The sequence below is a fragment of the Sphaerodactylus townsendi genome, linkage group LG05 (genome assembly GCF_021028975.2).
Source record: "Sphaerodactylus townsendi isolate TG3544 linkage group LG05, MPM_Stown_v2.3, whole genome shotgun sequence".
Classification (NCBI taxonomy): Eukaryota; Metazoa; Chordata; class Lepidosauria; order Squamata; family Sphaerodactylidae; genus Sphaerodactylus; species Sphaerodactylus townsendi.
This window is the reverse complement of record NC_059429.1, coordinates 86,427,125-86,886,653: the sequence shown is the minus strand read 5'-3', so window position 1 is coordinate 86,886,653 and position 459,529 is coordinate 86,427,125. Positions and strand designations below refer to the sequence as shown.

At 41.6% G+C, this 459,529-nt stretch overlaps 5 protein-coding genes across 24 annotated transcripts; 3 read left to right on the top strand and 2 right to left on the bottom strand.

Moving 5' to 3' along the window:
• The first annotated feature begins 25,041 nt into the window (after positions 1-25,041).
• DSTYK (dual serine/threonine and tyrosine protein kinase) lies at positions 25,042-63,638 on the top strand. The gene is made up of 13 exons (XM_048497877.1): positions 25,042-25,177; positions 31,005-31,393; positions 47,300-47,963; positions 49,443-49,678; positions 49,989-50,072; positions 50,379-50,555; positions 51,059-51,188; positions 52,425-52,581; positions 53,863-53,995; positions 55,746-55,859; positions 56,807-56,921; positions 57,890-58,024; positions 59,700-63,638. The coding sequence occupies exons 1-13, from the start codon at positions 25,042-25,044 to the stop codon at positions 59,885-59,887; spliced, it is 2,658 nt and encodes an 885-aa protein (XP_048353834.1). The 3' UTR covers positions 59,888-63,638.
• Positions 63,639-69,368: 5,730 nt separating this feature from the next.
• Positions 69,369-92,457, top strand: RBBP5 (RB binding protein 5, histone lysine methyltransferase complex subunit). Of its 3 annotated transcripts, none has more exons than XM_048497582.1 (14): positions 69,369-69,641; positions 71,852-71,877; positions 72,022-72,194; positions 73,188-73,328; positions 74,191-74,353; positions 78,462-78,571; positions 79,279-79,398; positions 80,091-80,244; positions 80,359-80,430; positions 80,836-80,953; positions 82,231-82,300; positions 83,473-83,702; positions 86,057-86,251; positions 90,955-92,457. In XM_048497582.1, exons 1-14 carry the CDS (start codon positions 69,623-69,625, stop codon positions 90,981-90,983), a joined length of 1,620 nt encoding a protein of 539 aa, XP_048353539.1. In that variant the 5' UTR covers positions 69,369-69,622; the 3' UTR covers positions 90,984-92,457. The 3 variants fall into 3 exon arrangements, with proteins under 3 accessions (XP_048353539.1, XP_048353541.1, XP_048353540.1); XM_048497584.1 differs by having other exon boundaries at positions 69,371-69,641; positions 86,057-86,134; XM_048497583.1 differs by lacking the exon at positions 69,369-69,641 and adding an exon at positions 71,200-71,218.
• A 5,713-nt stretch (positions 92,458-98,170) lies between these two features.
• TMEM81 (transmembrane protein 81) lies at positions 98,171-99,265 on the top strand. Its single transcript, XM_048497876.1, has one exon. It carries the CDS (start codon positions 98,171-98,173, stop codon positions 98,960-98,962), a length of 792 nt encoding a protein of 263 aa, XP_048353833.1. The 3' UTR covers positions 98,963-99,265.
• Positions 99,266-106,109: 6,844 nt separating this feature from the next.
• CNTN2 (contactin 2) lies at positions 106,110-181,313 on the bottom strand. Its single transcript, XM_048497055.1, has 23 exons — positions 181,137-181,313; positions 157,262-157,376; positions 150,459-150,603; positions 148,374-148,549; positions 146,466-146,561; positions 145,522-145,731; positions 143,004-143,103; positions 141,976-142,151; positions 140,214-140,350; positions 137,145-137,274; positions 131,685-131,835; positions 122,472-122,599; positions 120,842-121,017; positions 120,474-120,594; positions 119,805-119,963; positions 119,540-119,689; positions 119,108-119,178; positions 117,589-117,823; positions 117,207-117,322; positions 116,611-116,797; positions 112,049-112,161; positions 109,644-109,812; positions 106,110-107,559 (listed from the first exon to the last, which is right to left on the bottom strand). Exons 2-23 carry the CDS (start codon positions 157,314-157,316, stop codon positions 107,468-107,470), a joined length of 3,093 nt encoding a protein of 1,030 aa, XP_048353012.1. The 5' UTR covers positions 157,317-157,376; positions 181,137-181,313; the 3' UTR covers positions 106,110-107,467.
• An 18,929-nt stretch (positions 181,314-200,242) lies between these two features.
• Positions 200,243-457,306, bottom strand: NFASC (neurofascin). 18 transcript variants are annotated; one of them, XM_048496445.1, is made up of 31 exons: positions 457,062-457,306; positions 425,806-425,898; positions 376,457-376,520; positions 331,578-331,764; positions 321,723-321,740; positions 315,363-315,468; positions 313,827-314,023; positions 311,676-311,798; positions 309,771-309,941; positions 304,045-304,095; positions 294,120-294,231; positions 293,471-293,655; positions 290,945-291,076; positions 288,180-288,323; positions 286,594-286,705; positions 286,331-286,497; positions 283,638-283,785; positions 282,713-282,837; positions 280,971-281,015; positions 280,103-280,204; positions 279,783-279,980; positions 279,310-279,380; positions 277,736-277,964; positions 273,657-273,772; positions 271,319-271,523; positions 268,153-268,275; positions 267,273-267,446; positions 217,900-218,031; positions 215,676-215,745; positions 210,031-210,042; positions 200,243-207,542 (listed from the first exon to the last, which is right to left on the bottom strand). In XM_048496445.1, exons 4-31 carry the CDS (start codon positions 331,669-331,671, stop codon positions 207,311-207,313), a joined length of 3,594 nt encoding a protein of 1,197 aa, XP_048352402.1. In that variant the 5' UTR covers positions 331,672-331,764; positions 376,457-376,520; positions 425,806-425,898; positions 457,062-457,306; the 3' UTR covers positions 200,243-207,310. The 18 variants fall into 18 exon arrangements, with proteins under 18 accessions (XP_048352402.1, XP_048352401.1, XP_048352410.1 ...); XM_048496444.1 differs by lacking the exon at positions 425,806-425,898; XM_048496453.1 differs by lacking the exons at positions 267,273-267,446; positions 268,153-268,275; positions 271,319-271,523; positions 273,657-273,772; positions 425,806-425,898 and adding exons at positions 231,199-231,342; positions 233,758-233,874; positions 239,048-239,257; positions 258,439-258,453 and having other exon boundaries at positions 457,062-457,305.
• Between the last annotated feature and the right edge of the window lie 2,223 nt (positions 457,307-459,529).

Below are 459,529 nucleotides of genomic sequence, written 5' to 3'. Positions count from 1 at the left end.
ATTTTTATATGTTTCTCATCTTCCCACCCACCCACCCACTTCCAGCATGAGAGTCAGTAAAACTTGCTGGAGAGCTTTACACGGGCTGGCATTTCAATCTCTCTCCTCCTCTTTGCCTTCCTTTTCACTATTGTAATACTACAACATATCAATCTAGTCTTATCTTAGTTAGCAATGTGCTGGCACTGAACACTACACAGTAATGACTCAGGTCGGCCCAAAATCATGCACAATATTTGGTCTTTTAAAACCATATTAATCTACATATCACATCTCTGTCCTGCCCTTCCTTTAAGAAATTCAGGACAGGATACACAGGCCCTTCCTGTTTCATCTGAACATCAAAGCAGCAGGGTAGGTGAGGTTGACAGGTTATGACTGATTTGAAGTTACCAAGTGAGTTTCATGGCTTAACAATGTTTGGGGTAAATGCCATGGTAAAAAACATGCAGGGGCATACCGCCCACAGGGACACATGGGGTCATATGTCTCTGGGGGGGGTGTGTGCCATTTGGCCACGTGCGGGGGGCAGAAAATCACCCCCCACACTAGCCTGGGCTGTGCCTGCCGCCTACCGGCTGGCTTAACTACCCAGGCTGCAGTGCTCATCAAAGAAGTGGAGGTGGCAGCAGGATGGCCTGGGTAACCCATTGAGGAGGCCCCTCAGAAGGGAGGCTGCCTGTGCCTGAGAAGAGCTGATGCTTCCCGTTGCCCCGCAGCCAGCCGACCACCACTGCCCAGAGACAAGCTCAAATGGGGCGCCTCCTTGACGAGTCTGCCCCCACTCCCACTGCCCCGCAAAGCCCACAGCCCCACCCGGCAAGCAAGCTCAGTGGGGCACCTTGATGCTTAAGCAGGGGAAGGCGCCAGCGCTCGGAAGCGCTCCTGCTTGCCCTGCCCACTTGGGCACTGGTTGCAGAAGGCAGTGAAGATAGGGGGGCTAAGTTTCACTGCTTGGGCCCTGCTTTTGTGTATGGCATTTGCAGCAGCTGGGGGCAGGGGGAGGCAGATTTGGGGCCCCTTGGTGTAATTCACCTGCCCCCCTTCCCCATGAGCTGCCTATGTTGGTTGGGGAGGCCAGAACCAAAAACAGTGGGGAGCCCTTTAGGGGAGGGGCAGAGGCGTATCTAGGGAAATGGAGAACTCAGATTTTGCCCGGGCTCCATTTTCCTTAGATAAGCTCCGTGAAAAACATGCATGTAATGTGAACATATCTGCAAAAAAAAAGAAGCTAGTTAAAACAAAACAGTGACAATCGATTGTCCATTTTCCAGTGTGCTGCAAAACCCAAGCATCAAGACCGGACAGGCTGCTGCCTCTGGAGCAAGGGATGGGCTTAATGGGTGGAGCTCTGTCTTGGGCTGCAACTTAGGGTGCAGGCGGAGAGGGCTGGCTTCTGCCGCCTGTCTGGTCCCAGAGCCTCCCATTGTGCTTCTGACCTTGCCCCCCCCCAGCAGAAGGCCGCTAAGCAGGCAGACAGCCAAGGCCCCTTCCTGGCAAGGCACACGACTTCGTCTGGCCAGCCTGCCACCAGCACCAGGGAGACGCTGGACTGGATGGCAAGATCAAGCCCTGGGGCAGCTGTGTCCAAAGCTTGAGGGGGCTGACTTGAGAGGTTTCCACCCATTCCTATTGAGTATATAATCCTGGCAATCCAATCCTGTGGCAGCCCCTTGGAAGGACTACACTGGGAAGTCTGCGGCTCTTTCCAGCCCCGTGTTTGGTAAGAGGTTTTGGGTTCTTCGAAGGGCAGAGCAGCTCCTTCCATTCTGTCCCTCCCATTCTCCTGTGCACTTGCTTGTGGAGGGGCTGTAATGGGAGGGGACGCTGTCAGCCTTCTCCTCTCCCTCAGCGGGGGCACCTAGATGGCCACCCCTGGAAAGCGGCTGGATGGAGGAAGAGAGGGGGTGAGTAGCTCTTGGAACGTGGGAGCTGCGGTCACCCCCCTAAATTTGTGAGCCATCTGGGAAGGGTGAGTGCTGTGGCTGTAGGTTGCTCACCTATATGGGGGGTGCACAAACTCAGATTTTGGGCTCCAGGGCCAGTTTGCTTTGGCGAACGCTTCACTGAACGTTGTCTCCTGCCATTTTCCCACCATACTTCTGTGTAATTAGTATCACTTATTCATCTATCAATATGGCTGGCTTAATTTTTAAAATCTAAAGATCTAAAGCAGCAAGGGAGGCCACGGGCAATAGAAATGATACAGCAGAACAAGCTGGAATAGTCAACAACAGGGAGGAGGTTGAGGGGGAAGCATGCAAAGCAGCATGACAGATGGTGGGGAGCGGTAAACCATGCCAGTTAGCTGTGGGTGGAGGAAAGAGGTCCATGGCAAATCCAGCACTTTGGTAGCAAAGCAAAATTAAAATAGTTCTGTAAATTGGATTTGTTTGCCAAGCAGAGAGAGTGTGGAAAGTGAAAGCTGGGCTACAGGGAAATACATCCATACAAGAAACCTTGCTGTGGCAGACATTAGGTTCCACCAACTTGTACATAACTGACCATCTATGTTTGGAATCAAAGTCCCAAGGAATAGATTGACAAATAGGAGCCAATAAATGTTATTGAGAATATGAATGCAATAATTCAAAATCTTTTAATGGCAATAGACTTTTAAAAAAGTATTGGGAATATTAATTGATTTGTGGGTGCCCCTTGAGTTATCAATAAGTAAAACTGAAATAATATCTATCTATCTAATACAAACATATATTTATTCAATTAGTGTGGAAGAAAAGTAACCAATGAGGTAGGTTTGGCTGAGAGTAAGTGACTGACATAAGGGAGGCCAACAAGTTCCCTTTGGCAAAAAATCCTTCTGGGTAAACTAGGGATCCTAGTCTGATAATTTTAACCACTGCATCATTCTTGGCTCTCATAATTTCCCTAGAGCTGGTCATGTTAGTCTGTTGCAGCAAAAATAAATATTTAAAGAATGGAAAGTTTTTATTTTTAGTACATAAGCTTCTTTGTAGACTGGATTCTGCCTTGTCAAATGGTTGAGGGTATTCTCACCCTGCATGATGGCAAATAGCAATGTATTATGAGCTTTGAGCATGGTTTTATAGTCCCTGATTTAGAGAGAGAGAGACATAGAGACAGAGTAGACTTGCAAGAGTCACCTACCAACAGAAGCAGGTAATTTACTATGTGTCTGCATCTTTGCTAAACACAAAAAACTCTGTAGAGTTTCATTGTGTGTGTTGGGGAGGGGGAGAGCAGCCCTGAAAAAAGAATCTCCCATGGACTTGTTTGAACATGCATACACAGACAGCAAAGCAAAATGCAACCTCTAAATCCTTTTGATACAAATAACTGTGGAGGGAAGAACAACCACTTACTAAGGTAGGAGCAATGTCCAGGAGAGAGTACACAGCTCTTTTGAGTCCCACAGGAATGCTCCTGTGAAACTTGAAGAAAGCAATCAAGCAATGTTTCCTTGTGTTCCCCAAGTGGGTTTCTTGCTCTCAAGCTCGGGTCACTCATGCCCCAGCAGTCACACTTGCCTCCTTTCTTCATTCCCACTTTCTTCTTGAGTTCAGTTTGAACATCTGACATTTCCTCTTTGTTCCATATAAGGTAAATAACTTGTCAAAGATTTTGAAAATTATCACTTTTTACTTGTGTGAGAAATTAATGGAGATCCAATAGTTGCTGCAGTCTCTTTGATATCTCCTTTGGAATTGGAACATAAATTGATAGTTTCCAGTCTGTAAGTAAATTGTTTTGTTTTCCATTTACAGGCTCTGTGAAGATTTTGATGAACTCCATTCTATGGTTTGGAAACAGCCCCATTGATAGCACATCTAGTCCCAGGATTTGTTTTTCTCAATTGCTCTCTAGTCTAGGATTTCATTCACCTTCTCTAGGCCATGTGTTCTTCAAAATATACTACTTGGAAGGAATCTGTCATCCGCTTCCATCTCTCTTCTGTATAGTCTTTTAGTGTATTTTCTCCTCATGTTTCTCTTCATTTTGTCCCTCTCTTCAGTTAGTGCATTTCCATGTTGGGATCCTTCAGTACGTTTAACCTTGTTTTAAATGTCCTTTGATTTCTTTGAATCTACAGAACAGATCTCCTTTTTTTGTTCCCTTTCTATTTCTTTACACTAGTTATTATAATAATTCTCTCTGTGTCTCTAAGTGCCAGTTGTTGGAACTCTGCATTTAGACTTCTATTTTGCTTCTGGCTACCTTTTATTTTGTTTTTCATCTAATTCTGTTTCCGGAAAAATAAGACATCCCTGAAAATAAAGATCGAGTAGAGGTCTTGGTTGAAGTGCTACCATATAAGCATCCTCCCAAAGTAAGACATAGCAAAGTTTTTATTTGAAGCATGCCCATTTAATTCAGAGCATGCAGCTGTGGAGCAGAAAAATAAGACATCCCAGGGCCAAGACATAGTACATCTTTGAAGCAAAAATTAATATAAGACATGTCTTCTATTTTCTCGAAACATAGTATCTTTAGTACCTTAATAAGATTTATCAGTCATCCATTTAAAAAAGATTAATCAGTCATCCATTGGGGCTTTCTATCTTCTTGGATTATAGCAATTGTCTCTTTGTGTGTTCTTCTTGATAGTATCCTTGTGGCTCTAAGCCATAGTTCTTTGATGGCATGTTCATTTGGACTTATAATGCAAATCTATCTCTTTACACAGTCTCTTTCAATTGTTAGTGAATATTGCTTAGATTGCATTTTGGCACTATGAAGATTTTGTGTTTTTTCTTCAACTTTATGCTTTTTTTTTACATTAACAATTCATGGTTTGTACCATAATCAGTTCCTGATCTGTTTTAGCAGAGGGTTGTTTCCCACCATCTCTCTCTTCCAATTACATAATCTATTTGATTTCTATAATTGGCTATTTCCAGGATTTCCACATATATAATTGTGTGTTTGTTGCCTAAACATTCACAATGACCAAACTGTTGTCTCTCACAGAGTTCCATTAGTCACTCTCCTGTTTCCATTTTGTAAGCATTACAATATTCCTACAATATTTGATTCTGCTGTTGTTTCCTTCTTTGCATTCCAGTCACTAAGGATTATCAGTATATCTTGTTTAGGTGTGTGATCAATCTCTTCCTAGCCACTTTGATAAAAGCATTTTATTTCTCCTCATCAGCGCCTGTAGTTGGGGTGTAAACGTGAACAATGGTTATGTTGATAGATCCTTCCATTAAGTTCGATTGATATTATTCAGTCAGGACTTTCCATTGTAGCTCTCCCAGACTACTTGTGCTATATCTCCTCCATTACTGAAGCAACTTCATTTCTCCCAGTGTTTATTATTCCCAGAGTAAAACACTTTGCAATTTTATGACTGAAAATATCTTAATCCCATCCACTGGATTAATAGGCATCACATTACTTCTTACATTTGCACTTTTATCTAATTTTACTGTAATTTCATTTCAACAAATACCCTTTCAGAAGAATGTAATTAATGGTGTGTCTACAATAAAGTCACTTATGAAGACAGTACAAAATCACATTAGGTAAAATATCAATGAGCAATCAAAGCAGAGTACAGTGAAATGCCTTAATAAATACATTTGCTTGTCAAAACACACTGAGAACGCTCAAGATAATAACTGCCAGCACAATCTACTTTTGCACCCAACTTCTTTCTGAGCCGAATCCTAAGATTCTCAATTTCATCCTGGAGCCTCACCCTCTATCAGAAACTTGCCTGTAAAGAAAACCACTTAAAATTTCACACCATAACTCTGCACCCATAATGATGAAAGTGGGATTTGATGGCTATATATACTTCTCTTGTCTCTATTTTAAAGTGCTTTCTGTTTGAGATGTGAGACATGTCAATTCAGAGTGGATGTGTTGCAGTAGGTGGTCCCAATGCTTGGACTATTTCTGTAAAGTTATTTCACGCGGCCTGACATCGTTCTAAAAGCACGTTAATTAGTCTGTGTGATTATCTTCCATGTGCCTGCTGTATTATTTTAAATGCAAGTGGATTAAGACAGCAGGATATTTTGTCAGGGCTGCCAAAGATAATATTCAATGAAAAGACCTAGGGTGCTTTCATCCCATTATATTGGACAATAAAACATTTCAACTTGGAGCCTTTTTTGAACAGATTTGAGACATATAGAAACCAAAGACAAAACATAGCTTGAGTTTTATGGAATGGCTGGGTCACACCTGATCCAATTTCCCAGATTCATGCTTCTTATAATTACAAAATTAACCCACCAAGCTTCATTCTCCATGATGGGTGATGATTACCAGTATTTATCATTTATGATCTTGCAGGCAATACACAGTGATTAACGCCAATTTAGGGAATGTTATAAGGCCAGTATTTTAATGTTTAATTGTAGCTTTTAATTTGTAAATGTAAATTGTATAGTATGTCACTTTGGTTGTGTTGCCTTGAGCCCAGCTTGTCTGGGAGGGCAGGCAAATAAAATGTTGTCATCACCATCTTGTTGTTGCTGGCTATCATCACATCATTCCCATCATCACCTAAAAAGAATGAAATCCTTTCTAAATCCACTGAAGTCAGTGGGCTTAAAGAGTGTAATTCTGTTTAAGATTGCACCCTATATATACATATTTTTACAAGTATAAAATAGACAAACCAAGGCCATGAAGTCCCACAGTTTTAGCTTACAGGAAAGAGAAAACAAACTAATGGCTGCCTTGGAAAATTCATAAGGATGGAGAAACAGATGATGAGTTTCAAGAGAGTTAAAAGTTGTTTCAGATCTTTGCTTCCATAATTTTAACACAATTTCCGCACTCTTCTTTAAGCAATTCCCACTTCCCATAGTAATCCATCTATACCTAAGTCTTCACAGCAAAAGTCTTTGTTTTTTATCAATTCAATTCAACCTTTTAAGACATATAATGTTTTAAAACTGCCCTTGTACTGACTATGGCAATAGATAAGGCGCCAGCGCTCGGAAGCGCTCCTGCTTGCCCTGCCCACTTGGGCACTGGTTGCAGAAGGCAGTGAAGATAGGGGGGCTAAGTTTCACTGCTTGGGCCCTGCTTTTGTGTATGGCATTTGCAGCAGCTGGGGGCAGGGGGAGGCAGATTTGGGGCCCCTCTTGGGGTGCACCACCTGCCCCCCTTCCCCATGAGCTGCCTATGTTGGTTGGGGAGGCCAGAACCAAAAACAGTGGGGAGCCCTTTAGGGGAGGGGCAGAGGCGTATCTAGGGAAATGGAGAACTCAGATTTTGCTCCGGGCTCCATTTTCCTTAGATAAGCCCGTGAAAACATGCATGTAATGTGAACATATCTGCAAAAAGAAGCTAGTGCTAAACAAAACAGTGACAATCGATTGTCCATTTTCCAGTGTGCTGCAAACCCAAGCATCAAGACCGACAGGCTGCTGCCTCTGGAGCAAGGGATGGGCGACGGGTGGAGCTCTTGCCTTGGGCTGCAACTTAGGCAGGCGGAGAGGGCTGGCTTGGCTGCTGCCTGTCTGGTCCCAGAGCCGCCCCCTCCCATTGTGCTTGACCTTGCCCCCCCAGCAGAAGCCGCTAAGCAGGCAGACAGCCAAGGCCCCCTTCCCGGGCAAGGCACACGCACTCGCCCGTCAGCCGCCTGCCACCAGCACCAGGGAGACGTCGGACTGGATGGCAAGATCAAGCCCCTGGGGCAGCTGTGTCCAAAGCTTGGGAGGGGGCCGGGACTTGAGAGTGCGCCCACCCATTCCTTATTGAGTATATAATCCTGGCAATCCAATCCAGTGGGGCAGCCCCCTTGGAAGGACTGCGCGCCCGAAAGTCTGTGGCTCTTCCAGCCCCCGGTGTTTGCAAGAGGTTTTGGGTTTCTTCGGAAGGGCAGAGCAGCCCTTCCATCCCTGTCCCCCCTCCCATTCTGTGCACTTGCTTGTGGAGGGGCTGCATGGGAGGGGGACGCTGTCGCCTTTCTCCTCTCCCTCATGGGGGGCACCTAGATGGCCACCCCCCCTGGAAAGTGCGGCTGGATGGGAGGAAGAGAGGGGGTGAGTAGCTCTTGGGAACGTGGAGCGCGTGTCACCCCTTTGGAATTTGTGAGCCATCTGGGAAGGGTGAGTGCTGTGGCCAGGCTGCTCCGCCCATGGGGGGGGGCATCAAACTCAGATTTTGCCCAGGGCGCCAGTTTGCTTAAGAACGCCACTGAACGGTTGTCTCCGGGTGCCATTTTCCCACCATACGCCTCTGTGTATTAGTATCGATTTATTCATCTATCAATATGGTTATTTAATTTTTTAAAATCTAAAGATCTAAAGCAGCAAGGAGGCCACGGGCAATAGAAATGATACAGCAGAACAAGAAGTTGGAATAGTCAACAACAGGGAGGAGGTTGAGGGGGAAGCATGCAAAGCAGCATGACAGATGGTGGGGGGGAGTGGTAAAACTATGCCAGTTAGCTGTGGGTGGAGGAAAGAGGTCCATGGCAAATCTGTGCTACTTTGGTAGCAAAGCAAAATTAAAATAGTTCTGTAAATTGATTTGTTTGCCACAGAGAGAGTGGAAAGTGAAAGCGGGGCTACAGGAAATACATCCATACAAGAAACCTTGCTGTGGCAGACATTAGGTTCCACCAACTTGTACATAACTGACCATCTATGTTTGGAATCAAAGTCCCAAGGAATAGATTGACAAATAGGAGCTAATAAATGTTATTGAGAATATGAGACTAATAATTCAAAATCTTTAATGGCAATAGACTTTTTAAAAAGTATTGGGAATATTAATTGATTTGTGGGTGCCCCTGAGTTATCAATAAGTAAACTGAAATAATATCTATCTATCTAATACAAACATATATTTATTCAATTAGTGTGGAAGAAAAAGTAACCAATGAGGTAGGTTTGGCTGAGAGTAAGTGACTGACACAAGGGAGGCCAACAAGTTCCCTTGGCAAAAACTTGGGTAAACCAGATCCTAGTCTGATACTCTAACTACTGCATCATTCTGGCTCTATAATTTCAGAGCTGGTCATGTTAGTCTGTTGCAGCAAAAATAAATATTTAAAGAATGGAAAGTTTTTATTTTAGCATAAGCTTTTGTAGACTGGATTCTGCCTTGTCAAATGGTTGAGGGTGGCCTCACCCTGCATGACACATAAATAGAAGTAATGTATTATGAGCTTTGAGCATGGTTTTATAGTCCTGATTTAGAGAGAGAGAGACATAGAGACAGAGCAGACTTAAGAGTCACCTACCAACAGAAGTTATAATTTACTATGTGTCTGCACTTTGCTAAACACAAAATGGGCCCCTGTAGAGTTTCATTGTGTGTGTTGGGGGGAGGGGGAAAGAGAGCAGCCCTGAAAAAAGAATCTCCCATGGACTTGTTTGAACATGCATACACAGACAGCAAAGCAAAATGCAACTCCTTCAAATCCTTTTGATACAAATAACTGTAGGGAGGAAGAACAACCACCTCTACTAGGTAGGAGCAATGTCCAGGGAGAGAGTACACAGCTCTTTTGAGTCCTACAGGAATGCTCCTGTGAAACTTGAAGAAAAGCACCGAAGCAATGTTTCCTTGTGTTCCCCTGGGTGGGTTTCTTGCTCTCCTTCAAGCTCGGTCACCATGCCCCAGCAGTCACACTTGCCTCCTTTCTTCATTCCCACTTTCTTTTTCTGAGTTCAGTTTGAACATCTGACATTTCTTGTTCCATATAAGGTAACAATCTTTGTTGTAAGATTTTGAACATCACTTTACTTGTGTGAGAAATTAATGTGATGATCCAATAGTTGCTGCAGTCTTTGATATCTCCTTTTTTGGAATTGGAACATAAATTGATAGTTTCCAGTCTGTAGGCAATTGTTTTGTTTTCCATATTTGTTGGTGTATTCTTGTGAAGATTTTGATGAACTCCATTTCTATGGCTTGGAACAGCCCTATTGATAGCACATCTAGTCCTGGTGATTTGTTTTTCTCAATTGCTCTCAGTTCAGATTTCATTCACCTTCTAGGCCATGTTCTTCAAAATATACTACTTGGAAGGAATCTGTCATCCGTTCATCTCTTCTGTATAGTTCTTTAGTGTATTTTCTCTCATGTTTCCTTCATTTTGTCCTCTTCAGTTAGTGTATTTCCATGTTGACCTTTCAGCATGTTTAACCTTGTTTTAAATGTCCTTTTGATTTCTTGAATCTTACAGAACAGATCTTCCTTTTTTTGTTCTCTTCTATTTCTTTACACTAGTTATTATAATAATTCTCTGTGTCTCTAAGTGCCAGTTGTTGGAACTCTGCATTTAGACTTTTCATTTTGCTTCTGTCACCTTTTATTTTTGTTTTTCATCTACCCTGTTTCCCCGAAAATAAGACATCCCCGGAAAATAAGACGTAGTAGAGGTTTTGCTGAAGTGCCACCATATAAAGCATCCTCCGAAAGTAAGACATAGCAAAGTTTTTGTTTGGAAGCATGCCCGTCGACCAGAGCATGCAGCTGTGGAGCAGAAAAATAAGACATCCCCTGAAAATAAGACATAGCACATCTTTGGAAGCAAAAATTAATATAAGACATTGTCTTATTTTCGGGGAAACACAGTATCTTTAGCAATTTTAATAAGATTTATCAGTCATCCATTTAAAAAGATTAATCAGTCATCCATTGGGGCTTTTCATTTTCTTGGATTATAGCAATTGTCTTTGTGTGTTCTTCTTTGATAGTATCTCAGGTTTCAAGCCATAGTTCTTTTGATGCATGTTCATTTGGACTTAGTAATGCAAATCTGGTCTTTACACAGTCTTTCAATTGTTAGTGAATATTGCTTAGATTGCATTTTGGCACTATGAAGATTTTGGTGTTTTTCTTCAACTTTATGCTTTTTTTTACATTAACAATTCATGGTTTGTACCATAATCAGTTCCTGATCTTGTTTTAGCAGAGGGAATAGAGCTTCACCATCTTCTCTTTCCAATTACATAATCTATTTGATTTCTATACTGGCTATTTGGTGATTTCCACATATATAATTGTGTGTTTGTTGCCTGAAACATGTTCACAATGACCAAACTGTTGTCTTCACAGAGTTCCATTAGTCACTCTCCTGTTTCATTTTGTGCTATTACAATATTCCTACAATATTTGATTCTGCTGTTGTTTCCTTCTTTTGCATTCCAGTCACTATGATTATCAGTATATCTTGTTTAGGTGTGTGATCAATCTCTTCCTAGCCACTTTGATAAAAGCATTTTATTTCTTCCTCATCAGCGTCTGTAGTTGGGGTGTAAACGTGAACAATGGTTATGTTGATAGACTTTCCATTAAGTCTGATTGATATTATTCAGTCAGACTTTCCATTGTAGCCCCTGACTACTTGTGTTATATCTCCTCTCATTATCAGAGCAACTTCATTTCTCCTGTGTTTGTCATTCCCAGAGTAAAACACTTTGCAATTTTATGACTGAAAATATCTTAATCCCATCCACTGGATTAATAGGCATCACATTACTTACATTTGCACTTTTATCTAATTTTACTGTAATTTCATTTCAACAACACTTTTTCAGAAGAATGTAATTAATGGTGTGTTCACAATAAAGTCACTTATGAAGACAAGGCTGCAAATCACATTAGGTAAAAATATCACGATAACAAAGCAGTGAGCACAGTGAAAATGCCTAATAAATACATTTGCTTGTCAAACACATTGAGAACGTTCAAGATAATAATCAGCTAGCACAATCTACTTTTGCACCCAAACTTTTCTGAGCCGAATCCTAAGATTCTCAATTTCATCCTGGAGCCTCACCCCTTCTATCAGAAACTTGCTCAGAAGAAAACTAATTTAAAATTTCACACCATAATCCTGCACCCATAATGATGAAAGTGAGATTTGATGGCTATATATACTTCTCTTGTCTTATTTTAAAGTGCTTTCTGTTTGAGATGTGAGACATGTCAATTCAGAGTGGATGTGTTGCAGTAGGTGGTCTCAATGCTTGGACTATTTCTGTAAAGTTATTTTTACGTGGCTCTGACATCGTTTTAAAAGCATGTTAATTAGTCTGTGTGACACCCATGTGCCTGCTGTATTATTCTCTTTTAAATGCAAGGGATTAAGACAGCAGGATATTTTGTCAGGTTGCCAAAGATAATATTCAATGAAAAGACCTAGGGTGCTTTCATCCTATTATATTGGACACAAAACATTTCAACTTGGAGCCTTTTTGAACAGATTTGGAGACATATAGAAAACCAAAGACAAACATAGCTTCTGAGTTTTATGGAATGGCTGGTCACACCCGGATCCAATTTCCCAGATTCATGCTTCTTATACCATAAAATTAACCCACCAAGCTTCATTCATGATGGGTGATGATTACCAGTATTTATCATTTATGACTTGCAGTGCAATACAGTGATTAACGTCAATTTAGGAATGTTATAAGGCCAGTATTTTAATGTTTAATTGTGCTTTTAATTTGTAATGTAAATTGTATAGTATGTTACCTCTGTTGTAAGCTGCCTTGAGCCCAGCTTGTCTGGGGGAGGGCAGGTATAAATAAAATGTTGTCATCACCATCTTTGTTGTTGTCATTATCATCATTATCGTCCCCATCATCATCCTAAAAAGAATGAAATCCTTCTAAATCCACTGAAGTCAGTGGGCTTAAAGAGTGTAATTCTGTTTAAGACTGCACTTATATATACATATTTTTACAAGTATAAAATAGACAAACCAAGGCCATGAAGTCCTTACAGTTTTTAGCTTACAGTGAAAAGAAACAAACTAATGGCTGCCTTGAAAAATTCATAAGGATGGAGAAACAGATGATGAGTTTCAAGAGAGTTAAAAGTTGTTTCAGATCTTTTGCTTTCCATAATTTTAACACAATTTCCCCATAATTTCTCATAATTTCACTTCCCATAGTAACTATCTATACTCTAAGTCTTTCACAGCAAAAGTCTTTGTTTTTTATCAATTCAATTCAACCTTTAATGACATATAATGTTTTTAAAATCAGTTCTTGTACTGACTATGGCAATAGATTTTGCAGGAGTTTGATACAATAAAGTCCTTCAAATCCAGTTTACTCGAAGCAACTGGACTCAATATCCACAGGAAATTTGCTTTTTAAATGTTTTCATTCTCTGAAAAAAAGTCAGTCTCTAGCCTAAAGGATCATCTATGTTAGCAGCACTCAATCTGTGACTCGCAGAGAGCAACCTTTGCAATTGCCTGCATCCAAAAGATCAACATGGCTACTGTATGCCCAGTGCATCACCCCACTTAACACATACATGCAATAATATAACTCTATTAATACTGTATGTAACTAAAGCTTTTTAATATTACATGAGTACCCTGCACATGAAGTTATTTCGTCTCATCACTGTCCAGCCTTACCCAGTCCCTTGGCATCTTAAATGAAGGGAAGGGATTTCCTCTCTGCCTTCTGGATGTCTCTTCAGCATGAGGCACAGCAGATCAGGTGGAAGAGTGAGATTGTCAGGGTGCCCAAAGGAGGACCATCTGGCAGTGAAGGAATTGGAGTAAAACTACCACCACTGCACTTTGGCAAGGTTGCTCTTTTTCTACCTCTCCCCCCAAAAATAGTAAATTCAGGAGAGAACAACTAACTGATGATCCCTGGGCCCAAAACCATTTGGTTGTCCTCAACCAGAATCAGAGCCTTTTGAGCTGTGACCCCAGTCTAGGGGAGCTCAATTCCAAGTGAGACCCAGGCCCTGTGAAATCTGTTAAAATGTGAGCACCATTTTAACAACCGGTTCTGCCGAAGTGGTACGAACCTGCTGAATCCCACCACTGGGCCTACCCCATGGAGGCTTGGAGGGGGGGTGTCTCTCTAATGGCAAAAGGCATAGAGTCGACATCCGTGGTGGGATTCAAATAATTTAACAACTGGTTATTTTAACAACCAGTTCTGCTGAAGTGGTATGAACCTTCTGAATCCCACCACTGGTCAACATATAGTTTCCATTGTTGAGGTTTTTCATAAGCCAGCTTCTTCAACATGGTTTTCAAGGTCTGATCAGCTTCTCAGCCAGGCTGCCGGTCTGAGGATGAGCCACATCTGAAAATAATTGCCGGATACAAAATGATCTGCATAATTGCCATGTTATGGTTGCTGTGAAGGAGGTTGCCCAATCCGTGAGAATCTCATGAAGCAAATGGACTTGTATGAAGAGCCTCATCAAGGCCAGGCATGCTGCCAAGGCCTGTACATTCTTCCGGATACCAAGTGGCATAATCTATAATGGCCAGCAAGAAATGTGAAACTTATGTCATCCAGCACAATAGCCCCATGAAGCCCTGGACACTGGGTTCAGGGGTGTCCAAGTTCAGGCCAGCTCAGGACAATTTGTTAGCATCTATTAAAAATTCCATTCTTCTTCTGAGATACGAAAGATACAGAATGTTTGCATTCTCCTTTTCTCTCAAACGTGCATTGCTGTTTTGGATTTTATCCAAGGCTAATGCAGGATATAAGAAATCATTGTTAACAGCTATTCATTATTGTAGTAACCTTCTCATGATGACTTAAGTGGTTTTCCAAAATGATTCAGATCTTTAATAACAGGAGTTACAGAGTAAAGCAGAAATGTTAAAGAACAAATGAAAGGATCTTATAACTGGGAGTCAGGTGTTGCTGATATGTCAATAAGCTTGATACAAAAAGCTTTTACCAAACTTATCTTGAAGAACGAGCAAGTTAAAATTAGTACAAATCTGTCTTTTGTTGCATCTTTTTAAAGTAATGAAACAAAATACATCGCCCAGAGCCCTTTGGGGATGGGGCGGTATATCAAGTTAAATAAATAAATAAATAAATAAATAAATAAATAAATAAATAATAAATGCTGTTTTTAAGATGAAACAGAATGTGCAAGCCATTTGAGTTACACCGATTTCTGGGCACATCAGTACCTAGGACTAATGCACTGTTATTCATTTAGTTGGGAAAGGCAGCCTAATCTGAAGGGGTGGGGAGTCGAGGAGTGGCTGGGGACACTGCTGTGGCACCACCTCTCAAGGAGGAATTGGCAGCATGGACTCCAGAGAAGAGGGAGAAAAAACTCACCTCTCCCTGGGTAGCCCATTCTCCTGCAAGACTTATGCCATGCTTTTTGCATGCGTAAACCTGTGCCATGGGAGGGGGTGTTCCTAGGCTGAATGTACATTGGGAGCTTCCAGAAACACCCCGCAGAACACTGATGCAGGCATTTGCAGTGGTAGCTAGCTGCTTCCAGGACCCTCGGTGCTGGTGTCCATGCCGTGTTATGTGGCAGTGGTGGCACGGATGCCAGTGAATCCCTTCCACTGCTTCCAATGGGGCTTTAGCCTTCCCTTTGGGTTGCACAGTAAGTCCTGTTGATACCTACTTCTGTGTAAACATGCACTGGATATGGTTGAAATCTTATGTCCACTAACATGAAATCCAAATATGTATAAAATTGAATACCTTCAGATTTTTCACAGATGGAAATTAGGAAGACTCTCACACAAATGCAATCACTGTTACTATGCCACTGTCCCTGCTTTACCATCCCCTCTTGCACACTAATAAAATTCTCTTCCTGCTATATGTTGTATTCATTTACTTTTCAATAACTCATCCTATATGGAACATCAGAGTTGTGACATGGAGGCAGGCAGGCAAACCAACATCAAATGTCTCTTGCCTTGAAAACACTACAAGGTCACCATAAACTAGCTGTGACTTGATGGCAAAAATGTTTTAAATGTGCTTAATTTGCAAATTTTGGTTTGATTTGCAGACTTGGGTTTTTCTTTTCCAGTGTAATTTCTTTCATCTTACTGAAAAGCTTGATAGAAGATTAGGACTGATTTACATATACAGTGGTCCTGCCAGATTTCCTGCATGTGATAGTATCTGTGTATACTTGCAGTCTTATGAGAGAAACATAACCTGGATTAGAAGGGACTGAATTGATTCCTGTGATTGCAGTAGTGTTTTTCACAGTTGCAATTGTGCATGCAGATCTACGTAGTGTGTGTTCAGCATGGTTGTAAACATGTGGGAACAAGAGGACTGGCAGGCACGAGTTTGATATTTATACATAGGAAATGCAGGGCTTGTAGCACATGTATGAACTCCACACAAGGCTGTGTTCTGAGAAAAAAATACTTGGAAATGGTTTCTTGGGAGTTTATTGGAAATTCTAGATAAAGTTTCTACAGTGGTTGACTTCATAACTGCAGTAACAGTCCTTAATTTGATGAAAGTTCTTAATTTGCAAACAAATAATGTCACTGCTGTTTGCTCTAGGTTTCAAATCAATGAGCAACTGGAGAACATGATTTTGTGGCTATATTTTTAATAACATCTTCAACTGTTTCTTTGTTCAGATTGAAGTCTAAAAGATTCTAAAAAGAAGTGGCTCATCAGGTTTTTGTGCAGGTTATGAGGACCTTTATAGAGTACATTACAATACTCTAGCCTAGATAGCCACCATTTGTCCAGATCAGGACTGCCTTCCAAACTAAAGGAAGTTTAAAATAGGCCTTTAAATGGTAACAGAATGCCTACAACATTTTGGACAAACTGTGACTATAACGAAATAGAGCCCTGCAGGGATAGGGTGGGATAGAAATCAAATCAAAATAAATAGTGAGAGACTTTTGAAGATTTTTTTTTCTGCAGCACAAAATAAAATAAAGATTAGATACCTTTTAAAATGCAAAGAGTTATGAGACAACAAGGCAAAATATGTATTTAAACCATATATGAATGAAGCTCATGGTTGCTTCTACCATGTAAAACACAACAAAAACATTTCATATAAAATTTTAAACAGTAACTGAAAGCTCTAAAACAGATGGTGGTTAAAATCTCTATATGGTAGTGGTAGTAATGATAGCGGTAGAGAAGGAGGCCGAAAGTAGAGGTTGTTGTGGGAGAAGTGGTCCCTTAGATACAAAGGTCCCAGACAGTTTAGGGCTTTAAAGGTAAGCACCAAAACTTTAAACCTAATTCATTTCTTCTGAATTTAAGAGATTCCACAACATTTTCTTTTGTGGATCAAGAATTGTCTTATAGCACTTGATACTCAGGGGGCCCTAACCTTTTTTAACCTGTGGCACTTTTGGGATTGTAAAACAGGGTGGTCAGTGCTAGCACAAATTGGTTGCTGGAAGAGGCCAACCACAAATTAGCTGTCGAAAGAGGGAGCCAGTCATAAACCCATACACTTGCTTTGATTTAACATTTTATTTTAAGCATCTAAATCTCTATGAGCAAAGCAGACCGTAAGTATGGAACAATTTAAATATAACAAGTATACACAATTAAATTGTGCTGTTAAGTCAGTGTATTACGGTAGAGAGTCACTTCAGGTTCTTCACTTTTATCAGAAGCATGATAAAGCTTTGTCACAAGCTCTTTCTTGCACAGACTATTATAAAATAAGGAATAGAAGGGAACATATTCGGATTTAGGCTTTCTGGTCTTTAAGGCTCACTAAAATTACAAATTATTAGGCTCAACATATAAAACACAACTCACCAATTTATTGTAAGGTGTTACACTGCATATCATCTTCAAGTTTTTGATAATTAGAAGTAAGAGATGATATGATGGCTTGTAAGTGGTCATTCAGTTACCTGTCAACTGTGGTCTGTTTTTAGATTTGATGTCTTAATTGCTAAAAAGAATGTTTCTGCAATGCAAGTGGGTCTAAAAACTATTTAATCTTTGCAGCACTGTTTTTCAACAAAGGGTACATTTTTAGGATCCACAAGGCTTCAAAAATCCTCATTAATGAAATGAGTTATTGATTATTGCTTTTGAGGCAAGAAAGCTCCATTTCTGTTTTTTCAGGTAGAGCTAGAGTTATTTTTGTGATTTGCATTTCCACTGCAGATTTGTAAGCAAGGCTGGATGGATTATACAAAAATATTATGTTTTGGTTCCATTTCACTAAGTTGCTTGAAACAGACATTGAATGGGTCTTCCAGGGTAGTAAAGTGGCCCACAAACACTGTCAAATCTCCCATCCCCAGCTAGCTGCTTCACTGATAGAAAATGAACAAATGAATTGTTCTAAAAGTTACTTCCATATTTCCAGTTTGCACTTGGACCTGTTCACAGACATAATCATCTGAAAAATGGTTTATCCTTATCCTGAAGCACAGCATTCAGGTTATTCAGTTCTTTCCTTAAGTCTGCAAGAAAAGTCAAGAACAGCAACCAAACTTTATCATGCAGCGGATCAATATGCCAATCTTAAGACTCCAAAAAACTGTGTGATTTTTTCATTCAGTCTTAGAAGTTTTGCAGGAAGCTTCCATTTATTCAGCCATCTCACTTGTGCAATGTAAGGTTACTGTGCTCTGCATAAGTACCTTCCAGGAGTGTCTTTAAAATGTGTGTTGCAAAGAAGAAGCTTGGATAGAATTTATTATTTTTCTGACCACATCCATGACATGTTTAAAGTGAAGTACTTCAGCACACAAAGCTTTCTGATGAGTGATACAGTGGTATGAAGCAAATTTTGGGAAATATTCATCTTTTTTTGCAGAAGGTAATAAATCCATGGTTACAACTCTTTCACATCCACAAAACAGTACAACTCTTTCTTCCCAGTCAGAGTTGAGAAAGTATATCCTGGGTTGTTTTGGTAGATTTCCCGCTCATTCTGACAAATGTAGAAAACAGAAAAATATTTCAATGTGCAGGATTCAATATCAAATAGCAGTTAGGAGGAAGAGAAAAGCGTGGGCATCAACTTCAGGAATTACAATGACACAAAAAGGGAGCTGTAAAGGCTATAACAGATCCAAGAAGTTATTTGAACCTAGTCAGTGGGACAGACGGAAGCACTTTTCCACATACTAAAACAAACACCAAGTCAAATCTGCCACATTCTGAGTGACATCCATGTTGGCGGGTATGAAAAAGGTAGTGCACCAGTGGGTACTTGTTGAGGATCCCTGATCCACATGTTGTCTCTTTAATTTAAAAACCAACAACCAGGTTTTGTTTTCTAGAAGAGTTCTTGGGCCAAAATCTTGTACTCAAAATTTCATGACTGTTGTCTGTAGATTTAACCTCCTGCCATTTTGATCAGTACTTTAAAGGAAATAGCAAAGTAATTGGAACAGTGATACTGCGGTAACCACATTGGACTGTAGTAGGATCACGATTTGTGTCTAATAGCACCTTAAAGACCAACAAGTTTCCGCTCAAGAGTTAAAGATCCCTTCACTAGGTACCTGGCGAAGGGGATTTTGACTCTGGAAAGCTGATACTTGAAAACAAGGGGGAGTTGGATTTCACCCTTTTCCTCTGCTGTTTTCTCCATTTAAAATTCCTCTTCTTCCCAGCCTGGTGTGGGGTGTGTGTGCATGCGTGTGTGCATCAGAACACCTTATCTGGACGTTCTTCACATAGGCTGGCTATGTGGTTGTTTTATTGTTGAAAGCTAGTTTGACAGCTAGTGGGATAAGGAATTTTCAGATTTTAAATGTTAAAGATGGGTTTTCTTTTAGAAATTAATGCTAGCTTTGAGCAAATTGCAAATTCTCTTGCCCCTTGTTTGTTTCAGTTGCTACTAAGGTATCTTTAGTGAGTCTGTGTAATGTAAGTATCAGTTGGCTAAAATCTAGACGATAACCAAAAGCTCATGACTCACTTAACTGCCCTATAAATTGCACATTGAGGCAAGATAAGTTCTAGGCAACACAATGCCAAAATCTGAGGACTGGATAAAACTGATAGAGATGATAGGGCTTGCCACATGAGAGTTAGTTGCAGAGCAAGGAATACGTGAGAAAACTAAATCCGATTCTCTTGAAATAGTGACGCGTGCTTCAGGGGAATACAGTCTCCAGCATCCCTGGTCATTTTCTAGTAATAACAAATTCCTTACCCTGTTGGTGAAATCCTGGACGTTCAAGCCTATCCAGTATGCTTAAATTAACTGATAATAGTAATCAATTTGAATGCTTATCAGGCTTATAGATTCTGCTAATTGAATGTTCATGCCAGTTTAAAAGTTTTACACAAGTGTGCTTACCACATAGTAGTTTGTGATGCAGAAATCTGTTTATGGAATATGACTGAGGTAATAGGTATCCACTTGAGAAATAGTGGTTTAGTTAGGAGGGGGCCCAATATCTGGGTAATGACGGGTTCTCATAGGAGGAGCGTAGTACTTGAGTACTGCAAGTCATCAATATGGTTTTGTTCTGATTACAGTTTACATTAATCTTTAATGGCTTTGGTCCTTGGAACAGACCTTCACAGTTCTGATCCTCTAGTGCACAGGTGTCAAACTCGCGGGGATGATGGGAACTGTAGTCCATAACATCTGCAGGGCCGCAAGTTTGACACCAATTGGCCATGCTGACAGAGGCTGATGGGAATTGTAGTTCCTGAACATCTGGAGAGCCGCAGGTTCCCTACCCCTGCTCTAGTTGAAATGCAATCCCTGTGTGTCAGTTTTGCAGCCTGTTCATGGCTTTATTTATGGTCAGATCCCAGAAGTTCAGGTTTTGTAATGAATGTGAAACACAAAACCTTTCCTAGCACCTTATCTATTATTTGTTTTTGAGCCTACAGACACATTTGGAATTCTGACAGGGCATGGTGGACGCAGCAACGAAATGACTGCCATAAAATGGCTACCAGAGGAGTTGGAACCAGTCACAAAATGATTGCCATGGCTTAACTTCAGTAACAGAGTGTAGATCCTTGTGATGTTGTGGTAGCTGCTGCTAAAGCAACATTAAAAAAATCTGTTTGACCAGTCAAATCTCCAATAGTCAGAAACCCTGCTGGGCAAAAGCTTATCTACTTCCTGGGAACACTTGGTGGGCACCAGAAAATGTGTCAGTGGGCACTACATTGGAGACCTCTGATCTGTGAGATAGTTTCGGGCAGTGGCCTGCTGATTAGTTGTACGGCTAGTATGCAACTTTTGCTGAAGATGGCATATTGTACATACCTGGTGCATTTTCTTATTTCTCCTGTATTGCTGGGGTGTCAGTCTTGGCACAGTTTAGTGCTAGGGATGTAAAACATTAAATGCTTTAACAATGAGGGTTTGTTTATACTGCCATAAAAGTTACACGTTTTCAAAGCGTAGAAAACTGATGGAGGGTTACCTGTGCCTCTAGGATCATTTCTGCCTGGGGAATGTGTGTTTTTTTATGCTGGCCTTTCTGTTAATCATCTTCACTGAAGACTTGCATCACAGCACATTAACAAGTGGATTTTTCTTTTCAAAATCCATAGCAAAGCTGTTATATATGTGGACTAGATTGTGAGCTTGTTAATGTTCAAACAATTAAAAAATTGTGATAGTTTACAAAGTTGATTTATCAAATTAATTTTTTTTGTACCTCTTTAGTGCTTCAAACCCTGGGAAAAGGTGGGTTCACATAGTGAAGAAAATAAAGGAGCGGTTATGTGCGAAGCTGTTATGGGAATGAAGAGTGAGGGAACAGCTGTGAGTAGATGATGTAGTAATGATACTTTGGAGTATACTTTAACAGTACTTAATTTCATGCAACATGAGTGGAAGTTTCCTTTTCCAGTTAGTCGTTATATTAATGAATAATGTGATGTTTTAGAGTAGGCCGTGATTGATTTTGTGAAACCTGGCATTAATGTTGTGTGAGGACAGGCCCTTTGTTTATTTTCTAAGACCCAGTTCTTTTCCTGAAGTGGTGTTTCCAGCTTTCTATTGGCAAAATGGTATTTCCCTTAAAAATTTGGCAATCCTGGCTCAAGTTTCACTTCCTTTTATTAATAAAGAATTTGAATATGTCTGTCTTGCTCAATTCTCTGCCGCTAGATTTGTGAACCGTTAAGATGCAGTCACATTCCCTGCATATTTGTGATTGGGCTTAGGTAAGTCAGTGCTGACCATGGTGATTCTTAATGGATGTATTGGTTAATTATTAAAGGAATCTGTGAAGTTGCTGAGTTGGAGCAGAGCACAATTGGGTTGTTGTCTCTTTAACTGATGTATAATTTAGATACAACAGTAAAATGTAAACTGAAGGGTGAAGAAGAAACTCTTCAGCACAGAATTAGGCTTGTCAAAACTAAAGAAACAAGAGGTAATTTTCCCTGGAAGAGTTTGTAAATATTGACCTAATGCTCCAGTGATGCTGATACACCCTATGGTTTATAGTCCTTTGTGTAATAGTTGAGACTTGCTTGTGCCAGAGGATCAAGAAGTGGTCCCTTCTGTCCTGTTTTAGCAGGCTTTTTCTTATTTGCGTAGATTTAGCAGGGGTATCTGAGGAAAGACTCAGAGTTAATAAACAACCATAGACTTTGTTACAAAGTATTCTTCATTCAAGGGAACTTAATCTCCGTTTAGATTCTAGTCGTCCTTGTGATTTTGTTCACTTTCATCTTGTCAAAAAAGCTTGCGCTCTTTTTCCGTGTTTTAACTGTACGGAACAGTGTGATGCTGCAGTAGAACTCCTTTTTAATACAGATAAAAATTGAAACCATTAATAGAGGTGTGTTTATCTGCACAAGAATTTATATCAAAGATTTTCATAACTGCTTTAAAGACCCAGTTATAGAAGAGCAGAGTTCTATATCACTCAAGAATTTCCCACACCAAAAATTGTATGTCTACATTTGATATATTGTCGCCGATAGCACTGTAATTCTTTTGCTGTTATTTTTAGATCAGTTAGCTTGTTTTCTCTTGGAAACAGCATAATTGGGACCCATGTGTTTGGATTCTTTTGAAGGGCAGATCACATGGCTTTTTTCAACTGATGTAAAATGCTTCCTCTAATCTCTTTGACATAACTCTTGTGTTTAGCTGTCAGTAAAAGTCCTTTTCCTACATTTTCAGTCACTAGCTTTTCAGCAATTTCCTGACTTCATCCTGCTGTAGTCTTCAGTGTTCAAGGATATAAACACATCTTGCTTAGATTTATCTGTTAAACATTTTGGCCCCACTAAGAAGCTTTTCCTTGATATTGTGCTGTGAGGTTTAAGGGCTTCGTTGGCAAGGTGACAGATGGATAATAGAAATACTGGGTGCTATTACAATATTTATGAGCATTAGTTAGTGATAGTGGACTGTCTGACTGGAGGCCTGTTTGATGGATGTGCTATGCAGTGGTGGGATCCAAATAATGTAATAACCGGTTCCGATTGTGGGATTCAAATAATTTAACAACTGGTTGTTTACAAACACCATTTTAACAACCAGTTCTGCCGAAGTGGTGCAAACCTGCTGAATCCCATCACTGGTGCTATGGCTTCCTATATATATGAATCCCAAGAAAGTGTACTTGCAACACAAGACTACTGTGCAGACAAATTAGATCACTTGTTACAGCAAGGATGACTTCTTGCTATTGGGCATTTTTCTGAATGCCTAAAGGTTATCAGAGCCGTTTATAGAGAGCCAGCTTAATGTAGTTGTTTGGGAGACCACTCTGCTATGGAGGCTTACTGGGTAACCTTGGCTAGCCATATACTCTTAGTCTGACCTACCTGGCAGAGTTGTTGAGAGGATAGAATGAAAAAGAGGAGAATGATGTAAGCTGCTTAGCGTCTCACTTGGGGAGAAAGGCAGGTATAAATGAAGTAAATAAATAGTATCAGGACCCTGTAATCCATTATCTGGTTCTTTTACTAATAGTACGTTGACTGAACAAATACTATTGATTGTAACCATTCTCACTGAAGGCAAGGTATAATTAAATGTTCTGCCTGTGCTTTAAGCATGGTCTGCATAGAAGAAAATTCTCCCTAGAAGATTCTGAGGCTTGTGTCTCTATTATACTGTACCTTACTTCATCTTCATTTAAAATGTTGGTTTTCTTGTTTTGCAGCAAAACATAGCTGCTAGCATGACTGAGGGTGAAACTGGGTGGGCCTTTTCATCTTAATACTTTCCTGCTGTATATATTCTTCCATTCATTGTATGTTTTCTGCTGTATTTGTGTTGCTCTGCAGAAACTGCACTTAAGATGCAACTGTGAAGCAGTTTGGCTTGCAGTTTGGGACAGAAGAATATTAAAGAAGTTATTCTGGGTGGGATCGGAGGAATAAACAGAAGAGTCCTGTCTGTGTGCAACACAATTATTCCTTTAAAGTTTTTGTACCTATAACTCATGAAGTGCTGTGTTTGATTTGGGAGTGTACAGCATCAGTGGTTAAATATTTTAGGCACTGACCTCAAAATACTCTTAATAAAATCACCATTCTAAAGTGGTTTAATGAAAAAATCACTGTCATGACATGGAGCTGGGAGTTCAGTTTTTCTGTTCTATGGTTCCATTATGATTGCTTTGCTTAGCTTCTAACAAGAGAGGAGAACTTAAAGTTATTGATTATGGGTTCCATGCAAAGAAAATACATCTCAATACAACAGTTTGCCATGCAGCTTGAATAAAGAACCGCCTTTGAAATTAATCCATTGCACAGTTCTAATTTTTGGAATGGGTTTGTTTGTCTCAGTGAGTTCATTTTGACATTTATGAGTTTTATCCCACTAAACATTTCTGCAATTCCGTAGAAATTCTCCTGGAGGCAGAGGACATTTTGGATGGATGGGATATTTCTCCGTCCTTCAGTGAGAGGCAGGAAAAGAGTTTTTTTGTCACTTCCTTAAGAGCCCGTCGGCCATCTTCTTGCCAGTATTTTTCCTGCCTCAGCAGGGAGAGCCAGGTGGAACTCAGGCTCCTAAAGTTTGTGACTTTTATCTGATTTTATCTGATTTTATCTTGTTTATTGTCTTTCCTTGTGTACTGTGTTCTTCCTGTTGCCCTTGCCTTCTTTCTTCCTTTAGGATTAGGTAGACAGGGTGCTCTTTAAAGCTAGCGGCAGCGCGGTTGATTTTCCCGCACTTTACTCACCAGCCTAAAATGGCGGCCAGAAGTTTTTCCCCCTCCAGGGACCAGTTCACTCTCTTTTCAGTGGAACCAACTCAAGCAGCCAAAACCAGAAATGATAGTTCCTGGCCTGTCAGCCCCCTCCTTCCTCCAGAGGAGGATCACGCTCCGGCAAAGCAAAGGGAAAAAGAACTCAAAAAGGCGCAACGTTAGAAAAACAGCAAAAAAAGACGCCAAGAATCTTCGGCATGGAGCCAAGCATCTCCCCAGGGCGCAAAAGCCGCTGCAAATGTCAGCACCAGCCAAATGCCTGCCCGGGGCTGTCCAGTGGCTCCAGAGCTGGTGCTGCTAGCAACGGGGACTCAGCGCCTCCCCAGGGCACAGGTGATTCAGCCGGACCCACAACGGGTGTTCCTTCCCAGGGTGCTGCCAGCCATGGCGAGTCCATCCCTGGCACCAGCCTTCCCAGGGCTACTGTATGCACAGCCCCAGACCAGATCATCCATCCCTATGCTCAGGCGGAGACCAGCACGTCTATGGATTCTAGGCAAGATTTCTCCTATTTGGAGAACAGCAGGACACCTGGGGGGGGGGGGCATTTAATGATTTCCAAAATCCTCCCTCAGCAGCCTTTATGACATTCTTCAGCAGGGCAATGAGGGAAAAATCCACCATTATCATCAGTCTAAGCTAAGGAAACAGTGCTCTAGATCCCCCATGGATTCCCAGGGCAGGGAACACAGCCACCATTCCCATGACCCACTTGACCTCCCAGGGGAAGCAGGATTCACCAATCAGGAGGATGAGGGGGACTAAGACCAGTTCTCCTGGAGATGGAGGCCATGCTGAGTGGGTGTTTCCATATCCTTCTGTTAGGGAGGCAGGGACTAAATTTGTAAACTTCCTGTACTTGGCTGCACCTCCATTTTATCCCCAGTAATTTTCCTGCCTCTCAAGGGAGAGCAGACTTTAGTGTGGGCTCTGCTAAGGTTTTGTTTTTAGTGATTTTGTCTATAGTTTTTTGGGTTTAAGTAGTCTCTCTCCCCCCTTCTGTTTAGATCCCCTAAAGAGATAGAATGCTGGAGAATAGGAGAGAGAGAGAGGTTGCTGGTACGGCAAACACTTCTTTTTTCCCTGCCTTTTTTCACCTCAAGATGGTGGATGGCTCTTTCCTTCCCCATCAATAATTTTTCAAGCCCTCCACTGAGGGCACCAGAGTAGCTATGGGTAGAGACTCCATTATTCCCCCTGGGAAAACAGTTGGCACACACCGAGGAGGGCTCCAATTTTTGCCTGGCAGCTCCAGGATCGGGGAGACAAGTGTGGAGAAAACAGAGGTGCATTGCAAAGCCCCAACAGCCTCAGGAGTGCTCACGCTCCCAGAACGAGGCAACAGCTTCCACTTTGAATGGCTCATGGAAAAGCCATGACAGCCGGTCCCTCAGGTGTGCTCATGCTCCCAGAGCAAGGCAACGGCTTCTATGGTCTCATCTGCCAAGGCTGCTCATCAACTTCTGCTGGCGCTACACTTCCTTTCAGGCAAGACTGCTCCTCGGAAGGTGGGAGTGGGGGAGGCGGAGATGGGATCGGCTTCCTTACTCCTGAGCATTCCTTTCAATTGGCCAAGTCCTTTCCCTAGTGGTTTAACTGTTTTTTCCTCAGACAAACAGTTAGGGAGGAAATTACAATTCCATCATGGCATCCACCGTGATAGCCTGCTCATGCCATGGCATCCACCGTGATAGCCTGTTGTAATAATTGGCTCTGGGCCTGGCAAGCAAACCTCTACCCCAAGGCGGTTGTAGCAAGTTTTGCTTTCCTAGGGGACCCATGGTTCAATAAGGAACTAGATCAGGGTCTAATAAAAACCAGAAGTAAGAAGAACTCTATGCATCACCTTGTTAGGTCCGAGCGCTCCTCAACTTTCCCAAAACCACCTTCAGGTCCCAGAGGATCCTCCCTAGCACCCCTAGGAACAGTCCATGTGCACCCCTATGACAACAGGGTAATAATTGACTCCTCTGAGAACGTGGAAGAAATAACTGATCAATAAAATTCTTCTCTTTACTCTTTTGTAGAGTACCCCTTCATACAAATGAAGTCTTTCCCACGCTCTCAGCAGCAACTGGACTTTATATAAACAAGTCCAGGCATACTTTATGTCCCTGTCCATGACTGTGGGTATTCATACTCATCTGGCACAGCTCCATCATCGTAGGACAGCAGCTCACTCATGGGACAACTATCTTCAGTGGAATCCTCTGCACCTGTAGGTACCATGACATGAGCAGCTCGCCTTTGCCACTCATCAGCAGAACTAACCACAGACTTGTCTTCCAAATACTTGGTGTCAGGCTTAGCTCTTGTTCATAATTCTGGGGCATGCCTATGTAACCTTAATGCCCTAGCATCTTCTGGTACAAACTCATGTGGTCTATGGGATAACTCATCAGCAGTCATGCTGCCTTCTTTATAGGTAATTGTAAAATCATAATTAGTGCTGCCAACCACTGCCAGGGTCTGTCCCCCCGCTGTGTCTGACAGTGAGGATGATGGCCTGTTATGCCGGTCGTTTGACTCCAACGGAGGTGAGACCCCCGAAGCCAGATCTGGCAGCAGTGACTCATTGAAGAATGAGGAACCAGCTGCAGCCACACCGCCTTCTGACTGCCTTACAGAACCAGGGCCAGCTCAGCAAGCACCCCCAGAACAGTCCCAGAGCTCACCTCCAGCCCCCCCCCCACAGCTTGCAGCCCTCCTGGTTCCCCTACCCCGCTAGAGCAACGCCGGCAACGGATGCGGCAGGACCTGACAGCGAAGGCGATCAGCCAGACTGGCTATTCGTAAAATGTGAGTGCTCACAGACTTGGCTCCCTGAAACATGGCAATTAGTTCCACCTGGATAAAAAGGGCTGGTTGCTGCTTCATGCCTTTGCAGACAACAGTTCACGTTGATGGCTGCCCTGCTTTGAACCTTGTGTGAGCTCTGGCTTCTGGATTACGACTCTGCCTATGGACTTTGCTGAACGGGTTCCTTGTAGACTTCCTTGTATGACCTTTCCTGAACTTGTGGACTTGCTTTGTATGGACTGTGCTGAACTGGTTCTTGTGGACTTAGTGTGAGTGGACCCAGCTGCACCAACAGAGTGATGAACTTTGCTTCTGGGGCTGGGGGGAGGGCAGGTTGAGAGAGTTCTGAGAGAACTAGGCCAGCAGGCTTCACGTGCAAGAGCAGGGAAACAAAATAAGCCTTTTGGGGCCCCATAAAATTGAACCCCCAGAAGCAAAGTTCACCAAGCTTGGATGCTATTACCAGGAGGGCCTCCTGGAGCCACCTTGAAAGTCTGGTGCCTCTAACTTAAAAAATGTGCAGCCTGCTTACACACTCAGAAATTCCCCATTGGCTACAATGGAACCAAGACACTGCAAAGCAGAGAATCTGGGCACATTTCCTGGGGTGCCTGTCAGGGGTGCATTTTTAAAGCTAGTGGCACCAAAATTTCAGCATATCATCCAGAGCCTGTCCTGACGATACCACCCGAGTTTGGTGAAGTTTGGTTTAGGGGGATTAAAGTTATGGATTCTCAAAGGAGTAGTCCCATCTCCTGTTAGCTCTCATTGGAAACAATGGGGGATGGGGTACCCCCTTTGGGGATCCATAACTTTGCCCCCCCCGAACCAACCTTTACCAAACTCGGATGGTATCATCAGGACAATCTCCGGATGATACCCTGAAATTTTGGTTCCACTAGCTTTAAAAATACACCCCCTGCAGGGCGAAACACAAAAAACACCCCAAAAACCTGAATACAGTGGCACCTCAAAAATCGCCGATCATCCTTTCGGAGATTATCGGCGATTTTTGAAAACGGCATATTTAGAGGTACACTGTTTGTGCTAAATGCGCACGCCTGTTTGGCTATAAGCATTAACGCTATAGTGGCGCTTCCGTACCCTCGACTTCGCCGTCAAAATCGAGGCGCGCTGACGCATTTTAAGAGGGCAAGGGCAAAATCGGGCGCCGGGCAATCGTCGATATCTGAAATCGACAATTGTTGAAGGCACCAATTTTCGAAGTGCCACTGTACTTTGCATTCAGATTCGTTCATATTCATTTTTTCCCTGCCTGAAAATTCGGCCAATTTTTGCCCGAATATTCACCAAATTCACCTAAATTTGGGCCAAATCTGGTATTTGTTGCACCTGAATCTCCAAGCCTACCAGAAACATTTAACTGAACCCCTCAGAACATCTGAGCAACTGAAGAAGCTTATAAAGGTGAATTAAGAATGGTACCTGTGCCAAAATGGATATTTGTATGTAGTCATCTCTTGCTTGATTTCCATCCACAGAAATATGTCCTGATCCCATCTACTTTTGTTTGACAAACTTGTCTCAGTTCTCTGATGCCTTGAAAAGGGGAATTTGCCATAAGGAAAAAAACTTCAGCTTTCTGGGGTTCTTAAGGCTGAGCAGATTGTATTTCAAAAACCAGATTTTTTTTCTAATTCTTTGCTGCTACTTTCATGTTGGCAGGAACAACTTGAATATGGATATAAGTGAATGAGTTGTTAAGAGAACTGTTGAAAGGTGATTACAAATCTTATTAAAATAAGCAGTAGATTTAATAAGAACTTAGCATGGAATTTTGTCTAGCAGAGTATTGGGAAAGATCTAATGCTTTAGAAGGCTCAGAATAAGCTTTTTAAAAAGAAGGCTGTGACTAACTTGACATCTAGCTGGGATTGGTAAGTAAATATGAGGCACAGAGTAAGAAGCTGCAGTACTGCAGTCAAAAACTCTGCTCATGACCTGAGTTCAATCATGATGGAGGCCTGTTTCAGGTATCTGGGGTCAAGGTTGATTCAGCCTTCCATCCTTCCAAAGTTGGTAAAATTGAGCTTGCTGGGAGTTAAGTGTAGAGTTGACTAAGGAGGGCAATGGCAAACCACCCTGTAAGCGTAGTCTGTCTAGTAAACATCCTGACTCACTCTATGTGTCAGGAATGAGCTGGTGTTTGCACAGAGGACTTCCTTTACTTGTTGGATGACCTGGGTTAGTCATACACATTCAGTCTAATCTACCTCACAGGGCTGTTATGAGGACAAAATGGAGAGGAGAAAAGGTGTAAGCAGCTTTGTGTCACTCTTGTGGTAAAAGATGGGCTATAAATAGAATACAATAAAAATATAGTTGAAGGACAGTAGAAAGCTGCGGCAGTTGAGGATATGAGGGTTACCAGGAAGAGGGGGAAAGGGAAATAGTGTGGGGAGGGGGATACAGGGAGAAATGGTACCGTGCAATTGGGCTATAGGGTCTATCAGTGAAAGGAAAGAAGCAATAGTGTGTGTGTGGGTGGGAGGGGGGGGACAAGATCCCCTGTCCATAAGTCCTCCTGGATGGCTAAACCGAGCATACCAAAAACTCTGTAAAAACAGCACCAAACTTACCTTGAGAAGCAAGTATTTTTTTAATCAATTAACAAGTAGTGGCTTGAGATTCTAGTAGCTCAGGAGCTGTTTATTATACTGTGTTTAAGTTGAAGAGCAACTATAAATACTTCAAATTGTTCAGCTGTGGTAGGAGTAAATTAAGGGTAACTTTATATCCGGAGAAATGAAGATCCTAGAAGAATATATGAGCAGAGAGAATGTATTGTTTAGCCATGAGTGTGTTGTAGTCACAGCCTTGAGAGTGAGAGGTTTGGGCCAAAGAACATGATAATGAGGAAGTGAAAAGCATTCGCTTAAATGGAAACCAGCCTCTTTAATATAACAGCTACATTTTCTTGCTCAGATAGGTGGTAGAAAGCTCAGTGAAGAATGTGATCATTAGAAAGATAGTTGGGCTAATTACTTCATTTGCAGCACTATAGGGATTAATTTTGCCTGTTGAATTTCTTCCTGCCATAGGGCAAATTAAAAGCATGAGATCTTTGATCAGCATGTAGGCAGGGGTTATTTTGAAAAGGTCATTTTGAAAACCATTCTGTTTTATTTTCCTCCACCATTTCTGCCCTAATGTCAAAAATGCCACCTTTTTTTCAAGGGGATGAACTTGTTGGAAACTGGCCTTCTGTGTGACATCACCTGGTTTACAAGGTCCCAGCTCTTATACAAGAACTTCTTGTAGCATTCGTGAATGGCAAATGTGATATATAACTCTAGAAGACACGTAATTGCTAATAAGATCTTTTTTGCTTGCTTTTTAGGGCAGCTGAGTTCAATTTCCTTTCCCCGACATGAGGAGGAGTACCTTCAACTGACAGTCAACTGTCGTCCATGCCTTTTAATCCTTGGCCAGAACTGTAATGCCAAATGCCAGCTGCTGAACATGCTCTTGGGAGAAAGACTGCTTCCCACCAACAAAATTAGCAGTGAGGAGAACTGTAAAAGACGTCGAATTCACTTCAGATATGGAAAACAAACACGGATTAGTTTGGCTTTACCTGGACAGTATGAACTAGTTCATAATTTGGTAGCTCACCAAGGGAGATGGGAGACAATACCAGAGGAGGACTTAGAAATCCATGGGGATAATGAGGACCTGGCACACCAGATTGCAGAACTTGAGGTGACACTGCATCATACATTGCTACAGGTACTAATATTCTTGTATGTTTTTGCTTGAATTTCTGACAGACTGAGCTTTATTATGAAACATCACTATGCTGTATTATAAACCGTGATTGTGACAGAATAAATTCTGCACAAAAAGAAGAGCCCTGAGGATACAATGTGGATTGCATTCCTAGATCCTACTTGGAGGAGAGAATTATATATTCTTCTGCCTCATTTAGGAAGTTACTTCTCCAGTGTAAAATCAGGGCTTGGAGGGAACATCGTACTGTCAAGGGAGGAGAAAAAAATTCTTAATTGCATCTTGGAGGGTCAGCTGAGCATACAGTTAGCATTTATTTTTATTTTGTTTACTATTTATTTGGCAACAAACTGAATGAAAATATAACCCAACCTGTAAAACAAACTAGGAAACTTGAGGTTAAGAGAAAAGAAAATGTTAAAAAAAATGCTTTTTATTGCGCAGTGCCAAATAATTAAAATTAAAAACAAGATACATTAAAACCCAAATTAAATGTATACTCAGCATATATATTTCACTTTTTTGTCAATTTCAGGATTGACAAAAAATACAAATCTTTAGGCCTGAATAAGAAATTGTAATTTATGAACTTATGAAAGATACTGGTTTATATGTATGTATTTTACTGACCTCTGAAGAAGACCCTTTTTGGGTCAAAACATGTCAGGTCTTTTGTGGCATTGTATGTGTGTACCCATTCTTGACTGTTTAAGTGTTTTATGCTGGATGTACACTGACTGAGTATCCACTTAATTTGGGTTTTAATATGACTTGTTTTTACTTTTAGTTATTTGGCACTGTGCAATAAAAAGTATAATTTTTTAAAAAAAATCTTTTCCTTTCTTTCAACCTTTTGTTCCTACACTATTTATTTGTAACTTTTTTTGTCACCTTTTCATCCAACCTCCAGGTTGGCAAACAGGTTTTTAAATGTGCGGTTTATCGAAGTACACAAACCAGTTAAAACACATGAGCAGGAAGGAGGTTCACTTCAGAAACATCAAACAGATCACTCCTCAGCCTCGTCTTCCATTGTAATATTTGAGTTCTTCAGGTCATGACCTTCCTCTTTTCTTTGATTTCAGCTTTGTAGCAGGCTGCACAGAATGAAGAGGATCTTGAAACATTGGCCAACAGCTCCTGTGTAGACTTCCCCATGCCTCACAGTGTTGGCCTATGTTTAAAAACCTGTTTCCTGGCTCCTTAGACTTACAAACTTTCATATCCTTTGTTCATTTTTCCATCCTTCTTACCTGTTCAAATTTTATTCATGATTTCCATATGCATAGGGTTTTTTAGCATTGCTGCCCATATTCATTACAAATGTCGTGTTTCTTCCCACTTTTTTACAGGCGTACGTTTTATCAACATCTGCCCTTGTCCACAAATGTAGAGAAATAAAAACCACCATAACTCCTGTGCAGCAGCAAAAATGTTCAGGAACACTGTTTCAGTTGGAATGCAGCAAGATGTGGGGATGCAAGGCATATCAAAAGGATATGCTTGCCTGATCTGCATATTTGGTTCAGAGTTCTTAGCATCCCTACACCAGGACACTATTTAAACACTAGACATCTGTACTCACTCATTGTTTGGTGTTTCCAATCTGAACCTTCTTCAGTCTTTACCTGCTGGCAGAAGGCAATGAAATCACTGTGGAGGGATTCCATAATTTTGGTTGCATGACTGAAAAGGCTCTTTCTTGATTTGCTACCCATTTGATTTGGATGCCAAGGGCCCTGAAGATGACCAGAATAATCAGATAGGTTCAGTCCTAATGCATCTTTCCAAGGTGTTCAAGTTTGAAGATGGTGAGGTTGTTCTGTAGCTGACCCACTGCTTACTTCCGTTGCTATCCCAAATTTCCTTTCTAAAATGGTAAAATGCACATTAAGTTGGCCTTACAAAACCGAGTGGAATGGATACAGGGATTGGATCTAGAATACTGTAGTTCAGAAAAACTTGAAGAACAGGCGTTTCTCCCCATCTCCTTTTGCTGAAGCCCACTGATGCCCCAATTCTGCTGCTGGGGGCAGGGAACCTCAAAGACAATATGGAGTTCAAAGAGGGAATTTGAAGTGTGAGACGTAACAAACCAAATTTGCTCTCCTCTGTCCACGTAAGTGCCATTATACTGGCAGAAGAATACTTTTATTTATAGTCTTGATTTAACAATCACAGAAGACATAATGATATTTTCTGTAGTCCATTCCAACACCAGAAAAAATTGTTCTGAGTTACAGGATCTTTCTGGATTCGCAGGCCTGCAGTTTGGTAGCCTACACTAGAGAGAAGTAAGAGGCAGAGGCATATTTGGGGGAAATGGGGCCCGGGGACAACACCTTCTCCCCCCCAACCCCGCATCCCCAGGGCCTGGGGAGGGCAAAAGCTGGCCTGTGTGGAACCTGGGGGCGGGGCTCAGGGGCGGGGCAGCTTGCAAAGGAGCCCTATCTCCCACCTCCCTGCAGGCCGGCTCCTGCTGTTCCTAGGTCCTGGGGAGGGCAAAAGCTGGCCTGCACTCCCCCCACCGCTGAGCCCCGCCCCCCGCCTCCCTGCAGGGAGGTGGAGTTCGGCAGCGTGCGGCTGGGGCGCATGCCATTTCATCATGTGAGAGGGGTGCCGGGCGTCCCCCCACGTGACCAAAAGGCATGCACCTGGGGACATGGGTGTCCCTATAGGCCCTACACCTTTGGTAAGTGGTCTAAAATTACTCTATCCTTTCTCCTCCACTGGTGGTGTTGTACTGATAGAAGAACCATCTTTTTCCTTCAGCCTTTCAACCCTTGTACCCATTAATCCATACAGATCATATGACTCCAGAAATAAACTTTCCTAGGTTTGGAAAGGCCTGCTGTGCAGAAGGGAACTTGAAAAAATTTCTGCTGCCTTCAAAGGATTTCCCCTGATTGACTGCTGAATCCAATCTTATGCTTTTTCCCTTTCATGCCTCACTTTAACATGAATGTACTTAACTACTGTATTCTCTAGCTGAGGCCTTGACTGTTGTAGGTAATGCAGAATAAGTATGTCTGGGTATACTTGTCCTGTGTGTGAGTCATATTCATGGCATCACTAATTGAGTAGTCTGTTTTTGGGTATATCTCTGTTCTGGCCTATTCAGTGGCACCAAGTTCAAACTGAAACAAGAAAGTTTGGAGTTGGTTAAAATATATATTTATTTTATATAGGTCAGCTAATACAGGGCCAGTCAAGTGGTGTTTGCAGAATCAGTGACAAAGATCTCTTTGTTCAAGTCTAGATTCATCTAGGACAAATCATATGAAAACAGCCACTCAAACTAGTAAAGAGTAGAAAATGAAGACTGTGTTCTGTTAGAGGGGGAAGAGATTAGGAAGGCTATTATGACAAGAGTTGTAAACTTCTTTTTCAGTAGAATTTTAAAGGAAAATTGTCCACGTCAGGGAAAACACTTTGCTACATGAACTATTTCTCTAAGTTGGAACTGGGAGAGGGGCTTTCCTTAAACAGATTTAAAAAATGTATCCCTGCCTCACTGTGTGTCTGAGGCATCTTACAGGAAAGATCAATACTCTCTAGAGTTTAAACGAACATATTATTCAAGGGAATGTTAATGTTCTTACAAAAAACATTCGTGCACCAAGAGTGTTTGAGATCATAAATGAAAGGTCCTGTCTCAAGCAGTTTTTGAGCAGTAAAGAAATTAGGTAGCATCTCCCATTGGGGTTACAACTGTGTCACCATGCACTCCCAATTTGCCGTGGTCTTTCGGTCTCCAATATTTCTTTGTTTGAAGGTGAAGCTGATATAAGTGCCATATAAGAGTTTTTTAGATGACGAAATTAAGAATAAGAAATGCCTAGCAAAAGCAACAGAGACAACCAAAGAGTTGATTTGGAAAGAAATTATGAGATAATTTGCAGGTCTCAGATGTCTATGAATGAATGCAATGGACCTGCATCTTTGGAAATGGGAAGGGCAGGAGTGGAGCAGAATAATAAGGAAGGCTCTGAGAGAGGAGGAAAAAACAAGAGGTTGTAACATTAGAAATTGGCAGAATAATGCATTTGATAAAAAAGGATTGGGTGTGGAGGAGTTGGAGACCTTCAGCAGTGTTCCTGCAATTCTTTTTGGGCCTGTTCCATCTCCTTTTCCATCTCAGCTTCTTTTCACCACTGATTCTGGGACCAGAAGTGTCTTCTCTGATTAAAGCTTAGGTCAGTAGGGTAAATATAGAATACGAAAAATAAAATAATGAAAAATAAATGAAGAACAGAAAAGGTAGATCTCCCTAGCAGTCTGGAAAAAAAAAACTGATGAAAAGTATATGTGGCCCCAGTTGAGGTTAGGAGTAGCAGGGTTCAGTCCTTCCAACCCAGAACAGTATTGGCTCTTGAAACTATACCACCCCCAAATGCTAAGCTTTTTTTAAAGGGACTGTTACTAGAATGAGTAATTTAAAGATTAGGAAGCTTTGGTCTTAAATAATAGGACTTAATACAAATACAGAGAGTTAAAATTTAATATTATCTCTTAGTATCAGATTTATAATTGTGAAATGCTGCCCTTTTTTGTAAGGAGAATGCGAGGGGATCTTCACCAGTCATTGTACAGTACAATAGCTCGTGTACATTGTGGTTTGTTCCTGTGGACTAGCTGTTTGCAAGTCACTACAGTTCTTATCCAGATGAATCTCTTTTTGCCTAGTAACTGTCTGATCTCCACAGCTGGGTCAGTATTCTTAATTTAAATCTCAAATAAGATTTTATCTTATTCACTTGATCCTGCTCTCCCAACAAAGGTGTTCAGGGTGGCAATAATTCAATTAAGCACATAATTTTAAAATACCAAAATTAATTATACATTTTTTAAAAATCATAACTGCATGGGTAAGTAAAGTATTTCTTCTGTCAGCTGAATATCTGTGGAGAGGCTAATTGAAGTGTTGCTACAGGAAAAACCTAGCCTCTTATGGCCATCTATTTTATTAAATGAGGATTGCAACTGAAAGAACGAGGTGAAATGTTGATTCATAATGCCGAAGTTGTAAATGAATTCAACTTGGGAGACTGTGGAATATGCTTGTGACTTTACTTGGGCCCATATCCCGCCATGAAGTTCTGAAATCCTAAGGGTACTTATGTTTTCTTGAGGGGCAGTGATTTCTGCTGACTTGTTCTCTCCTATTTCAGCCCATTGTGTCGCCAATTTTATTCTTAGCATGGTGGGCAAAGTGAGAGTGCACCATGGGGGGATATGGCAGAAGCCACTCCCCCAAACTTAAGCACGGTGGTCTCATTATTCAATTTCCTTTTTCTTTGGACACAAGTGATCATTTAAGAGCCTTAAGGCTTCCCTTGAACCAACCATGAGCAGCCTTTGATAATTAAAAGCTAAACTGTTTCCAAAGCAAGAGATCAAGGAAAAGTTCTATAAGAGTTTATTGGCATAAATGAAAATAGACATTAATAGACATGTTTCATAATTCATAGTTCTCATTCTGAAGAGGAGGGCATTTTGTCATCTGTGATTCTTACCAGTAGTTCTGGCAGTCAGCACAAATTTTGCAACTTTCTGTCTCCCAGGTGTGAGTTGCCCTGGATCATTTTGCTTCTTGACTTGACTTGGAGTGAAGATTCTGAGCAGGTTCCTTTCCTTTCTCGTAGAATGATTTCAACCCTTAAGAGAGAATCTTCCCAGGCCATCCTCCTTCACACCTTCTGTTTATACTTTCAGTTCTTCTGCTTCTTTGGTCTCTGCCTTTTTCTCAGTTCTCTCTCCCCCCCCACCCCCCCATATGACACAAAAATAATACCTTGGGCATAAATGGGTCTCTTGGTTGCCAGTTTGACTTCAGAGGGCTACAATGACATTCTGTTGGACCTCAGACCTAGTTGAATTGTCTGACCATCATAGAGTGCTGGGGGCTCTGATAGGTAAGCAGGGAATCCAAATTCACCCTTATCTGGACAACATCCTGATCTGATCTCTAACTTAGGAGTGAGTGACCAGGGACATCCTTAGAACCATTCAGCTCCTAGAGACCCATAGCTTTGTACTAAATAAGAAGAAGAGCAATTTTACCTCATCACAAAGGCTAAAATCCCTCACAGCGATCATAGACACATTTAAGATCTGAGGTAGATAACTCCTCCAGGATTTCAAGCCTGGCCAAAGGTATGTTCAAACCAAGACTGCCCAGTTGATGTTTCTGTCATTACTTCAGGGCCTGATTATCTACTGCACAGAGACAGTTCCATGGGCCTGATTACACACCAGGCCACTTCAGAAGTTTATCCAGCCTGTCAACCAGAGATGCAGCAGAAAAGCAACACAACCCTGATCCTAATGCTGTCTCTGAGACAGAGCATTGTCTGGTGAGCCAACCCCAACAAACTGAGAAGAGGCCAATCCTACCTCTTGAAGAACATATTGCAACTCTTTAAAGATGCAAGTCTGTCAAGCTGGGGAGTGTCACTTCTCAGCTGTCCAGCCCAAGGCATATGGAAATCAAAGGAAAAGTTGATGAGCACCAATGCCTTGAAACTCAGAGTCACCAGGAAAGTGCTAACTTCTTTCTGGGCAGATATCAGGGGCCAAATGTACTTATCAGATTGGACAATATTTTAGCCAAGGTCCATATAAACAGTCAGACGATTCTAGGGATCTACCCTGTATACAGAGGCCCAGTTAATCCTTTTCTTAAAAAACATCTGTGATCCATAAGCAGAGAACATCCAGAGTTATTTGAACGTTCAGACAGTCTGGCTGAGCAGAAAGAACATTGATGAAAACGAATGATCCAACAAATGGGAGATCTTCCTACACATGGCAGCCAGATTTGGGGTTCCAGAGGTGGATCTGTTTGCCTCAGCATGCAATCATCAAGTATTAAGATTCTTCTCCTGATACCATCATTTTTGGTCATAATGAGCAGATGCTCTAGCCTCTCTGTGACCCAAGGGCCTACTATATGCCTTCCTGTTCCTCTCAGTGATGCTGAAAAATTGGAAGATTTGTCAGAAGGAAGCTGAATATATCTTTGTGGTTTCAAATTGGCCCTGCAGGCCATGGCTTCCATCATTTGTGGAGCTCTCAGTAAAGGCCCCTTAGAAGATTCCAGTGAGCCCAGACACATTGCAGCAAGACCCAGTTTGGCACCTGGATCCAGAGTGGCCATCTGACCATGCTGCTCCTCAGAAGTTGCAGAGACCATCATGGCTTCCTGGAAGGCCTCCATAATGTGTATCTACAATACTGCAAGGAAAGCCTTCTCAAGGTGATGGCAACACAAGGTGCATCAATCCCCTCAACCCTGACTTAGACCATCTGTTGGCCTTTCTTCTAGAGGTTAAATGTCAAAAGCTGAAAATATCCACTCTTTGTCACCAGGTAGTAGCTATCACCATGATCCTACCACATGTAGCTGGTGTCCCCTTCTCCAGACATCCTCATATCTACTTCCTCAAAAGGATTGGCGCAGATCAGCATCCTCCTGTGGGCCTTCACGGAGATTGCATATAGTTTTTTCCCCACAAAACCTCCTTTCAAACCCTTAAGGATGGTTTCCCGTTAAATGACTGTGCATGAAAACTCTCTTCCTCATGATGGTGATTTCAGCTAGAAGAGATTCTTATCATGAGAGTTCCTTCTGCTCTGAGTTTAGGAAAGTAGTTTGCCTCCCCCCTCCCACCAGGAGACAGGAAGGAAAGAAAGAAAGAAATAATGCTTGCGAAAAACGGAATCCTGAATCTTATCAAGCCTACGTGATCAAGTTGCATGGGGGAAAATGCTTGCTTGTGCTAAACCTTTCTTAAGCCTGCTGCTATCGCTGGTTATCAGTTTTCTTGCTTCTAACAGTGATGTAACTGTTCTGGTTGTTATTTTATCTCTGTTCTGTGTCTTCCTGACCTTGGATTCATTAGCTTATGAAGTAACTGAACTGAGTCAAGGCAACTCCCACCAGGGTGACAGAAAGTTGTAGAAATTAGCCCTGCCTCTCTGAGCAATTAGTGGAAATTGCCCATGCCAAGATGCCCTGATAATCTCAGAACAGAAGGAATGCCATGGTAAGTATCCAAGGTTCCTTTTCTATATCCTAAACACTGATTGGTGCAAGTTATCAGGAGGTGACGAACAAGGGGTCTCAAAATAAGTAAGTTACACAGGAGCTCCTGCTCAGCTATTTATATACTGTCATAAATCTGCATATAGTTTGTTCTTGAGTTACTGGCAACTGTTCATATATCATTTCCCTACCAATCCAGGGCAATGTGCTCTTAAACGGTACCAAGATGTACATAAAGCATCTCTCAGAAACCCTTTTGCCCCATAAAAACATTTTCCTGCTGTTCTCTTTACATACCAGCTATCTCATCATTACACCTACAACTTCAATATACTATATATTAAAAATGACAAATAAATATTTTTGAAGAGCCATCTTTGGTTCTTTACCAAATGAAATTTGGCTCTGGAGCCACAGGTTGCAGATTGCTGCCTCGAACCAGAAACATCTTAGAATTTCTCTATGTGTTTCCTTTCTTTCCCTCTCATTTTTGGAAAATGGCTTTTGTTTCCTTTCTCCTGAAATGGTAGTTCCTAGACTTTAAAAAAGCCAAAATCATATCAGCAAACAAAAACCCAGGAACAGAACCACATGGTATTTCTGCCCCATCCCCTTAACACGAACATCTATCTTCAACTCCTGCCTGAGTGCTGCCACTCTTTGTTGCTGTTGTCAGTAAAGGTACACAGTGGGGCAGGGAAGCTCAAAGTCCATCTTTTCACAACTCTTCTCATTTCAGAAGCCAGACCAGCCTGTACCACCTGGTCCGTGGCCATACTCATGGCCATTGACAGCCAGCTGAAAGTAGGGAAAGGGAAACGGGGAGGAGTCCACTGCTGCTGAACCATTCTTTGTAAGCTCACACAGTAATCAGTTGGTTTCACCATTACTGTTCTCATTTACTTAAAACAGTAGGAAGAAAGACTTTGAGCCCTGACAATTTTTGAACCTGCCACAATGTCCAGGATTGAGCTTCACAGCATCCCTTGGTGTCAGACGCTGCATCTTATTGTTTCAGCACTGAATAGTATTAACCAAAAATTATAATATAAAAAGTATGCTGCAGTAAAAGCTTTATCTTGCACTTGATTGTCTAGAATGCTCAGTTAACCATGGAACTGCAGGCCCCGAGTGAGAGGGATCAGCCCCAGAGTCCCTTTTTCTCACAAACACCCTGTTTTGCTTCCTCTCAGTGCCCTCAAAGCCACCGCTACAGACTTGGATTTGGAGGGTTTTCTTTACTGAAAGTGGGCAGGTTGCCCCTCTCTTTGTCCTTTGATTTCCTGGGCAGAACTGCTTTTATTACAAGCAGAAAAGGTCTGGCTCTGCCACTGAGTTTGAGGCATACAGAAAAACCCCTGTAAGGCTTGAAAAACTTCTAGAGAGATTTTTTTTAAAAAGGTCAAAAGTACAGCCCCTGACCCAAACCCTCTAAAAGAACTTGATGCTAACGCTGTTTTATTGTTCAGAGATGAAATGTTCTGAGCATAAGGTAAAGGTGTGTTCAAGCACCAGATCATTGCTGATCCGTAGGGTGACATTACAACGTGATGTTTACTGGACAGACTGTGTTCATGGGCTGGTTTGCTATTGCCGTCCCCAGTCAAGCTGGTAACTCATTTTACCAGTCTCAGAAGAAAGGAAGGCTGAGTCATCCTTGAGTTGGCTACCTGAAACTGGCATACCACTCAGTCAGTATATTGCTTAAAGAACATTTTCTTTGTTTAAAATAGAATAGCCTATCAAGATTTCACATGTCAGTTGTCAGTGTTTGCCAATTCACATGTCAGTTGTCAGTGTTTGCCAATTCACTGTCCTACGCTATTTTCAAAGGTATTTCTGAATAACCAGTTTCTGTTAATTGCAAATAGCATTCCACCCCAGCTCTTCAAGGCCACACACCTGGGCAGTTTTTCTTCTTTTGACGGTCTTAAAAGTGTTAGTATTAAATCTATTGTGTCATTTTTACATGTTTTTTGGAGCTGGTACTGGTTTCATTTCCCTTTTAAACATAGAACTCTTGCACATACTTCACTGCATAATGCCTCAAGAGCTGTGGGCAGGTCGTGAATAACTTCACATACCAGAGTTGAGTTACTGTATCGATCCTAATAGTTCAGTCTTGAGCACTGAGGATTCCAGAAGGAAAAGCTAGAGAAACCAAGTTACGCAAAGTAGTTCTGTCTGCGCGGTGCAATATTCAGTCAGAGGAAATTAAATGTAAATTGCTGTGCCTGTTAGGATTAACTGCTTTGATTTTCACAATAAATTTGAGATTACTATACAATGACTGTACTTACAACAGGTAGATCAGGATCATTACAGGTGTCAAATTTTATTTTCCAGCTGTTAAGCTGAGAGGTACTATACAATCCTGGACTGTGTTTTAGGATAAAACCTACCAATCCAGGCCAATATGCTCTTAACGGTACCTAGTTGTACATACATGGTATTCTAATACTTCCAGGAGTGGGATTCGCTGCAGGCATTGCTATTCTTTCCTTTTTAGTTCAAGCTCTCTCTCTTCTAAGTATAACAAGTAAAAACAGACTCATTTTTATGTACTTTTCACTTTTCATCATGGTTTAATTCTTTCAGCAAGCAAGAGTTCAGATTTTGCTAATTTCCTGTTTATTTTATGGATCCTAATACAACAAGAAAATCTGAGTTGGAAAAACTGGAAGATTTTTCCTTTATTATGCTTGAAGATCTTCCTGGAAGCTGCTCTTTCCATTTAAAAAAATATTAAATAGAGTGCATTCCTTACCCATGATTTATAATTTCGCTGTATCTCTTTTGTGTGTGGATCACTTGTTAAGCAATTTTTTAAAAATGATTTGGGGGAAATAACATGGGGTGGACTCGTTTTTGGGTTGGGATCTGTGCAAAGTCATCCCCCCCCCCAAAAAAACCCACAAGATTTTGTGTTTATTGGTCTCTACAGAAGGGGCCGGAGTCATGTGACTTTATATCTCCAAACCAAATTTAGCAAATTTTCATTTGTTTCAAAGTATCCGGACTCTGATCCTTTCCACTTCTGGTTATAAATAAGCTGCTACTTCAAGATCCCTGAGTTGCCAGTCGCTACTGAAGTTGGGAAAATTAGCTGGAGACAGAGAGTGAGGGGGGTAACTGGAATCAATAACCTAAGTATGGCAAAATCGTCCCTGGTGAGAACTCTGAAATGATTGGCGGTTGTATGATTGAAATAGGTTTTATTAAAAAAAACTAAAAAAGGGAAGTAATGAGCATATACATGCAGAGCATACCATGAGCTGAGTAAGAGGAAAGGGAGGAGGTTGGCTAGGCTTTCAGGGAAGGGTGATCTTTACCAGTGTTGAAGGGGCAACCAGGGAAGCCACACTGGGAAGGAAAACAACCAGCATTTCCAGAAGAAAAGAAGAAAGGGCCACATGCAATTGGGGGTAAGTGTAAGGGTCCAGAACACACAAACACACACAAAATACCATTATTTATACCCCAAAATGGGTCTTTAGGCAATATGAGGTAAACTGGCAGGAAAGCCAGAGACAAAGAATTGATTGCTTTTCCTGGTTTCCCACAAAAGCAGAGGAGAGACTTGATGTGTCATTGGGTCCCAAGAAAAAGTCTGGGCTATTCCCTTGAATGCTAACTGATTGGAGAGATGGGTGCAGGTAGAGTAAGCAATAGTCTGCTTGGAGTGCTTAATTAAATCACGTTAGGGTGATACAGTGGGGATTAGCTCGTCCCATTGTCCAGCGAGGCACACTTGAAGGGCCAGGGGAAAGTTCAACTGCCTTCCTTCCCAGGCTTGACATGCAAGATAGATCCCAAAACTCTTTGAAGGGCATCCATTTTGGAGAGATCAGTGCTCTGATCTGATGCCAGTCTTTAGGCCCAGTCACTCCATTATAGTCTTTAATGGTAGGAAGGGTCTGTCAGTTCACTCCTACCCCCCACCCCCCAAAAAATCCCACCTGGCCAGCTCACCTCGGTCCTTTACTTCCTATATATGCAACTCTTCAAATCTGGTTGTGTTGAGAAGAGTTTATTTTGGAATATCAGTTATGTGGAGTAAGGATGAGTATCCAGTTGCAAGATAATGCAGATTGAGAATCAAACTACTTTTAATCTAGAGTAGATGCTCAACTAGAAATTCAGTACCAATCAGCATATCAGTTTCTAGCAAGCCATGTACATAGCCGGGAGGAACGATGTCCTTCAGTCTTTGTTGAGCAAAGACTCAACATCAAACCTTACATAGAGATAGAGGTCAACTTTGATGGTTGTTTCCATGAGTTCTTTGTTTACTTTCCCAGTAAATTTCTTCTGCAAAAGTGGTTGCATAACAAACTCTTTTGCCTCACTATAGTTCTCACTCTTCAGCAGAGATGAATAATTGAGTACATAGTTTTGGTGGTATGTTCACATAAGGCTGTAAGGGTGCACAGGAAGCTCTCCAGATGAGGAATCGGCATTGCCTCCTTTGGCCACTGTGTGTTTTAAAGTGACAGATCTACTGTGGGAGTTCAATGTTAAAGTTGTTATATTCAAATATTTGAATCTAGTGCTTTAAAAAAAAGGAAGGAAAAAAGTGCTGGTACTCACATATAAGGTTGTACAGATTTCCACCAAGTCCACCCTTGGGACTTGTGCAGAAGAATAAGCTGCACATCTGACCTTAAAAGAGTGTAGCCCCATCTAGAATAAAGGAAATACCAGCATTCTGGGTAGGCTGGTGATAGGTACTCACTCTGCACCTGTGCTTTGTTTTAAGGAAGTTCCTTGCTACAGAGAGCTTTTCCCTTGTGATGTCTGAACACATGTTGTGCAGATGTTCCCATTGAAGTGGCAAACTAGAGCCTCCCTGCTGCTTTGCATATATTTGTCTTTCGAAACCGGCATTCAAAAGGCCAGGCTGTTTTCTCTGAAACCTTTGCCCCAAGCTTTGTGTATATGAACAGCTCATTCAGTGAGAATGGAGTGAATTCAGTATTTTCCTTGTTTGAATTTGCCTGCTAATTTATACGCCTGTCATGCCTGAAATGAAGAAAATAATGAGAATCAGTTGCAAACATGATTTTCCAGCATGGGATACTTTCTGTTAAAGGCAAATCCCCTCACATAACAGTTCAGCAGTTGTCAGTGAGAAGATGCAGAAACTTCAAGGAAACAGCTGATAATGCCGTTCTAGATAGCCTTCAACTGTTGTATAAGCAAGATTAGTTTGTTCATACTGAGACTTTATCTTTAACTTTTCTCCCCCTTACTTACGTCTCTTAGAGACCAGCACTAGCTTCCTCCTTGGTTTACTGTCTTCCAAGTGAGTCATATCTCCTGTTGAATATTAAGAGTTGCACATGTAGTTTTGCTCTCAACTTGCACGCTTGTCTAGCTACATCAATAGTTTTGTGTGTTTTCATGCTTGAGAGTCCCATGACAGTCATAATTGGAAAATTGCAGATAGAAATTTATTTTAGGCATTGTGGGAAGAGAAGAGACCCTGGAGGTATGTTGCATAGCTGAGATTACTTAAGGATTTCACTTTTTAAAACATTTAAGTACTGTTTTGGTGTTGCCAGATTGGCGTTGCCAACAGTTCTAAGATCTTAGTCATATCCTAGTTTTAGCTTTCAGGCTATCAGTGGAAATCCGGATGTTACTCTTCAGGTGATGTTGGAAAGATGGATACCCAAAGCATCTAGAGTGCTTAAAAACAAATCTAGCCTATGAACTGGTCTTTTCTTCTTCCTAATGTTTTTACCAATTCATCTGCCTGTCCATTGCCATGAGACATTTGAAGCTACAGGCCAGTGTAAGAGGTCATGATGTTATCACAACCAAAAATTACCCTCTTATGGAATAACCAGGCACTTAGGTAATCAGTTCTATAAAATATGTACCTTGTGGATAGCTGATCAGTACTGATGTGCAACTGGCTGTGATTCTTGGTATACAGTTTAACCATTTCTTATTACTTGGCTATCTAACTCTGCCTTAACACTGAGAATTCCTTTGACTAGTGGTTCTCAACTTTCCTAATTTAATACCCTTTAATACAGTTCCTCATGTTGTGGTGACCCACAACCCTAACATTTATCCATTTTACAGATGGAGAACACTGATGCAGAGAATCTTAGGCGACCCCTGTGAAAGGGTTGTTCGACCCCAAAGGGGTCCTGACCCACAGGTTGAGAACCACTAAGAATATGGCTTAATGGAAAAAAAATACGTAATGTGGTCTGACTAGAAAGTTCAGTAGAAATGTTGAGTGTAGCTAGGAAAGCGTACAAAAGCATATCCCAAGCTCAAGCAAACATTATTACTTTGAGGAGTAATGCACTATAGTGGTCAATGTTGGACAAGGCTGTAGAAGACCTGGGTTCAAATCCCCATACTGCCAAAAAACTCAGGAAGCTGCCTTGGGCCAATCACACTCTCTGAACTTGAAGTACCCCACAGAGTTGTTAGGGAAGAAAGAATTGTGTCCATTATCCTGAGCTCTTGGAGGAAGAGTGGGATTAATGTGTAATAAATATTATAACATATTTGTATATTTTGTATATTTGTATAGTTAGTAAAGGAGAAAAGGGCAATATTTGTAAAGTTATATTTGTAAAGGTATATTTGTAACGTTAGTAAAGGAGAAAAAGGCAACTTAATATTGGATACATGATGCAATGAGTTTATTAGACTGAAGTAAATACCAGTAAATAGAAAATAGAAAAGTAGATGTAATCGGAGCAAACTTCCAAATTAATAGATCTGACTACCTTTTTCAGGATAAAGATGACACCAGATTTGAGAATTCATCCACCATTTCCTAGATTGTCTTTGTTCTAGAATGCTCTGCCTTGGGGACAAAACTAGGCAGGCACTAGGACCTAAACAGAGCATTCTAGAACAGGGGTCTGCAACCTGCGGCTCTCCAGATATTCATGGACTACAAATCCAATTGGACTACAGTTGGACTACAATTGGCCATGCTGGCAGGGGCTGATGGGATTTGTAGTCCATGAACATCTGGAGAGCTGCAGGTTGCAGACCCCTGTTTTAGAACGAAGGCCATCCAGGAAATGGTGGATGAATTCTCAAATCTGGTGTCATCTTTATCCTGAAAAGGGTATAGCAACGCTTTGGAGAAAGGGCAGGATAAAACCATACTAATAAGTGTGCATAGGCGGGGCGGGGGGGGGGAGATTCTGGCCTGACTTGTTGGGGGGAGAGTGCTAATTTTGTGTAGGATTTTTAAAATGAACAGTCAGAGCAGTCCTTCATGCTGCTATCTGCCTTGATGCATCCCAGACACGGGTTTAACGGATCAGTGAGTATGGGACTCCATGTTCTATGTAGTTCCCCAGCAGAGGTAAAAGCCAGCTTGGAGGTGGTGATGAGGGATGTGGCATATGGAATATGTGTATGTGTGTATAAAATAATGAATCTGCTTTACAGTGGTTGTGTTAGGCTGCACTTCCACTGTGAGAAGTGGGTCAAACCCTAAAATATTTTATTTGGTATCTTTAGGGTAAAATACTGTTAATTTGCCTCATTAGATAGCATTTTAGAATATGAAGTCATCTTCAAGAACTGTGACTTGTTACAACCTTGGTATGGGTACGTACTCTACCATTGGTGAGTGGGAAGACTGGAATTTCCTATAGGTCCTACAGGTTTTTTTAAATCTGTGCAGGGGGACCTTTCTTCGTTCCCAGTGAGGAATTATCATGTTCTGTTTGCATCTTTCTCAAGTATGGATTCCTCCTGAGAGAAGGGGGTGGGAGGAGGATTGTTGCTAGTGATGAAGAAGGGAGAAGAATCCTGATAACTCAAATAGTTATAATTTTAATGTTGTTTATATAATGTGTTGCTGTTTTCAGGAGGTGGACATTGTGATAGCTCCATGTTGGGGATTCCAGTCAGCTGAAGTCACGTTGGGGGAATACATGAATCATGTCCTTCCAGTGATCACCTTTGCTATTAGTGAAGCAGAACTGTCTGCCCCGGATATGCGTGAACTGCAGGAGATTAAAGAAAAATTCTCCCCCCCTGTCTTTTTTATTAAAGTGCCAGTTTTGGGCACTGAGCTCATAACCTCTCAAGACACAGAGAATGAAAAGTCATTGCTTTATCAGCAGTTGCTAGACCTAGACAACCTTAGTACCAATCACTGCAGCTGTGGAGCTTCTAGCTTTGATGCCAAAGCCGAGAGCATGCTGGTGGAACAATCAGATAAGATTCGTCTGCTTAGCACTTTTGCTAGAAAAGTGTTGCAGAAGCACTTGGTAGATGCAGCCACGATCTTGAACATCGTCCACTGCCGATGTCTGGACATATTCATCAATCAGGCCTTTGACATGCAGCGAGACTTGCAGATCACTCCAAAGCGGCTAGACTACACGCGTAAGAAAGAGAATGAGCTTTATGAGTCCCTGATGAACATAGCCAACCGAAAGCAAGAGGAAATGAAGGACATGATAATTGAAACTCTCAATAACATGAAAGAAGAGTTGCTGGAAGATGCTGCTAATATGGAATTCAAAGGTAATTTCCAGGAAAACAAAAAGAGATTGTCAAAGTTCCCAATCTTTTCTTCTTGCCTTTCCAAAAATAATATAATTTACTGGTTGTAAATTAAGGTTTGCTTTATATGTACTTAGACTCTTTCTCCATTGTTCCCGCAGCAATCTGGGTGTAAAAATGTTCATACATGGTTCTTTCCTGATGGCAAGATTACATAACATGCAGACAATGTCTGGTCCTTTGGGAGGTGTGCTGCTTGTGTGTAATGTAAATATGTCATCAGCATGAACTGCAAGAAAAAAAGTGTGTTTATAACTGGACCATCACATCAGTACAGGTCTATTCAAAGGTCCTCTAAAAGTGCAAGTCCAACTTTGTACACAAAGCATTTTTCTTATGTTACTCACTATAGGAAGAATGACAACATATAAATTTCCCCTTTCAAAGTGTTGCTATTTATGCATAGCCTTGCTGTTTTCAGGAAGTGGACTTTATGGGGAAGGGGAGGGACTTGTAAGCAGTGATTGCCTGGAATTTCACTTTGAAGCAATAGAGCTGAAAGTAGATGCTACACTTTGTCTGAACCCTCCCTTCCCCTCATCTTGTACAGAATGGAGCATAACTATTATAATTATTTGTTTAAGTGCCAGTAGGTCTGTGATATATCAGAACTGCGCATTAGCCAGTACTAGCATGTAAGCAGACTTGCAACCTGAACTTAAGCATGTTTAGGATTGCAATCCCAAAGTTACTTATTAAAAGGAAATTCTTGCAGAATTATCAAATAAGTGAAGCTTGCCTTTAAGGAATAAACCAGTACTCTAAATGAATTGGTTGGACTTTCTAAAGAGCTGGATCTATTTTTCTCTTCAGTCTCCTTTTCAGCTGCTATGTGTTGGTACTTGAACTCTGTGAGCAAGCCCTTGGGCAGTGGAATTCTTCACCGGATTTTTAAAAAAATAATCTGTAAACACTCTTGGCATAAAGTAATTTAATGGATTGGATCTGGCAGAATTTCTGTTTGGAGTGTGACTTTCTCACCTTTCCTGCCCTGTTGTATCCCCCAATGCCCCCAGCTGTTTCTTGGGGTGTTCCAATGAAACCAGTGATTTTAGCTAAAATGTTAAATGGGCATGTATTTATGTTGTAAACAAATGGACAATATTGCCTTAAAAGTGGTAGAAATGTCTTTGAATATAAATTTGTGATAGCAATATAGGGCATGAGCCAGCCAAATATAAACCTATGAATTACAGTCAATTAATTGGAAGAGTTATCAGGAGCTTGAATGTTTCAGTGACACAACACTTAATTTATCTGGACCGCATGCTTTGTCAGTATGCATTGTCAACAGGGCAACCTGTCTGGATAGTGTCTTGAAGCCTTCTGTTGCACAGAAGCAACTAAAGCTACTGTTGCGCTAATGCTGGATAGATGCTGATATGCTAGGAGTGTGATGTCATTCTTTTTTTTCCCCATCCTGTTTCACGCCCTCTTCAGATATTATCATTCCTGAGAATGGAGAGCCTATTAGTTCCAGAGACATAAAATGTTGCATTAGGCAAATCCAGGAATTAATAATTTCTCGACTCAATCAAGCGGTTGCAAACAAGTTGATCAGTTCTGTGGACTACCTGCGTGAGAGCTTTGTAGGGACTCTGGAAAGGTGTCTGAAGAGTCTGGAGAAATCTCAGCAAGATGTTTCAGTGCATATTACAAGCAACTATCTAAAACAGGTAAAGAAGCATCAGAATTGATAAACTGGTTTAAAGAATGGTTCTAGGCTGGTGGGTGGCTTCAGCCTGCATTCACAAAGGTTACTAGGTTATAGAAAACTGAATTCTTCAGTGTTATATTATTCAGCAGATAAATGTGGAATCTTTCTGAGCTCTAGCTGAAAGAAAGCGCTTAAGTTCATTGCATTCCTGCTTGCAGAGATCTAATAAATGAAGACTCTTGTCCAGTCATTCTGTTTGTTTTTGTCCATAGAATTAGCAGTTATACTTGCACAGATACAAATGTGATTAATGCATTTTTCACTTCCAGATACTGAATGCAGCCTACCATGTTGAAGTCACTTTTCATTCGGGTTCAACAGTAACAAGAATGTTGTGGGAACAGATCAAACAGGTATTAATTCCTCAATACCATTAACTGAAGGTTTGATCTTCGCTAGATCTATTGTCATTCAGATGATCATAGTGGAACCAAGTTTGTGAAAGTTCTATCACTTAGCAATGTTTGCTTTCAGAGTTGCTTTAAGACTAGCTATTGCAAAAGGCTCACAGTTATATCATAGCTGTGTTGTAAACACTTTCACTCCTAATCATTTTGACCTCAGTTTTGTCACTGGGCAATAGTACAATTACAATACAGGTAAAGTAAATTTTAATACTGTAATTTGACAGTGATAACAGTTATCTTCTTTTCCTTTAGATAATACAGCGGATTACATGGGTGAGCCCACCATCTATCACCACAGAATGGAAAAGGAAAGTAGCCCAGGATGCCATAGAGAGTCTTAGTGCATCCAAATTGGCTAAGAGCATCTGCAGCCAGTTCCGGACGAGGCTGAACAGTTCTCATGAAGCTTTTGCAGCCTCTTTGCGACAGGTAAGTTTGATGTAAAGGGAACTGCAAAAGTTTGGCAAATTTACATCTGCCTTTCAAGTAGGTAATTTTGTCCAAGCATCCCCAATTGCCGTTACCACTTCTGTGCCACCAAGAACAAAACATAAACAGTATCTTGCCTGTTCTGCCCTCTAAGACTGGACAAGATGAACGCAGTGGCATTATAGATCTGTCACAATTAAAAGTCCTGTATAGCTTTTTTCTTTTAGGGAAAGAGTAGGGACTAGATCTAGCCAGCTCTTTCATTTAACTTTGTCCATTCCTTTTGGGTGACCAAAGGGGACTTGCTCTTTGCTTTTTGCCAGTGGAAAACTTGGTTGAATATGACGATGACTTAGAAAAAAGAAAATGCCTGAGCATATCCTACTTAAGCTGATCTGTGGAAATGAATTTCTAAAGAACTGGATTATGAAAATCCATTCAGATGTGACTGTAGGGTGGCTCGCAAAGCTGTGGTTATATTTGGCCTTACTTTGTTTTGTTAGTTGGAAGCTGGCCATTCAGGCAGACTTGAAAAAACTGAAGATCTTTGGCTGAAAGTTCGAAAAGACCACGCCCCTCGACTTGCACGCCTGTCATTGGAAAGCAGGTCCCTGCAGGATGTTTTGTTATATGGTAAGCTGGACACTGGTTGGTTATCCCATCCATTGATGACTCTTCTGAATTCTTTCCAACATTTTGTAAGAATGTGGGTGGTGCTGATAGCTCCAGGACAGGAATTTAGGGAAGTAGTGTGTGAGGAGGAAGAGTTACATGCTTCTTCCGCAATCTAATGAGCAGTCTCTCATCATGGCTTCTAAATAACATTTAAGATGTTTGGAGGTCTGGTCATGGGCCTTTGTTTTAAAGAATGGCTCATTCTTCTCAAGGTACAAGTGGACAAAAGGGAGAGACCGTGTGATGTAGTGATTAAGGTGTCAGACCTAGATTCAAATCCCCTCTCACACCATGGGTGCTTGCTGGGTGATATTAGGCCAGTCAGCCCTGACTCTGGCTAGTATTTGGATGGGAGGCCACCAAGGAATACCAGGGTCATGAGATGGAGGCACGCAATGGCAAATCACCTCTTAACATCTGTTGCCCTGAAAAGCTTATGGGGTTGCATAAGTCAGCTGTGACTTGATGACCAAAAAAAAAAGTTCGCAAAAATAGGAAGATCCTTGTGTTGAACTGATCCTGGATGCATATTAAAGAAGAAAATTGGCCAGCGTGGTGTAGTGGTTAAGAGCAGGTGCGCTCTAATCTGGAGAACCGCGTTTGATTCCCCGCTTTGCCACTTGATCTGTGGAATCTTATCTGGTGAACTAGATTAGTTCACTCCAAACATGCCAGCTGGGTGACCTTGGGCTAGTCACAGTTCTCTCTCAGCACCACCCACCTCACAGGCTGTTTATTGTGGTGCGGGGGGGGGGGCAAGGGAAAGGAGATTGTAAGCTCCTTTGAGTCTCCTTGCAGGAGAAAAAGGGGGATATAAATCCAAACTACTGCTACTACTCCTCTTCTTTCTTCGTCTCCTCCTTCTCCCTTCCCCCTTCTTTCTTTTTTCTTCTTTCTGCTGCTGCTGAGCTTCCGTACAAGGTAGAATGAATAAATAAATTATAGTTAGCACATTGAGATGTTTCTGGCACTGATAATAGGCTGGATTAATCCCAGGAAGTATTACCATGTGGGTCGTTGTGTACCCATATTGGGTTCTTGTATTGCCAGTTCATACATATATACTGAGATGCTCACAATGGGGATTCTGTGCTGTTGCAACATATCACTTGAGTAAATGAACCCTGAGAAATGTACACTGTTGGAAAGACAACTGGGAAGTGCTGTTTCTGACAAAGCAGCTGTTTGTTTCAGGTAAACCAAAGCTGGGCCGTGAGCTGGGCCGAGGGCAGTATGGAGTGGTTTACTTGTGCAATGCCTGGGGAGGCCACTTCCCATGTGCACTCAAGTCTGTGGTCCCACCAGATGAAAAACACTGGAATGATCTTGCACTTGAGTTCCATTACATGAGGTATGTGCCTTAAGCTTTTTTCTGCAAATAGACCAGCATCTGGGAGCTCTCTTGTATCAATGAGTTAATCTAGTCTGGGGATTGACACTAAATTTTATGTACATTATATACTATGATGTTTTAAATTGTTTTATTATTGTTGGACACCGTCCTGAGCCTTTGGGGAGGGCGGTATATAATATAGTATAATAAAATAAAATAAAATAAATAAATGAATGTTGCTTAAGTACAAAGGACTAGTTGGAATCCTAATGCAGTTCTTGTGTGAAATTGTATTTTTTAAAAAAAAGCAATTGCTCTTAGTATGGCATTTGGGGAATGAGTGGCCAAAATTAAGGTCCGGTCATAGTCAGCTTTGTGAGTCAGTGGGGATTAGTGCAACATAAATGAAAACAGAGCAAGTGCACTGAACATGAGTAGCAGCGATAGCTGTGTAAGTTAAGGAATGTACATGTTAAAAATCCTTAAGCAAGTATTCAGAGCAAGACCCCAAAATTCTTTGGTGTCATATAATATATTTACAAGTATTGGTACAGAAACTCAAAAGCACATAAGAAGTGCTGCAGACAATTCCAAGTAACTCAACTGACAAACTCTTAAGAAAGCATCAAGGAAAATTCCTCATTAAGGATTGTTTTCTCTTAACAGATTAAGAGCACTTACTAAACCTAACCGGTGTCTGGATATAATCTGAATTCATGCAAGACTTCAAGGGCTAGTGGTATGTCTCGTTATTGTCCAAAATCTATGTCAGCACTAGTAAGAGAGTTATTCCACAAATGAAATGGACTCAACCCAAATAACTGTGCTAATGTGAGCGGCATTGTGAGATTCTCAAACAAAGTCGGATCATATCCGGACACCGGCTAGGTTTAATGGGTGCTGTCATCTGTTGAAAGAAAACAATCCTTAATGAGGAATTTTCATCGTTGCTCTCTTAAGAGTTTTTTCAGTGTATTGAGTTTCTTGTATGCAGCACTTCTTGTGCACTTTTGAGTTTCTGTACATGTACTTGTAAACAGATTATATATCAAAAGAATTTTTGGGTCTTGCTCTGACAACTTCCTTAAGGTTCTTTACCTTGTACATTTCTTAACATACACAGCTGTTGCTACCTGCGTTCAGTGCCCTTGCTCTGTTCTCATTGCTTGGTAGGCTGCCTGACTCGGTACCTCTTTCTTCAGTATTTGAGGGGGGATTGTGAGAGAGATACGTGGACAGAAATATTGTCTATGCCCGCATTGTTTTTACTTTCATGCTGTTATCTGTTTGTTTCTCTAGGTCTTTGCCAAAGCATGAGCGGCTGGTAGACCTTCATGGATCAGTGATAGATTATGGGTATGGGGCAGGTTCCAACATTGCTGTTCTTCTGATAATGGAACAGTTGCACAGAGACCTCTATACAGGACTGAAGGCAAGAAATAGCAATCCTTAACATAGGCAGTATTAATAGTTAATCTCGATGGTAATTCTATTTCTCTAGTTTCAGGCATGCTTCTCAAATTACACTAGATGTGAATTACATGGTTCTCTTGGATAGTGTAGGCCATCTTGTTGGGTGCCTCCCACCCACTGTTGAAGAGGCAGGAAATCTCTCTCTCGGGCACTTCCTGTCGCAGTCTACAGCCATTTTAGCCCCAGTATCTTCCTACCTCTTCGAGGAGAGCAGTGATTTTTTTCAGCTCTGTCTCCCTCTCTTAGTTTTTGTCTCATCTTGACCGTACTGTGTGTAGATTTGTTGTCATCCATCTTGTTTTTGTGGCTGATTGTCCCCGAGCTGTTTAGCTGCGATCTTTGGATCTGCATGGGCTAACTCCCATTTCCTGCCAAAAGAGTCAAGCCGCCTCAGGAGAATGGCTACAGCGCCATTTTCTCCCGTCAGGGAGGTGTACTGCCGCTCTGCCACTGAGAACATCAGGGCATCGGCCAGAACCTTCCGTTCTCCCCCGAACAGCCATCAACCCACTCCCAGGGCGGCGGAGAAGCCAGCGAGAGGAGCAGGTCCAGGGCGCACAAGCCGCGAAGGTGCGCGCTATCGGCTGAGTCGAGTGTACGCCGCTGCCAGCGCTCCTATAGTGAAGAGAACCACGGCTGCCATTCAGAGGTGCCACGCAAGGCGATTCTCCTGCTCCGTTCTTCTCCGGCAATCTGTCGTGAAGGGTCCCCTCGGGGTCAGGTGGAAGGGTGGGGGCAGAGATGCTCATCTTTCCCCTTCCTAAAATCACTAGTTTGTACAAGAAGTTTGTGCAAGAAATGGGGTTAATTTTGATTGGTGAAATTATAGGGTGTGTGTTGAAGAAAGTGTGTGGAAGGATGAAACCCTGTGTTCTTTACATGATCCCAATCTAAATAAACACCAGATGCACCTGCATTCCTGATGTATGATAACCTTGGGATGAATTTTGTCTGGGTAAGGATACCTGCACAATGGGGCCAATCACAGCTGAAAAAATAACTTCTTTGGAGGCACCCTCCTCCTCCTGTTTAATGACAATATGTTCAAAAAACAACCCTACAATGTTGGAGTTGAGTTAACTTTTTGGATTGCTGTCAACAGCAGAGGAGGTGACCCAGGAATTTGATTTCAAATTTGATTTTTTTCCCCTTGCATATGTCATTGTCTTCCTTCCAAAAAGAACTAAATCACAGATCTTCCAGTATCTCCTGTATTTTAACCCACATATGCTGTTTTCTCTTCCTTGACCTTTGCCAGCCTCACCTGAAATCTAGGGTTAATGTTCAGTGTCTCAAATAAAACTTTGAAATGTTACATGTACATGAAGTAGTTCAGTTTTTCATATTCTATCCCTTCTGTTGTGCCAAATAGGGCACAAATGAAATGATGCATGCAGAGAGAATGTGAAGGCAAGGCATCTAGCTATTGTTAGCCATGTGGGGCTACAGCTATAAGACTGCAGTCCAAAGAACACTTTCCTGGGAGAAAGACACGCTGAATAACATGGGACTTATTTCTGAGTAGGCCTGTTTGCGATTGCTCCCTCTCTTTAGTAGAAAAGCACTAGCAAATTCCGTACATTGACCTACTTGAGCTAAAATGGCGAGAGGAATTTCTGAAGGATTTCTGTTGGAGTAATTAGTGCTACTTAATTAATCTCAATAACCAGTGAGTAGCAATGTGATGTGTTTTTTTTCTTTTCCTTCAGGCTGGCTTGGCACTGGAGACGAGGCTGCAGATTGCCTTGGATGTAGTTGAAGGGATTCGGTTTCTTCATAGCCAGGGGTTGGTCCACAGAGACATCAAACTGAAAAATGTACTGGTAAGGGATGCTTCTCTGCCAGTAGCTTTGTTCTCCTTGATTAAATGAACTGATAAAGAGGCATTGTTCAAGCCACTCTTTGACAAGATGTCTTAAGTTATACATGAAAAGGAAAAGCATTTTCCTCCAAACTAGAGAAAGGCATGAACGTTGTGATCTTGTGGAGCACAAAACAGTTATATTTTTCAGTTATTTGTATGCAGAACTGCCTTAAAGAGACTAGTGTTGGGTGGAAACCAGGGACTGTCTGTTCTTCACATGACTAGACAAGGTATCTTATAGCATAGACAGAAACATGCCAGATTACACAACTGAAAGCACCATGTTATCCCTAAAGCCAGAGAAAAGATCATAAACTGAGCCACACCTAAAGGGAGCAGCAAGAAAGGAACAGGATAGAAGTTTACATCACAAAAACCCTACAGAATTTTCATACTAGCCTTCCAGTGATTAGCAGTAGTGTCAGGATAGGAAAAAAACACACAACTCTTCCTTGCTACAAAATGTTGTGGTCCTGGTTCAGGTAGCTTCTTAAGAGGGATATAACTGTATCCGTGGCCTGTTAGAAAGCTGTTGGGGACAAATAATATGGATTAATTCCCCCATTTTGCTATCATCTGTTAGCTTCTGTGCGAATGAGGCTGATTCAGCTGTATGTTTTTGAGAGAGAATGGTGTTTCTCAAAAGATATTTAAGCCTATTTGTGGTAGTGAGACAGTATCGTAGTAGTGTCAGATGAGGACTGAGGAGTCCTGGATTCAGATCTCTATGCTGCTGTTACGGTCACTTGAGCAAGTTGCTGTCTTTGAGCTTGACTTGCCTTATTTAATTGGTGTGATTAAATGGAAGTAGAAGAGAGAACCTTTTACATAGCCTTGGAAGAAGGGCAGGAAAAAATCTGTTTGGGGAGCAGCTCTTAATGGAGTGTGATATTGTATCCTCTGCAGCTTGACAAACACAATCGAGCTAAGATCACAGACCTAGGGTTCTGCAAGCCTGAAGCAATGATGTCTGGTAGTATTGTTGGTACCCCTATCCATATGGCTCCTGAGCTTTTCACAGGTGAGCTTGTTATGGGCTTCTATTTGCTAATAGTTATGGAGATGGTTCAAAATGCAGCTGCATGAGTTGTTACAGGGACACCATGGAGGGCACATTTTTGGCCTTTGCTTCAGCGGCATTGGCTCCAGGTAGAGTACCAAATCTGGTTCAAGATTTTAGTTCTGACATTTAAAGTCCTGAACGGTCTGGGACCAACATACCTGTGAGACTGCCTCTCCCAATATGTCCAACAAAGATTGTTATGTTCTGCTAGTAATAACCTGCTGGTGGTCCCCAGCTCAAAGAGTGTCCAGCTGTGCTCAACTAGAGCCAGGGCTTTTTTAGCCCCTTAGGGTAAATGGCATGGGCAAAATATTTTTTATTTTAAATGTTGTTTAATCAGAGGCAGTGTGCTGCATACTTCAACCAGAACGGCCTCTATTCCAGCCTTCTACTGAAAGAGTGAGCCCAAGTGGCCTTCAAAATGCAGTTATTAATATAAAGCTAATTCCAAGAAAGGATTATCAGACTGCCCCTCTGTAAGCACAAACCCTATCTTCATATATTCACTTTTTAACCTGATTACATATAAGGCAGACTCTGAGAGCTATATAGTCTTCTGAAACAGGTTCTCTCCCAATTAAACTCTTGAGAGGTAAATCTCACCTGAACTGAACTGACAGTGTAACAGCTTTTCATCTCTCATTTCCTCCACCCACTTGACTCCATCTGTGGGCCCTGATTGGTTGTCGCCACACTGCACACACACACTAAATAGGCATTCAGCGAATTGATGATTGATAGGAACATCTGCTCATTTGTCACAGTAGCCTAATGAAGTATGCAACTGTTGTGAGGATTTTTTTGGTAGTAACCATTCTTTTATTAGTGTTGGAGACTGTGTTTCCATAATGTGGTGCAATATCTAAGGTAAGCATCCTTCCTTGCAAAATCTTACTAAGCCAATATTTCTTACTCATCTGTCATAGGCAAATATGATAATTCAGTGGATGTATATGCATTTGGCATCTTGTTCTGGTACATCTGTTCAGGACATGTGAAGTTACCAGAGGCGTTTGAGAGATGTGCAAGTAAGGATCACCTGTGGAACAATGTGCGAAGAGGTAGGCATAGTTCCAACGCAAAAGGGAATAATTCAGTTCTGTACAGGGATGCAGACTACACAGAAGTACACGGAAGTACTAGATGGAAACAACTCTTCCATTGTGGTGCCTCGTTAGCCACATACTGAAACTCAGGGCAGCTTCAGAAAATTGTTCAGTGTGTTTTCATGAAGGAAACTTGCATATAAAATTTTAATTTATAATTTAGATGCTTAGGAGGCACAGTCCATACAAATAAGCCATTCTGTTGTCTCTCCATGCCCACATTGTGGCTTCAGGGGAAGCTAGACAAAGTATTGTGAAAGCAGCAGCACAATTATTGAGTTGTGAATTATTGAGTTGTGAACTGCCCTGAGCCCTTTGGGGGAGGGCGGTATACAAGTTTAATAAATAAATAAATAAAAATAAATTTTATGCTGCTGTCTAGTAACAGAGAAGGTAAATTTAGTGACCTGAATGACCAAGGCTATCCTTATTTTTTTTACTTCTCAGAAGCTAGGCAATGTCAGCACTGGTTAGCAATTGGATGGAAACAACCAAGGAATACTTGGGTCTCCATGCAGAAGAGGACAATGGCAAGCCATCTCTGCCAATATGTTTATGTGTTAAAGAGGTTACTGTAACATAGTATCTCTGCCTCAGAAATAATCCTGGGTTTGGTACGCTAAGGGACTGTTCAAGTATTTTTCAACTACCCGGTATATAGAGTGCTTCTGGAATTCTAGATACCATATGAATGAAATAGCAACATCAGTTCCATTAGCTTTTCTGGATAAGAAAGTTTAACAAGGATTTTGTATCTGGGGATTATGCTTCTCATTTTTGTAAGAACGTAAGCTTGGTAAACTCAACTGCTTCTTTGAATAAGGCAAAAGCAATTAAACTTTTCAAGAGCATGCATGACTAATTGCTTAAGTGATTTCAAAACTGGCATCACATTAAGGCATCACCTCAAGTATTTGAGAATCTGCAGGGTTTAAATCACATTGAACTGGGAATTGGAAATGGAAGGCCTGTACAATTCCAATGTACCATTTTTTATTTGGTTAATATTTGAAATTCTATTTGTTGCTATCAGAACCAAATTTTGTAAATAAATAAACGAGTCAATCTTCCTGCATACTATGCTTTATATCAGGTATGTTACTTTAACAGCCAGCCTTCTTCTCAAAAGCAATTTCCCAATCTTCCAAGATGAAAACATATTCATTTGAAAGATTACCTACCATATGGATGACAATAGCCAGAAGCACTGTTCACAGTGCCTCTCGTGTGATGGAGAGTGAAGCACCAGTAGCGCAGCTTAAGAGGGCATGTTCCTAAGAGCTAATATATCTCAGATCTCTGATGTGATGTATTCACTTGAGCAGGGTAATGCTGAAGAACTTTTGTAGTATTTTTTAATGAGAAGAGATTCACACACTTAGGCACCCTGCCCATAGAAGCTGGTGCTGTGTCCTTTGTAAATGGATATTTAAAGTAACTCAGCATTCAGGTATAGCAAATATGGTACATTATAAACGAGGTGTTCTCTCCCTGGAACTTGTCAGATTCCCCCCTCCTGAAGAAAGAATTGCTTACATGTTTTCCTGCTGTAGCTAAAGCAAAGAAGAAGAAAAAACAGTCAAAAGACCTCCCTCTTCACTTAACATTATTCCCTGTTTTCTTTACCCAGGAGTACGCCCTGAACGTCTTCCTGCCTTTGATGAAGAATGTTGGCAGCTTATGGAAGCCAGTTGGGATGGAGATCCATCCCGGCGTCCACTTCTGGGTATAGTCCAACCCATGTTGCAGGGTATAATGGACAGACTTTGCAAGTCAAACTCTGAGCAATTAAGTAAAGCTTTAGATGATTCTACTTGAAAAGAAGTCACAAGAGAGCTGTTCTGTTACATGAGAACTCTGATTCTTTACCTTGTCAGCAGCAACTCAAGGTGTAACTCTTCCAGAGAACCCAAGTAGAAATTACACTCTCAGGTGAGAGGATATTGAAATTGCACCTTGTATAGCAGCCAGGAACATTCCACTCCAGTATACACTACTAATGCAAATTTGCAGTGCTTTCGTCATTTTTTGAAGGTAATGAAACGATGGGAGGAATTGAGACCCGAAGGGGTATTTTGATTGCCTGTTTCAGGCACCAGTAAAAGAAAATACACTGTGTTTCAGTAGACTCGCAGCTAGCACAGCTGGGACTCCTGAGAATCCTCTTCTACATCTACACTCTAATACAGTCGCTTCCCTGAAGGTCACACATGTGAAAATATGGATGAATAGAAGAAACTAGGGTGGGTAACTGCTAACTGACTGAACTGAAAGGCATGGATTCAAGAAGTTCCCATAATACTTGGTATGTTTACATGGAGGGATCAGAGCATCCATATTCTTCACTGCAATGGATAGACCCAAGTAGTATAAGCTATCTGTTCTTTGTCTTGTCAGCCAAGAGCACCTCTGGTAAATGCTTAACAGTAGTTCTTGGAAAACATGAGTAAGAAATGTTTTGTTTTGTTTTTGCAATCTGACAGTGAGATGGGTACAGCATCAAAAGACTTCACACTTACACACGTTGCTAGCAACTAAACATGGTCTGTACTTAGTGAACAACCAGTAGAACATGTTTTTAACTACGGGGGTCTTCTTGTTTTGAACTAAGTGTGAAGGCAATGACTGTTTTAAACTCTGCTGTAATGTTGACATTTTTAAAGATAAGTTCAACTGTATATTTTATGTCATTCCCTTGAAGAGGACCCAAGAGAAACCCTTTGATATTCCATAGGCATTCATGTTTGCTGTGTCTGTCCATCATTTGCTACCTTGGTGTTTGCCATTTGGTATGTTAATCTAGGTGTTTATTACAGGGAACATTTGGGGAAGGAAGAGGAAGTCCAGAGACTTCTGAAATGTGCTGCTTCTTATCTATTTTACACATCCCTGACTTGGGTATGTGTGTGTGTGTTTGTGTGTGTACAAGAACTAGTTTCTTATTGCAACAATATTTTAAGCTGAGTGTAGGTTGAAATGGCAAATACACCTGATATGATTGAGGGAAGGGATCATTTGTCAGTGTTCAACCAAGTTCTTGGAAGATGGGCTGTGACTGAATTCTTCCTCCTGGACGCAGTGGGATGTGCACTGGTTCCATCCTGATGGGATAATCTAGGGCGTGCTAAGCAAAGCTGAACAGTCTTGCACCATACAGTATTTTGCTTCTGGGGTAGTACAAAGTAGATATGCAGCCTTGGCCTGTTTACATCAACAGAAACCACTAGACAAAAGTAACTCTGCAGTGTTACTTAGCAGCCTAGATGAGCCCTTCTCTTAGTGTATAGTAAAGTTAAAATCATGCTTTTAGAATGATTGCTTTTTTACTTAATGGGCATTCATTGTAATGTGGTAGTGCAAACCATATAGGTACTTCCATCCACAAACTGTAGCATCTAGCAACTTGAACAGTTGCCAGCCACAGAAAAGCACATCTGTTCTCAAATAGGAATGGCACTGTCATGTCTGTCTGGGCCACTGTTCCCATCACATAACAGTATTACTCTTTATCATATTCATTTTTTTCTGTTGCAGGAACTAGTACCCTTGTTAGAATTAGGAGGGCCTAGGTCAGTATTTTTGAAAGCATAGAAATAGTTTATGTGAAATAACATGAAATAAACTGTATTTGAAAATGCCTTGTATAGCTTTTTCCAAGCAGCAACTTCTTTATTCTTTACCCCGTGCCTTTTAAAATACTGACTCAGAATACTGTTTCTTGGTTTCACTGGGGCTGTGTTTCTTTATATGTACAAAACTGGCCTCTCACCCTCCCCTTCACAATGTACATCCAACTTAAGGCATATGTTTCATTTTGGAGTAGATTTCACAACCCCTGCTTTGCCCCACAGTAGGACACAGAGTTTTGTTAAAACTTATAGCCTCATCTCTATTGGTAGTGTTACAGACTTATTTTTATGTTAAAGCTTGTAATGAAAATGGACACTAAATGTTTTCACAGCTGCAGCTAGCTATAGGGGTAACTAAGGTATGTCTACTAGGAATGATAGGAAAAATGGCTGTCTCCTGATTGTAAAATGAGCCAGTGATAAGCACAGAACAACAGTTACTTCTGTCATATTCCAAGTGTCTTTACAATAGTATTAATTGGATTGGATCTGTCAAAGGCATAGCAGTAGGTCTTTTTGAAAGCCATTGTATCTGTGTATAGCTTGATATGTTGTGCAGGTACTGCAAATTACCTCTTTTTTTCAACCACACTCCCAAACTCTCAGTTTATGAGAATCTAGTCTCCACCATCCGCTTCTTTCTAGAACTCAGAAGAAAATTGTTTACTGAACTTATGCAAGGTTTACATGTTGCCACAAAGTTGATGGCTAATGGAGGTGCTCCAGAAGACAGTTTCCCCAGTGAGCTGGAATCCTGAGTAATCAACCTAGTTTACAAAACAAGCATACCTGAAAAATGGAGAGCGGAGAGGGATCAAAGCAGCCATATTGGTGCTAGTAGCTGATAGTTTGAAGCTGTTCAAAGCTGACCTGTTAACCTGAATACTTTGGTTTCTGCTTTGGAAGGTGTATCCTTTTAGGCTCTGAACAAACACTACATAGGAGTTGCTTGAACTAAAGCATGGCTTGACTGCAACATGAGACTGCACTGCTGGAGGACTACCCTTGGCTTGCTGTTGCCCATCATGTCACTGTCTAGTGAACAAGATGGTGGGCCACTGACAATATTTTTATCCATCTTAACTGCTTAGGAGGGTTTACTGACTCTACAATGCAAGTTTTTCAAGCTTGTCTAATTGAAAAGCAAGCTATTGTATATTTATCTTTTTATAGCACTTTTGTTATGTTAGTTTTTCTTGCTCCTCCCTCCCCGGCGGTGGTTTATTTTGCGGGGGAGGGGGCACACTTGAATGTTGGCTCTTACTGGGTGACAAACTTTAAAAGAAGGGGCAGCAACTTTGCAGCCTTATTTAACATGGCTCTTTGCCACACTCCTTTTTCCTTTTAAGAGATGTACATAAGTTCTGTCTGTACAGGCCTAGCTGGAAGTTATCCCTTTCTCTTTTGAATACTATGATTTTTTTTGTCTCGAAGATGAGATTGAGAGCACACCTGCATTTGAAACTCCTGGGTTTTTTTTTGGGGGGGGGGGGGTAAATAGCACTGCATTTCTTAAACTTTTAACATTTCCTCCTACTTGCTTGGTTCTGTTAATCTGATGGTCAACTGTTAACATTTTGGCTATTGAGGAAGAGAGAAACATGATAAAACAGTTGTACAGTTCCATTGTAATGCCTGTAGATTTTGTACTACTTTTTAATTTTTTTTAAAAAAAACCTGATGTATATTAGAGTCATACTTACCAAACTGTATAGGAAAAGTGCAATAACCTGAAAAAAACAAAACGATTAAGAACTACTTCTCTTGTATTCTGTAATACTAATTTCCTTTCAACTGCTTATCCCCTCCCTACCATTAAATGTATTTTAAAAGACGTGACTATGGGTCAGGACTTCATTTAGTGCCATAACGAAAGTCTGTTCTAGTAGACAGAATACACAAGTGCTGTGCTGTATAATAAAGATTGCATTGATGTTTTATGATTTTTTGTCTTTTGTTCTTCCAATAAAAGCAACAGGACTTTCCACTGTTCTTAATGTGGGACACCCATTGGACCTACCTGAAGGGAGAGAGAAAGCACCTGTTAAATGGGCATTCTGCAGTCCAAAAGATAGCTGTAAAGGTGCTGAATAAGCTACAGCTTTTCTTCTGGCTCGGCAGTGTGGTGGTGGTGGTGGGGGGGGGGGTCATCTATGAGAATCTCATTATAAAGCAACTGACAAATATGTGTAAGTGAGCACCAAACCAACCTATTTTTGTGCTGGTAAGATATTTGAGTTGATTTTATATTCTAACCTTGATGGTTACAGGGTTATGCCGAAGTTCATGTCAGCAGGTCATAACAGAATTGCAGTAAGTTGAAATATAAGTGGCTGACCTCTGAAAGAGCATGTTAACCCTTACTTGTAATCATGGATGCTGGAAAAAAAACATGGAGAAGCCATAATTATTCATTCTAAAAGCGCCTGCATGAGATTCCCTTATAACAAGAGAAGGCCTAATGAATCTCTGAATAAAACTTATGAGGCTGTATACCCAAAATGTGAATTAAAACTTACTTCTAACTCTACCACAAGGAGATAGACATCATTTGAACAAAACTCCTTTGGCAATAAGAGTTCCAGAGTAGAAAAATTCTCCGTTACCCTAGGCGTGACAGTATTTCATTATTAGAAATTCAGCTTTAAGCTTAGACCAAAGTGGTCTTTAAGCAACTAGCACATGTACCAACCAGGTACATTGGTACAAAGTACCGTAGGCAGCAAACTTTGTACTTGTGAGCTAATTTTTTGTCTAACAGCCTTGAGAACTACCAGTCACAAACTCATCTTATACAAAAAAATTAAAGTGTTCTAAAGTTGGTCTGTAATGTTCACACAGGAAAATGTTTCCTTTGTTGCTTCTGCAAAGAATACCACCACCCAAATTCTAACCTGTCCTGCAGAAGAAAAACAGACAGTCACCTTAGTTTTCCCAAGAAGAGATGATGAGTCAATAGCAAACTCCCTTCCCATCAGCTAGGGTGCAGGTGTGTACACCAAGAAGGAATGGATGAGAAAGTGTGCTGGTGCTGTTTTCCATTCAGAACAAAGATACATGTGTGTGCTGCATTCTCTACATAAAAGAAAGGAGAGAAGATGCTATGGTACCTTTTTATAGGGAATGATAAGAAAGTGATAGCACCATTGGAGGAGGGGTGGAGAACTATTTTGATTGTTTGGAGAGCGATTGATCATCCCCTAGTAGCTACCTGCTCAAGTTTGACTTAAAACAGTTTGTTGTGTATGTCTGTGGGGGATCTCAATTCCTTTTATATTATTTATTTTAAAGTTCTCCCCTTTTCAAGACTTAATTCTACCCTAAATTGCCCGTAGTGAGGAATATTTAAAAATTGGGGGAATTTGAGGGTGGTGTGGTGAGGGAGTAATTAATCTTCTAGCCAAGGCCCTCTGCAATAACCTACAGCCCAACCCAACATACACAGGCAAGGGTCAATCCAGAGTGAGAAAGCTGATGGAGAAACTGAAGGAGGTGGTTAAATAACCTCTTCAGTAGGCTGCATTACTTTGTGGTGTAATAGCACATATTTAAGTATAATTACAGCAAACTTTTTTTGAAGTGTAGCTGAAGGTGCATTTTGTTTGCAAAAAAGTATTTGGGGCATCACTGTCATAAGTCGAAGGGCATTGAGGTATTCATTTTCTTTTCAACAGTAACATTAATTTGAATTAATTAGATTATTATCGCGGGTGTATTGTTGGCATTACTGAGGGACTGCCAGTAATTCATAGCATTTGTTTAAATCTTCTAGGCAGGAAGCTTGTCTTTGTTCTGCACAGTACTCAACTGCTACGGTCACTAAAATGTAACCAGCGTGGGTTGAGATTCCCATGTAAGCAGAAGTGTGCTTACACTCGAAGCAGAAATGAAATACTCAAATATGTGAGGGGTCAGTAGTTCAAGTTGGGATAATCCATTCCTTGAAAGATCAGATTCCTATGCCCACAGCAGGCCAACTGAATTAACTGAGAGCCAAAGGAGACAGAATTCTAGTAGTGCTTGTATAAATATACTGTAAATAGTGGTTAAACAGCTGGAGTTTCTTAAGTAAACATTCTATAGGTAAGCTGTAAAAGCAACTTGGTTAGTGAGGCATTAAAATTAGCTTGTTCTCCCCAGTTTTGGTTTCATTTGCTGCTCAGAACCCATTCCGTTTTCAGACTATAGAAACATAATCAATATGCAACTTTTGCAGCTTTTCTGATCAGCTGTTGGACTAGGCAAAAGTCAACTGCATTGCTATAGCTTCGCTAGATGTTAGTACTTTGACCACACAATGGCCATTGAATATACAAATCAAATAACACAAATAATCTTCTTAATTAGCATAAGCTATTCTGATAGGATTTGCACCATTTCCTTAAGTCAACAAAAAAAACCCTCTGATACAGTGAGAAGCAGCTAGTTGTACTAGTGTTCAATTACTGATTTGTTCCATAGGCAGTTCCTGTATACGCAGTGGCAACCAGTATGAATTGTGATTACATTTGTATAAAGTATAAAATGATCCTGAGGGAATGACACAGGGCAGGAATTCAAGAAGTTGATCCTTTATTTTATATAATCAATATGCTATATACTTTTTCAACTCCCTGGTCCTGCAGGACTATGCAAAAACAAGTGAATTATCTTATTTTCAGGGAACTGCACAGCACAGTGGGGCCAGGTGGGACGCGATGCCCCAGGCAAAGCAGCGGAGGGAGCGTGGCCAGCCTGCAGAGGGGGCGTGGTGTGGTGTTCCGGAGTGGAGGCGGATGGTGCAGGGGCACAGGGCGCACACGCGCCCCAGGCGCAGTTCCCCCTCGCTCCGCCTCTCGCACAGCCAGAAATAAAATTTGTGTCCTGTAACTAGAACGTTAGAGACCAACAAAAATTTCCAGAATATTAGTTTTCATGAATCAAAGGTTACCTGGTCAGATAGTTTTCATGAATCAAAGGTTACTTGGTCAGTAATCTTTAACCCCAATCTCCAACACATTTGCCTCTCATCCCACTCATCTCAACAGTGAGCTTGCCAATTAGATCTTATTTTAAAGACTGGAGTCTGTACCTTGAAGTAACATCATGAAAAAAATACATCATGATGTATGTTAAATATGTTAGGTAAGAGTAACCTAAATCTTGCATTTTCTTGCTGCTCCCCAAACGGAAGCCCTAAACAATTTACTGAGAGGGGAAGCTTGACAACAGTCTTCTTAGTTCTCTGAAACTTGTTTACAAATAGCATTTCAGTCTTTATGCTCAATATATTTATTACATTTATTTTAAATATTTTAATGTTATTTTTGGCATACATTTTATTGCCTCCAAATTGTTTGAAAGCCAATTTTAAAAGCCAAAGGGTGATTTGCACAGACAAATTTCTTGCTCATCTCATGGAATATCCTGAGGACACACCAGTTCATAAGGAAAATGAATAATCACCAATACAAGTATAGTAATGTGATGAGTTTGGGAATGTCAGAAAGATTAAGGTGCTAGGCCCCTGATAAATCTGGCTCAGCCCCAGATAATATACTCGACAAATCGCTGACAGAAATTCCAGTTGCGTAAGAATTGTACTATTGGTGGGGGAAAGTGTCATCAAATTGCAACAGATTATAGCAACCCCTTGGATTTTCAAGGCAAGAAAAGTGCAAAGGTGATTTGCTACCCTGTTTCCCCGAATATAAGACATTCCCGGAAAATAAGACGTAGTAGAGGTTTTGCTACAGTGTGAAATATAAGGCATCCCTCAAAAGTAAGACATTGTTTGGAAGCATGTCCAACGAACAGAACTCAGAAAAATAAGACATCCCCTGAAAATAAGACATAGCACATCTTTGGGAGCAAAAATTAATATAAGACGCTGTCTTATTTTTGGGGAAACACGGTATTGCTTGCTCTCTGCTTCATGATTCTGGACTTCTTTGGTGGCATCCCATTTAAATACTAATCAGGGCTGATGTGCCATATTTAATATTAGTTTCAGATTTCTGTAATCCTAGTTACATAGCTTATTACATGTCTCCTAATCCTGTGGATTGTAGTAATGTACACAATGTAACCTGCCTTGAGTCTCAGCAAGAAAGGCGAACTATAAGAAACATAAATAATTCACCAACAAAATAAACCAGCCTGATTAGCTTAGCTGATCTCATTCTCGTCCCTTGCATCAAGGCAGTCAAAAAATACATTCGGCTACAGGGTTACACAATTTGCTTTAGAGTACTCTAGGAAGGGCTTCCATCCCCTCCCCTCTCTCACTCCCTCCCTGCAAGCACAGCCTCTTCTGACAGGTGCTATCTTGTTTCTTGTTGCCCCTTCCCTCCCCTCCCTCCTTCCCCCTCCCTCCACTAGGGTGGGTGGGCCATGTCCAGATGCCGGACCCCCTCCCTCCTCTCCCTTGCATGCCACCTCTCCTCCTCCTCTCCCTCCACTAGGGTGGGTGGACCATGTTCAGATGCCAGCCCCCTTCCCTCCTTTCCCTTGCAAGCCACCCCTTACTCTCTCCCCTCCCTTGCATACCACATCTCCTTCCCCTCCCCCCGCTAGGGTGGGTGGGCTATTTCCAGATGCTGCCACCCCTCCCCTCCACTCTGCTAGGGTGGGTTGGTCATGCCCAGATGCTGGCCCCCTCCCCTCCCTTCCCTTGCATGCCACCCCTCACTTCCTCACACCCCACCCACACTTATTGTACTCTTCGGGAATGAACAACATTGTCCTCTTTTTTAAAAAAAATATTTATTTAAGAAAGAGAAACTTTAAAATACACTGTCAAGTAAACAAAATCTCAAGTACAGAAACAAATGATAATACTAATAAATGAATCAATTCTTATTTAAAAAGGAGAAAAAGAATAAAAAGAGAAAACGAACAATCAAACGGAAATTGAAGTTATTTTGAGTCCGCCATCCTTGCAGCAGCAACGGATACAAGTGCTACAGACGCATGATTGGTGGCTTTCTCTCAAATCCTTTCTCCTCAACATCCTCAATCAATATCCTCCTCAATATCCTCTCTCCACAACAGAACCTTGCCAAACCTGAGTTCAAGCACCTTCCTGAAGTGGTTTAAGTCTATCTCCACTGGCTTTGTGAGTGTACGAATGATGCCAAACGGGACAACAAATGACAATGAGATGGTCAGTATATGTGACGCTTTGTACTTCTAGCTGGGATGGATTAAAATCACAGCCCTCAGTTTGAAAGACGTAAGGATGTTAATGATCAGTCGTTTTGGAGAATAGGGATACATTCATACGATTGCCAAGAGCAGGAAGCGACTTGACGGCACTGAACACAAACAAAAGGCTGATCTCAGGGAAAACAGGGCTTTGTAGCTCTAGAAACGGCAATTCCAGTGTCCTGGGTCCGTCGTAATATCACGCAGTGGGTCCCTTCATGCAGTACTTTCCCCTTCTTACTGTCTTCTTCGTTGCTACTGTGACTATCCCTCTCAAACCATTTTCGTGTCTGCCCAACAACTCCTTTACCCCACAGCCACCATCTATCCCGGAACGTTCCTCGCACATGTCCTTGTTTCAACTCGCCGATCTTTAATCAGGGCAGGGAGAGGAAAGGGTATCTATAGCGCTGCCTGTTTTTACCGTGACTCAGAAAGCTTCCTGGATTTTCTTTCGGAAACTGCGAGGGCACGGACCACTCTGGCGAACAGAGGCTGGTGAGAAATAAGGAAAATGCCAGATATTTCATCAGGCAGAGCGCTTGCTACCCCTTTGACGTGAGGACCCGTGGGTCCTTGGTTGAGGAGCGGGACCGCAATCAAGGACCCAGAGGTCCTAACACCAAAGGGGTAACGAATGCGGTGCCTGATGAAATAGCTGGCAATTTCCTCGTTTCTCACCACCCTCTGTTCGCCAGAGTGGTCCTTGGTGCTTGCCTCCGCAGAGAGAGTGACCAAGATGAACCTGGAGCTGCTCGGTGCGTTAGTTTGTGCCGCTTCAGGGCTGGCATCTCAGTGCTTAGCAGAGTGGGGGGCTCGTGGGCGGTGGTGGTGGTGGTCAGGGTTGGCGGGAGAGGTGGCAGGTGGTGGGCGTGCGAAGCCAACACGGGAGGAGGCGTAGCCGGGGAGATGTCCTAGAGTGGTGACACTCGTCCTCTTTTAGAGGAGCCGGAGGGGCTCCTCTGCAAAGTTCCTCTTTGGAGGGTCGCCTACAGCCATCATGATTCACACGGAAGCGATGCTTTTAGTATCCTGTGGGGTCCTGGGATGCAAATTGTGGGCCTCTGCAACCTGTTCAACTTCTTCAGCGGCTACCAAGGATTGGCAACCATGGCCAAGGGCCATAGCAATTCTCCCCGCTCTTTGGTTGGGTTAAATAGACTTGACATCTTTAGCCTTTTTGCCATGGCCACCTTGCAGTCTTATAGTATTCAGAAGCTAAATGTATTTTACTCTTACTGCTGGGAGGAGTAAAATTACCTAGAACCTTTGCATGCAAAAGGAAAGACCATCCATCTTCTGAATAGTCACATATCTATGTATTATCAAAGGCTTTCACGGCCGGACTCAACTGGTTGTTGTGGGCTTTACAGGCTGCGTAGCCATGGTCTGGTAGATTTTGTTCCTAACGTTTCGCCTGCATCTGTGGCTGGCATCTTCAGAGGTGTATCATAGAGAGAAGTGTGCTACACACTGTCCACTGTGATCTACCACACCACAGCCGCACAGCCCGGAAAGCCCACAACAGCCAGTCACATATCAGTTTGTAAGGTGGTAAGATGCTTACTGAGCAACCGGCTGTGAGCACCCTTAGCAAGTGATCTGTATATAGCAAAAAATCGCAAAGCCTACCCTGTTTGACATAGCAGGAAGTCTCTTTCAGATATGCCAACTGATTGGTTCCTGAATGTGACCAAAACTTAGCATTCATAAGCAGGGCTGCTCCAAAGTAAGTCCCATGTTATTCAGTGAGTCTTACTGCTAGGAGCATGGCCATATAGTTTCAGGTGTAGTCTCCCAGTTCTCCCTGGGGTGGGGGTGGCTGTATTTTTCTTTTCATTTTTGCTACCTTTTTCTATGTACAAGATTTAGATTGCTTTCAATAAATAAAAATGGTAATCATAATACTTCGTGAAATACAGGTTAATTAATGCCCGTATCCTAAAAACACTGTTGCCTATTCTTATCCTTTATTTGATTATAAGATGCCTCAAAGGAAAGGTATGGTAAAAAAACAAACAAAACAAAAACCAAACCATAAATAGATGAGTAAACTCTTTTAAGCAAGACCTTAAGTCTTTCCCCAAATAATCAAGTGTGTTTCAGAGGCCCACACTGGATATAGTGGAGGCACTATTTCATATGGTCACCTATCTAACTTCCCATGTCATTCAGATTAGAAATAGCGTCCCTTCAATTTAGTGGAAGTATCTTAGTGTGGCAAACACTAATGCCCTTGCAGGATGGAGGCCAAAGATCATGTATGTTGGGAGAGGAAAGAACCCTTGAACACATGGAGCTGTCTTATACAGGGTCAGGCCATTGGTCAGTCAAGGTCAGTATTGTCTACTCCAGGGGTAGGGAACCTGCGGCTCTCCAGATGTTCAGGAACTACAATTCCCATCAGCCCCTACCAGCATGGCCAATTGGTCTACTCATGACCCCTGGTCTACTCCGACAGCAGCTGTCCATGGCCTTGGGTAGAAATTTTTCACATTGCCTGCTATGTTACCCTTTAGGACATTCTGCATATACAGAAGATAACTGTACCACTAATTATGGTCCTCCCTTTCTGATGTCCATGACCCTGTTACACAGAGGTGACATGGATGTGGTTCTCAAGGAGAAAGCTGGTCTTAGTAATGTTTTGGGATTTGCAGTATTACTTCTAATGAGTTTTGCTGTGACTTTGTTTCTGTTTTTCCTACATTGTGCTGTTCAGGAAATTCTAATCAATATTTTGTTAGTTACCTATATATATTTTTCTGCCATCATGCCAGTTGAGAATATTGACTGCATATTGTTAGATTTTTCTTCACACTCTGGAGTTCCCCTCCCCCCCTCCATATGCAGTATGTGCATATACTTTTTCACTTCGAATCAGGCTTTGTTATTGAGATATTTTGTGGCACAAAGAAAGTGACATTGTACAACTATTCATTTTTTTTGTTTCTGCTTTTATTTACAGAATCCTTCGGGCAGAACTATCCAGAGGTAATTGTATTTTATATATCTTATATTCTGTAAACATTGTACCTTGAGTTTATGTGTGCTGTTTGTGCTTTATTTAAAACATTTCGCAGGGATGAACTGAACTGGTCATTCAGCAATTCTTCCTATATCTTCCTTTGTTTTCAGGAAGCTGATGGAACACTGGACTGTATTAGTATGGCCCTCACCTGTACTTTTAACAGGTGGGGTACTCTTCTAGCAGTGGGATGTAATGATGGCCGAATTGTCATCTGGGACTTCTTGACTAGAGGCATTGCTAAAATCATAAGCGCCCATATCCATCCAGTCTGTTCATTATGGTAAGGAACACAGATTGATTATAATTTATACTTAGCATGCCTGTCTATGGGCAAAAATGCACTGTGTTATATTGAGTTAAGCCATTGGTCCCACTAGCTAGGTATCCAGTCTGATTGGCATATGCTGTCCGGGTGAGGAAGATCTTTCACTGCTGCCTGAGATCGTTTCACTTGATGTGCATTAAAGTGTGCTGTTCCATCCTACTGATGGACGAAAGACAGGCTTTCGGAGTTTTGAAACAACGTACTCTTGACATTGAAGGGCAGCTTCTCACAGCTGGAGCCTGCAGAACTTGTTCTCCCACATTTTATGGCATTTCACCACCATTGCCGGGTTTTATGGCTAAATATATGAGTAATTTAATCAATCCACATCTCCGCAGATATTTTATGCTTGCTCGGCTAAATGTGTTACCGACTGCCCAAACAAGAGGCAGATATCATGGCATCCCACAGGAGAACAGGACTTGTTCCTGTGCAGCGGGCCTACCCGAAACAACTGAACACGTGCTCCTTCATTGCAAAGATTTGGCAGTCTATCGGTTGCTTTTTCTCGAGGGCATCTTGAAGAAATTTTCAGTGAGATCAGACAAGGAAATAGTTTCACACCTGCTTAGTGACCATCATCCCCACACTACTGAATCAGTTGCCAGGTTTTTAACAAAGGCACTTGGATCAAGAGTGAAACCTTTGTGTAAATTTTAGTCAATTGGTTTTAACATAATCTGTATTTTACCACTCTTTATATGCCATTAAAGGTTTTGTATTTGTTGTATTTGTTTGTTGTGTGCTGTTCCATTATGTCCATTCCCCAACTATGATCTGAAACTCGGGTGGGAAACAGGGTATTCTTCTATGTATACAGGATTGGAGCTGTAGAAATCTGCATCCTGACATTTTAATGGGAGCTCTGACCATTTAAAATAGTTATGTGTGGGGAGCTTTATGAGTGTATTGCAAAAGTGAACTCTCTGCTTGACCTTTCTTTTTTAGTTGGAGTCGGGATGGCCACAAATTGGTGAGTGCATCAACTGATAATATGGTATCTCAGTGGGATGTACTGACTGGTGATTGTGACCAGAGGTTTCGGTTTCCATCTCCTATCCTGAAGGTCCAGTACCACCCCCGAGATCAGTGAGTAATATTGACCAAAACAATTCTTACAGCAGTTTTGGACATCTGAATGGTTTTTTGAGTATTACAGTATCATTTTAGAGCTGGTATTATCCAATGCAGGTTTTTATTGTGCATTTTAGACTGAATGTTACAGTTTGAATTAGCTCGTTTTCCTGTGGAATGGGGTGGGGGTGGGGGTGAGGGAGGAAAATACAGAAGAGTAATGTGATAAACCAGCAACTATCCTATGATTATATGCAGAGTGCTGTTCAGTGATGTCATTTCAGCCTTCTGAAAAGACTTCTAGTGAACTTTTGGACTCCTGTGTTTTTGCTAATGCTATTTAGCTTTTATTTAGCTACCAGAGAAATAATTAGAATTGAGTTGACTTTAATCGATAGGATGATGCTAAGATTTAAATTTCAGTAATTTAGCACCCAGGGTCAGTTATAAAACAGGGTTTGAGAAGTGAAAGAAACTAAGCAGGCTGAATTTGAAACAATTCAAGATGTAGATATTTGAAGAAAAGCTGAACTCTGTTGCCTGTATATGTTTGGATGAAAATCTGCCCCTCTTCTGATATTTCATTGTCCACTGTCCGAGCACATACAGGTTCCTTTTTCATCCAATCCCTGTACTCCATTCCAGGCTGTGTTTTTTGGTAAACAAGCATCAGATCTTATTGTTAAGCAAAAGATAGTCAAAATGTTTAATGGGAAAGAATAGAGATCTTTGTATGTTGGCTTTTGCACCAATCCATTGTCTAATCCTAACCCAGAATGCAATAGGGTATTTTATTATTCTGAATATTATGGAGACCACGTAAGAAAAGCACAGTATTCAAGATTTTCTTTGTTTCTTCTGAATTCTGTTTTTATAGGAACAAAGTATTGGTATGTCCCATGAAGTCTGCCCCAGTCATGCTAACATTATCTGACTCAAAACACGTCATTCTTCCAGTGGATGATGATTCTGATCTAAATGTAGTGGCTTCTTTTGACCGGCGTGGGGAATATATTTATACAGGGAATGCCAAAGGGAAGGTAAGACGTGACTGAGTTTGTCTTTAGTGGGTGGTCTATGTAGCTGACATATTTATGATTTCTCTTTAAAAACTATATTTTAATAGGGCCATTATATATATTATAACTAATATTGTCCTAGATGTGGGTTGTTAAATCCAGAAATTAGAAATTTACACCAAGGAGAGAGATTTTTCTGTGAACTTGAGGAAAAACTCAGGTTTACAGAAAAATCTAAACACTGGGGGAAAATGGAAGGGATTTAAAAATCCTGAAATTAAAAAGAATCATCATGAATGCTTAACAGCAATTTTTGGAATTGAGGACAGAATCCTGACTTAAGGGAAAAGACAGAAGCAATCAGGGAAAGGGAGAGCTGGCAGAGTTTGGGCGGCTGTTGACTATTTGCTTCCCTCAGTCTCCCCCAACCTCACCCTCCTGCCACATCCTCACCTTCCTTCTTACCTTGGAGGGAAAGAGGAGGAAAGCCAGGAAAGTCCAGTGTAGAATATCAGTGGGGCTTTAGCTGCCACCACAGTCTTCACCTTCATCCAGCTACTCCTATTCACTGCTTCCTCCTCCTAGCTGTGGGAAGGTAAGGAAAAGGGTGGCTGGAAAGAGCAGTTGCTGAGTGCTAGCAGGCTAGGAGGGGGGCTGGATGTCTATGGCAGCCACCCCATCCAGTATTACAGATTAATTTACTTAACTTAGACCCCACTTTGCTGCCAAATAAAAATTCAAAGTGACTTATAACATTCTCCTCTTTTTCATGTTATCCTCATGACAGCTCTGTGAGGGAGGTTAGGCTGAGACAATGTGACAGGCTCAAGGTCAGTCAGCAAGTTTCCATGACAGACCTGGGTCTCCCAGAGCATGGTTCAATGCTCTAACCACTGCACATGCTGTTCCTCCATTAATCTTGGAGTACTGGCAGTATTTGGGCTACGGTGGCACCTGTGGATCCTGGGCTCTCTCCCAGCCCAAACACTGCCAGCACTCAGCGCCTACTTCTCCCAGCTGCCCTACTCTTTCCTTCCTGGTAGTAGTGCGTGAATTTCACCATGAGATTCTTGCAGGTGCCCTCCTTCAAATTACTACTTCTATAATCATTTCTAAACTAAATTTTAGGCTGCAGTTCTAGCGATACTTTCATACATAGATGTTTCAGAGTAAACATGTCTAGGGTCAGCTGTTACAGTGTTACAAACCTTTTAAAAACAAATGCTTTGCTTTCCCTGGGTGAATCAGTAACATTATATTACAGATCTTATAGTGTTCTTTGTTCTCCATTGTATTCATTTGATAATCATTACAGTAGTGTGATGATTTTGATCAGATTTACTTAATGGAGTGGGGATTCAATTGAGACCAATTGAGATTGCATCAGTTCTAAAAATGCTCTTACTTGAGGTTGCATAACCCTTTGTATAGAAGACCTATTATTAGTGTGTTCACCACACGTCACAAGGTGAGTGAGCATCCTGTTGTTTGAAGATAAAATTATATGTCCATAGACGTGCAGGGTATATTGTGTACACACAGCAGGAGCCTACAGTTAGCTGCACCTCCCTGGTTCACATCCACATAAGGTCTACAGACATATAAATAAGTTTCAAATATTACATTATTCATCCTGTATCACTTGGTGAATGTGCAAGTAATAAGAAGATTGTGAAGAGGTCAGCACTACACTGTGCAAGTAATAAGATTGCAGTAAGCTTATCAAGTCTATAAAGTGTGTGTGCACGTGCATGTGGTAGCAGAATCTCAAGGACCCTTCAACAACTGCAGTGATCGACTTGCTTTGGTTCAGCAGACCTGTATGCTGCCATTTCCCATGGAATTGCACTGTGCCAGTTTTGGCAGTTGCACTTGCAGCTACTGCTTCATAGCGGTAATTCTTTATTAATTCTTTATTAAAGCATGAAAAAAATAAAATAAAATGGGAACAGGTTCCACAGTCTGGGTTTGGTCCTGTGTAAAACCTGCACAGGAAAGCGAGATTTTCCTTCCTTTCCCTTCCTGCTGTATCCTGAAATACCTCCACCTAAGATGCTGATCTCTCAGGACTGGGTGGGGGCAGGAGCAGCATAAGGGTGGATTGAAGTGGCTGCTACATTTTGCCCCTTATACGTGTGGATGGTTTCTGCAGGATCCAGCTTTGTACCTAGGCCAAGTTAGGTGCAAAGGATTTCCTTGGTTGTATAAGCTTACAAAGAAGCATGCACGTATTGCTTTTAAATGGATAAAAAGGAAGATTATGGAAGCATTTGAAGTTAGAGAATATGTTCTAGCAGCATTCTCAGGAGAGAATGCTGCTAGAACACGGCCATACAGCCCGGAAACCACACAGCACCCCAGTAATTCTGGCTGTGAAAGCCTTCGACAATACATTGAAGATTTTTCTGCTCTGAAATGCTCGAAACATTGATTTACTATTCTCAGCATCTGGATTGATCCTAGATAATATGATTCTAACAAAATCCCTTCCAACTTCAGAGAAAACCTAATACATAATTGAGTAAAAGTTGGAATGAATCAGTGACTCACTTCCAACCAATGGGCACACAGAAGTCAGTCCTGCACACCTATTAGACTTGAGTCCCTTACATTTCAACTACCTTCCCAGCGCCCAAAGCTGGGCCAGCAGGTTAGTGCTGGGCTGCTGTCAGCTGCCTCGCCGGCCCAGCTCAAGCTTCCCCACTCACTTGCCCACCCTCTCCTAGCCCAGCCCAGCCCAGCCCAGGCTTCCCCATTCCATCCATCCCCTCCGAAGCATCCCTATTCCACCCTCCCCCGCCCCAAGTCTCACAATTTCACCCTTCCCCCACCCTAAGCCACTCCATTCCACCCTCCTCCTAAACAGCAAGCTGCCCCTCTGACCCATCCCAAACCTCCCCACTGCCCAACATACCCTCTCCCTCCCCCCCCCAAGACCAAGCCGGCCTGGTGGGGCATGGGCGCCCCACCTCCCTCCCCATTCTTTCACCCTCCCCCTACCTCAAAGACCAAGGCAAAGACTTACCCAGCAGCAGAAGGCAAAGGTAAGTTGGGCAGGGGAGAGAGAGAAGCAACAGGGCAGGGGAGAAGGCGGGCAGGAAGGAAGGAAAAACAGCAGCCTCCCACCAGCCTGATCAGTCCCCTGCCGGCCCTCCCCCACCTCATATCTAGAACCCATTTTATTTTAATTTAAAATGGGCTTTTCTGCTAGTCTATAGAAAAATGGGTACACAAGATCTAAAATATTCTTTGAGAAAATTCAGAAAATAAAATGGTGTCCATAGCAATTCAGGACTGTTTCCTTCCAGACTGTCCAGTCCATCAGTTATGATCTCTCTTTCAGTTACTTCTCTGGGTGTCCTGCCTTCAGAGGTGAGGAGGGGGATGACGAAGGACTAGGTGTTTTCTGTGGTGGCACCCCACCTGTGGGACACTCTTCCCTTTGAGACTCACTTGGTGCTTACTTACTGTCTTTTAGGAACCAGGCTGAAACTCATCTTTTTGCCCAGGCTTTTACTTAGAGGGTTTATCTTACCAGCTTTTTAATGGTCTGTTTCTTTTATGGGTAGTTTTTATGTTGCTTAGTCTAACAGCTTGCTTTTTATACTGTGGTGATTTTAAGCTTCCTTGAGCTGGATTCTAAAGAGGTGGGGTAGAAATATCCTAAATTAAACAAACAAACGATATAGGGCAGGTGTTCAGTGATATGAAAAAGGTCAACATGCGATGTTGGGGAAATATAATTTCGTGTATGAATGCATGAAGTTAATTGCACAGAAACTGAGATATTTTAAAAACCATTTCCTTTCTCTTCTAGTTTCATATCTGCTTGAGTCAGACTTTACAAATTCTCAGTGTCATCACTAAGCATTTTTAATAGATGTGAGAGAGGGACAAGTGGAGATAGAGTTGGTTATGTCCCTAGTTCAGTGTCTCATAAATTATTGGCAGTGACACATTTGACATCTGTACAGCCTTTCAGTGCTTTTCCTCACCAATTCTCAGCACAGGATTTTGATTTCTTTCTTTCTTTCTTTCTTTCTTTCTTTCTTTCTTTCTTTCTTTCTTTCTTTCTTTCTTTCTTTCTTTCTTTCTTTCTTTCTTTCTTTCTTTCTTTCTTTCACTTTAGATTTTGGTGTTGAAGACAGACACCCAGGATCTTGTTGCGTCTTTCAGAGTAACGACAGGCACAAGCAACACAACAGCTATTAAATCCATTGAATTTGCTCGGAAAGGAAGGTGAGTTGAAGAACATTGAGAGCAGAAATATAATTTTTCCCTCCTTTTCAGTGAGTTTTCCCAATTCTTTTGATTCCTTGATTGGCATTGAAGGCAATTAGAACACAAATAGTTGTGGTCCCTGGAATTACTAACTGCTTATTTTTACAGATGGGATTTGTTTTAAAATTACCATTCTGCTTTTGGTCCTTGGAATAGAATGTGTTTATGTTAGGATTGTGCTGGAATGTTACTCTTGCACCACATTTGTTGATTTAAGTCAGGTGCAGTATTCAGACTCTTCAGAAAAGGATTATGAATTTTAATATCTGTTGTTTGCACAAGAGCTTAGAAAACCACTAAGTTCTTGGAACAATGCAGAGTGGAACATTAATGTCTTAAGCCTAACTGATTTGAGAAATGACTTTATTATAATGGTGAGAGATAAGGAGACTTACATACCCTATCAGAAATCCAAGGGCCTGTGTCCTCAAGGTTTCTCAAACAGCAGCCTCAATGTTTTGCAGGAAACAGCTTTTTAAAAGAAAAGGTCTTTCAAAAGTAGTTAGTATTATGACCTGAAGCATTACTGTTTGGAGGAAGAAAATGTTTGATTCCAGTCTTTGTTGTTGTTGTTTTCTGTTGCTCATGTAACATATTAAAGTGTCTCAGGTTTGCTCTTTTGATGATATTGTTACAAGATTGTACGTCTCTTTTCTATTTCTCAGTTGCTTCCTAATAAATACAGCTGATCGAATAATTAGAGTGTATGATGGCCGGGAAATCTTGACTTGTGGTAGAGATGGAGAGCCAGAGCCAATGCAGAAACTTCAGGACTTAGTGAACAGGTAAGGAACAGGGAAGGAAGAACCTGTGGTGAGAGTGGCATGTTTTGCTTTGCTGTGTTCCAAGTTCGCTATAAAATAGAATCCTCTCAGTAGGTCATCTGAAGTAAATTGTTACTTTTCAAACCTTGAAGAACAAACCAAAAAGCCCTATAAGCCTTTTGCCTCCAAAACCTAACATTTCACTCCAAAGGAGTGGACTCCAGAATGATCATAGAGTTGAAATGGTTTCCTGGCTTTCCAAACCTACCCTTGCAGACAATTCTGAAACTGTTCAGACATTACTTTGATGGGGAAACTTCTCCACTTAGCACAGTTACTAGCCTCTTCTCTCTGTTTTGTCTCCATCCTTTTCCCTTGCTGATCCATTTTTTCTGTTCTCATACTTTTCTATACTGGCCAGTAACATAAGGAAATTGACACCAAGTCTGCAAAAAAGTAACAGAAAGGCAGATATTATCGGCAGATTATGAAAAGTGTCTGCAAGTTTGCAGATTAAGAAAATAGATCTTAGTAACCTAGTTGAGTAATTCAAATTGCGTAAATTGCTCTTTGTTGTTTCAGAATACTGGGCTTTCACTTACACCTAAAGCATCTTTAGACAATTGCCACCTTTAGACCTTACCTGGAAACCCTTACTTCTCGTTAGTGTACAATGTAACAAGCTGAGATTCTGTGAATTTCTTTATCTGCAGGACACCTTGGAAGAAGTGCTGTTTCTCTGGTGATGGGGAATATATTGTCGCAGGGTCAGCACGTCAGCATGCTTTATACATCTGGGAGAAGAGCATTGGAAACCTAGTGAAAATCCTTCATGGCACCAGAGGGGAGCTGTTGCTGGATGTAGCAGTGAGTGTTTCCTTCACCTGTACTCAGTGGATTAATTTGGTTAATACCAGTTAGCTTAATCGACTTTTAAATCACGTTTCTTCTGCCTCACTCCATTTACTCTGTATCTTCTAGTGGCATCCTGTCCGGCCTATCATCGCTTCCATTTCTAGTGGTGTGGTATCCATTTGGGCTCAAAATCAAGTGGTAGGTAGTAATATTGATACATTTTCTTACCATTTAAATTTTTTTCCATTTCTTTGAGTGGCTTCCTTTTTTATTATTCTGAATCAGCACTCTTCAGTTAGCTTTTCACAGAAGCAGCAGTATCCTTCTAAAGATAAAGCACTGCTAATAGCCAGCAGGATAGTTATGAGACTCTTTCATCCTTTTCAGTATTTTTACATTTGTGGTTTTGAAAGAGAACTCAAATGCAAAGTTATACAACACAGCCAATGGGTCTGCTTATTTATCAGGTCTTGTGATTCAGAATTTCACAGAAGGGCTAGTCCTGTGATTTTGCATGTGATTGGAGAGCTTCAGTGCAGAGCTAGGATATGACTGTCTTGGTGTTGTGTAGTTCATATAATGCTCTTTGAATTTGTGGTTTAGGAAAACTGGAGTGCCTTTGCACCTGATTTTAAGGAGCTGGACGAAAATGTAGAATATGAAGAGCGAGAATCTGAGTTTGACATAGAAGATGAAGATAAGAGTGAACCAGAACAGACAGGTAATCTCTAAAATAAATATCTAAAAGAGACGTTTGTGTGCACAAATGAAAATTCACATCATGTAATGTATGAGATGAGCAGATTAATTTGTTTGTATTGTGCCCTTCCTTTTGCTCAGAACATAATAAAATACACATTACAACATTTCAATCATACAGTGAAACCGTGCAGCAGTTAAACATCATATGAGAATGCTTAGATTGTCAAACTGGGATATGGGAGACCTAAGTTTGAATCTACCTAGTCTACTATGTAAGATGCTGGGTAACATTGGCCCACTAACACTCTTTCAGCCTAATTGTAATACTTCAGGATCCCTTTACATCAGAACAGTCAGGTGTTGGAGTTCTCTGAATGAGTTTGTGATGTGGGACTCAATTAATAGATTTCCCAAAAAATTATATAAAAATGGGGAGGGGGTGCGTGCACACGCACTCTGGATTGAATCAAGCCACAGGTGCTGGGGGAAGCAGAATGTCTGAATAGAATATTCTGACGGTGCCGTCCTGCAGTTGGAGAAGATGAACAAGTGCCCGTTCTCATGCATTCTCTAGTCTGCGTGAGGTCAGGAAGGTTCTTGTACCGATCTTTCTGTAGAGTACACAATAAAAAATGTTCAGGAGGGTGTTTGGGTAAATAGACTAGAACTGTAGCAGAGTGGAACCTTTCAGGGGACACTTTTATAATGGAATGTGACTAGTTTACTGCAGTGTTTATTGTAGATAGTATCTTGATTTGATTGCATTGTCTTCTGCCTTTGGAATCCACCATCTGCATTGTCTGTGGTATAGCTTAGTTTCTTCATTGCACTGTTTTTTTAATTCTGTAACCCTGGTCTTCTTATATTGTTCGTCAGATGTCAGATGGTATTATTTTTATAGTCTGCAATCTGTTGAGTCTTGGTGATAATTAACATGAATAAAATAAACCTTTCCATTACTAAAATGTGCAGGGGAAGGAGACAGATATTTCTATGTTGCCTGTTCTACAATAGCAACTCAGTCCCATTTGGAGTATCCTGAATTTGTTTTTTGTTTTTTTAAATCAAAAAGATGTTGGGATCTCTTGTGTCATCTCTGATTTGGCTTTCTCACAGCACAGATAGCTTGAAGTTATAACTGCAGCATGCAGATTCTGACCTGCTAGATAGGAGATATCCTTATCCATTTAGTTATACGTGTTGGAACTCATTCATGTTTACTGTTCAGGCACTAGCTTGCCAAGGGGATGCTTCTGTTCCCCCTAAATTGAGATTTAAACATTCTCTCCTTGTCAGGTGCTGATGCAGCGGAGGATGAAGAAGTGGATGTAACTAGCGTAGATCCCATTGCTGCTTTCTGTAGCAGGTAAACGTGATGATGGGAAGATGTTAAAAGGATAAACATTTTCTAATCATGAAAATACCTTTACACTGTTTTTTTAAACTCTGGCAAAGAAATTTTGGTTGACTTTTAATCAATTCATTAACTAGATTTGTACATACTTTAACACGTGAATAAGTAGTCATTCTGATAATGAATACACATGATAATAGGCAAGTATTTAGAAGAGGCAATCCTTTCTGAGTGATGAAAAAGGAGGGATGCCTATTTGTGATGCCAGTCACCAATGCATTTTCTACATACCTGCGTGAAAAAAAAACTTTTACCAATAGGGTGATCAATTAGTTAAGGACATATTTAAAACATATTGAATCATAACATGTTAAATATCTGTCTTGTCCACTAAATTTTATAGCCCTAACGTACCTGTATCCTTGTGATACCTGTCTGGTAAGCATTCTCTCCTTAAACCAGTACTCTGTATCTGATTTCTGGTTTTTGTAAGATGAGTTTTCTAAATTACAAGGCCTTTGCAATGGTCCAAAATATATAGCAAGGGATACTGTGGAAGATTAAACCATGACAGTGCAATCCTTAGCAGAGTTTCACCTTTCTAAGTTAATGAACCTAGAGAGGTATAGCTGCTTAGGATTCACTGTAATTCTGTTCCATACTACCTCTCTTTTTAGTTTCTCAGAACTGATTGTTCTTGAATTGTTTGTAAATTATTCTTCGCAGACTTTTTTATTTAATGTATTTTGGTATCTCTTCCTCCAAACCCTCCATCTGAGGGTTTAATAGATATATGCCGTGTTGTTCCAATCTGTAGCTGTCTCTTTTCTTCACAAAACTTCCAGTTTCTTTTTCAGTCATCTTTGTTGTTGGTAGAGCATGTTTATTTTTATGCTGGGTAACCATTGACCACATCAAACACAAAAAATGACAATTCATTAGGGTATTTATCAGGGAGCTGTGATTGTCTTTAGCTCTCTGTGAATGCACACAGGGTGGTGAGCCTGGATTTCCATCTATATAATGGAAGTAATGGCCTTGTACTATGTGCCACTGAGGCTAATTTCTGTGGTTGTGATAACACTTTCTCAAACTGAGGTAAGAACTAAAGAAGAGATTAATGGAGAAAGTTTATAGAACGCATTGCCCGTGATTCATGGGAGAAAATATTCCTTCTCTTCCAGCGATGAAGAACTGGAAGACTCCAAAGCTTTGTTGTATTTGCCTATTGCTCCTGAAGTGGAAGACCCAGAAGAAAACCCCTATGGCCCTCCACCAGATGCGGTACAGACTGCTATACCCGATGAAGGGATAGGCTCTGAAAAGAAGAGGCAGTCAATATCTGATGGGCCTCAGCCACCAAAGAAGAAACCCAAAACAACAAATATAGAACTCCAGGGAGTACCTAATGATGGTGAGTGGGAACTGCCATCCTTTTGCTCACACTAGGATCACGTGGCATCTTTGTGACTGAAAAATGGGCAGGTGTGCTAGTTCTGTTTGATATTTATAAATGTTGCTTGTGACCGCAGTGCACTTCAACTGCTAGTTCTCACCAAGCATGGCTATACGTTTCTTTGGAGAGGAGTGATTGATTTCTAAATAGCAACATAATAGTGTCTTTATTGCTATACTGTGGGAACAGCTAGTCTTACAGTTAAAAATGGTTGTATTATAAATATGCCATCTATATTTCTGCTGCCTACCTTTCCTTGTAGTAAAATAATACTAGGTTTGGGACACCTTCACTCAATGTAATTGCTATGCAAAAGTGATTTTTATGTAGGATTTTAATGAATCCCATACACAGATTTTCACAAACATAAAACCTGGTCTACGCATGCTGCAAAATGAGGTGCTGGAGTGGATAGAATGGATCCTACCAATTCAGATTTTGGGAGATGGGGGAACAGTCATTTTTTTGAACTTCCTCTACATTACTAATTCTCTGTATGTGGAAAACTAATCCATGTGAAGAGCTAGGGTAGATCCTTTCACCCTGAGACGCTCATTTTTTAAATCTGCAGGTAGTTTTTATACAGAAAGCCATTATAACTGTGTCTCTCCCCACCTTCAAATTGATGTGGTACAGCCTATTTTGTTATTTTATTCTGCTGCAAGTAGTGTAGAGCATTTGTGCTCACTATCTTGTGCACTGGGTTATTACAGTTGGGTGGCGAGTTTACCATTTCAAACTCCCTGCAATGGAGCTGCTACTTTCAAGAGTATCTGAGGACCACTCTGGTACTACCACAGTACACAGCGTATAGCTACCATGGGCATAAGAATGCAGCTAAACAGTATCCTGTATGACTCTAGCAGGTCTAATTAATCTTACACTGCTGTGTTTTGGAAACAGTCTGACTGGAGTAGCTTGTTAGAACTCAGTTACCTCTGCCTGTCAGAGCTTATAGTGGCCGTGATGCTTTTAAATCTAATAAAGGAACATGTCGAGAGGATGAGATGGCAGGCCATGAGGTCACAGGAACAAACAGCTTATGCCAGTAAGCCTGACAGTTTGAAATACTGGTTAACCAATGAAAACCTCTGAATTAGTTTTCTCAGTTCTCATTATCAATATATCTATTTCTCAACATGGCTAAATACCTGGACTTAAATCCAAAGGCTGAAGCCATGAACAGACGAGACAGCTGTTTCTACAAACCTGAGAAACAGCAGCGGGGCAGCAAGGCCCTTGGTCATCCAGTGGATGACTATGTAACTTGCCTAACTCACCCAAACCTGATTTGTTGCTTCTATTCAGCAGCAGCCACCGCACAAAAGCCAGTGTGGTGTAGTAGTTTGAGTTTCAGACTTTGATCTTGGAGACCCAGGTTCAAATGAACACTCTGCTGTGGAAGCTAGCTGGGTGATTTGTGGCCAGTTGCACATCGTCAGCATAACCTACCTCACAGGTCACAGGTGGTTGTTTTTTGTGAGCATAAAATAGAGTGTATGACTCCTTCTAGCTCTATGATAAGGAAATAGTGTTGTAAGGGGTAACAGGGGAACATGAGGTCCCTCAAGGTCCCTCCTGGTTCCCTACCATGCAGCTGACCCAACACTGAACAACTGAGCCATAGTTTTCCTGGGTAGAGGCTGCTGAAGAGTGAGGGGTAAAGAAAGGTGAAGACAGGAGGGCAGATAAAGTGGATGGGAAGGAGAGAAGGAACTAGGAAAAGGATTGAGGCTATTGGATTTTTCAGGGGAGGAAAGATGAAATAATGGGGGAAGGGAAAATGAGATTTTCCCCTGCAAATCCTTGCAGGTCTCCTGCTTGCACTTTACTGTTTTGGAGCTAGGAATTAACTAGCGCTTTGCCCAGGATCTTGGAATGTTCATCTAGCTGCAGTCCTAAGAAGGAGAAACAATCCTCCAGGTTGAGATCACTTCATGGAACATTTGTTAAGTGAGATAAGTGTTCAGTAATATTTGGTGTTGTGCGTTTCTTCTAAAGCATATTCATGAGCTTTTGCCTTGGTCTCAGCACCCCAGTACATTTATTCTTGTGATTCTATTTTAAAAAAACAACTGCGGGTGAACTCAGTTTATCATAATGACTGGCTCATTCTGCTTGGCTGAAATTACTGTTTTCATTTCTAGTTTCTTTTTCTCATTTTAAAAAGCAAATCACGAGTTTTCCCTCTCTCATGTTATGGTGTCAGCATCAGGGACTTACAAAGTAGACAGACGAGTACGTTTGCTGTGTTGTTTTATATGAAACTACAGATTTGAAGTTACTTTTCAAACGTCCCTCTTCTTTCACAGAAGTTCATCCGCTGCTGGGTGTGAAGGGAGATGGTAAATCCAAGAAGAAGCAAGCAGGCAGGCCTAAAGGATCAAAAGGTAAAGAGAAAGATTCTCCATTTAAACCGAAACTCTACAAAGGGGACAGAGGTTCTTTACCTCTGGAAGGAGCAGCGAAGGGCAAAGTGCAGGCGGAGCTGGGACAGCCCTTGCCAGGTAAGGACCCAGCGTGAGCATCTGCTTGCTTCATTCAGACATGGCATAGTCTTAGCATTTTAGTTCTTCAAATGGCAGTTGCTTGCTAAGTGTTTAGCCACTCTGCTCTCAAGGATGGACAAAATTTTACTTCTGAGAATTGTCCTGTTTAGCCTCCCTTACCATAGCCTTTGGAATTTACTTGGTGCTACAAGTATGAAAGGCAAATATTTCAAAAGATAATTTTGCTACATTACAGAGAAACAAAACCGTTGTCTCTTCTCAATAGCTTACTCCATTGGGTCTGCATGCAAATTTGGTAGTGAAGAAGGGTATTCTGAGTCAAATACAGAAACTTAAAGTGACAAGGTACATACTGAAGTTAAAAGCTAGATTCTGTGGCACAATTACGAATATATAAAAGCACGGAGTTCCCCCAGTAGTTGTTAAGTTGCATTGCTTGTACAAATTGTAGTTCTGTGAGACTTCATGTCCCTGTTGTAGGTCGTACTTGCCTGAGTAACTGTGACATCTACCTATATAAAATACATATATGTCATTTCCTGACACTCTTGAGTCTTGACACTGTTCATTGTGAATAAAAAACCAGAATGAAGCTATGCAAAAGAGAGTGGAACTACAAAGACAGGGCCAGGCTTGAGTGTCAGGGACTGCAGAAAGGTTTAGCCTCCAGTAGTGTCTCGAGGGCCCTCTGTTACTTTTTCTCAACTGAGTGTATGGCAAAGTAAGAGGCTGTGCATAGGGACTGAGAACAAAATCCGCTCTTTCTGTTGACACTTTACTGGGCTGATCTTTTTTTGTCAGGGAATCCACAGAAAGAACAATGCAATTGTTTGCAGATCACAGACAGAGACAGAGAGAGAGAGAGACATTTTGTTGGCAGTGGGTTTTTTTCCTTCTAAATAAGGATTTTGCAGATCATCCCCCATTGCAAATCTTATTCGGGAGACATTTAAATTGTGCTGGAAACTAGTTGTTATATCTCAGAACAGCTAAATATTAATGGACTACTCCAGACATCTATATCCTGCTGATGCATGAAAATGTTCTTCCCTTGTGAGATGTGTTCCCTTTGTACTGTGGCATTGTTTTGCATCAGAGTTATCCTGCTTACAAATAAACCAGACTATACTTCAATTATATATGTTGCTTCACAAGAGTACATGCCTGTAAATTTCACTTTTAAAGAAATGCCAGAGTAGTGCTTCCTGATTGTGATTTTTTTTGAAAGCCCACTTTGATGCACCCTGAGAAGTATCATTTGAAAAGGGTGTTGCTAAGATAATATGTTTGCTGTGGTCGTACGTAACCTAAGTGAACTAAACAATATTGCTTGTTAGTAAGTGATAATCATTCCTCCATTGTCCTGATCACAGTACTGGTTCTTCTGTGTGTATTGTGTGTGTATGGACATGCAGATACACAGGAGTCTGTACATTCCATACAGATTGGACTACACCCAGTTTTTCATCCTTTACTTTTGTTCTGTTAAATTCAAAATTGCTTCCATTTTTATGGTCTTAAATAGTTCAAAGAGGCAAGAGAAAGTTAATTTATCAGAATGATGAAGCGAATTCAGATGTGGTACACATGCAAAATTTTGTATGTCCTTGAAGCTTAGTAGCTATTGCTTTGAATATTTAGTTGCCAGAATTGAGATTTGTTAAAAACCCTTTCTTTCCCCTCACTGCTGGTCCTGTTACCCACCTTGCTCATTGTCCTTCCTGCTCTGCTCCGCTTATGTTGCTTTTAGAGTATTAACCAGTGCCTGGGATTTTTGCTTACAATTGATATGGTGAAAGGATGTAACAGCCTTCCCCCCAAAAAAACCCCAGTTTGCTGTGTTGTGTGTTTCTACTTTAATCTTATGTTGCATCTTCTTAAAGAAACTACTGTAAATGTACTCAAGATCATGGAACCCTTTGTAAAAAAAAGAACATAACATAAACCTTCATTGTTCTGTAGAAGTACAGCAGGAATCGGATGGCATTATACCATACATGTCCTTAAAGTCTTTAAGACTGCTGTTCTAACACATTCCTGGAATTAAGCCCCACTTAATAAAATGGGACCTGTTTTTGAATGGACCGGGTTAGTTGTTCTTAGAATAAATCTGTGTACCATGGAGGGGAAACATTTAATATTTGCCCTTTTCAACTCTTCCAGAAATATTTTTATAGTTAACCCAATGTATGTTAACTAGGAATCTTTGATGACCTGTTTAGATGCTCCTGTCATATTTTGTAATTCATTTGCTGATTGACTATGATTAAACCTTATTAATATTTGAAGTCCTCTTTGACTCAGCCTATAAATGAAGCTAATAATAATAACGTTAATAATCACAATGTTAATAATCATACATACATACATGACCCTGGGCAGATCTTGAGTGTCTGAGACCTATCTAGTGAAACAGATGTGTTTCTGCACTCCTACATTCCTGCTGGGTGACCTTGGGCTAGTCACAGTTCTTCAGAATTCTCTCAACCCCACCTACTTCACAAGGTGTGGGGAAAGGAGCTTGTAAGCCACCTTGAGTCTCCTTACAGGAGAGAAAGGTGGGATATAAATCCAAACTCTTCTTCTTTTCTTCTTCAAGCTAACTGCCAAACTCATTTTATTCAGTTTTCTGGATTTGCTTAAATGCTAATTGCTATGAAATTTGTGTGATCTAATTAGAGAGCAATACAGAGTTATGCAGTCAGATCCTCATACAAGATTAGCCATTGAAGTGCTGGAAGAGAGCCTTCTTCCTGATGTCATTTTTATAGTCAAGTTGATCCAGCCATCAATGAAGGAACTGATCAGTACACTGAATTATACTGCATCCCTTAAACTGATGCCTGAAGAATGGGATAGTCTTGGCAAATGTATGACAGGCTTCTATTTAGTGAACAATTCTATTCAAGTGAACAATTCTGTAAATATAAGGCCTGATGGTGTCCTTACCTGTTGGTGTCAGTTTGATTGCTATGTAAACCACACCAGCAAGACATCAACCAGACCCCAATTGGAACCTATTGGTTCCAGGACCTAAGGCTTGGTTTTGGTTCAATCTGATGACCCAGGTTGATGGCCTGTCATTAGGTGCAAGCATCTCAAGCTCCATCTTGAATCCTAGCCTCCATTTCGAAAATATATTTATTCACTTACTTCATTTATACCCTACCATTTCCCCTAGTGGTGATACTATGCAGCTTACATTATTCCCAACACCATGTTATCCTCACAACAACACTGTGAGGTAGGTTAAGCTGAGAGTGTGTGACTGGCTTCAGTAATTCACAAACTTCTATAGCACAGTGAAGATTTGAACCTGAGTTTCCTGGATCCGAGTTTGACACTCTAACCACTACCTCACACTGACTGTCTGGTCTCTATGGGCATACAGTTATGACTCGTTCTCCTTCATTGCTTTCAGTTCCCCAGAACGCCTTTGCTCTGAGCATGATCCCCTCCCAGGAGGGAATTATTTGTTAGTTAGGCATCACTCTAAACATGCTTGTTATTGTTTCAAATGGCTGCATCGTGTCCATATTTTCCTGGATCAAGCAACAGTGATTATGACTTAGACAATGCTTTAACTGCAGACAAAGCTTCACTCAGCGTATTCAATTGTAAGAAAACCGATCAAGACTCCCTTATGCAAAACAGCCTTTCATTTGTGTCTTAGTTGTAACAGCATTTTTTCCTTCCACTTTACTGGTCGCAACTAGAACTATGTTGAAAATGTATTGTGAACATTCTTAGTGTCAGAACGCTGGCTACCAGTAATTAAAAACACCAGAATCAAAGGCCGAGGGCATTCTAGGTTCATGGACAGTGGACTCCACCCAGACACAGGGTTTGCATTCACTAAGACTGTTGCTGCTGCAGGGGATGCAAATGTGAATCATTCCCTGGACTGAAAAACCCCACCTGCAATACAATACAGTCAACCACAGCTTTGCATAGCACGTTCCACCCAAACACTTACTGATTGGTTCCCCACCCTGGGACATGGACAATATATACCCCACTAAAAACATTCCCTTCTCACTGGACACTGCATAACAGACTCTCTGTGATACACCTCTGAAGATGCCAGTGAAACAGATGCAGGCGAAACGTTAGGAACAAGATCTACCAGACCGCAGCCACACAGCCAGGAAAACCCACCAGAACCAATTGAATTCAACCGTGAAAGCCTTCAACAATACAGTGGCGGATATAATTCATATTCTGTAAAGTGTATGCCCAGTTGTGGTGCCCCCTAATTAGGACAATAATCTTATTCAGAACAGATTATAAATTCACCCTGAGCTGAAATTATATCTTGCTCACTGTTTCATCTGTCTGATATCCTGATCCCAAGCTGCCCCTCTGCCATCAAGTGTGCTGGTGCACAGTCTGACTGGATGCACAGTCCAGATGCACTTATGTCCTGTGCTATAACCAGGTAAGTTTCCTGAAACTCTATTCAAGAGACAGTTCAGAATTTCTTAAGGCTTTGACCATTTATGGTATTTGTTTACATTAAAATCCCTGAAAGGCTATATGAGCATGAAAGCCATAACCAGTTGGAGAAAAAATTCCCCAGCCTCTCTGTACCCACTGATTCACTGTCAATGTTGCTATAGTGTCTCATTTTTGCTAATGCAAACACTTGCTTGAGCTTTATTGAAAACATTGTCACCAGTGCCTGATCTTTTTTTTTTCAGCCGGTGGTGGGATCTCAGAACTCCTATGAAGACATCCCCAACCCTGTCTACCCTTTATTTCCTGTCTTGCCACCATAATGTGGAGTAAGATCAAGATGGTCAAACAGATAATAAACTGACCTTAAGTTAATATGGTAAGGACAAGAAACCGTGTTGCCTATGGATACAGGGAACGATTTTTTAAGAGATGCAAAAATTATGGAGGAGGGAAATTTGCTCCCTCTGAACCTCTCTTCTCACTAACAGTGAAAGAAGGTGCGGACTCTCAGGAAAGAAGGTTTGTACAGAACCTGGTGGAACTGCTTTTTGTTTAGAATTTTCTAATCATAAAGAAACCTGACACAGGACAAGGAGATCACTGAGCTGCCAAACTGAGGTCTTGCATTCTGTTTTATATATTCTGATTCTGAGAACGATTAATCCAGATATTTTTGTTGCCCCAAATACTGTCCCACTGCTGTGGATCCCAAGTACATTTTTATTGCGCTGTTGCTAGTTGAAGTAGAGTATTGTATGCACCACTATTTTATTACCCACTCTGGCTTGCAATAGTTGATAGATGTTCTGTTAATGCTGAGGTACCCTTTGTATAACTTTGAAGGGTGATTGCCTACCTAGTTGCCTTTCTACTTGTGCAGGTTTGGAATGGACACTTGGGATCGAGAAGCCTGCAGGTAACAGGTATTCAGTGCAAGAACTGAGGGGTGGGAGAGGGTGATAAGCAGCCATATATCAAGACAGAGCAGGGAAGGCCTTGGATATGGCATGCAGCAGAAGCACAAGTGGCTTTCCAATTTCATTATGTTTGTGCATCTCATGCACACTGTAGAAATGCACACATTTCCTGTGGGATACACTCGGTCATTCTAAACTTTGGGATGTATATACAAGGTCATAGCAATCTCATAATTTTAAGAAAATTATTTTCCACTTCAGAATAGAAGAGTAAAGGCCCTTTTCTCCAGGTCTACAAAATAATTTAACAAAACCCAGAAGAATGTATTCATTAGGAGCTACCAAGGTCTGAAGAGGTTCAAGTGTTGAAGAATGGATGCTTAATTTCCAGCTGCAAATAAGTGCTTTGGTTTTAGTGCTTTTCCTTTCTGCATGTTGTTTCCCAAGGCCTCTCTTTCTCTCATGAAACCGTGACTTTGTCCTCCATGTGTTAATGTAAATTTAATGATATCCCTGACCTCAGCCATTCTTTCTCTAATCCTGCCACCTGCAGTCTGCCGGTTCATCAAAGACCTGAAGGCTGCCTGGGCAACAGTTGCTGTTCTACATGGGGAGGGGGGTGGTGTTGGGGGGGGGGCGTTATGGAATCCATCATTCTTCTACCAGATCCTCCATTTCATTTTCTTTCATATTTTAAGAATTATTTAGATACTCCTGTAATTTGTACAAAATGGGACAGATGACAATTGCCTGCTAGTTATTTGTAAATTGCTGCTGTGATGTTAGCCTTTGTGTTTGTAAATAAAGAGGTATGTTTTATTTCTTAAACTCTATGATCCATCCTTTTTTATACAACCAGTTTTTTGAGGGATCTCTTTGACTCACATAATAGAAATATTTTGATCAACAAATGGTGACAATTAAAAGTTTAATAATAGTTGTTATTGTATAGTAATGTATATAGCTAAAGGTTGGTATAACCCCATTCGTGGATAATTCAATCTACAGATGGGACCATGTAGTCACAAAAGAGATGTTTCTGCAAATCTGGTGAGAGACCCAAGTTTGAAGTGGGGGGGAAGTCTCAACAGAAAACAGTTGTCTGAAAGCTCACACAACTTCTATCCAGACACATAGGGCATGCAAGGAGGCACAGGGTAGGGCAGTGATAGCGAACCTTTTTGAGACTGAGTGCCCAAACTGCAACCCAAACCCCACTTATTTATCACAAAGTGCCAACTCCGCAATTTAACCTGAATTCTGAGGTTTTAGTTTAGAAAAAACTGGTTGGCTCCCTCTTCCTCCACCCCACCCGCTTGAGTAGGGGCCAGCCTGCTCTAGCCTCCAGCAAGTCCCGTGCGCACCGCTCTGTGCCTCTCTAGCATCTCTGCCTCCTCTGTGCCCCATCCCCTCGGGCAGCAGCCACCCGGAGCGTAGGCACCAGGCCCGCCAGCTGAGTCCTCACTGCAGTGTGCGCACGTCGTGCTCAGTGGCCCAGGCCAGCCTAAATGTGTGTGGGGTGTGCGTGCGTGTGTGTGCGTGTGTGTGTGTGATTTTCCACCCCCCACATGATGAACTCTGTGCGCATGCCCACAGAGAGGGCTCCGAGTGCCACCTCTGGCACCTGTGCCATAGGTTCACCATAGGGTAGGGGAAAGGAGAATAAGTCACTGCCATTTGCCCCTTCAACTATTAATGTGCCAAAAATGGAGGCAGCTTGTGTATATGTGCAGGATCCACCAGCCCACCCTGCCACTGAGCTGGCAACGCTCCCCTGTCTCAGCCACAAAGGTGGCAGCTGTGGAGGCAGACAAGCGAAGGAGGAGTTAAAGCCTGAATGGACATGGGAGCAACCTAATGAGTGGGAGGATGGGATTCCCCTCTGCGAATCTTATGGGATCCCACTTTTAATAATGATTCCATTAATTTTAACTTGCTGAGGTGGGTCAGGAACAGAGAGAGGACTTTGAAGCCTGGCTGCTTTGCCATTTCTGTTTAGATAATGTGTAAAGACCTTTCCCCACTTTTTGGTTGATCTACCTGTTGTGCGCTCTTTTGCTATTTGTTAGGAGTGTTGTGGTATACTGTTTACCTGCTGCCAACTTTATTGCCACATATCAAGCAGTAGTTTTTAAATCAATTTGCAAATTGTTGCTTTGGTTGGATTTTGTTATCCACTTTGATAACAAATTGTACTTTAGAGAAGTGGAGTGTGTAATGATATTGAGTAAAATGCCAGAAAAACTAAAATGAAATGGTTGAAATATGGACACTAAAGATCAGAATTGTTTCAGATGTAACTGAGTCAAGACTGCATAGCCAAGTTATTTGCTTCTTTTAAGATGGCAGCTTGCTCTGTTCAAGCCAAGTCAGTATCCTTTGCTTACTCAATGACAATTCAGCTGCTCTCCAGGTATATTTGATGAAAAAACAGGCTGCACTGCCTGAAGCTACCTTCCAATGAGGATGATACTCACAGAGAACTTTCCTAGCCACTGTGCATGCAAAGTACCCATCCCGTTAGTAATATAACTAGTGGCAGGTGAGTTACTGCATGCTTGACCCAAAGCTGCAGGTATTTTTTGTGAGTGTGCGTTGAACACTTGGAAATGCTCAATAGGCATTCATGAGTATCCATAGGAGGTCAATGCAAAATGCACATAGGAGCATAAAAACAGCCCTACTTCCATTCCTACTAGTCATACCGACCATTTTCAAGCCATAAAACCGTACTTTTTTGAAGTGGGTCTGAGAGATGAGACAGCTCTTAGAGCAGAGACTAAGCCCACTTTGGGGCCTCATTACTCTTTGCAAATTTCACTATGATTAATTCCTGTGAGGACTAATAGAAAATTTTAGTTTTCTTGGCCTTCCAAATTGAAAGGTTGGGACACAGGGTGTTGAAAAAGAAAGAGAAAACTATATTTCCCTCTAACCTTGGCAGTAAGTCATACTACAGAAGTTTGGAAAGAAATGTACAGGGAAGAGAAAAGACAGGCCTAAGAATCTGCATCAACCTGTTATTCCCCATTCTCCATTTGGACAGCCTTGGGAGAAGGTTGGGTAGCAGTGCCATTTTGCAACTCATTTCAAGTCAAACCCAGGTTAAAAGCAGTCTATGCCCAACTCAAAAAATGGTGTAAACGTTTCAAGTGGAGAACATTTGCCTTTTGAGCTCTATTGCTTGATGTTTGTTGGTGTTATGAATCACAGAGAGCGGCATTAGACATCAGTGCCTGATTCTCTTGAAAGTTGGGTCCAAACCCTCAGTTTAAGAAGCCAGTATGTTCACAGCCATTTTTTTCGCATAATGCCCACTTCTTCCCTCCACCACCCATCGTTGTTGTCTCAGTCCTGGTTCTGCACCTTTTCCTGTGAGTTGGAAGGAACTGCATGTGTGGGGATGAAGGTGTGCTGCCCATCATTGCCACCCCAGGCCATTGTGCACCAAACGTATAACAATGGGAGACTGTGACTCCCAAGTGAACATCTATCTTTGTGAACAGTACCGGTAGCTGCTATCAGTTGTATTTGTACTATGCAGTGATCATGTTGAATTAAAACTGTCATAGGCAGCCTTGCTGGGAGACATTGTCCCTGGGTTTCTGCACACAGAGGAAGGAAGGAAGTGGAAGTTGGTTAGAGAAGTATGCTTTGCCCCCTATAGTAGCTAGATGTCAGGTGGTCTGAGCATGCTGTTCAGGTCCTCCTTCCTGGCTGGGCTGCAGTAGTAGACATGGGATTCCTTCTTCTCAGCTGGTTGGACTTCTATGAGATTGGGCTAAGGATAGACACACACTTCAGGGCTAGCTTATACCCCATGTCTCGAAGTTGAATTTTTGTCTGGATTGTACTATTGAAAGCTTTCAAATACCAGTATGAATGTGATGTGTTGGCTTATCTGTGTAATGCTACAGCTCAGCTGCAGAAGCCTGTTTTGTGACATCACAATTCGATGATAGTGTATCAGTTTCACAGAGACATGAGCAACTGAGGGAAAACCATGGATTAGAGAATAGGGTTAAGTAGAGCCCCTCTCCCCTAATGTGTGATGATACCTTGGAGAAAAAGAAATTCTCTGTTTTATGTGATCCCAACATGTCCTGTGCTGCTTATTTACTACAGACTTTTGACTGTAGTTTTTGTTATGCCTTGTAAATTGGAAGGGCTGTAAATGTCAAGTCAAAATTTGGACAAGTGTTGTGTAAGTATCACTTTCCTCTTGTTCCTCTGATATCTCACTCAAGAATGAGCTTTTAGAGTGGGGCCCTGTTCTTAAATGTAGCACAATTTGGCCTTAATTTCTACAGTATTTTCTGTTAGATGAAAGTAATATTCAGTGATTACCTGTTTATGTTATTCAATAGTCTAACAGTGTAATCCTAAACAGAATCCCAATGGAAGTCAGGTTCAGGTATCCTTCTCAAGGTTCACTCAGCCTTCCATCCTTCTAAGGTCAGTAAAAAAAAGTATAGACGACTAGTGAGGCAATGGCAAACCACCTTGTAAACATAGTCTGCCTAGTAAATGTAGGGATGTGATATTACCCCAAGGTTCAGTAATGGCCCAGTGCTTGCAGCTTTATCTCGTTTAAGTCTGTTAAAGTCTTAGAATGATGTAATTCTGCTTTGAATTGTCCTATAAAAAGGAATTAGTAGAGCTGAGTCAAATACAGGTGAGAAATACATTATTTTTCAGTATTGAAACATGGTTTCAGAAGAGAAATAGGCAACTTCTGAAATTTTGTTTTGGAATTGAAAATAGTTATGCTCCTAACCCTTCTGAACGCCCACGTAACATGTGTCTACCGCTAGAAGCTGTTCTAACTGGGACAATGCTATCCTGGCAGAACTACTAGAGGTTTTTCACATACAAAGTCAAACCAAGCTGATTGATAGATAATTCTTGTGTTGAGGATAGGCTGCATTCAGGCATCACAACAGTTTGTTGATGTTTTTGCATGCACTTTCCTGTTCTCCCCTGAAGTGCAGCACTGTTGAATCCTGGGTTGTTGAGACTTAGAAGTGTAAACACACAGGGAAGAGGAGATGCAGAAGCAAGTCTCTCATAGCAAGAACTAAAAGGAGAAATGTTTTGGCATTTTTGGAGTTTTATGCTGGGAAGCAAAGCATGAATCTCAATTTGGATTGGGATTATGATACATGGGTAGGGTTTTATCTTTTTGGCTGTCCTGTGGTCTCCTTCTGCTTGTCTGATTTATGAAGAGGATTATACTGTTTTTTATGTCCCTGGCTTGTTTTTAATGGCTTGTTGTATTTTTCTATCCACAATGTATAGTTATTGTGTTTGTAATCTGCCTTAAGCAGAACTCCAGCAAGATGACATAAGCATCTCTTAAATAAATCCATACATGAGTTAGTGCTGGCAATAAGAGATAAAACATTCATTTTTTTCCTTTGAACAAGTAAATAAAGTTATTTGAGCCTAGTACAAGTAGTGATTATTCTGTACCAAGGTCCTCTCAGGACTCTTGCTTTGGGAATAATAGCTTTCGGTTTTTCAAAGTCTTGAGTGAAAGCATTTTTTCATGATGTCCAAAAGTGGGTACTGAGGCAAACTGCAGTTTGTTTTTAAACTACAGAATCCTAGTTTGTGGAGAAGGAACAAATTCCTATTTGCTCAAGTGTCCACATTTGAATGTCATGGCAGATTGGAGACTGAAAGAATCCAAGACCAGGAAGTTGGCAATTACATGAGGGGAGGAGGGAGGGAATACACAAGTATGTCAACAGGCAAGCTGATGTTCATCCCAGAAAGATATCATGACATCTGAATGCAGCCATAGTGAATGAATGATGTAGGGAGCTTTATTCCCTCCTACCGGGTATTATGTATATATCTCAAGTCGTAGTGGCTGCCATCTAGGCTTGCGTTGAATGATTACATTTGGGGCTGTGTAGATGTACAAGGATGAGAGACTAAATTAACTTACCAATTCTTATTTTTTAGCATAATGGATTGGGTCCCATGTACTGCAAACAGAACAATGCCTGCAAAATGGGATTTTCCAGTTTTCTCCTTCTTCCACTGTTTCCCACTGAACCTCAGACATTCAATTTTCTCAGAGTCACGAACAGTATGAGGGGATGGAGATATGTAATGGGAGAGGGGAATCTGCTACAGTTGCCCCTTCCTCTGCTCCTGCAAGTGCCAGTAGGCCTGCAGAAAACAACTTTGGATCCAACCATTATTTTCATTATGCAAGAATATCTGAGCTGGTAGGAGGCAGACCTTTATATATTGCTTTCCACAGAATAGTCAAATGAAGCATTTCATAATATGGAATACTAATGAACATTCTTGCATAGTTTGAGTAACCTGCTTATTAATTTACCTTTTCTTCAGCAGGGTATCACTTGAAGCCATCTTTGCTTTCTGGGCATTTCTCACATCTAGGGGACTAGTGAAAAAAGAGTGATCAGCTGTAAATGTCAGAAGTTTTTAGAATATGTTTAAAGAATGGCAGTTAGGATATTTAATCAGGCTACTAAAAGGATTCTAAAAGGACGCTTCAAGCGCAATGAACACAGGAGGACATTCGACCCTTGGAACATTGACTTTTGCTTTCTTTGTGCCACTCTCAATAGCTTCTTGGGAGTCAGTAACCATTCCCGAACAGATGAGCACTGTCACAGCTCGGCTTTCAGTGAGTTCCACCAGCTGTAGTGTCACCTGTGGCCTGGGCTATAAGGTAGAGGAAATGTGTGACATTGGACCTGATGGTAAAAGAAGATACTGCACTCAGCGGCGATCTGAATGCTTGACCAACTGGCTTTGTGGAGTGCGGCACTTTACTGTCCTTGCTGGTAAACCCTTTAAGCTCAGCTGCCTGACCTCCGAAGAGATTGGCCCTGAGACTCAGAGCTTTAGCTATACCTGGAGGCTGGCTAGAGGTCTCATCACCACAGATGATGCTATTTTTGTGCCTTTCAAGACTCCCAGTTATACCATTGAGCTTTCCTCAGCTGAAGAATATGATGCAGGGACCTATAGATGTGATGTGCAGTTCATGAAAACCTACAAACTAGTCAAGAGAATCTATTTTGGGCTTCGTGTGATCCCTGGTAACTTGGTGGATCTCAACTTCGAAAAATCCTTGATTCCGGAACAGTCATCAGATGCTGAGCAAGAAAAGCCCCAGCAAAACACAACCATTGACCTTCTCAAGTGGCAGCATTTTTCCTGGCGACAGAGAGCATTACTGGTGTTTCTGGTAGGCATTGGAAGTGGTGCCTTAGGAGGGGTCTTGTTGGGTACGTTTCTCCATTTTTTGCTGAACAATCATACTAAATCTGAAAGTGTAGACAAATGAAATTAATTACCTTGTCTTGGTAAAAATAATATTCTGTACCTTCATGATTATTAGCTTCACAATTCATCTGGAAAAGTACTTTTGAAGACCTTCCAGTAATACATGGTGTATGGACTCAGTCAGTCTAAATCAAGCTGAGATACAGACTTAATTTTTTCATTGACGCTACACATCCAAGTTCACTTTCAGTCAGCCCTCTGACACTTGTGCTGCCCCTTTGGCTTCCACTGCTAGTAGGTTACTATACTTTAAAAAAAAAAAGAATATTCCAAAGTAAAGTAAGGATGTGAGGTGTTGTATGATTTCCATGCTGTGAAAGTAAGGATCCTTGCACAAGTAATCACATTTACTTGCATTCAAGGGATTATAGGCAAAATAAACTTCTGCCTTGGAAGACTGATTTCCAGTTTATTGAATTATGTTAGAGGGAACAAAAATGATATATGTATTGTCGAAGGCTTTCACGGCTGGATTCAACTGGTTCTGGTGGGTTTTCCAGGCTGTGTGGTGCTGCGGTTTCCGTGGATCTTGTTCGGTTTGTTTCATCTTCGGAGAGTCTTCAGAGGTGTATCACAGAGGGAAGTCTGTTACACACTGTGATGGGATGTTACACAGTGTGTAACAGACTTCCTTCTGTGATACACCTCTGAAGATGCCAGCCACAGATGCAGGCGAAACGTTAGGAACAAGACCCACCAGACCACAGCCACATAGCCTGGAAAATATAGAATTAGTTTGTCCTGTGCTGGTCGTCGGAAGAAGTGGGTTTTGTACATTTTATGTGGTTTTAATCCACGGTTGCTCTACTGTGCAAAGTGAGATCTGTTTAGGATTCCTGTCGTCCAGGTGGGGCCTGGGGATCTCCCAATATCACAACCAATCTCCACATGACATAGGTCAGTTCCCATAGAGAAAATGGCTGCTTTGGCGGGCGAACTCTCTGACTTAACATCCCCCCCCCCCCCAAAAAAAAAAACCTCCAAGCATGTTGCATGTTCCAGCATGGAATTAGCATCCCTGTGTCTGTGGCATGTGCCAACACTTTTCTTGATGCCTTCCAAGTGTTTTTTTTTTTAAGTGGGCAAGGCTTTTACCCTGCAGGGCTTCTGGCTAGACATTGGACATCTGTTTGGCTGTGCAAATTAAGTACAAATGCTTCAGTGGCAGCTGCCACCACAGAACAAGAATCTTCACTGCATGACTAAAGCTGTGCATAAGTTAGATATTTTTTAGACATTGTTTATTTTATTTAAAAAGCATCATGTTAAGCACAGCTTCTGCCTAAAATGATACTATTATGTATAACCTTACTCCCTGACCTTTTGTTGTTGGCTCCAACTCCTGTAGTAGCCATTTGGTAGTTGTGCCCACCCCCTTGTGTCAAAATTCCAAAGGTGCCCAAAGGTTTGTGATCCTTGGTATAAAGAGAAGTGCGATTTGGCCCCAGAAAAGTTACAGTAGCTTCTCTTAACTTACCATAAATAATGGATTAAGCAGAAGTTGTTTTCATGGGAACTCTCTCTGTTCTCTCTGCGTTTGTGTTGTGTTACTAGCTTGATAGGAGTGCCTGCTGTCAGAAGATAAGCACCAACCCCCCAAGAAATGGGGCAGTGAGAAATACTAAGAAACATTAGATGTGCTCCTCTCCAAAGATGATGCCCATGACAGGATTTAGCTCACAAATCTTTGTTCCCAAACTCGGTAACTAACCTCAGAAATGAAAGAATACATGTAAAGAAACCGGTTGGAACAACAATTATACAGCCAGTTTGTGGAGACATGATTACATTGGCAAGAGTGTACAGAGCGCCACTTCAGGGTTACACAATACTTGAAGAAAAGGGGTCTGTGCTCCAGTCAAAGTGTGGGTTAGCAGTTTCCCTTGCTTGTCAGGCCTGCTGCTGTTCGCTCATGCTGAACACTGTTGCACCTTGCATTGTCCATCGGTGATACAACAGCATTATCAGGCTTCTGACTGCACTGCCATCCTTCCGATTGTGTCTGCTTTAACTTATACCGTCTGGTGGAAAAAAGTCACATCAGAGAACCTTGCTAAGTCTTTGAAAATCTTTATTTAAGAACTGAGTGCTACTGTAGCCAGTAACTTCAATCATAGTATGCTTGTTCTTTTATTGTTTGTTGCTTTCTTTAAAAAAATAGTGTACAACAAAATTATTTAAAAGAAACTGTCCCTATTTTCTGTACAGTACAGCCCAAGTAGATGTAGCAAAGCAGAATTGTTGTATGTGGTGGTAAGTTTTTGAGTGCAAGGGTATATTTGAGATAATGCAAGGCCTCTAAATGTTCCTTAGGCAAAAGCAAAAACCAGAGAGTCCTGTTCAGTATCAAAAGCCTACAATCAATTTTGTTAGAGAGGTGTGGCTATGGTAGGCCCCCAATGCAGGCTATAGGGCACCTGGCCTCAATTGCATGGTCATAGTTTTTAGGTATACATTTAACATCCTTCAAAACTATTGCACCGGCATACAGTGAGAGCACCCTACTGGGACTAAAACATACTCCTAGGGGGCAACTTAGTGACCACTGAGGCTGCTGCAGCCCCTTAATTTTATTATGGTCATAGAATTGCTTCCTAAAACAAGAAAAAGATGTTTTTGAATGAAACAACCTGTTATACCTTCCACAAAACACATCAATGATATGTCTAACTTTACTTGATACTGAACCTGATGGCTCTTGATGCTGAATCTGATAGCAGAAACCTCACAACCAGCAACAGACAAAAATAAAGGCAGGTAGGCGAAACAGATCTCTGCTAAAAATACAGTTATAAATGCTGCAGTACTTAAAATGAGTAAAACAAATGTTCAAAGCAATACTGATGACTTGGTAGATGTTACCGTATATACTCGTGTCGACCCGTATATAAGTCGAGGCACCTAATTTTACCACAAAAAACTGGGAAAACTTATTGACTCGCGTATAAGTTGAGGGTGGGAAATGCAGCAGCTACTGGTAAATTTCAAAAATAAAAATAGATACCAATAAAATTACATTAATTGAGACATCAGTAGGTTAAATGTTTTTGAATATTTATTTCAAAGAAAAATAGTAAACTAGCTCTGTAAGTGGAAAAGAGGGTCAACAAGAACAATATGGCCTCAACAATAACTGTTTATGTTAGCAGTACCAACATTTCAGAGTATCTTTAGGAGACCCTCCTGATGATACCACCCAGGTTTGGCGAAATTTGGTTCAGGGGGTCCAAAGTTATGGACCCTCAAAAGGGCAGCCCCATCTACTATTAGCTTCCATTGGAAACAATGGGAGATGGGAGCACCCACTTTGGGGGTCCATAACTTTGGACCCCCTAAACCAAACATCACCAAACCTGGCTGGTATCATCAGGAGAGTCACTAGCCTAAAAACTGCGCCCCCTGGTGGCCAACAAAGTAAAAACACGAAAATATTTTTTAAAATACACTTCACTTGTGTATAAGTCGAGGGGGGCTTTTTCAGCACAAAAATGTGCTGAAAAACTCGACTTATACATGAGTATATACGGTAGTTTTATGAGGCAGAGTTATCAAAAGTCTTAAGAATCAAATAATGTTTTGACGTATGTTAGCGTTTACAAAAATGCAATGTGCCATGGCAATGGTCTCTTCAGGTCTTGTGAAAGCAGTTTGATGATATTCTGTTACAGTTAAACTTGTTTAGAAGTTAAATGGATTTAGAACTGTAACCAGTAGGTGGATATGGCACATTCAGGACATGGGGCAAATATATAAGCCAGTTTTAAATTCCTGGATTAGGAAAATTGCAAGCATACTGGAATGAAATGTATCCAGGGACTGACATATCCCTGAACATATGAACAGCCCCTATCTCAACATCAGTATGAATCAATCAATTAATCACTGGGGTGGGGCTGCTGAATACAGAGTTCCAACTCTACACAGCAGACTTTTGTTTGTACAGTAGAACCAAGCTACGAGTGAAAGTATTCACTAGATTGTGATAAATATTTTTCCATGCTATGAAATTACTTAAAATTCTGATGCAATATATAGGATTGAATGCGTACTATAGTTTTATTTATAGATGATCAGGTGGGGGTATGAATGTAAATGTAACATAAGGAAGACGCTTGAATGAATGAGAAATAACACACATTTTAGAAAAAAAAACAAAATCGTACATATAAATATACACACATCCACATATAAATAATAACAGGAATATAATATGTCACTATGGAGTAGTAGTTCATGGTTTAAAACACTGTTTCGTTTTAATTATATTAGACTGTCAGTCTGAAAATGTCAGTCACTAGAGTGACACTTGTGGAAACAGTCAACTGGTAACATAGGAGATCCATTCCATTCAATGTGTCACATGTGAAGTTTGTTTATGGGATGAAGTTCAGAAAAATAAACGCATGGAAAATGTATTGACTTTCCTCACAAGGAAATGCTAACATTTCCTAATGTCCAAATAACTTTGATTCCATCCTCTCCTCATAATTCCAACTGCAATGGATTATTTTAGCAGCACAGCCACTGATACCAGCAAAAGATTCAGCACAGTGCTCAGTTTCTTTGTAGTCAGGAAGAATTGAAGTCTTCTGACTTAGATGTTAGAATACAACAAAATATGTATCTTTCCATTTCCCTGGAGTAATAACCCTTATCATTCCCTTACCACAGTCTAAAAGACAATTTGTCAAAATGTATCTACACATCACACAAATGCCTACTTCTTGCATGCGTTTAGATAAGGGCATGAAACACCTATCCTGGACTACCACATGGCTGTGTTCTCCCTAATTCTCCCTGGTTGGGACAGATGTCCTTCCATGCCTGCTGTGTCCGTTAATTCATTCTGCTGTCAAACTCTCTTTTCAAGTCAGCAGAAAAAAGCAACATATTAAATGCAAAAAGAAAACGGAATATATTCATAAAACTAGAAAGTCTTCAAAGTGCTTCATAGGCTCTATTGTTTCAGTAATCCTAACAAACAACTCTGGAAGGGAAGTCAGTAATGCTGGTTCCATATTACTGATGGTAGAGAGATTGTGGTTTTCCTGAAGCTATCTAAGTGAAGGTGTGGCAGAGGCAAGTTTTGAACCATCTCTTCGCCACTCTGCTGGACTGGCACCCAAACAGGATGCTTCCAACAGATCACCACAAGGTAGTTGATGTTATCTTCACACTTATTTCTCCCACCATTGAGCAAGAAGTGATGGGGAAGGCAACCTAGGATGCCAGACCCTCTTTTCAGGTGGAGGACAGAAATAGCCAGGGTCCCTTGGGAGGGAACAAAAGAGGCAAAGTTCCTGGGCAAAACTTTCTAACCTAAGGGGATGAAGCATAAGTGTCAACAGTGACTACAGAATTTTGCTCTGTTCCTCCCCCTACTCCAGACAACGAAAAGCCCTTTTATGGCCTCCTTAACGGAACCAACACACTCTCAAGCTCAGCAGTGATGAATGGGGGAATACCAGGAGTTGTTTTGACTGTTTGACCAAGACTGTTTTGAGCACAATGCAAAGTATTTGAATCATAGTGATTCAAGGCCGTAGTTAATTTACTCTATAGTTGTCACATTGGCAGACCAGACTATAGCAAAATAAGGAACTAATATAATAAAAAAAATTTTTTCTAAATATATACAGTGCAAGACCATGCATATCACAAATCTGGGAATAGTGCTAGTAGCCCAGAAAGGCAATTCCAAGCAAGGCTTACTCAAGTGTTTCAGAAAGCCAGTGCACTGGTTTTGGATCTGAGAAGCCCAGATTCTAACTTCTTAGTTCTTAAGCCCACTCAATCATAGTCTCTCTCAATCACAGACAGGGTTGTTAAAAGTCTAAAATGCTTCTCAGATCCTTGAAGGAAGAGACAAAATGTTTAAAAATAGAAACAGCAGTAAGTAATCTGTCAAAAAAATACCAAATTGTCAACAAAAATAGAATAGCTATTAACATAAAATATACAAATACATAGCTGTAAACTTATACTTGAACAGAAGAGATTCTGTTAGATTATAACAATCCACATGAAAGAGCAAAAAATTAATGGCAGAAGGGCAATTCATGCTTTAAGTAAAAGTAATTCAGTATTTGCAGCAATGTAAACAGTGAAGGAAAACCATACATCTCTAACTACTTCAGGCCTGGCACTGGGCATGCCGGCTAATCATGGAACCTTCCCACATGACGACTCCTGAATGTTTAGTGATCCACACTTTCCCTTCCTAGATCCGTGATATTAGATGGGAGATGCAGGATAAAAATGCAATGTGGACATACAAACGAATAAGCTTTTTACATAAACAGAATCAGCAAAAATTAAGATGGGAGCATGGATTAAAATGGAAACATGAATGAAAACATTAGATGAGAACATGGACTCTACTAAAGGAGGACAGCATTCATACCAGAAGCATTGGGTCCCAATTGACCATGAAGATTACACCAACATTGCTATGGCAGAGCTACAAGATGAACTATTAGTTCTCCCCACTCTCATATACAGAGACTATGACTTTTGCCATCAAATCAGGCATTTTTGATAGAAAATTCATTCCTTTTAAAAAGTCCCACTTGGCTTGTACTGAGTCTGACTTACAGTTAGGGCTAAGCAAAATTTAATGGGTTAGATGGACCACTGTTCCGAGTTTAGGATTTTCTCACTTTGTATTTCTATGTGGATATTTTAGCATATCATCCTCAAGCCATCCATTTCTGTAAGGCTCGTGATGATGCCCTGTAAATAGAAGAAAGTACAGGATATTTTAATGATTTGCTTATGGAGACAAAATCTCCAAGCTGACTAAGGGTTTGCTTGATTTCCTTACAGCATGAGTAAGTGCGGGTGAAATGGAGTTGCATACATGATGCCAAGATTAATTTAAGTTCATCTAAAAGGCATTAGAACCACAATTTTTTTGTCTTTCCCCTCCTTCCTTTATGCCCTCAAAGATGCAAAGCATTTTGAAATAAATTAACCAGCTAAACATATTCACAAAAAAACTTTTAGAAGAAGAGTTTGGATTTATACTCCATTTTTCTCTACCATAAGGAGTCTCAAAACAGCTTACAAACTCCTTCTCTTCCTCTCCCCACAACAGACACCTTGTGAGGTAGGTGGGGCTGAAAGAGCTCTGAGAGAACTGTAACTAGCTCAAGGCCTAGTGCAGGGTCCATGTGAAAGAGTGGGAAATCAAACCTGGTTCTCCAGATTAGAGTCTGCTGCTCTTAACCACTACACCATGCTAGTTCCACAAAGAACAGTCTGAGAAAACAAAGCTGACAACTAGTAATCTCATGATATTCAGTTCTGCTCATCAGTTCAGACAATGATTAGGTCACCAACTGTAAGGCTTTCCAGGATCACAGGCTGCATAGCCTGAGCTGGGGCAGCTGTTGAGTGGTTCACTGACACCAACCCCCTGCCCATGAACCTTTTCCCCACTCACACATGCATGCTCTACTAACAATGCTCCCAGCTGCATGTGCTGACCAGGAAAGGCATGTAGTTCCAGTTGCACACACAGCCCAGCACCATCAAGGAAAGCCCATGTAGGTGGTCATGTAGCACAAAGGCTGGCATCTTGTCGTGACAGAAGAGAAGAGCCCTCCACCCCTAAAAACCCCAGAGGACTTGACAATATCTGTTGAAGAAAGGGCATGTCAACTTAATGGATAAATCAAACTCTCAAGTCCACGCCCTGCCCATGAAACTTTGGATAGATGATACAACGTTTTATGGGGCAGTGGAAACTGGCTGCTGCATTGATCTTCATATAACATGTTCCTCCTGGCCTGATCCTGAACTATTTCTTGATTCAAAACCTTTTTTAATTCCTCTTGGGGGCCACATCTTTATTTCAAGAACTTGATAAGAGTATGAAAAAAGGGAAAGAAACCAAAATAAAACAAAAGAAGTGCTAAATCATAAATAATGAGATATGGGTGACCAATGAAAGATGTTCCTTTTGGCATAAATGTGCTGTTGGCTTACAGCCATACAGTGTGAAAGCCAAATTAGGAGAAAACTGTGAAGTTCTCAGCATCAATGGTGAACCATCAATTTTCTCACTTCTTCCAATCCATTCGCACAGTCCTTGATTCAATTCTGGCTGCAACTGGGAATGACGGAGCATGCTCATCACATGGAAAACCTTGTCCTACCTGGTACTGTATTTTTTTTATAAAAAGATCAAGTTTTAGAAGTCTGTAGTTTTGTACATGGCTTTGTAAGGCAGAAAAATCTACTGAATACAGTACTATGAGACATCCCGTTTCCAGAATTCACCCTTTTGTTTCTTCAGGTAAAAAACTGCGATTGGTGAAAGTCTCATATCTTGTATGAAATGTTCTATTTTCTAAAAAGAAGAGGGTAAGTTTTCCTCTTGTCCTTTTCTACTAATCCCCCCCTGCTGTGCAGCTGTGTTAAAAATTTGTAGTCCTGATGGTCAACTGCTCCTGTTAGATTAGGATGAATCTTATCTGGTAGCTCTCCATTATAAAAACTGTGATCAGAGTTCCAAATAACCAATCAGGAACAACATTACTACAGTAGTAGGTTCTACTGGATGGCCCGCAGACTTTTCTACCATCATACTTGTACCTGCAAGAAAGAAATAGTTCAGTTTACTTTTAAAAGTAGAAGCAGAGAAGATTTGTGGAATGGTTAGAAATTATTGGATGTATTTGAATAACATTTAACATTGCTAGCAGAGGATAATCATTGGCATTACAGCAGTCATTTCAACATCAGCCATAGGGAGCTCTGGATTCCAATACTGCTGTAAATACAGGCTCTCTGTGACTGATTTCCAAGTAAATTAAAATTGGCATAGTTTTGAGAGATCATACCAGCATAGGATAGAAGGAGGTTGATCAGTAAGGCCATGGAGACACAATTAAGCATCTAGGCCTGTTGATGTCACCATTTTGGATTGGATGGCGAGGTAGTAGTGTCATCCCAAGTAAGCATTTTGGAAATGGTAGCATCCTGTAAATGCTTGTGTAAGAAATACTTCTTCACACAGCATGTGAAATTTGCCTATATGTTCAGAGGCAGTCAACCTCTGAATATCAGTGCCTGGATGCAACATGGGGAAAGGTCTTGGCCCCTACACCCTGTTGTTGGACCTCCAGACGAGCTGATTGGTCACTATGTGAGACAAGATACTGGACTCTGATCCAGCAGGGCTCTTCTTATGTTCTTGTCTGGGCAGGGTAAATCAGTTTCCCTTCAATCTATTACTACTACAAGGTGAGTAAACTGTGCCGTAAAGCAGTTATTCCCAGTGTGGCATCTATGAATGCCATAGAATTCACTGATGTGCTTGAAATTTAGGATTTTATCCTCAAGTGTTTTGGATGGAACAGGAAAAAATGGAGAGCTGGTGGTTGCTCTTTGCCACCTGACTGACCATAAAGCAATGAGTGATCCAGGCACCCTTGCCTTGGCCTCTGATTCAAACTTTCTTTTTTCTAGGCCTGGCAACTTTGCGCCGGGGCCCCACCTGGGGAAAACATTCCAACTCTTTGGACATTAAAACCAAATTACATCTTTACATTTACTCTCTGAGTCTAAACAAAAAAAACTGATCCTACTGCACATAGCAGCCATTGTATGACTCTTCTTTCTCCCATGAGGCCCCTTTTGTGACTATGGCCACTGACCTCTTTCAAAATTCCCAAAAAGCTGAAAAAGTAGAACAAATTGAGGATCTCTGCATTAAAGGTTTCTCAATTTCCCCTTAGTTCTCTACTTAACCTTGTCTGTCCAAGCTGCATATCTCCTCCGTACTAAAACAAAGTGCTCATGTTAACCTAGAAGAGATGACAATGAGTCATATTAATAAAGGGCCAGATGGTCTTTGTACAGAAATATGGGGAAAGTATTTAAAATTCATAGGTCTATTTCCACTGACAATTAGGTTTCTGTCAACTAACCACTAATGCACTAATGATTTACTCAGCTAATGCAATTGTAAAAATGTAGTCAATTTTGCAATGAATTCCCCATTTTGACACACAACGTCCTTCTGTCTCTATTCTGGTCTGTTCTGAACACTTTGCTTTCTGTTCTAGTTTCAGGCAGAGCTCTTGTTACAGCCAGCAACTGGCCTAGGTTCTGCCAGATTGTCGACATGGAGTTCAAAAGACTACTTAATTCTTCAGTGAATTTGCAGTCCTCCTTTTTCAATTTTGCTCCCACACTGAACCATGACTTCCTCTCTTACTTCCTCTCTTACTATGAATCCTCAACACACTATGTCACTGATCACTACATCCTGACTGAATCCATGTTGCCAAGCAATAAGTCAGCCATAGATCTCAATACATCATTCTTTAGACTGGATTCCAGGTCCCTTGCCTCCCAGATTGGTGAAATCACTGCCAACCCAAAATGCACTTGAGGAACAACTGAGAGTAGTTTGCTCAAGAACTGATGTGGCAGTCAGACAGGACCATACCAGTTCCTATCCTAAGGAAGAGAATTCAAGCTGCTATTGCCCCTTTAACAGAACAAGAAGAAAAAGGATTTTGTACCACAGCCTTTGTTCTTTTCCAAATGGTGGATAAGGTAAGCCGATGAGGAACAGATAAGCTTTCTTTTTTCCTAGATAAGTTTGTCATCTGAGATTGTCCACTCTTACATGGTTGAGAATACATGAAGAAAGAAAAGAGGAGACACACCGCTGTTTCTGTAGATGTGAACCTGTTCTGGGACTCCATCTCCACCTGGCCCAGTTGTCCTTATTTGCACCGTGGCATGAGTGGAGTCTTCTGGAAAGGGAACTTCAATCTGATTATTGTTGGCTATGTACAGTTTAGGAGTGGAGTGCGAGTCTTGCTTGTACAGCATCTATGGCAGAAGCATCATTTGAGGTTTATTTTTAAGTCTTTAATTGTCAGGATCTCTCTCCCCAACCTCAAAATACAGATTTACAAACCTGTAGCGACAAGAATAGTACCCCTATTTCTCAACTCCTCTGAGAGATTTTCAGAGTTGTTTTATGCATACATAAATAAGAAGCCAAATAACCCTGCAAATGACTGCAGTCAGAATTCGAACTTTATATACATCCTAATGCAAAAATGTAAAATTCGAACAGATATAGGACTAAAAATCATAGGCCCTGTTTGAAAGGAACAACCACACCCAGAATTATTTTTCAGGGGATCATAGGTCTAAATCATTGCCTAGTCTTTTTATTGTCTCTTTTAATCCAGTTTCTGTGATGGATATTGAGTTTTGACAGGATCCTGGGATCTGTAAACGTCACTACTTGTACCATGAATTCTGCCCACATTAGCTGCTCAAATCATGTAAGGATCACAGCAATGAGCCCTTGGTGTCTACCATAAATAAATTATCAACTCAGTGGTACCTTCCTTTGGCCACTCAATGAGGTGATTATGTACTATTTAAAAATCATCTTTACAGAATAATGATGTAGCAAATGATTGTGCAGTTTCTAATCTGCCCTTTCTGAGCAAAGTGACTGAGACAACAGTAATGGATTGACTTTGGATAACTCATCTGGTTGGCTTCAAGCCAAGTTGCAGACCAGCTATAGCCCTGATGACTTTAACTAACAACTTTTGTCTGAATGTAGACATAATCTATGCCTTCTTGTTGCTCCTACTGGATTTATCTGCAGCCTTTGATACAGTGGTCCTTAGCATCTTTTTGAGGGATCTGAGGCAAAAGTAGGTATCAGGGGATATGCTTTTGACTGGTTCAAATTATTCTTCCCTGAGCGCAGTCTATGAAGTCTGGTTGGTGTTGGTGACCAGTTGTCATCAGTGTGGGACCCCATGCTATTCAACCCTTATGTAAAGCCCTTAGGACAAATCTTTCATAGTGTACTGATAATACCTACCTCAATATCTCCTTAACCAAACTTCCTGGTAATAGAGTAGAGGTTCTGAATTGCTGCCTGCTGTGGCTAAATGGCTCAGAGTGAACAAACTGAAAATAAATTCTGACAAGCCAGAGCAAATGCTGACTGGGAAAGCAGAGATCTTGAAAGACATCATGCTACTCACCGTCAGTGTGATTCAATTGGCTCTTGCTGACTCAGTTAAGAGCCTAGCGATTGTACTGGGTCCAGCATTACTGCTGGAGAAACAAGTTGGTGCAGCCTCAAAAATTAGATTCTTCTAACTTAGTTTAGCCCAGATGATGCCCCAACTTTGACTCAGCTGATCTGGTCACCTGGATCCATGCCATGGTAACATCGAGATTAGACTGCTGCAAAGCACTGCACATAGGTCTCCCCCTTGAAGTCAACTTAGAGACTCTGGTTGGTTAAAAATGCTGCAGGTATCAGGACCTAAGTGGGGCATGCATATGACTCCCATTTGGAAGTCACTACACTGGTTGCCCATCAGTTACTGATTTCAATCAAAGGTATTAGTTATCACATACAAAGCTCTTCATGGCCTTGACTGTCTTTTATCTGTGCTTCACCACTATTTTGATCATTGAAGCAAGACCTCCTGCAGATGCTACCTTAAAAATGGGAACGATCCACAACTCTCTGCTTGTTGCATTTTGTTTTTGTTTTGGTTTCTTTGTTGTACACCCCCCCCCCCCCCTTATGGAATGGCCCACCAGATGATGTCAGGAATGCATCCACGCTCCTGGCACTCTGCAAACTATGCAAAACTGAATTATTCAGGAGAGCATTTTTACACAGGTAATAGGGCTATACTATACTGAAAAGGTTCAGAAAGATATTTTAATGAAAATAAAAGGATTATTATTTATACTACTGTGTATAGTAATTACTATCTCTGTATGTATTGTCTTGCTGTGTAATTTCAGCATTGTTTAACAAGACATGTTAACATTTGGTCTTTGTTTCAGATTTCTGCAAATTTAATCCCATGACATCACTTATTATATGACCAATCCTATTGATTGTATTACCATGTACTCTATAGTTCACCCAAGTTTCAATGAGAAAACTGCACTATAAAAATGTCAATAAATTAATAGATAATTTTGTTCTGGCTTAAGAAATAATTTTGAAGCCATTTTGTTGCACTTCAAACATTTTCAATCCATTACTCAAGAGGAAGATCTGAATTACCTTATAGCCAGTGACAGCAGATTCATCTGCCTTTGCAATCACAGGATCCCAACTGATGGTTACACTGGAGCTGGTAAATTTCCAGGAGATGTTGCCAGGTGGCCTTCTTGGGGCTAGAAAATACATACTGGTGAAGAGTTTTACTGAGGCAGCAGAAAACCAGCTAGAGGTTTCCAGCATATATTTATAAGGTGCCACATTCCAGTCATTTCCTCCCGTCTTCCACCCAACTCATGAAACAATCAACCAGGAGATAATATCGCTTTCTCTTTGAAGTGCCTGCTTCTCATCCTTCTCTCCTCCTTGCTAGACATCATTTTGTTTGTGTCTTATTTTACAGTAACACCTTGCTGGTTGTCACTGCTTCTCTCCTTATGCTTTTTGGCTGGTCTTTTGACACCACAGTCATGATATATTCAAAGTCAAGAAAATATGTATTTAAATCCTGTTGACTACTTGGTAAATGGAAAGACTAAGGAAATCACCTGTGGGCTGGTCTGTCACAAGGCAGAGTGAAGCAGCTGCCTGTGAGAATTGATTTTTAAATATTGTTAGAGAAGCAAATTATCAGGTGTTATTACTACTACAAAGTATAACCTTGCCAAATCAATGTCACTGTAATCAGGATGGGTCATACCTTCCCCTCCACAGGGTAGGCAATGCTATGGGTTTGGCTAGATCAGGCAGCAAAATTTCCTGAGCCAGCCTTGGATTATCTCAGTGGTAGAAAGTATCATCAAGTTGCAGATCACTTACAGCTATCCATGGGGTTTTCAAAGCAAGAGATGAACAGAGTTAATTTTCCTGCCTCTGAGTAGCAATCCTGGACTTCCTTGGTAATCTCCCATCTAAGTTCTAACCAGAGACAATCTGGCTTAGCTTCCAAGGTCTGACAAGATTGGGATAGCCTGGCCATTGCCATCCATCTTAGAAAGATACAATCTCAACTAAACACTTTTAGAAGGAACAATAGTGATAATATATTTCAATCTTTGTTTTTTTTAAAGGACTTAATCCATCCTCTACAATGTTCCCTTCCCTACTAGCTGTAATAAAATATAAATGCACTATAACATATATGGCCTTACACGTAGATAAACCAGCATGGAGATTAGAAATATTCCAAGGGAAAATATGCAAGGACTATGAGAATGAATCTTACTGCATTTTTGGAAGACCCAAACAATATATTTTATACTCAGATTACCAGTATTGAATGTCACCAATTTTCAACAACTATTTTGAGAAAAGTTGTTAATAAAACTATTCCACAAATTTGGGGAACAGATTCCTCAACTGCTGGAATATCCAAAATTCATAGTCACTGATATTAAGCGTCCTTCATTTTCTTTTGAAGTCTGGCAAAAATATGTCAAAAGAACAACAGTGTTTGAACTATGAGACATATTTGCAACTGGTTAAATCAATCACTTTCGATTCTACCCATTACTACTTGTAAGGAAGTTGTAGATAAAGCCAATTTTTTCTCTTCCTAGCTTGGAAAATGGTCAAAAAGATTTTGAATATCCACTCTATTCTTTTCTTGTCCTTCTTCCATGAGTCACAGATACTTAAGGAAGCCTTAACTGCAGAGCTGAACAACTTGTGACCCATCAAGCTCAACACAGCAGCCATGTGTTGTGGTCTGTGAGGTGCCTTACCACATCCTGCTTTGAAGTTCTAAGCAGGAAGCAAAACAGGAGGCAGCCACATATCTTAAGGGAAGCCAGGAGCAAGTTGGGAAAGTCCTCCTATGGAGGAGACAGCACTATTTATTTATTTAAGACGTTTATTAGCTGCCTTTCTCCCTTGCAGAATTCAAGAAAGCTTACAAAATAAATAAAACATTATAAAACAAAGTCAAAACAACCATTACAAAATTTGTAAAGGTCACAATTTGAAAAATCCAATCAGGGCTGTCAATAATAAAAGCAAAATCAATCAAAATGTAGTCCCAAATAAAATGGTCTTCAGCTGCCTCCGGAAGACTGAAAGTGCACCTCCCTGGGGAGGCTGTTCCGTAACTGGAACTGTTGTGGAAAAGGCTGTTTTTGTGCTAATTAACAAGCTGTTTTTGTGCTAATCTACAGAGTGATACCTCAGTGTATTGTCAACACTACACCTCTTAAACCTTTCTGTCCTGCTGTGCAAGTTTGTTACAGTGCAATGGCTCTTGGAAAATAAAGTATTATCTGAAACAGATTCTAAGACAAGGGTGTCCAACTCTGGCCCTCCAGATGTTCCTGGTCTATGATTCCCATCAGGCAGGCTGTGTCCAGGTGTCCAATTTAAGAATTGGACACCCCTGTTCCAAGGCATTTTATATTTTGGTTGGTACAGCATCTGTCTTGTAATGCAATCTCATAATTATTTGTTTCTTCTTATTTTCAATTACATTACTTCTTACAAACAATTATCACTTAAATTTTATGTGTGTGTAAGCCTGAATGTAAATAAACCCCTGGATTTGAATGGAGCACACATTTCTTTCAGAAACACTGACAGCAATGGCAGCAAACTGGCCAACGTGTTAATAAAAAGGAACAAAAGAACAGACTAAATACATACACAGCGTGTGCAGCTGAAATATATCAAATACTAGCGGTACCCGGCCATGCGTTGCTGTGGCAAATTTCTTCCTCATCACAGTCCGCAGCCCACATAGATGTCCATGCAGGTCCAATGATCCCCAGCATAGTCTTTTGGACTCGTCAAATAGAACCCCTCTTTCCCTTTTCAACAGCAGATTGGATTCACAGTTGTATTATGGTTTGTAGTTTGTTTAGTAGAATTCAGGGATGGTCCAACACAAGCTGGCACTGACAGTTCAGACCTAATTTACCTTGGAGTATGCAATGGCAGAGCCTGGTGGCAGCAGCCGTTATCTAACCACTCCTCAAAGGTCAGGGCAAACCCAACGTTACTTCAGAGATCTCAGATTAGAACTACCTGCCCAGCTCCCTTCTCCCCACATGAGTTGGGTTGTCTGCCAATGGGGCTTCTTGTGAAGGGAGCCTTGCAGATCTGGCTGACCAAATTTCCGAAGGGAATAGGAGTCCCTGTAGACAGGTATTCTGTTGTGAGTTAGCATCTGTCCAAGTGCTTGGTGAACTGAGGGTGAGAGGGCGGTTGTGAGAGTGTTCACTGTGTTGGACTGTATGGGGTGATGATGTGCAAACAGTGTAGGAAAATCGCTTTGCCTAATATTACCTAAAACATAAATATTACCTAAATATCACCTAAAACCTAATGTGCACATGTGTGTTGTGAAATTGTCACGCATATCCAGCCATGTGATCGTGTAAAGAAGTGGTGGGTGACTATGGCTGCGCTGAGATGCGCGGCTGGAGAAGGGAAAGAGAGTCTGCCTTCCTGACCTCTGTGTCTCCGTCCCCAAGGCCCGCAGTTCCCAGTAATGTGTGATGGCACGGAGAGCAGGCCGTGCAGCGCATGGTGGGGAGACTGCTCCTGTGGCCTAACTCGCAGGGCCTCTTTCCAATTCGAAACTGGGAACATTTCCCTACTGGAAAAGTTAAGCACAAATACAGTAGAATACAGTGTGTGTGGACTGCTGTGGCTAGGCTTTCACTAAATACTATGCTGCAGAAAAACCAATGTACTCTCTGATTACTTGCCATACAATGGGAAAACCTGTTGCAGCATTCTTCTCTGTAATCATTGTAAGCACAGGCTGAAGAATGAATGTATTTGGCTAGTTGGGGGGGGGCGCACCCACAAATCTGTACAGTGGCTATGTATATGTGAACTGTTTTTATGATTCTGCCAATGATGCTGCGCTCAAGGCAGTTAAAATCTCTAGTGGAAGATTTTTTTTATTTGCAACATAGTCTGTTAGTTATCCTGGATTAGAATATATAATTAGCAGTGCAATGATTGTATCACTTATACAATGGCATCAGTGGTCATGATGAGCATGGTCTGAAGAATGCCAGTCCGTACTGTAAGAGGTTTGTATTCCTAAGGCTTGGTGAGACACCAGAGTGGGGTGGATTATGCGTTCTGAGGTAATATTTCGTTCAGGGAGAGGGACTGGAGGTGAGGCCACAGGCTTCATGTGTAAGTGTGATTGTTTTCTAGATAACAGGTTGAGAGTGGTTTTGTATTTCATTTCTGTCTGGCCAGTACCTCTAGAGAAATGCTGCGTGCCTGGGTTGCCTCAGCTTCTGTCGTCCCTCCACTCCCTCACTGACTCCTGGCCCTCTCCCTGAATGAAATATTACCTCAGAACGCATGCCTCAGGCCCAGCATCCACCAAATGGCACTGTTGTTTTTTTTAAAAGGATGGTGATGGCACTGTTTTTTGGGGAAAGGACGATGATGGCGCTGTTTTGGGGGGAAAGGATGGTTTACTTGGCACAGGTGAGATATGTGAGGTGGTGAAAACATGCTCGGATGAGAGAGCAATGTTGTCAGAAAATTTCACAGCATTTGGTCCAGTAGTTTCAGAGAGCAACAATAACAGACACTTTGCTTTTTATTTATATAGTTATCATATATCACATATGCTTGTGCATATGTGACCAAATAAAATAGTCACTCACGTGGCTTTGTGGTCGTGAAACTGGTGGGGGGACTGGCTGGCCCAGTCCCTGCCCGGTTATAAGCTCTGACTGTCACATGGTACTTTGTGTTGGGGTTGAGGCCTGTCACATGTGCTGACTTCTCAAGACCAGCTGTCCTCACTCTATCAGCAGCCTCCTCTTTGTCCCCATGTTTCCAGTATCGGATCTGAAGCCAAGAAAACAAATGAGTGTGAGTTTCTCAGGAATTACAGTATTTCACTAGCAGACAAACAAAGACAACACTGTGAAATAACATGAAAACAGGGATGGGTGAGCAGGTCCTTCCTTGGGCGTCCGGGCGAGAATGAACTCGCCCGGGTGGATGCCCTCTTTTATATGCAGGCGCCAGCCAGCGCCTGTATATGATGTCCCTCTTTGGCTCTGCCGGAACGCAAAGCCAATCAGGGCCCAGCCGCGCGGCTGCCCTTGCCCAGGCAAGTGCGGCTTGTGCTGAGGCCCGCCTGGCTGCAATGGCAGGGCCCTGTCAAGCCGCAGTCGCTTTTTGTCTTTGTGAAGAGGATGATTGTGAACCAAACTTGAGCACTGTTCCAATTCAAAACTTTCTTATTACTTACCTCATAGCCCAAAAGGATTCCATTCATTTCACTCTGCTCCACCGGCTCCCATAAAACATCCATTTCTGTCGCCATAACTCCCTCAACTGTAATGTTAGATGGAGCCACTCTTGGTTCTGTCAAATTACAGTAACACTACTTTACTTAAATTAGCCTGTAATTACAGATAAATCTCACCCAGCCTCAAAATATCTAAGAAGTAAGGATCAGAAGTCAGACACTTGTCTGTCATTAAAGAATGACAGGAAGCATCATCTTATAATGATATTGAGTATTGAGCTTCATAGTGATATTGAGCTTCATTCGGTGCGCTCATGAGAATGAAATAAAGCTAAGCCTTAGCAATACTTGAACATAAGCTATCCCTATGATCCAAACCTACCTTCTTCTGCAGAGTACACAATGGCCACCAAGCTCTCTGGTCCATCTCCTTTCCTGTTGAAGGCCCTGATCTTCACTTCAAAGGGTGTATAAGGTGCAACACTCTCATTGCGATAGACATAGTGCAGTGATTCTGCATGGGGAACTTTTGTTTTCTTCCATGTTTGGGTGCCTTGTTTTCGGAAAGACAGGATGTACCCAAAACCATCTCCATTCTGGTACTCCCGGTGCATTGGCTGAGGTACGTATTGAGACCAAAAACAAAAGTCTACAACCTTAGCCTGGGTTCATATTTTATATTCATATCATGTGTTACAAATGTATATCTATAACATGCAACCAATGGAAATGAACAAGAGAGCAACAAGGAGTAAAGTCTCAACAGTTGCACAGTTTGAAATTTAGTGTATATTAATCTAGGTCCCAGTAGCATTTCTATGGGAGGGGAAAATTCCAATTCTTCTTTGAAGACTTTGTAATGGCTGCAATTATTCATATACACATGTTTTAACCTATATCATTACCACCTTCATTGCATTAACTAATTTATCCCACACACTGGCAAATTTAGAGCCAGAAAACTTAGTCACAATAGAAATTATGGATGTCCATGGGAAATGATCTTTGCCTGATCTGCAAAGTTCAGTAGACTTCACTATGGAATACTCAGCTGCCATTTGGAATCTCCATGTCGCTGGCCGCTGGAAGAAAACTGACAGCTGGACTCCAGATGATAAGCATTTCCAAATGCTATGAGATTAATAGAGATCATTTGCCATGGAAAAACTGTTTTTAGTGGCATGGCACTGGCACTGGCACCCCTATTGTAACTAGAAAGTGTGCTCTAGGCTTCAATCCTAAGAACACTTTATTGAGAGTAAGCTCCAATGAATAACATGAGACTCAGTTCCAAGTAGATCTGGCCAGGTTTGCTCCCCTGGAGCTCAGTCAGAACACTATGCTTTTCCTATGTACACCCATATGCCTATGTGGGAATACATATACTTAACATAACCCTATGTTATTTTACAGGCAGGAGATCATCAATTTAGGTCATATAATCACCATTAAAATATTATTGAAGATCCATGTTGACTTGAACAAGTATATTTCCATGAAGACACACCATATAGCGTTAGCACAGAGAAACTTGAGGGACAAAATAATTTGTTCAATGCAACATAAGAAAATGCAACCATTCTAGTCACATTTTAACTATTTGACTATTTTTAAAATCTCGTCATATACAAGCTTGCGTGGAAGGCACATGACACAGAAACCTTGCTGAAGCTAAGCAAGACCAGTCTGGTCAGTGCCTGTTTTGTTGTATAGGCTGCCTTGAATTCCAAGATGGATGAAAGGCTGGATATAAATGCAACAAATGAATATAGGTGTTCGTAAATTATTTCCTGCTTATCCACCCATTCCTACAAGAAACACAGTCAGCATCCCTTTACCCACAAACTTAAACCCATTAATGGTGAAAACATTCATGTTTGCTTGGCTTGTGGCCAGCTTACCGTCCAGTTGATGATGAGTTCTCCGGGTGCTCCCCCTCCTCCACTGAGCCCAGATGGTGCAACTGTAGGGGCTGTTTTATTCCCCAATAAAACAGACCAAATACAAGTTGCATTAGAAAATACAAGCCAAGTAATCTGGAGGCAAAAAATAACACCATCTAATAAAGCAGAAGGTAGCAGCCGTGTTCCAAAGAAGATTGAATCGCAGACCAATAATAAAACTGAGTTTCAAATTGATCTGCAACTGTGATACATGATTTTGTATGTCATATTAAATAGCTGGAAAGACAATTATTTGGGATGTCTAAGAAGGCAAAAAAAGAAGAATGCAGTAAAATAAACAGGTCACCAAAACTAACCTTAAACATGTCAAATATGTTTTGTCATGCAGTTGCTGCCAGAAGTTTTTTCTTGGAAAATATATGTACTCACCAGCTTCTTTGGTGTAGATCTCCACAGATGGCACACTAGGTTCTCCAGTACCAAGAATGTTGCTAGCCAGGACCCGGAATTCATAATTCATCCATGGTATGAGATTGACCACTTGGGCTGTCTCTGAATTACCTTCAATATTTGCAGGATCTATAACCCAAAAACACAAGAATAGACCAAATAGAGCAAACAATGCCAAAAAGGGAGAAGTGAAACCTCACACTGGAACATGCACAGTGTGGGCCACTGCCCTTAAGACACTTACTGGTGCGCACTTGCTTCCATTTGGAGAAAAGTGGAGTGCGGGCCTGGATGACATATTTGGCAATAGGACTGTGGTTATCAGAGCCTCGACTCCAGCTTAATTGCACAGTGGTGTCTTTTATATCCCTCACCACCAATCCCCCAGGAGGCCCTGGAGGACCTACCAGAAAGAAAGAACAACAATAACAGAAATAACAACATCTCACTGAAGGCACATATTATAAATGCAAAGTGTAACATTTGACAATGGAGTACTTTGGGGAGGGTAGGAGGGGGCTGGATCCCCAGGTGCCACTTGATTGGGTTAAGTGGAGGCATGCCCATTCATCCCCCTCCTGCCATAAACTCTGCTCGACTCTGCCCCACCCCTTGACCTGGCAGAAGCCTAAATGCATATTTTCTATATCTGGGAAATACTTACTGATAGATTGCACCCACTTTATTATGAACATATTCCTAAAATACCTAGTTTCCTAAAAGAACCACTTTGAATGGGAGATATGCTTTCCACTTGACAGCTGCCAGGAGGATACAGTGGTTCTGAGAATAGAAAGGCTGGACATTCTTAATGTGAAAAGATCACGAGTAGCTTGGTCATGTCATATCCAAGTACAGAAGGCAACTTTTGCAGGCATGTCATTTCCTAAAAGTAGTGAATAAGAAAAATTACCTCTTACAACCAGCATGGCTGATTCAGAAGCACTATCCACCACTGTCTGGGCTGTACATGTATATCGTCCAGCATGTTTCAGCTGAGCATTCAGGATCATGAGGTCCCCAATACTCTCTTTCTATGAATGGGAGACAGGATCCAACACAAACATCAGAACTAAGTTGGGAATAATAAAACAAATCAAATTAAAAGAGTGGCAGGAAGTTGGAAGTCATGGCTGTTATCTGCTGTGTTTTAGAGATACATATATAATCATACATAGCAAAGGAAAAATAACATCCATTGGGAAGAATATTTGGGTATCTTTTCACTGTGACCAGCTTTTGGATATCTTATGGAAGAGGCAGATAATTTACAGTACTCACTGTACTTGCTCGCTTGTAATGACCTTCAGACTTAGTGAAATCAATAGCAAAGTCATCCAAGCTCCAAGTAAAGGTGAGGTCCATTGTTGGGTCATGAGAAGCATGGCACTGAAGAGAAATGTTCTCTCCTACATTGATATCAGCACTGGATGGTGCAAGGGTGATTTTGGTGGCATCTGTGGAAAATCAAATGATAGAAATATTATTTCTACAGGGCGATAGTGTACATCAGGGTTTTGCATCCTAATCTACCTCATGGGTTGGTGTGAGGGCAAAACAGGGAACCATGCAGTCCGTCCTGGGGCAGGGGGAGGAAGGTCAAGCTAAAAATGCGACAAATAGTTACAAGCATTTCTGCTTGGTGAAAGATGAACTACAACAACCTCTAGAAATAGATTTGCAAGGTTTGTTTTAGTAGAGAGAGGAAGAAACTTTGATATAATGCTTAGGATAAGATCAAAGTGACATATGTTCAAATCCCCACTCAGCCATGAAAAGCTCACAGGGTATCTATTGACCAGTCAATCTTTTTCAGCTGAACCTACTTCATGGGTTTCACATAAGGATAAATTGGAGAAAAGGATAACCTCTTAAGTAATCCTGAGCTCCTTGGAGGAAGAGAAGGATATCAATGTGACAGAAAGATGGATAAAGTATAAAAGGTCCTGTTAAACTTTCACCAGTTCCAAACAACTAGTGAAAATATGACAGAAGTATCACCTTGAGAAAATTAATCCAGGTATCTTTTGAAGGGGATGCAGAATGGAATAGTATAACCCAATCTTGCCAGATCTGGGAAGCTAAGACCCCTTCCACATATGAAGAATAATGCACTTTCAATCCACTTTTACTGAACTTTGAAGCTGGATTTCATTGTGCAGAATAGTAAAATCCACTTCCAAATAGTTGTGAAAGTGGATTGAAAGTGAATGATTCTGCAAGTGTGGAAGAAGCCTAAGCTAGGTTGATACTTGGATGGGAAACCACCAATGAAGACTTTGCTGAGAAATGCCATGGCAAACCACATCTGTTTAATCACTGGTGTTGAAAACACTATGAGTTCACCATAAGTGCAACCTGACAGCACTTTACACACATTCACTAACACCTTTTGCAGAGTGCTTAAGTGGTTAAAGATAACAGAATGTTTCTTTTAACTACTTCAGTAAAAAGTGATAATTCTCCTGCAAATGAGGTTCAAAAAGGAGAGAAAACATGGGATTCCCCATCCATGGGACTCCTCATTATAGGTGTTAACTCGCTTAACATAACTACGGTAGTATCTGTTTTTCCTAATCTGAGTTTACAAAATTACATTTCACTCTGTACTTCTTTCAGTACACGTCCTACTGTTTTTTTCTTATCCTACAGAAAATATCAGCATCTTGAGGATTCATTCATGGTATTTGAAGAAGTAGGCTCCAGGCCACGGAAGTTTATGGGGGAAGAAAATTGCGTTAATCTTTAAAGTGCTGTAAATCTCCAGTTTATTTTTAATGGCAGAATTATTAACGCTATTCCTCTGTAATTTTCAGGTAACTGGGTTAATGTCCTTTCCATTTGTTGAGGTGTTGACAAAATGTGTTTCCCTTTATATTACAATATGAAGTTCCACAAGAAAAACCCTTACCTCGAACAGAGAGGATTCCTGTGCTGTTTGCTTTGCCCATGAAATTCTCTGCAAAGCAGGTGTATTTTCCCTCATCCGACTTGCTAATATTCCGAATGATCAAGGTGCCATCAGCAGTAATAGTTGTGCTGAAGTAAAGAAAAAAACCCACCAAAAGAAAAATAGAGATGGCATAGGAAAGCATAGAAAACCAAGTCAAATTATCAGATATGCAGAATCAAGAAACAGATTAATTGTGTGACATGTGATGAGTACAATCTGTCAAAAATAATATATTGCATAAAGCAGAGTTTTAACACTGATTTAGGGTTAAATTAGCAATGTGTGTAACTTACCCTGGACATCTGTGGACATTTTAAACATAAGACCTGATCTATTCAGCAGCATATGGTATCAAATAACAGTTGTGATTAATATTTACCAAAAGAAATTGATTGGTTTGATGCTGACCAAATGGTTAAGATATACATGCAAAACTAGAATACCCCCTACAGATGAAATAAACTCATTAGATGGGTACTGCATGCTTTTCTTCCAAACTGCTTAAAAATGATGTGATTGATGTGGCTATTTCAACTGCATTTAGTTTTACTTTTTTTCTTTGGGTTTACTTTTTATTGTAAGCCACCTTGAGATTGGGGTAAAAGGTGGGTAATAAATATAAATAAATAGAATAAAATAAAATAATCTGTCCAAGAACAGCTTGTGGCTAATCTTATGTGATTTTTCTTGTGGCATTTGGAAGGCATTCCTTCACAGTTAAAACTTCATTTCCTGTTTTTCCATAGAAAATGTAGGTTGTATTTTCAAAGATCTTCCCTTCCATGACAGCTAAAAAGTGAGTGTAGATCTCCCAAATTCCACCTTGATAATTATTTGTTTATTTTAAACATTTATTAGCTGCCTTTAGCCCTTGCAGAACTCAAAGTGGCTTACAGTATTAATAAAAAAGTATAAAACCCATAAAAGTCACAGTTTAAAAGCCTCAATTAAGACTGCCAACAATAAAAGCTAAATCTATCAAATAAAACTGTCTTCAACTGCATCCCAAAGGTCAACAATTATGGGACCAGGACACCACCCTGGGAAATTACCCAATCAGGTCCCTCCATTCAACCTTTTAGTTGTGATGTCGTGCCTGCGGGGTCGCAAGGAAGAGGCGAGACATGGAGATATCATCTGGTGGAGAGCGCCAGCGACAGGAAGCGGGATCCGTGATCCTAGCAACTCTGTCTTGTGCCAGTCTCTTGCACCTTTTATTAGGGTTTCATTAGGGGCGTGTAAAGGGGTCGGATAGGCGGGAGAGCGGGAGAACGGGAGATCATCATGTGATGCATGATCTCATCGGGCTGCTACGTGCAGGAGGAAGCATCCGCGTCTGGGTCTAATCCTCACCTGAGGGCAAGAGCCCTTTTTGTCCCTTTGTATGGGACACCTGGTGACCGCAAGTCAGGTAGTTCATGACCCGTGACTCACGGGGGAGTGGGGGTTGGGGGAGCGTGTGCGCCCAGAAGGCCGTAGCCGGCACCGGCATTCCAGGCGCTCTTTCTACGGTTCTGCTGGGTTCGCGGGCTCACCCCTACATCTCCCCGTTTCTAACGTTTTAGGAAGGAAGCCGAATTAGTTGGGGCAATTTAGGGGGACGCTTGCCTCCCCAGGAACTCGCTCGAGCTGGCTGAGCTGTTTGTGCAACATGAGGACCTGGTTGCGACGTAGGGGAAAGTCAAAGGGTTTCTTGCACACATTACAGGCAAAATTAGAGATACATTGAACAAGGCGAGATCCGACAACGAGGCATATGATCAAACCAAGGAAGAATTGAATAATAATGCTTAACCATCCCCCTGGCAACCAACTCCAAAGGGCTGACCACCAGTGGGGCAATACATCATATTTCAGATTAGATACAACATCTTGTAACTCACGCACTTTCATATGAATCAAATGGGAATTATCAGAGAGATTAAAACAACACATATTATGTACATTTTCACAACCTTGGTGATGCAGTAACAGCAAGTAATCAATAGCGGCACTATTATCTAAAGTCGCTTGACGAAGTTCCTGCTGTTCGGAGGCCAGAGCATCCAGAGCAATGGAGGTGGAATTAATGGACTTCGCAAGGGCACAGGCCAGCCAGCCAATAGTCTTGGCATTGTAGATAGCGAGTCCTGGGACTCCCACCAGGGAGGTTGCAAGGGAAACATACTCTGCTTTGGAGAGAGCGACTGCGTCGCTCCGGCAGGAAGGGTCGAGGGGAAGGGTGGAGCGGCGACGGCGCTTGGGCTCCTGGGGTGGAGCCTGGGGCAGGACGATAGTGAGACGGCTAAGATAGCAAGGAGTTCGGGCGGAGAGGTCTCCAGGGGCTTTGTAGATGGGAAAACAGGCAGGCAGCAGATTCCCCACCCCCAGATGCTGGCCCAGGCAGAAAGACGACATGTTGGCAGCGGCGGCGAGCCGCTTCCAGATGTTGACTTGATTAAGATCCATGAGGGGGTGACCGAGCGTCACCGGTGGGAGGCAGCAAAGCAAGCAGCTGATTGTGACTGTGGAATTTGCAGTAATAGCCGCAAAGATGGCAACGCAGAGATCCTCGAGCGTCTCGGGGCAGCCACGTCATTGCGGCAGCTCCCGAGCCTGGCTGGTCGTTGTCCTGACGTCCCCCTAGGTCTTCCGGGTCTTCGGACCGCTCTGGTGCTGGCGGCGGCTCCGTCGAAGCAGCGGGGCAGGGTCCTTCAGGGAGGTCCACTCCATCCCCGGGATGGGGTTGATTTCCTTCTGGTACCGTTCCATGGGCTGGCCGGACATGGCGAGCTGGGATCCACAGGGGACCTGTAGGGAGAAAGACTGAAGCATACCCCCTTCCCCAGGTTATGAGGGGGGCCGGGCCCCGCCAAACTCGGTCTGGGAGCTGGCGGTAGTAGACCTGGGCGTGGGGGAGAGGCTCTGATTGCCTGAAGTGCCTCTCCATGGGGGTGATCTGTTGCCCAGAGGGTAAAGTGAGCAAGTTTAAATGATTAATGGTGAATAGCACTTTTGATACGGTCTGCTGGATGAGCCCCAAGTTGGGGGGGCCACCTACTCCCCTTTCTTTAGTTTGTTTGGCTAAAATTTCCTTGAAGGTGCGGTTGGCCCGCTCAACGATCGCCTGGCCTGTGCTGTTGTAGGGGATTCCGTGTGTTAACACGATCCCCCAGTTGGTGCAAAACTGGAGCATGGCGGCGGAGGAATATGCGGGTGCATTGTCTGTTTTGAGGCGGAGGGGACGCCCCATAACTGTGATGCATGCGAAGAGGTGTTGGAGGACATGGTTGGTAGTTTCTCCGCGAAGTGGTGTGGCCCAAATGTATCCAGAGTATGTGTCTATGGTTACGTGCAGGTGTTTCCATGGGGCTAGGGCCGGGACCATTGTTACGTCCATCTGCCACAGCTCATTTGCCAGGGTTCCCCTTGGATTTACTCCAGGATCTGAGGAGGGGCCGAGGCGTGAGCACTGGGCGCATGATTTCACGATGGACTGCGCCTGATTGAGGGGAATGTGACAAGAACGAGCAAGAGCTTTTGCCCCTTGGTGAAAGAAGTCGTGGGACTGAAAAGGGTCAGAAAAAAGAGTAGAGACGTGGGTAGCACTGTCCACACGCTGGTTCCCCTCGCTGAGGGGGCCCGGAAGCGGCGTGTGGCTGCGCATATGGCCCACGAAGTACCGAGAGGTCCTAGATGCTAGCAAGTTCTGTAACGTTAGGAAAAGACTCATGAGATTTGGGTCGATCCGGGGGGCGACGTAAGCTCCGGGTAGGTGGGTGATTACGTGCGCCACATATTGTGAATCGACTAAGAGGTTGAAGGGTTGAGGGAAGGTTCGGAAGGCTAGGATGGCCGCGGCAAGCTCGCTCCGTTGAGCCGAAGCCTGAGCTGGCGTGTAAGCCGTCTGCCATTGCCCGTCTTGCTGAAAGGCGATGGCGCCGACACGCTTACTGCCGTCGGCAAAGACTGTGAGAGCGTTCTGGAGCGGCGTAGAGGCCGCCAGGGGTCGGACGGGACAGGGGTTAGAATGAAGGAGGGTAAAGCGTGGATCTGGGGGGAGGTGGAAGAGGATCTCCCCCACAAAGCCCTCCAAGCCCAGTTGTAAGGGTAAGGAAGCATTCCAAAGGTGCTGGAAATCCGTCCTGTTAAGAGGCACGATGATTTTTTCTGGATCCCAGCCGACCATCACCATGGTGCCGATATTCAAATTGCAAATGCCTTAGCAGACCAGGTGCTCAGGAGCAGCAGCAGCAGCAGAAGGCCATTGCTTTCACATCCTGCGTGTGAGCTCCCAAAGGCACCTGGTGGGCCACTGCAAGTAGCAGAATGCTGGACTAGATGGACTCTGGTCTGATCCAGCAGGCTAGTTCTTATGTTCTTATGTTCTTATGTGCGTTGGTGCCCTTGGTTGATGAGGTCAGCGTAGAGCTGGCCTGGGGTGGAAATGTTCCTGGTAGGGGCGTGAGGCAGATAGAGCCATTCCCCTAGGAAGGTCTGTGGGGGTTTGGTGTATCCCAAGACCCCGGTTGGAAGAGGAGGCGTGTTTAGAAGAAAGAGGGAGAGGGGTTGGTCCTTGAGGGGGACCCGATCCACCCATCGGCGAGCCAGGACCTCCTTTACTGCCTGAAAGGCGTCCTTGTGCTTCTGGGTGAGCTGGATTTTGTCCCCAGGGCCCTTAGCGAGCGGAAGCAATGAGAAAAGGGGGCTGAGCAGAGGGGTGGTGAGGGCGAAGAAAGGACGGACCCAGTTAAGGGTCCCGAGAAGTTGCTGTAGCTGAAGAAGTGTGGGCGCATCCGGGATCTGCAACTCCGGCAGGGTGGGAGCAGAGTAAGAGTGAAGGAGCTTATGTCCTAGGTACAGCAACGGCTCTTTTCTCTGCACCTTCTCGGGGGCGATGTGCAGACCTGATTGTTGCAATGTGTCCGCTAGTAGTGCCACCCACTGGGGAGGGACTGTTGGTGCAGCGACCAGGATGTCATCCATGTAATGGATGATTAGGGCTCCAGGGGTTCTGGCGCGAAATGGGGCCAGGGCGTGGTGAACAAAATACTGACACAAGGTGGGGCTGTTGAGCATCCCTTGAGGCAGGACCTTCCACTGGTACCTGGCGGTGGGCTGCTGATGGTTGAGAACCGGTACGGTGAAAGCGAAGCGCGTCCGGTCTCCGGGGGAAAGAGGGATGCAGAAAAAGCAGTCCTTAAGATCGATAACTAAAACATGATATTCGGAGGGAATACGATTGGGGTTAGGGAGACCGCACTGAAGGGGGCCTATGGGCTGAATGCACGCATTTACCGCTCTCAAATCCTGGAGCAGCCGCCATCAGCCATTCTTTTTTTTGATCATGAACACAGGCGTGTTCCACGGGGAGGTGGAGATCTCAATGTGGCCAGCTGCCAGCTGTTCTTCTACTAGCTGGTGCATGGCGGCCAGTTTCTCTCTGGGCAGCGGCCATTGTTCCACCCAAACGGGGGTCTCTGTGATCCATGTGAGGGGGAGAGCAGTGGGAACGGGCTTATCCATCCCAATCTGGGTCGTTTCAACCCGGCTCTTGAGGTCCCCTCCCCACGAGTCAACGTGGATGTCCAAGACGATAGGGCGGGCTGTGAGTTGTTGCTCGAGTCCCGGGCTGCAGACCGTGAGCGGGCGGATGCTCCGTCTCGCGGTTTGCTCTCCCCCCACCCCCCAGATGCGTGGGCAAGCCTCTGTTGGCCACTGATCAGGCCACTCGGCCGCTCTGATGACGATTACGTTGGCACCAGTGTCCGCAAGTCCTTTGGACGGACACCTTTCTATGGTGAGCTCCAGGTGTGGGCGGGAGCTACCGATGGGCGTCTCCACCGCCGCTACGGTGGTGCCGGCGGGGTCTCGATGGTTACCTGGGCTCATGTCTGTTATTGGATCAGCAGCAGGCAGTGCGTGGGGCAGGAGGATCAGCTGAGTGCAGCTGATTCCGCTGGGCAATTCCTGTGGGATGTCTGTCCACCCTTGGCTGTGAATGACTCCCTGGGGTGTGGAGTCAACGACCCCTGGAATAACAAACAACCCCTGCTCAACGGCGGAGGCCCCGAGCAAGGCTAACCCGACGGCTTCCGAGGGAGTGGGATCGCCATACTGGGTCGGAGCAATGAGGGCCTCATAGGGGGGGTGGTTTGAGCGCAGGCCTCGGCTCTTGGGATCATCTCAGTACTCTCCTCCTTGGTCCTGGGCTGGGGAGAGGCCCGGGTGCGAGTTTCCCGACGGGCATTCGCTTCTCCAATGGAAGCCTTCCCGACACTGGGGGCATTTGGTCCTGGGCCTTCCCGGGGGCCTTCGCATCCTGGGGGAGGACCCCCCTCCATCAGGGTTGTAAGCCCCCCCACCGGGCAGCCTACAGTCCCTCTGGAAGTGTCCCGGCTTGCCGCAGCCTTGGGGCTGTCCCCTGGCGGTGGATAGTGCTGTGGCTAAGAGGCTGGCCTGATGGGTGGAAGACCTGATATCCTGGCAAGCCTTAAGCATATCGGCCAGTTCGGGGTTCTTCCCTAAGCCTGTGATCGCTCTGCGGCACTCGGCGGAGGCGTTCTCCTTGGCGAGGCGCATGAGGAGCTCGCTCTGGGCTACGTCGTTGTCGACCTGTCTCTGTAGGGCCTCCTGGAGCCTGTTCAGGAATTCAGCATATGGCTCCTGAGGCTTCTGCCGGACGTTGGAGAAGCTTTGAGTTGGCTGTCTGGTAGTGGGCACTTTCAGAAACGCCTTGTAGGCGCAGTCAGAGGCGACCGTAAGGGTGGCCTCCGGCAGGACGATCTGCGCATTGGGAGTGGCGAAAGCTTCGCAGCCATAGAGCTGCGCGGCAGTATAGGCGCCGCCGGAGGCTGCTCCTCTGCTTATGCATTGCTGGCGGAATTCGCTTTCCCAGACAACATATTGCGCAGGGCTCAAGAGCATGTGGAAAGTAGTTTTCCAGTCCTCCGGAACCATTAAGTGATTCCGCATGACTGCCTCCAACATGCCTCTCACATAGGGGCTGGTAATTCCCACGTCCCGTATTGCCTTGCGGAGCTCGGTGAGAACGTTGTAACCTATGGGGCGATACTCGACAACTCGCTGGATGACGCCATCTTCCCCCACGTGGTCGGTGAAGTGGACGGGGCACATAGCGAGGAGGTCGGCATCGTCTTCCGTCAGGGTTTCCTTTCTCCGCAGATCGTGGTTAATGCGTTCTGCTAGAGTTTTGAAACTTGCGCCATTACGTGGCGTTGACGGAGGTGTGGTGGCTTCGGAAATGGAAGGGGGAAGCAGAGCAGAAGGCGGAGCGAAAGGAGGAGGCGGTAGAGCCGCGAGAGTGCGGGCAGGAGAGTTTGAATGAGGCAAGGAAGCAAGTGAAACAGGAGGAGGACAGGCGTCCAGTTTAGTGGATAGAGAAAATTCTGGGGTTGAAATTGTAGGTGAAGGATCGAAAGGAGGGAGATCCATGGCAGAGAAGCCATGGACCTGCAGGCTGATGGCGACATAACATTGCCTCCACGTCAGTAGCAACGACATCGGCGCGCGAGGCTCTCTGTGCAGAGTGCGCCTGATGTTTTCCCAGTCCTTAAGATTCAATGTCCCCCTCTCTGGGTACCAAGGACATTGCCTATCAATCTCCCCAACCAATTTGCGCAGATCCCTTTTCTTTACTGAGACTCTGGCGCTTTTCGTCAGCGTTTTCAGTTCGCCAACGTGCTTGTCATAAGCCGTGCTTTTGCAAGCTCCCATACTTACCGGTGGTTCGTCAGATGAGAGAGTGTCCTAGAACGCGAGTCCAGCGGACGGTCAGTACCGAGGACGTGGGTCCGAGGATGCGCCAATCCAGCGGACGGTCGGTACCGAGAGGCCCTTTCCCAGGTGACGGTAAGCGGGCGGAGGTTGGAGATTCCCGGGTTTCAGCACCAGCTTGATGTCGTGCCCACGGGGTCGCAAGGAAGAGGCGAGACGTGGAGATATCATCTGGTGGAGAGCGCCAGCAACAGGAAGCGGGATCCGTGATCCTAGCAACTCTGTCTTGTGCCAGTCTCTTGCACCTTTTATTAGGGTTTCATTAGGGGCGTGTAAAGGGGTCGGATAGGCGGGAGAGCGGGAGAACGGGAGATCATCATGTGATGCATGATCTCATCGGGCTGCTACGTGCAGGAGGAAGCATCCGCGTCTGGGTCTAATCCTCACCTGAGGGCAAGAGCCCTTTTTGTCCCTTTGTATGGGACACCTGGTGACCGCGAGTCAGGTAGTTCATGACCCGTGACTCACGGGGGAGTGGGGGTTGGGGGAGCGTGTGCACCCAGAAGGCCGTAGCCGGCACCGGCATTCCAGGCGCTCTTTCTACGGTTCTGCTGGGTTCGCGGGCTCACCCCTACAAGTTGTCCCTGGCCCAAAAAGTATCTGGCTGGCCTCGACAAGGGCCAGGGCCTACTCTATCCTGGCCCCTACCTTGTAGAATATGGTCCCACATGAGATCAGGGCCCTGTGGGACTTGAGTTGTTTCCACAGGGCCTGCAAGAGAGAGCTATTCTGCCAAGCTTTTCCTGGAGGCCAGCCAGGCTGACATCTACTTTACTGGCCTCCCGGGATCTTATTAGGGTCTTAAGTCGCCATCTTGGTTGTTTTTAAAGTTGTTTATATTGTATTAACTGTTTATAGTGTTTTAAGATATTTATTGCTGTTTTAATGTTATAGTGTTTTATGCTGCTGTATTGCCGCCCTAAGCCCCTTGGGGATTGGCAGGGTAAAAATCCAATAAATAAATAAATAAAATAAGTTGTGCGGCTGAAAAGTCCCTCTCTCGTGTACCACCAAATGACCATCTCCCCATGGTCATAATTCCTGGGCATGAATTTATGGGAGAACATGGTCCTTCAGACACCCTGGGCCCAAGCCTCACAGGCATTTAAAAGATCATGTTTCCCCACCAAACCTCTGTTTGGATAAAACAGACATATTGGTATTCTTCTAAAACAATTGATGGATTTTCAGCAGAACCATGCTAGAGGCTAATGCCTCTGAATATTAAAATTGCACTCTACTGGGTGCAGTAGGATGCTTTCCAAGAAAACAGACACCATATGAGGTGAAACAGAGGTTAGATCCAGGCTAAGATGAGATCAGCAAGGCAATCACCCCATAGGGAAATATATGATTGTGGATATTTATGTCTGACTAAAAACATGCTTCTGGTACCTGGGACTATTGTGCAGAAGTTCAGTTCCTTTGGTCCAAAGTATAATGGGTTTTGGTGCAGATCGTGGCTGGCAATGGATAATGATTTCCCCTCCTCGAGCTGCTGGTATCAGTCGTTTCACAGGGTTTAAACGAAAATCTGGAGCAAGAGCTAAGAAATACAGTTAAGGTGCTTTAGTGAATGCTGGGTCATAGAACAAAAGGGTTTCCAGTGGGTTTTAGAATGGCGCAAAGATTCCTGTGGTATATTTACCTGCTACTCTTAAGCATGGATTTCTGTTTATACTTGGACACCTACATCATTTTGTAATAGTTTATTTATTTATTTTAAACTATTGGAAACTCACCTTTCTCCTGAGGACCCAAGGCAGGTAATAACAATAAACATAACACATTTATACTAACTCAGACGACTGTTTTGTATAAAGGAAACAAATCCAAATTCATAACAGAGCAATCTGATATAGAATTACTCTAGCTGAAACCCACTGAAATTAATTAGTTTAGAGTTGAGTAACTGTTCATAGGGTTGTACTTCAATTTACTGACTTAAAAGTAGAAATGAAATAATGTTTTCCATTGTGAATGCCAGCATGGGAAAATGACCATAAAGCTAATGGGGTGGGTGCACCCAAAAGATAAAATCAATGCCACACTGCCCCCAATGCATAAAGGTATGTCAAGAGCTATGGATCCTTAAATTATATAACATAATTTATTTATTTGTTGGGTTTATAAACCGCCCTCCCCCACATTTTTATGTTCTTTTTCAGATAACAATTCTAGCTGAAGCAACACAGAAGTCTGAATGCCAATATTTTCCATAGTTTACTAGCGGGCCCTGCCACGCGTTGCTGTGGCTCAGTCTGGTGAGGTGGAAAAGAGAGAAAAGGGGAAGCGAACGGTTCGAACATGTATAATTGCACAATGCTTGCAAGGGAGGGGAGGGGCAAGGGGCCTCTCGCTCCCCTCCCTCTCTCCCGTTCCCTTGCATGGCACCCCGCCCCATCCCTCCCTAACGTTTCCCTTCCTCTGCTAGGGTGGGTGGGCCATGTCTAGGTGGCTGACCCTGTCCCTTTCACTCCCTTCCCTTGCAGGCGAATTACCTAACTTAAAACACACTGGGAGGCATGAGCTACGTTTTATCAGAGCGTTTGGTCCAGCAAATCCCCAGACCCTCCCTCACCTTCTCCTTCCTCCGCTAGGGTGGGTGGGTCATGTCCAGATTGCGGGCCCCATCCCTTTCACTCCAGATGGCAGCAATTTTCCATCAAGGCATGGTTCGTGCAGGATGGTTTTTCGGGCTGTGTGGCTGAGGTCTGGTAGATTTTGTTCCCTAGCGTTTCGCCTGCATCTGTGGCTGGCATCTTCAGAGATGTATCACAGAGAAAAGTTTGTTTCTTACTGGGTCTAAGTGAGAAGGGAAAGTTTAGTGTGGTATATTGTCCATGTCCCAGGGTGGGGAACCAATCATTAACTGTTTGGGTGGAACTTGCTATGCAAAGGTGTGGTTGAGTGCATTGTATTGCAGGTGGGGTTATCAGTCCATTTTTTAAGTACTGGGAGCCAGGCCCTGCTAATCTTCAAAGTCTCTTCTTTCTTATTGAAATTGTCCTGGTGTTTGTGAATTTCAATGGCCTCCCTGTGCAGTCTGACATAGTAGGCTTCTGAATTGTCCAGAATTTAAGAATTGCTTAACACATGTTCTGCAACTGCAGATCTTTCAGGATGGTTAAGCCAACAGTGTCTTTCGTGTTCCTTAATACAGGTTTGAATGCTGCGTTTTGTGGTTCCTATGTAGACCTTTCCACAGCTACAGGGTATGTGATATACTCCTGCAGAAGTGAGGGGGTCTCTCTTGTCCTTTGCTGAGCGTAGCATCTGCTGTATTTTCCTGGTGGGTTTGAAAATGGTTTTGTAGGTAATGCTTTTTTTATCAGTTTCCCTATTTGATCTGTGATTCCCTTGATGTATGGTAGAAATATTTTTCCTGCGGTAGACTGTTTCTCCTTAGTCCTCTTGGTTTCTCTTGGTCTTAAAGCTCTTCTGATTTCTGTTGTGGAGTAGCCATTAGCCTGCAGAGCCCAGTCTAGATGGTTGATTTCATCAGGGAGGAGATGAGGTTCACAGATTCGTTTTGCACAATCTGTCAGAGTTTTGATTATGCCCTTTTTCTGTTGTGGATGATGGTTGGAGTTTTTATGTAGATACCAGTCTCTGTGTGTCAGTTTTCTGTATACTGTGTGGCCCAGTTGGTGGTTGGGTCTGCGAAAGACCAAGACATCTAAAAAAGGCAGTTTCCCTTCTTTTTCAGTTTCTATGGTAAATTGCATGTTTGGGTGGATGCTGTTAAGGTGGTTCAGGAAATTCAGCAGTTCCTCCTCACCATGGCTCCAGATTGTAAAAGTGTCATCCACAAATCAGAACCAAGTTGCAGATTTCCTGGGTGCTGTGTTGAGGGCTTCTTTCTCAAAATGTTCCATGTAAAAATTGGCTATCACTGGGCTGAGGGGGCTTCCCATGGCCACCCCATCGGTCTGCTCATAATAATCATTGTCCCCTTGGAAGTAGCTGGTTGTTAGGCAGTGTTGAAATAAAGCAGTGATGTCATCTGGAAACATTTGGCTGATGAGTGCAAGTGTGTCTTTCACTGGAACTTTGGTGAACAGTGAGACAACATTAAAGCTGATAAGTCTGTCGCTAGGGTTGAGATGGAGATTGCTAATTTTTTCGATGAAGCGGGCTGAGTCTTTAACATAATGCGCTGTGTGTCCAATGTGGCTTTGTAACTGTGAAGTCAAGAATTTTGCCAGTTCATATGTGGGGGAACCAATCGCACTCACAATAGGTCTGAGTGGGATGGATTCCTTGTGGATTTTGGGGAGTCCATATAACCGGGGTGGAAGCGCTTCTGACTTGCAGAGTCATTGGCATGTGTCTGGTTGAATGGAGGAGCTCTTAATCAATGTGATGGTTTGGCGAGTGAGTTTCTTGGTTGGGTCTTGTTTCAGTTTTTTGTATGTTGTGGGATCCAGGAGTTCTCTGATTTTTTCTTTATATTGTTCAGTCTTCATGATTACTGTTGCATTTCCCTTGTCTGCTGGAAGGATGATGATTTCTGGATCTGAGCTGAGATTCTTAATAGCATTTCTTTCCTTTTGTGTAATATTAGGGGGGGAAGTTTTGCTTTTCGCAATATTCTTGCTGTTTCTCCTCTTAATTCCTCTGCTGTTTGTGTGGCTGGCAATGTCTTTCTCCATTTTTCTGTAGGTGAGGTTGTCAATTTTGTCCCAGTCCTGGCTTCTCATTTTTTGACTGATGTGGAGAAGTAGTAACACCTTGTCTATGGCTGCAAGTTCTTTGCGGGTGGTGTGAATTCTCTCACGTACTAATGCACACTCCAGGCGGTCATATATACGGTTAGCCTGTGGGGATTTGAAAGTCCTTTTTGCTTTGAGAAAGGCTGGAATAGTCTGGAATAGTCTGGAATAGAAGGCATGTTTGTTTCCTTTGTATCAGAGGGTGTTGCTTTGACAGCCAGCAGATGGCGCTGTTGCGGAACAGAACTGTGGTTCCAACTGTCACAGTTGTGGCAGAGTCGCAATAACGGCCACAGTTGTGACATGTACACAACAGGATGTGTGGAAACAGTATGCAAACCTGGTCGCACGTGAGTGCGACGTTGTGTGAAAATTTCAAAGCAATCGGTCCAGTAGTTTGGGAGTTCACTTGTCAGGAGAAAAACGAACTGTTAGATTTTTATATATATAGATTTTTATTTCCAGGAGATGGGCTTGAGAAAAATTATTCAAAATAATAATGTATTCGGAGGTTATATTGCTCTATCTTGTATGATTTTGTACATAAGTTGATATATGTATTAAGTTGCAAGCAATTTGCAGTCCATAGCAACATTTTTGAATGCTCTGAGAAGCCCAGGGATTGTAAGAGGCTTCTATTTTGTCTATGACACAATATTTGAAAATAATACAGTAATGGAGAACATTTACGTTATAATTTTTATTTTAAATATTGGTATTCAGTCTTGAGTTGCTTCATCTTGAATTGTCATCTGAAAAAGACGAGCACAAGAGTGATTTATGTTATTACATGATTTGAGGATCCATGGGTTTCCATAGATTTTGACATGCCTTTACACACTGGGTGCAATGTGGGATTGATTGTACAGCTTGGGGAAATGTTCAGGAATTTGATTTTTATAAGGTTGAAGAATCCTAAAATTAAAATTATCAGACTGAAGAATCAAAAGTGTTAACTGATGCCAAACCATTAACCCAAAATGTTGTTTTCAAAACACTTGAAAAACTTGTAAAATAGTTACAATTTAAACGTTGAATCTATGTGGAAAGTTTGCAAATTTAGAAAATCTATTCAAAATCAGAATTTGAAATTTGGACAAGCTGTTAAACTTGACCCAAATCTTGCTGAAATCTGTCTCAAGGTATTTTGTCTTGACAAACCTGAAGGGTCTTAAGAAGTTTCTCCCTGTACCTTTGTGCTTGAATCAGAAAAATTGGCTCTCAGGACAACATAATTCAAACAATTACAATATAACACTAAAAATAAACCAGACAATTTAAATAGACACCAATAACACACAAACAAAATAGGAGAAAGATAGAAACAGCAGAATAAAATACTGATTATGCACAACCAGTTCATGTAAAAGCTTGAGTGAGAAAAATATGTCTTTACCTGGTATCAGAAGGACAACAAATCATTCTTGGGCAAACTTGTGTGTAGAGAGTATTCCAAAACTTGGTTGTCACAAATGAAACAGTTATTTGCCTCATCTCCAGAAAAGGAGGCAGAGTAGAGCCTCAGATCATAATCTTAGGGCATGTGTGGAAACACAACAGCTTCCACAATATATGAAGCAAAAATCACCAATTGAGAGAATGGGATTTTTTAAGTATGTGTGAGTTTTTAAATATGACTGTCTACCATAAAACAGTTTCAGATAAATCCCTCCTCTTGCTGCAGTTCTGACACCCAGCATTTTAGGGAACATTTCTAGTAAAAGTGGGAGGGAGAAGGCATATGGTTAAAGTGGCTACAGTTAATATCTGGAGGTCTTCCCTGTCGACTTGTTCCATCTTTTACCAACTGCTTTTAACTCTTGGCATCACTGTGTTAACAGTGTTATCATCCTGACCATGGCCCCTTGATATGTAGGTTCCAAAACTATGATGACTTGAAATAGTCGCTGTTGGATACATTTGTACTTATTAAGAAGATATTTGATTTTTAAAAATATTTTATTGTTTTATAATTGTTGCATGCCGCCCTGAGCTTGAAAGGGGAGTGGTGGGATAGTAAATCTAATAATGAATAAATAAATAAGGTAGGGAAGTCACACTCTGCAGATAGAAATCCCCACTGACCTCAAATTATTATGGATTTATTTAGAATATTTTACACTCACTATCCAGAACTTACCTTGCACAGACAATTCAGCACTTGCATAAATAGTGCCATGTTTGTTGTCTGCTACACACTGGTACATCCCGGAGTCTTCCATCGTTAACTTTAAAATCCTCATATTCCCACCAGTCACTTCAATACGATTCTGGGCAGAGAAGAGGATTAGGTGGACAGATTGCAACACAAAACATGAAATTCAAAACAGACACTGAGAGCTGAGATTCAGCAGAGATCTTCAAATGAGCTTTTTCAGAAGTGTTACACTATAAATATTCAATCACATATGACATCTTTTAGATAAGCTGCCAAGCTCTACAACATGCTCTACTTGCTGTTATTCCCTCATGTACTTGTGTGTGCACGCACATGTACAGAAACAGTGTAACGGCTCAAATATTTCAGAAACTTCTCCCTTTAATAAGAAGATGTTTGGTATTTTGGTTGAGAAAAACTGTACATTTTACCTGGAGAATGGCATGAAGAAAATTAAATATGTCACCTTTCACTTCAAGAGGTGTATGAAGGAAATATTTCTATATGGCTATTATTGTGCCCCAAGTTGTATATAGTGTGCCACAAGGTATCCTCCAAGTTAGTGAAGCTACCTTTGCAGGATTAGTATAGTGACATTGGAGCTGCAGAGTATAACCATGCAGGATTCGCATCCTGGAATATGATGACTACTCGTGAGAAAGACACCCAATTTGTCATTTATAAATGCCAATTTAAATATATGCAAATATAAACTGGATTATTAACTAGCATCTGTGTGTGTATTAAGTACCATCAAGTTGCTTCCAACTCACAGTGATCCTATAAATCAATGCATTCTAGCTAAGACAAAAATTTTCAATAGGTAATATGTCTCAGAGAACAGCACAATAAATGTTTTGGAGATGGTGTCCAAGACACTGAGCAAATCTAAAATTCTAGCTCTCAAATCCATTTTGAGCAAATTGCTTCTTTATGAAGGGAATGGCTTGCTGAAACAAAAGCAGAAAGAGAACTCGATGAACACGCATAAATATTAGTTCAGAAAACAACATCAAACCATAATTTATTACTTTTTAAAATTTGTATGTTAACTCACAGATGATAATTCAAACCATGGTTTGTCTTGACAATACCAATATCATTGCCTTCAATCTTTCCCACAACTACCTCACAGAAATCTGACTGGTAATCCCAGCCTGCCTTGCTTTTAGAGTAAAGCCAGGGCTAAAGCCTGGTTTGCACCAAAATGCCTATGCATCATGCAGTGCCGCAGTTATGACAAACTTGCTTCAAGCCATGGTTTTAAGTTCTGGATTGATGTACCCTAGCTCACTATAGTTAGTTAAGTGGCCCACATTTCAATGATGAAGCAAACCACAGTTAGTTTAATTAAACCACATTTTTTGTGATGTCTAAACCAAATCTGTTTTTCACGGGTGGTTAAATGTTTTATTAGAATTTTGTCTTCTTCCTGTTGCTGCAGTATTTTTGATAATGAAGATTTGTATTAAGCTATGCTGTGAAAGAGACTTCTCTGTGTGTGTTAAGTATTGTCAAGTCACTTCTGATATATTGTGAAAGACACTTAAGGAGTATTATTTTGGATCAAATTGGTTATAACCTTTGCAGCCCTCACACCCTCATACCTGCAAGACAGCCTGTGCTCCTATGCTCTGCCATGACAGCTTTGCTAATCTAATTAAGGATTTCTGCAGATTCCACCCTAATGGCTTCTGCAACTGCCCATGCACACACATTCTCTGTTGTGACCCTCAGCTTAAGGACGAGATCAGGAAGGCTTCCATTCTCTTGGCATTTTGCAAACTATGTAAAACTGAATTATTCAGAAGAATACTTTTACAAAGGTGACTCAGGATTGTGGACTATACTTCTGTGTATACCATGTTTCTCCGAAAATAAGACAGTGTCTTATATTAATTTTTGCTCCCAAAGATGCGCTATGTCTTATTTTCAGGGGATGTCTTATTTTTCCGCTCCACAGCTACATGCTCTGGTGTTCTGTTCAACGGGCATGCTTCCAAACAAAAACTTTGCTACGTCTTACTTTCGGGGGATGTTTTATATTTAGCACTTCAGCAAAACCTCTACTACACCTTATTCTCAGGGGATGTCTAATTTTCGGAGAAACAGGGTAGTATAAAGTATCTTTTGCTGTATGTCAGGGCCCACCAAGTGTTTTTAGGAAGTGGTTGGGGCCAGATAGGGCTTTTGCCTAGCAAGGCTTCTGGCTGGCAGTGCAGATTTTTAAAAATGCTTCTTTAGCAGCAGCTGCCACCACAGCACAAGGATATGCACTGTGTTAAGGTGTGGCAATCATTTTGCAGCTGGCTGTACCTCCTGGGACAGCCATTCTATTGCTGTGCCCACCATGCCATGTCAGAAACACAAATGTGCCCACAGGCTCAAAAAGGTTAGAGAGTTCCACTATATATATATATTATCCTTCTATGTAACTTCTGAATTGTTTAATATTTCATATTACTTATGCTTTGTTTCAACTTTCTGCTGTCCTAATTGCATTACAATATTATTTGGATGTTCCATCCTGTTGATCGCTAGGATTTATACTTACTAGTCCACCTTGAGTCTCAGCGAGGAAGGTGGACATTAAACAAAAAGTAATTTTCAACTTTTTAAATATTACACAGTGTTCATAGTGCTTCTACTCTAGTATTTTACAGCTTGTTTAAGCAGAGTATTACATCCTGGAAATATTCAATTAGTAGTACATATGTGGGCAATGAAATCATGCACACAAAAAAGTATTGGTCTGGATATTTATCATTATTAGATAAATGATTGGAATTTTGATTAAACTGACTTCATTAAATTTCTTTGCTACAACTAATTAACATGGCTATCCCTCCAGAATTTAGAAGCAGAGTGATGGTTTTGCTAAGATATCCAGTCCATATTACAAATGGCATGTCTGATTATGAGTGCATGATGAAAGGGTGAAAGAAAAAGTGCAAAGTCACAAGGATTTGACTGGATTAGATTACCAGAGACTTCAGCAGGTGAAGATGAAGGGCAATTATAACCACCACTTGTCAGCGATGGATGTGATACCTGGGAAGTTAATGGTTGCCCATTCCGTAGCCATTTTATTACAGGCCTCGGCTTGCCAGCTGCAGCACAACTCCACTGCAGGTCTGATCCAATGTCAGCCTCTCTGTCTGTGATGACCTTCAGCCAATCTGGCTGAGCTACAAAAGAATAATAGTGGAATCAGGTCCATAAATTTCACCCCAAAAACAGTGCAAAATTCATAAGCTCACCTTGCAGTGGGAATCTGCCATAGTATGGTAAACCTAAGGTGACTAGATGGTCACCTTTGTGAACCAGAACAAGGGAGGGGTAGGCGGCTGCGTGTGTGCGCGCAGCCGCAGGAGCACACTGCCGTGCTCCTGCGGCCATGCTCCTGCACGCGGGAGGCTGCTGCACTGCCTTGCACCCCAGAAGGCAGTGCGGCAGCCTCCCAAAAATTGGGACAATTTGAAGAACCTGCGGGATGCGGGACAAATTGTTTAAAGGCGGGACTGTCCCGCCAAAAGTGGGACGTCTGGTCAGCCTAGGTAAACCTTACCACAAGGCATTTTATTTCTCAAACTTGTTAAAATTGTTCAAAATATTTTAGCCTGCTTCCTGGTTGCAAGTCCCTCAAATTATTATTTATCCCATGTGAGAAAACCAAATTAATCTTTGAGTTGATTTTCTCTGCAAAAAACAGAGAGCAGTTACCCACACAGAAACCACTGTTGTCAGGAAGAGTATAGGAAGACCTGAGTCAAACAGGTGATGACAAATGAAGTTCTAGGCAATGGGCAAGTTAAAGCCAACCAGTCACCAAGTCTATACGGCATACACCCAAAAGCTTACGAGGAATTCAAATTCAAAATTGCTCATCTCTTAATAAATATAGTAAACATCACTAAAATCTTTTCCACAGGACTGAGAAGTAGCAAATAGAAAGTCCATTTTAAAAATGGATACATAATAAATACAAGAAATTACATGCCAGATTGTCTAGCAGAGGGGTCAGCAGACTTCAACAGCCAAAGAGCTATTTGGACCCATTTGGACCCATGGAAAAGAAAACACACGGAGCCGCAAATACTTTTTGACATTTAAAATGAAGATAACACTGTATATATTGGGGTTTTTTAACCAAATAGTGTGTTGCTTATGAAATCCATCGCCCCCCACCCCCCAGGTTTTTGCGCACTGAGTGCATGGAAAATAAATATATTTTATAAATATGAAATAAATATGTGACTTCAGCCACAGGTTGCTGGTGACCTCCTCCCACTATCAGCCCACAGCTCTCTCCTGTCTTCGCCCTCTCCTGACTTCTGCTCTGCCTTCCCCCTCTCAGCCACTTTCTCCACTTCCTTCCCTGCTTGGCTCTCCTGTCTTTTGCTCTGTCTCTGCCTTCCACCCTTCAGCCGCTTTCTCAGCTCCCTGCGTGGCTCTCAGATTCCCAGCATGGCTCTCCTCTGTCTTCCCTTCTGCCCCTTTCAGCCGCTTTCTCTGACAAATTCATGCACAACTAGGCCCTGCTCTTACCTTCCCACTCCACTTTAACTACAGGTTTTTTAAAAAACTTCCCTTGATTTTTAATTCAGCTAAGTGCTTTTGAGAAGGTCTTCGTCTGGTTTCCTTGTGACTACTGTGGGTTTCTTTTGTCAACCCACCCGTTTTGTTGCTGCAACATCTCCTCCTCATGCATCTGCTTCTCTTATCTCCATTCTTTCTCCTGAGCTTGGAGCGAGGTAAGATATAACAGGCTCACAAGCAATATAACAGTGTGTGCCTGGAGAAAGAGCCTCACCTTGGATGATGATGCGCCCCTGATGGGTGTCTTTTCCTTTGATGTTCTCAGCTTCACATTCATAAACACCTTCATCATCAAAGTCAATCTTCTTGAATTGCAGGAGAGGCTCAGTTGTAATCAGCAAAGAGACTGAGGTACTGTCCAACTTGCGCCATTTTATTCGAGGGACAGGGCTAGAATGAGAAAACACAAATTCAAACTTCAAGAGCAATGGAACACATAAGAACAAGATAATATGTCATACGATGCCCTTTGCTCCTTCCCCTTCCAGCTCAGAAATCTCAAATATTCCTCTTTATGAACAGTCTTCAATTCTTTTAAACTGTTCAGATTTTCTTCATTGTCCTGAGTAATTTCCTATTTCCTTATACCTTTCATCATAGGACTGTACAAAACTAAAACTGTTGACATGTAAGTTTGCCTAGAAATCACAGCATCTTAGAAAACCTTGCCTACTCCCTTCCTAGTCTCCATCCCAGACTGTAAGATCTGCTTGTAAATATTTACTGTTGGGTATGCATTGCGTACATTTTCAGAGCCACTGTTGTTTATTTTCCACCTTTTAGCACTATATCCTCACATTCAAAAGACTCTGAAACTAATCCCTGAAGAGCTCTATCTTAGAGCAGTCCATGAGTAACACTGGTTATCCAATCACCATTATCATAATACACAGAAAACAATAAATCGGCACATAAAGAATATAAAAATTTAGTTCACAAAATGGGACATCATAGTACGGTTCCCAACCTGAAATCATCCATTCTACAGTATGAGAAGAATGGGGCTTTGCTAAAGGTAGATGCTCCACCCATTATAGTTACAGCTTAGGCTCCCCAACTATTTGCTGGACAGTGGTTCTGTTATTTTTAGTAGTTGTTTTGAGTTCACTCTTTGCTTTCCCTTTTGCTTTCTTTTTATTAGGAAGTGGAGAGTGCCTTACCAAGCTCCTTAGCATACTGGCCCACAATCTTTCAGCTGACAGCAGCAGCAAGATGCTACACACAATTGACACAAGAACTTACTTCCCAAAGGCAAAGCACTCCAAAGTCACCAGCTGTCCATCCAGAGCATAAGTTTCAGAAGGAAATTTAACCTTAATGCTTGGGGCATATTGTCTAGCATCTGTGGAAAGGAGAAGAGATCGCAAAACAATTAGAGCAGGTAGAAGTGATTTCTCCCGGTTCCACCACTAGTTTACTAGAAAAAAAGCAAGAGTTGGTATCCAACATAGAGCCCTTTAAAGCAGGCATAGACTCAGATTTGGCTATCTCTCCAATTCTGTTGTTCTTAATGGTTCTTAATAGCCTTTCACTGTTAAGCTGTTTAATGATTTGGGAGAATTACTGGCCTGCCAGTCAATGTGGTTTGGCATGCTAATGCTCCTGACAAACTTTTTAACAGGTTGAAGGCTGAATGCCATTAAGACCAGAAAATTATGAAAAAGAGGTCCACCTGAGTCTCTGCCTACTTTAAAGAGCTCTGAATTTGAGGGGTGGAAAGTTGCCATGGGCAGATTTAGCTCTCTGAGCTATAATTTCTGCACCTTGGTTAGGAGCTGAAAGAGGTAAAATTATCCACCCTGGACAATGTAAAGCAGAGTTTCTAAAAAGTGCACATTCCAAGCATGACAGGATTTAGAACTAGTTTTTACATGCCCTTTCTTAAAACAGTGTGGTTACTGCTTGACCAGGTCTCACACTACTTCAGTATGACTTCAGATGCTAAAGGGGAGGGGTTTTTGCTTTTATAATAAGATGGTCTCTGTCAACAATTAGGCCTTTGACACCTTGGCTGAGACACATTTTGCAGGAGGTACGGAAGGTTATGTCTTGCAAGGGCAGCTTAAGAGCAGCAGGGGCCCCCTTCACTCCACCTCACAACGACTGCTTCTGGTGGAGATAATTCTCTTTTAACTCTTTAGTATCCCAGTTTTCTTTAAAACTAACATGACAATATGAACTTTTCCCAGCATACTGAGTTCTTCATGAGATTCCTTCTTTTCATGAATGTCTGGCAAACATTTTGGTTTCCATAGCAAGAGATGAGAAGTTGTGGCCAAACTCTAACAAAAATAATTAGTTTCACAGGTGTTTAGGAATTAGCATGTGTACCTAGTTCTATATATGGTGTGTGTGTGTGTGTGTGTGTGTGTGTGTGTGTGTGTGTGTGTGTGTGTGTGTGAGAGAGAGAGAGAGAGAGAGAGAGAGAGAGAGAGAGATAGATAGATAGATAGATAGATATATCTAGGAGTTCAGATAAACAGAATGATAAGCCTGACAGAAAGGGCTGTTCGACAGTGGAATGCCCTACCTCGGAGTGCGGTGAAGTCTCCTTCTTTGGAGGTTTTTAAAGAGAGGCTGGATGGCCATCTGTCAGGAGTGCTTTGATTGTGTGTTCCTGCATTGCAGGGGGTTGGACTTGATGGCCCTTGTGGGCCCTTCCAACTCTATAATTCTATGATTCTATGAATGATCTCCTCCAGCTGCTGGTCAGCAATCAGGAGACAGCCAGAAAGTAAGTAGTTGGCTGGCAACAGGAGGATGCAGCTCCCCCAAATATGCCCCTGACTACCTCAGGTTTCCTCAGCCTGCATCAGCATAATGATTTATTTATTTTGCATGTTTATACCCCATTGTTTTACCAATATTTCCACTCAATGTGAAAATTACAATAAAACTAAATGCACAAACAGGTAACACGAAAAACAAGACAGCAGCAAGCCCAAACCACTCCTTTTCTTCTCTATAATGTCACTTGAAGGATGAGGGAGGCAAGGAAAGCTGAAAAATGTTCCCATGCTGTCCATCAGAGGTTTTGCTGTTACCACAGCTTTTGCTAGGGACTATTCATATTTATTTCTAATAGGCTTGAAATTTATTAGAACTACAGATTGGGTCAGTGGCTTGGTTTTGAGTTACATTTTATTTAAAGACTTCATGTGTTTTTATATAATAACATAAAAGGTTTCACTTTCACTGAGCATTTACATATTTTGAGATGTTAAAGACATACACAAACATCTTATTAATAACATGTTCAGTGTTTCATATTTCCTAAGGAAAAGGGATTCTCAAAATGCTTAGGACATCTTACAGAAGCCACACAATAAATATACAGTGGGATGTTGTGTGGTTTCCAGGCTGTATTGCCATGTTCTAGTAGCATTTTCTCCTGATGCTACTAGAACACGGCCATACAGCCTGGAAACCACAGAACACCCCAGTGATTCTGGCCATGAAAGCCTTCAACAATACAATAAATATACAGTTTGTGTCAGTGGTTTCTTTCTGCCCTTCCTTGTGATTATTGGTCTTATTTTATAATAAATAATTTGAGACACATTAGAACCATTATATGATTAATGTTTTTTGACAGGCCCTCAGAATTTGTGATTCATGCAGCCTGTTTGTTTGATCTCAAGTAAACAGCAAAAAACAGGATGCTTGCAAGGCTGCTAATAGACCATAACATGGGCTGCATTTGGTTTCAAGGGCCACAAGTTGTGCCACAGTTAGCCATCCTAACCATCCTCAAGCCTACCTTCTCCGATAATGCTGAGCTGAGAAAATGTGCTAAAGACACTCTTTTTAATAGAGTCAATCTGGCCAGTGGCAAAGCAGGAATAGTTGCCTACATCGGAGGCCTCTGTCTTGGCAATGTAAAGGTTTCCAGTTGTCTGGGAAATGAAGCGCCTTCCATCTGCTGGGATGAAGTTGGGAAACTCATTCACAAGCCAGCGGTATGAAAGTCCTGCATGCAAAAAGGAGAAAGGGTGAAACACTGACTCCTCTGTGCCACAGTGACACTAGAATGATGACCTTGGGAGTTTGCTTCCCAGAGGCAACGGAATCCAATTGCTATTTATTCATTCCACATGACTAACAAGATGCACAGCCTTATGAACAAGGAAATACACATGGGCATGTCTGTTGTGATTCCAGATGCATCAGTCAAGTCTTCCATATTGGACATCCATCTCCATGAGTCACTCTTCCCATTTAGAATTCTTGTTTCAACTGGTATGTAGTCTCCACAGAAGGAGTTAGGACTGAACTGAAATGGTATCACTGAAAATTTCCAACACACATACACCTGGAAGCAGGATGTTCAATTTCCACAAAGACTCAGATATCTACATCTGGAGATGCCAGCATTCTAGCCTACGACTGTATTTTGGGATTTAATGGAAGAAATACAAAATATATGACCACAGAATTAAAAATAATGGAGCTTTGTTTCAAATGAACAAAGCGATTCATGCTTCTCAAAGCCTTGTTTCAGTTGCTGGCAAATGCCAGAAAGCCACATAACTTCTGTTTACATTTGTCAACACTGCCAAGGTTATCATCAAAACCCTTTCTGACTAGGAATGTGGTTTTTAGGACATTTACACCATTCTAAAATAAAGCAATAAGAATGGATAAGGTTGTTGGTGTTCTCCATAACCAAATAACCGCATTTCTAACAAACTGATTCTGCCTCACCTGGGTAATGTTGGGGTGGGATGCAGGGAAGCATCACCCCCCAGCCCTCTGTAATCTTCACTGGGTCTCTTTCTTCTGTAGAGAATTCCTGCAAAACTAAAAGAAAGAAATGGATGGAAAAGATGTGGCGAAAGTCAAGAATGTTTACAAGCTAGGTTTCACTGCGCTAGAAAGAAGCATGATACTTTTCTAATTATTTTCTGACTTCAGTCTGGGAAATTAAACTGAAAGAGGTTTACTCATTTTACTTACTTACGCAGCAAATGTTATCAGGGAAAGTCATTTTGCAGAGGCATCAACCAGATAAACCCCGTTATTATCCTGCATTAATTGTATTTATGTAATTTATTTTTCAAATTTATGTCCTGCCAACCATGTTCTAAATAACCTTTCAAGGGTCCTTACAATAAACATTTCAAAAATTCAGACATCTTTATGACAAATTATAAAATATCAATGTAGCTGCAAATATTAAAATCTAGCAATTAACTGAACTCAAAATCCTTTGACGTACAAGAAATGATTTTCAGCCCCATCCAATGGGCTGGGTGCCCTGATGCAGGACCACAACCACTCCACCTGCTGTTCCCAAGAGGGTTTTTTAGCAGCATGGGGAGGCAAAAACCACAAAAAACTTCCCCACCACTGGAAAGCCTCTATTGGGTTTAATGCCCAATGCCCTGGGCGCAGGAGTTGTTGAGGCAATGGCAGGGTGGAAGTTGACTAATGTTGGCTCCTTCCTTACCCACACCTCTAGACCACCCCCACTATGCCAGGGGGGCAGGAATTTTGGTACAGTGTTCTGTGCCACATTTGACCACTGTGGAGAGCTGTGGTGGCTGCCTGCTGGATCCACCCCTCTGCCAGGGCAAGTGCCTCAGGGAGGGCAAATCAGCTGATGCTGCCCTGCACCACCTACAATAAATTCAGCTCCCCACCACCACTTTGCATAGAGCTGTTTGTCACATTTTTAAAAGCTCTGATTGCGTGGGTCTAGCAGCTCATTCTGAGCCATGAATTCTAGAGTGGGGGTCTGAACAATAAAAAATTTGTGCTTCATGTTTACCAACAATATGGGTTGCTCTGAGCAGTGTGATCTGATAATTTAAGCATTCTGAAAGATGCTTGTATGAGAAGATAATTTGGACCTAGACCTAAAAACAGTGCTTTGAATTTGGCATGGAAACGAACACCCTCAAAATCAGCACAATATGTTCCCACTAACTGAACTAGCGAGCGACCACCTCATTTGAAATTCCTGAGCACTCTGAAGTCTTGTATAAATGACAGGTACGGGTAGAGGAAGAATGTGTAGAGGGGGAAGTGGGATTGCACCCCCCCCCCCCAGCACATTCAGTCCCACACTGGTACATAACTTAGAAACACATTGCTGCAAGGGACTTCAAGGGTCACCTATTCCAATCCTTGCATGGTGCAGGAAATTCACAATAAAACCAACCCTTCCCTGTTACCCCTGCTCTACTCCCAGAAGAAGGCAACAAACCCTTCATGTCTGGAAGAAAATTTCTTCCTGATCCCAAAGTGGTGTTCAGCATTACCCTGGGCATGTCAGATAGGGTTGTGAAAGCCAAGCACTGACTCTTCCTGCCTCCCCATTCAATCTGCCTACCTGCCTACACACAGAATGCCCAGTGGACCTAACTGTCTCAAGCCCACACCCTACACTTTCTATAATTCTCCTTGCCACTCAGGCTTGATGAGGTTTACATAGTATGCCTCAGGGTATTCATGTGCCAGTACTTCACTGCAGCCTCAGTTGTGTTTTCTTTTGGCCTGGCTGCAAAGCTCCCAAGAAGTACAGCTCCCAAGCTGGTGCGGACATTCTGCTGATCTTCCTGCACTATATTATCTTCAGAAAGTCCTCTTAAGATTAAACAGGTGACTTACAGCCAAAACGAACATAAGCTTCTCTGCTGACTACCGTCCCCACAGAGTTGGATGCCACACATTGATAGGATCCAGCATCTTTGGCTTTCACAGGATTGCTTATGACCAGGTTGCCCCCATTCAGCCTGTAACGAGAATCTGGCTCCATTCTGAGGTCTACTCCATTCACCTTCCACCTGCCAAAGCAATGATTATTTGGATGGCATGAGGAACAGAACAGAGCAATCACAGCTGCACATTAACATTGCATTGAATGCTGAGGCACACTGGTATTTATGATGCATGCAAACTCTCAATAGGGCCTATTGTAAGACAATGGGTGAATGGTGAATAGCATCTCAGCTTGCTACAAAAACTAACCCAGTAATCAACATTGATAGCTGCACTGGCCCCAATGCTGAAGAAGATCCCAGACCCAAACAGCTATGCCAGAAAAGTAATAAATTCCTTTGTACTATGTTCAGCACACCAAGAAGTACAACATTAGTTGAAACTCGCTTCAAAACCTTTTGATTTTGGATTGTTTGTTTCTGGCATGCATTATGCAGCTAGAATCTCCAAAACTCTGCTTTGCAGATTTCTTTACTTTCTACATCCAGGCTTCCAAGTCATGTTCTCTATGCCTATCTCTTGTTCATGGCACTAGGATATCTGTGCTGCTTTGCCCTTCATCTTCTTTGACATCAACTCTTTTCCCCTAGTGATAATGTTCTTAGTAGCAGCTACCACCTTTTTTGATCCGGATATGCATCTTACAAACCACTTTCCAAATGTAAAGAATTTAGTCACACCACTTGGATTTGGGAGAAATTACTTCAAAGGTGCACCAAATTTTGGGATGACCATCTTCTTTCCCCTGTGACCCCTCTCCTACCAATACATTATAACATTCAAATTGTTATAGGGGTGGGGTTTTTAGAAAATCAAATAACCCAATCAAATAAAACTAATAATTTGATTTTTATTATATTTTATTTATTTAGAATAATTATACATATTCTCGAATATACACATAAGTTGTAAACAGTTTATATAACATTATTTCAACAGGCAATGTGCCTCTTCTGGACACAGAATTTGGATTTATTTGATGGACAGTTAAAAACTATAGGCAAGTAAACCAGTTTGTGTGTTTAGGAGAATATAAAATCTAGGGCAAAATCCAGCCAAATTTAAGCACATTTAAGACCCACAGATGTTAACTGTTAATTGTATACTCCCATCAGGTGCTTCTATTTATCCCATCTTTCTATAACCCATCTTTCCCATATGTCCCATCTTTCTATAACACTCCAGGTAGCTCACAAACTCAGTTCTCACAAGCTTACCTCTCACTTAAAAGTTGATGGGGCAAAAATAAATTCCCTTTAGCTGACTCCTGTCCCATATGGGATAGGACAGTGGTGGCGAACCTTTGGCACTCCAGATGTTATGGACCAATTGGCCATGCTGGCAGGGGCTGATGGGAATTGTAGTCCATAACATCTGGAGTGCCAAAGGTTCGCCACCACTGGTAGGATATATGTCAATTTTAAAAGGCAAGTTGATTAGTTTATACATTTTTATCTTGTCCTTTGTTTCACGGAGTTCAGGGTGGCATACAAAGCTCTTCCCCACCAAATTCTATCTTCACAACAACTCTGAAGCCTTATTTATATATGGAGAGAATGAGGTAGGAATGAAGTCAAGGAATGCACTGAGATAGAGAATCAGATTTTGGAATGTCTCCACATGCTCAATATTCCTTGCAAACAGAAAAATGCTACATCAAGCAACAAGGAAGAGTAATATTTCTCCCTGTTTGATAGTCTTCTATCTACCGGGAGCTTTTTATGCAAAGGAGCATTCAAATAGAAGAAACTCTACCTTCAGTCTAAGGCAGCGCATCCATTTGACCAACTTATTCATTCAACCAGGGCTAAGGTAGATGACATAGAGATAGCAACCAGCCCACTGGCCTTCATGACTTTGTATGGATCTCCAAGGACCTAGTGGATCACCATAGTGGTTTTTGCATGCTTGTGAGGGTTACAGCCATAGATTTTGCAGAGAAACAAAAACACTGTTGGAAGTAAGGAACTTCACCTGTATGTTGCAGGAGGGCTGGCTCGTGCTTGGCAGGTCAACAAAATGTGTTCCTCTGTTGACCCTTCGGGAAAGATGGTGTTGTGTGGTTGCTCTTCAAAAACTGGCCCATGGTTTCTTACGGTACTGTCTGCCGACTGCCACACTGCATGTTGAAAGAAACCTCAAGTGCTCAGTTTGTGAATGAATATAGAAAAGCAATAATAAAATGTTTTATTTTGGATGTGCAGAAAGGGACTGTGTCATCATTTGAAAGAGACACTTCACCCCACCCAAGATAGCCTGTTCCACTGAGATGAAAGGACCAGTTTAATAGGAGACTCTTAAAAGCTGCACAGCTGATTCACTAGTTGGTTGACTCCTCCTTTTGCAGGACACAGAGCCTACTGTTTAAAATTTGTTCTCATAAGCGTGATTTTTTCTGCAAAGCTGACTTCCCGGCTGGGATAAGAGCACCAGGATAAAAGCCTCCTGGTTAAAGCAGTCCTTTAACCCATGTTTAGAGAATGACACAATTCAGCGACAAAGGAAGGAAGGAAGGAAGGAAGGAAGGAAGGAAGGAAGGAAGGAAGGAAGGAAGGAAGGAAGGAAGGAAGGAAGGAAGGAAGGAAGGAAGGAAGGAAGGAAGGAGGGAAGGAAGGAAGGAAGGAAGGAAGGAAGGAAGGAAGGAAGGAAGGAAGGAAGGAAGGAAGGAAGGAAGGAAGGAAGGAAGGAAGGAAGGAAGGAAGGAAGGAAGGAAGGAAGAATGTCTAACATACTGAGCCTTGACAAATACATCCCAAAGTTGAAAATCAAGTAGCTGCACTGGAATTCAGTTTCGGTAGACTTTCCTACCTGTACTCAGCCATTATTTGAAAACATGATTCCCTCTTAGAGGTGATGTGTCACTTTACAGACACACTAAAAGCAGGCAATCTAGATGCAGCAGCAGAACATCTATGATTGGGTGTGCCTGATTTTCATGGGTTGGGGTGGAATTTCAACAGCAAAAGGGCATGCAAAGAGTAGAGAAAGAAGAACCTTCCCTCACCCCAATCTGCCTCTTACCTCCTCAAACAATTTTCTGCTCAATAAAGCATTGAAGTTGGCAATCACTGGCTGAAAAAAAGTACTTGAGAGAGGAGTTTTGAGCAGGCCAGAAGCAAGCTCAGAAAGGATTCCACATTCCTCAATTTTGAACATTAGTTTGTTATTAAAACGAGGCCTCTCTAATATTTCAACATGATGGGGACAGTTCCAGGTTTAGATATGTGGAACTGCCATGTCAAATTTGTGCGCATGTATTCACATGTCAAAATGAAATGATTTGGATGAGTAGAATACACCTCTTGGAAACAAGAGATCACAAAATGCGGACAATTCAGTCTGTTACATTTTATGGTCTTTTGGCTCATTGTTTACCATTCTTTCTCTACACCCATGTATGTGGTGTGGGGGTGTACAAACATAACCAAGATTTCCTGCCTTCATTATACAACATTTCTTCAATTGGAAGCACAGTAGTCATAAAGAGGAGAGGAACCCACATACTTTGATGCTTTAAAAGCAAACCTTTAGCACTCCCTGCTCCTAAATATACTAATTATTTTTACAAGGACAGAATCAGTCCTTATATTTCAGTAAAAAATGACTTCAGTTATTCATCCAAAACCTATGGTCTATTTTTAAAGACAAGGAAAGGACTCAGTATTTGCATCTCGGAAGGTGGATTTATTATTTGTGGATATATACATCTCTGTGTATGTGTGTGTGTACAGCATACACACATGTCCGTGGATGAGTGCAAACCTGTCAAATGTGAATAACAGGATGACACGTTATATAGCAGATGAAGTGGACCCCACTGTTTGAATGCCCACAATAAATCTGCTACCCTCTAAGAAGTCACTCAACTCTTTTTTTATTTTTGCTGCAGCAGACTAACATTGCTGCCCTGGTAGAATCTGCATAAAGAAGGTGAAACATGAATAGTGGAGTTAAGTCATGGGGCAGCAATATCATACTTAGGGATGATTCCAGTCTATATCCACTGACACCAACAGGATTAGTTTGGACTAACTCTGCATAAGATTTCACTGTTCATCTGCAACAACAGTTCATATACATAACTTTACTTAAGTCTTCTGTCCTTTTTTGGAACACACACACACTTTTGCTGACAATAGACTATCACAGCATTACTTAAGATAATGAATAGGATCCTATGCTCCCTCTTAAGCTTTGAAAGCAGTGCACTTCTCCTGTGTCAGCAGGAAAAGCCTCTGTCATTGCCTGGGCCAGCCAGAGGCGTAGCTCCAAGGGGACAGGGGGGCGATGCACCAGGTGCATGCCCCTGTGGGGGCGTTCCGGAGGTGTGGCGTGGGAGTTCCGGGGGCAGGGGCAGGGTGTTCCAGGGCAAGACGGGGGTGGAGGATGCACCGGGTGCTTTCCCCCTTTGCTATGCCTCTGGGGCCAGCTAAAGTGCAAGGACATAGTGCTGGTTTAGGATGACTGTCATCTGTTAATGCCATCTCAACAGTTAAAAGCAGCTCTACACAGGGCTCAGAATCATGCAAAAGTTGAGTAGTTCCTCTCAGCATGTCTTCAGAACTTAATAAATAATGCATGATAAATAATTGCAAAATATTTTGTGTTTCAAAACCCTATTTGTTAAAAACTGAAGTTTTTGGTTCCAAGTATCTGGGGATTTAAGGGACAGAGGCCAAACCTGGCTAAGCTTCCATTTAGTTCCACATCTACTGACTGTATCCCCTGTTGCCCTTTGTATGTTCATGCAATGATTATAGACGGCAGCTGTCAGGTATTGATTGTGGAGAGTGCAAAAACATCAGCCAAGTCTGCATCTGAGTTTTCAGGCTGTCTGGTGAAATGCCAAAATAGCAAAGATTTGCTTTAGGAAACAGATGGGAAGATATGTACAAGAAAAACTGCCAGTCTTTGCAAAGGACTTGTGAGAGATCTGTGTTTGTGGGGGAACAACCTTAGATGGCATGTACCTTTTCATATGGCTGTGTAACACTAAGGCCCACTCAGCACAGGCCAATAAACATGGGTGTAGGACGGTAAAACACCCGTTTTTGGGGGAGAACTTCACACAGATTCCACCCCTAAAATGGGTCTGACCAAACTATTTTTTTAAAAGAATCATGCTATTCACAAATCTTTTAAAAAATCCTGTGTTGCAGCTGCTTGCGAGTGAACGGCCAGGCAAGAGGTGCTTTATTTGCCTATGTTTTTCTTTCTTTTTTAAATTGTGGCTTACATCTGCATAGCCATGAGACATCAGCATGGTTGTGGGGGTTCATTTGTGCATGCCTGTGTAGCTACACATCGGTGGGAAGTAAATTTTTAAAAAATAGATGAGTCTCCATGTTTCTGTGGGCTCCAATGGCTGCCTGCACGGATGCATGCGAATGCGAAAACAGGAAAATGGGTTACTTTATCCTCACTGCAACCTGCTATACATTTGCTGTGTGGAAGGGGTCTTACTCTCAGATCTACCTTCTGAATGGAGCATTGTATGAGTTTGTTATTTACTTGTTCCATTCAGACCCTTACTTTTTACCAGATGGAGACCACAATTGGCTTACATTGTTCTCCTCACCTCCATTGTAACCTCACAATAACCCTATGAGGTTACTGGCCTAAGGTCTTTAGCAAGCTACCAAGGTGGAGAGGAGATTCGAACATGGGTTTCCCAGATTCTATCTGACTCTCTAGTCACTTCACTACACTGGCAAAGGGATCTGAAACTGCATACATAACTACTAGGGAAAAGAGAGATCAGCATAGGAATCAGTCAGCAATGCAGCCCAGGACATGCGACTTTTAATAGTACCCTGATACACAGCAATAGCATTTATTACCATGTATGAAAAGTTTAACCTGCTAATTCTGCACAACTGCATGAGTTGGCAGAAAAGCTGGCAATCCTACCAGTAGCTAGCTTTGGAGTCAAGTGGAGCAGGAGCTTTGAGGAAGCTCACAAAACTCCCAGAAGAGAAGGGGACCCAACTAATATTCTTGCCTCAGCTCCATCACACTGATGTTCACAGGCCAGAACATGCAGAATCTGCAAACAGTTCTGGAAGTCTGGATTATTCAGGTCCATACAAAGATCAATAGATTGAAAAAAATTATAAGCCTATAAAAGAAACAGGGGCCAATTATGCACGAAGGTCTGCCATAGCAAGATTTCTTGTACAGTATTTCCTCTAGCTCCACTTTCATTTTCCATTCTCTGTGGCAAGCAAATCCACTTATAGCACAGTATTAATTTTGCTTCACTGCCAGAGTGGGACAGACTTTCCAGTAGGCACCGATTTGCCCCAGATTTCTTCCCTCTGCCTACAGCCAGCTCTCCTAGTCTCACCCCCACTCCCTTACACTGCTTTGCATTCTTCCCACTCACCCTCCTCCCTGTTGTTGACTACTTCCAACTTCTTGTCCTGCTGCATCTCTTCTACTGCCCATTGCCTCCCCGCTTCTACAGATCTTTAGATTAAAAAAAATTAAATAACTATATCAATAGATTGATAACTCAATACTAATACTAAAAAATGTAAAAATAATAAGACATCAGTCCAAACATTCAATTTGCCCCTGCATTTGATCAACAAACTGGGAAGTCTCCAGCCTCGTAGTTTTACACACAGACCACATTGGGAAAGACCTTTCAGTCTTGATGCTTGGGTTTACAGCACATTGGGATACAGACTATTGTGAACCTGGGGAGCTTAGCAAACAGCAGTTCACATTGTCCTTTTGTGGTTTTCCAGCAATCTGTGTTCCAGCAAAGTGTACAGATGCCTTATTTGAGACTTTTCACCTTTTTAATGTCAATATATCAATCTGTTAATAGATTGATAGTTATATATTAAAAATTAAAGCATGTATGCACGATAGAGAATCTGCAAAAGACTGCCGCCGCCACCCAGATGCAAGCAAAAAGACAGCTGGTGGGTAATGCCTGCCCTGCTGCAAACAGGGTTGTGGGTAATAATGCCAAACATGCCTTGAAACAAAGATTCCCTGGCCAATTCTCTTTGAAATTGCAATGCATAATCGGCCAGGGTAGTATTATTATTTATTATTATTATTTATTTAATTTGTATACCGCCCGATCCCCGAAGGGCTCCTATAGTACATAAATATTTAAAAATATATAGTACATAAATATTTAAAAATAAATGGCAAAAAGCAAAATACATGCAACCAGGCACTGCATTGCCTTGTTTAGTTGCAATTTCAGTAGGAATACAATAAAGTATACCCTGAAGAATTTGTGTACTTTTATTATGAAGAGAGAAGAGAAGCAGGTCCTAGGAAAGAAGGAAAATCATCAGAAAGAAACCAAGGAAATGGCACATAAGGGGAAGTTTTGAGGAAGCTCACAATGATGGGCAAACCTTCACTTAGGTCCCAGAGAGATTTTCCTGAGGCATCTTTTTCTTCAGAACTATTTCTAGATTCTTTTGAACAATTATTTGCTCTCATTTTACCAGAAAATCTTCTTGCTGAAGACATGCTCGTACTAATATTTACAGGTATTGTGCAGGAAGAAAGACAGGTGCATGTATTCATCTGAGGTTAGCCAAGATAATGTTAGTTAGCTCTGCTCAAGGATTCTTTAAACATCATAAACAGGTTATCAAAAGAGCTCTACCCCTGTTTTTAGAAAAATTCATCTCCAGTTTCCTTAACTATGGCTCCTTGGCTTTTTGCATGTAGAAAAAACAGATCTGGAGTCCAAATTTAGTCCTCTTTAAAACCTGCTCTTGATTTTGCATGTAGAAAGGGAAGTTTTATTTGTTATTTTATAGACCTGGACTATCAACCAGAACCTTACTCCGATGGTTTTTGGAGGTAGCCATATTTAGCTATTCTTCTGCTAGGCTTAGGTACACTGATACTGAAGGATATTCATCATTCCATTGTTTGTTCTCCAGATATATTGTATCATATGCTAAGAGCCATTAGTAAATGCTCCTGCAGGCCTTTGTAGCTCACTTATTCCTCATGGTCTACTTGAATACAGAAAATTCAGCTGGTTAACAGCAAACCCTAGGTTTGCCTTGATGTTGCCAACATATGTGGGTCAGACCAGTTTCCACCCAGGCTAATTGCCTCCTGATCTAGGCCAGCCATCTTCCCAAGAGGCCCAAAGAACATTAAAAGGTAATTAGATATTTATAAAGGACATCGAAGCAGCCTCTCCCCAAGATGATGAATTAGCTCAAGGCATTATCTAATTCTCAGCCGTCTGAAATGAAAAGCTTTCCCACTGAGAGATCAACCTTTTAAAGTGTAGCCTGAGACATCTAGGAACTAGCAATTGTTTGGATTGAGCAGAAAATGGAGATTTGCGCATCAGGTGAAGATAAAGAAAATTTCTGAGGAACTAACTAATAAGAGAGTGGTGTGGTAAGCAGGTGGATGATCTCTACTGGGCAGAAGGGCGAAAAACAAAACCAGTAGAACTATTCAAATACATGTAATATACAGTAGGTTTCAACTGGTGCCTTGATTTGTTGCCTTAGATCTCCTGGTCAGTGAAATCAGATGCCATTATTCCACCACACAATAATATAAATTCCACAATAGAAACATGTATAAACCATATTCAACATACATGATCTACCTGACAAACATGTGGGGGATTCCCATCCAGTGTGTTATGGAATGTCCAAATCACAAGCTCCAAATAATTATGTGTTCTGAATGAAGGCCCACATTAATTTGTACTTGTATGCCTGGTTTAAGCCTTCTCCTGGCTTTTAAGACAAGATAGACCTAATTCTTACCTGTAAAACATATGACAGTTAATGAAAACAAGCCAAGTTCAACAGATGACCTCATTGTAAGCGTCGAAATGCAGACTGCGGCTCAGCCAATAGAATGGAAGAGAGGGGAGTGATTCTGTAAGACACAAAAAGGTCTATTTGAAGCTTTTGAGCAGGAACAGAAGAGATATGAAAGAGATCAAGGTAAAATTGTAAGACCCTATTAGCAGTCTGCTTGATCTGGTGCCATTCTGAAGTAGAATCCTATTACCCAGTAATAACAGATACCCATTAATTAGGAATGATATGAAAATTGCTATATTTTGTTATAACCAATAATGAATCACATGCTATCCACATGCCACACCAACTTTCAAGAATTCACATATATGAAGAGAAAGAGGAAAGAGTTGATCAGGACACAGTCTTAATGCTGGAAGCCTTATTTGAACAGTTCTGCCTAATCCTCCTACCAAAATTTCAACTCAATATATAAAAAAAGATTGGCAGCCTCCTGTATCATATCTGTTGCTCAACTATACCGCTTAAGACTGCAATTGAGGAAAACAAGGTTGAATTCTCCCTCAGGCAAAGACATTCACTGAACAATTGTACCCTCTGAACAACTGTACCCTCTATTTGCATCTAACATACCTACCACATGAGACTTCTGATTGTAGCCTGGCTCTTGGACACATTCTTAGCAAGTATTTCGCTAATTAAAAAGATGGTTTTATGGAAGGTTTTTCAAGAACTAGACATACTGATTTGGGTCATAAATTTGAATAAGACCTTATAATCAATTTGTTTTCTCTTCTGATTCACAACCCAATTGCAAACCAGAAATAGTCCTCCTCAGATTCCATCTGCCTTTGAGTGTCTTCCCTAAAAGTCCAGATAGATCCCTCAATTTCTTCCATAGCTCACAATTCATATTTGGCATCAAGGAACATGTGAACCTGTCTTACATGGAATCATTGATCTCTTAGAATCAATGTCAGGGAGCAGACTTGGAAGCAATTGGAAGCAGACTTGGCCCAATTCTATGGCAGCCGGGGGGGGGGGGGGGGACTGGTTGATAAAGGCAATATGGTGCCAAACTGGCACATTCGCCATCTCTATTGGCATAAGGGGAAGTCCCGCTGGCAGTAGATTGTCCTTAGCCTGGTGTTAGGTCAAACTGATAAGATTTCACCTCAGGGTAAATGTATGCTCTCAAGCTATCTAGAGATGAAGGAATCCTAATAACTCTAATTGATGTGGCAGTGTTGTGTATGTTATTTAATGTTATGCATTCTATTGCAGCCTGGGCAGTTTTTTGGGCATAGGGGCACATCCTTATTGGGTAAACAGGCGGCAGGGGCCTCAATAAGAGGTCTGGGGTAGTGGAGGGCTTGTCGGTGCAGGCCTGGAGGTCCTGTTTCAAGCTCGCTACCCCCGGCAGGAGGGGGTGTCACAAAATGGGTTTGCGCCCAAGTGGCACCTAGTAACCTCCTGTCCCGATCCCCATGGGGGACGGTGCCGGGTTCAGTGGTTCGCTGCCCGAAGGGCCAGGGGTCAGCCGTGGGGCTGACTGAGGCCAGGTTCAGCGGTACACTGCCTGGTGGCCAGGATGTGTCCCGTTTATGCTCGCCCAGCTTCCTACAGTCTCTGTTATTGTTAATAAACCGGGCTGCGGCCATTTCCAACAAATAAGAGTTATCTTGTCATTACTGGGCAAAGCGAAGTCCACACATCTGCACGCAATAAATTCCTAAGGAAAACTGATGATATTTAAAGTTTTCTGCAAATCAAGTTGTTTATTATTATTATTATTATTATTATTATTATTATTATTATTATTATTATTATTATTATTATTATTATTATTAGGTCCCAAAGATGTAAAGGAACCCTCTCAGGAGAACAGTTACCTGTAACCTCTTGCCAGAGACTTTGTCCAAATCTGGTAACAGTGTCAAAACTGAAGCAGCAACATTGCTCTGTAAATAACTGCCTAATTTTGAAATTTGCCTGTTTTCTCTTAGGACAGAGGGAGGAAACTCAATTTATTTAATTAATATATATTTTAGTTAAGGGAAGGACAAGATTCGCATGCCTATATAACATCACTTACGTGCTACGCTAATAAAGTAAGGGCTACTCAGTTCTTGATGGGCAGACTGATTATGTTTTGGTGATAAAAATTTCCTCAGTGTATCTGCAACTTCCATGCAGGCCAAAAATGCAATGGTTAGGGTCTTGGATCTATGCCACCAACTCCATTTAGCCCTATGGAGGGCTTTCAGGCAGACAGGTTGGGTTTTGTTTGTTTTTTTGCTTTGTTTTAGCTGCCTCCTCAAGCAACTTGAAAGCTGTCTGGAGGTGGTGATGCGGCATGGCAGTAGTACCGTCCCTGGCCACCTTGGGCTCTGGATTGGGCTGCCCAAGTCATGAAGCAAACTTCATGGCTGAAAGGGGATTTGCTCCACATCTACTAGCTTTTAGGCCAATACTCTAACTACTACACCACACTGGCTGTCAAATATTTCAGATGAAGGCAAAGAAAGAATGGTTTGCCTGAAACCATGTAGTGTGAGTGTGCTAAGATGAAAACTAACCATCTTGCAAAAGACTCTGAGATGCAAGACCAACCTGTGAGATTTCTATTTTAAAAAAATCAAACATATCCAAGATAAGCACTTTGTGATCGGACACAGCAGAAATAACTGCTGACCATATTTAAGTTTTACATAGAAATAGTCACAGACTGTACTACTTGCTTTGCTGTCTTTTAAGTGTACTTTCTCTATAATTATGTGCTTCCTCAAAACTTTGAATATATATTCCGAGTGGCTAAGATTCTCATCTTTGTGTCTGTCTAGCTACAGAGATAGCTCATCAATTAAATAAAAATAAGAAAACTATATATTGCCAGAATCAGTAGGACCAGCTGAGTACAACTATGTACTTTTGGAGCTGAAAAGGTGCAGAGGATCGGAGCCTGCAAAGCAATCGTGTGGGGGCTGCCTTTAACAGATGGCAGTAGGGAGAATCCTTTAAGATAGACACAAATGCTGGGTGCAAGTTGAGCGTGAAACTGACCAGACAGCAAAATGGTTGGGCAGGAAATAGCCTCTTTTTTCCCCTCTCATGCCTTACCTGTCTGGAATACAAGCCAGAAGCCGCCTCATTTTAAGACATCCCCAGGATGTCTTATCTTGGACGTGCAGAGTGAAAAGAGGCAGTAGCAGTAGCATCTTTTGAAGACATCCCACAGACATCTTTTTTGTGCTGTATGGAACAGACCAAGGTCTCAGGCAAAGATCTTTCACATCACTTACTACTTAATTCTTTTAAAGGCTGTGAATTGAGTCTGAGATCTTCTGCATCCAAAGAACATGCTGTATCACTGGCCATAGTTCTCACACATTATAGGTACTTTATGGTATTTTATTACATGTTATTCATTTATTTAGAACATTTCCATCTGATCAAGGTCCCCAAGGCAGCACATATAAAAACATTAATGCATTTGAACAATTAAAAATAATATCTAAAATGATAAAATAATTCAATAAAAGCACATAAACAACACCACAATCCGGAAGGGTAGCTAATAACGATGGGGAATGTGGGGCATAAATATTCTAATAAAAAATAATAAATAATAAATATAATTGGATTTGGCCCCTGGGCCGCTTGAAAAATCATAAAAAAGACACAAGTTCCGCACCTTGTAAATTTGTTTATTTATTTATTTATTTATTTATTTATTTATTTATTTATTTATTTATTTATTTATTTAATATATTAAATTTTTAAACATTCAACTATTGGAGTAGCAAGGCTTTACTTGGACCAGAAGTTAGCTTTAGAACCGGGAAGTGATGAAAAAACTACAGCCTGTCTCCCTGAGAACGAGCTGGGAAACACCCATCCAGATGTCCTCCCCCTCCAGTAGAATGAGCAATATTATCCATATTGTATTATTGTCTGTATCATTCCAATTTTAGTATATGTGCTGCTGTAAGTTTAAAAGAAAAGAGTGTATTATTGTCTAGCTATCTTTTCAGTCTTCTTCTAATCACTTCTGAGGCTATTTTATTGGAGCAAGTATCGTCTCTGTGCTCATACAACTTTTCTTAAATTTCAGGTTAATTTCAACCAAGAGACAAAAGCTCACCCACAACATCTGAAAATCTCAGGGTGTTTTCTTGAGCCTTTCTTTTATCTGTGAGCATATGAATATATTATCAATTCAGGAAGTCATTACAGGAAAACACTACTAAGTTATATTACTAGGGCACTGTAGTTTTCACATGAAACACTTGGAACACTAAACACATCTTGAGTGTTCAAAATGATTCATACATATCTTGTAATGCAAAGCATTATAACACTTGGCATTTGAAGTACAGATGGCAAGAGGTACAAATACAAAAATGAGTTTAGTGTCATGGATGAACACACCATAAAGCTATACTTTTTTCTTTCTTATTCACTTGTTTTCACTACGTTCCTGCCATGCATATCTAGCAAGAAAGTTTTGCTGTGTCTGCACTGTTTTGGACTAGGCTGACCACCTGCACAGCACCACTCAGCTGATTCTTTCTCAGAAGAGTGCAGGTAAGCAAAATATTTTCCATATTAAGAAAAGCAAATCAAAAAGCAGAATCAAGATGTCCTGTGACATGGCAAAGTGTGCAACCATGCATTCTCCTTACTACCCGACCCTGGCCAACTTGGTTTTCAGAATACCTTGTCTAACTGTGGCATATCCTGCTCTTTGTCATAAGAAAGTAACTGTTTTTTCCACATATAGAAAAACATAATATATTACTGACAACAAACCGAGCCATAAATGAATGATGTGTCATTTTTTCCCCTTCATTTCTGTTCCCTTTCTATTTCTATATGCTTGGTTTGCACAGTGGAAAGACAGTATAGCCAGTAAGACTCCCTTAGGATCCGCAAAGTCAGCAACCTGAGCCCCCTCTGTTTCTTACCTCCTCAAATCCTTTTGTCTATGCAGTGTAAGACACAATCTCATCCAAGATTCATCTGCTAACCAATTGAAACATCTGGAGTTCATCCAAAATCCAATATTGCTTATCAATTTATAACCAAGAACTGAAGCTTTATAGTGTTTGTTGGTCTAAAAGCTGGATTCAGTGCTAAAGTCAGAGTTATGAGATTACTGAATAACAACTGTGGATCAAGAGTCTTTCTAGATCTTTTTTTAAAAAAGACAATGTAGAATTTGCATCTTTTTCTTCTGTATAAATTCAGTAACTATAACCAGCATAACAAAAGTGACATTTGATTAATCAAATTAGCAGATCTGTCTCAAAGACATAGGAGGTGCAGTTAGAGCTGAATGAGGAGACATTTCTAATTATAATTTCACTCTTCCATTTTCTTGCTTTATAAAATATAGATGCTATATTTGAGTGAACGTGACTCTTACCTCTTTTCTCCTTCGGCATTTATCCTAACCAAACTATAGTCCCCAGGGACTGAATGGCTGAGTAGACAATCACATCATGGAAAGAGAAAACTGTTAGTGTGTTAATTCTCCTTTCTCTTTTTTATCTCCCAGTGGACCATTAGTCACTAAAATTTGAACTCCTCCCATCCCCCACCACATCCTGTTGCTCTGAATTTACAGGTTTTTCTCCTATTGCTTTCAAAAGTATGCAGTGGTTATAATGCTTAGAGTTCAATGAATCACATAATGACATTTAAATCACTAGGGCTCATTCCACACATGCAGAATAATGCACTTTCAAACTGCTTTCAGTGCTCTTTGAAGCTGTGCGAAATAGCAAAATCCACTTACTGAAGCAGTTGTAGAAAATTGGTTTTAGCGCATTATTTTAGCATTATTGCAGAAGGAACCATAGTCTTTCTATACTGGGCCTCTTGCACACCTCACGTTCTGCTAAAAGAACTATAGCAGTTTTATAATTTATCATCTTTTTTTATGGAATATTTATTGCAGGTTATCAGAGTGGGTAATCCTTAATTCTATTTAACTAGCAACATTGAACTTTATGAAGCTGATACTAGTCACTTAAAACCAGGGTTGGTCTCAGCTTTTCAGGCATAAATGCTAAACCAGCAACACACACACACACACACACACACACACACACACACCATTCCAGTTCATCCATCTCTACTACCTACTGTTGCCAAAGTTTTACCATATACACTCATGTATAAGTGAACCTGAGTATAAGTCAAGGCACCTAATTTTACCACACAAAACTGGGAAAACTTATTGACTCGTGTGTAAGTTGAGGGTGGGAAATGCAGCAGCTACTGGTAATAACATCACAGCATCACACGCTTGATGGGGATGGGGTGGATGGGAAAGCTGTCACTGCCTGTGATCCATGGGCAGAGCAAGTTTCTTGGGGATGGGAAAGCGGGCACTGCCCATGGACCCTGTGATCCTGTTCATCTATATATACATGAAACCTATCAACAGCAGTTGAGTTTTTAAAAAGCATCAGACATTGGTATCCTTATATACCATTAGTGGATCTGTTACTCCATTACAGAGACTTGGTATTATTTTATTTGGGATCCTCTGTGTTTGTATTGTTCATTGTTTTATTGTTGTTGTTTATAATTTGTTGTTGATTAAGAGTTGTGGTTCTAGCATATGAATGTTTAAATTATTTTCATTAAAATAGATTTGTGCAGTTTGCATTAGAGTGAGACAGGTTCTTTTCCTTTCTTTAAACAAGGTCTGAAGATCTCCTAGAATTAGGATTGATCTCCAGACATCAGTTCCCCTGGATAAAATGACTACTTTGGAGGGTAAAGTCTATGCCATGGCAATATACCTCACTGAAGTCATGCCCCTCCCCAAACACTCCCTCCCCAGGCTTCATCCCAAAAATCTCCAGGTATTTCCCAACCTAGAGTTGGCAATCCCGTTTTAAACATATTCAGACTTACACACAACAAGATAAATAAGCAACTACTGAATGCATGATTACAAGAAGCTGCAGGCAACCCCTGCTCTCTAGTGAGCGTTTCTTTACAATTAACATTTATTTTCTTTTTGGTCACAGCCCTGCTGTACATTTTGAGGTGCGGAGCCTAAAAAACATAAAGTGTGAGCAGATGATGCTTGCCTAAAAAATTCATTCTGTGAATGGCAAACAGGAAGATGTGGCTACCCACATTTTCAAAGGGGGCAAAAGGCATTATGTTCTCCCTTCTCGAAGACTGTGCCTTAGCTGCCTTTTCTGGTATAAGATTCTGCTCATGGATGCCACTGCTAAAAATTCCATTCACTGAAAGAGTATCTGATGCTGCATGAAAGAACAAGCATTAATAGTCAAAGACACATTAGCAGTCTCATAGGGGCCTGTGAGACCCCATATGGATCCATTATCAAGGAACTGATGTTACATCCAGATGCTTACAGTCCTTCTGGGTCTTTCTGCCTTTCTGCCTGATTGGGGTCCTCTGGAAAGCTGATGCTGTTTCTGGGAAATGATCGTGGAAGAGAAAATTGCACTCACTTGGTCCTTCCCAATTCTGTGATTTTATATGTATTAGCAGGACCAGCTCTAACACTGATTAGGGCACAGGACATCTGGCCTCCTTACATACTCTCACCATTAGTTAACCGTCATGGACAGCTAGACATCAGACAAAACATATTAAAGATGGCAATCAGTGTGGCACTTTCCTGACAGTAAGACCCATTGAGTAATATGAGGCTTACTTTTGAGCAGCCCTACTCCCTAAGACATCCAACTTCCAACATTTATCTAATGACCAAAAATCCCAAACTGTTTTTTAAATGTATGTAGCATCCAGTATTCCCCTGAATTTTCATGTGTCAAACCAGGAACATTCTAAATCAATAAGACCTAATGCTGAAGCCAGCTTTACCTCCTTGACTGGACTTTTGAGGAAGTAAGAAAAAACACCCACTCAGCAAAGGGAATATGAGACAATGATAATGCATTACCATACCAATATTGTTCAAATTTACTATTCAAGGGTTTCTGGCTCATATTTGAGTCTTGCCTCAACTGCAGTGAACATTTTTTCTAGGTCACTGCATTTGTGTGTGATACCAAGAAGAATGCTGGACCCAATGAGACCTCGGTTCAAATTCACACAAAGTACACTGGTTGATCTTGGGTCAGTCATTAATTTAACTCATGGGGTTGTTATCAGAATAAAATGAGAAAGGGGAGAAAACAACTAAGTGGAACTGCCTCCCAGAACACCCGTGTGATGTCACTTTGCTCACTTTCTTTAAATGCCTCCTCAAATCTCAGCTTGTCTTTGATTTTAATCTTCATCCCCTGATGAAACTAATCTGACCTATGACAATTTGTCTCAATCTGCCTCTCTTCTCTTCACGATGTTCAAGTCTGAACTGCAGGCTCCTTGGGCAAGGACCTATCTTGTTATATTCTCTGAAGTTTCATGCACAGTAATGATCATCTATAAATAATGATTATAACATCTTGAAAGGAAAAAATGTGAAAATATATTTTATGTTTCTGGAATGGCAGATGCTAGCAGTCTTACCTAAACCTAGGGCATCAAAAGTGCATTCATAGTAGATTCCTTTCCTTTCATATTAAAGCATGGACAGCCCACTCTCAAAAACAGAGAAAGGTAAAATAGTTCCCAAGCTGAAGACATCTCCTTGCAGTATTCTATAAAGCAAATGAATACTCAAGTTGCTTTCAGCCCTACCCAAGCCTGATCAAACAAGACTAATTTTCTAAACAGACGTCTAAGTACACGATAGCTATCCTGTAGTTATTGTCACAAGATAATTAAATTTCTTGTCCATTTAAGAAAATCACGGTATTTGCCTGTACAAGACCATAGTTAAATTTGTGTTTAATTATAACATCGGCTAACCAATCTGTCTTGGCAAATATTAAGAATTGTCCTTTTACAATGTACATATTTATATTCTGTGCCTTCTGGCCACCTCTACACCACAGAGCTGTGGGAATCAAAAGGAAAACCAACATATGCTCAATCATTTATGAATGCTGTTTGACTAGAATTTAAATGTTCTGAAAGTATACTCTTTAGTCTTGAACAAACTGTGCCTCTTGCATTTCATGTTTTTACCACACTTTTGTAAAACATTTTCCCCGCTCTGTGCATATATATCTGCTGACTGAGGTTGCTCTTATGCAACTGATGAAATGGGCTCTAGCCAACAGATGTGTTGTTTAAATTGCCACAAGACTCTGCTATGAAAAAAACAAAGATATTTTTCTTTAAGTGATAAGGCAACCCTATGACCATGGCTATGTTTGCTGAGCAATTCCATGCCAACACAGGCAAAGTACAACATTTGATACCGCATATTGAAGTCAGCCTCTATTCTGGACCTACTTCTGTATCTTTGACCGGAATCTGGCACACAGTTTAATGGGATGAAGCTTTTCCCATCATTTTTCTCCATGAGGAACAGGATACCTTGCTTAATTTCTACATGTCAGGCTGCTATTAAAGGCACAGGAGCAAGGCAACAAAAGAACAGATAAAAAGTCTGGCAGGTGTGAGATGCTTACTTGCTATAAATTACACAGGTTGCAGAGGACAATATTTGTGCCAACCTTGTTGCAGAATTGTGACTATTGTCATGTTAGTCATTACAAAATGTCATCTAGTCTGAAAACCCAGAATATGATCCATGTAAAATCTTTTATTAAGGATTTGGGGCTTTTCTTTTGAACTACCATGGGCTGACAATTTCCTTTCATCTCATCCATATATTTTCAATGAACATATGAAGCTGCCTTACACTGAATCAGGCCATCAAGGTCAGTACTGTCTACTCAAAGTGGCAGTGCCTGTCAGGCTGAGGGCTGTCACATCACTACTACCTGATCCTTTTAACTGGAGATGCTTGGATTTGAACCCGGGATCTTCTGCATGCCAAGCAGATGTTCCACCATTGTGCCATGCCCTCTCCCCAGATAAGCAGGGTTAAAGAAATCCCCAAAAATCCCCAGAAACAGAATAGCAAAAATGAGCATTTAAAATGAATAGCAGTGCTTAACCTGAGACTAACCAGAATTAATCATGATTATGCATTTGCCTTTTAAATGGGTTTTTAAAACTCATGCATCGAAGACTGGGTATATATAAGAGGACACAGCTTCTAGTCATGCTTGCGCCTGGCTTTTCTTGTTTATCACCATGGGTTTGCATTTCTTAACACTGCTGTGCCATTCTACAACCATTCTGAGCTACTTCTTATCACATCCCTAGGCTGTTTGTTCTGCTAGCAAGCCATGCCTCCATCTCTCTTCTCTGTCACTATCACTCACAAACACTTGCCAAATGTCTCTGTGGAAACTAGAATACCAGTGTCAGGCCAATCCCTTACCCCTTTCTGGCTGACTTGCCTTTTCAAATCACTTCTACCAGGCATCTCAAATCATGCCCCTTTACTCCTCACGAGATTCACACGTGCACCTGCTTTGAGTTGTTCTGATTCGCTCTGACATGCAGTGGGAACAGGGTTACAGGGCTTGGTAGCTCACTTCCACCCTTCCTGTCTGTCAGCCTAGAACTAAGAACTGAGGTTTAACAGGATGAGATGGGATGTTGTCTTCAGCAATGAATGCAATTTATTAAAACTGAATAAATGAGTGCAATTTAATCCCTTGCAATCAGGAGACCAGTAGAGATCCTGTGTGAGAATATTATTGTTTCTACAGCTGCAGTATCCTATTCCTGATGCTGTTCCAGTGGCTGAACCAAGGAGAAAATGTTTCATACTGGAGTTTCATTTATTAAGGCAAAAGATGCTGCAGAAACAAAGTGCCAGATTTATATGCATGCAGTTTCATTTGCAAAGGGTATGCAATGATTGGAGATATATTCCATATCAATTTCTTCATATTCATAGTTGTAACACAAACATTCATGTATCTCATAATAAAGGAAGAATAACTGTACCTGATGGAAATAATTTCTGCCCAAAATGGATCCAACAACAAGATTTCAATTTCCCTTACATTTTGAAGCATTCAGAGTAGAATTGCTGAGGAAATTACCAGTTTCAAAATTTCAGTCAAATTGGTAAGCATTCTTGAAAATCCTGACAAATAAACTCTCTCAAGTGAACAATAAATGTGTTAGGCTTTGAGATACTATACAATTCCTGGTCTTTCGCCTGCAACAGATCAGTATGGCTAATTCTCAAGAATACATCACCCTTTGCCCCTATAATCTATATAACATGTGCAGTTAGTCACATTTTGCAGAATAAATAAAATAATTTTAGTATACAAGCGCAACACATACACTAGCTTATTGAATATAATATAAATTATAAATTCATTTGTAGTATAATAAAGGCAAAATATATGTCCTCTCCATGGTAAAAGATTTTCAGACCTCTTCAATGAGATGCTTCAGCTACTGGGAACCAAATGGCTCATTCCTACCATTTTTTCTATACCTGAATATAACAAGCTGCTTTCTCACACATCTGAACAAGAATATGACAAGTGCTGCAGAAAGGGGGAAATTCATCCAACAAATTGTTTTCTTCTAGGGACATGGAATATGTCTATTCATGGGGGAGCGAAAACTGGACGCTTAGAATCTGCTCCTAACTTCATGATATTTCTACCTGTTGTGATGCAGTCACTGAACATAAAGACAAGCAAAGTGCTAGTCCATGATTTCAAAGTTTTCTCTTTGACTGGGGTTTCAAGGCATGTTTGCTGCAGAGATATAGAGTCAGGACTGGGTCACTGAAAGACTGATTTTAGGTTTCCATTTGCTGTTCCCACTGTTATGAAAGGATCTAGAGCAGTGGTTCTTAACCTGTGGGTTGCATCCCCTTTGGGGGTCGAACAACCCTTTCACAGGGGTCGCCTAAGACTCTCTACATCAATGTTCTCCATCTGTAAAACAGATATATGTTAGGGTTGGGGGTTACCACAACATGAGAACTGTATTAAAGGATTGTGGCATTAGGAAGGTTGAGAAACACTGATCTAGAGCAATGCAGACAGGTAACACAGTACCTCATCAGCTCAATGAAGGATTAGATCAGTACTAGATCAGTACTAGTGGGATTCAAATCATTTAACAACCAGTTCCAGTGGTGGGATTCAAATCATTTAACAGCTGGTTTTTTACAAGCACCATTTTAACAACAGTTCTGCCAAAGTGGGGCAGAATACATGTTTCAAGATTTTTTAAACCTTAAATAATAGCACCAGCAAGGGTACTGAATAAGGTAGAAAGCATTAACAGGCAATAAACAAAAATTACCTGGTTTTTTAATCTTTTGCAAGAAGATCATCTTTCTTCCTCATTTTACTTATAATTCTGAAGACTATAAGTGCAATTGTAAAGAGAGTTACTCTCGTCTAAGTTCATTAATTTCAATTAAGTTAGACTGAAGTAACTCTGCATAAGATTGCACTGTAACATCCAGGAGTATCTATATTCGTTCTAACCTCCTCCCCTCCCCATGTATCCCAATGCTACATGGGGGAGGGGAGCTTACTTCTTTAACCCTGAATAATAAAGAAAGAAATTTGCATGCACCTGTTAATTTTGTTCAATTTATTATTTTCAGAGAGGAAGGAGGATAAATCATTCAGCATGGGCTGAATACCTATTTTCTAACATTCAGTAAATTCCATTCAGCCATTCTTCAGGCTTCTGTGATTTCTCCAGGATTCTCACATGTGTTCAAGCCAATCTTTGCATACTGGATAGCTAGAAATGTAGCTCATCGATGTATCCACAATGCTGAAATGTGCATACAACACCAATAATGTAGTTAGAATGTACTGGAATGCAGGCAACACTACACATTTTGTCTGAATTTGAGTGGCTCAAGGCCTTTATGGCTTCCTTCTATGTTGTCCATGAACACGAAGGATGGGGCACACAATATTGTTATAAATGTTACAAATCCATGTCTTGAGCTCAGGACACTGTACAATATCAACAGTATGAGATACTACTACTTTCTTGTTAAAACTCATTACTTGCCAACTGAGGAACAGGAGCATTGCACAAAGATACTACCTTCTATAGATGTTCCATTCGTATGTGTACACAATGTGCATACACAGGGAATGGCCTCATACCCTGAACTGCATGATTACCAACTTGTGAGCACGTCAGCTATGCTTGGAAAGACATGTACATAGGTATTTGTGTAGGTTCTGGCCACATATTTAGGAACATTTTCCAAGAGATCAGATCTCCAAATCCAAATATTGCATCTTGTGAAGTATCCGATATAGTGCAAAACCTAATGTTTCATCCATAGACATCAACACCCTTCACTGCCAAAATATCAACCTTCTCAACAGAATGTTAAATGATGTATGCTTGTAACTGAAGACTCAAGATCAATTAAACAAAGCGGTAATGGCCATGAAATTTGCCTTTTTCCACAGCAGCTGCACACTGGGTCAACATTTTCATTGAGCTATCCACTACCACCTCAAAATCCCTTTCTTGGCCAGTCACACCAGCTCAGATCCTATCAGTGCATATGTTAAACTGAATTATTAGCCCCAATATGGATCACTTTACACTTGCTCACATTGAATCACATTTGTCATTTCAATGCCCTTTCCCCCAGTTTGGACAGATCCTTTGGGACAGATCCTTCACAATCGGTTTTTGTCTTAGCTACCCTAAATAGCTTGATGTTATCCGCAAACATGGATGCCTTGCTATTCACCCTGAACGCCAAATCATTTATGAACAAGTTGAAATGCTCCAGTCCCGATACAGATCCCTGAGTGACTCTGCTGCTCACATCCCTCCATTGGAAGGTATATGCAAAAAATTAACAGAAATGGGAGGTGACCATTCAGACATTCATATGGTTTATGCGTTGCTCCAAATAAAATGTTGACATGCTGATCTACTGCAACTTTTGAAGGGGAAAGAGCCTTGATTGCATTCATAAACAGAATTTTGGAATGCTGCTGGGATTAAAGGGGAAGAAGCTGCCACGCTCCTTCCTTACTGTACTAGTAATCCTCCCTCCCCTGCAAGACCCCCAGTGGCATTCTGCTTTTGCCATTTGGCAAGCTCTACGTGCCTGCTTTTCTTCCTTGCTTGGCTAGAATAGTAGAACCTAAAGCAGTTAGATCAGCTCAAAATTCTGGTTTTTTCCAGATATATCTAATAGTTTCCAGAATGGATCAACTACTTATCTTTGGCTCTGCTTACAGTGTATTGTAGATACTGATTTCTTAATTCCTTAATGGAGGCAGACTGCTAAAAATCTGCTACTAATTAATGTCTCCTGGCTTCACACCACACCCCGGCCACTGGCTGTGAAGTGTCAGATTTTACAGAAGATCATAAATGTTTTCTTAAGCTCAGCATCCTCAGAAAAGTCATTTTTAATGCCACAAATTTCCTCCCTCTTTTTTTTTAGGTTAAGTATCACGTATATGCAAAAATCAGCACCATTTTAGAATATAATTTAAATTACAATTCTAGAATTCAAATCTGACTTTTTTGAAAGGTGACCTTGAGGGATAGTTTCAAAACAAACTGGAAATAATACTGGCTAATTCTGTTAAGGATGTTTGCCACATGCCAGGAACGAAGGGAAGATTTTGATTCTTCTGGATTGAGGGGAATTATTATGGAAAACATAATCTTAAAATATCCACATTTGTGCACTTGGACATAGCCAGTACAAGTGGCATGATCATCCATATAATGAGATCCTGTATCAATACAAATATTTCTGTCCTCTGCTTTCTCCTGCTGAACCTCTTTGATCCTGCAGGTCTGGAATTTGAAGTGGAAGAGTTTTCACTTAAGAAAGAGCCTCTACATTCCTATTCCCTCTTGGATCTATACCCCTTTCTTTATTTTAGAGAATATTCAGTACTTTTGTCACATTATGTAATCCACATTCACACATCAAACCCATTTGCTTACCTAACAACCAATGCACTTCACATTAGGCATAAAGAATGGCAACAGACCTGGAGCAAGGTGAGGAATTAATCTGGGCATACAGAAGTGAGCTACCACTCCCGTTATTCCATTCACATTCATACCAATGGATGGGTACTTTTGTCCAGTGAAATATGTCAGAACTAGTTGTATCAAACCAACTGGTACAAAAAATCACATTGTTGGCTATAGGAAGATACACTAGTTATTGCAAGTTTTTGCTAGCTGTGGTATCTGGCTACCAAATACTATTTTACTAGAATAGTTAGCTATAATAAGCATAGATGATACAAGTGAAAATGCATGGTACTATCAACAGCCAGGCCAATTTTCACCATGCAGCTCAAGAGACTGTTGAGGCAAATAACTCGAGTCCACCCCACCATGCATTTCCAGCCTCAGAAACATTGATGATCAGGTCAGTGGTAGGTGCTTGGTGCCTTGCACGATGATCACTGGCTGTACAGTTATGATGAAAGTCTTGTAGTTTCAAGAATACCATGCAATTGAGGGGATGTGGAAGAACATGCTGAGGTTGCTGCAGGGGCGTAACGAGGCAGCCCTGGGCAAACTGTAGCCCTGGGCAAAACCTGAGTTGGATGCCCCCCCCCCCATGGGCGGCCTCTCCACCACGACCAAATTTTTTTTTTGCACCAGGACATTGGTGTCTGCAGGGAGTGCCTTTTTAGACATATCAGCACGATAATTTCAGCATATCATCAGGAGACTGTCCTTATGCTACTCCCCAAGTTTGGTGAGGTTTGGTTCAGGGAGTCCAAAGTTAGGGACTCCCAAAGGGGGTGCCCCATCCCCCATTGTTTCCAATGGGAGCTAATAGGAGATGGGGGCTACAGTTTGAGGGTCCATAACTTTGGCCCCCTGAACCAAACTGCACCAAACCTGGGGGGGGGGGTTATCATCAGAGCAGTCTCCTGATGAGACCCTGAAAGTATTGAGACTGTGCCTTCAGAAATGTCCCAACCAGCAACCACCATGGACACTAATACAGAAAACTCAATGCAGAACAAAGATTGTTAGGAGCAAATTTTCGCTTGATGTTCTCTGCAGGGGCGAGCTATTTTGGGCACTGTATCGGCATAAATTTCAGGATATCATCTAGGAAATCTTTCATATATGGTACAATTTCACTGTGGTGCAGTTTGGTTCTAGGGGGTCCAAAGTTATGGACCCTCAAAGGGGGTGCCCCATCCCCCATTCTTTGCTAAGGAGATGAAGGCTACCCTTTGAGGGTCCATAACTTTGGACCCCCTGAACCAAACTGCACCAAACTTGGGGGGTGCCATCATCTCCAGATGATACCCTGAAATTTTGGTGCCGATACATCAAAAAATGCACCCCCTGCAGGAACATCCTAGAAATTTGCCCAAGAATCTTTGTTCTGCATTGAGTTTTCTGCATTGCTGTCAATGGGGGTTGCAGGCTGTGGGGGGTACATTTCTGAAGACACAGTCTCAAAAATTTCAGGGTCTCATCAGGAGACTGCCCTAATGATACCTCCCAGGTTTGGTGCAGTTTGGTTCAGGGGGGCCAAAGTTATGGACCCTCAAAACTGTAGCCCCCATCTCCTATTAGCTCTCATTGGAAACAATGGGGGATAGGCGCACCCCCTTTGGGAGTCCAAAACCTTGGACTCCCTGAACCAAACTTTACCAAACTTGGGGGTAGAATAAGAACAGTCTCCTGATGAGACCCTGAAATTTTGGTGCCTCTAGCCCAGGGGTAGGGAACCTTTAACACTCAAAGAGCCATTTGGACCCGTTTTCCATGGGAAAAGAAAACACTTGGAGCCGCAAATAATTTTTGACATTTAAAATAAAGATAACACTATATATATAGGGTTTTTTTTTACCTTTTACTCCGCTCATTCTGAGAAGCGCATGGATGCGCCTGCCCCTGCTGGCCTGCAGGGCTGGGCAAGGATGAAGCCAGTGGCTCGGCCTTGCCGGCCCCCGGGAAAGCACCTGCCCCGCTCCAACAGGGCGGGCGAGAGGGGAAGCCCGCGGCGCGGCCCAGCCGACCATGGGCAGTTGGTGTGCCCGCCCTGCTTCCTGTAGGGCGGGCAAGGATGGGGCCGGCGGCTCAGCTTGTGGAGCCACAGTGCAAGGGCAGAAGAGCCGCATGCGGCTCTTGAGCCACAGGTTCCCTACCCCTGCTCTAGCCTAAAAACTGCGCCCCCTGCAGGCCAAAAATGGAAAACCACTAAAATACCCAAAAACGAACCCAGCATTTTGATGCCCCCCTGGGCAGCTGCCCACCTTGCCCAATGGGCATTACGCCAGTGGGTTGCTGGATGAAATTTAAACCCCTAAGGTCATAGAGAGGAAAAATGGTAACCCACAGTGACAAATAAACGTCTCTGCTCCTGTTCTATGTACCCATCAAACTATAAGAGAAGGCCCACATCCCTCCACATTGGTGAATGAGGAGAAGCCTCATTCAACCGACAACAAAGTATGACATCTCCTGTGGATCTGACTCAATTTGGCCAGTACAGTAGATGAACATCAAGAGAGCTCCTGGGTGAACTGATCAGCAAGCAGTGTGAGGAAAATACTGAGCTGGTTCCCAGCAGTTTAAAGGTTTGGCATAGACAAAACAAGCTCAAAAACTGCTGAGAGAGTTCCAGGTTATTCTCCTAATGACCAGGTGGCACCCTCATGGCACAACATACAATAGCTACTCCAGCAGGCCAGGTGGTCTGTATTCACTGAAAATGCCTTATGTGGAAGCAATGGGAGAATATCAATTAGGAGGTCTATGATATACTGGAGATAGGGCAATTAAGCCTTCTGAAGGGTACATTCTGATTGCGGTGGTGCCAAAGTTACACCAATGCTTCTGCTTCTGAATCAGCTTCAGGGAAATGAACCAGGTCACAACTTTTGATGCCTGCCACATGCCCCAGACACACTTCCTAATAAGCCAGTTAAGGGAAGCCTATGTTCACTTTAACAAAAGGAAATCAGTAAATTTCTCAGACCATAGGATCAGAAAAAGATAGTGTTTTCCATGCTCCAAGGGTTGTTCTAGTCTAGACTTAAGTGCTTTGGGCGGCGTGGATCTGTAGCCACACTCCAGAGGCTAGTATATTGAACCTTGGCTCCCCACTGGGGAGGGGCCATGGCTCAGTGATACAGTATATGCTGTGCATGCTGAATGTCCCAGGTTCAATCACTGGACGTTCCAATTTAAAGGATCAGATAATAGGTGATGTGAAAGTCCTCTACGTGACACTATGGAGTGCCACTACCATATATCCTATAGACCAGTGATTCCCAAAGTGGGCACCACCGCCCCCTGGTGGGTGCTGCAGCAATCCAGGGGGGCGGTGATGGCCACAGGTAGAAAAATTAATACATATATCTTTCTGTTTAATTGCTATTAAAATTTGAAAAAATTAATTTCCAGGGGGCGCTAAGTAATATTTTTTCTGGAAAAGGGGCGGTAGGCCAAATAAGTTTGGGAACCACTGCTATAGTCGATACTGGCCTTGAGGAACCAATGGCCTGATTCAGTATAAGGCAGCTTCAAATATATTCATGTGCTCACTGGACATTTGCCATGGCTTACATAGACAACATCTTGGGTCGTATCCCATCTGGGGCTTAACATCTTACTTAATTCTGGGCAGTACTTGAAGCACTCACACAGGCAGGGCTCCACATCAGTACAGCCAAGAGCAAAGTGATTTTAATGAAGCTCCAGTACCTCAGTCATGTAGTGTGCAAAGGAAGTTTTCAAACTTAAAATCAAGAAAGAAATGCTACAGAACTGCCCCAGCCACATACAAGATGCCAAGTCAGACACTTTTGGAGGGCTTCTCAGGTACTACAGTTGTTTCATTCTCAATTCTGCACCTTGGACTGGTCCAGTGATTGAATTCTCTTGGAAGAAGATGATGGACCATGTACTTTGGACTCCATTATGTAGAGAGTCCTTTCAATGCTTTAAGAATGCCCTCATTAGGCCAATAGTTCTATATCAGGGGTAGGGAACCTGCGGCTCTCCAGATGTTCAGGAACTACAATTCCCATCAGCCCCTACCAGCATGGCCAATTGGCCATGCTGACAGAGGCTGATGGGAATTGTAGTTCCTGAACATCTGGAGAGCCGCAGATTCCCTACCCCTGTTCTATATAGCTCTGACCTAGTGTGTGTTCATCTTTTATTTGTATACCTTGGGGATACGGTTGAGGAAAGTATGTCTGAAGAATATGATGGGGTTGAAGACCCATAATGTATCTGATAAGTAAACTGCAATAGAAAGTGAACAAGGCCATCTCCCTTCTAGTTTCACCATCCATCACCACAGTTTCACTATCCAGCCATCACAATGCTGACTGCCTTTTTACAACAACAATGGTATTCCCAAGGTTGGAAGTCTACAGTCTGCAACACTATGCACCACCAGACCCAGAGATGCCACCAGTTCAGCTAGACTGACTGCAAGTGAAGTTCTACTCGCTGAAGTTGCACATGTACCAAGTCCTAACATCAATTCCTCTGTGGATTGGCTGGGTAATGAGGACACATCTTGGTGGCTGGTATCACCCCCCACAAAAATATAAGGCCAACAGCCAGGACAACTAGAATATCACAAGGCTGGGGGTTGGGGCAGCGAGAAGAGAACATTAATGGTGTTGGAATATATTTAAACTTCAGTACATATTTTACAGGGATAAATTACAGGAAATAGTCACTACATTATTATAATGATCTATCTACAACAAGGGGCCAATAGGAGCTTGACTCTGTCCCACAGGTGTTCCTCCTTGGTGCTAGCTAACTTCTTGCTAGCAACAAAGTAAATTGGCATTTAGAAAAGTTGTTTCCTTTTTTTCTTTGAACTAATCTCAAATATGAAGATCTGAAAGTTTGATTAGAGAGATGGTAAGAGAAAGAGGGCTCAGATAGACTTATCAGAGATCAGTGAACCACAGGAAAAGGTTTTTTGAACCTGAAGATTCCATGGATGAGCAGAAGTACAGGAGTAGGTATGGTTTGAAAGAAAATCATGACAATAGTTTGAAGGTTTTATTGCTCCTTAAAATACCACCATTGGGAACATAGAGAAGTATCAAGAAAAATAGAAATAAAACGGCAGCATATTCATCTGATCATGAAATTTGTCCCTAAATCAAATTCCAATAGGTCTGGATGGCTAATGGAAGCCAAAAGAAATAAAAAAAACCATTCAGCTATAAATGGAAAAGAACATTTTTCTATGAGCTTGGCCTGGCACAGTTTCTACCATGGTGGATGAGCAATTGTTTAAGGTCTTTATTTACCTAGAAATGCCAGTAAATCATAATGGGAGAAGACTGAAGATGGAGAAGCATATTTCTAAACTCAGAGGCATTGAAAAGCAAGAAGAGAATAAATAGCAAAGAAGGACAAAGAACAACAAATCAAAAAGCAGGTGTTTAGGAGAATGAATAACACCTCTTCTGGTTTGATTTCTGATTTGAGTGAGTGAAGAATATGAAATGTAGTAAAATCAAATTCAGTGTCAAACACAGACTGAAACTAATTATGGGGGGGAAAACAAATCTGGGTATTCTGTGCTAGAGGGACATGGAATGGCTGCCCATCAAAAAAGAGAATTATGCAATAATGGTTGCATCTCTCCAGAAAGACCTTCCAATGAGCTGGTCTCTCAGGCTGCCTGGGACTGCCACCAGCTCAGGTAAGAGGGGTGTGTGGGGGGGGAGTAGCTACCACAGGGTACAAGGGGCACAGGGGCTGCCATTTTGCCCCGGGCACCATTTCCCTCGCTATGCCTCTCCCTCTCCCAGAACCTTGAGAAGTTTCTTGCTCTCAACTAGACCTTGGATTCAACCAACCCTGCAAGACTGCAAACAAAAGGATCAGGTGTTAGGGATGGGAAAATTTCTGCCTGAGGCTCTACTCTAAAGAGAAGCTACCAGTCTGAGCGGACAATATTGATCTTGATGGATTAATGGTCTGATTCTGGATAAGGCAACTTCATGGGTTTGTGTGTCTTCATATGAGGGACAAATTCAAACTATGCATCTCTGCTCTTAGAAATTACTGGTGTAGAACAAAAGAAGGTAAATTTTCTTCCTTTTTTAAACAATTATAAGATGGATATCAGTTGGAGCCCATCTAGGTTCTATGCATGGAAACACAACTTTTGAGCCTCCCCCTTCTTGAACAAGGTCAAATTGCTCCCTGAAACACTGTTCCTGGGGGACAGGGGACCCCAGGAGAAACATGAGAGGAGAATCGGAGGGCTGTCATAAAATAGATAATTGATCCATGACCTGTACACATGTAACTTTTTGATGCGATCCAACCCCATGTGAAGAGGTACCTCAGTAGAAAATTTCATCTAAGGAACAAAAACATGTTTTGTTTGGTCATGGAAATAAAGTCACATTATCAGTTGCTTTTAATGCCAAATATGAGATGTAAAAGCTTTTCAAAAATATGAATGGGGGGTGGAAACTGATGTGGAGAATCTGCACCCAGTTCTGGAGATGGGAAGGAACCCAGCAGAACAGACCACAGCAAAAGTTTTTTAACAGCTGTATGAAACAAGATTTTTCTCATCTCTTATTGGAAAAACACCATGATGGGGAAGGAATTAAATCTCCTTTTGCCTGGGATTGTGGCTCTAATTCAAATGAGGCCTTCTGTTTCCCTTTATGGCTGAAATATGCTTTTGTGGATCAGATCATACGTTTTCAGCAACATGTACTTCGGCCCTGTACCTCTACATTAAGAAGAGCTTAATCTAGTGAATTTCTGTTTGCATACATGTCTGACAACTATAATATTATGAATGGAAACAAATGAACAAAGAATACTGTTTTTTTTTGGAGCGAGGCATGCAATCTGGCAGAGTTTGCGTGAAGTATTATCTGGGTAAAGGACAATGATTCAAATACTAGCAGTTTTTTGCTAGTGGTTAAGAGTAGCAGTGGCATAGTGGTTAAAAACAGGTGTACTCTAATCTGAAGGAACTGGGTTTGATTCCCTGCTCTGCCGCCTGAGCTGTGGAGGTTTAACTGGGGAATTCAGATTACCCTTGGGCTAATCACAGTTCTTCTGAGCTCTCTCAGCCCCACCTACCTCACAGGGTGTTTGTTGTGAGGGGGAAGGGAAAGGAGTTTGCAAGCCCCTTTGAGTCTCCTATAGGAGAGAAAGGGAGGATATAAATCTAGCTCTTCTTCCTCTTACATCTGGTTTGGAAGGAAGGTGTGACTGATGTCATAAATCTCTCTATAGTGCTTTATAGTATGTGGTAGATCCATTTTGTGCAAGATCTTCAATACTGGGTCTGATGGGCTTGTGATCTACTACTCCTTTGTGGTACTACAAGTTCTAGAACCAAAGTTTCAATATAACGAAGAAATAAATACGAAGTGTGACCATTTATCAAATGACATTGCTCTGTCTGCATTAGTAAATATAAAACAAAGACTGGCCTTTAAAAAAACATTAACACAAGGAAGTGCCTGCCCAAGAAGTTCTGAAGTGTGGCCTACATTGAACATTGAGTTTCAGTTATTTGATCCCAAAAGCTACAGCTGAAACCTCCAGGCTGCCTTCAAATGAGCCAACTGTAAACACAAACAAGAGACCTGTGGCACCATTAAACCTAAAACACTTATTGGAGCACAAGCTTTTGTGGATTAGTCCTTACTTCGACAGTTGCATTATTATCCTAAACTGATAGATTTTTACATGTGTCTTACATAGAGAGAAAACAGTGTGTGTATGAAATTATACATTATTGCCTGGACTGGAGCAGTAAAAAGGTGGCTAGACAGGATGCTGGGCAGATCAGATACAATCCATGCACACATGGAGAATTGTTTTAAAGAATGCTTTAGAGTCAGTGAAGCAAGTATGCATGACCTGGATGAAAAAGCTGAGGTGACAATTTTAAAACCAGTTTTAGGCTTGATACTATAAACATCTGAAATCTAGCTGAAGCCTGCCCCAAGGCAAAATGCAGCCCACTGGCCATGTATGAAGGCTTCTTGGGTTTTGACAAGGCCCCCTCCTGGTTCTTGCAAGTCCCAAGAAGTGAGAAAAACCTGTAGCCCCTGCTGAGCCTAGACATACCTGATAGCTTGTTTTCATCTTGGCAGATGACATTGTGCAGGTTTCATTTACATCTAAATAAGCCCAAATGACCATGGGGTGGGGTGGGATTATGTATCTGAGCGCATATCTCTTTTCCTCATTACCAGGAAAACAATCTCCCATAATATGCTCTTCCACAGCCACCTCAGCTCACCCAGCGAACAAAATTCTACAACAGACTTGGGAGGAGAAGTAAACACGGAGAACACCCACACACCAGAAGCCAGCCCTGCCTTCCACTGCAGCCCTCTAAGGAGGAGTGGAGACCGCCTGCCTGCCGCACCACAACTCCAAAGCGTTCCCATCCTTCCCGCGCCTGGTCCCCGGTCCAGACCTCTCGGGGTTCAAATACGGATCACGAATCTGACAGGAGGATGTCCTTTGGTCACACCCACAGCGGTAACTGGCTCTGCATATTGAAATGTGGGGAACCTCAGTCAGTCTCTGCTGTGCCCCCTCAACCATCTCCCAGCTCAGGGCATTTCAAGAGAACCCCGCTGTCCACCTCTCCCTGCCTTCCAGTCCTTCCTCCTTTCCAGCTAATTCTCTCCGTCTGTTGGGCACATACCGGCTTTCGGCGCTGCTAGACTCCCTAGCCCGAAATCCGGCCGCTGGTCCGGGCAGGATGGTCTGCTTCCCTGATGTCATGGTCCCCCCTCCCCTTCCAGAAACGGCTCTCCGGCAGGAGGGAGTGAAAGTTCGCGTGTGCCGTCCATGGCTTCCCGCAATCCAAGCCGCCTCTTCGCAACAGCGGCAAGCAAGAGCCCAGAGGTCTAGTCCCAGCCCTGCCCGCGCCTACCTTGGGCGGTGAGTGGCTGGGTCTGCACGTGCTTTCGCGTGCTGGCGGGGCTGTGCAAGGGGAGCCCAGGATGCAGAAGCGGCAGCAGCAGCCCCCGTCCCCTCTCGCGCCTGCCCTCCTTCTGCAGGTGAATCTCTCCCTGGCGCTGGCGCCGCCGTTTGCCAGCCGGCGAGACGCGTGCGCGCCCTGAGCCACTGCAGCAGCTCCGCATTAGGATGCGCTCCTCCCTTTCCCCGGCACGCGCTCTCGCGTGTCTCCACCCTCCTCCCCGCCCGCGCTCCAGGGGCTGAGAAGGAGGCGCCCCCCGGCCCCCACCCCACCCCTTACCTCATTTGCCGGGACCAGTTAGAGCGCGAGAGAGAGACTTGCGGCAGTTTGCATAATGCATAGGCTTCCTCAGCCTGGCGTTCCCGCTATCACGGTTGCTGTTAGCCCTCGCCCAAAAACAGTGTCGCGCTTGCTACCAGCCCACAGGGTGGGGCGTGTGGGACCAAGAGAGCGGCAGAAGGTGCTATTTCTCCCGCCCGTTAATGGTCTTTAGCTCATCCAAACTGGCCGCCGCGTCTTCAGACACGCAAAAATGCTTCGTGAACCTAGGAGTTCCGCCCTCGCCGAACCAGTGCTTGATGCCGGGGTTGGAGGTTTGACACGGAAAGTTCGTCAGAAGCCGCGCATCCTCTCCAAAGACTATTTCCCAACTCCGGAAAATATGGTTTTCAAATGCTGCCTTTTTGGGGGTGGGGTACAAGGAAGCACAGCAATAGGGAACAGATTTTGTCCTGTTTAGGGAATAATCCCAGTAGGGGGACACAGCAACATTCTCTAGCTACATATTTTTGGCCAGGTTAGTTACACAGTTACAACGAGCAGGTAACTACATCCAGAGTTTCATTTAAAACGAGAGTATTTTGTAATACGAGCCTCCCTAAATAACCGACTGACCGACTCTATTTGCTTTTGCTGACTGCAGACTGAATGAGAAAATGTTTTAGAAAGAGGGACTTATTCCTTGTTAGTGAGTCACCAGTTTTCCTCCATGCCTCTCGGTTTAGGGACCAGACTTGATCCTTGTCAGATTTCTTGACCAAGGCATTTCTGGAGGAAAGCTAGCCAAACAGACACCAGTTTTTTTCTTTTGTATGTGGGTGGGTGCCTGTTAGCTTATCAAAGTGGGTGAAATGTGAAATAATATATACCATGTTTCCCTGAAAATAAGACAGTCTCTTAATTTTTACTCCCAAAGATGCGCTATGTCTTATTTTCAGGGGATGTCTTATTTTACTGTGTTCTGTTCGTCGGGCATGCTTCCAAACAAAAACTTTGCTATGTCTTACTTTCGGGGGATGCCTAATATTTCGCACTTCAGCAAAACCTCTACTACGTCTTATTTTCAGGGGATGTCTTATATTCGGGGAAACAGGGTAGCAAAGCCCACTAAACAATGAAGTATCAAACAATAGAAATAACTTATTTTGTTTAATTTGTTTTGCTTTACAAAGTGCAAATCCAATGGAAAAAAAGTCCCATTGCAATAAAGGAAACAGGAAGATTTTTAAAAACTCTGTTTTTTAAAAATCTGATGCTACAACCAAGCTTAACATTTGCTTTGGGCCAGGGAGGCCTTTCCATGAAATTCCATAAAGCTTTGGGTTGCAGATTGCAGACGTGAATGATCTCACTGTGTCATTAAAACAATATATCATACCCAGACCATATGGGAGGAAATCATTTCGATTTTTGTTTGAGATTCAAAAATGTTTCTAGCCAGCTCTGTAGTCAGTTAAGGGCTACTGGTACACATGGTCATCTGGAAATGCTGTTTTCATTAGTTGCCCTAGAGATCTGGTCTTTTGAGATTAATTGATCATTCCCAATGGGCAGCTGTTCTGCAAATGTTGCTCATCACTACCTGTCGTATGAATTCCATTGCTGAAACATCTCATATATCAATGGACTTATTTTCTAATATTATTTGAGAGGATATGCTATATTATCTGTCCCGTTTGTTTTCAGTGAAGTAATCCTGTGAAAGTCTGGCTGACTGACAGTTTTCATTCTGAGCCAAACTTCAAGTGCTGGCAGCAGAGTTGTGCAAGTTCTCACTATTCCTTCCTCACTAACCCATGCCGTGAGGTTGGAGCTTGAGACTGAGTTTGTGGAAAGTGAGTTTTGCGGAACATCCTCTTGAATTTTTTTTTTTTACAAAAATCCCTCTTCTAAGATAATGGTTTGCATCCAATCTTGCAGACTTCTATCTTTTGAAGAGGGACTGGTGATTTCCCACAACCTCCCTTTTCACTCTAGACTTCTACTGTGTCCCCTGTGTTGTTCTTGAGAGTCCACTGACCACCATCCCCAACAAAATTGAGGAGATTCATCAGGCTTCAGGAAAAGAGGGAGCAGGAAATCTTTCTGTGGGATCTCGTCTGGAAGCAGATCTTGTTGGATACATGCCAGTGGAATTACAGAAATGAGTATCTGTGTCTGCCCACCCCATCCCAGGGTTGAGAACTACTGTGGGAAAATTATTTCTGTCAATAAGACAGTGCGTGGTAAGGAAAGGACTCCCTCCCCAACTACAAAGCTGTAATCCAAATTGGGGACATCATAATTGCTTTTTAACCTTAAAAGTGCATTGGGAAATTTGAGACAAATCTCCCATGTCTTATCTGTTTGCCTCCAGACTCCACATAACAAATGTATTCATAGTTCTTGTGCAACTTGAAGTTATAACATTCTAATCCCTTTTACTTTAATGGGCTTAGAAGTGTGTGGCTCTTCTTAGGATGGCATTGCTAGTGAACTAATCCATTCCATGTCTGTTTCTCATCTGAGAGACTGTATTCAAGGACAGATGTTCAAGGACAGATAAAAGAGAATGCACAAGAATGAATTATTCCATCATGCATGGGGGAGGGGGGTAGCAAAAGCACATATGTTGCAATTTGCACCTTAAAATAGGGATATATTCAGTATTTCAAACTGCAGAAGTAGTTGGTGGTAAGTGACAAATAGTAAGGTTTATAGTACAATCTAAGTAAAACTTTTATGGGAGCAAGAACTTGGTACAGTTCTGAGTAGTTCTGTTTAGGATTGCTCTCTTTATTTAGCAAGTGTACTATTCATGGGTGGGAAGATAGTGTAGTACAGTTGGATCTCATCATATGGCCAGTACTTGGAAGGGAGACCAAGAAGGAAGACTCTTTAGAGGAAGAGCTTTGCTTTTCACTTGCCATGAAAGCCCTTGACTGGGGACACCATAAGTTAGCTGCAATTTTATGGCACTACATGGATGTTACTCAGAGATGTATTTTGCTTCTTGCAACCTGCTTACAATGAAAACTGATACTGAAATGTATTTTGCTAGTCCTATTTTATTTTGCTTATACAGAATAAGGCCGATATTCATCTCCAGTGTTTTGTTTTTCAGCATTCATAATGTCCCTGTCAGTAGTATTATCATTTGTGCTAGGAGCACCTGGTCACCTGTAACCAGCAAACACAATTTCTGTGGCCTTCTTTCTGATGGAAGCTCTTGTTAGCAGCTGCAAGGTTCCTACTGCCCTGAATTATGTCATAACCTTGCTACGGCAGCTTCTCTGCTCACTTCCTTGTGCTATTTCTGCTGCAGACAGGAAAAGAGTGAAACCTAATGCTACTCCCAGATGGGGACTCTCTGAATGCAGCCCCGAGGGTTAATAAGGAGAAAAAGGGATGGCCTCATGTGTTCATGTCAGATGGCTCTAACCATATAGCTAATCGTGCAAAGTGTAAGCTTTAGGTATCAGTGTCTGCAACTGAGGACTGAGGGGAAGAAATCCGTAGAGGAGACCACCCATCGTTTGCTAGCCATTCCATCTGGCTCACCCTTTCACCACTGCCAGGTCATTAATAATGTAAAGAGATCAATGGACACTGGATGGTTCATTCTTTAATGACCTGCTATTTTAGAAGAGCAGCTATTATAATTGCATGCCTGGCATGGACTGCAGATGCTCCAAAATGCAGGGTTCTGCAGCCATTAGAAGGTTATGTCAGAGATGGGAGGAAGCACATATAACATAGGGTTGATTTCATATAGGCAGTGTTACCAACAGAGCCAGAAAAGCAATCCTTAAAATACAAAATATTTTTGTACAGTTTCAAGTTCTGCTCCCTAGGAGCTTCATTTTCAAATGGAGGATTAGAATGTAGGGGTGGGGGTCGGCGGTATAACTGCTGGCCAAATGACATCATTGAGGTTGTTAGATTTTGGTGGGGAAAGTGTTAGGAAGTCTGTTGGTTAGGCAAGGGAGTCTGTTAGAGGCTTTAGGTATTTTGAAAGGTTGGTAGAGTTTGGGTGCTCTTCTTGTTTAAAAAACATTAAAAAGGGCAGCCTATCTGCTCTGTGTTATTAAAGTTTGGGTTCAACTCATGCCAAAAACAGTTAAAAGTATTTTCGTTCCATGTTATCAGTCTGAATCAGTCAAACAAGATACCTGCTTTGTATCTGTTATGCTTTCTTAGGTCACAGCTCTCCAACAATTTTGTAACTGTAATACTGAGAGGGCTAGAGAAAAGGAAAACAAAGAAACAACCAAGCCACACAAATCACTAAAATCAAGCTGTTTCTAACTTCTTTCCCTGAGCCTACTGAGTGGTTCATTCACTTATAATCCCTTCATAACAGGCCAAGTGAATGCCAGGCAGCACCCAGATTAGGACATTTCCCTCACTGACTATGCAATCCCAAAAGTCTCAGTGGTAAAAATAAAATTATACTAAAAAAATGTGTAGGATGTGAAATTTAAGCCCCTAGTTTCAAGATCAGGTGTCATCACATCATTTCTCTTTCCTCCTCTCTCAAGTGCCTTTTTTTGGCATCCTTGCCTTCCTTCTTGATTTTGCTAATTTTTCTTAATTTTTATATCATTATATAATATTTGTATTTGTTACTTTTCTTGTTAGCATCAATCTAAATATGCCAACAGATATGCCAAATTAGAATTTTCTTGCAGCGTACAGAACGTTCCTAAATGTGTAAAATCAGATCCCCCCATCAAACATGGAAGATAATCTCACTTAAAATGCACAATAGGCTTAAAAGAACATGTTATACATCTTTACTTAGATGCAAGCCCTATTAACTTCAGTGAACCTTACTGCTCAAATAGTTGTACAGAGAATTGCACCCTTAGTTCTTACACTAGGACAACCTATTGTCCGCACTATTGTAAAATGAGGTGTGATGGGGGTAAGGAGACGCTTCAGGTGAACAATTTAATGGGTGACTGGAGAATGAAGGCAAATAACTTGCTATTTATTTTGTACCAGAAAGAGCAATTAGAAGGAGACCTGGAATCAATCCAAACTCCCATTGGATTACACTGAGGTCAGAGGAGAATGTGGAAGGTTATTCTGCCTTAAAGCGTGGCTGGAGCTAATGCTTGTGGATGTCTCTGTTGGCATCGATCATGATGATGAGACCAGTTCCATTCTCAGTTGCCTCTACTAATAAACATATTGTGTTTCTTCAATAAATGTTTCAGATGCTGTTTGCATAGACAGAAAGATTGGGGAGGTGAAAGAGCAGATGACTATAAAGGAAGACAGCTCTGTGATGAAAAGAAGATTTTAGAAAACATATCTTTATAAAGATGAGGAGTAAATGGTACCTGGATTCCAAAAAAGAGCAAGAAGCATACCTAAAAGGCAAACTGTAGGGCACATTTCCTAAGAGTAAGAAGTCAGCTAATGGTGACAGTCAATGTGGTGTGGTCAATTTCAATATGCCTGAGGAACTCCAGGTTCAGTTCCCCGCTTGCCATGAAACTCATTGGATGTCCCTGGCCCCGTCCTTCTCTTTCAGCCTAACTTACCTTGATAGAAGAATGCAATAGCAGATGGGAGAACTTGGCATATGTGATTAGAAGTTGAGATGTTAGCATTTCACTGATAGTAGGAGTGGATATCCTAATAGTTCATGCTGTGAGATAACAAAATGAATGCTGATAAAATCTTCCTCTAGTGGTCCCTTCCAAGTCTGTAATCTGGGTGTTCTGTAAAATAGGGTGATACACAAAATGAAGCTCTTTGAAATGAGAAGTTCTACTTTATTCATTTGTTTATCTGTTTATTGCACTCATATGTTATCTTTCATCCTTCATGGAGGATCATTGAAGATGGTGGCGTGCAAACGGGTCTCAGGAGTTTCCCATCCAGGCACTAGCCAGGATTTGCTTAACTTCAGTATAGTTGTTTGGTCATGTGTTTTAAGACATTTGAGGGGGGCAAGTTGGGAAGACCATGTGGATCCCTTTAGATGTTGGACCATAAGCCCTAAGAAGATTTGATGGTAGCTCTTTGACCAGAGCAATAATTTATTCTGAAGGCAATAAAAAGACCTGCTGCCCTTAGTTTACCCCGGTCTTTACCAAGCTGTAACAGGTTCCTGAAATTATATGTTGAGTTCCTTTGAGCCCTACTTGATGGACAGCGTAGTATCATGTTTAGATGACACAAGTTGTTACCTGAAGTGGTGGGAAGTCTTTCTCTTTTAGTGTGGAGAAATTAGCTGGAGCAGACTCTTGGCATTACAAAAGTCTGGGCAACATGCAGTCTTGACTATTTATATGAGAGTCAGCTTTTTGTAAGAAACCTGCAGGAGAGCAAATAAAGTTTAACAGTTTTTTATTTAGGGATACAATGGTGGTTATACAAGCACACAATAAAAACAGCAGAACACACATACAGTCCTAGGATGTAGACAGTTGTGAGGGGATAGATCTGAAATAGATAAGGAATAAATGAAGGGCAATACAAGTTATAGTCACCTGATCTTGGAGTGGAATTGTCCAATGAACAGAACTGAATGACCCGTGCTTAGCTGTGGAAGAAACAGAGTTGTGGAACAGTATCATAGACAGAGAATTGTCCAGATATACTGAACACTGGCTAATTGGAGAATGGGCATCATATAGGGAGAAACGGACCCTCAGGATTATGTAGAGCAGTGGTTCTCAACCTGGGGGTCGTGACCCCTTTGGGGGTTGAATGACCCTTTCACAGGGATTGCCTAAGACCATTGGAAAATGGTCTTTTTGTATTTTATATATACCAATTTTATGGTTGGGGGGGGGGTCACCCCAACATGAGGAACTGTATTAAAGGGTCACGACATTAGGAAGGTTGAGAACCACTGATGTAGAGTGATCCTAAATCTCCCTAGACCAGGGGTAGGGAACCTTTAACACTCAAAGAGCCATTTGGACCCGTTTTCCATGGGAAAAGAAAACACTTGGAGCCGCAAATAATTTTTGACATTTAAAATAAAGATAACACTGTATATATTGGGCTTTTTTACCTTTTACTCCACTCATTCTGAGAAGTGCATGGATGCACAGGGCGGGCAAGGATGAAGCCGGCGGCTCAGCCTTGCTGGCCGCTGGGAAAGCGCCCGCCCCACTCCAACGGGGTGGACGAGAGGGGAAGCCCGGGGCGCGGCCCAGCTAACTGCAGGCAATTGGTGCGCCGGGCAAGAATGAAGCCGGCGGCTCGGCTCGTGGAGCCACAGTACAAGGGCAGAAGAGCCGCATGCGGCTCTCGAGCTGCAGGTTCCCTACCCCTGCCCTAGACAAAGGGATTTCCTTCCCTTCCTGGGAAAGACAAGAGACAAACATCAACCTTAATGGCTAGACCAGACCATTGGTCTAATGGGTTGAGACATCAGCCTGATGTGTCCAGGCTCGGGAGTATAAGGTGGTCATTAAAAGTATTAATCTGAGGAAGAATAAAACACTGGGCAGGTAAGCACATTAATACATCGTTTGTCTTCTCATGGGTATGTGGTCCTGGACTGGAGATGGGAACTCTCTCCAGATCAAGGTATTTTGTCTAGACTTAATCCTGTCAGGAAGAGTGTGAGAGAACATTATGCAAGTTGCTTTGGAGGAAGATAAGTCCAGACAAAGTTCTTTTTCCTTGTAGGTACACTGAGCCAATGCCCAAAACAGGCTTCTCTATTTTGGCACTGCTGCTGGGGATCCCAAGGTTGTCTGAGGTGGTAGAGATGCCACTGTAATAAAAACAGAGCTAGGTATCATTTGTATCAGGGTGATGCCACAGCCCATACCTCCTGATGACCTCATCCAGTGACTTCATATAGATGTTAAGTAGCAGGGGGGATCTCACAGGCCAATGGCCATAGGGCAGAGGAGGGAATCCCTCAGATCACCCTCTGAGACTCACCTGCCAGACAGAACTCAAATAATTAGAACCTGGTCCCCCTTAGTTCCAGACATGAGAGTCAGTTTAGTAGGATACTGTGGTTAATAGTTGTTGACATATGTATGCATCATCATTAGAATTAACTTTTTGGGATTTTGAATAAGATTTTTAAAAACATGACTTTTCTACATATCTAGGGTTTTTCCTGGACATGCTCTGGAAGGTCTGGCCTGAGAAGGTTGTCGTGGCTGACTCCATAGCACAGGTTTGTTTGTCAACACAGAGTCCAGCTTTTGGATTTTAGTTATTATAAAGCACTCATTCAGTAGCCCCAAGGAACTATGCATGAAAAGCTGGGACAGCATCAGGGGCTTTTCCTGAATAGTTCTAGCTTCAAGGAGATACACAGGGTGGTCATACAAGCTTCTATGAACTTGCTTATAAAATATTATTCACTGACTTGAATATGGAGTTGGTATCCAACAGGCAAATGGTTGAGGCAGCAATCGTTACCATTTCTGGTCTCTCCCCTCACTATCCACCATCTTCCCTATCACTCCCTCTATTAGGTTGTAATTTTGTTCCATCCTCTCCCTCTTTGTAGGATTTTATGAGCTCATTTGTTAATGAAATGTTTTTGCCATCTGAGCTGGTTAGGAAGAAAAGATTTTAACTTGAATCATTGTCTTGGGCTGTTTCTGCATGGCCAGAGGCTGCAGCTTAAATGAAACCGGTGGAGCGTCAGGACCATTTGCACGGCCTCGTGTGGGCAGTCCCGATGCTGCCCGCAGGGAGGAAGACACTTACCTTTGCTTCCTGTGCAGCTCTGGATGACTGGGGAGATATGCCCACGCTGCTCTCCGACCCCCGGGGGTCAGAGAGCAGCATGGGCGTGTCTTTCCAGCTGTCCGGAGCTATATAGGAAGCAAAGGTAAGTGTCTTCCTCACACCAGAGGGGCCAAAAGTAGTGCCCTCACGCCGGTGCAGTTCAAAAGCACCATGTTTCTTTCATCCCTAGGGCACTGTTTTTTGGTCGTGCAGAAACTGCCGTGCAGACACAGGTTTACAGCTTATTGTATTTTATTTTGTTTTTTAATGAACTGTTTTGAACTGCCCTTAGCCCAAATGGGGTGGGTTGGTATAGAAAATGAATGAATGAATGAACTAATCAATCAACCAATCAATTAATTAATTAAGGTGTGGCCTTTGGACAATTGCACTTTTTTCTGTCTGACAGGACACAAAAAGGCACTGCCAGGCTTACCTATTTGCCAGGGCTTGTGGAGACATCTGAATTTGCAGGCATCTTTTCAGGTGTGCGGGAGAGATTTGGAGTTTATTATTTTATTTTTGGCTGCTGAATTTAGAATATTTTAAATTATTATTGTAAGCTGCCTGAAACCACCAACAAAGGTGAGATATAAATGTTTTAATAAATAAATAAATAATGCCCCTAATTCATTTGCTTAAAAGGGATTGGAAAATACTCTCTGATTACAGTGTGTTTTAGAATGGAAGAGAAAAGTCTCTACTGAAGATATGTAAAAATATTTTGATATGTCCAGCTCTTGTCTCTTTACTTTGATGAGAAAATTAGAATTTTTATTTTACCTGGAAAGTTTTATTCAAATTTCATGCCAAGGTGGTAAATAGATCTTTGATTTCCCATTATATTTCCAAACTTGCTTTAGTTATTTCTTGGATGACTTGGCCTTGGGAGCATCTTCCTGTGTTTTGGGTCTTGGGTAAGACTCTTAAGGGCAAGATCTGACTGCTGGGTGACTGACTGTTTGAATCCCTAGTCTAGAGAATTCTGGGAGACTTCAGATTTACATGTGCATGGAAGGGGAGTAAAACTCTTTCCAGATCTATAGTGGTATACCTAGGGGGGACTGAGGAGAATGAGACCCCAGGTTCCACTTGCAAGTGTCAAGTGGGGGGGGGGCACCAGACTGTGCCTGCCACCTGCCACCTACCCACCAGAGAGGTTCTTTCCTTCCCACCTCCTGCCCATCCACCTGTCACCCTTCGCCCCTCCCTGGGGGTGCTGTTTGTGGGGGCACAATTTCAGGGAGATGCAATATTAGGACTTGCTCTGAATGTCATTTACTGTAAGGGAATCACTGCAAATCTACATGCAGGGACCTATATGTTCAATTGTCTCTTATAGAAACTCCCCATAGACAGAAATCTAACAAGTTGAGCCAAAAAATATTTGCAGAAGCATTTTAGTTTTCCAGTTTTTAGAGAGTGATAAGTCTAGTAATCCTTTAGAAATAAAATCTCTTTGTTTAAAATGGAATCTGCTATTTTTTCATTCATAAATATGAATGTTTCTCCATAATATTTTTATTTTAAGCTACCAAAACATATTCTGACGGTCATTGTAACTTGCATGCTTTAAATAGGGAAATTTATTAAACTATAAATTAGTCTGCTTAATAATGTCTTTAAAGGTCATACAGCTAAGCAAAATTTCCCTGTTTCTGATGAATTCCCTTAATAGCCCACATTTCACTATGAGATATTACAACACCAGACATATTGTTCTTCATAAATTTCCATATCTGATATTGAGCTACAACTGGCTACATTGCATTCCAAATCTAATTTAATTACCAATCCCTTGTTCAGTATCTATGTACTTTCTGCAGTTGATCTTCTCTTTGCATCCAAATGGACTGACTCCATCTCTCTGCATCAAAGAACTTGCCAATAAGCAATCATCATTAACAACGATTAACCACTCGGTCTTTCTATTCCAGTGATCTTCAAACTATTTTATGGGAATCTTGTGGTTTCTTGGAAGCTTTTCAGGGATTCTCAATGAGAAGATCAGCAAAGGTCAGCCAATTTCTCTGAAAGACAGCCTTACTTACCAACATGAGCCCCCCTCTGGGAACTACATAGGTACATTGGGTATAGTCTAGTTTGCATTCAGTTCACAAAGGAAACCTTTGGGGGACATAGATTTTAAGTGTGTCCTGCCCTCCCAATCTTCTGCAGTGTACAGGGTTTCCCAGAAAAAAGTGGAATGGAAAAAAATTGAATGGAAAAATTGGGGGGAAAATTCCTTGTGATCTGTTCACAGAGGCAAATTGTAGACCTCCGTCCTCCATACTTAAGTGTTTCAGCATTCCTGAAATTAGTGTCTGAAATTCAGAGTGCAGAGTCTGGGAGCTAAAGCATAGAGAATTTGGCAGCTCATGAGGTAGAGCCTTCTGGGCCAGGTGTAGCTTGCTGGGTACTAGTAATACCTGATGGGCAGAGGATGGTATCTGGTAGACTGGAGGAAGAATATGGCTCTACCAGGCAAGACACAGAGAGTATTCTGTACAAAGTCCCCAAGTATGTTTTTTTCTGCAGGATTCTAATTTATACTTCGATTGTCATATATGCCATTTTTGTCACCCAAAATTACCCATGGTTTTGACTCCTTACCCCTGAGATACTATTTTTCTTGGGCACCATCCAAAGAAAACAATATATCTGGTGAGATCTATGCAGAGGTTTCCAAAGAAGCACGTGCAGAATTTTAAAAGAAGCCAACTGAAAGCAGTCTGTGCACAGCATAATTCTATAGCTTGGCTGCTTTGTTACTTTTTTTTATTGTGAGAGAACTCTAAACTGGATAGGGAAGACAAAATAATGGAGAGATTCTAGAACACATGTCCAGTCCTCATGGTGTACAAAGGAATGGGAGAGGAATGGCTAGAAGGAAGGAACCCATGAGAGTATCATTCTGGGTAACAAAGGGACAGCAGTAGAAGTGAACAAAGGAATGATCAGGGAGCATCCTATCTACCACTATGCTAACTTTGTATTACCCTCCCCTGTAGCTCCAAAGCCTGTGCTGGCATTGAGCGACATTGCACAGTCCATTCCTTCAGACAACAATTAGCTTTTGGAGGAATGTTTTTGCCTGAGCATCTACAGGAACTAAACAGAGTGTGGAAGACTCTGATATTTCCAATCCATTAGTAAGATTTGCAGCAATTACAGCTTCATTAGTTAAATAGGTTCTTCTGTTTTCAGCTCTTACCACTTCAAGGCTCTGCACCAGAGATATCTTATTACTCTGTAGAGGGATGCCAGGGAGAAGAAAATCATAGTATTGGCCAAGAGGGAGGAAGAAGAGGTAGTGCTTGTTGTCTATTTGTCAGGATGGAGGGGAAGAGTCTGGAAGAGAATTTTTCTTTGTTTCTTTAATGTGCTAATAACTATGTGGGTTGGTCTTGAATTTGAAAGGGTGTTGAAAGGTTAAACTTCCTCTTGCCTGTGTCCTTCCAATCCAAATTAGGACCACACACACATTTGCCTCTTACAAATGAACAGAGTCTGTGAATCTATCACATCTACTTGGCCCTGATCTGGCTGGATGAGAGGTTACTGTGACAGCCAGGAGACAATTTAAAACATGACCCCCCTTTTTGAGCAACTGCTTTCATTAGCATTACAAAATAAGGAGGGCGTATGTAATTCCTAAACCAACTGTGTCAATAGATCAAGGAGAGAAACTACCAGAATTGGATTCCCGCTCCCAGTTTTTACTTTTTTTGGGATACTATTTTATTGTGACTTATTTGAAACACAGAAGCACTGTGTAATGAAATATAAGAACAATTAAGCTATTTTTAAGAGATAATGCATATTAAACTAGCATTCCACTCTGCCCCAGCAGCTGTGCTTCAGATTAGCAGTTTTTAAATTGGATGGCAGTAGACAGAATTCAACCAACTCAGTCACTTCTGCAACATTGAGTTTGATAATAATCTGTAAGGCTTATACACGCTCCTCCCAGGAGTGAAATTAATACTTCTTAGTGGTGTTTGTTAGCCATCCTGAAAACTGAAATTAAAATGTTGCATTAGTAAAATATACCATATTATATGGAAATTAGCTTGTCTGTTATTCTAAGTTACTCTAAGTAGCCTTTGTCTTATGGACACAACTCTGTATGTGGCTCGTGATGGCAGATTACTTGTTCTTTGTCACAGATGCTGAAGTCATATTTATGGCTGCCCTGAAATTAAAATACTGTCATATTTGAAAAAAACAAACACTTTTTTATTGTCAGATATGTGTATGCAGGCAATATTGAGTAGCAAGTAGGAAGCCTGCACTCTCTATAAATTCTGCTTTTATGTGATTGTATTAAATAGTGCATTGTACATAATGTGTGAAATGCCTGGATTATTGTGTCCAGTTATGGAAATTTGATCCTTCTTCTCACTTTCCATTTATCTTCTAGGTGATATTGGATCACTTCCTTTTTTCCTTATTTTTGTAGGAAGTTCCTTGCTCTTTATCTGTGCAGAGATCTTCTATTCCATAATGTTTAAATTGGTCTCTTGATTTGCAAACTCAGATGTCATTAATTTCTGAAATGATACTAACCATTAAGTGATTCCCTAATTCATCTCAGTGCTTTAAGTATCCACCTGCCTGGCTCCTAAGTGTAGTCTTTGAGTATTAGAATTATAGCACTCAGGGACTGCGTTGCCCAGTCATATATTATTCTTTGATAATGGTAGCTATCAGGCAATGTCTTCCTTTCATAAAATAGGTCTTCTGGGTCAGCTATCACAGCCAACTTTCTAATGGCCATCAGAGGTATGCTTAGAGAATGACATGATCATCCATTCAGTTTGGTTGGGGAATTGACTTCAGTCACCTGGGAAACTATCACTAGTTGGCAAAATTTAGCTAATGTTAGGTGGATGGCATGCATTGCTGTATTAGAGAATAGCATATTCAGAGGTTTGACTCAACTGTCAGAATCATCCATTCAATTCAATTAGGGACATTGGCTTCAGTAACCTGGAAAACTAACTAAAGATTTTACCAACTAATGGTAATATTAGGTGAACAGCCTGCATTGCATTCCAATATTAAAGGTAAAGGCAGTCTCTTGTGCAAACACTGACCCTGTTTATGGGGTGGTTTGCCCATTGATTTCCAGAGTCATCTACACTTTACCCCAGCAAGCTGGGTGCTCATTTTAATGACCTCGGATGGATGGAAGGCTGAGTCAATCTTGAGATGGCTACTGACTTCCATTAGGATCAAATTCAGACCATTAGCAGAGCTGCTATACTGCAGCTTTCCACTTTGTGCTACAGGGCTTTTACTAGAAAATTAGAGAATAACATATTCAGAGAATTGGCTCAATAGCTAATTTACCAATCACATAAAATCTAGACACAGTTTTTGGTCCTAAGCCAGTAATGCACAAGCCAGTCCTGTCCCATCTCAATCATGTCTTTACCAGAGAGAAGAGGCTCTCTTTTGTGACTGCTCTTTTGCCTAAAAAATTGGTCACTGGATTGGAGTGGATTATACATGATTTACCTTAAACTGCTTGTACTCAGTGCAATCAGAACAGATCTCCAGATCAATATGCAAATTGTCCACCAAAGTAACAAAATAATCAGAGGAAATGAATGGATTAAACTCTGTGAACCTGTTCAAGTAGTGGAGGCTCTTTCCTATAGCACAAGGACCCTTCAGCTGATGTAAGAGGCCACCATTAGCAGATTGGATTCCCAATTGTGAAGAATTCTTTTTGTTTAAGCCTCCTTTGGCCGGTCCCAGATGTCTTCCCCGGTTGTAAATGGTAGAGTATTTTTTTAAGTCATGCAGTTTCTAGTGGGATTGAGTGTGAAAGATCAGCTTTAGGTAATTGTCACTATTCCACTGGGGAAACAAATGTTCTTGGGAATAAATAATTGGCTGGGGGTGGGGGCTTGTTTGGAGGTTATGTGATATAGATGCTCATTTTTCATACTGTGTGTGGGTTTTCTTTTTCAAAGAGTGATGCTGCGGAGTCAGGTAGAAAGACACCAGTAATCCTGGAAAGGATAAGAGGCTGAAATGCCTGGACCCCTGTGAAGGGAAGAGATTACTGTGCTAACATCTTTGCTTGATAAACTTGTCCCGACTGCAGAAGTGCAGAAGCTCCTAGTTGAGAATAGAAGTTTTATTTTTGTTGTAATTGTTATTTATTTAAGGGCTTTTATCTGTTTTATTGTTCTGCCCTAATAAGCTCTTTTAGCTGTGTCAATTGCTTCCAACTCCAGTGCCTTGTGTTGTTGCACTACCTTGGAGATATCAGGCTGTTGGTATGGGTTGGCCATAGGCTATGGCCTTGGTTCCCAGCTTTGGGGAAGGGTCAGTTTCTGATGGCTAAGAAGTGGGGAAGATTCTTCACACCAATGTAGCTTGATTTCTTCAGATATTGATGTTAAATAATCCCTTTATATATTGATGCTCCGAGATACAAAATTGTGCAGAGTTTGTCATATTTCTTACTGCTGTGAATGAACAAGTCCTGGTAACTACCTGATGTAACTCTACTTTGGAATGAAAATATTGGGAAGGATAACATCCCTCATGAACTGGTGATGATATCCCAAGCAGAATTCATTTGTTTCTGTAAAGGGGGTGGCTGTCTGAATAGATCCACAAGCTTAGCATTTTTTTTTAAAGCAGGCAAAGGTTCATTGGAGTGATCAAGAGACGGACAGTTGCACTTGTAATTATTTAAAATATGTACACCTTGCACTCCCATTGCAATGCTTTTTGATCAAATTGTGCTATTTCTGAAACTGAGACCTGCTGGCAACTACCTGGATTGTCCTGGGAAGCTTATTGAATGTTATGGTAGGGTAACACCTTTTGAATAAGTCATCATCAGCAAGGAATGAACAGAGGTTGGTGTGTGGGGAAATGTCTCTACTAATAAGTACAGAGAGAACTCTGTCACTGAAAACAGATTCCATTCTAAGATCTCAACAAAAAGCTTCCTTCCCGTTGCTTCCTATCTTCTATTAATCCATAACAAGGGATGTCCATTCCTGGATAGGTTTTTCACTGAAAACGAGGCTGTATTGGGAGCTACAGCATCTGAATATCAAAAGCTCTACAGAGAGCCACAGCATTTTGGAGAGAGGCATCCTTTACTATGGCACTAGGGACCTCTAATCTCTGGGCTGCTCCAGCTGTTAATACAATTTCTCAGAAGGTAAGATTTAAATCCGACATTCCCTGGTGCTTGCACGTCCATCACCTGCTGGGCTCACTTCTTCCTTACCAGCAATATATATGTACATGGGGCATATGGATCATCCATGATTTCCCCTTGCTATCATTTTTCAGGCAGCATATGTAATTTTGAAATGGCAGAAGGGCAGAGATATGTCTGAACTCATATAGATAAGCCTTTCTAGAAGACTATACCTGAAAATAAATCTCACACTGTTGACAGAAGCAATGGGCCTGCCTAACATCACCATTGTTCTGAATTTTCTCTACATCTCCTGTCTACATGAAGTGAGCACATTCACACCAAACTGCCTGAGGGGCAGCAGGAGTCTTCCAGACTGGGTACATGCCATAGAAAGCTGCAACCAAACTTTTGTCTTTCTCATACTATGCGTTTCAGGGAGGGAAATGAAGCAGCTTGAAGCAGCTGTTGGGCCTCATTATTTGGGTTGCCGCAATGTTGGTGCCCTTTCCCCTTCAATTCCCCAAGCAAAACTGTCTCCTTTGACTATTTTGGGGCATGGTGGGGGAGAGGAAAATAGGTACAGATACCTATCTTTTTCTCCCTCAAAAACTAACAGCAGTTTTACACATCTGTAAGACAGGTTTTTCAATAAGGAGACACTGTAAGGGGACAGAGTGAATAGCCTTCATTCACCATTTCATTTCCAATCCAAGTCAAGGATGTCGCTAGCTGCTTTGCTGCAGTCTGATTGTACAACACCTATATAGCTTTGGGACTTCATGATATATTTTGTTGTATATAATTCTGTGCCAGCTGTACCGGTTTACTGCAAGACTTACTGAGATAGTGGGAATGAAACACTCTGAACTCTTCAACAAGTAATATGTAAATGCTGACTATCATATGATCCATATTTTAAAAGTCAAGTGTGGGCCACTCTTTGGATACCTACATCTGTGTAACAGACCCACACTTACAGAAAACAGATAGTTCTAAAAACTTGGAGGAATCCCCCCAGGTTTGCAAAATAAATAAATAAATCTGAAAACATAAAAGAAATATGTTTGGGAGTTTTAATCCCCATCAAAACAATAACATGATCATGGCAGTTTCTGGGGGCCCTGCTGCTGATTTGAAATCTCCTATGGATTCTGCTGCTAACATGGTGGCTTCTGGGGCCCTGTTCCTGCAGCTCATGAAGCAAGAGCAGCCCCGGGAAGGACAGTCCAGTGACCCAAGAGGATGTCAAGGTGAAGAAAGGTGTGTGTGTGTGTGTGTGTGTGTGCGTGCGCGCGCGCACGCAGGGGGGGTAGATTTCAGAGAAAAAAGGTGCAAAAAAGAATAAGAACATAAGAGCCCTGCTGGATCAGATTACTGATCCATCCTGCCTCATATAATTGCCAGCCAACCAGTTCCCCTGGAGCAGGGGTGGATCTATGGAAAATGGCACCTGGCTCTCAAGCTCTCAAACTGTGGCCTTCTCAGCTGCTTCAGGTGCCATGACCCCCAGCTTCCCCCTGGTCAAACTCCCCCCTGCCACCCCCTGTCAAAGCTGTCTTGAAGGTGGTGAAATGGTGCCACAGTGCTGCAGCACCCTGCTGCCAAGGGCTTTAGATGGGACTGTTAATCAGCTTCCTTATTTTCTTCCACATTTCAGCCTTAAAGTTTTGATCAGGTGGGTGATAGTACATTCCCACTTTTAAGTAACCCTTAGGGTCCAGTATTTCTACCCATATAACTTCTTTTAATTTCCCTAATGTTTTCTAACTTATTTGATTATGTGCCTTCTTTGATGTACAAAGCAACATCTCCCCCAACCCAATTTATCTCTCCATGCTCTGCCTCTACTGAGGGGTGGCCGAATCCCATAGATTTTCTCCATTCCACCATGTTTCTGAGATACCTACTACATCTAAATAGACAATTAGGACCAGGCGCTCCAGCATCCATATCTTGATTCAGAGACTTCTAGCAATGGCATATGGACACCAGGCATCACAGTGATCGAGGACAAGAAAATGACTATCATTGACATAACTGTACCTGGTGACTGTAGGGTTGTTGAAAAAGAACATGAGAAGGTAACTAAACGTGGGAAGGACCGAAAAAAGCACGTGGCGCATGTCTGCTGCTCTGTGGCTGTATGCAGACATGCGTCACGTGCTTTTTTCGTTCCTTCCCAGGTTCTTAAAGGGCGCACGTACTTTCATTCATTATTAAGGTAACTAAACGTCACAATTTGAAAACTGAGATTCAGCGACTATGACATAAATCAGCTGAGGTCATCCCAGTGACAATCAGCATGCTGGGCGCCATTCCGAAAACACTGGGGCAGCACTTGAAACATCTTCAAATCGACAAAATCAACATCTGTCAGATTCAGAAGGAAGTCCTGCTGGGATTGTATGAATACTATGCCAATACATTACAATGTCCTACATTACAATGTCCTAGGCCTATGGGTGAGCCTCAAGCTGTAATGAGAGGCCAACAACAACCAGCTAAAGAACTGGCAGCTGTGATATTAAACAAAATTTAATAATAATAATAATAATAATAATAATAATAATAATAATAATAATAATAATAATAATAATAATAATAATAAAACCTCCAGTCCTTCCTTATCAATTTCTTTCACTGAGAAAGCATCAATTATCCTTTCATCTGCCTCTGGCAGATGTTTGCATTTGCTGTGCTTGATTTTTGTTTTTAAAAGTCTTTGGCAATTTTCAGTAATAGCAGAAAGCTGCTCTCTGAATCTCAAGAGCCCTGCAGCAGAGATATAGAGAAGGTAAATTAACCCAAATTTTACAACTTTCAGCTATAATGCTAGTCGTGGGACCATATTCCCTCTTTTGCATCATACAATGAATGACATACTAAGCATCTCTTCTGAACAATATTTTTTATTATGTTTAGTGTTCTTTATACAAAAAAAATCAGGATTTTTTTACAGTGATTTAAAAAGATTTCTGAATATTTTGGCCTTTTTTCCCAAATAGTTCATGCACTCCATATATTAAACATGTCTCCATAATCTGTAAATCTATTCACTGTAAATCATTTTTCAGCTTCAGATATGCATTCATCTATTGGAAAGCAAATTAACACAATATTTCCCATCTTTCCAGTTTTTTCATAGAAGGCAAATAAACGGGGAGCCGTTAGGGAGATGGTGTGTGTATGTGTGGATATTTACAAATTAAAAACAGACAAAACCAAAAACACCAATAATTTCTTGGTGGGAAGTGTCTGAAACCTCCACATTGCTCTGGAAGGTCTCCTTGCTTTTTTCAATTCAACATGAGGGGGTCCAAGACTGCCTTCTGACATTACTATCAAAGCATGATATTTACTAGAAAGGGATATACTCTGAGAGACAGGCACTCCTGGATAAAATGGAGAACCAAGCAACATTCTGCAAGTCTATAATAGCAGAAAAACCTTTGCTGGCTCCCATTATTAAGATGAGCTGCAGTGCAGAAGAGAAAACAGGTCTTATTGCTTAGCTGATGCCTTTTGATGCCAGCACAGAATGAAGACAAATGCAATGGACAATTATTTTATAGATCAAAGTCCTGGTTCTGTTTAGACCTACCTTTTTTATTTGCAACCTTCCAGGAAATGAAAGTAAGGTTTTCCTTTTCCTGCAGCTGTAAGTCAGGATGGGGAAAGGCCACAATAGGTCACATGAGTCAGGTAAAACATGCATATGAGTCAGGTAAAATCAGTAATGACCATCACCTTTGTCATTCCCCACAGATACTTCTAATAGGTTATGTGCTTCATCTTGTTTAGATCCATGAATCCAGGGCATAATTGGCAGGTCAATTAACAGGGTTGGGATTCTGTTATGTTAGTTGACCTACAGGTCATTTCTGCAGGGTAGAAATTGAGTAGAGGAGAAGGCAATGTCAGGATGGCCCTGGCCTGTGCACATTTGCTGTTGGCTTCATCACAGCCTTTGTACAATTCAAGCATCTCTGTACAAATCTATTCAGTCACCCAGCCAACCACTTGAGAAGAAAATTAGCCAGCATTCTCACATCATTGGCATGTAAAGCAGACTCTTCACACTCTAACATTCTGCAGAAGGAGAGGGAATACATGTCCTTTCCAAGGCCACAAACACTAAATCAGTTCTAGTGTGTGGTGTACTGATGGATATCAGATTCTCAAGTTTGAATTCCTGCTATGCCATGGAAGCTTACTCAGTGACCTAGTTTCTCTCTCTCTCAGCCTAATCTTCCTGACGGGGTTGTTGTGAGGATAAAACAGAGGAGAGAAAACCATGTAAACTGCTTTGCATCTCCACTGGGAAGGTGTGGTATAAATGCATTGAATGAATGAAAATGTCTTTCAGTCCAAGATGTTGCCTCACGTTTGAACTCACTGGCTCAACTTGTTCACAGCAACGGAGCCCAGTGACAACATGTGAAACACTCTGTTTTCCTTGGAGTATGGAGCATATGTTTGAGGTGCAGTTCAGATATTTAGTTATTGAAAACATGGAATTAAACATAGATGCTTAGATGAGATGATATTTTAATTACTTCTATACTTGTGAGCTGTTAATGTTTAGAGAGTTGAGCCTTTTGGAATACCACTGCAGATAAGGGATGAACACTGGAGATCAGGGTCAATATCTGTATCTATAAGTCAGCACAATGGTACATGGAAAGCACTTTGGCTATCCATACACAATAAGGGGCTAAAATCTCAGGAGCCTTGTTAGTTGGTGGCCTAGACTTGGTTAGAACCTTGATTAATGGTTCAACAGTAGCTGGTTGTATTGCTTGCTCTGTTGTTCAAATCTCTTAAGTCTAAGAACAGGTGCAATGCAAAGAAGACTTTTCATACTGGTAGTCCTGTAACTGACGTGTTTGGTTAGTATATGCCAGCAGTAGCCTTGTGTGGTGCCCAAACTATTGTGAAAGGAAAATGCTTCTCCACTAGTATCATGAGTATAGAGTTCAGCTTGTTATCAATCATAATTTTGGGAAATGGGGTGAATCTGTGTCTGCTACCCTGAACTCTTTGTGAGAAGATCATAATACAGATTAGATACACGGATAGAATCTTACTCTTTGACGGCCTCCAATCCTGTTTGGGCCATGCACCCATATATAATAAACAAGCAAAGTGATACTAACATTACTGCACATCTTATGATATCTGTTCTGCTTCCAGCCTAACAAAGCACACTACATGCTTCCTAAATATTTTCGCCATCTGGGTGCTAACCAGGCTTCATCCTGATTAGCTTTCAAAACCAGACAAGATTGCTCATATCTAGGGTGATATGGCGTCTGAAGTTTTTATCATGTTATATCTGTGACAGAATTTACATTGTGCCAAGTTCTGCAAGATCCTTGTTTCTTCAGATGGTGTTACATGCATTTTATTATAATCTATTTTTGTTGTTGGAAGCCATTCCAGACATTGCAGATGAGGCAGGATCTGAATATTTTAAGTACAAAAAAACCAAAATAAAGTCTACCTATGACTGCCAGCTTTCTTATTATGTAAACGCTACCTTAACTTTCAGTTCATGTCACACCTTGCTTAACTGCTTGGTTTCTTCAATATCCAATAAAAAAGCATTTCCAGGTGATTTATGTTTGTACAACAAATGCAATTGCTATTCGTAATTTCTGTCAGATCCTTGCATAATTTCTGTCAGATCCTTGCACACTCAGTGTTTGGAATGTGGTTGTACAAGAGTCATAAATAGTGACTACATGGTAACATGTTCTCTTCCCTTGCTAGGATAAATACACCAGCCTAAGAAACTCCAGTTTTTTCAAAACATTTGGAAAAAACCCTAGTACTTTGCTGGCACATACATAGCTAAATATTTTTTAGCCAAACTCCTGAAGCAATTTCTCAAGGATAAGCAACTCATTTTGTATTGGAACCCACATTGGCACAATATATCCAGACATACCAGTGTAACTGTAAATGTGAACCCTTAAGTAAGCAGAACTTTATAAAAAGCTTGCAGGGAGCATATAAATCGGTCTGCTTCTAGTATCTGTGCTGAGTATCTGACATGTGTTTGCATGTGAACCTAGATGCAATTGATTTAATCCTAAATGTGTGTGCACAGAATGACAGTGCAAAAAGTATATAATATTTGATACACATTAAAATAAGGTGCTAAGAATATCTGAGATTTAGCTTCATACATTTGGCAAGGTATGAGTTACTCACTGGCAAATTAACAACACTTTAGGAAAGCAACATGCTTTTTTTCTCCAGTCCATCCTTATTACAGATCCCATGATGGTCTTATAACAGGGAACAACTTTCCCTAGATCCTTAACACCCATTAGAGAAATATATTGGTTGAACTCTGTTCAGTTCTTTATAGTCTTTAGCATTATGGACCGATATAGATTCATGAAAGACAAAACAAAATACTTCACTCAAAGAATAATTAACTTGAATTTTGCTGGCACAGACTGCAATGTTTGTTTTTAGCTTAGTTGGCTTTAAACTGGATTTAGACAGATTCATGGAGGACAATTTTATCACTGGCTTCTAGCTATGATAACTAAATTCAGCCTTCATGTTCAGTGGCAATAACCCTCTGAATATCAGTGCTTCATGAAGGCTTTGGCTACTGTGCCTACTTGGAGGCTTTCTGGGTGTAGCTGGATATCTGCTATGTGAAGCAAGATGGACTGTTTGCCTAATACAGCACAGATGCTCTTGAATTCTTTGCCGTAAAATATGTCTCTCCTGAATTCAGATCTCATCTTTTAAACATGAGGCATAGGTTAACTCCATTGGCTGATATTATTATATATCAATCTTATTTGCTGAGACTTCACTTTCTTCTGAAATCAGAACACAAACCTGGTGACACAAACCTTTACTAATAGTGTTACAGATCCCTACTGTCTGCTACAGTCTGAGAACCAAAGAACACAGCATCATCTAGTCTTTAAAAATATTTTTCTAATCTTTATTCAGCTCCTGAAATGCACCCCTACATTTTCTGAGGTCATCACTGAAAAGCAATACACAAACCTCTTATTGTAATCTTCTTCAAACAGATGGTAGGGCAATGGCTTGGGAGAGAAGAAAAGAATGCATAGCTCTAGCACATAATTAGGCTAGGTACAGCTGAGAGCCTCAGTTGCGTTCTCTAAAACACATCCCATATAAAAGTGGCTAATTGCTCAATCCTACGCATGTTTACTTGGAAGTAAATTTCACTTTGAGCAATGCAACTTACTCCCAAATAACTTATGCACAGAACTGCAACTTTGGGATGTTTGGTTTTCTCTAATTAATTGCTATAGAGTCAAAGTTATCTTGTTCTATCAGTGAGAGTGTTTCTTTACATTTCGAGGCAGTAGCCCCTATATGTAATGTGGAATGATGCTTTGCTGTGTTGACTTCATCTTGGCACTATTAACTTGTTGCCCTAGTATGCTGTCAAATGGTTGCTTTTTTCATGGTGTGGTTCATTTGGCATCACTCCTTGATCAATTCCACATTAGCCCATTATGGACTAGTTTCAATTCCAGATAGTCAAAGCAATATCCTGGGAGTGGTGCAAAGTTGACAAATTCACCATGAAGGGTGACTTGTACTGCAGCTTGAATCAGTTAAGTATGTAAAAAATCTGGGGTTATGAGATGTTCTGACTATACTATTAACATACTGTAATCTGACCTGTTTTACATAGGGGTGAAGTGGGGTGGGGTAAGAAATCCAGGTCAGTCAGACAACACAACCATCCTGTCTCCACATTCCTTTGCGTGGCTTCTGCAGAGGCTCCGCTTGAGTAATTCTGTAATGCTGCATGGCTGCATTAAAGCTTTAGCTGAATTTATTAAACCTAACAATAGCCCTGTTCACAAGTGACAGTGAATGCATGTACAGTCCATGTACTGTGACACGTGAGGGTTTTTGTATGTGCATTAATTCTCATGTACAGCCAAAGAGGTACCTGTCCCCATTTTCATCTGTAAAGTGAGTACACATTGATTTTCCTGCAAGCAGATTTACAAGTCCATATGCAGGTGGTATATGCATTCAATTGCTAATATAAAATGAATGTATTAGTATCCAGACTTCTTAGGAAAAGTTGAATGCCTTTACTGAACCAATCTTCTCAGAAAGCCAAGCCATATTATTCCTAGCATCATGCTAAAACATATTGAGATGTTTCTTGTTAAATACCATCAGTTTACAGGTGTGAAATTGGCTGTAGACTTCCAAGTTTTCTGTTTGGCTACCTTCAGTGCTGCAAATGAAAAAAAAACATGTATTGTATTGCATTGAATGCTGTGTAATATACAGAGATTCTACCTTCTACAAGGATCCATGCTCTGTCTGCTTTGACAAGCCTCCTTATTAGTACAGCATGGACAGATTACAGACCATCACACCAGGGACTTAAATCTATGGGTAAATATTCATAGTTTATTAAGCTTCAGGGAAAGCATGAAGCTGTTTAAGGCATATATGAAAGAACTTTGTAACAACATAATATGTATCTGAAAAAAAACCAGGGTTACTGGGTGTTATAATATGTTAGCTTGCCTTGGGTGCCTTCCATGTGTAACTAATGAGAGAGTGTGAGCTGCATGCTGCTGATTATTTAAAACTGCAAAGGCCTTCTTTAGGCTAATGGACTCAAGTGAGTGTGTGTGTATGGGTGCAGGAGAATAAGAGGCCCCTGAATGTGATGAAGTGTAGCTTTTACCTTAAAATGATGCAAAGATGGACTAGTCCAGATTGGTTCAGAGTGCACGTGTCCTTTTATATCAAACATACCTAGGGACAGGAATCCCTGAACTTTTCACAACAATGACTGACAGGGCCAATGTCAGGTTAGTGAATTCTTAGTTGGTACCATATTTTTAAAATCAGCAGTAGGAAAGAATATATGGTGTGTGTGTGTGTGTGTGTGTTCTTCCTCTAGTCACCCATTGTCCCTTTCCTACTACATTCAGGTTTACAGGATGGTAGTTAACACCATGTGTCTGCACAAAGCAGCACTAACTGCTTTTAGGATAAAAGAAAGAGATCAGCTTCCCTGCCCGCCCAGAAATTATTCACAGTCCCTCAGTTCTGCACTGGATTAGCAGAAGGATGCATTTTTCCCATTTAACCCTTTGAAAAAAATGCCAAGTAGCATGGAGAAAGTGAAGCCGCACATTGGCACTTGCATCAGAACGCATATTTGAATTATAGCACTGAAATCCGAAACAGTTTTCGTCAATGCAAACATCTCCCATAAGCCATCCCATCCTTCGGTGAACGGCTTCCACCCTGGAGCCAAATGCAAGACCATTTCATCATATAAAAACGAGTGTCATACAACTTATTTGGTGAGGTTTATAAGCTAAGGCTTGGCTGAACTGACCTCCAACAAAAGTAAATCACCAGAACATTTCCCATTTATAAAATAGCTGGTCATTTTTGCTAGTAGCTAATTGCTTCTTCATTGTGGTTTCATGCTATTGTTAGCCTATGAAGCCTCGCTATCATCTCCCCTACCCTTATTTCAGATTTTTTACATGTTTGGGTACTCCCCCCCTCACTTGACAGCAACTTTGAATCCTTTAAAAAAAAAAAAACCTCAGCCATGTACATTATTAATGAAAGGAGTTGCATTATCTCACAAAGTAAACATAGGGGCATAGAGGGGTGTTTATTTCAGTCCACGTTCTGAAGCCTGGGGGCATAGAATCTGTGCATCCTGCTCTCCTGCTGATCTCCTGCTGATCAGCTCAGATTTCAGCTGCAGTATGATCACTTCAGCAGCTTGATGCCATTTGCTTTGTTTCCTAAAGAGATGATGGCGCTGGTGACCACCTGATGTGTTTTGTGTTTGGTCTCTGTTGTCCTGCTCTGGTTACTTTCTGGTACCATTGGTGACTTTGCCAACCCACATCACTACATATCTTTTTGTTGTTGCTGTTTCAGTGGTGTTGCATTATGCCAGGGAGTAGATAGCATTAACTGGTGATGTGGCTTCTGAGCTTTCGTTGCCTTCTGTCTCTTCTTTGTCCTTCTTGACTGTGTACTGACCAATGAAGGAGCCGTCCTCATTGAACTGCCCTTCACCACCTTCACCATAGTCCACCAAGCTGTCATCACTTTCTTGTTGCTTTATCGTGCCGTCTAATGAGGTCTGACTGCCCTGTAATGGCTTGTTGTCTTCATCACTAGCATCAAAAGGAAAATAAGTGCCATCAGAAGTAAGAAGGCAAGGGTGGTTTCAAAAGAGTAGTAAAAAATCTTAAACTTCTAAAATCGTTTGTTCATCTGCAATTCTATTTAAAAGCAGTTAAAAACCAGTGCTGGAGATTCTGTGGAAACAAGACTCCAAATGGCTTACTGCAAATTATCTGGTAAAATCTTTAATTTATATTTAGCTATGAAACATGACCATTTCCAAAGAACCTAAATAAATTAGAAAGGATCAAATTCCTTCTTCAGTGCACTATTATGGTGGAAGCCCTATTGAAGTGCAACAATTATGAAACGCTCTGAAGACTGCATGAGCCATGGTCATGTCGAACATACCCTTGATGGCACCAAGTACTCTTCTGATAGCAAGCTAGAGAGATAACAGTAACAGCTGATTAATTGTTGAAGGCTTTCACGGCCAGATTCAACTGGTTGTTGTGGGTTTTCCAGACTGTGTGGCCGTGGTCTGGTAGATCTTGTTCCTAATGTTTCGCCTGCATCTGTGGCTGTCATCTTCAGAGGTGTATCACAGAAGGAAGTCTGTTTGTGTGTAACAGACTTCCCTCTGTGATACACCTCTGAAGACGCCAGCCACAAATGCAGGCGAAACGTTAGGAACAAGATCTACCAAACCCAGCCACACAGCCCGGAAAACCCACCACAACCAGTCACAGCTGAGTTAGATCCAACTGGGACATAGATGTTTAGAAGTTACTGTGGCTGTTTTAACGTACTCTTTTACCTTTGTTCCTTCAGGGACTCAAACAATAAGCCTGCTTGGGATTGTTCCTTCAGGGACTCAAACAATAAGCCTGCTCTGGGGATAAAAGCCAGATTAACTACCATGTGTAACTAGTAGACTGTATTTGGTGGACTGCAAATCTAACAGGTCTGTTATAGACCCTGGAGACATTCATGAATGAATGTGCCCCACATTTCTCACCCATTAGTATGCTTGGCAATCAGTACCTCTTGGGATAGCAAGTGTGATAGATCAGTTGTACAACGTGTGAAAGATGCATCCCCATATAATTCTTTCCAACCACCTGCCTGTTGCTATTGGTAGTTGGCTGTTTCATGTCTCTTGCATTACACAAGTGTGATTTAGCCATCACTTCCCTAGCTTTTTTGAAAGAGCTGGTGATCAGCAGTGCTTGACTTTCAGGCCCCTTCCGCACACGCAAAATAATGCGTTTTCAAACCACTTTCACAACTGTTTGCAAGTGGATTTTGCTATTCCGCACAGCTTCAAAGAGCACCGAAAGCAGTTTGAAAGTGCATTATTCTGCATGTCCGGAATGAGCCTCAGTTTGATCAATCTAGCATAAACATAAAACCTACATTTGGTAATCATGGTTTAACCTGGGGTCCCAATACAACTATGCATGTTAACTGTATAATCATCATCTTTTGTATGGAATTCAATCAGAACTAAGAGGAACTATTAGGAGAATATAAACAATTGCCGTATTTGTTCGCGCAAGGAGGCACAAGATAATGGCAAAACCAATTCATTTTTTCAATATTTAAGTATTAAAATGAGGTTGCATCAAACGTGCCCTATAGATCCCCAATCAAACTAGTAAATACTCCTGAAGTGTTGACTTTTCACAGACTACAGTCCAGAGAACCACATGACTCAGAGGCTTTAGCATTCTTTCACCTCTGAAGAGCAGCCCTTCATACTGCTTTTGATAGTGTCAGAAGTTTTTCTGGGCATGCATAAACCTTTTGGTCACACCCAATGTTGCTCTCTGGATTGTAAACCAACAATTGGGATTTTGTTGCAGTTAGTCCATTAGTTCAGTACATACATTTGCATATAAATACATTTTTTGGTTAAAATTGAATTTTAGCTGCTTTACTGACAGTATTAAAGGAAGCTCAAGTTTAAGTTGGTTTAGAAGCATCATGTTCAAGAGTTGCATACGTCAGAGTGAATATCTTGCCAGTGAAAGATTTGCAGAGAACCTTCACTCTGAATTGACATACAGCCATGGACAGCTTTGTTTTCCCCCCCAACCCGGTTTTGCAGCACAGAACCTGAAATCAGCTTTTTAGGAACATAAAATAGAAGTAACTTACCTGAGAAATCAGAATCCTAATCCAGAAGTCCCTTTTTCATGTGAGTAATCCACTTTCAGTTGTGCAACGAGCTGATGGCAGTCATTGCATAATATGTGGATTAGTCACAGAAAAAAGGATGAAGTTGAGGGCCATGATAATTCAATTGGTTGTGGCAATGGTTCCCAATCTGCAGGCAGAATGCAACTCATTGGACAAAGGATGCCCCAAATCTCAAGTTAAGGGATACAAAATGATTATTTAATGGTGTTAGATGAAGGTTGACAGTGAAGAGGCAGGGAAGGGGAGGAGAGCAGAAAGTAAGGTGTGTTTTAGTGATGGAACTGCTGAAAGAAAAAAGCTGTGTGTGCCAGACTTCGGGGCAGTCCACAGTCCTACCTTTCAAGAGACCTTCATGGTCCATGTAGAAAGACAAGGTGAAAAGGAGAAGGAAGGATGGGAATAAAACAGAGAGAAAAGCAGAAAGAGCCTGATCAGAGAGCAAAATGGTGAAGTCTGCATTTCAGGGGACAGTGATCAAAAAACACTTCATTTTATCTGAGGGAGCTTACGACCTCATCATATCAAGTGAGGTCAGCACTCAAAAAACACTCACATATTGTTGTGCACACATAAAAAAACCTCCTCACACAATATGTATATTATGAGTAAATGATTTGTGGATGAACCATTGAAAAGGAGGGGGAGGGGATGTCTTCTGAGCTAAGTAGTGAAGGGCTCAAAGGATAGTAGTAGCTGTGAAGCAAAGTTGCCAACTTGCATTGCCTCATTATATGTACTAGTGAGAAGCATCTGAACAGTCACTAGGTCTGAATGCCTGCGGGTCTGTCACATTATTCTAGTGATGTGAAGCAAATCAAGCACTAGTTTGAAAAACTGCCTTCAAAGAAGGCAGATCCCACTTAGCATCGGCTGAGAATGGACAACTCGCACACAAGGGCCTGCATTTCAGATATCCCTTTATGAGTAGCCAACCATTTTTTATTCATTTCACTTATAGGTTGCTTTTCTTGCTGAGACTCAGAGGAGTCTTTGGGTCGGTAGTAAACACCATCACTCTGCAGCAATACCAATATACGTTAGTGCCATTATTCATAGATTATAAAGGTTACATTTTCTGACACAGAAATTTGCTTCAATGTAATAAAAATGTGTGAAATGTGCTTTCACTTCTTCAGTAGTGATTGCTATTGGGACTTAGCAGGCAGAGAAAAATGTAAGGATATTGGGAGGAACGTCTGATATCTGATGGCTAATATCTGATGGCTAAGAGCAGTTTCTCCTTCAGAATACTTTCTGGCATCATGAAATAACGGCCCCAAAATCAACTGGGCCGTAATTGCGACAGGGGGCAGGCACATGGTGAGCTCCGGAGCAGCAAGCATATGTGCCCTGGGCTGGCTGTGCGACTGAGCCATACCCGGCCTGATTGTGTGATGCGCATGAGTGTTGGGGTGGAACACGCTCCCTATATATTAGGCAGCATGTGGTTGCTCTGGCCTTCTTCGACACCTGGAGCAAACTGACCCACCCTCCCTCCCTATTTGGGCAGAATTTTTGTGCTGCTCAATTTGTCGCAGCCTTGGCGATTTGGGCAGAGGAGTGGATCTTTAAGGGGAGGCCGAGCTTGTGCGCCCATCCTTCCCGCGGTTGGGGGTGGGGCGGGCTCATGGCACATGCCATGGAGGCCTCTGCAATTCGAGCCTGACACCCCAGCAGGAAGGGGGCCACAGCGGGCAGGCGCCCAGGTGGCTTAGTACCTCCTGTCCTCCCCAATATGGATTGGGGTGTAGTGCTGGTCTCAGCCAGAGGTGCTGACCGGCCACAAAATGGATGCGCTCCTCTTACTTGCCCAGCTTCTGCCTCAATAAAAAGGGCTGCGGCCCAATTTAATTCCAAGACGTGTGCTGTGGTTATTCACCAGATAGAACCTTTGCACATCTGGGCGCAAATAGTAGTACAAAAAGTCCAATATAATGGAATCAGCGTTGTTCACATGAAACTATTTTCCATTAGTTGTTGGGTAATAGTGTTTGGGTGTAAGGAAGTGTTCCTGTATTTTTAGCAATCAATTGGCAACTCCCACACTGTCTATTGCCATGCTTTATAGAAGCACCACTGATTTGTATTTTTGGAAATTTGCTCCTGCAGCCTAGAGCTGATTTTGAAGCCCACGAGAGCGGGCAGTAAGTAACAAGTTGGAGCAGAACCACGGGCTAGGCATTATAGTATTCTAGTTCTATCTTACCCTGTTACCTGCTTCTTTCCCTCTGTAAACCAATCAGTTGGTACAGGAAAGCATATCATGGGAACAGAATGCTTTCTAAGGATAATGGTTTCAAGCTGCCTTAGCCTAGCCTTTGCACAAAGAGACCATTATTCTGTCAGCAGAGTAGAAAGAAGTGACAGTAATTCTTAATTATAGCTACAGAGACTGGAGTTCTGCATGCACAGGGCACCAAGGATGTGAAGGGTATGATGACAGCATATCAGGCATGCTTCTGTGAAGGAAGAAAGCAAACCAATAAAGAAAGCATGTCAGCTCAGATCCTGTTCACCTTTCAAGTTCCAACAGTAGCTTTCTCTGGAGTAACATCCAAGTTCTGCTTTACCCAGTTCTTTCCCTACAGCCCCCCCCCCCCCCCCCACTCCAATACGCCAGTCTGTTGGTATAGTAAATCATGAAGACTGGAAAGAAATGCTACCAACAGCGGTATATCTTAATCAGCCAGGTATTCTGAGTCAGGTATTCAAATTCAACCTTAATTTCTGAACACTTAAGGGAGTTGTCATGTCTCTAACTCTTTGTGTAAACTTGTACAATAGTTCATGGAGGGAGCACAGTGTGTTTTTCTCTTTCTGTCACGTACACTGAAGGATGTCTAATGTCTTCTTGACCCTTTCCTACTCCTAGTGAAGGACAGACAGCTTTTAAGTTTAGAGGGATAGATTTCAATCCAACTCAGTCCTAACAGAAGATGAAAGTATAGGGTTAGAATCTGAACTGTCTCCTTGACAGTAGTCAACAATATATACATATGTACATTTTCAAGGGCGCTTAAATAACCCTTTTTAAAAGCAAACACCACCACTTGCAAAGTTTTTCATGCTACAGTATTCGGAGTTCAAATTTAAATTAATACATTTAAATCATTTTTGATAGATTACTATACTCTTTTCCACAAAAAGATGACAGTAAATTTGTATAGTAATCCACCATTTCCTGGACCTTCTTTGTAGTAGAATGCTCCACAGGGATTCTAGTGGCCACCTATCTATATATATAAAAAGCTAACAGTGTTTTTGTCCATGATAGTATAACTCAGTAACTGCTGGGCCAATTCCTCTGAAAATTCCCAGCCACTATAGTCAGCCAGGTGAGAGTGTTTTTAGATGTTCACATACCTGAAATTTCACACCTGGCCCAGGTAAAACACCTTTTTCCTGGTGCTCCATGGTGAAGGACATGCCTGTGTGTAACTGCTACTGTTCCTTTCCCATTTCACCACAATAAGCCACAGCAACACGTGGCCGGGCTCTGTTAGTTGATTTTATAATTAAGGGCATAATGGCATAAAAGCATGATAAAAGAATATGCCATTCTTTTAACATTTGTACAAATCTCCAGGTAGCAATATGGAACTGAGATGCAAGCATATGACAGGAAGTCATGTGATAGTCATGTAACATGATGAGGTGCCAGTTATGACATCATCAGTGGAAGGAAGAGGCTCCATGCCACAAGTGCACATGGAACACTGCAAGACCATCTGGTGATGATGTTGGATGACTGAGATGGAAGAAGACAAAAAAGGCAAAGGAGACCTTTTGTATATGTATACGGTACTGGAGGACTGACTGTAAGAGTATTTGGGATGCCAGAGGACAGAAGACAGAAAAGGCAAGAGAGATATTTTTTTTCAGGGAGAAGTGTCTTGGAACTTGCCAATTTAAAAAATGGAGTACCCTTCAATGCTGAGTAATTTTGCTGACTTGTCCTGCTGCAGAAGTTGCAGAGATTTTGTTTGATATATATGTGCACTAGCAATAGGTCCTGCCAAAAAGCATAAAAATGATGGATCTATAAGGGCTTGTGACTAAGCAAATGAAGGCTGATTACAAACACTTTCCAATGTGCATATAGGTTTACTTTAGATTGGGACTGGGGCACATGTTGAGCAAGGGCTTCAGCCTCCCATTACCAGTTTTTGGGACAAGAGTAGTGTGTATGGGGAGGAGGGTTAAGCCTCTTCTCAATGCATACCAGTGCCATGATCCTGATGCAAATTGGATCCATTTGGCTTTTGGAAGCAAAGAGCTCCCAAAACAATGTGATATCAAGCCACAAGAATTTGGTATAATGTGAGGACTCTGTGGCCACATCAGGTCATAAACCATTTACTGAAAACCACTTCTACAACATTTTAGAAGAACATGAGTAAACTGCCTGGATTTCCTTATTTATATGTGCAAATAAGAGCATGATTACAGTTTATAGGGTAAGAAATCAGTGTGTTCTAAAGTTCCCTCAATGACTAATATATCCTTTTGAAGAAAACAGTCACTATTGGAATGCAACGATCACAGAAATGCTAAACATGCTCAGTCGTCCAACAATCCACTCAACTAACTTTTGATCATATAGTTTCATGCTGCAAGATTTATACACTGTGCTGCCTTCAAAATTCTGTAGGAAACTGTCTGAGCAACTTGGTATTCATGAGACCAGATCTCAAGCAGCATTTTTTCAGCAAGTCCTTCAACTGAACTTCTACTGGTTATCAAGTATTCTGTGAACACCAGATAATCTCACAGAGCCCAATCTAAATCCAGTGTAACTGAGCAAATCATCCTGTGAGTTTGGAATATCTTGGCTTTTTAAAAACACCACACAGCAAGGTCCTGATGTACAAAGAGCAGATCAGGGCTCTAAGTCATTTATGTTAACAAAACACAATTAATTCAGCAAACACTAACAGTGTTACCTGTTTCCATTCCTTGGGAGCAATGGGGAAACAAATGTAAACCATGAACACAGGACCCATCTGTGAACAGCCAAAGAAAACAGCTTGTTTTGGAAGCTGAGATAAAAGTGGCTGCTGTCCTTAAAAGGATATCATTAGGCTTGAGGGTGATGGTAGCAATGGAACACAGTCAATCATTATATATTTCTATGAGATGGATCTGCTACGTTGCATAGAGGATATTAACAAAATCAGTTATGTTGCATTCAGTGCAACCCTTTGCAGTGTTACTCCTATCTAGGAGTTTTCTGTTAGGCGAAAAGTCTGGAATTCATTAGGATGCTTTTTGAAAGTGCAGGAAAAAATTTTTTAGGATTAATCTGAGAAATGCCTCTTTGATTGCCTCTTTTTTTGAACATGAAGGAGATAAATATCTGCCTTAAGATGCCACTTAACACCCTAATTTAGGTACACATGATAGATGTGAGAAAGTATCTGAAGGTGCCATAGCATCTATATTGTGCTTTCTTATCTGATACGGTGGTTTCCACTGAATCAAAATCCACACTCTGAAAGAATTCAGTCCTCAGGAAGAACATTTTATTATCCTTTCAATTTTTAAGGGAATTCAGTTGATCTATAGTTGATCTAGATAAATCATGCAATGCAGTCTCTGAGGTGGCACTCATGAATGGGAAGTACTTCCCATGCACTCCCCCCTCCATCTGCTCAGACAGTGTTAGAAACCTTTCTCTTGATAGGCTAATTTTCCATGGGCAGGGAGAAAATTGTGGAAAAAAAGTGAGGAAAAATTCTAAATCTGAAATCTTGTGCTTGATTGAAACAGAATATGTCTAGGGAACATGCACTATGATTTAGCAAAACATGTGTATTAGCCCTTTATTGTCCTTTGCAGAAAACTTGATGTAGTAGGGACAGGAGATAGCTGAAGATGTAGATTCATGAGATGGTGGTATCTGGATGATTTTTAAATCAACAAAGGAGCAAATGAGAGGCAGAACATGAATATTAGTCAAACATGCTAAGCAGGAAACATACCTGTAATCAAATGATCCATTATCTACTTTCTGGTCATCAGGGTCCAGGGGCACATCTTTATTTTCTCGCACTGTGAAGGCACAAGAGGGGCAAGCAATTAAAACTGAAAAAACATTTTATAGGTCCTATTTTCAAGCTCTCCAAGCTACATATGGAATTGTTTTTGCATTTATATAGAGGCATTCAGATGGGAAGGATCTGAAGTAAGAACAGTAACTGATAGCAGCATATCTTGGATAAAACAGAGCTGTGGGAAATATACTTGTAAAGCCACTGATCAGTTCACATTCTTATATATTGATGCATAACATGGAGTGATTTTATTAAAGAGACAAGAAGCCAAATTAAACATGGGCCACTGGATAAATGTGATGCGTATAAATCCCAGGTCAAGCAGGATTCTAGCTCAAGCCCATCCAAAATCTCGTCTGCTGTCACTTATGCATTTATTACAACTATTTTTTCCTGAGAAGGTCAGGCTAAAAATTATGTTCATTGTACATTGGAGAGAAACTAGAGTAAGCAAACAGTTCTGTAAGTAATACAGTTTGGCATCTACTGTGTACGGGAACTTTTGGAAAACTATTCCATGAGCTCAGTGAGTTATATAATACAGCAAGCTCATTTGACTTAATATAGGGACTTTTATTCCAGTATTAGTTCGATGAGATTCTTAAAAAGTCTACACTTTTATCGATTACCATGCAGGGGAAGGGGTGGGGGAGAGAGATTTGGTAGTAATAAACATACCACCAGATACTGTGGCATGGAAGTTATGACTAAGAGTAAATATTGAAGAGTAAATCTTGAGATTATTAATGGAAGTTATTAATAATCTGTTGAAGATGACATGGTCAAATACTTTATCTCTATAGCAACAATTAAGCATTTCAGTACCACAGTTCTTAAGTCTTAGCCATCTATACTATTTTGTAGCATGTGTGTTTAAATCTCTGTCGTACATAAGCACACAAAACTACTTTTCCATTTAACAGGTAATTGAGAAAATGATGTATTCCCATCTAAACATGGTGGGCAGATAGGATGCCTTATAGCTTCAACCTGTAATCATGTTATTTTTACTGTTTTTACCGTTTTACTATTTTTACTGTTGTGCTTATTCCTTTTCATACTACCCTTTCTCTATACTAAGTTCTGAACTGATACATAAATAAAGGTGCAGTTTTGGCAAAGGGCTCGGGGACAAGAAAACAGTACAGCGGTACCTCTTTGCAACTGGACAAAACCACAGTAATGCACACAAATGTCAAATACATCTTACAGAGAAAATGCGAATCTTGTTACTTCCTTCCATACCATTTGATTGCCAGTTTTCTACTCTTGTCATTATGCATACACTGCTTGGAAATGTGGTCAGAAGCCTGGTGTGACCGCCCTTGATTTTTAATTCCTCCTACTGTTATTGTAAGGAGATAAAAGACTGGGAGAAGATAGGCCTTTGTCTCACATCCATCATTCTGATCTTTACCATACTTTTTTTCTTTTATAGAGAATGTGTTGCATGAAGGACCTCTAAATGATTACTGTATTACAAAATACTTTTTCTTAAGAGAGGCAGAAAATGAACTCAGATAAGTTCAGTGGGAACAAGCCTCATACAGCAGAAACTTTTATTCTTTCTGTTTGATACAAGGATTTAGATATTGTTTACATTTTTAGCCCTCGTAACTGCTTGTCACTCTCACGCACTAAGGTGGTTCCTTGTAGCTTAACAAGGGAAGTTCCCTGACACAGTCTTTAATGCGTCCTTCAGGATCTAGCCCCAAGGTGCCTTGCACTTAAATGCTGTTAGATCTTGGAAGACACTATGGTGGCCTTTGCACAATCATAGTATACAACCCAAAAGGATGTCAGGAAAGGCACAATATATTACCGCTCAGCCCTTTCTCCACCTTTTGAACATTTTAATGAGATTCTTTCATGAACAAGTTCTATTGCATACACTGAAGGAGCCAACACACTGAACAAATGTGAGGTCAAGTCTTAACAAAGGTAATGGGATCTGTAGCATTACCTCCTATCTAGCAAGAAATCCTAGTCTTGCCTTTAACAAGATTAATTCTTTTTAGTGCCACAGATGTTCAAAACATAAAGGAATAAATCCTTCAAGTGGGAAGGCTACTGCTAAGATCCCAAGATCAAATTAGATGCAGAATTAAATACTTAAAACACACATATCCTAGGAGACTGCTCTTTGTCTTACCTGGATATTTCCCTCCTCTGCTTCTCTTAATGAAGCAAACTATCAGCAAAATGAGGACCAGCAGAGCAATGGCACACATCAGTCCAATAAACCAACCCTGAGTTGCAATGTCACCTTGGTTCTTAGCATATGCTAGTAAGAGGAGTCAAAAGAGAAAAGGTGATAGTAGCATTGAACCACAAATATAACAGAAATATCAAACTAAGACCAATGGATTCTCCCTTTCCCATCCATTGCCATCCTTTAGATTTTAGGACAGCTTCATCTGTGTTTGTATTCCTCTACTTTGTGACTGTGTGCCAAAGAAAAACCTGTTTTTAATTTGAAGCAAGGGTACCCACAATTCTAAAAGGGACAATGCAGATCAAAGGATTGCTGGAAAGATCAAAGAGTAGCAATGGTGTGTGGAATAGGGTGGTTGAGAAACAAAACACTGCCCAACAAAGGAGGATGTATATAATGGGGAAAATAAGAGCAAAACAGATATGAGCTTTGATTTAAAGTAATAGAAAATATGCAGATCACATAGCAAATGTCCTCCAAGAATCAACTGAGGTCTTATATTTATGTAGCACATGATTTGAATAAGCCAATAAGTACAGTTTCCCAAAACATTATGTACTGCCTTGACAACTGTGTGTAACAACAGAACAAAAAGGAATCCATGCCAAAATGAACACAGTTTTGAAAAAAAAGTTGCTTTATATTTTCAGCTTTTGCCCATTCTGAGTTCTTGAAAGGGGGAGGAACATATTTTCACTAAAATATAATTAGCCAATGAAGTAGCCCCAACTGCATCAGCTTAACACTGGTCTATTAAAACACAAATAATTATATTGGTTTTAGAAGAACCCAGAAAGTTGCTGGTGAAACTCTGAAGGGATTAATAACTCAGGAATGAATTCTGAGATTGCTTTTGGCTGGAAAAGAGAGGGATAGTAAGTCAAATAAACAAATACCTGGTATGTAGAAGACCAAGACAAAAAATGGTTTTTCTTTTTCCCTTCCCCAAACTTTTAAAATAAATGACAGAAGATTCTTAGATTATTGGAAAATGCACCCCCAAAAGGAGGAGAGATGGAAAGTGCTACCATTTTAATACAACTACAGATTCTCAATGGGGAGCAAACACATTCAATTTGAATCACTTACTGTCATGATTTCTTCTGAAAAGCAAAAGAGATCTACCATCCTACTTCTGCATGAAAATACATACTAGCACTGTCACAGATTTGTATAGAAGTTATTTTCACACTTCATGTGTAAATAATATCAGTTTTATGTCAGCAAAAACTTAGTAAAGTCAATGTATAGCCTAAGTCGCAGTCAGGGTGGACTGTGAGGGGAAAAGAAACCTGGAAAGAGCCCCAAATCTTCTCCCGATGGAGGGGGAGGGAAGGAGCAGGTTTGTCACAGCTTCCACATGTCTGCCTTATTCAAGGCATGGGATGCTGGTCTGCAGTGATGGGAGTTCCAGCCCCTTGGAGGGACCACCATCTCAAGGGTGACAGTGACTGCTGTCCATTCCATGTGAGCTGCCCCAGGGTTGGGGAGACCTCAGTGAGGGGCACGGTCAAGTCATCGACCCCCCCCCCCCAGCACTTTGCCTGGTGGTCTTAATGGCCAATCTGTCCCTCGTAACAGTTGATTTTATCAGGCAAAGATTATTTCAGCTGACACAAACACTACATAGTACTTCAAACAAAATGCTAGGTGCATTTCAGAGTTCATAAAAAGCATAGCTCATCAAGACTGTATTCCTTCCTCATTGTAGGAATAATTAGCTTGAACTAAATTATGAAAAGACATAAGGGTTATGTTTGTGACTATTAAGTCAATGAGAGTTTTTTCCCTGTCTTGTGAATTAAAGCAGAGCTGTGGTATAGCCTCATGGTTTCATAAGAAGAGTAGAACTAAGTAGTTCATATAAGCACCTTTCAAGTTATCTATGATAAATATTTTTTAAATAGCACTAATGGAAGATTATCACAGTCATACAGAATTGAAATTCTGCCAAAACTGTAATGAAGATACATTTTACAACAATAGTTAACAGACCTTTCCCAGTCTCTCTCTGTGTCTCCTCACATAATAGCTTTAAGTGCTCCATTCTGCAAAACTTATACCAAGGGTTTTGCCATAGGAAATGTTTTAGAGGACCCTTTAAATTACATTCAGATATGTGAATGAAACATTTTATTCCCCAACCCTGCTACAAATCATCTTCTGGATTTTTTTTTCAAAGCTGGATAAACATGAAAAATGTATGTCTGCTATCAAGTTGTGTGGGACTTAATACGAAGAATCTAAGCCGGGGCTAGTCTGTAAGATACAGTGAATTGGGTGGATTAAATTCTTGGCTATCTCTTCAAATGTTGAAGAAACACAGCAAACAATATAATCCCCAGTGACTGGCAAGCATTAAGATTCCTCTGGATTGGTGTAAAGATCAGGCCCCTGGCTTTTGCCTCATCAACATAGTAGTACTTTCTAGTAGTTGCAGTCAGGACTCCAGCTCAAACCATTTAATTGTACCCACCACTTCTATATTTGGGTATGGTTGTTCAAAACTTGGACCTGGCTCTGATACTCAAGGTCAAATTACACTATATTGTAGGATATTGATTGACTCTCACAACATTTTTCAATCATGTTAAAAAGCAGTGGCAAGGTTTCGTCCTGAATGCCCATTATCAACCTATCAGTTATAAAAAAGCTCAGCCTAAAAATCTCTACATAGAGGGCAAATCCCCATGGTCAAAAAAATCGTGTGATACTCACGGTAAAAGTCCTGGTTTGGGCAAGGAATACCCATGGCTTCAGTGCCCAACTTGGCTCTGTATCGGCCCTGGTGCGCGCTCTCCCTCTTATCCCGCATTTTTCAAAAACCAGCAGGAAGGTACACCTTTTTTAAAAACGTGGGCCAAGGTTGCATCAGTGGGGAGGCAGCAGAAAAATATTACGGTTTATTTTTCCCACCCGGGGAGGCACACACCAAACAGACCACAGTGGGATGGGCACAGAGTGCACGAAGGGTTTTTTTGTTTTGTGCTGGTCGTGGCTTTGTAGGCATGCAAAGCTACGACCCTGCAAAGAGAAGGAGAACTAGCGCAGAGTGCGTGTACCAACAAAGCTGCATAACCAAAAAGTTAAAAAAATAGACATCCTATGTTTCTACGAAGCTGCACAGGCAGAATTTTTTTAAAAAACTTCCTCAAGCAGAGGGGAGGGCTGCAGGGTCACGTTCCTGCCCCCAAAACAGCAGCCAATTGGAAAGAGCTGCAGAGCTGATCACGGATTCATGGAAATAGTTACAGTTTTTGATCCTGGGATTAAGTTTGACCCCCTCAACATAGGCTGGAGTGGGGAGGCCAAGGATGTAGGTAAGGGTTTTTTTCCCTGGGTTCAATCCCCTCATTACATGTCTGAAGCTCCGCCCCCGTTTGTGGTTTTTTTGGATTTTTAAAGTGTTTTTTTCAGTTTTTGGCATGCAGGGGGCAATGTTTTTAAGCTAGCGGCACCAACATTTCAGGGATTTGTCGGGAGACTCTCCTGATGATACCACCCAGGTTTGGTGAGGTTTTGCTCAGGTGATCCAAAGTTATGGACTCCCAAAGGGGGTGCCCCCATCTCCCATTGTTTCCAATGGGAGCTAATAGGAGATGGGGGCTACACCTTTGAGGGTTCATAACTTTGGACCCCTAAACCAAACTTTACAAAACCTGGGTGGTATCATCAGGAGAGTCTCCTAAAGATACCCTGAAAGTTTGGTGCTGCTAGCTTAACAGTTGCACCCCTGACAGCAGGCACCCCCAAAATTTCCCCAGATTCTCTTTTTAAATCCACCCCTTCGGCATGGATTTAAAGGGAGAATCTGAGCTTCCCAATTTAAACATTGAAAGTGATGCTGTTTCAGGGTGGGGGAGAATCCACCCCAAAACAGCATCACTTTCAATGTTGTTTTAACTGGGGACCCCAGATTCTCCCTTCAAGGTGGATTTAAAAGGAGAATTTGGGCTCCCTAGTTTAAACACCATTGAAAGTGATGCTGCTTGGGGGTGGATTCCAGCATCACAGCAGCTGCCCATGGGGGGGGGGGCAACACTCAGATTTTGCACCAGGCTCCATTTCCCCATGCTATGCCTCTGCCCGGAGGGGAGGGCAGAAGGGACTGCTGGCTGGGAGCGGGGCGGGGCAGGGCAGTCTGCTGTCCCTGGCCTCAGAGAGCTGCTTTTATAAGCACTGAGACTGGGGGCAGGGCTTGGGCAGCATGGCCATGCCCCCCAGGGGCAGGTGGGGGCATGGCCATGCCCCCGAACCCATCCCATAAAATATCTATACCTATGTCGCTGGGGGAGGCAGAGACCGGAATGAAAAGGTGCTGTATCTTATGGAACCGATGGGAATCCAGTTTATTTTCCCATTGGGGATTCACCCTATGAGTTGTATGCCATCCTTCTTTGTCTCCCGTTTCTAATGAAAACATACTAAGAAAGTTTTTAAAAATTATGTACTACTAACAACATGAGGACAGACTGATGTATTTTACACTGAGGAGTAGTTTACACCATCACTATATCTAATTATCAACATGGCCATATCTGTGGATACTTAAATCCAGAAATTGGGGCTATGAACAGGCAAGAAAGATCTTTCTGCAAACCTTATAAAGAGCTCCATCAGGGATGCCCCCCCCCCCTGAATCTGCCATTAGAAGCTGCATGCAGCTGCGCTGGTGGATTTGCCCTTCATGGGGCACTTACCTCTGCACAGAGGCAGTTCTGCCCCGCTGCCCCCTGCTCCATGCTGGGATGAAGTGCAGGATGCTGCGACAGCATCCTCATGCCTCTGCTGGCATAGTGGGGAAAGCTGGAGGTGTGGTTGGGGGAGAGTTGATGTTGGTTGGTTTCCTCCCGGTCTTTCGCCCTGTTGCAACAATTACATATGCAATGCTTTTGGGTGGCACATTATGGGGGATTCATGGTGGTGGTGAGACTGTCACTCTTGTGAAGCCTCTGCATGCCACTGGGAAGCCCCATTGGGAGCAGTGGGCCAGGGCAGCTGCAGTGCTGTGGCTGCCTGCCTGAACTTATGGATGGAGCTGCATGTCTCACAAATTGAACCAAAAGGGTAAAAAAGAAGTATCCTCAGTTGCCATTGCTAGGCAACCACAACAGTACGGGCAGTTTTCAAGCCTTGATTTCTGTGAGTAAAAGGAAGGGAAGGGGGGGGGGGGGGTCAGGATTTTTTTCTAGTGCTATTTTGGCTTTTGAGGGAGGACTCCTAGAACTAGGTACACATGCAAACTCTGTGCAACTTGCTACCACTGGTCTTGCATGAATCATCCAGGACTAGTTGCTTGCTACTGTTCAACAGCAGCCACCCCACAAAAGCCAGTGTTGTGTAGTGGTTAGAGTTTCTGACTAGAATCTGGAAGACACAGGTTCAGATCTCCACTCAGCTAAGGAAGTTCACTTAGTAACCATGGACCCGTCACACACTTTCAGACTAACCTACCTCACAGGATTGTTGTAAGGGTAAAATGGAGGATAGGAGAATAATGTTAGCTGCTTAGGTTTCCTTTGTGGAGAAAGATGGGGTATAAAACAAATAAAATAATAAATGTAACAGATGGGGGGATATAGATCAGTTGGTAAGTGGGAAGGAGAGAAGGAAGCAGTGGAAGGAAAACAATGTGAGGGCTATCAAGGAGAGAGAAAGTGGAAATAGTGTGTAGAAAGGGATACAGGGAAAAGTGAAGTGCCCCCTGCAAATCCTTGCTGGTTCCCCACATTTTATATGATTAGATTAGAAGAATCAGTCCTATGTTTTAATGTGAAGTTTTAAATGACCGAAGATGTGCACATGACCCTCCTACCCTTTGTGCTTTAATTGTCCCCTATCCCTCCTGACAGTTGATTTACTATGTATTTTCCTTTCCTGTAATAAAAGCCATACTGTGGGAGAGGGGCATACTTTGAAGCTATGAAATTTTTCTAATGGAAGGAGCAAAGTACTAATTGCATGGACCTGAGAACTGCATTAGACTAATAGAATTTACAGACCAGAGATAGAGAGAACAGAACTGCGCAGGAGGCCTTTGGATTGAATGGTCATTTTATTAGTGACTCTAACATGGAAAAGCTTTCAACAGAAGAATAAAATCCAGAAAGAATGAATCTTTGGAATTGTGAAACATAACTCAAAACAATACAGATAAATTGAAGCATGAAATAGAAAGATTTTTTTTGTACAGTATAATGTTCCAGGACAGGATGCTGCTGTGGTGCTGCCTCCAAGAGGGCTTTCCAGTGGCAAGTGGAGCAAAAAACTGCCCCTGCTGCTGGAAAATCCTCCATAGGGCTTGTAGGAGGAGAGCCAGGGCACTGTGCTCCTGGCCCTAAATCCAGGGTGAGAGCTGACAAACATCAGCTCCACTCCCAGCAATATCCTGACTGCCCTCCCCATGCTAGCATCCAATCAGGATGCCAGACAACCCCACCGCGGTCTGGTCTCTGTGTTTTGTGGTGACGGAACTGAGGGCTGGGCAGTAGCTGGTGTGACTGCTCCTCCATCAGGATAAGGGTCCCAGTGAGGGCAAACACAATGGTGCAAGGCTGCATTGCTCCCTCAAGCTCTTTCACCCCCATCTTTGGGATGACCGTTTGCCTGGTGTGGTTGCCTAGCAATCAAGGCATTAGAACCCAGGTCTAGGCAAGACCGGCAGAAGTGAAAGCTGGGAGAAATCAGCAGAGGCCAAAGAGGGAAATTTTACCCATCTCATCTTTTTCATTGTATTGGTTGGTCATCACAGAATATGTTTATCAGCTATCTGATAAAGTTAAAAGTATTTCTTATAAGATAGCATTATTCACAGAACAAAAAATTAAGCCCGGATTGTGGGAAAAGAGATTCCCCCAAATGCTGTTTTCTTTTAATATGATACATCCGACTGATACAATTCATGTGTATATACATGATTAATTTGTTTGTACTTGGAGTTCTTGATTTTTACCAGCAATTTAACATGTTTTGCAATTATCTTTGACTATTGTGATAACATTTGACTAACTCCCTTATTTTTGTTGCAACATATATAACATCTCTAGCCCTTTGGAATTGTTAAATAAAACAAAAGAATAAATTTTTGTGAATATTGTTTAATTAAGACTTTGAAGACGTACTGAAAGAAAAAAACCCCAAACCAACCAAAAACCAGATAAACAAAAAAGTACACAAAAATGCATTATAATGTGATAGGGAAGGAGACGATTACACCTGTACCAAATATAAACGCAATTAAAAAATCACTACTGGTTCTCTAATTACAATCATAAAATTAATTCTTAATTATATTTACTAATAGGGTTCATACTTTTCTTTATTATATATTTTTTCTTGTTCTTTTATTCCTCAAATACATTAATCATTCATTCATTTTTTTCTCTAACACAAAAAGTTTATCAGGAGGTTTGAGTTAATTATCAATAATTTTAGGTAAGTTTCTTTCTCTAATAAAAAAAAATAACAGCACAATCCTGTTGGCTGTAGGAGCAGTGGAGGCTTGCATCAGTGCATTTGTACATCCCACTCTAGCAGGGAGTGTAAACAATGAGATGGGCGGCCTTGCCTGCACACAATGCTGTAGATTCCAGGGGGCAGGGTGGGGACAAGTGCACCACTGGTCCCCACCCCTCCTCTTTCCCCACCCAGCCAGGCCTGGTGGAGGCCAGTGCCAGGCGCCCTATCTGGCGCCACCTCCCTTTGGCGCACTGGGGTGTGGCCTTCAAGCTGCACAAGAGCCCCCAGGCATATCAGGGACTGCCTCTTTTCCTCTCTGCTGGCGCCAGCCAGAGAAGGTGTGGTCCTGACCAGCTTGTCCCTGCGGAGGCTTGCTTCTCCTCGCCTCTCCGGGTAGCCTGGCAGGAGCGCGCCAGGGGCTAAGGTAAGTGGGTCGCGTTGTGGAGCGGGGCATGGAGGGGTCACTGGGCCCCATGGGGGGTGGAAAACCCGGAGCTACGCCTCTGCGTGCGCGGTCCCCAGCAACTGTGGAGCTTTCCCGCCCCACCTGAATTGGGCTGCCTGTTTAACCATTTTTGCCAATTCCAACAACGTTACAAGCCATTCTTCTGTTTTAGGTATGGATGAAGTTTCCCATTTTTGTGGATGTAATATTCTCACTGCTGATGTCATATATTTTTTTCAAACTGTCATCCATAAGTCCCAAAAGAAAGGCTCTAATTTCATTTGTATATTAACTTTTAAAACCTTCTGAATTGTTGAACCTATTTGTATCCAAATTTTAAAGCTTTATTTCTAAAATCAAACACTTTCTCTGCATCTAGAAAGATATTTGTTTTTTTATATATTCCAGGATATCCAATACCATTCTAACGCTGTCCTTTAACTGTCTTTTAGGTAAAAATCCACACTGATCCTCATGGATAAACTCTTGTAACACTATTTTCAGTCAATCTGTTACAATTGTAATAAACAATTTATAGTCATTATTCAATAATGATACTGGTCTATAATTTCTTGTCAAAGTTAGATCTTGTCCTTTAGGTAATAATGTCCTACTGGCTTCTTTCCATGACTCTGGTGTTTTTCCTGCTTGTCAGGTAGAGTTCAATGTATTCTGCAGTAGTTGTAAAATTTCATCTTCAAAACACTTATAATACAATCTGACAAACCATCTGGACTAGGGACCTTTTCTGGTTTATCAGTGACACAAATGGGGGAATTCATACATTTGTAGGTAGAATTACTTTCCACCCTGATCTGGATACCACAGGCTAGCCAGGTTTAACTTCCACCCCCAAATATCTACCATGCTCATCAGTGAATACCAATTTAGAATCTATGTAAATGTGATTTGGTATATAACACCACACCATTTTTCCTTTTAATACTGAGATACTTCCTTAACCTAAAGATTTGAGGGACAAATATTTTTCTATTCTTTTCAGATGTGGGTTTTTTGTAGACAAATTATATTTTCTTTTATCTTTTTCAAATGATTAAATATTTTTCTTCTCTTTTGTGGAACATTAACTCTATTTATATTGCACCTGAGATATTTGTAATCCATAATTGGGTTTCAGAATATTAACAGTTCTTATCTTTTAATCCAGTGTCTTCTTTTTCTTGTTGTAGTTGCCCTATTTCTGGTTGATCTTCAACTGAATTTTTTAAAAGTTTCTCTGTCATTGAACTCTGTTTTATATATTTCATGGAAATCATGCACCTCTTGGATCATGTTCAGTCTGAAGCTCTGTTTGAAAGTAAAAGACTCAATTTTTCCCCAATGAAACACAATCTTCCTCTGTTTTACTTTACAGTTAGGAAGGTGTATTCTTTTCTTTTGCACAGGATTCTGATCAGTATTTCTTTCAGAACAATTATATCCACATGATCAATTTTCAATCTTGTACCAAAATGTTGGAAGATCTGATAACTAATTTTCTTCCTTACAAAACCAGAATATCTCTTAGGACTTTCCCCATTAGAACAAATCTAGAATTTAGACTGCAGACTTTATCAACTTCATATTCCAAATCTTCCTCTGAGATTCCCAAAAATCTTGCCAAAACAATTATAATTCTTTGCCTAATGTTTTCATCTGCATCTTCAGGGGGTGCTCTGAATCTCAAACAAAATTATTTCTCTCAACTCCAGTAAAGCTCAATTGTTCATTTTTCTTTGCAGATCTCTAATTAACACTTCTGTTTTCCCCTCCAGGGTTTCAACTTTGTCAGTAGCTTGTTTTATTTCTACAGATATTTACAGAATTTTCCAATTTCTTAACATCTTTCAACCTGTCCTTTCATTTTTAGAAATTTTGGCTCTAATTTGGAAAAATTCTCCTTCATTTTCTTCTCGAATTACTCCCATTTACTTGTTAGTGATGGTGAATGCTATAGCCATGGGCTAGAATATTTGGACAGCATCTATGGCTGGGTGCCATTCTGTCCTCTAATGGAGTTGCTCAAAGGGCTATGGCATTGGAAACTGTTGCAAAGATATGAAGCTATGATCAAGAATGCTCTGCTCCAGACCAATGTAAAAGGCACATTCCTCTAGTAATGCCTGGAGCAGCTGACTACATCACACTCAAACGCATGACGTCTAAGAATGAAAAACTATCCAATGTATAATTTGCCAAATGGTCTAGATCCAGAGAGTTCTTGTTCACTCAACATAAATCATGACTGATATTGCTGTTGCAATATGCAGAATCTTTACAAGGAGTAAAGTGAATGCAAATAGTTATATCAGTTACTCATATAGACTAGAACTTGACAAGTGCTTGGGGGAGGGGGTACAGTAGGAATACCTAAACGATAGCCTTCAATTGATAGGAGTATGAATCTCTAACATATGTTAGAAGAGCAAGTACACTAATATCAGTTTGGTATACAAAAATGTGGTATGGAGGAAGAACTTTGCCATGATTTCCAGCTATTGTTGGACATGTCTCACCCATCTAAACAGAACCAATAAAATCACAATAAAATCTAGTTTTTGCTTACATTATAATTAATGAACCTGAAATGTAAAACCATGGTAACAGCAATGGACCTAATCAGCTGTGATAGATATTTTCCATGCATTTCCAACTGTAAAAGATTTCACCTGATATGAGATAAGAGAAAACGTGCTAGTCAATATTACATACAAACCGATAGGGACAGCACAAATGAAACTTGCCCAAGTCAAGTACTTGGTTTTCTTGCCTCAATTCTTTAGCAGGAAGGATTAGCTCTTACTAAAGAGACTGTTAAAACTGTATCAAACCTGTAGGAAAATTTACAAATGAAAGAGCTAGCCCAGGGTTGGTGTTTTTTTTTGCTTTTAATGTCTTTTCATTCAATCATAAATTCTTCCCTGCCTTTCCCTCAAAGTAGTTTATTATTCCAAGATTAAGAACATACAAAAAACTCTCCACATTAATCCCCCCAAAGCATAGCATGAAACAGTTCAAAGAACAGTATATTTGTTAGTGATTTCAGTTTCACAACAGTGCTGAATTCAAACCTTTGCCATGAGCAATAATATAAGCACAAGTGGATTCGGATTGTTTTACATTTTAGAGGGTTAGTAGGTATGAATAATGCTTTCACCATTTCTTATTTTTTTATTTGGAGTCTTCTCTCCCCATTCTGTTTGCCAATTTACAAAGTTACCATTGCTTCTCCTGTGGCCCAATACAGCTGTGAGGCAGAGACCTTCCCCATGAGCTTGGGCTGACCATCATCTGATTGAAACTGATCTGCAACCCATACAAAGCAACTACACATCTTTGGTTGGCATGGCAGCACAATATGCTCAAAAATTATGGAATGTCAGTGTGCAAACCTGTAGCTGCTTTGCACAGGTAGCAGCATAGTATAAATGATATGCTGACAGTGTAATCCTAAGAATATGTTCATAAGTGTAAACCCCACTGAATAGCCCTGAGTAGAATAATGAGACCCGTTTAGAAGTACTTTCTGCATCTAAGGAAGCCCTTTTGCTGCACTAGCCTCACTTTTAAATTGTGCCTCAACCAGTAGATCCTGTTGTTGTTTTTGAGCTTTCTCTTTTGTCTTTTCATATTCTATCATTGGTGGTCTCATTATTGCCAGTTATGGGATATCACTAACTTTGTTCTTTTCTTTCTCAATTCTGCCCAAACTTTGGTTCATTCTTCAGCACCTCTTATTTATCGTTTTTTCTCTCATTATGATGAAAAGCAGTGAGGTTTAACAAGCAGCGCATAGGATGCTGTGGAAGAAAATATCGCAAAATGGGAGAGATTTTGGGGTCTTTGGAATTTTTTGGTTATTGTTCCTGTTTACTATCCACTATAATACAATTGATTCTCTTTCTTTAAAATGTCTTAAAACTAATTTCAGTAAGATTATACTTAATAATTTTCGTTGTGTCTTCCGTTTTAGTTTCATTTCTGCCTAAATCCAAGTCACAGTCCATTGGGCAAAGCTCTTCTATTTTGTGAATTTTGTACAGTGCTTAGTTTTTAGCCACTTCTCACTCAATAAATGTCATTGCATTTCCTTTCACATGCTTTCGTATTAGAAGTCAGAGTGTTTTTTTTACTATACTCGGTCTAAATCTCACATATGTTTCAACATTAAATACTTATAAAACTTCCTTGATAACATTTTGTTCACAGCTTAATATACAATGTCTGTCCTATTCCTGTTGGAGTGGATTTCAGACACTGCTTACAAGAAATCTGCACCTAACTCTCCTGCCCTGCTTCTACAAATGAAACTACCATTATGGATAACACATTCACCAACAATAGGTCAACTGGGATAATACAGTGCATGATTAACTCCCACTTAAGCTAGCTACTTGAATATTACAGTGCAATCCTAACCAGATGAAACCCTTCTAAGTCCCTTGAAGTCAATGGCCTTACAAGAGTGTAACTATACTTAGGACAGTACTATTTATTGAATATTTCCTAAAACACAAAAATGGAAGTTCGGAAATCTGAATGTTAACATAGCAGCTACTGAAATCTAAATTGAATTTAGGGACATTCAAGGATCATGCACAGCAATATTCTGTGAAAAGAAACTGACAAAATTTCCAGATTGCATTTATTACTTCTTTTATTGGTGTAAGCACAACACGTCTCTTTGTGTACCTTCTGAAGGTACAAAAAATCCCTCACATATTTTCCCCACAAATACCCAGATATAAAACTCTTCATACGATTACATGCATTTATGTGTCAGCTGGCATCATGACAATGGGAATAATCAGTGGCAACACGACAATGGTTACCGTTAGTGGGTTCAAGGAAGTGCACCCCTCTTCACCAACACATAAACAGAACACATAGCAACAGGATAGCAGATTTCTTGACAGGGGGATTCATCTTCAGGTCTAAACAAAAAGCCATGGTTCTCTGCCCTTGTTATGAGCATTATGGTGCAAAATCAGGTTGGTTTGCTAAAAGGCCATGCCAACATGTTTTCAGCAAGTAGTTCATAAAATTGAAGAGGGGAGAACATGCATGCCACCATAAGCTTCTTGGAGGGAGGATGGGATAAAAATGAGATAGATAAGAATCCAGATAACCTCAATAGAGATTATACATTTCATTTTCTTAGCTCTATAATAAGGGCAGCATTTGTAATGTCAGCAAAAGAGTGGATGAAATTTGTTCCATGCATGGCTTAATTCCTCCATCTGAGGAAATGGCACAAAGAAAAGCAACAAAGTCTGGAATGGAACAAAAAGTATCCAAGATGTATTACACAGTGGGGCTGAGCCCCATCTCACCTGCACTTGTGTTAAAGGTTATGTTCGAGCTGGTGATGGTATCATTCCCTTTGAGAAAAACCCGTACTACATACTTCTCCCCAGGAATTAGGTTAATCAGCTCCATAAAGGGTTTATCAGTGGTAGATTTCATTGTTTTATTACCTAAGAAACAGAAACTTCACATCAAAGGCAGCTAGCAGAAAAATCAGAGATTACCACGCCAGCAAATTCCACCAAAGACACCTTGGGCTAATAAAAAGACATATGCCCCTGCTGATAGTAAGCAGCATGTTAGATGGATATTGCATACAGTTAACCTCTATGGTTCTGGTACTATCAATTCACAGTTAAAGAGTTAGTGTATAAAAGACGTGCTGTCAATTCATACTACTTGTATGTATAAGAATAAATTGTCTAAAAACATTTAGTCTGAAAAAGCACCTGTTTAAAAAACTTTTGACTACATCCAGTTGAATCTTCCTATACTACCAGTTCAGTGATCTAACACAAAATCAGGGGTACAAGAAAACAAATGAGGAAGTGTTCACACAACCATCTCTGGGTACCCCTTAACTGGACTGGAAGCAATTGGCATAGCCCTTACTTAACTTGGTGATGTCATAATGAATCTGAAGGGTATATCACAACTGCACACTCCTTCCTCTGAAAGCAACTTTTTGCTATATTTAAGTGTCATCCTCAGAAAAATTACACCCTTCTAAGCTCAAGGACTTAGAAGGGTATAACTTTACTTAGGATCTCAGTGTAAAAAGTACATTTTCTGAACTAATCACCATACAAGGTTACATAAAGTTCACCTAAAATTTCTTATTAGAAACATGTTTGTGGATTAAAATACAGTTAAGCTTGTATTAAATGTACGTTGTTGAAACAAACATTCGCATAATAAATGGACACAATCAATTATTATAAACCCTAGTATAGGTAAATCCTATAAAACTGCAAGTATTCCTTGTTCTGTGAGAATTTAACTAAATATGTTTTGATTCTGCATTGACCTTAGCAAACCACTGGCAAAACATTCCAACCAATGTTACAAAACTGCTGAAATCCAGAGCAACACTTTTGCTGGCAGTGGCTTGTTTAGCAGAAATTACTGGCACCCTTTAAAGGCATAACCAAGAAACAAATTCTTAGAGTTCTATCTCATCAATGGAGCACACAGGAAGATGCTCAAGAATCATCTCAGAAAAAACAGATACTTGTGATACTGTAGGGATTAGCTGAGTGGGCCACATTGGGATCCCCAATATTAAGCCATGGGGATTTGCGCAAGGCAGTAGATTGAGACTTCTGTGCAGTGAAAGGTGTTGTATCAAACACTTTTTATTCTGTTATGCTAGGTAAAAGAATTACAAGGGTTCCTTATTGATAACTTCAAATACTGTGGGTAATGCAAATGATGAAAAACTAACTTCATCTGCTACAAGCAACCCCAAGAATACAATATAGAGGCTACCCCAGCAAATTAAAACCATGGTAAACATAACTGCAAACACACTTTGAATGAAAGACACCCAGATGAGATTTGAATTTAGCTTTGTATTAAACATATAATTATACACTGCATATAATTTGTCTGCTTAATATGCTCAGCAAATCAGAAAAAAAGTGTGGGATCACAATGGTTTGTGAACAAAGTAATGTTGGTTACATTGATCGCTACTTACTACCAGTAAAAAAAAGGTTCAGTAAAGAAACATTGAAACCGATCTGGAATTTTAGGGATTTGAAACCAAAATGCGGTTTTACTATTAATCTCCAAAGCTCTTTTGTTATAGTCAGATGTTCTCTTGCAATAGTTGTGGGTTTTAACCCTTTATATCTCTCAACCCACAATTTGTCTTAATTTCCAAAACTAACCTAAGAATTTGTTGCCAGTTTAATATTTATGGATAGATTTCTATAATTATTTTATTTTGTAAAATTGTGCAGCCATCACAGACCACTTAGGCCAGTTTTTAAAAGCAGCTGCATCAGGTTGTATTGTTCTTAATCCACTATGTGGGAAGGGGAAGTAACTGAATTCCAACGGATACCAACATAAAAAGCACAGTTCCACTGTAATCTGTTTTACAAATTACTATGCCTTCTCCTTGGCTGCCCTCCCCTCCAGACCAAGCAACAGATGTAAAACTCATTGAGACACATGAAAATATGTGACCAGTTCTTCAGCATATTTTTAAATTTTAAATGATAACCATAGGGTCTGTTGCAGAGAGTGCTCCCCCTTCCTTTTCTTAATGTCACACAATTTATCTCACTAGGGGAAACGTTCATGTTGTCGATATGGTTACCCCAAAGGGGCAAAATAAGTTCTAGGAGGGGTCATTTGGGGCTGGGAAAGGGAGGGAATTAAGCCTCTCTCCCGCATTCAAATCCAGGACGCAGCAGAATTTTAACAATTAAAAAAATCTGATTAATGGATCCTCCTATTTAGTTTAGGTTTAGTTAACCTGTAGTTAAAATCATATAAAATCAGTTGAAGCCCTGAGAGATGTCAGGATCCCTGGTGGCATCAAGGACCCTGAAATAATCCCATGTCGCAATGCTTACTGTTGATATACTCAACCACAAACTCAGTTTCAGGATCAAACTTGTGGTTCCAGGTGATATTTGCCCAGTTACTGGTAGGTGAAGCTTTTACGTCCCAGATGGGCTTTCCATCGCCAGCTGGTGAACAGGTTAGAACAGAGGTTAGTAAACTGGATTATAGACAAATATGCATTCTAATTTCTCTTCTGAATTAACTAAGCACTTTAATGTGAGGAAAAACTGAAAGCACAGAGTAACAGGATTTGAACACTAGAGCACTATGTCATATGGGAAATGCATGAGAAAGTCTTGTACCTCTACTTCAAAGGATATGTCAAATACTTCTTTGAAATATCAATGTTATATACAAATCTCTATCACACCAGATAAAATCACACATTGAACAGTAAAAAGAAACAGTGACAAAAATCTTGTCAATGCAGCCCCTGATAATTCTGTAGAGAGCAGTTTGGAAAATAAGCTACATTAAAAAAAATGATAGAGCAGCATTTTCAAAATAGCCAGAGGAAGTCATTTTTGTGAAAGCAGATGTTGCTGCCATTCCTTCTAATATGCAAAAAAGTGGCCCAGCCGTCTGATTTCAACTTCCAGGCCTTGTGAGACATAAAAGACACATTTTCTGGGTCATGTGACTGTCAAAAAGGAAGCTCAAAGTCCTTAACTTCCTACATTAGATGAACTGCTAGTCGTTGAATGATATGGCCAGATCTTAATGGAAGAACGAACTGTTTTGTATATGTTTTGAACAATGCAGAAAGAGCATCTATTCAGCTCTTTACAGTGCACTGCAGAAAGTTAGGTTCTCCATCCAATATGCTGATTGTCAATCTAAGGATCAATGAAGGACCCCTCTAAATTTTACTTTTTTAGAACTCAGAAGATTCAAATGTTTCTGCTCTGTACATACGACTTGTCTGCTTGCAGAGCATGAAACAAATGCAAATATTGTTAACATATAGACGCCCCTAATTTTGGAGGCAGAAGAGAATTAAATAAGTGTTTTCATGGTGAGCCAACGAAGAATATATATGGAGTCTGTACAGCTGACTTCTTGAAACTGAGGGAGGAGGATACCTTTTTTTTTTGTCCGGGGACTGGAGCTTTGCTTGGGAGACTTCATACCCAGATGAACCTGGCTGCGAGAGCTGGAGACTATTGTGTGGATGAGTCTTAAATTGTCTTGAGATTCCTCCCAAAGAATCTGAACAACCTAGCAAGGCTTGATGCATGAAGTAACCAATAAGGGAGGCTCTTCACTTAATTGCTAGCTTGCAGTGAAAGGCTAACTGATAGCATAAAAACTTTGATTATTTTCAGGAAGATGGATTATTGAAGCTTGAGCCTGAATGGCTTAGCCCTTGAAGCTCTAGAACCATGGTGGTGAATCTATGGCACTCCAGATGTTCATGGACTACAATTCCCATCAGCCCTGCTACAAGCAGTTGGCCATGCTGGCAGGGGCTGATGGGAATTGTAGTCCATGAACATCTGGAGTGCTTAGGTTGCCACCACTGCTCTAGAAACTCACTTTAGTGTTGCACACAGCAGGTAAAAATCAATGCACATGGTCATTATCTTAAGTTAAAGCAGGCCAGGAATTTTTTTACCCATAGTCTGCAAAGGTCACATTAAGTTAAAGAATCTGTTATCTTTTGTACAACTGTTTAATTGGCCTGAAGGTTTTACATCAGAAACTCTAGCTATTGCTTTGGTTTTCAAATGAAAAACCCCATTTGGAAATGAAAGCACATGCTACTACAGAATATGATTTTGACGTTTCCTTTTCAGAAACATATTTTACTATCCAACAAAAGCAATTTTATTAACACATGCTTATCGTATGGCACCTTCTTTCACCAGCCACTTATCAATGTGTGCAGGGCCATCTAATATCATTACATGATTACCCAGGAGCAGTGGTGGGATGCAGCAGGTTTGCACCACTTCGGCAGAACCGGTTGTGAAAATGATGCTTGTATACAACCAGTTGTTAAATTACTTGAATCCCACCATCAGAACCGGTTGTTAAATCCTTTGAATCCCACCACTGCCCAGGAGCCATTTAGTTTTGGGTTGGTACTGAGAAGTCATTCCTTAAATAAACATATCACAAGCTGGGTACCTAGTTTGTATACCTATGCTTAGCCTACACATGAACACTGCAACTGATGTCCATAAGTTTCTGTACATGGAAGAGTTGTGAAGACAAGTACAATCAAGAACTAGAAGGGTCTGCTTTATCTTTTATGTGTGTTAGCAAGAAATTATTGCAAATCATGACATAGCTGCCTTATTAAATACATTAGAAGTACAACAAGATGTTATACCCAAGAATACCATAGGCAACTTTTTCTTAAGTAATCAAGATTTATCACATCAGCTTCAGGGACACTTTGCATTCTTTGTATAATGCATCCACAGTCAGCATCTCAGCTTTGAATTTTAAAAATAAATTTGAAGAAAAATCCTGTTGTGTTGGGGACTTTTTAGAAGATTATTTTGCCCACTTAAGGTAAATGTTTGGATGCACACAAAGTCAGTTGCTGCATGCTAGGAGCCAGGCAAAATTGATCCATACTTGCAGAGGAGCTTCTTATAATAGTTTTGCTGATTACTGCACTTACTGAGGATTCTCGTTATTTAAAAACTTAAGCAGCTGGCTACACAAAGCCAGAGAAATTCATAGGTCAATTTTTTCCTTTGCTATAAACTCACTGGGTAATCTTAGTTTTGCTGGTATCTCTCAACCTCCAACTGCCCTTCCTTATCTACAATGGCTGCATTACAATGCCGTGATAAAGTTTGGTTTGCACAACAAACTACGTTGAACCATCAGATGTAAATAACAAACCCATAAACATAAATTTCTTGCCTCTGTTCTGCCTGTCAGTGAAGGAAGATATATCCTCCCTATAATGGCATCTCAACAACCAGGTGGTGTAATTACAAAAAATTGTGATGTGAGAATTCAGACTTCACAACAAACCATACTTGGTACTCATCAGCTACACATTCTTGGTTGAATTCCTGGTACAGTCATGACTAGCCATGTCTATTTGAGCATCACAACTAACCAGGGCTTCATTAAATCAAGGTTTATTGTGTTTCCTGAATGGAACCAATATGTATGGTAACCTTCTGACCTCTTACAGGGCTATTGTAAGGATGACTCAAATAAGGTATTTTAAATTCTTTCTATATTCAATAGTTCTATAAAGATACTATTATTAATTATTATAATTATTATCTAATACAGTGAAAGGAACATCAGGCCAATCTCTGTAAATGTTAGTGGCGGTCAGTGGCCTCCCCACCAAAAAAACCCCCTACGCTGTTTCCGCACGGCCACACTCGCGGGGGGGTGTCGGCGTATACGACGCCAACGCACCCCCCTGGGGCCGTTTGCACGAACGGTCCCAGTAGGGGCTGGGAAGACGGCACATCACTGTGCTGTTGCCCAAACTCCTTCCCTTCCCTCCGACCTTCTGGTGCATCGCCCAGGCCAGGGGACATGCCCCCCTGCCCTGCGCGACAGCTCTGGAGTCGCAGGGCGGGGGGGGCATGTCCCCAGGCCTGGACGACGCACCGGAAGGTCGGAGGGAAGGTAAGGCGTTCGGGAAAGGGGGGGATGGCACCTTCCAGCCGCTGCCATTCGCACGGCAGCGGCTGGAAGCCACTGTTTCCGGAAAACCTCGCTCGGGGAGCGAGGTTGGAGCGAGGGTGGCGCTGCTGCAATGCAGCAGCACCCCCCATGTGAGCAGCTCCCTAGGGACGGCGTTTTTGCTGTCCCTAGGGCGCTGTTTTTGGCCCGTGTGGAAAGGGCCCTAGTTTGTTTTCTGTGCTAAATCAACAGTTGCAGTATTTAGTGCTGGGTAGCCCAGTTTATTAACCAGAGAGCACCCTAGGATATGCATGTCACTTCAGAATGCCCTTGCAATTCATTATTAAAAATCCACAGCTGTTCCTTGATTACAAAGATCTTATACAGCTTAGCCTTTTTTCTCCTGGAATTTCTCACATGAAGGGCATCATGCCCCATAATTAAGTATTTATTTATTTATTTATTGGATTTGTATTCCGCCCTAGCCCCATGGGACTCTGACTGAGTTAATCACATTACTGATTTTGTCACATTACTGATTTTGCGGACCAGAGCTTCTTAGTCCACTGAAAACATCTGTTCTAGTCTGTTTTAGACTCTACAAGGGGATAGAGCTCTCCAGAACTGAAACAGGCACCCCTATTTCTTTTCTCTCTTTTTTTAGTGAAAGATACAGCATTTTCAATTGGCATTTCACTTGATTTTGATTAAAGCTTCTTTTTCTTCAATGTTGCAGCTTGATATAGTGCTACTGCTAAATTTTCTGTCCTTGAATGAATGCCAATGAAAACTGGGATCCAAAGAATCACATTCCCTGCTCCCTTCCTGCTGACCACAGTGCTCCTTATTTTAATCTAATACCCATGCAATCTGGGGCAGCAAGAAACCGTTCAGGGATTGGTCTGGTTAGAAGTCCTGTGCATGCCTACAGGGGCTCTTTTGGAAAAGTTATTAAATATATTATATGCGCCCTGGTGAGAGAAAAATAATTTGGGGGCCACAGATAATAATGAGCTACATATATATAGCAAGTTGATACTGAGGTTCTGTGTGGTTTCTGGGCTGTATGGCCGTGTTCTAGCAGCATTCTCTCCTGGCGTTTCGCTTGCATCTGTGGCTGGCATCTTCAGAGGATCTGCCAGCCACAGATGCAGGCAAAACGTCAGGAGAGAACATGGCCATATAGCCCAGAAACCACACAGCACCTCAGTGATTCCAACCGTGAAAGCCTTCGACAATACAAAGTCGATACTATTTTGACATCCATGTCAGTACTACTGCATGAGACGGATCGCATTAATAAAATACAATTTGTGCCACTCAATATTTACTGATTGGTCACATATATAGGACATCATGAAAATGGGGACTTAGGCAGTTATCAAACTAGATACTCTGGGGCAATCTAAGTATAGATGCTAATAGTAATGTCTTCTACAACTAACTTCAAGATAGTTATAGATGGCAGTAGCTGGCTTTTAAGGCAGATGGCCTTTCTGAAGAGTCACGGCAAAGCAACTACCTAGGGAGTATGCAGTCTAAGTATTTCATTTGCTAAGCAATTCCAATATTACTGTATGGTTTAAAAAGGCATTCACATTTCGATGTTAAGCCTTAATGAATGACATTAAGTGTTTGAAAAAGATCTAGGTATGGATTAGATAGCTAATAGAAAGGAAAGTGCAATACCAGAATCATCTGTTGCAATAGCTATAGTGCTAGCAACAATTGTGGTGATGGTTGTTGTTTCCACAGCAGTTGTAGCTTCTATGGTGGTAGCTGCTTCTTTAGTAGTGGTTGTAGCTTCAGTGGTGGTGGTGATGGTGGTGGCCTCTGTGGTGGGGGCCACAGTTGCAGTGGTAGTTTGATCAACTATTGTCGAAGGCCACTGTGTTGGAGCTGGGAGGGAGATGCGAAAACTGCATTTTGAGAGGTATTTGCATGTTTACTCCTTTGACTTTGCCACACCCTGAAGCTAAATACGTGTGTGAGAGAAGGCAAAGCGAATCAAGACATACACACACACAAATTGTGAATTAAACTATCCAAGTACACTGCAAAAAGAACAAAGCTCCAATTTTCACTTTCTTCCCTTGGTAGACTGTCACTAGAAATAGCTATGCTACAGAGTGGGCAAGTGTGGGAGAGGCTTGGAATCTGTCATATAAAAGGTTCATGCAAAAAGCTTGGCAGGCAAGCACAGAGCAAACATGAAGAAAAGCAACAGGAAGTTGAATACCTCAACCAAAGCCAATAACTGCCTACAAGCATGCTGTTTGCTTTTAGATTTATTCACTGCTTTTAGATCTATTCAGTGACTCAACCGATTGTGTTGGTTCTTGCAAGAGAACAGGGATAATCAAAGCTCTGTGAACTGCAAAGATGGGCACAACCAGATTGAAAAACAAAAGGAACCAAATGCTCTGCAGGAAGACATAAGAACAGGTTCAACTTCTCAAAATTAAGCCACTTGTTAATACAGCAAGTAAACTTTTTGATCAGCATGCTGAAATGGGAAGCTCCAAGAATGTGGAACAATGAACAGCACAGCAGTGTGGAATGCTATGAAAAACTGTAACAGCCATTTATTGTTTTGAGAAAGACAAGTGCAATCAGCATGAATGAATCCTTAAGTGGCTTCCAAAAATTTAAAAACTACCAACTTTAACAAACAGCTATTGTAGAAGACTGTAAGGTGCTTGTCAGAAGACTGAAAATTAATACACTCCTGCAAGTTTGGAAATATGATCACAGATTCTTCTGTAATTTCAAACATATCTGAAGTACTGTATTTAGGACACCCTCAAGGACAACGTATAACAGTATAAATTAACTTTTAAAACATTTTCATATTAGTTAACTGTACACCTGATGGTCCCCTTAAATAAATAATAATAAAAAAGTTTCCCTTTCAGTCGTGTTCGACCCTGGGGTACCACTGTAAGCAGTGATTTCATAGGCAAGCCGTTTTTGTGGGGTAGTTTCCCAATGCTTTCCTTGGCTATTCTTTACCCCCTAGCTATGTGCTAGACGTACTCATTTACTGACCAAGGAATGGATGGATGGCTGAGTTGACCATGAGCCAGCTGCCGGGATATCTGACCCACAGGGGGCTCGGACTCCTGACCATGGGAGTGTCAGTGCAAGCATTTAACCACTACGTCATGCGACTCCCTCTTAAAATAAAGAAAGCTAGAATGCCCAGATTTATTTTAGGTAACATCAATCACATAAAACAAAGTACTCCCTTTTATTTATCACATTGGTAAAAGAAAGCTAGTGTGTTCCATTTTTACTTATGTTAGCATTTCTAGCAATTGAAAATGACACCTATGACTCAGGCAGGGAAAGCTTAATTAGCTACACTTTGTTGCTGGCTACTAAGAACTGAACGTTTCAGGACTGGCCATTTCAGTTCTTTGCAAATTAGTCAAATAAACTGTTCTAAAGATCTACACAACATGAGTAATTCAGAGGTCACTTTTGCTGATGGATAATATTATCCAGAAAATCTGAGGCAGGATGAATACCATGTCATTCTGGTTTTGGGTAGAGAGAAGTTATCTCTAGGCAGATTACAATGGATAGGGAAGAAAAATAGGATAGGCGAGAGAGTTCTGTTTAAGTGCAACACAGAGAACCTATACATTCCTTAATTTCTTGGTAAAATGCAGGGTTGCACCCCACCATTTGTCAGCAGAAGGTGTTGACCATTACTGATCTTCCCAAGGTTCCCCAAGCCCTAGCAACCATTTTGGGTCCTGGCAATACTCGCCACATGGGATAGGAGGTTACAGTGGAGAGGAGGAAAGGGGCAAAAAATCCTGCATGACTGGAGCTGATGGAAGAGGATGGGCACAATTTCCCCACTCTCCTTTTTAACCCATGTGGCTATTACTTCACTCATAGATCTTGTGACCCTGGAAATCAACTTTCTTAGGGAGAGCCAAAAAGATCAAGGATCCAACTCACACTATGGTCTTAAGACTCTGACAGATGGAAGATAGCATCAGTGTGGGTGGGATGCTCAGGAACGAGAAAAGGTAAATGCTTCTTGGGCAGCATTATTCCATGCAGATTGTAGCAAAGCAGGGAAAAATCTGGAAACAGGAGAACCTAGAGGAGGATGTCATATGGACGCTCCAAAAAACATATCCAGTCCTCCTTCAGCTTGGAAACCAAAACAGAGCAAACATACTTTGCCTTGTCTGCACAGCACTGCCAATATGCCTTTTTTAACTGCCTAGCGGTACTTTCTGCACGTGCCTAGTATATTGCTGAAAAAAGGAGTGCCCTGATAAACAGAAGCAGTTCAGTTTAGGGTTCTAACCGTGGGGAGATGGGAGAAGAAAAATTATCTTATCTCTGTCACCTTAGCATTTTCCTATTTTTGTAGGAAAGACATTGTGCTAAATGGACAACCGGCAATGATAAATCCTGTCTTTAAACAAGCAGAATTTTCTCTTAAGTAACAGTCTTCTTTAAAATTGACAATTAGATTTAAAAACTTTTAACAGAATAGAATGATCCAATTTGTCATGGAGCGGGCAAAGCAAAATTAAATTAAATGGTTGCACACCCTGAACTGGAGCTCGAACATTTCTCAGTGAACAGTTCTTTGCCAGTAGAGTTTGCTGCAAATCACATTAACTTGTCTTAAGCTCTGCAAGAACAGGAGGAAGTGCTCACCACACCAGTTCCAGACCTTGCAATTTCCAAATAATTTCATTCCAATGAGATATAAAATAAAACAAAAATGAAGACTGGTCCTCTACATCTCTTATTCTGTGTTAGTTGTAAAAATAAACAGGAGGCAGGGATATGTTTTTACTACTATAAGAATATAATGGGAAATATATTTCTAATAATGGCTTTGTGATGTAGAACATTACAGTTTCAGTTCACCTTCCTGCCATGAAACTGGGGACTGCATGCTCTTTTTTATGTGTTTTACACATTTTTGGCATCACCAGCTGAAAGTGGAATTTAAGGCAGCTTTTAGCCTTCTCTGCACTCTGTTCAGGGTTACGACTAGAATCCTTAAAGAATATGAACGGGAATGAGAACGACGCTTTTGGCTGACAACATAGGAAATCGGCTGCCTCTTAGTAAACTTGGGGAGAAATAAGCTGGTCTGGGTTAAGGCAAGAGCTGTTTGATGAAAAAGGACCCTCCTGGATAATAAAACTATTCTAGCCTTGATGACTTTGTTATATTGCCCTCTAGACAGAATCTCACTGAAAAGTCTTGCTTGTGAAATGTGAACAAAATTTGCTCTTGCCAAACAAATCCCACCTTTTTCAATCCATACACTCCTACTCTTTTCATTTTTTTAATTAGGAAAAAAATAGCAATACTCACAGCTTCTCAAGAAGTGCCAGCAACATACCTTGCTTGGAGCCCAACGAAACATGATGGCAAACTCACGATGCCCACAAGTTCACTATCATGTTAAGTTGGGCTTGAGGAGACCCAGTAGTGCAGCATTTTATGATTTTGAAAAACTATATTAGTTTCTTCATACTCATAATGTGATGAAATTAAACCTTTCCTTATGTGTAGCCTTTCCTTATGGGATTTACTTATGTGTAGACTTTCTTAGGATTACTGCTTTATGGCCTAATCTAGGGGGGGGGGCAAAGGAATTGTGGAGGTGATGGGGCCCTACGCTGGTGGAAATGCTCTTCCCCAGGGCACTAACCCTGGCGGAGGGGCAAATTTACTGGTGGATGGCCACAGCAGCCTCCCAGACAGTCCAACATGGTGCTGAGCACTGTGTAAGCACCCCATCACTGGTGTACAGGAAGTGTTCTGAAGGTGTGGTAGGGGATGGAGCTGACTTTTGTCAGCTTCCACCGCAGCACTGCCTTCAGAAACGGAACGTGGTGGCCTAGGTCATGGACTTACACCATTCTGTTGAGTGGTGTAAGTACATTGAGCCCAATGGAGGGCTTTTCGGAAGAAGGGAGGGGTTTTTTGGTTTATTGCCTTCCCACACTGCCAAAAAGCCCTCTGGAGGCGGCAGCATGGTGTCGCAGCTGCACCATCCCTGGCCACCCCAGAGCTCTGGATTGGGCTGCCCATCAATTAATCAGAGAAGATGGATAAACCAAAGCTTTAATTACAGACTTTAAAGACTGATCAGTGTTTAACTGGTAGAGCTGACAATAAGTAAAATTTCTTGGGATATGGCTGTTGTGGGTTTTCTGGACTATGTGGCTGTGGTCTGGCAGTTTTTGCTCATAACGTTTTGCCTGCATCTATGGCTGGCATCTTCAGAGGCATCAGAAACCTCTGATGATGCCAGCCATACATGCAGGTGAAGCATTGGGAGCAAAAGCTACCAGATCACAGCCACATAGCCCAGAAAACCCACAACAGCCAGTTGATTCTGGCTATGAAAGCTTTCAACAATTCTTTAGAGAGACATCAGTTCAATTTCTCCTTGCCTCAAATTGATGAAACAAAAGCTGGCTTTTACTTCTGGTCTGTATCCAAGCTAGTAGGTTACAGACCTTAAAAACTGTCTACTTTTCTTAAAACCATGGGAACAGGCAAATGAAATTGATAGGTCTCTCTTGAAATCTGCAAACCTGGATCTGACATAGACTTCATTTCGTTTTCCAAGCTGTTTTGGATCTGGTGTTTTATTACAAGGAGCAATCTACACTTCCATATTTAATGAAAAGGGGGTGATTAAAGGCAGCCTTTCATTGTAATGATTTATAGACACTTTCATTGATTAAGTACGAGATCTCCCACAATCAAGAGAGAAATTGTCTCCCATCCTCCACAAATGGGCATAGATTCTGCCTTAAGTGTGTCTTCTAGTCACAACACAGCACAGATTTGAGTGCAATTTCTTAAGTCTTGCCACCATCACACACACACACATATGTAATGGGCTGTCTTAAAACTATTGTATCCTTTTATTTCCCATCTACATTCATGAAAAAAAATTATGTGGCAGAGTGAGGATTGAAAAAAGGCAGCTCCGTTAAATAAAAGCACCACCATCCATGGATTCCTATCACAAGAAAGGATTTGGTTGAAGGATTAATTAAATACACTTATGATAATCACAAAAGCTAGCTTGACTACAGATGGCTCTCCTGCTGCTGAAGACCCACAAGGTCCCCCCAGCAGAACTTGCAGAGGCAGAGGTACATATGGCAGTTTGCCTTTGAAACAGCCTGAACAAAAACATATAGATGAACAGCTTATAATAAAGCATAGAAAGGCACGCACATACAAGAATCTGGCATTCTTTTTTGGTAGAAAAGCCCTGACATCTGAGATGGAAAAAAACTGTCAAGCCACACAGCTCATTTTCCTGCTGCTTTTCTTTTCAACAAGAATACAAACCAGTATTATCATCTGCACTATAATATTTTAACAGCAAATGCATATCCACTTTAGTATAGCACAGCAGACATAGTGGCACGACAACAGCATTCCACAGCATCATGCAAAAGCACAACAATTGCAGCCAAGCTGTCAAGTACTCTAAATAGTGAGGGTGATATACTATGACACAACACTGGAGTAAACAATTTGAAACAACACTGGAGTAAAATTCAAAGAAAGTGCAACATATATTCAGAGTTCATATTTATTTATTTGTTTGTTTGTTTGTTTGTTTGTTTATTTATTTAATTGGTTATATTTATATACCGCCCTCCCCCGGAGGGCTCAGATTGGTGAACAGCAAAACATAAATAGAGAACATAAGACCAAGACTAAAGGTGGATGAATCCCAGCATGTATGCTTTAGAGACAATTGGTGTGCATGTCTCTGTGCAAGGGGGATCATTTTAAAAATCTGATTGATTCAGTCAATAGCTGCAGCAGTTTGCTCAGGCACTTTCAAGGCTAAATTGTTCATAGTGCCGTGAGCTGGAATAGATAATAGCTTTCTACATTTGATACAATTTACTTCTTGCATTGAAAGAACTGTTCACAATCCTTTATCGAGCCTTAAGAAATACTGCCAGATTTGTTAGTTTGTTAATAAATTCTGATCCCAAAGCTCACCTATCCAATCACTGCTTAAATTTTTCTGTTTAAATACCTGGACACTATTTGACTTTCACCTGCCATGGAATTCTGTAAAAGAATGAAGAAAGTGACTCTTTTCAATAGTGATGTTCTTATAGGAGGAGTGGTTCTATTCCAGTGATGGTGAACCTATGGCACGGGTGCCAGAGGTGGCACTCAGAACCCTCTCTGTGGGCACGCACAAACAGAGTTCACCATGTGGCGGGGGGAATTGCTCCCCCCATCTAGACTGGCCTGGGCTGCTGGGCTTGATTATTAGCATTAAACCTAAGACCTAGTTTTGGGAAAGCAGTATAGGTAATCCTGTTAAGTGCTGTTAAACCCCACTGATTTTCATGCAAAAAACTAAAGCACGATCCTTTACCTGGGAGTAAGCTCGGTTGCTGGCTTCAAAGCAAAGCCAACAACTACCACCAAGCTTACTCCCGAGTAACACACGCCTCAGAGCCAACCATTTTTCTTAACTAAAACCTCAGTATTCAGGTTAAATTGCCGTGTTGGCACTTTGTGATAAATGTGGGTTTTGGGTTGCAGTTTGGGCACTCTGTCTCAAAAAGGTTCACCATCACTGTTCTATTCCATGTGAGTTGAAACAAACAAAACAGACTAAGAAAGGCTGACAAAAGCTGGACTTCAACTACCTCTCAGAATCCTTCCACTCTTTGGCAGATAAGGGATCATCATGCTTATTAGCATCAACAAAGGGTTAATGGTCTGGCTTTGCCTACAAAGAGAAAGACGTACAATAACAGCTCAAATATGTTTATCAGTAATACGATCTACACATAATCTCAACAACTAAACACGTTCTCATGTGCACTGGTCAAAATTATTTTAAATCAGCTCAGTCTTGTTTAGATGTGGCAGATGGGTATATTTTGAGATGTAGTAAACTAGTTGCTCACATGTATATTGCAATGAACTTCAGGGTTCCTCAGCACTTCAGCAAAGCACTTCAGACAGTATCAGAAAGAGTGATGAGGTAATAATCTGCAAGGTACGTAAATGACTGTTAAAGAGACCCTGAGGACTGGTGCATACCTGTAGACTTTCAAAGAAGTCAAAGCATGATTTTAGAGACACACCGGGGACCAGGTTGCATATATCCTTGGTGCATAAATTAAACATGCACAATGCATGGGAGTGAGTCTTGAGCTTATATGTTCCCTGTCAAACACGTATAGAATTGCCAGTATGGACTGGGGCTTAACAGTGCAAATAGTTACATAAGTAGGTGCCATTAGCCCAGTGATGGCGAACCTATGGCACGCGTGCCAGAGGTGGCACTCATAGCCCTCTCTGTGGGCACGTGCGCACAGAGTTCGTCATGTCGGGGGGGGGCAGAAAATCCCCCCCCCCACACATCTAGGCTTGCCTGGGCTGCTGGGCACAACGTGTGCGCACCACTGCAAGGAGGGAAGACTTCGCTGGTGGGCCTGATGCCTGTGCTCTGTGTGGCTGCTGCCCAAGGGGGGGGCAGAGGCAGAGGAGGCGGAGATGCTAGAGAGGTGCAGAGCTGCGCAAGTGGGACTTGCTGGAGGCTAGAGCAGGCTGGCCCCTGCTCGAGGGTGTGGGGCAGAGGCAGGGGGGTGGGGCGGAGATGCTGGAGCAGCGCAGGGCATAGTTGCGGGTGAATGCAGGACCTGCTGGAGGCTGGAGCAGGCTGGCGGCTGCTGCTACTCGAGGAGTTGAACAAACAAAACGTGTGCCTTTTCAAACAACTAAAACCTCAGTATTCAGGTTAAATTGCCGTGTTGGCACTTTGTGATAAATAGGTGGGTTCTGGGTTGCAGTTTGGGTACTCTGTCTCGAAAAGGTTCGCCATCGCTGCATTAGCCTGACCTGTTTACTACAGATAAGGTCCTGATTCTTACCAAAGGTTCTACTTAGTGTCGCAAAACACACACCTGATACTCAAATAGATGCCACCAGCTTTCCATGGCATGAATTCTGCTTAGAAATATTTAGAAATATTTAGTTTAGAAATATTTACTACAGGGATTACTGTCAATACATCTGAGAGAGAGGATTCATGTCCCTTTTAGATGTACTTGCATCTGGTGGCATGCATCCAATGAAACAATTTCTATGAGAAGCATGTAACAATAAGGGAATGGATGAAGCTGATACTGAGAGACTGCAACAAACACCATGTATAGACCAACTTGTAGAACTAACTGAATTTGTAGATACAGTGACATACTTCTACATTATTTTTCTAAAGGAAGAACTTAGTCTTAATGAAGCTGCTTTTCTTAACACACAGTGAAAATGCATAATAAGGTTCAGGTCTGAAATTTTGTCTGGGTGGGTTTGCCTTTAAATATATCCCAGCTGGCTTCGCATTTGGTGCCTGAGTAATGCTGATTTAATGACAGTGCTTCAAACTGTAAAACCGCCATCATTAGAAGGGCCTTGCTGCTGACATACTGTTACCTCTATTCCCTAAGGTGCTGCTGTGTATTTGATGCCAACCGGAATTGCACCTCTCAAAAGCAGTGACAGTTTCTGTACAAAAAGTGAAAATAGAACAATAGGATCCACTAGAATGAGCACTTCAAGATAGCGTAATTGCATTGCATGGCAATGCTGCAGATACACTAGTTGAAGGTTTACTGTATCAAAAGAATCAACCCACTCTGCTATAGGAGTAGATTAACATTGAATCCTATGACCTCATGACTGGAAAGACATAAAATCATATTAGCACATGCTGGGGAATTCCCCACTGTGGCAATAGCAAAATAAAGGGCGGAAAAAGCAAAGGTCCAGATGGAGGACCACAGGATGTCACCAAAGAGTAGGGGGTACGCCATGCATTTGATAGGCTTAGGCCTTATCCTCCCCTGATGCCTATTATGACATACAAGTATATCCTCATTTGTATCTGAATACAAAACGTGTGCTAGAGACAAGCTCAGCTGATAGATTCATAAGGGCAAATGGGGAATATTTTCTCATTTGAAATGTAACCCCATAATGAGACAGTGCTGCAGGCCTAAAGATAAAGGGAACTCTTTGATTTGGAAGCAGAGCCTCATTGCCTCTCATGAGTTACAAAGGCACACTGTGAGGGGTGATGGACCTTGGGACATCTATCAAATGTGATGTGCAGGCAAGGAGTGCAGTGCTGGAAACAGCAACACTTTAGTCATAAGCGATGCCATGTAATGAGGATTCTGTTCCTCTTGAAACTTTCTCTACCCATATTAAACTGTAAGCACATTAAAATGGATGATCTAATTTTCAACCTCATCCCAACAAGGTATCAATTTGCACATGTTACATAAAAGACTGCAGTGTAGTTATTGAGGTCATTTTGCCATGTAAGACCCCAACTGACAAGCATGACCAAGGACTACATGTTAAGGCCTGTAATTCCCAGATGCTGATTTTCAGCTGCTGAACATGAGCTTGGTTTTCAGGCTATTATCAACTGAAACCTTGGGCTTACCTCTATCAAAGCAAAACTTTACACCAATAACCTGGCATTTGTTTAAACCTATGGGCTGGACCACAATTAAACTTTCCTGCTTCCCCCATTTTGCTAGACACCTCACCTGGCCAGAGGAGGGAAATTTGTATCAGCTGTGTCCAGTAGGAAAGATACCTAGACCTTTCTTGGCTCCTGCTTTTGCTCAGCACCACTGGGATTACTGGATGCAAAAGAGGTGGTGCTCTTTGCAGGACTGGGCCCTTTAAGGCAACTCTGCAATTAACACCTGACCCCTCAGATCAGCTGCTGCTAGGGCAATATACAGAAAGGGGTGCCTGTGGCAGGCTGTCACTGAAGGGGCAACCCCCCTTCAGGGGAGAACAAGGGTGAGGGCAACCCCCTCTGATCCAGTTTCTTGGGCTGTGGGAGGGGTTTGATTGGATAGATCGCTGTCAAGAAAGAAATATCTTCTTGAAAATTAAAATTTAAACTGATAAAAATATCTGTGTAAAACAAAGGGCAAAGAACCAGCTGTCAATAATTTAGCTTTAGGCAAAGAGATAATGTGTTTAATAAAGTAAAACACCTGATAGAAAAAATGGGATTGGTTATATAGATGAAAAGTAGCAGTTTTGCAGGTATGGGAGTGGAGTAGGTGCAACTGTTGCAGATGGAGAACTGTCTGCAACATAGCTGAATGCCTGGGCTGGCAGTCTGTAGCCTATGAACTTTCCAGTGGAGCCTGTTCTTTTGTCTTGTGGTTGGAGAAGGTCTGTTAGCTAGCACCCTAAAAATAGGGCTAGAGTATTCTTTTGTTTTACCTGAATTTAATATTTGTGATTTCTTGCCTGCAATAAATCTCTGAATTTAAGCTCTCTCATGTTCTTCCTGCTTTAACGAACCCATTTGTCATGCTGTCTTGCAGGGAGGTTGTGTCTGTACCAAAACCACCTCCTTGGGACAACCCAGGAGTTTGGGAAACTGGAAGACTTGCCTTAGGGCAAGCTTCCTGACAATCACTACTTAAGTGCTGTTTTTAGCTTGTTTATAATTGTAAGTTTTTTAAGTGATTCATGTATTTGGGGGGGAAGGGGGAATAATATGCCTACACAGGGTAGGGCGGAGAAATGGGCATGGGGGCCACCATCACTGGGATGATGAGCAAAGAGAGACATGGCATCAAGGAAGTAGAGATTGATTGATTAAGAGACGTATTAAACCTATCACCCCTTCTGGTCTGCTTCCCACCCAGAAATATTTGGGGATGCCTGTCAGCAGGCTACAACTCTGGGAGTGCTACTACTGAATGCCAGGTTAATCCAGAATAAAACCAGAAGTATTAGTAGGATTTATTGCATTAGCCATAGGCCATCACAATCAATATATAAAATAAAAGTTCCGTAACTACAAATAAACTACATAACCAAGGATAAAATCTTCTGAATTAAAGTTGTCCAAAATAAAACTGAAACTATTGTAACACCCATTAAAAGACATATCCTGTAACTACAAGTAAACAACATACCAAGGATAAAATCTTCTGAATTAAAACTGTCAAGAATAAAACCGAAACTATTATAACACCAGTTCATTCCCAGAATAAAACATTCATGACTGGATCCCGGATGAGAGAGCTGACCTGCTGTGCATTATTGAGACCTGGATAGTGGAGCTGGGATGGCCTGATCTTGCCCAACTTTGCCCCCAGGTTACTCAGTATTGTTATTATTATTATTTATTCAATTTGGTATATCGCCCCATCCCTGGAGGGCTCTGGGCGGTGTACAACATCACACCTTGAAGATGATTTGGAATTCAACTGGAAGCCAATGCAGGCAGTGCAGCACAGGCTGAATGTGATCTCGAAAGGCACCCCCTGTAAGCAGGCGAGCCGCTGCATGTTGAACCAGTTTTAACTTCCAGATCAGATGCAAGGGAAGGCCTGTGTAAAGCGAGTTACAATAGTCTAGCCTGGAGGTGACCGTTGCATGGATCACAGTGGCTAGGTCCACATTGGAGAGGAAGGGAACCAACCGCTGGGCCTGACAAAGATGGAAAAAAGCAGTCCGGGTTATATGGGCCACCTGGGTCTCCATTGAAAGAGACGAATCTAGGTGGACCCCCAGAGTGCAGATGGAGGAGGTCGGCGCCAATGAGACCCCCTCCCACTCCGGTGGCTGGAAGTTCCCAACCTCCCCCCCAACCAAGCCAAAGGATCTCTGTCTTCGATGGATTAAGCTTTAACCTGCTCTGCTTCAACCAACCAGCGATCACCTCCAAACAATGCTGTAGAGCCGCAGGGGCGGCGGCTGCTCCCCCCTCCATCAACAGAATGAGCTGAGTGTCATCAGCATACTGGTGACAGATCAGCCCAAAGCTCCATACCAACTGAGCAAGGGGTTGCATATAGATGTTAAATAATAGTGGGGATAACAGCGCCCCGTGAGGTACACCACAATGAAGCGGGCACTTCCGGGAAGCTTGATCTCCATACCACACTTGCTGACTCTGACTCCGGATGAACAAGACAATCCACTGAAGGACAACGCCCCGAACCCCGGAGACGGCCAGGTGGTGGGTCAAAAGATCGTGGTCTACCGCATCAAACGCTATGGTGAGATCTAATAACACCAGCAGCGCCGATCCGCCTTGGTCGAGTTGCATACGGAGCATATCTGTGACAGCGACAAGAACAGTCTCCGTCCCATGCCCAGCACGGAAGCTGGACTGGAAGGGATCAAAAGCCGATGTGTCATCCAGGAAACCGTGAAGCTGCTCCAACACCACTCTCTCAATTATCTTCCCCAGAAATGAAAGATTCGAAATGGGTCGGTAATTGGCCAGATCGCCAGGATCTAACGATGGTCTTTTCAAGAGTGGCTGGACCACCGCCTCCTTCAACCCACCCGGAAAGACTCCTTGCTCAAGAGTCATTGATGATCTTCAACAGGTGGTGTTGCAGCTCCTCCCAGCAGATTTTAATAAGCCAGGAGGGGCACGGATCCAGAGGACAGGTAGTAGGTCTAACAGCAGCCAAGGCCCTGTCAACAGCTGACCCAGGAGAGCAGGGAAAGCAGCCTTGAGGGCCTGAAGCAGACACAGAAGACGGCAAGGGAGCCTCCAGTTCACTAATTGTAGCCAAAGTGGCAGGAAGGTCCTGGCAGAGTGATGTGATTTTATCTGCAAAAAAACTCAAAAAAAGCCTCACAGCTAATAGCCAATTGATGGTTTGTAGAACCCTCTGATAAGGGGGTTAAGGACCAAATTATGCGAAACAATTGTGCCGGGCGGGAGCTAGCAGATGCGAGAGAGGAGGAAAAGAAAACTCTCTTCGCCTCCGTCGCCATCTCATAGGCTTTCATAAATGTCCTATAAGATGCTCACGCAGCTTCGTCATGAGATTTCCTCCACACTCACTCTAGTTGTCTGAGCCCCCGTTTCATCTGACGCAGCTCCTCAGTGTACCATGGAGCCTGTCGAGCATGGGGGCGCAGAGGACGCCGGGGAGCAACAACCTCAATGGCATCAGAGAGCCAGGAATTCCAGTCCTCTACCTGCCCATCGAGTGTGCCGGTGGGTTCAGGATCCCGCAAAGCATTCAGGAATCCAATTGGATCCATAAGTCTCCACGGGTGGGCATAAATCAGCCCATCGCCTAGACAGGGGTGGTGAGGCAAGTCCATCCAAATCTTCAGGGCATAATGATCGGACCATGGGACTCTATCAATAGAGGATACGACCATATCAACCCCTGACCCAAAGACCAAATCCAGCGTGTAACCAGCCTCATGAGTGGGACCAGAGTGGGACCAGTACAGCACTGTTCCAGACCAGTCGGGAAGGGATGTAATCCATAAAACCTCCATCCCTCTTGTCAGGCAGCCTGTCTGTGTGATGGATGAATTTGAGGGTTTGTTCTTGCTGTTGGGTCATAGAGACAGAACAGGTTTGCTGCTGGTATATCACTCAACTCGTTGCCCAGCAACTTCTATATGAAGCCGCTGGGGAGGTTGTCAGAAGATCTGGAGATATCTCTCCATACCATCTGAATCAGAGAGGCAGTCAACATTCTTGTTAGGTGCTTGGAGGCAGTAAGGGGCTGGATAAGGGCAAATAAATTAAAGCCAAACCCAGACAAGATGGAGGTGTTGTGTGTCAGTGGGTCTCAGGTTCGTGAAGTAAGGAGACATCCTGTACTTGATGGTGCTGCATTGTCCTGGAAGGGACAGGTGCAAAATCTGTGGGTGTTCCTGGACTCTGATATGACACTTGAAGCTCAGGTGGATGTGGTGATCAAAAGTACCTATCCCCACCTCAGGCTGGTTTGCCAGCTACAATCCCTTCTGGATGGTGACGATCTGGCTACAGTAACTCATGTGCTGGTAACCTCCATATTGGACACGGGCTGCCCTTGAGAACGGTTCAGAAGCAGCAGCTAGTGCAGAACATGGCAGCAGAACTGCTAATGGGTACTGCTGGCTAGATGCACATTGTTATCAGTCTTAGAAGAACTGCTCTGGCTGCCAATTTACTACCAAGCAAAATTCAAGGTGTTATCTTCCACTTATAAAGCCTAACACAGTTTGGGCCTCAAATATCTGAAGGGACACCTTCTCCCATATCGACCAGCCCGTGCCCTAAGATCAGCAGATGAAGCCCTTCTGGTGGTACCACCTTCAGTGGTAAAAAAGGTAGACCTGAGATACAACTTTTTCAGTGATTATGGAACTGAAGTGCATCAAGTATCTTTGTATGAATTTAGAAAATTGGTAAAGACACACATATTTTACCTTGCCTTTGGCTGAAGAGATGGTTTCCCCCTTCCTGTAATATGGATTTTTAAACAGGTTTTTAAAATTTTAATAGCTTTTATGAATTTTAAACAGGTTTTATTGCCCATTTAATCTGGACCCAACCCTATATCTGATTACAGGCACCACTGTGTCTGTGGAATTCTGAAAGTCTGAACACTGCTCCTCTCTAAATTTCTTGTTAAAGGGTCAATTGGCTAGGCAGATTATAAAGAAAGATAACTGTTCCTTGACCCTAACTGTTACTGTACACTATCTACCGTTCAGCAAGGATTAATATTGTTGAGAAGGTAGCACTCTAATCTGTAACTGCAATTGCTTTGATTTAAGACAACTGAAGACAGCTTAGCCACAGGCTCTTCTAACAGCTATGGAATAAGATGGCTGCAGTTTATTGCTATGGCCAGTGGCTAGGACACCAGAACTCAGCTAAAACAGATTGAGGCACATAACAGATGTGTGGCTTGCTAGATGATTAGCTAAAAGTAAATGCGACTGCAAAATCCTCTAAGTAATTATTTTCCCCAGGGTAAGGCGCTCTACTTGCGTTCACTGTCATACAAAGGATGTGTATTTTCATTCTCTGAGCAGCACGAAGAATAGTGGTGCTATGTTTTACTAAATGGTATGTTCTGTAACTTGGATAGTAGGATAATTCTAGAATGTAGATATTTATTTAAAAAACCTGGCAATGATAAAATTCTGGAAAAATATTTAGATTTTTTAAAAAATTATGTATTTAATATGTAAGCATATAGTTTTTAGTTTCATTTTGACTCTAGATTTCCTGATACAGATTTGATCTAAAACCTAGGCAGACCAGGGATGAGCTAAGATGTTTGCAGTACTGTAATCATTGGTTAGATCCACATTCCATACCATTTGCTAAAATCCTGATCTCCTGAAATGACTGGGCAGAGGCAAAGGGTATTACAGTAAGAAGGAACGGGCAAAGATCTGTCTTGCAAACAGAACTTCTCTTGCAGTTTTCTGAAATGAAACATAATTTGTTTTTAAAATATGAAGTTACTCATTATGAAAGATAAATCCTGCATACAAGTCTTAAATGTCCTATACCTCTTTCAAAAATTCTTTCTTTAAAAGGCGTATATTTTTCACAGAAGAGGTGATTCTGTTAGAGACAATTCCATGGGGAGGGGGCTCATAGTGCAGCCAGCATGGGCAGCTGCATCAAAGCATTTGCCCCCTGTGCTGGAACAAGGGCTCTTCTGCTGACAGAGGAGGCAAAGGCATGGCAACTGGCTGCCCCTCATGTCTGCGGCAACAAAACCCAGAAATTGGGGCGACTAGAAATAAATGCTGGCATTTGATTGGATGCCAGAGCAAGGGGGACAGGCCAGAGCATTTCCATGTGTGGGGCTGATGTTAGTTGACTTCCATGCTGCAGCCTGGGGCTTAGAGTTACACCACCTTTTTGGTGATGGTTTTTTCCCGTTTCCCCTGCCTTCCTGCGCCTGGCTGTCCCTGGCTGCCTCAGGCTTTGGATTGGGCTACCTGGTGTGATGGCAAGAATACCAAGGACTACTTGAACATAACTCACATTTGATGCACAGTCAAAATAGGAATACTAAACAACAGCACATGGGGGACAATACTTTTTGCTAGTGAGATGACCATAATCCTTAGATAAACTACTAGATAGCATTCATAAGTTATCTGTCCTATTCTTTGAACTAGAAACACTATCATCACTACAACAACTTAAGGCCTAAGGATGAATGTCGGGGCAGATTGAAATATTTTCCCAGTGGGGAAACATTCAAGTGAGTAGTCCATTCCTTCCCTTACCAAAAGATAGCTCTGATTAGTCTATATAAATGACTGTATGGCATTAATGTCATTTCAAAATTTCACCATCATCAGCTTTTTCTTTTTTAAGCAGTGATGTAGGTCTGAAACACCACATTTTCTCTGGGCTATGGAACCACATGACACATTGCACTCATTCTATTATTTTTAATTATTCAGAGAAAATTCTAATGGGTTGCTAGATTACAACAACAGCTTTCCTTGAATGTGCCTATAGTGCAAGTAGGCTTTGGAAGGGCTGGGTTAATATTTTATGAACTCTGATGGAGAGCCAGACCTATTTCCAAGAGGTTTATTCCTTTGACAACAGGAAGAAACTGAAAGAGAAACAACCCACTAATTTGCTCCAAATCTAATGACTGCAAAAGATACATAGATACAGTCATTCAGTAAGTGATATGATAGTGCCAACTTGAATGAACAACAAATATGAGCATTGAAATATGGTCCTGGTGAAGAACTAATCATCTCAATTTTCTTTCCTTGTCAGTTTGTACTCCGATTGCTAAAATAATTTATCTCCCATTTGTACATATGGAAGAAAGAGACAAATAACATACCATCTTCCAGCTGACATCTATACTTTTTCTTTTCAACAAAGTTCTTGTTTTAATAGATAGGCAGCCCCATCCCCAGCCCAAAATGGCTGGGGACATCACCACTGCTGCACCACCCTGCCACCCCCAGAGGGCTTTCCAGCAGCACAGGGAGACAGGGAAATTTTAAAAAAATGCTACCAGAAAGCCTTCCATAGGGCTAAATGGATTTATGTCATTTAGAATTCAGGCGCTGTGCTCCCAGTCCAAAAGCCTGGGTGGAAGCTGACTAATATCAGCTTCACCCCTGGTTATTTCCCGGCCTGCCCTCCATGATGCCGTCCAGTGTTGCTTTACTGTGGCCCCAATGTCTGAGTGTTGTTGCCATGGAGCAGAGGGGAAGCCGGACACTGGCGCATTTGCTTCCTGCACCGGTGGAACTGCAAATGCGCTGGTGAGAGGCCACGCTGTGCCCCCAAGCTCTCTCTCCCCCCTGCCCCCAGATGGGGCTAATGGTTAGTAATCTATATAGCAATTTACACTCTATGGAAATCAGCAGATGCTTTCTCTGGTTGTTCCATGGAGAATGGTATGAGCCTCTCCTAAGGTTTTAAGATAAAACTCAAACATCCACTACCTTTCCTTTGGAGAAGAAGCTTGAACTGGTCACTGTTATGCACTGTTATGGACTGGTCTCAGTTCTACTGTGAAGCAAGAAACTTCTCTTAAAGAGAAACATTACACACTCCTTACAGAAATAGTACAAGAGAGGGAGACATAACAGACATAACATTTTAAAACCAGCATTCTGTTAAAATCCTAATTGATATACTTTATCAGGTCCTAATGCAAATCAAAGGTTTCACAAGTGCAGTGATAAACACAGCCTGGAAAAGGAGTAAAGGGCCCTTTGAAAATGATATGTATGTAAATGTCCACTGGCTGTTAGCAACCACCCGCTACCTATTCATGAACTTATTTATTAAGAATTGCAGCACACTCATAAACACTAATCATTTGATTACAAACAGTATTAGATTGACATCCTTCTAGGTCAGGTATGTTCATATTAGGTAGGACAATTTATCTCTGCCATATAAGTTCTTTTAGCTGGTTTACCAAAGCCTGACTTTTCAGTTTATCACTCCCTTCAGACAACAACCATGGGAAGGTAACCAGATTGCACCTGCTGTCTCTGCCCCTCTGGCTTCCAAGCATCCAGGTGAAGCATATTGATTTTGTTATGAATGACTGGGGAGATCAGCCTACAGTAGGGCTCTCAATGGCACAGAGAAAGACTATGCCCATACAACAAGTAGAAAAGGAGCATTCTACCTATATAGCATGGTGTTCAGGAATGGGGATGGCTGGTCCAGTATTGCTCCCTTCCTCTTTATGCTCAACTGAAGAGGTATGAAAGACAGCAAGTCTTGGTCTACTGAGTTCCACATAAATAGAAAATGTGCTACATTAAAAGGCAACTATTAACTTTAAAATATGCAATGTATGAGACAAATGTTTTCATGCCTCAAAATGTCAGATTTGAGTATTTAAAAATATTATCCAGTTTTCATTTGCTAACATTATTAAACCCAGTATTTTTCTGAATCTATCTACTATACTAATCAAAACACATTTTTGTGTTTTTTCAAGACCTCCCACGGGTGCAACTAAAGAGCACATTGTCCAATTCTTTCAAACACACACACACACACACACACACACACACACACACACACACACACACACACACACACACACACACACACACACACACACACACACACACACACACACACACCTATTTGTGTGTCTATTATGCAGAGAAAAAAATCTTGTGATAATTCTTTTTTTCCACTTTAAACAACAAAACATCAGCTGCAAAGTAGTGCTGTAATTGATGTGACTAAAATAAATAAGCTGAGTAATATTATGATTGTTAAAAGGCCTGTATGATCCTCAGTCACAAATAAAACATTGGCCAGACTGAAACTGAATCAATTTACATAGACAACAGTCCAGTTTTGAACAAAAAGACATAGAGGCCAGAACCTTTTGCATTCCAACAATTGTTCATTCACATCAAGGTTCATTCACAAATCTGCATTTGTTCGCGTTCCACCTGTGCTCAAACAGACGAGACATCTCAGTGTTGTTAGGAAACAGCAATAGCAAGCTATCAGCAGAAGCCCATCATGCACACATGCACAGCAGCAGCTCAAGCATTATGTTCAACCATCTCAATGAGCCAGTTCTCCTCCACAGAAGACACTGGATATAATTTTCAATTTTTTTCCCATTGAAAGGGTTCACACGGCACATGCTTCTAAAGTGCCAACTTGTCCCGGGAGACAAGCCTAATTGTCAGCATTGCCCCATGCCTATTAACTCTGCCAGCTGGTACAGTACCTGAGGTTGAAGCAACTTCAGAGAGTGCAGTGCCAGATACAGGGAAAGGAAACATGAAGAGCGTATAGGAAAGAAGGGAAAGAGAACACAGGAATATATAAAAGCACGATACAAATACGATACATAAACATTGAAGGCTGAGGCTGTGATCAAGAAGAAGATGCATTTGCACTCAGTCTTCCACTGCCACTCCCAGTCAGTCTCCGCAACAACAGAAATTCAAACCCATGTGAGAGAAAAACATACAGCAGATTTTTAAAAACTTAATTTCGGGGGGAGGTAAATATTTGCACAGTTGCAAGTCTTAGTTCAGCAAAACGCAGGTTTTTACAGCTTGTTGGTTTCAGACAAAGCAGCTTTCTAAATGTCAGGGCAAATATCAGCCCTAGTTGAACTTTCTTGCAAGCTCATCATACTTTTGACTATGACAAAGGAGGCAACACCCAAGGCAGATCAACCATAATATTCATTCAGATCCCTTGGCACAAATGATGTTTATGAGAAATGGAAGCTGTGGCTGGGACACTTTTATTTCTGTTTAGAAACACCTCTTTGTGCATAGGAGAAAAAGAAAGGCTGGCAAGGCGTGTTTCAATCAACATTCTACCGTGTAATCTGAAATTCTTTGCTGCTTATTGTTCATTGCCTAATGGCTTAAATGCTTATGGAGACAGCACACCATTCATTAATTACCTGAGCGACGAACTCCACAGCTTTTATTTAAAGAGCCTTCAAAATCTTACTCAGAAGGTTCCACCAATAGCTGTTCCCTTGGGCTCCTTGGTACATAGCAACTGCAATTATCGCAAAATCCTTGTTTATCTCCAGCTATGTTGCCGTACTGAGGCAGTTCCAGCTATGCAAGTGCTTACAACAGTGAGCAAAAAGCAGCATAGTTTTTGTACACTGCTGTGAACACTGTCATAGCTATGCTTATGAAGCTGTGCAAAATGTACTGTACAATCTCAACGCAAATGTGATCATATCATCTCACAACCGATGACTATTTTCACACAGGGATTTTTCTGTGTGGCGAGTGGGAAGCGATTGCTATATTTAGGAGAATTTACACAACACTGTGCCTATTTCAGACATGACTCATACGGCTCCTGTATTTTTCATTGATGAGCTGGATTTTTTTTAAAAAAAAACTCTGGTTCATTGTGGACACTGTGGGGCAGTTGCAGGTGGAGCATCCAGTCACACTGATGTATGTAGATACGGTCACACAGACAGTGTGGTGAAGGAGGAGTTAAACTTCACCTTCAAGATAGAGAACGTAAGTCAGGTTCTGCTTTCCTCCTTCTCTCCATTCAGCCCTTTAAAGGGCTTTTTAACTTTGCCAGCTGAGCTGCAGTATAGCTTTATACCATGGGCATAGATGGAAGAGGAAAGGGAGGTTAAAAGGGGTTGCAAGGCTGTGGGGGCCCTGGTGTGGTTGATACAGCGAAGGAAAAGAGATTTTTTTTGGGGGGGTGAGGTAGTGACCACAGGATGTGGTGTGGGGACAGGTTGTGTGGATGCCATTCCTGCCGGTTATTCAGCTGCAGCCAGTATGTGTATGTGTTCTTGCAGCCCAATGTAAAAACACAGCTGGCAGATACAAAGAGGATTTTAAGCACAGATCCTTTTCAGCAACTTGTGGTGCAAATTTTCAAGTAACTTGCAGCCAACTGTAAGACACTGGCCCCATGCTATTGCTGCTAGTTGTTACCTGATGTTCACTTAGAAGAGCAGAAATACAGCGGAAATGAGGTGCAGAGAAGGTGGCAATTGCACCACAGTCCATACTAATCCCATGGCAACACAGCAATAATGAAGTAGCATGCTAACTGCTACAACCATGTGACAGACAGAGGCAGCTAACCAATGCATGCTGACATGGCCATACCCCCCCCCCCCTCACAACAGGGATGATTCTGTCCATTTGCAGAACACTGCAAGGGAGGAAACAAGGGGAACACAGCAACTACAATTAAGAGGAGGATCATGGCATGACCAGGAACAGCCCTACAGGGGAACTCTGCAGATGCTGGTGTGAGTTGAGTTTCTTCCTGCAACCACGTATACTCTTTGCCAGGCGCACTCACAGGGAAAGAAACATGGCTACTTCAGCCAAAGCATTCACATGCTTCTGTAATTCACTAAGAAGAGATTTAACAGAATGCCCCAAATCTCTCCCACACAAGAGGTGGGGTCACACACAGCATCGTCATCCAAGGAGGATCAGCCTTTTGCCAGGCATGGGGAAGACAGATGTAAAGGCAGCAATGAGGGAACACAGGACTGCATGTTCACAGAAGCCATTCCTGTCAACCTCTCAGCAGTGTCCATGTGTCATAGGGGCCATGGGTTTGGATCCCACTGAAGGAGGTCTGCTGCCAAGACAGTGACAGCCCTGGGAGGAGTTCCAGCACAGCTGGAGTCTTGCACCATCATATGCAACCTCTGGAAATGGACTGTCCAGGCTGATTGGCTGCCCTATATACCAATAATTTTGGCAAGCAATCTCCCATGCATCATTCCTCCTTGCACTCAGAAAGCAACACACACTCATTCATCCTAGCGAGTTTTGGGCTCTTTTGATCCTTGTCCTGTCACAGAGGTTATTTATCAAAAGTCAGCAATAATCTGGATGAGCGCTGAACTTGAGGATCCCTGCCCTCTCCCTATGCAAACACTGGATGACTCCCTCAGAGAATTGCCAGTTGAAGATAGCTGAGCTTAGTAAAGAACAAATGGGGGGTGATCCTTATCTATCAAACCTTAAATCAAAGACACAGTTGTAAAAGCAAACCACGCATTTATTGAACAGCATCAGGCAAACTGGAAGCAAGGCTTGTGAATGGGGTTGCCAAATATCTTGTTCCAAGAAGGCTTCTGTGACATTGCAAGCTGCACTGACAGACCACAGTTGGAGTTGCCCCTATCACTGCATGTCTATAACCTTTTCCGCATGAGTCAGTTACATATCTAGGTGCCAAATGATATCTTTTTTCTTTAAATTCCACATCCCCCCTCCCCAGTTTGGTTCTGGAAACATTTTCTCTCTGTTGTTTTCTGAAGCACTTTAACTGCAATTTTTCTTCGATTCATTACTGAGCCAGCTTCAGTCATGTTGAAACAGTCTTTATTTCTCTGCCCCACCAAACACCTGACCCTTATTCATGCTCTTGTAGTTTCCCAACCTCCCTTCAGTCATTTTCTCCTTTGCCTCCTCCTCCTTCGTTATCAAAAGGATTTTAATTTTTTTCTCTTTGTCATATTGAAGTAGTGATGTAACATTCAGGCAGAGATACAAAAAAGCAGGAATGAATGGATCAGCTTTGCCAATTTCACATAGAACTTGTGATGTTAATGTTCATGCAGAGATACAAAGAAGCAGAGGCAACTGGATCAGTGACTGAACATTGAAATGCTGAGGCAACTGAAAAGAGTACTAGGAGTAACTGCTGCATGTAATTGGGGACTGCTGCAATAACAATCTTGAATTACTGCAGATCAAATCTAGTGGAAAAGTGTGGTTCTTTGTGTGTGGGGTGGGGTGGGGGGCGGTGGGAAGGAGGCTACATGTTTCTGTGCCTTCAGCTACTGGTACCTATTCCAGGAATTGTTTTGGCTTCCATTTTGGGTCGGTAGTTCTCAAATAGTAGAACAGGAGGCTGTGACATTTTAAAATTGCTGCTTCAAAATGTAACTGCGCAGTAATGCTAGAGCACCTGCACAAAAGAAAAAAAAGGGGAAAGGCTGATTTTCTATGTCCCGGATGACATGCTATCACCATTCAGGATTAATACATTTTCAGCAATATTGTGTGGAATAAATGCAACTGAAGAGACAAGGGGGAACAAAACCCCAGGATGACAAGGGGAAAGAAAGTGTGTAGAATGATTTCACAAAAAATATTTTCAAGACACAAGATCTGACAGCTGGAAAAATCTGTGGTAAGCTATGCATGAGGAAAAGGCAAGGGACAAGAGTGCCAGTAAAACAATTATTTGTTAAGCAGCTTGCAATGGTGGCAGAGCTATGTGAGAACAAAAGCTGACAATCCCATAGCAAGTTAACTGGAAGCACAGTGGTAGCCACTGGCTGTACTATAGGCTTGATAGATGGCTGGTACTGCACTGTGAATGGAGTCCATCGTCCTGTTGGAGAGTCACAAGGATAGTTATGAGTAGTGTTCTACAGCAGCGGTAAAGAACAAGTGAATTCCATTGTCGTTCTCTCCACCCTGGGGGTTCCCACAAGTTGGAATACACCTGTGGGGGGCGGGGCACCAAGCCAACACTTACCATTGCCTTTAAATTTTTGCATTGGAAATAAATGTGCCCTTTTTGCTGCTCCAAGGGGCTCTGATTCTGCAAGGAAACAAGTTCCATAACTGTTTGGCCAGCGGTACCAAAGGGTAAAGTTGAATGGTGGTAGTCATTCAGGACTGTAGTTAGGCTCCCTTTGTCTCACCTGAGCCCAGAAAACTGTGATGTATTGCCAGCATTTCTGCAGTTTTCCCCCATCCTTTCTGTATTGTATATACTTATTTCTAGGAAGAAGAAAAGAGGCTTACTGAGGCAGTATAGAGTTTAGGGGCATGGAGGAATATTTGCAATAGTCATAATTTGAGGCAGGGATAACCCCACTTCCTTGCTTACCTGTGTGGGCTGCATTGCCTTTTTATCCCCAGTTGAAAAAATGGAGGGTCCAGTTTGGCATCTATGCAGAAGGTGGAGTATCTGTAATTGATCTGAGCACAGCAGGATTAGCAAAGTGCCTTTTCTATAATCAGAGCTGAGTGTGTATACTAGATGTGTTTGCCATGAGCCCAGATTGAAATAGACCCATGCTGTGTCCTGTATATTCTGAACTAGGTGTATCCTGGTTGGGAGAGCTATAACAGACTCCAGATTTAGAAAGTATCTTAAGCTGTTCCAGAACTAAGTGGTGGAGCAAGGGGAAGCAGTTTCATTCTCAGTGCATTGAATAGGACTTTTAAATGGTACACCAAGTTTTTGGCTGAGAAACAATGTTCTGGTGCTGGGATGGGATCAGGCTGGGGAGATTCAGGGTGTCAACTAAGCCCTGCTCCACCACTCACATTGCCCATCACTGTGCTGGCATCATGATTACACTGACCTGATGATGGCACCCTCTGGCATCCATAATGCAGCAGAACCGCAGACATTTTAGGTTAATTATGGTATTGTGAGAACAAGGCTTTGGGAATGGGACAACAAAAGAACCATTTAGTTTTCAATAGCCGAGAGTTATTTCTTACTCCACAGTTAGTATCAAGAGAGGCATTTTAGAGGTCATGTTGTCAAGACTATTGGCCCAGTAGAGATTATTAAAAACCATTTCAAAAGCACATCTAAATAAGCAGTATAACATTTTCTTTTATAAACAGCTTCCAGAACTAATAATGACAATTGTCCACCTGTTTTCTGTGCTGTTCTGCCCATTCTAAGCAAAACCTCAAGTTTGAAGCCGCATGTATCTTTAGAAATCAAGGTGATGTAGATGTTTCTGTTGCTAGACAATCATCAGCCACTGCCAGCCCAAATATAACTTCATTCTATCATATAGCATGGGAAGAGATGCATGCTGAAGTCATTGACAACTATGCTACAGGCCCAGAACACGCCTGCTTAAAAATGTAAAAAGAGCAGCTCAATTTTTAAAATGTGCACTCAAGGAAATGTTTTCCCACAAATTACAATTAGAAAGGTTCAAAAGCAACAATCCATTTACCAAAGTAAGAGACTGAAATGAATTCAAGATTTCTTTTTTTAAAATTGCAGAATGTAAAAGAGAGCTTTGTTTTCATCCTTCTTCCCTAAGGGCTACTGAACTTTAGCTTAGTTTGATGGATCTTTCACAAAGAATACTTTTGTCCTTTTAGGAATCCATATATTGTGGCTTTCCTCCACTGAGGGTTATTTATTGATTACAGAGAGGATGGGAAAGTGCCCATCACATTTCCCAAACTTGCCTCTTGAGACTAGCGGGGCATGGGGACCACAGGAGCCTGTTTTATACCTTTCCATGCACCAATAAAAATAATCTTAAACGTACTTCATAATATGTGGGCATTACAAAGATGCTCCAGAATGGCGAGACCAATTGCCTTAAATGCCTGCTTCATATAGGGATGGCAGCCATTAGGGCATGTTTTACTAGAATCCTCTTTATGTTCTAAGTAACTTTTGGGATCAGAAATAGTTCACCCCAGTGTCTTCAGTGTACATATCATTTTTGCTCCTAATTTTAAATCGACACTTCCTAAACATGCTTTCTTATTGCTAGAGCGATGGTTTTACAGTATTGGTAAAAAGCCACCAGACAGGCACTTGTCTAGTAGAACTTTTGCTCCTCTTATCAAAACATTTTTCCTCTTCTTGAAATTCTTCTTTCTTCATTTTAAACAAGATCCAAAAAATGCTTTAGAAAGACTAGCAGCAATGCTACTTAGGTCAAGAAACCGACAAGTGGATTTTCATAAGATCTCAAGGAAATTTCAGTAGCCAAGCACATGAAGCTGTCTTTTCCTGAATCAGATGACTGCTCCATCAAGGCCAGTATTTATTGTCTACTGAGACTGCCAGCATAGCCATGCTGGCAGGGGCTGATGGGAATTGTAGTCCATGAACATCTGGAGAGCTGCACATTGCAGACCCCTGGTCTAGAGCAGACTCCAGTCCTTTTATCCGAGATGATGGGGATTGAATCTGAGACCTTCTGCATGCCATCCAGACACTCTACCACTAAATCCTGCCCCCTGCCCACAACTGCATTGCATGTACTGCACAAGTAGCTTTTACAGCATCACAATGAGGGAAGTATCTGAGATTATTTATAGCCCATGACAGACAAAGTCAGTATTTCTTCTATCTGCCAGTCACCTTTCAACTGGAAGCAGTGATATAGATTTGCTGGGGAAAAAAATCTGAAATGGAAAATTTTCTGATTTATATTGAAATTAATAATTTAAATATATAAATAATGTTTGTAACATTTAAATAATGTTAGAAAAAATGTCAAATATACCATGTACAAGCTTGGGTAATGCTTCATTCCCCACATTTAGCCCTTCAGACATGATTGATTTGCTGCACAACAACTGTCAACTATATACAGACTGTATTTATATATGTGGGGTGGAAAATTTCCCACAGAAGAACATTCTCAAAATTTTCTGTTTTGGAAAATTTTCTGCCCCACATTACGGACTGATGGTGATGTGGTTGGTCTGACCTGGCAGATCAACATCTTTGGAGAAGGCAGCTACACTGAAGTTGGAAGGCAGCCACTGTAGACTGGTTGCCTTGGCAATGAGGTGGTGAGCCCACAGCTAGTTTGGACACCACAGTGACAGGGGTGTGCCTCCCAAACGTGAAAGGCTGCATGTCCTGCAAATATTCAGGTAGTTGGCTGGCCTCCAAACTTATATTACGGCACAACAGTCACAGACAGTGCAGGTATAACACCCTAATCTCATATTAGTGGACTTAAAAAAGATACATCAGATTTACTAGATATTTGTTTAGGCAGCTAAATACAGCAAAAAGCACTGTACATATAAAAAAGTGGCTGCTATTGATCAATAAAATAAATAATTAGATTACAAAAAAGTTTTTATATAACTTCAACTGCATCTCTCAGGTTTGAAAAAGATCAAAGCAGACTTAGAATTCTGATCACAATCCAAAATTGTTCTAGCAAACAAAGTTTAGTAGTAAAAATGTTGATCTAGCCAAGAAAAATTGTTTCTGACTAAAACTGTGTATGGTATTTGAGGAAGTTATGGAAACTATACTATTAAATATATACAAAAGGAATAACAAACCTCAAGAAAAATAAGTTACTGAACAGAAGACTGTCAGTCAGAACACTGACAGTTTTAATACAGAAATCTCTCATATCCAAATAACATAAGGACCACACAGAACATTTACTGCTGATACTTCTACACCACTTTCTGAAAAAATGTCCCTTATATTCAAAGATTATAGTCACAGCCATTATTATTTATATTTAATTCCAAACTGTGCTCCCTGTCCGTGGATACTTAAATCCACAGATGGAGGCACATTCATCCCCAACAGGTTTTTCTGCAGACTTAAGGGATGTCCCACCATCTCTGCAGAGAATTAAAAAACTTAAACCCCCCCAGGAGGTTTAAATCCCCCCAAACTAAAGAAAGTGTTCTCTGTGCATGCACGCAGAATTCATCCACTATTGGGGGTCACCAGCATTGCCTGCTGGCCCACAGGCTCACCAGGTGAGATCAGAACTGGGGCTGGCAGGTTGCCTCATCTGATGAACCCACAACTGGGCTCGCCAGATGAGATTTGAACTCAAGGGAGGCTTAAGTGGGCTCAGCAGTGGGGAAGAGGGATTCCCTCCCACGAGTTTCATAGGCTTCCACTTGCTACAAACCAATACTGAATGTCGTGTCTTAAAAGCACTGGTGCATGGGGCTGTTTTTACGATTTTGAAATTTTGCCAGATGTTAAAAAAAAATCTTTTCAGTCACTTACAAGACATTCAATGAATAGCTTAATTGCCTTTACTTGTCTTGTTTTCCCAGCATTTGCAATGATAAAACACTTGTATTAAATATTGGACAAAGAAAAGTAGGCCACCGCAGAGCATTAAAGCTCAAATCAGAAGTGTTCTTCGAATTTCATGTCTGAACCTGACAGCAGTTTTTAAAAACTGCTACACTTGGATGCTGCAGGACTTTCAACACACTTTGCAGTACTTTGTATCCAGTTCTATAGGGCACACATGCCACTTTCATACCCAAATTGCGCTGGCACATTGTTTCCACTTACCTTCATTCAAATGAGATGGTGACTCCCCTTTGGCAGGCTCCCCTTCCCCAATCTGTGTCCTGCCACGCAGGTCGCATCTATAGCGCGATACAGGATCCGTCCGCTGGATTAAAAACTTTGTCTGATTAGGAGAGAAGCTCTCTAGAATTGTTCTGCCAGTTTTGGATCCATTAACTGAGGAGAAAGGCAGGCTGTGTAGGCTTAAGTCTGGTTTTGAGAAAAAACACTCAGCTACACATTTCACCAACTCTCAGCCTTGCACAGCACCTGACATATAAGCATGGGCTTCATCAGAAAGATACATGTTAGCTTTAAAGCATCATAAAGAAAGCTAGGAGAACTGAACACAACTCTGTTAAAATTTAACACCCCTGCATCCAAAGACTATATACCATATTAGTCCTACAGAAACTTACAAAGTAAGGGACATAACCAGTAGAGAATCAAATTCTAATTCTTCGGGCAAAATTTATAATTTCTATCTGTCTAGTGACAGATATTGATAGTGCTGCATGGGATCCTGATAGGAAGGCAAGTTATAATTTTAAACAAATGAATTAATAATTGGGGGCAGGAGGTTTTTAACAAGAATGGCATGTGGATAGGCAAATCGATCTTTTCCACTGTATAGATGTGTAATGTGCTTCAATTATTTCTTCCACATTCTTACAAAACTATTCCGAAAGAACATGCATTTTACACTAAAATGGATATTTATATTTAATATTTAATTTATATATAATCGGGAACATGTGTTTTAGAGATTTGTAAGAAATACCACTGCACCAGTATAGGCTATTCAACTTTCAGATTACATTCAGATTATGGATGAGCTAAGAAACAAAACAAAGATTATAAACAAAATGAATATGGGACATACAGGCTTGGTATCTAAGGGTGTATCCGATAAGAATGCCATTAGGATGTTCAGGGTGCTCCCATTCCAAAGTGATGGTTTCCAGGTTTGGTTGGCGGATTTTGAAATACCTTGGAGAACTGGGTACTTAGGGGAAAGGTGGGGGCAGGAAAGAAAAAGGATAAGAGGTCATAAGATAACATTGCTGATATGCACACTATTCAAAATAGTATCTACATAGAAAGTTTGGAACTGGTAGCATAGGAAGCCTATGTTATATTGCCTTACATGTGGTTTCAATTCAACAGAGCCACGATCATAAGAAGCAGGAGACACCCACGCTAACTTCTGATAGTTCTGCATTTCCATAGAAATTCCCTGGATTTAATGTATGGGAAGAAGAGGATGTGTTGCTCTCTGTTAGCTAAACCACTCAGTGGTATAAGATGGTTTATGGTTTCATGTAGTTTGCATCAATATCAAAAGCTTGTTAGTCCCTTTTGCAGATCTTACAGTTATGGTTTCATCACACCAACTCTTAAAGATGGCACCTCAATCATGCATTTCCTTTCATCACAGAAAATGCTGCATGTGCCATCATAACCATCAATGCTCCCTAGCTTGACAATGCACAAACATATTGAAAAACATTTTCAATAGTTTTAAGTTTCATCAACCTAGATTGCATTATTTTCATGATAGGTTTGCTACCATCAGAGTTAACCACTTGAAGTCCCAATGGTTTTGATGGGAGAAATAAACCTGGATGGCTCACAAGGTTGTGTGATATGTTGGATGAGGCTGCAGCTGCTGAGTGGGGAAGGTTTCCATGTCATGCATCTGGATCAGTATCGTGTCAGTGCAGACAGACTAACCACACAGTGCAAGAGACATGCGAAGGGCTTCCTTCCTCTTACATCACCACTCAGGAACTGCACCCTTTTCCTATCCATCACATATTTATCCTGCCTTTCTTCCAAGGGGTTCAAAGTAGCTTTCATTTTTTATAACAGACCAGTGAGGTGGTGAGAGAATCACCCAGTGAGCTTCATGAAAGATCAGGGATTTGAGCACACATCTCCTTGCTTCTGGTATGACACTTGCTATATTTACATGCTGTCTGCTTTTGCGAGCTGCTCTGGGTGCCAAATGTATGCCTAATACTCTCCCATTAAAATCAACAAGGTTTAAAAATACTGAACCTCAACTTGGGTAGCAACAGGGGGGAAAAGTTTCAAAAATGAAAATAACGGATATTAAATTGCTACCTTATAAGGTGGTTTTAAAAAAAAACACATATATAAATTCCCCAAATTTCCGAATATGTCTTCTGAAACATGTTGAAATCCCTGCTCCAAATCTAAGAAATCCTGCTCTGCCCATCCACACTTTGAGTGGGCATGCAGCTTTCATAAACTACCCCCATCTCTGCCACACTCTCAGAATGTTGTTGGATGTACAACAGACTCTCTGCTGTAAGTCCAGGAAAACCAGACCAGTTTCTTGGAGACCTGCTACACAATGCTATAAACTGATTTCCATAAACGTGGCGCTCTTAATCATAGATGAATGCTGTACAGAATAAATTGCTCATTCAGTATGTCTGCTGAGGTAAGAGACGGGCAGCTTTTTTCCTGCCAGAACTCATATCCCCATTTCAGGCATGCAGTGAAAGGTGTCTCAGGAGTGCCTTATCACAAGTAGAATTGATAGATCATTATATTTCTTCCATGTCTTCCAAAGTATTGGCAGAGCTTTTGCAGAATCTGGGTGATTTTTGCTGTATCTAGAAGTACACAAGACCCTGTACTTATCCTGCAATGTTCTCCTAAGTAATGCACTTAGGGACCAATTGTGTTACTGCCCTGGGATTTACAGTAGTGACTGGTTCTTTATAGGAATCACAGTTTAGCAGAGAAATGTTTTAGAGTCCCTTGAGACAATGCTGCTGGCCATTTTTTATGCTGAAACTGTCAGAACCCACTAGTATACTTCCATGAGCAGGGTTCGATAATATTGTAAAAAAGAACAGCGACAATAGACCGTTTAAGGTTCCATCTAATAGGAGTGATACAAGAATTCACTGAGTGGCTGTGCAAAAGTCAGATTTAATTCAATTTAGGGCACAAAAATATACGTCTGTCAGTCTATATAAGATAAATGGTGCATGGAGCTGCAATTAAGATCAGGGCCAGGCAGTGGAGAGAGGGATTTAATCCTTCAGCGCCCCCCCCCCCCTTTTGCTAGTCAAAACCAAACTCTACATGCCATCATTAGCATTTTTAAATGTTCTTTTAAAACCATTTTAGCTGCCAAAAGAAGATGGAGCCAAGCCAGGATTTTACTTTTTGGAAGATAAAAATCAGAAGGAATTCCTGGAAAGAGGGGTCTTGTATGAAAACTATGCCCACTGTGCAATTCGTCATTTCTCAATTCCCTGCAGTCATTACAAATTCTGTTGTTCATCAGCTTAGTATAATCCATTAAAATGATATCGCAACTGTAAACATTAAAGAAGCTTTCATTGCCAGTTATGAGAAATGATGAAAAGCTATTGATCTAGCTATGAAAGGAAAAGGAAATGGTAGTCTCCACTCTACTATAAAATCCAGAGTCCATCGCTGAGCATGTTAAGAGCAAGATGGAATATGAATAGATTTAGGCAACAGTTCCAGTACAGAGTTCTTCATAGATATGGGGATAACATTCATTTTATAGAAGGAAGAATATAGGGAAAATCATTTGTTGGAGAGAAGATAAACAGTATAACTAGCAATAAAAATCTGATGCCAAAGGACCGTTCTGCCTTTCCTAGTGCATTTTCAATTACTTACAATTTTACTGAATTTATTCATCTATTTCAATCCATTATCTTTTATGAATCCCAGTGGTAAGAGTGTGGGCAGCCTGATCTATGAAGTCCTATATTGCATCCTCTGCTTAATCCACTATTTATATTATTCCATAGCACAAAAGGACATAGAACAGGGAGAGCAGAAGGCAACGTAGGAAAAAAAACTAGCAAACCTAAACCTTTGCCACATGATGGTGAATTTAAAGTGATCTTTATCATAATCACTTATCAGAGCCCAGGGAATTTAAAGCTAGCAGTCTCAAGAGTATTGTACATTTTTATGTTTCACACACAATGTAATGGTGCAAAACCTGCAAAAGTTATGCAGGAACCTACCTCCTTCAGGTGTTGTGAACTCCTTAATTTCACTTCGAGGCCCGTCTCCTCTCCCATTGACTACAACCATCTCCAGTTTGTAGTTGCTGTAAGGAAACAGCCGGGACACTATGCCCCGTGTTCGGTCTCCAATAAAACTCTCAGACTGCCTTTTCTTGGAGACCCATAGATTCTTCAGAAAACTACTCTCTCTCCAGTAATAGGCCTTCAAGAAACATGCAAGGCAAGTGAATTTTTATTTTTTGGTTTGGGGGTTACTGGATTTTAAGAACAGATTCTGTCTATACATTTGTTTCTTTCACACAAGGAAGATTACTTCACACTTGCCAACCATTCCATGCAGTGAGGTAGAAGTCAGTAACATTGTTTACTGTTTATTTTACAGATGGGAGAACTGAGGGAATGCAGGAGGTTAATGAGTCAGCCAAAACCATGTAAACCTGAAAGGACCAGGCTCTCAGAGGTGTTTACCCCATGGACAAAATATCCTGGGATAGATGCAGGATCATATATCCCAGGGTGTTTTTATCCATTTCTCCCTTCACACGGCTGCCCATCAGCGCGTTCAGGTCGGGAGGAAGAACTCCAGTGAATTATGCATGAGCCCCCGGTTTATTTTCATTTTCCACATGAACGATAATGTTTATGTATTTTGTGTACGTTTACGTAGTTTCCGCTTTTCCGATTGGCTGCAGCTATGGGGCGGGGAGAGCAGGCGGCAACACTGGAAAAATAAAACAGCCCATCTCCTGCGGTGTTTGCATGGGCGCAGGATTGGCTTGCGCTTTTTCAAAAGGACTGCCAATTTTATTGTTTTTTGAAAGCCGCGGGATAAGGCAAATCTTGCAGGGAGGGCCCGATTTAGGCACGGAAGCCTTGTGGAATTCATGCCCAAACTGGGTTGGTTCACTTCCTTATCCCAGGATATATTGGCCGTGGGGAAAAAGACTTCACTTGTACTGTCCCATCTCTCATTTATTTAGTACCTCACAATGGGAATGAAATTTGGCTATACATATTCATGACTCTTAAAAGGCTCCCTACTCCTGAGAAACAACCTAATTGCTGTTTAAGAACAGTAAAGCTGGGCACAAAGAACTTCATATCATATGAAAGAAAGTTCTCTGATCTGAGAAACGTGAACACTTTCCAAAGGGTGATAGGTAGTATACATGGTTGCTGAAGTGTCAATAAATTCTTAAATTGTTTGCTAGTTTGGGAGATGGTTGTTTTGTATCTGTTCTCTAGATTTTGTTTAATATCTGTCCTGGCAATAATAGTTTCTGGGAGGAGATGAGAGAGAGAGAGAGAGCATGATCTCAACCACTGAAAATATTTAGGGGTGGGTTTTTTTTTGTTTTTCAACTACTTTTAGTTCTCAGCACAATTTTTAAATGCACCAAGGCCAAAGCAGAACACTGGTACACAGATTAATAAGACATGACAAATATACACTAGGAATGATCCAATAAGGGAAATGTTTGAAAAGTTGTTTTTTTTTATCCATAGTGAAATGTTGTGATGAAGGAAACCAGCTTAATATTGTGAGGAGAGGACCATTATAGGACATCAGCTGTTCAGAACTGTGCTTGGTAAGTTACTTATCATTGACTAGAAGAAGTCACAACGAACCACTGAATGTTAAAGGGATTATTTTTCTACAGGAAGCATAATTTTAATGGTGGGGAAAAAATGAACCCCAATATACCTTTTAAAAAAGCTAAACTGTAATTAACATGGAGAGATGAGTGTTGTACTTTTTGAAACAAAAATATTTGTGCTATCAATTCCAGAATGAATGCAATCTCTTCATTTTGAATTAAGCAAGAAATAAATCATAATTCAAAAATTTATTTAACAGAGAAAATAGGAGACCAAAATATTGAATTGGAGTGAAAATGCTCTAAGTGATAATGACTGGCCTCTAATGAAAGCAGATCACTTTTAAAGCTGGTTTGACTGTCATGCCTTTTGCTTCAAAACTTGAGCATAATCAGAGAACTTATTCCCTTGAGGAAGCTACAAATGGCACAACAGTTTAAATTTCTCTACAATACTGACCTCTTTTGATTGAACTCCAGTAGGAAACATATGCCTCATTTACAGGAAACTCAGTTTTATCTGGATCTTAAGGATATCAAGTTTAGATATTTATGGAGGGTTTTTTGGGCAGCTGTAAATGTTTACTTGCCTATATGATATGAGTGTTCAGTGACATTTAGCAGTTTATGGATCTTTCATGTCATCCCCATTGTATAAAGGCCATGTGACTAGTCATCATTAGTGTCAGGGTTAGTCATATTAATAATAAAAATGATCTAGTTTCATTTGTGCTCACTCTGTATTCCTTAAGCTGTCCCTGGATGGTATCCGGGTACACTTTAGTCCACTGCAGGCTGATTGCTGTACTGTTTAAAACTCTGAGTCTAATATCAGTGGGAGCAGCCTTGGGATCTAAGTGATCAGGAATAAAGTAAAGCAGAGATTAAGAATTACACATAATTCAAAGAAAGCTTTCATTCCATAGAGTTTGATCCAAAGTAAAGCAGGAGCTCACTAGTAAATGTTTGCCTTGGCATCTCACAAAATTACATAAAAAGCACATCTGCTGCCATCTAGTGGAAAGAGGAAGCAATCTCACCTGCACAAGTACTGCATGGCATTGATCTTACACCAACTGCTATTTTCCCCACCCTGCTTCGAGTTCAAGGTACAATGTGGTCAACAGATTTAAAGAAAAGTGGTCAAAAGGTAGGTAGGAAGGAAGGAAGGAAGGAAGGAAGGAAGGAAGGAAGGAAGGAAGCTCTTAACTCAATGTTTCATCCCCAACAACTTCCTTCTATATCCCTAACTCCATTTCCATTATTGGATGTATGCATTTTACAATTCAGAGTGCTCACTAACAGGACTAGAGCATCTCTGAATGAGAACCATCCACCAATTTAAAAAGTACAACAGATTTGAGTGGCATAAATTTAGCTGAATTGCCTCCTAGCAATATACTAATTATTAATTAATAATTATAACTATTAACACAGAGTAAAAGCAACATCCCCCCCCCACAGTTTGATGAAGCATGTTTGTTCACACAGTAGTTTTTATCAAATCAGTACAAATTGAAGTTACAAATAGGAATAAGAGCTGCTGCTTAGGACACAGGGAAATAATTTTCATTGAAAGTAAACAGGAAACGTACCCCCCCCCCCCAAAAAAATATTTTAAGGTGCCACTGGACTTTTGTCCAGTGCTATGTCCCATGCTGCTGTGGAATGGAATGATCAAGCTTTTCAGTGTCTTAATGGTAAGGCAAAACATACTATTATGGATTCCCTTGGAAAGCCATTCCCAATGTGACTTAGGTTAGAATCAGATAGAGATTTTGAGAGAGAGGATAGTGCTACAAAGGCATCATTGACTATCACATTCATCCTGCTTTCTTTCGGCACTTATTGCCTCTGGTCTTTTGCAAAATCTGTTTATCAGAGATGTCAGCAGGATGCGTGCCTGGCCCATGAGCAAGAAAACCAGTTCTACAGAACTCTTGCCCCAGCAAACACTCCCTGGTAAAAGAGCGAGGAGAAATTATTTCAGTCCCCTTGCTATGCCTTTTGTTGACAAGGCTACTACGAACTCCAGTATCAACATTTTGGAGGTTTCAGAGGAATGTTGAGAAAAGAGGTTTTTGAGGAAGATCCACTCTGCAGTTTGTGATCCAAGCAATTGTCTGCTCCATCATAAATAAAGCATTACGTGGTTAATGTGAATGGAGAGGAGTGTTTTAATTATGAAAGGTCGAATATTTCATGATCTGCAGCACTTCAAGGCCTGATGGTGTCACCAGTGCTGAAGTTTCTTGATGCCTGCCTTTGTCTATTCTAAGTTACTGGAGACAATCATTGCATTTTGACACACCTACCTTGTGCTAGTGATACATTTCTTGAATGAAGTTCTATCCCTGGTTTATCAGTGTCAAAGACATACTCCTTATCCAAATAAAACATCCAAATGAGCAATGTAACATTCAAGATACTCATGTGGTTTTCTCCATGTTCTTTATTTCATTTTGGTCTCTCTCTCTTTTCTTTGTTCTAAATACATTTTCCTTTAAACTAGCAACAGCAAGAAGCTACCAAGATTTGTTTTTTTACAAGCAAACTGACAGGTCTTGGAATCTGCTTAGCCTCATGTATGGTTGGGTGGTCAGGGAAAATTGATTGACATATATTCACTTCCCTGGGGATGGGATATGGCACTTGGGCAGTGGAGTTGGCACCAGCAATTGCATGCAAAGAATTTCCTGTGATCAAGACCCATATGATACAGATTCCTAAAGAAAGACCGAGAAATTTCTTTACATTTACATTCCTTGTATTCAGGGCTGGATGTTTGGTGAAGGGTACCAACAGAGAGTAGAGATGCCAAGGAACAAAAAACAGAACTAAATAACATTTTCAAAGTATAGAGGACTGGGCATAGTATTTGGCTTAATGTGTGAATGATAGTTTGCAGTGAACAAGTTTGAAACATTTTTATTTAAAAAATACAGAAGAAATGATGCTGAATTGCATTCTACAAAGGTGCTTCTCACTCTAATTTGAAGAAACCTTGTTGTTTACACAAACTAAACAGCCATTGAAAAACTGCAAAATTTCACCAAGATTCAGGTGGCATCTCTTTTCCAAGCACTGTCGTTATACAAAGTATACCTGAACAGCTGCATACCCTGCCTGTGTTTTTTTTAATAGCCAGAGCAGACATATGCAAAGAAAAGTATTTTCAAAACAACAGTGAGGGATATGCACCATTTTTTTGCTAGTATTTTTTGGATTCAGATTTAATACACCTGAACATTTCTGGAAAATCCCCATACCAGTATGAATTTTCCCGTTTTTTTGAATGCTGAAAAGTTTGGGTCTATTAAACCCAATGGGAAATCTTTGGAGGCTGGTTTTTTGACATACAACCACCACATTTGCAGCATAGCTCCAGGTAACTCTCATTACAGCCCCCCCCCCATGTTTGGTGAAGATTGGGTCAGGGGGTCCAATTTATTGGCCCCCAAGGAGGGTCCACAAAATTGGATCCACTGACCTAAACTTCACCAAACATGGGGGTTATTTTAAGGAGAGGCATAACCAGCTATGCTGCAAATTCGATGCCTCTACCTAAAAAAATACCCCACATCCCCAGCTATGCAAAGTTTCCCATTAACATAGGAGCTGTTCCCTTTGAATTTTAAAATTTGCAAACCTCACACCAGTGGATAAAGTAAATACGAATACAGACTGAGGAAGATGAATTTCCTTTTGCTATGTACACTTCAGCCCAAGTAAAATGCTGCTATGTTCTATTGCTTTCTAAGGGAAGATTTAAACACATGCTTACTTCTTCATTGAAATCAATGGAACTTAGAAGTGCTTAAATTTGCAACCTAAAGACAATCAAAGGACTAAGAGCAATGGAAAGAAGATACACACAAACCTGTACACACCAGCTGTGGGTAGTAGGATAGGTATTTGCATTTCAGAAGGAGTGTAAAAGTTTTAAATACCAGATTATTAAACAATTATGCAGTCTTGGACTTGCTGGGCCATTCATCAACAGACAGGCTGTGGATCACTGGTCAGTCTAAAGGCCCATGGAGCTAGACCAATCATGTAATTTGCTTTAATGTGATATTGGGCTTGGGTGGGGGGGGGGGGCAGAGCTGGGGCTCTTGGCAGCTTGGTATGCAAACAAAACCCCCCTTAATGCTGTCTATCAAAGCAACAGGCAGAAAACTAGATTAATTACTTTGGTAACATAACTTGTGCTACAACCTAGATGGTAAAGAAAAATCACTCAAACATTTTGGATTCTTAGAGGCTGAAGAGTAAAGATACTGTATTTATTGCATTTATGTCCTACCCTTTTTCCAAGTGTTTCAGGAATTCTTTCCATTTTATTCTTACAACAACCCTGTGAGGTGAGTTAGGATGCTGAGAAAAAAAATCTGAGGCCATCCCAGTGAGATTCATGAATTAATTTATCTATATATATCTATACTGATTTTACAAGTGCCACTTACCTACTTAAGTTACACTGACCATAAAATCGAAGGCCATGACCAACTCATTAGACATCTCTGAGGATAAGGGCTTCATCCACAATATGGACACAATAGTGTTGCAAAATGTACTTTTCTATCTAATCTCAACATACTTCCCCAGTGGTATAGGAACATCAGACTGACATCTACATTTGCAGTACTAAGTACTACAGAAGAAGAGCGTTTAGCACTTGAAGTCAGTGCTTCTCTGAAAATGTGCTGGTTATCATAAAATTTGAACTGCAAGAAAGCCCCTTAACACTGGCAAGTGAGAAGAAGTAAACTGGACCCTTCTGTATCCCAAAGTCTCTGGCTAAGAGAATACTTACAATCTTCCCCTGAGTAGCCGATGACAACATCAGGTTCTGGAGCTCTCCCAAACTCATTCTCTGCCTGCACTTTGATCTCATAGGGCACATAGGTAGGCGTCTGTGTAACTGTGTATTTGTTGACATCACCACTGACAGTTACATTGCTCCAGCTTTCTCGTGTGTCTCTTCTTCTCCATTTCACAATATATTTGAGCCTGGGGCCATAAGCTTGAGTTGCATTTAGTGGCTTGATGGATTGAAAAAAAAGAAAATAAAGAAAATAGTTACTTTTGCTAACTTTGTAGCACAGCAGCTATACACCTCCCTCCCCTTTGCAGTTTAAAACTAGCGAAGAAGTTGTGAGATCCATAACCAGGTCTTTTCACTGTTTTTTGAGATAAGCTATTTCAATAGGCAAAAGTACACAACCTCAATTAGGACATCCCCATCTTCTTTCTCCTGTTCCAGGGCCAACAGTAGCACATGTAAAATAACTCAAAGGGCAAAATGCAGAAGTGTTAGGATTAAACCCCTCCCCGTAATCCAAAGTAGGGTCACGTGTGGCTGCAATTTAGCTTAAAAATGCTGGGAAGGCCTCATTGCAGTTCTTCCAGTGCCATGACTAATTTCATGCAAGGACTTCCACACATTCAGGAACGCAGAACAGAGAAACAACCAAGAATTCTATAGCATCTCAGAGAGAAACAAGCATATCATGGCATAAGCATTTGTTGAACAGACAACCTTTGGAAAACATAGAAAACATTATCTTTACATGGATAATGAGAAAAGTGATGAGCAAGCTTTCAAGTTCCCCAGAACTCTTCTTCAACACAATAAGCAAAACTGGGTGTGTGTGTTGGGAACGGGCGGGGGGAGGGGGAGCTGGGAGAATGATGTTTTAGGACATGGTGGGAAAGCTCCAAGTCTGCAGTGGGCAGCAATTTTACAAAAGAATACAAGAGGTGTTACGGTTTCTAAGTACAATTGTCAACACTATCGAACTTGGGATTTTTTAACACTTTTGTTAGTTTGTTTACAGACTAATATGAACTGCAAACTTGGTGCTTTTCTACCATATTTTAATCCATCTCATCTGAAGAAAAGTACTGGTAAACTCAAAAGCATTTCATGGCATTTTAGTTGGTCCTAATAAAGATTTTTGTAATGCTACTGCTAATTTGGATTAACTGTTACCATTAGATCTATCAGATGCCTCAAGTCTGATCCTCACTTAAGAGATACATGTATTACACAGAAAAAATAAGTAGAATGTGCCTATAAGTACAAGTTACCAGTAGATCTGTCAAATATCTATGTGGAGCAATATATATACAAAATAATAACATACTGATCAGTTTCAAAGCTTTGCATATCATGATATTTTGACCTGCTTAGAACCCCTCCCCACCCACACATACAGATCAACTCTTCATGCATCAGATAAAATAGATTCTAGTCCATGAAAGCATCCATAGACCATAATATATATATCAGTTTTGTATTCCCTGAGAGACTCTCTGTTGTTCTTGAAACACTTATACCAGAAAAGTATGCATCATAATTGAGGAGACACTACAATGTTGGCTCACCGTCCATGATATAACCATGTTATTTTTTGATGTTCCTGCCCCTTGAACTCCTGTGGGATTAATTTCTGGACCTGAAATAAATTAACCCAAATTTTGTTTTAGATCATTGATCACAAAAAGTATACCATGATGCATTACTAAAAGGCTGTGTCTCCTTTATTAGAGAATGTAAATCTGAAGCAGAAAAAAGACTCAAGAATACCCTTCAGCGTAAAGAAAAACAGAGATCAGATCACTTGAAATGTCCGAGAGGTTTTCTATAGCTGACACATGCCTTGGAGGTTCTGCAGAAGAATCACTGCGTAGGATTCTACTGATGGGTTAAAACTATCTCCTCGCAGTCAAAACTTTAGACCTTTTAGCTCTAGAAGATTCTAAATGTTGCTCTGCCTGACTGCAGAACTCATCTGTGCCTGCAGAGACCATAAAGAATGAACTATTTTTGCTCCAAATGCAACTAGAGCACCACTTACGTGCTCCATTTGTTTGGTATCGCTCAGAAGGCAAGCTGGGATAACTGCTTCCTACTTCATTCACAGCTATTACTCGAAATTGGTAGTTGACATAGGGTGCAAGGCGCAGAACAGCAGAGTTGACACTTCCTGGATAACGGGAATGGTTGTGCCAAACTCCTGGTTGTAATTTATCCTCTTCAAATTCCACAATGTAATCTAGAGGACAGAAGAAAGGAGGGCTAGTGAGACATAATTTGTTAGCCACTGGCAAGTAGACTTAAGAAAATTGGTAGTAGTAATAATCCGCAGGATTTCTTAGTAGAGGAGAATGCCCTGACCTGTGATGGGGCTGTTGTTGTCATCGCCAGGTATCCATGTCAAGCGTACGCTCCTTTCAGCAAGGTCTGTTAGCTCAAGGTCACGGGGACGCTCTGGCCGGGCTACCAGCAAAGAGAGAGACATAAGGTCTGGGTTCTCTAATGAACACTAAGAATTAGCCATTAATGGATTTGGGATGGAATAAGATAATATGGCCTGGCCTGCACATGCAATGGAAACATCCTCATAGAGAAGAACATCTTGAGTAAAATAATAAACTTGAGGAAAAATACCACATTTTGAATGTGAAAACTATCAATCACATTATTTATTAGGTATCTCCTCTGATATCCTTGTTTTTTTACCTACTTGAGGAAGTTTTTTTTTAAATTTGGGAAAGCATTGTAAAATACACCCCTACCACCAGTAACCTGAAGTACAGGCCATTCTACCACTTCATTCTGATGTGCAAACCAAGCCTAAAGTTTCCAGTCAGCAAAGAGTTGAATTGGGTATTAGTCATCTCAGTTTTACAAGCAACGAATAATAAATATAGTGAAGGGCAAAGTTAACCTGCAGGAATAGGATGATGATGAAATTCTTCCATCAATTTTTAATACTCAGATTCATCTGTGCAACCTAATTCAGCTAGTTTTCATCTTCAAGGAAGGGGCAACAACACTTTTATGGTACATGCAGCACGGGATACGTGTAACAGAAATTTAACAGAGCCCATTCCTTTTTGGGTTGATGCTCAAAACTATCCAACATATTTTGGTAGCAAACCCTTCATGGTATTTCAATGCCAAACCAAAGTTATTACAGTGATCAAACATCAGCAGGCAATTTAAAAAAATCAAACAGGTAAAATGGATTAGTAGTGATTACCTTTGGGGAAAGTTGTCATGCGGTTAACAGGAGAAGCTGAGACAGCTGCAAGGTAAGATATTAGCTATTTAGAGGGTTAGTTCAATCCTTAATCACAGCTTGTTGAAGGGAAAGAACAAACAGCAGGATACCAGGATGTATACAATTTTAAATATACTTTTAAAAACTAGTATTCCAGGTATGTTCCTTAAAGTGTTTCAGTTGCATTCAAGGTTCTCCTAGGACAGGAGTTCCCAATTCTACTTTGCAGTTTTGAGGATGGAGAGTGGGTGCTACCACAAAATGAGTGCCGTACAGACCAGGCCCAATCACAGAATGGCTGCCATGGGGTACTGGGACTGACCACATAATGTTAGAAGGTTGCAACTCAAACATTTCCTCACAAAGGAAGCAACCTACAGACACCAAGTTGATGGATGCCTCATGAGGATTCCTGAAGCATCCCCTGTTCCAGTGAGCTGGAGGAAAGCCAGGTCTGGTTATTTACTTTGGGAAAGAAGCATATGTGTTGCAGGAAACTCATCAGTGGGTGCCATGGGGGCCACATTAGGGATCACTGTCCTAGGTACCCTTCAAACTGGACTGGCAAATTGAAGGATTGCATAGTTGATGATGATGATGATGATGATGATGATGATGATGATTAAATTAATTATTTAATTAATTAATTAATTAAATTTAGTATACCGCCCTATCCCCGAAGGGCTCAGGGCGGTGTACAGATAAAGCATCAGCTAAAAACATACATATAATTAAAACAACAGTAGTATCTTAGAACATCGCCCGTGACCTTACGAAACCCTCCTAATGTGAAATAATGGGTCCTGATGGTATTAGGGCCCATGGGGGTAAAGAGGAGGGAGCAGGGGCATCCTCAGCGGCCGGTCTCTCCAAAGGCCCGGTGGAACAACTCAGTCTTACAGGCCCTGCGGAAATCCCCAAGGTCCCGCAGGGCCCGGACAGCTGGAGGGAGAGTGTTTCACCAGGCCGGCGCCAGAGCCGTGAAGGCCCTGGCTCGAATGGAGGCCAGCTGCATCATTGAGGGGCCGAGGACCTCCAGTAAATTGGCCTCTGCTGAGCGCAGAGGTCGAGTTGGGACATATGGGGTAATGCGGTCCCGAAGGTACGAGGGTCCCAGGCCGCGAGGCCTTAAAGGTCAACACCCACACCTTGAAGATGATTCGGAATTCAACGGGGAGCCAATATGATTAGCCTTGGGGAGTTAAGAACAAAACTCAAGTGCATTTCTTTGATTTTGAATTAAGGAAAAGCTCCAGTTATTGCCAATCAGATGCTATTTCCTCCAAATTATGCTAAAACCTGGCCACAAGTGCTAGCCCAGGGGTAAGCATCAGCACAACATACCTGTTGCTAGAACACATCAATGAGGAGACAAGTTTGCTTTCATGTCCTTGTGCATGAGAATGCTGGTTACATAGTGGCAGCAACAACAGACATGAGCATTTCCTCCCTAAGGTGCCAAGGTCAATTCAGAGACAAAGATTTTTAGAGATAGGCTGCTGAAATAATCTTGGCTGACTTTCTGACTAATGACAGACCAGGCAGTTACACATTGTTAATAATAACATATCAGCTTCAAAGGATTAGATGATTAATTAAGGCATGTGGCATCCTCCATGTGTCTTTGCAGGTAGAGCAATTTGTTGAAACAAGCTAACCAATATAAGCCTCATGGATATTTCTTCACAAACTCAGTAAACAGGAGAAGAAGTTGAAATTACCTAGAACAGTGAGATGGGCTCGGGCAGTGTCTCTATCTAGCTCAGTGCTGGCTACACAAGTGTAATACCCTTGATCTTTTTCAGACACTCCATATATTGTCAAGCCATCTTCATCCTTCTTCATCCTTTCAAAACAGAAGCATAGGAATTAAAAGTACAAAGTCTGATTAAAAACACAAGGCATGCCTAATTCCAATTGCAGTTCCAGATGTAATGCCTTCTCAAGTATTTGGAACAAATGCAGATGTTTTCAGACCAATTCCATGTGTAACTTCTTTAGCTTCCTCCACTTCTTCTCATCAGTCTAATGAATCTGCCTCAAACATTTGTCAAAGTATAAAACTGTTTGGTTTTTGAAAGCCAGTCCGTTTATTGTAGTTTTTGGGATGCACTTCAGAAATCAACACACTCTCATGATTATGCACAGAAAATCTCCAATATTTTTCTGTAGTTAGTTAAAACTTAAAATAGTTTAAATAGATCTATTCCCCATTTCAGTGAATGGGTCGAAATTTACAGCATAAGAAATAATCAAATATTCTAAAGATTTGTTTTTAAAGTATGGGTTTAAAAAATCCATGACTTCTGAACTCAATCTTACTGAATCATCAATAACACATTTTAAACTTTTTAATTCCCCCAAGATAAAACACATGTCAACTGTTACCAGGTGATGTGCATTCCTTCCAGGCCAAATTTATTTCTACTACAAAAAATGTTAAGTATTTTAACATGATCCATAATAGTGGGATGCTTCTTTCTGACTAGCCTCGCTGATCTAATTGACTTTAAGCTGTAAGATGCCAGAAGAGGTTGCTATAATGGCAAAATGATTCATTCATTCTTTGCATCACATAGAAGTGCTGAGTTAAAAGTTAAGCTCTCCCTGTCAGGGCTGTAGAGTAAGGATAAAGGTGGCACAAACCTGTTTCCTATGTACAGGATACTGTCATCCTTGAGCCAGGTAACTGTAAGTTTCAGGGTGGAATCATATTTTATTCTGCATGATAAATGAATCGTAGAACCCTTCTTTGGAACTGTATCAGTTGGTCCAGTGGTGATCCTAGTTGGGTCTGTAAATAGTTATAAAATTGTAACTTTTTGAGATATCAGATCACGGAATGAACCTAAGACAGATCCTTCATCGAAACAATGATGGATTCCACACAGCAAATGTATAAAGAGTTACAGTTGTTAAAAAGGAACCCATTTTCCCTTTTCCCATTCACACGTGTGCCGTGCAGACAGTGATTGGAACCTATGGAAACAATCCAGGTTGCTTTCGAACCTTTGCATGGAGATACTTGTCTCTATTTTTTAAAAAAATCCTGCAACACATGTGTAGTTGTGCAGGTATACAGAAATGACCCCCACAGCCATGCTAGTCATCCCACAATCTGATCTGCTGCACTTGCATAGCTGCGCATGTGTAACATGCAAAAGAAAAAAGAAAAAGGGGACCTCCTTGCAATGGCAGGGCAATAATGAACATGTTGCTACAGATTGGTCATACTTGCTGCCACAGGGAGAAAACATGCTTGGGGGATCTTGTACCCTGTGCGGCCCTCAGAGAATCTGCACACGACATGCTGGGCAACCTGCACAAATTATTTCTCAATTTCCAGCATAGAGTTTGCCTTTTTCACCACTGTGACCCACTGGGTTGACACTTTCATTGAGTTATCCATTATGATCCCTCTCAGTATTAGATTGCTCAGATCCATTAGCATATACCAGTGGTGGCGAACTCAGAGCCCTCTCTGTGGGCACACGCAGTGTCACCCCCCCCCCCCCCCACACACACACATCTAGGCTGGCCTGGGCCGCTGGGCTCGATTATTAGCGTTAAACCTAAGACCTAGTTTTGGGGAAGCAGCCTAGGTAACCCTGTTAAGCGCTGTTAAACCCCACTGATTTTCTTGTGAAGAACTAAAGCACGATCCTTTACCTGGGAGTAAGCTCAGTTGCTGGCAATGGGGCTTGCTTCTGAGTAAACCCTCCTAGGGTTGTGATTCACTCGTTGGAAGAGTTGCACGGTTGCTTCAAAGCAAAGCCACCAACTACCACCAAGCTTACTCCTGAGTAACGCACGCCTTGGAGCCAACCGTTTTCCTAAACTAAAACCTCAGTATTCAGGTTAAATTGCCGTGTTGGTACTTTGTGAGTTTTGGGTTGCAATTTGGGCACTTGGTCTCGAAAAGGTTCGCCATCACTGGCATATACTTAAAGGTGGGATTTTTTGTTCCAGTGTCATCTCCTTACACTTACCTACACTGACCTTCATTTGCTACACTGTTGCCCACTCATCCAATTTGTGGAGATCCTCCTGCAGCTATTCACAGTTGGCCATCGTTTATACAATTCTGAACAATTCTGTGTCATCTGCACACTACACTGCTCATCACAGTTCCTGCTCATTTATGAATAAATTAAATATGGCCAGCCCAAATATTGCTGCAGAGCAGGGGTTTCCAAACCTTTTCGGGCTGCCATCACTTGGCTCCCAGACTACGTCCCTAGTGCCTCCACACACACTCATATGAACACAAACCTCTTCCTTGGTATTAGGTCTACTGCAAACTCAAAACAACAGTCAGGAGAGTGCTGCTGCTTTTCCTTTAAAAAAATTCTGGCCTTGCAAAGCAGTGGTGAGGGGGCTGTTTGCCTTGGCTCCGCTCCTCAGGCTATGCAGTGAGGAGAATGCTGCTGCAAAAACAATTTTGCCTTGCAAAGCAGCAGTGATGGGGGTCTTTGCCTTGGCTCACGCCCCCTCCCTGTAGCTACACAGTGAAGAGAGTGCTGCTGCTTTTCCTTTAAAACTCCCCAGTCACCACATGGCAAAGCAGAAGAACAAGACCTTTCCTCAGTCACCTGACCCAGGAGTCCCTGCCCTCCTATCACCCCAAAATTCTCTGCCATCCCGTTACTGCCCCAAAATTCCTCATCGCCTCCCTTGATGTTTCCACTGCCGCCAGGGGGGTGGTATTGCCCATGTTTAGAATCCTTACTGTAGAGCAAAGAAATAGCCAGTGTGGTATAGTGGTTAAGTTGCTGGACTTGGGTCTGGGAAACCCAGGTGCAAATCCCCACTTTGCCATAAAAACTTGCTGGGTGACCTTGGGCCAGTCACACACTCTGAGCCCTGACCCTGAATAGTATTCAGGTGGGGATACCAGGAATACAGAGGCAGGCAATGGCAAACTGCTTCTTGCCTTGAAAACCCTTCTGGGTTGCCATGAGTCAGCAGTGATCTGATGCCCCCCCCCCCCACAAAAATAAGGAAGGAAAGAAAGAAAGATAGAAAAGAAAAAGGAAATTGGAATTGGAATTAGAACAGTTCTAGGTCATAGCATACTTGAAATCATAATTTAGTTTGAAGTCTGTGATGTGGAATTTAACAAATGATGGCAGCCCACAGCTACACCATGTCAGGAATGACTCATCTAGTAACACCATAATATATTATATTGCTTTTCCTCATATAAGCATATAACTTTCATTTTTTGTAAGTTGAGTACCTTGAATATAGCCCCACTGTCTTTTAAGGCAAACTGGCTATCCACAGTTCTCTCATATTTGTGGAATCCTGACTCTTTATGAACATATGAATCATCTTACCTTTGACTTCCAGGCGAACCTGGATTTCTGCTTTGCCCAGAATATTAGTTGCCACACAAGTGTACGTTCCCTGGTCTTCTCTTCGAGCCATGATAATTTCCAGAGTTCCATTCTCATGCATCTTATAGTTGCCACCATGCAGAGTGTTTCCTTGGCCATTCTTGAACCTCACAACAATACAAGAAAGCACTTGTAAGAGAGGAAAGTAACACAAGGTATATTCTGCTAGAAACAAGGCTGCAGAAATTAATAACAAATCTTACCATCGTGTTGTAGGGATTGGGGACCCAAAGAATGGACAATCCAGAAGAGTTCTGTTGTTCTGAATCACTTTCATCAGCTGGTTACGAGGAGCAAGGATCCGAGGAGAAACATCTTAAAAAGACAACAAAATGTTGTCTGTAAAGCCAGCCAGAAGCTACTGGATATGTTGGTTACAAAATGCTGCAAAATTAAACACTGCTATTTTCACATCTAAGCTTGCAATCCATTCTTTGGAAGGTTTAGTTGGGTTTGGAGGATGGTTTTCAATAATGGATTCCCCCCAAAATCTATTTTAGTAGAAATACAAGATTTCTTATTTTTGAAGGCTATCCTTGGAACCATGCATTGCTGATCACCCCCACCCCATTTTCATTCATTTCTACCAAGTGTTCAAGCCATTTTTGGACTCCCTTGTCTTCCTAAACTTTGTAAACTGATTTCCTCCCCTCCATTGACTTTAACTTCTACTGTATTTCTCAGCTTTTAACTCAGTGCCCACTCCCATAAGCTTGGTTACCTGTCATTGTAATCTGAAACATGTATTTTCATTATGCATACAGCAAACACCCCTTTATCTTTTACAAGACTGCATTTTATTACTGATGAGACATTCACTACTTTCTAAACTCATCCCATCCAAGGAAGACAAGTGCTTTCTGTGCTTGCCAATCAACATTAGCAGCAGGATGTTAGACATTTAAGGAAGAAGAAACTTTAGTTTATCCCGTTTCATTATTACTGGGTTAATTTTCAAATCAAATGGGCATGAATGCATTCTTACATATTATCATACAATACTTTCAGCTAAGAAGTTTATAAGAAACATGTACACAAGATATAGTCCTCTGTGGAATCATAGCACCTCAGAAAAAAAAAACATGGACAGGGTGAATTACTTTGTTATGAATGATAAAAGACGAAATTCTGATGTGGAAGCTAAATGTTCTGCAGTTGTTGATCTTTTATTTTTTAGAATGAGTGTGGGTCCAAACTAGACTTGCTCTCTTTTAAAGAGTTGGGTCTTGGTTCCCAAGACCCAATTCTGTTGTTTAACAGCCACGCAGCAACTGCGGAGAATGTCTGTTAAAAAACAAAGGAGAGCCCATTTGAGCTTGGAATTCTACTATGGAGGACAAATAGTCCCTGCTCCCTCTACAACCAATTTCCAAGCCTAAACATTTCTGGGTGGGTGGGGGGAGTATTTCTCCATTATTGTTTCTCCATGTGCACAGTAGAGCAGTAAAAATAGAGAAATAATTTCCCTCCCCTTCCCTTTTTGTCTAGTCTAATTTGGCCCAGTGCTACACAAGCATGTTTGAATTGTCTTTCTGCCTCTTGGGACACAAATCAAAATGTTACTTTTGCCGAGGAGAAACATATGGATAAAAACAAACTCTTACATATACTCTCCATTTTTTCTGAATTTAATCAATGGGTGAACAAGGATGTCACTTTTCCAGGGGAAAGGAAATCACGAATATATAACCATTTCAAAGCAAGGATAATCAGAAATGCTTCCTTAAAACAGTATGGTGAAGAAATCTAGATATATACAGTATATAATGTGCAGCAATCAGAAGCTCACCTAATACACTGACAAAGGCATTGGCTAACAGGTACCCATGTTCATTAGAAGCATTGCATTGGTACACAGCACTGCTGCCAATCTGGGCATCCCGGAACATAACAGTGTCTCCCTTTACTTCACGGCTTGGATTAGGAAGAGAACCTTTGAGAAAGACAATAATTTATTTAGCAAACATGTTATCCTATACTTCTATTTCATAAGGAATGACTACAGCACCTCATATTGAAAGAGCTAAAATATAATCCCTATGAAAACTGTAATAAATTAATCCATACAATCATCATGAAAAGCAGCAGATATCTAAGAGCAATCACAATGAACAACACTGGCTAAAATATAAAAGCACATGTATGGAAAGCAGCAGGATAAGACAAAGTAAAATAAACAACAGTGTAAAAACAACATAAAAATAAAAACATGATATAAACATCAGAGCAGCCTAAAAATCTTCAGCAACTCAGTTACAATAAAATTTAAAATTCAAAGGCCTCTCAGAAAAGGAAAATGTGCACATCCTGTTGCACCTCTGAGGAGAGAGAATTTTGTAATGGACAGGAGGGGGCATTGCTGAGAAATCCCTGAAATCCCCGAATCTCACTTTTGACAGTGCAGATTCCTGAAGTACAGTCTTACGGGTTAATTTCATGTCCCAAGCAGATATTTATTTTACGAAGTGTACATCCCTCCCTTCTGCCTTCATAATGGTCACTAAGAAAGCTAAAAAACACACACAAGTAGAATACAGTGTACAAGGCATGAAAGAAAAGAAAAATCACTGCACTCCTGGCTGCTAGAAATGAAGCACTAGGGCATAGAAAGTGCAATTTACTCTTTAAAGCACAAAGTGAAAGAACAAGCAATGATCAATACTGCTCAAACATAACTATGTATCATAGTCACAATGCTGCAAAAACACATTGAAATATAGTCCTATTAAAAGCACTGATTAAATTCAATCTGTCTGGTAGAGCTCCTGGGCACACCTCCAAAAAATGATAGAACTCCATGCACTTGTAGGAAAATGAACAGTATGTGCCGGGGCAACAGTGTGGCAGACACGCTGCAGCACCAGGAGCTGTGGGGAACTCCCCATTGCACCAGGGATTCCCCGTGCCAACAACAGGGCATTTTTAATGTGCAAAATCAACCCTGGTAGCCCAGCCTGTTTAATTGCCAGCTATGCACCAAAGCATTATAAATTAGTGCGGATTGCTTACTGCTGTAAAGTTCTTAAAGATTCTTAAAGGTAAGTGAACCCTTTCATTTTATGTTTTACAAGTAGTTCAAATAAGCATACAGCATCACAAATACAAGGAATCCCTTACTAGTTATTATGTTAGTTACATACAGAACACCATATGTCATAAACCAATAAATTAATACAAAAATCAAGAAAGATCCAACACATTATTAAGTCCCAATTCAGAACTGTTCAATCTATGAAATAACTTGGCCTCTGCCTGCAATAGGATTTTTTTAATGTTAGTTGACTAATAGGCTTTCCTCTGGAATTTATACAGAACACAGAATTTAAAACATTAAAATGTTCCAGAGTTTTGGTGCCACGACTGAGAACGCCTTCTCCTGGTTTGCCACCCACCTAATCTCAGAAGGCAGCAGCACCAAAAGCAGGCCCCTTGTTGATGACAGCGGTCAGGAAGCTTCATAAAGGACTAGGTGTTTCTTTGTATACAAATGAGTGAAGGCAGTCCTTCAGGTACTTTGTTGTTTAGGTCTTTAAAGATCAACACCAACATTTTGAATTGAGCTGGTAGTACATGTCATCAAGTCCACTTCAACAGACGAACACTACCACTCAATTTCTGTGCTTTATTGCAAACGTTATATATTCACAAAAATTGTATGGACTCATGATCCCAGACAAGACTTTTGTAGAGTTCCGAATTACCATACTGAAGACAAGACACAGCAAGGGATAATAATACAAGAAGTAAGGAATTAAGAGAAGTCTTATAAAGGAGGCTACTCAGTAGGCTATGCAACAGAATATTAAATTTTCTCGAGCAACATTTGAAATTCTAATAGTCAGATTGATTCTATAACACATTCTACAATACATGGGAACTATTCTAGCGATTGTTACAAACTAATCCACATGCCTACTTGGAAATAATTATGGAGACATCAAGTTAGCATACAAAAAATTATCTTAAAAGGGATAAGAAAAATAAGCTGCAACAGAATAGAAATCTGAAAGCACTCAAGGGGGCTCCTTTTACTACTTATTGGTGTCAGGAATTAACACAACATTTCCTCATGGATGAGTGCAAAATGAGGCTGCTCCTAGAAGAAATAGGAGTATCTGTCTATCCTAAGGACTGCAGATATGAAAAAAAACCAGTTAGTAAATTAAGAAGAAGAAAAAACACAAAACAGTCTGATGAGAAATGAGCAGATTCATCACCCCAGAAGGCAGTTGAATGTAAGCTGGAGGAAAAGAAGGAAATGAAAGGGATGAAAGATAAGGCTGCACAACTTATCCTGATAGTGAAGATGTATGCATATTAAGCGGGAAATTTCTCAGTCACTTATCCCCCTGTGTTTTCTCATTGCCCCCCACCCCTTGTTCATGACCAATTCCATGTTCCTTTTAATTAATCATAGCTGATGCAAACCTGTGATCATTGCTAATACCATCATCACTGAAAATACCTGCATATTCTTATTCAAAATTGTGAATTCAAGAAACACACTGTAAGGGTTATAAACTATTATTGTAGGTTCATAATAGAAATGCTTACTTTCTATTGGTTCTCCGTTCACCAGCCACTGGATTGAAGGCTTTGGATTACCATTGGCTCGGCAAATCAGCCTCCCACCCTCACCAGGAGCCAAAACAAGATTCTCTGGTTCATCCAACCAGTAAGGAGCAGCTTAAAAGAAAGATACATAGACAAAGGGATATTACAGCTAATGAGACCGCTCTCTGTCCTTTCACAACATATCCCATTCTAATTAGTGAGCATCTCACCACTTATTGAAAGACTAGAAGTTTGCTACAGCTTTGTCTGCCGATTGTATCTATTTATTAACAAAGGTTAACAACTTTTTTGTAAAAATGTAATGCAGTCAATATAAGAAGATAATCAAAGAATCAAAGAACATAGTAAACATAGCTAAAACTACAAGAACAAGAATATACAAAAGCAGACATAAGCCCATGTTAGTAAAACCCACTCATACATTCAGCCTGAGCTGGTATCCTTCAAACAGTGGTGACTGAACAAAACATTTTCCCAAGCAGCCTGGAGGATCACACGGTGCCTTCCTACAACACTTTCCTTGGAGTAAGCCTTAATGATTGGACCTCTGTGGGATTCTAAGAAGAACACTTACTGTACTGCACTGTACTGCTAGTCTCCCACAAGCATAGAATTTTGAGTATGTGCTCCACAGGAGATCTTAATAAATTGGGTGGTTCAGATAAGAGCAAATGATCATTAGAGTATGTTGGGGTTAGGATGTCAAGGATATTATGCTATAGATATATTAAAGATATTATATGGTCCGAGTATCCCAGGTTGAGCAAGGGAAATATCCCCGTTTGACCAAGAGGTTTGCTTGGTTCCTGATCCTAAAGCGGGTTTGTCCCGCAATATTTTCCTTATCCCGGGTTTTCCAAAAACCACTAAAATTGTGATCTTTTTCCAAAATCCCACATTGAATTCACTCTGTGCAAATGCCATGGGAGCAAAACTGATTTATTTTTCCTACCTTGCTGCCTGATCTCCACGCCTTACATCATGTCAGTTTCATTTCTGCTGAGTTGCAGCCTGCCCTTTCCAAAATGTTCCCCAAGCAAGTTTTCTGCCCTTTGACAGATCTTCCAGGAGCCAGGCAAGCAATTCCATGTGGGAAAGCACAAGCGCTTGCTCAGTTCCTGCTCGCTCTCGCCAAGCACTGCTTGCTAGCCGAGTCACAGCCCGGAGAACCCAGCTCCTCAGCTCCGGGTTCACGCTCCCAACAGGGTCCTGGGAGGGAGGAAGTGCCTGCCTGGCAGGATGCTCTCACCTTGTGACAGCCCCAAAGACCAGTCAAATATTATTGGTTGTATCGGGGAGCGGGGGGGGGGGGATGAGTGTCTTGTGTTTCTTGCACACCTTTAAATGTGGATGGAACATAGTGCTCTGCCCAGTATTGGGGAAAAGTTTTTACTCTGTATAGTACAATGTGCTTGCTCACTGCACCGACTCCTTTCCAAAGCTAGAAAAAAGGTGTGTGTCCCCCGTGCTTGGTTTTCCTGTAGTTGCTGTGCATATGCCAATCAGAAGCATTGCCTTTGGGGTGGGGGGAAGAGCCAGGTCCGTGCAAAAGTAATCGGAGGATCTCCTCCTAGTCTTAACTTAATTCCTTCACAGAAATGGGCACCCATGTGAAGGGAGAAACCAGGATACAATAGACCCAGATTGTTAAATATCAAATGTAACCCAGTATAATTATGCTGTGTGGAATCGACCATAGATTAAGAGAAGCACCATAAATTGGGTCCAAAAGGACAGTAGTATCCAATAGCTTAGGATCAAAATGAATGTTAATGTTAGGAACGTTCTGAATAATGATTGCCAGTTATGGGTACTGCACTCCAAGTGTAAGAGACAGACAGAATCTCTCCTAGATAAAACTCAGACAGAATTCACCTACTTAGCAATAACTATCTTCATAAAAGCTGAAGAAAGCTTCTTTTACACCCATGTAAGAATGTGATTTGTCATGTTAATGACAAAATAAATATTATTCATTCATTTATTTAAAATATTCACATGCCAATATTTCTCCTCAGCATCTCAGGACAAAGGTGGGTGACAATAATAAAAACAACAACTAAGTAATATAAATATTAAAAATATATAAAAGATTTTAAGAAAACAACTTAAAATCTACTATATACCAAGAGGGAGGGGACATGGCTCAGAAAAATCTCAAAAAGCATCTATGTTACTACTTGTACATGCTGTGAACACAATATAACAGGCATCTTCTCCCATTCCTGCAGTAGAAGTAGAACAGGCTGATTGTTACATGCACACGAATACTCTCCCCATTTTTTTTTAAAAAAATTATGTTTTAAATTGGAACAAAAATATATAAACTACATGCCACATCACAGAGCTTAAGTTGGTCTTGCTAGGATTGGCTACTAAAAGGTGGTTCTCTTCATCTGGAACACTGGATTTTGTGCTTTATTCATTATATTAATTCATTATTACATTAATTCATTATAGGCTAACAGACAAAAGAATAAGAATGTTATAGTAAATAGGACATACCCTTCACTCTCACCGAGACTGTGTGGCGGCTACTGCCCACTTTGTTGGATGCTAAGCAGAAATATTCACCAGAATCTTCCTCAGAGACGTTAGCAATACGAAGCGCTTTTCTGAAGTTTTCATAACTGATCCTACCTACTGGGAGCTCCCCTCCCCGCTTGTGCCATATGATGTCTGGTGTTGGGCTACAGGAAGAAGAGAACAGGATTTGTGCACTTCAGATAAAGACTCTTGCAACACAAAGAAAAGGCAGCTGTTCCCTAAGAGATGACTTGTTAATAAGAACAGGAGTCTCACTGAATGACTCAAGATCTATAGGTTATAATGCACATGTTACTATCCCTCTATTATTACTGAAACATTCTCATAACCACAGTAGTTATTACTTGTTAATAATGGCACTGATGTATTCTATATAAATTTGTGGCTGAGTGGCCCATCAGAGTAATATTTTTCATGTGCTCAAAGGAGATACTGTTTTATTCACTAATACTGCTCTCAGGAGGAATACTTAATAAGTTTTAATTTTATTACTAACAGAATCGGCAATAAAATAAAAAAATATATGAAATAGAAACGGGTGGAGGAAACATTGAAGTACTTGACATGACATGAGCCCACTCTACACTTGACCCCAAGTGGTACGTACACTCCTGACGCAATACATTCCAGCAAGAGATCCTCCCCTCTCAGAACCATCTGACTGCTTGAGGTCCCAGTAGGATACATAAAGCTGGGATGCCTTTCAGTAACACCTCGAGCTGAAATCAGGACATAAGGGAAAAAAACAGACACTTGTAAATTTCTTTCTCTGCAGGGCTTTCAGCAATGAAGAACTTCAGACAATGAGAAACAACCAACAGTAGGGAAAAAAACATGCAAACATGTTCACAAGACACTTCAAGTCTGAGTGTCTTCTCAAGGCCTGACACAGAAATCATTTGACAAGTTTGGGGAAGATGCTTAAATGATGCAGGGTTTGAACTGGAAAAGATGAAGAGAGACAGAAGTGGTATGGAATGGAATGACAGAAAAACATGCTTGAGGTGGATCACTTTATTCACAGTGAAAACAGATTAAATTTTATAATCTGTGCACTTTTTGCACACTTGTTGGAGATAAAAATTTGAACACATTCTAATGACATTAAAAAAATCTCCTTTGACTTTTCACAATACTTTTGTAATAATAATAATAATAATAATAATAATAATAATAATAATAATAATGTAATACAAAATCCAGCGTGTGATGTAATACAAAATCCAGCATATTGATCTTGTTTGCTGTGTATAACTGTTTTATAATAATAATAACAATAATAATAGTTGGATTTATTTCCCCCCTCTCTCTCCTGTAAGGAGATTCAAAGGGGCTTACAAACTCCTTTCCCTTTTCCCCTCACAACAAACACCCTGTGAGGTAGGTGGGGCTAAGAGAGCTCAGAAGACCTGTGACTAGCCCAAGGTCACCCAGCTAGCATGTGTTGAGTGTGCACAGGCTAATCTGAATTCCCCAGATAAGCCTCCACACTCAACCAGGAGAGCGGGGAATCAAACTCGGTTCCTCCAGATTAGAGTACACCTTTTCTTAACCACTATACCACTGCTGCTCCAAAAATAAATAAATAAATAAAGTGGGAAAAGGAATGGTATGGTTGCCAGATAGGGGAAGAATTGTTAACTTTTTCCTTTGTGCAAACATATTTAAAACCTTCTTACTCCAGGCAGAATTAACACAATAGTAAAATATTGACTCTATAAAGGAAGCCATAGTCTGCTGTTTGCAAGACAAGACATTTTGGAGGACATTGATTCATAGAGTTGCCATGAATTGGAAGCGACTTGACCATACTTACACACAAAACCATTTTGATACCTAGAAAGAATAAGGAATTTGTACTAGAGATAACAATAATTTAATAAGTTCAATGAACCAAAATGAGGACATACTCGGGACTCGATTTAACAATCCACCAAAGGACCCCAGTGTACCTTCAACCGCACTACACGCAAACCAAAATTCTGTACCAAGGCCTCCACTAAACCAATGCTATCTCACTGTTCTGAATGGAGATACACTATATATTAACAAGTGCAGAATTCCCCATAAAACAAGACAAAAGTGTGAACCTTGTAGGGCTCCTGGTGCGCTCATCGAGCTCTTTCATATGCAAGGGCTTTCCCATTATTCCATGCCTGAGATCAGGAACAAGCTATCTGGAGGTGCTGGGCTTGGAGGTGCTGGGCTTGGAGTGTGCCTGCAATAAGCTACATCCAATGTTGAATAAATAAAGGGGGGCACCAAGGATGCTCCTTGTCCAAGACATCATTTGGAACAGGATCACCCCCTAGCTCCAGATACTTCCATTGTTCAGATAGGGCTATAGACATCACATTAATCACGAGAAAATCTGGTAATAACAAGAAAAGCGTTCCACAAACACACACTGAACTTTATTCAAGTAGTCTTCAAGCAACAGCTGGATAAATAGTTATCAGGGGGCTGATCCTGCAAAGTGCACACTAGTTCCATGGACAACTAGAGTGCTAACAAATCCCACCTCTGGCTTTTTCGAGGCCAGTGGATGCCCATTTGTCCTGGAATGTATGCATGCATATACATGGTGTCAATATGGTTCACTGGGTAGAATGCTACACCATGACTAGGGAAGCCTGGACTCTAATATTTACTTTGCCTTGAAGTTTACCCAATGAACTTGGAACAGTCACCGTCTCTCAGTCTATCCTATCCTGCAGGGCAGTTGTGAGGATAAAATGGGCAGAACCACCTACATTAATCCTTAGTAAAAGGGCAGGATAAAAATCTAATAGAAATTATATATGGCTGGTGTAATGCCGGTGTTGCTACCAATCTCTTATGTATTGTATGTACTCAATTTTTTTATTCCCCTTGCTGAAGCAAAGCCTGTAACACTGGAATAATGCAGCTTAGTCAGATGTTAGCTACTCATCCATCAAACCATGCAAGAGGTACAGAATTGAGCAATTGGCAAAAATCCTCTTAATGGGATTTACAAATGCATAATGGGAAGAGATTATATGTTACTAATATCATGGTTCTATAAAATATGGAATGACGTGCATGCTTCTGTGAAGAAAATATTCTGAGAATACCAAAAGGGCAATGAATAGTGAACCAACACTATTTATATCATACTAGAAAATGGAATCTCAGCTCCAGAACAACTTTTTCCTTAATTTAAAATTGTGTCATCCAAAATGTTGATACCTGAGGCACCTAGCTTCTACATTCAAAAAGGTTACATCTGTTTTCTTAATCAGCTCCTAGAACAATTGGCAGGTTTGCTCCTTGTAATGGTGGACATCTCGATTAATATTCCTACATAGATTTACCTTGTACAATTTTTTACCATCCACCTTCCTCTTTGACCTGCAGGGAATGAGGACTGAAGTTATGGTTTCTGAACAGTAGTGATGATGTGGGATGCCTAAGTGTCTGCTAGGGGTTGCACCACAGAATCCAAGTGCACTCTGTCTCAGAATGACTACAGTCCCCATAAATTGTAAAGAAAATTGCTGCTGCCTCCGTATTCCAACAGAGAGCAAGGCGGGTGGTTAATTTTTCAGAACACGTCTACATCTCTTGCAGAATACTAATGCGTATTAGCATATAGTTTGGGAATAAGAATTCTCATCCTTTAGGGCCAAATGACACATTATGCAGGAGATACTAGAGGATGATCCAAATTTGTTCAGATCAGTGATGCTGGAAGAGGGGGTGTTTTCCCCATTTAAATCACCCCTCTGAAGATTCATCTGGCAACCAATACCTCCTCTTTGAGGCATTTCCTGCCTCATTGCTTGAAGAGATGCTACAGTTGCCAGAGAAGGCAACATCTAGACATGTCCTGTACTCTTTGATACCATATGTAAAACATATTGCTTCTTCTACCCTTGGCAGTCTTTTTTGTTAGTGCATCCTGTCAGTTCCAGACTGTTTTTATAACAGGCTGCATTGGTGTGAAGTTGTATGTCATTTGAAGGGTATCAACAGATTCCAGGAAATACTTCTTTACTCAATGAGTGATTAAAATGCGAAATTCACTGCCAGAGGATGTAGTGATGAGTTACAAGCACACACGACTCTAAAAGAGGATTAGACTAATTCATGACAGGTCCATCAGTGGCCACTAGCCATGGTGACTAAAGAGGGCCTCCTCCAATTCCAAGGCAGTAAAGCTCTAATTACTAGTGCTTGGCCTTTATGCCCTGCTGTTGGCTCTCCACAGTAACTGATTTGCCACTGTGTGAGACAGGATGCTGGACTATATGAACCACTGGTCTGATCCAGCAGGGTATTCTTGTGTTCCTATGAAAGTCAGCAGAGCTTCATAGAAAAATGATGTGAATTCACACCCTCTCTTCATATTCCATCATGACCCATTTCTAATTTCTGACTTGCCATAGCCACCCATTTGCGTATGGTTTCCAACTTGTTCTGGACTTATTCAGTATCAGGTTCTATAAATAATGATAGGGCCACATGGCAAGATTTCTTCCAGCAATCAACAGGAAGCATAGGCTACATGCATATTGGAGGTATGTTATTCCCATCTGGAATATCCTTCCTTCCTAAGCTTGAGAGAATCATAGAATGAACATTCTCTTTCAATGCAGAGTTTGGATGAACTAAAAGCAGCACATCTAACACTCCAACGGTAGATGTAGATTCACCCTTTTTGCCTTGATTATCTGAAACAGATAAACAGATTGGCCATTAAGCTGTAGAAGATGAAAGACACATTTAAGACAGGGGCCATAGGTCCCTCATAGAGTGCAAGCAGACAGTCTCTTATACAATACCTGACACCTCCAGCTAAAACAATTAATACTATGCCCAATGGAAAAAAAGGTCAGTGTAAGGCAACTTTAAATTCTCATATGTTCAAGAAGAGAACCTTTGCCTATTTCCCAATGGGAAGTTTCTCATGAACATAATTATATCATTCAACAGTTACGTGCTGTTAACTGATCAGTAAGAATCAGGGTCTGGCCAGCATAAGGATAGTTGATTGATTCATCACTGAGGTTTCAGGATTCACTGCAAAGTTCCCACTAAAGGAGCTCAGATTTTGGAAACAGGACTCTGGACTATCAGGGAAGATACATCAGAAAAACACTATTCCTATTCATTTTTGATAACAGTACACAATAACATACGTTAGGCATTTCAGAAATGTGTTTAAAATTAAACTATTTGGATTAAAAAAAATTGCTTGAAACATTAGTTCAGACTTGCCTTAACAAGACATTCGAGCATACAGTACTCCCCGTAAGCACAGAATTCTTCTCTAGATGCATCCTTACAGTCTATGTTCTGAATCAAACACTACTCCCAGATGATCTAATTTTATGTGCCACCTCCTTGAACATCTCAAGGGCATCTGCTAATTCTAATTAAAGGAATGTTCCTTATAGCATTGCCATTTTATGAGAATCAGTGGTGCTGGAAGAGGAGGTGTTTTTCCCATTTAAATCACCCCTCTGAAGCTGCATCTGGTAACCAGACACTTTCCAGACACTTTCCAGGTTAAAAAATAAATTAAAGAAAAACACCCAGAAGCCCCATTGATTTCAATCAAACCTGTTTACAAGTAAATAAAACATTACAAAGTCCATTAATCTCCTCTCGTGATAGCTTAACCATGCAAAAGTAATTGCTTGATGTGACATTTATATCTGTGAGAATTTTCTAAGATAGTAGAGAATTCCTGACTTCAAAACCATCAATTCTACCATACATAACGGATGCTCTATTATTCAGATACCAGACCTCTGCAATCTCCCACCTTCTATGACTCAGCCATTCCATATGCAGACAACCTGACCACCAATCTGACCCCACTCAGCCATGGAAGCTGGTTGGAAGACTTTGGGCCAGTCACATATTCTACTTGACAGGGTTGCTGTGACAATAAAATGGGGGAGAAGATAATGTTGTAAGCTAGTTTGGGTTCTCATTGGGGATAAAAGTGGGGTAGAAATGCAGTAAGTAAATAAATAAATGCAGGAGAACTGGTTAACTACCTTAATGAGAGCAATGTTTTATATTTCAGCTGAACAAAATTTAGTTCAAATTAATACTAGGTTATCATTTAAGAAGTTGGAGAAAATGACATTACAATATGTTTGAACGTCTCCCTAGTGCTTCTCAGTGGCATCTTTCCATCTTACATGTCAAGGAGGAGGAAAATGCAGACCTTCACTTCAGAGAATACTGAACACTAATCTTTTCACAGTGGGTAGGGTGGCCCCGGAAACTGCAAAGATGGGCTGATGCCTATGGAATTTTAAAAGTATTGGAAAGTAGTGGGCAGCTTTTTCTGCAGCGAAGCCATACTGAAGATGACTGAGGAAGCCATACTGCTTGAGGGAGAAGCATGATTGAGGGAGAAAGCAATATGTTCTGCCAAGGCAATTAGCTGCAACTAAGCCCTTCTTCCAGGCTAAGGTAAGCTAGTTACATAATACACGGAATTCCAAGAAGAGCAACCATTTGGCTACCCTTCACATGCTGCAACAGATTTTGTTTATATCTAGAGACAGAAGTGCAGCAGATAGCCCTATTTCTGATCTGCTCATGGTCACTGGAACATATGAATGGAACTGATGTACACATATCTGTACATTCATGCCACACCATCAGAAGTCCAAGGCCTATTTATATGCTCCAGTGAACTTATAAAGATCTAGTGGTGGTGCTTACTGCAGCCATCATGCTCCACATCACATTAATTAATTCATTCAATCAAAACTGTGTAGCATTAGCTATTACTTCATCAACTGTTTCCTGCTAATTTTGCATGAACTGAGAGTTCTAGGACTCTTCAACTGTCAGTGAACTGTCTGCTTAAAGTTACCTTAATCTTTGATAGGTTATTTGAAACAGTCACAGAAACTGTGACTGGCCAATTACACACAAGGAATTTGCTGTGTGGTGGAGGCAAATGTCTGTCATGGCAAGATTTCTTGTATGGACATATTTTTTCTAGCCCCAATTTCATTTTCCACTCTCTTTGCAGCAAGCAAATCTACTTGTAGGCACAGTTTTAATTTTGCTTCACTGCCAGAGCGGGACAGATTTGTCAGTGGGCACAGCTTTGTCCCAGACCTCTTTCCTCCGCCCATAAGCAGACCACCTAGTCTTACCCCTCCCTTGCGCTGCTTTGCATGCTTCCCTCCACCTTCCTATCACCAAGTACTTCCCACTTCTTGTCCTGCTGTATCATTTCTATTGTCCATGACCTCTTCGCTCCTATATGACTTTAGATAGTTAGATTTTTTTTAAATTAAACAACCATATTGATAGATCAATACTAACACTAAAAAAGTAAAAAATAATAAGACTAGTCAGTCAGTCCAAACACCCGATTTGCCCCTGCATTTGATCAACAAACTGGGATGTCTCCAGCCTCATAGTTTTACATACAAACAATCAGTGATTCCATACCACACTGGGAAAAGCCCATTGATCTTGACAGTTGGGTTTACAGCACATTGGGAGGCAGATGTTTGTGAACCTGGGGAGTTTAGTAAATGGCAGTTCATGCTGTCCTTTTACAATTTGCACGCCACAATTACTCCCTCTTCACTTCCCAACATAAAAGTCAATCAGTGTTCGGGCAAAATGTACAGATGCCATATTCAAGACTTTTCATGGGGCAGTCTTACCTTTTAAAATGTTGATCTATTGATCTATCAATCTATCGATAGATTGATATATAGATCTATTAATAAGATTAAATATAAAAATTAAAGATTATATTAAATATTAAAGCACACATGCGCAACAGAGAACCTGCGAAACATTCCCCCCCTCCGGATGCAAGCAAAAAGCCAACTGAGAGGTAATGCCTGGCCCACTGAAAACAGGGCGGTAGGTAATAATGACAAATATGGACCAAAACAAAAACTCCCTGACCAATGCACTTTGAAGTCATGGGAACCTCATCGTGTGAAATTGGCTACTAACTGCTTTTTAATACAGGTTAAGAGTTGCTACAGGCCTTCTTATCTTGCTGTATCAGACATAAATCATATGAACTTGCTGATTGGCTCATTTGCATTTGTGTTGATTATGTCATATTTAGTTTACTGACCAATTTCTTAACTAGATACTAATCACGATAATGACAGAACAGCTTTAGAAACAGATAAGTATGATATTTTTCTATTAATATGCCATACTGTGTTATTCAAATCAGATTTCTCTGGATAGAAGTCTCATAAGAAGATTAGGTTAAATTTCTGGGCATGTGACTTGGGCTTTTGAATTATTCCTAAAAGCAGTGAGACAAAAACCTAAACCTGGTGCTTTTTAAAATATCACTCTAATATGATTAAACAATATTAGGAATTTTGATAATTTTAGTACTTATTTTTAGCGTAAATGTGGCATTAATTTCTACATACTAGTTTTTCTTAATCTTAGTCTTGCACAACGAGGAGAACTATTTCTTGTTCAATAAAAAATAAAAATCTCTACAGGTTTTTGATCTGGTTTGCTGGGTATAGTTCAAAGAACCAAACTCGCACTTTACTTGTTTGCATTATCAGTGTCTGCCCATGAACCAAGCTAATCTTGTAATTGGTTTTTGCAATCATTTCTTGAGTAAATGCCTCTGACTGTGCAGGCACCCCCCCCCCCCCAATAAAAAAGCAATGAAAGCTATAAAGTGTCAGTCATTTAAAGGATGCAACTGACTGTGCAGACACAAAGAAGGGAGGAATGGTAAGCAATTCTGTGCCTTACACAAATTGTTCAGTTTTATGAACTGAATAATCATGACTCCAGAGAAAACAACCTCTTCTCTGATAAACAAGATGATTTTGTTTCCAGACTGTGAAAAAGGGGCCATTCGTTACAGGGAGCAAGTACAAATTTGCTCAGCCTGGTGGTATTCTTTTTTAAAAAAATGTTTTATTTTTGCAATTTAAAATAGAATAATACATTACATAGAATAGGTACAAACTTCTGAACAACAAAAGAAAAAAATCTTAACTAAAGGTCAACAATATTGTCCAATCTTGTTGCATAGAATCTTAATCAATTACGTACCTGCTTATCTTCAGCAATGACCTCTCATTGTCTTATTATTACAAATTTCATTTAACAGCCTGGTGGTATTCTTGAAATGAGCTTTGCTATGCAGCATTGAAGTGATCTGATCAGGAGCTTACCTCAAGTATATCTGGAGGAGTTTAAATGAGGTATGTTATTTTGGCAGTTACACTTGTGTTGGAAGTATAGAGTGTGCCTTTTACAAAGGTAGCAAGATGAGTCCAGATCAACTTCCAGTTACCATTAGTTTTAACAAAATGCTGCAGCAATGAGGAAAATCATGTTTGTATGCAGTCATGAACAAACAATGTCAAAAAAGGATCTCTTTCCCTACCCTCCCTGTACAAAATATTATGCCATCTGGACAAACAGAAATCTGTGCAATAGAAGCACAAATTTCAGACGAGCCATGTGGACCATACATAAGTGGGAAATAAATGTGGGTGTGTTGTGCAACAAACTGATTGAATGCATCCTTTATTAAGAGCACTGTACTAAATTTGTGTTAGAGAAATCAGCAGGAGCCTTTGGACTTATATCCCCCATCCAAGCTTTTTAAAAAGCTATTTGCTTTCTTTTTCTGAAAACTCTCCCTCAATCCATTTTTCCCTGAAGTAAATCCTCCTTTCTGCAATTGTTTACATTATCACACCGTTTGCACATCACTTTCAACCCACTGCAAAAGAATGATTGTGCCCCAGGGGACAGAAGTGATTGTATATCTGAAGCAAAATTTTTAACGTAGGCTTCCCTCAACTGTTATACTCTCTAGAGGGAGTAAGATAGAAAGGAAAGAATGGAGAATCTTTTGAAGCATGTATCAGACATGAAACAGCACTGCAAAGTATATCATCAACCAAAGAAGAAAAATCAGGCATTTTTTTCTTTTCATATGCCAGTATTCCATCATTATAATTCCTTTTAACAGGTAAAATGTACATAATATTTATCTCTATATTAGGGGATCTTATTGCCAGTGAAGATTTGATGAAACTGTCTGGGAGAAATTGGTTGCTGCAGATGAGTGTTATTTAGATTGCATGCCATGCAAACATGAGCTTCAGGTTAACATGATGCTAAACATCTGGCTACCGTGTCATGCTGGATGGACTGAGTCTTTTTCTTTTACACACACATACAAACACATATACACACACAGAAATAAAAATTATTTAAAACTTCAATGAATGAAGTGAAAATTCACAACTATGAACTGTTTTAAAAACATTAATTCAAAGATTCCATTCGCGTCGGCATTTTAAAAAGACAATGCATGTTCTGAAGACTATGAAAATGTATTTGGTCAGGTCTGAATTATCAAGATCCAGATGTATAGTTTCAATGGGCCATTCAAAATTGCCTTGCCAGTTTCACTGACTGACCCACAAGTGATGTTAACACAATAGTAAGTCAGGTTAGAAGCAGAGGGGTTAAAACATGAAGTTCTCCAGAAGTCAGTGTTGACTCACCACTGTACATGTCAGTGTGATTTCGAAAGGACGTTTCATTATGGGGATGCTCTGTAATAAACAAAAGTACATGAGCGTACCGAAGGCAACAAAGCATGCACTAAGTAAAGACAACAAAAACTCCATAATGGAGGAGAGGGCACAAAAGGAAATACAAACGCACACAACAGAAAATTTTAATAAAATGAAATCAAAGCTAAAGGCAACGTAATACAAAGATCATTCCAAAAAACTTCACCACAATTTGGAAACAATAAAACAGCAGCAGGAAACAGCAACTAAAAGGCAGAAACTACTTATTCTTGCAAAATGAAAAATGTGATTTCTTTTAAAATTAAATTAGCATCTGACATTTTCAAATGCATTGAATGGTTCAATTGGACTTTCAAATACTAGAAAATTCTCAGCAATTATGTATGATCCAATGCACCATTCTGGTTCTCTAGTCTAGAAGAACAATTACTTTGTCATCAGACTTTCTAAAGCAGGTGACAGAAACATCATAACTCTCCTAATTCGCCCTAAGTACAGGTTTAGTCAAGTGACAGCTTTGGCACAGAAACGTGTTGGGATGAACATTAATAGTATAAACATTATTAGAGTTGCTTGTGGTTCACTCAAAAAGCTGGTATTTGCAAAGAGAGATGCCTACATTCTATTAACTTTCAAATTAACTTCTATTTCTACTACACATTAAGAATGGGGTGGGGGTGGGGAGAACAGATCAAATATCTCATGGTTTGGACCATAGGCCAGTAACAGACATTATTTCAATGTTGGTTTTGATCCACCATAGTTTAGTATCTATCTGCATCTATCTTTCAATCTTCCTCCAATGTGTAAATGTCACTTTCAGGAACTTTGTGACATAGCTACTGTATTGGTTGAAAGCTCATAGTTAATAAATTATCATGAGAAAACAAGCACTATACTTCCTGTTGGTACTTGCATTCAACAAAACAGCTCATACCCTCAAATCATTCCAGATTCCAGTCCCTTAGTTCTCAGAGAGTGTGGAATCAATAAGTATAAATAGAATTCTGATAGATGTGAAGATTTTCTAGAATGTATGAATTCTATACTAATTTATTAGAAAACTGGTGGTGAATGAAAAAGTTGGCTAAGTGCAACTGTTGATGAAATTTGTTTTGAACGGAAGGGAAAATATGGACTCCCAATATTAACTGTTGAAAAATAATTACACAATAATATTCTAACCCGTGCACTAGTATAAAGTACAATTATTCAAAAGCAAGAATGAAGAATAAGCCACAAAAAGGTTGGCCTTTGGAACTTAATTTATTTAAGTTTTTAAAATGCCACATGTATGGTGAGTAGTGACGAGAGTGAATACTTCCATACCGTAGTTAGTTGAATACAAAATGAGTGGATTGTCTGGAGAACTCATTGGTTATTCCAGTCTGCTAAAAATATTCATGGTAATGATTACTGCAATGGTTATTTCATAAAAGACTACTAAGGTTCAATAATGCTGCATTACAGAGCCTATGGTCATACGCTGTCATTGTATGAACAACATAGAGTACAGGTGATTCTCTGTATAATATACAGTATATTAAACATTTGGAAGACTTTGTATTTAGAAATCCCTTTATCATACTATAGCCTGGTTACAGTTCACCCTGATCAGACACAGATCTGCTTAGCTTCAGCAACATTATTATGGTATGACCCAGTATAGACTATATCCTGGGCCAAAAATATGGCTTTTCTTTTCTTTTCACTAAGAATAGTGGATCAAAACAATAAAATAATAATTTGCAAGGGACGGACAAATCTGCAATGAAAAATACAGGTCAGGAACTCTGTTTAAAAAAGTAGTTCAAACTTTTGAGATACACAGAACATTTAATCTCTTTTGAATGCAAAAGACATGAAAAATCTATTTAATATCGATGAAGTCATCCTTTCACACCAAGGGCCTCCAGAGAATGAATTTGCACACTATTATAAAACAAAGATGTCCAAGAGAATACTTGACAGCAAGTACAGGTAACTGGAGTATGACACACAGCAGTTTTGATGAGCCTTTCAAAAGGCCATCACTAACCTGAAGGTCATGCCGCAGTGTGAAGAGTAAGAGTAACCATAGCATACACGTCTAGGGTTATAAATTTGCACGAACATTTTACTGCTCAGATTCTTCCAGTTGCTCAGTTTCAACATTCTTCTATGACAACTGACATACCTGGAACAAATAAACTTGCCTGTGGTGCCATCAGTAAAGCATAGTTGATAAACACATGGCCAAGGGTTTTGCTGAGAACTCAAGTAAATCCCTCAGGCATTCCCAGTCAGTTGAAATCCTCAGTAAAGTTTTCCCTGATACCCAAAATGACACCCAGATCCTACTAGTAGAAAAGAGCCAAGTTTCCAGTTCTTCTCCATTATACTCTTTGGTATCACTTACACAAACTGCAAAGCATGTACCAAATACTCCACGGGCTTTCCTTTTCAATCAGTACTTCCTTCAAAATAGTAACCATGACTTTAGATAAATCAAGCTGCGTACTGTTTCAGTTTCTGTGCAGAATTTATACCCACAATATAAAAATTATTTTTTTGAATCCTTCATACATTTGCCTCACATTCGCTGAACAGTGCACAGAGACAAGTCAGATTGTATCCAATGGTCCCACTGCTAATGCTTGTACATTAACATGAACATATGCCTTCGTGCAAATAGGATTCTACTTTTGGAAGTATTATTGAATGCATGAAGCCTTCTATGCATGTCTACTGATGCACACAAACTTTAAAGGGACAAATTACAGTGTTTGATTGAACACACAGATGTTGGAGGTTGGACCAACAATGTGGTGTAGTGGTTAACAGCTGTAGATTCTAATTTGGAAAACAGGGTTTGATTCCCCACTCCTCCACATGAGCAGCGGACTCTAATCTAGTGAACCAGGTTTGTTTCCCCACTTCTACATATGAAGCCTGCTGGGTGAACTTGGGCTAATCATAGCTCTCTCAGAACTCTCTCAGCCCCACCTACCTCACAAGGTGTCTGTTGTGGGAAGAGGAAGAGAAGGAGTTTGCAAGCAGTTTTGAGACTCCTTATGGTTGCCAAAAGTGGGATATAAATCCAAATTCTTCTTGACAAATGTTCAGTGAACATGAGGCCCAACATCTAAAGATGGCTTGAGAAAGCTCACATTCTTAATGAGACAATAGTTTGACCTCCAGATCATTTGCCCATATTTTGGGTTCATAGCAGCATTTTAACACCTCCCTGACTGGATGCAAAACCATTCAAATGAAGTCCACTGTTAAAAAGTAAGGTAGATTTATATCCCTCCTGAGCAAGACACCATTGGCAGTCCTGTGTGACACAGCAAGGCAATATTATGATAGTGCAATTTTTAAAATGACATGTGGAGCACCACCACTTTGAATCCAAACATGCCAGAATCCTCTGCACAGGAGTCAAATACTGTAACTGCACAGGAGTCAAATCCTCTTGGAAAGATTATGGATTCACTTCCCTCTTTCTGCTGTCACCATTTTCATGCATGGAATATACTGGCAGAAGCAGGGATGCCCAACTGCTGGATGCCTGTAGGGTTGGTATCCATAGCATAAGTGCATTCATAGTTCAGTTGGCCTTGAATGAAGATGTTATGAATGTTTCAAGAGTCAACAGTCACTAAAAATATGCCAGTAACATTTGAATACAACATTTTTCAAAAGAAATGGAGGTTGAAACCTTATGCCCTACTTTCAAACAGAGCCCAATGAGTAGAGAAAGACAAACTGTTTGCTCCAAACTTCCTAATTTCAGGTATCTGGTAAATGAGGCCTTATTCTCATAAAGTGCTGGTACAAAACCCAGTGATTAATAAATTAATTAAACATTTAGATCCCACCGTTCCTCTTGGTTCAAGGAAGCTAAGTTCCCCAGATAAATCCAAAGATAAAACAAGTCATAAATTGCATCCCCTCTAAAAAAAGGTTTCTGCCATTTAAACCCACTCAAAGGCTCTAGTAAAGGGGCAGGCCCTGCAGCGTTTCCTGAAAATCTCCAGGGAGGGAGCCCATTTCACAGAGCCAGAGTCATGATGGAAAAGGCCTGAGCTTGGGTTAATGCCAGATGGCTCACCCAAGTGGTGGAATAGACAACAGATGGCTGCCTGATTACCATAGTTGGTACACAAGGACATATGGAAGGAGACGGTCCTTCAAATGTGTGGGTCCCAGGTCATGAAGGGCTTTAAAGGTCATAACCAGCACTTTGAATTGAGTTTAGAAACAGACCAGCAACTAACAAAACTGTTTCAAAAATGGGCAATATACGTTCCTGGCAGCTAGCTCAATGGTAATTGAGCTGGCACTTTCTGGAGCAATTGTAGTTTCCAGGTTGCACAATGTGATGCAGTAACCCAACCATGAAGTTGCAGAAGCAGAGATCAATGTGGCCAGATGAGTCTAGGTAATACTGTACAGTTTCTAAACATTTCTTTCTTAATGCTCTTGCAAAATTTAGGTGATATCTGGCCCCAAGGACTGGGCTTATGAATGGGAACTGCCATTGAATTGAAGTATTCAAAGTGAATTCAGTATATGTTCCTCTCATTATATTCTACTGGGTAACTGTTGATGAGAAACAGAAAAATAATCAGGGCCCTGAAAAATAGGCTCATGATGATGTCAGCAGTGACACCTTAGTCTCTTGCCTCTAGGCATGTGTCAGTAGCATTGCGAATGGACCAGAGACAACTGTTATGCTTTTCATAGCACTAGTGAAGTACTTTTCTGGGCACAAAAAAGGGGCAAATGTTAGAAAAAAGTAATCATTGAGATGTGCAGGCTCAGAAAAAGCACAAGAGTTTGTACAATGCTGAATACATGTGTACAAACTATTGGATGTACAGAAGTGTTTAAAGTGTGAAAAACTGAGAAAATATTGAAAATATGTTGCTATTTTAACAAGCTGTCATAAGAGTTTCAGAATGCTCATTAACATGAACAGTAGCCCAAATTACCTTTTGAGAAAGCTGTGCAACACACCACCCCGGTCTGCACACAGAATGAGACACAGAGTATAAAATACCTTTAACAGGTCCTGGAAGTGCCTGGATATTAATGCCCACTGCAGAAATATTAGCATGTTGAATCCTACCTTTCCATTCAGCTAATGAAGATGCTTTCCTCTGGCACAAAGAACATTTTTTTGAACTGGAGGAATTAGGTTGCCTTAACTGAAATGAGGGGCAGCACTGAATCCAATCACTATAAAGAAGATAGATATATAAAAACTGGCCAGTGTGGACACATTCTAGAAACCTGTTCTGTAAATATATCTGATGGACAACAAAGTCTTTGAGATTTTCCTGTTTAACATTTTAATCTAAAGGAGGATTGATCAGACACTCCTATAAGCAAAGCTTATAACATGTGTCCACCCTGACCAGGGTCCATCTATTAGGTCTCTGCCCTTCTAGTATATCGTATTACAAACACATTTTGACCCCATAACTCCATTATGATGCCATGGACTCCTTGGAGGAAGGGCACAGTACTTACATCGCATACAAAGTAAAATAAATACAATTTCATGTCTCTCCAAACACCTGGCAAGAAAACAACATAACTGAGCAATACAAACAAAACCAAAATAAGGAGATTGTTTCTCTGCATATGGCCAAAATAACAAGGTACAGAAGAACTCTTGCTCAAGCAAGATCGACATAAATACTTACTGGTCAGGACCTTGAGAGTGTAAGGATTTTTCTGCTGAATGGTATGGGTGAAGGCAAAGCGAGCATTACAGCTGTAGTCAGTCAGCGCATCCTCCTGCATGACATTGGAGAAATACAAGTCACCATTCTGTCCCTGGGAGACACGCTTGTCCTGGTGAATTGACTCCATGGCTGTAAGAAAGAACAATAATTCTTGATGGAACGAATGGCCTTGCACCCTGCCATTGGAATCTAATGGCATGCATACTGGCTAGATACCCAGAAAGGCCACACATTGCTTAATCCCAGCTGGAACTGCTGCATGACTAAATTCAAAACATGTCTGATAAAGACAATCTAATTACTATAGATTTTGCTATGGATGAAAATGTCCACAGAAAACACAGTTGGGTAACCTCTAACACAGTGCTTTTTAATGGGGAGGGGTCACACAGCCCCTGCAGGGGGCAATCTACAAATCTTGGGGGAACATTCAAAACTTAGGGTATAGATTTGGGATTCTAGGCAGCTAATTCAACTCACTTCCAATGTCTTATGACAGTTATTGAGGAAGAGCTGTTTTATTCTGCTAAGGGTTCAATGAGGATGAAATCCCAGATCTTAGATTTCTCTCACAGCTCCTTTAAATTGTAAAAGACAGCAAATAGGAGCATACATCTAATTTATACCTGATACCTACATATTTTATGAATACGATAAATATACTTGTACAAATGGGGAACCCACAAGGACTTATGGGGGGCATCTCATTTTCTCCTCTGCCATTATTTCCTTTTTACTTTTCCTGAAAGCCTCCATAGCGTCCCCCTTTTCTTTCCTCCTTCCCACCCAATAGCCAATCTACTTTCTACTCTCTCCTTACCTCCCCAGCTCCATTCAGCTTTCCCTCCATCCCTTTCTCTGACAGCCTCTCCTTGGCAAAAACCTGGCTGAGTTGCACATAGCTGGCTACTGTACTGGGTTTAGTTGCATGCGGTAAGCTGCAAAAATTTGCACAGGGCACCTCATTTCCCCCCGTATGTCCTCTTCGCCCTCCCTGAGACAGTCATGAACTGCTGGACCTGCCCCTGATGAGTGCTCCCTCAGAAGACAAAAGAGGTGTGGAAAGGGCTCTGCCGTTCTCCTTTCCTTTTATTGACAGAAACCAAGGCTTCAACCAGCAATACTGTTATAGTTGCCTAGCAATGGCCACAGATAACATTTGTTTCTTAAAGCTGCTACCTCTATTATTTTGGTGTTTTTTTAATCCACTCAGATATTTCTGCAAATCTGTTTAGTTTTTTTTTTCAAATTCGTAGAAAGATCCGTCTTGTCTGTTATGGCTCCAATCTCCAGATTTTATGTATCCGCAGATCCTCACAATTTGTGTACATTTTTTTTTTGTGTGCGACTGATTCACAAAATCATTTTCCTTACCAGTTCACGTGGTTAAAAAAAAGGCACTGGCAGCTCCCACTAGTGCTAACTATAAAGCAACCCAGTAACTAGGGTAGAATTTGTTCAGGGTATCAAGGTAGCAGCATGTGACCTAAATGCTTCAGATCTGTTTGACACTGCAGGAGACCTGAGGGGTGCAGTTTTGGAATAGTGTAACACTGCTGAGAGGATTGATGTTTCAAGGTGATCCACGGCAATTAGTCCCCACCTCTTTCAACCAATTAGTAGGCAGCAACTATTCATTCATCATAACTAGATTTTCCTCATTTAGTACTGAGACTATGACAGAGGGTGACTGATAATCTGCACTTTTGTTATGCCGCAGTTGTTGCTTCAAGCTATATGGCCCCTTGGTGGCTGACTATACTACAGAATCATCTACATCCTGTGTCAGAATCTTGCAATTTATTAAGGAACATTCCCAGTATTCAAGTGCAGCTCTAGCCACCCAGCCAACATGAAACTCACAGCTACTCATCCAGAAAATAGCAGGAGGTGGCAGTCCAGGAGGGGGATTGCATGCCAAGATAAGCGGAGCACCTTCATGAACCTCTTGGATGTCCAAGTTTTCTTTTGGCCACAAAGGTGACTCTGTAATAAATAATAAGTTTCAAGTGAAAATATATATCACCAGAAGCTAATTTCTGAAATTGTTTTCAAGTACCACACCCTTCAGTGGCGTATTTTCCTAGGGACAAGGGGTACCCCATGTCCCCGGGCGCCCCCATTTGGTCACATGGGGGGCACCAAAATTTCAGGGTTGTTGGTGTTTTTTTCCCCATTTTTAGTGTTTTTCACATTTTGGCCTGCACAGGGTGCATTTTTAAAGCTAGCGGCATCAACTTTTCAGGGTATCATCTAGATACTGTCCTGATGATACCACCCAAGTTTGGTGAAGTTTGGTTCAGGGGGGCCAAAGTTATAGACCCCTAAAGGGGGTGCCCCCATTGTTTCCAATGGGAACTAACAGGAGATGGGGGCTACCCATTTGAGGGTCCATAACTTTGGCTCCCTGGAATTTGTTTTATCTTAATCTCCAACACTAGAAAGTGATGCTTTTTTGGGGGGGTCCACCTACCTCATAGGGTTGGTGTGAGAACAAAATTAGGAAAGAGAGTTGATGGGGAGAGAGCCATGTATGTTTTGCTGGGGGTGGGAGGTGTTTTGTGAGCTGGTGCAAAAAATCATTGTTTGGTCATGGTGGGGGAGGGTGGGTGCCGATACGGGGGGGAGGGGGGGGCGCCAGCTCAGGTTTTGTCCATGGGCTCCAGTTTGCCTAGATACGCCTCTGACACCCTTCTCCCAGGCAAGTGATGCTCATCAATATCCATCTTGTTTTCCACGCTTTTTGGTTCTTTAATCTCCTCCTAACAACTGTTGTCACCCTTCCCATCAACTTCTGCAAGCCCTGGATTAAAACTCTGGTCCTATCAGCATCTACAACTGGTTCAAAAATACCAGGCCTGGGAGCCCAACATTTGTAAGTGTACAGTTACTCAGAACATTACTGCTCAATGACTCTCATAGCTATGCCTTCTTAATTCAGTCACATGTTGAGGGAAGAGGGTGTGGCTGCATTTTACAATAAGAAAAATGAATGAAAGTTACAACCAATTCAAACTCTTTGGTATACATCATGTAAGTGAAAATGTTCCACAGAACAAGTGATTTCAGGTACACTTGATTATTTGTTATTTTCTTTCCTTATGGGCACTTTACTCATTAGCAATTTCTTGAAAAAAATCTCTTCTTCCAAGACAAAAGTCCTACTCAAAAAGTACTGTAAGGCTATAGAAAGGAAGGTTGATGGACCAAGATCAAAGTGTCCTGGCAATAACTTCTATTGCCAATAATGCTGAACATCCACACTTTCGAGAGTCAATGTGTTGCAATAGTTAAGAGGGGTAGACTCTAACTTGGAGAACTGGGCTTGATTCCCCACTCCTCCATAAGAAACCTGCCAGTGATCTTGGGCCAGTCACAGTTCTCTCAGAAGTCTCTCAGTCCATGCAGAGGCAGGCAATGGTAATCCACTCTGAATGTCTCTTGCCTTGAAAACCCTACGGGGTCGCAATAAGTCATCTGTGACTTGATAGTACTATCTACCCACCTACATTTTTGTTCACACAGTAAACCCGAAGTAAACCAAAAGTAATGGCTTTTCTTACACAGAGGTCATCTTCATGTACAGAAAAAGATATACAAACTAGGTCCAAGGAAAAGCCCCCCAAAACATAAGAAAAGTCATGCTGCATCAGACCAATGTCCATCAAGTCCAGCAATCTATTCACACAGTGGCCAGCCAGGTACTTCTAGGAAGCCCACAAACAGAAGAGCTGAACTGAGTAATCTCTTTGCTGAGTCATGGACTAAGTCCACAGTAATCAACCAGGTTAGGAGAAGGGGCAACTGAAGATATGTGCCATAAAGAACAAATTGCAAACATATAATTTAAAAATTGTTGCCAGGGAAAATGATTGCTGGTATTAATTTTTCAAAACCTGTATATTGTTGAAAGTAAGTTCTACCAATACCCAAGTTTTTAAAAAAAGTAAATCAAGCCATATTCTCTAAAGCTATAATCCTCCATGTTACAAACCCTGCAGTTATCATACTCACTTGAAACCTGCAGGACGATTTTGTTGGAAATGGCTGTCCCGAGGCGATTCTGAGCAAAACACTGATATTCCCCCTCATAGTCCTCTGGCCTACCACCACTGCGGAAGTCAATGCTAAGTGTACCCGATTTGCTTCTCCTGGTTACTCTTGGGTCCTTTCCATAATTGAAGAACTTCCCATTTCGTGTCCATGTAAATCTGTAAACAGGAAGATAAATGAATATATGAAGCAGCTCCAAACTGAGTTCATCCACTAGTTCACTTTACTTAGCATTATACACACTGATTGGCAAGGTCTCCTGTGTTTCCCATCCTCTTACCCAGCTAGGGATGTCGGGACTGAACTTGGAACTGTTTGCATTCAAACCATGGGCTCTACCACAGAACCATTTCCCTCCCTACAGCTAAAGCAAAGATTCAATGACTTGTCCAAATAGGAAGACTTTTATCTACTGCTGAACAGCTTATGCCCTGACCTGGATGGCCCTGGTAGCCCGGGTTGGCCCTAATTAGTACTTGGATAAGAAATTACCAAGGAAGTCTGTGGTTGTTACACAGAGGAAGCCAACAGCAAATAACTTCAGTTAGTCTCTTGCCTTGATAACCCTATGGGGCTGCCATAAGTCAGCTGTGACTTGTTAGCATTTGACCCACATGCATACGGTTTACAGCTTATTTGTAAGCTGTTCTGTCTCAGTGTATTATGAGGATTCTTCCGTCTTACATTTTTGAAGAAAGACAAAAAACCTGAATACAGAATTTTATGTTTAACATTTTACTACTCGCAGCATGAGAGTTAAAGAGTGGAAGAAACAAACAGGGTCGACATGTTTACATAGATTTCACTGGAATAACTGCCACATAGCAAATGTAAGTCTTACTGCAGTATCTTTCTCCAAGGCATTTAGCTGCAACAGAAGCTTTATGACACAGACTCCCTTAAAATTCCCTCAGGGACATTTTGAATTTGGCATACTTGTTTTGAAACATTTCTAATATTTCTTTACTCCTCATCAGAGCCTAAGGCAGCTAACAATGATCCTGCTAATATATATTTAAAATACAACAGCAGCAGCTGAAGCATCAGTAGATCCGCAACAGCAACAAGATAAACTGCCTTCTGACATTAAAAAAAAGTTTTCGTGGCTTCCCTGAAAACTAGATGACGTTCTTCCCATAACTGACCGGTAGGCAAGGAGAAGGCATGAGAACAGGCTATGGTCAAGAGAGGCACTCAAAGGGAGCTCAGACAGTTGTCTGCTGAACACACTTGGCATGCAGACTCATAAGGGAAAGCATCTTATGGGCAATTAATACACTTGGAATAATTCCTTGATACCTGAGCGATTAAAAAAAACACACCTGCAAGTTTAAGGAATAGGAAGCATTCCCTACTGTCTCATTGGGAGTCTCTGTGATATGCTGACCTATTACATTATTTCTAGTCTAGCTTTTCTGATTTAGATTAAAAAGTGAAGTACAGGGAACTACACGAGGAAAGGCAATCAGTAACAAATAAAAAAAAACCTGTACTCACGTAGGAAAAGGGTTGCCTTTGGCTTCACATTCAATGTTTATGTTATCTCTTGGATCTACAATATAATTCTTCACAGACTGTTTTGTAATAGTCGGGGGCTGAAATACTGAAATCGGAACACAGGACACAGAGGAAGAGAGGATGGATGGGGAAAATGTAAAAAGAAAAGAATGTTCATTTGTTATCACATGAAGTAAAATATTACTGTGCAATGGAAAACTTGTCTGATTGTAGCGACGAATGACGACTTAAAGCTAGTACTAGTGATCTAATCTTGATAGGATACCAGATGCCGCCATTTCCTCTGCCTTTGTATATAGTGGGTAATTCACTACTAATATGATCATGTCTTAGGAATTAGAATGTGTGTCCATTTACATTACTCAATAATCCTTAACTTTCAATTCAGCCACAAAAGAGTCATTCTTAGATTACCCTCACTCCATCAGAAGTTTGTCACCAATTCTTTTGTACTGGTTTGTCACATTTTTAGTATGGTGCATATTCTTTTTGTAGACAATTTTAATGAAAGGGAAAACTACCTTTTAAAAAGGGTTTGACCTTACGTTTACCTTTAATTACGTAAAATATGGTTCCTCCTGTTAAAAAAGGAGTTTTACGGTTATCATGAATGTATTATTATATGTGTATAAGTAGCATTTATCATGCTGCAGCTTTCATAGGGTTAAATCCCATGTTACTCTTCCAAGAGAGACGCTTCTTTCTTCTGCATGTGGGACAGGGGAAAGACTTTTTCCTGATTTCACTGCAGAGTCTCAAGTTGCATCTCAAGTTAGGTAGCTAGGAGAAAAATGTCCCATTGCTATAACTGAAACGGGGCTGCCAGGCCTCCTGGTACAGTAGGAGATCTCTCACCAGCAGCCCACATTGTCCACTGCCCATCTATGGTGGTAGGAGAAAAAAAAATCAATGATATCAGTAGCATAGCTATGTCACTTTTGGGGAAAACTCAAAGGTGAAATGGTTGGTTCTAGGAATTACTGGAAGCTTTTTGGTGAAACCACGGAGGATGCAGAAATTCCTAGAAGTACTTCTAAGTTTCTCTGGAAGTGATGTAGAGGTGCTGACAAACTTCCCCCATCCCACCTTTCCCAACAGTTGCTAGGCTTAGCCTAGCAACCCTTAATAGAACCCTCTCCATCTTCAGATTTCCCTTCTCCTCTTCCCTGGCAGTCTCTCCCAAGGAAAAGTTTGGCTGAACAGCATGGTAGTTGCCAGTGTCAGGCTAGGCCCAGTTGCACAGCTAGTTCGTATCCAGATTTAGATTTCAGATTATCCTGCAAACCTAGGTCTTCCATCACGTTTGTAAAGAAATAATTCCTATCTTTCTCCAGCTCCATTTTGAGGCTCCATTGAACCACACTACGGAGCAGTTTGCAATTAGTTATACAGCTTCACAGATTCACATAAAGAAAAATTAAACACATTGGGATTCTTTGAAAATAAATTTACTTATATTTTAGTGATCTTGCTTTCTGCATTTTTCCAAATGATCAAAGCAATAAAGCAAGGCACATGCAAGGCGCATGCTCCAAGGCACCTCAGATACATATGAAACATTCATATGTGCTGTATTGCCTTTATACTACTTAAAAAGCCATTGATCACATTTTACAAATGAGGGATACTGCAATTCAGCAATAAGTGATTAGTAAAAGATTACTGAGATAATCTATGGCAGAGAAAGCTTAAGCAGAAATAGTAGTAATGATGAAACCTGTAAGCGTATGTAAATGCTTTCCCTTAACGCTGAACAGCAGCAGCTCTGATAGTGAGAAGTATGCATCTCCACCCATGTACTCCTCTCTTAAGTGGGTACCAACCCCACTTCCATGATCACTCTACAAACAGAAAGCACATGCCTAATGTTTATTTCAACACAGCAATCCACTTCTAGCCCCCTCTTTTTCTTGATAACTTTTAATAAGAATTGGTTGTTTTCCACAAATCTCAACCTCCTTTCTGGCTACTGTTCTTCACACCAGAATTTATTTGCACCAAGACACAAAATTCAACTTAGAAGTATGTTTTCATTACCAGGGCTATGTCCTGGTTAGGGTTTCCAACTCCAGCTGGGAAAATTCCAGGAGATTTGGGGGCTGTGATTTTGGAGGGGGGGGGGTTCAAGGATGGATTTCACCCAGCGTCTATGGCATACCCCAGAGTTTGCCCACTGAAGCTGTCAGTTTCTCCAGGGGAGCGGAGATCTGAAGTCTGGAGATCAGTTATCACTCATGGAGAACTCCAGGCTCCACCTGGAGGTTGCCAACCCTATTTCTGGCATATGAGTAGAAAAGTGATTCTGATCATAGGAAAGATCAGATCCCTTAACATTAAACAGCTGGAGTCTCCAGGCTTTGCTAAAACAGACATTGTGTAGATTCTGGATGTCAGTCAGTAAAATATATATTGTACACATTTTTTGTCTATCAAGTCACAGCTGATTTATGGCAGCCCTGTGGGGTTTTCAAAACAAAAGATATGAGGTGGTTTGCCATTGTCTGCCTCCAGACAATGTCAGGATCCACATCAGGATCCTGCCATCCAAATATTAACCATGACTGACCTTGATTAGCTTTTAATATCTGGGATCAGGCTGGCCTGGGGCTATGCTGGTCAGGGCATTGCACACATTCACAGCTGCAATTCAGGTCAAGGCTATGCAAGAAGGACAGAGGGGATTCAACTCTTCTAATTCCCACCCATTTTTGCTTTCTTACTTTTTGTTATTATAGCATGTCAATTAATTCATTATGGAAGTTGGTGGGAGACTGACTTGTCGGGGTGGGGGCTGACTGGTGACTTAATGTCCCTTCCACATAGAATTCTGACAGAATGCTAGAGCACTGCAGCAATAAGACAACATCACTTCAGGTCACAGTGGAATTAACATTATAGTGTCAGAAAACTGGCGATTACACTCTCCATCAGCCCATTCCCCACATTTTTCTACCACTGGAGGGTGGAAGGAAGGGCTGGCCAGGGCAGGAAATCCTTTTTCTGAAGTGGGAACTGGTAACCCTAAAGTCAGCGGAAGAATAAACCTAACTCTTCTCTTCTGCAAGTTCTCCTGCCTCCATCCCTCCCCCTCCCCCTTTCAATGGTAGCTCTAGTTGGCTTTTCCCAGTCTCAGAAGACCAAGAAGAGCAGAGAGAGAATAAGCAAGATCAGCATTTATCAATAAGGCTTTTGGGTTAGCATTACAGATGTTCAATTAGTGCCTGAGTTGCCAACCTCCAGGCCGAGTCTGGAGCTCTCTTGGAATTACAACTGATCTCCAGGCTTCAGAGATCAGCTTCCCTGGAGGAAAAGGCAGCTCTGAAGGGCAGACTCTATTGCATCACATCCCAGATGTGCTCCTTCACCCTCTCCCAAACCTCTAGGAATTTCCCCAGCCAGATATGGCACCCTAACAAGTGCAAGAAAATCAATTTACAGAGTGTGCTTTCCCCCTTTATGAAATGCAGTCTCATCCTGAAACACAGAGTACTGGGCAGAAAACAACTATCACACTTATGTAACCTCACACAGACAGACACAGAACAATCTGTCATAGGTTATGAGGTCTGGAGATTCAACTGGATTTGTGGTTTAAAATGAGATTGACCTCTGTTGACTCCCATTTCTGCTACTGTAACTCTATGCCCTTTCCTTTGACCGAAAGAGGCCCCTCAGCAACAGTAAAGACATGCCTGCCTAAAAAAAAACCAGCCCAGTGCATCGACAACAGCAGTGGCATGCAAGCATCAGCAGAGTGAGAGCTCTGGCATCTAATATCCGCATGCTGATGAGATAGCAAATTGAAACACAACAAGGTCATCATAGCCACACTGTGCCATCATGAAAGACCACAACTGAACCTACAAACTTATTTATTTCAGTCAGCACGTGGGCTGCAAAATAAAATAAGGTGTGTGCTGCACCTGCTTGTGAATGCATGAGAACTTAAAAATATTCATTATGTGCCAAAAAGAAACTGGACAAGATCAAAGCAGACTAAAGAGCAGCAAATATTTAACGAAATGACTCTACTAAGAAAACTCTATCCCTAGTTGCAGTGGAAGGCTAAACCCTCTCAAATTTGGGGAGCTAGCAGGGAACACCGTAACAAGGAGTACAGATCTGTTCAGGAATCACACTTGGAAATGCAATCTCTAAAGCTGTTTGGATGCAACATATGCGCAAGGAATCCAAAGGCTAGGACAGGGGTTATAAGAAACATGCTCTAACGGAGTATTGCTCGTATTTTCATCATTATAAACCAATAATGGTTTCTATTTCAAAAATATTGTAACAGAAATGGCCTTTCATTATGTTTAATTTGTTCTGAAGTTTTGTCCCTCTAGTGGCCATGATATGATACAAGCCATTATTGAATACAAGTACAGGGCCTGCAGGGGCTTGTGGGGTACATCTCATTCCTCACCCACTATTTTCTCTTCCTCATAGTCCTGGAACCTCATAGTCCTTTTCCCGCGTAATCCTTTTTCTCTCCTCCCCCAAACAAGCTAAGCTATTTTTAATCCATCCCTCTCATCTCCAGCTTTTCCCCCTTCCCTCCTCAAGGCAGCTGTGAAAACTCTGGTCAGGTTTCACAGTGTCAGATTCACGGCCCAGTTGTGCAGTGCTGGACACAGCTGTGTGGCTCCAGCTGCCAAACCTGGCCCCAATTGTGCTGTAGAGTACCCATTAGAACTTGTATTTTCTTCCACACACTATTTTGTTTTGTCCCCCCTGCCAGCCCTCATAGCCTCTCCCCTTTTTCTGTTTCCTTCTCTCTTGCCCACTTAGGACCTAGACTACCTTTATTGCCCCCCTACCTTCAGCTTTCCCTTTGTCTCTCTCGTTGGCATCCTCTCCCTCAGAAGATTTTGTGCAGTGGCAGATGGTGAACCCAATTGTTCAGGGTAGGACATCAAGCTGTGGCCAAATGCACACTGCCAGTCACCAAGTTGGGCCCAACTGCACAGTAGGGAACATTCAAGGACTTTTGGAGGGCATCTCACTTTCCCCTGTATCCCGCTCATCACGCTATTTCTTCTTCTCTTCCTCCTGGCAGCATCCATACTATGACCTACCCATCTACCTACCCACCTACCCACCTTCCTTCTATCCGTGACCCATCTTCAGCTACATTATTATTTATTTACTTAATTTACGTTTTCTCCACAATGGGGAGCCAAGACAGCTTACTTCTCTCCACTGTGCAATCCTCACGAAAGCCCTGTGACATAGGTTAGGCTGAGTGTGTGCAACTGTTAACTCCGTGAACACCATGGCAGAATAGGGATCTGAAATAGAGTCTCCCATATTCTAGTCTGAAACTTTTACCACTATACCATGCTGACTTTCATGGGGTGGCTGTTATTGAACAGTAGAAAGCAACCAGTCCTGGCTGAGTGATGCAAATCGTGTGGTATCAAATCACCCAGTATTGCTGATGGGCCTATTTGTGATGAGTCCTCCCTCAAAGGTCAAAACAACCTTGGAATGAGCCATACAAACTAAAGCTTAAAGGCTCTCAGTACTGTTCTGATTGCCTAGCAATGGCTACTATTTTTAAAAAAACACTTCTCCCATTTAAAAAAAAATCAGATTTGGGTTTTTCCCCATGTCTGTGTTTATGGTCTCTGTATTTAAGTATCTACAAATGGGGCCATATTGAAAATTAGATTTACTAACTTTCTCAAACTGCAAATCACTTTATTAACTTTTCTTGAAAGGGAATGAAATTAAACACACTAAAAAGAAATTGTGGCAGTGGTAAGGGGTGAATTCAATATAATACTGTCACCTTTTCTGAAAGAGAGAAGTTATCTTCACAGGCAGGCAAGCTTAAATGCATAAAAATGATTCCTTAATTAAGTTTCATTGGACAACATGTTGCCTAGCAAACTTACAAGTTTCCAGAACTCCTTACAGGTAAGAATAGCCGGATACTAGACAAAAAGTACAGCTAGCAAGCCCACATGATAGAACTGATAAAAGGCAACAAACAGTTTTCTATCTTAACCTTGTGGCAAGTGCCATTTGCCTGAACGATATAAATGCATCTAGGTTTCTATGCTAGTCAGAATATTTTGCAGCTACATGTTACCACCAAGTTATGTGTTTAATGCATAGTTCAAGCATTAGAAACTCAAGCTTTCAGCTCACAGGGCTCAAAGGCCCTCTCCAGTATCACAAACCATATAGATAATGTTCATCCTGCAGCCCCTTCCACTTTGGGCTTTTCAGCTCCCTTGCAAGCTTACTGGTAAGTGCAGATTTTTCTGCTCTTTTTCCAGACACGAATGGACAGCTACTTCAGATAAAAATAAGCCAGAAAATAGGACTTACATTCATCTTGAATACTTGCTGTTAGTTCCAGTGTGTAAGCATAGCAAAAAAGGAAAGAAAAAACAGAAAGGGTTAATCTAAAATATTTTAGATGCGAAATGTATCTAAAAATGTTAAATCTATCATTTTAATAGTTAATATTATTAGCTAAGGTTTACTACCAAATTTTGTTAGTTTTTAAGGTGCCACTGGACTCCTTTGTGTTAATTCTCATAACAGATTAATATCATTTATTCCAGCATGTTTTGTAAGAATGCATGTTAACAGATACTATGATAGCATACTGCTATAGGCCTTGTTCCAATACCTATACCAACATAATGGTCTGCAAAAATTGGGTAGGCAAAGTTTTTCCATAGTTACATAGAGATTCCATATCCCTCTAAATCTGAAGCAGCTCCATGAAGGTATCTCACAGATGTGAATAATCAAGAAGAGTACATACACACACAAACCAACTACTAGTACCATTGCAGAACTGCCAACTGCTTTCCCATACATAGTTTTAATACCTACCTTAGATCTTTTTGAAATGTCCACTGACCATTGTAATAGCATAAATTACACATATTTATTCGCACGTCATTTACAGGATTACAAACATTTCAGCACTGCACTTTGCTTATCAGAAATGAATATTGAGTGTACCAATAAAATGATGGTAGTGCATATGCAGCAAAAGCTTACTACATGGCCAGTGCCGTACTGGGGCTAAATTGCGCCCAGGGGCATGACTGCTTCCCCATGCCTCCCCCTGCCCAGCTCCCCTCTCCCTCCCCCTGTGCCCCACTTACCGGAGCCAGCAGGGTCTGGGGAGGGCAAAAGCCAGTCTGTAGGGAGGTGGGGCTCGGGTGGAGGCAGAGGTGATAGGCTGGCTCCTGCCCTCCCGGCCTCCTGGGGGGGGGGCAGGAGCTGTCCTGCGGCCACAGTGAACAACTCAGCCAGCGAGCGCTGCCCCAACACAGGGGTAGCTGTAAGGCATCAGCAGAGGCTGCACGCAGGGATATGGCCAGCGGCTGGTGCCCCCCCATAATGGAATGGCGTGCGTCCAGTGACATGGGATACCCCTTGTCCCCATTAGCAGTACACCACTGTACATGGCACATGTCAGTAGAAAGAGACTTGTTAGCAGCCTTTATAAACACAGTTAAAGTTAGCATTATGACCATAACTACTTTGCAACTAAATTACAGGTTCATTAGGTCAAAGATCATAGCAACTTTCAGACCATCTCATTAATTTCCCATACAAACAAAGCGATGTTCAAAATTTTGCAACAAAGATGGTTACATGTATGGAATGAGAATAGCCAGGTGTTCAAACTGGATTCAGAAAAGAAAGAAGATCACACTGCAGATGTATGAGAGTTACTGGATCATACCAGACAATTTAGACAGAAAACTGGTTTGTGTTTTATAAATTACAGCAACATTTTTGACTGTGTAGATCATGAAAAGCTACAGATGGCTGAAAAGAAATGGATATGTCAAATAATCTAATTGTTTTGATGTGCAACATGTACTCTGGCCAAGAAACCACTGTTAAGAAAGTATCTGGAGAAACGGAATGGTTTCAGTTGGCAAAGGTGGCAGACTAGGATGCATGATATCACCCTGGTTGTTCAATTTATATGTAAAACGTATGATAAAGAAAGCTGGATTAGATTTAGAGGAAGGTGGAGTGAAAACTGGTGGAAGAAACATTAATAATCTGATATATGGATATGACACCACAGTACCAGCAGAAAACCGCAGACTTGAGACAACTACTGATGAAAGTTAAAACAGGAAGCACCAAAGTAGGATTATAGCTGAGCATCAAGAAGACAAACATACTGACTATGGAGGTAAATTGTAAATGGTTAAAGATTTTCTCCTCCAATATCAATTAAAAGTGAGTCTGCAATCAAGAAATCAGAAGCAGATTGATGTCAGATAGGGCAGCCATGAAGGAGCTTAAAATGATTCTTAAGGGCAAGGACAAACTACTGGCAACCAAAATAAGTCATACTATAGTATTCTCCATAATTATCCACTGGTTTGAAAATTGCACAATGAAGGAAGCTAACAGGAAGGAAGTTGATTCTGTTGAAATGTGGTGCTTGAGGAGAGCTTTACAGATACCATGGACTGCCAAAAAGACAAATAAGTAGGTACTAGATCAATGAAGTCTGTATTCTCCCTAGAAGTTTAAATAACTAAACTGAGGCTGTTGTACTTTGGCCAAGTCAAGAGAAGACAAGACTCACTGGCAAAGACAATGCTAGGAAGGCAGCAGGAAAAGAGTAAGACCCAACATGAGAAGGATTGACTCCGTAAAGGAAGCCATAACCTTCAGTTTGCAAGACCTGAGCAAAGCTGTTAAAGATGTTTTGGAGGTCATTCATTCATAGAGTTGCCATTAAATTGGAAGTGGCACATAAGACACATAGCCAAGGGGCATATGAACTACTGCTCATGATACAATAACCCAACCATATTTGCCTTCAGCATTTTGCAGGCAAAAACTCCATGTGACTTATCCAGACTAGAACCCATGGACAGGCTTACTTTCCAAATATTTATCTACCTCTCAGTCATCACCACATGCTGTGGTAATGAATTCCAACATTCATTGCACATTTGTGAAACAGTATTTTTGTTCTGAATTTGCCCCCTACTATACTCAATATTCAGTGGCCGATTACGGCGTGCTGGCAACTGAACCCCAATGTGGCAAACTTCCTTGTACCAATGTACAAGGAAGTTGCCACACACCTACTACTCTTTCTCTCGGCTTTTCCCGCTGCAAGCAAGAGCACTTCAGGCATGCACCTAATGCTGTGGCAGGGCAGAAAGCAGCTAAGCTCCCCTGTTTGTGATCAGTCATTGAGTGTCACACATGCTATGCATTCTCTTCTTCTTTTTCTCTACCTCATACTCCTTCTTAACATTGGTTTTAATAGATTACTAAAATATAAAATATAAAAAATGCAAAAACTAAACCACATTTGAACAGTTGTGAAAATCAATCACAGTTGCGTGAAATTTTGGAACTGAAAGAGTGGTAGGTCAACTATTCTAATAAGAGTTAATCTCTCCATGTGATCTATATTTTGGAGCAAAGGAAAAATTAAAATATTTATAGCCTCATAAAAGTAGTTACATTCAAAAATGGGACAGAGTATCTACACTACCTGCACCACCGTCACACAGTCACATATTCTATCAGAGAATGGTATTTTAACATTTCACCCTCTCAAAACTCTCGATGGGAAGGCATTTAGGTGCACCAACATAAAAGCGCGCCTATAGTGAAGAACAATCAAATATGTCCGTAGACATGAAACTGGCCAGATGGAAGAATACAGACAAACTGAGTAGAACAAACATGTGCTCTACAGATAGCACTGTTGTAATCATATCTAAATAAAAATTTCTTAATCATGCTGATAGCTTCCTTTCTGGTGACTGAATGAGTCCAAAGAAAGACTGATATTCTAGTACTGTTATATAGAAGAAGACTGCAGAAAATGGTTCCCACTTCTTCCCTTTACATTCATTATTTTTCCACAGTCTTCTTGAGATTTCATGATCAATGCCAATGCAAATTTTACTACTTCATTGCCCATCCCTAATTCTATACATTTATAATCAAATTGAAAACCAGTACTATTTAATACAGATCTCTGGGGGATTTAAATGCTCACTTACAATCACTGGCTATTTAATCCTCCCTGTTTCCTATTGTTTAATCATTTAACTTTAAGAATATCTGCCCACAACCCATGATTACTAAATTTCCTTCAGTCTGCAGTTTTGTTGAAAAATTTATTCATCTAGTTGTCCTTGTCACAACATTTGATGACACTCTCAATTTTTTTTTTAAAAAAAAAGGGTGAGGCAAGACAGTCTTTCACAGATGGCAAATAAACTCTGGACTCCTACTTTATTACACTTTTCACAAGCCAATCTGTATTTTTCCATTTTTCTTTAAAATAAAATAAAATAATATCAGTCTAAAACATTTTTGTCTGACTATAAGCTGATGCTCAAATTTGCTTAGGCATATTAGCACCTGGGATTTGCACGATCTTCCAGGGAACATTTGCTAGCTAAATGATACTACATTCAAAACTGGCTTGACTGGCAGCGATTGCTCTAACCTGCATCCTTGCACCTGTAGGAAACACTAATCTCCATTAAGAAGAGACTTGTGGAGACCTGTGGTTTGGAGGAATACAGCTCATTTACTCACAGAATCAGCAATCTGCACACTTATCATAAACCAGAGCAGCTGAAGCTATTTATGCACCACCTGCTTGACTTAGTAAAACCTGAAGCCTTTCAAGATCAGAAAACAGAGTGATGAATTAATTAGCAGAGTCTCTGCCACAAACAATGGGCAGGCACCAGAGGGCTACAGAGGCTGAGCACTTTCTGGGTTAAATAAAAGGAAGATTAAAAATCCAATTCCCTGGCAGCTTGTACAAAGGAAAAAGGAGCTGCAAAGCTGGTTGCCTTAAAGAAAATCCCTTTGAAATGGACCCGGCTGGGTAAGGCAGATGTTTGCCAGATCCTTTAACGCATCCTATTGATTTGAGATACACCATTTTTACAAGCTCCTGAGATGAGCCGTAGAGCTCTGAATTATTTATCAGACACCTTTAAAAAACAACAGGAAGTCCAACCCCATACCTGCTTTTTAGCATGCTCTCTCGTGAGTACACCCAAAATTGGAAAGGTCCCATGAGTGAATCATCTGGTAAATGGTTGAGCACACCTATTTATATGTATTTTCTATCACGATATCAAGCAAATGCATGTCAAAGAGCAGGTACAATAGAATGCGTACACAGCCCAGATGCCTCCAACTGATTTTTATGAACGACAAACAGTTGCAGTAGACATGCTCCAAATATTATGCATCACACAAGAAAATGGGAGATAGTGAAAAGAATTTATTAAAATCTGACTGCGATTTCCTCAAATATAAAAAGGAATTAATCATACCCCATCGCCTGTCTCACCAAAATATAGTGGGAATTAATTGATAATTGTAATGCATTAATGAAGGTCTGAATGGAAAGTACTTCAAGAAGTACAAAACGTTATTTTAAAAGACACTGCAACCTTTTGTCCTCTTCTTTTAAAAAAACTTTTCTAAGGTCTGATTACACTTTGTTAGACAAAATGACTCCTTTTTTCATTCCAATGGAAGAAAAAAAACTAACAGGAAGCTTCTTTTTTAGAATTTCCTTGTGTTGGGCTTCACTGCCCCTGTTTGCATTTCAGGAGGCTCATATCTCAAAACAAGTGCTGAATTCTTAATAAAGCAAAATCAGAAGGAAGCAATCAAAAACTCAGTGCACAAAGTAAAATTCTCAGTGTCCCTACAAATAAAGCTCAATATTAGCAAGCAATCCACAGAATGCTAAGACAGTGAGAGGCTGACAGTGGAATACTAAACAGAGCTAAACCTCCAAAGCCACTTCAATGGCCTTAGAAGGGAGCAACTGCTTAAGATAGCATGGCTCTCCATTGAACCCTAGATACCAGCAATCACAGTGTTGTGATTGACCCAGAACCAACATCTGTATCAAAGTCCTAAGTGTGCACAAGACTATATGCTGGTTTTGGAACTCTGTTTTAATGTATTTATTCATTGTTTAAATTCATGCAAGATATCTAGGCGGCTACAACATTAAAACATCCCCATGCATAAAATAATCTCTTAAAAACACCACAACATACTAAAGTTAAAATCCCAATCCTAACCCTCACCCCCTAACAGCATCATAGAGTGGGCATCCAGGGAGACTTACTCTCCCCAGACTCCACTCCCAAAATCTCCAGGTATTTTCCAATTTGGCAACCCTAAGTGTAATTTTGGGCTTTGACAACACTGGAGATTGACAACACTGCACCTCAGGCATTTTTAGCAGAAAAATGGGATATGACTAATTTAAATAAATAAATGTGTTCTAAACAAATAAAAAGAGTGGTACTGCTTACCACAATGCCTGCCTATAGAGTCTCCTGTCACTACCATCAGATGCCTGACTTGTTCAGAAGAGGCAGGGACTCTCTTTATAATATATATGAGGGGATTCATGTGGTGAAACATGATGCACATCATGACTTCAGCATAAAGCAGCTTTTACACACAATCTGTTTCAGCTCTTTTTCTCATGTCTGATGCCATGTGTATGCCAACTCTACAACACTATCACAGACTGAAAAGTTCAATCCTTTGTTAGGTCATGATTCATTCCAAAGTCTTGCACACATGACATAACACAGTATCAGTGTCTGTGTCCATAAATCCAAGTTGTGCAATCCTGGCCTACAACACATTGTTATAGCTATTTTTTCCTTTTTTATTTCTTTTTTTGTGCCGTGCTCTTGACGATCTCGTATCTCATAATCAGCTATCGTGGTTTGGGAGTTGGGGTGTCCTTTAAACTCTGATTGGTTATCAGGTAGTGAGGTCTTCCCAGAAGAGGAAGGAATTTGAGCGAGTGGTCTGGAGAGAGGAGAGATGGTTATTGGATTTGCTGGTTCAGTTATGGCTGAGCTGGTCATGTCATTGTTTCGCTCTCTCAAAAATAAATTAATGGCTGATTAGAGCAGATTGAGCAGAGTGTTCTTTTGATAGATTGTTGACATCCAGCGATCTCTTTAACATCTGCCTCAAGAATCTTCCAGTCTTCCAGGATTTCCTTGATCTCTTTCCTATTGATCACTTGTATTTTGCCAAGGGGAGCAAAATTCTCTTGGAGCTCCGAGTGATCATGAGTAAAGTTGGGTTTGACTTTGCATGGATCGCTTAGAACAGTTCGTTTGCTGACTGTAGTATTATTAAAAACACAGGTGAAATTAATATCAAATTTTGCAGCTAACTGATCACGTTGACTAAGAAGGAGGGAGGGGATCTCTTCAGATCCAAACTTAAGTATCATTCGGTTGTAGCAATTAGTGGCTGGAAGTCAATTATATGAAATGAGTTGGATCTTCCATATGGGGCGATTCAGTAGTTTGCTGAGAGATTTGCTAATGTCTTGGGAGGAGTTCCAGCTGCAGCTGTTCAGCCTAAAGAAGCCAACTGAAACAGCCACCTCAGTTTTGGCCAGAACAAGAGACATTGTTGGTGGTATATTTTTATGTTCTGAGTCTGTAGTAGTAGATTTGCTGTTAAACCATTTATTATTTTTAGTCTGTTCAGTATCTGCTTCTGGAGGTCTTTTTAAAGTGGTGACTCAATTTTGGAGCTTAAGTTGGCAATACTTGACAGTCAGAGATCCAAAAGTATTAGATATTAGAAGAGCTTCTTTGGCTAGTAATTCCAGCAGGCTAGAGAAAGCAGTGGCAGTGTTCACTGCCCATTCAGAAGAATCACTCATTCTAGCCTCAGTGAAGTCTTTCGTATTAAGTGTTGTTATAGCTATTATTATGACAGGTTAACCAATACATTCTTTATCCTCTTCAATAAATATGCCCATTGAATTATTAACCTTCAAAGTATGATTCATAACAATTATAAGTTATTCTTCACCATATTTGTCTAAGAGAAAACAAGTATTATTTTTCCCTGGAGTGAAAGCCTGCATGTTTCTTGATGATAATATCTGCCTGAGAAAACAGCTAATGGCCGATTATGAACAAAGCATCTGCTGCACGATGGGGGCAAATGTCTGTTATAGAAAGATTTCTTGTACGGATGTTTTTCCTCCAGCCCGTTTTTACTTTCTAGTCTCCCCACGGCAAGCAAGCCTCCTTCTAGCATGAATTTAATTTTGCTTTGCCCCCAGAACAGGGAGATTTTCCAGTAAGCACAGCTTTGGCCTGGCCCTCGTCCCTCCACCCACAGCCAGCCTGCCTAGCTCCATCCTTCCCAATCTTCATGCTGCCATCCACACCTTCCCCCTGGCCCTGGCCCATGCCATGTTGCCAGCTCTTTCCTGTTTTATAATGCTCATTTCAATACATCGATATAACAAAGATTTTTGCAAGGAACACCACAAGCAGGGCCTGTTTCTGGCTCCAGCCCACCTCCCCTGCTCTGCTTCTGCCCTCCCTGATGATCAGGAGTGCTTTTTAAAACATTTTTCCAGACCACCTCTTTTTGAAAACAAACCTCTCTCTGCAGTAGTAGAGGGGGGGAGGGAGGGGCGGGGGGGCGGGCAGGTGAGAATATCAGCTCTGTAGTATTGGGGCTACTGAGTGTTATAAAATCCCTGCCTTTAAGAGGGACAGAGTTAACAGAACCAAGAAACAGAGGCTTGTTGAGACAAGCTGTGTGTGTGTGTGTGTGGAGGGGGGGGGGGTGAGCTGCCTCCTCACATGTTAACAGAGAAACACGAGGAGGCCACACTTCAGCCTCACCGTGCAGTTAAAAGACCCAAGGTAAGTGTTCCATGAGTAATAGGGCAATGAATCTCTCTTGTCCATTGTGGAATACTTCTTGTACAGTCTCCATGGTAATCATTGATGGCACATATATTCAAGACTTCTAATTACTGGGGGTAGATCAGCTAATACTGAACAGGCAGAAAAGAATTTCACGTTTAAGTAAAACCAGTTAGGATGAAACCAAATTTTGGAGGCAGTTATAAGCAGTTTATAATTGCATAGCTCTTATGGTGTGAGACAAACCAGTCCATACAGGGGAAGCAGCTTGCATGGCACTGAAGGGTTTGATATACATATCACAACACTAGTGCTGTAATCCAGTATACCCTTTTACTGCTGAGTAAATGTACACATTGCATGTCTAGGACTACATGCAGTTTTTGCATGAACTTTTTATTAAAGTGAACACTAAGAGGAGATCAGGAATGTCAAATTTTACCTTGTGACAGTATACATTTCACTTAACAATGAAGAAAATGCTGTACCCAGAGTGGTCATTGCTTAGCGCTACATTTGTCTATGGAACTACACCCCCAAATTAAAAACATTATTGTTATGCGAAGAAGGATGGGTAAATACATGAGTGTTTATCTACCGGAAATGTCACTACAGTGCAAATTCCAGAAGGATATCTGTGTGTTGCAACTAGAGTTTTGCGACATGCTATGGACTTAAAAAACAACAACACGATTGTGGCATAAGCTTTCATGAGGCAGAGTCCAAAAAGTCATGTTTGGTTCTGACAGTGTAAAAGTCAAGGGTAAGAACAAAAAACATCATATCAATGTTTCCCAGGTCTACATGACTTGGTCAAACAATCTCATACATAGAGATCATACAATAATCTGCAAATAAGTTCAGTTTTGTACTGGAAATTTGATTTGATATTGTTTTCTGGAACCATCTGATAATCACTTCACTGTTACTTTCATTAAAAGCCATAGGAGTGCAGCAATTCCATGCTTGCTAATAAAAATGGGTGGGGATTACTTACAATACCTTGAATGAATTGTACAATACTGTAGAACAGAAAATTAAATTTGTTGCCTAGAAAATCACCAGCAAACACATGAAATCATTACAGTCCTGATCTTATAGGTAAAATTGCTCTATCTCATGTCAAAAACAATTAGAATAAACTATGCAGATATCTATAACATAGTTTGAATTTCCTGTGTGCTTTAGGTCATATGGATTTTCTTTCATACTTTTAAACACTTTACCTCTTTGCCCATGAACAAATGAATTCAAAGATACTCTCTGGATGCAATTATAGTTTCTAATTGAGTTTTACTCAAATTGATGTTTTCATGGAAAATTGTCAGGACGCTTGGGTGATGTCAACACAAATACAGAACTCCCATGGCTGCTAACCAGTCTTCACAAACATGTTCTCTGACCAGTTAAGAACATTACTCCCCAGATATATGAACTGTGAAATGTGAAAATAAGTCAGTGGACTTACAATCTCGAGGGACTTCAATAGCTCTGATGAAGTGATGAGGGGATAAAGTGAGCACCACTCCCACATATGTTAGGAGATACCTCTGCATTACCATTTTGAATATTTGGCTAAGATTCAACGTTCCAGATTCCTTCAGCAAGGCAAAGTGGTGTCTTACTACTGTAGTGCAGTAGGATGTTTTGATTTACTGCAAAAAAACAAACACAGAGGAATACGTTATTGACTACATTTAGCTTCATGTTTGTCTCATTCTCTGAGAAAGAATTCGAGGAAGATAACTGTCACAGGAACAAAAGATGCAAAACCAAACTAATTATTTTTATTTTGATAATCCAAGTCTGGTTGACATTTGCAGCAGAATGAGGCAGAAGAGTGCAAAGATGGACTATACAAGTGAAAGACTACATATTTCAAAATTCCCCAATATTGCCATGTTAATATTGCCATGTAACTAGCAAACCAGCTAAGCATGCTAACAGATATGTTGGAAGTGGGGTTGCCAACTTGTTGGTAGGGCCTGGAGATTTTTCAGAATTATAAAAGACTACAGAGAACAGTTCTCCTAGAGAAAACAGCTGCTTTGAAGGCCGAACTATATGGCATTATAACCTGCTATGGTCCCACTACTTTCAAAATTCTACCCTGGTTAGGCTGTAGCCCCAAATCTCCAGGAATATCCCAACCTGGAGTTGGCAACTGTAGTTGGAACCTTCTTCAAATTATGTTAATTATTGTTTTTATTTGCAGGGAGGTTTTACATGAGGGAACAATTTCATTTTAACTGCTCTCCCTGATTCTGTCACCTCACAAAACCAATTTTTACCCATTAACCAGCATGACTAGGCCTCAGAAAAACCAGGCCTCAGAGAAGTTAATATTAAGCTGTAGGGTTCCTCCTCCAGTCTTCCTCACAAAAGGTCCTGCCAGTCCTCATTTTAAAAAAAATCATAATTGTAAGAAATACTTTAAAAAGCAAAAATAGATTCAAGTTCTAAAATTAATTTTTTCTTTCCTGGAAGATAATAATTGTGGATCAAACACAGCTTTCGCAACCAATCTACTTCTGTGGCTAAGCAGAGTACAGCTTGACACAATGTTTAAATATTACCCATAGGTCAGGATTCTATTGGCTGTTCTGGTGCCAAGGTCTAGCTGGGGTTTGTTTTCATTATGCACTGCATACAGATAAATTTCTTCAAATATATATATATATATATACACCTTTCTTGTCACACATATGTAAAGTCCAGACTATTTGCCTTTAACATACTTGGAAATGTTTCTGTTTCTATACATTTTCAAGGAGCAAGAACACTGAAATATTTTCAAGAAAGAAAAAGAGATCTGATTTGCTCTTGTAAAATTTCAAATATTTCCCAGGTTTGCAAAAAAAATTTTTTTTTCTCTTTAAAGTCTGGACCTTGTGGATTTCTTTTTTAAAATTATTATTCACATAATGGGACCAGCTATTACTGTTAGATGTACACTAATGACTCCTGCATCTCACAACAGCACATTCTATCAGATAAATTAGATATCACCAATTTGGGTAGTGTGGAGGAATGATGCTGAAATGTAGCGTATCTTGATAACATTTTCCAGATGGACTAGTAAAGGACAAAAAGATTGCCTAGGGGGTGAGAGGGAAAGGGTGGTGGTAGAGAAATACAGCACCACCTTCCTCTTATTTAAAGAAAAAAAAGCCACCAGCCACCAGAAAGATGCAAAAGTAAAAGCCAATAAAGGTGGAGTATTTATTTAATAACCAGTATGTATTTTTGAAGTAGTTTCCAACGTGTTTCCCAACATATATAAACAAGTATACAATTTAACTGTAACAACTGCTGCAAAATCAGAAAAAGGCCACAATTTGAATCAACAACAAAATCCTGCTCATGCATTAATACAATTAATTACTTGATGAGCAGGGTTGCCTCTAGGTTGAGCCTGCAGATCTCCAGACATTACAGCTGATTTCCAGATTACAGAGATCAATTCCCGTAGAGTCTAGGCTGCACACACCATAATATGCCATAGTTTAATCAAATCGCAATTGTCACATCTGAATCTTTACAGCTCAGCAAATCATGCAGGGTGTACACATGTGGGCTAAAACTACAGTTTGCAAACAATCTGATGATGATGATGATGATGATGATGATGATGATGATGATGATGATGATGATGATGATGATGATGATAGTGATAATAAGAAGAAGAAAAGGAGGAGGAGGAGGAGGAGGAGGAGGAGGAATAGTTTGGATTTATATCCCCCCTTTCCAGAGGTGGGATCCAAACAGTTCTCACCACTTCTCTAGAAGTGGTTACTAATTTTTTCTGAGTGCCGAGAAGGGGTTACTAAAGCAACCTCTCTGCCCAAAAGGGACTGGAGGTGCGCACAGCGCGGCGGCCGGCTTTAATTGTCTTGAACTCCTGGGCACCCTCACCATCGGAACCTGTTATTAAAAATTCTTTTGGATCCCACTCACTGCCCCTTCTCTCTCCTGTAGGAGACCTTTCCACCTGTAGAGAGGCTTTTACATATCTTCCTTGCCCCTTCTCCCCCTCACAACAAACACCCTGTGAGGTGGGTGGGGCTGAGAGAGCTCCGAGAAGCTGTGACTAGCCCAAGGTCACCCAACTGGCGTGTGTGGGAGTGCATAGGCTAATCTGAAGTCCCCAGATAAGCCTCCACAGCTCAGGCAGCAGAGCGGGTAATCAAACCTGGTTCCTCCAGATTAGAATGCACCTGCTCTTAACCACTACACCACTGCTGCTCCCACTTATTGTATAACCAGTAGTTTCTTGTGTCAGTTGAACACAAGCCATGATCCCTCAAAGTCACCAAGACAGGATGGAACATCTTAAGAGAACAAAGTCATTCCCTTATAATGCATGAGTGACCAATTGGAGAACATGTTCTTCAATAGAACTCAGAAAACCTAAGGTTTATAAAAGGTAAAGTTTCCCCTTCAGTCGTGTTCAACCCTGGGGTACCACTGCAAGCAGTGATTTCATAGGTAAGCCGTTTTTGTGGGGTAGTTTGCCATTGTTTTCCCTGGCAATTCTTTGCTCCCTACCTATGTGCTAGGTACTCATTTACCGACCAAGGAATGGATGGATGACTGAGTTGACCATGAGACAGCTGCCAGGATATCTGACCCACAGGGGGCTCGAACTCTTGACTGTGTGAGTGGCAGTGCAAGCACTTAACCACTACACTACACGGCTCCTTAAGGTTTATAGAATGCACTTAATTGACAGAAATGGACCAAAGCACAGCTGCAGGCTGGAGCTGGGATGTGGCTGGCCCTTGGCAATTCTGACCATGGTCCAAAGCTTTCTCTTCAGCTTGCCAGGCCAACTGCATACAACTAATGCTTTGCCAGCAATCAGAAAATGTAGAGGCCCATAGCATAGTTACTGGGATTTGTATTGTGAAGAGGACAAAGAGACAAGAAACGGGCAAACTGAAATGGCTTGTTTTGTATATAAGGTAGACAAACAATTGACTGTTGCATGCAATAACTAAATGCAGCCATTGTATCAGTGCTTGTCTTTCATAATTGCGAAAACCATCCTCTAAACCCATGATGAGCAGCATGCAGGTCACAGAGTCATCACCTGCAGCTGTCCCTCTTATGCCCTTTACAAATGACCAATGGATTAATTCACTGCCATTCTACTCTCCACAATGAACATAGCAGGTGCCTAGAAAAGCCTTCAGCAAAATGATAAGGAAAGGCAAAAAACGAAGAATATGACAAGGGAATCATTGGTTTTTTCCCTTTGGACAGCATAAGTTGTATTAGCAGAATAAAATGACAACCAGAATGATGGGAACAGTTGCGTATGTGTGGTCTGACTCCAGGCACAGTTTAATCCAAGACCAGAAGTACAGAATCTAGACTACAGATAATAGTTTGCACAGAAGAAAAATCTTATTTATTTATTTTAAAACAAGGGTGGTGATATGACAGACTCATGGAACTTATATACGACATGTAGCTCAAGATTGTGTTTCTGTGTAGCTTGCTTCAGATTCATCACTCCAAATGAGAAAACTACTTCTAAGCCATAACATTAATGAAGCAAGACATACAGATATATTCTGCCCTCACTAAATTATACCAGCAGTGTAGAAGCAGAGTATACCAAAAGCTTTACATTGCTTTCTTTGCCCCTTTTCTTCATCATTAGTACAGTAAATTTTGCATCTTGCTCTGGGAATACAATTCTATATGCATCAGTAAATCCTCTCTGTGTGTCCCAATTCCACCAGTCAGATTAGAGATTAAGGGTGGGTTTTTTAGCTTGTGATTTTTTTTAGTCATTCTAAAGATTTTTTTGATCCAGCTGTTAGACAGAAAAAGAAAGAGAGAACAGCAGAATCATTAAAAGTCTCCAAGATTTACAATGTCCACTGAGGTTAATGTAGACATTGTAAATCTTCACAAGTATAAAACTCTATTACCCTCTATACCAGATACAAATATTATGATCCATTGTAGGTCAAATTGTGCAGCCACGGGTGGAAAGCAGCACAGCACCCTTCCAGATGAAAAGTTAAAGCTACAATTTATTTGTATTGTTGAAGGCTTTCACGGCCGGAATCACTTGGGTGCTGTGTGGTTTCCGGGCTGTATGGCCGTGTTCTAGCAGCATTCTCTCCTGACGTTTCGCCTGCATCTGTGGCTGGCATCTTCAGAGGATCCTCTGAAGATGCCAGCCACAGATGCAGGCGAAACGTCAGGAGAGAATGCTGCTAGAACACGGCCATACAGCCCGGAAACCACACAGCACCCAAATACAATTTATTTATTTTTATTTTATTGGCTTTATATCCTCCCCTTTCCCAACCAACCACAGCAAGTGAAACCTTTTCACAGACAATGGAAGGGGCTAACCTTGCTACTAGGAAACAAATGTTTTGCGAATAATGCAGGAGAGTGCAGAGAATTAATGCCAATTACACACAATATGCTTGCTGTGTGATGGGGGTGAATGTTCATCATAGCAAGATTTCTTGTACAGACCTATTCCCCCAAGCCCCGTTTTCCTCCGCTCATGGCCAGCCTTCCCTCTTCCTTGTGCTGCTTTGCAGGACTTCCCCCCCACCCCCACTTCTATGTTGCCAGCTACTTCAAGTAACAGAAAATAAGCTTACTCACACAACTCTTGATAATTTGAGACATCAATATAAAGAGTGCTTAGAAATAAGAAACCTCTGTCCTCCACCGGCTGCAGAAAGTGTTGTGTGGAGGAGAGGGAGAGAGAATATTGGCTCTAGGATGGTCCCCCTCGTTAGCAGCCAGTGGTCCAGGAAATGGCTTTGCTTTTGGAGCAGTGATATTGTCATAAGTGCAGCTTAAAGGGCTAAGACACCAGTCTTGACTACTGGGTGTAATGAGATCTGTGCCTTTAAGAATCACTTGATGGTTGGAATTAAGAGAAGCAAGCCTGAATAACTCTCTGCAGAAAAACTCTGGGGAAAGGAGGGAGTGCCTCTTTATGTGTAAAAAACAAAAAAAATGCAAGGAGAGCCCTCTGCAAGCCCATTGAACAGAGAAGAGTCCCAGGGTAAGTGTTCCAAGCATAATAGACCACTCTGAAGGAAAATGAGTGTGGAAGGCATCCAAATAGCTAAGGACAGGCAGAAGAGTCAAGTCCTATCCAAACGGTACAAGTATTATCCTATATGAGCTTCAGGCAATATCACAAGTTGTCTATTAGTTTTATTTTGTTGCATATACCTTTCTTCAATCATGAAAAAAATGGATTCCCAGGAGGTCATCTATCCAAGTATCATCAGATGTGTTACCTAGTTTAACAGTTATGAATATATTTTTAAAGTAGCAATGGGGAAAATAACTCAGCTTGGCAGTGCAGAGGCAGGCTAGGTGGGATCTTTTAGACAACTGTATCAGAATTGGCTTTTGAAATATTCTACAGAGAATGCAAAAGAGACCAAATTGTAGTTTAAATATTTTTATATAAATTTTGGTTGCAAACAATCACACAGTAAGACATGGAGAAGCATACACACAGTTTCTAAGTGATATAAGCAGGGAGGAAAAAGATAGGTTTGGATGATAGGTTGGGAGGGGGAACAGGGGACTTATACGTTACCTAAATTCTGCAGAGAAGTTCTGGAAGAAGGCAGGGATTCCTATGCCAGCATGGAGAGTGGGGAGCAGCAGTAGCTGGAGCCAGCAACAGCTGAAGCCAGCCTGGAGGCCTTGAGCCAGCATTGAGAACCAGCATTGAGAACTTGAGCCAGCAGCAGCTGGAGCAAAAGCCAGCAGCATTAAGTACCAACTTCTAATAAGCTAGCCAGCTAGCGCTAGAGTAAAGAGCCAGCCTCAGCAGCATGGAACTTGGGGTGCTCTGTATTTTTATACCCCTGTGAGCAGTTTGGGGCGGGAGCTAGTAAGTTTCTATTCCTGTATTTTAAAGTAAGTTTCTATTCCTGGATTTTCTGGGTTTCCATGCTGGGATTGCAGGGCTGAGCTAATTAAGGGCTCATCTATTGTTTCTAAGTCCCGGGATAATAGAGTCAATTGTTCCTTGATTACATCAGTAAAACCTTGGTGGGTTTTTGAATAGAGAGTCTTCTAAAGGACTCTGCCCAGGTATTCAAATTTGGCTGAGGCTTTGAGTGGATCAGGAAGGGATCGATTGTTAGGGTGATTGTATCTGAAAGATGGAGGAAATTGTTGAGGAAATGGTTTCTCAAAGGTAGATTAAATGCAACATCTAGTATAACAGAGTTCTCTGGGATTCATTGTGTCACAACAGCTTAGCGGGGTGTGGTAATCAAGATATGTCCATCGTCTATGAGGCTTCCAGCTCCTATTGCCCGGAGTAACTCATTCACTGATTTAATCTTGCAAACAGACCTTTTGTCTTAGGCCTGCTTTTAGGGTGGACACTCTGCTACCTACACACACAAATATGAGAATTGGCTTTTGCCAATACAGTTTTACAGGAATCCATATGAAATCCATATTTCAGCAATGTGGGGTGTGAGGGGTGGGCTGCTTCAGCAAGGCCTTCTAGTGCCTTCTAATAATACTCTGGCACCTACATATAAGAAATGATACTGCAGAAACTCCATGAAAGATCTTTAGGAAAGTTATATCCTTCTAAGGCTTTTAAAGTGAAATGATTTAGAAAAGTATGACTCTGCTTAGGGATGCACTGCTGATCTCCATTTTTTTTAAAAAAATTAAAAGCAGCTGTTGAATAGAAATTGCCTGTTTCCCTTATAGGGCAAATGTGCTTCAGAAAACTGATGCAGAAGAAAAAGATTTGAATTTTCTCCTTTTATGTCCCACAGTGGTTAATAACACTTAAAGAAAACAAAGGAGAGCTGGAATCTGGCACTCAGGAGGTGGCAGTGTTTTATTACATAAAGAAAATGTAATGCTGTAAACTGTGACAGGCCAAGCTCTCCATCTTTTGTTCATTTGCAGAGAAAATACTACACTCATTGAGCTGGACCCAGCCAACTTTTTCACTCCACCTTGTCCAATCCCCCCCCCCCCCTTACTGCAGCTCCCATCCCACATGGCTTTTGTGAATGAAGATCCCATGACTTCCCAGTACAGCACTGCTTGGTCAAAACTGGCAAAAGAACTGGTTGGAGCCACTCCACTGTTATGAACTCAGCGCAAATGTATGGATTTATCATTTGGATGTTCCCATTTTGGGCTTTCTGTTTAGAAAAGTCATTACTAGGCACCATGCCAAAATTTGTTCAGCCAGTCCATGCAGATAAATGCAGAGGGTCCTATTCAAGCAAACAAAATTCCTATTTTAAATCTGATTACAATACTTTATAAATGTTCCACTTTTTACTTAGAAGAATTGCACATACCGGTAGCTTATATGTAGACTTTAGTGCCTATTATGTAGTTAGTCCTTAGGAGTCAACATATTGACAGTTTTAGAAGTTATAAGTAACACAGGCTAGGCAATAGTAATTTGTATGCTTCCTAGGGATTAAGAAGCCCAGTAAGAAGGCATTACAGGTCTGTGATGAATAGTATTAGTTGTATAAGCAAACGAAAAACAAAAGACTCCAACAGATAGTACCATATTTTTTTTCTGGTATATTAACACAGAAAAGAAGGGAAAAAATAGATCCTTAACATCTGAGAAAACTCAATGCTTAGCAGCAGCCCTCTCATCTTTTTCTGGGCAGGCAACTCACTGTGTTCCTGGAAGCAATTTGTTACAATGCTTGTGCAAGTGGGTGGCTTGCAGTCCAGAGACACACAGAGTGCTGTTTGCCCACGGCTGTACATCAGAGCAGAACACTGCCCACATTGTCCCGACCTTTCCTGTCACTGAGATCAAAATCCCACCCACACTTGCACTAATGCAAAAACAGAAGTGCTTAACAGGGAGAAGCACATAGTGATAGTAATAGTGGCACACCTCTGGACTGGAACAAAAGTCAGTAAGTTAATGTCACTTTTTGGTCTTTATTAAGCTGGCACTGCAGATAGGTGGAGTGCCGTCTCAATACGTCCCCATGATCTCTCTCTCTCTCTCTCTCTCTCTCTCTCTCTCTCTCTCTCTCTCTGTATGTGTGTATATATATTTCACGTCTTTCAAACTTATTTTTTTAATTAGTTTTAAAGAAATAAATAAAAAGAAGGCTTTTTAGCCTTCTACAAAGCATTACAAATATGTTTAAGCTTGCATTTATCAGGTTGTACTTATTAATGGTTATACATTTCAACATTTTTGGAAAAAATTACTATCTGGATTGGCAGTTCAAGGGAATGATAGAAGCAAGGTTAGTTTATTTTAGTGTATATGCAATGCATGCTGGGTGATCTTGGTCAGTCACTCTCTCTCAGCTTAAACTACCTTCCCAGGTTGATGTGAAGTTAAAATGCAGGAGGGAAAAATCATGTAGCCAATAAAAGCTCCTCGGAAAAAGGATTAAGATGTATTAAATATATGGCATTCCTAAAATAGGGGAAATGATTTACCAGGAAAAAAATAGGGATTATCTCTACTAAGTAACACCAGTAAAAGAGTTTGTATTGTTCTTTTAAATCCCACAGACCAATCCAGAGGGGGCAGCTGAATCCACCTATTGGAGATGACCTCTATTAGAGATGCTTATGCCAACAGATTTGTCCTCCCTGGGACACTTTCACCAGCAGAGGAGCAAGTCCACGGGGCACAGTCACTGCAGTACCTTGCAACACCTGGCTGCAATGCCCGGCCTTGCGCCGGCGCTCTCACATCAAGCTACACTAACATTCCAGAGAGGCAGGGCTGAACTTAAGCCTCCAGAGCCTGCTTGGCTCCTCTGACCCAACGCTACTGCTGGCAGAGCACCCTATTCCCTGATATTCTCAGCTTTTTTTCTTTTGACTTTTGAAGGCTTTCCATGCCATGGGAAAGCCCTCTGGACAGGGCAGGGTGGCACTGGAGTGGTGCCGTTCCCACCCATCCAACAGCTCTGGATTGTGCTGCCAGTATCATTCATCTCAGTAACTTGTGAACAACTTCTGTTTGCTACAAAATCACAATAAAAGTACACATTACATCAAGGCTTTTGAACTCAATGTATTGTCGAAGGCTTTCACGGTGCTTGTGGATTACACAGAGAAGCCATTAAAATCCACAAGCACATGGACAATTTCAACAGAAAGGACGAAACCTTGAAAATGAACAGAATTTAGCTGCCAGTTTTGAAAAACACTAGAGTCAAGACAGTGACTAATCAGCTCCACCCAGACACAGGATGACTATAGACAATCAAAGGGAACAAAGGCCAGACTACTTCCATTCAGATGCCTCACCTATTGACCTTGCTATCTCCATTGTTACTCACATGCTACACTTCATTGTTACTCACTTGCCAGGCCACTCCTATTCAGATGCCCTCACCTATTGACCTTTACTCCACTTGCTTTCCTTTCCAACTATCAGATCCTCTGAAGATGCCAGCCACAGATGCAGGCAAAACGTCAGGAGAGAATGCTGCTAGAACACGGTTATACAGCCCGGAAACCACACAGCACCCCTTTGAACTCAGTTTTTCATTCAGTATCTGATTTAGAGATCAGAATGCTAGACACCAGCTATCTGCATGGTGTATGGCAAAGAGGGAGGGAAAAAACCCCAGTACTTGCTTTCATGATATCAGTCAAGCTTCCTTCATAGTATTCTTGGGCACAAGGAAAATTTGCACAATGTCATTTCATCAAAAAGCTGACAAGACAGAACCCCTTTATTTCTATTATTCACTTCTCCTGACATTTTAAAAAGATGATTACTCAAATAAGAGTTATTGTGGTCTCTTCCAACTACAAGTTATCACTGAACCCCACAAACGTTCAATACAAAGCAGACAGCACAGGGTAGAATTTTACAGTTGGTCACAAGTTTTCCAAAACAAGGAATTCCTTCCAAGATTTAAATTTACTACCACCCCAATTGTTCTGGAATATTATTGTCCACCAATATTATTATCATTGGGAATTTTTGGCAAAATGATTCAAATAAGTAAAACCAAAAACTAGGTATGCAAGGAAAGGAATTGTTAATTGTTCCTTCTCAGCCTCTGTTTTCTGTTGCTCCCTCAAAGCTCAATTTAGGCATATTCCTAACAGGATGCCGCCCAAGAGCACAAGAAGGTATGTTTCTTCTTGGGATATTTCACAAAGTGCAGAAAGATAACCTTAAGGGCTTACAACTGGCTACATGCCTCTCTGTCAGCTGGCAGGACCAGTGAAGGCTCAAAAATTCAGACAATAGTTACTGCAAATACTAAACATGGAATATTACTGCTTTATTCTAAATGTAAGTCTTTTGGGATATACAAACTCCAGATCCATCTGTCAACAACTTGACGAAAAAATGTTTTGCTGTTGTAACAGAGGCACAGTGGAATTTTATTTACTTAAGTGTCATATTTCTACACATTAAGCTTTTGTTGAAAGGGCAAGACATTTTTCTCTAGGTTGTTGGTAACCCTGATGTGACAAGATGTTGTACACAGATCAACACCTATTGTGTCTGTGTTATACAAAAATACGCTGGTTCATGCTGGAAGTTAAAAGTGTTGGTTTAGTATATGGGAGACCCATGTTTGGATCTCAATTCAAGCTTGCTGGATGACCTTGGGCCAGTCAGAGACTCTCAGCCTAACCTACTTCACATACTTTTGACGACAAAGGGCAGGAGAGGAGAACAATGTAAGCCACTTTGGATCCCCATTGGGGAGAAAGGCAAACTACAAATGAATTAAATAAAGAAGATGCAATGGAACAGATAGGAGCCCAGTGCAACCTAACACAACTTAGAAGCTAGGCTTTCTTATCACTGGCTGTCCTTTTTCATATTCTTTGCAATGGACTAGGTTCCCTTCTGTAGCCAAGCCCCTAATATCACCCCTTTCCTCTTTAAAAACCTAAAAACCATTAAAAAGACTGTACTTATACATAGGCATGTGTGCCATTTTTCTGAATGCTTTGGCACCAACATATATGAATCACAGTTATTATCACTAGCTTAAATGTCTATGTTCACACTACTTTGAGAAAGTGGAAATAAGAAAGAAAAATGGGCAATTTCACATAGCAAGAAAGCAAGCTACCTAGAGCAAGTGTGGAAGATACACACCAGATGCAGAAGCAAACAAAACTTGAGTAGACACTTCTCTGTGATATTTATGCCTTGTGAAGATGGACTTTACGTGCTTCTTTGCATTTAGATTGCATACTGCAGTGCTTAATAGAATGTAATACTCGAGGATGAGAACTCAATGTTACATCAATGTTTGATTGAAAATGAAAGAGAAAGGATTAAGTATTGCCAGTTGAAAGGACTGCCAAAATTAGTAACAAATATATTGAGAGCCAAGATCATTGTAAGAATAGAACACCCACAACAAATTTCAAGATTTCTACTTAGTTTTCTACATCTCATGCAGGATTAATTTAATTTTAAAAACAAGTGATTACAAAGGGAAAAAAACTTAAAATGTATATCTACTTATAAAGGAAAATCCAGCACTCTGTTCTTAATTTAACTCATTCAACAGAAGTTTAAAATAGTAGCACTGAGGTTGAAAGGAAAATGGACCTTTTCTCAATAGCACCTTATTGTGATTGATGTGGAATGCTTCCACCTGACAGCATCTTCATCACTGCGCTCAACAAATGGTCCATGTCCCCAAACTATCAAATGTGCTTTCTAGAAGATCTTTAGGAGCTGAAATGTTGACCTTTCCCATTTCTGATCATTATAATTGTTGAACCACAACTAAAGAGGCTGAAGTCTATATGCCAATAAAGGTTTTGTATTTTGAATTTTTGAGAGGTTGAAGTAAGGAACCTTCTGCTAGCTATGGGTGTGTTCTATATCAAATCTCTCCAAACACTCAGGATATCCAGTCTTGAATCTTAGTACTCAGCCATTATGTGGGAAACTACCAATGGAATGATGCCACACCAGCTGTAGTTCCATTTGTTTTTGTATCATTATGACACACTCTTGCTCTGTCACATTCTGTGGGTGGCATTTGCCAGCAGAAGTAACAGGATCTCAGTCGAATTTCTATTTTGGCAAGTATAGAGCAGACTTCTGCTAAGACCAAATATTTGGGCAGGAGAGTGATTTAAGTGGCTGGTGGGGTTAAAGAAAACATTGTAAGGGTAACACAGAGTAAGCTGTATGCCAGTGTCTAGAAGAGTCACTTACGAAACATAACATTGTTCAAACAACTTGCTGGGCAGCCCCACCCAAGCACTTCAGCTGTCCTGCCCTGCCACTCCCAGAAAAGCTTTCTGGCAGCATGGGGAGGGTTGCAAGGAGAAAAAAGCCTCCCTGCCATTGAGAAGCCTTTATGGGGTTGTATAGACTTACACCGTCTCTTCAATGGCTTAAGTCTAAACAAACCACCACCAGCGTAAGGCAGCAAACAGCCATGCTGTAAGGTGGCGAACAGCCATGCCCCTGGACCACCCCCACTGCAACACTGGCGGCAGAGGCACAGGGACACTGTCGCACTTTATGGTGCCATGTCCCACTGCCGGGGAGGGCAGTGGCAGCTGCACACCAGTGGTTTTGCCCCTCCACTGGGATAAGTGCCCCAGGGAGGGTGAATCTGTGTACTGCCTATGAACCCTTCCATGGGAGGATTTGGCCCCCATTTGGATGGGGCCATAAATCATTCTACTTTGTTATGTCAAGATTAAAGAAGAAAGTTTGTTTTACAATATAAAAATATCAACACCACACTCAGGATCAAAGACAAATGACTACCCAGTTGGATTCCCCCCCCCTGTAGTCAACCCCGCAGGGTCGTCGCTAAGGAATAGGCGAGACGCGGAGGAGGTTTCATCTGGCGGAGAGCGTCAGCAACAGGAAGCGCGGGATTTCGTGATCCTGACAACTCTCTCCTGTGCTGGTCTCTCGCACCTTTTATTAGGGTTTCCTTGTGGGTGTGTAAAGGAGGTGGGTAGGGAGATGAGCGGGAGACCGGGAGACCTGGAGATCATCATGTGATGCATGATCTCACCTGGCTACTACGTGCGGAGAGGAGCATCAGCGTCTGGGTCTAATCCTCACCTGGGGGCAGAGGCCCATTGTCCCTTTGTCTGAGACACCTAGTGACTGTGAGCCAGATAGTTCATGACCCGTGACTCATAGGGGGATGAGGAGTGGGAGTGCAGTGCACGACCAGAAGGCCGTGGAGTCCGTTGGCGTTCAAGCGTTCTACCCGCAGTGCTGCTGGGTCAGCAGTGCGGCCACTACATCTCCTCCTTTTTACATTTTAGAAGGGGACCCGAAATGCTAAGGGTGATTTTAAAGGGATGCTTGTCTCCTCCGCCCGTCTGTGGTCAAGCTGGCCGAGCTGCTTGTGCAACATTAGAACTTGGCTGCGAGGTAGGGAAAGTCGAGGCTTCTTACATAGGTTACAGGCAATATTAGACATACATTGAGCGAAACAAGATCCGATAATGAGGCATACAATTAAACCAATGCAGAGCTGTACAATAGCACTCAACCATCCTCCGGCAGCCAGCTCAGAGGGCTGACCACCCAATGGGGCAAAACAACATACTTCAGATTAGATACAACTTCCTGCAATTATCGCACTTTCATATGAATCAATTGGGAATTATCAGAGAGATTAAAGCAACACATATCGCATTACATTTTCACAACCTTGGTGATGCAACAACAATAAGTAATCAATGGCCCGGCCGCGATTATCTAAGATGCGGCAGCCCGAAGTTCCCTGCTGCTTTCGGAGGCCAGGGCATCCAGAAGCCCGGTGTGGAGGTAGGATGATAGACTTAGCAAGAGGGCACAGGCCAGAGCGGCCGATGAAGGTCTTAGTGTTACATGAAACAAGTCCGGGGGGACTCCCACAAGAAGAAGTCGCAAAGGCATATCTCATAGCAGCTAGAGCCGCTCGTCCGGCAAAGGGGGGTCGAGGAGAGGCGGAGGAGGCCGGCACGGTGCTTGGGCTCCCGAGGTGAAGCCTGATGCAAAACAATGGTGAGGCGGCAGTAGAAGAGTCCCGGCAGAGCAGATAGGCGGGAATGCAACAACAGTAAATCGATAACTTCTAAAATTAAGGCATGCAGTAACTTCAATAATCAGTCGGTCACAGTACTCAACAATTCCCTTGGAGATTAGGCTCAATGGGCATAAAGGAGCAAGGCATCAGACATTGCGTTGGCAACAATATATACAAGACATGCATGTTTGTAGATAAGTGACATCATATAAATGAAAACAATAAACATAGCTAAACGGTACATAGGCTAGATGTAAGGAAGGAAGGCAACCGTTGGTTGCATAATTGTCAATGCATGGCTCTTGCTGTTTGACTACCAAAGCTACAGAGCGATGGCGTTAGAGTCCATGGAGTTTCTCAAAGGCGTAGGAGAGCTACTGATAGTCTTTTAGCATTGCAGGTTCAGTGACTCTCACGAGCAAGGTTGTGTGAGAAGGCGTGTTCCGACAATTATTCAAAGCGGCTACGAAAACAGCGGAGAGTTCCAAGGGTTAATCTATCAGGAATGTTCCTGGCTGCAATTCCAAGTTTCAGCCAGAGGCTGCAGAGAGGAGAGAATAGCTGGCTGTAGATGAGGAACAGCGACACACAGCGTCAACCTTTGAGCCATAAGCTGGCCCAGGCTGCCATTCCCGGGGGGGGGGGCAGCGAGGGTTGCGATCTCCGTGGAAGAATGGGTGTACTGGTTCCAGAGGTCCCTCCCATCTTGGCCCCAGGCTGGGGTGGTCAGGGGCTCTCTCAACAGAGGGTGGATCCTCAGGAGGCCCAGCTCCATCTCGGGATGGGGCTGGCCTGGCATAGCCGAGCTGGACTCCTGTATAGAAGAGAAAAAACAATGACGCTTTTCCCCAGGGGTTTTCGTGCTGGCTGGAGTTAGTTCTTATAGATGACAATGGAAAGCCGAGGCCCTGAGTGGGGGGGAGGGGGGCGGGCAATTTTTGATAGAGAATAGAGAAGTACTTTGGATATGGTCTGCTGGATGAGACCTTGATTGGGTCAATAGGGGAACTACTCCCCTTTCTTTTCGTTGTTTTGGCCAAGCTTTCGTTAGTATGATTGGCCCATTCAACATAACGATCACTTGCAACATTCAAAGCGTTAAGAGATACAAGGCAGGGAATTGCCCGAAGGCTTAGGAGAAGGGAGAGGTCATATCCAGGTCGGGATGTTTGTTTGTAAAACAATCCCAATCACCGTCTAAGGTGTGGGTTTTGCAAAGCAACTTAAACAATTCACAATTATAGTCATATCGTAATAGCATCTATAGGAAAGATGTAGAAGATGCAAAGAAAACAGTTCCTGGGCTTGAGGGTTTTGATCACAGGAGCAAATTGAGAGGGGTTTTGCAAAAACCCTTTATCAGATCCTATAGATCTAGAGGTGGGGTCGTCAGCCCATTAGAAAGAGGGAGGGTGTGCAGAAAGGAAGGCAGGGGGGGAGGGTTTTGGAAGCCAGCTCTACCTTCCCCTCCTGTAAAGGACTTTGGCGGTTTGCAGGCTCGCTTCCTACCTTCCTGGCGGAGGCTGTGTAAGATAGGTGTGGCTAGAGAGAGACCCCCCCCTTGGCACTGTGACTAGCCGAGGGGCGCTCAGCAGAGAATGTGGGAGCATGAAAATGATTTTGGCTTCATATGTAAACTTGCGCCACTCCAATGTGGCAGTGTGAGGCTCAGCAGATAGACCCGAAGGAAAAGGTTCTCAAGGAAAGGTTTGAAGAAAGAGTTTTGAGGGTTTAAACTAAGATGGAAGCTGACCTGAAGCAGGTCCCATCGGCCTCCTAGGGAACATGCGAGCTGCGTCCTGTTTAAGGTTGATGCTGTAATGGGTGAAGCCTTTCAAGGCATTAGCACACATAGTCAAAGGAGAGAGACTTTAATTGAAGCACAAGAGCATAGCTTAGAAGCAATGGAAAAATCCCTCTTATGAGGGAAAACTTTAGAAAGTCTCTTGAAGGGGCAAGACATACAGAACATACATAGGCATACAGAGCACATATAAAGTAACAAGGAGGATTACAACTCTGATTTGAGATCTTGCTTTCTCTGAGGTACTAGCGATTTTGCTGCCACTGGGGCTTTGAGCTTAGAGGCTTTGCACAGAGGCAGAGGGCTATGAGGATCTGGTTTGAACCTTACAGCTGGAGAGGGCCAAGGGGCTTCTTCTTCACGAAGGACTTTTGGCTTAAGAGGCATTGTGTGAGCATCTTCCCTTTCCATGCCTCATTGTCCTGTAAGATTGGCTATGGGGCATTCTGAGGAAGAGTTCAAAGCGGCAGTCCCTCTTCCGTCAGCATTTCTTTCTGTTGCAATTCAGTGACTGTGGACTCTGCAGAGATTTTTTGAAATCGTGCCATTCTGGGGCACTGGCCGGAGGCATGGTGACTTTGGAAGTAGAAGGGGTTAGCCAGCGCAGGAAGTATGAAGGTGGGGGGGGGAGCAAGCTGGCAAGACCAGCCCCATGGTCTCCGTGGGGATGGGATCACTATACTGAGCTGGGGCAGCGAAGATCTCATGGGGAGCTCCGGGGGAAGGGTTTGAGGTCACGGATCTTGGTTCGGGCTGGGGAGATGCCGGGCGACCTCAGCGGGCATTGGGAGGCGCCAGGTCTTGGGCTTTCCTGGGGGTCTTACGCCCTCTGGGGAGAGAGACCCTCCTCCCGTCAGGGTTGTAGGCCCCGCCCGGGTGACCTACAATTCCTCCGGGAAATGTCCTGGCTTACGCGGTGAGACACTGCGTCACCGGGGCTGTCTCATGGCAGCGGAGAGAGGCGGCTAGAGGCTGGCTTGATGGGCGAAAGGCCGATATCCTGGCAAGCTTTGAGCATGTCGGCCAGCTGGGGTTCCTTCCTAGAGCCTGTGTCACTGCGGCGCTTTCGGTGAGGCGTTCTCCTTGGCAAAGGCGCAGGAGTTCGCCCTGGGCCTCCCTCGTTGTCCAACCTGCCTCTTGAGGGCCTCCTGGAGCCTGTTCACAAACTCAGCATAGGGCTCTTGGGGCTTCTGCCGGTGCTAAGAAAAAACTTTGGGTTGGCTGTCGGTATTGGGGACTTTCAAAAGCGCCTTGCTTAGCGCATTCAGAGCGACGTGGGGGTGGCCACCCGGCAGGCGACTTGTGCATTAAGGGCTAGCGAAGCTTAGCGGCCATAAAGCCTGCTTGTGGTGGTGTAGGCGCCCGTAGAGGCTGCTCCTCTGCTTATGCACTGCTGGCATTTTCGCTTTCCCAGATCACATACTGCGAGGGGTTTAAAAGCATCGGCGGTTTTCCAGTCCTCGGAACCATTAGGTGGTTCCTGGCGACTTCTTCCAACATGCCTCTCACATACAGGGGCTACAGGTGATTCCCTCACGTCATTGCTGCGGAGCTCAGTGAAGGATATTATGGCTTAAATGCGGTACCGACAACCCGCCCGAACAATGCCATCCTCCCCTCGGTATCTGTGAAATGGGCCGGCACAATCGCGAGAATATCGGCATCGTCTTCCGTCAGGGTTTCTTTCTTTGCAGATCGTGGCTATCGGCTCGCAGTTTGAAACCAGCGCCATTACTGTGGTCTGCAGTGGCGAGGAAAATGAAGAAGCGAACAAGGGGAGGCGGCTGAGCAGCGGGGAGAGTTTGAAATAGGCCGAAGGAGCAAGGGGCAGAAGGAGGACGAAGCGTCCAATTTAGTGGATAGAAAATTCGGGGTTGAAATTGAAGGTGAAAGGTCGAAAGGAGGCTGACCTACAGCAAAGGGAGCCATAGGTCTCTGCAGGCTGATGGCGACATAACATTGTCTCCACGTCAGTAGCAGTGACATCAGTAGCGAGGCTCTGTCGCGAAGAGTCGCCCGATGTTTTCCCAGTCCTTAAGATTCAATGTCCCCCCTCTGGGTACCATGGACATTGAGCTTCAATCTCCTCAACCAATTTGCGCGGCTCCCTTCTCTTTAAGGACCCTGCCGCGTTATTCGCGCTTTCAGCTTCGTCCAGCGTGCTTGTCATAAGCCCTGCTTTGAAACCATACGCTCACCGGTGTTCCGTCCGGACGAGAGAGTGTCCTAGGGCCGATGTCTCTGGATCGCGCCCGATCCAGAGGACGAAGCGATGCGAAAGCAGTGGTCCCTGGATGCATACGATCCAGCGGACTTGATTATCGCGACCCCTTCCCAGGCTGACGGTGAGCAGGGTGGAGGTTAGAAGTTCGGTTTACACCAGCTTGTAGTCAACCCGCGGGGTCGTGCAGCTAAGGAATAGGCGAGGCGCGGAGGAGGTTCATCTGGGCGGAGGCGTCAGCAACAGAAGCAGCGGGATTTAAGTGATCCTGACAACTCTCTCCTGTGCTGGTCTCTCGCACCTTTTATTAGGGTTTCCTTGTGGGTGTGTAAAGGAGGTGGGTAGGGAGATGAGCGGGAGACCGGGAGACCTGGAGATCATCATGTGATGCATGATCTCACCTGGCTGCTACGTGCGGAGAGGAGCATCAGCGTCTGGGTCTAATCCTCACCTGGGGGCAGAGGCCCATTGTCCCTTTGTCTGAGACACCTAGTGACTGTGAGCCAGATAGTTCATGACCCGTGACTCATAGGGGGATGAGGAGTGGGGGTGCGGTGCGACCAGAAGGCCGTAGGTCCGTTGGCGTTCCAACGTTCTACCACGGTGCTGCTGGGTCAGCAGTGCATTACTAAACCCCCCCCCTAATTTTCTGGCTAGCACTGTGGATCAGGACATAGTTTTAGACAGAGATCTTTTATTTTTATTGTACACATGCAATAAAGCACTTCTGTTTGCAGGCTTACTGAATGACCACATACATTTATATCTGGATATCATTAGTTGCATTCAGACATCCTATTAACCCCACATCAAGTTGACATTGTACATCACACAAGCATGTTGCCTGCTTGTATGATGCACCCTTGCACGTGCCTCCTCCTCTTCCTTTCTTACTCAAACCACAATGCAGGATTCCTGGTTTAAATCAAACTTCAGTCTCCTATTACATATGAATGCACACCCTGGGTTAAACATTTATGTGCTATTTATGTGCCCTATTTTGAAAACACTTTTACTATGTTGTTTCTTGCTGAAACATTTCCAAACTGGCTTCCCTCATAGCGTGGTCATAATTGAAACATTTTATCTTTTCTGCTAAAAAGTCTGTTATCCATACCTCTGCACTGTTGCCCAACTTCCTCCTTTGGTGCCTGGTCTGCCATTTTTTCCTGTCTCTCACCTCATTTCTTTTCCCCTCACCTCTTCATTTTCATCATTTGGTGTGGAGGTTTTTTTTTTCTGGTTTGGGTGAATCAATGACGCATCGAGCATCAAAACAATGAATCAATAAAGCATAATTTCAACAGATAAGCAAAAAAACCAAACAAACACCTCATGGCAGCCATGAAACATTTGGAGGAGGTGAGTGTAGGCAAACAGTGTGGAAAAGGTGGTGGGGGTCAAAAATATTCTGAAAACATTATAAGTGACTTGTGCGAAAAAGTCCTGGGATTCTAAACTATGGTTTAACCCAGACTCAAAATCCTGGTTTATGAAAGGGAACCCAATCCTGTTAACCTGTGCCTCTACATTTGTACATTATGGATAATGAGAATTTGTTTTAGACCACAATTCCTTCATCTTGCTTTGTACAAGAAGGGAGGGGAAAAAGAGACACATTGTTACAGAGTAGTGAGGATAGTAACGTCAGTTGTTAATCATTCTAAAGTAGTAAAACTATACACACAATTCTCAAATGAAGTCTTCTTTTTAAACTTGTGCTTAACATATGAAATACCTGTAGTTCAAGATAAATTCCCACTTTAAACTATAACTGCCAATAAAATCCAACTCCAGTAGACTTTGAAAAGACAAGACCAAAGTAAATATAGCTAGCTAGATGTTCCAGTGTAACCAATGAACCAGGAGGAAGCAGCACATAAAAGTGAAGGTATGGAAGAGAAATATTGAAAAAATGGCACAATTTATGGCGGTCAATGCAATATTTCTGTTCATCTGATTTGATGTGGTGTTGTGTTACAGATGTGTGAGTTGGCAACTGAGTATATGTAGCGGAATATGTTCTTTATACATTAATTCATGTATTCATATCTCTTGATTCACAACAAAATCCAACATCTTGGATACCAATACCTTTAGCATGACAATTGTTTTGCATATTCTTTTCACTATACAATCCAGTAAAAAAAGCAGCCTGTCCCATTACTCATGTGACCTAAGGCACCAATTGAAAGACACAGCACTATTTAAGCTAGAATTTGTTTGCAGAGAAACACTAAAATAATATATCTGTTGGTTAATAAATGAGTTCAGAGATATATTCTACCCTTTTTCATTAGCTTCATATTTTTGAACATTTAGCACAGGAAAACACTGTCCCACACATTTTATGAGAAATGTTGCCCTTAGCTCCAAATTAATTCATTTCATGTATTTGTATGAATAATTACTGTTCTATGTAAATGAGACTCTAAAAGTAAACTTCATCTGATCCAATCCCTAACCATAGTCACAAAGAAAGCTCACATACTACTTAACTACAGTTCACAAAAACACCCCACCCACCCCCCACCCCGCAATTACCATATATTGTAGCAGTGGCAAGATTAAGCAGCTTTTAATGCAGATGGTGAGCAGGGCTGGTTTAGGCATTTTGTTGGTCCAGGCCAGGGGTCTGCAACCTGCGGCTCTGGAGCTGCATGCGGCTCTTTCAGCCATATACTGCGGCTCTGCGTAACCTGGAGGTCAGAGGATAGTGTGGGCGTGTCCCTCCAGCTCTCCAGAGCAGCGCTGTAAAAAAAGGTGAGTGGAGGGGCCGAACTGGAGGCAGCTCCGTGTGGAGCCGCCTCTCCGGCTCGGTAGATCTTCGGGGCCATGGAAAATGGTTCCAAATGGCTCTTTGGGTGGTGAAGGTTGCCGACCTTTGGTCCAGGCAAAGGACATTTGTTGCCCCCTTTTGTGCTGCCACCAACTGGATTCACAATGTGTTCAAGTTCATCCAGGACTTCCCTGGCAGTGGCAAATATTCTTGAACTGATGCCTCCTTTTTCCTCTTGTGCCGCTGATGGCCAGGAACAAGCCAAGCTCTTGATCAGCATTTGTGCACACTTCATGGTTCTACCCCAAGTAGCCACTTAGGTGATTTGGTAAGAGAATCAACAAAGATGGTCCAGAAACCCAGCTGGACTTTCTAACCATAGTTCAACCTGTTCTGTAGCAAACAATTGCACACATGAATGAACATAATCACTGCTAGAGAACATATTAAAGGACTTATACAAAGATGTAGAGTTTCTACCGTACTGTAACCATTCCACTCACAATCAACTTTAGAGTCATTAATGGTTAGTAGAAGATATGAATCAGATTGCAGTCTTTGACTCATTACTCACGTTATCTAGACACCATTACAAAAAGAGGTCTAACAAGTATATTCTTCAGTTAAATGCCTAATATTCATAAGAGTAAAAAATCCAGCAACAAATATTACATAATCCCCCATTCATGCAGAAATTATGCAAACTGGATTTCTGAAGTGAAAAACCACCTTGTCATTTTTATCTTTTATGACCAATGACCAGACTTTATAAATGGCTGACAGAGATGAAAAACACCAGAGAAAACATTTGGGAAAGAGAGCATAGATTTAGTATGCTTCTGGCCTTTGTTATTCATACTGTCCAGCTCTCCAATTTGTTTTGTTTCCTTCTCCTGTAAGCTGTGGCATAGTTTGCCTGACAAACTGAATAGTGTCATTATGGGGTTCCTTCTCACCACATCATTTCTTCTTTTAGAGGAACAGTTTTTTATCCCAGCCCCTTTTAGTCCCTTGTAACATTCAGTGGCTGATTTCACATAGAGAGCTTGCCTCAAGACTCTTCTCTGCTCAGTGGGCTTGCAGAAGGTTCTCCTTGCATTTCTCTGTTTACACACAAAGAGGCAGCCTAGTGCCTGCCCCACAGCTGCTGGCTGAAGTCTCCACCAGCCTCTCCTTTTGCTGCTTCTCTTAACTCCATCCATCAACAGACTTAAAGGCACAGATCTCGCTGATATTCTCTTCCCCTCTCTTCCCCTACAGACACAAATACACACACTGCTGCAAGAGAGAGAGGCTTGTTTTTAAATAGAAGCTTGCCTGAAAGAAAGTTTTAAAAGTGCCCTCCTGATCATCAGAGAGTGGCACAGATCCCTGAAAGAGAAAGAGTGCAGGAGCTGGGGTGGGGTCAGAAAAAGACCCTGATGTTCCATTGCAAAAGCCAACTCTCTGTTATTACTATATCAATGCATTGATACAAGCATTTAAAGAAGTGGGAAGGAGTCAGCAACAGAGAGGAGGGCGAGGGGGAAGCAGTGTAAGGGAGTGTGGGGGTGAGACTAGGCGAGCTGGCTGTGGGCGGAAAAAAAAGGTCCAGGGCAAGGCTGTGCCCACTGGCAAATCCTCCCACTAAAAGTGGTCTCACTTGCTGCAGGGAGAATAGAAAGTCAAAGCAGGGTTTGAGGAAATATGTACATAAAAGAAATCTTGTGGCAGTGCACATTTGCCCCCTTTGCAGAGCAGATGCCTTGTGCATAATCGGCCAGTTATTTGAGCTTCGAAACAGAGTCAAAACTTCCTTTCCCTACAGATGTGCTCTAACTGCTGTCAAACAGCCTCTGTCAAAACAGACAGCATTGAGCTAAATGAGAACTCTGGCTGGTGAGACAGAAGCCTTCTTCATGTATTGTCTGCACGTTTGTTAAACACAGTTAGGGAAGAAGGATCACACCCATTGGTGCTGCCCCTTAGTATCTGCACACTCAGCTGAACACCTGAGCCAGCATGGTGTGTAGGGGTTAAGAGAGGCAGACTCTAATCTGGAGAATCTTGTTAGATTCCCCACCCCTCCATGTGAGTGGTGGACTCTAATCTGATGAACTGGGTTTGTTTTCCTGCTCCCTCACATGAAGCTTGCTGGGTGACCTTGGGCTAATTACAGTCAGAACTCTCTCAGCCCCACCTACGTCACAAGGTGTCTGCTGTGGGAAGGGGAAAGGAAGGCAACAGTAAGCCGCTCTGAGACTCTTTAAGGCTACAGAAAAGTGATGTATAAAAATCATTCTTCTTCTGCTTCTATCCACACACTCAGCTTAACATCTGGAACATGTCACTGTGTACATAAAATGGGGGAAAAAGCAGACATTCAAAGCTCAGAGGGAAACTTAGGCATATTAGCTGATTGCACCACTGCCAGGGAGGAAGAAGACAGCAAGCACAATCACACTCCCCTGTACGTGTGTTCAGAAGGATCTCAGAAGAGGACTCAAGTTCTCAGCTATAATCCAAACAAAATTATTTGTCACTGTTCTCCCTCACACCCACCTCCAAATACGCCATATTTTGTCAGATAATGATGGGCTTAAGAGAGGAACTACCTCTGAAGAGTAGGGGAGGTACATTCCAAGCTAATCCTCCCAAGTGGTACAGCAAGCTTGGAGGTAGATAAACAAAACATTGCCTTAGCTCAATATTTATTTACTTTTTTATACCCAGTGGGGACCCAAGGTAGCTTACACAATTCTCCTCTTTTCCATTTTATTCTCACAACAACCCTGTAAAGTAGCTTGACTGACCCAGGTCCCCTAGCAAGCTTTCATGGCACAATGAGGATCTGAACTTAGTTCTCCCAGATTCTAGTCCAACACTCTACCCACTGAAGCTCCAAACTCAGTTTCTGCCTATTTGTCATACTTCATATCCAAAGTATAGCTTTGTCTTGTCTGGGATCCCCCAGCCAGTAACTGTTGCCCTGTAAAATGCTGGGCTAGTGTCATGAATGAAACTACATCATCAATCAATAATAAATGTTTGCCTTATCTGTGTGGAGCAGCTCAGATGCAAAGTCTCCTAATAACTGCTCCCTATCACATGAAAAGACTTTGGTGAAGTGTCTTCCTTCAGACTTTACTGGCTCAGAGGTAAACAAACTGAGCAAAGTGGTTATGATTGAAAAGGAAATCCTTGGCTATAGAACATATTAATCTACCTGAAGCAAAGCACAAGAACAACACAGCAATAACTCTCTGGAGGCTGCCTGAATGTGGGTTTTGACCCCTTCTAGTGCTCTGACATCTTATTCAAGAGAGATTACTTACCAAAGAAACAGACAAAGTACAAAGGGTGAATGCCACCTGGAGACAGAAGACTTAGAAGCTGGATTTCTTCACATGTCTATATATTGTGTAAGTTGCTCAACACACAGTGGGTTTAGAAGAGCCACCCTCCGTGAAGTATTCCTTCAGTGCCTATCAGCCACTAAGTGTAACATAACCTTTCAAAACACCTCCCCCCTCCATCTTTCAAACTCCACTCAGAGGGGACAGGACTTGGGATCTCCATCTGCTGTGACAAAGAAAAATTTTGTGGCAGGCTTTTATTCATGCAGAGACACAAAGCTTGGGGGAAGAGAACATGCTAAGTGTATCCCCTTTGTTATCTAATCTCAAGAGTGGAGAGTCACAGGGTCAGGCAAGAAGTCTTGGTTGACACTTTTGATCATTAATAGAACATGAACTGCATGCTAAACAACTGGGTCACATTTTCCTTCAGCTCAACTCCTCCATGAAAACTACAAGCTAGCATAGAGAAAAATGCGGTTGATATTGCCAATTGTTCCTTGGAAGGGTGCAGCCACCATCAAGAATGAAAATTAGCACAGGACCCAATCTGTAAACTTTAGAACAACATCTAAAGTTTGAATCAGATATATGTTTTGGGCTCTGGGAACAAAGATTTAAAATAGGGAAGGGTGGTTCCAAAGGACTACTGCCTATTCAAAATTACACAAGATTATGTTTTAAGCAGAGTCAAACTATCAGGGTAAAATGGGGGTACGGAAAAAAAGTAATTATAATCTGTTTGATCTATGGCTGTTTGCACAAGGAACCATAGAGTCATAGAGTTGGAAGAGACCACAAGGACCATCAAGTTCAACCCCCTGCAGAAGGACTTCCGGGAAGATGGCACTTTGAACAGATAAGCCTTTGGGAGCTCTCTGCCACACATTGCTGAAAAGAGCAATTGACGGCTTTAGAGGAGATAGATTCTGGTCCTAGCCTCTCCAACAACTTTTGGAGACCTTCAATTCCACAGGTGAACTGGTTTGGGTCGTCTTCTTTTTTTGACCCACCAGTTCTGATACAACTAGGATCAGTAATATGTGTGTGTCAGCTTTTTGGCTTTTAGAGGCTGCTTTCCGCTTTTTCACTCCTCTAAATTTTTACTTTCACATTTTCTGGGTGTGTTCTCGCTTTGGGATACTATTATTATTATTATTATTATTATTATTATTATTATTATTATTATTATTATTATTATTATTATTATTATTATTGTGCTCTTCTTTTTCCATTCTTTGTTACTATGTTATTATGTTTCGTAAAAATAAAAACATCATTTTTTAAAAAAAAAGTCCAACCCCCTGCCATGCAGAAATACACACTCAAAGCACTGTGACAGATGGCCATCCAGCCTCTGTTTAAAAACCTCCAAAGGAGGAGACTCCACCACATTCTGAGGCAGTGTATTCCAATGTTGAACAGCCCTTACTGTCAGGAAGTTCTTCTTAATGTTTAGGTAGAATCTCTTTTCCTGTACTTTGAATCCATTGATGAAGTGAGATTGTCTGTATTATTTGGCTGACTGTTTATACTGTAGCAGACAACCAAATGAACAACAGTTATAGATAAGTGCCTTCTTGTTTTGCCTAGGACACCAGAGAACTTTCCCTGTCATACGGTAATCATAACCAACAGAACCAATTAAATGGAGGAGGATTTTTACATTTGTTTGGAACCAGAGGCCGACTTGGTATTGTCGGAAGAGTTAACAACCCTTTCCCAAAGCACGCCTTTTAATCTGAACGCCCTGTTGCTTTTAGCTTTGAGTGTAAATTTCTGACATATTTTACATGCAGGGACAATGTGAGCCTCCCTCAAGCACATGAGGCAAAGATCATGCTTGTCACTATGCATGATTTTTGTGCCACATTGTACACTTCTTGAATAGGGCCTTGACAGACAATTGCACTCTGCCTGGATACAGAACTGTTAGAGCAGAGAAAGAACTCATTTGAAGAGAGCCAAGAACATGGTGGCAGTCTTAAGGATGGGCAAATCAGCCTGAGCAACCTTACTCTTAGCTTCAGCAAGAGCAACCCTGGTTTGGGCAAGACCCAACTGTGATCCTTCAAACCCTCTGAGAGCTTCCGCTTTTACTTCAGGTGGCTGAACACGGAAAGAATAAAGAATAAGTGGGAACAAAAAAACTTCAAAAACCACAAAGGAAAGTGGGGAAGGTCCTACTCTAGCAGTGGCAAGAAAGGAATTGAGGATAGGTGAATCACTCCTGCAGAGCACTTGACAGTTTGAACAGGGAAATCTGCTGCACTTACTCTGGAAGGGAGAAGTGCCCCCTTGGCACCTTGGAAGCTAGAAACATCTATTCTATAGTTGGCCTGCACGTCCCCAGTCCCAATGTGGGGATGCACTGTAGGCGGAAGATGCTTCTCTATCTTCTGGCACTGTGCAGTAAAATGAAATTGGATTCCCATGTTGCCTTGGAAATTACAGGAAATTTGTACAAGAATGAAAGAGGCACAAAAAGGAAAGAAGAGGAAAGGAATAAAAGAAAGGAGAGAAAAAAGGAAAATCCCTTGGCAAAACTCAACAAGTAAAATGCCCCTCAGGAGACATCAGTTTTTAATCAACCTTGGAGAACACTGGGATATTCTGGGTTGCAATTAGTTATACAATCTTTATTTACTTGGTACTGGAGGAACAGTAAATGCCAGTTGCTAATGTTCCCAGGAAGATGCTTAAAGTTCTTGTTTATGACTTTGATTCACATAATTAAAAGTGATTTAATAATAAAGATGTTCACACAGGGAGCTCTGAATCACATTTCAAATAAGACAGCAACAACATGTTAATGGTTTATGCAGCAAGGTAAAACAGGACTTTTAAACAGATCCTAAACATTTATTTTTCAGGAAGAATCACATTTTAAAGTCCACTAAAGATCACTTATGTCAGCCTCCATTCCTCCTAAACTAACCTTTGGCTACATTTCACCCACCCTTATTAATATAAATCTACTTTCACCTTTGGCCATGTCTTGCATACTAGGAAAAGTATGTTATTTTTTAAAGGTTCAAACAATAACAGGATAACCATTCTTAGCAACTGGTTGGCAAGCAGAGAGCAATAATAAGCAGATTTATTCTGAAGTAAGTTTTATGCTATTTAAAGGAACTTACTCCCAGGAAACTGTTCTTAAGATAGTAGCCAGATACTCCCAATCATAACTCAATAGTACTGCAGATGGCTTGCATACATAAAGTCCTATGTTTGATTCAGTGCAGTTGAAACAATCTCCAGTAGCAGATGTCGGGAAACACCCTTCTCTGCCCCAAGACCTTAAAAAGGCACTGTTAAAATAGACAGCATTGAGTTAGATGAATGAATTATCTGAACTGGTCGAAGGTGGATTCAGCTCCCAACCCCCACTATGTTCAACTATGTCCAAAGTAGGATCAAGTTGATCTTAATGGTCTGCAGGGAACCCAAAGAGATTTTGTTATATAAAACATTATTTTCCTGTTGTTGGAAAAACTCAAAAGTCTTAAAAAACAGGTTGTCCTATACTGCAAAACAATAAACATTACAATTCTGTGCTACAGAGATCTGAGCACCATTTATTCCAGATGCACTAACCAGCATGCCAGCCTCTTGGGAGAAATTGTCAATTAACTCTTCATTAAAATTTCATGCCTCAACTCTCCACTGCTCCCACAAGTTCCCTTGTACGGGCTTGTTGGGCTGGTGAAGGGACCAAGGTAGCTTACCTCATGGCCCATCTGCAAAATGGGGAGATGTTTAATCAGTGGCTATTTCACAGAGCTTTTGCGTGTAGCAACGCCGCATCTCCCACTGACAGCTATTGTTTCTTCTCCGCAAGGCTCTCCATCTGCTTCATTGTGAACATGCCTTCTATAGTAACTCATATGCTGTATCCGTCCATCAGGGAATTCATCCAAATCATGAGGTCAGGAGAGAGACAGGGCTTAGGAAGTCACAGGTCAAAAAAAAAACTTCCGTACACTTGGTTTCCAAAGGTGAGTATATGCAATGATCACTGAAACCTATTAGCTTTTATTGTTTGCCAGTTGTTGGGATTGCTTTGGATAGTATATAAGCTATCTCTGCTCTAAAAAGTGGGATTTGGAGGGGGCCATAGAAGGTGTCCTAATTTGTGTTGTACTTCAAAGATAATCAATCCATCTTAGGAGTCCCTCAGCGATGTTAAGAAGAATATTTCATGGTAGGAAAGATCCTTTGGTGGACATTTTCAACAACTGGAGCTTTTATTACTGATTTGGAATTGAGTTTTCTAAACCATGGTTTCAGAATATGGACTCTGCTAAAATAATAAGCTGTTTAAAACAAAATGAATAATACACCTTTCATTATTTTCAGGTACTGAAATATACACATTTAAACCTACGGGAATGTATAAGAATCTGCAAGAAGTGTCTAACAACTACAGGAATGTCTCAGGAAATATAGAAGTGAAGATACCTTTCAAAGATGAGATGTATGGTCCAACAGTAAAATGATAGGCATAAGAAATTTGCAATCCCTGTTTTGATATTCTTTGTTAAGACAAAAACTAGCAAGAATGAACTAGCACAACATTTAAATGTTAAGACATTCCAGTATGAATAACTTTGTGTGGTATTTGAAGTTAAAGGACAATTAGTTAACCAAAAATGTGAGCCCTCTTAGGTGACTGGAAGATCATTTTGAAAACTTTACTTTACTTTTACTTTATTTTAGATTTGTATCCCGACCTGCAGTGCTTACCGTTTGGTACATACATACATAATTTATTTACGGTCATTGACCAGCAAGATCCAAAAGAATTAAAATCATAAAATTTACAGATATTACAAATATACAGATTAAAACAGTTAACAAAATGCAGATAATAGACCTCAGGAACTCAGAAACAATACTGAGTTTCTGAGTACCGTTTGGTAAGATCCCAAACAGAACGGGCAATATTTTAAATTCCAGGTCAAGCCTTCCATCCACCAGGGCACTTCTTTTTAAGTTTCAGTTTATTAGCCTGCATACACTCCAAAACAGCCTCCAGATACTGGTTCAAGGTTTCTACCGCCTCCATGGAATCAGCAGGAAGGGCAAGACAGAGATGAGTGATATTCACATATTGGTGACAACCCAGCCCAAATCCCTGCATGACCTCACCCAGCAGTTTCATGCAGATGTTAAAAAGCTTAAGGGACAAGACAGAACTTTGCAGGATGCCAAAGGACCAAGGGCAAGGGGCCGAGAAACAGTCCCCCAACACCAGGATGGATTAAAAAAATCATTTAAAAATTCAGATTTGAAAAAAATTAAATTGGATTTATAATATAAAAGGCATTGTGGGTGGTGGTGGTGGTGGAATCTATCTAAAAGTAGTTTAAATAGTTTTCTGTTTAAGATATAAACCAAAGGTTATTCATCATGAAATAAAGATTGATTTTTAATTATGTAGCATGAAGCTGAATATTCATGCCATGTTTATTTATTTATTTATTTTTGCTAAATGAATTTCATTAATCCCCTCATACTGCCATACTCTTCCAGAGGTTTCTGTACAAGTTTTCCATCTAGAAAATAGTAGATTTGTGTTTGCAGAGATAACATGCCTCTAAAATAAATACACAGAGTTGCAGAAAAGACCTTAATCCCATTGTCCCTTTGCAAATCTCTGTACACAAAATCAACCCCTTACCTCCAAAGCACTAAGTTTCAAGAAGTTCAGTGAATAGATGACTGTTTGATATGTATCTGCACAAGGAGTTAAATGCAAGGAGGGACGAACAAGCAGTAAAAATGAAAGTGAAACCTGCTGAACAGAATATTCCACAAGTTCGGGAATCTTTGCATATATATCATATGATTCTGTCCCTGGAGGAGAAAATCTATTATGGCAGCAAGCCATAAAAGAGACCAAGTTTGGGAATCATTTAATGAAATTCTTCTACCTATGGGTAAGCAGGCATTATTAAAATGAAACCTTCATTTGGTAAATATTAAGATTATACCAGCAAGAATGAGCCTTTATGTAGAAAATCATGAATTAAATCTAGTCTTGATGACTAGTGGCTTAAATAATGATTAAAATCAAATCCATTCTGAAATCCAACCTCAAGGTAGGACCAGAACCACCACACCAAGTGCCTCCCAATTCCAGCACAGATAAGCAGTCCAGTCCAACTGATGGTGCCAGTTGTCACTGTGAGGTCCAAGAATCACACTCCCTTTGACCATTTCCCAATATAAGTCATCTCCCAGTATGACCAAGGCTGTTTCAGTCCTATAAGCCGTCTATATTCAGACTAGAAGAGATCTCATCCACAAAAATGTGGAACTGTCGTTCCTTAAAGCTATAGGTGTTTTTTTCTATTTGTCTGGAGACTTTTCATTCTCCAATATATTTTCAGCAGACCTGGGACTCTATTAAGTCTGTAGAGAAATTCTCTGACTGTCCTTAGCTATATGTAGATTTTTTAAATCCACATTATACAGCCCAGTTCAGAATAAAATATGATGTATACCTTGCAGCCTCTTGTTTGCTAGGATCCCTCAGTCAAGAACTGTGGTGGCCTTTGGAGGTAATTTAGCCCCCAAATGCTAAGATCACTCATGAATGACAATTACACAAGGGATTCTTATTAACACTGGCTAGTACAATATGAAACTAGGAAAAAATATGAAAATGAAGAGAAGGAATTTTAGTGTGGAGAACTGATCGGCACTGCAAGCTATATTGTTATGTTATACCCACAATCACCGCTGTTATTTGACCAGTCGTACTTGACTGATCGATTCATTGATCATTACTACAGGCAGACACCTGTATACAAATCCTCCTGAGCTAAGCTGTTAAGACTGTGGGTTCTTAACAGCTGGGTTGATTCAACTGCTTTTATTAGGGTTGTCCTCATTCATTGGTATCTTATTTATCAAGAAGTTTATACTCCAAAGAACATAGTGCCAAACAGCAGGAAAAATACACCAGAATCACAGAACATAAACAGCCCAACAAAGGGAAATTAGTCTGAATACAACACATTTCCACCTCAGTGTTTACAGTGAATTTAAACAGTCACACTTCAACAACAAGCTCTCTAAAATAAAAAGGTTTTGGGGACCTTCCGAAAAACAGGTAATGATGGTGTTGACAGGACTGTCTCTGGTTCTCCAGGGTTAATCCTGTAACCAAAATGACTCTGGACTAAAGAGAGGAAAGATGTACAGATGTATGGGAGAGTATTCTGAGTAGCAACTGGCCAGAGGAGTAGAACTGACATGTGAATTCATACATGGTAATCATAAGGTTAATGCGTGACATAGATGGGGCAGATGAGGCAGCCACATATATTCAGATAAGGTGGATCTATTATATACATGAAAAGAAGCTTGCATGCAATGTGAAGATTCCTTCATAAAGAATTCTAATAACCTTTGGCAGGGATTGAGCACCAGGATACTTTGGTCCTCGCTTTTCCCACCTCAACTCACTGCTGTTGCTATAACCCCTCTGCTTTGCTGCTTGGTTCAGTTTTTAAAGTGTGGCAGGTGGGAAAGCAAAGTGCTTCATACAAACAATGGAAAGCAGAAAGACAAGGCAGAGGAGGGGGCAGCAGTTAGTTTTCTGCACACAAATGCCGCCTCCCACATAAACTTTACATGTGAATACAGCAGGGATTTGAACAAACATAAGCGGCCACCCCATCACAGTTACAGTGGCTTTTAAGTGACTGTTAACAAGACAATGGATTAAAATTGATTCTACATTTCATGGAAATCAGTAGGTGCCACATATCATCAGATTTGCCTTGAACTGAATTCCTTTGTTCACGAGCTGGCTGTACCCTGGATGGGCTCAGGAGTCAAAGTACAAGTCAAGCATTGGGTTCACTGAATGTATAACTAAAAGGGGGTAGCTAAGTCTTTCCCTTTAATTGCTAGCCTACCCCCTCTTTTGAGGGAAAGCATTCATTTCTCACAGTCACTGATTCCACACACCACCTCTCTCTGCTATTTTCACAGTACATTGCATCCTCCACATCCCTGCCCATTCTCTCTCTTGACTTATTTGGCACAGATCCATGGGGAGAACTATAAGTCATTTGCAGACTGCAGGTGTTAAGAATATTGAAATGGGTGTTACTCAAAATCATCAAATGGCTGATTCCTAAAATGGCTCACAAACAAAACAATGGGACCAAAGGGATGCAAGTATATCATGCATTCTGAAGCAAAACATGGAAAACCAGCATGAACTGGCCACCCAAACTCACCCAAACAATATATTGAGCGTGCCTCCTCTTCGCCCTTCTCACATCATCACCTAATAGTTCTGGGGACAAGATTGGTAGGCAGATTTTCTCAGGATATTTTCTTTCCATCTTTTCCACTTAAGTGCAGGTTTATCGCACACAAAATGTGTAACGTTTTTTGTTACTATAGCCACAAAAAGATCAAGCACAATGAATGCTCACATTCCCAAAAATTGTTATTAGGCTTGGAGATTTGGATGAAACAAATACCAGATTTGGCCCAAATTTGGGCCAATTCAGGCATATTCGGGCAAAAATTGGCTGAATATGTCCTGTCCGAATATGAACAAATCTGAATGCATGGTATTTGGCCTTTTGGGGGTATTTTTTGGTGTTTTTTGCGTTTCAGCCTAAAGGGGGTGCATTTTTAAAGCTAGCGGCACCACAATTTCAGGGTATCATCCGGAGATTGTCCAGATGATACCACTCAAGATTTTCTGTTCTGCAGTGCCTTGGCTCCATTGTAGTCAATGGGAAATTTCTGAGTGTGTAAGCAGGCTGCACATTTTTGATGATAGAGGCACCAGACTTTCAAGGTGGCTCCAAGAGGCCCTCCTGGTAATAGCATCTAGGCTTGGTGAACTTTGCTTCAGGGTTTTTTTCCTCAATTTTATGGGCCCCCAAGAGGCTTATTTTGTTTCCTCGCTCCTGCACATGAAGCCTGCTGGCTGAGCTCTTTCAGAACTCTCTCAATCCACCCACCCCCATCCCCAGAAGCAAAGCTCACCAAGTTTGGATGCAATTATCAGGAGGCCTCTTGGAGTCACCTTGAAAGTCTGGCGCCTTTATCTTCAAAAATGTGCAGCCTTTGCTTACACACTCAGAAATTCCCCAGAATCTGCCAGACTCTTCAGCAAGTTCTATGGTGGGAAAAATTACTTTTCCCACAGACTTCAATGGGGCTTGCTGTTATGCCCAGCTGGCTCTGTGGTAGATGTTTCAATGGGAGGCACTCTGGTGGGGGTCTTGCTCTGGGTAGGGACACTTATTTCCTGCAGGGCTGCTGGTGTGAGTCTCCTGAAAGCAACCAGCCAAATTTGCTGGGAAGTTTGCATGGGAGGGGTAAATGCTGTGGGCACCCAGTTGAAGGTGAACCTGATGCCAACAATCTGCCAGGGGTGCCTTTTTCAGCAAGCTGCAATGGAACACAGGGTGTATACCACATAAGTTTTTAGGCAATTCCAGTCCAATTGCTACAAGGTTAATGACTCGTAACACTTTAAAAGGTCCAATGAACTTATGTCCCAGCTTTCAGGGTGCACGTAGAGATATAGGCAAAATCTCTCACCTTGTACAACATTGGTATATGTTTTTTGTCCGCATGTTTTTTGCAGTCCTCCTTAGCTTTCTTTAGGGAGTCTTGAATCACTTTCTAAGAGTTCTTGTTCCAAGTTCGTGACGCATAATTGCAAGTCCATCAGCCCCTCCATTTGCTTCTCTAGCAATGGAAAACGCTCCCTCTTCTGTCCATACACCTCTTGAAATGGGCTTTTACACATACTGTGGTGTTCTGCGTTGTTGTATGCAAATTCAGTGAACAGTAACAGGTCAACCCAATTGTCCTGATGATAGTTGATATAACACCTTAGGTATTGTTCAAATGCTGTATTTAATCATTTAACAGATCCACCACTACCCATACTACTGTTTTTCCATTACACAATAGGTCATGCATTATTTCGTTAATCAGATTCATGAATACCTCTGGAGCCCTACTCTGACCAAATGGCATAACAAGGTATTGGAACTGTCCATAATGGGTATTGAATGTGGCCATCCATTGTTGGCCTTCCACAATCCAGACCCAGTAATAAGCCTCCCGTAGGTCCAGTTTAGTGAAAATAAAGATAATAAAATGCCAACAAAGGCAGACTGGATATTGAAAGTCACAGAATACTCAGAAATAGCAAAATTAACAACTTCATTAAGAGATAATATTACAGAGAAGTTTTTCAGAAAACTGGAAACCTTTTACGGACTATCTATTGAAAACATATTGTACTAGAGAAAGGATTTGAGAGCTAAAAGAAAAGCAAATTGAATTAGAACATTAGAAATGATATAGTGTGTGTTTGATAAATTGTTTCATTTTAAATATATGCACTAACCTAGAATGGATTAGAATTCAACAATGAAATAACAGGAAATCATGGTGGCAGGGACTGATGGGAATTGTAGTCCATGAACATCTGGAGAACCACAGGTTGCAGCCCCCTGTTTCATAGTGTTAATTTAGGTATAATAGGTTGTGTTTAGATATTGTAAAATTGGTATTTTAATTTTTCCTGTGTTTCTTGTGTTCTTTTTTGTATTTTTATTTTTATTCTGTACTAATGTAATGGTGGATGTGGGAGTGTATAATAGTATACATTTTTTCTCTTTTTTATGTTAGGAAAATAGGGAGACAGCACACATCTTGAGACAACTGTCAGGACTACAAATCACTGCTTCTGTTCCCTTCAGCAAGGAGTCCCTACCACCAGCACATGTGTTCTCTGGGGTTTTGCAGGGGCCATTCCATGGGATGAACCATTGGTCACTTGCATATTCTCCAAGGACTATGTTGTTCATGTGCCTGTTCCTTATCCTCACTGACAAGGGAGCGAACTTCAAATCGATTCTGTTCCTTCAAACTCCCAGAATATGTCCTGGTCCTTGTACTTCTATGTGTCACATGCCTCTAAATGCCCACCTCCTGTGTTCGACAGCTGCCCTTCTCCTCAGAGAAATCCCGAGTGTGTTCCCCACCTAGTACTCTCTGCTCCACTCTGTCCAGGAAATCTTCATTTTTCTTAATGGGCTGAAGAATAGATACTTGCACCTCAAGCTGCTGGACCTTCTCATCCAAGAGAGCAACCAACTTGTACTTGCTGCAGGTATAGCTACCCACGTTCTCCATCAAAAACCCAACATACTTACAGCTATTGCGGGAGACTGCAGCACCCCCCTGACCATCCATATTTAATAGTCTTAAATAGTACAGAAGCAGATCTCTGGGACTCTCTTTCAAAAAGTCCCCCACTAAACTCTCCCACAAAATGAGTGTTAGCCTTGCCTGTTTAGCCAAGCCCCTGTTCACTGAGCAATAGGGACGGAGACCTAGTGGCTGAAGCCTCTGTCCCCCATTAAGTCTGTAACTCATCTTCTTCTTCTCTCCAGACAAATTGGCTCTTACTGGTAAAACTGCGTCCGCCCTCAAAAACAAACACATAGGCCCTCAAAAACAGAGTTGAAGATTTAGTTTTAAGGATAACCACCTCCACCCAAAAACCCCCAGAAAGTAGACAGAAGAAGAGTTTGGATTTATATTTCACCTTTCTCTCCTGTAAGGGGACTGAAGATGGTTTACTAGCTCCTTTCCCTTCCTCTCCCCATAACAGACACCTTGTGACTGTGAGGTAGGTGGGGTTGAGAGAGTTCTGAAGAACTGTGACTAGCCCAAGGTCACCCAGCAGGAATGTAGGAGTGCAGAAACACATCTGATTCAACAGATAAGCCTTTGCCATTCAGGTGGAGGAGTGGGGAATCAAACCCAGTTCTCCAGATTAGAATCCACCTGCTCTTTATCACTACACCACACTGGCTCTCTCCCGCATGCCCCTGTAACTCTCAGGACACGGAAACTCTCCAACACATTGTTTAAGACTGTTAAGTTGTACCATCGTGAGTGACAATTAAAATTTTCCCCTTATTGTCGAATTTGAGAGGAAGCTCAGCTCAGTCCTGTGCCCACTTTTTCTTAGAAGATAAAAGCAGCCGGATTTCTTTGGAGGTAGCAAAATATATGGTGCAAGTATTTAGATTGAAAAACTAGAGAACCTCAGATTCTGATTCCTAGTGTAAATTAACACTTCGTCTCTTGTGTAAGTTTACAGTATTTTATTTCCTGTGTTGCTATTCAATGGATACTGTATTTTCCCATTTGTACATTATTATTTTTACTGGTTTAGATCAGTAGAGGGTAAATATTTGTTTTAAAAGCGTGGGACTGCATTTGTCACTTACAGACTAAGCCCTCAGAATAAGGTACCTCTTTGAATAAGAGTTAAAAGATAGGCAAAATGTGACAGTCTATTCATGTTTCAGCCATCTCTGAGCATATATTAGATGACAAAAACCCTGACCCAGCTGTAACATGGGTATGTATGTTATGGATCTCCATCATCACACTGAAAGTCCTTTACTCAGGCTATGTTACTTGAGGAGACATGGAGACTTTATTAAACGGAGTAACTACATCTGTCCTCTAGGATGGAATAAAAGTAGGTTGAGGACACAGAAGAGATCAGAGTTGTTCTTCCAACTGACAGTACCTTTGAAGGGAGTCCAGTGGCACCTCAAAGACTCAAAAAATCTATTTCAGCACAAGCTTTTGTGAGTCACAGCTCACTTGCATCTCTCAAATTTAAAAATCCAATGGCCAGAATACCTCATCCCCCAATCCATTTCCAGCTGAGAAAAATCAAAGTACGAATGGCACATAAAGTCTTGCAAGAGCAGAGTTGGTATTCTATTACATGACAGACAAGCAGCAGAAGTCTAGGGCCATTGCCCATAGCAGCAGGGGTGCCATGCTGACACAGATCTGCTAATGAGCAGAGCAACCCATGGTGGCTCTTCTGTATATGACTGTCTCTGCAGCATTGTGGCCAAAACATTTCCTGCATGCTTTCTTGGGCAACACCGACAAAAGGAGATGAGTGAGGAATTATGCTAAAGAAGGCAGCGAGAGCTTTCAACAGCCGGAGGAGGAAAAAGCTATAGCTAACCTCAAATAATTGTCATCAAGGAATCCAAGATGTCTGAAACAATGGTGGCTCTTCTGTATATGACTGTCTCTGCAGCATTGTGAAGAGTGTAAACTTGTGGTCTGGCAATTTATGGCAATTAAACAAGTATGCCATGGGGAATTATTTTTTATTTTGTTGCCTGAAAAAAGGTTCTTTTAAAAACTGTGGCATTCACATCTTCCCCCTGCCCTGTAGGCAGACACAAGCTCTTTAATGCTGCTTTTCCAAGAACTGTGAAAAAAGAGGAGATTCCACCCACAACAAGCAAGCCAAATGCCACTAACACCCCTCAATTCCGCAGATGTTTAATGTCATGCAGGAAGTAAAACTTCACAGGAAAACAGACGGTAGGAAACAGCAAAAAATAAAAAGAATTCTGAAGCAGCATGAAGATTAACAGATTACTATGTCCTGAGATTTTGTGTACTGAAGCACTCTTGTGATGTTGCTCTCTCTCTCTCTCATACACACAAATGTGGCAAGTAGAATCAAAAGGGAAGGAAATGCAGATCAGAACTGGGTGGGGGTCTTCAAGTTCAAAGGTTTTGAGAAGTTTTTTTCCCCACTGCTTCCCTACATTATTGTGCACCTCACAGGGTTTCCCCGGTTTTTCTCCAATATTTCTTACGCCTGTTTTGATCCAAATTTTTCTGAAAGATCACAATAAAGCCTGCGTGGCTGCTCTGTAGGTGAGAAAACTGAGATTTTCTGGCCCACATGACAGTCATTTTCCACAATAGCAATTCCCCCCTCCCCCAGCTCAGCAGGTATTTTATCATTTTTAAAATCATCACTAGTATATCATTACATTGACATACCGTTGCAAAATAGGTATGAGAAGATCCAAGGAAAAAGGCACATCTTCGCAAGGGACTATAGCCTTTTTTTCTTTGAGTGAAAGCTGGGGATTCAGAGAACCTGCTACACTTATTGACACAATGGTATATTGATGCAATAATGATCTCATTGTGCTGATTACTTTTTAAAAAATGCAAAAGCCCTGGTAGCCAATTAGAGAGGAGTGACCATGTCTGGGGGTCTAGGACAGGGAAACTATGGGGAAATCTGCCAGGTGGAAGTCCCACTGCTGCTGTACCAGCAATGAGGAAACCACAACATCCGATCCCCATGTTGAAGTCACTAATGTGACATTTGTTGCATATCTGTGCCTTTTGATCCCACTGTTTATCCCACTGTACCACATCTATGTATTTATCCATGTCCACTTCAAAAGGTTAAGAATTTCTTGAAAAAATGCTTGTGATGGGTTCCTTGCTAAATGGACAATAGAAACAGCTTGTTGCTATTTGGCTTCCATTTCCCCTTCAGAGAATCTCCCCCTCAAGTCACGTGGAATCATATATTTCTACTTTCTAATGAACAGCATGAACTAGGAAACTAAGAGAAAAGTCTGTTGTATGTGAACACATTAATGGAGCATTTCATGGCATTACTACAAAAGCAAAATGCTCCCAATTTTTGCCTGACTTCCTTGAACAGCAGCTCCGATAGGACATTAAGAAACTTTCCCCAGGGTTACAGAAGGTACTAAAAGTCAAATCTCAATATTTGGTTTAGGCCCCACACTTAGGAGCCTATATTAAATCAGATTCAGAAAATCTGATCCACTCATACAATTCAGTCTGAATAAATGGGAAAGCACAGAAGTAAGCAAACAAACAGAAAAGTTGTAACTTCATTACATTTGCAGAAATCATTAAGTGTAGTATTTTCAATGCTCTTATAAACTCAAAGACAAAGTGATTTTCTTCCCTTGACTTATGCATTTCCCAGAAGTAATGTCTGCAAAATCTGCATATTTCTATGCTGTTTAATCGATCCATATCAAAAATAAAACCATTCCCTAACCTGGGCTCATGCAAACCAACAAGAAAGCAACGTGGAAAGAGAGTAGGGGAACATTCCACCATCCATACAGAGATAAGGGAAATCCAATAACACAGTTTCATTACTATAGCAGGCATGATGATTTTGAAAAACGCTATAGATGTTGGCCTGTAAGCGGAATGAGTAAAGCCTGAAGTGTTTTATGATTTCCAACATAAATCATTCTACTAAGAAATATACAGCTAAGATGCTATGCCCTATTAAATCTTGATAATGTAAAAAAAAAACCCTAGGGCAGTAATTGCATGGTCAAGAGAAAAGATGGACCAAATACTATGAGTGTTAAATCTATTACACATTCTGTTGGTTGTGCTGCAATCATAAAATAGACCTTCCATTTCTTTACAGGATGAACTGCCAGGTGGTATATGCAATGGAGATCCTGTTCTTTGTAGAAGCATGTCAGTAGTTGTAGCTTTTTAGCCTATACCATATCAATTCTGGAAAAAGAGGAGCTGCTGGAATTTCCCCTCAACAAAAGTGCTAAAAGGCACAAGAGCACATATCTCACTCATAATTCTACCTCACTCATAATTCTGTTTTCTTTCACTTCTCACTCTCTAACATTTCACAAATGGTTCAGTAGTTTTTCCTCTTGAATCTTGAAGGTGCTTTTGTGATTGCTTGGCTATCTATTCAGGCTTATCTGCTTGAAAATGCTGAGCACATGAAACACTGGCTCAGGTTAACATATGCAAACAAAGCTCCGGCCTCGAAAGGATGCAGATGGAACACACTTTAGTGTCCATTTGGCTGAAACCAGCAAAGTAACTGGGTCAGTCTTCTCCCTTCCGCTTGTTGTTTGTGATGCTAAACAATGATGACCTGAGCATGGGCTACATTTCAATTTGTGTCTAAGCAGCAGCCAGGGGTGGGGGTGGGGGGGACATAGGCACAGTTGAATAGCTGCAAACCGACTCAGCATATCAGACACACATGGCTGTCTGCAACTAATCCCTAGAGCTAAACACACTCAGAAGCAGCAGAGAACAGTATTTCACAAAGCTCCATAACCTTTCCCTGTATCCAATTAGAAACTGGAAAATATACATGGACTGCATCACATTAAGAAGCTAATGAATAATAGGGATGTTTAAGGACATTCCCTGTCCTCAAACACGTAACAAAAATCACAATTTGTAATCAACAGAAGAGGAAGAAATATTCTATGAAGGCCTCTTGCTTTTCAAATTGAACAGATAAATCAACTTTCTTTGCTTCAAGAAGCCAGAATGAGGAAGAATGTGGAATCAGACCAAAAAAAAAAGGGAATACCAAAATTCTCCTTTCAACAAATTTTTCTGTGTTTTAGAGTGGCATCTTGAGCAGTTATACTCTCCTAAGCTGATTGATTTCAAGAGACTTAGAAGGAAATAACTTGGTTTAGGATGACACTGTTCCAACAATATGCCAAGAGGTCTCTCTCTAAACCTGAAACACACCTGCCCCAAATACCTTTCCTGCCACTGGTAGAAGAGGGAAGGGTCACTTGATTCTTGAAAAGGCTATTCAGGGTAGGGATCTTCATACTGAAATCTAAGAGCTCAAAATATACCCACAAAATGCTTGTCAGGTCATTCTGTGTAATTTTTGGACTGAAACATGGAATTACAGAACTTTCTGGCATTACAAAAAACAACACAAAAAATTCAAGTGGGATAGGGAAACTGTCCAGGAGTATAGAGCAGGCGATTTTACAACAAATGGTATCAAATTTGCAAGAAACTGCCCACCATCTCTCTTTAAGCCTCCACTTAGCCATATAAGTTTGAAAGGGATTGGACAATGGGTCTGCTTTTATCCTGAATGAGGTGGCCCTGGACACCATTGTTTCCAGGGAGGGGGGTGTAATTGCGGATTTTTTCAGGACTCAGAAGTAGGTATTCGTAGAGCAAATATCACCAAAATTTTAAGGTACCAAGTCATCCCTCTCTCTTCTGTGGTTAAACTACGTGAATCCTTGTGCATCACCCTGATGTAATGAATTCATGTTTGGTTTTTGCTGAACGTGACACCACATATGGGCAGGACAATAGTGCACCACCCCCAATTTCCACCATTTTTCTCTTGCAACCTGGGAGGGACCAGTGGGTTACAGGATAAGTTGACTAATTAATTATATTCGGGATGCCTGAACACTTGCCAGTTCAGCTCATTTTCCATTCATTGGTGGTGATCAGGAAGCCAATTAATCAATAGGCTGTTGGGTTGTTTGCAATCTTGTTTGCGTGTATTAGAATGAACAGGCTACTTGAAGCTAGCAGTGGTCAACTCCCATAAGGCAGAAGTTGTCAACAGGCTGTTGGGTTGTTTGCAATCTTGTTTGCGTGTATTAGAATGAACAGGCTACTTGAAGCTAGCAGTGGTCAACTCCCATAAGGCAGAAGTTGTCAACAGGCTGTTGGGTTGTTTGCAATCTTGTTTGCGTGTATTAGAATGAACAGGCTACTTGAAGCTAGCAGTGGTCAACTCCCATAAGGCAGAAGTTGTCTTCTGATCTCCCACTGAGGAAATTTAACCCTGTATTGAACGATGTCTTAAAGTGGGGGATTAGGAACTGACTCCCAGCTGATCAGCAGGAACTCAGCTTCTCATGATGAAATTTGTCCGATTCGTTGAGGTGCAGCAGATGTAAGGGTAGTGATAATCAGAAGACTGCTGATTTCCCTTTTCTTCTCAGTCCAAGCTTTTGGCTTAGGATGCAAAGATAAGGAGAGAAATCTCTGTCTCATTTCCCTTCTGCAGTGGAGAAATGTAAAGTATTGCATCTGCCTCTACCCAGCTTAAAAGGGAGGAAAGGAAAAACAGCTTTTTCTGTCTTTGCACTACAATTTTTTTTTTAAAAAATGCTTCTGTCCTCACCTAACTTGGAGTAGAGTAGAGTAGAGTAGAGTAGAGTAGAGTAGAGTAGAGTAGAGTAGAGTAGAGTAGAGTAGAGTAGAGTAGAGTAGAGTAGAGTAGAGTAGAGTAGAGTAGAAGGGAATTGAAGGGAAGGGAAGGGAAAAATTACATTTGGTATATTAACTATCATGTTTAGCAACTATGTAACTATATGCTTTCACCTTTTTTCAGATTCAAAGCATGCTGATAAATAATGCTGAAAAATATGAGTAAAACAATGTGGTCATTTGTGAGGTGACTCTGCACTTGAGATGGACATGCAGGGGAAAGAATCAGAGCCCACGCTATAAGTAGGCAAGGTGAGGCAGTAGCCTCAGTATGTGGATTGTGGGAAGGCCCTCTCTGCCACCACTCTCATTGGCTCTTCTTCCTTTGCCCATACCCCCACATCCAAATAGCTAGTTCTGCTTGCCTTCACCAAGTGTCTTTAAACAAAGTGCAGCAAGACACACATGCCCAGTAGGGATATCCAAACTCTTGCATGTTTAAATAGAGCTGGGAATGAGGGACAGTGTGTCAGTATCCTGCTCATAGCTCATGTCCCCAAGACCTGGCAAGAGATTCAACAGAACAGAGTACTTAAATGGTGTTCCAGCAAAGTCTGAACATGGATTCAGGTATTAAGTACTCCTTCAAGGAAGTAGAGATGCAAACCATACTTATTTTAAAGACTCCAGCTCTTAGACCAGCTATTTAAAACTCCATGCTCAGTTATAGTGGTGAGTGATCTAGTGGGCTGGGATGTTTCATTGCCTTGTAGGACTTCTAAAGTCAGTTAAGGAGAGACTACAGTAACTGTGGTAGTCTCTGAAGTGAGGAGTTCAGAGTCTGAGGAGAAAGGCTGAGGTATTTCTTGTGGAGAGAAAATTGCCTCTTCAGATTCTTTCTGGTCATCAAATGAGTTCCTGTAGGAGACTCAGGCGCTTGTTTGTGAGATGGTACCGGAACCAGACTCCTCTTTGAGTCTTTGGCTTCTGAGGCTTTGGTGCCGTGGTTTGCTTCAGGCTAAGGTAGTGGCAAGAGTGAGTGGAGAGCAGTGTAACCTTTTCTAGTGGGGATTGCACACTTTTTGAGAAGAGTGTTTGCAGTTGTGACCTGTGACCATTAGGTATACAATGGAGATGAAGTTGTGACCATTAGGTATACAGTAGAAATGCAACAAACTTCTCAGTGAACCTGTTTGGCAGACGAACGTTCCATTCATGATCAGAAAGTAAGTTTATCATAGATATCTGCAGATTGCATCAAGCAACTCAAACATCTGCCAAAAAATTTGCAGTTGCCTGTTGGGCAGAAGCTGACTAACAGCTGATGGGGGAATCAGCAAGGGATATCCTTCTTACCTACCCCAGCAAAATAGTTAAACAGTAAATTTGGAAAAGGGAGTTCTATTCTATTCTATTCTATTCATGGCTATTATCAATTCTGCTATTCAGATAGAGCATCTGAATGGCTTAAAAATGCTTATTGTGTGTTTTGGGGTTGAGCAATAAAAATTAAAAGATTGTGAACTTCCAGTGCTTATTCATTAATTCCAGCTTTTATAGAAAAATTATTCTTCACATGAAAACACTCATCAAGTAGAGAAAAATTGCCTGAAGTTACCAGCTTGGATGATTGGCTGAGAAAATCTGTGTAAGCAGTGATAGATTATTCAAGATTTAACTGACGCAGGTCTCAGACCCAACCTGTTCCCATAGTTGCTTATATAATTTTATTTTGGTCAATGGTGAAAAGATAGTTCTGAAGCTGATTGGCTGTGCATTTCCTACATCAGGGGTTAAAGGCCGTACATGAATACTGAAACTGATCTAACGGAGAATGTTGCCTGCTTGATCTCTGGTGTTTACTTCCTGGGCAGCACAGGCTTAAAAGCAACCAATAACCAAGGGAAGCTCAGGGGGTGAACCTGTGGCTTGTAGTGTCACTCAGCATAACTGACTAATTCCAAACAACGGCGCTATCAACAAACTTCCCACAGAAACTTGCTGGAAAGAAGTGACATGCCAAGTTAGGAAACAAATCAGAAACATATTGCAACTTAAGTAAGTGTACTTTTTCCAGTAAACAGAAAAAAAAACTACTGATCATTCCTGTATCTGAAGCACAGCTGAATGAGCCTATATAAACACAACACACCACTTTCTGTGTCCTTTCAGGAACAGAAGAAACAAAAAGCCTAAATTTGAAACTGAAACGACACACATCTCATAGCAGGGTTCTGAGAAAAAAAGCAGGAAATACCTTCATAATAACTATGAAGCATATAACTTCATAACCATACCTTAATACTGTGGTTCCAGCTGTTTAAATACTCTGGTCTTAATCCCGGGTTAACACTGAGCAGCCTATGGAACAAGAGAGACAAAAGCAATCGTAAGAGTCAGTGGCATGTTTGTCAAACTAACAATGTGACAAACTAGTTGCTAGGAGTTCTTTAGAGGTTTTAGCCAAGACTCTTTATAAAGTAGAACATTTTAAGCCTCCAGCTTCAGTTACCATAAAGAGTCCTGTCTTTTCAGAAATGCAGACCACTGGTCTAGCAGCCCTTTTCCATTTGGCTGCCTAAACAATGCTAGATACCATTTGGAATTCTGACTGCAACTTTCATTAAATGCTCAGCTATATGGATATGAAATACAATCTAGATATTTTCATTCCTAAATCCACAAGAGCATGATTTATAGGGATCATATTTTATCTATAAATACAGCTCAACTTCATCTTAGCATCAGGGTGCATATTTTATTCCCTACAGATTTAGAGAGGTACAATAATACTAGCTTTAAGCAATGCAAAACTGTCCTTATTACTGTGAAAGAATTTATAATCACTGTATGTGTGAAACACTTGGTTGTCAACTGTAATAATTATTGATGCTCACCATCTTCTTTGACATCGATGTAACACCAGATCCTTTAACTCATGGCCAACTGCATGTCTAAAGGCATCCCCTTTACAATGTATTTATCTTTTTTCCCCTTCTTCCAAAAATACAGGATCCTTTGAGGGTCACAATTCTGTGTCTGAATAATGCTGCAAGCACTGTCTCACTTTGGAAGCAATCCTAAACAATGTCTACTCAGACTTAAGTCGTGTGTTATTCAATGGAGCTTATTCCCTGGAGAGTGCCCTTAGGGTTGCAGCCTCTGGTGTTCAAAGTTCATAGCGTACAAAAAACGACACCACTCTGTCCATTAACAGTCAAAGCTGAACTAAATGTAAAAGATTTAACTGTTTATGCAGACATGGCTTTCTTCAAGGAAAAGGAAACTTAACAGTCCAGCATTGTAGCTGAAAGCCGCAACATATTTTGAACCTCTGACTTCCTTAACAAGGAGAAGCTTATTCTGGCTCCTTGTACAAAATCATAAAAGAATAATATCTGCACAAACTGAACCTGTACTGAGTACTAATTCTGGTGTCGGACCAAACAAATTCATTAGACTTCTTTGTAGCATTCCTGCTATCTAAGGAAGAAAGCTGATGCAAATCATCCATAAAATTCTTCATTTGACAACAACTCTCCCATCACTGCATTGTTTCTTTCAAAGTTTAACCCAGTACTTTTGGCTATGAGATTTGTTCTAAGCTTGCACTATTTGACCTACTAGATGACATAAAAACCTAGTTTTTATATGCATCAATTTTACTTTACTTTTTATGCTTCAGATTAATCAACAACTAAATAATTATGTCTCTGTTGATTTCTAACAATCCTGTTTTTTTATACCATGATGTGTGGTACCTGGGCACCATGGAATTTGCCTGAAGTGTGGTACCTGGGCACCATGGAATTCGCCAACATCTTTCCTGCCCCCATCAATTATTCTTAGGAAGAGGATGAGACCAGGTGGGGCTTTTGCTCAGCAAGGTTTCTGGTTGGCCATTGGAGATTTTATTTGCTGTGCAGATATTTGACAAGTTGTTCCAGCAACTGCTGTTACTATAGCACAAGGATCATCACCGTGTTACTGTGTACACATGGAAGAAAATATTTTTTAAACAATATGTTCATTTTAAAAGGGATCCTCTTAAATAGAGCTTCTGCCTGAAATATTTAAGAATTACTACTATAGTTATGAATAACGTTACTCTCTGAAATTTTGTAGATGGCTTTATCTTCTGCAGCAGCTAGTCTATAGTTGGCTCTGCTTCCTGTAGTAGCCATGTTATATAGCTGTACCCACAACCCTGTGTCACAATTCAAAGGTGCCTGCAGGCTCAAGAAAGTTAGAGACTTCTGCCCTACACTTTTCCAAATCTTCCTTTTATTTTACTTGTTCACCAAATGGACTACTTTCTATTTGACTTTTATTCTACATCACTCCATGCCCTCATTAGGAAAGGCTCACTTTTGTCCATTCCATTTAGAACTCAAGATCAACTGCATGCCATAATAAGTAATATTGGGCTAACACTTTTAGAATCTAACATGATAACTGAAGAGGGCTTTACTACTGTGTGAAACAATATCCTTGTTCTTTTCCTCAAGATGACAGCCTGTAAGCATTCCCTTGCTACATGTCAGGGTTCAAGCACAGTTGCTGACTCACATCAGGGGACAATGTATGTAAACTACCAGCTAAACAATTGAACATGTTCTGGAGAACTAAGTCCGATACATTTCAATGGAAAATATTTCACCAGCATGCTACATTATTTTGAAAAAAGAATGGTATCTTTTCCAAGGACAGAAATGAACTTTAGGAAACATGGAAGATTTTTTAAGTCTTTGTTTTCAGAGTTGCTGGTAACAAGAGCATTTGTTTCAAATGCTAAGTTCAACTTTCAACACTTGCCAACAGAGGAGACCACTTGCCCTCAAATACTCCAAGCCTCTTCCAGGATGAAGGTCTCTCCTCAGTGAACTCTATGTACAGAAGATGCTAGCTGCCTAACATTTACACTTCAGCACTACCTTTACACTTCAGTTCCTAAGAAGCAAATAGTTGCCATTTTCAGTTGAAAAATAAAGATGCCATGCTACGGCTTTATCAGTTGAATGAAAATATGAATACTACCAGCTGTTGATCAGCATGATATTCAAAGGTTTCCACAGCATGTGATCTTTATGGAAAAATATTGCTAACTTTCTCAGAAACATAATCCCCAATATTGCTCCAAGACCTGATCACTGACCATACAAGTGAAGATAAGATTGTAAAATTAGTTATGTACAAGAAGACTACTGATGACTGATGGATATCAAACCAGTACTTCCCACATGGCTACCCAGTACTAGTCCATCAATTCATTATGCATCCATTGAACCACAAAAGATTTTAATACAGGAAGAGTAAGTTGCCCTTCTCTTCCCAAAATCCATTTTCAAGCCATCTGGTTTCCATGTGTAGAAAAATGCCTTTGACATTTTGTTACAAACCTCAGGCCCTTCAAAACAGTTGTGACAGACTAAAGGAACATTGACTCTGACATTCTATCCCTCAGCTATCCAACATGCAACCTTTAGATAACATTGCAGGAGTTGGGTATAGGAGGAATGAAACAATTAAGTTGAGACAAATAGAACTAAAAGAGAAAGCTAAAGAACTGGACTATCCACCCACTTCCTTAAACAGTATAAGAAGCTGTAGCAGGTTAACATAACCACTCTGGTCCCTCCTATTTTTCTTCTTAGGACTTCCTTCATATAGTCACAGAACAACATGTCATAGAACAGTAGTCACCTAACTAGCATTCAATCCCATTTGTTGGTTGTCATTGTGCAAATTATCTTTTACTTTCAAATATTTATATCCTTATTTATAACACAAGGCAGTTTACAAACAACCTCAAAAACAGATTTTTACAACACTGAAGCTAGCATGGCAATACATTATACCATTAAAAGAAATAATGTCAGGGAGAGGGAAAGAAAGAAAGAAAGAAAGAAAGAAAGAACGAACGAAATCTTTAAAGAATCTTAAAGAGAGAAAGAACCGAAAAGAAAGAAAGAAAGAAAAGAAAAGAGCAGAAAGAAGAAAAGAAACTGAAAGAGCGAGCAAAGGCGAACGGCAAAACGAACGGTAACGTAACGTAAGAAAGAAGAAAGAGCGAAGAAAGAAAGAGCGAAATGACGAGCGAGCGAGCGAGCAATTGTGAGCGAATTCAACTTAACGGTGAAATTCTAAACGGTAAAATCGATGGGCTTTTGAAAAAACAACAAAGGTATCCTATGAACAGATTCAGGTAGGCCTTTCTTTTCCACATAGTTGGTGCAAATATCCTCTCCTTCACACAGCTGACCCTTCATGTCGGAACTTTTCATCATGTTTCAACTGAAGGTGATTAGAATATTAATAACACTGGCTATTTTGAATTGATCACAGAATATTTGTTTCCTGCACTCTATGAAAAGGGGCTATTTCATTTGCATAAAAGAAAGTCTGTCTTTGTAAGTGGTCCATATATAGATCTGAACATTCACAGAAGAAAGTCCATGAGAGGGGAAAAACTGCATATGTTGGTTATATAATATTATGCATTTGTTCATTAAGATACAAAACAGTTCCTTCCCACTCAATCAGAAAAGATCAGTTGTCAATGCCACATAGCCAAAATCATATACACCACCAATGAAATGAACGGGGTTGAAAAGCACCCAATTTAAAGAGAGTGCAACTCCACTTATCTTGGAGTAGTATTGATTGATATATCCAGACAAAATTCCCCATTCAGTGCTAGAAAACAGCTATTCTTCCTGATGCCCCTATGGCAAATGTATTTTGACTTTTGAGAGCTGAATACTTTGTCAGTATTTATTTTCATCCTGGTAACATATAAAAGATTTTCAGAATGCCATCCCAGCTAGTTTTTTATTCCCATCCAACTGATTTAATTACTGTTAATTGGCTCAAGCAGTTAGCATTTGTTTAATGAAGCAGACACAAATGGCATCTCTCTCCTTTCAGATCAAAGAAGTGATGTGCCAAGACAGAGTCAGCATACTGTAATGGTTACTGTGCCAGATTAGGATCTGGGAGACCCATGTTTGAGTTCCTGCTCTGCCATAGAAACTCATTGGGTGACCTTGGGCCAATCACACACATTCACCCTAACCCACCTCACGGGATTATTGCGAGGATTAAATGGAGGAGAGGAGAATGCTGTAAGGTGTTTTGGGCCCTCACTGGGGAGACTTCTGCAGTAAGTAAGTAGAATATGGGAGTATGCAGGGAGGAGGAGGGTGACCCCTCTGATTGCACTATACAGAAGAATGTGTTTACTGGATGGATGAGATGTATGGGTACCAGGGCCAACCTAGCAACCTGTCATAAACAGACCCTTACCAAGCAGAATAAGCAGCTTACAGCCAGTTCAGCAGTTTAATGCAATCAAACATAAATTACAGTAGGGAGTAACAGAGCCTAGTCCAGAGTCCAAAGCAAGATCAAAACCAGGTTCAGGCAACAGAAGCACAAACAGCGGTTTTCAGTTCCAAACACCACATGACTGCCACAACTCAGCTTCACTTTCACCCCCTTAAACAGCAAATAGCCCTCCCACCAGTACAATAACTGCATGCACCTGTATTACTTTAGTCTGGCTTCTGCAGAGACTTCTTGTCAAGCCCAGCTTGCCTCAGAGCTGCTAGCCTGCTGCTGCATCTCCTTTCCTGAAAACTGGCACACAGCTTCCTTCGGCATTGCTCCTAGGGCTCTGAAGTCAAAAGGGGGAGAGAGAGCTGGCAAGGCCTCCTCTGGTTTGATGTCAGGAAGCTGGGGAATCTCGGAGCTGAGGCCTGAATGTCGCTCCTTGCATGCCCTGTCTAAACCTCTGCACCTGGTCATGCAGGGACTACTGAGGGTTCTGCCTGAGCCTCTGGGCCAGGTCCTGCAGGTACGACTGGAGGCTTAGGCTCTGAGCCTGTAGACATTACCTGGGACTCTGGGGTCAAAGCTATGCCCTCTACCTGGACTGAGTCATCCCACAAGGAGTCCCCAGATGTACTAAACTGGGTCGTAACACTTAAACACTACCTATTAGCTGTGTCACTATGCCACTTCTGAGAAAAACCTGGTTTTATCATAGTATTTCCAGTGATTCCTAGAGCTACCATATGTTACTTCCAGAAGCATGGCAGCCCTAATGGGATCTTTGGCACGCGTGGTTCTCCATTTCTTTTTGATGGAAGATTCCAGTTGCTTTTGAGGAGGTCCAGAAGATCCAATAATAGCAAGCTCATCTCCCATTCTTTGTCTGCCCAGGGAACAATGAATGTTTGACATACTTTTTAATGCACCTGAAGGGAAAGATGAGCCAGATTTTATAACTATCTTCTTGGAAGATCTAAGTGAGTCTCTCCCTGCAAATTACACATTTCATTACTATGCACAGGTTCTCTCATTTAAATTTATCCTTGCAATCCTTGATCTGAAGAGAACATTCAGTGTCAAGACTGCTCAGTACATCTGCCATCATTATCATCAAGCAGGACAAACTCCTGGAAGAGATTTTTCATGGAACACAGAAATGTGAAGACAACAACAAAAGCAACCAACTTGTGTAGCAAGAAAGACAGTAAACAATAGATAAATGAGTCACTGAATAATAACCAGGGGTAGGGGGACTCCTGCAATTTCTACAACATTAACTACTGTGAAATCTTGGCATTTACAAAAGGTTTCCTCAGAATTTCCAAGCAATGCACTTCCATTCTTCAGCAAGAGATGCTGTATCAGAAGCCATTGGAGGATGCTAGTATTCAAAGAGCTCTACTACAGCCCTTGAAGAACAGTTCTCTCACTGGCAAAGAGGAAGCAGCAGTTAAAACAGACACTGGAAGGGATAAAAGAGAAGCCTGTGCCATTCCACTAATAACAGCAGCCTAAGTAAGGCTGAGTAAGGCTGCAATTGAGTTTGCTAAAAGCTCTTTGAGGACAACTAGATTGAGTAAGGCTGCAATTGAGTTTGCTAAAAGCTCTTTGAGGACAACTCATCACATGCAAAGTTGTAGCCCCAGGACATTTTCTTAGCATGAACATGAACAGACAGAATCAACTAGGGTGATGAGATCCAAGGAAAAAATGGGTTTCTGGCCCTTCAGGGACTCTGTAGAGGGCAGAATGTCATCAGGTACGGCTTTTCTCAGCCTACATCATCAGCATCCCTGGAATTTGAGAGATCTTTCACAGCAGAAGTACACTGATTCAACACCTAGTAGTCATTCCTATAAAGCAAAACTCTGGAATACCCTCACATCAGATTTCTTAAGCAAGCCTGCATTCCTCATATTTCAATTCAGTGGATGCTATAAAAGAACCCAATCTAGAATATTATTGCAAAACACAGCAACTTTTGTAAAACAATTTACAACATGCAAGCCACAAATCAGCCTGATAACTAAAAATACAAATGAAAGGTTGATTATGAACAAGGTATCTGATGCGCGATGGGGGCAAATGGCCATCACAGCAAGATTTCTTGAACAGATGTATTTCCTCAAGCCCTGCTTTCACTTTCCATTCTCTCTATGGCCAGTGAGACCACTTCTAGCCTGACTTTTAATGAGGCAGATTTGCCAGTAAGCACAGTGTTGTTCTGGACATGTTCCCTCCGCTCACAGCCAGCCTATCTAGCTCTATCCTTCACACTTATTCACACTGCTGTCCACAACTTCCCTCTGCCCTCCTTTCATGTTGCTGGCTCCTTCCTGCTTCTCTAAAAGCTCATACTGAGATATCGATATCTTGCTATAATAATAACAACAACAGAGAAGGCTTTTCCAAAGAACACTACAAGCAGGTTCTCTTTTTGGCTCCACCCCACGTTCCCCGCTCTACTTCTGCCCTCCCCAATGTCCAGGAGGGCTTTTCAAAACCTTATTTAAAACACAACTTTATTTAAAAAGAAGTCTCTCTTTTTTCCTGCACAGCAGCAGATGCAGGAAGTGCATATGTATGTGCGGAGGAGAGCGGAGGGGGAGAGAATATTAGCTCTACCCATGGTCCCCTTCTTCAGCTGTGTATGGTCTGGGGAATTGATTTGCCTCTTTCATTAAGAGGAGAAATTATTTTTGGCTACAATATCTATATATTGATATAACAGTAATTAAAAGGTATTTTTTACAAAGCCAACAATCTTGAGACTAGTAGGTGTGATGAAATATGTGCCTTTAAGAAGGACTTAATGTGTGGAGTTAAGAGAACCAGGAAAAGCAGACCCAGGAGAGTTCTCTGTAGAAAAACTGTGCTGCAGGAATGAGTGGCTCATTCCGCACATGCAGAATAATGCACTTTCAAACTGCTTTCAGTGCTCTTTGAAGCTGTGCGGAATAGCAAAATCCACTTGCAAACAGTTGTGAAAGCGATTTGAAAATGCATTATTTTGCGTGTGCAGAAGGGGCCAGTGTCTCCTCATGTTTAAACAGAGAAATGTGAGGAGACCCCACTACAAGCCCATTGCACAATGGAAAGCCCTGAGGTAAGTGTTCCATCTATAATGGCCTAAGTCACTTTCAGCAAGTTAATTGCCCCAAAGAGAAAAGAACCGCAAACTTCCTTATCTATCTGACAGAGTTATTTACCCATGAGTTGCAGTTTAGAAACAGGCATGATTTTTTTTTTATATCTGCCATGAAAAGTCAGAATGTACTCCTTATGTTTTCACTTCAAAACTACCAAGAAATTAGAGCCAGGGAAATAGTGTCCCACCAATATCTGTTTCTTGACATACCTGATTGATATGACTTCATGGCAAGGCTGACTGCTATATTAGATTTGGGCCATTACAGCAAATCCTGGAATTACCACCCAAACCAAACAAGAACGTGCTTTGAAATACTGTACTAATCATTGTCTTGCCGTCTCAGCCATCCTTGGAGATAGTAAATTGGCTCAGAAAATGAGCATTTTGCACAGTCAAACATGGTTGTACAATTAAAATACCTAGATTGGCCTTCTGGGGGGAAAGTACATTAAGGAAATTACTTTTTTCCTGATGGGCATTTTTATCACTAAAGAAATCATTCCCTACTGCCATCAGTTGCTAATAAATGTGTGGAAAGGGCTTGCCACGTCTACCCAGGGTCTTGCCCAAAGCCACAGTGAAGACAGGAAAAAAATAGAAGTCAGGTTCCCTTACCCAGTTCCCTACAGAACTTCAACAGATTGTTGCAAGAGAAAATGCTTTTAATGAGACTTGAAGATATTCTATTCAAACTAAGCAAACTTTCAAGTTGGAGAAAAATTACCAGTGGAATTCCACAGAGAATTTTTATAAGTAATCTTGGGTGGGAGGGAGTAGACAGGTGACTATTACTCAGGACATTTCATCAAGTTGTAAGGTATTACCAATACAAATGAGAAAAAAGGGGAAGTACACCAAAATTATACCTACTAGGCATACTCAGTTTTGGAGAATACATTTTTATGTAAGTCACAGAGTTGTCGATTCTGATTGTCTGAAAAAAAGATCAAGGGGTTAACTGTTCCATCATTTTTGCAGTCTGGGAAACAGCCTCCTGCTCAGAAGAGTGGCTACCTGTCACTTGCCTCAGCCATCCTTCATTGTTTAATTCAACTACTATTTAACTCAGAAGAAACCTAGTTTGTTTCTTTCCTGTCACTTTATACTGTGGCTACTGTTACTTAATCTGTAGCAAGTGTTAGCAAGTAAGAGGGATGTAGCTTAACATGAAAATGGGGCAAAGAAACTGGAAAGTGACTGGATATGTTCATTACTCCTTTTTTGTTTTGTTTTGGTTTTTGTTATGGGGTTGGAATTTTGTTTGTTTGCTTTTTGCCCTTTTCGCAGCTTAGGCAAATCTGGATAAACCGTGTTTGGGAGCTGAGAGCCTCCAAAGAGAACTTTTCATTGGCTGTTTGGTTACTGATTACTGATGTTCAAAAGCAACCGAACAGCAGGCTTAAACTCTGATTGTTTTTATTCTTGGAGATGGAGGGGGGCTGGCAACAGCTTTACAATCTAACTTCTAACATGCCAAGTTTTTTCTGATAATCTTCCCAGGCACACTTTGGGGTGTGTGGGAGAAGAGAAATCTGACCTTTACTTTAGTGCCAACATGGAAATAGCTTTCTTCTGAAAGACAAGATTTTTCTTAAGTGTTACAATTTTTAAAGGTTTAAAAACCACAAGCTCTCTGCTCAAATATTATTGCACTCTGCAAAAATCTATGCAGTGCACGTGACGTCACCCCACCACCTTGGGTGTGCCTATGATGTGCTTATCAACTCTCTTTCAAAAAACTTTATGGAGGACAAAGCCCAGCTTGGCTTCATTACATTAGTCCTGCTAGCACAGGGTGGAAAGTCTAGTGCAGGGGTAGGGAACCTGCGGCTCTCCAGATGTTCAGGAACTACAGTTCCCATCAGCCCCTACCAGCATGGCCAATTGGCCATGCTGACAGAGGCTGATGGGAATTGTAGTTCCTGAACATCTGGAGAGCCGCAGGTTCCCTACCCCTGGTCTAGTGGAAGCTCTAACAGCTTCTGGCAGTAACTCTACTCAATACATATTCTGCCATGTATACTTGAATACACACATTTGAGCCGACTATTTTATATCACAATTTTAATTTCCATACTATCCAGATTATTTATGCATAGTAATATGGGCTGGCATTAATTCCACCATTTTACTTTAGCTAATCAACATAGATTATGCAAGCAAGTTCCATATGAATGGAGGGAAAATGGGGTGTAGAATTTATAACTTCTAGCATGCTCTACGGTATATTTTTTTAAATGTTACGGATTGATATTTCACAGAGATTTCAAAATACTTAAAGCTGATTTTCTACATTCTTGCATGCTTATTAAGAGGTTTGCCAGCCATGGTTTGCCTCAATGGAGATGTCATCACATGCACCTGTAACACACTAGCAACCTCCCCAATTCTATTCATTAAATTAATTACAGCATTTATATCCCATTTTTCCTTGTGGTTCCACAACAGTTAAAACATTTAGTTTCAGTTTGCTTTGACCACAATCTCCAAGTACCAGTTTATAACCAAGATGGTCTCATCTGGAGGCTTGTGTCATGAAATATAAAGCTGAATGCCCTCTGCATATTGATGACAGCCAACCCTAAAGCTCTGGACAGTTTTATTCAGCAATCTCATGTATATATTAAAGCTGTCCCGCTCAAGGATCGGCCTCAAGAATGTACTCCTCAAATGTAACAACTACTGGGTATCTAATCGACTTTCAATCGATCAATCAAAATCCAAGGTGATGGTTTTTTTCAAATGCTCCTAGTCCTATGACCTGGTCTATTGAGGGCTCAGTTATTGAGCAAGTTAGATCCTTCAAATACTTAGGGGTTGTCTTCCAACATAAGCCGGGTTGGGCAGAATATAGAGGCAAGGCCCTGAAGGGTAGCAATGTGTCTCTGCTGCAGTTCTGAAGTTTTTTACCCTTAATGGTGGCAGATTCATCCTAGCGGCCCTGAAAGTATTCAACACGAAAGTGGTTAAACTTCTAATGTAAGGGGTTCCTATATGGATCCACGCATGGAAATCCAAGCTTGAACAGTTGCAGTCCAGCTTCCTATATAAAATCTTTGGAGTTCAACACTGTGTCCCCTATGCAGTCCTTTGCCTTGAGGCAGGACAGCATCTTCTGGAAACCAGGGCGTGGGTCACCACTTTCAAATTTTGGGTGCGTCTGTTTTCATTCCAACTTCCACAGCTTGGTCCAACTAGTGATGCATGAACTCCAGATCTCTGACTGGTGGCTACTAATCGAGGCTAAGATCTCCTCATTGACCCTTGCCTGGGACTTCTTGCTCATGCTCACTGCCAATGAGATTTATCTTCAACTAAAAAACAAACTATTTGAGCAGGAATATCAATATTTTTTGAACCAGGCATATAGTTCCTGTTCACTCTTGTACATTGGGATTATTCCCCGAAAGCTCTGTGTTGCCCATTATCTGAACCAACTTCCTAACCATAAACTCAGATGAGCATTCTCAAGAGCAAGATAAAATTCCTTTCCATAGTCTTTACTTCTTAAACATCCCTTGGCATGATGGACAGTGTTCTTTCTGCCCTACTTACACTGACTCCCTTGAACACATCTTGCAATCCTGCACTAAGTATAACAGGTTTAGGCTGGACTTCTCTGCCTTAACCTCGGTTGGATTCTCAGTTGGATTCTTGGATCTTCCTATCAATGCAAAGATTATTTTCCTGCTCAACAATCCCAAGGCTGAAATAACGGAAATCGTAGCCAATTTTTTGCTGCATATTTTGAATTAGGTTCCCTTGGCTGCTGACCATATTACTTTTATTGTTCTCTACTGGATTTATTCTTTACTCTCCCTGTGTTGTATATGCCTAATAAAGATATCTGAATCATATATATTAAAGAACATGAGTGAGATAACAGAATCCTTTAGCATAAAATAAATTCCAGCCAGTTGATTTTGCATCTCTGGTGGAGACTCTATGTTCAGTCAGACAGAAAAGAGTAAAAACAACCAAAGAGACATGCCACTAATACCATCTCCATATTTAAGCTGCTGTATAAGAATGGAGTTGTTAACTATGTCAAACAGAATCAAAACAGAAGTCCAACAGAATCAACAGGGAAGAGTATTTCTGTCCAACTGTAAATAGTGCAGCAAAAGTCCACCGGTGCAACTAAAGCCATTTCAGTACTAAACCCAGGCCTTAAACCAAACTAAAATAGGTCTATGGAAAACTGCAGAGTTTGGGGGGATTGATAGAGTGTCACTACAACATGTGGCATCAATTTCAATGAGATGGAGGTGATATCACTGCAACATGTTTGGGGCCCACCATTTCTCTTATTGTGACTTTGGGCAGCTGCAGGGGGTGGGCATGTTTCTCTAATCAAGAGTGATACCCAAGTAGAGCTGTTGCAAACCAGAAGAAGCCCGGGGGGGGGGGGGGGTAGGGGCGGTCAGGAGTGCCATTTTCCCATCACTGCTCCTGTGAAAAATATTTAAAAAGTTATCAGCAGTGTCAGTTCACTCTATAACTCACCGGCAACTTTATGAAAGAACCATAATTTTACCACAGAATATCCAGCAATTCTGAGGTGAGTGTGATATCACTTCTGGGTTTCCCTAGAAGTGATGTCACACTATTCCTGATGGCAGCTCCCTATGCTCTGGCTCCTAGGACTCCAGCCAGTTGCTAGGCCATGCCTGGCAATCCTATGGGAGGGCTGGTTTCCTTCACTGATTCTTCACCTTGAAAGGTTTGCTAAAAGGTTGTATGGCGAGGGACGAGAAGAAGAATTTGGACCCATTTCACCATTTTCACCTCAGGTCTATCACTTTGTTGCTGTTATAAATACTTTCAGTCACCTGCTCTATCAGGTTCTTAAGAGACTCTCTGCAAACCACTCTTTCAGGTTCAGGAAAAACAAAACATCGTGTGGTTAGAATTTAAAGCAACTTTATTAATAAAGGGAGCAGAGTAGGTGTTTCCTGTTCTACTCAAAGCAGCACAGGGATTACAGTTGATTATTTCCCCTTTCACTTCCATGATGCTATAGTCCCTCTCCTTTCCCCCACTGGTCAAGGGTACTCACATCCTTTCCGATCTGCCTTTTACATATCATGAACATATTAAAGTCCCCTCCTTATATGTAGCAAGTCCCTCACCATTCCCATGTTCATTATTGACGCCCCTTATTCATCCCAGGGTGTGATTTTTAATATTTACTAGTCTATTAATGATGCTCCATTTAAGTGACCCTCTGACCTATGATTTGTGGTGAGCTGAAGCAACTTGTGAGTTTCGTTTTCACTCACAGACATTGGTACCTTCCTGTTTGCGTCTGGAAATGTTTTTCTAAGAGATACCTGCTTACGTCTGTTCTTGTTACTTCTGCGAAATTGCTAAAGATTTCTTGATTAAGTTTCCTGCCCCCTTCTATCAGCTTTTGCAAATCTCTTTTTTGTCTGGTAAAAACATTTTAACCCCTTCATAACATTACAAAGAATATTGAGGCCAGGCCCACTCTGCCTTAGCCCATAATGAAGTGATCAGTTTTTTCTCCACTGGATTACCAATGAAATGGTTGTCAGGCAACTTTTATTCCTAAATAACCCTGAAGTTTCCCCTGGCAAATTGTTCACTAGCTTAAGGTTGCATAAACTTTAAAAGCTTGTAACTCGAACAATTTGAATTCTGCCACAACCACTAGATTCTCATAGTAAAAATTAGCAGTAGGGCTTTTTCCAAGTTCAGTGAGCCTTGGCAACCCTTTGCAGATATTCCACTCTGGCAAACTGGGAACCTGCAGGCACTGGCAGGCTCCCAGTTTATATGAATGGAATGTTATTAGAGGGCTCCTGTAAAACTTAGTAACTGAATGGGCATTGTGGCTTCCAGTTGAACTGCTAAGTATGAAATGGCAGAATCCAGCTGTTAGGAAAGAACAATAGTGTGCTTTCAAAAGGGGTGGTGGTGGATTATATATTCATAATCAGGAGCATTAAAACATTTTATTTTTTCCTCCATTTTTCTCAGAAACATTTTCACAGAATGTATAGAAGTTTCAATTGAGCTAAGAGTAATTACTGAAGGTGGGGACTTCAAGAATTTTCTATCAAGTTGGGTCACGTGACAGCTGAATGCCAAACTGCTGCAAAGACTCCTTCATTCTCAAACATGCATAAAATTCTAATAATATTAGCATGGGCAAGACTGAAAAGCCAAGGAACAATTCAAGTATTCATATTGTCACTTGTTATTGCTCTGCCTCATTTGCTTGGAGGCTCTTGTTATATTTCTACATTTTATGCAGCAAGATCCTATTCATTCTTATGCGGAGGTAAGCCCCATTCACTTCACATGAGGATTCTAGTTAGGACTGCACAATTATTGTTATTCCTGGATATTAGAAGGTCATATATATACAACCGCAGAGATGGCTCCCCCCTAAACCACAGCATACTTTCCAAGCAGATCCATAAAGCCACCACACTTTGCATTTTGTTTTCATTTCACTAGAAGTAAAATCAGACCACAGAGGAAAGATGGCCATTTGGATTGTGTAAGATTTCTCCAAAAGTGTCCTGCAAATATAAGAATTAAAGCTAAGGTGAGATCTGAAAAGGGGAAATGTGGCATGTTTGCAGAGCTGTTGAACAAAAAGTTGCTTCCAGATGACCAGATGTTTAAAACAGTGATATCAGCACTATCCCTGTACAGGGGGAATGGAACATTACCTAGTGGCCATACCATAGGAGAGGAAGCTCTTTGGAAGGGAAAGCAGCCTTCCCCAGCTCCAACAGCACTCCTCCACCCTTTAAAGGCAGGAATATAGAACAGGCAGGTGAGGCAGAAGCTGGAGGGGGCAAAATTATGTGCAGCCACTATCATCACCAATATCTGTTCTGGCCTCGTTCATTAGACAGAAGCCCTGTTCACATTACAGTAAACTGATAACATACATGTACCTGTGCACACTCATTTGTAAGAAAGAGCAAACATCCATCCACTTCATAAATGAAACCAGGGACCATTTCTGGATAAATACGAGTTTATAACTTGAGAACACTTATAAAAAAAAGAAAAATCAACTACACAGTATAAATAGACTGTATATGTGGCCACTGTGACTTGTGGACAGGGCATGTGCTTGCCTATTTAGGCAACTAAATTCACATCCAATCTCAATGCTTTCCTGTAACCCACTTCTAACTTTAATAGAGGCACAACTTGATTACTAGCCACTTATAAATACAGAAGATCAAATATTTCTCTGTTGGGGAAGTACGAACAAATGCTGAATTAGAGGTGAAAAGGAAATGCAAGACTGGCCCCTCTCTTCACACAAAACTAATCTAAATAGGAATAACAATTCCATCTAGGGTTGATTTCACACAGCATAATTATACTGGGTTACATTTGGTATTTAAAAATCTGGGTCTATTTTATCCCATTTTCCATGGGTGCCCGTTTCTGTGAAGGAGTCGAGTTAAAGACCAGGAGGAAATACTCCAAATTTCTTTTGCATGAATCCAGCTTTTTTTTGTTTTTACACATAGATGCAGCATGCATGCTCAAACATCCTCCATATGCATTCTGATGCCCCCCCCCCCCCCCCCAAAGGCAATGCTTCTGACTGATGGATTCACAGCAACCGTAGGAAAACCAAGCAGGACACACATGCCCCTTTTCCGCTAACTGAGACTGTTGAGAAAACTCAGCAATGAAGGAATAAGAGGGGAAGTCCTCCTATGGATTAAAAACTGGTTGAGGAACAGGAAGCAAAGGGTGGGTGTAAATGGGAAGTTCTCACAATGGAGAGATGTCGGGAGTGGTGTCCCCCAAGGATCCGTTTTTGGACCAGTGCTCTTTAACTTATTCATAAATGACCTGGAAGTAGGGGTGGGTAGTGTGGTGGCCAAGTTTGCAGATGATACCAAATTATGTAGGGTGGTAAGAACCACAAAGGATTGCGAAGAGCTCCAAGTGGACCTTGATAAATTAGGTGAGTGGGCTAAGAAATGGCAAATGCAGTTCAATGTAGCAAAATGTAAAGTGATGCACATAGGGGCAAAAAAATCCAAACTTCACATACATGCTACAAGGGTCAGTGCTATCAGTCACAGACCAGGAAAGGGATTTGGGCGTCTTAGTTGATAGTTCCATGGGAATGTCAACTCAATGCATGGCAGCTGTGAAAAAGGCAAACTCTATGCTGGGGATCATTAGGAAAGGAGTTGATAATAAAACTGCAAGGATTGTCTTGCCCTTATATAAAGCAGTGGTGCGACCGCACTTGGAGTACTGTGTTCAGTTCTGGTCGCCACATCTCAAAAAGGATATCGAAGAGATAGAAAAAGTGCAGAGAAGGGCAACGAGGATGATTGAAGGATTGGAGCACCTTCCTTTTGAGGAGAGGCTGCAGAGTTTGGGACTCTTTAGTTTGGAGAGGAGACGTCTGAGGGGGGATATGATTGAAGTCTATAAAATTATGCATGGGGTAGAAAATGTTGACAGAGAGAAATTTTTCTCTCTTTCTCACAATACTAGAACCAGGGGGCATTCATTGAAAATGCTGGGGGAAGAATTAGGACTAATAAAAGGAAACACTTCTTCACGCAACGTGTGATTGGTGTTTGGAATATGCTGCCACAGGAGGTGGTGATGGCCACTAACCTGGATAGCTTTAAAAAGGGCTTGGACAGATTTACGGAGGAGAAATCAATCTATAGCTACCAATCTTGATCCTCCGTGATCTCAGATTGCAAATGCCTTAGGTGACCAGGTGCTCAGGAACAGCAGCAGCAGCAGAAGGCCCTTGCTTTCACCTCCTGCATGTGAGCTCCCAAAGGCACCTGGTGGGCCACTGCGAGTAGCAGAATGCTGGACTAGATGGACTCTGGTCTGATCCAGCAGGCTAGTTCTTATGTTCTTATGTTATGTTCTTTGGAGAGGTGTTGGTGCAGTGAGCAACATGGCAAGCATGTTATACAAAGTAAAAACTTTTGTCCAATACTGGGCAGAGCACTACGACCCACCCACATTTAAAGGTGTGTAGGAAACCACAGCACGAGACATTCACCCCCACCCCCCATAAACCAGATAACATTTGACTGGTCTTCGGGGGTGTCACAGAATGAGAGCATCCTGCCAGGCAGGCATTTCCCCACCCCTCCTCTCTCAGGATCCCGTTGGGAGTGTGAGCTGGGAGCTGCAGCACTGGGCTGGCTGTGGCTCGGCTAGCAAGCAGCGCTTGGTGAGAGTGAGGTGAAGCAGAGTGAGTATGATGTAAGGCAGGAAGATCAGGTGATGGGGTGGGAAAAATAAATTGGTTTTGAGCCTGTGGCCTTCGCATAGAAGCCATTCAACATGGGATTTTGGAAAAATATTAACAATTTAGCGGCTTTTGACAAACCCGGGATGAGGGGAATATCGCGGAACAAACACCCTTTAAAATTGGGAACCGTGCAAACTTCTTGGCCAAACTGGGATATTTCTCTTGCTCAACCTGGGATATTTGGACCATGTGGAAATGGCCCAGGAGCAATCAATCCCTTGTGACAGATAATGAGGTCTGATCAGTTGTAACAGATCCTCTGAGAGGAAATTAAGCAATTCTACATGCCAGGAACTAGGGGAATAGATAACAATCACCATCATCAACTGGGGCAGAACGATGTCAATGATCTTTCTTCTGCTCTAGGTGCGAAAATAACTTTTCAGTACTGCAATTGGAATGGAAATAAAAACGTAAACATTTTAGAATCATCAGACCTGTTAAAAATTGGGATGGCAATGGAAACTGTTCTCTTGATTCTCAGGAACAAATAAAAAACCCCATAAGGTGCCAGTGCTGCAGAAAATGACTAGTGTGGAAATTTCAAGTACATCAGGAAGCAGCATAAGATTATCAACTTGGCAATTTATCTTTCAATTCTAATTCTTGCAAGAGAAGCTATCTTTCCTGTATCAGCTCTAGGTAACTGTAGCACATGCACAGCCATTGAATTCACTATAAAGCAACTAACATATGCATATAAAACATGTAACTTACTATCATAACATCCCAAAAATGGTCTTTCTAACAGGGCAATCTCGAGGACTGCAGAGATATCACAGCAGTTTAGGACTGCACAGGTGCTTTTCCAGGTCTTGAAAAATAGTCAATTTATCAAGGTTTGCAGGTGTGCAGAAACCATCCAGCATGTTGTGAAACCTTTGAAATGTTATATTACTTGTAAGCTGGATGCTTCCTGACCCATTTTTTGAACAGGCACATAATAGTACAGCTAAAGTTTCCTAAGCAAGCCTCTGCGCCCCCCCTCCCCTCCCCACCCCGTCCCCACAGCATCCCTTCGCCTCCAATGACCCTGCATAACACACTGATACTTTTGATTCCAGATTTGAGAATCTGCCTTATGAGGGCTCAAAAGTTGGCAAAGTTGCTTTGAGCAATTATCTGGATATATTGTGATGGAGCGAGGGATCCTGGCTAGGAAATACAATGGCTGGGAACCAAATTCAGGTTATCAGATGAGCATTAACAGACTTGCATATTCCTTTTGACCTGCCTTCACCTTGAATTGTGATATAGGTCATTCATGCCTGTTTTGAAACTATTTACAATCCTTGAGGAGGTGAACAAGACATAATGAAGGTATTAGAGTCACACACAGAAAGAAGCTGACATCAGCTCATCTTTTAAAGCCACCAAATAAATGTTCCTTCTGAACTGTGAAGACTGAGGAAGAAAGGGGATGATATTAATTTTCCTTGCAGTCATGCACATTGCTAGAACTACACTGAATCAGGCTGCAATCCTAGGAACACTTTTTGGGAGTAAGCCCCATTGAATGAAAAGGGAATTAACTGCTAAAAACACGTGCTTAGGATTGCTCCCTCAGACGGCTTCTTTCTTACTTTGCCAGTGACTGTTGAATATCAGGCCAGATACTTCCTGCTCTGCATGAGGAAATGTTCAGTAACCATTCTAAGTGGATCTGAGCCAGAAAATTCAGACCAAGCTTCATTATTACTTGAGAAATCAGAAGGGATTACAAATGGAGATTTTTCAATGTGCTGGGTTTTTTTTTAAACCCCACTTCTATTTCAATTCAGTAAACTAGATTAATTATAAGATCCAAAGGGATCTCTTTACACAGAGCAATCAAATGTGATAAAGGGCAAACCGTACTGCTCTTTACCCAGCAAAGTCTTTAGATTTACTTTCAGTCAGTACCCAGAGTCAAGTAGTAATTCAGTTTTGTGTGAAGCACAGACCACAAGTGAACATGCATGCCAAAAATTGTATACACGTTACAAAATGTGCCAGTCCACATATATAGGGAACAGCAGGCACACAAGGTCCACCTTCTACATGTATCCATAAGAGCTTGTGAAAGAGCCTAGACAAAGGCTGTCTTCATACAGTTGGGACACCTATATAAAGCCAGGCACTCCATCATGTGAAGGCTCTTTCATAGACTAGGACAGACATGTGTAGCAGCCAGAATGGGGTCCATAGTCCCACTACCACCCACACGTGCAGATGGTACACACTTTATAATATGTGTTCACCCTCACCAAATCCTGCTTTAAGGAAGAATTTTGCTTGCAAGCTGAACAGCAATCAAGGCATTTGGAACACTAAATATGTTCCCCTGTGAAAGTGATGGCTCTCTAACTTTCTAGTTATCCTGGTAATTAAGGTTTTCCCCCTTGCCATCTGCTTGCTATCCAGCCTGATGTAGTGATTAACACCAGTAGACTCTAATCTGGAGAATTGGGTTTGATTCTCCACTCCTAAACATGAGCAGTGGACTCTTATTTGGTGAACTGGATTTTCCCCACTTTTACACATGAAGCCTGCTGCGTGGCCTTTCATGAAAACCCTCAGTCCCCTGTAAGGTTTTTTCAACCTCAACTCCTTGAGGTTGAAAAAAGAAGAGTAGAAATCCAAACTCTCCTTCTAGTAGCTTCCATGTCATGAAATGGGCTCCCTGATCGGGGTGGTAAAGGGAGATTTTCAGAAGGTGCTTTAAAGTCATGTTATTTGCCAAGATTTTTAATGGGCTGTTTTGGTGGGGAGAGGTTATTGGGATTTTATTGTATTGCACATGGTTTTAATTGGCCACTGTAAACTGCCTTGAACTGCATGGCAAAGCCAGAGTATAAACATTTTAATAAATAAGTAAACATAAACAACTAGAAGCAACTAGCTGAAGGTTTTCATTAGTTAACGTTACCGTAGAGTAAAAATACCACAGCAACAACTGCAGTGTCCTACAAACTGCTAGATTAGTGGTCTACAAATACCTATATCTATATATTTGACGGGCTCAGTGCATATACCTAAATCCATAGATCAGGCCCACAATGGCAAAAAGGAAATTTTTCTCCTTGTCTGTGCATAGGCAGACAATGCACCTACCTCCTCTAGGGAGTGAAAATGGAGGGGGGTGGGGGGAGCAGCAGTGACTGAGAGGAAGAAGCTGCAGTGCTCTTGGCCGTGGAGCCTCAGAGCTGTGCCAAGCCTGACACCAGTGAGAAGTCCCAGCAATTGTACCATTTTGTAGGGGGATGCCTTAGCAGGCAGGAGCTGGACGTCAGGAGCGAAGCCAGGCCCAGTGCCAAATGAGGGGAGGGGAGATCACATTGTGCCTATCAGTGGAAAGGAGTGTATGTGAAAAAGCTAGGAAGGGGATATCCAGCCAGTATTTTTAACTCTTTACAAAAACACATGCACACACAAGCTGTCTGCCTGGTTATTCCTCCCCTTGATCTTTACCCTCCCCATTGATCCAGGAAATCTAATGAGACCTCAATCAAAGCTAGCCAGCAGATCCCTCCCATAATCTTATTTTGGAAGATGCAGTGATGAATGGGAGAGCTCAGACTTGGAATTAATTACAAGGAGTTGGCGTGGGGTACTTTCCTGTGCATTAATGATATGTGATAGAAAGAAATACTGATGGTTTGGAGGGAAGAATGAGAGAGAAAGTAATTGTGATGGGTGGGGGACAGAAAGAGAGATGGCAGAAAAAGCAAGAAAGAAATAGCAATGGGGTGGCAGAAACAGAGGGTGAGATAAAATGATAGGCATTGGAGAGAGATAGTAAGAAAAAGGGTGGCAGGAGGGAGAAAGAGTGAGGGACAGAGAAACAGAGGGAGGGGGAAGAAAAAAGGGTGTGGGGGGTCACCCCTTGTGTCTGTCTGTATGTATGTATATTTACGTGTGTGTGTGTGTGTGTGTGTGTGTGTGTGTGTGTGTGTGTGTGTGTGTGTATGCATCGTTTTTACATTTAGGAAATTGGAAAGAGGCTTGTATTGTCACTAAACCACATCATGTTTTGAAAATACACAGTCCTGAATCTCAGCAACACAGCCTTCAGTTATTTATTACAAGCCGCTGGAAACAAGGCAGTTTCTCGTATCCATAACAACCTGCATTTATGCACAGGAATTCCCCAGTGAACGGAGTGATCAAAAATTATTCATGAAAAATAAGTGTGACTTTTGCCTCTGGCAATATGTGGAAATTGCCAAGCAAGGCTTCCGTCTCTTCTCACAGCCTCTTTTTTCCTCCTACCCCACAAAACACAGACTGCTTCTTTTCTCAGTAGCACTAAGAACCATCAAGAAATGATCTTCTCCCTCAAGTTAAACAGGGACATGCAATACTTGAAGCTAACATGAAGGCCTGAGTTGCAACTGCACGAATGGCTCACATCCGAATTTGTTAGAAAGCTTCAGAATTCGTTCGCTCACTTAGAGTAGAGCTGCAAGTCAAAACACAAACCCAAATAGCAGTAACCAGCTGCAATTCACTTAATAATTACTTCAGTCACTACTTATAACCGTTTTCAACAAAAAGAACTAAGCAGAACTGTACCTTTATCCTCCACGTGTGGGACGGTCTTTGTTTTAGGATAATCTGCTTGGGTCCTAGTGCCCACCTAACAGAACTAGATAGGCACTAGGACCCAAGCAGAGAATTCTAAAACAAAGATGGTCTGGCACATGGTGGATGAAGTTACAATTCTATTTATTTCTCTTTGTTGAAAAGGGTACACCAGAAGTTGCACATTACTTTCCAAGTTTTGATTCAACTGTTGATCTTAAATGCAGTAAAACCAGACACTTGCCTCTTGCTCCATTAATCATATCGAACTGTATCTTTTTCAGTAACTCCAGGTACATGTCAGTCAAACAGTAGACATGGGCTACTATAGCAGAGATATTCACAGTGACTCTGAGATCTATACTGATTTCACACTGCATTATGCTCTTTCACAAGCTTTAACAAAACTTAACTCTTCATGGAAGCTTGGAGTTCTATTTACCAGGAAAAAGTTAACATTGGACTTCCTGAGGTATACAATAACAGGCCAGCAGAAAATCCACCTTTGCATCTAAAACCTGAAATGTTATGGTACATTTGCAATTTATTAAAGTCAACCAGTGTTGGGAATTCCCAGAACCAACCTTCTAGGACGTTTACAAATCTCTTATTAGGAAAGTGTGATGCAGTAAATACCTGATGTTCCAAGCCTTGATGATGTTCCAAGGGGAGGGAAGTACTGGCCCACAGCATTACTGTGGACCAAAATTAGAATGCATGGCTTCCTGAACACCGTCAGCTATACAGGTCAGCCTACAGCTGTATAGAAATGCATTCGCCCAAATGCACTTGGTTACTTCAGCCATATGTATACTATCCAGATGCAGAGAGCCTGTTCTGTTAAACATAAGAGATACAGGGCAGATTTTGCCTCACTCCCCTTCCAGATTGCAGTGTTTCATGATATATTGTCCATGAGATGAGTCTCCCTCAAAACCCTTATATGGCTTTTGGAGTGTTACAGGGAAAAGATGCTTAGGCTGCCCATTCGTTACTGAGCTTAGTTTAAGTTATTCTTAAAAATTGGCATACACCTCTATAAAAAGATTGAGCCCTGCTCTAGTTCTGGAGACCAGGATCACATCGTCGGCTTAAAGTAAAATATGGATTAGATTGTTTCCTACTGTGGGGCAGTGTGAATTAATTGCTTTTAGCGCAGGGGCCAAATCATTTAGGAACAGATTGAAAAGAGTTGGAGCCAATATATAACCTTGTTTCACCCCAGCTGTAATTGTAATTTTGGTAGTGAGCCCTCCCCATCCGGGTACACCTCACTTGGCAGGATGTATCGTAATGCAGAACCCTTATCAGAGTAAGAAGTTTATGTTCCATGCCAGTCTTTCAAGTTTTTGCCAGAGGCGATTCCTATCAACTGTATCAAATGCCCCCTTCAGGTCAAGGAAAGCAGTATAAAGTCTACTCTAGAACATCCTTTCCTGATGTACTTATGGAATATTAGCTCGAGAATTGAACAGTGATGTAGCATAGAGTGACCCTTTCTAAAGCCAATTTGTTCATTCCCCAGGATTTTGTTCTGGTCAATCCAATTCTGCAACTGGATAAGCAAGGATTTTGCATATAGCTTACCCGCTATTGACAACAAGCTTATTGGTCTGTAATTGGATGGTTGCTCTGGGTTGCCCTTTTTATAGATGGGGACAATAATGGCATTGGTGGCTGGATATCTAGCTGGCCAATATCAGCAATGGCTGGACTAGATGGATCTTCATGGCTAAAGTTCAGCAATCCAGAAAGATGGTGCAGCATGACTAATTGGATTCTAACCCTACAGGCAGGTAATATGTGTACAGGATCCACTATAAAAGTAATAAATGATTATGATAGCTAGCAAAACTATATTGCTTCTCTGAATAGCACATGCTTGTAAAGAGCTCCATGCTTCTTATAGTTCAGAAAAATACAAAAAATGCCATGTCAAGGGACTGGAAGAGACCCAATTATAAGTACCCTTTCTTGGTATAGCCAGCTGTGCTGCTGGAAGTAGAGCTGCGATTGTGTTCTAGTGCCAGCCTAAGGATATTCATTATATCCTGGCACTAGACACCTCTCACCTTACCCTTGAGCTGCTGTAGTTAGGCTCTGGCTAATGAGATCAGACCATAAGACACAAGCACTGAATTTGCTGAAGTATAATTATCACCAGAGCTCTTTTGTACCAGTTTTTGAAATGTGCTCGCAGCACCTCGGATCCAACTGGTTCAATCAGCACTTCTTATTAACACCTTCTGAAAATTATATTTCCTCTCCTCCTGTATTTGCACATAACGCATGAATGGCTCATTTGTGAAACTGACAATAAGATCACTGCATACTTTTCCGCACTCCCCCTCAATAAGCAGTTCCTTGAAGTTCAGCATGACTAATGGTACTTGTTACCTCTGCTTCACTGGCAGCAATGTATATTAAAATATAAACTGAAGACTGTTCTCAATACAATGGCACTGCAACATGCAATTACAATTGGGAGGATATACTGAATAGCAGTGGATAGCAATGTTTGCACAAATGAAATATCAAAGTAGCAACTTTAAAATGGCCTTGACCTATTCTTTTATTAAATATGTTATACCTTTATATTCATCATTTCTCCCCAGTTGAGACACAAAGCAGCTTACCATATTACTCTCCCTTTCTCCAATTTCTCTATTTGTATTCCCTCTCTCCTGAAAGAAAGCAATCATCACCCAAAGCAGCTTTAAAAAGTCATATTATAAAGCCGTTACAAAAAAAAACCAGAAAAAAAGTTGGCACATAAGCATATTAGAGTTTAACCAAATGTGAAAGAAACCAAAAGAAAATATCTTTGACTTCCAGAAAAGAGTTTGGGAACCAGGTGAATTGAGTAGAGTGATCCAGAAGCACAGCAGCCACAAAAAAGGCCAGGTACTCTTCCAGTTGTGTACTTGGAAATAAATTCCTTTGTACCCAAAGGCACCTACATTGCTCAGAGCTTGTCTATTAGGACCTTAGCAGATCAGAAAGATGATGGAAGAATTGGATGCTCCTCCATGTCAAATTGCCTGCTGGTGGAAGCTAGAAAGGCGCGTGCGTGAGCGCGCGCGCGCACACACACACACACACACACACACACACACACACACACACACACACAAAGCTAGGTTTCTACATACAGGGCCTTTTTGATGGAAAGGAGCATTCCATTGAATTCTGAAGTGAACAGGAGGAAGGTTGGGTCACAGGTTTTTCCAGATCATGAATGCTAATTATTTCTGAACCTGGCAGAAATAATCCCACCTTAAAAGCACCCCTCTTGTGGCTCCAGGAGCTCCAATAATATTTATGCTGACACAAGAAATTAACTGTATTCTACATCCTTGTCCATGCCTTATTCCTGATCCACCTCTCAAAAGTCTTGTTTGGCACAGCAATGTTATGAAGCAGAAAAGGGAAAGTTGTGGTATAATAAGACACTTGAACCATTCCAGTTTTCTGGCCCACGAGCCAGCTGAGGATGTTGGTGTGCTGGCACTTGGCAAGTGACGCATCGAGCCTCTTCTGTAGTTGACATCCAGTGCAGAATACTAATCACTTTTCTAAATGTTCACAAAAATGGGTACCTCCTTCTCAATCACTCTTCGCCACACAGAAAGTAAGAAAAACTTGTAGAGACCAGGATGTTGTGGGTTTTCCGGGTTATATGGCCGTGTTCCAGTAGTATTCTCTCCTAATGTTTCGCCGGCATCTTCAGACAAGATGACAGCCACAGATACAGGCGAAACGTCAGGACATCCTAGTGATTCTGCCTGAGAAAGCCTTCGACAATACTTGTAGAGACTTTTTTTGCATTTGCTAATGTGCATTCAGAGGGACCAGAAATCACGCACACTGGTCCTGCTGTTTTGCTATGTCTAGCCTCTCCATAATCCAATTGATATGTCTAGGGTTAATATCAGTTATTGATCTCCAAAGTCCAAACCTGATAAAGGAACTTAAGAGGAAAGAGGTATAGTAAAATATGCATAAAAATTTATTTTAGGCTGCAGCACTAGTTCCAAGAGGCAGAAGCAAAGAATACAAGAGGTGTTCAGATTTTATAGCAGTCTACAGAGTCATAAAGTCAGCATCATCACAACATCATTAGTGCGGTAAAGAAGTTCCTTCTTTTACATATTTTTTATATGTGAAGCCCGCTTCATGCAATGCACGTTTAAAGAGATGCACCTTAGTACCTCCCCTGGGTGGAGATTTAATATTATAATGAACCTGGCACCAAGAGATATACTTTTTATTCCGGAGGCAGGAGGATGTTCTTGCCAATTTAGTTGTGCCTGGCCTTGTTCAACTGCCAGCTTCCTTTGGGATACATTCCAATAATAACAATTGGCACTACAATTGTTATTATTGGAATGTATCATTTAAAAACTACAAACTATATGAGTAACTGGTATTTCCAATAAATAACAATTTTTATTACATAATGGCATGTTACCAGGCTTTTCTGCATGGGGTTTATTACTCAGTTCTAGTCCCATTCTGTTTCAGTTTATCCCCTGATTTCCACATGCAGTTTTATGACTTTGATTTTCACTTCTTATTTCCCCCGGTTTCCCCGCTAGCTCTTTAGAGACTACTTTTACCCAAATGTTTTGCCAGGATCTGTCAACCAGATCAGCAAAATCTATCTGACAGCTAGAAAGGAATGATGCAATCTCTTTTCTTGAGGAAGTCAGCAGGTCTAGGCATGACTCATACCCATGATACACATCTGTATAGATAAGGAGCAACACTATCATTGGCTGTATATATGTATATATGTTGGCAAGGTGCTAGCAGTAGTGTGTGCTTTGATTCACCTGTTGCTGCCCTGCACTCTGTCGGTTGGATTCGTGAATTGTAACACAAGAGGAATAAAGCCCTTCTGAGAAGTGAACAAGCTGATATTCCTGTGTCTTGCTTATCCTGTTTTCTGCTGCTACTGACACACCCGCCTGCCCGTTGCCTACTCACTCCTTCTCATGATTTTTGGACAGCTGATTTTGAGTTGACTTTTTCCTAGTGTGTAACATTTCTATTGGTTTTGTTTCCCCCATCCACTTCCAGCTAACTTTTCAATGATTGGACCGTCATCATAATTAAACCACTTCCTCTCCCCCGAAGACTACTGATTTCAGGTTTTTAAGGCCTTAAAATATCAATATAACACGACTGTAGTATTGCAATGATAGTTTAAATAGGTTCTCTGGATTCTCAAATTTCATCTTTTAAAAAGTAGGTCTCTAGTTCATCCTGTTTCACAGAAATAAGGAAAAGGTAATAACTCTGTGAGGGAAGGAGATAAAGACCTACTTAAAAATGAAACCTGGGAATTCACAGAACCTGCAAAAACTATCATTACAACACTACAAAGGGGGGAGGTGGATGCTCTGATGCCACCAATAACAACACCAATAATGATTGCCCTCTCCCTTGAAAATTCTCTTTATTGAAGTCATGTGTAGAAGAAAATAAACTAACTCCACAATTGTAAAAATTTACGGTGTGTGTGTGTAGATGTGTAGAAGAACCGTGTCCAAACTGATTCCTAGGCATGCATACCGACTCTCAAGAAGATCAGGAATAACTTCAGCATAAGGAAGAGATTACAGATGCCAATTAACAGCAGTTAAAGGGCACTGATATTTGAATAAGGAACCCTCTGGTGTATGCTCTGCTGGCATCCCATATGGTTCACTATTTTAATTTAGGGAACGTGTTCATTAGGAAGCATCCATTAATTTCTTGAATATATTTCTCATTTTTCGAAGAATGTACAAAACTAAGGTGATGCACACAGAACAAAAGGAATATGTTAAGTTGATGTCTAACTACTTAATTTTTTATCTCACCCTTCCTCCAAATAGCTCAAGGTGGTGCATGTGGCTCCCTTTCTCTGAGTCATCCCCACAACAGCCTTGTGAGGTAGGCTGGCATTATACAATTAGATGCAGGTCATCCAGCAAGTTTCATGTCAACTTACAGATTTCATCCCATTTTTCTCAGTCAGGGTGGTTGGAATGTCAGGGACAAACTAGATAAGAGGATGCCTCACCGTTTTGTAAGAGTGAGTTCTCATCAAGGAACTCCTTTTAATTTCACTGCTGGACCTGAATCTGGCCAGGACTACTACCGCACAGGGAGAGGGTAGCTCTTGCCCCCCTGTTTTTTTTTACTTGCAATGGTGTCAGGTAGCGATGCATACAGGTAGATAACAAACAACTTTAGTAAATAGACTTAGAAAGGTCTTGGAGTTGCAGTGTAAACTGTGGAATAAACTACAGACCTATTTCCTATACAAAATGCCCCCCAGAACAGTCATGTTGTGACCATAAGGGTGAATATATTCTCTAGAGTACTCATCTTGATTTGAAATAAAGCCCTTCTGAGAAATGAACTTCTCAGTTCCAAACTTTATTCCAATACAATGAATTGGCTCCAGCACCACATTTCAACTTGTACTACAGAGATCGATGAAGCAGAAATGCAAGAAAAAAAATCTATGACAGCTGTTTGTACAAAATCAAACTTATGGTATCCTCCCTTGAGCTTACACTAGCACAAGATCTTGTGCAATAAACCTCTGGGCCATATAACATACAAGGAGTAAAGCACAGGACATTACACAGGATCGTGCACCAGCAGAACTACACTAAGTCTGTTTTTGCTTGTGCATTGCTGGATCCAGTCCAATGAAATCATAGTGAAGAAAATTAAGCTTCAAGAACATAAATTTCCAAGAGTAGTTTTAAACAACTTTGCAGAAATAAAAAAGGAATAACACATTTGATGTTCTTCTTAGTGTACTATGAGACCTTTAGCGATGTATAAATGCACAAAGATACTCCTTGTACTGAACATATGTGTATAAAGTATCTCAAGTTGCACAGAACTTATGGCAACCCAATAGGGTTTTCAAGGGAAGAGACTAACAGAGATGGTTTACCATTGCCTTCCTCTGCATAACAATGCTGGTATTCCTTGGTGGCCTCCCATCCAAGTATTAACCAGGGCCAACCCTGCTTCAATCTATCAAATTAGCCTGGGCTATCGAAGCCAGGGCACACGAACTGCCATATTCCATAACCACACTTAATCATAACACCATATAGGCAATAATAAAAACAATCATAAGAGGATGTAATATTTCTGTTGTTTCAGTACTTGACATTTGGGACAAATTTATGAAACATCTGAGCATCTATTAGTCTATCTCTATAGCCAAATTTATTTTTAGTCAGCAATTCAACACAGCTAATAAATCATCTCTAAATGCTGGAGACATAATTAAAAATTTACAGCCCTCTTTCACATGTGGTTGAGTTGTCCAAAAATACAGATATCAGACTAAGATACTGAAACGTATTAAACAGATGATGAAATAAGATTTACAGTGACTGGTTCCAACAATAAAGTTGTTGGAATGGACCACACATCATTCATCTCACAGTTCCCGACAATAAGAAAGACTGTTTCCCAAAAGGAGAAACCAGTAAAACGTTCACAAAGGTATGGCATGCTGTTCCAAGCAGCCATTAAGTCAAATGAATTCTATCTGACATCTGTCTGAGATTTGAAAACCTATCTTCGGACAATGGATGGTAGTAAAGTAGTCCACATATACACACATTTATATTTTTCAGATTATCAATGTATACCTGTGTAAGTGAAATATTTGAACACATGGAGATGCTTTATACCGAGTCAGATCTAGGGTTGCCAACTGCGGGTTGTGAAATTCCTGGAGATTTGGGATTTGAGCCAGTAGTGGGATTCAAATGATTTAACAACCAGTTCTGGTGGTGAGATTCAAATAATTTAACAACTGGTTGTTTACAAACACCATTCTAACAACCGGTTCTGCTGAAGTGGTGCGAACCTGCTGAATCCCACCACTGGGTTGAGCCCAGGGAGGACAGAGGTTGGGAAGAAGAGAGATCTCACTGGGGTATAATGCCATTAAGCCCATCCTCTGAAGCAGCCATTTTTCTTGAGGAACTGATTTCTGTTGTCTGGAGGAACTGATTTCTGTTGTCTCCAGACCCCACCTGGAGGCTGGTAACCCTTGTCAGATCATTGGTCTCTCAAGGTTAGCACTGTCTCCTCTGACTGGATTTCCAGGGTCTCAAACCAAGGTACTTATCATCACCTGCTACCTCATGATTTTCATTGGTTAAAATGCCCTTGTGCCACCCTTCAAACACTGGATCATACCACCCTTTTCCATGACAGACCTCAACATACTAAGTGGTTCACAAGCATATAACGGTTATCCTGCTGAAGGATGTCCTGCTATATAGCTTTATATTTAATACAGCCCTGGGCTTCACATTTCCTTATAAAAACCCTCCACAACTTTGACTTCAACGAATCTGGCCCAAATCAATGAGAAGAGGGGCTCAAGACTAAATATTCCAGTTCATTTTTATGGCCCCTCTAACTGAAGGCTTTCCTGATCACCTCTCCAAGAAGACAGCTCAAAATCCATTGTATGAAGAACAACTTTCCATCCCCCTAAAACAGGCTACGTTGACTTTAACTGGTATTTTAAAAAGAATTACTTATATACACATGAAGTACCACAATTTTTTTTTAGGAAGGATGAGAGGTGCAAAATTCCAGTTAACATCACCTCCCCGCAAGGGCAAAAAACCCCTCCCCCTCAAAAAGTGTTTCTTTTAAAAATGGAAAAGTAATGTATTCAAGATAATTTTTTACAATATATATTTTAATCTCACATGATATTCAGGAGCAAAACTGTGTGTGTGTATAAAAACACTCTTAAGTACAAAGTTTACAAGTAATCTTAGCTATTAACAACTATGCCTGTACATATAGATATCTACCAGGCACTGATATAATCAAGCAGCCCAAGAATCAAATAACTTTCATCTTCCCCTGTCAGATAGAAAGCATACCGATAGTTCCATTCTGATCTCTCTACCTGAAGAGCTTTGAATTCAAGCAAGCAAAATCTCTATGGTTAGGGCAACACACAATAAATCAAAAAAAGACTCAAGGGCAAGCATATGAGGGAGAAAGATAGATTAGTTTTGTTTATAGCATTAGAGCACTATGCAAACTGAGCAGTTGCAAACAAAACCAAGAACGTAAATCACAGATATCAGTGCAAGGAGTGGGGGTGGGAGAGAAATCAAAATGCTGGCTGTCTTTCAGGTATCCTCAGCTCCCAACACAGCTATGTGAGAAGTCTCTAGCTCTATTGTTCTGTGGCCCAGAAGTCACAGTTCAATATTTTTCTGTCATTCCTTTTTAGAAGATGAGAACATAAAGGATTTCAAATTGTAGAGCCTGTCAAAATACAGTCCACATGCTTACATACCTAAAAGTTTTATATCAGATAAACAAAACAGCCTAACTTTGTCACCTTTCACACTTAAGACATTTCCCCCTCTCTTGCTTTCTGTCTCCTCTATCTCACACGAGAAGGTCCTCCATACAAGATAAGAGAAATATTTGGTTATGTTTTTCAAAGGCCAATGCATCATCCAGGAAGCTCTGCTGGGTTCAGAATATTGTCCCTTACTGTTTCCAAGGAACCAAACATCAGGCCTTTAGCTGCTAAGAAAACTGAACATACCTTTCCCAAGGTCAAGTATGCGCAGCAGGAGAAAAAATTTCTCTGATTTCCATCCCTCCTCTTCTTCCACCTCCGAGGCTCAGATAGAGAGGTTCATTCTCTCAAGCCTACCAAGCCTCCAAATACCACAGCGAATGAGAGAACGAACAACAAGCATGTATTACCAGCTACTCCACACTCTGCTTGTTTATTCCTCCCGCCCCTCTCTGTGGATTTCCCTCATGAATAGCTATAGTCCAAGACACTACCCACTCTATGCTTCTCTCAGAGTCAGCTGAAAACAGGCTCAAGTGCCAGCCAGGGCCAGTCCCCGTGTTCTGCACAGTGCAAGTCAGAGACACTAGTCTGTCAGCCTCCCCCCAACCCCCGCTGTCTCCTTTTATATCAGTCCTGTTTATGAACTGAGCAGTCATACAGGACAGATAGCATGGTACCAAAAAAAAAAAAAAGAGCTCTTGCTCCTGTATCCTTCAGGACAGCTCTTTAAAAGAAAGCAGGATCTTAATAAGGGAACAGAGTACTTAGGTCCTCAATAGGCCATCATTATTCTGCCAAAGGCCAGGAAGCCCTTACTCATTTTCTAGACTTAAGATTAAACTAACCCAAGATTTAATGGACTGATTTCGTCTTCAGGCCTTTCCATGTTCCTGCCTAATCGCCCAGTGCAGGAAAGTGTTTACAAGACAACTGAAGGAAGAGACTCTGTTGTCCAGCTTTGTTCATCTGTTTGCAGCTCATGCAGAACCTTTTAGCCCTGAATTCTCAGTGGCTGGTTTTGCTTGCCTTAAGCCTTTCCTATTCCAACTTTGCACTATATGGACCTGGTGTTTCCTTGTAGGATGGAAATTCACCCACACCATGGGTGGGGATACTAATATAGAGAAAGGAAAGGCCCATACCATTCCAACAGGTGAGTCTATTTAAAAAAAACACTGCCCAAGCTTTGGTAATTCACCCATGGAAGTATGCAAATGTATCTGAAAACTCAGGTAAAAGTCCAAGGCAGACCTGAATGTGTATAATTCAGCACAATCCTAAACAGAATTACTTCCCATTTAGCCCTTTGACTTCAGTGGATTTAGAGGTGTATAACCAGTGGTGGGACTCAATTAATTTAGCTACCGGTCCAAGCCCCTGCCCCGCCATGTGCCTCCCACAGCAGCATACACCCCCCACTGCCGCCCAAGTACTTAGCTGCTGCGGAGGACCTTCGCTGGCCCAGCCAGGGCCTTTTCCTCCGCCTTGAGCCTAGCTGCGTGGCCGGGAGAGAGACCACTTCCCCACTGGGGATTGCGCCGGCATTGTCTGGCTGTGCCAGATGGTGGAAGTGAGATCCTCCGGCAGGGGAGGGGCCTTCAGCTGAATCCCATCACCCCAGGAAAGGAGGAGCAAGGCTGGGATAGCCCCTCCCTCACCAGGGATTTAGTTGCTGCCACCCGGCAGGGCCGGGTAAAACACCAGTGCGATCCCCAGCGGGGGAGAAGTCTCTCTTCTGGTCGCGCGGCTGGGTCAGAGGAGGAGGAAAGGGCCCCGGCTGGGCCAGCCATGGTCCTCCGCAGCAGCCACGTAAGTGGGTGGCAGTGATGTGGGGGAGCACGTCGTGGGGGGCCATCAGTCTCCCTCCCCCGGAGTGGTGGGATTCAGCCGGTTTGGTGAACTCAGCCAAACCTTAGCTACCAGTTCTGCTGAACCGGTACGAACCAGCTGAATCCCACCTCTGTGTGTAACCGTTCTGAAGAGCAGTGATAGTCTTGATAGTTTCTACTGAGTTCACAATACAAGAAGGGGGCCCTGGCTCAGTGGTGGAGCATCTGTATGGCATGTAGAAGGTCCCAGGTTCAATCCCTGACATCTTCAGTTAAAAGAATCAGAGAGTTGGTGATGTGAAAATTTTCCACCTAAGACCTGGAGAGCTAAGGCCAATCTAAGTAGGCAACACTGCAGCTGAAGTACTAATAACTTAATTCACTATAAGGCAGTCTCATTCACAGGGGAGATGCACAAGCCCTGATGGATTTCTAGTTAGGGAAGTAAAGTACAGGAACTGTGATGCAGTTGCATTTCTCATTACTGCTGGAGCTGACAAGCCCCAAACAGCTCTTTTAGCTGCCTAATTTCTTACTACTACAGAGCTCCATTCTGCTGACCATTTTGGGACTAGAGGAAGTCAAACAGAAGTGCCAAACTGGATGTGGTTTTGTTGCTCTTTAGCGTGTCACAGAATTATTGCAATTTTTCCATAGGAAATATCCTACAGATTATACTAGAGACATCGGCTTAGAACTCATAACACTAGGCTCATTATGAAAATTTATATCAAATTAGCAAGGTTGCGAACTGGACAGGAAATAATGTCCTGTCTGGTGGAATGTTCTGAGGAGCCCAGGGCCATGCAGGATTTTATGCAATTCCGCAGGGGCCTGCAAGATTAAACTGTTCCACTGGGCTTATGGTTGAGGAGGAAACAGTGTCATCTAAGGACATCAACCAACTGCTGGCCTCCCTCTCTCCTACTCACACCCCTACCACTACATTGTGATTTTTTTGCTATCTGTTTTAGAGTATTGTTTTTTAACTATTTAAAAAATGTTTGAATGATGTAAGTCACCCTGCCCTCTTAAGGGAAAGGACAGTCAATCAATCAATCAATTAAACCATCAATCAACCAATCATCAATCAATCAGTCTTCAGAAATGGGGAAGTTGATGTGTTTCATGGCTAAAATCAAAGTGATACTAAAGGGACACAAAGGAACAAGTTTAAAAGTTGGAAATCTTAATTGCAGCGCATTAAGCTGGATCTTTTTTAACTATGACATACAGCAGTGACAGCCATTTATTGGTTTGCTCATTCAGCTGAAACCTGTCGATTTCCCAGAAGAATTTAATATAGAGAAAGGATGTAAATACTGAATTATCTAACAGCAACCAGACAGTGTTCAATAATTAAGCCAAAAGTTAAGCCAGATGTTGTTCAATAGTGCACTCCTAAGAAAGTATGCATGCACAGCACTCCGGCCTCGGACTTGAATTTTGCTAGCCAGAGGCAGACAATATGCTGGCTTCTAAGACACTTTGAGCATGATCATATAGCAAAGGACTCATCAATTTCCTGCAGTGCCTCTCTGCACTGTAGTTCTGCTGAATCACTTACTGCATTGCTGGCAAGCCTGATGGGGAATATTTTCAGAGGTTTGCAGAGCTTCGGCCCTAGGACATTCTACACAGCCCAGCTAGCTAAGTGTTTAACTTGTACAGCATTGCACAATAGTGAAGGCATTAAGAGACAATGAAAGGATAATTGCTTCACAGCGGGAGCCCATACAGCCCGAGCAGGGCTGCCCCTGGGTATAACTGGCTATTTTTCAAACATTAACACATTTGTGCACTGACCCAGGACTAGCTGCAAAAAACAAAAAAAATTCCCCTGGCTCTGAGGAACAATGTAGTGTAGTTCTGGGTGGAATTTGATTTGGAATAGGCTGGATCTTTTCAAACCTTTTGGGAGAATTTTTAAGAAAGAAGTCAGTTTTTTTTCCCCAAGAATTCTCCCTAGTGCAATATGACTCAATCTGGAGGAGCTCTTCCAGGACTGACAGTCTTATCTTCCCCCCCTCTCTTCCCCCCCTCTCCCTCTCTCTCCTTTTAAATTGCAGTGGTGGTAGGTGGGAACAAGCAACAGAGCTTGCTTGCAAAGGCCTAAACTGTTCCATTGCTTGAAATCTCTTTTGTCAATGTGAGCCCTGGCAGTTGTAGTTTAGTAACAGATGCCAACATATTTAAGTGGATAATGTTTTGCATCCTTAAAATAATTTCCCGAAGTCCTTTCTGTATTTCTCATTAGTCCAGACCAGCTCATTCTGCAACCAGCTCTTTTGGTTAAGTTTATTTGTACTGGCCAAAGTCAAAAGCCAAATGAATGACCCTAAACAGATCTCCCAGAACCTGAAAATTATACCATTACTGAATGACTTGAGATTAGTAACAATGTGTAACTTTCTGGTGGTCAAAAGGTGCCCCTCCTCACTCTTTTACCAGTGGAAAAGCTGGGAGAATCTGAGACATAACAATTAAGATTCTTTCCCACTAATGAAGGAAATGAAAGGAGAAAGGGGAGAAGAGAAAGCAAAGCAAAAGACAGGCCACGACCTGGATGAAGGAGAGCTCCATACTCTGTCTCAAAAAAAGATGACAGTAGGATTGTATATTCCTCCACCACAGAACTCAACATGCCAGACTTCCTTTGTTGTACAATGCTCTGCCTGGGTCCTAGTGCCTACCAGTTTGCAAAAGGCAAGTGTTGGTGATAGTTGTTCAATGAATTATAAGTGCTCTTGTATTAAAGTACCATGTTCAATAATGCACAAAATAATAATTTTGACAAAGGCAGCAGGCAAAAATGAATGATAATTCTCATATTCTGTGACTATATTCTGATGTGGAAGCATACAATTTTCTCTATCGCTGATCATACTAACATCTTTATCTGAGACAGAGTATAGGACTATCAAAAGCTTAGCAACAAGGGACTGTTGCTAGGGACTGTGAGCAAAGGTGCCAAGAAATGGGAAACACAAGCTTGTACACATGGCCTAACAACATTGAGGCAACATTTCACACTACTCTCACGTTGGCCCAAAGCCTTCACACAAACAAACTGTACATGCAGTTGATTTCTGGGTTCATGAGGCTCACACAAACAGCCAAACAGTTCAGAAGCTGCCATGAGGACAGGCTGAAATCATCCCCTTCTTCTTTCCTTTGACAGGAGGCAGGGTGTAAGTAAAGTAAATAGATAGGCTACCATTGTTTTTCCAAGGTCAGCACAAAGAAATTAAATTATGGTGGACTAAAGCAGTATCATATACCCATCTCCAGTCACTGGGTCCCACCTACTGCAATTTTGAGACAACTGGCAGAGACAACTAAGACAAACCTCTACCATTTTAATCCTGATTAAGCATGCAAACCTTATAAATACCCAACCTCCCTTCTCCCAATTTTGCATCTGGCTCTTCTCACCACACTTTCTTCTGCCAAATACACTGAAGACTCCTCTCTCTCTCTCACACCCCCCCCCCCACAGGCTGAGACCTTCTAAACACACCTTAGCCCTAGCAAGAAGAGCAGTAAACAAAGATCAACATATCAATAAAATATCTTGCATATTATCTCAAGACAGTAATCTAGTAAGCAAGAAGGGGAAAAAACCTCTCTATAAACTCATTCAGCGTTAACTAGGGATGTGACCCCTATCAATCTTCCAACAGGCAATGCTTGTTAAATTGTTGATATCTCTTCCCTCACAAGGATGGTCCAAGGGTTTCTCCACTGTTGCTGGTGGAAATTCAGTCACTTAAAACATCCAGGATTTTTTTTGGTGCCTAACACAAAACAAAGAACACAGCTTCTTGTGACAGCTTCTGGGTTCATGAATTTTAAACTCCAGTCCAGCTACCGTCTCAAGCACTTTATTGTTTTGGGGAAAAGGTATTGGACACCTAGAGGTATCACGATCAACAACTGTAGCAAGTGCTGTTGGGAATGTTTCAACATATAAAGGCAGCATCTGGGTACCAGCAAACCTGCCTTTCTGATGTACTAGCAGCATGAGGTGTCAACAGCTCAACTGTTACAAGTTTAGTCAATCAATGAAGTTACTGAAGCAAACAAGTAAAATCACATTTCCCCATCCAACTGCTTTTATCCTCAAGGAATGTAAGGACGGATCAAAATAAACAAAGCATAAAAGAAGGGAAAGAATACTGGACACCAGCATAAGCATATTCTCCAACAAGAAAGTCCAGGAGCAAAAGGTTACGTTGGGGTCAACACAGACAATGAGAACCTGTCACTTCCCATCTGTATCTATGGAAACCAGCAAGAGGTTGGGAAGAAAACTGTCAAAAATTATTGATTGTGCAAAATTACATTCAGCTACATGTGACATTTAAACCTTTGGGCATAGGTGCCCAATACAAACCAGGTAAGAATGTGCCCTTTTAACAGCATCCAACTGGTAAAGTGTATACTGTATTTCAAAGCCACACAGTCAATCCAGGCAGAGAGAATGATGTTGTAAGCTGCTTTGAGTCCCCATTGTTGAGAAAAGCTGAATATAAATATCTAAACAAATATTTGAGATTTTTTTTAAAAAAAAAGGCATATGGTTGGGGAACACTGGAGCACACACAGTGCTGCACAACAAAAAATTATATTGGTCTGCTTGCTTTTAGTAAATTAGCTAAAATGACTGGCCATCTTCATTAGCTAACCAAAATTTGGCCAGGTACTGCAGAGACAGAAATGGTGAAGAATGGTCGGCATCATCACAGTTCAAGAACCAGCACTATGCAATTCACATGTAGGGCCTCACATTGCAAGCCCAATCCTGTGTAAATTCACCAAAGTTCTGAAATAGCCTCTACATGACTTTGCTGATTGTCCTTATACAGAAGGCGATTTCTAAAAGCTAGCCACAGCAGACTATGGAGGGAGTTCAGCATTATGAAGCTCCTGTGTTTACCAGTGGCATAGTGCCAACGGGGCTAAGGGTGGCATAACACCCCAGGCTCGCGCCTATGCGGGGGCGTGGCTGGGGTGGGGAGGAGGCAGGGAGGGGCAGGGAGGGGGTGTAGGGCATACACGTGCCCTGGGCACAGTTCCCTTTTGCTCCGCCCTTGCTGTTTACTTAATGGTCTCATAAAACCAGCTCTGACCTTGTGAATTTAAACCTGTCAATTTCCAAAATGTATTAAGTACAGCACAGTGCAAAGTCTCCTGTAACTTGTTCATTAATATTCATGGAACAAAAGTATCGGAACTATCCAGGAACGCTTAGAGGATAGAGAGAAGGAGCATCATACTAAGGAGACTGGAGTGGAATAATCAATCTCATACAGGCCAATTTATCTTATCTTACCCTATATAATTGGGTAATATGCTAAGTGTTGCAACAATGAACCCTCAACCAGTGAGCATGCAGGACTCTTTACTGGGCACCCACTGCAGCATCATTCCAGCCGTGAGTTGTTCCCCCAACAACTGGCCCCTTTCCCCACCCAGCCTCTGCGATACTGAAGCTGCTTCACAGCCACAGCTACAGCAGGCTGCACTCTCCTGCTGTGTCCGGCAAAAGATGGATTCTATGCCAGAGCGATGGCGGCCGCACTCTCCCACTGCGCCTGGCAACAACTGACCTTTCCCCCGCCCACCTTTCCCCACACCCCAAACATAAGCTGCACCCAGTGGCAGTGTGGAGGTGACCCATGCTCTCCTGCTGTGCCTGCCAAAAGCCCCTCTTCCCTCTACCCCAACACCTGCCTCCCCAGTCCCACAAACCAATGCGGGCCCTCCTGTCTGGGGCCCTGGCCTCCAGACTCTCACCCTACCCCCACCAACACACCTTCAACAGCTGAAGGAAGTGCCCATTCATCAAAAACTGTGAGTTGAAGGGAGGTGAAAAGAGAACTGCCAGAAGAAGGCAGCCGGTTGGTAAAAGACCACCTCCCTCCCCCACAAGAGCCCATTTAATTTCCCCTTGATATTGGCTTTTACTCCAAGTCAGTAAATATGTATATGATGAGGTTGTAAGTTCCACTGGGTTCAATAAGGCTTATTCTCAAGTAAGGGTGCATAAAATTGCTGTAAAAAAACCAGATTTCCCTTTTTCTGTGCCTTTTAAAGAAATTAACGGATGAAGATTGTCACAGCATGGAACAGTACCATCAGATATGCAGATAAAGCTAGTACAAAACCTATGATTCTGTAAAGCTCAAATACCTCAGTGGTAGACCCCATGTAATTGCCTGCAAGGACACAAGGTCATCAGGGGTTTCCACACCAGGGCTTTCACACCAGGACTTTAGGAAGCCAGTGACTTTGCTCCCTGCTGTGACCCAGTGGCGTAGTGCCAAGGGGGGGCAACGCACCAGGTGTGCATCCCTGTGGGAGCATGGCAAGGGCAGGGCGAGGGCATTCCAGGGCAGGGCGGGGACAGAGCGGGGGCGCACATGTGCCCCAGGCGCAGTTACCCCTCGCTCCACTCCTGCTGTGACCTGAATGTACACAAATTTGTCACAATCTGGGCACCACCCCTCACAAACCCAGGTTGATTCTCTCTCCCACCAAAAGGTAAAAATGTGGTTCTGCTTTGTTCAGCAGAAGTGAAAGTAGTGTGCTTCTGCTGTAGAAAAATGTCCTGATATTAAAACGGCCACCCCAAAAAAACAACCTGTATCTCTGGAATCCCTTGGGCTATCACAGCAATTTTAACTGCATTCTGCTCAGTGGCTCCTGAGGGTTTTTTCCCACCATTTTTTTGAAATTCAGCCCCCCAATTTTTCCAAAATGGCAACCATGGTTAAAAACACCTGCATCTCTGGAATCACTTGGACTATCAGAGCAGTTTTAACTGCATTCTGCTTGGGATCACCTCTAGCCATTGATTTTTCAAAATTCAAATCCAATTTATTCATTTTTTTTCCTGGACCCCTAAGATGGCTCCCACTTCCTTTCATACAAAGAAGGTCCAGGAAGTGACTGTGAATTAATTCAGCATTGAGGTTCTGTCTTTCTGTGAGACAAGGCATACAAGTATATTCTGGCACCAAGCAGTATAGGCATGAGAAGACCAAGACTAGAGATGGGCAAAAAAAAAGTTATTGGTATTTTTTGGGTTTAATAGACCTGAAAAAAAAACCTGGAAAAAGCTGAGAGTCCATTTCAGCCTAACAGGTTTTTTTAACAGTTCAGGTTATGCCTCCAAATTTCATGTGGCTCTTGGTGGCAGCACGTAGCGTGTGAACTGCCTGCTGCCTCCAAGACCCATTGGCATTTTGGAGGTAGGCAGAGTTGACAGGTCAATACTTTGGAGAAAGCTGGGACTAACAAACATCAACAGAAAACTGCTCATTATTTTGAAAGAATTACCACGGCTAGAATGAGAGTGGGCTGGTTGACGAACCCAATAGCTCTGAAGAAGGGAGTAGAACAGGGGTGTCTACTAGCTCCTTGTTTAATGTGTATATAAATGATTGTGTCTAGTGTTGAAATGACCCAGCCTTTTTTCCACCAGTACTCAAGAGCAGACAGATCCCTATCCGTTATGCTGACGATATGGCAGTTATGTCTATTACAAAAGTAGGGCTTAACAGAATGTTAAACAGATTAGCTGAATATTGTAGAACTAACAAATTAAAAATCAACTGTAACAAATCCAACATTGTTGTCTTTGATAACAACAGAAAGAAGCACAACTGGCAGATTATGAACCCAACCCATTGAACAAGTCTCTCTGTACAAATACCTTGGGTTAATCTTTCAGACATTTCTTTCCTGGAAGACTCAATTAAAAGAAAAGATCTCCTTAGCAAAACGTACTGCAAACATACTTATAAAGCTTTTTTATGGCAAAGGGGGTCAATTGATTCTTCCAATCATTAAAGTGTTCCAAAGCAAAGTTCTCTCCCAGGTTTTGCATGGAGCAGAAATATAGGTTTGGAAGATCAAGTCAGTAGAAAAGTTAGAAATTATTCAAAATATATTTCTAAGAAGGATCTTAGGTTTGCTGCCATCTACCCTGCTTGGTTTGGAAGTGGGCTTACCAGCTATCACTACTTGGGTACACCTGAGGTTACTCCTTTACTATGAAAGGCTATCGAATTTAAGTAATGACAACTTGGGGAGTCTGAGACATAAATTTAAGGACAGACTAAACATCTGGGGAAATCAAATTCACCCTTTACATGTACAATATGAAATACCTTCCTTGGAGAGCATTACATCTTGGGAGAGAAGTAAAATTTGTGACTGGATATTCAATAAGGATGCCTTAAAAGACAAAGCCACAGCTGCCAGGACAAATTATGCCCCATGATTTCCTAAGGAAAAAAGCACAACTGTAGCCCAACATTTAAATACACTTAAAGAGACACATTTAAGGAATCTGAAAAGATTTCGGACTTTTAGGTCAAAATACTTACAAGGGAGACCTGACAAAAGCCCAAAGGCAGTGCCGTGGGGTGGGGGGAATGGTGCCTGAGGCAAAATGGTGCCTGGGCACCGCCCCTCGCAGCCCCGCACTTGCTTTAGTTCAGCTGACTGCTTTGTGCAGCCGGCTGAACTCCAGGCTGCTCCAGGATGCCCCCATAGGGCCCCGCCCACACAGCCCCCTGTGGGACCCCGCCCCCAAGCCCCCATCCCACCCGCATTTTACATTGTCCTTTCTATGCTTATATATGGCGCAAATGACATTATAAGAAATATGGCATGTAGCGAGGAGGATCCATTGGATACTCACAGTGAAGGGTCTTTCTACTGTAGGTTAGTGGGGCATCTTGTATGGGTGTCTTCTCCACCAGTTGCAGAGAGGCAGGAAATGACAAAATAATTATCCTTGTACTTCCTGTGCAGTCTCCGGGGTCACTTTCCCCCAGTTCCCCCGCCTGGCACAGTAGTATTAAACGTGTAACGCAAACACATAACAGTAACATGGAGACAAAACTGCTGAAATTCGCAAGAACTCTTAAACTGCTTTTGTCTGTCTGGTGAGTTTGCATATCGAGGAAACTTTTAAACATATTTCTGTGGAGAGCATGAATTGGGCACTAATAGAAATCTAGGGAGGGCCAAGATGCCCCACTAACCACTACAGTAGAAAGATCCTTCTTCACGGTGAGTAATCCAATGGATCCCTTTCTACTGTAAGGTGTGGGGCATCTTGCCGCTATGGGACCTCCCAGGAGCAAGTGTCCCCGAACTTCGGGTGGGTTTCCCCATCAGTCCCCGATAATGCTCTCCTGAACTCCCCTTCTGCCAAAGGCTGATTCTGCCGAGGCCAGGGACTGGATGCTTTGTAATGTACGTACCGAATTTGCTGTGGAAATAGACTTGACCAAGTTGTCAGCTTTTACAGATGTCTTCCAACCCGATGCGTGATTTCTAAAGGAGCCGCTGTTGGCGGCCGCGATTACGAACTGAGTGGAGCGGTGATTCCCGAGGGAACGGTGAGACCAGAAGCTTTGTACGCTTCACATATGCATGCTTTTAAGGTGTTGCTGATAGCTGCCTTGGACATCAGCTCCCCCGATTTGGGAGGATGAATGTTTATGAACATACTTTCCGATTTTCGAATGTTTTCTGTTCTGATAATGTACGCTTTTAGAGCCCGGCGCGCATCTAGTGTGTGCCATAATTTTTCCTTTGGATGAGTGGGATTCGGCAGAAAGTTTGGAATAATGATCTCCTGGCGAGTGTGAAACTGTGAGTTCACTTTTGGAATAAAAGTGGGATCCGTACGGAGGCACACTCTGTCTTTATGAAAGACACAGGACTTGCTGTTCACTGATAAGGCTCGTAGTTCCGAGACTCTTCTAGCCGACGTTAAGGCGATCAGAAATAAGGTTTTCATCCTTACCCATTTGATGTGTACCGTTTGGATGGGCTCAAATGGAGGCTTGGTGAGAGCCGATAAGACTGCATGCAGACGCCAGGAGGGAAACCTGTGGATCACCGCTGGTTGAGACAATTTGACTCCTCTCAAGAAATTTATGATGTCTGGATGTTTTGTAATTGGCTTACTGTCTGTGACTGGAAGGACTGTAGCAATAGCTGCCAATTGTCTGCGTAAGGTGGAACACTTGAGACCCATGGAGTAGCCATGTTGTAAGAACTCCAACAAGACTGTAGTTGCCGGTTGTGTAGGGTCGAGTTGTTTACGCTGGCACCACCTGACATACGCCTTCCAGGAGGAATTGTAGATCCTGACTGTGGAATCACGTCTGGCCGCTAGAATCGTGGCTGTAACTTGTTCTGAGTACCCTTTACTCCTTAGGCTTGTCCGTTCAAGTTCCACGCGGTCAGCTTTAGCCATGTGGGATCTGGATGAACTATAGGACCCTGAGTCAGGAACTCGGTCGTGATTGGCAGGGTCAGTGGCTTCGAAACTGACATTTCTAGGATTGTGGAGAACCACGGTCTCCTGGGCCATCGTGGAGCTACTAGTATCACTGATGCGCCTTCCGCTATTATCTTGCGCAGAAGTCGAGGGATAAGAGGAAACGGAGGAAACGCATAGAGAAGAGTTGTCGGCCACTCTGCGTTCAGAGCATCCGTACCCGCTGCTTGTGGATGGTAATTCCGATGGTCATGAAATTCGAAGTTGTCCATTCCGTTGTGATGCAAACAGGTCGATCTCTGGGTGTCCGAAGGTTTTGCATATGAGGTCGAAGACAGATGGATCGAGTCGCCATTCGTGTTCGCACATTTTCTGCCTGCTTAGCCAATCTGCTGTGAGGTTTTGAGACCCTTTGATGTGTAGCGCCTCCAGGGATGCTAAGTTGGTCTCTGCCCAACGGAGGATTTTCGCAGCTTCCCAGTGCAGTTTGGCTGATTTGGAGCCGCCCTGGTTGTTGATGTGCATCTTGGCGGTTACGTTGTCTGTTTGAATGATGATATGTTGGTGACGAATTTGGGGCAGAAAATGCTGAAGAGCGAAGAGGATTGTTCGAGTCTCCAAAACATTGATGTGTAGCTTGGATTCCTCCTGGGACCAACAGCCTTGGACGTATTGTTGGCTGAGTGTAGCCCCCCAGCCCTGGAGGCTGGCATCCGTAAATATTTGTTGTCGAGGAGGATGTGGTGGTATCGCTTTTCCTCGTCTCAGGTTGGCTCGGTTCGACCACCATTGCAGACTTTGTCGGACTTCGGAGGGTAGCGTTAGAAGTTTGTCTTTTTTGTTGATGATGTCCAGTTGGTATGACCGAAGAAAGTGTTGTAGTGGTCTCGCATGTAGTCGTGCCCACTGGGTTAGATCGATTACTGATATGACAAGTCCCAACAGGCTTGCAAGTTTTAGCACGGAGTTGCGTTTGGCAGACATGATTTCCAGTGTCGTCCAACGAATTTTGGAAATCTTCTCTTCTGGGATGAATAGCATGTCTTGAACCGTGTCTATCACGGCGCCCAGATGTTCCAAAAGCGTGGAGGGAGTTAAGGAACTTTTTTCGCTGTTTATGATAAAGCCGTGCTGAGACAAGACGTTTTGGACTACGTTGGTATCTTCGTTGGCTTTGTCGACAGATCGTGAGCGTATCAGCAGATCGTCGAGGTAAGGGTAAACGTGAATCCCTTGTTCTCTTAGAAGAATGACCGGGGCCAGGAGGACTTTTGAGAAAGTTCGAGGGGCTGTGGCCAGCCCGAACGGTAAGGTCTTGAATTGGTAGTGCTGATCCTGGACCGCGAACCTCAGGTATTTCCTGTGAGAGTTGTGAATCGGAATGTGTAAATATGCTTCGGTCAGGTCCAGTGAAGTCAACAGGTCTTGATGACGAAGCGATGCTGTAATTGACCTGAGGGTTTCCATCTTGAATTTTGGAACTCGAATGAATTTGTTGAGACATTTTAAGTTCAGAATTGCTCTCCAGTCCCCATTGCGTTTGGAGACTGTAAAGAAATGTGAATACGTCCCTAAGTACAGTTCCGCTATAGGAACAGGCTCGATTGCATGAATTTTCGAGAGGTGAGAGACTGCCTCCAGGGTTCTGTTGGCTTTGATCGGGTCGTTTGAAAGCGGTGAGATCATCACATGCTGCCGTGGGATAATGTTGAATTCTATCACGTAGCCTGTGGAAATGACTTCCCGTGTCCACCTGTCCACGTGATTCCCTTGCCAACTCTGTTGGAAAAATTGGAGGCTTAAGCCTCCCACTGGAAGGTCCAGGTAGTCATTGCTTGTTTTTGTTGGCGTTGAAGTTTCTCCCTTGTTTGTAGAACTGCTTGGGAGGTTGCTTGTAGTTCCGAAAGGACTGCTGGTTTTGCCAGGTTGTTCTTTGTCCATCCCGTTGAGACCTAGGGAGGGTCTTGTGAGATCTGAAAGTAAATTTGTTAGTATTCGATGTTCTGTCTGGTCCTCTGACAGATTTTGGCATTGTCTTTTTGTTATCTTTTGTTTGGACCAGGACTTGGTCCAGTTCTTTCCCAAATAGGGCTTCTCCGTAGTAAGAGTAACCAGCCACTACGTGCTTGGATTGAATGTCAGCTTGCCATGGGCGGATCCATGCGTTGCGTCTGGCAATCATGTTGGAAGCCATGGATCTCGCCACTAATGCCATGGCATCGAAGGTGGCATCCGCTATAAAGGAGTTTGCAGATAGAATTCTTTCTATGCCCTCCCTGACACCTTTAGACTCGACTGGAATCATTTCCAGGAGTCTTTTTAGCCAAACCATTGTGGCTCTGGCCACTGTGGAGGAGGGAGTCAAGGTTTTAATGGCCGCTGCCAACCATTCATGGGACCTGCGCAACGCCGCCTCTGACCTCCTATCCAGGGGGTCTTTAATGTTCCCTTCCCCTTCTTTTGCCACCAAGGCTCCAGAATGTAAAACTGTAACAGGGGCATCCACAGGAGGGTTTTGTAAGAGAACGTGGAATTGCTGAGGCATCAAATATTTTTTCTTAAAATTGTTGGGCAAGCCTTTGTGAGAGGTGGGATTCATCCATTCCCTTTGAATCCTTTTTAAAAAGCATTCAGGAACTGGGAAAAATTTTTCTCCTACACTATCCTTGGGTAGATAGTCAGCCTTCCCTTTAGGGAACCCTTTAAATTGGTTGTGTGGTGGCAGCTGCCACGGCTTGGGATAGAAGTTCTTCTGTGCCGTCAGGATCGTGGAGATCCAAAGCAGAGATAGTTTTGGAAATTAGGGCTTGTATTTCCTCTAGTTTGAAAAACTGAGTGGATTGTTCAGGGATTGTTTCAGTGGTCTCCTCTGAGTCAGAGAATTTTTCTCCGTCAGCACTCTCATCCAGGCTAGATAACCCCTCTTCTTCCTCCTCTGGGAAGGCTAAGGGGTCCCTTCTGTGAAAAACGGAGCCCTCCCTGTGAGGGCTGCGTGATCTAAGGGATTGGGCTCGGGCGGCAGCAAGCCTTTGATCTCTGGCGTCCAGAGCTTTGTCAATTTGTTTGCTGAGGAACTCCGCAAAGGCCTCTGGGGGCGCACTCATCCAGCTTGCCGCTGGAGTCATTTGGCTTGGGGCTGAGTTTCCTTGCTCTGCCATTTGCGGGTCTTGCCTGAGTGGAACACAGGAAAGAACCGCGCGATCATCCGTGCCGCCCTCTGAAAGGCACGACTGCTCCGTAACCCTGGGAAGGTTGGAGGAGTCGGCCGTGGAGTTTCCCATAAGGGGCGCGCCCTGGGAAGGCGCGAAACTCCAGTCGGTTTGCAAGCGTCTCTTCTTTGCAGTCACTGCCGACTGCGCATGCTCCTGGGCGCTCGATTCTCCCGCGCCCGACGTTTTGGCGGTTTTCGCTCCCCCCGTCTTCTTTTTAGCTTTCCCGGGGTTCGCGGAGCGAGTGCGCTCGGCCGCGGAGGCCACGAACGTCTCCCGTTCTGGGGAGAAGGATCTTGCTTCCATTTGGGGTTGTTCTAAAGTCAGCAATTTTAAAATTAGTGGTTGCCCTGGGGCGACTCTGCAATAGATCCCCTAGCTACGCTGAGGTCCTTCCCTAAACCGGAACACAGCACTCACCCGGCTTTGAGACAGCTCTCAGACAGACACACAAAACGACACAAAACAAACAGAGGGTTTTTTGCCAGAGTCTCCAAAAAACACGTCTGCTCTCTGCAGAGGCAGGGAAATACTGAGGGAAAGTGACCCCGGAGACTGCACAGGAAGTACAAGGATAATTATTTTGTCATTTCCTGCCTCTCTGCAACTGGTGGAGAAGACACCCATACAAGATGCCCCACACCTACAGTAGAAAGACAACGTCTTCTTTCACATGGCCATGTCTTTGAGCATGTCTCATATAATGATGCAATTTTTTTGTTCTTAGCTGCTAGGATTAGGGTAAAGTTAACTGATGCCCTAGCTATAAGAGCTAAATTATAGATATGCCTGTTATATAGGATAAGTGATTTTAATATTTATAATCTGGAATTGGATAAGCTTTACACTGCTGATTTAGGTTATATATGGTTTTAGTGTGTCTTTGGATTTTAGGATTATATGTTTTATGTACACACGTGCAAGGCCTGTGGCTACCAGTAAATGTGTTGTTGTTGGTAGGCAAAGTTGGATGTTGAGCTCGGCCTGGCTGAATCTGCTATTCAACTGCTGGCAAGAGGGGGCGTGGAGCGTGTTGGCATAGGGAACTACTTAAAGCTTTAATAAAGAAGTCCCCACAAGGCTGCCAAAAGACTCCCAGATACTAGCAAAATTTTAAATAATTTTAAGCTTGGGGGTTGTTTTGAGGTTGTTATTTTCTTTATCATCATATTTTCTTTATCATACAGCTGGCTTATGGCGACCCCATAATGTTATCAAGGCAAGGGACATTGGGAGATGGTTTGCCACTGCCTGCCTGCCTTTGTGCCATGACCCTGGTATTCCTTGGAGTTCTCCCATCCAAAAACTAGCCAGGGTCAGGCCTAAGAGTGTGCAACTGGTCCAAAGTCCCCCAGAAGGCTTCAATGGGATTTGAACTTGAATCCAAATTTTAGGTTAGATTTGTAAATCTCAGCTTATACTGGAAAGAATCTGCTTTGAAACCAAATGCAGGGTCTGTAAAAGACTTCCACAGCAACAATTTCAGTGTTAAACCTAAAATAAGCAGTCAACAGGAGACATTTCAAGTCAATGATATTTCTTCTGTTTTTGTAAATTACTGAAAAGCTTATAATATCACCCTAGGAGCCATATCTAAAACTCTCAAATCTATGGCAGTTTTCTGCCTCACTGCCTCAGCCTTTTAGTTCAAGACAATGACAAAGCAACGTGAAATATTGTGACATCACAGAAATGACTTTAGCTAAGGTTATACCACAGGCAAGAAAGGGTCATTTAGAGGGTACGTAATTTTGTCTCTCCTTAATCTCTATGATTAGAAAAGGATGAACAGACAGAGAGGGAACTTATGAGGTTTTGCTGAGAAGAAAAAAATTCATTTTCTCCCTCCCCGTTCACCAATCATTCTCCTCCTTGTCAGTACCAGGTCATTCCTGTTGCTGCAGATTCATGTTATCCTCCCTCTTCCTACTTCCTCCTCCTAAGTGCTCCTTTTTCCACTTTCCTGCTCCAAGGTAATGCGACTTCTCTTACCATTTCAAAACAGGTTGCTTGTACGCTAGGTGACCAAAAGAACTGGCAAGAAGCCACAGAGCCCACCTTCCATGGCTTCCGACCCCAACGCAAGTCAGCAGAGTTCAAAAGTCCTTTAGGGTATGTGTTACTACTTGACAGCTGTCTGTGCCCAATAACTTGCTGAGTGCAGCCTAGTGACAGTGAATAGGGATCTACATCATAAAATGTGTTGTCACAATTGGTGCTGCAGTTAGTGTTCTCAGAGGCCAAGAACTCAGGAACATCTATTCATGAGGAAGAAAGTTATCTAAACTTTGGTTTATGGAAACAGTCATGGTACATACGTTTTATAGAGCTTACATAGATAAAGTTGTTATTAATAATCTGAGCTGGGCCTTAAGTCAGCAACTGGTTTTTTAGCTGCTGTCTCTCGTCTGCAATATCATCCTGCCTTACAGGGTCATTCCACTGAAATAAGATGGTATCACTAACGTATAGGAACTGCTTTCCTCAAGCTCTGTATCAATAGAATAACATAAAGGTTTTATTTGACTTAGGGTTAGTAGTTTGAATCAAAACATGAACACATGAAGCTGCCTTACCCTGAGCATTGGAATATCAAGGTCAGTAGCGGCAACAGCACACCAGGATTTCAGGTGGGGGCCTTTGATGATACACAAGATCCAGACCAATGGCTACATACCAGGGTGGGACAGGAGAGAGAATAAAGATTAATTCAACTATTTAAGATTTTATCAATTCTTTAAGAAATACTAGAATGTCCAATGTTTCTGCTTATTTGACTTGTGCTAATATAATACACAAGCATCTCATGAGATTTTACTTGTTATTCAGTTCAGAAAAAATGGCACTTAGATAATTTAATAAGAGTTGGGATATATAGTTGAATCCTCAAAGTCTTAAATAATTGACCACTCTGGGTGCGAAATATGGTGGCTGGATTGAGCAATCCAATTCCAAGAGCACCATTTCAAGAACACCTAGTGCGGTGGCGGAACTGAAGACATTAGGCAAAGATAGATCATTACACATTGAAGCCACAAATATTATAAAAACACAAAGAACATTGCTCCTTTAATAGCTGACACTACTGACCAACATCCCAAGCTTTTACTGAAAGAACACTGCATATTATTGTTTGTTCCTTGGCCCCGCCAAGGAACCTCTGAATACTTAATAGTTAAGCTGAACTCTACTGTTGCATAGGATACAACACCATGATTGGTGCTCAAGTTTTCACAACCTGTTCCCAGAAGGTATTGTGAAATGGGAAAAATTGTGAAATGGGAAAAATACTTTAGCAGTTCCCTCCCCTCAAGACAGTTTCCCATTTGCTTTTCTCTTCAAAAGCTTCTGTTATATAACTTACAGTACTTCCTCCATGGACTTTCTTTAAAATTAAATGAAGACGCTACATTTGAGATGAAATCAAATGGCAATCATCGTGACAAACCACTCAAGTGACTATACGATACTTCAACTTTTTGAAAGAGCACAATTGCCATTGAAGCCAATGCAGCTTTACAAAGACTGAAACACCAAATACGAACTGACAGGGTGATATTTGCAATGCAATTAGACCTTCAAGAGTATGCCATCTTATTGTTAATCACATATTTGGGAAATAATACAGCTGTACTTTAAAGACTTTCACATCTGTATCATTGGCTGAAATGTTCAGTAAGCTGTTTGCCCAGGTAACGCATCTCATAATAAACAACCATTTTGAAATTCTGAAGGAGAATTGTGCTATGCTTCATTACCTATACTAGGAACAAATCTTTTTCTTGTGTAAACATGTCACCCAACTTGGCAAAGATAATAGTCATAGACTTTAAAAGGCCGGAAGGGACCACATTTAATGTTTACTCTCTTCTTTTGGCTGACAGTACAGAAAAATTCAGCAAGCAGTACTTGCTCCCATCCTAGAAGTGGGGGGGGGGGGGGAGACAGGAAGAGCACAGCTAACTTCACAGTTCCAGGCAGGATAGAATGATACAAAGGAGGCTGCTTCTATATTACTACATGGAGGAGCAGGGAATCAAACCCAGTTATCCAGATCAGAGTCTGCTGTTCTTATGCATTATACTCCATTGGCTCTCTACTTAAGAAGAGTCAAGATAGTTGACATTTTTTTCAATAGAAATGTGGGGGAAAGGAAAAAAATGACAGTTTCAGAACTGAACCATTAAATTAGTGGGAATTTTAAGATATTTATTTTATTGAGTTACAGAGAAGTATACAAAACAACTAGGATACATTTAAGATGCTAAATATTTAGAGAACCAGAATGGTGTAGTGGTTATGGAGTCAGTTATAGAGTTAGGAAAACCCGGGTTCAAATCCTCAGTCTGCCATGGAAACTTGCTGGGTGATCCTGGATCAGTCACACACTCTCAGCCTTGATCCTGGCAAGTATTGAGATGGGAGACCTCCAAGGAATACTGGAGACATGACTCAGAAGCAGGCAATGACAAACCACCTCTGAATGTCTCCTCCCTTGAAAACCTTACTAGGTTTGGCATAAGTCAGCAGTGACTTGATGGCAAACATTATGCAGAATGCTGAGGATAGAATGCTGGTCAAGCCATATCAGCTTTTTTCAGGTTTTTAATTTACTGATAAAACCCCCAAGGCATTTTCAGCTGGGGGAAAAAAAGAGCATTCAGCTCAAGCTCTCCCCATCATCAGCATCCAGTTGACGCCCCCCCCCCCCCAGGCAGTTTTCCAGGTCAATGTAGACTTGGGAAATGTTGGCATGGAGTGCAAAGCTTCAACTGAATGTTGGACTCCAACTGTATGCTGGACTCTCCCCATTGCAGTTTCCCAGATCTAGGTGGACTTGGAAAACGGTGTCAAGGACAGCAGAGCTTCAACTAAATACTGGACTCTCCCCCATGCCTCATCACTGTTTCCCACGTCAATATAGACTTGAGAAACGGTGATGGAGGTGGGGCACAATCTTTTTTATTTGGTAATATTCGGGTTATTGGCTAAATTAATTATTGACTTTATTTGGCTTTACTGAAAATTTCCTGGTTTTTAAAACCTGAACCCCAAATTTACTGAACAAATGTTATACTCACCCTTAGTACTGGTTGAGGCTAGATATTAGGAACTTGAGACCCCAACACTACAACAACTACACTGGTTACAAACCCACTCCCTAACCCAATTAAAGGTGCTGGTTTTGTCCTTTGAAGCCTTATATAGCTTGGGACTGGAGTATCTGAAGGACCATCTTCTCATTCCTGCTTAAGAATTAAGATTGCAAGAAGAGACCCTCCTGACTGTCTCACCAATCAAACAAGCTCAACTGGTAGACACACAAGAGAGGGCCTTTTTGGTGGCAGCCCTATGATTATGGAATAACCTCCCCATGGAAGTGCACCTAGTCTTCTCACTGTTGATCTTCAGGAGGCAGTTGAAACAGTTTCATTTAGGACTGCATTTTATTGATTTAGTTTTTATTTACTGGCAGCTCTAATTGGAGTTTTTCAGTCTAAACTGTGACTTTGAAAAATTGTTTTATCTATATTGTTTTAAATGTGTTTTTATAATTGTTATATTTTAAACAGTATTGAGTTCAACAAGGGAGAAAGACACCTAATGAATATTTTAAATAAATACATAATATAACTATTAATATTGATGATGATTTTTTTAAAAAGCCTGCCTGAATTTCAAATATTAATTGTATGCAATATAAGCAACATGTTAGAATCAAGCATTTAAGAATACCCTGCCTTTCTCCCAATGGGAGCAGGACACAAAGCAGCTCACAATATTCTCCTCTCCTTCATTTCATTCTCACAACAGTCCTATGATGTAGGTTAAGTTGAGTGGGCGTTACTGGCCCAAGGTCATTTAGCAAGCTTCTATGATGGAGTGTGGATTTGAACCAAGGTCTACCAGATCCTAATCCAACACTAACCACTACACCATGCTGGCTCTCAGTAAGTTCAACTTAATACATTCTTCAAACTTTTCCCAAGATATCTCAAGATATATTCTAGCTTGGACAAATAGTTTCTCTAAAAAAGATGAGAACAGACATAATTATGTTCCAGGAGAACAGTCATTTATTTAGCAATTATCCTTTCCACAGTATTAGAGTTTTTAAACAGAATGACAGAAATTCACAAAGCAGCTTCATGACACACAACTCTTGCTATTAATGCCCAGGTTTTAATCATCATACCTTTGAGAACCAGAGCTTAAAAAACTTCTTTGCATCCCTATCCATTAACCTTTATACACTTGAATTTACAGTGTCTATAAAATCAGCATGTTGTGGAACACCCATAGATTACAGCATATTTCATGATTACACATTTCATTATTCATGTGTGGATCATGAAAAACTTTGATTGCATTTAAAAGAAATGGGTGTGCCACAATATATGATTATTTTGATGTACAACCTATACCCTGGACAAGAGGCTACTGGTAGAACAAAATATGGAGAAATAGGATGGTTTCCAACTGGCAAAGGTGCTAGACAAGGATGTATTTTATCTTCCAGCCTCTTCAATCTATATGTAGAACATATAAGGAAAGCTAAAATAGATGTAGAAAATTGATGGAAGGAACATTAACAATTTTAGATATGCTGATGGCACCACATTACTGGCGGAAAATAGTGAAGACTTGAAATTACTACTGCGGAAGATTGAAGCAGAAAGTGCTGAAGCAGGATTACAGTTGAACACCAAGAAGGCAAAAGTAATTACTCAGTTGACAATGAAGAAATTGAAATTGTTTAAGATCTTTCATTCCATGGCTCCATCATTAACAAAAAGGGAGACTACAACCAAGACATGACAAGCAGATTGAGACTAGGAAAAGCAGCCATGAAGGAACTAGGAAAGACTCTTAAATGTAAAGATGTGTATCCTGTGGCTAAAACCAAATTAATTGATACTATAATATTTTCCATTACCATGTATTGGTGTGAAAGTTGGAAATGAGGAAAACTGACAGGAAGAAAGTTGATTAATTTGAAATATGATAATGGATGAGAGATTCACAAATACCACAGAATAAATAAGTGGATTTCAGTTCAAGCCTGAACTTTCCCTAGAGGCTAAAGTGACTAAACTTAGACTTTGGTCATGTTATGAAAAGATAAGGGTTACTGGAAAAGACAATAATATCAGGAAAAGTCGAAGGCAGCAAGAAAAGAGGAAAACCCAACATGAGATTGACACTATAAAGAAAACTAAGCTGTATTGACAGGATGCTTTGGAGGACATTAATTGATAGGGCTGGCTTAGGTTGGAAACCATTTGATGGTGTTTAACACACATACACCTCAATATAATAGTAGTGCAGGGCTATCCATGTACCAGGAATACATTCTACATAATTGAAGGTTTCCTCAAAGATACTGAAATTTATTATTTTGTAAATTAACTCCCCAAAGCCAACTCAATGTGGATTAAATATGCCCTGGAAGTAAAAGCAGTTGGGGGAGGTGGGGAAGAAGAGCTTATAGCAAGACAACATTTCCCAATGATTCATTATATGATTCCTTATTGCTATCAGCTTGTTCCTGTAAAAGTCAAAGGTAAACTATCACACACGTTTTTACACTGATTTCCTAAAAAGTTTTAGAAAGCAGATATAAGGAGCTAAGAAATAAGCAGAAGTACAAATCTCAAAGAAGTACAAATCACACCTTTATAAAAATGAACTACCTAAGCAATGAACCTGCTTTACAACTTCAAGAAGGGAAGCGATATAGTATCAAGGTCTAGCCACACTAAAATCTTTGTAATATCACATCACAGAGAACTTCTGCAGGATACCCTCTAGTATATGGAGATTTATCAGAAATAACTTCAGAGGTTTCATGAGCACAATCACACATGCCTATTACAAAGCCTCATTTCTCTCCACCTGCCACACACATCTGTGTACATAAGCAAGAGAATAAGCCAATGAGCTCACAACAAGCACTCTGTCTTCGAGCCTGTTGCACGTCTGATAGCAAGGCAGCTATCAGCAAGAGTACAGCAACAGAACAGTATAGCAAGAGTACAGTTCACTATACAGAAATAGCTTTATAATATCAGAGACATGATGCACCACTGAGAACATTAGCCACTCTCCTGACTTTTCACAAAGACAACAGTGTAGCTAAACATTAGGAGATCGTGGTACCATATATATCAGAGAGGCACGGTCTGACATAGTGCCAGATGCCTCCGTGACTGTCTACAGAATGAAGTCAACACACTTTGCATACTGTATTAATATTAACTACCCAATAAAACCAACAGACCATATGACCAGTTTAAGACTCTGAGTTGCACTTACTGATTTTTAAAACTGAGTTAGTTATTAGAGTTTTCGGTTGCATTCCTAAATTCTGACATACAAGGGTTTATCCATAATGGGCACAAGCACAACTTATTTCTGTATTTGAATGCTCTTCTCCATCATCCTGTTGCACATGTAGCTTGATTGAAAACATCCAGATTTGAGAAGTTTGAAATGAAATGTGCCATCATGTCTGAATGCAGGCACTTGGGGAAATGGGAGTCCCTCTCACATGGGATTCTAAACTGCCTTAAACCAAAATTTAGAATTCAGATTTGTGGAACACAAACACATTCCAATTTGTTCAGGTGCTTGAATTCTGAAATCACAGTCAATTGAAGTTTGATTAAAGATTTCCCAAATCCAGAAGTTTTCAACTGTACTCCATGTGTGAAAGGAGAGCATGCAAGTGTGGAGAAAGGAGAAAAGCCCCCAAGCATGGCAACAAGGCTGTATTTATGCCTGCCACAAATGTCACAATGTTGGAATGTGATATTTTCATTCTAGTAGTTTATTCAAATAGGGGAACACACGACTTCCCAAAATACCTGAAAGGCAACAAAGATGCCTGGCCATTTGGAAACTTACATTGCTACCTTTGCTCTGAAGGGCAGTTCCTTTGTCAAATTCGTATTCTACTTGCAGGACACATAGGCACTAAACAGAACTGAAAAGCCCACCAAGAAAATTTGAGCACCTTGGACAGTTACTTCAAGAGAAAAGCCGATTTTCTACACTGCTTTCCCTATTGTTTCCACCCTTTCTCTGATGTGTACTGTGACAAGCTGCATGCAGGAAATGGCCCTCTTTATAAAGTTAAATGTGAGAAAGTTTTGAGTACAACCCAGTGAATAGTTGCAATCTTCTTGTTGGCAGTACCCTGTGAAAACTCCCAATCAGACCCTGGGCCCTTGGGTACTTGAAACATTTTTTCTTTTAAAAAATCAAAGCTCCAAAATGTTATTTTATTGTAGATAGACATCAAGAACATATTCAGCACTATTCTCTAAATACAGCATTCTCTGATACATCAAGTAATAGGTTCCTTTAGCCTACAATGCGAGGCAGAGAATTACCTCTCTGTAAATGAATAGGCTTCAGCATTATCTTTGGTAGCACTACTAGGCTATGTTTGGTATCAGTACTCTGTGCATTTCTGCCTAGGGGTTTCTGGCAGATGAGAGGGATATAAACAATGGAAACATATAAGACTGCCTGCAGGCACATTTGAACTCCATTCAATCATACAATGAGACTGAAAGTGTCAAATAAACAGGAATTGATCCAGTTTAACACACTTGATCAGAGAGAAATGATAAAATGTTAAACACTTTGAATTTTCATCAGTAGCTGTCCAGATATGTGCTCATGGCCAGAATATGTTAATGCAATTAAATCCAAGCAGATTTTTATAGCTGAGAACTGTACTCTCTTCTGCTTCCTACTGCCATTAGAGAGAGGGCAGCAAGTAGCTTCACAGTCCTCTATCATGTCTTGATATAGTTCAGTTAAGAGTGCCTTTTTAACAAAAGATTTGTCTTCAATGACATTTTGTTTTGTTTGTTTTGTTTTTTATCCCTGTGAGGAGGGCCTGCACTCCTGCTAATATCCACCAAAAAACATGCTAAAACAAGTCTAGGTTACTGGAATATTAGGTATGCCATGATGAGGTAGAAGGCATACCTGCATGGAAAACATTTTTTTCTTGATTTTCTATATTTCTTTTAATATATTTATTTGCTTCATTTATACTCCATCCTTCTCCCCAGTGGGGATCAAAAGCAGCTTATATAGGTCTCTTTTCCTGTTATCTTGGGGGGTTGTAAATTCCCCGTCCCCCCCCCTTTTAAAACATATTTAAGATTATTCAGCAAACTCGGGGCTTTTCTCAGCTTTATAGAAATCTGTTTCATCTGTTTTAGCCTCCAGCTTCTACACTTAAATATCCACAGATTTGGCCATGCCGTGAATGTGATATATTGATGATGTTTCCCACAAAACCATTACAAACTTTGCAATTGTGCCAGATATACAAACCTGACTTTTATAAACTGATGTACAAGCAGATCTGAGAAAACTCATTCTTCTTCCATTGCTTAGACATAGGATACAAATGCAGTTCAGGTAGGTCCTGAAATAGATTTAGCACATAACCTAACCTACTTTAAATGCCACTACAAGGCATTTACAGAAGAACAAAAAAATAGGGATGAACAGCAAGTCAAGTAAAAGTCCGCAAAAGCATAAACATGGTAGGGAGGAGTTGAGCTGCAGAAACCATTGTTTCATACATTTTCTCTACAAAGGTTATAGAGGCTGAGAAAGGAACTAACCTCCTTATGGTATTTTGCTTTGTGTACACATGTTTAGTTGTCATGCAAGATGAACGGTAGCTTTTAAAAACTCCCTTTGCATGATCAGTGAGGAGATATTGGGCATTACTGTGCATCTACTTACTATCACCATTCTGAGTCATGCCCCTCGGAGGCATTTCAACAAGAACTTCAAAAAGTTTCTTATATAGCACTTAATATTTTCAATGCTTAACAAACACTAATAATAGAAGTAAGGTGTTAAGTGCCCTCTACCAGCAATCAAGGAAGAAACATTTTGAAAGGAATCTGGTAAGGAAGCTCTCAGTGACCTACTACAATTCAGATCTACAGGAGTATGGAGGGTTTTTGCACCCACCACATTGAAGTTTCTGAGACCCTCATTCATGCTCCATAAATGAGGAGAATAACTGACTCTCAAGAAAAAACATTTTGTTGCAGGTCAATTTATAGCGTTTTTTTTTCCTAGCAAGCGCTGGGGAAATTTCAGTAGGAGTCTCTGAATAGTTTAGGCCCACTATGTGTCTGACTGAGGCTGACTTTGGAGAGTTCTACATTCTTTCAGCTTCCAGTCAGAATGGAAGAAGGTAAAGAGCTGACCCCAAAATAGACAAGCTGAATTTCTTTTTTTAAATTGACACCAATTCCAAAATGAAATGTTTTCTTTTTAATTATTAAACTTTGAAATGTATGTTTCCCCAACTCATTGAGCCCCTGCAGTATACTTCTGAATGACTCAACGTTTTATGTACATAAAACAGTCCCTATACATAGAAGGGGGACCACCTATTTATAGGTAACCAGCAATTACACAAGTAACATCAGACCTATTATTTCCATAATTCAGTGAATGCGAAAACCAGGAGCCAGTCCATACACCTAGAGCTGTAATGAACGTAAGCAACAGATTTCATTTTTTTAAGTTCTGGCAAATCATCCCTACTAAGAATTTTTTGAGAAGGACATCAAGATGTCTTTATTGTGCTTAACAAAGATTTGTGTATACGTGCAGCAGAATAATAATATGGCAGAGTTCTGAGGAGGTGAAACAGGGGCTATACCACGCTGAAGTGGAACGACTGCATTTTCCATAGTTCCCTTACATTAATGATTATTTATACATGAAAAACTCCCATAGAATGGGAAGGGCTAGGCTAGAACCTTTTCACTGATGTGTGAGTGTGCGTGTTGTTTTAATTTGCAGGCAATTTTTACATGGGTATCATTGAAAATGTGGTTCTCCCCATGTGAAATTGGAAGTGGTGTGGTCCTTTGTGACACCACAGAATTCTATTACCGGTATCTCACATTATATTGCTTGTGAAGACTAGGCTTCACTGTGTTTAACTGGCCAATCAAAATGTTTGCTGGTTAGACCTGCTGGGATCCTACCTATACAATACTGTGTGAATGGACCTAGGTGGGGTACAAGTCAGGGACCTAGGTGGGGTACAATGCCACAGAGTTCACCCTCTAACACAACCATTTTATCCAATCTCTGTAGTGTAGAGATGAGATGTAATTCCAGGGTATCCTCAGACCCCACCCGGATGCAGCAACCCTAACAGTGTTCTGTAGAGGGGGTTTAAAACTTTCAAATCCTCTTTAATTTATCCATCATAACTAGGGCTACCAACCTTCAGGTGGTAGCTGAAGATTTCCTGGGATTATGACGCATTTCCAGGTGATAGAGATCAGTTCACCTGGATAAAATGGCCGCTTTGGAAGGTGAACTCTAAGACTGTTTCCACACAGGTGGAAAAGAGCGCCCTGGGGATGGTAAAAACACCATTCCTGGGGCGCTGTTTGCACAGCTTGCACTGCAGCATTTCAGCAGTGCCGTGCTCACCCCCTCAAGTGGTGCAAAAACACTGCTTTCAAAACTCACTCGTGAGCGAGTTTTTTTAAAGCAACGTCTTCCACCCGCTGCCATGCAAATGTTGACATGAAGGCAGTGTTTTCCCTGTGCCGCTCCCCACCTTACCTCCTCTCAGCTACCGTCGCTGTAGAGAAGCCAGGGGACACACCTCCTGGCCTCTGTCCCTAGAGGCATCATCACCATGGCTACGGGGGCGTGTCCTCTGGCCTCTCTACAGCGACAGCAGCTGAGAGGAGGTAAGAGGTAAAAAAGTGGTGTGCACCATGTTCAGAAGGCCCCGCAGGCTGTTGGGGCACCAGGGCCATTTGCAGAATGGCATGCGAATGGCCCTGGGGCGTGCACCAACTGCCACTATGTCAGTGCGCCCACGCTCGCTCACCCATGTGGAAACAGCCCTAGGCATTATATCTGGTGGGGTCCCTCGCCCTCCTCAGACTCTACCCCCAAAATCTCCAGGAATTTCCCGACCAGGAAGTGGCAACCCTAAAGAACAAACAATGATTTTAACCTCAGTAAAAAAAGAAAAGCACCTAATTAGCAAACTGATGCCAGCAAATGAGCAAAGACATATCTTGGAAGGCTTTTCCAAATAAATGTGAAAAATAAGTAAAAGACTTTGATGCAATGTGATAAGACTCATGGTATTTCTAAAAAGAGACATCTGCATACAAGATTTGACATGCTGTTCTGATCGGAAATATTATTTTGCCTTTTCACAGTGGCAGGCCCAAAAGAAATGCCTAACAAGACTGAAGGATGAATGCAGACCAAACAAGAACTAGCATCTGCAGAATGAGGCAAAGTTAAATTATGTCCATGTCTGCTGATGGTCGTGAATATCAGAATTAAAAACAAGTGAGTGCTTTTCTCTGATACTGGACACTGTCACTGTCACACTGAATTAAACTGACACCATTTCCCCCCACCCAAACACGCCCCCTCCAAAGCAGAACAAATCTAGATTAGCCTAGTTTCAGAAAAGTGAGTGCAAAACAAAAGATAACAGGTGGATATGACAGACAGACAGGCGGAGTAGGAGACAATGCTGGCCAGAACACTAGGCAGTGATCTCAGCACTGCAGCTGCCTAACTGCTATCAAGCGAGCAGATCCGCTGCAGGGGATCTGTTAAGAAAGGATGGATGGGAACTCTCTAATTAAAGCTTAGACCTTGCAATCAGATCTGCCATTGAGTCCCTGAATGCATGTGCCAAACCACCCCCGCCCTCCACAATGGTTGCAATAGATAAGAGAAGGGTTGGGCTATCAGAAAACAGTAATGTTCTTCGATACTCAGATAAACAAAAATTAAAACATCATTAAACTTTTGATAGCATCATTAAACTTTTGATAGACAGAAGTAGTATCTTATTTCATTCCAGATGGGAAAAATATATCTTAAGTCCTTATGCATATGCAGAGGGATAGGACGGAGGTTCAGAATCAAGCTTCCCACTTTGCACTGGCCTTTGCAGACATTCAGAAGCAGCTCGAGAGATTTTTGTTTTTGTGTATCCCAGTCCAGTTTATGTTGAGTGGCTAAGCCTTCCCCATCACAGAATACTCTGCACATACTGGCAGATCTGGAGTAGGGGAAAGGCTGGGTAAGCAGTCAAGACCAGCAAAAATCCTCTGTTGTTTCTTCTTCTGCCGCCCATGATGCTTGACTCGGTTTCATAGTGCTTTATGTCATATATATTTCAGAGCTGGAAAACATTTCAGAATTTTAGGTGGCAGGGCAATAGAACTTCAAACTCTCCTCCCTCACAGGGGTTCTATGTCACTAACAACTGTTCTACAAATAGAAGCCTCAACAAGTGCTTGCCCACATCTCAATGCCAGAAAAATCTACACATGTTGAATGTTTGCAAAGCATGTGACTTAAGGGTACAGACATCCTGCCATGAAACAGACAACCTTCCTAGTGAGCATGGAAACATCCAGAGGTTTTCAAGTCCTCCTACGGTTTATTCTTAAATAGATGAGACAGTGAAAAAAAATTCTCTCAATGAAAAGTGTCAGAGTAATCATGAAGTTGGAAGGGATAAAACAGTGATTTAGTCTAAACTACAGAGTAACTCACACACTATAGACTACTGTGCTGCAAGCAGAATCATATAATGGTGCCTGCTAAGGAAACAGCTCCACAAGATGCAAGCGGGCTTATACTAATAACAACAGTCAAAAGTGCATCTCAATTTGCTCAGGTAGAGTCAGCCCTGATCCCCATCATCACTGGTAGGGATCTACCAGATTCCAAGAGTCCTCAAAATTCATAAATTGCATCTACAAAAGAGGTGTCAGAATTACAAAAGTTCAGACATTTTTTCTCTGTAAATGTGACTGATGAGCATACCTAACATTAATGCCAATTACACAATTTACTAAGATGTCAAACTACAAAAATTCAAAAATGAATTCTGTAAAAATTCTAAGATGTCTAACACTATTCTGATATTATCTTTAGTTTGCCATTTTGCTAAAAATCCAGCTTGATCTTCATGCATGTATTCTTGTAGAACCTTTTTAAAATTATTTGCTAAAATAGCTGAGAACATTTTATAGTCTAAGGCTGATTCCGTATGGGCCAAAAACAGCAGTGTGAAAATGGTGTGAAAATGGTGTAAAAGGGTTTATACTGTTTTCACACCGTTTTCACACCACTTGTTTTGGCCCATGTGGAATCAGCTTATGTTTAACATAGAAATGGATCTATAGTTTTTCACTTCAGCATGGTCTTGGTCCTCTTTAGGGATTAGTGATGTATTCGCTTCCTCCCATGAATGGGGTATTTTATTTCCTCTTAGAATAAAATTCATTATTACAAATAATTTTGGGGCTACAATCTCTTCAAATGTTTTTATAATACTTTGCAGAGTACCCATCTGGACCTAGAGTCTTCCCTATTTTCACAGTTTGTGGCGATCTCCCTCCCTCTCCTGTGGGCGGGGCTGACAAGCCGTCCCACCGTCCCTTTCCGAGGTGTTGGTCTCCTGGCCAGTAGCCCTGGTCTTTGGGGCTCTCAATGAAATCAGCTACACCCTGAACCACAGGGTGCCAACGGAGGGGGGAGAAGCACCCTCCCTTGCCCGGGATAAGCCATTGCAGCGACCCCCGGACACAGTTCTTACAACATTCTATTACTTCTTTTATGGTTTCAATTAATAAAGTTTCTGTAAATATTCTTTTACTGTGTGGATGCTTTGTTTTTCTAAGTAACTCGTCAAATTTTCCTTTTCCTCCTTACAGACATTCGCATAATATCTTACGAACTCTTTCAACTGTTTTACTTTCATATATCCTTTTTTCACCTTTAATTTCAGTTATGTTTCTCTCCTTTTATTTCCTTAATTTGGCAGGTCGCCATTTTCCTGGGTTTTTTTGCTAGCTCAAAATCTCTTTCCTTTGGATACTTTAGTTTTGTGACCATTTCGGTTGTCTACTGTAGTTCTAATTGTTTTCTCAGTCCTATTATGGCTTCTTTTATTATTTATTTATTTATCTATCTTTCATTTGGTCTTTTTTGAAGTTCTTTTTCTTTTTTCCAAATTAACTTTATTCTCCCCCTTTTCTGTCTCTTTAGAATGCTTTCCTATTGTAACAGCCCACCTGCCATAAATGCTTTGCTTGTATCCCAAATCATGTTTGGGTCCTCCACTGAATTATTTATTTCAAAAAAAATTTAAAACTTTTCTCACCATTTTGCTTCACTTTTTTATTTTGTAACAATCATTCCTTCAATCTCCAGTTAGTTTGTTTCTGCCCTATTTTTATTTTTTACTGGACTGGATTATGGTCTGATACTAACTTAGGTAAAATCTTCATTTTCTGCATTTGAGTATACAAACTGCCTGAAGCCCAGATCATATCAATCCTGGTGAAACTCTTACGTCTGTTTGAAAAAAAAGTAAATGTCTTGGCCAGTCCTTCTTTTCCCCTCCATACGTCCTTGAAAGCAAGTTTTCCAGTAAGTGTGTGAATGGTTTGGGGAGCTTATTTATTATTACTATTATTACTATTATTACTATTGTTACCATTGTTACTATTATTACTATTATTACTATTATTACTGTTGTTACTGTTATTGTTGTTGTTGTTGTTATTTAATTAGTCTTGATAGACCGCCCAACCCCCGAAGGGCTCTTAATTTTGATTAAGTTTCCCTTTTGATTTTTCTACCTCAGGGGTTACTATTCCATTGAATCTCCCAAAATGTGTAATTTAATAATCTGTCTAGCACAGGGGTAGGGAACCTGCGGCTCTCCAGATGTTCAGGAACTACAATTCCCATCAGCCCCTACCAGCATGGCCAATTGGCCATGCTGACAGAGGCTGATGGGAATTGTAGTTCCTGAACATCTGGAGAGCCGCAGGTTCCCTACCCCTGGTCTAGCAAGTCTTCATAAAATTTCATTTATTATTATTAGGGGCACAAATACCCTCCTCTAATAGTCTAATTCTTTTAATTGTTATTTCCACCCCTAGGTATCTTTCTCTGCATCAACAAATATTAATTTTGGACTGATATTTTTTTTCAAATATTATGCTATTTCCTTCTTTTTCTTTTTTTTGGGGGGGGGGAGGCTGCATGTATCAAGGTTTCCAATTTATTGCATTTTAAATATTTTCCTCATTCTTTTTTATATGCGTTTTTTGTATACACATTATGTCATTATTCAGTTTTTAAAAAATGGAATACCTTTTCCCCTTTTTGTGCCAAATTTAACCCATTCACATTGCAGGTCAATATTTTACAACTGATTGTCTATTATCATTAAGTAGTAATAACAAACAACTATTTCAAGAAAAAATAACAAACTGAAAAAAGGAGAGAAAATAACTATATTTAAATAATCTGCAGAAAAAACGCGTAACCGCTTACCCTTTAATGATCAGTTACCGTTAAGTCTTCTTCCTCGCCAGGAAGTCTTGTGCTTTTTGTTCTTACAATATATTTTCTGGAGTTATATGTAAAAGACAGTCCTTCCAATTGACTGCATCTAAAATTTTACCTCTCTTTCATAAAGCGTCAACCAAAAAAGCATAGTCCTTTCTTTTTCTTGAGATGCGTATTGGAATTCCTTTCAATACAGTCAACGTATTTCTGTCTATAATTAATTTCTGGGCTGAGTGGCATCTGAGGATTCATCTCTTGTTACTTTGCTGGAGAAGTATATAACAATGTCTCTTGCTACTTTTTTCTTCTTTGCAAATCTTGAATTTATATGGAACATTCTGTCAATCTCTCTGCCTCTTCAACCGACAGTCCTAGGATTTCTGCCATTGCTGGCACTATTCTTGTTCTTAAGTCCTCATTTTCTTGTTCATTTAAACCTATAATCTCAGCACATTCTCTTTCTGTATCATTCCTAATAAGGCAATATTATCTACATGTCTTTGGAATATTATCTTCCAAATTGTTACTCTTTCACTTGTGTCCCAGACTTATTAAGAGGTGTGTGGTATAGTTTGGATAAAAGAGCGGATCATGCTTAGAAATGATAACCTGTTAAAATAGAAGGTCATAGTAACAATAAAGGCTGGCATGACTACGTACGGGCTGGAAAAAAATAAAAGCTTTAAGGGTTTCAAAAACCATTTTATCAGAAATGCATTGACAAGAGTTTGGATGAAATTTAAAGATCGATTATATAACAGTACCCCAATGTGGTTATCAATAATGGAAGCCTTACAAATAAAAGAAAATAGTCATGCAAAAATTGGTTAAGGTATTGAGATGTTATAGAGAGGAATGTTAAGGGAATTAAATTGAAACCCAGAGACCAGAATCCAGTTCAAGTGACAGTATGTCATTGGTTTACTTATTTTCAATTAACAGAATACTTCAAAAGAAAATAACAAAAATGGAGTTTCAGAGAAGATAAAACAATTCTTGAAGAATTACTGTATAACAATGACAAGAAGTTAACAGGCAAAACACATAAGCAATTGTTAACAATTAAAACCAAAGAAGTTAAGTAACCCATGATTAAATGGGCTCAAAACATTGGGGGGAAAGTTAAATTAGACAAATGGATTAAAATATGGAAAAGCATTAACAAAAATTTTTACAAAATTTTTCTTGGTGGTACCTTGCTCCTGCGGCACTAAGATAAATTTAAAAAGGTTCACAAAAGTACTAGAAATGTGAAGTGAAAGAAGCAACTTTCTTTCACCAATGGTGGCAATGTAGGAAAGCATGAAATTACTGGAGATCGATTTATACAGTAATGCAAAAAATAATGAAGGTAAAATTTGAAATGACTCCTAAATCATACTTATTAAATATAAGTAATGCTAAAAGAGTAAAACAACATAATGTTCTGTTTCTCTACTGTGTGACTACAGCCCAGCAGGGGCGTAACGAGGCAAACTGTAGCCCTGGGCAAAACCTGAGTTGTATGCCCCCCCCCCCGGCGGCCACCCCACCACGACCAAAAAAAAAAATTTTTTTTTGCACCAGGTCATTTCTAAATCATCACATTATAGAATATGCCCCAACTCACAAATCTGAGCACAGCAATGGGCCATGCCACACAGCAGAAATAAAAAATTTAGACAACATTCTCAAAATGCTTAAAAAAATTTTTTTACTGTGAAAAGTGCTGTAGAAAATAACTTTAGAAAATACAACAATAACTTATTCTTTGGAAATAAGTTCTGTGAGACAGAGGGTGCCAGTCTGAGGTGGTAGAAGATGCTCCCTTAGATGGGGCCCCTTCCTTAGCTGGTGGTCAGATATCCTCTCGCACTGAGGATACCCCTTGGGGAGGTGGGGGGCTCCTTGTAGTAGGTGATTCGATCATTAGGAATATAGAGAGTTGGGTTTGTGAGAGGCGTGATAACTGCATGGTGACTTGCCTGCCTGGTGCGAAGGTTGCGGATGTCACGCTTCGTCTAGATAGGCTGTTAAACAATGCTGGGGTGGAGTCAGCAGTTGTGGTCCACATTGACACCAATGACATTGGGAAATGTAGCCGGGAGGTTCTGGAAGCTAAATTTAGGCTGCTAGGAAACAGGTTAAAATCCAGGACCCCCAAGGTGGCACTCTCAGAAATGCTACCCGTTCCACGCGCAGGGCGAGCTAGGCAAGCGGAGATACAGGGTCTCAATGTGTGGATGAGAAGGTGGTGTAAGGCAGCGGGTTTCAGATTTGTCAGGAACTGGGGAACCTTTTGGGACAAGGCAGGCCTGTACAAACGGGACTTCATCTTAACCAAAGAAGAACCAGGCTGCTGGCGCTCAACGTTAAAAAGGTGGCAGAACAGCTTTTAAACTGATCCTTGGGGGAAAGCCGACAGGAGCTGAGGTGACTTCGGTTCAGAATACAGTATCTATGGGGATGCAGATACAGAGAGAGGTTTTTCTAAATCAACCACATACAAGCAAGGAGCATGGCAATGTGATAAGTGATAGTGTCTACAAAAGGGTAGAGGAAAACACATAAATCCCAGGTTAGGGACAGAGACAGAATATACAAGTGTCTCTATGCTAATAGTAGAAGCCTTCGACCTAAAATGGGGGAGCTGGAGTACAGAGTTTTGAAGGAGGACATTGATATAGTGGACATCAAAGAGACATGGTGGAATGAGGAGAACCAGTGGGATGCTGTTATCCCAGGTTACAGGCTCTACAGGAAGGATAGGACAGGGCATATTGGGGGTGGGGTGGCCCTCTACATCAAAGAGAGCATAGTGTCACATAAAATAGACAATGCAGGGGGAGCTGATTCCTCTACAGAAGCACTGTGGATATCAATATCAGGGGTGAAGCATAGTTTAACATTAGGAATATATTATCGTCCCCCTGACCAATGTGCACAAGAGGATTCTGAGATGGAAAAAGAAAATAGAGAGGCCAACAAAAGCAAAAATGTAGTGGTATTGGGCGATTTTAACTATCCCCATATAAACTGGAAAAATGCATGTTCAGGTCATAGTAAGGAGAGAACATTTTTGGATATGCTAAATGACTGTGACTTAGAGCAGATGGTTGTGGAACCAACCAGGGGAGAGGTGATCCTAGATCTAATTCTATGTGGTACCCAGGACCTGGTGCGGGAAGTCAGTGTTGTTCAGTCGATAGGGAATAGTGACCACAATGCTGTCAGATTCAGTATCTCTGCATGTGAACAAGTGACAACTACTAATGTAGTTACATTTGCCTTCAGAAAGGGAAATTTCTCAAAGATGAGGGGGATAGTGCGCAGGAAGCTGAAAGGGAAAATCAAAGAGAGTCAAAACTGTCCAAGATGCTTGGAGGTTATTTAAAAACACAGTCTTAAAAGCTCAGCTGGAATGTGTTCCGTAGAGGTTAGGAAAAGGCAGCACAGTTGTGTCTAAAAGAAAGCCACCATGGTTAACAAAGGAGGCTGAGGAAATTATTAGGAAAAAAATATGTCTTTTAGAAAATGGAAGTCCAACTTAACTGATGAAGAATACCAGAGAGAACACAAATGGTGGCAAAAGAGAAGCAAGTTAGCTGTAAGGGAGGCAAAAAAGGATTATGAGGAAAGCATGGCTGCGAACATCCACACCAGCAACAAACAGTTCTTCAAGTACATCAAAAGCAGGAAGCCAGCTAAAGAAGCAGTAGGCCCATTAGATGACAAAGGAACAAAAGGTGTACTAAAAGATGACAGGGAGATTGCAGAGAAGCTGAACGAATTCTTTGCATCTGTCTTTACCCAAGAGGAGGTGAGGAAAATTCCTGCACCTGAACCAAGCTTCTTAGGAGGTGAATCCAAGGAACTGGCGAAGATAGTGGTAGACAAGGAAGAAGTTCTGGCAGCCATTGATAAACTAAATGCTACCAAATCCCCTGGCCCAGATTGCATTCATCCAAGAGTTCTTAAAGAGCTCAAGCATGAAATTGCTGATCTTCTCACTTTAATATGCAACTTATCCCTGAAATCAGCCTCCATCCTTGAAGACTGGAAGATGGCCAATGTCACACCAATCTTTAAGAAAGGGTCTAGGGGGGACCCAGGAAATTACAGGCCAGTCAGTTTGACATCTGTTCCTGGAAAATTAGTAGAATCTATCATTACAGATAAAATTATTAAACATGTAGAAAAACAAGACCTGCTGAGGAAGAGTCAGCATGGCTTTTGCAGAGGCAAGTCCTGTCTTACAAACTTACTAGAGTTCTTTGAGGGTGTAAACAGGCATGTGGATAAGGGGGAACCAGTGGACATTGTCTACTTGGATTTCCAAAAGGCTTTTGACAAATTTCCTCACCAGAGACTGTTGAGAAAACTCAGCAATGAAGGAATAAGAGGGGAAGTCCTCCTATGGATTAAAAACTGGTTGAGGAACAGGAAACAAAGGGTGGGTATAAATGGGAAGTTCTCACAATGGAGAGATGTAGGGAGTGGTGTCCCCCAAGGATCCGTTTTGGGACCAGTGCTCTTTAACCTATTCATAAATGACCTGGAAGTAGGGGTGGGTAGCGTGGTGGCCAAGTTTGCAGATGATACCAAATTATGTAGGGTGGTGAGAACCACAAAGGATTGCGAAGAGCTCCAAGCGGACCTTGATAAATTAGGTGAGTGGGCTAAGAAATAGCAAATGCAGTTCAATGTAGCAAAATGCAAAGTGATGCACATAGGGGCAAAAAATCCAAACTTCACATACACGCTACAAGGGTCAGTGCTATCACTCACAGACCAGGAAAGGGATTTGGGCGTCTTAGTTGATAGTTCCATGAGAATGTCAACTCAATGCATGGCAGCTGTGAAAAAGGCAAACTCTATGCTGGGGATAATTAGGAAAGGAGTTGATAATAAAACTGCAAGGATTGTCATGCCCTTATATAAAGCCGTGGTGCGACCGCACTTGGAGTACTGTGTTCAGTTCTGGTCACCACATCTCAAAAAGGATATCAAAGAGATAGAAAAAGTGCAGAGAAGGGCAACGAGGATGATTGAAGGATTGGAGCACCATCCTTATGAGGAGAGGCTGCAGCGTTTGGGACTCTTTAGTTTGGAAAGGAGACATCTGAGGGAGGATATGATTGAAGTCTACAAAATTATGCATGGGGTAGAAAATGTTGACAGAGAGAAATTTTTCTCTCTTTCTCACAATACTAGAACCAGGGGGCATTCATTGAAAATGCTGGGGGGAAGAATTAGGACTAATAAAAGGAAACACTTCTTCACGCAATGTGTGATTGGTGTTTGGAATATGCTGCCACAGGAGGTGGTGATGGCCACTAACCTGGATAGCTTTAAAAAGGGCTTGGACAGATTTATGGAGGAGAAGTCGATCTATGGCTCCCAATCTGGATCCTCCTTGATCTCAGATTGCAAGTGCCTTAGCAGACCAGGTGCTCAGCAGCAGCAGCAGCAGCAGAAGGCCATTGCTTTCACATCCTGCATGTGAGCTCCCAAAGGCACCTGGTGGGCCATTGCGAGTAGCAGAGTGCTGGACTAGATGGACTCTGGTCTGATCCAGCAGGCTAGTTCTTATGTTCTTAAGTAAGGAGAGAAACCAAAAGCTGTTTACAATTGTTCAATAATACCAACAAACAATGGTGTGCGACGTGAAGAAGGGACAAACAGGAAAACGTGCCACACACAGGCTCAGGCACAAATACATCAAAAGGATATTAATGACGAAGTCATTAGGGTCATTCACTATAACAATTTTAGGCTCATTCACTAGATCTACCAGACCACAGCCACACAGCCCGGAAAACCTACCACAACCAGTTTCTCTGTGATACACCTCTGAAGATGCCAGCCACAGATGCAGGCGAAACATTAGGAACAAGATCTACCAGACCATGGCCACACAGCCCAGAAAACCCACAACAACCAGTGTCTCTGGGATACACCTCTGAAGATGCCAGCCACAGATGCAGGTGAAACGTTAGGAACAAGATCTACCAGACCAAGGCCACACAGTCTGGAAAACCCACCACAACCAGAAATAGGGGGAATGTTTAGGTGAGGCCATCACCTTGTGAATACCCACTGCAAGGACAACAATTAAAAAGTGAATGACCCATTACATTAACAGAAACCCAGGTACAAAAGTCCCCCAAATGAACTGTTATTTTCCTCACCAACAGAAAGCACTGAAAAGAGCCCTAAGTCTCAGGAAGCAGGAGAAATCCTCCATCCTCCAGACTCCCCAAAACACCATCCAAACGAAAGATGCTGGACTCCAACCTGCCCAGAACTCATACCTGGCAGCTCTGCACCCACCTAAGGGCTGCAAGGGCTCTGAACAAAAGCAAAGCTGCCAGCATCCCCACCCACCCCTCGCAATTGGCAAAGGCTCTGGCAGCAAAATCTATGGCTCTCTGGGATACCTGGAGAAAGGGAAGTCTTGCCAGCACAAGTCCCCACCCAATCAGAGGTGTAGGCCTCTCCTTCTGTAATTAGACCAATGGAAAATGAATAGCAACATAAAGTTTTAGAATGTCAAGGAAGCTCTTTATTAATTTTACTTATTTATTTTAAATGTTTCTTAACCTCCTTTCCATTTTGCAGAACTCAAGGGGTCTTACAGTGTAAATAAAATGAATATTTTAAAAAATTTGTTTTGATTACGAAATAAGCAATTCAATGATTGTGTACAGAACTTGGTATATGATTTCAGTAACAATCTCGTGACAGGAATTTTTTGTTATACTTTGCCTTTTGATCTGTTTTGCATCAACATAGTTATGTTATATCTGTTTAATAAATCAAATAAAAATACATTGTTCCCATATTTCAATACACATTTTTCTTTTTCACTAGTAAAACTTTGCTTTGGAAAGGGGATGAGATTTCCTGGCATCTCCCTACTCCCTTGTCCCTTCCTTTCACACTGATCTTAAACAGATTGTTTCAGAAAAGGATAAGAAAATTGTATACACTCAGCTACATGTACAGGGTTGTAGAGCCAGTGGGAATTGAATGGAACCCAGAATCCCAAGGATGATGGATCACAAAAATCCAGAGGGTTGATGTCATTAATCCTTTCCGACTCATAAGACAGAGTCTATCTGATAAACAAAGCAGGAAAGGGAGGATCTTTTTCAAAGAGGGTTAATGCTGCAATTTTCAGGGAAACTGGGAGGAATGCCTGCCCCTGTGTTTGCCAACCACTGAGTTCAGACTGGCTGCTGCTGCTCCTCCTCCTTTTCTTCCCCATAGCATATGCAAAGCCCGTTTTGCAGACAGAAGAGAGGGAAAGAGAAAAGTGGAGGGGGGGGGAGTTGCTTTGCATCCCAGAGGGAGAGGAGCAAACTTTAGCTGAGGAAAGGTCCCTGGCTGCCTCTGACCCACTGAGTCTTGAAGCTAGTTACCTTGTCTCTTTTTTTAATCGCTTCTCTCCAGACTCCAGACGGAGTCTCTCCTCTGCTGCGTTCTTTTGCTTCCTTATTTACCCACGTGTTGCATGCAGCTCACCTCGCCTCCTGGCTCCAGAGAGTCTCTGGGTATGTGAAGGGAGGGGGTGGAGAGAGCTGAGAGTCGACTACTGAGAGTCGACTGCTGGCTGGCCCACCCCCTCCTTTTGTTTACCTTCAACTTCCTTCACAGCCTGAACTCTGAAGGTGCTGCTGGCTGCAAGTCTGTTTGCCTGGCAGGGCAGGGATGCTGACGCCCGAGCGGCCGGCCGGTGAGGGGGGAAGGGGGAGGGGCCAGGCTAGCCCTTAGCAACCCCTTCTCGGCACTAAAAAAAAATTAGTAACCACCTCTCGGGAGCTGGCTGCATCCCACCTCTGCACGTGACTACATCCCTCGCATGCCCCCCACGTGACTAAACGGCCTCATGCCCTGGGCAGCCGCCCATCCTGCCCAATGGAGGTTACGCTAGTGCAGCCCAGATTGTTCTGGCAAAAACCTGGAAAATATGAACAATTTCCACCATAGAGATTAAACAGAAAAAGTTTGGACTATAGTAGAATTAGACAAACTGACTTGCTTACTGAGAGAAGACTCCCTGGAAAAATGCACTGCAATATGGTCTCCTTTCGTGAATTTTATATCGAAACAATTTAATATAAGTTTAACATGAGTAGTGTCAGAAGACTAGGAGCAAATGTGTTAAATAATGTTAGGATAATATAAACAAAAAAAATCTAAATATATAAATTGTACATTAAAGTCTTGATTTAAGAAAACTGTAATAACATATAAATCAGAATGGTTTATAACATGGGGAAATATACCAAGTTCAGACTCATGGATCTGAGAGTAGAGGTGGAAGTTAATGATTATATCTTATTTAACCTTTATCTTTTTTCTGCAGAAAATATTTTTAATTTGTTTCCAATCTGTATTTGTTACAATAGAATGATGTCAGTACAAATTTGAAATTTTTTTGTAATTCTTTGTTGAAGTTTGTAATGAAGATTCTCTGAAACTAAAAAACAAACAAATAAAATATACCTAATAACAGACAAACATTATTAATAGCCAGTACCACCAGGGAACTCTAAATTTCCATATTCTGATAGCAACGTGAAGGAAATTCACCACCATGCATGAAATATTAAGGACTTTGTCTTCAAGCAAAAAATTAACTAACAAATCATTAGGGCAACTTGAATAGTGAGGGTGCAAAACGCTGACTCCCCTGAGACAACATTAGACATTTTTCTAACCTTTCCATACATTTGACTATGAAGTAAATATGAATGATCGTCTCAGTCTTGTTTGCATTGCAGGGTCATAAACACACCTCCACAGGCCAATGCCAAAACCTTCCTTTAAGTAAGGCTGATGGAAATGCATTAAAGTGTAGGCCAAAGGGACTTTCTGCATGGGAGAAAAACAGTGTCCCAGGGATGGCAAAAACACTGTCCCTGGGCTGCTGTTCGCACAGGAAGGGCTGCTGCATTGCAGCAGCGCCGTCCTGGCCGCCCAGCAGTGGCGTGAAGCCACCACTGTAAACCTTGTTCAACGAACGAGGTTTTTAATAAGCGCCGTATTCCCGTCGGCGTGGTGTGAACAGCACCAGTGGGAAGATGCCGCTTTCCCCCTCCCCTCCACTCATCATCCCTGGAGGTTGGAGGGCAGTGTGGGCGGGTCCCTGCAGCCCTCCCAAGCGATGCTGGACGGGACGGTGAGTGGAGGGGGGCGACCAGAGCGGCTCCGTATGGAGCCGCCTCTCTGGCTGATGGTCCTCGAGCCTCCATTGGCATAATTCATGCCGGTGGAGGTGCGTTTCCACACACGTGCGGAAAGCACCCTAGAGAAGGCCCATCGGAATTTGACAAAGTACAGTATTTGATAAGTACAGGACTGCAGAGATTCCTGACCATGATTTCAGAGCCCTAAATGGGGTTTGGAAGTAAGGCTGTCTTGCTCTGTACCTTGATGTCAAGGAGATGTTATGTGCCATTGCCTTTGCCCTCCCAAATCCAAGCTCCAGTAAATGTTCTGGGTCTAAACTAATCATACATAATGTTTTTATCATTCTTATGCTCCAGGCCAACTGGGGAGTAATTGAAAGGAGACTGGGTATTGATCCTGTCAGTTGCAGATGGATTTTCAGACAGTAGCTGATAATAACCATCCAGGCCCAAGTGTCCACCTTTAATAGCCCTGCCTCCTACATTCTGGACATGTATTTTGATCCTTAAAAACCAGCTGAGGCCCCTTCTGCACACGCAAAATAATGCATTTTCAAACCACTTTCACAACTGTTTGCAAGTGGATTTTGCCATTCCGCACAGCTTCAAAGAGCACTGAAAGCAGTTTGAAAGTGCATTATTCTGCATGTGCGGAATGAGCCTGAGTGTTTGGAGGCAGAGGGATCTGAGCTGGCTGCAGACTATAACATTGGAGGTGGGTGGTTAACTTTCCTTCCTGCACCCTCTCCCTAGTCATCTTTCCAGTCCACTTAATAATCTGCTACAGAAAATAGCTGGACACAATATAGGTACGGGGAGCATTTTTGATCATGAAATCCGGGGCAGGGCGAGGAGGAGTTAAGAAAGCTCTTTCCCAATCTGGATCAATCCAGCATCCCATGTAGTTAAGCCCTAATTAAAAGCAGAATTTGGACAGTGAAGTTGTTCACATTTGAAAACAGCCTTAATACTCTAGTTGATTTGAGATATGTCTTGATTCTAAGAGTTCTGGATCTGTAAGATCTGTAAGTTTTTCACAGCCCCATCCAAAGGGGTGTGTGTGTGAATCCATGCATGGGAGCACCACTGATCTAGTGGAGGTAGGCCAGGAGGAGCCGATGTTAGTCGGCTTCCTCCCAGATATTCACCATCTCACTCTGGCAGCCAAGGCCTCAGACTTAAGCCACCAAAAAGTGGTGTAAGTCTCCTGAGGCCCACAGAGGATTCTCGGCAGCAGGGAGGCTTTTCACTTTGTGAGCCTCTTCACACCACTGAGAAGTCTCTATGGAAGTTGTGGATGGTGCCACATCAGCACCATGGCCCATCACCTCCAAGTTTGGATGGAGCTGTTAGAATCCTAAAGTCATTTCTATTTGCATTTAAAACAAGTTCAGACACATAACTTTCCAGAAGGATGTTGGTAACAAACCTGGTAGGGTAGCTTAGGGCCAAGAATCTAGTGCCTCAAGGGCACTGCATATTGACCCTAAAGTTGTCCTAGAAAAGAGCGGTCCCAACTATCTAAATTTCTGCCTAGGCAAGGTTTTTGTTCTTCAGTGAGGACAAAGAAGGAGAGTGCCCTGTACCATTCCATAACAAAAGTAGTACGTACTGCAATTACTTCAGACAAATAAAAGACAATAGAGTTTCACATTCCTGAATGCAGAGCAAGAGAAAACATATTTTTGCTATTGAATTCAAAGAGGATGAACAGAATCAGCCTCAAACTTTGGAGGTGCTTAGCAGCATCCATTGCAGAGATTAGCAATAGAAGTTGTTTGTAATATACCTTGTTTGTTTTTTATAGGAATGTGAAGAGATGGCAGAGGGTATTTATTTTGAAAGGATTAGCGTGGAACTAGTTTTGAGATTTTGCAAAGGCAAAGTAGTTGTGCTGGCTATCATTTTAGCAGTCGACTGAATATACATCTGAAAGGGATGCCATTCACAATGTAAAAACTACTAGCTTCTCTATTAGGCTCCTTGAATTTTTGTCCATGTCTTCAGTGTAGGTCAGGAGCACCTAGAAGTCAACAGGAGTCTTTGCTAGTCCACCTCAGCTTTGAGCTGGTCTGTGGCATGTCAGTCTTTTCTCATTTAAAGGGACATTATTTTCTGTGGACAATACTGTGGCCTGCCTAATCAGTAGTATGAAGCAGACATCAAGATGGAGAAGGAACTAAGGGAGGTGAATAAAGCAGAAAATGTTATAATACTGGGTAATTACCCTCTTGCTGACTGTGCAAATGTGTGTTGAAATCATGCTATTAAAAAGTGTTTCCTAATATCATAAATGACCATGTGATGGAACAGCTGGTCACAGAACCAACCAGAGGGGTAGTGACTTTGGATTTGGTTCTGAGTAGGGCTCATGATCTGGTTGGAGATGTAGATTTTGTTGCACCAGTTGGAAACAAGTGACCACAATGCTATTAAGTTCAGCATGCATGTTAACGGTAAGTAGCTCCCAACATCTACAACTATTACATATGGATTCAAAACAATAAAGTTTACAAAAATGAGAGGATTTCTCAGAGGGAAATTAAAAAAGAGAACTAAAAAATGTACAGCTCTCCAGGATGTTTGAAAAGTATTTAAAACCACACACATTCAGACCCAGCTAAAATTCATATTTCAAGTTAGGAAAGAAACCTCCAAGTCTAACAGGATGCCTGTCTATATGGTTAACAATCCATGTCGATAAAGGCAAAAAGGCTTCATTCACAAAGTGGAAGGTTCTTCCAAAGCAGTGAACAGAGAGAACAACAGGTTATGGATAACTAAACTAAGTTAACAATTGAGTAAGCTGTAGTCGACCCACGCGGTCAGCGTAAGAACGAGACGAGACGCGGAGACAACATCTGGTGGAGATCGCCAGCAGCGGGAGACCGGAGGTCCGTGTTCCTAGCGAGTCTCCCATCTGCCGGTTCCTGGCACCTTTTATTGTTACTCTATTGGGGGCGTGTAGGAGGGAGGACTGGGGGGAGTTCCGGGAGAGCGGGAGGTCGGGAGATCATCATGTGATGCATGATCTCATCTGGCTACGTGCGGAGAGGAGCGTACGCGTCTGAGCCTAATCCTCACCTGGGGGCAAGACCATTGTCCCTGCGCCCGGTGATTGAGCCAGACAGTTCATGACCCGTGACTCATGGGGGGATGAGGAGTGGGGGTGCGATGCGACCGGCAAGGCCGCAGGTCCGTTGGCGTCCCAACGTTCTACTACGGCACTGCTGGGTCGGCAGTGCACTACTACAGTAAGCAAATACAAAATCTGAGGAGTGGATTACTAAAAACATCAATATAAGCCATAAGTACTTATTCAGCTATACTGGGAATTGGAAATTAGCCAGGGAGCCAGTTGGACCATTCAACTGCAAGGGAATGGCAGGGTGGCCTAAGAAATGTGGAAAGATGGCAGAAAAACTGAATTATCTCTGTCTGTTTTAACTTTGGAAAATGTGGGCCACATACACACTGGAGTCATGGTTCTTGGAAGCAGTGTCTGAAGACGTGAGTCCATTTGAGGTGACTAGAAATGACATACTAGAACTACCATGAACAGGCAACATGCACTAGAGCAGCTGTGGCAAACCTTTGGCACTCCAGATGTTATGGACTACAATTCCCATCAGCCCCTGCCAGGATGGCCAATTGACCATGCTGGAAGGGGCTGATGGGAATTGTAGTCCATAACATCTGGAGTGCCAAAGGTTCGCCACCACGGCACTAAAGGGTTCTAAAGAAGCTCAAATGTGAAACTAGTGATCTACAAGCCAGTATATGCAACTTGTTACTAAAATGGGTCTCCATACTGAATGACTGGAACATAGCAAATGTTATGCCTTTTTTAAAATTAGGGGGTTCTAGAAAACTACAGGGGCGTTGGCATAACATCTGTCCTAGGTAAATTAATATGAATTGTCTATTGAAGAGTACATTATTAAACACTGAAAAATAATGCCTGCAAAGAAACCGGTTGTGGTGGGTTTTCCGGGCTGTGTGGCCATGGTCTGGTGGATCTTGTTCCTAACATTTCACCTGCATCTGTGGCTGGCATCTTCAGAGGTGTATCACAGAGGGAAGTCTGTTACACACATACACCTCTGAAGATGCCAGCCACAGATGCAGGCGAAACATTAGGAACAAGATCCACCAGACCACAGCCACACAGCCCGGAAAACCCACCACAACCAGTTGAATCAGCGAGTAGCAGAGAGCTGGACTAGGTGGACTCTGGTCTGATCCAGCTGGCTTATTCTAAAATAAAAAGAATCTGGCCATGAAAGCCTTCGACAATACCTGCAAAGAAAAATCAACATGGCTTCTGCAAAGCGAAGTCCTACCTCATCTACTTTTTACAGTGCTTTGTGAAGCTTAATAAGCATGTAAACAAGGGTGATCAAATAGCTATAATATACTTGGCCTTCCAAAGGGCTTTTGGCCAGGTATGTCACTAACAATGCCTGAGTCATGGGATGAAAGAACACATCCACTTATGGATAAAATGTTTGTTAAAGGCCAAGAGGAAGAGAGTAGGAATGGACAGTTCTCACAGTAAAGGGGAATGAGTGATGGGGTCCCTCAAGGTTTTCCTAAAATGAGTCACTAGCAGCTACTCTGAAAATGTAGTGACTCTACATTTTAAAAATGCATAAAGATTTTCCATAGGGTTTAACAGACCCCCAAATTTGTGGATATAAAAAGAGCCAGGAAAAACCCAATATTGGTATGGGGATTCAGTTTTTTTCTGATTTTCCAAAAACAATGGATCTATTAAACCCAAATCTGAAAAAATACTGAAAAGCATGTTGGACACTCCTAATTATAATGCCCCTGTATAGACAAATGGTGAGGAGTCACTTGATGCACTGGGTGCTGTGCTGGTTATCATATCTCAACAAGGATATTGCAGAAATAGAAAAAAAGTACAGAAGAGGTCAAACAAGACAATTAAGGAGTTGGAGTATCTTTTCTACAAGGAACGGTTAAAGCACCTTGGGTTAAGTTCAGGGGGAAAAGACACCCAAGAGGGGACATGACAGATGTTTATAAAACTGTATGGAGCAGAGAAAGTAGATAGAGAGAACTTCCCTCTGGCTCTCAGGGGTGTCTAATGAGATTGATGGATAATAGATGCATGACAGATAAAAGGAAAGACTTCTTTACACAATGAGCAATTAAATTCCAGAAGTCACTGCCAGTGGACATACTGCAGCCCACAAGTATTGGATTAAAAGGGAATTACACAGATTTGTGGAGGATGTCTATCAATGGCTATCAATCATGGTAACAAAGGGAGTCATATTCAGAGGCAGCCAACCTGTAAATACCAGCACTGGAAGGCAACATTGTGGGAAGGTCTTGGCCTCTATGCCCTGTTTGTTTACCACTGTTTGTAGGCAGCTGGACTAGATGGACTGCTGGTCTGATCCACCAAGGTTGTTCTTATGTTCTTGTGTAACTAAGCATGGTAAAAAGATGAAGTTGGTTTTCAAAACTTTAAGCCTGGAAACACATCCAAATAAACCTCAGTTACTGAAAAGATGCTGAGATGAACTTTAATCAAGTAAATTAATATATACCCTCCTTGTCTCCCCAACGGAGGCCTAAGCAACTTGCATTGTTCTTTTCCCCATTTTGTCCTCATAACAGCCCCGTGAAGTATGTTAGTAGTAAGCCACACATCTGTCCCAAGGTCACCCAGCAAGCTTCCCTGACAGAGTGGAGATTTTAACCTGGGTCTCCCAGATTTTAATTGAAAGCTGTAACCCTACATCACACAGGCTCTTACTAGCTGTTCATTTAACTACATAGGTATTCCTACGCCAAACCAGCGTGGCTTAAATGAACAAAGAGATTGAAGACAAATATTCTGCCACTAGAACACTGCCTATTAACTTAAAACCAAAATGGATGAAGCACAAAACATGCTGGGAAAAGGAGCGTACATATGATTCAGCAGTTTCACCCCCTTAATCAATACTAGCTGAATTGCATATGCAAAGAGTGCTTCTGTCTACAGAGGGCCACAGATCTGATCTTACCCACTGCTGGTTAACATGGACTCTAATAGGATCACTGCTATTTCTATCATATCATTTCCGCCCCCCTCCTCCCAATAGTGTTTTTGCGGTCATGCTGGAGGTGCTCCTATACACTAGCATCCTGTTTCGATCAGGGATTAGTACCAGATGCTTCTGAAAGGCATCCTGCTCTCCCATCCCAAAACCAATTAAGTCGGGCTAGCTTTTCATAAACCCCCAGAGGCCCCTTTATGTCCAGAACCATGGCAGTTGAGGTCTCATCTTATTTTCTTCCCTGGACACTCAAGCTCTTTCCAGAAACCAACATACAAGCATTTAGCTGCTCAACGTCCTACAGGCAAGCCTTCAGATTTTTTTTTAAAAATAACATTTTGCAATGCTGGCCTTGCTATTCCCTTTCCTACGTCACTGGCTAGATTTGGTGGTGGCAGGAAACAGTATTCTAGTACCCTTCAGATCCATTAACTAAGCAATAGGTTTTAGTCAGCATCACGTTTAACGCAAACAATTTCCGAAGACATACAATCTTCGATCTGCAGCGTTGTCTCAGGTAGGTGAAATCGACCTCTGTGGCAAACGGAAAAGCCCCAACAACCAGGCCCTTCAGGAGCACCAAACAATAACTCTGACAGCAACTTCAGGTGCCGGAGGGCTGTGGTCTTTTCTCCCCTCCCCAAAATCATCTGGTTTTGCCACCCCTTCCCCAAGAACAAAACGCAGCCCAGACCTCCAAGTCCTTCCCTCCCCAGGCGAATAATGCTGGCGAAGCCGCCACCTCCGACTGCCCCCAGAAGAGAAACTCCGGGTGCCCGGCGGCGGGCAGCAAAAGGGGCTCCTCGGGAACACGAGCCGCTTGGCAAGCCCAACGTTCAGGTAGGGCTGCCACGACCCCGGCAGCGGAGGCCAAGGAGAGCCTTGGAGGGATGCGGAGGGGAGGGGAGCGGGGAGGGGAGGGGAGGGGAGAACCTGGCGGAGACAGGATGGGGGAGAAAGGAAACCAGGACGCTGCCGGGGCAAGGGGAGAAAACAGGACAAAAAAGGCAGCCCCGGCTCTGCCAGAGCCTCAGACCTCCCTGCTTCAGTCGCTGCACCCACAGAGCCCCAAGCAGCGGTCGCGGCTCGGCTGCCGCCCTGGATCTCGCAGATGCAAGCATCTCCACGCTGCAGCAGCAGCAGCATCCTTACCTGGCCAGCAGCCGCCACCGCCGCCCTGACTGAGCCCCCGTTCCTCTGGCGAGGCCAGGCTCACAGCAGTCTCATCCCGCCCGGCTCCCCGAAGCCTCTACTGGGGATCCGCGCCAGCCGTCGGACTACCAGATCCCTCTTCCTCCGCCGCCACCTCCCCGCACAGCTCCCATCCTTCTGCAGCGCCTTCTCTCCCGGACTCCCGCATTAGGGCAGAGACCATCGAGCGCGCCGCCGCCGTGTGCGCGTGGCCGTGGAGCGCGCGTGCGTCAGGCGGCCGATATCGGGAGCCCGCTTCCTCGGGCTCACCCTCAGCCGGCGGGCCACGTGAAGACGTTCCCGCTGCCAGCTCCAGAAAGGGGGATCGCGTCGCTGTCGATCTCAGGAAGCGCGGAGGAGGGGTGGGGGCACACACGTTTGGGTGTGGGTGCCAGTGAACGGGGAGGCGGTGATGGGTTACCCATCAAAAAGATCGCATCTCATTAATTGGGGAAAGCCGTTTAGCGGGGTGCTTACGAACGAAGGTGGGTTAATAGAGGAATATGGAGGACAGAGTAATGAGCAGGAGGAAATGACACCGGGGAAAGTGTGAAATATGTTACGATAGTCTACGAGGAAGTGAATAAAGAGTAATTTTAGCCTTGCAATTGCAGAGTGGCTGTTGGAAGGGGAACAAAGAAAAGTTTATTGGGATAGATGGGACACTGGTCGAGTTCCTCTTCCCCCCCTTCATCATCCAAATGGTCGTGTTCAGCCACGATATGGGAAATTCCTTTGAACTGGTCTTGCGCTGATTGCACGTCTGAACACTCGGCTAAGTGGTAGGATGGACAGCAGAGAGAAACCACTTTTATGTTAGCCCCTTGGTGTTCAAGTCATGGGCTTGACTGGTGGGGACAATTTCTGAAGAGGAAGACACAGGGTAGACAAAAGGAGAAAAAGATTGGAGAATGAAGATGAAATGCAAAAGACAACATAACAAGTGACTTGCTGGATCAGACCAGGGCTTCATCTAGTCCAGCATCCTGTTTCACACAGTGGCCAGTCCATTCTCCTAAGAGGTCAACAAAGCAAGGCTTGCCTTAGGTTGACTTCTAACACCAGTATTTCCTGTCTCTGAATGCCTGGATTTTCTTCGGTCATCACAGCTTGTAGCCATAGATAGACCTTTCCTCCATTAATTCAGCAATGCTTCTTAAAGCCATATATGTTCATGGCCAGACCACCAGTACCTCCAGTAGCTGTGATTTCCACAGTTTCATCTCTCATAGAGTATAGAAGTACTTTCTTTTATCTGCTCTGAATCTATTCCCCATCAACTTTATTGGGTGCCGCTGAATTTAGGTATTATGAATGAGAGAAAAGAGTTCTCTCTATCCACTTTCTCCACTCCATGCATAATTTTATAGACCTCTGTCATGTCTGCCCCTTAGCTAATTTTTTAAAACTGAAAAGTAGCACTCTTCAGCCTTTCCTCATAGAATAGGTGCCCCAGCCACTTAATCATCTTGGGCTGGACAGAGATTTTTGGCAGTTCATGCAGCAGAGCACAGATTTTCCTGTACAATTTTTCTGTACGATTCACTTTCCCACCAAAAGATCTCAGAAGATTAGTGAATTAATCCGCCATTTCTTTCTGGACATTACTTTTAGTTCAATGCTCTGCAGAGGTGCCTTGTTCTGGGAAGCAGTATGATCTTGAGTTAACTCAGACATGCAGAATCACTCCCAGGAGGGGGCGGGGCTATTTTCACCTGTGGAAACACACTTTCACTCTCACTGAATAATTACAACTGCACTGAGATCTGTTGGTGGGAAAGAATATAGTTCTATATTATTTCTATTTATTTAAAACTTTTTAATGCCACCCAATCAAGATTTACAAGCCGCCAAACATAAAAACATTTAAACAATTAAATTACAGTTAAAATATGAAATTCAGTTTGAAACACATAAAATATAAAATTAAAACTACACAAATAAATAATGTTTGAAGGAAGTCCAACAACTGTTATTGGGGTATGCCAGATGAACCCAAAATCTGCTGACAAAATTCACTGATGGAGGGAGATAGGGGTTTGCATTTGGCAAAGCTGAATTAAAATTGGCAATGATTTGAGGGGGTCAAAAAGTAGATCCTGAACAATGTTGAATTTTTTTGCCATTACTTGGACTGCTTCAGCCCTGCTGCTATTAAAAAAACTGGGGTGGAATTCCCTTCTCTCTCCTTCATCTGTTGGCTGGCTGAGTCTCAAAAGTAGCAGATATTGCAGAACTGAATGTTTGGCTCAGCTGGGTGGGTCCAACAGTCAACTCTGCCCTACCGCCACTGTCTCCTCTGAAGTCCACATGGGCTTTGAGGCAACAGGCAGTGCAGAGCTGAACACTGGGATTGGCTCAGCTGAGCCCAGTGTTCAGCCCTGTGCCACCTACGAAGTCAACATGGGCTTGGAAGCAGCAGGCAGCTC

Bases quoted from the DNA above. Each gene is read 5' to 3' on its own strand.
- TMEM81 (XM_048497876.1), top strand. From the start codon at position 98,171: ATGAACACAGGAGGACATTCGACCCTTGGAACATTGACTTTTGCTTTC.
- DSTYK (XM_048497877.1), top strand. From the start codon at position 25,042: ATGGAGCCAAGCATCTCCCCAGGGCGCAAAAGCCGCTGCAAATGTCAG. The intron at 25,178-31,004 runs GTGATTCAGCCG...CTTGCTTTTTAG, and splicing joins AGCGCCTCCCCAGGGCACAG to GGCAGCTGAGTTCAATTTCC. The intron at 52,582-53,862 runs GTATGTGCCTTA...TTGTTTCTCTAG, and splicing joins CTTGAGTTCCATTACATGAG to GTCTTTGCCAAAGCATGAGC.
- RBBP5 (XM_048497582.1), top strand. The intron at 73,329-74,190 runs GTGAGTAATATT...CTGTTTTTATAG, and splicing joins CAGTACCACCCCCGAGATCA to GAACAAAGTATTGGTATGTC. The intron at 83,703-86,056 runs GTGAGTGGGAAC...CTTCTTTCACAG, and splicing joins CCAGGGAGTACCTAATGATG to AAGTTCATCCGCTGCTGGGT.
- CNTN2 (XM_048497055.1), bottom strand. From the start codon at position 157,316: ATGAGGTCATCTGTTGAACTTGGCTTGTTTTCATTAACTGTCATATGT. The intron at 119,964-120,473 runs GTAATTTTTCTT...TCTTTCTGGTAG, and splicing joins AGCCATGCTGGTTGTAAGAG to GTCCTCCAGGGCCTCCTGGG. The intron at 117,824-119,107 runs GTAAGCTGGCCA...TACGTACCTCAG, and splicing joins AACTCATCATCAACTGGACG to CCAATGCACCGGGAGTACCA.
- NFASC (XM_048496445.1), bottom strand. From the start codon at position 331,671: ATGGTAATGCAGAGGTATCTCCTAACATATGTGGGAGTGGTGCTCACT. The intron at 291,077-293,470 runs GTATGTCCTATT...CTTTCTTTTAAG, and splicing joins AGTCTCGGTGAGAGTGAAGG to CTGCTCCTTACTGGTTGGAT. The intron at 273,773-277,735 runs GTAAGTATTCTC...CTGATCACTTAG, and splicing joins CGGCTACTCAGGGGAAGATT to ATCCCAAGGCTGCTCCCACT.